The 405,422-nt window shown below is 49.1% G+C and overlaps 21 protein-coding genes and 4 long non-coding RNA genes across 47 annotated transcripts in view; 11 read left to right on the forward strand and 14 right to left on the reverse strand.

The window, feature by feature from the left end:
* NCBP3 (nuclear cap binding subunit 3) overlaps positions 1-9,578 on the reverse strand; it is a 17,723-nt gene extending 8,145 nt beyond the window's left edge. The window contains exons 1-6 of one of the 2 annotated variants that reach the window (XM_035559090.2): positions 9,193-9,578; positions 7,505-7,570; positions 6,699-6,804; positions 5,568-5,693; positions 2,713-2,841; positions 359-432 (exon numbers count right to left, since the gene is read on the reverse strand). In XM_035559090.2, coding sequence (XP_035414983.1) covers positions 359-432; positions 2,713-2,841; positions 5,568-5,693; positions 6,699-6,804; positions 7,505-7,570; positions 9,193-9,327 — 636 coding nt within the window. In that variant the 5' untranslated portion in view covers positions 9,328-9,578. Of the gene's footprint in view, positions 1-358; positions 433-2,712; positions 2,842-5,567; positions 5,694-6,698; positions 6,805-7,504; positions 7,571-9,138 lie in introns of both variants that reach the window. The other variant, XM_035559088.2, reaches the window with a different exon arrangement.
* Positions 9,579-13,684: 4,106 nt separating this feature from the next.
* On the forward strand, positions 13,685-30,684 carry CRK (CRK proto-oncogene, adaptor protein). Of its 2 annotated transcripts, none has more exons than XM_035559091.2 (3): positions 13,685-13,963; positions 21,200-21,738; positions 27,302-30,684. In XM_035559091.2, exons 1-3 carry the CDS (start codon positions 13,720-13,722, stop codon positions 27,437-27,439), a joined length of 921 nt encoding a protein of 306 aa, XP_035414984.1. In that variant the 5' UTR covers positions 13,685-13,719; the 3' UTR covers positions 27,440-30,684. The 2 variants fall into 2 exon arrangements, with proteins under 2 accessions (XP_035414984.1, XP_035414985.1); XM_035559092.2 differs by having other exon boundaries at positions 21,200-21,568.
* A 2,422-nt stretch (positions 30,685-33,106) lies between these two features.
* YWHAE (tyrosine 3-monooxygenase/tryptophan 5-monooxygenase activation protein epsilon) lies at positions 33,107-55,097 on the forward strand. The gene is made up of 6 exons (XM_035559035.2): positions 33,107-33,482; positions 43,712-43,911; positions 48,665-48,771; positions 49,097-49,303; positions 50,099-50,235; positions 54,176-55,097. The coding sequence occupies exons 1-6, from the start codon at positions 33,419-33,421 to the stop codon at positions 54,226-54,228; spliced, it is 768 nt and encodes a 255-aa protein (XP_035414928.1). The 5' UTR covers positions 33,107-33,418; the 3' UTR covers positions 54,229-55,097.
* Positions 55,098-55,728: 631 nt separating this feature from the next.
* On the reverse strand, positions 55,729-112,330 carry MYO1C (myosin IC). Of its 8 annotated transcripts, none has more exons than XM_035559019.2 (33): positions 112,192-112,330; positions 79,851-79,910; positions 78,511-78,666; positions 77,766-77,881; positions 74,149-74,347; positions 73,143-73,223; positions 72,194-72,373; positions 71,889-71,987; positions 71,550-71,663; positions 70,943-71,014; positions 70,672-70,791; positions 70,353-70,435; positions 69,370-69,475; positions 68,904-68,984; positions 68,406-68,497; positions 67,066-67,160; positions 66,793-66,839; positions 66,446-66,526; positions 66,150-66,255; positions 65,500-65,617; positions 65,181-65,294; positions 64,923-64,999; positions 64,684-64,752; positions 64,150-64,234; positions 63,414-63,573; positions 62,659-62,742; positions 61,327-61,420; positions 61,166-61,221; positions 60,490-60,625; positions 59,418-59,488; positions 58,880-58,977; positions 58,516-58,615; positions 55,729-57,432 (listed from the first exon to the last, which is right to left on the reverse strand). In XM_035559019.2, exons 1-33 carry the CDS (start codon positions 112,327-112,329, stop codon positions 57,406-57,408), a joined length of 3,315 nt encoding a protein of 1,104 aa, XP_035414912.1. In that variant the 5' UTR covers position 112,330; the 3' UTR covers positions 55,729-57,405. The 8 variants fall into 8 exon arrangements, with proteins under 8 accessions (XP_035414912.1, XP_035414914.1, XP_035414913.1 ...); XM_035559021.2 differs by lacking the exon at positions 112,192-112,330 and adding an exon at positions 87,708-87,916; XM_035559020.2 differs by lacking the exon at positions 79,851-79,910 and having other exon boundaries at positions 112,192-112,329.
* Positions 106,415-108,156, reverse strand: LOC118254058 (uncharacterized). The gene is made up of 3 exons (XR_004780583.2): positions 107,895-108,156; positions 107,726-107,795; positions 106,415-107,107 (listed from the first exon to the last, which is right to left on the reverse strand). It is a non-coding gene; the product is annotated as an uncharacterized LOC118254058 (long non-coding RNA).
* A 3-nt stretch (positions 112,331-112,333) lies between the features above and the next one.
* On the forward strand, positions 112,334-121,251 carry LOC118254057 (uncharacterized). The gene is made up of 2 exons (XR_004780582.2): positions 112,334-114,552; positions 115,222-121,251. It is a non-coding gene; the product is annotated as an uncharacterized LOC118254057 (long non-coding RNA).
* On the reverse strand, positions 118,927-136,513 carry INPP5K (inositol polyphosphate-5-phosphatase K). 3 transcript variants are annotated; one of them, XM_035559031.2, is made up of 13 exons: positions 136,306-136,500; positions 133,713-133,820; positions 132,933-133,041; positions 129,829-129,945; positions 129,325-129,497; positions 128,317-128,428; positions 127,638-127,747; positions 127,012-127,038; positions 125,118-125,310; positions 124,734-124,871; positions 124,114-124,197; positions 122,754-122,858; positions 118,927-121,682 (listed from the first exon to the last, which is right to left on the reverse strand). In XM_035559031.2, exons 1-13 carry the CDS (start codon positions 136,338-136,340, stop codon positions 121,584-121,586), a joined length of 1,410 nt encoding a protein of 469 aa, XP_035414924.1. In that variant the 5' UTR covers positions 136,341-136,500; the 3' UTR covers positions 118,927-121,583. The 3 variants fall into 3 exon arrangements, with proteins under 3 accessions (XP_035414924.1, XP_035414926.1, XP_035414925.1); XM_035559033.2 differs by having other exon boundaries at positions 136,314-136,498; XM_035559032.2 differs by lacking the exon at positions 127,012-127,038 and having other exon boundaries at positions 136,306-136,513.
* Positions 136,514-136,694: 181 nt separating this feature from the next.
* On the reverse strand, positions 136,695-163,260 carry PITPNA (phosphatidylinositol transfer protein alpha). Its single transcript, XM_050714827.1, has 12 exons — positions 163,153-163,260; positions 157,982-158,012; positions 151,522-151,667; positions 150,847-150,938; positions 148,427-148,434; positions 146,003-146,077; positions 145,555-145,638; positions 144,101-144,178; positions 143,054-143,164; positions 141,300-141,422; positions 140,604-140,673; positions 136,695-139,460 (listed from the first exon to the last, which is right to left on the reverse strand). Exons 1-11 carry the CDS (start codon positions 163,170-163,172, stop codon positions 140,626-140,628), a joined length of 816 nt encoding a protein of 271 aa, XP_050570784.1. The 5' UTR covers positions 163,173-163,260; the 3' UTR covers positions 136,695-139,460; positions 140,604-140,625.
* A 550-nt stretch (positions 163,261-163,810) lies between these two features.
* On the reverse strand, positions 163,811-196,195 carry SLC43A2 (solute carrier family 43 member 2). The gene is made up of 14 exons (XM_035559282.2): positions 196,133-196,195; positions 193,971-194,178; positions 187,073-187,262; positions 186,038-186,093; positions 185,298-185,374; positions 179,505-179,597; positions 178,574-178,707; positions 177,940-178,142; positions 177,184-177,327; positions 173,832-173,970; positions 173,276-173,408; positions 172,370-172,443; positions 170,526-170,649; positions 163,811-169,658 (listed from the first exon to the last, which is right to left on the reverse strand). The coding sequence occupies exons 2-14, from the start codon at positions 194,128-194,130 to the stop codon at positions 169,497-169,499; spliced, it is 1,689 nt and encodes a 562-aa protein (XP_035415175.1). The 5' UTR covers positions 194,131-194,178; positions 196,133-196,195; the 3' UTR covers positions 163,811-169,496.
* A 3,005-nt stretch (positions 196,196-199,200) lies between these two features.
* Positions 199,201-203,866, reverse strand: SCARF1 (scavenger receptor class F member 1). The gene is made up of 11 exons (XM_035559186.1): positions 203,763-203,866; positions 203,008-203,069; positions 202,659-202,760; positions 202,024-202,549; positions 201,490-201,708; positions 201,270-201,398; positions 201,090-201,193; positions 200,862-200,970; positions 200,666-200,790; positions 200,425-200,562; positions 199,201-200,171 (listed from the first exon to the last, which is right to left on the reverse strand). The coding sequence occupies exons 1-11, from the start codon at positions 203,864-203,866 to the stop codon at positions 199,201-199,203; spliced, it is 2,589 nt and encodes an 862-aa protein (XP_035415079.1).
* An 841-nt stretch (positions 203,867-204,707) lies between these two features.
* On the reverse strand, positions 204,708-209,710 carry RILP (Rab interacting lysosomal protein). Of its 2 annotated transcripts, XM_035559112.2 has the most exons (8): positions 209,407-209,710; positions 208,980-209,103; positions 208,545-208,666; positions 208,168-208,359; positions 207,874-208,037; positions 207,620-207,742; positions 205,777-205,860; positions 204,708-205,468 (listed from the first exon to the last, which is right to left on the reverse strand). In XM_035559112.2, exons 1-8 carry the CDS (start codon positions 209,671-209,673, stop codon positions 205,315-205,317), a joined length of 1,230 nt encoding a protein of 409 aa, XP_035415005.1. In that variant the 5' UTR covers positions 209,674-209,710; the 3' UTR covers positions 204,708-205,314. The 2 variants fall into 2 exon arrangements, with proteins under 2 accessions (XP_035415005.1, XP_035415006.1); XM_035559113.2 differs by lacking the exons at positions 204,708-205,468; positions 205,777-205,860 and adding an exon at positions 207,213-207,438 and having other exon boundaries at positions 209,407-209,709.
* Positions 209,711-209,771: 61 nt separating this feature from the next.
* Positions 209,772-229,794, reverse strand: PRPF8 (pre-mRNA processing factor 8). Its single transcript, XM_035559107.2, has 43 exons — positions 229,726-229,794; positions 229,505-229,614; positions 229,259-229,427; positions 228,443-228,607; positions 228,124-228,342; positions 227,314-227,526; positions 226,912-227,037; positions 226,728-226,833; positions 225,570-225,760; positions 225,259-225,378; positions 224,999-225,188; positions 224,565-224,684; positions 224,102-224,236; positions 223,861-223,990; positions 223,276-223,472; positions 222,957-223,163; positions 222,712-222,875; positions 222,218-222,344; positions 221,901-222,093; positions 221,386-221,573; positions 220,934-221,172; positions 220,246-220,392; positions 219,772-219,982; positions 219,323-219,439; positions 218,989-219,236; positions 218,616-218,795; positions 218,001-218,136; positions 217,589-217,758; positions 217,157-217,286; positions 216,831-216,977; positions 216,446-216,606; positions 215,628-215,819; positions 214,795-215,032; positions 214,419-214,547; positions 213,714-213,827; positions 213,397-213,570; positions 212,961-213,154; positions 212,370-212,609; positions 212,149-212,290; positions 211,655-211,795; positions 211,186-211,325; positions 210,780-210,982; positions 209,772-210,086 (listed from the first exon to the last, which is right to left on the reverse strand). The coding sequence occupies exons 2-43, from the start codon at positions 229,602-229,604 to the stop codon at positions 209,932-209,934; spliced, it is 7,008 nt and encodes a 2,335-aa protein (XP_035415000.1). The 5' UTR covers positions 229,605-229,614; positions 229,726-229,794; the 3' UTR covers positions 209,772-209,931.
* Positions 229,795-231,994: 2,200 nt separating this feature from the next.
* On the reverse strand, positions 231,995-237,197 carry TLCD2 (TLC domain containing 2). The gene is made up of 4 exons (XM_035559095.2): positions 236,070-237,197; positions 235,518-235,600; positions 234,789-234,871; positions 231,995-233,396 (listed from the first exon to the last, which is right to left on the reverse strand). The coding sequence occupies exons 1-4, from the start codon at positions 236,249-236,251 to the stop codon at positions 233,019-233,021; spliced, it is 726 nt and encodes a 241-aa protein (XP_035414988.1). The 5' UTR covers positions 236,252-237,197; the 3' UTR covers positions 231,995-233,018.
* A 6,078-nt stretch (positions 237,198-243,275) lies between these two features.
* Positions 243,276-250,781, forward strand: LOC118254158 (apoptosis-inducing factor 3-like). Its single transcript, XM_035559175.1, has 18 exons — positions 243,276-243,366; positions 243,575-243,684; positions 243,770-243,879; positions 244,568-244,612; positions 244,694-244,775; positions 244,910-245,022; positions 245,446-245,532; positions 245,898-245,989; positions 246,213-246,343; positions 246,919-247,034; positions 247,481-247,552; positions 247,885-247,948; positions 248,418-248,494; positions 248,576-248,693; positions 249,351-249,449; positions 249,883-249,958; positions 250,489-250,593; positions 250,713-250,781. Exons 1-18 carry the CDS (start codon positions 243,293-243,295, stop codon positions 250,753-250,755), a joined length of 1,614 nt encoding a protein of 537 aa, XP_035415068.1. The 5' UTR covers positions 243,276-243,292; the 3' UTR covers positions 250,756-250,781.
* Positions 250,782-253,142: 2,361 nt separating this feature from the next.
* On the reverse strand, positions 253,143-255,725 carry LOC118254157 (uncharacterized). Its single transcript, XR_007709060.1, has 3 exons — positions 255,663-255,725; positions 254,153-254,208; positions 253,143-253,468 (listed from the first exon to the last, which is right to left on the reverse strand). It is a non-coding gene; the product is annotated as an uncharacterized LOC118254157 (long non-coding RNA).
* Positions 255,726-257,367: 1,642 nt separating this feature from the next.
* On the forward strand, positions 257,368-270,206 carry WDR81 (WD repeat domain 81). Of its 4 annotated transcripts, none has more exons than XM_050714749.1 (11): positions 257,368-257,592; positions 258,487-262,077; positions 262,442-262,549; positions 262,664-262,854; positions 264,762-264,952; positions 265,233-265,398; positions 265,576-265,741; positions 266,052-266,750; positions 266,949-267,094; positions 267,270-267,449; positions 268,394-270,206. In XM_050714749.1, exons 2-11 carry the CDS (start codon positions 258,498-258,500, stop codon positions 268,718-268,720), a joined length of 5,754 nt encoding a protein of 1,917 aa, XP_050570706.1. In that variant the 5' UTR covers positions 257,368-257,592; positions 258,487-258,497; the 3' UTR covers positions 268,721-270,206. The 4 variants fall into 4 exon arrangements, with proteins under 4 accessions (XP_050570706.1, XP_050570705.1, XP_050570707.1 ...); XM_050714748.1 differs by having other exon boundaries at positions 257,381-257,592; positions 258,490-262,077; XM_050714750.1 differs by having other exon boundaries at positions 257,431-257,592; positions 258,487-258,677.
* Positions 270,207-271,198: 992 nt separating this feature from the next.
* Positions 271,199-279,097, forward strand: SERPINF2 (serpin family F member 2). Of its 3 annotated transcripts, none has more exons than XM_035572148.2 (9): positions 271,199-271,341; positions 272,439-272,502; positions 273,193-273,255; positions 274,240-274,648; positions 274,944-275,087; positions 275,279-275,482; positions 276,311-276,453; positions 277,034-277,238; positions 278,064-279,097. In XM_035572148.2, the coding sequence occupies exons 2-9, from the start codon at positions 272,443-272,445 to the stop codon at positions 278,387-278,389; spliced, it is 1,554 nt and encodes a 517-aa protein (XP_035428041.1). In that variant the 5' UTR covers positions 271,199-271,341; positions 272,439-272,442; the 3' UTR covers positions 278,390-279,097. The 3 variants fall into 3 exon arrangements, with proteins under 3 accessions (XP_035428041.1, XP_050570709.1, XP_035428042.1); XM_050714752.1 differs by having other exon boundaries at positions 271,245-271,341; positions 272,421-272,502; positions 278,064-279,089; XM_035572149.2 differs by lacking the exon at positions 271,199-271,341 and adding an exon at positions 271,944-271,967 and having other exon boundaries at positions 278,064-279,089.
* A 3,167-nt stretch (positions 279,098-282,264) lies between these two features.
* Positions 282,265-296,701, reverse strand: SMYD4 (SET and MYND domain containing 4). Of its 6 annotated transcripts, XR_004782379.2 has the most exons (12): positions 296,505-296,682; positions 296,269-296,419; positions 296,007-296,096; positions 294,432-295,590; positions 293,931-294,113; positions 293,462-293,628; positions 292,631-292,763; positions 292,098-292,214; positions 291,616-291,739; positions 290,722-290,928; positions 287,474-287,531; positions 282,265-283,295 (listed from the first exon to the last, which is right to left on the reverse strand). XR_004782379.2 is itself a non-coding variant. In XM_035572142.2 (10 exons), exons 1-10 carry the CDS (start codon positions 296,633-296,635, stop codon positions 290,778-290,780), a joined length of 2,406 nt encoding a protein of 801 aa, XP_035428035.1. In that variant the 5' UTR covers positions 296,636-296,682; the 3' UTR covers positions 290,612-290,777. The 6 variants fall into 6 exon arrangements, 4 of the variants coding, with proteins under 4 accessions (XP_035428035.1, XP_050570644.1, XP_035428036.1 ...); XR_004782378.2 differs by lacking the exon at positions 287,474-287,531 and having other exon boundaries at positions 282,838-283,295; XM_035572142.2 differs by lacking the exons at positions 282,265-283,295; positions 287,474-287,531 and having other exon boundaries at positions 290,612-290,928.
* Positions 282,734-289,891, forward strand: SERPINF1 (serpin family F member 1). The gene is made up of 8 exons (XM_035572146.2): positions 282,734-282,841; positions 285,379-285,464; positions 285,868-286,069; positions 286,149-286,304; positions 287,102-287,305; positions 288,126-288,268; positions 288,888-289,098; positions 289,479-289,891. Exons 2-8 carry the CDS (start codon positions 285,387-285,389, stop codon positions 289,736-289,738), a joined length of 1,254 nt encoding a protein of 417 aa, XP_035428039.1. The 5' UTR covers positions 282,734-282,841; positions 285,379-285,386; the 3' UTR covers positions 289,739-289,891.
* A 14-nt stretch (positions 296,702-296,715) lies between the features above and the next one.
* RPA1 (replication protein A1) lies at positions 296,716-319,557 on the forward strand. Its single transcript, XM_035572144.2, has 17 exons — positions 296,716-296,859; positions 297,201-297,248; positions 297,736-297,814; positions 298,396-298,504; positions 299,307-299,395; positions 304,017-304,103; positions 305,215-305,347; positions 306,225-306,327; positions 307,443-307,511; positions 307,656-307,848; positions 308,994-309,133; positions 310,743-310,891; positions 312,121-312,253; positions 313,283-313,459; positions 314,731-314,838; positions 318,099-318,185; positions 318,537-319,557. Exons 1-17 carry the CDS (start codon positions 296,827-296,829, stop codon positions 318,642-318,644), a joined length of 1,845 nt encoding a protein of 614 aa, XP_035428037.1. The 5' UTR covers positions 296,716-296,826; the 3' UTR covers positions 318,645-319,557.
* A 25,952-nt stretch (positions 319,558-345,509) lies between these two features.
* On the reverse strand, positions 345,510-358,093 carry RTN4RL1 (reticulon 4 receptor like 1). The gene is made up of 3 exons (XM_050714816.1): positions 357,914-358,093; positions 347,046-347,165; positions 345,510-346,958 (listed from the first exon to the last, which is right to left on the reverse strand). Exons 1-3 carry the CDS (start codon positions 358,091-358,093, stop codon positions 345,510-345,512), a joined length of 1,749 nt encoding a protein of 582 aa, XP_050570773.1.
* Positions 358,094-375,421: 17,328 nt separating this feature from the next.
* DPH1 (diphthamide biosynthesis 1) lies at positions 375,422-393,062 on the forward strand. Its single transcript, XM_035572153.2, has 12 exons — positions 375,422-375,476; positions 376,493-376,645; positions 379,128-379,191; positions 385,780-385,901; positions 387,264-387,418; positions 387,977-388,098; positions 389,264-389,332; positions 390,052-390,208; positions 390,954-391,054; positions 391,420-391,498; positions 391,609-391,734; positions 391,887-393,062. The coding sequence occupies exons 1-12, from the start codon at positions 375,422-375,424 to the stop codon at positions 391,998-392,000; spliced, it is 1,317 nt and encodes a 438-aa protein (XP_035428046.1). The 3' UTR covers positions 392,001-393,062.
* Positions 392,313-393,062, forward strand: OVCA2 (OVCA2 serine hydrolase domain containing). The gene has a single exon (XM_035572152.2). It carries the CDS (start codon positions 392,336-392,338, stop codon positions 393,023-393,025), a length of 690 nt encoding a protein of 229 aa, XP_035428045.1. The 5' UTR covers positions 392,313-392,335; the 3' UTR covers positions 393,026-393,062.
* Positions 393,063-393,618: 556 nt separating this feature from the next.
* Positions 393,619-398,718, reverse strand: LOC118261325 (translation initiation factor IF-2-like). Its single transcript, XM_050714817.1, has 6 exons — positions 398,688-398,718; positions 397,059-397,183; positions 396,164-396,463; positions 395,718-395,838; positions 395,234-395,468; positions 393,619-393,790 (listed from the first exon to the last, which is right to left on the reverse strand). The coding sequence occupies exons 1-6, from the start codon at positions 398,716-398,718 to the stop codon at positions 393,619-393,621; spliced, it is 984 nt and encodes a 327-aa protein (XP_050570774.1).
* LOC118261327 (uncharacterized) lies at positions 394,111-394,997 on the forward strand. Its single transcript, XR_004782381.2, has 2 exons — positions 394,111-394,788; positions 394,949-394,997. It is a non-coding gene; the product is annotated as an uncharacterized LOC118261327 (long non-coding RNA).
* Positions 398,719-405,422: the final 6,704 nt, after the last annotated feature.

Consider the following 405,422-nt stretch of genomic DNA (forward strand, 5'->3'; position numbering starts at 1 on the left):
TTTGCTGATTCCCACACATATCTATGGGCAGCCTAAATCCTTTCTTTCTCTCTATGCACTGCCTTCTATAGTGAAAGCCTATTGCTTTCCATTGCCTTCTCACAGCAAAAAAAGAGAAGCCAGTCTAGCTCTTAAATGCTGGCTGCCCTACCGGCCTTCAAAATCTATTTACAAAACACTAATACAATGCTTGTCTCACCAACAGCATACGCACACTTCCTGTCCTTTCCCCATCTAATTAACTTTGATAATTAAATTGAGAGTTACAAGCGTAAATGGTTAAAATTGTAACATTATGAAGACTTTACACAAGTTAGAGACAAACTTCCGTAATAGTATTTACCCTTCCTATACTGACCTCAACATCACTCGGATTCTCATCCTCTACCTCTCCTTCTTCTGCCTCATCATCAGAACTTTCCTCCTGTTTTCCTAAAGAGGAAAATAATTGGGAAAAAAAACTCCATTTTAGTGCTCCAGTTGCATTTGATTATTATTACCTACATTCTCTGAAATCAAACTGAAGGTGCTATCCATTCTTCTGTGAAGCCTAGAGAATAATCAAAACAGTGAACGTCTACAGAAATTTGAAGCACGTATGAATAACATAAGAATAACATTAACTAGACAGCCCCTGTACAGATAAGTGCCTGAAGCAGCACACATGGACTATAAATTTACTTATTTGAAAGCAAATGAAATTGTACTGCATTTCAAAGTATGACAGAGATCAGCAAGAGCAAGACTGCAAAAGGGCTATCAAATCCCATTTCCTTCAACCTCCTTTTAAAATGCTGCAAGTACCTGCAAGCATTCAATACTAACAATGTGAACCAGCTTGCTACTCAAAAGCTTGAATTTACTGAGATCTGGAAAAAAACCACTTGGTGACTTAATTTTGAAGTCAAATAGCTAACAGAAAAGCGCACACTTCCAGAACTACTTATACTATGAGATGTTTGCATAGATTTTTCAGCACTTACATATAAATAAATATATATTTTTTTTTATTAGCTCACAGTGAGAAAAATTGTTACTTTTTTCAGCCCTCAAAAAAAAAGTGAATATGGACAACACCTAACAATATAATTTCTTCTGCAAAGATCTCAAAGCACTTCAAAGACTCAAGACTAAAAAAAAAAACTCCTTTACATTGCAGAGTTGCTTATCTTAACCCCATCTGACAATGGGCTCAACAACTTGTAATAGAGAGCAGCACCTGTTAAAAACATCTTGACAACTGTACCCAAGCCCAAAGGAAAAATTAAGCACAATTAACCAAACTGACTCCAAAGAGAATTTAGGTAGACAAACTAGCCAAATTCAAAAATGAATTGTCATCTATTGAGGATAGCATTCACTTTTTTTTTTTTTAAATGATAAAACTTCTCACTGTAAAGACTAGCCTCCTGCTTCCCTAAACAGCCCTTAAATTCTTATCTAAAACAAAGGAATGTAACTAAGCCAGATTACTCCAATATATCTGTATGCAGCTCACACCTTAAGATGTAATTGAACAGTTTGTACTTTATCCAATATCCCGCTTTTCCAGATGAGCAGGTGAATAAGTTTACGTAGGAGGAATTTAGATGACACAATTTTTATTTTGAGATGCGCTGTAATGATGGTGTAATATGTACTTGGTAGCCAACAAGATTCATATACATGTATTTATGCTGCATTTAAATAAGACATTCACTAATCTCCAAAAACTTTGTAACAAGTCTTACTTGAAGCATTATCAACATTTTAAAGTCACATGGATGGTTGAGGAGCCACTGCATTGTAGAGAAAAGCAACAAGAAGAAAATGGAGTGAGTGAGAATTATCCACAAGTTTAACAAAGCCCTAAACCCCAAACTTTACAAAAAGGCTTTTGGCAGCACTGCAAATACAAAATAGAGAAATTGGCCACTTGCATTTTGTTAATATAGCGTGTTTAAGCAAAATCTGTGGAAGACTTAATAAATAAAACATCTCCCTTTGCTTTGTACTCTTTCGTACAGTACTTTGAACCACTGCAATTTATCACATTGTCCTAACAGCAGAACAGTCCTAAAGCAGCAAAAGCCTGATTTTCTATTTACACTTCTAAAATGAATTTGCAACCAAGGCATTCAGATTCCAGATTTATCGCAACACTTAGTTGTACGTTGGCTGCTTTGCTCTTTTGTAACTGACCTTTCAGTACGCTTCTTTCTTGAAAGTACAATGGTCAAATTTAGAGATGATATACACAGTGGTGAAGTGATACATTGGCACATCAGCGTGAATGGTACACATAAAAGATGGTGCTGTATCAAGCAAAGGAATGAACTGTGGTGTTTCAAAAACAGGATATTTTCTTAGACCTGTTTTTTTCCCCCACACTTACAATACCCATCCTTCTACTGCCTTTGCATTCACATCACACAGACGTATTTCTGTGCAACATGTACCACTATAAATATCACATCTGAATATGACCCTGCCTCTAACATGTTCAGTATCGACTGAATTACTGCTTTTGGTCTAGCTCCAACCCACCTTTTAAGAAGCAGCTTCTTCAAAAGGTTTCCAAGATGAAAGCCTTTTTTAAAGTGGCAGAATACATTTTCCTGAAACTACATGATAGAAGCTCCTTCAGTAATTTAGATTATGCAGTACCCAAGCACAAGTTTAAAGTTTCATTGATTTAACTAGATGATGTCTATATATGCATATCTCATCTACCTTTCTTGTTTTTTTCAGCTGTCTTCTCTTCATTGTTTTCTCTGCTTTTTGTTTTCTCCTGATCAGGCAAGGAACTCATATTTATTAGAGCCCGTGTTGCTGTTACTTCATCAAGCCAGACCACATTACCTATGACATACATACAGAAACATATACAAAAACAAAATGCAGTTTGTGTCAACAAGCAGTCACATACACTGCCTCACTGGAGGGAAATTACTAACAGTTCAGAAACAGTCTTATATAATGACATGACAAAAAAGCAATTAGATATATCTCTTGCAGGGGAATTCATATTCTTTAGCACACTTGGTAACCTGGGGGACATACAGCTTTCACATCATTACAAAAAGCACGACAACTGATCAAAACCAAAATCATTGGAATGCACAACCATATATATCAGACATTGCTTCCTGAGCACAGCACATTAGGATACTGAATAAGGGCCAGTGCATTTCATGAATGTGCTAGCACACAAATGTGATTAAAGCAAAAACAACAAAAACAATACAAGAAATAAGCCTTGACCTCACTTTTTTTTTTTTTTTAATTAACAGCACCTTCGACCTGACTGCAGAATTCTGTTAATCTTTCCCAAAAAAAAAAACGGAAAATAGGAGAGACTGCTCAAGCATTTCAAAGAGGTTACAGTGTGCATAGGTTAACAATGTGATTCAGTACATCTCATGTACGTGTCTTACATATCAGCAGATGCTACTAAAGTAAAACTTACAACTTATTAGGCCAATTAACAGCATTTTGTAGGTGTTGAAAATGAAAGAATGAAAAATGCTTAGAAACAAGCTGAGCAAAAGCTTTCTGCCAGGATGCATTCAGTGCAAATACAACAACAAATGTCATTTACTGCTTTACCCTTACACAAGTCAGGAAATGACAGCAATAAATGTATGCAAATATCAAGAAAACTATATACAGTTTCCCCAAATAAAAGTTTTTCTCTGAAATTACTTGAACAGTCAGGATTTACAAGGTGAACACACAGATACTAACTTCAACAATTGGCTAATAACTTTTCATTTGTGTGCCTACCTGCTCTTGACATCTCCAAATTTTCAAAGCATTTACCATTTTATGTTCACCAGTTTGAAACACAGAATGCTTTTGTACCGAGACATGTTGAGATGTAATTCAATTGGGAACATAAAAATTTGTCATGCTGTGACACAAATCTATGCTGAAAAGTCACTGCTTTTTCTGTAGATTTTCATCAAGTGTAGTTTTCGTATCAGAGCATATTTCAGCTAAGTGTAACAATGTGATATTACAGTAATCTAATAATTATTTGATTATACTAATATTATACTAATATATATATACACTAATACTATACTAATCAGCATGCTAACTCCAATACAGTATGAAATTTGATCACTAAAACAGATGTGTTTTAACTGTAAGTGGGTAAAGTATCACTCAGGTTCTGAAGCTCACATTTTTGCAGTGCAAGTTTGCTCTGGTTTCACGCTAAATTCACCCATGTTAAGAAAAAGTTAAGAAAAAGGATCACAGACTTATAAATGCAGCCTCAGATATAAATGTTAAGCTGTGCACTTGGCTAGTTCATGCATTATCACAGGTTCATCTGGTAGCTCTTTACTGCAGTTGTCTACCCAGGGCTTGTTGCATTTCAAATGTTCTGTCAGCTTGTGGCAGTGTATCAAGCTGTAACACACATGGACTTCAAAGTGAATATTTTGTAGTATACTATAACTTTTGTTTTGCACTTGTACACAATTCCTTCATGATCATTCCAGGGAAGTGCACTACTAACTGTCATGTTTCAGCCACATCTATAAATAAAACAGCTCCTACTTCTTTGTCCTATTATTTAGTTTACAGGATTTCTAGCCACAAGACATTCTTAAAGCCTTCCAGTTCCACGATTCAGTGCCCACCTGTAGCAAACAGCTCTTGTACAGTCTTCAGTATCACTAAAGAAAGAATGATTGTCAATAACTTACATCCTTCTGGTAGTCTCACTGCACGTATACTCCCTAAAAAAGCCCTTGCAATGTCAATTCACATTCCTTTTCCAATATATGTAAATCACATTCAGCTGCCACCTTCTTCCACCCACTAATTTCTCTCTGAGAATGACCTAAACAAATATGGCAACAAGCCTGCTCCTTCCCAGCCCTAAACCATACTGACTTCCCTAGCTGCATACAGTTCAGTAATCTTCTCACAGAACGTCACCCTCTGTGACACTTACAAGCAGACATGTTATTTATGTCAAAATGTAAGCAACACTTTTGACCATTTTTCCCACTTCAGGACTGGCAAGCTATTTTATCCTGTCCCTTCCTGATAATTTCAGTTTGTCAACAAAACCTTCCGCATCAGATGTTTCCTTGATTCTGTTTTCCTAAGAGCTACATGGTTTGTTCTGTCTCTGTGTACCAGTTAGCTTCACTCACTGCTCCTAATTCTGTTTATCAGACCATCATATTTTGAAGAGTACCACTTTCACTCGTAATGAACACAATTCACATCCCTCACAGGTGACTCTCCTGCCCTGCCAGTCTGGTCGCTAGCCACACTTCCAGCTACCGATGCACTTCTTTTGGTCTCCTCATACGTCAGCAATATGAGTAATGGAAAGATGTTGTGTCATTTTTAAATGGGATTTTTTTTCTTCTAAACACTCATCCAGACAGTGGGCTAGATTTTCACCACATGCTATTAATTCTTGCCTTCTAAATTTCTTTTGGCTAAGGCCAATGAAAGGGAAACGGCGACAAAGATCAGTGACTTTAAAAGCCAAAAAGACATTCGAGGTACAGCTATGATTGATATAAAAGAATAACAGACAAAAGATTCCATTTACTTACATGACGTATCATCCAGCCACTCTATATGAGCAGGAGGATATTCTTTGAAATAGGCAAAGATGTCCTGTGTACTCATTTCATCCACCCCACAAATGTAAATTGTGTCCAGTCTCACTTTAGGAATTGCTATAAAGATGAAGAGATACAAAACCGACACTCATTTCTATGGAGCAAGCTTTTACATTCATAACATATAGGCTTATAAAGCGGACATTTTAAATAAGCTAAAGGGAAACTAATAAAAGCAAAGCATGATGTACACCATTCTAAAACACAAACTTGAATTATTATTCCACAATGCAAAAGCTTAATTGAGAATTAAAAAGGGAGAAAGGTTGTTGTAACATTACAAGCACTAGTAGCTGAAGGTACTGAGTAACATCAAACTGCTTTACAACCGTTTTTTGTTTTTTTTTTTTTTTAATGCTACCAAAGTACTTCCATGAAGTACTGAAGAGACAGAATACTAATTAGGCCCGTGACCAGGACACGGTACAAGTGGAAGGGCTTTGTACACATCTGATGTTGCAGGCCACGGCTTAGCGGCCAGCTGGAAAAAAGCCTTGAGAACCAACTGGATGCCAAAAATGCCAATCTGTTTCGTGCGCATCTCCCAGCTGATCTGCTTATATTCCAACACATCCAGCTTGCTGTCTAACAGCACACATGCAATCAGTCCATCTTCACCGTGTGTGCAGCACAGGATCTGATCTCACTATGCAAGGGACACTGAGTCTTTTGCTCGTACACAAACAGTGCCCAAGGCCTTTTCCAAGAATTTAAAGATTCTTAAAGCAGCACTGGGCCAACAAACAAATCTCAGACAGGTAACACTAGGTGCCATTGCCAAACAGTAAACAAGGTACATAAAAATGTTTTCTTTTCTGGTGTTGTTAAAGCAAGGAGTAAAACAATAACTGTTAGGAAGTAGTTTAAAAAGCAATGGCATTAAAATAGTCATTACCATAGTAGTATAATATATATAGACATAGGAAAAAAATGATTTCTCTTGGTAATGATCTGGGAAAACCTCTGGGGATGCAGAAAATATTACAGTATAAATCAAGACAAGGACCTGTGAGAAAGTAAACAAAGGGATCTTTCCTTCTTGACTGCTGGATAAACTCATACCTTTCTTCATCATGTCCCGATCCAGTGCTACATTCCTTTGGGCAAGATTCACCTCAGCTCGAAAATGAAAGCGTTTTGCTCTTTGTTCCTTTTTCTCAATTGCTTCCTGTAAAATGCAAAACAATGCAGTCAAAACAGGAATCAGAGCAGCATTCCCAACAGGTTACGCTGTAGGACAAGGTATTTAAAATACAATTTACCAGACAGCAACAATCTATATTAATAATGCTATTTATTCTGAGGAGATCTGTATGTTTCATAATGCAAAAATAATTCACTGAAACATACATGTGCCACATCATACTTTTAACATAGATCCAGCAACGTAATGGGGATCAAGATGCATGGAAAACAAGCTATCCTGGACTGATGCTCAGCTTCCATGATGGAATAGTCAGATTATTTTTTTCCTCCCTAACAAATGTACAGAGGCCGTACTCAAAAAACCCATCTCTCTTTCAACAAGCACTTCCACCACCTGGAAAATTCATTTTTTTTTAAGAATACTGAAATACTGTCAGTACCTTAAGAGGAAAAAAAAAATCTCACTTATTTCAAAGAGCTCGTATTGCACTTGTTTTGCAATATTATTTTAGTATTTGCAAAATTAATTCTTACAGTTTACAAGAGATACCTGTCTGGATGCCAACCACAACTAACACAAGGAGAATCCTCTAGTTATTGAAAAATGCCAGCAATCTGAACACGAGGGTAAGCTTCTGCACCTCTCAGGAAAGAAATGAAGTCTTTCCTCCTTTCCTGTAGGATAATTAAAACACTTCAAAGAAACATAGGACAAAAATTACCTTGGATGTTACATCTATTCCAGTAATGAAACTTCCAGCTTTGTTTTCATATCTCCTACTAGTGTCCTGAAACAAAGCAAAACAGCAATGAAATCTCAATGAACACTGAAAGCAACTTACTTGCTACGCTAAAAATATCTGGCCATTTCTAAGAGAAATCCATCCTCTTCTCCTTGATCCTTACTCCAAGCTACATCCCTAGACAGACAGGTAAACAAGCATTTAACTTCACTGACATCAACGAATGTTAAAGCACATGAAATTAACCCAACTTCCTTTACTATGAGAACTCTGTCCTTTTGCAATAGCTGGTTCCTGTATCTGTGTCTGCTATGGTTTTGACTTTGTCTCAGCAATAAAGTGGAAGTCATCAAACACCTTTCCTAACTACAATTTTCATTTCAGGTAAAATTTCCTTGTAAAACATGAACAAATTTAACAGTGATGTTGTGAAGATACCTGACTCCTTAAGTTCCAAATTGCAATTTTCAGTTTCAAGAGAAGTCAGAACATCAAGCCACTGCCACAATTAAACAAGTGGTTTGTCTATTTTTTATCATTATTTCAAAACCAGCAATATGAAACATTACCATTTTGATACATGCCTACAAATTAAAAGAGTAAATATTGAGAATGAGGTGCGGAAAAAAAAAACACCTCACAAAACTCATTTCCATCAATGAGGACTGCTGAAATCACAAGACCACATTGAACAACAAAGGTCCTGGACCAGTCACCCTCCATTGTTTGCACATAGAACAATGGGACTTCTTCTTCCTGGCACCCTCAGAACCATCACCCAGTGAAGGTTTGTGGCCTGAAGAACATATCTTGTCTTGCTATTTCTAAGGGTAAACATTTTGTTTACCCTTGTGCTCCAATAGAATTATTTTGGCCAAAGGACTTTTTCTAGAAAGTAGGCCAGCCTCAGCTTAGAAATACCAAGGTGCACACAGAATCTAAAAACTTTTCTTCGTAATGCAGTCAAACTTTCTCTAAAGTTGCCACGTGTGAAGAGTTATTAAAAAGGAAAAAAAGATGACAACAGCAAAATAAGAATGTTATTTTAAAAACGGAAAAAGAAACATCACTGTCTAGGGTTGATTCATGGAGCACAAGGGAGTACAGCAGCAGGGTGCTGTTTCTTAGGCCACGTATTTGGTAAAAGCTCAGGCATGTTGGTAATCAGCTAATTAGAGATTAGTTTCTAAAACATTTTCCACACACGTTTTCAGAGCAAAAGCCTCCTTAGGAGTTTAGATCAACTCGGACCCACTTTTATGTATTAAACACAACCATAGTAAAACTTAACTAGGAACAGAAAAAATAGTCCTCAAAACCTACCTATTAGAGCCCACATTCCCAAGGCTTTCACCCTGCTCCCTCACGGCCCCCCCCTGCTCCTCGTCCAGGTGCCCCCATGGCCCTGGGACACCCTGCCGCCCCCCCCACACATCACCACAACACCCCAAACCCCTCTCCCACCCCCCCAACCCTCCCCCTTACTCTCGAGCACACCCTGCCCGCTCCCTCTCCCCACTACACCCCCAACCCCCCCCACACACACCCCACGTCGCCCCCTTTTCCCCCCACCCCCCGCCCGTGCGCCCCCCCAGGCCCCCTCCCCTACGTACCCTGCCCCCCCTCAGGAGCCGGTCCCTCCTTCGCTCCCCCTGCCCGTCCCTCACCGGGAGGAGCTCCCGGAGCGAGCGCCTCACGGGGATAGCATCCAGCTCGCCTTCTTCTACTTCCATAGGCTCGGGCTCGGGACCGCGGGGGTCCTCCGCCTTCACCGAGATCCGCAGGCCCCTCACGGCCGCCATGGCTCCGCCAGGCCCGCCCTCAGCCCGGCCACCGAGACGGGCCCGCCGCGGCACAGAGCGGCACCGCGAGCCACCACCGAGACGGCAAAACGGGGATAGAGCGCCACCCGAAGCTACCGCGGCTTCGGGGCCAACGCGCTGGGGGCCATAGAGATGAGGGGAGAGAGCGGCGCCGCCGGCCCTCCAGGGCTACGGGGAGCGGGAGGACCAGGCGGCCATTTTCTCCTCTTCCTCACGCCCCTCGCTGCCACCGGGGGAAGAGCACGGTCCAGAGCTTGCTACAGCAGGCTCCGCTTCCTATAGGGTTTTTTATAAAAATGACCTGGCTTCTTAAAAAAAGTCGGGTTTTTCCTCCTCTCTGTCCTGTGGGAGGTCCCATCGGTCTGTGCTTGGCTGGGTTGTTCCCTTGGACATGTTCTCGTTCCCTTCTGGGGGTGTTTCAGGAGAGAAGCCCTGTCTCTTCTGGCCATCCTTGCACTGTGCTAAATAAACCACACGATTTTATTGATTATTCTCATGGAATGAGTTCCGTGTTCCACTAGTCCTCATTGCTACCTGCAGTTCAGCTCTGCGCCCCTTGAACACAAGGGGCCAGAACAGTGATGGAGCTGAGGGTTTGCTCCCGCTTCGGCTGACATAGAATCACAGAATCATTAAGGTTGGATCGTAATGATTATCAATGGTTTGACTTTCAAAATCATCTGGTCCAGCCATCACCCTACTACCAATGTCACCTGCTAAACCATGTCCCTAAGCACCACGTCCAACCTTTCCTTGAACACCCCCAGGGACGGTGACACCACCACCTCCCTGGACAACCTATCCCAACGCCTGACTCCAAGAGCAGCAGCATTTCCCCAGCTGTGGCGTAACACCACAACTGATCGCTCTACAGCTGCACTTTCTCAGCTCAGTCACCTGGCAAATATCACCCCACTTGGCATTCCCATCCAGCCAATTTCATTACGAATTCCTAATATTTCTCTGGCTGCGTGACCCTGCTCAGTTTCAGACTGCTCCGCTCTTCATTTCTGCAAGTTCTCAAAGCAACCCCCTCCAGCACGCTCTGTTTTGTGTCACTTTCTCTCTGAATTGATGGTACTTCCCAGTAAAATTCAACAGCAAATCTTGAGTATGGCGTGAACAAAATTTGCTTCTGGTAATAAAAAGGCTCCTTCCATTATACATAATCCAGTGGGACTAATATATCTTCTTGCTACTGATCACGCACTCCAGGCTTATTTATTTTTAACAGTGTCTGCACACAGATCTTTTCAGAATAGCTAATTTGAGTTGCATTTGCCAGAGCTATCTTTGTGGCTGACATCGCATAGCCAGGATCTGGCAGGAACCACCAGCACAGGTGACACTTCCAAGCCAGATGTGAATGGTTACAGCAGAGGCCCCGTACATATAATGTGAACACCAGTAGTAAACAGGACATCGAAACCCACTGCGAGCAGCAGATTCTGAAATAATTGGTAGAGGAAACATTTCTGTGGCAGAAATGCTATTTCTTGAGGTGATAGAGAAAAGAAAGTAAAAGATGCACCTTCTCCTCTTTTTAGTTTTCATTTCAGAAGTAGAACACAGTACTGATGTGTGATCTAGCCCAGATTTACAAAACTCACCCTTCAAAGTAATAGACGGGGCAAGATTCTGTAACAACAGGTTGCCTTGCACTGCTGCTATTAGAGTGCAGGTGAAGCCTTTAATTTACCCAGACATTTCTTTATTTTAACATCCCTGAATATTGCCCAGGACAGACCATTGCTACACAGCCGTACTACAACCCCCTCTGCTTGGCACGATTTCGAGACTTGCTCATTGAACTCAGCAAGAAACTTTCTCCTGATAAACTGTGGCTTTAGATCAGTTGCCAAAGTTTTATTGCTCCTTAGGAAAAAATCATCTCTAGGCTGACTGGTAGGAACAATCAAATCAGGAGAGGTAAACCAGGCCTGGGGCTTTTACTGCCAGGTAGGTGAGTGGAATATTCTCTTGATATTTTACAGCTTCTTTCAGAATCTTGTTATTAACCATGGATTCTTCAGAATTGCAAACTGATCTACTTTTATTCTTCCGAGTCTGGGGCCAAGATCCATCTGGCCACTCAGCTCAGACTGCAATCTTCTGCTTGTGAAAAGGCCCGTGTAGAAATGCACGTTGGTGCAGAAGGGCTCCACCTTTATTGTAGCCTTTGTGCAGAAGGGATGGGTCAATGGCAGTAAACTACTGACGAGTGGAAGGGCGTGTTAATGGAGTGGAATATAAGTGTTAATTATGGAAAGAAAAATGAATTTGGAAAAGGTTGTTATCTGGAGAAGCCCTAAGTAAGGAAAGGCTGTTAAAAATAATGAAGAATAGTGAGTGATTGAACAAGAAATTATTTCAACATAAAAGTAGCAAAAGGAGCTTCTTTCAGTAGGGAAATATTATGCATTTCCCCATCACTGACCACCAGAGGGAACTCTTGCAATAAGATTCCGAACTGCTTGCAGCAGAAAATCTGATGAAACCCTCCACCAACTCCTGTAGTTTTGTGGTTCAGCTGAAAACATGGGAAGATGGGGTACAAAGGTGGGGACTGGGAAGACAGGAAAATAAAAGTCTGCAGGCCCTCAGTCAACAGGGGACTTTTTTTTACAGTGTCTAGCAGAAGTCAGCAAAACAGTGAATTTTACCATTGTAAGAAAGTTCTGTTTTGTTTGAAGTCTGTGTGAACCACTAACCAGAATGGACGTGCTTTCTTGCTGCTGTGATTTAACTCTCCTAGAAGCCTGGGCCCTCAACAAGAATCTGCAGCTTTTCAAATCTGAGAAAAAAACTGAGCACGGAAGTGTGCTATTTCTGCAACTGGCTAACAAACTCCACATGTCACCAGGGAAACTAGGACTAGGTTCTAAATAGATTATGACTGGCTCCTACCTACAGTCCATCTGGAGAGAGAACGGGATCAGCAGAGGAAGGATGTTCATTTGTTAAACCATCAGATAAGCAGAAGTCAAGCACCTGGTGTTTTCATATGTATTTGGTGAACTGCAGCCTCCCACCTGTAAGACAGAATATTTTCTCATTGGGATATTGTGGAGGTTGATACAAGCCTACTTAACTGACAGGATACCAAAGTCCTGTTCATGAGAGTTACAGGGCTTCAAAGCATCCTACAAGGAAGCAAAGATGCTGTCAGCCAGGCAGGAACACAGCACCCTCACAGTTAAGGACAGCTATGCTTTAACGTTATGTTTATGCAAGTGCTGCCACATGGAGGCCACACAGATGAAGAAACACATTCCTTTCTGGAAAAAACTCTCAGAATTGAGCAGAGCTGGAACAGAATTCAATACACGTTTATCCAGACTCTAAAGACATTACTCTGGAACTTGGATAGCCTGGAGAACAATCTAAAATGGTTAAATATTGCCCCATCCTTATAGACATCATTCTTAGTTGTCCACGTGCACACATCCACATTCCTCTGTGGCACCAGTGGAAGTTAAGCAATTCCCTGTTTGCAGGCCCCTGTGGTAACACGGTCAGTGAACTCTTCTGGGTAAAAATAAGCTTTTTCTTTTGCAGAGCTATTTTTAACCTAGAACAGCTCATTGGCTCGACTCAGCCCCGTGAAAACAGCTGTGCTGGCACAACCGTGGGGTGGGAACATACAGCTGGCAGGGAAGACGAGGACAGGAACTGCTGGTGCAGCTCTCAAGGGAACAAGACAGCGAGCTGTATCCCTAGTGCCTGCCATGGGCGTGGACAAGCCTGGCTTCACACAAGTGATCTCAGCCAGCCACAGAAGCTGGGAAGCCAAGAGGGGATTGGGACATTCAGGGGGTTACCCTGCCTTCCTCCTGCCTGCTAACGGGATGCACCAGCTGCAGAGACAAGTCCGCAGCCCTCTGTTCCCCTCAGCCCCCTGCTCCCCTCAACACTCCTGTCAACACTTCCAGCTCCCCTCAGCTCCTCGGGTGCCTGCCCCCCTCAAGGTCTCCTCAGCCCCCCAAGCACCCACTCCCTTCAACCCTCCTCGGCTCTCCTCAGTCCTCGTCAGCCCCCTTCAGCTTAAGCCCCCTGTTTTCCTCAGCCCCTCTCAGCCCCTGTCAGCCCTGCTCAGCACCTCACTCACGCGCACTACCTCATCTCATCTCATCTCCCCTCTCCCTCTCCCTCTCCCTCTCCCTCTCCCTCTCCCTCTCTCCCCCCCGGCCGCGCGTGCAGATGACGCGCCTCCTTCCCCGCGTCCCCCCGCGTGCCGTCACGTCCGGTAGGTGAGGTCAGGGCCGGGGCCGCCATTTTGGGTGGCGGGGCTGGGCGCGGAGAGGGGGCACGGCGGGGCCGGGCCGGGCCGGGGGGGGGGGGGGCGCGGCGGCAGCAGCGAGGGCGGCCCCCATGGCCGGGCAGTTCGACGCCGAGGACCGGGCGAGCTGGTACTGGGGGCGGCTGAGCCGGGCCGAGGCGGTGTCGTTGCTTCAGGGGCAGCGCCACGGCACCTTCCTGGTGCGCGACTCCGGCACCATCCCGGGGGACTTCGTGCTGTCGGTGTCCGAGAGCTCCCGCGTCTCGCACTACATCGTCAACAGCCTGGGGCCGGCGGGAGGCCGGCGGGCCGGCGGCGAGGGCCCCGGGGCCCCGGGTGAGTGATCCCCTCACAGGGCCGGCTGTGCTCCCTTAGTCCCCGGGAGGGCGGCCGGAGAGGCCGGGTCCCGCTCGGTGCCTCCTCCCGGGCCGCGTCTGGGGCTTTCTGTGAGGAATCTGGTCGTGTGGTGCTGCTGGGGGTGCCGAGCCAGGTGTTTGTGGGCAGCAGCCGCTGAGGGAGTCGGTTTTAGGAGTTAAACGTGCGCTGGGTTGAGCGTTGGTTCTCCTGAACCCGGAGCTGTGGTGCTCCGCGCGTAGTTTTGTTTTCATATAACTTAATTACTACACGGGGCATGTCACCTCAGCTTGGAGATGGAAGTCTAGAAGTGTTATCTGAACGGCTGAATTCTGCCGAAATGGTTTTGTGTTAGAGGACAGGCTGTAAGGCTAAACTTAGGTCACAAACCAAAGCATCAGGGGGGTAATTTAAGCGTTAGGAACTCCTGTGGAATGTAAAAGCAATTATTCCTTTAAATTAGACGTGAAGTTTTGGGTGCTCTCATGCACACCGTGTGTTGAAAGGGAAGATTTGATATAATTTCTCATTGACTTAGCATCACCAATAATCAATAAAGCATCCAAATTAATGCTCATGTAGTAGAAAATACTGACTGTTAAAAGGAAAACTATTATCACGGGAAGCAGTGTTTCTGAAAGTACAAGCATAACTAAATTAACAAGGGCCCCCAGCAGTGCATAATCCTTAGATGTGCAAGTGAGAAGATTTAGTTAAAAGGCAGCAATATTCTTGCTCGGGTCATTACTGAAATCGGTAGTAGAATCACTCAAGCGTGCATATTAATGCTCGTAAAATGATGTGGGCGTATTCCTGGCAGCTCAGAAAGAAACCACTGCAAAGTTTTGAAGGTTGTATGTAGGTACAGTCACTTTCTATGTTCAGAGGATTCAATGGTATTTGTTACATAAAGGATTTTTTCAGTCTCTTGCACAGATCCTAGTTGACTAGGAAGGGGTAATCTGAAAAAAAAAAAACAAAAAACTGTTGCCAGTAGATTTGCACCATCATGCAGTGATCTCTCCTGCTTAGGGCAACATTTAAAATTGGCAAACTGGGGAAAGCCTGAAGTCATTGCGTTTATCCAGGAACATACCACAGCTGCAGAGTGTACTCGAGTCAAAAAGGTCCATGAGATAGAATTTAAAAGTGGCTGAATTCAGCTGGAAGTAAAGTGGGTAGTTAAGTGGTTTGCCACAAGACTTGTTAGATTCCTCGTTGTTTCATATCGGTCAAGACAAAGGTTTATTTTCATAGGTTTGTGAAGGCTTGATGCGGGAAATGCATGACTGATGTTGCATAGAGCAGAACAAACTTCCAGGATGGTTAGTAGTGGAATCCCTAGAGGTGAAAAACCCTGAAGTATGTGTGCCGGTTACTTTGCTTGGCAGTTGTTTTCTGCAGAGCAGCTCATCTGTGGAAAAACAATGTTTTTCATGTTATTGAATGCCTAGTCTATGTTACTGTGATACCACCTTGGTAAATAGCTGTTCTAACTTTTTCTTTATGCTACCCTCTTAAGCTCAGTAATGTTTTGTGGCATTCTGTGGGCTGGATTACATTGTGAGTGTTAAAACATTTTGAGGTTTTGGTGTTCTTTGTACAAATCACTTAATGCCCCTTAGGTAGTTATGTTCTGTTTTAAATATTTATCTGCTTTAGCAGACTAGCTGCTATTGTAGCTGCGTAGGCTGTTGGCACGGTAGGCTTAATCTATGTTAAAAATTTAATTATTTTTGGTAGGGCTTTTTTTTTTCCCCGGATGTTATGAGAAGAGGTGGTGCTTCATTCCTGCACCACAGATAATCCTATGCTGAAATTTTAGTGGTTTTAAATAAATGCCTTTGTGCTGATGCTGTTTTCTTTTCACACTTAAATGAAAGAAAGAAGGCGGGTGCGTATGTATTAAATTACATTTAAAGTGTAAGTTTCTTTCAGAAAAAGTGTGGAGGGGAATGTTCAGCAGGGGAAGGGAGATGAAATCATTGTTAGAAGATGGAAGATGATTTCATGTTAGAATAGGGAAGGTAATGCAGTAAAATGAAGTAAATGTTTGCAAATCATCGTGGTTATTTATTGTGGTCAAGTTAAAACATCAGGAAGAACAACTTTACTATGTTAATTATCTGTACTGTCTGCTTTTTTAAGGTGATTTTCTTGTTAGCTTCAGTAAGCATGTGTGATTCATGACTGCTGGAACGCTGCTGTGTGCAGATTATACTGGGAACCTAGCTTCAGTACAGGATGAATGCGATGAGGATCTTGGGCTTCCCTAATATAAAAAGCCATACTGTCACAAAAATTAGATGATTTCTTCCACTTCTGAAGTATTTAAAAAAAAAAAAAAAAAGGCAGCTAACTTTTGGGTAAATTTGCCTTTTGCCTGATGTGCTGTAGTTCCTAACTTCTTGTAGGCAATGTTTCAGAATAAGGAAGAAAGAATTCAACAGAACTTCCCAAAATAACTACATCTTACTTAAATGTTTTAAGTCCATTAAAAGAAATAGGGTAAATAATTGAATTATGGGAACAAAAATGCTCTGTTTCCAGTAGAGATGAAAATTAACAATTGCATCGGAATTAGGGTGTCATTTGTAATCAAGCATCATAGGCTACAGAAATCCCAAACTAGACAAAGTACTATGTGCAGGCATTAGCATGGTAATGGACAATAGAGGAAACATTTAAAGACATCGTATGCTTGCAATTTGACATACAAGTCCAGGGTAAAAACATATGATATGAATTAAAAGAAGATGCCTAAATTATCTAAAGACAGACTCGCTTCCTACTGAAAGCGTGATGTGATAAAGACAGAAACATTAGAATAATAAATTTTTACTCTGAAGTAGGAAAGTATGACACCACCTTCTACAGTGTATGCATTTTAAGAACATGCTTCTTGTGATTCTAAATCACCTCCATTATGATTTTTGAAAATTCAGACTGTAATCATATAATGATATCCATACTCAGCTCTTTATATGATGAGATGGCTTTAGATATGGGTGAGCAACATGGTTTAACTTGGACACCTGTTTTTTTATTATTTTTTTTGATATTAAGGTCCTAAAATACAAACTACTAGAAGCTTGGAAAGCGTGTGCATTAGGCATTTACTTTTCTCTCATCCTCTGATTATCTGCAGAAACAGCAATAAGGAGCTTCTGTGAGAATTTTCTTCTGACGTGCTTAGAGCTCTTCTCAGCAGTCAGTGAATGGGGTTTTACTGTTATTGTAGAGCATTCATGGGTACTTGTTCGTTTTGCTGAGGTAGGGAGGTGCTTAAGACTAAGGGAAAAAGGTGTCCGTGTAAGGGTGGGGGAAACACACAGGCTGGAATGTGATGCCTTCATAGCAGACTTGTGTATGCTCAGGGGAAGCTGGCTTACATCGCTGTGATGTCTTACTTTGAAATGAGAGCCTTGTGTCTCAGCACCCTGAATGCTAAGAACAGCCTTTCTTGCCCAAAGCATACTTTTGAAGATGGCGGGTAGGGGCTTATGGGGGAGGTCTAGAAATGAAAATGAAAACTTCTGTTCCTGTGAGGTCTTCCAAAGAAAGCTTACCAGAGCTTAAGGATAAATGGAGAACTGCCTAGTGGCACTAACAAAATTGAAGTGTAGAGAGAAATGTAAAACCCCTGAGATCTGATGGAGTGAGAAGCTGCTCTGTGCTTGTGCCACCTGCCCACCCTCTCAAGAAGTAGAATATTAGGTATTTTATTTAGAAAACATATAATAAACGATCTTTCCCACGTGGGCACAAGGCCAACCCCAGTGTAAAACTGTTTTGTCAGGAAGGCATATGCATCATAGAGAACTGACAGGGTCCAGATTTGAAACTTAACTTTAATTATGAACTACTTAGGGTTTTAACACTTTCCACACCCTCCAGAGCAGAGGGTTCACTAGCTCTTCCGAGAGCTATCTTAGTCATCTTAGAGAGCTGAGCAGTTCTGCTGCTGGAGGTGCAAACTGAGCAGCTGTCTTTCCTTCGGTTGTGCAGAGCTGGGGAGAAGGGAAGAGAATTTCTAGTACTTGTTGTCCAGCTTTGGTAGGAAGTGACTAAAGTTCCTCTAGTAGCTAGGCTTACCTTTACATGCATTCTCCTCTTCCTGAGAGCCCCCAGAAGATGTGGACAATGTGCTGCTAGAACTTGTGCCTCCAAGAAAAATATTACAAGATTGTGAAGAAAAACAGCTCTACTTCTCAGAAAAAAAAAAAATATATATATATATATAAATGCCTTGTTGCTGTAACTTCCACTTCCTTGTGGTAGATCTTGCCTTAATTTTTTGATTGGCATACAGGTATGGGATGTGTTGCAGTCCAAACAAGAAGCTGAAGAATTCCTCTGAGCCTAAAATCTGTTAGTCTTTAAATTTCATTGTACCAGGGAATGACAGGACCTTGAAGCTCATAGTGCATAGAATAATTTCCCTGCTACGTAACTGAACATTGTTCAGCTCATTAACTTGTTGCTGAACAAGAGTATACATAAAAGTCTTAAACTGATGAGGAATTTGTCGCTTGCTTGGTAAGGTATAGTTGTATTTTATTTCCAACCTGTGCTTTTCTAACTGTGACTTCCAACTATTTAGTCATTTTATGCTGAATTAAGAAGAAATTAAAAATTTCCAAGCCACGACCAGGTTGCTGTCTTTATTCTTTGGCAGTTTGAAGTGAGCTCATGGATTTCTTGTTGCAATGGCCGTGTTTTCCAGACCTCAGATTTTTTGTGGATGCCTTCTGTTTTTAAAACAAAAATACCACAATTACGTGTGGTGTTTTGGGAGTGTTCTCTTAGGGAAATAATGTGGCTCCTTTTTGCTGCTTATCTCTTTGTCCTTTCAAGGATTATAGTTATCTTTATGATCTCAGAATGTAGTTGAAGGAGCTGTGTTCTCTCGCTCCTCAATTGTGCAAACTATGTTTTGGAATGCTCTTTTCCAGGATACCGTACATTGATTTCAGTCGCTCCCTCAAACGTAAGGCTTCAGTGGACTTTCGTCTTAGGAGTCCAACTTTGGTTTTATTCAGGTACATTCAGCAGCTGGTTCAGGCTGTCATGCATGATTTCAAGAGGGCAAGAGTGATTTTTTTTTTTTCCTTTTTAAAACCCCCGAAACTTTGTTCATTCTGCTAATGATTTTGGTGCTGACACAGCTGGTGAATGTTACTTTTGGACTGCTCAATTCCAATGAGTTTTAAGATTTTTCTGCGTGCACTTTATTTTGCTGGAGACAGATCTCGGTCTTCTGAGTGAGTCAGTTTGCAGCAGGCTTTGCACAGGTAAATCAGTGTTTCATATTCCATAGTCATGTGAAGTCAGTTCCATGTCAGTGAACTTAGCTACCAAATATTTCCAGGCCCTTTTGGACATTGGAGATTGTCTTCTCCATGTGACTTCAAAGGTCTTTGCTGTTCTGGTCCTCTTAAAGTTTCTGTGGCTTTTTCTTTTGGCGTAAGCATCTACGTAAGCCTGATCCTTAAAGGTTCACATATGAAATAGCAGCAAATGCATGCTTGTGTTTCTGTCACCAGGTTAGTCTGAAACTTGATGTCTGTAACACTTGTTGCAAAGCATGGTTTTCCACCTCCAGTGTCAGTGGAAGCGCGGCATTCCCACATTGTGTTGTATGCTTCTGCAGTGAACTGAAGCTGTTTTAAAGTGGTGTAGGGATGGTGCTTGTCCAGCCAGAAGTAATCTCCTGTGAGACCACTGAGCTAAGAGTCGCCTCTGAGATGAAGTTCTAGAGTTCTTGCTAAGTCTAGAGCTGTAAGTTATATCTCATCAGCAAAAGTTGAGGGGGTTTTGCTTCTTTTCAGCCTTAAGCTTTGAGAGAATGAGGTAGAATCTTACTTTCCATGTCAGGTTCATGCTTCATAATGATATTTACGTTAGTTTCCTTATCTCTTGGTGATGCCACTTTGTTTTGTGGGTTGTTTTTGGTAATTTTTGAGGGTATTGCTTTTGTTTTTTGGTTCATTGCAGTTGTGCTGATATCCTGTGAAAGTCTTTCAGGCCTGTTAATGAGTGCAGATGTGCATTTTGCAATGACTTTGTTGTGTTTCTTTGAATTTTCTGTAACCAGCTTCACTGACATTTGTGTTCCTCCAGGAACTTCAGAACTTATTTACTGGGTGTTTGTCTGTGTTGATCTTATTGAATCGTCCCTTTTTTCTGTTAGAACCCCTTTTTGCTTTCTTGAAAGACCTTGTAATGTTAGCTTTCCGTGCTGACAGTGCTGCTTTGAAGGGGGGTTTTGGATCAGTGACAGCCTGAAAAATTCTGCTAGCTTTGTACTCGAGAGCTAAGTCTCAGAACTATTAGATATTCCCTGCAGAGAAACAGACTTGCAAAGTAAGCATCTCTTTCTTGCTAAAAGAGTTACTCATTAAAGCATAAATCTTTTCCTCTCCAGTACCATCCCCCAGCCTTCCCCAGTTCTTCCCATAACTGATAATACAGTGGATAGTGCATGGCGGAGATAGAACATCATACATATGTTTTTCACCAGCTGAGCTTGAAGAACATAAAAATGAAAAAAAAAAGAAGAAAGTGCAGCACATAAATAGAAAATGGAAATAGTATTTCTAATGTCTTGAATATGAACGTCATCTGTATATTTTACATGCTCATGTATTTGAGGTTCAGATTTATAGCTTGGACTCCATCTGACAAATATGGCAAGGAAACTACAAGAATTGAAATTAAAAGAATGAATTATACGTCATAAAAAAATACATTTTTGTGTTTCTGAGCGAAGTAGTTTACTGTAGTGTCCATCCCTTTAACCCAAGATATGTTACAACAGGTAAATGACTGTTATTGCAGTATTGTCCTTTTGAAATGACATCAAACTATGAAAGTGTAAAAAACAAACAAAAAAATTTGAAATTTATCTGTTGGGTCTACATAACACTGATGGATACAAGATACTTCTATTGTAATTCAGGAAGTTTGGCAGTGCCCAACAGTTTGTTACGTACATCTTCTGTCATTGACAAAATCTTTAAAAACTAAAACTCTATCCTCACAAACAATATAGTGCTGCCTTTAATCAGAAGTGCATGAAAGAGCTGAATATAATGCATGTTGATAGAAAGATGACCAAATTGTTTATCTGTAAATATATTAGTCTTCTCAGGTGCTTAATTTATAGTTGTAACTGTTGTTTGCTCTCTTTGTTGATATGTTGCTTTCCTCTTTCAGGGTTGAATCCCACCAGATTTCGAATAGGTGACCAGGAGTTTGATTCTTTGCCACTTTTACTGGAATTCTACAAAATACACTATTTGGACACTACAACCTTGATAGAACCAATCCCCCCCCGACCCAGGCAGAATAGTGGCGTTATCCTCAGACAGGAGGAAGCTGAATATGTGCGAGCTCTCTTTGACTTTAATGGAAATGATGAAGAAGATCTTCCATTTAAGAAGGGAGACATACTGAAAATCCGGGATAAACCTGAAGAGCAGTGGTGGAATGCAGAAGACTGCGACGGAAAGAGGGGAATGATTCCTGTTCCTTACGTCGAGAAGTATAGACCTTCCTCTGCTTCAGTATCTACTCTGATTGGAGGTAACCAGGATAGTTCCCACCCACAACCACTGGGTGGGCCGGAGCCAGGGCCCTATGCCCAGCCCAGCATCAACACTCCGCTCCCTAACCTTCAGAATGGCCCTATTTATGCCCGGGTTATCCAGAAGCGAGTCCCTAATGCCTACGACAAGACAGCCTTGGCTTTGGAGGTACATAATGGGCAAAACTTAGCAAGAAGAGATCTGTTCAAGGGATTTCCCTTTCAAGCGCATTGTAGATTTGTAGGAATAAGAAAGGGAAAAAGCATTGTAATGCTGTTTTTGCATCATGATTATAAGTTACGGATAAACTTTTCTTTTGGAAATAAGTGACTTGAGTCACTTATTGACTAGAGTTTGATGATTACATCATGTTTAGGTTACTGAACCAAAATTGTGTCTTTTGTCAAACATCTGTAACATAAGTGTTTCCCCATCCATGTTTTCACTTCTGAAGTTTTTATTTTAGGGGGGGAGGGAGAAGGAGCTGTTCATAAAGTGTGTCTGAATCTGTGTTCAGTGTTGCTTGCTTTTGGTCTTTGAAAGGTGTGCTGAGTTGTTCTTCATTCTGTCTGCGGTTGAAAAGCAATCAGTGGAAGCATTGATAGTCACTTGAAAATTATGCAGACTGAGATGATGATCACACACAGGGTTTCATTTTTGTCTTGAACTCAAGCAGATTGCTTCATTTTTTAGCTTTTGAAGCAGGAACATATATTACAACTCAATAGGGAAGTGTCCTGTAAAGCAGTGATTGATGGAGTATGATTTGTAATAAAGCAGTGAGTTTGCCTAAGGTTGATTCACTTCTTGATATGATCAAATACTTGTACATGCCCCTTCTGGTTTTTTTTTTCCTCTTAAAAAGGAGAATAGTGCTCTATCTCTACGCATCAAATAGTTATCCCTGAAGTTACATTTGAGGAAATTGAGACCAAGGTATTCTAAGTGGCAGACCTTTGCCTTAGGATGATATGTAAATTGGATCCTTTAATCTAGGCTTTCTTTGAGCTAAAGGCTCTGGAATTTCCTGATACCTAATTGACTTCCTGTTTATATAACATTTTAAGTACTTGGGAAAAAACAGTTTCTGTGCTGAGTCAGAGCATCTCCTTTCCACTCCTAAATACTTTATTTAATCTTGCATAGCACATAATGCACTTCAGTACTTCATCAGTGTGGCAATCATATATACACGTCTTTAGTACAGAACTGGCAAATTCTACAGAACTGATAGATAACCTAGGAGGTGTGAAGTTTTTCCCCCACGTAGGTAAAATATATTGAGTTAGGATATGTTTTATTACACTTCTGAATTGAGAGAGCCAGGACACAGAATGGAAATTTTGGGACTGAGAAGTATGTATAGAAATTCACGCCAACTTAATCAGATTTTGGGGAAATATGCAAAGATTTTAATCTTCCAACTTTTATGATGCCTAAAATGCTGTCTCCTTTCCTCTCTCTCTGACCACCTTTACCCAGCCACCTCTGGCCCAAAATATTCTTGAATGTTGTTTTCTTTGAAACATTGGAGATTATGTTGTAGTTTAAAAAAAAAAATCTTTTGGTTTTCTTCCTGGATTTTGTTTTTAAGCTTTAATTGACCCTGCTGTGCTACCACTATTGCCTTAAGCTTAACTTCACATTTAATTTCATTTAAAGCAGTACCCCACCACACTGCCCAAATCACAATTTGGTAGCACAGAGTGAAACAGAGTGAGAAAATCCTAGTAGTCTAGGCTGTTGTAAGCAACTTTGAGGGAAAGCAAGATTCCTTATAAAGATCAGCTTGTGAGTGCCACGGCTGATTTTCTGTTAGTCTGATCCTCTTCAATAAAAATCACGTGTCCGTCAAATATGCTGTGCGTCGGAAGGTCTTTCCTGGAGAACATCTCTGTCCTGAACTAATTTGCGCTGCTGTGCTCTACTAGCTCAAGCTAATATGCTAGGTAGCAGAAGTGTTTGGGAGGGGGGAATTGAGAAGTTTGTGGGCTCTGCCCATCTGTGTGAGGTTTTAAGTAAGATTTATAGTGCCTTTCTACCCTTCCGTTAGAACAACGGTCTTCCTAGGCCTTGTAACGTTATTGAAATATTTGCTAGTTGCCAGCTTGAACCTCCTGGTTAGGATGGTGTGTGCCTGTCCTGCTACAGCTCCATGTTTAAGAAATGCAGTAATAGTGGTGGTTCTTTATTCTGTGTTTAATATTGGGAAACTTGAGGTGTTTATCACTGCTTCTAATTGGCCTTCGTAGCTTCTTTGCACCCTTAATTATTCAAATCACAATGTTACTGAACTGCTTTCAATGTCCATACAGGAAAAATGTGCGCTTCATTTTTCCCAAGTTTTTCTTCATCCTGTCTAACAAAGTACTGTTTCTTGTCTTCTTTTTTTTGTTGTTGTTTTACATTCCCTTTCCCCTTTCACTTCATGGTGTTTCTTCTTTGTTTATTTAGAGATCTCTTTCTTTGACAACTTAGTAGAAAACATTATGCAAATCTTTTCAGTCCATGTTTGCCCAGACCTCTTAATAACTATAAATCTAGATTTTTTTTCCTCCAAATGAAAACTCATAGCCTTAAATTGTGTAATGTTTGTGGGTGGGGTTTGATCCCACTGTTTGTCCTAGGCAAATAGATTCTTAAGATAAAACATTTTTGGCCCAAACTGCAAACAAAATTATCTGTACTGTTAGGTCAAAACTGACATGGTTTTGAAGAGCTTGAAGAAGGAGGATCCGAGCAAATTATGTTTTAATAAAGACTATGCTGTGTTATGGAAAAAAGATTTAGTGGAAGATTACATTTATTTTGCTTGTTACTAGACCTATTCAAGGAGTTGTCAAGTCTACATTAGTTAAAAGAGGGTAGAAAAAGGGAAGATGTCCGGTAAACGACTCTGAGATTGCTGCTCCTCCCCCCTCCCCATAACAGTAGCAGAATTCTACCATTCTGACCTTTCCAAAGAGGAGTACTTGGAATAAAACCACAGCATCCAAAAATCTTCACATAAGGCTTCATTTTTGTTTTGAAGCAGCATATGGAATATATTTAGTTCTAAAAAGTCTCGTGGAGACCGAGACAAATGTGGCCTTTTAGCAGGGTATAGTGCTTTCCTCGGGGCTTTGTACTTGGTGGGGTGATGCGCAATCGGCTAATAATACAGTAATAAGTCGGCGTTCAAAGAGGAGAATTCAGAGGGAATAGCCACTTCTCGGCTAAAATTTGTGAAGTTTCACCAATTGAAATAACAGGTAGCTTTGAAAGATCTCTGTATTGTCTTCAGGAAAGTATTTGTTTGAACTATGAATTAATATACAGAAATTCAAAGCAGATCTAGAAAGGTCTGTAAGTTATTAAGGAGTTAATGGAGCCGTTTTATGAAACTAGCATTTGTGAAATGACTCATGCTTTCTTAAAGTCAGTCCCGCTTCGGTAGTTATAAAGGTATCTATATATAAAATGTGAATGAAAGGTTGTATCCGAGAGAGAGAGGTTGCTAAATGGAGTTACTGTATTGGTAAAAAGGAATATATGAACTCAGAAGTCTCTGCTCTTTTAACAGTTATTAAAATGCAAGTTTCAAGTGTAGCTTCTTACAGTAATGAGAATTCATAAATGAGTGTCCTACTGCTGCAATTATCCTTAAATGTCCCTTAAAACCAAGCAGCACCGGGGTGGTTCTGGGAGTGAGTATTAGAACAGCATCCCATGTTCTAACTCATTTTCATTGCTCTGTTGAACCCACTTTTTGTAGGTGAGTTTGTCGTAAGGTATCTAAGATAAACTATATGAAGATAAAGTAATGTGTGAGGTATTCAGTGAGAGCAGAGGCATGGTCAGTCTAAGAAAAATACCTCACAGATGATGAACGATGTGCAACTTCTGCATGTTTTGTGACTTTGTGTGAGCAGAATTGCCAGTACCACACTACTTGAAGTTTTCATATAATTCTGTAAAGCATAATTGGCCTATTATATTACTTTTAGTATGTTACAGTAAGTAAGCAGTGTAAGTAATGTTGGATGTGAACCTACAGGTAGAATATCTTGATCTTAGGTCTGTCAAAAACGTTTGAAAATGGCTCCCACAATAAAAATGCTTGAACTTCAATAAGGATAGGGAGAACGAAAAACAGGTAGGAGGGGAGTCTTATAGAAAATGAAAACAATGAATGCACACATAAATATTTAAATGTTACTTTGTTGTAAGTAGTGTTGTCTGAGATATATTATGAAAAAGATAAACTTCTAGCTTGGAGAATAATACAGGAGGATGTATTCTTCTAGTACACAGATGACTCCAAGAGTCTCTTTAATTGCTGATGCTGCCAGGATATCTTGGACTGTTGTTCAGCTAGACCGGAGGACAAGGTTTTTTTTGTTTCCTACTGGGCTGGAGGTTATACACTTTGCTGTTGAAGGCTCATAGATGGACTGTATCCAGATCTGAAGCAATTTAAAATATCTAGGATAGTATTCTCGTAATGGCTATGGTTAGGAAATAAGAGTTGCTGTTCCTAGTGTTGTTGCGTTTAATCTTATCCTTACTAAATTATAGCTGACATTTTGGTCAACAGAGTATTTTTACTGGTACAACCCCCCGGTGATTATTAGCAGTAGCAAAATGATACATACTGCATGATTAAATTCCTAAAGAGCCAGAACAAGCATACAGAAGTCAAGGAAAGCTTCCTTTTTGCCTGAAGCAAATACATGAGGATTTTCTTCAAAATATGGTTCATTAAAATATCTATGCTAATTACTACGAAAGTATAAAAAAAAAAAAAGGCTACAGCAAGAATCCCCAGTGTGCCTCTCATTACCAGATAAGTAATCGTTAGTGTTATGGGAAGCTTAATTAAATGTCCATGTAGTGTTTTGAATTTATGAACTGTTAAAAGCTATTTTGGCAAAAGATTGCAAGTGAATAAAACCTGTAAAGTTAATGGAGATTGGTAGCATCTTAAATTGTTTTCCTTATTCTTCATTCACTGCCTGGAAAGTGAGAGTAACGAGATCCAATTTTGCATGAATTGGAAACACAGTGATGAGCATGCATGCAGACTAGTAACTGTATATTCAGTGAATTTTTGGATGAAATGCAGTAAGGCTTGTGGCTGTGCCTTGAGAGTTTGTTTACAGCATTCGTAAAAGAAAATAGAGTTTATCTGTCCCAAAAGCATTTTCTGTCTGTGACCTGGGAAGATTTCTGAAAAACACTGTGTTACTTGGAAGTAAGATCATTGAGAAAATTCTAGACAGAGGGGTAGAAATGGGTAGGCATGTTTTCAGAGTTGCAGGATTTCAAAATTAAGGAGCAGTTCAGCTTGCAGATTAATGTTCACTTTGTATGCCTGCAATCCCTCTTCTAATAAGGTTGTTGATGTAGTACAAGCAGAGTGCAAGCCTCTGTCAATTCAGCCAGATCCATTTATTGCGATAGCAGCTGATGTCAAGGCCCAGAAGTGCTGTGGAAGAATGGTGCTGGATTGCAGGCTAGAGGATAGTTCTCACCTGGCCTAGGTTTGCTGCTTTCTCTTTATACTTTCTTCAGGAGTGAATAACATGGGGTGGTAGGCTGGTGTATCAAAAATGGTTACGACTAAAGCTATTTTCTTTACAAAAGTGTATCTGGTACACTTGGGTGATATAACACCAAATGGGAGGGGTAGCAGCTGCTCATCCCGTGTGGTTTTATGAATTGTAACACTAGCTTATTTCTCATCCTGCAGGTCGGTGAGCTGGTAAAGGTCACAAAGATTAACGTGAGTGGTCAGTGGGAAGGAGAATGTAATGGCAAACGTGGTCACTTTCCATTCACGCATGTCCGCCTGCTGGATCAACAGAATCCCGATGAGGACTTCAGCTGAGTGTGGCTCAACAGTTGCGCTTGCAGATGGGAACAATCTCAACTTGTTTTTATTGCAGATGCCATCAAGACTATGTTTCGACAGATGTTGAAAGCGGTATTGCTTGTATAAGCGTTCTGATAACCTGCAAACCCCTGGGACTGAACACCACCATTCCTTAATCAAAGGTCATGTAATTCAGGGTACGACAGTAGATAACTCGTGTGTCAAGTGGCAGAACTAGTACATGATTATAGGTTGTAATGCCTGCTTATGTCCATGTGCACAGCAGACTGGACCTTGCCAGCAGCAGCAGCTGGGGAAAGCAGTAACGTAGATGTTATGATAGCGTTTATAGCTCTCTCCAGTCCTTTTGTTTATGTTGCTTCTTCCTCAGGCAATGAACATCAACCTTAGACAACTCAGTGTGTAGATAGCTTGTTGGTTTTTTTTCCACAAATTTATCCTGGAGCTTTCTCCATTTTTCTTCCATCCTGAATTCTCTGTCCTAGAAAGGCTAGACAGTACTTTGCATGGTGTGGTAACTATGCACAGTACAGACTTTTGTAGAGCACATTGGAGACAGCCTTATGATTTACAAATACGTACCATTTTAATGGTAAATGACAGATCAAATCAACCTCAGAATTCTAGATGTTGGTGGACACTAGATTGATTTCTTCAGTACTGTTGATGCTTCAAACGTAGCAGCTGATTTTAATTTAAAATTTTTATTAACACACCAATCTCTCTATCCACAAATATAAGGCTTATGGAAGTGTAAACATCCACACCAGTGCTGAAAAATACATGCATAGCACTTTAATGCATAGCTTTAAAGCAGTGTTTGATTCACTAAATATACTAAAATATTTACACTGCTTTCAGAAAAAAATAGATTGCATAGGGCCAGTTTTCTAGAATTCTTCCATACCCTTATACATTACAGTACAAATCAGCGTCAAAAGTGGTAAACTGACGAACCAAATACTACTTTTAATTTAAAGTTACTCTGGGGACTCTTCTGGTTTAATTCCCATCTGTAAACTATTTGATAGTGAATTCATGAGGGTTTTATTTTTAATAAACTAACGGAAAATACTTGTGTGCTTCTGGATTGATTCTCAAAAGGTGTAATAGAGTAAATATGGCTTCATAACTCATAATGAAAATCAGTGCATTGAATAGGTGGTATTATGCGCTGCTTGTTGGTTTTTTTTTGTTTTAAACCTGTTCTTCTAATTATCTGGTTTTCTTTAACATAAATCAGAATGGATTCAGTAAGTTTTGTAAACTAAAATTAAACACTGAAGTAACTACCCCTTGTCTGTACCCTGGATTGTTTTCCAAATATAGCACTCTAGTGACCAAACTTAAGCAAACAAATTTTGCAACTCTGACTACAGTAATAATCTCTACAGAACGGTTTTCCTAAATAGTATCAAACTGAAAATGTTATTTTGGTTGATACAAAGCATGTCACTAGAATGTCTCATTGGTTGTAAATGCTGCGAGGGCTAGTTCCCACTGCAAAGGCTATTGCTGCAAGTCACCAACCCATAAAACAGAATACTGGTAACACTTTACCTCAGAACTGTGTAACATGCTGGAAATGATAATATTTCTGTTATATTTAAGTACTAGTTGCTTTACTTCAGAACTAATTCATCAGCAAGTCTAATTTTCAGGTAATGGGCACCTGATAATTCTGTAGACTAACGCCGATGTACATTAATCATAGTTTTTTTCCATCACAAATCTCACAAGCACTACTAAAGATTATTAGGAAACTGACAGGTTTTATGACAGTGACCTAAGAATAACAGTAACAAAGGAATTGCAGTACTATTCTAGCTTGGATCCCTATTCTGGTTAGGGCGATGTGCCAGTCTCTGATTGTGAGATCACTTCTGGCTGGGTAGTAAAACTAGTTTGAGGAAAAAAATTCAGAAACTAACACTAGGTTCAGTAACAAATTGGTTTATTTAAGGCTAGTTTATATTTTCCTCTGACCTTAGTATTTACTGCAACTGATTTTTCAGTAGCTACATTTTAATACAGACTTATATACTGAGCTTATCAGTTGCCCATATATGCTTATATTTTTCTTCAGGTTTTGCAAAAGAAGCATAATGAACTCTGTTGTTAAGAGTAACACAGTTTGTTCTGAAGTATTTTTTTCCAATTGCAATTAACGAAAGCCCATACATTTGTACCTTTCCAATCAGCAATTATTTTAACATACCAAAAGAACTTTTTTCTGAAAGGAATTTTATTATGCAAATATTGCCTTTTTAATATGGCTTAAATTGAATCGTCAACTAACAAATACACTGCAGAGTTTGTAGGTGTGTTTTTGTGAAGACTGTATAAATTGCAAATATTTGTACACTTTGAAAGAGCGGAAAAAGAAACTAGAGGAGTCTTAATAGCTGCTGTTGCACTAGAATCTGAAGTTCTTGTCAAGCAGTTTTTCTTAGTCAACAGATACATTAACACAACTGTTTTCCCCTGTTCAGTTCTAAGCTGAAATGTGATTTTGTTTCATAGGTGATAGAAATTAATGTTTGCATTTGTGCAAAATAGACATTTCAACTTATCGAGCTCTTTTAAAGGAAAATAGGGTAGAACACATGTTCATGAACATGTAGATTAAATCCTCTTGTGGCCTTTGTTTATCCTTCTATTTGTTCTCTCCCTTCTTACCAATGCGTGCAAAAAAATCATTGCTAAGAACGTTGGTCACAATCTTTTGTCTCTATTTGGCTGTGGTTTTGGTCTATTGTGCATAGGCAGGTGTTAGAACTAGAATAATCATTTCTAGAAATACACCGTGAAAGCAGAATGCTCAATTACACTGTGTTCTTCTGGTGCATTTACACATTATATCACACTAAAAGTACAACTGGCTGCTATGGTTTTTTAATATATATTTCATTTTGGTAAACCCCAGCCTTTTTACTAATATTTGACATGGTTAAATCTTGTTAATCTGTTTGAATTGTATTTGTTAATAATGCAAATATTTCTAATCATCTTAAGATTAAAACACTTCATTTTTGTTAATGGTTTTGGGGAAGGATTCTAACCAAACCAGTTTGAAGAAAAATATGAACATGTGCCATTGTATTATAACACTATCCACTTTCTTGACAGTTAAAGTCTTTTTTTTATTTTTTTTTTGTAGCATGTAATGTATATGTTCATAGTACGTGAAGTAAATAAAAGTATAGCCAAAACTTTGGCTTGGTGTCATTCTCAATCAACTGTCATTGGAATACTTGCATATAGGAATGTAAAAATAGAACAGCTGGTATTTTCATATTTTATTGACCGTGCTTATCTGAAAACAATTAAAGACCTGTATGAGAAAGATGATCCAAGGTAACTAAAATTATCAACCAGTAAAATATTGTGGCCTTTTTTGAAACAGGGTGACTTTCTGTAATCAAATGAGTTTCTTCAGGCAAAGGGGAGGAGGAGTATTTTCTCTTGCCAGGAAGTTCAAGGACAGCATTTGTTTTCTTAGTCGCTATTGCAATTGTAGCTCCTCATATTTGAGTTGATTGATACTCCATTGGCTGGCTATGACAGATAACTTTCTTGGCCAATGCTGTCTAGTGGAGTCCTTAAGTGGGATGTGTTAAATGAGTGACTTTGCATTTAGTTGTACTGTTGTTTTCTTGTCATACCTCCACACTATGAAGACTATGTCTCAGAGGGAAAAAAAAATCACAGCCAGAATTTCTATGCTCAGTTTTACTCCTTGCTCATATAACTTGTCTGCAGTGGAGCCACAAGAAAGATTACCTCTAAATTAGATTACCCAAGATAATTTAAAAGCTCACTACAGCTATCCTGAAGAGGTCCTATACACCTCTCCACAATTCCCTGACGGGCACATCCTCCTGATACTGGTATTTGCAAACCATGCAGGACTAATACAGAGAACTATTGCTCATCCTTGCAGTGGTGATTTGCTGTTGCAGGAGTGGTTCAATCAATTTATGTAAATGCTGTGGGTGCAAAGGACAAGGCAAGGATTGCACCAGGAAATTCTGCTTTGAGTATTTCCCTGCATTAGGCTGTATACTCCTTAACGCTTCACCAAATACCTGACCAATTTCCAAACATTTGCATGCCACCTGTAACAACTGCATACAAATATGTTTGAACTATTTAGACAATATGCTGCAGTTTAACAAAGGTAGGAAGCATGCACCTCACTTCTGGCCAATAAGTATGCTTATAGTAGCCTGGTTTGTTTATAGCCTTGAGCTCTCTACAACTTGAGTGCCTGCTGAACATGAGGATCAAGGAAAAGTTCTTAAATCAAGGCAAATCTAATAAAGATTGGTTAAGATTTATGAAGCACAGAGGTGATTTGCAAATCTTGCAATGTTAAACAAATATACAGTGATTCTCTATTACTGCTGGGATCTTTAGGATGCCTACCAAAATCCTTGGTAACTGTACTGTGTATGTATGAACAATTCACAGATAAAGGTATATAATGATTCCCAATTTCAACAAAATCTGCATTTTCTGATCATATTTCCTCTTGAAAATAGCATTTTTTTTCCGGACTTGACACCTAATTTTCACTTTAGCTTAGATGTGGTAATGTCTTTGTTTTTTCTTGTATGGAATTCTGGTTAGATTATACTGAGATCTGAACAAGAGTTGGGGTCCAAAATGTCCAGTGGAAATAGATCATCAATTATTTAGTTAGGCACACAGTGACATAAAAATCATTCCTATATTTTTAGATGTATCTGTGAGAAAACCACAAAATGTTAATTTTACACATCCTGGAACTCATGTTCGCTACCTGAAATAGTGTGTCAAAATGAATCAGGAAACAATAAACCACTTTTTAAAATGGTTTAAGTGTGCGTGCAGTCACACGTTAGGAGCCCATTTCTGCAGGCACAATATAAAACAATAAATAGGAGGATACTCAACAACATTCAAGAGGTGCCAGGGACTGCTCAGTCTGCTGCCTTCAGAAGCTGCAAAGGCCTTTGTGTGCTGCTACACCTCGGAAAGGCTGAGCCTAGGTGACGCTGGAAAAAGAGAGATAAGAGACTTTGTCCACATCCATCCTGAGCAAATCTTTGAAGATTAAATTTGTGCTAGCCAAACATAATCCCTTCTCATTTCTTCAGACCATTTTGATTTGGGAAATTGAGGCGCTATCGCAATTATTTAAGCATATGTTCCAAATATTTCAGAAAGACACCGTGAGGAACTTCTGAAACATTCAGTGTTCTTCTAACCTCTTTAAACCATGAGATTATCATGCCTTGCCCCAGATAAATACATTGGGGGTGATACTTCGCTTGAGAACACACCCTGGAGAGGCTGCAGAAACCTGCTAGGTCAGGCATTCTCTTTTTCACTCATTTCCAGACACATTGCTAAGTCAAAAGCAATACCCAGCGGTTCCTACAAAAAGGGAGACATTAATTCCGGAGGCATTGTCAGCGTTGGAGGGCAGCAGGACCGCGCTGCCTGAGGGGAAGCCGCGGACGCCCTGAGGGAAACGCCGCCGCCGCCCTCACCCCCAGCCCGCGGCGCGGGCCCGGCTCCCGGCCCTTCCCACCCGGGAGGCAGGGCCCCGAGTGCGGCCCCGGCCTCGGCTGCCCGCAGTGCCCCCAGCGGCCCCGCACCGCTCCCCGCCGCCTTCCCTTGCGCAACGGCGCCCTCTCGGCCGCGGTCCCGAGGCCGCCGCTGAGGAGAGGCTGGCCCCGGCCTCGAACCCGCTACCCCCAGGTCTCCAGCCCGCCGCCCGCCTCCCGCCCGTTGCCAGGGAGCCGCCGTTGCCATGGGAAGGCGCAGGGCGCATGCGCGCCCTTGCGGAAGTGCCCGGATGCAGCGGGAGGAGGCGCTGCCGCCATATTTGCCCGGAGAGCAGTGAGCTGGTAGCTGCTGAGCCCCCCGGCCCCATCGGCTTCCATCCGCCCCGGACACTCCCCGACGCCACTCCGCCTGCAGGCCATGGACGATCGGGAGGATCTCGTCTATCAGGCCAAGTTGGCCGAGCAGGCTGAGCGCTACGATGGTGAGCGCTGGCTGAGGAAAAGCCCTGCGAGGCCGAGGGGGAGAAGGGAGGGAGGGAGCGGCCACAAAATGGCGGCTGGGCGGGGGAGGGGGGGGCAGGGGCGGAGGGGGGGCACGGACAAAATGGCGTCTGGCACCCCCCTGAGGGGGCTGAGGGAGCTGTGGCTGGGGGGCCTGAAGGAGCGGGAGGCTCGGGCCTGGGCGGGGCCGCTTCGGGGGGGTGGGGGGGCGGTGGCGGCGGCAGAGCCGGGAATAAAATGGCGGCCGCGAAGGGCGAGTCCCGGGGGGAAGGGGGAGCCGCCCCCGCCTCATGGAGGTGGGGGGGGGACACAAAGAGACCCCGCCGCTGCTGCTCGGGTGCCTCGGGGCGGTACTGACGGCCTGGGCCTCGCTTCCCTTCAGCCGGGCTGCGGGGCTGAGGGCGGCTCGCCGCAGACAACGCCCTCTCCGGGAGGTGGGTGCCCGGCTCTCTCGGCCCCTCGGGGGGGAGATGGTGGGGAGAGGCCCACTCGCCGTGGCCGGTCCTAGGGGAGCGGGGCTGCCGCTTTTCTTTCTCTTCTTTTGCTTTCCGGTGGAGATACCGCTGCCCCTGGCAGACCCAGAGAGAGACCGAGCTCTCACCCTAGAGCCATCTAGTACTACGTGATACTTCATTGCCTAAAGGAAATGCCTACGCTTTCATTATGCGCAAGATGCTATTACATTTCATTTTCCTTTTCCAGTATTGTGTGTTTTTTCTTTCTTTTTTTCCCCGATAAAGTTTGTGTGCTGTGCCTGATCGGTACAGATCTGGGGAAAAGTGGTGGTGGGAGGGAGCTGACAACCCTGGAATGGTGTCTGCTGCCCCAGAAATGTCTGCCTTGTGACTGTCTATTTAAATATGTTTCTATTGCCTATAATAGACAAGGCCTTTAATTTTCTGAATGGTGTTGAACTTCTGGGACTGTTACTTCTGCCTTAAGACTTGTGTTTATGCATTTGAAGTGAAATACCTGTGTATGTTTAAAAAAAAAGAAAAGAATACAGCTATGTTTCATTTAGAGGTAGGGGGATGCTCCAAATACTTTGTTCACAATTTTCATAGCACAATAAGGTAATTTGGTGAGAACTAGGTTTTGTTCTCGGAGTTGCTGCTTAGAAAACTTCTGCTAGTGTTTCTGAGCATCTGAGAAATACACATTTTGGTGAGGAAAACAAAATCTGCAACAAAAAAGAAGGCCCAAATAAGACTGTCTTTTGTAAATGTTCTTATAGGGGAAAGGGAGTGGAAGTAAGAATTCCACTAAATGAAAGGAGTCAAATGGTTTCCTCATAGTAACTGTAAGGATTTGCAGGAAAAAAATGTCCCCCAGAACAGTTCTTGGGATGTGACTTAACTGGCTGGGAGGGATGGGCACGGGATTCAATATTTCACAGTAGGTATGCAACATCTATTGGTAAAAACTGGGGTGTGTGTTTTTTTGGTATTTTGCTGCCTACCCCAAAGAGCATATGATGGGAAGACACATTTTTCTCTCTGCCACCATTACTAAAAAAGATGCCTCCCCACCCCCAATCCCACCATTTTCCTGGAGTTGGGCTTTTTGTGTGTAGGGAGGAAAGGGCTCTCCACCTGGTATTAATGAATCAGTGCAACTATAAGTGTTGGCTTTGGTTTGAGTGGAAACCCAAAGTAGGATGCTTGGCCAACATCCTGGAGGATTCATCCTCTTTAGGAGCTTTTGAGGCATAACTGCCTGTCTTTCTGGTGCTTTCCTAGATCGGTGATAAATCAGTTCTTTGGAAAGTAATCAGACCCTACCCCAGTGTAGAGATCTGAAATGCAAAACCGTTCGGCTTCCTGTCAAGAAAAAAAAAAATGGTTGATAGTTTCTCTTTGTGCAGCTTTTCTTTCCATCAGTGGGCTTTCTATTCCAACTCAATTGTGGATGTTTGCAGAACAAGCTGGCTAGATCAGAATTTAGAAGATCTCTCATGCTATATTGCTTCTGAACTGTAATGAGGCCATTGCTAAGGAGGGAGCACCGGGAGTTATGTTAAATCAATACTGTGATTTTTAGACTTCCAAAGTTTTTTGGAGTCAAGTTGGGTAAACAAATTTAAGGTGTACCCTCTAATTCTGCTAGCTGTTCTGCAAGCATCTTTACTTCTTACGTCTCTGGCCTGGAAACAATGGTATTGTAGGTGCTGTTCCTGCAGCTAATTCCATATCCTGGTTCAGCTGGAACAATTAAGAGTTTTTAGCATATTTTGTTATCGTTTAAATGAAATACTGCATTTCTGCTCAGATTGCTTCTCAAACAGTTTTGCTCACGTTTGGCAGTATGCTGAAAGTGTAAATTATTCTTAATTTTGCTCTTTGAGATAGATGATCACAAGGTCACAGTTACTAGGTTGCACATATAAAATATGTGATGGTAAGTACTGTCTACTACAAATATGCTGGAATAGAAATTTGTTTTATAACATCAATATGAATGTGAAATCAGTTTTTTTGTTTAATGTTAAGATAATATTAAGTTCTGCCCCATCTTTCTCATGAAAGAGTGGCATGTGGTATGTTGTTTCTTGTGTGTGATTAGAATAGGCATGGTTTGTGACATTTAAAGCGGTGCTTATAGTAGGCATATAACTAGTTTTTTTGAGTTACTTGACTCATTTGAAGAACTTTATCGAGTCTTGCAGGTTGTGCCTGTAAATTGTTGAAAACCCAGTCCTGTGTCTGTATGATCCTCAGTATTTTGGTCTGGATTAAGGGGACAACTTTCTAGGTACTTCTGTAGTGTAAATAACACTTAAGCCCTGATCTCTGGAGATATTAAGAGATTTGGGTGTCTGACTATCTTTACAGGTCTGCTTAGGCATGTCATGACAAATAACAAAATGCCAGGGAGCTTACTTACATTATAGGAAGCTTTGTGACAAATCTCTCTTTGAAAGATCTCACTTGTCTGCTGTTCCCCCAAAGACTATTACTAATAGCATAAGATAGAACTGTCTTTTTGGGAAAACAATTGGAATAGACAAGTTCACAAACACAATTTTACCTTACTAATGTTTGACTTTATATCAAGAGAATGTATGTATCTGCGTTTTTGTAGACTTTTGAATGTCAAAACTTAATTCTTCATTGTGGAAGCTAGGGTAGCATCTTTCCTGTAATCAGGTGAGAAACCTACATGCTATGACACAAGGTAGACTGGAAGTGGATAGTCTGCTATCAGTTTTGTGTTACAGAGCTTGAGGTACATAACTTGAAATTTACATAAAGTATAGCAGGTGAGATGAACAGGGTTTTTTTCTTTCTGAAAGCAGATATAGGTCAGGTTACAGCTGGGAAGAAAATACTTGACATCTCTTCGGACTCCCAGTACAGCAAGTTAACAGGTGACTCCTATGTTTCTATAAACTGTCAGGGTAATGCATCTTTACTCTGAAGACAATAAGGTGTGCAGCAGTGGACTGAATCCAGAATTTGAACATCTTCTAGAAGCTGTCTTACAGTAACAGAACTTGAAGTTAGAGCTTACTTAAGAATCAGTCACTAATCTATATCACAAATGATAATTTATTTACTAATTTCAGTTTGCAGATGTCCTCTTTCAAGTAAATAATGTAAATGCATTTAAGGGGTGTTGTTCCCCTACTGCCCCCAACAGTTGTATGAAAGGGCTCTTGTATAATTTCCTTTCTGAATCTCCTCAAGTTCTGAGAGGAACCAGAGAATTCAAACTTCTAAGCTTGGTTGGTTTGGTGCTCTGCAAGGAGTCCAGCAACTGAGTTGGTGTCCTTTAATTTATTCAGGTACTTGTATCGGGATACTATTTATTAGCAGGTCTCAATCAAACAGAGAAATATGTGATGAGACTCAATCCTTAAATTTTCCTATAGCTACTTTCAAACTGATTTTTTTATTAGTAATCCCTTTCATTTAGGAGGATGTAACTTCACAGCTTGCAGATATAGAGATGACTTGCTGCAAGAAATACTTCTGCTGGTCTGGAGGATTGGTTGTGTGGAAAATATCCCTGTTGCTTGGATAATTTGGCCTTAATCCATCTGGTTCTCCAAGTGCATAGAAGTACTGGTATGCTCTGTAGAACTGTATATTGCAGAGTCATGCAGTCAAACGTTGGAATTGTCTTGGCTGTACCAGCAGCCATAAAGCTCAGCAGGCTGTACTGCTATTCCCTGTATGCTTTCTCTACAAAACTATAGTTTAAACCACTGTGTAGGGTGGATTTTCTTTGGTGTTTTCTCCCCTCTGCCTGCTTGGTTGTCTTAACATCTGGGGATATGGTTGTTAGGTTCTTTTATGCTCGTTTATATAAAACTTGCACGTTGTCATAGGTGTAGCATGTTCTAGGTAGGGAGCTTAAGATAAGATTATCAGTTTTTTATTACCGGCAGTTAAAAGGGTGCAGCTACTCAGGGTACTTCAAGCATATGAAGACATCTGAAGAAAAATCACGAAAGCTCTGTAGCATGTAAAGGGAAATGCTACGTTTATTTTATGCTTTTAGAAACTAAAATGGTGGTGCTGTGGAGTGAGCTAATGTGACAACTCCCTGTTGAAAGGGGGATGTCCGCTCTTCAGAGCCAGTCCAGGTCTCTCAAACAGAAGCAAACGTCTTTTCTTCTTTTCCCCTGAGTAGTTTTCTGAGATGGTGACCTGAATCAGATAGTTGAGAGGTCATAGAAGCGCTGAGCTGGCACGAGTGTATCGATAGGGATAGAAGAGAAAGGCACCTCCCTGTCCCCACAAGCTCCTCAACTAGTTTAGTCATCTCTTAAATACTAGTTGCAAAATGCAGGATTTCTTAAGAGAACAGAAGAACCTCATGTTGGGAACATAATAGCTTTGTCTTCAGAACAAGAGTTCCTAATGGATGAAAAGATGAGCTCTGCTTTCTCTTGGCTTGAATTTAGACCTAATCACTGCAGTGAATAGAATGGTGTCCAGTGATAGCAGCTGAAGGCCTGCACGTCCAGGGAGAACATGATCTATGGGCGTTAGTCTTTGTGGTTACACATCACTTGATGAAGAAAACGCACTTGCCGTTATTTTTTCAGCTCTCTTTGGTCTTTGTCTTTATTGCTGTTAGCAATTTGCTCTTACTACTGAGTTAGTACTTACTATTTGCTTCCTTTTTTTGGATCACTTACAAATGTGAGCATCCTTCCCAGCACAGATCACTGTGTGATTCCACCAGTGATCTTCTCCCCCTTTGAACACTGAGCCTATGTTCGTACCCTGTTTCCTGTCTTTCAGCCAAGTGTTTATCCATATGAGGACTCTTCTTATCCCATGGCAGTTGAGTTCCTTAAAGAACCTTGGTGAGGGACCTTGCCAAATGCCTTTCTGTATCAATCATGTCTTCCTTGTCTATATGCTTGACTCACTTAAAGCTTCACAGTAGAATTGTGCGGCATTACATGCATTTGCAAAAAGCTTTACTCTTCAGTATAGCTTTTATGCATATACCCACTCATTTTTTTTTAATCCTCTTGGATCCTGGTGAGTGTTAGGTTAATGGATCTGTAGTTCCCCTTGACTGTCTGCTGGAACACCTTTTAAAATCCTTCTGTTTGTTTCTGCTGCTAAAGCCTTGAGAGGATACACACGAGTTTAGGATCAGGTATTTCATTTTGAGTTCTTCATAGTTGTTACTGATGTTTTGTTCATTCCGTGACCAGTACTTGTACTCAGTCTTCTCTGAATACTGGTTATGGTGAACACAGATGTGGGAAGACTTCTTTTTTTCTGCCATGTCCTTAACATCCCTAGATCACCCTGGAGCATTTGCAGCTTTTTGTTCCTGACGTGCTGAAGTAGATATTGAGCAGCAGCTTAAGAGCTTGAAGATCTTGGCCTGCTTTATTCCCTCTAGACAAGAAAGGATTAAACTTAAAACACGACTTCAGTTTTCTGAAGTGCTCTGCTTCTGCTACTGTCAACTTGGTGGTATTTAATAAGGCTACCTTCTGGGTTTTCCTAAGGTTCTTTTTGATTTGAGCCTCCAGTGTGGTGCCCATCAAGTCATCTCCATTCTACCTCTACTGAACAAGCTCTTTTCCTGTTCTTATTTTAACAAGCTTTCTCGCTTTATCTGGTTCCTCTTTCAGAAACCAAGCATACCACAAGCAAACTTTCTAGCTCTTGTTTTCCTTTGGTAGTGTTGAATCAATGTGTGCTGTGGCAAGGCCTGCTTTTCAGTGTGGTTGAAACAGATCCTGTGTATTGTTGAAAACTGGGGGGGGACTGTGTCATAGGCTGTATGACTGGTTGCTTCATTAAAAAAAAAAAATCCATCGAACACTGTAGCATTGTGCTTATTGAGAGACTTAAGCAACATATTGTGCCATAACTAGACATTCTGAGTACTGTAGCTTTGCCCCAGTGGTGTCTCTTCCTTAGCTTTTCAAACACAGTTTGGGCCAAGTGGTTCCTGTTGCAACTCTTACTGCTAACCTAGACTTGGATTTTCAGTCTGAGCAGTATAAACTGATTAAACTGTCAGATTGATGTACAGTCTGTTGGCATGGTCTGCTGTCTCTTAACTTTGTAGTCTGTATTGGAAAGGCTTGTAACATTCCTACAAAATTCCCAGTACATCAGCACTACTTCCATATTTCCTTACCCATGGACGTTCCAGTTCTCCTGTGTTGCTTGGATTTCTAGAGGTTGAGAAGCAGCAAATACTTTCTGTTTCTCATCTTTATCTGGAACGAAGTGTTCGTTATTTTTGATCTGTAAGTTTCCTCATCACCTGTGCACTTTGTGCAAATTCCGTGGAATGGTGCCTATAATAGTTATCAATCACATGTTTCTCAACGCTTGTAAACTTCCCCCATTACGTTTTAATTTTGTGGCTTTGTCATTGGTATAGGTCCAGTAGCATTAATGAAGCTTATACAAAAAAGGACTTTATCTCCTTCCATAGGATTATAGTGTTGGGTTTCTATTGTTATTTTACCCCTGTTATGCTTTCAAAGAACTGCTTTTTTAGACCAATTCCGTTGACTTACTGTATTTTTTTTGTAAAAGTGGATGCCTGTGGTAGTCAGAACTTTGACTATTCCTTTCCCTGTGTATTTCAGTCCTTTTAAGGTGGAAAAACTATCATTATATTTCAGAGACTTACAAAGTTCCATTGTAGTTTATAGGAGTGTCAGATTGTGTATCTTCAGGACCATAATCTCTCTAGAATCTTTGATATTTAAAGACATCAACAAACTAGCCCCAAGCCACATACCATCCTGTTCCATGTCTTTTGTAGGCAAGTCAGTAGACCACTGTCCAAATCTTTTGTGTTTTACAGGCTATGTCTGTGCTCCTCCCGTGTGAGAGGAGCCACCCGTCTTAACTGTAGTGCTGGACATAGGAATAAATAACTGGTAATGCCCATGCTGCTTCTGAATAGAGTATTGTGCTGTAGGCAGTTGTTTTGAGTCTCAGCTGAATACTTTTTCCCTAAGAATATACAGACTGTTTTACCTGATCAGGCCAAATGTCCACTCATTGTAATACTCCTTAAAACACTTTACAGCAAATGTCTGAGGAAGGATATGAATCTAGGGTGAGCATGTCATTCTCCCAAATATTCTCCTATCCTTTCACAGTTTATGCTTTGGGGACTTCCTGCTCCGATGGTGGCATGATCTGACAGCACCATAACATGGTGACAGACACAGTCAACTCAAAGAATGGAATTTAACCACTTTAACTGCAATCTGTCTTTTTTTGAATTAGTAGCATAAAACTACTCTTTGTATGATGGAGTGTAAGCATCTCTGAATTGTGCATGCAGTGAGTTGTCACTACTGCAGTAATCCTTAACTGAAAGGTAATTTCAGACTTTCTTTGTCATGGTCTCCCAGCTTTTCATCTCTGTGTAGAATCTTCTCTTGTCTTTTTTACCTCTCCACTCGTTACGGTTTTCTGATCCAGAAGATCCCTGGAAACTTACCTTACATGTTTCTCACCTCTGTGTTTCTGGAGTAGTTTATTTACTGATACCACACTGTCACATAAAGAGTTGCATCATCTCAATATTGCTGTGTCTGTCTGACTAAAGTATAGGGGTCGTACTGTGTCAGACCCCAGAGGTCTTCAGGCTGATGGTGGATGTCTGGGAATGAGCATTGTAGATGAACAGTACAGCATCACTTCCTCCTTCTTATTCTACAGCTTGTGTTTTCCTACAGGATTCCTCTTCAACACATGCATTAGCTAATGGTTGAAGAGAGGGCTGTGCATTCACAACTACAGGTTAATTTCTCAATTACTTCTCATATCTGAGGACAGTTAAACATTAAGCTGAAAGTCAAGCCATACGGCTCTTGCTGGAGCTTGGCAAAGATATCCAAGTAGGAGAGAGTGCAAGTCTTAATTCCTGTTCATCTTTCCTCACAAGAATGAATACTGTGGTAGGCAAATTATGTCGGATGTACCTGTTGTTTAAGGAACTTAAATATGAGATGACTTACATTTTTTTTAAAAAAACAGACATTCTTTGAACAGACAGAAGCATTGTCCTTTAGGAAATAAGTCATAGTGCTTGTATTATTTAAGTTGGATATTGTAACTGTATCATATTGCCTTTAACTTGTCTAGTTTAAGTTACAAGATTGCATGCTTCAGTTTAACATTAAATATATGTACATAGTGTTTTAGGGTGGCTTTTGAAGTCTTCAGCAAAAACAGTTGACCATTTTGAAACAGCAGGGTGCTTGTAAATATTATCAAAGTCTTTGGGGATTTTTGTTACTTTGTGAGCTGGAGTAGCAAAATACATTGGGTGAAGTCGGGATGTTTTCTTCTGAGGAGAATAGAGCCACTGTAAAATTGTCCTGCACATGTGGAGACCTGCTCAAGACTGATAATATTGTTCCTGCCAAGGAAAAAATGAGCCGATAGTTCCCATTACTGAAAGAGCTTATGCCTGCTAAGACTGAATTTTGACACCTGAGGGGGGAAAATGACAGTTAAGCGTTACTTGTTTCCTGTGGCTTCTGCTGCCTTGATACAACATAAGGTAAAATGATGGGGGAGGGATGATGAAAGTGCAAGTTAAATAGGGCACAGAAAGGTAAAGGGTCATAGTATGGGAGGTGTAGCCTAGTCACGTCACCGTGGTCTTGGCAGAAAGTAAATTTGTGACTCTGGAGCTCCTCAACCTGCCAGGTAGCTGGGAAAGCCTTGTCCTGTTGAGCAGCTGGGCTGGTTGCGTTGTGGTCTCATTAATGTTCCCTGTACCTGGGATTATCATCTGCTCTAGCAGCTGGGAGGTAAATGATGAAGGAACTGATGCACTTTTTGGCGGGACAAAACTTACGGTTCTTGAATGTCATAAACTAAGAGAGCCCAGTATATATGTAACAATTCAGCTTTATTTTTCTAATATGTCATAGACAATCATAATGTGATTAGGTAGTGAAAGGATTAAAGCCTTCCTTAAGTAGTTCAGGCTTTTGCTTCCACTTGAATATAGGAAAGCTCTATTCAGTATTAACTTTTTTCACCTCAGCTTTAGAAGTCTTTTTTTAATGGCTTAGGCTATAAATATGAATTACATTTTGTGTTACTTTTTCAGTGGAAATAGCTGCTTGGCATGGGTAGATATGGTTGCTCTGGTTATCCTCAGGATGTCTCCTTTGTCACTTTTCCAAGTAGCTAATTTTTCTTTTGGTGGTTTCCTCTTGGAACTTTGACTTGCTTCCCTAATCTATTCAAATCTGGATCTTATTTTTTGGTTAATTACTATAATACAGTGTATTCCAGCTGACAAATCAGTGGAGCATTCTATAATTCTTGATTTTATCCCTATTGTGCTGAAAGCCAGCTTACGTTTGCTTGCGCTTTTCTCACAATTCAGCGTCTTTTCAGGAGCACTTTGAAGAACACACATTCCTGTAGGATAGTACTGATAACCATCATCCACTGTAAAAAAATGGGTGCTTACTGCTAAATCTGTTTTGTCTTTCTTAAGCTGTCTTTAAAGAATGTTTTGGGTACTCTTGTCAAATGCATTTAAAAGAGTATCAGGTAATTCCTTTGTGCGTGTGCTGATGGATTTGTTTGGACCACTCCAGTATAAAAGTGAGGAGTAACTGCATGAAAGGAGGAGGGAGCCTGTTTTGATAAGTTATCATTAACGTGCAACTTCTGTTGAGTGGTTTGAAAGATGCTTTAGCTGTGAGAATAATTGCCTGACCTTTTCTTCCTAGAAATGGTTGAATCAATGAAGAAAGTGGCTGGAATGGATGTGGAGTTGACAGTGGAAGAGAGAAACCTGCTTTCTGTTGCATATAAAAACGTGATTGGAGCCAGAAGAGCTTCCTGGAGAATAATCAGCAGCATTGAACAGAAAGAAGAAAACAAAGGTGGAGAAGATAAATTAAAAATGATTCGGGAATATCGGCAAATGGTAAGATGTAGTTGGCGTTATGGCTTAATGCCACTTAGTTAAGAAGGGCTGCATCCCGGGTTTGTTACCCTTAAGATAAAGCACTCCCGTGTTCCCAGGGATGGGGGATGTTAAGATGTTACAGTCATCTCAACTGTGAAACCTGCATGTGTAATAACCTCTAGGGCCTTGCTATTTTTTTCTCTTCAGAGAGGGGAAAAACTGATGCAGATAACTTCATGGTGAGTCTAGTCAGTCTGTGCAGCTTTACCTAAAATGGAGAGCTTGGAACAAGCTTTGACTTTCATCAGGAAGGGCTAATGAAACCATCAGCTATTAGAACAGTGAACTGTTTCCCTCCCGCCCCGCCTCCTGGTTTAATGTGGAGCAGGCGTTCTCCCATACTATTTAAATCCCACACATTTCTGCAGAGACTTCACATTCATCATTCGAGGACAAGTGCCTCCATGGTTCAGATCTTCACTTCCAGAGAAACAGTGGAGTCTGTCTTTTAACCTCCTGGCACTGATTTGTACACTACCAATGGAAATGATGTTCCTTTTTTCAGGAATGGCTCTGGACTACTTTCTTTTGACTCATAGCATTTCTCTTGCTCCATGGAATTGTTCAAGTTGTAAGTTTCTATTTTTATGCTGGCGTGCTGCTGGGATGAGGCGCTGCCAGTTACATACAGTCCCAAATACCATTTCTTGATGGGTGTCTAAAATCTTTCTAACAGAGCATATAAATTAAGACAGTGAATACCTATCTAATGACTGCTTAAATTTGTCTTAGACAGTATGCTTTCAGGTTTCTGCTTAATATTTTGTGGGCAGTTGCTATCTCCTGCCAGAGATCTTTTAATAGTGAAAAGACTTTCCATTGTTTTTGAAAGGATTGTTTAAAAAAAAGGCATTGTTCTGCATCTCTCCTTGTAAAGAGAGCAAGTACTGTGCAGAACAGACTGGTGAGCAAGAAATGTGTGTATGTAGTCCTCAAAATAGGATATATTGAGAGAGAAATATACAGCCACATGGAATGCAGGGCCATGCCAACGGTGTTGTCATCCTTTAAATCCTTACAGGGAATAGCCGTCGCTGTTGTTCAGAGTGCCTGCAGGCTTTAGGTGGAAGAATGTTGTGGAGTACACAGCAGTGTATTTCCGTACTGGAAAAAGACAAGATGTGTCTACTCAGCTCTAGCTTGGGTTTTCCAAGAGGCTTATGTGTTGCAGCTGGAGCTAGAGACTGTGTATGGCTTGTAGCTGCTGAAAGACTTGCTTTAAGTTAGTGGATGATGCTTCTTGCGGCTGCTGAAATGAGAGCTGCAGTAAAGGTGCCCTGCTGTCATACTCAGTGTTTCTGTGTGAATGGGAAAGGTCCAGTGCAGACTTGGAGTCGCAGTTATTTTGCTTGCCCCCCACCCCCCATGCTAATAAATACCCACTATTGTTGTATTTTTCAGTCTTAAGAACAGTGTTACTGGGGGATCCTTCCCAGGCTTGAAAGACTCGGGGGGGGGGGGGGGGGAGGGAAAGGAGGGGGGGGCACAGGGGACGACACACAAAACAGTTATCTTGGCCTGTTAGTCCCTAGATTAAAGTTTTGAGGGGTGAGAGAAAACTAGCATCTCTGGAAAAATCTCTTGCCTACCACCAAAACCAGGTGTGGGGGCTTGCACAGCTGTAAACTGCTGCTTGAGTTGAAATGGAAGTTGTAGTTAGTGTAGAAATCATCTGAGTCTTTTGTCTACATCAGTATTTGTTAGAATTCAACTCTTTGGTCTTGTTCAAGTGAACTCCAAGCACTAGAAACTACTAGCCAGTATGACCTGGGGCAGAACTCAAGGGCTGATGGTGGTGTCAGAGCAGGACCTGGCTGGTTTTGTCTGAGGCGTACATCAGGCAATACTGAAGGACGATAGAGGCCTCTCTATTCTTCACGTTGTCTGCTTAAGATAAACGTAGCAGAACCAGTACAGAGTTATGGGAAAAACTGTTGCTGATATGATTCCTGCTTCTTGGGTCCTGTGGCCATGTGGATGCACAAACGTGGAGCAGAGCCCCTGGCTTTCTCCTCTGACTGCATCTCTGTGGATGAGAACATGGAGGCTTGCTTTCTCTGTCCTTGAGAGGATGAAGTGGTGTCTGCACATGATGCAGTTCAGGTCCTTGCAGTAAGACCAAATCCCTTCCCTAATAGCATAGGACAAGTGTTCACATCCCTCTTACAGTCTGTACTTGTGGCATACTGAGTGTGCTTTGTAGTGCTCTGACTTGACTTTGTAGTGCTCAGCCTGGGTTGTATTTTGGGGCAGCTGCAGGGCTTTCTCCTTCCTCTCTTCATAGAAAGATCAGGCTGCAAGTTGACACGGTGGTCCTTTTATTTCTCGGGGGAGTGGGGAGGAAGGTAGCTCACAGGCTTTAGCAACTGCTGCCTGCTGTTCTGCTTTCATGTTGCATCCCAGCTGTGAGGTGCAGCTATCCTGTGGGCTAAATAGTAAAACAGGTCAAAGAATTAGTACGGGCCATGATTTTCCTGGTTGGTTCTAATAAGTTTCCTTATTTAGGTCATCAGGTAGGTGGTTTAGAAACTGCTGTACCTGTGGAGCTAAGAACCCAGTCTGGAATCTGCTTAAGCCAGCACAACCACTAAAATACAGAGGCAGGGTGGATTGTGGGGGGGGCCACTGCACCCATCAGGATGAGCCATCTTGATGCTAGTCAGAGCCTGCAGTTCCATGTGTCCTATTTTGAGCTAAAATGGTAATAGGCCCTAAAACTACCTGTTCTGCGTGCTCCCAAAAGGCTTAGTGTGAGCTCTTGGACTGGCTTGCTGTGCAGAGCTCAGTTATTCTCTGAGAGAAGATCCCTTTAGATCTCTTTTTTTAAAAAAAAAAAAAAAAAAAAGCTCTTAGGATTGTGGTGGTGGGGGGAGTTTTTTTTTTCAATTAGCTCAATTTGTATTAAATCTCTAAGTTAAGCATGGTCAGGACATACAAATTGCCCTGGTCAGTAGCTGCTTTCTGGTAACTTGTGTGACTGATCCTTTAAGCACAGCTGAAAAAGGTCTGTCTGAGATGAAATGGAAGTTTGTACGTGTCTGGTTTAACAAAAGAAGATTAGAAACTGATTTAATTCTTTGCAGTTGTGCTGAAGATCTCTCTGCAAAAGAAGTCATTGAGAAAGAGGATCAAGAGGAAAGAAGTTTGCAGGAACTGACTGCTGGCACAGGTTTTATAGCTTTTGTAGCCCAAGAATATATGAAGTAGATTTTTCTCAAGCGACCATATCTCAGCAACTTCCCTAAGCATTTGTCACATAACTAAGTATAGCATCTAACTCTTCCTCTGAATGCTCTAGGGCATTCTGTCATTGTTTGCATATGAAACTTGCTGTATATTAATCTACCTAAAGGAACTTCTCCAGATCTGTTAAGTAACCTTGTACAAATTGATATGTGCCAGTTTAATTTTAGATCTAGTTTTAACAGTTTTGAGGCTAGATGTCGTGGTTACAAACGACAAGAGTTTAGAAGCTATATGGTGATAAGATACTGCATGAAAAGAAAAATGCTATATGAAAGAAAACTGCATGAGTGGGGGGGATAGGAAGGGATAGCAGGCTGACTGGGGCTGCTCTTGTGATCTGAGGCATGCAGCTACTGGTACCGCTTACTGTAGCTGATGTGGATGCCTTGCCTTGAAAACCTCAACTTTGTAGGCTGTAACAGTAGCTTGAGCCAGAGTTGTCTTCAGCCATAACTGAAAGTTAATTGCAAATCAGGAAAGAGCAGCAACAGGTTGCTATCTGCACTTAACCAACCCCTCCTGCTGTGGATGATGTGGGATGCTTGGATCAAGTCTGGTTTTGGCAATGTAGATGTCAAAAAAGAGCTTTTAGCTTTTTTTCGAAGGTGTTTAGTTTCTTTGCTTTCAGGTATGAAGCTTTCTATGGTAGAATCTAATCTTATAGACCTTGCTTTTTTTATTCCAAAGCAGGAAAAAAAAAGTGATGTGACCTGTTTTCAATTTCGGCTATTAAAATCCAGTAACTGATTTTAAATAAGACTTAATATATTGGTTTTCTTTGACCACTGACCTCACTGTTAGTGTTGATGGTTTCTGCTTTTTTCTTTGTTACGAACTGCTATGCTTTGCTTTTTTATTGCCTGCTTCTGAAGCTTGTATTTTTTTCTGTAATTTGTTTTCCTCTTGTATCTGACCTTTTTTTGTCTGTGACACATCTGTTGTGTTCTAATATTACATGATTTTTGTCTTAGGGCTTTTCTGCTAGTACTTGGCTTCCCAAGTAGCCAGTGGAAACCTGTTCTGAATGTGTAATGTAACTGGGGGTGAAATGGAGTTCAGCTGACCTGTCTTAACTACCTTCAAATTGTTTCCTTCACCATTGCCACTTCAGGGCCTTCCAGGATCAAAAATGTGAGGCATTAGGAGTTGTGCAAGTCATGCAGTAAGCAGTTATATGCTGAGACAGACATAATGCAACTGTCTAGCAAGATGTTTCCCAGGGAATTTATAATTCCGTTATTCAGTTACGCATTTCATCATACATCAGTCCTTGCATCTTCTGTCTGCCAGCTAATTACCCAGTACTGTTTCGCTTAATGTACCTGTGGACAGCTGAATCTGTCCTGTTTTTTGTCTTCCCCCTCCTCGGGTATTTATGATGCCACCTGTTTGATATTAAATATTTTTTGAAACATGCCTTTAGTCTTCTGTGCTAACCTTGCTGCCTCTTTGTGTTTTTTTTAAGGTTGAGACTGAACTGAAGTTAATCTGTTGTGACATTCTGGATGTACTGGACAAACACCTCATTCCAGCAGCTAACACTGGCGAGTCCAAGGTTTTCTATTACAAAATGTGAGTGTTGCCTTGGGAGGTGAACTTCTTGTTGTATCTGGAGTGGAAAACAGGAGTAAAGTAGTGATGCATGGTGGGTTTTTTCAGGCTAGAACAGCCAATACTATAATATCCTGTACTAACTCAACAAAAGAAAAATCAAACCTTCTCCCGCTTGATGGTTTAAAATGTGCTTAGGTGCTAAGGCCCTGTTGCCTGGGCAGTAATTCAGCAGTAGTAGTCCTTTTGTGTGTGACTGTACAAGATCACTTGTAGAACTAAGCAGTTTAGTGGCTGGTGTGGAAATAAGGACTAATGACTTGTTTGTTCTATCCTTGTTTTTCAGGAAGGGGGACTACCATAGGTATCTGGCTGAGTTTGCCACAGGAAATGACAGGAAGGAGGCTGCAGAGAATAGCTTGGTGGCTTACAAGGCTGCTAGTGATATTGCAATGACAGAACTCCCGCCAACACATCCTATCCGCTTAGGACTTGCCCTCAACTTCTCTGTATTCTACTATGAAATTCTTAATTCTCCTGATCGTGCCTGCAGGTAGGTAGTGACTGGGGAGATAGGGGAAACTTATGTGAACGCCAAACAAGCCAAAAGTGGTTGCTAGTTAGAGAATGACTTTAACGCAACAAAAAAAAAAAAAACACTGTGCTGGCTTTTTTCCTGCTCTGTTTGAGGTTACACCATTGGAAAGGCTTTGAACTTTTGTATCCTTTTGAATCCAGATGCATTTGTTTATCTGGGAGTAGGTTATGTACGAGAAGCAGTAATAACCTTGGACCAATGAACCAGTGGCAGCTTGACAGCTTGCCATGTTAACTCCATGCTCGCCCTTACTGTGCAAAAAGTGTGAGGTAATTTAGCTTGCCTCTCTTGGTGCTGGCTCTTACACACGGTAAGAGGTGTCATGGTCAGAGGAATTAGTGGTGTAGATGAGCTTTTGTAATTCTACTGATCTTTTGGTATTTAGCTTGTATGAGCATAGAAGTGAGGAATGAAGCAAAGACTTCCTTCTATTTCTGTCTCTGCAGGTTATGTAACTTTTTAAAGCTTTTAGCAGATGTTGATCAGTTCTATTGTAAGATGTAGAAATGTTTAATAAACCCCAAATTCTTGAGTAAATAGATACTGTTCTTAGGCATGCAAAGTAGTCGATTTTTTTGAAGACTGGAGTTATTTATCCAAACATCTGAACACTCTTAAATAATATTTTTAAAAAAGAGGCTATGGATGTCTAGGCGGCTACATGAAGATAAGTGTTCTGAGGCATAGACTCAATGTGTAGACTTCAGAATTCTTTCACGATATGTATCAAGTCTGACTTTGTGCTTATAGGTTGGCAAAAGCAGCTTTTGATGATGCTATTGCAGAACTGGATACGCTGAGTGAAGAAAGCTATAAGGACTCTACACTTATCATGCAGTTGTTACGTGATAATCTGACACTATGGACTTCAGACATGCAGGGTGATGGTAAGTAAACGCCACTCGAAGGTGCTGCTGTCCCCTGAGCTCTACTCAGAAAACAAAGCAGAGATGTGTAGATTTAGATTGGTTTGGTGTTTTGCTACTGTCATTCTTAATAATCGACCTTTCTGAACTTCTGTCCTTAACGCGGGATAAATTGATGGGGTGACAGCAAGTTCTACTGAGAAGTTTTTCAGCTTCATACTTGAAGGAAGGAGATGTAATTAGTATCATTCTAAACATCAGTGATTATTTTAAAGCAGTGACTTCAATTAATTATCTGTCTCTTGTGGCTTGTCATGTTCATCTTACAGTTGTCATTTCAGCCAGATATCAAGTTCGAGTGCAGGAGGAAGTATTGCAAATGATCTAGTTCCCTTTTCAGGTCACTTAATGTTTCTATTAGCTTTTCAGTACAAGATTGTTTACTGCCATCATGGCAATCCCTTTACCTTTTAGCAGTCCCTGTATCTTTTATGAAGAATTGAGTATGAAGATGAACAGGGATTCTGTAATTCTGTTACAGGACAAAAGAGTAAATGCTTAGAAAAGTCTAAATTTGCTACTTGATGTTTGGAAAGCTCTTTTTCTTTAACTACTCCCAACAGATGCTAGGTTGTGACTCTGGAAATGGGCTATTGCCAGAGCAAAGAGCAAATATATCCTCTGGCAGTATCTGAGGGTGGGGCACTGATTGCTTCTCTTTACTAACATCTGATAGTTACTCATAAGTATTTTTGATGTTCTGAATGGACTTTATTTCCTCTTACATGTAATGTTCTATGTGAAAGAAATTTTGAGTTTATGCCTTGTTTTGCTTATTAGTGAATTAAATGTTCTTTATGTAGAAAGATTAAACTTGTGTTTCCTTCTGCAAAAATTAGGTTCTGGATAGACCTGTAAAAAAAAAAAAGCTAGATTTCTTTACTTAAAATTTAGGAGAAGAAAATCTGGCTTGTTTATTAGAGTATTAACAGAGGTCTAAAACAATATTCCAACTTGACTTCAGATAAGTCTTTAAATTTTTTAGTGTAAGTTGTTACTTGTGTGGCAGTAGTCAGGTAGCTTTTACTTTGGAGTACTTTACTGGTGTAGTGTCTGAAAGCAATGGTGGAATCTCATTACCTTCTTCCTGCCTGCTGCCACTTGGTCACTGAGGGCTGATGGTTTCTTTTAAGCATTTGTTCCCTTCAAGCTCTTGGAATGGCAGCAGACATGTACCATGAGTAATAATGCTGCAATTCAAATTTTACCCCTATTTCTTTGGGCTTTAGACAGAACTGGGGGGAAGAAGACTGTACACATGCTGGGTCTTGGCTTGTAGGGTAGCCGACATCTTAGTGCAGAGTCCCTTGCAAGGGACCCTGTGTTGTCTTCAAAGGTGCAAGATGATATGATTCTGTACAATTATATATATATATATATATATCTCTATTGCCAAGGTGGATCTGTAGAGCAGTGTCTCTAAGCATTGCAGGTGATAGATGCCTTCCGTGCTGTGGCTAGGGGAAAAAATGTATCCCCAGTGCACATAATTAAAATATGACCTTTTAATTTTTTAACGGAGCCAAATATCGCGGTGTTCTTTGGGAACAAACAGCAAGGTGGCTATTTCAGTGAAGCAATGAGGCTGGATTGCTAATGCAAGGTAGTAGCATTAGAACATCTTCCAAAAGCTACCTTGACTTACATGTGAGCTGACTAACATCTCATTTCACAGAAGTTAGCAAGGTTATTTACAGAGGCTTTTAAAACTTATTTATTGAGTAATCCAGATTCAAATTTATTTCCTCATTAGCTCCATAGTCTAGAGAATAACTATTTTTGTCCTTCCTGAAGTAGTTCAGAATATCTTAGGTACTGTTTATGATGCATGGCACCAGCAGGATGAGGACTACAAACTAAACATACTGCAGAACTGCTGAACTACTTGCAGTTCTTCAGTCTTCAGGTTCCCAAAGAATACAATGTCTGTGTAATGTGTACAGCCACAGGTGAAAAGCTGAATTTTCTTTTCCTTGTAACATAATACACTCACTGAGTGCGTTGGGAAGTGTTGCTTCTAGAACTCTATTTTCAAACTGGCCTTTGAAGATAGGTAAAAGTTAATTGTGGCATTCGCAAAGGTGGTCATTATTACCAGTTTCCTGAGGGGATGGGGAAGGCTTTTAAGAGGCTAGTTCCTTTTTCATTGAGCTCTTGCCTAATGCTTTATTTCAGTTATGTAGATTGTGGTGAATGTCTCTCTGAAATTGGGTAGTATTACTCAGCTGCTACACTTTTCCATCCCATGTACTGTATCTTTTAACCATGTCATAGACAAGCTGTTTACTTCACGCTTGTAATGTCGTCTTCATATGATTCCTATTTTCCCCTTCTTTCCTGCTGTATAGATTCCTAAAGGAAAGTCCAACTGTTCATTTCCTAAAAACTCTACTTTGTAAGTCCTTGTCATGGCTCAATGAACTTTTCAACGTCAGTTTTCTTCTGATCACTAATCATGCTTGCCTCTGTCACTACTTTGCTGCTGATAAAATTGCTTGTATCTTTGACTCCATTCCAGGGCTAAGCGATGTTCTGCCAATTTGTGACCTGTTACCCAGGTCCCATACGCATAACCAAGATCCAAAGTAACTTACGTGTTTGGGAATTGAGCGCATACCTGGATGGATATTAAGACTATTTGGGCATGAAAAGTACTCTTACTGTCGCCTGTTACAGGAGTATTTGCTTAAGTGCATTGGCTAGAGCATGCTCAGATCTAATAATCTTCCTCAGTTAGGGCCTCTGCGTTCTTCTTTTAAATTATGTTTCATAATTCTAAATGTAAATTTTGTTTTTGAATGTCACATCTTGTGTTCCTAGGCCACCTCTTCAAAACTCTACCTTGCATTGTACCTGGTGGTAATTCTGAATCTGGACATGCTCTGAGCAGGCATTCTGATTATGTGCTGAAGTCATTGGTCTCGTTTGACTGGATTTTATTGCAAATGAATTTTTTTGAACGGACAGTTTTTGTTTATTGCCCTTAAGACAGTACCATGTCACATGGCTAAAGATAACTGTGAAGAAAACATTTTTTTCAGTTTCTTGTCAATTGGCTTAATCTTGCATGTGTTATGGCACCAGCTGAAGTATGTTAAACTTCTCCCTGTTGTAGTAGAAACAGGCAAAGACCTGTGCAGGTGGCATTGCACGCACCTCGCCCAGGGGCAACTATAAAGTAAAACTGAACACCTACGACAAGTCGCTGTGTGGACAGACCTCATTTCATTGCATGGTGCAGCCTGGTTGAATAGGTTCAAATGGGCTGTTTGTCAAGAGACGTGTATCCCATAAGTCACTCTTTGAATAACCACAAGCCTGGGATTTCTTATGTTGGACTGGGAAGTAGGGAAGTTTATTCATGCTTCTCTTGGTAACTTAATAGATGACATGTAACTCTGTAACATTGGCTGCAGTCAGTTGCGGTTGTTGAGACTAGGTGGACTCCGAGAGGAAAAATGTTTAATTTCTTAGCGGGTAGATGGCCTTAGTGATCTGTGGAGTAGCAATGAGGTTACTGGGAAGGTATGTTGTGACTTAAAGACGTTGATCTGCAGCCATTTGGACGATATGTCTTGGCTGTTCATTTCTTGATCAACAGGACTGACATATGCAGACTGTTTTCAGAAACGATGGTTTATTGTTTGTCCTTACAACAGTCCATGTTTTAATAGCCTGTGCTACAGTTGTTCCGTATGAAATGTGATGAGTTGATTACAAGGCTTAATTTCCATGGAAACGCTTTACTCCAGAACTGGCTGTTACGAGCGTGTGTGTCATTTATGCAAGCGTGTGTGTGTGTGTAATTGCATGGAACTATTAATCTTAGATGCTTGTTAAGCCATTCTGCAGTCTCGTTTTCAGAAACTAACTTCTTCCCTACTTTTAAACACTTTCATAGGTGAAGAACAGAATAAAGAAGCGCTGCAGGATGTGGAAGATGAAAACCAGTGAGACACAAAGGCCAACAAGAGAACCCATCTCTGACCACCCTTCCCCTTCCCCACAAAAACCCTCAGTGTCACTCTGAGAACCACCAAATCTGACTTTTACATTGGGTCTCAGAATTTAGGTTCCTGCCCTGTTGGGTTTCTTTATTTTTATTTTTTTTTACACAGTTTAAAAGTTCTTAAAGGCAAGAGTGAATTTCTGTGGATTTTACTGGTGCCAGCTTTTAGGTTCTTTAAGACACTAACAGGACTGCGTAAAGGCTCTTTCAGCATTACTGTATTGTCTCCTGCCAGATGTGGTGATACTGCCATTAGAAGTGGATGTTGACACCTGAAGGCTGTTAGACTTGTAGGGGAGAGATTCGTTATCACAAGGTAGCATGCATGTGGTGGCATTTTTCTTTTTTATAACTGTTTAAACTGAATTTTATACCAATGTTTAAACTTAATTGGATGTTTAGCTTGAAGTTACAGGTTGCATTGGGACATATATTGTAGTGGGTTTACTTGTAATAAAAAAAAATTCCAAACTGCTGAAATGTTGCTGAAAAACATGGTGCTGGTAACAGTTCAACAATCCGTGGCTGCTCATTCTTGCCTATTCTTTACTTTTCCTCAAAGCAGGTTAGCATTGAAGGTGGCATTGATAAGCCTGCATGCGTGTTCAATATTTTTTTTCTTTCTCCCTCCCCCTTCCCCTTCTCCCTTCGCTCGCTCAACCTCTTTTGTTCAGTATGTGTAACTTGAAGCTAATTTGTACTACTGGATATCTGACTGGAGCCACAGATACAGAATCTGTATTGTTCTTACTGAAACACAGCATGGAATTAACATTAAACTTAAATAAAACAAACCTAAATTAAAAATGCCAAATATTACTATGACTTTCTTTTTATATTACTTCAGCAAGAATAATTTTTCTCTGTTGCTTGTAATAGGAACACTTGGAGGGGGAAGAGAGAGAGGGAGAGAAGAGTAGCTGCCCTGCTTTTCTTACATGAGATAAAGTAAGATCCCAGTCTTACAGGTGAGACCAGCTTCTTAGAAGACAGCCTGCTTTGCAGCAGGAGTTGGCAGCTCTTCACACTATTTACTCAAAATTTCTGCTGCCTGAATGCACAAGGAGTCATGTGTTCATCTTGCTTGCCCCCTATAGGACTCCTTTTCCAGTCTGGTTAAGTGGATGGGGAGAAGGGAAACGCTTCGACTTAATGTCCACTCTGCTTAGCTGATGTCCTAGAATTCGTTTCTAGGAATACCATCCATGTAGACAGATCAGGCCCCTGAACTGAAGAGATTCACTGGAGCTGGTTCCACATGTTTGCTGACAAGGCCCAGCAGGGTTCCACCTGTCTGCAGCTGCTTTGAGGGCAAGCACAGCACCACTGCGCAGCTTCTGAGGGTGAGCTGCAGGGGCTGCGTTGTCAAAGGGGCAGTGTGATGAATGGGGTGGGGTGATCCCAAAGTTAAATGTGGTGGAACAGTTTTTACAGTAAAGCCAAAGTGTTTTCATCATAAAAATTTATTTAGCAGTTTTGAAGAGGTTATATAATAGCGTATACAGCATTGTATAGTATATACACTATATAGCATATACAATAGTATGGTGTATATGTACTACAGTGTATACAGCATTCCAGGCCTGGGGCAGTGTTCGGTAACTGTATAATGTCAGGAAACCTAAAAGTAGGAGACTGAGCTGATTGTATGTCAGTGGCAACATGTTTGGTTATGTTTTAGTCAGGGCTTAGTGTAACTGCTGTTGCTACTGCATCAGGCTAGAGGTGGGATGTGAAGGATTGCTAAGGCAGGTGGAGTGCAAAATGCACGGTTGGAGGTCTGGAACTTGGAAATGGAAGCTGGAGCTGTGGTCTGCAGTCAGCAGGTATTGACACATAGCTGCCCACTGTGTAGCCATTGGGGGGTCTCTGTTAAAGGAAAGTGCTCGGTACTAACTTCTGTGATGCAGCCTGAGACCTGATAGCATTCACATGTCCCTTCTGGGTTGGAGTCAGAGTTAGTGATACGACAGCTTGCTTAGGAAAATGGTAAGATGCTGCCTTGTAAAGGAGCCCTCAGCCAGTTGGTCAGTAATGCCAGTGGTGCTGAACGAGCCCTCTTAAGGCAGTAGTGCGAAGTGTTACATAAACACTGAAGCTTTACTGTGAGAATTCAAACTTCCAGTTATCCCTGAAGATGTAGGAGAGGAAAAGCAGTTTTTGTGAAGGTGCTGCTCTGAGCCTGATGAGCTGTGTGGGGAAGGGGGCAGGCTCCCAGACAGGAACAAGGTGGGAGGGAAAGCTCGTGCATGTCCTGGCTGAGGGCTCCAGGTTTCATTTCCAGCCTAGAGGGACATGGCGAAGTGGTGACCTCTGCAGTTGGTATCACTTAGATTTTGGTTGGCTGTGTGGATATGAAAAAGTTGCTACTGTATAAAAATATCACTATACAGCAAGAAATGGGAGCGGTAACTTCAAAAATAATTAAAAAAAAAATACTGTATCCAGATCAGTGAAGTTAACATGATGGGTTAATTAATACCTTCTGTTCATAAACTTAAAAACAACAAAAATTCCAAATCTAAAACATAAGTTTCCATATCAACACCATTTCTTGTAGTGCATTTCTCATATTCAGCTATAAAGTATTTACAGGGTTTTTTTACTCATTTACACAATATGGCTTTACTATTGTAACACAAAGCATCAAAACATCTCAGAGCAAAATTCTTCATAAAACATTTTGAATATAAAGTTTGGCATTTAATTGATTTGGCTGGCAAAGCAGCAGTGTTTTGTTTTCTGATTGTGCTTTTTTGATGATGCCAAGCACAAATTTTGGTCATTTCCATCAGGGCTTAAACTCTATTAGAGTCAGAACTACCTCTCTCAGAGCCCAGCTGAACATGTTTCATGAGCCACGGTTTCACAGACATCACGTTGGACCCGTGTGTTTGCCGCTAAGGTAAGGAAGAGAAGGCCTTTCTTTTGGAACTTCAGTATTAAGACAAGAAAGCAAGATGCGTTTTGTGGGTTTTCTGAAAATGCAGGTCTTTGGTAACAAACAAAATGAGCGAAGCGAGGAAGGAGGGGGGGATTTTGCTGGGAACCAAGTCCAGCCAATTATACGGGGTGTGGTCAGACTGATGGAGGAAAGGGTCCTGTAGTGGTGGCATGTTTCATCATCGAGAGTTCAGACGAGGAGCAACCTGCAGGAGAAGATGGACAAGCTAGAAACCATACTGAAAACGAAGATGCTGAAACGGTTCTAGCACTGAAATATCCTCGAAGCATGCTGAAGCCTGGCCTGTAGAGTTAAGCTGTTTGTTAAGCTGTTTGTTATGCTATGGGTAGGTAAAGAGCTCTCTGTGCTGAGGCACTGAAATTGTCTGGCCTCAGCAGGAAACAAAAGCAGGTACTGGCTACTAGTCAGTGAGCAGAGTCCACAGCAGTCTTGTACCTCTCTTCCTGCGGGTATACTAAAAACTCCCTAACTGGACAGATGTTCTTAGGGATGGTTTGAAAAGGCTGGGGAGGGAAAAAAAAAAACACTTCAGGATGTTTCTTCTTAGTATAAAAAGTCATTTGGTTTGTCATTACTGATAGCAGATGGAGAGAGAAGTGTGGTCTTCACTGCAGCATGTGGATTTAATCTCTCTTCCTGTGTACAGCTGCTAGGTAACCCATGGAATAGGGGAATTTTTTGGCAGTGTTACACATTTGTGGGTTTTACAGGATTGGACTGTCTGAGTGAAGAGCAAGGTGGAAATGGTGAATCCAGTTCTGAGACGTGTCAGGCTGCAGTAGGATGGGGAGCTGGCCTTTCTAGCTCTGATGCTGGCAGGGGAATTAGTGCAGTCTGAATAGGTTCTGGGTTTGTTACCAATCAGCCCTTCATCTCACAATAAATCAGCTGCGTGTGTGTAGATAACTAGCAGGAAGACTACAAACAATTTAGGAAGGGAAGAACAACTGTATTTTTGCTTCCTTTGTACTTAAATCTAAAACTTGGTTTGCAACAGCATATCGTGAAAGAATCCTGCAAAGGAACCCAAGTGATTGACAGAATAATTGCTTGAGTTTGAGCAAGCCTGGCAGTCTCGTAGCTGCAAGGGAAGTGCAGTGCAAAACTCCAACTGGGGAAAAGGCTCAGAGACCCAGGGCAGTGCCTTCAGCAAGGGAAGAAATCATGGTACATGTCTGTCTGCTGCAAGTACGTTTGGTAGCAAAGCCTGGGTTTGGATGTGCTGTAAGCGAGCTACTGCTTCTTACTGATCTTGGCCTGTACTCACCACAGTTAGATGGCCGTTCTTAGCTTTGGCTATGAGCAGTTCTGAGCCTGATATAAAATCAATTATGCCTTCTTTGCCTTGTCCAACTGTGAATTTTATGCTGCAAAGAGAAACAGATAACAAACTTGATGAGTGTGGGTGTGTGTGTAGCTCTACCCTAGGTCTGCTGCTTCAGGGAATGAACAAGCAGACTCCTGTTAGTTAAGATTAACTCTTCTTTGTCTTCTTAGTTAAGAATAATTAAATATGTTCTTATGATGTATTTCTGACCTGTTTCTGTAGCCCTATAATGCTGAAGCAGAGCTCTCCAGAACCAACACAAGAAAATCAAAGCAGCTCCTGAGAGGGGCTTGGCTTCACTCACCTGCCCTGGTTGATGTTGACGTTATTGACTTTGTCTGCCCGCATGGCTGTTTTTGTGAGTGTCTCGATCACGTGGTCACTCTGAAGTACAACATCTCCCTAGGCGAGAAAACCAGCAATAGTTTGTGATCGTGGCTTTTCAGTGATTGTATACCAAAATAATTACGTTGTAATTAACAGGGACAGAGCTATCTCCATAGGTTAGCTTGGAAAACACCTCTCAAGGTGAACCAGGCTTGGCAGTGATCAGTGATAACACCCCCAGCAGTTACTTTATTTACAGGGTAACAGTAAAGGGGGCAAGGGACACAGCGCTGATCCTGTCAGTGCAGTGCATCAGTCACTGCTGAACCCCATCTGTGAGCGCACAAATATGAGCAAAATCCAACTTAAAGCTGGCGCAAAGTGAGTTACGTATGGGGGCTGTTCACCTGTGCACATCACCAGTGTGCTTCACTCCCCCACCCACTGCCACCCTGCATCTTCTGCTCTTTGTGCCTTTAAAACTTGTTCTAGAGATGGCCGGATGGCCCAATTACCTTCTGTTTGTTATCCTCACAGTGCACGTGCAGCACAAACAAGTTATCGCTCAGGCTGCTGACAGAGATGCCTGCAATAGAGAATGGCTGTTTGACACCAACACAACAATACCAGGATTCCTGCATGCGTTGCAGAACCTCTCCCAGGAACGCAGCAACTGTTGGTCCCACACCGAGAAACCTGACAGCTGAGAAGCTGCGCAGCAGCAGTGCACTAAGGTGTCAGCAGAGAGCCTGAAGAGGCTGCAAGGTGACAGACAATCAGCTTATAGCTGGGCTTCTTAACGTGAAAAAAAACTTTCAGGTGCCTCTGTCCATCAGAAGTAGGAATGCCTGTTCTCTGGATTTGTTTAACACCTATTTTGTATAATAGAGAGATCTGATTAGCGATGCCATTTGAGGTAGCCCAGCCCTAGCAGTGATGAACGTACAGCTCTGCAGTAATCATGTCTTATGGGAGTCCCAGAACCCCAAATTAGTGTTGCCTATGGAAACCATTTTAAATGGTGACAGTTACAAACACAGTAGGTAATTGCGTTAGGGTAACGCTGAAATGATTAGCACAAAAACTGGCTGCAAGGAGGAACTGTAGCAATGCTGGGAGCTGGAGCTGAGGCTGTGAAGTGAGAGGTTTCAGATAAGCCAAAGCCAAATCATGTACCGGACTCGGCAATTTTCTTTCTCTCTGACCAAGTTCCCCCTCCCCCAAATATTTGACGTCAATGTCAAATATTTAGAGGGCTAAAAGCCAGTGTCCCAAGCAGCTGCTGTGTAATAATGGTGCAACTTCCCTGCAGTGGAGATGTGCAATTGGGAAATGACTTGAGAGGTTTCTGGGGAGATGAATTGAGTAATTTTTGTGACATTTTAAGGAATTTAATTTTAGAAAAAACAAGTTCAACATATTTCAGACTTAAAATACTTGTCAGGACAAGTATATTTATATACCTGACATTCTTGTCCAGGACAAAAACCAACTGGTTATTTTTTTATTATTGTATTTTAACTGAAGTTAGTTGTCATGCTGACTAAAATCACGTGAGCTAAGCCCCATTTATGTTAGCAATCTCACCTGTCAGATTGGCATAGTCAATCCGTTGTTTGATTTTGGAGTCTTCAACAATGATGACTGCGTTTTGGGTAAGAAGCAGTTGCCGTGCTCTTGCTTTGTATCCTTTCCGGTCATATTTGATCACAGGAACTGCATACTGAAGTAAGTGTTATCAGTGCTAAAAATACAACTTGTATAATTGGCAGCTACCTTCCATCTAGTCTAGAGAGCTTGCAGGAGGTACTAACCAGTGCTTTGTAAACTGGGAGTGAAGACAATCCTTTTGAGTCCTATTCTGAGTTCTGCCACAGACTTCCTTGTTGACCTAGAGGAGTTCTGAACAATAACTTGATGACTATGGCTGTCTGACTGTGCTTGAAAAATCTATGATTTAGCTTCAGTCTGCATAGACTTAATTGCTCCTTTCCTCTCCCCTTTAAGCATCTCAAAGCATCATGAACACCAGCAATGCAAGCTGCAACCCCTTTAATTCTAGCTGACAAACTTGCCCAAACCTCCCAATTGCATTTTTGAGCCACCAGGTCCTCATGTAGACTATCTTCGAAGGTGTTACCAGCTTAATGTTAAGGTAAAATTCTTGCTATATTTTCTTCAGCAGTCTAATCTTCTGATAAAGACTTAAATCCTGCTGCATAATTATGAAAACTTGAAAAAAATATTAGGACACAGGTCTTACCTTAATTGCTTCGTTTTCTAAAGCCTGAAGGACTTTAGTGTTTATCTCTTCATTACCTAAATTAAAACCGAAGAGATGGGATAAGAGAAATTTCAAGCAAGAAAAGAGGAGATGAATCTCCCTCTTTCTTCTTCGCGTTCAACTTTGCAACACCTACTCACCAAGTCGAGTGTTGATGAAGAGTCTAGGAACACTCTGAGGGTAATTGTCTTTTTTACCCTTAAAAATCTCACTGGCAATTACTTTTTGTTCCAGCTGCAAGGACAAAAGATGTATTCTGTTAAGTAGAAAATCTTGCTTCAAATAAAAAAAAGTTTGACTTCAAAGAGCCTCTGTGGTTTTCTTTTTCTTTTAAGTCATCTACTTTTGAGCTGAATCACGCTAGTCAGAAAATTACATAAAGTCTTCCATATGCCCCTTATCTTTTCAACAGCTATCCTTGTTTTAGGATAGAAAAGAAATTTCACTTTTTTTAATTCTCAAATATGTACTTCTAGTTTGAATTTATCAAAAGCCAGAGACCAGATATGATGTCTACATCATGCCTTTGTTAAAAGGTCTCAGAATTCTCCCACTTCAGAGATACTCAGCCTAGTTAAGCTAAACGATTTGTTTTCCTGCTTTGCCCCGTAGGATGTTTTTTTTTCCTATGGTTCAGATATTTTTGCTGAAGCCTTTTCAGCTAATCACCATCTTTACTGAACTACTGACAAAAGAAGTTAAGATGTTATTAGCACAGTGTAACACATTTATTACAGCTCTCTCATCTATTCAGTATTCTCTACCTTATCCTCTTACAAATAGTACAACTCAGCTAGGTACCATTAAGTCCTGGGAGTTCTTGTTTAGAAGATGAGTCACCATAAACCTTTGGTCCTTTCTACAGTGGCAGTCTTCCGGGGGTAAATATGACCAGTACTCTTAGCTCTAACTTCTGTTCCTTCAGAATGAGAACAAAACCAGGGAACGAGGAAACAGGAAATCCCTTTTGTTTTTGTATAGAGCAAACAGACAGGAGATGATTTACAGGTAAAAATGTAGATAAAGGATATTCATAAGCCTTGTTTGCTTGGGAGAAGAAAGTGGAGCTGTTTCCACCTCCAGCTCAGTAATGGCTGGTATTAATCCTGTGTCCTTAATCATAGGCTCAGCCACTAACTAATCCACAGCATTTCATTACATGCACTTAAGACTTTACAGGCCTTCATAAGCAGTATGATATACAATCCAATTAAAAAAAAAAGTTTAAAGGCAACTATTACCATAATCTCTCAAAACAGTTTAGATGAAACTGTTTAATGTATACATTGCCTATTAATTAGCTCTCTTCACTGACTTTTTTTTAATATAAAAAAAAAATATGGCTACCCTAAGACTAAGATGAATCAAATTTCAGTATAATTTTTAATCTTTTTATCTAGAGCAACAATGAAACAGTATAGAACAATACAACATCAAAATAGTCTGTGAAAGAACACAAAGTTGCCAGGTACCTGTTGCTTCCACTCTGGGCTGATTCTCTTGCAGTAGGTCCAGACCATGTTCTGCATGCATAACTGTCGCAAGAGCTGGGACGCCTGAAGGAGGTTTCACACAATAAGTGAAAATAGCTCAAACTGACAAAGCAACTCAAACAATGAAAAAAAGAGAAACTACTGCAGAAAATCCATGGCTGAATTAAGATACTGTTTCGTTACTGACAATCACTTTTTATTACTTAAACTGTCTTAGAAAGGTGGAAAATAGACTTTTGTCCCACAACATTCTCCATCTGGTTTAGAATTAAATGGCAATTTAAGAACAGAATTATTCCTTAGAATACGGTTTAGAATTAATGGCAATGGAAGAAATTCAGTATGTTCTGGAATAACCAATTTGTTATTCCAGCCAACTTAGCTGTCCAGAGGGAACTTAATTTGGTCAGAGGAAAAAGAAAGAAAATTTCAGAAATGGATGGGAAGAACACTAGAAAATAGTGTTGCAACAACACCAAACTCTCTCAAGAGTTCAGCACTATAGCTCTAATAATTTTACAGCTATGCTAATTACACAAATGTGATGGTATTTTGATTAATTCTACTTGTAGAGATGCCAATGCAATGTGAAACCTGAGCGAGAACCTGGTTCTTTCTTGCTCTCATAGCAGGCGGCTCCCCCCAGGCCTTTGGTGGCCCGTGGTCTTCCATACTGCCATTTGTCTCCTCCAACTCATGTATCATTCATCTGACCCTGGTGCAGTTGAGCCTACCTCACAGAGCGATGGAGGAGGAGTTGGCCATGATTTGTCTAAAACGTTCTTTGGTAAATTACGCTTGAGGTTCATCAGGAAGGAAAAGCGGATGTAATCAAGGAAATACTCATTCTCTGGGCAGCGAGGGTGATTCCGGTAAATAAAACCCTTAATGAATCTGAGGAAGAGGAAAGAAAATAGAAGATTGGTCAAAACTGAAGATATTTAGAGGTCTCTTCCAATCCAACCATGTCTGGGTCCCCAGTGAACTTTCAGATATAGCTAGGGTAAAAGGTGGATTAACATAAAATCAATGGAGAATTAGGAGATTTGGGCCAGTCCCCAGAATAGACATCAAACTTGAGAGGAAAAGGGAACTGCAATTTATAAGAAAAAGGAACTCAATAAAATGGAGTGAATAACCCAGAAGGGCTGACTGCCAAAATGAAAGTTTATATAACAATAAAAAAATAGGCAAAGCAAGTTTTTTAATGTCTGTTGCATCTGCAGTCAGATTAGCCAAACAGACAGCCTTGCCCATTTTCAGACGTGCTTACTCAAATATTTGCCACAAAATAACTTCCTATGGTTGCTTTGAGATAACAGAATTCTTATTTCCTGAGCTTTATTTAATAATAGTTGTAATTTATTAATAAAAATCTCTGACATCGTAGTGACAGGTAACATCATTTACATCATCTCATTGTTAGTAAATAAGTACCCATTCAATGGGCTGAGGTTACTGTTTACACACCTTCTGATAGTCTCTACTGCCCACTTCTTCTTGGCAGCTTTTCGGCGTCCTAAGGTTCCCCGCCACCAGGACTGGATAGCTATTGCTAAAAATACAAACATTTTACACTAAGCGAGCTCCTTCATACCAATATTGACTTCACACAAAACTGGCAACAAACAGTGCTTAAGTATGTACTCTGAAAAAAAAACAAAAAACCAACAGCCTTCACAGTGACACATGGGAAAGAATATAATTGAAATTCTTAACAATATAACGCAATGGATAAATGGCAATAAAAAGCACTGGCAGATGGGACCTGCTGTATGGGAGCTGCTGTGTGAACATGAGTTAAGCCTATTCTCTTACTCAGAGTCTCAAGGACTAACATGGAAGGAATGGGTATGCTAACATCTACCATTCTACTTCCAGCAAGGCTTCAGGGATTTTTCCTTCTTGCACACCAAAATCAAGTCACCTTTTACTTCTCAAAACAGCAATGGCCACTTCACCCATGCAATGACACAGCATTGCAGTTTCCTTTCTCCCTCATACCTGAGTGTTTCATGTGCAGGAATTTTTTTCGACGGTAGAAACCTCTCCACGTGGCCTGCATTTTTGTTGCTGAAAGTGTAAGAGAAACAGCAATTTGAAATCACAACCAAGCATATTTTGATACAAACAGGTTAAACTGTTCAAACAAAAAAAACAAAACGATGAATAACAACAATAAAAAAATATCACAAACCAGACAGCTAACTGTCCATGAAGCTACTGCAGTGTGTGTGACTCACCCAGGCTCTGCTTCCTCACTTCCAGAGCATCTTCCGTTGCAAACAAAGTCTTGGGAAAGCGGATAAAAATCTTTGTTCTAGAAATAGAAATTCAGAATAATGTTTAACATGCAGGAGAAGTTTGCTTCCTGCCCTTAGCATTCCCTTCGGGATCTCTAATCTTTTGCCTGCCCATGAAACAGAGAAGCTTTATTTAAGAGCAATGACATTGATGTCCAATGATTCATAACCTCAAATTGAGAAAATATGAGAACTAACCGTCCCATTTTGTATTCTTCCTGTTTGTAGCCAAGATGTTTCACCAGCACAGCCACGCCATCATGGGGCCGTCCATCCCATGTAGGCCATGTTTCTGGACAAAGTGATTTGTACCTGTGGATTGACAGCAGAAGAAATCGTAGGGAGATAAGTAACAGAAAGGGAGAGAGGTCATTCTCCTCTCTCCCTCAAAGAAATAACTCTTTCAGGTATAAGGGCTGCTCTTTGCTTTTTGGAACACTTTCCCGGCCTCAACACCTAAAGGACCAAGACCAGGGGGAGGGAGCAGCAGGGAGAGATAAGGCCAGGGTAATCCTACCTCTGCAGAAAAACTTCGTATTTCCTTCGATACGCAAAGCCAGCTCTCCGCACTCTGAGGTTCTCCATCAACCCCAGGTATTTCACTTGATGTCGGATTAGGACTTCATCAAATCGATCTTGAGAGAGTATGAAAACAGAGAAACTTCATTAATGTATAGTTGTCCATTCATGCAGAGAAGGGAAATACTCAGTTCAGAATTATTTTATCTTACAGTTATCTTTAACCTCTACCCCATCCTCATGGTTCAAGTCACACAACTTATTTTGTGTCTCGTGTCCCTCCCTCTTTTAGTATACATTTACATTTAGTTCCAGAATAGAATTTATCCTTTAGGATGTTCTACGCAGACAGGAGGAGGAAATGAGGGAGAATAAAATCATTAAAAGGAAGTTATGTAGGTTCACCATTCTTGACTTCAAATACGACCTCATTCTGTCACTTTACCCAAGACCAGTGCCTCCATTCTGATTCCTGGCTGCTGGTACTACCACCCCCCTCCCACAAGAAGCTCTGGCACAGACCCAAAATTAAAACTCTTGCAAGACTTATTCATTTGAGCTCCTTTCTGTGCCTCACTGCCTGGGATCTTGTGGTCTGTATAGCTGTTGTAGAAGAGCACACAGGTGAAGAGTTAACCACAGCCATACCAGCCTGTTTAGCATCGTTAGGTTTCATGCATCGGATGTAGGATGGTTCTTTGGACATCAGAATTTCCATGAGTTTAGAGAGGCTGTTTTTAAACTGAGTTGCTGCCTAGGAGAAAAGAAAGAAAACCATGAATGATGTGATGACTTACAGCCAGTACCTGTGACTGCAGAACAAACTTCACAGTCCCACAGCTTTAAAGGTAAGAGGCTTGTATTTAGGTTACCATGTTAGACAGGACGTATCTTTAAAAAAAAGAGGAAATAGCCACACTTCCACCCAGCTCTTGTATCCTTACCGTTTCGGGTCTCTTTTTGTCTGTCAGCTCCGTCCTGTCAAAACACTGATTTATGATAGGATTCTCAGAGTTGCACATGGTCTGCAGAGAGAGACATTTTCAGAGATAAAGTACAAAATGAACTTCAGAGAACTTTTAGAGAAACATGACAAAACGGTCTTGGGTTGTTTTGTTTTTAATAAAACAAATTTTGAATACTTTAATTTGCCTTTTCATAATGCAGCCCTATGGACATGCATTCTCTGGGTGGAGATTAAAAGAATCTTTTCCCTCAGATGCCACCCCACTTTGAACCCGCCTCCTTGTTCTGCTGCTGAGTACTGGGAGCACCCTGCATCCATACTCACCTCCTTCAGGTTCCGAAAGAGAAGGTCATTGTTTTTATCTAGAAAACCTGGAAGAAAAAGAAACCACTCAGGCTGCCACCACTGTTCCACAGAAATTTCACAACAAGGCAGGAATTTGAGATGGGAAATTAATCTGGTTAATCAGATGATACATGGAACTACTCTATAACCAGATTTGTCTTTGCTACCTAGTAAAGCTGTTTTAATTCAGAGGGCAGGGGATGAAAGAAGGAAAAAGGAGTGAGAGAGAATTGAGATGATGCACACATTTACCTGCAACACTGTAGGTGACCTCTCCAGCATAGTGCAAAAGCCGAAACTCTTCCCGCCCTAAAGACTTGCGAGTTTTTTGGTCAGCAAGCTTGTGCCTGGAGAGAAAGTGAAGAAGCTTCATGAGGAACAAGCATTTGTTTCATGTGGGGAATCACCTCAAAAACCACTATGGTATATGATCCTAGAGTGGGACTAGATGAACACAGGAGGAAAAAAATTAAAAATTACACTTGTTGATCTTTAAGACCAAAAGTAAAAAAAGGTGAGTTATCAACCAGCAAATCATAAAAATGTCATAAAATCTATTTATGTTTATTTCTGATAGATGAACTTTCAGCTTCCTGGCAAGGTTGCAGAATGGCTCTGTGTGTACATGAAATCAGAGTAGAGGCAGCAGGCAAGAGGGCAGTGAAGATGTTGGCAGCAGGCTGGCATACTTGTGAGTTGCCATACAGACCCCGATCTGAGCAAAGCAGAATGTTCAATTAAGAATAAAAAGAAATTTGCAGCTCTAAAGCCAAGGCAGACAATTCACAAGCTAAAACATGGAATTCATATCCACAAAACTGGAGTGGCAGCAATAGGATAGGTTACCAAAGTCAAAGGAGGATTATCAACAGTGTCTGGGAAGCAGATGTAAATGAAGGTGAATTAGTAACTCCTCAATTTCAAAAGCACCAGCACTGCTAAAATCATTCTAATGCAAATACACCTCTGAACACTAATGTTACCAGCGAAATTCTGCTGCATGTTCCAGTTACTTGTAGGCTAGACTTCAGGCATCAGTTGTCACCCCCCAGGAAACCATTAATGCTGGGTAATAATCTGGCATGGTACACCAAAACAGAGCTGGTCACACCTGAAGTATTGGACCAGACCTTGGAAGAGACAAGAAACTGCAATCCTGCCCAGTTCCTTGGATATTAGCAGTTGGATGCCAGCAAGAGACTGGTGAAGAGGCAAGCCAGCAACAGAAAGCTGAGGACCTTTACACGTCTCACTCAGGCTTAGACAATGTGTAAGCACAGAAGATTCAGCGCATAAATTGGACACGGTCTTTTCCTGCCAGTCTAACACATCTTTCCTTTTTTCTCCAACTCTGTTATACCTGCTTGTTCAATATTATCTTAACTCACAATCTCTTTGCAAATGAAAACATGGTCATCTTTTATGTGTGGCCCAGTATATCTAGGATGTATATCTAGGGCCCTAGTATATCTAGGTTATCTACCGTCATAAACACAATGCTTTATAAAGTTACCCAGCAATAATTAAACCTGTAGGCTCTATCACACTTGGATACACCCAGTAAAGATGCCCTCAGCTGTATGAACACTCACGTGAGAAAATGGGGGTGGTTCTTCACAGTTTCCTCCAGTTTCTCCAAGAACGTTGTATCTGTGGCATCCCCAGGTCTCAGACACTCTTCGTCCTGAAAACACAAGCATTCCAGTATTGATTTCTTTCTGTGCTTGCAAGCATACAGGCCAACTCTAATTCTGTCTCACTGAAACATTGTCCCAGCCTGACCCTTTGGCTTTTTAATATGTAGGCCACCTCATGCCTTCATTTCACTTAGTTCAACAAATGAAGAATTGTTGAGTCGAATAGGAGAACAATTTACTCCTTCCAGACTGCCTGGATTGGAAGTTTCTTTACTTTGGGCAGATGGGGATGACACAATATGACTTGTAGTGGTGTCACGGTTCAGTGTATCATTGCTCTTCCCACCTGCCCAAACAGTCCTAATATAAATTTAGACCCTTTTTCTGTGTTCTCCCCCTTGATTTCCACTCCACTTCCCCAGCGTTTCATTTTAAAAGGTCACGTCAACTCACCAAAATAGAAATGATGCCTTTGAACTTCTCTTCCACCAAATCACAAATGATTTTGTTATTGAAATATTGAACTGGTTCCCACTGCAAAGACAAGAAATCACACTTGGGTGACGACAATTCTTGACAGGAAAAAATGTGAAAATTTCAGAACATTTTAGACAGCACCTTATTTAAATAACCACTGTGTCATTTGAAATGTAAAGCTTTTTCACTCATCACATTTATTTTCTTAACATTCCCTTTAAAAAGCATCTTTTTTATCAAAGTAAAAGATTGAAATGGCATTAGTTGCTTCTAGCTGTATTGCACACTGTTACCAAGGCAGTTTGAAAAGAAAGGTAAAAGAAAATCTCTTTAAATCATGTACTTTGGAGACCGTTATTAAAGCTCCTTTTCTAATCATCTGTCCTTGGCCTGCTGGAGGTGCTACTAAGACGACAGTAGGAGTGATTTTACTGGCTCTTACCGCTATGCCTTCTGACTCGTATTCCTCTTGTTCTGACTTTAATGTGAGCTCTATGAAGAGCTGTTGCAATTTTTCGTTACAATAATTAATACAAAATTGCTCAAAGCTGGAAACAAAAATCAGAAAAATAATCATTAATACTGTATGACAAGTAAAATAAGCTATAATCAGAGGACAGTAGCATGAATATATCTATGTGTAATCAAGAGAAATGTAAGAGGTACGGTGAATTATTTAGTGAATCTATATTTATTGAATTCATTATTTAGTGAATCTCATGAAAGAGTTCCAAAAGGAGGGAAAAACAGACACGAAGAGTGTAACACTGAGAAAGAGAAAAACTACAGATTCAGAGTCTTGGTTCATTGCTATCTGCCAGAGTTAGGTTCCAGACTCTGACATAATCCTATACACTGCTCTACAGCTGTGTTTTCCCATTCATACCACCACATAAAGATGCCAGAACAACAGCCACAACTGTGCCAGAGAGCTGGACAAAGGAAGAAATTCTTTACTCAGAGGATGGCGACCACCGGTACAGGCTGCCCGGAGAAATGGTGGATGCCCCATCCCTGGAAGTGCTCAAGGACAGATTGGATGGGGCTTTGAGCAATCTGGTCTAGTGGAAAGCGTCGCCCTTGCAGGGGCATTGGAATTAGATGATCTTTAACCCAACCCATTCTATGATTCTATGAAAGGCATGGCTCAAGCTAGCACATGAATATGCCCCCAAAAGACATCAGTCTCTAAAATACCAGGAACATAAATAGGTGTAAATGCTAAATATTATCTGAATGCCCAAAGTGTTAGAAGATCTGCCAATACTAGTTATTCAGCTGATTTCCTAAAGCTGAAACATCATCTCTTTCTTTTATTAAAAGAAACAGAGATGGAATAATGTCTTATTTCACAATGGAGAAAAAACACTATAATGGAGTCATGCACAGCTTACTCAAAACCCAAAGACACTAATGAATACAAACCTATTGTGCTGGAAAACCTCAAATCCATAAATATCGAGCAATCCTAGAACTGTTGTACTTCTCCAGCCTGGAAACTCTCCTTCCTGCAATAGGACAAAAAGTAAGTGTTTGTATGCAGTCACACAGTCAGTTACAGCTACAATCCATCACTGGATCTTCTCCATTTAGTTACAGCATATTCTCCTTACTCTCTTCTTAGTGGAAAACAAATTAACTTGGAAATCACTGTAAAGCATGCAACGACTTTGTGTTGCAGCTGAAAGATTTGAAACTGCCTTTCACACTTGGTTGTGTATCAATAAACAACAGATTTGTTTACCTTGTAAGCAAGAGACTTGTTAACCTTGTTCACAAGCCAGGAGAAAGTGCGTCCATATATTGCTTTTGCAAGTGCATCCCTTGCATAGGCTGCCTGCTCCAGGTTCAGGGGACTGATTAACTGCATACAAAAGGAGAAAAAAAACGTCATTCAACACCTATTCCACTGACAGATTAAGTTTCCCTGGCTTACTGTCAATATAGAGCTGATGGTATTGCACTAGTTGGATTTAATTTCCATGTGCCTCCCAGATCCCAATTCATGTTCTTACCTCTTCCCCTTTCGCTATGATCTTCTTGTGGATCAGTGCATCTCGCAGAACAGAGCCCTCAACCGCTAGAAGCTGCAAAGCAGTAGAATGTTAAATTTATTTATGAAGCAGTACATTCAATTCATCAGTACTGGTTTTAAGAGATCAGAAAGGCTAGTCCCCAAAATTACAGTCCAGTGAAACAACCCTGTGTTTCCCATTCACACTGCAAGCCTTTTTGCAATGTCAATCATCCCATTTCCTTCTGCACACCAACTCCTTTTTGCTGTATGACATAACAGTTTGGTTTGACTTCTCTGGCACAAAGAACTGACTGAGCAAAGCCATGAGAACTCTTCTTCAAAACTCATCTCCAGAGTAGGTCTATTCCCATCCCACTGCCTGAAGGCAAAAACCTTAAGTCATTGGTGGATAAAGTGGTAAATAAAGAAGTTGGCATTAAAAATGTTTTAATGTTAATATTTGCACTGTATTTACGTCAAATAAAAGTACATTTTTGACAACATCTAAATCATCTTCTAAAATGATATAATAGTAACAAGTTCAAAATAAGTAAACCACACTAATTCATCTTTAATGTAACATATATCTAACTGGCGATACTCACCCTAGCCAGATATTTAATCTGATTCTCTGTAGTGACCTGAGCATTTCCTTGCTCATCTGCAGCAAACTGCACATTCCCCAGATGCAGAACACTAGCCACGATGCTCAGCAAATCCTACGATGAAAGCAACAGGCAGAAATCAGGAACAGATACAGAATGAAACAGCAGTGATATTTTTTGTGTTAGTTAACACACTGTGCAAACGCTCATTTTGTATTTTGTTTCACGATTTTTGCAGGGAACACATGCACTCTAAAGGCTGCATTTGGTTAGAAATAAATCAAAGCAGAAAAATTCTCAAGAGAGGGAAAATCAGCTGTGCTGTCAAACAAGTCTTACCTCCACCTCATTGTCATTGAAGCTTATAATGGACAAGGCTCTTCGCACAATCTTCCAATCATTTTTATCATTTATGGAACTGACCCTTGCACAGTGACCCTAAAAATACACAGTTTGATATAAACAAGTATATCATTATCAAAGGTTATATTACTCATGCTCAATGCACTTCTGCCATATGTTTCTTTTCATAGGAGCTATCTCAGTGTTATTTTTGAAGCAAGGGAATAAAGATATAAAGTCAACTGTGAATAAATTTGTCCTAAAATATAACGATATCTTAAGAATTATTAGTTAATACACACCTTTACTAAATAGTGATACTGTTGTGGGTTCTTTTCAAGGCCTAGCCTTCGCAGTAAGTCTTCTTCCCCTCCTTCTAGCAGCTGGTAGAAAATGTGGAAATTCCTCTCGCCATGATTTTGGTGCACAACTCGAGATTTCTCCAGGAGGTAGTTCAAGATGTGGCCCCCAACAGGAGCGCCCTAAATCGAACCAGATACATTGAAATAGTTTATCAACAGAGAGGAAAATATTTCTGCTTCTTTGGCAGTCTGTTCAAAGACATGCAATCACAAAATGATTGACTAGAAGAAGGCAGAAAATCCTTGGTTACTTTGTATCACAAGATATATCATGGCATATACACATCAATTTGAGTTTTGAAGCATACATGAAATGAGCTATCAAGTGAAAATAATACACAATTATATAGAACATGGCTACAGCATGTATTGAATGATATCCTGACTTGTATATTCTTCCTTCTCAGAAGGGATTCAACAGAAATGAAAAATAACAAAACTGTGAGTGTGGAGGAATTACGTACTGAGAAGTTTAAAGGACTACAATACATCTAGCTACTCAGTTCTTGCATTATGTTCATCTTCCTAGCGTGGCGCAGTTTGAATCAGAATTGAGACAAACACTATGTAACGTTACTGAGGACAGAGATTATTTTCAGTCCGCAGCTGACTAATGTGGAGTTAGTTTGGGAGTATCCATTTCACAGTGCACATACACCTCAGAAATAAGAGGACTTAATCTCACTCTCACTATATAGAGGGATGAGGGGAGAAAGAAAGGAAAGCGTGTTCCATAAAAACCTCTGGAACCAAACTTCGCTCCCATACTGCTCACATGGTCAGCAAGGGAATGTGCACTCTATGCACACATCAATACAAGAAAGCATAGGCAACAGAGATCTATTATGACTGGGACCCGTTCTGAAGTATAAAACAGATTTGAAGTTACCCTGTAATCAAACTGCACGTCCATGTATTTCCCAAATCGGCTGGAGTTATCATTCCGAAGGGTTTTCGCATTTCCGAAGGCCTGAAATGAGAAATGATTAGAGAAAAATAAATCAGTATCAAATAACGTTATTTTTATACATTTTGGTGAAGATGCCGGTTGTCTATTTATGGCCATTAAAGTTTTGGTTTGTCCTTTTTGCATGGGAAAGCAAGAAGGAAACAGATTACCACCCAAAGTACTAATGATGATCTTTATACCCAGTGCAAGTATTGCAAATGACGCATGCCCCTAAAAACAATTCCACCCTCCCAGCAAATTTATTTTAGGGCCAATTCACTGCTGACAGCATATGTCATGTCTGACAATCTTTTCAAAGCTTCCTCTTTCATCACAGCTATTTGCTTGCAGTAATCCACAGCTCTGCTCACAGCGGGCACTAACCTAACAGGCCTAGGCCTGTCAGGGTTTTCCCACTCACGGGGAGCACACCTTTTCCTGCTCTGCACAGATTTGAGTAGAACGGAAATATTAAAGGGAACTACAAAGACAGCTCAGGACCGGACACTAGAGGACACCACAGCACTAGAAAATGCACCCACAAATGCATTTATCAGAGGGCAGAGCTGACCACAGGAGATGTGTCAACTTCTGGCTTTGCAAACTTATGCAGCACACCAGGACTCTTCCCGCTTCAAATGCCTCTCTCTCCCCTGCAGTCTGGCCACTTCTGAATTGCTCCTGGTGGACAGGAAAGGGCCAAGTGAGTTTGGCAGCAGATGACCATTTCTTTGGCTTGGAAGCAAACTGGGATTCCCCTGTGTGCAGTACAAATGATCCGCCCACCCGGTGTGAACCTGTGTTCCCAGGATACACTATCCACGCTGCACAGACAGCTTAATCATGCCCAGTAGGGTCCAGCTGCCTCCACCCCCTCAGCCGGAAAATGTGAGTACTGCTGCTATGACTCAATGTCAAGCTTCAGTGCTGCAGACTCTAGAATTACCTCCAGGACAGGGTTGGATTGTAACAGGCGGTCCTTCACCGTCTCAACCTGCTGACTGGCTGGGCAGGTCACCGCGTAGTACTGCAGGATCTTCTTGGTGGCCTCCGTTTTGCCAGCCCCGCTCTCCCCGGATATCAGAATGCACTGATCCTTCCTCTCCATGCGCAGAGAGCGGTACGAATTGTCTGCGATAGCATAGCTACAGAACAACGACAACCAGGCATTAGTTTGTTTCCACAAGTGAAGGGCAGAGACTCCTCAGCTAAGACTATCCCGTAATGCAAACTCCTAGCAGAGACACCTCAAAAAGAAATGTATGGCCATGCATTGGATAAGAGCATATTGCTGTGAGAGATTGCTGTGAACGCTTTCAGACATCTCTGTGTACATCTTAGCCATTGGGCCAAGTTTCTGCAGGGTGATAACATAAATCTAACAAGCTAAATTCCCTTAAAAACTATTCTTTTGGAAAAGGTCTTCATGTTATTTAAAGCATTTGACAGTGAATATGGAAAGCTATGAAAGGGGAAAGAGCTGAGCCATTTGCTCTCCCTGACCATTTCACCTACTCAGGTGAGAATGTTTTCTGCAAAAAAAAGACTACTTGGTGCAGATAAACTTAATTTTCTAAATATACATGATTTCTTGACATTGGTACACAGGATAAAAAAGCTTTACATTCAGGAAATTTCTTGTTTTCCATTGATCTTTATTCTAGATTATCTTTTAAGTGATGACACAGAAGGTCACAACTGCACTTTGCTATCTGGGTGGCTCCCATTACGTGGCTCCTGAATAGCCCAACCAACCTCTCGTAGCTTCTCTCAGATTATAAAAAGAACTGGATTACGCCAGAACAGACTGCTAAAACATCCAGCAGGCTACATTAAGCAACCATCCAGCTTAGGCCAAGCACTACCCAAAACACCAAACACCTCCTCCTGCCTGCGTACAACCAGGGTTTACTGCTGCTGTGCTTCAACTCCTGCTTCTTCCCTCGTTTCTTTTTCTCTCTCTCCTATTTTCCTCCACACAGTAGACCAGACAGGTTCTTTTACCCAGAATCACACACTTTTACAACACCAGAGAGCAGGAGGATGAGTTTGACAAACATTGGTGGCAAGTGCTTATGGAAGAAGAGAGAAGAAGAAGGACCAGATGCAATGGGAGGTGATAAGAGGAAAGAGAAACATTAGCCCTTCAAAATACACTCACGTAAGACCTCAATAATAAAATCCTCAGCTGTCCTACACGTGGTTATCAAGCACATACCCTGTCTTCATACAATTCATACACTTGACAACCTTTTAATAATTATTGGGTTTTGCTTCTTCTACTTTTTTTTTTTAATTCTCGTGCTGTAAAATTAATTAAAAATGATCACACCAAAATAACAGCCATGGCCTCCTCAAGTCTATTAATACCTGGTGCTAAGGCAACACCGCTGAGCTACCTAGCAACACAACTGCACACTTACCCCACTAAATTCATCAAGTCCTTCTCTTCCCATCCAAACTCTGTCTCTGGAGTATTTTGAAAGCAAAACAGTTGAATAAATATAAATTCCATTTAAATTTTATGGACTGCCTCTAGACTGCATGTTTTGACTGGGGGAGGTTATGGTACTTGAAGCAGAACGCTAACAGTCATGCACACCACTTGCAGAATCCCCTTTACTTAAGGACGTTCACTGTCCCATTTGCAGTCACCATCTCTGAGCCCCGCGGCAGGCTATAAATAGGACAGGATGTGACACAGCACCCTGGGAAGTATGCTGCGTTTCAAGACCACAGGGCTACATTTTCTCCTTTGAATGACTACATGTGATGCGCTTCCCAGAGAACCCTGTGCTCAGGCCAAGCTTAAACTCTTTTGACACTGGAGTAGCAAAACTTTCTAGAATCAGCTTAGAATAAGAGAAATAGCAAAAAAAGGCACCCGAAATACTGTAAAAGAAGAAGCAGTGAGTACCATGCTACAGATAATTTCAGTGGTCTGCAGAATATTTTAAAATGCATAAATAATCAAATGATATAATGTTTTTTAATGGGATGCTAACAACAGTTAACAAAGAACACACTTTTTCCAGTTGGAGCAGCACTGGTGTTTGGTATCACAGCTCTCAAGGGTTTTTACTTACGAGCTGCACATTTTACAATTTCTCCTGGGACTAGTTACAACAAGGAAGAAAACAGCTTAAGAAATAATCAGCTACTTTGTGATTTAAATCATTTTGTGTAGCACTCACAGAAATTAAAGCAGAGCTGCCTAGCCCTCCACGTCACACATTAGCATTGCCATCGTGCTCAGTCCTGCACTTACTGCACACATATAAAAAGGTAGCCACAGTCCCAACAATTTTCCAGGGAGTCACAAAGTTATCATCCCATGACAAAGGAGCCAGTAAGAGCGCCTAGATCACAAGCCAAAGCGATGAAGCCTGAGGCATGAGCTGCTACCTCTGCACCACCTCCGTTGCTTCATCAGGAACTGCCTGATGCTGATTTGAGCTACTGCTGATTACTTTTTGGGGGAAGGCCTCTCTTATTTAGGGCATCCGCACATAAACAGAATGTGCTGACGCATCTAGATCAAGGGGAAAACTTAGCAGATTTAAATTCTGGGGTTTTCTGGTCTAACCATCTCCCATGTAGATCCACAAAAGAAGCCTGAAACACTACAAAAATCACATTTTTACCCTAACAAATACAACTTCAAATATTCAGACTTTCCCAAGTAATGGCATTTCTCTCGCCCTCTGTGCTCATAGCGCATTCTGTTTTGCTTACTCTTTTGGGTTATGTGCCAGTAATAAGAAACAATCCAAATAGTTTGCTCAAAAATAATATCATCTGCTCTTCCAAGACCTCTTTAAAAAAAAAAAAAAAAGAAAACACACACAAAAAAAAAAAGCCTCCAAGAAGTGCTCAGAATTTGGCCCTTGGCGCTGAAAGAAAGCATTTTTGAGCCAAACGTCCTCAGCTCCCAGTCATCTTTCTCTTTCAGTCTGACAAAAAAATTCAAATGCTTTCAAAAATAACTTTCAAACCTCAAACTTTTTTTTTTTTTTTCAAATGGGAAATTGGGAATGCTCACCACGCCAGACCATGTAAATAAATACATTCCTTGTTCCAGCAAGACTCATGGTATCATAGCAACAGGGGAAATACCAGATAAATATTGGTCAGGCAGTAACAGGAGAGGTAGGAAAGAAACCACTGCACATATATACATACTCTTTCCCCTAGTTAGCATTATGCTGAATGAGCGATGTAGCAGGAGGGGAAACTCACGATCCGGACATGCAGACCCCAAGTAACCTTGGAACAATGAACTCCTGTTCTGCCAGGGCTGGGTAAGCAGCTCTGTTCCTCCAGCCAGGAAGGAACCACCTCCCTTTCCAAATACTGCTCTTGCAAAGGCAACTCATCCTCTTTGGAGAGAGAAACAGGAATAGAAAGAGCCGTACACCACACCCTGTAAAAGATCCTTTATATCCCTATGATTTTTAGGGCATTATCTGGGACAAGTCCTATTTGCTTGCTTTCACATGTCATTACTGCACACGTCGGTGTGGGAATGGCACAAACTACGCTGTTTACCCACAGGCCACTCACAGGTGAGGAGAAACTTCATAGAAGCTGACACCGCGGTATCGCTCCATGTTCTGTTTACTGTAGATTTCCAGTTCCTTGTATGGATTAACAGACACCAAAACCGAGCCAATGTATGTCTGAAAAAGAAAGCACAAAACGAAGAGGTTACATAAGGACTAGCAGCGGATTCTCTGAGAGCCCAGAGTTGCTCAGAAAGCTCATGTGGTTGACAAGCCCTGCCTGCAGCAGGGCCAAGGGCCTCCAAAGAGCCAAGGGTGCTGAAGAAGCGACCTCCTCATGCAGTACGACATTGCGGGAGTTATGCTAGACCCCTCATCCCTGCTGGATAAACAGCACCTACGCATGGTTTTCGTGCTTCTAACAAGCAAGAATACCAGATTACTTCTCATATACTATCTGGGATTAGGTTCAAGCCTGGAGTTGCTGAAAGTCCACCACAGAGTGAGTTCATGAAATGGAAGAACGTGGTGTGAGTAGAAAGTGGTGTAAGTTGGCTTTTCAGTGCTGGAAGGACCAGTAAATGCCAGTAGACCTCAACTGGATCACTGCAAAAGAGGCCCTTACATGTATTAACATTACCCTGTCCCAGACTTGTTCTGAGATGATCAACCATGGTCTATTCAAGCTGATACCATCGTCTCCGAATCCCCACAACTGCTGAACAAAGTACGGTATGCCTGCTGTATCGAATACCCAAATTCAGGTCACTTGTGAAGACTTTGGTTTCTGCTCCTTTGTTACTCACATAGATGAGATTCTCCTTGAAGCGCTTACGCAGATTTTCAATGAACGCTGCTTCACTGGTGAAGTTCTCCAGCAGGACAAAATCCTGCACCCCCACGCGGTCGCGGGCTGTCAGCGCGCTCTCCATGGTCAAACGAACACCGTTACTCCCTGCTCCCTGCAAGCAAAAGCAGAGGAAGGTTGGGACAACTGTGGTTTTCTGTGCAGCTCTCTGAGTCCATAAGAATGATTAACCACAATTAATCATGGACAACCTATAAATAGGAGAGGACATTAGAATAACCCTTCTACTGTTGAAAGTGTTAGATCATGTATACTAACACTTTATCAGTTAGTTTATAATAATTGTTTTGATGGAAGACAAGCCAGCATTAGGGAAAAGTTATTGCTAAACTTCCAACCACTTTAAGTAAATCAATCAATCAAACAAGCATTTTACATAAAGAGAATAAAAGTAGGATTTCCTTTCCCAGGCATCCTTCAGCAGGAGTGAGACTGAAAAGTGCTCTCCTCTCTACTGTTCCTTTTCTCTCATAACGGGAAGTCATAAGGAATCTTTTATGACTAACGATGATTCATCTCATGAGCAAACGGCTTCACATTACTGACCAATTTAAAAGCTTTAGCAAGATACCGAATGGGAAATTCTAGGAAAATTCAGTAGTAACAGAAAGGGACACTTCGGCGTCCCATGCCACTGCTATGAATTTAGACTGTGACACTAACATCTATCCCATATATCAAGCAACTTCTACTCCTGACACTCTTTTAAAGGCTACATCTTCAGTGTGATGTGGTTCAGACACAGCCATCTTTGGAAAACATGGGTCTGCTGACTTCTTACTTTATTCAACCTCACATACTAAAACAGGGGGAGGAAATGTGCATGAGTGACTCAGTCACTACTTGCAGGGAAAATTTCTATTAAATGCAATTAGACCCGACAGACAGACGATGTACGAGGCAATGACAACGAGAGGCAATACAGAAATCAGAGACGAGATACAACGTATTAAAAAATTTGCCTCACATCTGTCTGCGTTTCCTTATGGTATTCTTAAATTCTTCTTACTCTGCAAACTCCTCACAGCAGGCACCCTTCTCTTAAATCATTTCCCTAAAGCACTACTGCCTTTCAGAGGATCTCTTGTTGGGATATTCCCATCACTGGCACAAATGCCATTGGAGCTTGTTCCTGAACGGGCTCATGCAATAACAGCAACACCCAGTCACCCTCTCCTGTAGGAGTTTTACACACCAGGAATGCTGGACTGCTGTTGAAACACTGTCCTCCAGCCCGAAAACCCTGCACAATGATGTAGATGATTTTTGCTGACTCACGTTGCCAGGTAGTTCCTTTCTGCTCCTTCTCAAGATATAATAGTGGTCAGAGCACAGGGACTGATGGCGTGCAGGGAAAAAAAATAAAAACAACCTTGGTCAGAAGAAATCTTAGCTTAAGGTTTGTTAAGTAGTAATAAAGGGAAGACTCACTGAAGTATAAATTTGGGCTCAAATAGGTGCAAATTCCCTCAGCTTGCAGTTGGTTAGACTTACCAATCATTTACAAAAGAAGTTTTGCCAAATTATGCAAGTTATAATTGGCTTCTTTCCTGAAAGCCAAATGCCTGGGCATAAGTCATTGCATGAAACTAGCAGCTTTCAAAAAGAAAAATTAGCTCCTACAAGTTGCTACTAGGAAATCCCAAATCCAGATCCACCTTAATGGCTCAAACTGTACCACAGAAAAACACCATTTTAATTTTCCTTTTTATTTTGTTTTAAGTTGGTCTCATAGTCTGGAAGGCCTGATTTGTGAGCTTTGAAAGGCCAAGTTTGGGAGAATTCTGCAGGTACTGTCATGAGTAATCCTTTTTAAACGTCCAAACCTTCCAAGCCAATTCCTCCATGCCTTCAGCAAAGTGTTTTGTTGGCTTTTTTCTACCTTCTTTGCCAAGGCAAAAAGGAAAGGTGTAAGCCCTGGAGAATAAAGGTGGTGAGATAGAGGACATCACTGGCAAAACAAACAGGGATAAACCACATACAAATAAACTCTGCCTAGGAATTAGAAGGCTTATATCATAGCCGTGTAATTCTGGAGCAGCTTTCGGACAAGGTAATGGGAACACAGACAGTAACGGAAGAAAATCAGTAGTTTGCAAGTGGCTGAGCTTACGAATACAGTTTTAAAACAGCTGCCTCAAAAAAATGACTGAGGAGAAACTTCCACCCTCGCACAGTTAATCCAAGTTTATATAATCCTGAAGACTTTCACAGAAAACGTCACTTAGCAGTTTCAACAGCTCTTTCATCAGCCACTCCCTCGAGCTCGGGACAAACTGATCCCAGCTGTAGGCATCCAGCCTAAGGAAGAAGCAAATCCATCCCGCTTCCAACACGGAACACTGTACTTCGGCCGCCTCCTTCGGGACAGGCATTTAAGCCTAAGAAGCTGTCAGTTTGCTCCATGCTTTTTTCCTCTCGTTCAAGTTCAACCTCTTTCAGTGAGAAGAAAATAAATACCCCAAATTTTCGGTCCATTAAAAAAAAAACAACTAAATGCAACTTTTCAGCAGTAATTAAACATGACCAGGTTATGTTCTCCCCATGATACAGTCAGATTCTCCAGAATTTAGTCAGTGCTGTACCCTCCCAAGGCTAAGTTCAATGCAAATACAATACGTCAGTCACAAACCACGTGCTCCTCTGTGCCACCATCTGATCGTTTGCTTTATTGCTTAGGTCCAAGCCTACCACCAACTTAAAATGCCTACATTAACCATTTCACTACCATTAACTTCAACGGATGCCACGTTGAGGGGGGTGAAAATCAATTCTTTTTAAAAATGGAAATAGAACAGTCATGCAGAAGGAAGAAAGTGGACAAAGACGACACTACATTGGGAATACAGTCACAAAGATGACTGTATGTTCCTACTGAATGATGAGTATGACAGTGAGGCACTACATAAAAATAACTAAAATGTTAGTTATTTTATGTTAGCAGGCAGACATCAAATCGGGTGGCTGTAAATTAATGCTAGAAAACGCTGGCTGGGAGTTAAAAGAATGTTACAGTGAAGCTAATTAACTTAAAGCAGCAACAGGACTCACTCCCTCAGCACCTTTGCAGCAAGACTTGCTTTTAATAGACAGATTTATCTCTGCCAAAACACCTCTGGCTGACGTACTGCTCATTTACAACATCCTCTGGCCTGTGCTATGCAAGAGATCAGCTTGGACAATTCTGAAAGCCCTGTGGTAGGGAGCAAGTATTCCAGGTAATTAGGAGAATATAGGCTGTGAGGGTCCGATTGGGGCTTTCCTTGTGAAAATCAGTTTTCCTAAAAGAGCACAGAGGGAGCCGAGCCGCTCTCACAGTGAGAACGCAGGCAAAAGGGGCTGCCCCACCTGCCCTCCGTGCAACTGGCTCTAGCACTTGTGCAATACGCTAGACTGGAAATCTGACCAAAAATAACATTAACACAGATTTTTTGTAAATTATTTTAATCTAGGTCATTTTCCCACTCTAGCTCCACATGTAATCACTCACACAGCTGACAGGAGGAAGCATTTCAGCAGCAGGGCCAGTTTAGGCCATTTTCATCTGCTGTGAAACTATCTGAGAGGCAAGTTACAGCCTAACGGCTCACCACCACCAAAAGGAGAGCATCCCCTCCTTTGGATTTTGCCTTCGTGGCACTTGTTAACGCAAGCGATTACCTGCCTCTGAGCTGAAGCGATGAAAACCAATACAACAATAAACCATAAACCTGCAAAACAATAAGCAGATGAAAAGAACCAGGCAGTTTTCTGTCAACTCCGTGAGTCGAATCATCTTACCCTGGGATCAGGTGAGTGTCAGACTCAGGACAAGAAGGAGAGGGAGCACAGATGCCCGACAGTAACATGTAGCTAGGTCGCCTCAGCCACACGTATCCTCACCCTGCCTACAGGACCCAAAAGGAGGACGAGGCTAAGGATCCCTGCCTTTGTGGGATATACCATGGTAATGCCTTACCTTGGGCCTCTCACACCCAGCATGGGCTGCAAGCAGGGAATTGCAAAAATCTGAGCAACCTCCACCTGATCTTGGTGCCTCTTGGTGCCTGTGGGCTTAGGAGTGCCGCTGTCTTCTCTTTCAAACTCATCTTTCCTCCCTAAAATCACTGTCCTAATGGTCACTCCTGCTTGGGAGAATACAAGCTGACCGTGGCCACTGCATTTCTTGAGCCCATCTCGAGGTACAGCTCCAAGGGACTCATTCCCACACTATTTTAACCCACTCCTTGCTTTTAATCTCTTCTCCAGAGCTGTCAGCACAACAGTGGCTCGCTGCCAGGAAAGGAAAAGCCGTCACTCCTGAATGGTGGGACCGAGCCAGTGCAATTACCAAAGCAGTGCTACTTCCACATGCCTTTTTCTTCCGTGTGATTACATTTTAGGAGAGACTTTCAGCTGGTGTAAATTGGTGCTGCTCAATGCAGCCTGCAGAGCCAGGTTTATGTTGGCTGATGTTCCAGCCTTTCTTTGTATTCATGCAACAGAGTCAACAAGACCAGAAAATACCCTTATGAACAGCTCCTAGGAGTACAAAAGTTACTGAGTTTGTAAATCCCTGACACAGTACTGCGAAGGTGTAAACAAATATTTTACTTTTAAACTGCGCGAAGTGCCAAAAGCATGATAAAGACTTTCCTCTGCTCAGGACTTGGAGATCCAATACACCTCGAAAACAAAACCCAAGGCTTTCTGAACTCCGCACAACAAGTTCCAAAGCACTTGAGTCACTCAGTCAGTCTGAGCACATCTGGGGAATTTTTCTTTTGTGAAGGAAGAAGAGAGAGGGCAACTCTTTGCCACCAGCACAGGAGCCCAGGGCCGACATGAACTGAGCAAGTAACTCCCACCACTGCTTTGTTCATGAGCTGGTCTATGGCTGTGCAATAGACTATATCCCCACATGTGTGCAGGAAGGAGTCTTTTATACCAAAATTTCCTAGCCTTGATTCCCAGAGGGATAACTGAGTGGCCAGTATTGACACAGCAATTTCAGACACACAAGTGCTGCTGACTTCTTCCTGGAGCATCCCTGAGCGACGCGTGCGAAAACACCTGGAGCTCTCAAAGTGAATGGTCTTACATGGAGCAGGGAAGCTTTATCATCACCTGATTTAGAAAGAAAAGTCGCACAACAAAAATGAGAGTTCTGCTTCTAAATCTATAAAGTATGTTTGTAATATTTTCCTCTGATGATGCATTGTCACAAACGAGCTCGCATCCATTCAGCGGAGCAGGAGACTTGCAGTACGCTGACTGCAGGAAGCTGGTGCCACATGGAAAGAGTCAGGCATCTTTTATCTCGGTATCAAGAGAAAGATGATTGATCTGCAGGTTCCAGAAATAGTTACAAAGCCGGGAACGGAAGAACTGGCAAGGACCAAATGCGAGTGGGAGGGGAAATTCAGATTAGATTCTAGAGGACAATAAGAAGTTCAAACCAATAATGAACTTCTTGTGGAGAGGTGGCAGTTAAAGCACATTTGTCTCCTGGGTTGTGTAACATTCTTCAGTGTCATGCCAAAGCTGCAGGAAGGAAAATAAAATTCTCCAATTTCTGCTCTACTCTACAGCCTGGGAAAGGGTTTGGACAGGGCATGGGCTAGACTGCAGAGCAGACAAAAATCAACTATTTTATCCACGGCCTCAATTCCTGAGGTGCGGAACGGGATAGCTTTTCTTTCCTTTTATGTTGAGAAAGCAGTAATGAAAGCAGCTAAGGTGGATCTGAATTAAGGGATCTTAGTCAAGCACTTGCTGCCTGCTAGTGAAACCCCAACAGATCGAAGTGCAGCCACTTGGTGCTCTCCAACTTTTTGCCACCCTGAAAATCAGCCACGCATTTTGGACACACAACACTCTGTTAGCCAACAGCTGGGGTGGAGAGAGCGTTCCCTGACAGACAGCCCCATGGCTCATGTAAAAATCCTCTTCAAACAAACACGTGGATTTGCTTGCCCTTTCTGAAGCTACCTGAGCTCAAGCAAGAATTTATACGGCACACATCTCATGTATTGGGCTTGTTTAATAATCAAACATTCTTTTTTTTTTTTTTTTTTTGGAATCCCAATGAGGAGTGCCATATTTCCCACGAAGTGGTAAGCTGTTTGGAGCAGGCAACTTGAGACAAATCAGGATGCTCAGACTGAATGAGATCAAGAACAGATAAAAACTCTGAGGACATGGACTAGCAGAGAAAAAGGGAACAACCTTGCAAAGAAGTTACCATGCCAGATGCTGCCACTCAAGGACCATTTATAGCAGAACGATTTTTTTGAGTCTGGCTTCTTTCAGAGCACTCCATCGCCAACAAAGGAATGTCTGGAGTAGGGGAGCACTTTGCCTGTGCTAGAACATGGTTCTCCCTCTCTGATACTTCCCTCCTGATCCTAAAACACATATTGAACAGATTTAACTATAGAATACAGTATTCCAAAATGATATTAAGGAGAGACAAGTGCCACTTCCTTGACTAGTTCCTGTATTTATTTTGAAGTCTTCCATATTTTACGTAGAGACAAGCTGGAATACATTAAAACATAAAATAATCAGAAATATAGGGGAAGCAAGCTTATTTTGCTCTTGCAAAGATTTGTTCTTACATCTGTTAGCAAACTGCCTAGAAGGTAGTTTCCCTATGTTCCGTCTCCCCCACTTTCCAAGCTACAGAGCCATTTAATCTCCCACCCTGAAATGAAAGCAGAATGGGAAATGCGAGCAATGTAATCACACTGTGTGTATATTTTAAGTATCTATTAAATGCATGTAGGTCATGGGGAGTTAAAACTGTGAGAGCAAAAATTTAATCTTTGAAAAATAATAACACAGGGTGTGGATGTTGCTGCAGTTAATTATTACTCTTAATATATTAATCAATGACATTTGACACTTGCAATATTTATAATAGTAAGAATTTATCTAAGGAGCTCAAATGTAAATTAGAAATGCAAATAATGATGGACCATAAAGCAAAGGAAGCCATGGAGATTTGCATGGGAAGCAGGTAATATTGTTTGTTGTGTGTTTATATTTATATTACATTTTAATTATTTTTTTTTTATAATTATATTTTCTGGATGATACTCTTTTTTTTTGGTGGGGGGTGTAGGAAAAAGGGAATCAATTGTTAGTGAAAAGACAAAGGTAATTTTAAGAACTGATCTGAAGGAAAGAAAAAAACTGTTCACCCCTCAGAATGGATGCCGATATTTCAATAAACAAGCTCAATATAAAATAGCAAGAAAAATGAATGAGGCAAACCAGAAAAATCACAAAGGCTAGAGGAGTGAATACACTGAATTTCTGTATTTAGGGAGCTGACGTTTTTGCTCCTGACCAGGTGGCACAAGCTGCTGGTAGCTCAGAGATGCTGCTGATACCACCTAGCAGTACCACCTGCGAGCTCAGGCCTGTGCATCCTACAGTAGCCACAGAAGACAAACAGATGACAAACATCAAGAACCAAAATTCGGATCTCTGCCTTCCCACAACACTTTCAGCTCAGTTTTGCCTTGACTTAGCTCAGACAGAGCAGGTGAGAGGGGAGCAGAAGCTCAAACACTGGCCTTCAGATGGCATGGACTGGCTTCCCTCGCCTCCCAGCTCAGAGTGATGGGGTGCTGCCCCCGTGGCCCCACTCCCTGTTCTTTTCTGACCGCTGCTGCAGTCCCCTCTAAGCGCGCACATCCTTTCATCTCGCTACAAACACGGCGTGACTCACACTGTTATTCTTGCTGCGCTCTGCCCTTCCCCGCACTAGACGTTCCCGGTTCCCACCTTCTGCGCTGGATTCCACACACCCCACACTGCCATTTCAGACCATTAAGGCTTTCAAAGATAGTAAAACTTTCCAAACAGAAGGCGCACTCCAGTGCATTCCCGGTGCACGAGAAGGGCACTTCCACACCCACATGTTCTCTCGGAGAATATCAACCACCACCCTAGACAACATCGCTGCTATCACGCTCGCATGTATCGCACCTAAAGAGCCTTTTTCTATATCTGCTGCTGGACACAGGTTTGCTGGCTCCTCCATGCCAGGAGAAATCCAAATACCCTGCTGTTGGAAGTAGCTAGGCAGGTCCTCCACGAGCTCTGTGCTTCCCTTCGTCTCCACGACTGCTTCTCAGGCAGCGGTCAACACTAAACTATTTGGGAAAAGATATAAGGATTTCTAGATTGAGCAGGGATGGGACACCCTGGTTCAACAGTTAGAGAGTTGTTTAAACCTCGAGACGGGTTGTTTTCAAACTTTCTCTTCCTAAATTTAGTAACTTTACCAATTAAAGTTTTGGACATTCTTACCCAGCCCAAATGCTGCATACGGTCTTTTTTTATAACGTTCCCTCATTCTTGACCTCGACATCTTCCCCTGTCAGTGAATTCCATGGCACAGCTATGCATTGCATGAAAACAATCTGTACATCTATCTGACAGCTTTAACTCAGCTGAACGTCCCTCTTCCTGTGTCACACCACAGCGAACAGAAGCTCACGGTCTGCCCTCACTGTCACAGTATTGTGTACGTCGTTTTTTCTCCTCTCTTATTCATCTTTTTCCAAGCAACAATCCTAATCCTCTCAAGCTTTTGCCACACGCTCCTTTTCCTAAGCTCTGGGTAGTTCTGCAATGCAGTACACAGACCCGGGCTTCCTGGTTGCTGCTAAAACATGGACAAAGTTTTGCTGAAGTAAATACACCCTGGAGGAACTGAGTGGCAATGAGTCCTTAAGCAGGTATTTCCTGCCATTCTCTGGGGTGAGAGCACAGAGAAAGAAGCCGGGTGTCCCTGGGTAGGACACAACCTATGCCCACCACCCTTAGGATCCGTTCATGCCCCTTCCACCCAAGCGAAAGCTCCACCCTTTCTTCTCCCCTGGAGCACTGCGCCGCTAGCCCCCCTCTCTTCCCACTTTCTGAACTCCCACCTTGGCTTCCACCTCCAAACATCTGTCTCCTGTTGTTTTTTTCGCCCTATTTCAACCACTTTCGCGTAACTTTCCGACTGAAGCGTCTTTCACAAAGCCGGCTCAAACATTTCATTTTCCTGCTGAAACCCTGGAACCTTTATTTCCCTTCTTCTGACTAGGTACGCATCTCAAAACTGCAAAAACGTCAGAAGAGTTCAATAAAGCTTACCGCGCCTCTGAACTTCATTTCTGCCTCCTTCCAGCTCTCACAGCACTTTCAGAGACTTGGTTTATGCTGCGGCATAAAGCAGGAATCTGAGGACAAGTTCTCTCTTCTGTCAGTTGCCTTATTTTTTTTTTCCTCTTTTTTTTTTTTTTATGACATTTCAGTGCAGTCAGAACTCCCTCCCTCCCACCAGCTCCTACTGGAGCATCCTGGAGAGGGCGTTTTACAAGGAAAGGGAGGGGAACTCTCCTCCCCTCCCAAAGAGGAGGCACACACGGGCACAGACCATGAGAGGCAGTCCAAGAGGAAAGAAGTCAGCTGCAGCCTGCAGGCACAGTCCCCACTGCCCAACAACGGGGAAAAACGGAAAGTAATCACAGACGATGGAAAAACTGGTGCAGAGCCCAAGAGAAAACCACAGCAAACAGGACAGGAAGCCATATGCTCTGCTACGGGAAATCTGTGCGCTGGAACAGCAGCAGCAGCATCAAGAGGGCTCCCCTAATCCTCTCCAAACTCACCCCAACCACAGCAAAATCTCCCGGGCTTATAATCACACTTGTGATCGTTCTCTCTGCAAATCAAAGGACCACAAAGAGTCCTGGGGTAAGACAGTTTGCCCGTCCTTGCAAGGACTTCGTGTATTTGCTCAGCAATATTTTATTCCCGAAACATTTTGAGACACCCACCTTCAAAATAGCCCCTCTGCACGGAGGTCCTCAAGGCCCTTAGCACAAAATAACCGGCTCTACCCCGTAAGACCCCTCCTTACAGGCCTTACAATCACAAGTAGCCCGTTTACCTGTCTCAGATGCCACCGGGGTTTGGTCTCACGTAAGATATTAATGGCCACAGCTACCCCAAGGCTGTGAAACCCCCCAGCATCCAGAGCTAAGGGCAGTTTGACAAAAACGTGCACACAGCCTTTGCATGTGCTTTAGGTGGAAAGTGAAAGGACAAGAGGCAATAGACACAAGCTTGGAAGTAGGGAAATTCCAGTGAGATGTTATGAAATAATTATATTACTTTTCACAATAAGAGCCGTCAAATACTGGAATAGGGACCCAAAGAAATTGTGAAACTCCATCCTTGGAAATACTCGAGACTCAACCAGACGAGGCCTCAGCAACCTGATCTAAACTGGCCCTGCTTCGAAGCAGGGTTGCAGAGACCAGCAGGTCCCTTCCAACTTAAACTATCCAATTATTCTGTTATTTCGCTCCTCGATGGCCTAAGCTTTGTGTCTATCCTGAAAGGCATTTCAAGTACAGCCAAGCAAAGCCAGAGAGCTGTTACAGATAGCACACTACCCTGGCGCAGGGCCCAGCCGAGCACAGCACCTGTCAGGTATTGCAGGTCACAAGCAGTTCACATGCGAGCGCACAAAGCTGCTGCCTGCCAGCTGCACTGGAGATCAGACAGACCCCTGCAGGAGGCGACTTCTGCCCTCAGCCATGTGATCTGCCATTTCCAAGCATCCGAAAAAATTAGTCATCCATTTGATCTGACTCGTGGCGGCTTGAAGAAGAGGATGGGTTTCTGTCTGGAAGTCTCACAACACAGATAATGACAACCTGCACAAGGCGCATTGCCACCCATTCCTCCTTTATACCACCCTTAACAGCCCCCCCTCTTCAAATGTTCTGTGATATGGGACTCTACAATTAGCCAGGAGCTACAAATTCAACACGTGTTTATCCAGAGCGTATAAGGCACTGCCCACACGCAAGGCAAAACACCTACCTTGCACCTGCAGTCCGGAGGTCTCCAACTTAATGTACCATTATAAACTCATCAGCTGAATTTTCAAATGTCACTTGCGCTAAATGCACACATCTGCACAGAGAAAACATCTGCACGGAGATTTATCCTAAAGCTCAACTTTACCCTTCCTGTAACAGGATTTGGAAAGTATGCATTTTGATAACTTAAAAAATAAAACACGATATATAATAAAAATTATAATCATGATAGAAGCCTTCCCCACTTAAAAGAAAAGAAATAATATCCTCCAAATTAGTCACATGACGAGGGAAGTGCGTTGTTCGGTTTGTCACCTCTGTTCACATCCGTACAGTAGTGAACCAGTGATGACAGCTGGTATTCAGTGTGACAACGACTTCAGTGTGATACCTACATCTCAGGAGTATTTGAGCTGGTGCAAGACAGAGGCTGCAGTCTCCTCTTTTCAGAAGACAATGAGCTGCAAGAAAGATTATATTCCCATTGATTTTGACACGATTCCTATGAATATTAGGGCTTGAGTTTAGATCGGGCTCTGTCATGGTGATAGAATAAAAGAAGAAAGCCAAAAGGAGTGGATTTCCTTTCTCTAAAGACTCTTTGGTCCCTAGGTGTGTTGGTCTCAGATTGGATGTGGCTGCAGGACCCCAGGCAGCATGAGGCGCTACTGAATAAGCCTGACTTCACTTACCTGCCCAGAACCAACATTACAAGCATCTCGGCTGCTGGATTGCATTCACAGACATCCACAGAGCAGTCACCACCCATACTCTGCAGCACCAAAAGGCAGGTTCTCTAAGCATTGAACAAGCAGAGCCATGAAATCATTCCCAAGCCCGACTGCTGCTGTTTCACGACCAGCACTATCTGGAGCCAGCTCTGCCCGTACGGTTTCAGTTTTTAACTTACCAAATTCTATTACAGTAAGGGTAAAGCCAAGCTTTAAAATGAAAATACATAAAGCGAAAAGCTAAAAAGTTTTGAAGTAAATCAAGTAAAGTGAAACAGGGCCATGCGTGGCCACTACTCAATAGGAGGCTATTTAAAACCCAAGAAATGAAGCCGATGTCAGTGGTTCAGTGCAGCACTGCTCTCTAATTAGCTCTGACCCAAGGCCCCAGCACTGATCTCAGAGATGCCGCACTGTGGTAATGTCGTTCGTCAGATGAGGAAGGTGCCAGCAGTTACAAGGACTTGTGATGAAGCCGGTATAACACCTTCTGAAGAGCTGCAGTGCCACCAGCTCTTCTGCCCTAATTAGATTCCAGTCTGAAAAATAACTCGTAGCACCTCTCAATCCCTGCACAACTCTAATTGCCGTGATTTTTATTCACTTCTGATCGTCAACAAACTGAGGAGTTACGTGAATTGTTAACGGAAGCAGCCGGAGGACACGTTTCAAAGGTGGGTTTAGTGTTGGCCTGCTTTGGAGCATTTATTTAGAGCTTTCATTTCATTGAAAGAAATAAACAATAATCCAAAACCCTGCTCAGTGCAGGTGCACAGGTTAAGATCAAAGGTAATCTAAGCTTTACTTCCCAAACTGAGCCACATCAGCCGTTACTGAATCACAACAGCAAGCCCTGAGCCAGGAGTTTTCTACCTATAATTAGAAATGTAGCCCGGCAGCTCTAAATCTTCAGGAGGAGAATGTCAGCTCTCCATTATCATTCGTCTAATCAGTCTAGTCTAGCCAAGCAACACAGAGGTCAGTAAAATTCATGTTTCAATTTTAAGTTATGTACCAGCATGGAGTTATCTTCACACTAGCAATTTCATCTTCCCCACTGTCTCCGCTTCCTAGCGATCCTTCTCAGAACACATCTTAAGCCTTAAAATGCCACCTAAGAGCAGAATAAACAAGTATATTCAGAAGTACATTTTTACGCATTTCCCTTGGCTTTCTTATTTTGTTTTTAATGCAGTGGAACCTGCATTATTTATAGATTTTGTTTTTCTCTAACCAAACTACTACCCAACTGTTGTTGGGTAAAACGCTCCTGCTTGTGGGTTAGCCTAAATTAGGAGGGAACAAATATTTGGAAAGCAGAGATAACCACCATAATTTTGATTTATAAGATCTTGATGCTATTAAGGTGATAAAACCAGGCTCTTCCTTTCCAGTAACAGAGAGCCCAGCCCTTGTCTGATTTCTGCTGAGGATGGCTAGCTAGCTCTGTGTCCCTACTACAGGCATAGAGGGATGAATCAAGTTTTCCAGGCCTCGCCAGTTAGAAGTGACTCATAGAAACCCTGGATCAGAGCACTGGGATTGCTCTGCTCGATGCTGATAAGCAGCTGATTCCCTGCATACAATTTCACATTCAAAGCAAGGGGACTGGAAGGCTTTCCTGTCAGCCCTGCTCCGACAGGCTCCCGGAGCACTGCGTGACTTGCTACGTTACACCCGCGAGCAGTGCTCTCCTGAAAAAGAGTTTGGCCCCGTGAAACTGGAAGCAAGCAAACCACAGTCTGTGCCTGTGCTGTGCAGTGCAGATTCTACCACACAAGATAAATCTGGAGGTAAGAGATTCAGGCTTTGGTTTATGCTATTCAGAAGACAATGTGGATCACATCTACATTAGTCCAAAAACAAAGGATCAAGTTCATCTATAAATGCATAGATATGTATTTTAAATAACATTCATTACTTCTGCCTTGCAAAAGAACTGCAGAATAACACACATTCCATAATTAGAAAGTACTTGGCAAAGATACCATGGGAAACAAACCACCCTAAACAGGCCAGGAATTTGAGAGACTCCCTCTTGCAGGTCAGAGGAAAGTATTTTGCAAAAAATAGAAATTTCTTTAACCTATCACGTGTGTCCTGCTGTCCACATTATACTGATTGAAAACTGATTAAAACGCCTCGCATTTTTAAGACACCCTATCGCAGAAACTGGAGGTTCTGAGAGACATCTGGCCCATTGCTTAGGAAAAAAGCTGTGTTCCAGCAGAGGACAAACGTCTGACCGCACAACATCTGAATAAATCAACGCCCTGCCAAAGAAGCAACATTAAATATTGTAACAGGCTTGATAACAAGGCAGAATCTCTTCCCCATACTGTTAGCTCTGCTAACAATCGCCTGGTTTCTACCCTCTTTTTTTTGTACTGATGCACCTCTCCTTTCCCCATGCAGGGTGACCAGATGTCCCCAAAACAAGAAGTTAGCAAGAGAAACCTGGACGTAGGACATTGGACCCTGGAGACACAGCATTCCTGGTCAGTTATGAAACTGCAGAGCCACGAAGGTTAAATCGGCAGCCTGTTGTACTCACTAAAGAGGTGTCTCTAGATTGCAGAGTTCCTTAATTTTACCACGAACTTGATGACATCACCACTTCTCTGAATCCTTGAGTTCTGTGTGAACGTGTTTGCACTGCTGTAGACAAAAGCTTAAAAATATGATAGGTGTGGCCAAAAGGGTTCAAAACCCAGAAGACAAAGAATATTTAAATTATTATTTTGGATTCTAATTTATGCTTTGTAATGCCTAAAACTGTCAATACTGGTTTTGTTTGTTTCAAGGAAGCTTCAACAGTGAGAACACTGAACTTCTCTTCTTCCCAAGCTTAGTCTTTCACAAATAAACAAGAATAATACAAAAAGCTGGAATATTACAGAAAATGAAGATGCTCTCCTTGGACTCCCACACTTTTCGCTGTAAGTGCTATTCACTGTTTCGATACCTCTGACGATAACACATTTGAAAAATGGCAGATTAAAAGCCCATATGCAGTACTCGTATTTAGGTATGGCTCCTGCACACACACAATAATTCAGGGTCTATGACGCGAGTGAAAACAGAAACTGGGTTAATGCAACAAATTACGATAATTTCTCCTTGTTGTTGTTCTCTGCTGAACCAACGAAACAGAAATGGATGACCGGCTTTGACAGTGACCATCAGAACAAAGTCCTACTTCATAATTACCAGATGCCCTTAATATGATGCCAGTTGGTCTCATGCATGTGGACACTCTCACCGCGTCGCGCTCGCATGTTGCCCTTTGCAAGGCTTTGTTGGGTGCTCTACAGGACTGCAAGGCAGTCGTTACTTTAGCTGATTTTACAAACACAACTTACCCATTCTGAATCCAGCAGTAATTGTTGAACTAACTTCAATAGCAAAGAGTTTCAAAACAACAGTTAATTCAGTTTGATTGCTTTGCCCTTACTTTGATACAATAATTTTAAGCAGCTCCCCTGCAGAGTCTGTGGCAAGAACAAGAAGAGCCGTTTTGACGGAGCTGTTAATACAAACAGCCTGACTCAGTTCAGCTGATGTGCATTCCTCACAACTGACTTTCTAAACAGTCACTCCCAGTGGCAGGACCTACATCTTCCTTTTAAGGGGAAAAATGTTTTCACAGGAAAAATTAAGTGTTCAAAGCCTTTACGTATCTCTGTGCTTCAGTGACCAATCTCTCCTTTAAAAATACCTCCTTGTTGCACACTCAACAAAAACAACTCCTTCCTTAGCATAAAATTGTTCCTCTTTTTAACCACAGCCATTAGCTTTTTACAGATACGCTGGTAGATCCAGGTAAAACATCCTATTATATTATTTTTTACACGAGCCAACATGGAAAAAAAACAGAAAAAGAAAAAGCAGTTTTCCAAGGCATTAGGAAGACTCATTTTGAGAGACAGAAAAATGGCTGAGAAAGAACAAGCAAAACTTACAGGCTGCAGACAACGCTTTACAGCTCACACTGGTGACTGACAGTTCCTATTCCTTCAAATTTCTTTTTCTGCATTTCTGAAAAGAGTCTTAGTGTTAGAAAGGGATTAAGATTGGAAAGCAATACAAAAATTTCTTTTTCTACCGACACTAGATAAGAGAAGAGTGAACAGTGCTGCTTTGCCTGCATGTTAGAAGAAGGAAACAGGATTTCCCTCTGCTACTCCCTGAACAAGGTCCCAAGGAAATGTTTCTAATAATAGGAAATTACTATATAAGGCCAGATCAGCACTAAACTGTTTGCAGTCTGGAAAAGAAGAACATACAAGTGTACTGAGCAGAGACACAGCTGGCAGAGCAGGGCTCTTCACACGTCAGTATTCTCCAAGAAGGCAGCAAGCAGTAACCTATGGCTCCCCTCCGCAGAGATGGGCAGTATTTAACCTGTGACTCCTCTCTCCTGAGCAGAAAGAGGCCTCTCCCACCGCCTGAAACAGAAAACTAAGTGTACGAATTAGAGCTGCTACACCCTTTTTATATCACACCCCTGCTTTTTTTCATGTGAGGAAAAGGATAGACAGAAAAGACTGAAATCTGTAAAGTAACACCTACAAAGCAGGGCCGAGCACATCTCTGATACAGAAGGGGCAGGAAAAGACAGGGCCTGTCCTAACACACGATGTGGCCAGCAGTAATGCAGAAGAGGACAGCTCCCCTACCTGCCCTTCCTGGACAATAGATCACGAGTTTAGAGTACAAGTTTGCTGCCCCATTTTATGAACTTGTCAGCTCTCTTGTTCATTTTGTTTTAAACTGTAAAGGTGTTGGGCACCTGTGGAAGGAGCCATTTAATTTACTTTAATTTTCAAAGCGTTCCCATATAACTGTATCCATTAATATCTTGCAGGCCAACAGTGTCAGCAACAAACAGTTGTACATAACTACAAGCCACGCACATACATCTCAGCAAAACTATCGGACTCATTTGTGCATAGAGTTGTAATTGCAGCACCAATGCACGCTTCTGTCACTTGAACAGATACAAAACCTGCAAGCCCAGTTAAAAAGTTTTTCCTCCTTGTAAAAATGAAAGGGAGTTCCTACAACAAAGCTCGGAAAGACCTGAATTGGATGAAGTGATATAACACGAACATTTCCCTGTGCTCCCCAATGAGGGGTCTCTCTCCCTCTGTTTTGCCTTTGGGTAAGGCCAGAAGCTCTCAGCTCTCAGCTCAGAGAAGCATCCTGAGCATCCACAGTGTGACACAGCCCCTGAGCTGCCATGGAAATGAGTACAATGCATGTTCCCAGACAGGTTTATCCCCAGACTTCTTTTCTGTCAGGAATAGATGTTTGTGACAAAATGGATAAATAATTTTGTACCTGTAGGCCTGCTACCTCCTACTTCTCTCCTGTCTACAAATGCAGCCCCTGCAGATTTGTGCAGCTTCTAGGGGAACGTGGAGCCAAATCCCTGCCAAGATTTTCAATGTATTAGCTGGTACGACCCCCTTGAACTGAAAGGGACAGTTTGCTGCAGCAAAGTTAGGCTGAGCACCTTAAAAAAAAGAAAGCAAGGCTACCCTTATGAAGGACTCTTTGCTGAGAAAGTAAGACGAGTTTTGACAGCTGGAGCACTGTTCCACATCACGACATCGGGAGCTTTGCAATCCTGGTGAGAACAAGCTGAGATTTACAGCCTCTACGCTGTTACAGAGGATTGCTCCAGTGTAATCAGGCTCTCGGGTACATTCTTCACCAGTTGCTCACACCTTGCCCTCGTCCCCATGCTACCTGGCCAGAAAAGGGTGTATTAAAGTTTCCATGGCATATAGCAATTCTGTCCCAGGAGGACGTTTCATATTTGACTTATATTTAGGGACATCTTGATTTCTGAAGACTTTTAAACTGACCTTTAGTTTTGTGTCCTGTTAAATACTTCACATTCTTGCCTGCATGGCAAGGGGGGAAACCAAGAGTGGGCAACAGGCAGTTTTTTTTTTCAGAACTGGTGCTTATGACTTTTAGAGAAAATGAACTACAAAACTGTAAGTTTCAGATTAAATAACCTTATGCCTCTTTTCTGGTATCTGAAAGTTAATTTTGGAAAACAACAACATTTTGGGAATTAGCTTTCTGTGCATCTAAGTCCGTACAAAGTCTCATCTTTAAGTCTGGACCCTAACACTGTTGTTTTCTCTACTTATTTTTGGTACAAAGTCACAGGATACAGTCAGTAACTTGTTCGTTCAGTTTCAAAAAGCCTACTCCAGGAGAAACAAGATATTTGAAGCTTTTCCTTTTGGTAAGGTCTGAATAAAGCTATTGTTGAATTCCTAGTCTGGTGTCAAAACCGTAACTTCTCTGCTACGCAGAAACTGGAGCACAGGTAAATCTTGATTATATTAAGATTCCGGTGTCACAAAAGTAAAGGTGAAATAGCTGAAAGTTTCCTGAAACGCACGGGAGAGGGAATCACATGTGGAATATACTGCCTGATTTTTATTTTTTACTAAAATAACTTGTAGATGAACGATGCCCCAGAAACTACTCTTACTCCCCACTCCTGCTAGCGTAGTAACAAAATGACTGGTATGTAAAGTTTATCGTAGTGACAGGATTTATACATTAGCATAATTTGTGCCTCAAGTTTAGGGAAATGTTGACGTAAGCACTTTCATATTGGTACAATAGCATCTGTCATAGGTTTGTTCCACGTAACATCTATAGTTTCCTTAAAAAAAAAAACAAAAACAAAACCACACCAATTTGCAAGTATTCTGTGACATTTCATTCTGACACCAGAAGCAGGTGAAGCCTGAGAGAAACAACATTCTTATTTTCCTTCTGGGTGTGACTCTTTAGATGAAAACCTAGCAATGCTGTGAGCAAACTACGAACTACCAAGCGGAGCCAAGTTCCATGAGCCCAGAAAAAGGACACATTCAATCCTGCAGACATTCAAACAAGTGGAGTAGTTTTTAATTTGATGATTTATAAGCGCAGAGTTTACAGGCACAATTTGTACTTCCACGACATTTTTCCCTCTGTCCCAAACTGACTTTGCTGGCCTAAGATAGGCTGTTATTTTGGGATAGTGAAAGCTTTAAAGTTCCAATAAGACTATTAGAAACACATATGGTACAGAACTTCTTTTATACCCTTCTTTGTAAGGGAACAAAAAGCATTTGGCATTTGCTGTGATGGCATAAGTCCCCTACAAAAAGTTTGAGGAAAGTTTCAACAACAGTCTGGAGTAAAACAAGATTAGGAACCCAAAATAAGAATCTCCACTGATCTGTAGAAATTCCAGATTATGCTAAAAGAAACGGCCTAAGCAGTTTCCAAAAGCAGACGAAAGAAAAGTAGACACACAGTGCAGACTGGCTATCTGGCAGGGTGTCAGATTTGAGGCCTGGCAGCTAGCGGGAGCACGTGGGCAGATGATATTGCAGCTGGCTTATGTCTGAACTGCTTCCCTTTACCCCGTCTCTTCTGTTGCTTCTGAAAAGAAGGGGAAAAGCCACCAGATGAAGGGTATTGTCTGAGGTAATCTTCTTCTGGCCAGTCTGACAGTACCCCAAGGCTTCCACTGGTCTTTAATGTTTTTGTGAATTGCAAACACTTTTATCCTAAACCAGGTATATCTTCACTTAGTAGCAAATAGGGAATGATGAGTTGCCATCATCTTGGCAAAAGTATCCCAGGATGCCTGGAAAACACAGACATCGTTTCATTTCGGAAGGATATCCTGCATCCATTGGCATTAGCTTGTACCCATCAAATGATCCAGAATACTGTTTTCCAACCTTTTAGAAGTTTATACTCCTATTGAATCAAAGTGCTGACAAATCAAGATTTTTTTGAACAAACTAAGTAACTCACACAGACATTAAAGAGAAGAATCATTGGCTTGCAGCTTAGAAGTACGGGGAATATCTCATCTCCATGACATGGTTTCAACTCTGCCCACACTGGAGGGCTCCCCTATCCTGCTCAAAGCATTTCCAAAAGTTTCTGCTTTATCAAGGACATAGATTTAATCAAAACCAAAATACACAATAAAGAATAATCGGGGGGGAGGGGGCTGTTCCTTTGCGGTTCTCAGGAATGCAAGTTCCACATCTGGATAAACACAGGCCTACGCAGTGAATAGAAACATTCATTTTCCCCCCTTCTTTCTTTCTCTCTGATTTACCTATGGACCTACATTGGGCAGCTGAAAACCAGCGGCAATCCTGCTGATGCAGACAAAGTTGGCAGCCATAGGCAGGCACAGGTCATTTTCTGTACAGCTACCATATGAAAGTAAACTTCTTTTGGTGATTTCCAACTCAACGAGAGCTCATGGAGGAATTCTCATAGCTCCTGTGACTTGGGTATAACTACCGGTTGTGACAGTTGAGACATTACTAACAATAGAAACTGTCCCACAGCACCATCCTGTTCTCCATCAGGAGATGAGGACCAGCACCCCAAGAGTTGGAGGCAGGAAAGGAGAACCATCGAGCTGTGCTGATGCAGACAATGAGCACATCCTTAGAAAAGGCCAAAAAGTTAAAGTTATCTTTCTGCCTTCAGGCCACCAGTGGACTGGAGCCCCTTCCACGTAAGGCCACGTCGTGCCAGAAGTGCACAGGTTTGGAGATCTCATGGAAGTTGGATAATTTTGTTCTGATACTATCTGACCAAATGCTGCTGTCCATGGCAGCCAGGACAACAACAGGAACCGTCAGAAGTCTTATCCTAATGTGAAGGGAACAACTTTGTTCCTCTGATTCTCTAGATTATCTAGGTCTCCCTGGGGAGAGGAGAGATCCACGGCCATGAAGGATTCTGATCTCCACCCTGAAAGGATAGTCCAAGAGTCTCAAGAAAAGATATCTTCCATATAAAATCAATATACGTTATCAAAGCCCATAATGTAAGAAATCCACACAAAATGCAGGTAGCAGTTTCACTCCTGTGTCTGAATTCTGTTTTTAACAAACCTCAGGCAGTGCCAATGCAGCATCGTTTGCTGCTGTAGCAACATGAGCCCAGCCTCAGCCACTGTACTATAATGAGAGGAGACTGCAAAAAGATGAGAGCTGATATGGTGCTCACGGCATGCCCTGCATTAGCCCTGCTTCCCTGATACCAGTAGGAGCTCTGCCATCAGCTTCAGTTGTGTTGGAGTACACCTATGATAGAAAAAGAAAGGGTTAACCTCTTTCAAATCAACTGAAGAGAAAGAAAAGCATCAAAACACGAGGGTTTGTTTCCAGAGCTATCGTTTGAATGGCTGGACTAGTAAAACAGAAGGACGCGGGGAAGTTCATCACTGTAAATTATTGATCTGCTGCTTTCTAGACATTGAAACTGGTAATTAAACAAAGAGTAAAAAGATACTTCATCAATTATAGAGGTGTCACTTTAAATTACACTTGCTCCAGGATGAATAAAACACATGGGTTAAATGCTGCAGGTGCTTCTTCATGTCAGCTTGTCGTTCAAAATGCTCACTATGACACTGATAATAATTCTCTTATGTCACCGCTTCTGAGCTCTTTGTACATATTGAGCCAGATAAGGGAAAACGAGAGCTTTTGTTTCACCAATCTTTTTCACATAATGTCCTGAAAGCACAGTCCCATGGTCAGGAGAGAAGATTTGGAGCTGCGATCAGCGGGATCCCTTTTCTGCTCAACAGGCTTAGTTATATGGCCATAAGTCAAGGCCACAGCCCCTGCGAAAACAGCCCTCCCTGAAGAATCAGGCAGAAGAAAAGTTTTGTCTACAACAGCAAACTGAAATGTGTGAAGTACTGGGCAGCCATTAGACACTGGTAGGTCTTTCTTACGGGTTTTAGAAAATATATACACATACAGACTCTGCAACCTAAAATAACACTGGCAAGCTGCTTCTGAAGGAATAAGATGATGACATCTGAGATACCCTTTTAGCAGAAATCATGTCACAACCATCACTGTTACTCAAATTTGATTTGTGACACTTTTTTATGCCAGGGTGCATGCCTTACAGCATCAAGCTTAAAGTTACCTCAATTTCACGTGTTAAATGTTATAAATAGGTACAAATATATTTGCTTTAATGCTCATTTTGAAACCAAATCATCATCCAAAGAAGAGCTTGTCCTTCTTGCATTTGGTAGCACAGAAGCACTCTAGAACCACTACTACAACTCTCAAAGGGGTTTCACTCCAGGAAAGCATTTATTGAAGGCTAAGTTCATCAAGCGATTGAGACAGGTCAGGGAGAATAAATATTCTAAGCAAAAAACTGCATATGCAGCATAAGCAGATAGCTTAAAAGTGCATGCAAAAAAACCTCCAACAGGTGGACACAGCTGGCATCCTTCAATGAGCAGAAGCAGCAGTGAAGCAATAATGCTAGAAGGCAAGAACAGAGAAACAGAAGTTGCTGATGGAGCAAGACGATCCTAGAAGTCAAAGAACTTGTGCTTGCCGTGGTGAAATGTGGAAGTAAAGGGATACCCAGGTGGGAGTTCGGCATAGAGAGGAAAGAGGGACAACTGGGAAGCTGAAGGCAATCATCATCTGTTGGTGGAAACATTAAAAGTGAGAGATGAAGGTTGGACTGTGTAAGTTTCATGAAGAAAAGAACAGCACCTCTTGGTAGGGGGACAGAGAACCAAAGAGCCGAGCTGACTCTCCCTACCGCTCCCCAACTAATGAGGCTGAAGCACAGGGAGAACAAGCTCTCTTGTGGGCCCGATGCCAATTGCTCTATTAAATTTTCTTTGCCTGTTCTAAGGAGTTACACAACGTAGGGCTTTATTCATAAATGCCTGATGGCGTCCTGTGTATACATCAGCTTCTACCAGCAGAACAGTATTTGTGGGAAATGTTAGGAAGAGTGTCTAAGAGAGATAAAGCCTTTGAGTTGCAGACAAAGCTGCCAGCCCTCATTTCCAGCTTGTCGGAGCAAGTCCTTCTTGAAGTCAGCAGCCTGGAATGAAGAGAATCTGGCATTTGTGCATGTATGTATGGTTCAGTCAGGGCGGAGGGGCTGACTTTAATCATACTTTCCACAATGAGGGGGGGGGAGGGGAAATGTGGCAAAATACAGCAAGCGATGGGCGTTATCTGCCATATATTCACAAATTCCCCCTCTTGGACTTTGTATTTCAAGACTGACCTCCTTTCCTGCTTCCACTAGCCCCTAGAGAAAAACTGGAAGGGGCAGCACACAGAACTGGAATTTGAGAGAAAATCCTTCACATTCTTGAGATTCCTGGGGTCTGTGATAGGCAGCACAAAGGCAGCACACATTTGTCGGGTGATCCTAAAAATTCCACGTTCTGGAGAATTACTGGAACAGCTGATAGGTCTCAGGAGTGATTTCGTGCAGGTACTACCCTTCCCTGAAAAGCTTAGCCCCACTATTCCAAAATGCATAGATCCAAGTGCTAACCCAATACTGCCTCTGCAGCTCCAGGTTGCCTGTTGGGTGATAACTTCTAAGTTTAGTAAGCACATTTTAAAGCTGTTTATTTAACTGTCTTCTGCCAGAATATCTCCTTTCTGGAAGAAGAAAAAGGAGAATCAATAGAGAAAAAAAAATCAGTCAAAGAATATGGCCTTGCAGCTAGCAATTGCCAAGCTTTTTTAGCTTGTTTTGAAGCCTGTTTAACAAGAGTGCTAGTATGGTATCAAAAAGGAGTGAAGCTCCAAAATAGTTTAATCCAACTGCCCACTACTGTGTTAGCAACAATACTATATAAAGAATTCCATTTAAAACCACTTCTACTCTCACAATAAGGCTACAGTCCACTAAATCACATGGAGCTTCAATTCCATCTAGAAATAGCCTCTTGAAGTTTCGGTCGTAGGATGGCATTCCCAAATTTTGTTTACTTGGGTGCCACTACTGGTGGTGACAGCAATAGCAGTTACAAATTGCAGGAACCTGCACGTATGCCCAGCAAGGGCACATGTCCAGATCCAACCTCTTGCACGAAAGGTTTTGGCAGTGAAACGCATTCCTTCTCCCTTACCCTTTCTGTCTGCGTCGATTGCAACATCACGCTCAGATACCACAGCACGGTAACCTTGTGCTACTGTCCCACACGTTTACCTTGCCAAAGAGTCCCCCAGGGCCCAAAAGGCGTTTGAAGGCTGAGACCTGTTGAAGAGCAATGCAGAAGCAGGTGTTCCCCCATCCCCAGCTGAGCAGGGTGACCTTCCTCTATGCTAGGCTCCCACAGCACGGACTGCCAGCTAGCGAGCATTACTTCCACAAACTGCAGTGCTCTGGGAAGCAGCATCGTGGCTGCAGAGACGACAAAACACGTGTTGTCAGTGCCCAGCTGGACCCCGGCTTTGAACCTCAGCCACTGCGTTCTGCCTCTTGCCTGAGCTGCACACAGACACCAGTTCCTCTTGGCTCGGTGTCCACGTGTTACTGCCCTGGCAGCCTGCACAGGATTTATCAGCGCGCCTCTGTTCCCGACCTGATACCACGTTAATGGGTAACAGCAACACAGGCGCTCCGCGGGCAGATGGTTACTGTACTGCTTAGGGGCTGTAACGACTATCACAGCTTGGGAATCCCCGGTGCAAGCAGTGGAGTGGAGACAGTGTATTGTATTTGTAAATATTAATAAAGGCAATGTTTAAAAGACAGCTAATTGCCATTTATGTTCTGAGCAGATGGCCCAGCTCCATCTCCCCAGACTAGAAGGTTTTAGTGCCAGGCTGCCCACACACCAGGGCACAAAAGCCCCTGGGTATGACTGCAGAAGATTCTAGTACAATAACTTTTCCTCTCTGCTACTGACTTCAGGGATCCAGAACCAGAAACATAAAAAGGGAATGGCTGAACAAGCCATCTCTGCCACAATGATACATTACAGACACTTCTACATGAACATAAGAACATGGAATGTGTCCTCTGAGGCGCCAAAAGCTCAGGCTTAGGCTGCTGCACATTGACCTACACATCAGTGTGCTGTAGTTCATCCCTTGCCCCGAGCTGTGCCTGTCCTGGCCCCCACCCTCCTCTGTACCGGGACTGACGTTTGTTCAGCTCTGCGGTGAGAGTTCAGGGACCTAAAACATTTTGTTGTTGTTCTCCAAACTTTGTTTCAGCAGCTTCACCGAGTCTCAAATGGATGCCAGTGCAGGTACAAGGGAAGGAGTAGAGAACTACAGAAAACACCAGTTTAAATAAAACTTCCTGTGAGCATTAGCTTATCTTAGGTACTGGGGGAATACATCTTCCTGCCATATAAAGAGTACTTTATCAAGAGTGATGTGAATGAAGCTCTAAGACTGTGTGTTTGCTTAGCCCCCTACCCTTTATACGTACGCATGCCTCCAAATGTTTAAAACCTTGAGAAGTGATGCACGTATATTATCATCACTAGGAGCCTCCAGACAAGCCCAGGAATGACACTAGAGGCTACAGAGCCGACAGCTGTGGTGCCCCACAATCAGGAAATCAACAATATAAATTACCTAACCCGACACGCGTGGGTATACACGCCACATCAGATTTGCCAGCAGAAATATGCCTGGCTAATAAATGGGGCTGCTATTCAAGAAGACAGCGAACAACTGACACTTTTTGGCAGATGCCTGAGAAAGGAGGGATGATGCCGCTGGACTCCATAACCATACAGGAGGGCAGCAGCTCACTTCCCACACCCATCGCTGCCCATTACCGACCCAAATGAACCTTCCCATGCCCTATCAATCGGCCAATCTGAATCCAGCCCACACTAAACACTGACTGATTTTTATATTCTTGCAAGCCCTGTGTCACATTTGTGTTGACTAACCGTCAGTTTAGATAAGTGGTTTGTAATTAAGACCATTTGGTTTGGGGCCAGTGTAAGTGCAGCCAAAAGAGCACCTCCAAGAGTTCAGCACGGTGCTAGAGAGGTTACCAGAGAAATTCACTGCTCTGAACAGAAGGCCGGGTACCAGGCTGACAGCTACTTTGAGACCATTAAACTAGAAGTTTCCTTTCCAGCTTATCCAAAACTAAAAACAAGATTTGTCACAACAAAATTTTTCTTCTGAAAGCAAAAGCCTTCTTGCACACTACTTCGAATATATTTCTTTCCAGGCACATGAATTCAACCCACAGCAACACTGATTTTCTTCCACTCCCCATTTCCACTTGGGTGGCCATGTGATCCCTTCACAGAGGCTACTTCTGAAATCAGCACTTCACGCAAAAATGTGTTCTGTGACAAACAGTCAAATTAACTGAAGCCTCTAGAAAAAAGTAAACAGTTACACGAGCACAGCTTTTGAGTTCTGTCGACGTCAGCCTGGACATAGTTCACATTCCCATCCTACACTGAGCCACTTTGAGGAATTTTCCTCCCAGTGCAAGTTGAGCTAAGGAAAGAAGGAAAGCGGTTTGGATAACAGCAGCTGCCAGGTAAATATCTCTAAGGCTTAAGGTTGGAAGGAGCTGCCCTATGTCCCCACCGAGACACAGAACCATCAGAGCAGAAACAGACACTTGGCAGCTGATCAGGTTTCAGTTTAACAAGAGCTCAAACATCCCCTTTCTCTCTACAGGTGTTTTTTTTACATGCAGAGCTTTGCATCTCTTGCAACATTTCCTCTTCACATGGTGTCCTCATGGCCAAGCTGCCAGAACAGCAGAGAAGCCCTCAGCCCCAGCACTCACTCAGGCTCTCAGCACCACGTATCCTCTCTTCTGGTAGAGCCCGCTGGCACAGCTGAAAGCTTTTCAGGTGATCGCTGTCTACAGCAATCTCTGGGAAGAACAACTCATCTTTGACTCTTTTTTCTCTTTTGCTATATTCTCCTTTCCTTTTTACTTCCTTGTATCAGGACACGATTATCTCAAAACAGATTAGTTTATACTTGAGACAAATGTCTGAAAGCTTTACCAAAACATACAAATGGCCTATAGCCATTAACCCATGCGTTCTTCAATTATATCATGCAAATAGAAAAGACAGTGTGCCTGCATTATCATGTAGTCACATGTTTTCCTTAAGTGTTCCAGGGACTCTATAACACACCTGCTTTAGAAATAGCTCATAAAAGTGCATAAATTATCCCTTCCATTATCCCAAATTACTCCTAGCTTTCTCTACTCCCTGCATAAGCAGTCTCGAGAGCATTGTTTTTCTCCTGTGAATTGAGGAGTCATCTTCTTGGTGATCCTAAAGGATAATATTTTAATGCAGCCAACATCTGACAAACAGAGCTGGTGCTCATTGTTACTTCTGTAATGCCCAAGATTTCAAATAATTTACAGAAACACTTCCTGCTGGAAACAAAAATTTTAAGTGCTGAAACAAAGTGCCACCTGAAATGGTAAGACAGCTGGGATACGGGTATTTGTCCTGAAGTTATTACATACAGCTGAGCTTTAATTTTCTTCAGCTCTACTGAATGCTCTGTGGATCCACTTCTTCAGGAGGTCGCAGAGACATAAAGGAGAACAAAGTAAGATTGGTCTGATCTATGTTATAGGCTTCAGCCAGCAGAAAATTTTCAGATCTCCCAAGGTTTATGTATATGTAAGATCCCTATCCAATAAACAGTGCCTCACCTGGATATGTGCAGACACACTTTGACTTCTCCACCTACACTCTAGCTGACCAGAAACAAGTTCGCTTCCATCCAGACATCCTACAGTCATAATAGCATGAGTTTTTGCCCAAGGAACACACCAACTCTGTCAGTAACCCAAAATCCCACTAGGACTCAGAGCACTGTATAGTTAATTGTGTTAACTGGCGTACAAAAGCAACACATGAGAAATTTTGACATGGCAAAATCAGAGCAATGCTTTCATAAGGGGTGATGCAAAACCCCACTGTGCTTGTTTAAACAAACATCCATGTTCTAGCTTTGCTAACAGCTCCATAGCTGCTGTTCCCAGTTACTATCCACCAGCTTTCCGGACAGAACATCAGCAGGATTAAAGTTAGAAATGAGCCACATTCCCCCACAGTGCTGGGATCAGGCACACAAAACCATACTCTGTACCTCTCTGTATAACTTCGTTTTGATCCCTTCCCCCAGGTTCAACAAATCCATGCACAAATGAAATGGGGATTTTGGAAGTCCCATATAGAATATCGGCTCTCATTTTCATATGAGTCCCTAAGTTTCCCTTTTTATTTTCAAACAAAGCTGTGGCCAAAAAAGCTTGTGACATTAGGAGAAATTAAAGATATATATTGTGACTACAATATTTAAAACGCAGTGTTTGGTTCACTTAAAAAATATGATACGTACTTTTTTTTTTCTCCAGAAATGTGTAATAGATTATAAAAGTAGCTCTTTGTTTACATCTTACTGTGCTTCTAGTCATCATATTGCTGCCTACTGGTCATCATATTGGTCTGTATAGTTGCAATATATTTGAATGATGTGGTACCCAGTAGCTCTGAAGGAAAAAGAAACAGAACTGACCACCAAATTCTGAAATGTATAAATTCAGAAGACGACCTGAAATATCTCCATGTGAAAGTTACATTTTAACAGTCCAAGCACTCTTCCCACACTGTCCCTTCATGCGCGAGTCAGGCACGCTTAGCTGCCCCCACTTCATTCCCGCATGAACAAACCCGCGGACAAACCCTTTTATATTGCATTGTATGCACTTGGCGCCGTTTATTCGGTACACTGAAAAACAATCGGGCACACAAGCCCTGGTTATTTTAATATTAATAGGTGCAATGGGTGTGTAAGAGAACTACCTGTAAAAGCCATGAGAAAATAATGTGCTAACACAAAACAGCAGGTAAGCAGGCAAGAAAAGGCAAAGAATTATTCACAACTGAACTTCAGTGCTTGTATAAATTGAGGCAGAAGAGTATCTGTTTTGCTATCTAAGTTCCGGTTCTGTCAGAGAGAATTCCTGGTGCAAAGGTGTAACCTTCCCTCCCAAGATGCAGAAGGAGCCACTGTGAACAGCCTCCAAAACCCCAGGAGTAGAGAACAACCTGTTATTTAAAACAATGAGATGTGTGGACAGAGAACAAGGCTTTCTGGTCTCTAATTTGCAAGATTCAATAAAACTTCTCTAAAAAGAATTTACAGTAATTTTGTGCCGTAGTCTTTTCTCTTCTTAGAGCAGCACCATTGGATACATTAGCATTTGCTGCAGATAAAAACCTGAACTGCAGAAATACCACACATAATGCAACATCGTGTGGTGTTGCGAATACATATCCGTTTCTGTTTTTTAAAAATGTTGATTATAGTGTGCTGCCTTGTAATGTGTGGAACTGCATATTTCAGTTATTAAAGTTAGCAAACAAGTCTGGCTGTTGAAAGTCATTTCCCTGAGTAAACAATGACTCAGTGTGGACTGTATAATGTAAAAGTTATTAGTTACTGTTAGCAAGTTTAAAAAACTCAACTCATTGCACTATACAAAGACATATTTCAGAATGGAAAATAGCTTTCCTCCTACTTCTGTCGTTCCAGTTATACTGTTTCAGTGGAATTTAATTTTCTAAAAAGCTAAACAGATCACTATCTCCTTATTATCCAACTGGACATTGACTTATCTGGACCTTTCAGCCATGAACAATAATCACAGTGAGAGCTGAATTTACCTTCTTTTCTGTTCTCAGTTCTTCATTATAACTCTGAAGTAAAGGTGATTCTCTCTTGGACAGGAATATCCTAGTTAGACCAGGCACAGGTGGTGATGAAAACAAAGGTCAAGACTATATAATACTGAGCATACGGTAACGAAGGAAAAACATGCAATCATGAGCTCACCAAAATCCTCTGACAAATACCGGTCTCCAGCTGAATTATAGCTCCTTCAATAATCCTCCCCTTCATTAGCAAAATGGCCAAAGACACGATGATTGTCAGCTGGCATAAGGCACCACAGATCACTCTATCTAATGAAAGGCAACCTCAGCTTCTAAGACACAAAGGTTTCCCTGAAGTCTTAAATTCTCTCCCTCCAAAGGCTGTTCTCCAGGTATCAGTACATACCATCTCAAAGATCAGGGCTCAATCTCTAATGTAACCTTTTGTAAAGGTGAAATCTCTGGTCAGATACAAGCACACTACCAGGAAATAAAGTCAAACATCCGTGGTAAACTTTTGCCAGAAAAGCACCTCAAAAAAATTACTGAAAGCAGAACGTAAAGGTCCAGCCTTTCAAAGTGACTATAAGATAGCAGGCTGAATGCCATTGTAACTGTGTTCGCTCTGCATGCATCTTTTTGCATGACCGTGATTTTAGAAAGCTCCTTTTTGGAGGAAAAAAAACTGTTTCGGGTGGCAGGAGTGTGCTGGTTTTTTCTTTTGTCACCCAAAGACTATCCATTACCTGGGACAACTCAGAACACACTGACATAATATCCACTTTTTTTTTTTTTCCTGCCACCAACATTTACACTGCCTATTTGGTAACAAAGCTTTCCAATAACACGCTAAAAATCTCTGTCCATTTATTACCAGCTGCTGAACTGAGTTACAGGAAGGGTGGTGGCCAAGCTGGACCAAGGTCAAGGTGCCAGGTACTGGGCTGCAAGTGGCCCGGTGAAGAATGGCTAGCTAGTCATTCACACGGGATCAAGTTCTTTCCTAAGAAAAAAGCTGCCAGGTGAAGGTACCCGTGTGCATGAATGACACAGGAGTTCTAATTATTAACATTTGTCATCGTCCAGTACCGGCATTTAATATAGGACAGACTATATTGAAGATGTACATTAAATAGAAAAGGCACTGGCCCCGCTGTTCCTTGCTGTATTGAAGCATATTTAAATAATGCAGGGTAAGACTTTAAAGGATACTGGAGCTTTCCTCCCCCCGCCGCCCTTCAACAGACCATGACTCAGTGGCAACAAATTACTTGAGGTCTGTCCACTCAGAATCTTGTCATAAACTTTGTTAGCATTTCACACTGCCTTACGCTGCTTGCTTACAGCTCTATTAATGCTTTCTGGGAAGAGCTGGCCACCTACCCCACTAATGCATCAACAAATGTGAAGTATGCAGAGCAGGATGCAAACTACGTAGCAAGAAATTTTCCAGAGAGATCATTCAATGCAGACAGAGGCACAGTGAGCACGGCTCCCTCCAGGCAGAAAAATAACTACGCTCAATCTCACAGGGAGACAACCCATGCAAACCTCATCCACTAGAAATGATAGAGGGTTAGATGTATGGTTTTTAATCAAAGTCAGGGATGGTAATCCTAGTCAAGGCCAACCACATCACTCATGACTTGGTTATAAAGAGATGAGAGCGGGAACACAAAAAAACCCTTGACAGAAGACAAATACACACTGTAACTGCACTCACTTTGTGCCAGTACCAAGCACCGCTGCTGCCTAAGGAGCACTTCACGCCTGACCCCAGCCATTTCTTCCCATGTGGTTGTATTCTTTGTGCAGGTGGAGGCATTCATGTTCCCACACAAGGAGGAAACTCCTCCAGAGAAATTACCTGTTTGCTTCCTCTAATTGATTTTAACTTGGATCAGTTCTGAAAAGTTAACTGCAATTGCCTGCCATCAATAGGGGTAAGCCAAAGCATGATGCAAAGGGTTTTCCCCACAGCAACATTTTAGCAACAGACATAAACACCTCTCTATATGGTTCTTTAGCCTGTGTGAAAGAACTGGTTTAGTAACTTACACTTGCAAAGGGCAGCAGGACGCACCAACCTTCGGAAGATCTGCTGTACTTTTAAATTCTCTCCGCCTCCTTTTCTGCAGCACCAGTAACACACTGTCTCTTCCCAAATATAAATATATCCTCCAGAAGACATTAGTTACGTGAAAGCACCCTGTGAACAGTACTCACCCATCATTCTCTCAAACTGCGAGGCAGAGTGCTCAAGCCCATCAATCCTCAGCATTTTGCAGGCTGGAACTATTCAAAAATGGTCAGGTGAGAGCACATGACCGAGGGAATGGGCAGTGGATTGAAATGCAGGGGAGCTGTAGTTTATACATCGCCTTGTGACTGTGGCCAGCTGCTGCAGCTTGTTCCTCCTGCCTTTGGTGCAGACTGTCCATTCTGACAGCGCAGGTGGAATTTGTGCAGTTCCTAGAAAGCACAGTTTGCACCAGAGCAAGGCCGGGTTCTGTAAGTAACGTGACACTACAAATGATAGGCAGCTCCTGATGTTTGAATACTGCTGGAACAAGACTAAGGCTATTTTACCTTTGCATAAAGGCCTCCAGGGAGTTTGAGCTTATTCTTAGAAAGAATCACCATATTTGAACTGTTATTAAGCTTTCTCAACCCCTGCTTTTTACTGTCCTTCCTCCAATGGACTTAGATCAAACTAAAAAAAAAAAAAAGTTTTCTACCTGACTTGAATGATTTTATCAGGATCTGGATCATTTCTCTTACACGTATTGTAAAATCTGAAGATGCATCAGGTATCAGAGAAGTCTGCAGTCACACAAGTTTCTTCACTGCTAGTTATGCAAGACAACAGAGAGCAGAAACTCCACTCTGGAGCCCTGAGTCACGCGGGATCTCTCACTCCCTTAGTATACTATGATTCACTTTTTTTTTTTTTCCAAAGGAAAGATCTATCCTGCATATTGTGATAAATGAGGATAGCGTGCATGTAGGCTAGCATTCCACTGGCCGCTGTCAGGCAGAATAGAAGATTTATATTTACACAGGCCCTTCCTAAAAGACAAGATTATACCAAGTATCAGAACTGAACAACCTAAGTGTCATGACAGCGGTTGCCATACCAGGGCCTGTTGTAAAAATTAAGAACTCATCAGTTCTGTAAGCTTTTGACAGTTTCTAAAAGAGTTTCTAAAGGGTGCTGACAGCTGGTAATCATCTATTGCTCTGAAATAAGATGAAAGAAAAATGCTTTTATGCCAACTTACTCCAAGATGTGGTTCTGCTTTCAGAGCTTGTCCTACCAACCAAGCAATTTTTCTCATTTGCTACCTGATAGAACTAGGTGGCTGTCATCTACAACAAGATCTGGAGAAGCCTTCCACCTCCAGCAGCAGTCATAGAAAGAGTAAATACCAGAACGCTCTCTGGATTGTAACTCAGAATCATTTTCCTTCCATAATCCCCCCCAAGTACGAGGATGCAGATCAAACCGGGTTATATGGAAAGTTCAAGTTACTAGAATCAGCCATCCATTCAGCACAGAGCCCGATTCCTCCCCTAAATCACCGTGACTTGCAGCAATTAACTCCAGGTATGTTAGAAAAGGGGAAGACAGGCACAGAAAGTAGCACAACAGATGGGGCCACTTCAGTCTGCGAGGGGACACAGCTGTGATCTAAACTGAAGTTACGGTGCTTGAGAACATCCCCGACTACAAGAGAGGACTAAAACTACTGAGCTTTCCACCTAAGGTGCTTTTAGACACCTGTACAACCACGGGCAAATGAGGAAGAATTATTCCAGCATGAACATCAGCACTAACCACAGCGGAACACCCCACCAGCGAGCACAGAACAGCACGAGAAGGTGGAAACCAAGTTAGCTTAGCGCAAGCCCCATTCCTTAGAACAAGGCACAACCCCTCTGACACACCGGCCGTGACATGGCCACGTTTCAGCTCAGAAGCTGCCTTGCTCTTGCCCCCACACCCAGCCGCACCCTTTCTTGCTCCAGCTCCTGCTGCCTGGTCCCATGGGAGGCAGCACCCCGTCCCGGGCAGGAGCTCGGCAGCTCGCTGCTTTTGGGAGAAAATACAGTGTATTTGGTAACGTTACGGAAGGAGAGGGCGGGGATTGCCGGAGACGCACCATGCAGCCGCCAGGATGCCTGCTGCCGCGAAAGGGTCATTTATTTCTGTCGGGGAAATCGCAGAGTTTCCGGGAACGTCGCCGACTTTAGCGGGGGGGGAACAAGAGGGCCGCTGAGCGCCCTCTGCTCCCCGGGGGCAGCCTCCCCGAGCACCCCAGCGCCGGCGGCGTGCCCGGGGCAACCCGCGGCCATGTGGCCGAGCCGGGGCACCGCTCGGCGGCCACCTTTCCCCCCCTCGGGCGAGCCGCCCGGTCCCTTTTTTTCACCTTACCTTTACCTTCCCCTACCCGGTGCCGGCCGCTGCTGCCGCTCACCTGCGCTCCGCGCCCCGGGACGCGCGGCTCGGGGCCCTGCGGCGGCTCCGCCGGTGTCGGGGCGCCGAGTGGCGGCGGGAGGGAGCCGCCAGTGAGCCGCTGGGGAGCCGCTAGTGAGCATGTCCGAGCGGCGGGCATGCGGAGTGCAGGCGGGCAGCAGCGGCCCTGCCTCCGCCCTCACCTGCCGTCAGCTCCGGGGGATCCCCCCCCCGCGGGTTAGCGGGGCTTTTGGGGGAGCCCCTGACCTCGCTGGCAGCCGGCTCGGTCCCGGAGAGCACGGAGGGGGAGGCAGGAACCAGCTCGGCCTGATTACATTGTTCTGGACAGCGGCATCCTGCTGATAAGGTTGTGTATCGCAGCAGCTCGCACGCCGGGCGCACCTGTCTCCTCCAGCCCTCCAAGAGATAAACGCGGGGCGCCGGTGACAACTTCGCCATCCCCTCCCTGCTGGTGTGGGAAACAGCCCAAGGGTGTCGTCGTGAGAAGGCCAAAGGGCGAGTTCAACTCCGGAGCGATCCCCCCAAAGCCAGCGGGAGCTGTGCCACCAAGTTCAGGTAGAGAGACGAGCATCTTGGTTCACCACAGGCGTGTTGATTTTGGAGGTGGTCTGCCCAGGATCCGCAGCAAATTCTGCATGGTTTGATTCGAACAGGCAAGCACGCTGAGCTGAACCAGAAAAGCTCTGCAACCCTTCGAAGTGTCTTCAGCTACAAACTTAGGCTTGTATTAAAGCACGATGCATCGTAAACTACTTTTCTCTGTCCGTTTCTGCAGCACCAACAGCACTTGAATAGAGAATGCTGTCCTCAAAGTAGCAAATTACGATTTTATGGACTGTTAATGAAGATTTAAAGCTCTTTAGAAAGCTGAACTAACAGCTTTTCTCTCTCCGATGTCTCCCCCAGGATCCTGGGGCATGCTATTCAGGATAAGGCTTAAAGGAACGGTTACCTCTGGGAAAGACAATTCAGTCCAGCCAGTGTCCTCTGCTGTCACTACGTGCCACTCACCAACAGTCCCGGACCATTTACTAGCAACCAAAGAATACCAGCATTGCCACTATCTCATCTTCCAACAAGGCAGAGCTCTCAGGTTTTTCTGAAGTACAATGACTACCTAATAACTGTGTTATCCACACAAAGTGCCTTAGCCAATTTTCACATCATGTTTCAGATTACTTACTAGAAAGACAATACTCGGAAACTGGAGCAACGTGCACAGATGTGCGCTGCGGTACGTGATGGCTCTGCCCTGAGCGATCTGCCACCAGAACTGAAGATAGATTAAACACTTTATAAGTACCTATGACAAAGAAATATAAGTACATGATTGCATTTAGGTAAAAGTGGTTGCTTATTCACCTGAAAGAAAGCGTAATGAGCAGTATTATTAACCATAATCAACTGTCTTTCCAAGTCCATACAATGAAGCTTTGACAACAGAAAAAAGACCACGTGCAGCATTTAAACATAGAAGGATTAAAAAAAGTTTTTACACAGTTTTGTCTCTAGATTAATTAAAATATAAAAATCCAGTTAAAATATTCAAAAAGCAAAACACGCAGAATGGCCATTCATTGCAAGTACTGAAAAACGAAGTTATTCTACAAAAGTAGCTTGTCTTTCCTAACTATTTGCATCTATCATGTCAAAGTAGAAAGAAGCTCACAGATTTTCCATTTGCTTTCTCACAAACCTTGAACCTAAGTCACTAAGAGTCACAAGCTAATGGAATAGACAGTTCTTCAAGGCAGTATGAACAGTCCTTTGATATGTTCTGCCAGCACGGCCTTTTTGATGCATGAACCTTCCCACAACATTCAGAGCATGAATCCAGTGACAACACGGACAATCAATATTCAACAGAATCAGACACTTCTGAAAATTGTTTCCCTTCCTTTGTTGTTTGAAAGTGCTTCCAGAATCCTGACAGAACGAACACAGCTGGGCCATTACAACAACTCCAGGTTACATCAGCTTTGGTGCACTGAAGGATTTCTACAGGAAATACACTTTAATAATTTCCTAAACTCCCAGCCACTTGATAACAACATTCATTGCTACCAATTTTTATTACAATGAGAAAACCGTTCACAAAACAGCTCCCGTCACTTCAGCGACCAGTCTTGTAGAAACCTTTTTTTTTTTTTTTTGGAATGGCATTTCTCAATTCAGCACAACAGTTCCTAAGTTGTTTAGCATGCAACTAACACTAAAAGACTAAACTAACTAACTAACTAAAAGAAGAGAAAATAGAACAACAGAAAATCAGGCTTACAGTCTTGCGTTCTCCATTGTGACTAACCACACGGATGATTTCTCCCGTAGGAATAAGTTCAATTTGCAGTTCCATCTTTCCAAGGTAAGTTAGTAAATCTCTTTGGAAGAAAACCTCAACTAACTGCAATCTTTGGTTCAGAGCCCTGTGTTGAGAGCAAGAGATGAACCTCTGTATTTATATTAAGTGTAGGTGTGAGCTGAAACAACAATTAAGTTCAAGACTAGCTTCCACGAGTTACAATGTGTGAAGACAGTTCCAAGAAACCTAAATTTATGTTCGTGTTTACTGCTGCTAACTTTGTTGATGTTCCATTTTGGTCCCAGTGGACTTGGGAAGTCAAGCCACCACGGGTGCCATTTCATAGGTATTAGCACGAAACAATAATATGACAGACCTTACAAACATACCAAGAGATTTTATTTAGAAAAGGTTCTCCTTTTTCAACTCTAAGGTTTAAGCTCAGTTTAAAGTGACAGAGCAATACTGATTGCTCATGTGGTGACTACAGGAAGTTCTTCAAATTACTCTAGATCTAAATCATTATTTATTGAATTGTTGAATAGCTAACTAATCATGGCAAAGGAAATTAACTTGCACATGTTACTGCACAAAAAATCCTACTACAAATATTAGAAAAATAAGATGGTAAACATAAACTCTGGTTTAAGTGTAATTACAGCGTTTTACTAAAGTCATGTAATCCATTAAGGCAGCATCTAGACCTATAATCTCCACACACTCCCCTCACAGATGCAGATACCCGGACAATGACCATGGAGAAAGAAGACCAGTCTAAACACCGGGTATTTCAAGACTTGCTGTTATGGGACAATTCCATCAATCTTATCGGAATACGCAAGGCTGAGTTTTCAGCTCTACTACAGAAGAATTCCAGATGATACTGCTTGTCAAAAAACAAACCAAACCAAAAAAACAACCAACCTACGTAGATGTTAAGATTAACAAGCATTTGGCCATTCAAGAGTGGACACAACACCAGTCTGGTCTGTAGCTGAAAAGAAATGGCCTGGCACTGTTCTGTGTTTTGTATCTGGATTCACTCTTACACTGGCCTTAGCTGTTATATAAATTGTTGGACTGGGCCACTCCTGGTTTCCTTGACCACTTACTTTCCAATATAAGGCTACATTGAAAAAGAGATTTTATCAGATTAAAGAAGAAACCACCACTGTCACTTCCTGAAACAAAAACCAGACCTATTCTCAGTAACATGGAGCAATACCGTGTCTATCTTATCTACCCTTCATATGTGGAGACGTTACGAAGATTAATAGTCCAGAACGTGAAGGCTGTTTAACTGGAATGATTTGTGACACTGATGCCAGAATTGTGTTTTTTTTTTCTGTATTTTTTTTTTTTTAAAGTGGGCTACAAGTAAATGAGAACAAGAGAAAAAGGGTAGACTAAGCAGAGGCTTTAAAGTGTGTGTGTATTTACCCTATAATTATATACATAAACAAAATAGAAAAGGAAGGAGAGGAACATGGGGTGATCTTTGCCAATGCCAGGCAGTAGGCTTTAAGACCAGTTACAGTAGAGCATGTATTGATAAACAATGCTGAAACATTTCCCTCCAGGGCTGATGTCTGTATTTGATAACTTTCAGTTTCAGTCAAAGTATGGTTGACAGGTTAAAGTATTACTTTTTTTCCTTCTTTTTGTGATGCTAGCAGATTACTATTCTCTGAACTGTTCCTATACCCCTGCATTTCCTCTCACCAGTTTATGTTGCCAGATCTCATGCTTCTTCTGATTTGTGTATTTTCCTCCAGTGATCCTTCCAACCTGTGCTCCAAATGCTCCCACACGGGTTCTCTTGCTACTTTCTAGACTGCACGAATGAGATGTTCTTACTTTTTTGATAGCAGGGACCTTGTGAGGGGAAGAAGACAGTTGCACTGTAATACGAGAGGTGGGACATACACACACACACACACATTATTTTTCTTAAGTTGAAGCTATTGAACATACAAGCTCAGTATAGTTCCCTTCAGTAGCTCAGTTTCCAGAGTAACTGAAGACAGTTTATACTGCATAGATTAATCAGGTGACAAGTACCATTGCCTCGGCTGTCAAAGCAGCCACACAAACAGCTTACTGCACGCTGTATGCTATACAATTCCCTGATGTTTGAGTTTGCCCCCTAAAGAAAGGGTTAAAGAATACAGAGATGAGGGAAAGCCGAACATGTAGAAGACTGGCCTCAAAACACTTCTCTTTACACAGAAATATTTTTCCCCATTCTTTTTTACTATCAGTATAAAGAAAAAACAGGTATAAGAAAATGAGGATACTACCTGCCTAATGTATGAGTTATAAAGTTAAATAATATTGGTACTCCTGCATTGATGGGCACTTTCTACGATCTCTATATCATGCTGTTAAAAAAAATTGCTTCATTTCAATCACCTTCAAATAGCAAATACCTATATCTAAGGATAGAAAAGGCCATCAGAAATATTCCTGTTAATAATGCAGCGTTCTCAGAAAAGGTATCGTTTCCTCTCTCAAGGAAAACCTAATTCAAACTGTCCAACTGGCCTTTCCACTGCAGTATATTAAGACAAGTTCATCTGAGTGTCGCTTAGTGTCCAAGAGCAGAGAAGGAAGTAGTGGTAGTAGAAACAATAGTCTTTATCAGAAGGTATTTTTAGGGTCTAACAAACACGCAAGACATCTTCGAAATATTTCCTGTTTACACAGAGCTGTACTATCTATGTGCAATGATATACTGCATATCCTGAGGTTAGTTAGGAATCAGAGGTATAAGGAAGTTAAATAAGGCTACACTGACGAACACTCCTCAGTAGACATATTTCATATTTTAAAATAAATTCTCTAACAGCAGGGAATTGTGAAGTTACCTTTAGAAGGAAGCAATTTGGTAGCAAACGTACATGAAAAATACAGAAAGTTAAAATATGAAGTATAATGTAAGAGACTTTTCACAAAGAAAAAATATCTCAAATTACATAACCTGTGAAAAAGTGGATTTAGTAGAACCTGTTCTTAAATGCTAAGGAAGCATTTTAAGTGGTTTGAGCATTTTTACAGGGAAAATATTGAAACCAAAGTTTCAGGGAATGAGAAGTGAGAACTCTAATAGATCTAGGGATGCCTCACGAGTAGCAACTGTTACTGACCCCTTTTTTTCATTGTTTCCCTTGGCTAAAACAGCACTCCAATTCTTCTCTTTAACTGTGTTGTCAACTGTCATTCATCCAACTCCTCCCCATCAGCCTTTTTTCTTCTATCCAGCTAGAAACCAGTTAAGTCAATTTTGAAGAGACTGTGTAATGGAGGAATTGTGGAAACAAATATGCAAGTTAGATTCAAAATACTCTCACCAGAAAATATAGTACTTTGATCACAAATAATACAGACGTCTGTATGGGACAGGACTAAACGTCACCTATATTTCACTGCCTCCCGTTAAAAGGCCTATGTTATTCTACGTTTGAAAGCATTACTGACAGCATAAAAGTAATTTCCAAAATTAATAATGAGAACTAAAAAAGCCTAAATCACAGACAATTTGTCTTACTAAACAAACCAGGCCCCAGGTTGATCAGAGAAGTTCCCCGTGTTGTGAACAAGAGGAAATACTGAAAACTGATGATGAGAAGTATTGTGGATAACATTAATATAAACACAAAAACTATGAATCTTCTGTACAGAACTTCATTTAGGGAAGAATTTCCAAAACACAGCTGTACACATCTTCTCAGGGAAAACAAACAAACAACAACAACACAGAAAACCACCACATACAAACTTGTGTCCCTGTGTAAGCACGCGTAACTCCATTGGTATAGACAGAGCTGCACTCATACTAACAAGGACAGAAAGTATAGGTCAAATTGAATGAAAGCAGGTTCAATCTCCTGAAATAAAGATTTTGAACCAAGCAAGTGCTAAGTTTCTAACAGAAAAAAAAATAGTTGCCAATCAAATAAGCTAGTTCTCCTTTGTTACCAACGTGCTCTGCAATTCAATATTACTGAAATTATGTCCTACGGGTGGAATAAAAGAGCAAGAGGACCCTTTTTTTCCCAACAATTTAAACATGCAACTATTTCAGATGAATTTTGTATTAAGATACCTTTTCTAGGGAGGGGGGAGAAAATTCCAAACAGATGCTTACAGCATCATTTAAGTTTATTTAACACTAGTCTCATTTACAGGGGAAAAAAAAAAGTCTTTTTAGATCAATCTGCTTTATCCAAAAGAAAACCAGTATTTGCCTTTGGCCTTCTGTTTCAGTCCAAAGCCACATCACATATGTTATTAGTGACATATTTCCATTCTAAAATACTACTGTATGTGCACATTAAACATCACGAGAGTTTCTTGGAGAAAGGTTACCATGCATGGAATCGATTCTCTCCACCCAAGCCAATGTCTTTGTTCTCAAATTAATCGAGGCCATGTAGATCACTTCACCGCCAGGATTTATTTTAGTCATACATGAAAAGAAAACACATGAGTATAAAAACATTTCCAGTGATCATAACATCCAATCAAAGGTGCTTTTAAAAAAAAAGATAAATTTCATTAGAAATTGCATCATTACAGATCATGGAATAGTTTGAAAAGCTACCATAGGTAACAGTAGTAAACAAAACTGCTACTGTGTGCATAATCTTAAAGAAGTATACAGTTCTGTGCAGCATCTTCCTAACACACGATCAGATTCAATCGCTGCTGCTGTGGACATTTTCAGTGAAGTCCTGTGGTGCAAAGGATTAGTTTACAAAATGCAGCTTCTATCTCCAGTGATTGAGAGAGTTATCAGTTCTCACACAACATTAAGGAGCTTGGGTTTCTCACCCATGTAAAGCGGCTGTATGGCTCCCCCTCTGAGCTGCTCGTGAATGGCAGATGCACCCTGATTAGAAGAAACTGGATCTTGGTCCACAATAAATCAACAGCTATGGTCTGGAATTCAAAGACCACAGTTCTTTGAGCTCTCCATGGGAATCTCCTTGCATGAAGTATGGTATTACAGTTACACAAGAAAAGACAGAAACAGTAACGACTCAAAACCTGCAAGTTATTTGCACTTCAGTAGGGATTTGTCTGATGCTGTAACTGCCATGAAAAGTCACACATCTGAAAGATTTAGTGCAACACGAATTCTTGTAAGACTGCTACAAATGTGAAAATGGTTTCTAATATTGTTCCAAAGTATAATAGGAATGTCAACGGTAAACCTCAAGGCGGTTTTAATCCATGCAATGAACACAGGATCTTTCTGAACCTGCCCTCCCTACTTACAACTGGAAATATTTCCCAATACCGAGCATTAGTTGAGATACAACTAACTGTAATTTACAGAGGCTAGGTGCTCTTAAACCCCAAACTGCAACAATCTAACCAGTTCACCCATGTTAAAGTTTCCACAATATACAAAGACTCTGGGACCCCAGAAGGTTTTATACAGTGAATGACATAAGGAAGCAATTGAGAAAGAAATTTCACATCAAGGTGTACACTTTCTATCGCAAAAGAATCCTAACAGAAATAACGAAGACTATAAGAATAAAATAGAAACCGCTCAGTTCTGAAGCAAAATGAACACACCAGCAGCAGCATCCTTTGCTTCACTCTTCCACTTGAGCCAAATTTTCTCTTTTCCATCCATAACCAAGACAGTGATTAGCAACTAACTTTACTTACCATACACAGTAGGTAACTCAAAGCTGTGTCTAGAACATGGAGACTAACAAGTGCTCTTTTCTGTCACTGAAATCTGAGATTCTGTGGAATGGTGGTGTCTCTTCCAAATCCTTTCCAAAGACCTCCCTCTCCTCATCAACAAATAAAACCATTTCTAAAGCTAACTACCTTTCAGGTTTTTAAAAGTACTTGATCTTTCTTATGCTATCTCCACCCTCAAGTGCACAGGATACATTCAAGTCTAAGCACCACTAGGAAAAGAAATTTTGCAGACTGATTGCTAGAAGTGAAAGACTTCCACAATTTTTGGTAGCACAGATTACGCTATAGAAAAAAACTCGTTCCACTAAATTTCCCATTTATAATTCATGTCACTCTGTAGTATGCGTAACAATAATGTAGCCTAATAGTATCAGGGATGAACTATGTCTTTAGCTTTATAAATATGATACAGCAGAGAAGAGGCAGGGTTAGCATGTTCAGTAGCTCTTTGCCAACAAGTGCTTTATGAGCTATGAACTGCCCACCTATGTTAAAGCATTTCTCAGATGAAGCTATTGCTTCCAGAAGTTTTGAGATCCTGCTTAACTCTGAGCCAGGGACCAACATAAAAGTATTTTTACTTTAAAAAAAAAAATAATCAGAGGGAGAAAAGGCATAGGCAAATTGATGAACTGTTTTGTAAAAGAAGAATCTACCCCCAAAACAAAACAGGACAAGTGTGTTTCAATAAAAGTATCTCAATCTGGAAAAATTAGGAATGAAAAATCAGAAATGAAAAATCTTACAAACAGGTATCAGCAAGGCATGAAGAAAATGGATGTACTACAGAAGGAAAATTTACACGCTCCAAAGATTATGTTTTTCTGTGACTTATTACCACATGTGTTTCCCAAAAGGTACTTAGCTTACATTTAAAAGTCAAATATTTTTTTTAAAATAAGCTAGATAGCTATATCTAATAAATAATTTTTAAATAACTTAATTTAAACTAAAAAAACTTGAAATCAGTGATTAAGTGGTTACAGCTTAGTGAATACTGTATTGTAAATAAAAATATCCTCTGCAAAAAAAAAAAAAGAAAGAAACAAAACAGTCCTAAAAATCTATTACAGAATGCAACTTACTCAGGTTAAGTCACTGGATTAAAAGCATCTATCATCTTAAATCACACAGCATTCATTAGGTGCTATTTTTACAGTTCCTATCTAATGTAAGAGTTACTCTCACTGTATCAGTAAAAATGCTTCCACAATAAATTACCTGCTATGAGCTTACACAGTTTCCAAACAGCCCTACCTGTCTTACTTGCACTGCCTTACTCCATCTTCTAGGAGTAAAAGCTTATAATCACTAAGACATAAAGAATCATCTGACGCCTGAATCAGGACCACTGAATGCCCCTTCTGACTTCAGAACTCATTATGCGATTCCAGATTGTCAGGTGTTTGCATCCAACTGTTCTCTTCCTGTGCCAGATCCTTTTCTATTAATGTTCTATTTGGCTGAATCTAGAAGAAAAACAATAGTTAAAAAAATAAGAAATAGGGCAACACAGTGTTTCTAAATACTATCAATATACCATCATATAAAGATATGCTGCATACTTGATAAAAAATAATTAAAAAAAAGATGCATATATGCAGAAATTATGAAGCTTTAAAAATCTATTAAAAACATTAATAAGATAAAAACATTAAGCATCATGGAAAAAGAAAGGTATCCTATAAATGACTTGGTTTATTATATTTATATGGTGTGTTGTACTCACACAGAAGTGACAACTATGCTGCAGAGTTTGTAGCAGATTTTAAGCTGAGAGACAGCTGAAATACTGGACTTCGTAATACTTTTAACCAATAGATAAGAAAAAGATGAACAGTATCACTGAGGTTTACCAGCCAGCTCAGCAAGTTTCATTACTCTATCTCTTACGGTAACAGTGTCACAGCCTTCTAAAACCCCCTTCATCCAACAACAACATAGAACTTCATTTCAGCCATCCCACAACACATCAGCATGGCAGCAAGGGAAATAACTCATGAACAAAATGATTTTGGCAAAGAGAAGCGACAATTGGTCACTTCATCTGCTCTGTACAGGTTAAGTTAACCTTCTGGAAATTAAACAAAGCCTGTTAAACAAATAACTTGAATTCCAACTGCCCTGTCTTTCCCTAATTTAAGTGATACAGGAAGCACTTCCGTGCAAACCTGCCACAGAAGGGAGCAGAAAAAGTTCATTCACGATCTGTCAGAAACTTGGCAGCATTTGAGTTCTCATCTTTATGGAAAGCAGGGACCTAACTGGCAGAGCATGAAGTTCCAAAAAAAATGAAAGATGAGAGAGAGCTGCCTTATTTCATTAGATCAACGTGCTGCAATAATAGCAACTTAGAATCTTTTAGAATATCAGCAAATTCTTTTACTGGCTGTTAGCCAGCACATACCCTTTTTGCAATTACTGTTGCTGCCATCTCCTGTGGAATTAACCCAGTTGCACACACCTATGTTCAGATGCATATGAAAGCAAAAGAAGTAAAAATCCCAGTCAAAGTTAATCAAAGCTTCCAAATGTATTACCTGAAAAGGCTGGCTGATACCAACTATTGCCTGCAAATTATTGCTGTAGTAACAAAGCAAAAATTCTCCTCCTGTATCAGGTATTTCTGCAGCACTCATGTAAATCTGTCAACAAAAATAAGAACAGGGGCAAAGGGTAATTTCCACAGAGAAAACAACTTTCAAAAAGTAGTCTCTGCCTTTCAGGAAATCATAAAATTCAGTACTTGCTGCTTATAAGCAAATTTTTAACCAAAAGCTAAAAAGGATAAGCATAGAAATAATTCAGGAAACCATCTGAAAAGCCAGGAAGAGAAAAGTGAATATCCTTCACCATGTTAGCAAGCTGCCTTGGTTCAGCAAGATGTGAGAAGAAAGAGTTGTTAGAAGGGAAGCGGCAAGGCCACACAAGCAGCAAGGAGGGAGATGAACTGCCTCCTGGTGGCAATGACCAGGTGTTACATGAAACAGCCACACCACCTCCGTTTTGTACTATCCTAAAGACTCACGGATCCTAAACTGCAGCCCACAATACCCTGCTAAAACAATGTTAACAGTGCTTAGATTTTTAAGCTTAGTAATATGAACGCATGATGTCAGAGAAATTTTGAGAGTCAGAATACTGACTCTCGAGTACAAGACAATTTGTGCTTTTGTTATAAACTTGATGTTAACCTCTAACAAGAAACAACCGCTTTCCATTATTGTCTGGGAAGTCTCATCCATCCTTCCACTTTGCCCCTGAAATTAAATTTAAATTCCTGTTTGTTCAGCAAAATACCTCTGGAAACAGGTCATTTGTATGCAAAATAGTTTTTTTTATTATTTTTTAAATTGCTTTAAGTTATCACAACTAGAAAGCTATTTAACGGAGCAGTTTTTAAAAAGAGGCCAAAACAGCAGCCAAAAAGAAGAAAAGTCTAAGAAGCACTAATCTGTAGCTGTATTTGACATCTGGAACTAATTGTGTTAGTCAAATTAAAGTACGTACAGTTGTAATGAAAAAATCATAAAATAAATATTTAAGATACATTGAGAAACTTTGACAATCAGATGAAAAAATGGCCAGTTACATATTTTAGTGGCAGAAATAGAACAAAATAAAAATGATGGTAGTCTTTAATAAAATCAGAAGTGACTACAGGAATCATTTTTTTCATCAGTTACTTTAAGGCACATGATCACACCTGAGAACATATGCTGGACTATCTGAAAATTAAAACGACTTAGAAGAGGTATTTTAAACAATAATATCATTCCCAGATAGGTTTGACTGGGAAATCGGAGGAAACAAAACCCAGAAGAAGGGGATATAGAACAAAGAGATCCTTGAATACTGCTCTGTAAGAAAACTACAGTGGAAAGAAACAAATTGGCTTACTTGTTTGCTGTCCTTGTTAGAAGAAATTTCATCATCTTCTACCCAAGCATAAGTAACATAGTCATTCACGTGCCTGAAAGCCACCTGCAAAGAAAGATGTGAACCATCAGCTTTCTGGAGGAAACAAAAAACGTATCACATGGAAAACTCAAAGATGTGAGAGGCATGGTTATACACTGCAGCAGTTAAAATACTTTACATTTAGGATCAAAACGTTTTGGGGCTGGCACATATCTTTAATTTCTAAGCGGGAGGGAATGCCTGTTGTCACACCCTTTCACTGACTTCCTTTCATTTGTTCTCTCTCTCTTGCATAAATCCTTTGAACCAAAGCATTAAGGGAAGGCAATTCCACTTCACAGCTTCTGACAACCATTTTACTCATGAACATCACCACATTATTTTAGCAGAGAATTAAAAGAATGTGTAAAAGTTCATAGTCATCTTGAGAGGCAACTAAACTCTCACATACAGGAACTACCAGCAATCAAGAATACAAGACTATTTTGGAAAGTTTTCCACTAGCAAGAATCACAATGTCCTATGCCAGAAGACTATCAACTATCTCTTCCTGTCATGTCCACCATCTTCATTAAAGAGCCACGATGCAGGAATGTTACCTTAAAGAGTCCAATCCAGTCCCAAGCGCTGCTTGGGAATTCAGGCACTGCAGAATAGCGGATTAGAACATCATGCTCTGCACTCCACTCACCCTCAGGATTCAGCGTGATCAAAGGATCTGTTAGAAGAGGCTTCAGCTAGAGAGAGAGCAAAATTTAAAGTCAGTCAAGTCTGTTTTTCTTTCAGTTGTTCGTTTTCTATTCTCTGCCACACCTGCTGCGGTACTCTTAAACAAATGGAAATAACCTGAAAGCAACTTGCTGCTTTCACTTTAATCAGAATGAAACATAGAGATTAAGACTTACAACGTATAGAAAAACAGCTTCAGTAAGGCAAGACTTAGAAAAACAATTTTCTTTTTTAAACAACAAGTGGGACATCACCTCAAGCCCAAAAGTTCCTGTAACAGGTTTGTGATCGCTGATGCCATAGCTCATATGACTGATATAGTTATTCAATGTAACAGAAATTGTCTGTTCTTCTTCGGAGAATTCGCCTTCTTTTGATGCATGCTGGCAGAGATTTTTCACTCTCCAAAGAATTCTATCAGTCCATGCTGGCTTCCTTTTCTTCTCGCTACAGAAATGAAAGTATAAAAGTGAAATGAGAAGAAAAAGCAGTTGCGAAAAGCTAAAAATAGCGTGCAAAATCTACTCATAGTTGAAAGGCTGTCAGATACATATTAATATAAGAAGGTAATCATATCCAAGCTTCATTTTACAGCTCTGTTCAACATGCTTTACAGCCATGGATTCCTCAATTTGAACGCAACTCCATGTACTGCAGATAAGTTTCATAGGTTTCTGAGAGAGGAGTAAAATGAATGGGAGAAGGGCATTCCAATGGGTTAGTCAGCTTCGTACAGGAAATGATACTTTCTCCTAATACACTCCATAAGAACGTGCAAGAACGTTGAGATGATTCAACAACTGCCCTAAGCTTCAAATGTATGGTCAGTCTGAGGAAAGGGGCGTAAACTTAAAGAAGATGTGGGAAGAGTCTGAATGGTATTTGAAACTATTGAAAAATTTTGAGAACAAGTTTACTTTAAAAACTGAATTTGGACAAACTTAGGTAACTTATATTAATCACATGTAACACAGCAATACTTTCCTCTAACCTGCACTAGTCTGTATTCCAAGTCTGCAAGCCATTGCTGTCCCATAACAAGAGGCTATAAAAATCCCGTAATCAATAAAATTGTGCCTGTGACTGTACTGTATATCAAACTGCAATCATACTTCAGAGTTTCCTTTTATACCATATCAATAACAACAGAAGACATGAGCCTTCGGTGGTTCTCTCTGTAGTGGGAGGAAGACTTAACAGCAACTCTCTGTATGGATGTATCACTTCAAATTGAAATGGAGAAAAGATCATACCCTATGGAAGAGGAATTGGAATGGACTAGATTGAATTATAAAAGTTAATGAGCAGGATGTGTAAGGAAAACTGTCAGTTTAGTATCAAAATCATCACAAACTGGGAATGCCATTTAGTTCAATATTCAACATATTTTTGTTTTACCCCTTCCCATATACAAGTCTGACTCACCTTTAATAAGGTGGAAAGATTTTAAATGACTAAGGGGCTATATCCCACTCACTCCAGTAATTACATAAACCGACAGAAATCTTTATGAGCTGCCATATGTCTGCTCTGCTGTGCAACAAAATACCAAAAGAACAGCTTAAGTTACTACACTCACTATTTCAGAGAAAATGGCATACTAGGTGGGAAAGAAGAACTCAAAATCCACATAGAAAAAGCATCAAAGATAAGAAAATGTGAAGCACACTTTTTGGTGATGCTCAAAAGACCCAGGTGTCTTGAGATCTACTGATCATGCCCCCATCCAACCAGAATACCTCCGGTAGCAACAGCAGAAAGCACACAGTATGCATAAGCATACATTCTGTTCTTTAAGTAAGCCAACACAGACTATTAGGCTGTGAATCATCCTTAGAATTCCTAGGTTTGGATTTTTATGCATATTTTTTTGTTAACTGGATTTATCACCAGTCCCATTATCTCGGTTTATGCTCAGTTAGAGAGCAAAATGTCTTCGGATCCAAACGAATAAACTTCCAAGATTAAGTGCAACAGCAGAGCAGATAACACTACAGCTTTCAGACAGGTTCAGAAAATCCTGAAGAAAATCAGCTGTCATCTGATTTTCAAATATTTCACAAAAATCAAATCAAAAGCTCAGAAGGAGCATTGTTTTGATTCTGAAATATTTACAAATCTATGAAATCCAGAAGGTTATCTTCTTACTTAAACCAAAACAGGGACTTCTGCTCTCTGGAAATAAAGAAAAAGATCAGTACAAAACCCCTGTTTGGACAGAAACTTGTCCTTCTCTTGAAACATAAGATTTATGTTTAACAACAAACTTCAGTGCCAGAGAAAACCTTTGGAAACTTAAGCTACTCCATTTTACAACTTAAAATTATTTATAAAGACACATTTGCATTTATTTTCAAATGCAAGCAGTATCAAATAAAATGCTTATGTAGAGAAGGCAAACCAAAAATGCAGGTGATTACTCTCTTCCTTTTTGCTTATTTCTGATAATCAAAGGATGATTATAGTATTAAAGACAAAAAAAAAATTTAACAAATACTAGTTTATCCTGTTAGTCTAGTCTTTCCAAAAAGAAAGCTGGGCTTTCTTTTTCACTTTTTTCACTCCTTTCACTCCTACTCCTCTCGTGCAATCAGCAGGCTCAGGCTTCTTCAGAAATGTTTAGATTTGTCCACTGAATGAGCCTATCAGAATAGCTCAACAGCTTCAGTTAACTAGCACGTTCAGGAAATTTAAATTTGTTTGGCAAAGCTATATATTACTCAAGTACCATGTTGTAATACTCCATGTCTGAACAAATCTTACTGCGCTTTTACCTTGTATCATATACATCTGAATAAAGGTCAAACTTGTAGGTGGGTTTAAACTGCAGAGGACCCTCTATGAATTCCTGAAGAAATGCTTCCTTCTTTTTTGCCATATTTAACTGCAGAAATAAAAAGCAACTTTTAGTTACATTTAAAAATCTGAGCTTAAAAGTTAATTGGGAAAGGAACAGAGAAAGCATTTTCCAAGAAGAATTCAACATCTCAGTCAGTACAAGATATTTGGAAAAGTAAATTCAGAAGTGTCTCTTTGTTACTGCCAGAACTCTCGACACAATCTATTTAAAAGTTTTGTAGCAGTTCTAATCAAATGCCAGAATAAGAGTCTCTTAAAAACAATTCTTGGGAGCAGAAAAAAAGGAGGAGAAATTAATGTGAGAAACAATTCACAAGCCATGAAGTTCAAAGAAAGCTTCAGTAATACACAAGCACTGTAAATGAGTAAGAAATTAAACAAAAGAAGAAAAAATTTGTAATTAATTGAGGTTTATGACTGAGAAATGAAAGAGCAAACAGATAGATCTGTTCCACCTCAAGACTACTCTGAATTTGTGTTTTTAATAGAAATGAGAAACTCAAGAACTAATGTTAATTACTACAGTGTGTTTGTATTCATTTAAAAATAATAAAAAAAGTAATTTAAAAAACACAACTAATTAATACAACATACCTGGTCCTTTTCCCACAGCAAATTGTAACGCTTGTTATTTATTGATTCTCGGACAAAATGTATGCCGTAATCTGCTATCCGGAAGTTCAAATCTCCAAACCAGAAGAGAATGCTAAAAAAAAACAAAACAAAACAAAACAAAACAAAACAAACACACACAGGCAGAAGATTTGTAGAAATTCATTAACTCACGAGGGAAGAATTCAACAGGCACTATCGAGAAAATGAAACATTAAATAGAAATATCAAACACATACTAGGACATGAAAACTAATGATTTGAAAGCTGTGTCATATATATTTACATAATTTTAATGAAGTCATTAACAATTAAATCTAGAATAGATATGAAATATCACTTTATCTGGCCTGGTAGTTTTATGGGTATTAAGAAAAAGCAAAAAACACCAACATCTAAAACATTTTGTCTCAACTCATTTTTAAATAGTTCTATTATAATCCTTAGACTCCAGCATTACGTGGGGAATTCTCACTTGAAAACAATGAAATATACAAATAACTTAATAAAAAAATGTTGAAAGAAATGGTGAGACACTTGAGGTAAGCGTAATTCATATAACTACAGAAATCATCAATCAAGGATTTAAAGGCTGAGAAGCCCTCAGCTAGATACTAGAATTTTAACAGGAATAAAAACGTCCCAAAACGTAACAACACAAATCTCCTCCAAAAACGGGAGGAAAACAAACATTTAATAGTGATCTAGACTATTTTTGGTATAAATGAGCTTTAGCTTCTAAAGCTCTCCAGCCTCTGGCATTTGCAGCCTGTTCTCTTCAGGATTGGAAGAGAACAGTCTGGCAAAATAGACTTCAGCCCTTCAAGTCAGCTTTTTCAGCCTGGCCTCCCAATATTCAGGATTAATGCTGAAAAGGCATTTAAAATAAAAATGATGCATAAAAACTCCAAGACCCAAACTCTTTGGTGCATGAGTCTACCATTTAACAGATAAAAACAATACAGACAGAATAGAGTCAGAACAACTCACTCATGGTCCAAGGTACTTGGAATATTCTCTCCTTCAAACTGCATTTCCAGAATTTTTTCGAAGTCATCCAGTCGTTGCTCTGTGTTCTCCATGTGTGCTGGCAAATGGCAGTTTATGAAGCAAACTGTATGACCATAGAGGGACATGCGAATGGTGACTCCTCCTTTATTCCCCTGGAACACAGAAAATTAATGTTCTCTAAAACCACAGTCAACAACTGCAAACACAACAGTTAATAACATCTAAAAAAAATTAAATCTTGCTATTTAGATTTTAATTAATACAATTTCTTCCGATATAGGTTGTTGTATATCAGCTAATAAACTGGTAAAATATTATGGTCTGTGCTACATGTTTGCATACCAGGTTCAAACAACTGAGTCTCACTGCTTATTCATTTTTAAGTAAGCCATATACCCTCTCTCCCACCACGAAACCATTTAGAGGCACACAGCATCATAAGCACAAGTAACCAAGGCAATCAAATCTCAGTTGTTTCTTTACCCAGTATCCATATAGGCCTGTGCGTGTGTAGTGGGTATGAACATCCCGGATGAAAGGAAGGTGGACGTGCTTCACAAAGATCAGAAGTAGCAGTCCCTGCATGCGAATGGAGGAGAGCTGGAAAAGATACAAAATGGCCGTTTCCAGAGAGCAATTTGGAACTCCTTGGATGTACTTCACAGGAGCTGTTAGGTAAGGAATGCCAGAGCAGAAATCATGCAATCCCTTTGCCAAGCCTGGCATCAGTACTGGGACATCGTACATGCAGACACATTTCAGCGCTGTGAAGCATATGTTCCTACGGTAGACTTATTCATAAACAAATTTTTGATGAATCTCTTAATTAACATTACCTCTTAATTAACATTAGTGTATTATGTTGCAAACTTGAGGTTGACCCCAAAATGTACTTGTCGAAACATTTCTAAAGACCTTTATTCTTCCTCACTAGCCTCATTTCTCTCTGAGCATCCTGTTCATGAAGAACCAAATCCTTCATTTTTCACCTGTTTTATAATACTGCACACCTACAAGTTCTCTGACAGAAGCAAATTTTTCAAACTGAAACATCCTTCAGCACATAACTGATCACTCTAAATCCCATTACAATACCTAACAGGCATGGCAGTTGCTTCTAGGCATCTGCAAAAACAGCAAGCTGTAAATAGGAGTATCTTAGTAGCCTGTTATTCCTCTAAAAAACAATGTACTGAACACTTTCAAAGCAAAGATGCTCATATAGCACATTAGATGCTATTTCAGCTTCAAGATACATTTAAGGTATGTTTGGTTCGGGCTTTCTTTTTTTGTGAAGACAGTCTAATGAAGACAATTGTCAAAATTTATGAATTTTAACTTTATGTTGTCCCTGGCAAAAGACACAAAACTCAGCATTTGTTTTAATGATAGTGATTTAATTTAAAATGCACATTGAAATTGTTCAATTTTGATTTGGATGAACTTAGAGAAAGACTACATAAGAATAAAAACCATTATTAACACTGACTATAGAACTGCAGAAGTATATCAACTGAGCCCAAATTTTACTACAGAATTCCTTCACTCTTTGCCTCTGCATCTACACAGTTAAGTGATTTGAGAATACACGTTACCGTGTTCATTGTCCTTGAACCCAATAAAATACTAAACAGTGTATTGAAATGATGAATCACAGTTACTAGATAACAACTATTTGTATCCAATGAGAAATTATTCTCCTTTCCAAAATTTTGTTAAATGATATACAGTATCTTTCAGTCCCTTTATAGACCAGGTTGAGTAAAGAGAGACCTGGTCCAGGAGCTCAACTCTTCCTGTTTTCCCAAGTTCAGGGTCTATTTGCTACATTTAAATCTGCCCTGTGCTGTTCCCCAGACATTTCTCAAGATCTATAGATGACTATGACACCTCTTCGCTCTACAGGTCTTGAGCATCAAAAGACAACGGACCTCTCCTCTGCTGGAACTAGTGTAACTTACACTGATACGTAGTGCCCAATTAAGTAAAAACCTTCGATAGAGGGAATGTAATTCTGTTTATTGTGAAAGAACTGACCAATCCCAACCAACCTCACTCTGTGGAAACAGACCCTGTTATTGAGGGGACAGGATGCCCAAGGATGACTAATAGCCCCTTACACCCATCCTCGTCACTGTTCAGCACACAACAGGCGACTGCTCCTCTCTAAATCAGCCAACTTCCTAGATGAGTCCTAGCGTGATCTCTCCTAACTGCCTGTTTTGATTTTGACCTGACCTGCCAGTAACATGAAAGACATGTCAATGACCTAGTTCTCCTCTCATTATTAGAGCTAATCCAGTCCTGCTGAAAACCATTAGGTGGCAGCATGCATTCCTCAGTGTCCCCAAAGTGCTGCATTTATAAATTAGAATTCAAGATCAACCATGCATGCCACTAGGAATTCTATTTAACTGCACACACATCCTGAACATCAGCCTACAGATGGATTTTGAATCGTCATCAGCAGTGACTTATGCTAGAATGAACTATGCTTTTTTCCTTTTTCATTAATTCCCAATAGGTCCTTTGTTCTGTTTAATTACAGTTAAAAGAATTGCATAACTACTGAGTCTGATTAACATGCAGATAATAAACTCAGCAAAATTACCCTGAAACAATGCCCAATTTAGAAAACCAGTAAAACATTCAAAAGGCTTTTAATATCTACTTATTAGGGAAATCCAGGATATCCTCCTACATTACTATTCCCATTACTAAAACAGCCAGTACTTTAGCTGACCTTATGCCCCATGTATTACCGAAAAATCCTGCCACTTAAGCTACCATACGATGTTCTAGGTCTTCAATTGAAATAAAGTCTTCAGAATGATCTGTATACCCTGCTAAAATCCCATTTTACGTATATGCAATCTATTTTCACCTGCAAATAAGTTGGGGGGAAAAAAAAAGAAGAAACCTTACCAATCTTAACGAAAATCACTGCCATTGCTTGGGACAGTTATAGTGAAAGCAGGTGCTTAAGCAGACTACCTTAGAAGCATCACAATACACTTCCCCAATACTGCACAGAGCAAAAAAAAATTTCTACAAATAAGAGAGAGACAGAGATATTGTGGCCACAGGAAATACGCTGTTGAGTGTTACGTTTACATCACATTTAATATTACGTAAACTTCATGACTCTGTTTCTTGAGAATGTATTCTCATTATGACAGGAGTGCTTATTTAATTCATCATATGCTTCTACAGCAATTAAACTGGTCATTGCCAGTACATCTGAACAACTTCTCGCTGGTTATCAGCTGGGCTTCCATCAAAACTTCCCAACTGTTCCAAAACGAGAAATGAATAAATTTAAAGTTGAATTTTTACTGCTACAATTAAGCAGATTATTAATAATAGAGAACGTTTTTAAATGCCTTTATTAATAAAGCAAGAAAACACAAGTGTGTCAGAGAATTATTGCTAACATTCATGTACATACGGAAATGACTAATACGTGCAAAAAACACCAACTTATCTTTTATGGAGAGGAATGAGTTTGAGAAAAAAATATGCACAAATGGAGCTAGAGAAGATGTTTTCCTTCACTGCTGAAACATTTGTGAAATGTAAACAATTACCTTGATATACCCCAATGGAGACAACACAGTCATGAAAAAAATGCTCCAGGGATCATCAAATGCCAAGTCAGACAAAAAATTTGTGATTCTTGAGTTCACCTCCTGTAAACTGAACACATCAAGATTACTCTCCCCGTACCACCTGGTTTTGACAGAATTCATATAACCTTATCAGAACACAGATCACAACAGACCTCTCCCAGCATAAAGTCTAAAGTTTCTTACTGCTGTTCTGTTTCTCAATTGTAAGCGGTTTAACCCATCCACAGGTCTACCACAGTGAGAAAAACAAAGTTAAAGGAGCTTACAAACACCAAGTCAGTTTAAGGCAACGTTAGGATACATTATAACAAATAACATGACTTTCAGGTCTTCAAAAATTTCAATTGAGTTTGGAAAACATGTCGGATTGTGCATAATGACCTTGCAATTTTTTTTTAAAACACACTGAAGTTTGGATAACTTTCATATCAAAAGGAATATGCTCTATGTTCCAACAAAGAAAAACAGCAGCCAAAATACGTTTTAATTTGTGTGTTTAGAAAAAAGTTATTCTCTAGTGTATCATGAAACAACAGAAAGGAGAGAAGATTCTCTTGCTATAAATCATCTCTGTTCTAAGTCACTAATTCTAGTCTTCACCTTCTGCTAAGTTTAGTATTAAACCACCTCCTGGGTGGCAACTCACACTGTACAGTCTTCCCAAAACCAACAGCAAGCTGCTGAAACTTTGCAGTTTTGCAGTAGACTTAAAAAGCAAGTTCTTGAACATATACTTACCCTATAACATACATATCCATAGTTGGGCCCAGTGAGTTGAGCTGAAGTAAACTAGTGACATCAGGAGGTGGAGAAGCTGTGCCCACATTCCAAGTAACTAAGTGCAGTCTACAAACAAACAGACAAACAAAATCATACAAAACCACTGCTAAAATTTAAAGATGAACAGGTAACCCTACAAGCACCTACTTTCGCCACAGGATTTCTATCTACAGAAAATAAAGATTTTCTGTCACTGTTCATCAATCTGAAATCTGTTTATTGGCTAGCATTAAAACCAAACCAAAAAAAAAACAAACAAAACCAACCAAAACCAAAACACAAAACCAATCAACTAGAGGGAGCAAAACCTGAATTCTTGCCACTTCTCCTTCAGCTTTTTCCCCCAGATAAGGAAAGCTTCATCTAGAGTGCGAGACACTTCTTCATGAATTTCATCATCTGAGCTGATATCCTCTACACAAGCCATAAGTTGGGCCACACGTTGACGGAGCTGCAAGCGGCTGCTGGACCCTGTGCTGCTGAAACTCGCGGACCGGCTGCGGAGGTTGTGCAGACTTTCTAAATCATGTAGGGAGAGGGCTGCTGAATCTTCAAATGCATCTTCACTACCGAAGGATGCCATTTGCTCAAAAGAAAAGAATAACTATGCTCTGAAGAACTATCCCATTAAAATCCTGAGTACAAAAGAAACAGATGGCTAAGGGTCTTCCAGATCAAGTTTTCACTCATGTGAAATTCAGCATTGCTTCAAATGCAGAAGGACAAAAGTAGATGCGGCAATGCTGAAAAAAAACCTGTAGCATTACCACCATGCTCAATAGCTTGTTACAAAAGCTGCAACCACATCCTACCTCACACACTGAATTGTTTCTTCCTAATAGATTTAATGTGACTAATTCTGTAAGCTCACGATTTAAAAGAAGTTATTGTTGGTTTGAATCAATCATGTGCCTCTATCTGCAGGTTAGTGGAAATGTAATCTCCATCTTCCAAGCGTACAAGTACATAGTTTTGACCAAAAGCAAGCAAACCTGCTGTCCCCTTAAGCGCTATCAGAAACATATGCCATAGGACTTGTCTATTTATATATACATTTTTTTTTTAAGATGGTGATTTCAACATCAGAGCTTCTAAAAATGGATTTGCTTTGCTAGTCTTGTTACATGTCAGCCTTAAAAAACACTAAGCTGTTAATTTTCCATTCATCTTATTGAACCCTGCAAACACTGCTGGATAGCTAAATAATGAAACTTACCACTATACCCCTTATGGCAATATTTTTATGCCCCAATCAACTGCCTAATCAAGGTGACACACGATATATGTGGAAGAGATGGAAAGTGACCTTGCATCCCACACAAACTCAGTGATCCACAAAAGTCTGCATGCTGCAGATCTCACTCTGCCATCAAAGAGATATACCACCTGGGAACTCCCCCAGTAAATATCTCCAGACAATTATCTGAGAAAACAAAACTGAATTAATATTGGAGTCATCAATTGTTATTGATAGAAATTAAGTTCCTCAAAGTGCCCAGTTTCCACACTACTGAAAACATGAGTAAAGGCTGCAGTGCTAGAACTTACACCAAAGGAAAAAAATATTTGTACAAATTACAAGAACATCCTTGAATGAAAATTCAGTTTCACTGCAGGTCACAACTACATCTGCAACAAAAACTTAATAGTGAGGAATGCAAATGCACCTGCAAACAACCTTTAGCATTACACAACCCTAAAGCCCTACAGATGCTTCCCACTACCTCACAAGACCCCAGAGGCACTGCCCCCAGTGAGGAGGGAAGGCTGCAGCGACCCCAGTTTTCACCTGATACCACAAACAAATCCTTCACCAAAGGAACAGTACAGTACTGCCCAAACTATTACGGAGACTTTCAATAGTTATAGACTTTGGTGCCAAGCATGCCTTCTGCAAACACACCCTTCAAAATAAGCAAACTATTGAGGGCATTTGGTGTCACTGATCCCTGCAACGATCAAAGAGCAGAGAATTCTTTATATTTATACTATGATAATGTGGCTTTAAGATCTGTGAGTAAATGTTTCTGTTTGGTTGTTGTGTTTTTTTTAACTATTTTTCCTGTTATAAACAGCTATTCAAATCCCTTTTACGTAGAATATTTATTCAACCAAATGTGTGCCGTCACCGGTTGTGCCACCACAACTTATCTTCAAAGAAGTCGCAACATAAAAAACAACGTTAAGAGCAGAAGCTAAAGATCTATTCGAGCTCTTCCCTCCTTACAAGTTGAGAATTTAAGACACCTGACATGTTACCAGCAAGCGCAGTGGGTTTTTGCCCTCATTAAACGCTAAGTAGGTCTCCTAAAAATCCCCAGGACCCAAACAATACCCACTGAGGCGCCCCGGGCACCACGGCTTTCAGCCCAGAGAATCAGCTTTTCCTCCCTATTTCATGTGACCACGTAACCTCGCCAAGCAGCCTAACACCCCCGTTAATGAGCAGAACCGCAGGTTTCGCTAATTCTGAGGTAATTCCGCAAAGCCTCCCCTCTTTTCTCTCCAACCCCCCGAGAAGCCGCGCTCGGTCCCGCGCCCCCCCCCTCACCTCAGTACCCTCAGCGCCGGCCCCGCGGGCTCCATCCCCGCCGCCACGGCTCCAGTCAGGGACGCGCAGCAGAAGGGGCACAGGGGAACCCCCGGCCTCGCCCTCGCCCTCCCTCCTGCTGCTGCTTCCCTCCCTCCCTCCTCCTCCTCTCTCCCCTCAGCCGCCGGACGGCCGTTGCCGCGCCCATAGGGCCCCGTGACGGGGGGGGGAGCACGGGGAAGGGGCCGCGGCGACGCCGCCAGGCGGCCGGGAGGACTGCGGCAGCGGGGCCGGCCCCTGTGCGAGGCCCGAGGTCGCGCTGCAGCCCCGCGGTGCGCCCACCTGAGCCACCACCACCCCCACCAGGACCACCGCCATGCACCCTGTCCCGAACAAAGGAGGCCGGGGCGTGAAGCTCTGTCTAGTATTTTATTAGATTTCGTTTCCAATATGCCTGTATTGGAAGAATTAGGAGACAAAAAAGGCACAAACTCACATTGAAAGAAACGACGAGATAATCTAACCCATTCTACGGAGTGTGTCGCCAAAGGAAAAAAAGAGCACGATGAACCGATCAGAACATGGCGGGGAGGCCCAGCGGGGATGAACCCAGAGGGGTGCAGCGTGGGGGGGGGGGGGGGGGGATAGGGTCCTGTCCCCAAGCACCCAAACCACGTGCCATGGATCAGGGAGCGGGTCAGGGCCCAACCGGCACCTTGGGACAGACAAAGAGCCCCCTGATAATCCCTGGGGGACGCAGCAGGGTGTGGGGTTCTTGCCAAAGCCAATGAAAGATACAACAACGGTAATGCTGCATGATCTTTGCTATGCTCAATAGCAGGAACCAAACATTGAGACTGAAAAGTCTTCATAGGGTTTGTCTATCCCGAGGCTGAGGGATGCTTTCACTTTGGGTTAAATTAGAAGGAAAGAAGGACAAGGAGGGTTGGGTGCGGGAGTACTCAGGATGGAGTTCCTGCATATTTTTTTTTGCCAGTTTTTCCACTAATCAGGAAAGCTTTGTGTAAAAGCTCTTTCTCTGAAATCAGAGGATCAAAAAAGGATTGCATGGTGGAATGTTACAATCTGCTTCCAGAGCGATTAGTGTCATCAGATAGAAAGCCTCTTGGGTAACACAAATTTAAAGAACAAGTGTGCTGTGTATTCTCAGGTTGTCCTCAAGTGTAAGAATCCCTCAACACGTAATCAACAAACATGAACAGAAGTCAGTGCATAAATTCTTAGTTAAAAATGCTTTAAACTGAAGGAACTATTAAGTGGGGCCTATGCTCCTAGAATACTTCTTGAACAGCTATAGAAGATGCCATAAAACATCCTGGTCCCGAATATCCTTGCAGATTAAAATTTAGTATCTTCACCTATTTTACATTACATTTGTTTTACTTCTGTTTGGTGAGATTGCTAAAAATCCCTCATCCCTCCCCACCCCGCAAAACCGTCTGAGGTCACTGAGAAGAGCCTGCCAGAGTTACTGGTACAATTCAGAGCTTATTGCACTTCGACATGAGTAAGGCAAAATAACAAACCAAAAATAAAGGGATAAACTGCCCCCTCCCCAGAAACCAAAAGCCATCCTCTCCCTCCAGAGCACGTGTCGTCTTGTCTCACACTGAAAACAGTTCAGACCCCAGCACATACTTGTTCAGCACAGCACAGGGGCATTTCAGGATCTCCTGCTTGCAGGAATGTGAAGGGCTGAAGGAGTTGGATGTACTACAGAATGCCAAAAAGACTCCTCAAAAGCAGCAATACGCCCCTGTCTGTGTTTGGCATTCAGTATTTCACGTTAGTGCCACCAAATACAGAAGTGGAAGATAAAGTGATTACTATCGGGAAAATAAATAAATAAAATCAAGTATTGGGCCTTACACATAAGCAAAAAAATTCATGTTTTCTCATATGTATTTAATAAAGCAGCATTTCTTTGATTCTGTTCTGGTTATTTGATTGTCTAAAGCTGATATCAACATATGGATAGTTACAGTAAGTACTTGAGTTCATTGAATACTCATAGCTCTTCTTAACTTTTAACGGTATCCTTTGCAATTTATAATAACCAACAGATAACCTAGAAAAAACACAGGTCTCTAATGAGTTGCTTTTCTACAGCATGAAGGGAGATATTTTAGTCTGTCTTGCAATGGGAAGAGTATTATTGCTGAGCAGAACCACCGACCCAGGCACCTGAATGTGATCAGATACCAAGACTTTACTTGTACACCAGCTTTTTGCTACATTCCAATTTGTCCAGGGAGAATGACATTATTATTAGTCAAAAGAATTTTAGTTTTGTAAGTTACAAGAAATCTTAGTAAATAAAGAACCAGGAAGTTGCAACATATGTCAAGCAACTTTTCAGAATGATTTTGTAAGACTGACACACACAGCTGAAGGACGACATAGCTACATGGGCCAAAGAGACCACGTACCACTAAATTGAAATTCAACAGTTACGTGCTGAAGGCCCTAGCATGGGGATGCCGCGTGCAGCTTCTGATCAGTCTTTAATTCTTGTGTGCTAAGACAGAACAAAGTAATGCCGTGCAGAAGCCACGTATCACGATATATTCATCGCAGACCAAGAACTCTATCTGGCTACTCCTGATTATGTATTCAGATTACATGCCATTAAATTTGTTACCCTGGGAGCAAGAGTCAGAGCATATAGTTTTATGGAACAGTTTTGCACTCTAAAATGCTGACAGTTTCCCTCTTCAAATAGACATTCAAAGAATGGTGAAGGGCTGAGCAGGAACAAAGGTGGCAGTTTATCCCAGTTGGAAAATAATAATAATAAAAAAAATAATCTAAGTCACCACATCACAAGACTATTTTAGCTAAAAATGTCACTTGGAAATCAAACAGGGCCACATGGAAATTGGTCTGAACACAATGAAAAAAAAGGAGGGAGGAGTCGTAAATACAGCGATCTCTAAGTCACACGTCTCCAAGGAGCTACCTCCTTCATATACGTGCTAACATTGGAGTGCTTAGTACCAGACGGTCTATTTGCTCACAATATTAAAGGGCATCTAGAATTAGCTATGGGAGATTTAAAATCGCCTGCCGATTGGATATAGAAAGGCTTGATCCAGAGATGGTCCGTCAGTCAAGAGTGTGGATTCCCCAGGCCTTCCTGATGACTGTCTTGCAAACTGAAGTAAAGAGACAACAGGAAAACATTTTAGAACCACTATGAAGTGAAGTGTCCCACAAGAAGCGTCAGACTGAACCTTCATAAAGCAAATGTGAGACACTGGCACCAGTTCAGACAATGGCAATAAACCACTGCATCATATTTCAGCACCAATTCAGAGTAGAATTTCCAACACAGCCTGAAACTGGCAAACATTTCAACTTGAGTAATCTAACAAGTCTAGAGGCTAAAGTACAGTTGAGTAGACCACCAAATCCCTTCTCTAAGAACTAGAATAAATGTGAAAGAGGAGGAAACAAAAATGGTTAAAGTTACATTAAAAGATTAAAACATACCTAGTGGATTTCAGAAGGATGGCATACATACATCTCCTTGTGCTCCCCACTTACCACCAAACAACCAGCAGGTAACAGAGCACAAGCAGAGGCTAACAGTCCCACTCTGGTAAAGACTGTGGTTCTTCCCCACCCTGTTCTTTCCAAGGATAGCTAGGATGGCATTTTACTGTTCTAGAAATGTAGCCAGTAACTTGGGCTTCTCTTCTCTACATAAAAGGGCAATCCCTTCTTCCTCCTCCCTTTCTTCCCTAATACTTCTGTTCCTCAACAGAATAAGACTCAACACTCTAAGCACTGCTTATGTGTTATCATCCACAATGAAATACTTGAAAAACAAGTCAAAAAATTAAAAATGGTCATTGCTGCTTCTTCCCTTGCAACGTCCAAGCGTTGCTCCAGGCCCTGGCCCGTTAGTAAATACCATTAGCAAACAATGCCAGAAATACATTCCAAATGTATTTGCAATTTCTGAATGTATTCCAAGTATTTGCAGGCCCAACTTACCCTTCCTGGATTGACAAAAGTTTCTCTGCAGGTCATGGAAAGTACACATGCATTACAGAAAAAATAACATCAGTAAATCTATAAAATGTTGTATCACTTATTTCACATGCTCATCACTCAAACATTGATTTAGAATAATTCTGAAACAAAAGAGTAAATTCACTTGGCAACCTGTCAAGGAAACAGGTTTATTATCAAAACAATCAATCTCACATATCTGACCGCCATAAGCTTTCTTAACCATTTTTTTTCCCTAAATAGAGCAATATAGAGTTTTGTAAAACTCTCTTGATACCTACAGTGCACAAGGAAGAAGTCATGTTAGTCATCTGCAGCTGACATTCCTTTCACTGGATCTTTTTCTCTCATCTGAAAGAGGAAACACTATTCAAATATTCATTCTCACATGATGTTATCTCAAAATTTACCGATGTGGAACATGTTAAGCTACCCTACTTTATGTAAGACTGTTTATATCTTAGCATCACAAAACAGTTTTTGCGAATATGCACATCTAGGCACTATCTTCTCTTAAGCTGAACATCTGCAAGGGATCTGGAATCACTATCCAAAGGGCAGAACGTACATGAAACTATAACGAAATACCTTAAGGCTTGAAAGAAGGGAAGGGGGCAGTGCAGGACACAAATCATGGAACATTGTACTCATTAAAGATTGTACCATTTGGATTTAGGTAAAACCTAAAAGAAGGTATTAAAGTGATAAATGAATCACTGACCCTCACACCCTCATTACCTGCGGGTCACTATGTTTATTGGCTCAATAACAAATACAAGAAAAAGTCCATAATGATTAGAAGGAGATGCCAGCACAATTGAGTCTTAGCCAATCATTCAAAGCACAAGCAGCATGACCTAAATAGCAGGAGGACAATACACACTATGCTATGACAATGCAGCAGTCTTTTCCTCTCTGCTGTACTGGATAGAAACAGTTTCTCACACAACCCACACCTGCCCTGCTTTTCCACTGACCTCATCCAGCTGTCTCTTCGTCTCGTCCTCCATCCTACGAATGTCCTCCATAGTCAGATCAACCCACTTATCAAGCCAGCAAAAGAGCTGCCGATGGAAGTTTGTAAAGAGACGCTTTTCTTGCTGCAAAAGGAGTAGGAATAAAACACACATGCAAGTTTATTCACAGCATAATTAGTAAGTATCTAACCAAATCATAACAACTTTCAGAGATGTGCACACTGAAGAACCAGCTCCCTAACCTACCTTTCTATATAGCCACCATAATTGGAGACTGGAGCTAGATCATTTTTATTTTTTTTATTTTAACAGAATACCTAAAGCCTTGAATCCTGAGAGAAACACTATTTTTCCAACCCTCAGCAGCAGATGGAACAGTGCATTGAAAGAATTAGTGAATGCTTTAGTCATCTCCTTTGATTTGAGGGTATTGTTCTGATTGAATAAAGCACTCTAGGTTTGGTTTACTTAGAAGATAGTTAGCCTGAAGGAGCACAAAAAAAGGAAACCGAATAAAATATTTTTAAGTAATCCTTGACTTGCAGAAAAAAAAAGAGATTAGGGTTCACATGCACCCACTTCGCTTTTCCCTTTCACAGCGACCTAAGGAAAAATAAGCCAAAACTTGTTTTCCACAACTGAAAATCTTTCAGCAGAGGTAAGTAATGTGCACAAGATCCTCCAAGTTAGGAGAAATTTATTCCCCTTTTATAGGAGATAAGCTAGACAAGGTCGTTATTAGACAGAAGTATATAATGACTCTTGGAAAGTTCTCATTAAGGAAGGACATTTCAGTTTTACCAATTATGGTTTCACATCTGATAACTTGGTCTCAAAGACAGCTTAACTACTTTGAAGCCAATGTGCAGCTGAAGAGACACTCGTGAAGAAAAAGGGATTCAAGACACTGCTTTGTTCAGGGCTTTTGTTACAGATATTAGAAATCTTGCAGCAGCATGGTCATTCCCTCTTAGAGTTCTCTTTAGATTATATCACCAGTCTTGCTTTTGCAGAAGCAGTACTACGGTTTATCAATATTAGCTGCTGAGGAATCGCTATGATCTGAAGTCGCAGGCATTTTCTGAGCTTGACACTGGTTAGAAAACTGCACATTCTAACTCCCATGTCTAGCATTCTGCTGCAGTTTATGGGTTACAAACTCTGCCACAGAAAAAGTTCTTTTCAGGATACCAGTTATTCATATTTTAAGTTTCCAACCATCTGCCTATTTGTTTTTTAAACACTGGTTCTTCAAGCAGCAGACTGAGAAAAGCAAAAGATGTCTAGAGCTCTAGGACTTGCCAGAAAGATCCTCAGCTGATTAAGATCAGATAACTGAAGCTGTAACTCTCCCCACAAAAACATCTGTCTTGCCACTGAGCAAAATATCCCTAGCATATATGCAACATTTCATCACTCACAAATTAACTACCAAACAACTTCAATTCTCAAGCTGACCTATTAACCAAAGCAAAACTGAGTTGTTTTACCCGCATACATTAAAAACCTACAACAGCTGAATAACCAATTCACATAACCACCAACCAGTCCTACTCTTGGATTAGCAGCAAATTGAATCCAGCTTTAAGTGACTGCAGTATACTGGGCATAACCCCTGACAATATTGCCTGAGGTGACATGACTGGGTTTCAAATTAGTATCTCCGTGCAGGATACACTCTAAGAACGAGTTGAGGTGTAAAAGCAAAAACACGCCTTATTTCTACATCTTCCTCCAACAAACAGCTCACTTACCTTCTGTATAAAGTTCTCAACCTTATTTTGCAGACCCCACCACTTGAACTTGACTGTTACCAGTTTGTAAGCACACATGTATGGACATTCTGTCTGTTTCCCCAGCTCCTTCTGCAAAGATATAAAGATATTCACTCAGGACTCAGGTTAAATGTTCCCAGGAAGGCAGCTCCTTCAGTCAATCATCTTTCTACAATTGCTCACAATCATCTTACATCTTTACACCTTGACTATCTTTTATTAATAAGTTTTGTCACACCTTTGCTCACCTCTTTTCCAGGGCATCTAAGAGCATGATGAAAGTAAACCCTGGTTACCTCCACAGGTGGACCTCCCTCCATTTTGAGAGGGGACCACTACTTCCTTTCCTCTGATCACCATTTTTTCTCCATTAAATGTATGTCTTTCAGGATCTTCACCATTATGATGCAGCTACTTAGTTTCCTTTCAAGTCTTTTGATAATGTCCCTACCTAAAACCTTTTGGAAATCCACGTAGATTGTATCAGTTGGGTCATCCATACAATCACTGAGCCTTTAAAAAACTCCACAAGGTTGGTAGAGCAGACTTTCCCACTTTTTGTTACAGAAGCCATATACACTCTTCCCAGGCAGAACACATATGCCTCAGCTACTACGATGTTTGCCCACTAGAGATGAGACTTGCACACTTACAGCTTCCCAGATCCCATCCAAAGTCCCTCTTAAAGACTGGTATCATATTTGCCCATCTAGAGTTTTCAGATTCCAAGGATTTAAGTGAAAGGTTAAACACTGCTGCTCATAACTCACGTTTTTCATCCTTGAATTCTCTTGGGTGAGCTCTTGGACTGAACACCAGACAGCTCTGGCAATTTCTTAGAACTCATTCTATCTCTTTGTACCAAACTTATTCATTTCCTCTAACTTCAGAACAGATCGTCAGCTGCGTTCTGCATTTCTACATACAAGTCAATCTAGATGTGTTACAAACATATCTGTGGCCCCAAGCCCCAGTATCTATACTTCAGTCACGCAAACTGATATGGATCCTGAAGTCAAAACATACCTTCCAGTTGGGACCCAGAGGTCCACGTCCAGTCTTGACAGATTTAAATTTTGCTGGATCTTCTTCTGCCTTGTAATCCTATTGGATAGGCACACAAGATTAAATACATATTATCCTACTCTTATGCAGCTGCTCACTGTCACACAAGATGTATTTTTCTGGTGGGCAAAGACTAACCTCTAACTGCTTTCTCAAGAGCTACTGTTTTCAAACTTCAACATTAGGTCAGGCACTCTTCAAGGAAACATATTTCTCCCCCCCCCCCCGTGCTGTGTCCTAGACCTATGTGAAGAAGTTGTAACAAACCAATACAACCTTTGTAAGGACTCTTTTGGGATAACATTATCAGAAGATTGGTAAACTTTCCTTATAGGTTTCCTGTGACCACTTGTTCTTTGATAGCTGCTGCAGAAAATAGCTATGCTCTCTGGAGCTGTGGTATCTAGTATTTTTCACAGCACCATATAAGAATGATGCTCATATATAGCACGCTAGATGACAAGCACAATCAAACTCACAACTAAAAGAAGGAGGCATTAGTTATGCCTCCTATCACATAGCAAACAATTTGCAGCATCCCCTTCATCTACACTGGATTAAGACCAGGGGGTGTACCCTACTTCTACCCCCATTTCAATTAAAATGGGAACAAACTCAGATCATCATCAGTTCAATGCCAGAAGTGATAAACCAGCAGAATCTTCTTTGGAAGACTTCTGCTCCAGGTGGATTCTGCTTGCTCTCTGACAGCACTTAATTCAGAGCAATTTCTATTTGCAGGTATACCTTAGCACCTGCCTAATCTATTAGAAATCAGATGCCACTCATGTCCTACCAATTCATCTGTATTGGAAAGAAAAGCTAAAATAAAGACTAGATCTGTCTTAATGCCCAAGGTCAAGTTTGTGAAGAGGTAAGTTAGCTTTGTATTTCTGATCAAGTTTGACCAAAGTAGGGAAACTCAAACAACATTCCATTTTTATATAGCTTTTTTTTTTTTTTTTTTTTTTAGTAAAGTACAGGAACATCCCTTAGCTTCTTATTGTAACTGTAGTCTTTCTTAGAACAAAGTATTAGCTACATGATTTCAAAAGACACCAGCTTGAAGCCATGGGTCAGTTTCAAAAAAGAGGCAATTTAAACAAGATGCAGCATGGGAAAGGCAGTGTCATTTCTTGTTATTCAAGCACTATAATCAGCCACAGTGCTGTAAAGCTACGCATAGTACACTGTTACATGTACTGTAAGGCTAAGCAACACATTTTACAGAATCTTGACAACGCTTTCAAAAGTGCTCTTTCTCTAGCTTGCTTAAACACTTTTAAGGAATGCCTTTCCTCCTCTCTCCTTCCTCTTACTTGTCCTGTGACCATCTCTGTGAACAAAGTTCGTACATGATCCCTCTCTTAGCACAAGGCCTCCCAAACTAGGGAGCTCTTACCCACCTACCCTACCTTGGGAAGTACTTGAGTCCGGTCAGCAATGTCTATATAAATAGCTTCTACGTTCTTCCATACATCTGGCTCCAGTTTATGAACCTGCAGTGAAAGTACAAGCCCAAAGTAACTGATTCAAATAGAGAACACTCCCATTCTAAGACAGTAAAAACCGAGATACATGGGCCCACTGCTCGCACACAGAGAACACATCATAGTGCAAACACAATGTAAGATCTTTTAAAAGAAGCAAAGGTGTTCACACAGAACAAGTGGTTGGGGACAATTTTATTCAGCATATAAGAGAAGCCAATGGGAAGGAGTCCCTGCCTTGCTAGTACAAGAAGCACTTCAAATCCAGGAACACTGCAAACAGACAGTTCTGCACAGCAACTCTCTAAGCTAGCAAGGAAAGCAGCATTGTGACATTAAAGAGATGAATAAAATACATGACGCAAGTACTTACATTTTCTTGTGTTCCAAGATCTGATTTATGCCAGGTTTCGATTTTGATCAGGAAGTCATCCTTCATATATTCGTTCTGTCATAAAAATAAAGCTTCTTGTTATTCTTTGGATATTTAACTTGTCTGATTATTACCTAGATAAGCAGTGGGAAAGACAACTCACAGTGTTAAAACTTGACTGGGGTTTGACTTAGGGAATGCCATATTTAGCTATAAACACATCTTGTTTTTAGGAAAGTTTTTTGATCAACAAATACGTAAGATCAAATAAATCACAAGCTGTTTGGTGAAAACCACTTAAGTTCCATTGCTTTAGTGAAACATTTGGAGTTTTCCCCCTATATATTTGTAGCTTTTTCTTTAAAGGAGAATGTCTGCCACTCTAAATAGTTTAGAAGGGGTAACATGTTAACTAGGCAGAAATTGCCTTTTCAAAGAGAATATTGTTCTAGCACTGAGTACTCTTCAAACGAACAACAATATTAAACTGATGTGTTGAGAGCTTTTTGACACTGGGAAGGGAAGGGACTAGAAGCACAGTTCTGCCAAGCAAGCAAAAAACTTTCCATTTCTCATAATTACTGTGAGTAGAAAAGGACTTCCAAAAGTAACCCTATCCTCCCTCAAGGGAGCAGAAACAAAAATACAGGCCAGTCAAACACTCAGCATGTAAAAAAGGAAATATCAAATTCAGAAGACACATTACTCAGAGGGACGTAATGTTACGAGCTAGCTTTCTTTCAATCAGTTTATTTGGGCAATGGGACATTCCCATGTGTAAAGCTGAGCATTACTGCAGTAAAGAAAGATCCCCGTCCATAGTTATAAATAAAGTGTTTGTGGATATGCCACAGATGTTAAGGGGGTTTTATCTACATGATCTTACCACAACAAAAGATAAAGTGCCCTTAGCTCAAGCTAAAGAGCTTCTTATACCCAGAATGCTTCATTTCAGACATTACACATGCTTCCATGGATCGTCAGTAAAAAATAATACTTACTGTAATAACTGGTCCAAGAAATCAATACATGAAAAGAAAGAGATACGATACTTTAGTGAAAAAAATGTACAGCATCCATCACCCCCCTCCCACTATCAGCAAAACAGGGAAAGCTTCAGCTTCCCAGGGAGCTGCTGATACTACTGAAGAAAAAACAAAACCAGAAGTCCATAAAAATCAGCTAACTTCGCACCCTTCTCCTCTGGAAATTCTCAGACTTGGAGAAACCCAGAGGAGCAGCAATTAATTATGTACTGCCACTTCTGCTCTCTGGACTCCAGCCAGCTGGATGAGAAGATGGAATAAGTTTATTCAGCTGACAGCATTTTACCAATCCTTTCTCAGCTTGCAGATAAGAAACGTCTCCACAGTTCTGAGGCGAACGCATGCTGGATTTCAGGCCAGTGCAGACCTCATCACTCCTGCATGCAGTAACCAGACCCTCCGCATCTCTACTGCTCATGGTAACTAAACTCCCTGGATAGTAAGGCTCAATTATTCAACACAGAAAAGAAATTGAAGATCCTTTAACAGTCAGCATCTGTTCTACCCAAGCCATCTGAGTACATTAGCAATGCTACTCTAAGAATAATGATGTCTGGAAGCTAAAGTTGAACTTTGCTGGTGTGTTCTGAAGTCTAACATGAGGTCTTTACTAAGAAGTAATTTTGTTTTAAAGATACCATTACAACTTGTGATTTTCCAACCCAACATCCTGCAGACAGTACCGTCCATTATCACTTATCTTACACATCCAACTCTCTTAATTGCCTATGGCTGGGCCTTGGGCTGCTCTAAAACCCTAGCGCTCTGAAAACTGCATTTTACAGAAGGCTAATTATTTAGATTGACGTATTGGGGCAGGGGGAGAGAATAAGCAAGCAGAGCTGAGGCTAATTTTTAAAAGGCTGAATTTCATCTCAAAGAACACTTCATTCTTTCCTGCAAGAAAGAGTTTCGTTCCTGCTAGTCCACATAAATACTGAATAAAGCAGCAGTAATTATAAGCCAGAGCCTTCCCACCTTCCCGTGACAAGCTGCTTTTCCATGACTATGCACCATAATTAGCAGCTGCTTTAGAACAGGTCCATTCACCTTCCTAGTTTCTCATCCATAGGGAAGATTTCTCATTTGTAGAGTGAACAAACTAATCTCTTTAGAGGTGTCCATTAAAACTTAGATGCTCAGCTTGCTACAAATTAGGGCCTGAACTTGAGGTGCCATAGCAGCAACTCCTACGCGTTTCAGCTGCAGTAATAACTTTTCAATTTCTTGACATTTGGCCACAGGCACCTCATGCTGACACCCAGAAGAGTGGAACACATAACAAATTGCTTTTCTGAAAAGCATTTAAGTGACATTAATATCTAAGTCGGACTGCAGGAGAGAACCACGAAGACTGTTCTCCTTGGCACCATCCCACGGTTATAACTATCAGGCAATCCTCACTTCATTTTTACTGTAGAAGTTATAAATGTCTACAACAACAATCTCATTTTACAGTTCACACTCACAAAGGAGCAAAGCAAGGCTTCCATACAAAATACATAAAAACTACTCACTACAGCACAAACAGTGTGCAGAATTGCAGGAAGTTATAAGACAGGTATTTAAGCTCCCTCAATCTACAGCACCGGTTTGATAACATTATATAATATGCATAGTAAAGTAATAATTGTGCTTTTCAGAGGCCATATAGCAAAATGTGAGGATGACCATCTTGTATATTAAAAAATAAAAATAAATACTATAATGCACAATTAATGGAAAGTACAGTTTTATTAAAACTCAAAAGGCTCTACGTAATGGCTGACATGCAAGTAAGCAGTGCTCCAGAGAGCAGCACACTAATACTACTACCTCGGTACAGGAGGGTACAGGCAGAAGTACCACTAATTCCTACACAGCCAAACCAGGTTTAGCTCTTAATGCATCCCCGTCCCTTAAGTTTCAAAGTCTAGTGAGCAGACTGAAAGCCATGCCAACTGCTGTAAGGCAGCATGGCATTTTGTGTTGCGCAAAGATTCACACAAGGCCATCCAAGACTACGACCTAAACACCTGAACACATCTCAAAGTAAAATGATAATGCCAAAGGCAGCCTACAGCACACACACGGGTTCTTCCCTCCTGCCCAGTACTAGCAAGTGAAGGTTTCGGCAACATTTCTGAGCTCTTCTTGATTCATGTCAGGCTGGCAGATTCTCTAAACAGATTTTTCAGCCTCCGCATAAAAACTGCCTTCTGCTGCAACCCCCACAACAATGCACTTTCTATCTCCTATTACACTGGTGTTTATTATAGTTAAGTATTTATTTATTTATTTATTCATTTGTTATGCCATCATTTCTAGCATACCAAAACCTGAAGTTTTTGTCAACTGGGCTGGGAAGTCTTGTATTTCATTTTGGTATCATGTTTTTTCCACTTAAGAAGAATATTAGCAGCGTATAATTGAAGAATAAGCAGCTAAGAGTGAGAAAACACACTAACTCCCTATCTTTGTTTCAGAAATTGGAGATGACGACAAGGAGGATATAGCCAGGTGTTACGTCTAACAGAATCTACTGGAGCCAACTTAGATCTGTTTCCACAATTTAAAGAATTAATAAAAGACCTGTCTGAGTTTAAACCAGTTCAGTGTACTTAGCATGGAAATAAATTAGACATTTACTAGCTAAGTTCAGTAATATGCAGTAAGAAAACGGCATAAAAGTGAGACAGCTAGGTTGTAAATAACTTTGCTTCAACATATGGAATTATGTGACACATTGAAAACTTACTCTGCAGTTGATGGCAGTAACTGAACTTTGTATTTGCAACATCCATTCCACTACATTGCTGTAGGTAATTTCACATACTGAAGTAATGTTATCCTCCCCCACTGCAAAGCTTTTTCTTTCTTTTAAAACACTTCATTTAAAATTCTCCTATGTGGCTGAAAAATACATCTTTCTATACTGAGTTTCAAGAACAGTTGGAATTTTTAAGTTTACAGTTCCCATAGCAATTGTACCTCTGCCAAATAGCAGAAAATGTGTCCTTCAAAGATACAAACAAAAAAGACAGATAAAAATATGACACAAGTGTGGAGGCAAAATCAAAGTTGCAGGGCCTACTGCAACACAGACCCGAAAAACAGTAGTGGTGAAAGATTGTGGCTGATAGCTTCAGTGAGTAAATAAAACATTAAACACTGCAGTAGAAAATGGGTTTGACACTATTTCACCACTTTGCACAGCTTCCAGGGCCTCCCCAGTTTACAAATGGATTCACTTCACACTTGTTGGATGATATTTGGATGTCTGTGTCAAGCCTCCATCCCAAAAGCAACTGTAGCATTGCCAATTCAACCTTCACTAACCTTAGATCCCACAAGGGAACAAGTATCAACCACTTAACACTTGCTCACATCAAACTGCACTACAAAAAGAGACAACCAAGGTCTCCCCTCTTCCCCCTTTGCATCTTCCATTTTTATTCCACCAGGCTATGCTGCACTGGAGTACATAAGAAAGTGTTCCTCATCCATCCATTTCACTAGTGTTGCACAGTTGTTCCTTTAGGAGAACTGACATCCCTTTCTTGGTTTGTTCTGTTCCAATACTGAACCGACAGTACACACACTGCCATTCATTAGCAACACATCAGGAAAGGATGTTTCTTTCAACTCCGCAGCCCTATGTTTTGCTTTTCCTGACCACAGAAAGGGCTTAGAGAACAGAAAACTAAAAGCTGAAACAGTTTCTCTACTGCTTGCCTCTTTCCTTCACCCATCCAACCCACCAAACCACAAAGAGAGACCAAAAAGCCAGCAGTCCACAGCCCTTCCCCACACGCTCACCAGTTCTGCAGTAGGGATAAGCGTTCCATGCTTTCTCATGTATATTCAGAGCTCCTTCAGGGGCCAGCATCCTCACAAACGTTGGCACTTTGCTGCAGAATTTGGAAATAGGAAGAAAAGTACTGATGAGAATTGCACGTAAGAAGAGTTCTGGCCCAAACTCTGAGACAGACAGAAAATCACCTGAAACACAGACCCTAGGGACCTGCCCATTGGTGGAACTGGTGGGGTTCTCCTCCCCACACTACTATGGACTTCCAGAGACTGATGAATTGGTCAGTCTAATCTAAACCTTCTTTACATAACAAAAGAGAGGTGGAAAAAAAAGGAAAAAATACAGAGGCTGAACACAGGTTGAAGTGTAGGAAGCCTTTTGATCTTCAGTCAAATTCAAGTATCAAAATACCAGGTAACGGAATTACATTTGCTTTGAAAAACACAGAGCCAGATTTTCTTGGGACAAGAGCCACACCTACAGGAGCAGGTGGGTGTTCAGTGATGCTCACCTCCAGCTGTGCCGTATGCCTGCTGCGCTTATGCTCCATCTTACCTCCATGTCCCTCAGCCTTTACATAACCTGTGATTTACACAGTAGTGGCAATCCCATTCCGTCTTCCTCCAGTTCCTCTTGCCTTTTAACCCTGCCTGTCTCTGGGAATAAGATGTTTCACATACCTCTGTAAGTGGTAGATCTTGTGTGTGTACTGCCCACGCTCTCCATCTCTTTCGTAGGGTTCATTCACCAGGACCTCCACTCCTTCACCTCCACCAGTTTCATTTTTACTGGCTTCTGCCACAGAGTACAGCTGTCCCACTTGATACTAAAGAAGTTAAAGACACATTATTGTGATAGCTGTAATTTAGCAGAATTTATAATAATCAGAAGAAGCCGTCAGGGAAAAGGACATCCACTTGTGTGTCCAGATAAGTAGCTCATTTAATTTCATTTTGGTATAAAAAGCTAGAGTGGTAGTTAGGAGAAAAGCACTGCCAATAAGACAGTTACCTTTACCCCTTAAATGTCAAGCTCAAAACCACCACAAATTCAAGAGAAAGTAAAATGGATGAAAGGAGAGCCAGGAAGGAAAACATTTAAAGAAAATCCAGGAGCCCTCAGGCATACAGTAGTAAAATCCATTCTTTGTTTCCACTCTTGGCACACAGGTGTACCAATTGTTTACGTCAAATGGAGGGTAACACGCTGCCAGTCCTGAATTAATAAACATGTTAATTTATCCAGAAGAATCCCAAATAATTCCACTTCTTCTTTCCAAGTTTTTTGACAAAATGGACTGTACAAGGGAAGGTAGGGAAGAACTGAAGAAGAGAGACCGAAGATAAAGGGCACTTGTACCACCTAATTTAACTGCTCTAAAATATATCTGTTAGATGTGCACAGCTTAGAAGCCCAGCAGAGTTGAGCATCCCCCAAGTGCAATTCAAAACAACTAAGTTAGAAAGCTTCAAGTGAAGAGGTTATTTGCACCAGCAGGCCTTCCAATGAAATGCTGCTAACTCTAAAGCTGAATATAGAGAAATTACTTTTTCTTGGCCTTTATGACATATACTATCACCTTTAAACCTCTCTTGCCAAAATTGACATTATAATCACATCAAGTCATTTCTCTTCACTGAACATCCATTTCCCTTCTGAACCTAGTTCAAAGTCTGTTCTGTGAGGGCGTCCACAATCGTGCCTTATCTCCCTTCTCAACAGTCTTTATTCCAACCCCAAACGATGTTTTACTTCATATAACCAAACCCATTCTGAAAACTTTATCTAATGAAATAACTGAATCAACTAGTGTCATAGATAACCACCTGGTCCTTGCTGCCACTGCACCCCCTGTTATTTTTCCTACTATCTTTGTTTGTTTTGTTTGGGGTTATTTTTTTCTGTCACACTTCCTGTTAGCCATAAGCATTACACCACTAACAGGGAGCGCACAGGATTTCAACATAGTCAAATTCTTACCTTTAAGATCATTTTTAAGTCTCTTACAGACACTGTCTTGAAAGTATTAATTCTCAGGAATCACTCAAACTACTTCATGCTAGACAATCTCTTTCAGAAGAAGCATCCCAATGTTTCACAGGAAAGAGAAGAGGAAAATCAAGAATGTGTACACGAGAGAACATTCTCTCATCTGCAGAAGATGCAAAGATCAATACACTCATGCTTCTAGCTAAAGAAGAGGATGCAGAGCTCGAAAGAAACATGACGACATGAAAAAAAATCATGCAGACCTCTTTGAAAAAAAGTTAGGTGAGCAGACAAGGTTTGAGAATGAAGTTAAAGCAAAAGGTCAAAAGGAAGTGTTTAAAAAATAACTGATACAACTGTTTCCAGAAATGAAATTGACCAAAACAACTGATGCCAAAGGCACTACAGAGAGGCTGTCTGAAAGGGTAATCCAAAAAGAGTTAGACATCAGAAGTACAGTGACTAAAAAACCAAACCAAACCTGAGAACATAACTACAAAGGAATGGAACGCTGCTTAGGCCTTCCTCCTGCTCTCCAGCACAGGGCTGCACACCAGAATCAGGAATAGCTCTTAACGCTCCTTACATGGAAACCCAGGCTGGAAAAGTGCTGAGAGCTGGAAAACTGCTCAGAGCTGACAACCCAGAAATACTTCACTAGGCTGGCACGTCTTCGGCATTGAAGGAAGACTTCTACAGTGGTTGTATTTTGTTGTCAGAGCATCCAAAACAAAAACAGAGCCCAAGTTTTGCAGTGTTGCGCACCATCCGAAGGTAACACAGACTGCATTTCTAACATTGAATAGAGTAGATGATATGCCAAAGGTGAAAGGCCAGCTGTCCTGGCCTCAGTTAATCTGGGGCAGGGCAAAAAGCACACCAGAGGGACTTAACCAAGTGCTCTGTACAGCCTCAAGTTCACCACAGAGGCATAGCAAGTCTGGCAGGTAGTCAGCTGGGAGGGAGGGAGGCCACTCATCCATCTAATAAAAGCTATCTATAGAAAAAGCAATCCACAGAGCACCTCCTCCTAGCTAAGAGCAAAGCTCAGCTGGATGTGTCCAGAAGGTCCTGGCCCAGGTGAAAGAAGCACCCCTCGCTTGGCTGGACAGTTCCTGCGCTGTCACCAGCAGATTGGGTTTCAGTCTGGATTTTGGACTGCGGTGCAACTCTCTGCCTTCTGACATTTCAAACACCACATTGCTTTCCTTATGACTCCCCACAGATGACCCAAACAAAACAGAACACTCGCCTTCCGCCAGAAGAGCAAAACATGAGAGTTGTGAAACCTTAGAAGCAAGTTGATTTAGTAGAGTGAAAGCCCCATGTACACTCGTACAGAACAGAACATAAGTAAGAGTTTGGCAACAACAGCACTAGAGGGGCAGACTGGCCTTGACTGCTTTGCAGCAGGTCTCAGGACAGGTCTCCAGGGGTACAAACTAATTCCTCTTACTAACAGTCTCTCATTCATTCCTGCTCCCTTTTAAACACGTGGGTCAAAGTTCAGACACTAAGAGGATAAGCCCTTTGGTTTGGCATCTTCAACATTTAATCTTTGCTGTTATTTCTGATCCATTAATCACATTGATAAAAGAGGAAAGGGCCCGGACAAAACTGTCCTAATGAACAAATCCCGTAACATCTGCCTGTGAAAATTAACAGGGAAATGGATTCTGGCTCCATGAAGTCCAGAGCATCAGACAGGCCTATCCTTGCAGCTGTGAGAGCTCCCGAAAACCTTATCTACTGTGGGAGTCACCCCTTTATACAGCAGGACAGCATACCTTCATTACACCAAATTTCATTCAGAAGGCCTGACCCCAACGTAGCCACCTTCAAGAACAGTTACTTTCCTGAAAGCGGCCTTGAACGCAATTAATAAATAAGAGCCTTTTGTGTTTGGCAAGCTCCTTCCCATGTGAGAGGAACAAAGAGGCAGCACAGAATGTGTACACACAGCTCTAATCCATACCAGCATTTCAAAGTGGCAGCTGGCGAGACACCCACACAGCAGCTCAAGACCACGCTCTCAAAGTTGGCACTGTGCAACGTGATGTTGGTCAGAGAGCACAGGAGTAAAGTTTAGACCTAAGAGACAACAAGGTATTTAACTTTTTTGCTCCCCGTAGTGTAAGAATGTAGAGAACACAGGAGTGCAGCTCGCAGCCTGCACTTAAGCAGGACCAGATTTTGGCAGAGTTTCCTAGCAGAAGACAGTTTGCTGTGGTCTACCTCCTACATCCCAGCCTTCAAGTTTTAGTCATCACCAGGGCCTTTCCTCCACTGTTTGTTCCCATCTTAGCAGTTACTTGGCTAACTGTTTGGTGTCGAGCTCCAAATTTACTAAGTAACATCTCCCCACTATCTTCCTGATCACTGGTTTTCTCTTGAATTCCTTACTCTTTGTTAAGCTGCACTTATCAGAGGTGAGGGGACTCAGCAGAGAATCCCTGGCACATCACAGGACAACACAGGAAACTGCCTCAGCCCTCTTACAATGCCTCAGAGACACAACTGTTTTCACTCTCTCTTATGCACTGGCACCATACTTTCAGAAACAATTTGCATGCTGAAGGAGTGAACTTTTCAGTCTTTCGGGAGTGAACTTTTCAGTCTTTCAAGCAAAAATTCCTAAGCTATTACAGTGAAACCAGAAGTCCTCTTCCTAGTCAGAGACGCTTAATGAGCAGCTACACAGCGAAGAGCTACGTCAAGTCTCCAGAGCCCTGTTTAGAGTTTCGTGAGCAAGGAAATCCTTGAAAGCAATGAAGTTGCAGCAGCTGTTTTGTACAGACAACAGTGCAGTGACCAAGTGATACACAGATGCATCAGCATCTCTCTGCAGAGGCAGGAAGATAAAGCAATACACAAACCCAGAGCAGTAGTCATCCTTCCACTCAATACGAAAATAACCTTTCTTCCTAAGCATGCCTTTAAAACTACCATAGCACGTAAGTGTTTAAGCAAAGACAAGCGGATATAAGAACTCTTTCTGCTTAGGGAACTGTTTCCTGAAACCTAGCCTACAAGTCACATAAGAACATCCTGCCCTAGAAAAGGTGCATCATGCAGGGAACACGGTAACAAATACACAAGTCTGGGGAGAAATCGGGTTTGGTCAAGTCGGCGGTCCTTCCACACCCAAGCATGTTAAGGTGCTCTCTCTAGCATTTTCATTCCTTCTCTTCTAATGGTGTTTATTTGCACTTCACTTTACAGTCTTCTCACCAGGTTACTCAACTCTCCGGAACTCTGTGGATCCAGAGGAAAGAAAGGAATACATTGTCTTAAACAGATGACCCCAGGGCATCCTCAAACGAGGAGGTTGCTAGAGATGGACAGGTTTATGTACCGCCTGAAACCTCAACTTTCCACCCAGGCAGCCTACACGCAAGGCTGAAAACACGCCTGGCACTGAACAGCCAGTCAGGGAGGGAAAAGAGCATAGCAAAGGACTCGCTTTAACTGGATGAAGTTTAATCCTAGTATCACAGAACTCGGAAAAAATCCTGTGCTGGGTTCCATCCAATCTAACCCCCTCAAAGAAACAATCTGTAGACTGATGCGTTGACTTTCTATTTACACAGCTCAATACTTAGAGGCATACCCCTGTGAGCTAGGGCTGCTGCTGTTTAGGCTAAAGTCTTCCATTTCTTGAGCTCTGGAGCACCTTACCATTTACCCGCTGCTTTCTCAAACACTTCCTCTGTCATTTGCAAGTTTGCATCCCTTGCTTACATGCTACAGTTTATCGTGTTAGTCCCTTCTTTGTCAAGAACTTCCTCACGCAAGTAGCATTCAGGCATCATAAAAGACCCAAATATACCTACTCGTAACACTTTAGTCGAACTTCTGCTAAAATTGCTTGAAACGGATTCGTGCAGAAAGCATATAAGCTACAGGTAAGGAGTAAGGAACAGACATCAGGTATTACCAGACTCATTCCTGCACCAAGACAGCACATAGACATAAAACTACTCTTTGGTGAGAAGACTAGGTTGCCATCAGTGTGTGATGCCTGTCACAGCAGACTGGTCCACAGGAACGAGGAACTCAGCTTCGACATTTTCCTTTTTACTAGGCAGCCTCCTGGCTGCAGAAATACACTACACCAAGTTCCAAAGTGTGTTCTCTGAAAAGAGTACGGCGTTATCAAAGGAATATGCTTAAAAGAGCACTGATCCATCTTACCACTCTCTGTGCCACAGTAGACGCTATAATCGGGGAAACAAAACTGAGTTCTGTTATTGCACCTCTTCCTAAGAGTTAGGACAAGCTCTTGATCAGAGCTCAAACCAAAGGCTTACAGCCAAGGATCGTAACCAAAAAAGTAGACACAGCAGGACTCTACTACAGAAGCGCTGTAGACTCTTACCATTTCAATTTCTCATCTACATTGCTAGTATGAAAACTCAAAAAAAGAAAAAAAATATTTTCATAGGCAGATACTCTACAGGAGTAGTGCTCAGTGCACAAGGGGAAGCAGTGACAAAAAAGGGAGGAAGGAAAGGTAAGCTGCAACTCCCAGAGAAAAGAACAGGAATCAGCTCAGACCGCACAGCTGCTCTGTGGCCAGTTTGGTGACACAAATCACCACCTCCTTTATAAACTACATTTCTCCTTTCGATTAGAGCTTTACCTACAGAACAAGAAAGCTTTCTTTCTGTGAGATCTAGGTAAGATAGTCTTAAAAACTGCTAAGTAGTAGATATACGATCTTTCTTTTGCTATACCACCCTCACAAAACAGAAAAAATTGCTTTACACTCGTAGACAAAGAGCAAAAAAGGAGTTCTAGGAAAACACAGGGCGATTTAAATTTGTATTAAGACTTCCTCTTCATGTTAAAAAAAGAAAGAAAAAAAGAACAATGGTATTAATCAAAAGGAAACTACACTTTCGAACAGTCTGACAAGTCAACACTTGTTATCAACACATCTGAAAGTACTTTATAGGAGAGAGTATCAGTACCCGCAGGCTTAAAGAAATGAAATTGTTTGGCCAAAGCGATCGTGAAAGAGTAAGAACACACACAGGTCCTGGAGACAGCTATACCTGTCTCTTGCATTTTCCAGTTTTTGTTCAAATTGCTTTGATCACAAGTTTATTTACAGTCCTAAAGAAAGGAAGCAACAAGAAAAGGACTTACCTCCTCCACAGACACAGGCAGGATAACGCGGCTGAAAGAGAACACAGAAATGGAAAGTTAACAAACGCAGCTGCAACACTGAGATGGCACACTCCTCCCAGCGATGACTGCTCAGCTCTCCTCTCCCCCATTTCTCCAGCATCCACCTAGCCCTAGCATTCCTAGCACTTACTCTTTACTTCCAAGACTACTTATGTAATAGCCTCAAGGAGAATCTATACATGATATAGCGTAATTGCAATCCTATACCAAAACTAGTGGAAATATCCTGCCACCCTACAAACCCACACAGAATCAAAGTAGTTGCGTGTTCCTTCTCACTACATCCTTTCAATAGTCACATCTTATTTCCCGTCAAGTTGGTGCAGAGCGTTGCTATGTGCTTCAACAACTTGGGGCCGATTTGTCATAGTTACAAGTCACTGCAAGACTTGTTTATACGTCCCATCCCGTAGGAAGCAGCACTAAATAGAGAAGTATATGGAAGGCTTTCTCAGAGCTGACTGCAAAAGAAGGTGTTGCCATTTCCATATCTGAGTCACTTGTGGTTTCCTGAATGCCTCGTCGAACCAACTGACTGTGACTTTGGCAGTTTTTGCTCTCTAGACCAGAGATTTTTTGAAAAGACAAGAATGAACTTGAATTTAAAGCTGAAAACGATGCATGCATGTTAAGGCACTTCAAAATATTACGTGTTTCCCCAAAACTAGATTTGTGTTCAACTTCTGCTTTCAGTAAGGATGATGTTGAAACAGGAAACCAAAGCAATACACAGATATGAAATGCATAGGGCTGCTGTAGGTAGAAGAAATCCCATTTCTTTCAGAACTAGTCTCAAAGAAATGCGGATATAATGGGATAAGAAGAAAGTCCTTATTATGACTAAACTGATTTTCAGAAAAGCACTACTGGTGAAAACTGAAGCTTTCTCCTACACTAGAGGAATGTTACCAGCAAGATACCACAAGAACAAGCTGTAACAGACACAAAAGTTTACAGATTATGCAATATTATTTATGACAGCAATGCTTTATGCTGTCTGCAAAGAACTGCAGAAAAAGCTACTGAGAACTGCAGATGAAGTTCAGCATCAACAGAAGCCGAATAATGCATTATAAGCACTCATTTTCTCCAGACACACAGGGTAACAAGCCCCAAACTAGCTATCACCAACATAAACCTTGGTGCTGTTACGGAAAAACATCTGAAAACATCAGTTCAGTGCCAGTTCAAAAATAAATAAAACAGCAAAAACTGGAACACAATATTTACACAAAAAAATAAATGACGGCTACACCACTGCAATCTCTCGCGCATCAGCACCTTGAATACTGCACACAAATAGTTCCAGTCGCCTCACCTCAAAGAGGACACTGAACAAAAGGAGGGCAAAAAAGATTACCTGAGATGTTGTTAACTCGGTTTTTCATGGTGGAAGAAAGGACAGCGGAAGGGGGAAGGTATGGTAGAGTGTTATAGAGTATGAATGGTGCTGAAGAGTGAATGGAGAAGGAACAACGACTGTGTCTTACAACAGAACAACCCAGGACGCAATAACGATCATTAGGTAGCAGATTTTTAAACCAATCAAGGGTACTTGTTTACATCATGTGTACTTAAGTTATGGGATTCCTTGCCAAAGACGAGAAGCAATTTTAAAATGGGTTTTGATCAATTCATGGAAGTTCACATGCCACTTACTGGAAGGATACACTGAAGAACAATCACTCTACTCCCTATTTATATATCGTTTCCTAAAAATATCTGCTAGAAAGCAAGACTGAAGAGGACCTTTAGTCCAATTCAGTATGGTATTCTGTACATAAGGGAGGAAAGAAAAATGGAGAATGGTTCTCCACAGGTAGACCACCTCACCAAACACAATATTAGCTTAGTTAACTGGATAAAACTACAGTTGAACAAAAAGAGGGACAGGATGATAAATAAGCAAAAATAAAAAACCAAGTAACAGGGAAGAAACATTGGCTTTGGAATGGAGTGCAAAAATAGTCTTTTAGAAAACCTGGCATAAAAAGATTAATATAAGCTAATGAAATTCTATTTAAGAAACTGGAAGGCACTAGATCTGAATATTACCTTACAGCTTGATGTTCACGAACAGAGAAACAAACACAAAAGTTAAATAGTTTACAGTTTGTTTAGCCTAGCAAACAAAGAACGCGGGGGATGACTAACATTTATAGGCCATCAAGCAATAAAGAAGGAGGAGGGAAAACTACTCAAGAGCATCCAGAGGAAAAGCTTCCCAGGAGCAGCAACAGGAACAAAGACACCTAAATTTGGGACAGAACTTGACCAAACGATGAGAAATTATATGATGTGGTTGCCTGCCACATCAAAGGCCTGAAAATGATAAAGAACGTTTAAGATTCCTCCTAGATTAAAATATGCCTCGAATGACAGCAAAGGGAAGTACAGCTGCAGAGAAGGTCAGTGTCATTATCGTCACTTCACAGGAAAGGGAAGCGACTCTCTATGCTCAGATTCTCCTCAAGGTCTTCCGACGCAGTTTAAATCAAAATAGGGAGAGCGTGCAAGCATGCAAGATCTTAACCAGCACTTACAAACTTTGCAACTGAAACCAACCAAAGAGACAAAGAAAACCAAAATCAAAATGCAACAACCCTCTCACCCACGCACAAAACCCAACCATGCAGCTTATCCAGAGTACGGATAGGTAGAAATGAAAGATAAGTCTGAAAGAGTGATAGGACACCAAAGGAAAACTTTAAAGCTATCACTGCATAACCACCAGTGAAAGAAGCTGCACAGAAAAGACAGATGATGCAGATTGTCTGAGAATAAAAGGTGTGATACAGACTTTTTGTTATATTGCTCTATATCTGTAATATCTCCTAAAATACCTACGGAGCACATAATAATAGCCATTTGATTTAGTAGGGAGGATGTGACGAGGGGTCACAGCGGTGGAAGAACAATCTGCTCAGAGGGCGCACAGCTACAACTCGCTTGTATTTCTGCCACCTACAGCGGCAGGCAGGCAGCAAGGTACCTGACTGCAGTGCTGGGGCAACCAGAACTAAACACAGGCAACAGAATGACTTTGACTATCCAGGTCACGCCAAAAAAAGTTGTTCCCATACGCCTTAAATAACTGCTTCCTAGAACACAAGAGTCCCCCAACAGCGTGCAAGATGGGTGACTTTTACATACAACGTCAAGGATGATTAATGCAGAAATCAACAGTGACAACTCAGAATGTGCAACTGTTGGAACCAGTTGGGAATCCCAACAAGTCCAAAGTCAATGCACAAGTTTTTAATGGACAGTGGCAACCTTGACTGTCCTTAGAGCCACATGAGGACATCTTAACAGAGACAGAAAGGAGAGAAGAGGAACAGGACAGTATAGCTAACAAGACTCAAAGGGTTTGGTGACCCTTCTGAAAAAAGGAATGGAAGCCTGTAAAAAGAAAGAAATTCAGTAATTCTGCTTTTTTAACCTTTGTCTTAATGTCTACTCCACATTTTCTTTCAGGAATAAGCAGCATGTAAGACCAGTAGGTATACTGATTTGGTGAGCTAAATGATAATAGCAAGCAAAATGACTTTTGGAAGTGATCCTTCTCAAAATTGACTTTAAACTCAGAAGTCTGACAATTTAAAGTACTGATGTTCCCATCTTTACGTGATGCTCACTGGCAAGTGGGCTTTACTGCAGTACAGGGCAACAAACTGGAAAGGAAAAGCAGGAAACATATGTGAATTTGAATAGAAATAAACCAGACAGGTGCTGTAAGAAGCAAAGTACATTAACCAACTAAATTAATAGGGAAATCTCAATGAAATAGATGTTATAGAACAACAAATTAATTAGCTTTTCATGCATCTGAAACTAAGTGCTCAGCCAATGCTTCTGTTTGCTATCCAGTTTAGCGCTACAGAAGGTAACAATGCCTCTGTGTTACAGTGACCAGCTCTTAAATTCTACACCCCTATTGTTGGATAAAAATGGCACGGGTTTAAAGATTGGGGGGGGAAGTTATTCAAGCTTAAAGACAACTACAAGGATCAGCACAACCTTCCTCAGAGTTTTAATACTTAGATCCAAAGCACATCCATGATCTGACAAAGCAATTGCTACAAGGAGGACACTGTCATGTAGGTAAATGTGTCTGAGAGAAGACCTGAAAACCCACTTCGTCATTGGGATCAGAGCATAAGAAAAGAAGAGGGGAAAAAAAAAAAAGTGTTTTCTATCAGTCAGAAGAAGTTTAAAAGGACAGGATGCACGTAGGAAAACCAAATGTAAACTGAACATCCGAGCCTTGAGAGCTGACGGAAGAGCCGTGCAGCGGTGCGCCCAGCTCCAAGCCACCTAACCAAAGTGCACCGGTCCAAAAGAGCACACCACGTTAGCAGGCAGAAAGGCGCCGAACAAAAGACTTGGGCACAGCGGTGTGACTAATAGTTACACACAGCTGGGACGGATCCGCCAGCCTGCTTGCAGCCTGCCTTCCACCCCGTCCCTGTCGGGCAGAACAACCCCACAGCAACGGCGACCAACTCCAAGGTGAGGGCTGAGCACCGAGACATAGTTCGGAGCTCTCCGGCACATTGAAGTCCTCGCTGAGTTCCTAGCTAGAAATCACACCGCTAAAGGAAAGGACAAGGGCGATAAAACACCGAGGTTGTCATTTAGATGGGGGCAGGATCCCTGCCACCGCTGCGTCCCTGTGAGGAAAACCCCAACCCCCTGCCCTAGCAGCCCCTCTCCCGGTCCAGGCAGGCTCCCCCGGGTGGGGGACACCCGTACCCCGGTGCACAGCCGGTGCTGAAGGGCCGGGAAGGCCAAAAAGGAGGGGGGGGGGGCACCGGGCCCCAAACCGCCCCCCCCTCCCCGTGAGGCTCCTCAGGCCGCCGGGCCCGGGGGAGCAGCACCGGGAGGCCGGTCCCCGCTTGTGGCCTCCGGTTCCCGGGGGAGGGGGGGGCTCCCTCACCTCACGGCCGCCTCCGCGACCTTCACACAGCGCCCCCCGTGCCCGTCCTTCCCTCCCACACCGACACCGAGGCCCGGCCGGGCCTTTCCCCCCCCGCCCCAAGCTCCGCCGCTCCTCAGAGACACCGCTGGGTGACCGGAGGCCACAACGGAGGAAGGGAAGACGGGGAGAAGGAGCTGCCCGCACTCACTATTCCTTGATGAGCACCATGGCGGCGCCTCCCGCTCACGGCACCGGGCGCCTCCCGGCCGCTCCGCGCCGCACCGGGACGGGGAGGGGAGGGGAGGGGAAAAGGGGGGGGGGGGGAACCGGGAGGGGAGGGGGGAGCGGGGCGGCGGGAGCAGGGGGCGGGGCGTTGCCGCGGCAACCGCTGCGTCACGGCGCCGCGCAGGCGTCGCGCGCGAACGCCTCGCGGGAGACCGTTGCGGGGTAGGGGGGGGAGGGAGGTTTTCCCGCCTCAGTGCTTCCCGCCTCGGCCCCCTCAGCGCTGAGGCGCTCCCCCCTCCCTCTTTTTATTGGGGTTCAGCCTCTAAAAACTGCTCTTTTTGTGTAATAAGGGGCTGGCAAATGACGTGGTGTTAATGTAGAGATCTAGGGGATGATGCAAGGAGTGTTTTTTTCAGGGAATGGGGCTCCGCGGGGCCGGCAGGGCAAGGTTTATGGCGAGTCCTCGGTGATGTGAGGTGCACTTGACATTAAAGATGACGTGAAATATCTAAAGATATCTTAAAATAATAATAAAAAATAAAAGTGTAGGTTTTGTTTTGGTCTCTGTGTGCGTGACCTCTGTTTAAGGCAGGAAAATAGCTAAAGAGCACCAGCTGTACTACTTCATCACTGCAATCACACAGAGCAAGGATCGCCTTTATTTGACTGGAAAATCAAGCACTATACGTTCAGCATCACCAAGCTCAAGCGTGGATAACTGAAATATGCGGCTTTTCCACTTGCACCCAGCACCTCTGCTGTAACACTCCCACCTAAGGCTACACACATTTATCTGTCACTACTGGATACCAGGTCATCCTGTTTGGTAAAGCTTGATCTCTTTCTCAACCTGCTATCTAAATTAAAAATAATAATAAATACTAATGCATTAAGATTTTTTCCTCAGATGAAGATTAATTGAAATCTGGCTGTGAGCTCCTACCTAGAGAGGAAAAGGACAAGGAAGCATTCGAAGTGCAGCCAAGCAATTTGGCAGACAGCACTGCGTAAAGCGCTCAGGCTTACATAGTCTTGTTAGGAAGCAAGCAATACTTGTATTATGTTCAGCCTCAAAAGGAAAACTAATGATTAACTTAATACCACATTTATTTTTAGATAGCACTGCAAGAATGCACATCACCTCACAGACACAAAAGATGACGCTGGCCTGCCACAGGGCGCTTACATTTTAGCTTTGACAAACACGCCACAAAACAAAAATCTTGGGGACAGGAAGAAGTGGAGGCTGTCAGGTTGTAAAGGGGGGACATCTAAAAAAAAGGAGGGGAGGGGATTATTCCAGGAATAAAAAGCAAGTTGATGAGGGTCAGGTGCTAGGAAGAGGACAACAGCATGGAGCACAGCACACCTGATAAAAACAAATTGCGCAGAGACAGGCAGAGCCGCACAGGTAGAAAAACAAGCTGTAGGGTTTATAATTAATGTCAGAATGCCTCTACATAATACATCATTGTTTCAGCTATTTCCAGAGATAATAATGGTGACATGTCATCAGGAGCGTCTATTTTTTTTTAATTGTCGGTGTTGGGTTTGGTTTTTTTCAGGCCCTTCCCATCAGTAACCTTAGTGTAATATTATTTTCTATTATGAATAAGTTTGCACTTCTAAATTGGGAAGTAGGGAAATAGAAAAAGCTCTGCAGATGCAGGAAAAAAAATGCTCAAAGCAGGAATTTAACAAAACTTGAAGTTTTTCTTTTTCCCTTGCAGTATCTGCTTTATATTTTGTGGCATATTTCCCAAATCCATCAGCCTGTCACGAGGGAAATTTCTTACTTTAAAACATTTTAGTGATTTACTGTCTTAGTTAAAAATCTCGTTATCCTACAATTTTCCTTTGTAGAGAGCATGAAGAGCTCAGACTTTGTTGTGGAAGTTAAACATTTCACTTGTAGCTGTGTTGCAGTTAAGTTGGACTCCCAGCAAGATTTGTTCTTTTCTTATTTTTGTACACGTGTCCAGTTACATCTTAAGGATCCAGATACTCTGTCAGTAACTGAATACAGTTACCAGTCCTGATTAGAAAAAACACCACAGATATTCTCTGCTACTCTTAATGGCAACATGCACTGCTTGTTGATGTACTTTGTAGATTGTTGATGGGACTTAGGTATTGACAAATTAGTGAAAGGAAAAAGCAATCACCCTTCCTTCCCCATTCAGTTTTTTTTGTCTGTTTGTTTTTTAAAAAAAGATGCATATTAAATGCATGAGGGTTTGTAGAGACCAGGAGCGGCATTTCCAAAAGGTATAGTCACCTTTGCACAGCAACACCCCTGACAGAAGGCTCCTACAAATGGCAGGCACCCACAGCTTAGGTTTCTGCTTCATTACATTCAGGTGGGGATGCTTGTACTGAGGGGATGAGGCTTTTTCCATGACCACCTCCTCACCCGCTCCTTACCCTTCTAATATGAGTGATAGGGAAAGGGGCACAGAAAAGCCCTACCAATTCCAGCATTTAGGAATAATGAAACTACTTAAACACATTGACCTATATTTGAGTTATAAAGGTAAATTCATTATTGATCTAATTTATGTGGCTCTCTAGTATTTGGTAGCCCACTTATTTTTTCCACAGGATGGCTCATGCACACAGAAGAGTGCACTGGGAATTTTCTTAGTCCTGCATCACTTGGCTAGAAAGCAGCAATGCTATTTTCCATTCCAAATGTATATAATTATTACATTTCCATAAGCATCAACAAAAAAGGCAAACTGCCCCTGAACAATCATGCTTAACAGGACCATTTCAACAGTTTGTTTCTGCAGCATCCAAGGCAACATTTAGAAAAGGCTGAAGCCAGAATACTCTGTTTATCTTCTTAGAGCCGACCCCTGCAGAAGGTGCAGCATTTAAGCAGTTATGCTACAATTAGTAGAGGATGTGCACATTTAGCATGCAGACACAGTTTTGTAGATAAGTTTGAGACTGCTTTTAAAATTAATTTAGTTCACAACTGTCAGAGTAAATTACACCCCATGAGATCAGATCTGCATTCCACCTAGCCCGGCATGTATTTTCTCAATCTTTGACCAATAGCATATTCTTGAAGAGACAGTGTGCAGGAAAGTAATCTTTCCTTGGCATAACTTTCTTATTTACAGCAACTTAAAATCTCCCTGAGTTATTGGATGCATCAGACCACTGTTTAACCAGCCCCTTGTTTTAAAAAAATAAAAATAATAAATGCTTTTGTTCCCTACCACATTCTACAGCAATACATTTCACGGTTTGACTTTGGGCTGCATGAGAAAGTATTCCCATTTGTCCCTTTAACCCTAAACAACTAAAACATCATTGTGTACCCACCAGTCCTCATAACTGCAAGCCAAAGGCACACTTTACTCTCAGTCTAAGAACAGAGCCTGGAACTGTGACTCAAAGGCATGAGCCCTATTCCTCACAGCTGACCAGCAGCTTCTATACATCATGGCACATCGGCCACAGAGATAACAATTACATATACCCAATATTTTATCAAATGAAACTGGATTACAGGACACCCCTAAAAAGAGTAGGAACTGAGAACTGCAGTAGGGAGGTAGGTGGCAGGAATAAAAGGGTGCTCTCTGTTTAATTTAGCTGCATACACTTCAAAGGCAGCAGCATCCCCACTGTTTCTTCATGAAAATACGCCACTTGTATTCCACCATTTTGCAGAGACATTTGTATCAGGAATTCAAATGACAGAAGAGTGGAAGATATCATGTTCAATATTTTGAAACTGAAGTGGTAGTGATGCTGAGTTAGCACACTCACGTCCTCCAAGAGACGTCTATTTTAAGATATTGCAAGGCTGAGGACTGGGGCTCAGACACTCACCTGTCTGAGATCTTATTTAAAAAAAAGATACATAATCCATCATTGTTATGTGACAAGTATCTTGGAGCAGGAGTAGGAATCGTCTCAAAATATTTAGAAGGAGCAAATATAATAATGTGGAATGTGGAAACCTGCAAAAAGCCCTCTGGAAATCTAGGAAAGCTGTACTACTGCTGGTGGGTCTCTGGGCATGTATTTGAGACAGTTCCAGGTGAACAGAAAATCAAATCAAAACGCTGCTTCCTTAATTACCACTCATCACAAAAGGTAAAAAGCTGGGAAGGTCAGTAAATCATCACCAAAGCTGGAGGCCAACAAAAAAAATAATGCAAAGTTTTAGAACAGCATAGTGTTGACAGCAGGCAATAAGGCTGTCTTGGAACAAACACATTTAATAAAGGCAACAGATTAAAAAAAATAATCCACAAACGTGTAAAATACTCAAGTGGCAAGTCATTTTAAAACAAGTGACTGAAGACTAAAAGGTACCATGGAGTGGAGCAGCAACCGAGCTGTCCGCAGGGCGGCTGAGGGCAGCGACTCAAGATGGCGCTGCTGCCTCACAGCTGCCTCGTCATCCTGCGCTGCCAAGGGCACCGGCGGGGCTCCCAGCCGTCCTCCGAAGCTCTGTAAATCACCAAGCTTGAAATTTATGAAGGTGAAGACCAGGTTGGGCTGAGCATCTGCATGCTTTAAACCACCAGTAACTGAGTTAACACCCAGTTCCCAGGTAATTTCTCACAGGGCGGTCCAAGCGCACTGATGCTTCTAATCCCCGGCTTAGAGCTAACAAACAGAGCAGGGATTGAGCCTTGTTCTTCTCCAACCAGACATAAAGGAGTTGAATGACTTACCCTCTGCCAGGCTTTGCAGTAATGCAAGAGTTGGCAGTTCAGAAGACACCACCACTACATCTTCATAATTGTTTTATTTCTCCCTGCCAACCTCCCCGCAGCCACTAGCTCAGCCCAGCGCACGCACTGCTGCGCACCCCATGGTGATGCTCATTCTCAACGCCACACAGCCCTGCTCCAAGCAGGTCCACACGGTGTGGTGGCTAATGCTAGTTGCAGAGGCTGAGCTACTGACATCAGCGGGGTTAAGGGGAGAAAAGTCTAATTTAGGCAAGAACTAGGAAATCCATTATAAAAATAAGCAGGTTAAGAATTCCCTTTGTATTCCCTCCATGGCAAACAGGCCCTGGGGCACCTTTACCCACATGTATTGCTCTATAAGTCAGCTTCACCATACAATCAATCACCACATACTCTGTCCAGACAGAGCATTGACATTGTAGAAGGCTCTTTATACAGCCAAACCAGCAGCTTTTTGGTCAGTCAGAGTAACCTGGTGTTCAGCAGCTTGGGGGCTATTATCATAACAATGTAGACAAGCTATGGCTAGAGGAAGAATTACTTTGCCACATCACCCTGCCATACATCCACAGGATCCAGTTACCAGACACAAGGAGTGTTCTGTACTCTTGACTCTTTTCAACAAGAAGTCAGATCATGACATGTGAACACCAAGGTATTTGGAGTCCCAGAACCCAGCTTCAAGACATCTTTCCACTTTAGTAAATACACGCTGCTGCTCCCCTCCTGGGGTCACATTGGAGGGAGGAAGAGGCAAAAGGCAACAAGTCTCAAAGCACTTCATCGGTAAACAAGATCCAATTCCTATCTCAACAGTTCCAGGACTGCAGGCAGTTTACAACACATACAGGTGGCTTTCAGGCTGGGAAAAGGAGGAATTCCAGGCCTTCGAAGACTTGGTGTAGGACCAAGCAGTCCAGTAGGGTCTCCATTTCAGTGTGGAAGGCAGATCCATTGCTCACAGTCTGTTCCATTGCAGTAATAAAAGGTTTGGGAGCTGTCAGTGCTAGCAGCCAACATTTAGCAAAACACTGAAGCTGTGCTCATACACATAGGTATAATTTCCCTTCCCTGCCTCAAAAACAGTCTGGGATATGTCTGGATAGGCAGTAAAACCATTGGGTCCAGCTACATATCAAGCAGAAAGACCATTATGAAACCTCAGGAAGGGAGGAGAGTGCAGCTTGCATCTGAGACAGTCAGACAAGGTTGAGGGAAGAGGGGGGGAAAACAGACTTCAGTGTGTTATGTTTACAAATTCAAATTAAGGTCTTTCTTCTCTCTTCCCCCATCCCTCTTCCTTCTCTCCCCAGTTTCCTATGAAGAGCCTCGGCAGCTGGAGAGTGTGATCAGGGGATAACTTAAGACACAATATCTGCGTGGCCTTTATAAAAAGGAAAAAAGTGTCTTGTGTTCTGGAGTAAGGAGTGGGAAGTCTCCCTCTGCCATTTATCTGAGGAAAGCTCAGTCATGATGTCTGGCTCTCACTCCAGTGATGAGCAAAGACTGGCAGAGCCAGGAGAGAAAAAGCCTGGCTTACACCACAGGTATAACCCACGGATGTGGTAGGAACCTGTACAGGGGAGGTTGAATTTGAAGCACCAGTTTAAACAAAGGCTTCCTCATTGGGAGTGCCGTTGATTTTGAGGAAGAGTTTGGCATCGTCATTCTTCTGTTTCTTCTCTCTCTCTAGCCTGCGTTTGTAGCAGACCAGGTAGATCGGAAGGCAGAAACCCAGTAAGCTCAGACCGAGCAAGCCAACATTTACCTGCAGGAAGACAGACAAAACAGAATTAGGCAGGCTAGGACGACAATGACCAAGCCACACATGCCCACGTGTCAGAACCCAGCCCACGTCACTCAGCTACAGGCAAACCAAGAAACGCTCTGCTCGGTGTATTGGCAACAACCTCCTTTGTATTTTTATTTATAAAATACCCAGAGCACCGTGTGTATAAATTAAATGCTGTAAGAGTCTGTTGCTCTAGATCATGGCTGCAGAAGTCTCTTTTTTCAACAGAAGAGGTGTGGCTGTTTAAGGTGGGGTTCTTTTACACCAACATCACTGACTTAAGAGCCATGGGGTGCTGGAGTGCAGATATATGCACATGCAGCCTAGAGACCAACATTCTCCAGGACCACCCATGTTATAGTTTCAATGAGCTGTGCAAATACTCTCAGCAAAACACCACACATTAGCCCTACCCACAATAGCCACTTGGCTTTCCTGGCATTAGCACCAACAGACCAAAATTTACTGAACTTCAGATCTTATAGGTCTCAAGAGCACAGAGAATTTTTATTACATTTGAGGGCCTGACAGATTCACTCACTTTTACCTTACAAATTTCGGCTCCCCATGCAAACTGCTCACAAGAAGCACCCCAGCAGCCTTCTCCCTTCCTCCCAGGAAGGGGAACCTCCTAACGGTTAATGACGTTCCCTCGCAGGGCCTCATTACTTACATGCAAAAGGGTCTCCTGGATGGCACCAAGGTAACAGCAGACTAAGAGACATGCAAAATTCCTGCTGTTTATAGCCTCGGTCCATGCACAGGAGTGCTTTTATTTTCAAAGAAATGAGCCCAAACCATCTTCGCCACCGAGCCTGCATATTAAATTTCAGAAGAACTTGCCCAGAGAGGGTCTCCTTCCAAAGGTCCTGTCAATGCCATAAACAGAGGCTGCTGCAGAAGGGCGAAAAGGGCACTGATCAATGACTGCAACCCTGTCAAGCTGCCAAACTGAGTAGAGGGGTATCTGTCAACAGAAAAAGCAACAGCATTATTATACGTCACCTTGACTGTTCACATCACCCCGATCAGGTTACATTCCCAGTAGACTAACACTACAGAGCACAGTCCCAAGAGAGGCATAATACAAAGAACAACTCTCTCCTGGACTTACGTACAACTCTCTCTTATTCTAGAGTTTTTAGTTATACTTGGTGGTAAGCACAGTGATCTGTAGTCCAGAATCCATCTGGTGACAGGGCCAGAGGCTTCCTCTCCAGACTCTTCTCATCCTGAATTCTCAAATTTAAGAAATACCAGATCCAGCACTTATTTTGTTTTGCAGTTGTACCGTAAGACAGATGGAAGTGCTTATATAGCTACTACTCCTGTTGCAAAGGGAGAAGAGTGTTGACATTTACTAGTTAAAAGCATGGCCTCTTTATCCAGATGACAGCATTTGCAGCTATGCAATCATTTTCATCTGGCCATAACAATTTGCTCCCTTTAGAAGTGAGTGAAACCTGCACAACAGGTTAGTGTGTGTTTTCCTTTTTAGAGGACAAGTCTGATCCCATGTCAAATTAAACAATACTGTTGACTGGAAAGTGCTGAATATCAGATACTACTAATGGAAAAATAAATCTCAGGAACAGTCGAACATCTGTCTCTCTTCACAACTGAGCAGGGTTTAAAAAAGGTCAGGTTAAACTAAGCTTAGAAAGAAAAATGGATCAAAACCTTCCAACACTCAAAGAAGTCACATTCAAACCAAAAATACCTCGCTCCAAGAAGTTGGAGAGAGTTGCAATGGTCAAACAGGGTTAGTTTACGTACAAGCTGACATGTACACCAACAGGCATTTACCTTGCCCAGGACAAATATCTTTTGCTTCTAGCTGCCATGGAACCGAAAATTTATGTGTTTTTGAAGCAGAGCCTCAGATGGGTTTCCTAGCCTGGATTGCCCAGACACTGGGACCAAAACCTTTCACAGATGGAGCCTGGGGAGCCCCCATCTGTGGAGATATTCAAACCCCAAGTGGATGCAGTGCTAGACAACCTGCTCTAGCTGACTGCTTGAGCAGGAGGGCTGGACAAGATGGTCTCAAGAGGTCACTTCCCACCTCAACAATTCTGTGATTCTCTGAAAGAAAACAGCTGCTTTCTATCCCTCTGTTCAGCCACTCAGGACAGAGGGGCAGATCTGTTTTCAAAATGAAAAACACTGCTTACTAAGGAAGAGAGCATTTAGATTCAGCTATCGATAACTTTGATAAGCTGCATGATCCATCCTGGGAAAGGGAGTAGGCTTCACTAATGGCATCTTGAGCAATGCTTTACCCGTGTAATTTCAGAGCAGACCAGAAGCAATGTACTCAATTATGTTAATGTTTTACCTGGACCCATGCACATAGCTACTCATTATAAGACAAAAAAAGCCTTGAATTCTTACTATATAACCTCAGTGTCAATAGCCTAGTCTCACCCGCAGCCCATATACAGCTGTGCCTGTCTCCTCGCAGTAGCTATGCCAAAGGGGTTAGTTGTTTCCAAGCAGGGAAAGCATCAACTAGGACTTCAGTCCAGCTACTGTCATGCCCAGCAGTGACTGGGGAAACAAGTTGCATCATTATTCCCCTCTGACCGCAAAGACTTCACTTCCTGATCTCCCTCTCACCTGGGCAGCTTATCACCCCAAACCAGTTTAGCTGGCCAGCCACATGCTATAGGTGAGCAGAGACTTACACAGCTGCGTAGAGGCCTCCCACCGCTGAGTGGATGAATCCTCTCACAATTGTGTGCAAAATGAAGGAAAGAATCTGGAAAGAGAAGCAGAAAACGTCACGTGCTAGGTGCCAAGGTGTGCCAGACCCCAACACACAACCAATCCTAAAAAGTATTCTCCTTTCCAGTACAAAGGGGGGATCGAGCAGTGCAGAACCCAAACCTGAAGGTTGGCACAAGGAAAAAAATTGTAGATGGCACTGTTGCAAGGGCATGTCCCCAGCAAACTGTAGCCAGGGTCACGATACTTTTCTTTTTATTGAGTCCATTGCCAATTTAGTTAATTTTCCACAAGTTATTGCAGACAATATGCAAGTATGAGCAAATGACGTCTGCTTGCCTACATCATCAAGGCATGTTTGAGTGTGGCATAAAATCACTGAACTCCTCTGCCAAAAACAGGTGGTGCCACAAAATAAATATTTTAACAGGTTTATAATCCCACGGGTACCACTGGGCATAGCATCTGATGCAGAAATAACCTGCTGTATACATCAGCGTCATGCTTCTTACAGCAAATTTCCTGACAGTCAGCAGCTTAAATCAAGCCCAGGTTAAATGCACGGGCACTGCTAAGAGGATCTCAGTAGGAAAGTATTCGTGGTTACAGAGCTCAGCTGCACGAATTCCAAGTGTGTATAAACTGAAGGTCAACTGACGTTTTAACTATAATTGCTTCTTTAGGTTATGGTATTATTTATTTCAGCATTAAGGCTGGGGTTCCCAAAGCAGCACAGAGGTCTCCCAGCGGTGCCAGTAAGCCCTCCCGCCATCAGCTGGTTCTGCTGGTTTGCAGGACCTCCCAGCACCATCCTGTCTATCACTTTGCCAGCCCCTTCAGCACACCCATCCGTTTGACCTATTCACCTGCAATGGTAGATTAGGAATGAGACAGGTGACTCCGAATCCAACCAGCAGGACATTTGTGAATGCAAAGGCATTGGTGGCATTGGTGATTTTCTGGATCTGACGATCACGTTTTTTCTTTTTCTTGTCACCTCTGGAACAATAGCAAACCCTATGTTACAAAAAGCACTTTCAGCAGCTACTGAAACTCATAACAAGGTTCTCCACGTCTCACATCAACTCTAAACCATTTGGCTAGAGGTCTGGCTAGGGAGATGGTGGGATCTCCATCAGCGGAAACCGAGGAACATTTGGGCAATTAAGTGCTGTTGCTGTTACTTTAACTGTTACACTAGAAGTAAAGTCTGAGCCTCCTTGCTACAACTTAAATTTGCTCCTCTTGACTGATCTTAGTGGACATGGAAGATCCTTTCCTCTTTGCAATTATTAGGTTATCAAGTCTTCCTTCAGGCTCTTTTTTCTATACTGATGGACCAATATTCGTTTCGGTCTTCTATCCCAAAACACAGGGGGCCTGTTACGTGGCTGCATGTCCCGAGTGGCGCACACTACGCACTGCTCAGCATTGTTCTCCTCGTTCTCTTCTGAGCCATCATCGCATTCTTTGAGCCGCCAGTCCATGATGTACCCGATCACGGGTGCCGTCAGCAAGCACAGCAGTTGCAGTACCCCAAAAATGGAAGTGTAGAGACTCACTGCAGGAAAAAAAAAACAAAAAAAAAAAAAAGGTTTTTTGAAAAGTGTCAGTCCGAGTGGTACCGTAGCAGTAACAGGAGACACCTTAGTTATCTCCTCTCCTGCTTTGCTGTGAGCTCCAGCTGTATCTTCTCCAGCTCAGAAGCTCCAGCAAGGACAAGCCAGGCTGGGAAGGTGAGGTCTAACCCATTTTGTGCAGAAAGGACAAGTTTGGAAATGTGTATGCGGAGGGAAATCTGCAGCAAGAAATACAGCACCTGAGAGCAATCATTAAAACTTCGACCTGATGAAAATTCCCCACGTGTTAAACATGGGAGAAGTGTCTACATGGCTCTCTAGAGGAAAGCTGATGCCAGCAGGCTTAGAAGAGACCCTCCCCTCCTGTTCTATATAGTTCCCCCACCCCACAATGCTTTTTCCACTTCCTCTCTGCAGCCCACGTGATGGATTTGAAGGCATCGCACAGAAGGGCTGGTGAGTCACGGCGTACCACAGCTCTGAAATAAGGATATGATTCTGAAACTGCCCATCTCAGCAGAGAGTCCTCACAATTTACAGCACCGTAAGCACAACACAGCCGAAACGAATTTGAGTTTGTCCCTCTCGACACATTTCTAGAGCTCTCCAAAGCAGTACAGCCATGACTTATACCAAAATCAAGGTGGTAATTGAGAGAAGTTCCCAACAAGCTTTTCTCTCATATACAGTTGTAGCAAACCTCATCAGGGCTGCCTCGTGGTGCCCAGGCATGGCACCAGGTTACCCCTTCCTGGCTCCAGCTGCTGGCCAGGTCCTTGCAAGAGGAACTTCCAGCTCCAACCTCTGAACTCACATTCCTGCCCCCATTACCTCCAGACAAGCAAGCCCTGATGTGGCCTCACATCCCATCTCATGATAACAACTGCTGGAGCCAAAAGAGACAGGTGGCATCACCCTCTACAAACACTCCTGAAGCTGATTTGCTCTTGCCTGGTTATTTTTTAATAGAGGGTAAGAAGCGAGTCACGCTGTCAAGCTTTGTCTCTCCATGCTATTCTGAGCACTTAATCTTGGGCTCTAAACGCTGAGAGCAGAAGCCAAATTCAGGCGGGGAATGAAGTTTATGGGGACAGTGAGAGAAGAGAAGGAAGGATTGTGTTTGCTACAGGAACAGAGTTTTCTCAGTTTATCAATCATCTTAAAAACTGTTCTTTCCTCAGGATGAAAGAGAACAATTTCTAGCAAATACCAGCAGGTATGGCAGAAGTAAAGGAAACAGAAAGGGTTCACACATGGGCACAACCCTTTACATCCACTGTTCCACAAGTCATTGCCTCAAACTATCCTGAGCAAGGACCTCATCACAACCGAGTCTTCCACCCGCCCTGGCTCTACCCAAGGTCTCCGAATATTACCAGGTTTGGAAGGAAGATGACAATTTTTGAAAGATGCAGTGAAATTTCAAGTCTCAAACACAACAGCTCTACTCTCCTGCCTTCCTACAACTAAATTAAACAGTCATTTAGAGGGATGCTGAAGGCCCTAGCTTCTCCCCTCCATCTTTTTGGGGGCTGCAGAAGACAGGTATCTGCAGGCTGACTGCTTTTTCCACCTCCAGGTTTCACAGCAGGTCGAAGTCACCATCCTAATACGCACGGGAAGCAGGACTTTCAAGGACACAGTGCCTCACTGCAGCTTCAAGACTTCACACACTCACTGATTTCCCCCATGTCCTTCTCTCCTATTCTGTTTCCAGGTATATTTAAGTTCTCTTTGACCATAACAACACTTGCAGGAGTGACTCAACCCTCTTCTTCCCTTGTTGAGTGCTCCAGAGAGCAGCTGCAGGTGGGGGGAGCTCTCTAAATAAATCACATGCAAGTAAACAACAGCGAGGAGAGCGAGAAATCGGAGGAAGAAGCATCCCATCCTCGCCTGATGCACGCAGATTACATTTCTAGGGATCTGCATGCGTCTTGGAACTGCTCTCGCAGCCTGACGCTGCTGCAAGCAGACAATACCACTGTTTTGCTGATGCCATGGAAACACCAAGACAGCCGATTGCACTGCGAGCCCAGGCTGCATTCAGGGGGAGGAGGGGGAAAATGGGAAGAAATCTCAAAGGTGGCATAGAAAAACAAGTCACCCAAGAGGCACAATCCCTTTTTTTTTTTCCAAGTACAGAGCTTGATCTAAACAGAATTGGCAGCATAAATAGTTAATATTAATCCTAAAATACTGGGGTGAGGGGGGGGGATAACTAGAGCAAGCCAGGGTAAAAAAAGGAAAAAAAATCAGAGCAAAAGAGTTACAAGGTAAGCAGAAAAGTGAGCTGCGTTGGGAAAGGTAGGCAGCGTGAAGTTTGTCCTGTTTACTGTTTAATGTCTAAATTGGCTCTTGAGCCAGGAGATAAAGAGCTGAATGCTGCAGGCTGTCAAAGGCTCAAGAAACAAAGCAATTCAGGGAATGCCAGGGCACTTGGAGTTTCCTTCCCTCCCCCAGAGCTCACTCCTGTTTTCAGAGGAGTGCCTCTTGATTTATCAGCTTCATGCAATCCAGATTTAACAAGTTCAAACTGGATCTTACTACAGAGGGCAGAGAAAAAAAAAAAGGCTAAGTCTTGTTTTGCAATCCCGGGTATTTTCAACAACAGTAAACTAATGTACTCTTTCCTGTTTGCTCCATGTACTGAATCAGAGCTATAAATACAGCCGAGTCCAGCGCAGCGAGCACCCCTGAGCCTCCCCAGCTCACACCAAGCTGCGCAAAACAGCAGTGACTTCACTTCTCCCACCCCTGTTTGGGACGAGACACCTAGTCCAATCATTAGTCATGAGAGTCAGCTGCTCTGCACTTTGTGCTTGCTTAGGATAAGCAAAGCAAATACCTGATGAAATAGGTTTCCCAGTGAAAAAAAAAAAAAGTTATCACAGTCCATCCTGAGAGGCTACTTTCAACAAGTTATCTGGAGGAATAGCATGGTCTAGTATTTAAAAGACACCGGGCTAAAATTAGCTTGACATTCAAGTGCCTGCCTCGCTGCCCCTCCGTCCTGGGCCAGTTCCAGCCCTCCACTAGACCCTACCAGCAGCTGCTGGCCGCACTCTGACACCAGTAAGTGCTGTACACAGTGTATTTGCTGAGTAATCAGGCACACTGGCCTCTTGCAAGGCCCGAGTCTGGGTCAGCTTCCTGTTCCAAGGAAGCAGATAAAAGCCTCTAGGTTACCTTACCTTGATCTTCATCTCCAGACAGAAACTCAAGGATGGTATTCATGGCCCCCATGTAGAAGATGAGCCGCAGCTGAGTGACACACATGGTGATGAGGCTGAGCAGCAAGATGGGACTGAAGACACTCTTCATGAAGGAGGGAGAAGCTGCAGAAGGAATAACAGAGTCTCTAAGGAAGGCAATATACCCTTCTAAGTGGGCATGTCTTCAGTAGAGGCTGTGGTTAGCAAGTTTTCTAGCTAGTCATTTCAACATGGTGTGCCTGTGGCGGCACCAAAAAGTTTACTGGTAGCAACTGTCTAGTGCTTTACAAATGTCCTTAATGAGTGGCAATAGCTGCTGGGAGTTTGGCTACCACTAACTGGAGCGAGGAAGCCTCACCTAATTCTGTGGATTAGAGTGAAAAGGAAACTTCAAGCCATTTGCTTTTGCCATACCACTGGGTAAAGAAGGCTTGGTGATGGCAGCAGTTGGTCTAAGAGGTGGCAGTGACCAACTACACAGTCCTGCAGCCATACCCGTACTCGTGGTGTTGTCCCCACCACTGGCAACAACATACCGTGTGTTTAGGCAGGCGTACACTAACAGGATTCCTTATATAACTAAACTTGTATTTAGATAACGGTGGCTGGCATGTGGCCCTGGCAGCATATGGATCACGTATCACACTATCTGATAAAAACAGGTCTGGAGCGAAGCAGAGAGGCCGCCGGCCTTCTGCCAGAGCAAGCATCCCCAGGGCACCCAGGGAACCACACCTGAGCTGTCGGGCTGGCACTTCACTTCCAGGTCCACCGTGGACAGACAGAGCTTGTTGTTCTCTTGCAAGGCTGTCAGCTCCTTGGGGCCCTTCATGGAGCTCCCCACACTGAGACGGCGTCCCACGGTCGTGACTTGCTTGTAGAACTGCTTCCCAGTGATTTTGTGGTCAAATCCCAGCCAGCTGAACTTTATTTTCACCCTGTTGGGAAGTAAAGAGAATGAGAGCTGCAACATGGGGTAGGGAACCAGAGGCAGCAGAGTTGCAGGAATCAGCCTACGTGTGGATTCATGGCACTAGTTTTCATCTACAAACCCACAAATGGTCTGGATCCAGAGCACGCAGAGATATAGGCCCTGGGCCAGTTTGGTGTAGGTCAGTATAGAAATGCTTATTGGTACTGGCAGATTGTTTTCTTCATGACTCCTGTGCTTTGGAAGGTTCAACTTTCCACAGATATTCACCAGTCGAGATAAAAATCTAATGGCAGACATAAATCCTCAACCTCAGAAGAAATGGCAGCAATAAACAACATGCAAAGGAATTCCCTGCCCATTCCTCTGTATTAGCTGTGCCACCACTTCCTAGAGAAGAATGGGATTAGCCCCAGGGCTAATCTAGATAATGCTTACGTATAATCCATATCTTCTGGTCCTGGGAAAGGCTCCAGTGGCCAGTTGAAGAAACAGTTGAGGAAAACCAGTCCTGCACAGCTTGCCCAGACAAGCAGAATGAGGATGAAGGAGACCCCAAAGTCATATATAACCTACAAAGCACAAGGAAATATGGTTTTGGCTGTAAGGCCAGAAAGATCTTCAATATTGTTAGAATACTGTCTGAAAGGATGTTGTGGAAAAGAACATGCTACATGTAAAACAGCTTGGAGAGAGCTGTATATGCACATCTTTAACAACAACTACAGTGACAACAGGACCTCCAGCTGGAATAGCATGCAGCTGCATCACAAATGGCTGCCAAAGGTTTTCACCAAGGACCTTCTCTTTGGAAAGCCAACAGGAGCTTCCCTACACCCTTGGAAAGGGCCTTCTTTTACTGTCTCTCTTACTCTGGCTCTGCAGCAAGCCATCGCTGGTTCAGAACTGCTAGGGACCACCAAGGCAGCCCAACTGACAGTCTCTTCTCTTCCCTCAATGCAGTTCGCTAGCTCTGAAGTGCTCAAAGCCAACCACTGGCAACAATCAAACAGATGAAGTACACACATGTATTAAAAATACACATAAATAATACCCGGAGTTGTTTTTTTTTTTTATAAAATAAAACAGACTTTCATTAAAAAGTAATCATCTCTTCATTTTTCCTTACTGAACACCCTTAAAATCTTATGGTGTGTTAGCAAACAGACCATTCTCTTTACAGTATTCATTGAGTTCTTGAGACAGGCACTTGGGAAGTCTTTAAACGCACACAGGAACTGAATCTCGTAAAAGCATCTCTAAAAAAGCGCTTTAACAATTAGTCCCTCTTTCTTTCCACATTATTGCTAAATGGTGCAAAACCCCGGCACAACAGCACCAGGAATGAGTCACGGTCCCACAGCCTCACCTTGATTCCTGGGAAGGTCACAGCAGAGGAAGCATAGGAGCCAATCATCAGAGCAATGAACGTGGAACGAAGGTCACCAAACATGTTGGGCAGCTGGGGGGAGAAAAATCGGTTGAAACAGGTTGCTGTTGGGAAGGGAAGACAAGGCAAGAAGAGGGAAGGAGGCTCTCTTGAGAAGATACTGGCATTTAGGATCAAGACTTCTGGATACCAGAGCCTGAAAAAAACAGTTTTCTTTCAGAACGTCTCAGCTCTTCAGGATAGTACCCTGCAGGTTGCAGTGGTGTCTCCAGTGTCAGGGAATGTCCACAATCCAAGATTTATGCCCTTAATGATACTGCTTCCTTCCAGACTGACAGCATGCTTTGCATTGGTCACCTTTAGCACAGGATTGTTTGTTCCAGCCCTTGTGCTTTCTTTGAGTTCCTTTCCCCGAGGCTACAGCCACCACCTCTTTTCCCTTCCAAAAACATACGCTCGAGTTCTCTGCCAGTCACCCTCCTTTTAGGCAAGAGCTGCTAGACACGGGCTGTGATAGCTGAACGATCTCCAACACACCCCGCGACACCTCGAACTGCCAGGTTTGCTTACACACCTTGGGTCAGCACCCAAACCTTTGCGGTAGATCAGAAAGCTCCCGTTACAACAAGAAGGAACAGGGACTAAGACGAACTGCTTTGCTAGGTCCCCCTGTGCAGGCAGGCTCTCTGCAAGGGAGACCTGGCTCCTATTGGGTGCGACGGCATCACCGAGAGCAGATGGGGCTGGTTCTGCAAGGAGATGTTGGGAAAGCAAAGCTCTCGGCAGGGCAGCGAGGAGCACCTCACGCAGCAGTTCAGCCAGCTCAGCAGCTCTCCCCAGACTGCCTCTCCAGCCCTTGTTTCCACTCGGGACCCGAAAGCAAAGCTGAGCAGGCAGAAAAAGCCCCGAGACCTTCCCGCTCATGGGAAAGGAGGAACTTCCCATTTTTCTACACCAGCCTGCTAGCTGAAAATCATGGGGAGAAGTCCTGAAGTTGTAGGGTACAGAAAGCTGAGCTGAGACCTCCTGAAGCTGCTCAGAGGGCAAAGGTGCTGCTTCAGGCAGACAGATTTTCCTCCCGCCTCCCTTTTCAGGTCGACTCCCCAGATTCACTTGGGCATCACCACCACGTCAGCCTCGGGGGGCCTTTAAGCCAGGCACTGTGGGTGCCTTCTAGGACTGAAAGCCTAACCAGCGTTTTATCTGTTTTCAGACACAGCTGAACAAAATGATTCAGAGAATATTGGAGCCTGAGCAAGCAAATGCTCTCATCGCATTCCCGTTTCGCTGCTGGAAAACAAATCCATCTTTCCCAGGAGCAGCATATAAGGCAAGTGAATCTGGCTTGTGTCATGGTGGGACCAGCGTGTTTACAGCACAAGTATTCCTGCGCAGGAACACTCCAGGATCCATCTGGCTGTTTATCATCTCCCTGTCTCACTGCAGAGCTTTCTATGCAGCGCAGCCTCCAGGTCCTTGGATAACCCCAGCCCATGAACAGCAGCAGCAATGCGCTGAGCCCGATGCTGAGCCCCGAGCAGGCACGGAGGAGGCAGAAAACACCATGCTCCTCTGCGGCGAGGATCCCCACACCCATCCCCAGATCCCCGCATCTGGGAGCGCTGCCAACAGGCTGCTTTCAGGAGCTGCAGACAGGAAACTGCAAAGGATCCAAAGGTCTGTTACCAGGCTCAAAAATCTCTCCCTGGGAGCGCTGGCCTAAAATACACACCCCAGAAAACTGCATCTGCAGAGTGAAATATCTGCAGGTTGCAGAGGCTGGTTGCCGTCAGCAGGCAGGGCATTTGTTTCATCTCGAATGCCCCAAACCTGAAACAATCTCCAGAAATTACAACAAACAGCTGCTGCTGCTGGGCAGCTCACAAACACAGCTGCTTCTTGGCTCGGGCTGATTTTCCCCGGAGCCCCAGAGATCACAAAAGGCCTTTTTCATAAGCAGACAAGCAGCTCCCAGGTGGATCCTCCTGCTCTGGGGGCTACTGGAGATCTAGAGCAAGCCCAAAAGCAAGCAGCCATGTCTGGGAAACCCGAGTCTGCTTTGCCTCGATGGGGACACAAGTCCTAGAAAGGCTTGAGACTTCCTAAAATCCTATTTGGCACCAAGCAAGTGGCTGGCTTAAAGAAAATTGGATAGAGGAGATTCATTGGGTTGGATAAGATCTTATCAACTGCAACTGCTAACACTGAGCACTGGGGGGGAAAGGAAATCCGAGACTACCTGAGGGGACGGAGGGGAGGCAAAGAGAAAATAGCCCAGACCCAGACAAAAACCCTCAGACCGCCAGTGCCAGCACTGGCAATGCCTGTGCAGGTCTCCTCTGAAGACCAGCTACCAAAATAACATACAATATTTACTAAGCCTTTTTTCCAGCTGTCTTTACAGCAGTGAGCACTGGAAAAATATGAACCCTAGGGACAAGAAAATAATAATTATAAAAATCAAAACACAAAACAAAGCAAAACCACACAGCAAGTAGGCTCTTTGCTTTCCTGCCACCAAAAAGATCTGATCCTCAGTCTGACCTTACTCCTACAGGCCCAAACAGACTCCTCCATTAATTTCTGCCTATTCTGGTACGAGCGTCTCAACTCCGGAAGATCTACCATGAAGAAACTCTTATGTCTTCTGTTTAAAGGTCAATAATGCTCAATGTATAATTAACTTTATGTCCTGTCTGAAAGATACTAACTGAATTTTGCCATACCATAGCTATTTTTTCCTGGAGTCCTTTATTACAGGTTTGCAATCCTAAACTGATAAAATCACTTCCTTGTTTCCTCTTGCAGATGATTTTCTCCTCATCTACCCTATAGCGAGTTTAAAACCTTCAATTAGTTTTACAATTTTTCAGCTTTTCCCTGGAGACAGTCCCTATGCAAAGGATACCACAAAAAACACCACAGTGGCATTACCAAACCCAGTGTCCCTCCTTCTTGAAAGAACAGTGGAAAAAAGTCAAGGGACTGAGAACTGGAAAACTTTGTTTTGCCTATCAGGAGGTATATTTGGAAATATTACAGACAATAAAAATCTGTTCTCCAGGAAAGCCTCAATCTGCCTGCTTTGTCCGAGGCATATGGAAATTCCTGTTCCTGTTCTCCAACAAAAGACCCCAGAGCCCTAAATACTGCTAATATTTCCGAGCAGAGAAGGTTCCCTATGCAGAGATCCCCCCCGCCCCAACCAAAGGGTGCTGTTTGCAGCAGAAAATAAGAGCAAAGCAGCTGTAATTCTTTGAAAGGAAAACAGGACAGAAAACAATCTATAAAAGGCTCTTTGTGGTAATTTATCACACATGTTTATTTCTTTGCATGAAACAGCTCCGGAGCAGAACCAGTGCCAGATTCCTGTGTTGCTGTCAGAGCCACCAATACGGATCTGTTTCCATTTCCAACCTCCCCTTATATTGGCTAAGACCGAGTCACGAGGCAGAAATCTCCCCTCTGCATTGTAACAGCAGGCACAGCCTGACCTTGTTCCCAGAAGCAGGAACACCGCCGCTCTCTTGCTTGCTCCCCCTCCTCCCCGAGCCGCAGTGCCCGGTGCAGGCAGCCTGGCCCTGCAGGGTGCCACGCGCTGCCGGCAAACCCCGGGGACTTGTTGCTGAAAAACCCTTCAAATCCAAGAGGCACGCTTGGTGGGGCACTGCCTGGGCTGCAGTCCCGTTTGTCCCCTTCCCTAAACCCTTGCAGAAGACCATCAGACCCCGCTGTGTCCATGCATGCGGGTGGCCCCATCACCCAAAAAGTGCCCGACCGTGGCCACCCTGCCACCGAGCAGCCACCCTGGGGTGGCACGGGACCAGCTCATGCACCAGTGGGTTTGACCCATTTCCTAGGACGTTCCGGGTTGCTGGCTGGACGAGGAAGTCACTTCGCTTCGACTCGTGCGCGCTCAGCAGCCGGCGCCGGCGTCAGCCAGAACGAGCCCACTTGGCACCGGGTGCTGATTCCTGCTCGCTGCCTCCGTGCAATGACCTGCCGTCCCCACGTCCCTCCCTCACCATCCCCAGGGGCTGGAAAGGACCCACAAGAGATCCTCGTGTCGCCAAGGAAGGTGACTCGAGTCAAGAACCGTGGCTCACAAGCAGAGCCATGCAAGGACACGGCGGCGAGCTGCTGGCGAGCAAAACACACACGCTTGTAAGTCGTCAGCCGCAGCAATGCTGTGGTGCAGGAGAGGTGCTCCCCTCACAGTTTGGACTGTTTTTAACCACTTTTACACGCCTCAGGTGCCAAAATGCCTCTGCCTGGAGGCATGTGCAGCTCTATCTGTGCCTGGATTTGGGGAGTCGGACCTAAGGCCATCCCAGCTCCCCGCAACGCACACCGCTGCCTGGAGGAGCCGGCTCTACCTGCGGTCTCCCTGTGTGAACTCACAGCTCTGCTGCTTGCTCCAGCCCTCCCCGAGGCTTGGATCACTTCTTGGAAGATTTGACCTTTTTCCTGCAGCTGTACTTCCTCTGTGCTGTGAAACTGGCTCGCTAACGAGGGCACTAATAAGTGGCTTTGCTTATTTCTTCTGCTGCTAAAAGCCATGGTACAGCACATTCAGTCTCAGCCCTACCCTTGCCCTTCCTCCTATCACCACCAGTGGCTCAAAAATAATCTGTGACCCCTTAATAACCACCCAGAGAGACAATAACCAAAGCTGGCAGCCGCAGGATGGGAATCCTCTCCTCTCCCCCCACGGTACCAATGTGCTCCTCTCTTCCTTGCTTGTTTTTGAAGCGTGGCAGGATGACATTTGCCCCACAGTTCTTTGGGAGCATGGCCAAGGCTTCCAGTGAAGAACATTACATACAGCCCTGAGACCGACATCTGCACACACTTTTGAAAGCTTTGAATACGAAAGCAACAGCAGCAACAACATCGCAGCGCACGCGGTGATCTCTAAACCCAGTCTCTGCCAAACGTAGGTCTCAGGAGTTCAGCCAGTACCTAATCCACGTTAAATTAGAGGTAACCTTAACTACGAGTTTAACTTTTAACAGCGAGCCCAAGGTAACGCGGTCCAGATCAGAAAGTTTTCAATCAGTGCTTCCCAGGCTCTTTTCTAGGAGCTTTTCCACCCGGCCCTGCTTCAGCCACACTGACAAGTGTAATGAGGTGGAAAATCAAGCAGCTACTTGGAGAGTGATACCGCTTCTCTCTCCAGGCAACACGAACCCCAAAACGCAGGGACCCAGCTGACGGTTGTTGACCAGTGCTTGTAACACAACCCACAGACTGAACCGACCCACGCAGCTGCCAGAGCCAGACAGAGCCAGGGGCATTCAACAGCTCAGCTTTTCTAAGGAAACCTGGAAGGGACTCTCGCCCTTCCGAGAGCAAACACTTTTGTGCTGGAAAACAGGGGGGAAGAGATGCAAAAAGCGCTCGCAAGAAGCTGGTCCTATCCTGCTGCAAGGGTTCTGCACCCTTCTGATGCTTCCCTCAGTTTGTCGAAGCTAAACTGGGCACTGCATGTACAGGCACACAGCAATCTGAGCCCGAGCCAAAAAAAACTTCTTTTTTTCACCTCCATCTGAGATGCAAGAGGCAGGTAATAAAGGAATGGAGAAAAAAAGCTTTAGACTAACCAGCTAACACCCAGCCTTTCAGGTAAAAGTGTGACCGACCCTTTGTTCCAAACAAAGCCATGTGCTACTCGAGCCGCAGGCAAGAGATCCACTTTGTTCCTTCCTGCTAGCCCAGCTCACAGCCACACTAAGGAATAAAGTAAGAATCAGATGGTAAGTCTTTGCTTACCGTGAGTGATGTGAAGGTCATACACATCCCACCAAAGCCGTTCAGAGCCAGCGCAATGAATATCAGCACGGACAGAGCTGCAACAGAATAAAAAAAGCTCAAGAGCCTTTACTGGGGTGGGGAGGGAAAGGAGACCAACAGGCCATCAGGGTTTTGGTCCCAACATGCAAACCTCAGAGGAGCAGCCTTGGGACGTGCCACATTCCTCCCAACCCAGCTCATCCCACCAGCACCCATCCCTCCAGCCACACAGCGAGCGAGGGGCTTTTCTCTAGGGAACAGGCTTGCTGATGTAGCTTGTCTGAATGGGTACCAGAAGGGAGATTTACTTGAAGGAATTGGATCCAAAGTGTAATCGCACTATCTGGTCTTGAGGAGCACGCTCCAACCATCCCCAGTGAGAAAGCAGATTACACATCATGTGCTATTACCTACTTCCCAACCCTGGAAAAGCCAGGAACTTGCTTGAAATTGCTCCTTACAGCACTTGGCCAAGTGCAAAGCTGGGGGAGACCTGGCTATCTCAGGCGTCTGGCCCTTGCCATGCACTTATGGCTGTAAAAACACTAGCCCTCCCCGAGCCACGGAGCTATCCCAGGCCAGCAGACCCTTGGTTTGTGTCCCCAGCGAGACCCCGGGGCTGCACGTGGAGCACGCAGCTCTGTGCACGTTCATCTGCACCCCAAAAATAGGGCCACAGCCCCAAAGCCCTCCCAGCTCGGCACCAAATGCCTACTTACAGTCTGGGTTACTGGCACCATATGCGATCAGCACGCAGGACACAGCGAAGCAGGCGCTGAAAGGGAACCAAAACCATGAGTCCAGCCAGCCTTACGTGCAATAAATTACACATCCCTCTCCCTCCTCAGCACCTCATTAAGCCAGCGCTGTGTAATTTATGTAAGGGAGCTGGTGATTTGGAAACAAAAATCCAGGGAAATACCCGAAGATTACAGAGAAGCCTTGCACAAGGGCTGAAGCAGCAACATTCCCTCCCACTGCTCTGGCACAGCTCTTGCCGAACCCAGATGCCCCGCTGCTTTTCCAGCACGGAGCTTGGCCAGTCATCCCCTCGAGGTGACCAAGGACAGCAGCAGCCTCGGTTCTGTGACCCAGCTGCGGTCACAGCTCCTCTCAGGTAGGGTCTGAGTCAGGCTTGCCCTCTTTGTCCCACCCTGCCTACAGGCCAGTTTGGTTTTGGTACAGTTCAGTGCTATAAAACTGAGTGGCGCTGGGGCCCACTGTGCCCAGCAAGCCACGTTCTCCCGTGCCACGGCAGAAACTGCGAGTGACTTTGTTATCGGGGACAGAAAACGACGCAGACACCACATGGCACAGAGGGGACCCAGAAAAGGCAGGCAGGATGGGTTTATCTCAGAGTTAACTCCCCAGCTTGCAAGCTCTGATGTAACATCTTGGTTTTGTGCCTCTCAGGACATAGCTGAAGGGAAAAAGCTAGCCGCTGTGACTCACAAGTGACTCTGCTCTTCCTCCAGGCTCCATCTGGCCGGGAAGCAGGGAGCAACGCTGGAGAGCTGAAGCTTGGACACGGAGTCCCAAGCCCTTCCCTTGTGAAGCAACTCGCCGCGCAGCCCAGCGCTGGCCAAAACCATCCCAGAGCTGCTCTGGCACCCTATACACAGCCAGCAGCTCCCAGACCAATCCCCCATAAGGTTCCTGAGGTTTCAGGGACACACCAACAGGCACAGCACCCGTCAGCTTCTCATAAAGTGTGAATTTGCCCCTCAGCCCACCCTGGTGCCCAGGACACCGACCTGCCCAGCAGCCGCAGCTTGCGAGGGCCGTACTTGTCCATGACGATGCCCAGGGGCAGCGTGATGGCGCTGAGCAGGAAGGAGCCGATGGTGAAGGCCAGGTTCAGCATCTCATCCTGGGCGTTGCACGTTGGCCACTTGTGCTCTGCCGCCGTGCTGTTCTCGTGCTCAGGGCTGCCTGTGGAGTTTCCTGCATGGGACAACAGAGGAGCATCGTTGCAGCGTGTTGGGATGGGGCTTGGAGCCAGGCAGGGAAGAGAGGAGCCTCCAAAATAATCTTGATTATTTTGATTGTAATCAGTAAGAAATGAAGAAGGGAGAGAAAAAGAGCAGAAGGACAGGGGACAGCTGACGAGGTCAGCTCGGAGCAAAGGGTGCGCAGGCACCCGGGAACAAGTCTCCCATGAAGAAGGAGCAGGAGGGCAACAACCTCAGGACAGAGCAGAGCAACCTGAGGACAGAGCCCCATTAATTTATAGAACTACCCTAGTTACAGGGCACTGCCCCAGCAGGTCCCAGAAGGGACCGAGATAAAAACTAAAGTACTCCTAATCCGGGACTGGCGTGTCATCAAGGATTTTTTCCGAACTAAACTGGAAGTGGTAACTACAGCCAAAGGGGCTATTTTGGGTCCAGATGCCGGGCTGACGAGGCCTGGCACGGAGCTCGGAGGACGAGCCTCCTGCCCTCGCCATGCGAGGGATGGGGAGGCAGCGGCCACCGCGCTGCGCCAGCCTGGCTGCCCTGCTCCCAGGAGGGCAGGCAGCTCACCTGCCCTCACCAGTTATTAATGGGTTGATGCATCTTTAGCTTCGACCCCGTAATTAGTTTTCTGTTTTTTTTTTTTCCAAGTGGGTTTAGGCCACACGGATCAGTTACACCTCTGACTTTCTGCTCTTGACTTGACTTGAGGAACTGCGCAGGCAGACTCCCACGCCGAACAGAGCTCGCGTTGTGTAACAGACACAGAAACAGGACGGGGGGAAAAAAAAAAAAAGAAAGAAAAGGAAAAAGAAAGAAGTTCCCTTTTCTCTGCAGCAGCAATTTCACTGGCTCTTGCTACCTCCCCTCCTGTCACAAGCCCATCCCAAGAAGGTTTAAGTGTCCTCCAACAACGTGGGTGCCTTTAGACTTTCGTTAACCCAGAGCTTTGGTGCGCTCCACCCCTCCTTTGCCCGGCGCTTATCTGACGTTTTGGTAACCTTTGCTGGTATGACAAAGCACTTGCCTTTCTTTTTTTTTTTAAACTGCTGCAGCGAGCCAGTGACATAAAGCACTCTCCTCCATATTTAATAATTGATCTGACAAAATTCAATATTAAAGAAAGATTAGAGAGAGGAGTCACCCATGTAACCATCTGTGTGAAGCGAGACCAGAGAACCTCAGTGCTGGGGTTAATTAGCAGGAATCCCTAATATTCCTAATATTTGAGCAAGGACGCTTGCTGCTTGGTGTGGCTCGTGGTCAGGCTCCCCCCGGCTGCCCGTGCCACCCCGTGTCCCCGTCCCATGTCTCCTTCCCTTCCACCCCATTCCCCCCAAGCCCTGGCAGCGACTGGTTTCACCCTGCTTCTCCCAGCTGGCATTTTTCTCTCCTGCTTGCCAAAACAACCCTCCCGGCTCTGTGTCAATCGCAAACAAACCACGGGCCACCTTCCAGACGCCAGGTATTAGCAGGAATTCAGACACTGATATCAGAGGCTTACGAGCTCCTGCAATCCTTCCTCTGTCCCCTCCCAGCCCTCTGGGGAGGATGCGAGGCATTTCCATTCACACTGCCCCCAAAAACAGCTCTAAGATGGTCTCAAACAGCCTGTGGCAAGCAATGACTGTTTGCTCATTCCCTTTGCTATTTGCTCCTGGTGGATAATTAATCCATCCCTTCCCTTGCCCTGCTAGCCACGGATAGCCAAAGTGACAGACACGTCCCCAAAAGGCCCCGTGCAGAAGCATTCCTTCTGCAGGGAGGATGATGCACTTGAGTCACGTCCTTAGAAATCAGTCCTGGACAGATCTGGGAGCCTCTGTGGCTTCACAACACCTCTAAATCTCTTCACTGATCTTTCCTTCACCATCTCCTCGTACTGTGGCTCAGGACCCCAAACACCGACGGCCCACAGCATCTCCACGCGGCAGGCAGAGGTGCAGGGCTTCGCCCCCAGCACCAAGGCTTTGGGGCTCTCCACCGAGATAAGCTCACAGGAAACAGATGTGGTGCGAGGCTGAAATCGGAAAAACAAGAGGGGTGGTGTGCTGGGGGGGGAAAGAGTGACAAAACAGCAGTGATTTCCCTGTGTCAGCACTGTGCGGACACAGCTCAGCTGTGGCGTGGACGAAGGGACGTGGGCAGAGCAGTGACCTTACAGCTGCACACATCGCCAGCAAGAGGATCTCAAACCAGAAATATTCAGCACCGGGAGCTAGACCAGATTAATTGACATTAATATATGGATGTGTATGGTCGCAACGTGACCCCAAGGTGCTCCCGCTGACTACTTGCCCTCCAGCAGCACCGGGAGGACCAGCGAAGGGGGCTTGGCCACCTCTGCAGCCTTGCTGCAGCCAGGAGGGCTGGGACCAGGGCAGCGAATGCAAGCTGTGCCTGTACCAACCGCCTTGTTTACAGCTGCTCGCCGCCAGCTCCGAGGAGGGGCCAGGCAGCAGCGCTATGTGGAAATACAAATTGTTTGTGAAAATAGCAGCAGCCCCTGAGCAACAAGGGAAGATCCAGCGAGGCGTAATGGAAAGGATTCGAGCGGCCCTTGGCACCTCCTCGGCCGGGGAATCTCCGGGAGGTGCCGCAAATAGAAGATTTTGGAGGGGCTGCAGGTGCCTGGCCGGGGAGCTGGCGGGTCACCTGCAAGGGGAGCGAGTGGCAGCGCGTGACATGGACAGGAGGAGATTAATGGGCAGAGAACCTGCCTCGCTGCTCACCTACCCAACACGCCTGGCTACAGCAAACAGCCGTTTCCTTCAATCACTGCTCAGATCCTGTTCCAGATCAGTGCACGCCACACCGCCGGGGAAAAGCTCCTACATGCCCGGCTCCATCCACGGCAGCACTTTGGGGAAAGGCTGTCCCTGTGCCGAGGGCTGTGCCCTCCCCAAATCCTCCTGCCAAGTCCACCTTGGACGTTGTGCACGAGTGCCACCGGAGCACACGAGCAGCCCAGGCTGGGTCCGTGCACGCTCCCTGCTGTCTCACCGACCAGCCAGAAGGAGCTGCGAGTCTTTATCAGCAATTACAAGAGCACACTGCTTGTTTTTACAGCTCTCCCCCCGCCAGCAGCAGAATTTCTGCTGCCCAATTAGTAGTTTTGAGTTACTATTTAAAGAATGGCAGAGCTTAGGTGAGAGGAAGGCTGCCTCGGTAATCATTTATGTCAAGCTCATCGCTGGGATTTGTTCAGGCTGTTCCGGGAACGTTTAAAGCCATCCTTTCTCCCACATGAAGTGCTGTAGGTTTCAGGAGAGGGTCAATCATTAACTACTCTTTGCTGACCCCTCCAAATCCCAGGCGCACAGCAGGTCACCTGAGGAATGAGCCTGGCTTTTTCAGGAGCGGCTGCCATCTCACACCGGCACAGGTTTCCTTTCATCTTGTTCGTTGGATCAGCCTGAGCTGAGCAGGAGAGACAGCCCCGGCAATAACTCTAGGACACAGCCTGAGTGGCTTCACCTACCTCTTATATTTTCTTTTATTTTCAAAAAGAAAAAAAAAAAAAAGCAGGGACAAAGTCTGGGAGCGCTGGCAAAAAAATGAAAACAAAATTAAGAAATCACAGCAAAATGCATGTGCAAACAACTGATCCGCAGCCTGCCCACATAAGAACATGTTTTCTCTTTTTAGGATGGTGTCATACTTCTGGGAACTGGGAGGAGATGTTCTTGCTTTACACTGCCGCAAACACAACGGGTTCAGGCTTCCCTCTGCTCGCACCTCCCTGACCTCGCTGAGCCCCAGAGAAGCCCCAGCCCCACGTTATTTAAACCCCCAGTCGCTCCCCAGCTGCGGTTTCGGTCCGCAGCGGTTCTCACCCCAGCCAGCACCGCCGACAGCTGCACGCCAGCGCAGCGAGCTTCCTGCTGAACTCGAGCTTTTACCACACTCACGCTTTTTCCTGTTTACAGGGTCGCGTGCGCAGCCTTGCCACGAGCCCTCCTCACGTCTCGCCAGTCCCGAGGGGCCCTTCAGGCTACGAGGCCCCACCACAGCCCCAGGGTTTAGCTCAAGTACTACAGGGCCGCAAGGCTGCACCTTCCCTCGCCCCCATCCAGGTGTGTTACGCTGAGGTGGGTGAATTAGCTTATCACCTCCTCGGTTTTCCACAGCCCCGTCTTACAGGAAGGTCCTCTGTCCCTCTGGCTCCTTATCTTTGCTCTTTGTGAGCAGATTACCAAGTTCAGTACTTTTTTTTTTTTTTTCCCCTCTTTAAACGTGCTTCAGAAATGCCTAAGCCTTGAGCTTCCCAATCCAAGTATCATCGCAGCAGCACAAGACCCTGACCAGATCAAGTTCCCCAGCAGCTGATAAGGCCTGAATCCTGATAAAGACCGCAGAATCAGCATTCGAGCCAAATGAAAGATGCTGCTTCAGTTGGTTAAAGGCCAAGTGGTAGTGTAGTAAAATTCAAATGGGAACAAAGTGCCACCACCAGATTCCTTGTCAGCAAATTTCAAGCATACCTCTCGCTGTGGTCAAGTCTGCCACCCGGAACAAGCATAGCCCTCCACTCAAACCCTCTTGCACAACTGCTTTAAAAATATTTGCTGCTTTGATGGGGATTTTTCCAGGTGTCCACCTCCGCTCTTGTGCAACCAAGAGGACCCTACATGGTTGTAGGGCAGACGGGCAAAACCCAGCGCCAGAAGCCAAGGGCAGAAGGAGAAAAAAGGGGGGGGACTCGAGGAAGACCACGAGCCCGTCGTGAATTGCAGCCGCTTTCTGGGCAGCTGCTGCTACCTTCAGAGAAGAGCCTGTGGAAGGGACAAGGTCTAGTTTTCTCTTTTGTTGGAAGGCATCACGAAGTGCAGATCTTTTGCTGACAAATGAAAAGCCCTGCCAAGAACCTTTGGCTCATTAGGAAAAGTCCTTTTTTTTTTTTTTTTTTTTTGCAATACTTACATGCACACAGCGGCATTAGGAACAACAAGTGCCCAAAGGCTACTAGTTACAATTTCTTTGTTTCCACCCATCTTCCAGCCAAGAGCCGCATGATTCAATGGGTTGTGCTGAGAAAGGCAACCGCTGGGCCACCCTAACCCCAGCAAGGGTCAAAGGCAGCTCGGTGCCAAGCCCTATGGGGTCGGTCAGGGCTCCTGCCGCAACAAGGGCATCTGCTGTCCCCAGGCCTGGAGCTATGGCTCTTCCCTACCTCGTCCCCGAGGTTATTACAGTGAGGACAACAACAGAGAAAGGAAAATGAGTAAGCAAAGATGGAAACTGGCAGAACTGCTCCTCAAGGCTCATCGCAAGCCATTTTTTGAGCCAGTATTTGAGGACAATGAGAACGTTTGACTCCTTAAGCGTCTTTTCAGGGTTTAAATCAGCTCTGCCTGGGGGCACAGGCTGGGACAAAGGCATCGCCCCCGGGGCTGCGATTCCATCGCCTCCTCCCCGCGGTCTGCGGCTCCGGCACTCCCAGATGCAGCCAGACCACAGCACGGCAAACCAGGGTGAGAAGCCACAGCAAATCTCGCCGATTTGGGGCAAAGGCAGACGAATCGAATGCAATCAAAGCAAAAAGCAGGAGGATGGGCCTGAAGTGAAGTGCAGCTCCTGTCAGCAGGGCACAGCTCAGGGCACCGATAGCAAAGTGGCTGCTCTCAGCCGCACTCAGCGTTTGCTTATCAACTCTGGCGTGTTTGTGTTTTATCTCCGTGGCAGAAAGCTCCACCTGGGTTTAAGGAGACCTCTCACACTGGCCTGAGGCAAAGTCGCCATGGCTTGGTGACAACACAACAGCCTCTTTAGGCCTGAAGTCTCCTAAACAGTGTCCTGGCTGCTGGGGACGCTCCCTCGCATCACCCGGAGGGCCACTGGAGATGTAAGCAACATCGGACACGCTTGGAAGAACATGCTGTGAGCAGAGGGCAGGAAGGAGAAGCAGCAGCCACGCTACAGCTGACAAGAACCAAAACCTGCCAGGTGCAGCTACGAGACTGAGGCAGCCACCCACAGGCACACAAAGAGGGGCTGATGAAACAGAAGCGCAACAAGCGAGGGGAAAACCAAAGTATCATCACAACTATTCAGTGCTTGGAGGTCGTTTGCCCACATCGCAGATTTCCCCCACTATTCTCAGCCATTACCTACTGAGGTATGGCTCTGGTGCATGGCCCTGGGTCCATGCACTTGTTTCCACCTCCTTCCCTTCACTGCTTCTTCCTCCAATCCACGCCCACCAGCCCTCGGTGCAACCTTCCCATCTCATCTGCTATCTCACACCTCTGTCCAGAGCCCAGACACCCAGCTCCTGCCTCCCTTTGCTCTGCCGGTCCCCTCTCGGTCTCATCCCAGCCTTCCCACCCAGCAGCACGCACGAGCCCTCCCCACGAGCCATTCACGGTCCCCCAGCACCCACGGGGCCGCACCAGCCTTCCCTTGCAGCGCTCAGCCAGGCCTCTGAGCAGAGGCAGGACTCAAGGCCAAGAGGAAGAGGCTGTCCAGGAAAACTGGACCTAATCTTTGAGGCTCCTTTTCCGTTCACCCTGCAAAGCAGCAGCAACCACAGGCACATTGCACCATCACAAGGATGCCTTCATTTTAGGAAAGGGACGCACATCCCAGCCCTCTACCCCAGCCCACACCACCCCGAGGCAGGGAACCACGCCACCAAACCCCAGCAGCCACCTTTTCACCCATCTTGGGAGCCACCAGTTCCTCAGAGCATCCTTACCTGACTCTTGGCAGAGGTAGGAGTAAAACCCTTCTGCTTTCAGCATGATGAGCAGGGACCCCCAGCCCAGCAGGACGGCGGAGAAGAACAGGTTCTCGATGATGGCCGTGAACGCCATCCACCAGCGCCGGCGGTGGGCGGTGGCGAGCGTGGGTGCCATTGCTACGTGGGAAGGGTGCCCTCGTCCAGAGTCTCAGCCTGCAGGGATCTGAACAATGACAGGAGAGGTCACGGATGTGGCACAGGCTGCTCAAGGAGAGTGAAAAAAAAAAAAAGTTTAAAAAGAGGGCGTTCCGCAGGAAGGCAATAAAGCCTGCCCGATGAATGAAAGGCACTCGGGTGTAAAGCTCATTTATGCAGGCAGTGGCTTGCCAGATTCCCCAGAGGGAAGGGGGAGCACGGGTGCCCTTGGTGCAGCCCCTCCAGCGCCAGCACCGTGCGCCAGAGGAGCGTTCAAGGGCTCCGTTCCACCTCCCGAGCAACAGGTATGAAAACACAGCAAATATCCCCTGCCCAGAGCCTGCTCCCCCATCGCAGCCCGTTTGCAGGGCAGCAGGGAAGCACGTGCAGAGCCGGGAGCTGCCCCAGCATCCTGACCTCCTGCTGCTGGGGCAGAGGCTGGGAGCGGGGAGACAGCCCTATAGCAGCTGTAGGGACCCACCAGCTCTGCTCTGCCCCACAGGAAGCACGGATCTGCGCTGGGATGCGGCCATGAGTGATGCCCCTATACATGTTCATACCGCAGGCAGCTCAGCAAGGAGCCCCTTTTTGCCAAACACCCAACCGGGAGCAAGGCGGGACGCATCCTGCCCCATGCTAGCCCTGCAGATGGCTGGCCGGGGACAGCCCATGCTGTGCATGTGCCGCCCCGCAGATGCTGCGGCCGGATTAACATCTCCAGCTCCACCTGTCCCGGTCCCTGCGGCCAACGAGAGCTAGCGGCAGCAAATATAGGAGCAAACCTGGTTTGGCAGGGGGAGCCCCGAGGTGCGGGGATGCCCCTGGGTCATACGGCAAGTGGCCATTTTAGACGAGCTGGGTTTTTCCCCCCCACCCCAAACCATGACATGATCAAGCACTATATGGAAATGAGCGGGCTGCCCGAGATGGTCTTCGGGGGCTTTCCACGGGGCCAAGGTGACACCACCCCCTTGCTTTCCAGCCCCCTACAAGGGTGCCAGGAGGACAGGGCCACCCTGCAGCCACCCAGGCTGCCACAGACAGAGAGCCCCCTGCCCCTGGAGCCAGCCTGCAGCCCCCCCACAGCCCCCCACCCACCCAGGCAGCGCGCAGGCCCGCTGCCCCCAGCGCAGCCCGGACGTGCTTCCTCCACGCCTCCTCTTCCTCATCCCGTGCACCCGCGCGCCCACCGCCCCCAGCCCCGCTCCTCTCCGTGCTGCAGCCCCCCCTTCCCCAACGCCCCTGGGGAACCCCGCTCTGCCCCCACCAAGCCCCCCGCTCACCCTGCTCAGCCCCTACAAAGCCCCCCATGCATCCCACTCCCCCAAAAAAATCCCTGTGCCCTGCTCACCCCACTCCCTGCCCATGGATCGCTCCCACACCCCCTGCTCCCCCCCAGCGAGGAGCCCCCTCTCCCTCCAGCACCCCTCCCAGCATAAATCTCCCCATACACCCCTTTTCCCAACCTCCCCAAAAAAACCCTTCTCACCCCGCTACCCCCAAACTGATGCTAACCCCACCCCACTCTCCCCACACTGCCCCCCCCCCCCCCCCCCCGGCTGCACCTCTCTGTGCCCCCAGCACCACCCCGAGGGGGGCACCCCACTGGGCGCCCCCCCGACTCACTGCTCCCCATGCAAGCCAGCACCCCCAGTGCAACCCCCCCCCCGCCCCTTGGTACGCCCGCTCTCCCCAAATCCCTTAACGCAACCCATTCTGCATCCGGCCGAAAACGAAGGGGAAAAATGCAAAAATGCGAAAGCAGAAAAATGGGGAAACGGGGAAACGTGAAAGCAGAAAAATATGAAGGCGTAAAAATATAGAAAAATGAAAATGAAAATTAAAAAAAAATAAAAAATTAAAAAATTAAATATACAATTTAAAAAAAAATAAAAAATGAAATTTTAAAAATTAAAATCGCCGCCGCCGCCACCACCCCGAGCATACCCCCCCCCCCCCCTTCCCGGCCCGCTGCCGCTCACCCCAGCCCCGCTCCGCCGCTCGGCGCCGCCGCGCTCCCCCCGGTGTTTTTATCCGCCCTCCGCAGCAAACAGCCGCCGCCACCCATTGGCCGCCGCCACGACCAATGGCCGAGCCGCCGGGGCACGTGCCGGGCCCGGTGTCCCCCCCCACGGTGTCCCCGGTCCCCCCCCCCGGTCCGGTCCCGGTCCCGGTGAACGCAGCGCGGGGAGCGCGACACGAACGGAGCGCCCCGGGGTCATGCACGGGGCGGGGGGGGGGGGCAGAGCGAAGGCACCCGCGAAGCTTTCCGGGAAAGGGAAGGGGGAAAAATAAAATTAAATAAAAAAATAACAATGAAAATTTTAAATTAAAAAATAATCAAATCAAAAATTAAAGTGAAAATTAAATGTTAAAAAATAAACAGTAAAATAAAATTAAAGTTAAGAAATAAAATTAATACATAAAATTAAAATTAAAATAAAATTAATAAATGAAATTACAATTTAAAAATAAAATTAAAATAAGGTTAGAATTAAAAATTAAAATAAGGTTAAAATTAAAACTTAAGGTTAAAATTAAAAAATAACGTTAAAATTAAAAAATTAATGTTAGAAATTAAAAAATGACGCTAACATTAAAAATTAAGTTGTAATTATTATTAACCCTAAAATTGACGTTAGCATGAAAATTAGCATTCAGATTAACATTAAAACCAACTTTAACATTAATGTCGTAATATTAACATTAATATTAAACATTAAAAACATTAAAATCAATATTAACATTAATATCGCAATATTAACATTAAAATTACACATTAAAAAAACATCAAAGTCAATATTAACAAGAATATTAACAGTAAAGAACTGAGATGGGTGACAGGTGCAGGATGCGGCCCTGCCGCACGCTCCCCTCCTGAGCACCGGGGGGCTCGGAGCCCTGCAGCCCCAGGTGCCCACGGGGCCGTGGAGCCGGGTGGCGGTGATAGAAGTGGCACGAGGATGAGGAGCACGGCGTCGAGTCCCGGTCGGGCCCGGCCCTGCCTCGTGCCCCGTTCGATGAATTTTCAGAGCCGTGCTGGGCCAGGTCCCAACGCCAAGCCATCACCCGTCAGCTCGCTCCTGCACCACAGCCACCCAGGGGTTTGGCCACCGTGGGGCCATTTTGGTGGCCGAGCGAGCCCACAGCAGCGCTTGGGGCAGGGAGAGGGCTCTGGGGGACTTGTAGAGGCTGCGGGTCCCAACAGATGGAGGCTGAGGGTGGAGACATGGAGGGTCCGGAGAGACGGACACACACCGCTGCGATGGGTGGGAGAAGAAAGCCTTCGGCCTCGGGTGGAACATTGCAGCAGCAGGGCAGGGGGTTTGGCCAAAGCAAACAGAGAGAAAAAATCCCAAGGAAAACAAAACAGCCGGGGCCGGTGCGGTGCCTGTGGTGGCCGTAAGGGAAGGCCGTGAGGGCACGAGGCCTGCGGAGGCCTCGAGAGCCTAGGGGAAGCTGAGAGCGCCGCGGGGCTCTGCTTGTCTATGCTAGGAGGCAAAAAGAAGCTCTCAGGAGATCTGCTGCCCTCTGTAAAGACACCCGAGGAATGAGTAAACATCGTGGAGAGAAAAAAATAGAAGCTAAATTGACAGCGAAGCACAGCACTGGCACAGAGAGGCGTTTACACAAACCAGCCAAGGACAGGGGAGGCTGGAAGGGAGGCGACAGCTTCCACCTGGCCTCACCGGGGGTCTGCGGTGGGCTCCATCGGTGGTCCCCATCTGGGGACAGGTTGGAAAAGCAGGACACAGCCCGGCGAGGTGTCTGCTCCTCCCTTGGCCGCCAGGATGGACATGTTCGCCTTCCACAACTTGTGGTGGTACAGACCAGAGACCCTGCAGCGGAGGAGGGCTGCAAGCTGGAAACCTCCGTGTGTGATCGTGGGGAGCGGGTGGCTCACACTGAGGAGATGCTCCCGTGAAAAGCAAAAGGAGAAAAAGCAAAACGCCCCGAACCCAAAATGGGCAGTGCTAGAGCAGGGTCCGCATGCGGAAACTCAACCTGAGACGTGTGTGCTCCCAGCCCACCCCACACCCCCTCAGCCCTGCTCTCTCCATCACTTAGAAAATTAAAATATAAAATAAAAGCCTGAAGGTAGAGGCATTCCCGTACTTCAGAGAACATTTCTGGCCAGATCTTCAATCTGGAGAGCAGCTGGGCAACCACGTTCCTTTGGTAACATTTAATTTCCAGTCAGAGGCTTTCATGCCCCTCAAAATAAGAGAAATACACACAGAAGTGCTACCACCTAGATGCATCTAAATCCAGCTCATGCTGCGAATCCTCCGGCTCCTTGAGCAGCCGTTGTGCCCACTGACAGACACAGGGCTCCCTCAGAAATGCCATTTTCCACTGGGTTTCTGTCCTTATTGGGGCCAGCGCAGCTACTGGTGCACAAGGTGATGCTCATGGCCCTGCTTTGCTTGTGGATGAGCGCAGTGTGGCGTCTTATGGTGCTTCAGGGCCGCGCACCAAGCCGGTGCCGTGCCCTATCCTGTTTCACGTGCTGTGCCTCTAACACGGAAACCCACGCAGCCAGAGCCGTGAAAGCCAGAGCTGCACAGATAACCCCCCGCAGACCCAGATATCCTTCAAGATAAGCAGCTGAAATTAATTTTTGCAGAAGCCGCTCGTGGCAGCCCATCGTCTCGCCCAGCAGAGCTCTGTAAAATAATCCCCTCCAGTGAGAAGCACCTTTACAGCGAGAGACACCGAGTGGCAGCACCTGAGGTCTCTGAAGGGAGAGCCAGAAGGTGCCACCACTGCATCCCGCTCCCCCCAGCAACCACAAAATGGGGCCCGTGGGATGCAGGGGGCGGAAAACAGCCCCGAAGCACCGTGAGCCGCTGGGGCTGCGGCTCTCAGTATCACCCATCTCACAGTCGGGGTCCTGGGTGGTGGGAAGGGAAGGGGGATAACGGGAAGGCTCCACGTGTCCAGCCCCCCACTTGGGGGGGGACCTTGGCTCCCACAGGCTGGGACCGACCTAGCGGGGTCCCGCAGGTCCCCGCTGCCCCCAGCCACAGGGCAGGACGGAGCCAGGGGCTCAGGTGGCCGCAGGGGCGGCCGGCACATCCTCACTGCCGCTCACGGTCTCGTATTTGGGCTCTTCCTCAGGGGCAGCCTGGCCCTTCGTTTCCAGGCTCAGGGCCACCTCCAGGCTTTTGCCCTTCTCCATGGCGTCGCCAGCCCCATCCTGAGCCCCGGTGCCTTTCAGCAGGGCCGATGCCAGCGGGAAGGACTGTCTCTTCCCGGGGAGGTGCTGCTGTTTGCCGGGGCGCTGCTCACCTGTAGCCCCCGGGACGCTCTCCCTCTGCTTGCAGCTGTTCGCCGAGTCCCTGCGCTGCGCCAGGGCCCGGCGGGGTGGTTTTTGGATGGCCTCAACGCTCCTCCGCACCTTGGGATCCTCCTTGGCGGCCCACTTGCCTTTCTGCAGGCTCCCCAGCCGCTTCAGCACGGCCTGGACCGGTCCCTCGCCACCACCCTCGGCTTTGGGGTCCTGCCCGGCCGTTCCCACCATCATATAGATGGTGGTGACGTTGGGCTCCTTCCCCTTCGCGTCCCAGCTGCTGCTTTTGGCGGCTGCTTCCAGGGCTTCCACCCTCTGGGCCACATGCCTGGTGCCGGAGACCACCCGCCGGCGGCCCCCCGGGGTGGCCCGGGGTGATGGCCGGTGGCTTTCGTCCCCCTTGGCGAGGGGATCGGGGCTCTCATAGCCATCGCTGGCCGGCTGCTCAGTAGGGGGCTCGTCCCCTGTGTCCCCTGATGTGGGAGACAGCTTGGCCATCCCCCACGGGGTCTTAGGCTTCCGCCCGGGGCTGGGGGTCTCCGCCGCACCGAATTTCGTCCCCTCGGCAAAGGAGACGGAAGGCCGCTTGGCCTTGGCGATGCTGGAGGTGCGGGGGATGGCGAAGGGCTGTGAGACGTCCTCGGAGCTGAAGGCGGCCGGGTCTGGGAGCACCTCGCCTGGGGAGGAGGCCCCATCCTGCAGTTCGGTGCCCTCCAGCAGCGGGACACCTGCGGGAGAAGGGGGAGAGCTTCAGGGCTCGGGATGCTGCTGCAATAGGGGTGTGCCGATGTCGGGCACGTCCCAGCGCATGAGTCCAAGGACGGCCTTGGCTCGTCCTTGGGGATAGGGAAGTGAGGGAATAAAAATAATGGCAGGCTGCGCCCAGCATCCTTGGGAAGCCCAAGGACTGTAAAAGGGTGGATTGGGGTCAGGGCAGCGCAGAAAGGCTGCGGGGAGAGGAGGCGCAGCTTCGTGGGTCACCTTCTCTGGGAGGGACAGAGTACTCGGGTCCCTCGTTGTCAGTGTCGAAGGAGGAGAAGGAGCTGTCCGAAACCCAGGCGGCCGAGGGCGACTCAATGAAGCTGGGGTTGAAGGGGATTTCTGCGTCGTGGTGGGAAACTGTGGGGGAGATGATGACAGGCTGAGGTCTGGGGGCACAGAACATCACACGCCCTGTGGGATCCCACCACAAAAGGGCTGTTGGCAGCTCCGTTTTCCTCACCTGTGACTTTGGGAAGTTTGTAGCCACCCAGGGAAAAGCAGGGCATCATAGCGCTGAGGTTCGCCAGCACCCCCTGCACGTGGTGCTTCATCCTGGCCACCACATCGTCGTCCGGCACGGCCGCCCTGCGCAGGAACAGGAGCATGAAGGCACAAAAGGGACGGGGTTTGGCAGCAAGGGGCCCCTGCACACCCACCTGTCTCTAGCGTCTGCGGGGCCGGCGCTGCAGCAGCAGCAGACAACGCAGAGCAGCAGCAGGAGGAGAGGGACGAGGATGGCAGCGGCCAGGGCCCCGCGGTCCAGACCTAAATGGGAAAAAAGGGATCGGGGTGTCCATGGCTGCACCCCGACATCCCCGTCCCTGGCGAGGATGCTGCGGACCCTCCTCGTTTGGATGGAGGAATAAATGTGAGGCTGCTCTTACTCAGCATGCAGTCGCCCCGCACAGGGTGGCAGGGCCCTCGGGAGCACTGGCACGGGGAGGAACAGTTTGCGCCAAAATACCCCTCCGGGCAGGTGTCGTTGCAGCTGAAAGAGAGAAGAAAGGAGGGGAAATGTCCCCGGAGACGGGGGGTCCCGGCCCTGCCCTGCATCAGCCCATTACCTGGGTCCCCAGTAGCCAGCCTGGCAGAGGCAGGCACCCGACACGGGGTCGCAGCTCCCCCAAACGCACTCGGGGCAGAGGAGCCGGCATCCGTCCCCGAAGGTGCCCGCGGGGCAGGAGCTGTTGCAGCTGCCGAGACAAAGCAAGGAGGCGTCAGGGTGCCGGGACCCCCGCCAGGACCCACGGCTGCATCCTGCACCCAGGGGGCAGCGGGGTGTACCTGGGTCCCATCCAGCCGGGCTCGCAGTGCAGACACGATCCGGTCTCCGCATCACAGGCATCCCCGTGTCGGCAGCGGGGGCACGGCTGGAGACAGCCCTCACCGTGGAAGCCAGCGGCGCAACGCTCCTTGCACAGGGTCCCGTTCCAGCCGGGCTGGCACGCCAGGCAGAAGCCGTCCACGGGCGAGCAGGGCTGGCTGCGCTTGCAGCTTCCGCAGCTGCACGGGCATAGGGGTGGCGAGGCCTCGGCATCCCCCCCCAAAACACGGGGGTTCGCCCCACGGCAGCATTCAGCATCGGTTTGGGCCACGGGGAGACGCCACAGGGCAGGAGCCGAGCAGGATAAATGCTGCCTTGGGGCACGGTACTGAGGATGGCCAGATTTGGGGATGACACCAGAGCTTTCCTCTACTTTTTAAGGGGCGACACCAATGCTGCATCCAACCAGGGCTGCTCGAACCTCCCCCTCCCCAACATATCTCCCCATCCAGCCAAAGGGACGGACACACCCCATCGATTTTTCCCCTGCTCACCTGTGCACACACTGAGACCCGTATTTCCCCGCCGGGCAGGGCTCCCGGCAGCTCCTTCCCTGGTACCCGGGGACGCAGCTGCAGTGCCCGGTGAGGGGGTTGCAGGAGCCGTGCAAGCAGTCGCAGCGCCGCTGGCACGCCGGCCCCCAAAACCCAGCCTTGCACTCGCACTTGCCCGTCTCCTGGGCGCAGGGCGAGAGGTTGCAGGAGCACTTGAAGCTGCACCTCCTGCCCCACCAGCCCGGCAGGCAGCGGCAGTGCCCGGTGAGGGGGTCGCAGTGCGAGCTGGCGGCGTTGCACTGGCACTGCTTCTTGCAGCTGGGGGACCACCAGCCCGGCTCGCAGCGGCAGGCGCCGGTCAGGGGCTCGCAGCGGCCGTGGGGCCCGCACTGGCAGGGGAATTGGCACAGCTCGCCCCAGCGATCGGGGTCGCAGGTGCAGCGCCCGCTCGCCGCCTCGCACGTCCCGCCGGGGTGGCACGGGCACCGCTGCTTGCAGTCGGGGCCCCAGTACTGCGCGGGGCAGCCTGCGGGGGGAAGGAGACAGCAAAGCCAGGAGGAGGAGGTGGGGGGGGGGATCACAGGGAAGCCCTCCCAGCATCCCGGGGAAGGCTGGAGGAGGTGGGGAGCACTCACGGGAGCTGCAGTCTGCGCCGAAGAAGCCGGGTTTGCAGCGGCAAAGCCCGGGTTTCACGCACACCTCGTCCGGCCCACAGGTGTCCTCCCCTTCACACAGCGCTGTTGGGGCACATCAGCGTGTGCCATCCCCACCAGGGTGCCACCACGCATGGTCCCCACCACCTCCCGCACACCCAGCCCACCCACACAGGGGGCTGACATCCCCCTCCCCACCATCAGCACCCCGCTCCCCATGCTTGGTGGATGGCCAGGGGCTCCCCAAGGCGCTGCAGGGCCAACGGCATGGAGAAAACTCCCAGCCCAGCGTGGGGACGAGGATTTTGGGTGTCATCCATCGATGGCTTACCGGCCGTGCACTCCCGCCCTTCCTGCTTCCAGCCGGGGCAGCACGCCAGGCCCGCGGGGGGGCTGTGGGACGGAGAGGGGACATCAGCTGGGGACTGGGGGGGGACCGGGGCTGGGTACGTCTGCGTTCAGCTTCAGGGCTTTGGCTAAGACGAAGCTAAAGCGGGGTGCTCCCCCCCCAGGGCTCGGCCTTGCACACGGGGAAGCCGCGAGGCCCCGGGGGCTTTGCTCCGGAAGGAAGCCGGGAAAATAGAAGGAAATTTAAGACGCTGCAGCCAGCGTAGGCCGCGGGGCTGATGCTGGGACAGGCGCGCCCGGCGCTGCCGACACCACGGCTACGGAGCCCAACCAGGGCCCTGATGCTTTGGGAGAGGCTCAGAGCTGTGCTGGTGACCCCAAAAAAAGGCACCAAGACATGGCGTTGATGGAGAGATCAACAGGAGAGGCAACGTAGCAGCAAAGGGGCAGGGATATTGCCTCCAAACGCCATTTAGGATTTGCTTCCATGACGTTTCTGGCCTGGTGAGCGTTAGAAGTGTTGCCAACACTCCCAAAGCCCCGCCGTTGCCCCCATGCTCTCCTGGTACATCAGAAATAACCCCACAGAGAAGGGATCTGGGGGCCTGGAGCCCCCCAGCACCGTCCTGTTCCCTGTGCCCACGCAGTGCCAGGCTGCAGCTCTCTGTCCATGGAAGGCCGGACCGAGGATCCCACCCCACCGCCACCCGAGGGCCCCGGGGACGCGGTGCCACCCACCTGTCCACCTTGCAGACATTCCTGCCGTCGGGGTCGAGCTCCTGGGCAGAGCCCTGCACCCACAGCCACAGCTGCAGGCACAGCAGCGGCCGGGCGCTCGCCATCGTGCCGGGGCACGAGTGCCGATGCTGTGTCTGTCCTTCTGCCCGTCCGTCCCGTCCCGTCCCTCTCCCGCGGCTCGGCCTCTTCCTCCCGCCAGCCTTGGGTTTCTTCCTGAGGAAACGCGGGAGGAGGCGCCCCGATCCCACGTCAGGGGTGCGCAGGGAAGGAAGGAGCCGGGAATGCCACCAGGCGGGCTATTTTTGGCCTTCGCTGCCAAAAAAACAGGCGGCCTGGGACTCAGCACACCACGCGGGGAAGGGCACCCACCCAGCATCTCCCCTTCACCTGCTCCATTGCCCCCCAAAGCTGCTTCAGCCAACGTCCCCAACCCCACCTGAGGCATCCGTCTGCCCCCTCTCTTCCTGTTGTCCCCCTGGGGTCCCCACGTCCCCCTGGGCACACGACGGGCCCCAGGCTGCCCTTTGAACCAGCTGGGGGCCAGGGCCTGCGGCCACCACTGGCCACCGTCCCACCGCCCGCCTCCCCAGGAGCTTTGTGTCAGCAGATGCACAGGAAACACCTTTTTCCTACCCAAGCCTGGCCAGCCAGGGGGGTAGAATCCAGGCTGGAAGCGTGGTGCTCCCCCCAACACGCAGGATTTAACTCCTCCGCGCCCAGTGCTGCGCCCGAGCAGCCCCAGTTGCCATCGCAGGTCACCCGCTGGCCATTTGGGGTGGCTGGAGCACAACCCATTGCCACTGTCCGCAAGCCAGCCCCCCACAGGGGCTCTGGCACCGTGCGGCAGGCTGCAGCCCTTAGCACCAGCACACAAAAAGCCGCAGATTCGCTGGGGAACGGCTCCCAAAACCCTTCCCTGGGCTCCTTCCAAAGCAAAGACAGAGCAACGGTTGCAGCGGGTGCCTCGCCGGAGGAACGAGCGCCCCGTTTATTTCTGACTCCCGTTCTAGCTTGAGGAATTACCTGGCCCACGGGAAGGCTGTGCCCCCACAAGCACAGGGATTGCCAAAGTCTTCCAGTTGCCAGCAGCAGGAACAAGTCCCGGTACAAAAATGATTCACCCCGCGTCGGAAACGTGCACGAGGGGCACTCGCTGCGCCGCAGCCCCACGGCTCCTGAGCGCCAGAGCACCCGGACACCCAGCCCTCACCAGTGCAGCGTGCTCAGCCCGGCGCGGGCACCCACAGGACAGTGCCCATCCAGCCCGGGCACTCTTCCTCCTTCTTCACATTGCAGGGATAAGGGGAGGCACGGTCAGAAAGGGGGGAAGGAAAACACCCACACAGGGCAGGATCTGTCGACGGGCCCCTGGGCTGTGCCCACCATGGGGTGCTGCAGTGCAGTGGGGAGTGGGCACCCACCGAGCTACAAGCAGGGAGAAGCACGGAGCAGCACCCATGGGTGCTGAGCTGCCCCGTGCTGGCTGAGCCCCCCCCACTGCCCCCACTGCTCCGTGCCCACGCGGCTCCTGGCGGTGCTGGCTCCAGTAGGGTCAGAGGGGCGGCGATGCTCTGTGCGGGCCGGCCGCCCGCTCGCTCTCTCCCACCATCTCCAGCTGCGTGTCAGGCGAGTTGATGATTTCCCAGGCTCTGGAGCAGCTGGGCGCGGGGGGGTCTTTGCTGCTGCCCTGATACCACAGCCCGAAGCTGCAGAGAGAGCAGATAAGGGGTGTGGGGGAGGAGAGCTTCCCAGGGAAGTGGCCGGATCCCAGCCACCCTTCTGCATGCCTGGCTGCGAGCCCCCTGAGCATGTGGCAGCCCTGAGGAGGCAGCGGGGTCTCTGCCTGCCCAGGGAAAGACAAATCCCCCAGGAACCAAGCAGTCCTGCTCTGTGGCAGCACGCCAGGGCAGGCACCAAGCTCAGCCAGTGTTGGGTCCACAGCTGAGCCCCAAACCTGCTCCCTGCTGGCGGAGCCACCTGTCCCCACCAGCACCTGACATGGGAGTGAACTTACAAGCTCCTGATTTTGGATTCGGGAGGCTGACCATCCACACAGTCTGCGCTGCGAGCCGGGAGCCAGGAGCCCTCGTCTTCCTCGCTGCAGCACAGAGGAAGGGACAAAAACCCAGCTGAGCCACACACGGCGAGCACCAGAGCCCCCGAGCACCCACCATGCCCCAGCACCACATGTAACGGGCAGCCACTGCTTCCTCTGCCCTGGCTGTGCCACAGGAGCAGCTCAGGGAGAGCCCTCCTGGCATTTTCTGTCTTATTTTGGGTCTCCATCACTGCCTGGCGGGAAGGCACCCATCTTTTCCTCTTGTTCCCAGCCCGCTCCATCCCATGCTTGCTCTCCAAGCCCTTGGCACCCAGTCACAGCAATGCTCACGTCCCACATCCAGCCACATTTCACGGCGAGCACAGCCCCAGCACCGTGACCTCAGCCCCAAAAGCTCTCAGATACCAGCTCCAAACACCCAGCGCTTGGTCAGCAGACGCTGGTCCCACATTGCCACGGCAGCAGAGCCGCAGCCCACGCCGAAGTCCGTAGGCAGCTAAACCTGGCACGCCGCTCAAGGGACCTGCAGGCACTGCTGCTGCCTTGGCTGGGTGCCGGGGGGACGTCCCCAGCCCTGCACAGCCCCCAGCCCACCCAGGGTCTGTGCCAGCTGAATGCGGTCTCAGGGGCGCCACCAGCTACAGCTCGGCGACGTGATGGGGACCAGCCAGGCCCCACAGGACAGGGGGGTGACCCCCAGGAGAGGACTGCAGGGCAGTGCATGGTGGCAGCTGTCCGGTGGCAGGGTGTGAGCAAAGCAGGCAGCTCCCCCGAGCACACAAGCGAGCAGCATTTTTAGCAGGAGGAAAAACAAGCTGTGCGGAGCTGGGGGAACACCCGTGCTCCTGAAAATCCCGTTCTGCCTCTCCAAGGGCACTGCAGGTTGCACAGAAAGGTTTCAGATAGGTGGGGAGGACCCATCCCTACCCTGACCGGCCTGGCCCGGCAGGTCCCAGCCAGGAGCACCGAGAGCATCCCTGCCCTTCCCAGCCCCCGGAGCTCCGAGCAGCACCAGCCACCTCCTCCTGTCTGAGCAGCAGAGCCAGGACCCATAAGGGCTGCCGGAGCTGGGAAGTGGCCACGCTGGGAGCCTCAGCTCCAGCCCGGGAGCACTCTCAGGCTGCTCCAGGTTGCACAAACCCTCTACACCTGGGTCCCCGCTGCCAGGAGCCCCCAACGCAAGCAGCAGCAGCAGGTTTCAATGGCACAGAAGAGCTCAGCCCCCTTCAGACCTTTATTGAAGCCCCGAAAGCCAGTGAGATACGTCCCCATACGTCCCCCCGATGCCACAGAGCAGCTTCAGCGCAGGCTTAGCCCCCTGCCTTGAGCAGGGCTGGTGCTCAGGAGGGTCCTTCCCCGTGGCGAGGAGTCTGCTGGAGCCAACACTGCCCACAAACGTCTGGCAGAGCCTCCAGGGAACACCTCTACCGTCATCTTCAAGGGCTCTCTGCTGGGTGGCCTCCAACCATGCAGCGCAGGGACCAGCCCGGTGGTCCCAGCACCGCCACCATCCACGCAGGGACAAGAGGCACTCGGCCATGGAGCAGGCGTGTGACGGGGGACAGGGGCATGCGAGCGGCGGCAGAGAAGAGCCCAGCCCCTGCAGCACTCCCAGGGCTGAGCCAGAGCGAGACATCAAGCGCAGACAATAAACCTTTGATCTCTGGAAGCAGGCAGGGACGAAGCAGGGAGCCCCGGGGAGTTCCCTTGCAAGGTGTCACAGCGCAGGGAAGCACCAAGCCGGCCAGCATTCATCCCGCTCAGGAGACCTCCCCGTCCTCGGACCAGCCGGACTCACCTGCTCGCCGACTCCTCTGCCGTCCCCAGCATTTTGGCTCGGATTTTTCTTTTCTGTCTTTTGATTGTCGACTTCATTGCATCCAGGAAGAAGCTGGGAACTCTGTCTTCATTCAGCAGCTCCCTGGTGAAGAGAAGGTGGTGGTTAACTGAGAGCCTCACGAAGAAATCCTGCCTGGATGGTGCCAGGAGCAGCCAAGGGATGCTACGGGGACAGGAGGCACCCGGCTCGATTCCCCGTGCCACCAGGCTCACCGCTGGTAATAGGCCAGCTCCTCCTGCACCAGGAACAGGTTGGTCTTGAGCTCGTTCCGCTCCTGCAGGATCTGCTGCAGCTCTTCCTTGGAGAAGCAGCAGTGAGCGGGGCTCCTGCCCACGGCCCGGGGCTGGGGCTCCTCGTCAGGCAGCGGCTCTCCTTCCTGGGGGACAGAGAGGGTGAGCAGGGGGACGCGGACCCTAAAGCCCTGCTCTCACCTCCCACTGCCACACGTTAACAACCTCTCCTCGGCCACTCGGAGTCCCCCCCCCCCCCCGTGGGCAGCAGCTCACCGGGCTGGGCTTTGGCTGCGGTGCCTCGGAGGCAGCCCTGCTCCTCCTGTTCATCTCCCTCTGGGTTTGCACCACGACGGCCTCCAGGTCCGACTTCTTCTCCAGCGCGCTCTTGAGCTGCGCCTGCACCACGGCCACCTTGTGACGCAGGTCCTCGTTCATGGACATGAAGCGGTGCAGTTGCTCCTGCAGCTGGAAAGCCCACGGCAGCCACAAAGTGAGGCACAAGGGCACCGCTCGGCCGCCACCCAGGCCACCAGCGCCTGCACGGCGTGGGAAAGGCATCTGCCCCAGCAGGCTCGTGACACCGGCCCCGGGGAGGGGACATGGAAGCAGGTCCCCAGGCCCTTCACACCCTCCAGCTCCCCCGCGCTCACCGCCTCCGTGTCTCGGCTCTTGCAGACGATCTCATGGGCTTGGGCACGAATCTCGTCCCGCTGCTTGTCCACCACCTCCTTCAGCCGCAGCATCACCTCTCGCTCCTTCCGCGCCGTGCTGTCTGCGCCCAGACGTGGGGGAGCGGGCGTGAGCAGCTCCCGGGACCCAGGGACACCCTCGTGCTGGCACCCTGCGTCCGTCCCCACCACCCTCTGGATCCCAGAGCCTGTGGACGCCTCCACCTCCCTGGCACAAGCTCCTCCCAGCCCACGCAAGGCATATTTTGTCCCAAACCCTTCACCCGTGCTTAAAATCAGGGGATTGAGGGGTCCTGCGGCTCACACAAGCCAGCATTGGTGCTCTCTGTTAGGACAGGGGCACCCACAGGGACAGCCGGTGGTGGCAGGGCACCCCGAGCCTGCCGGGACACCCACCTTCCTGGGACTGGCTCTCGGCAAGCTGCCCCAGGAGCTGCTGGTTCTGCTCCTCCAGGTGGGCCAGGCGGCCGCGCAGGGCCCGCTCCCGGCGCTCGGCCTCCCACAGCCTCTGCTCCAGGTCCTGGGGGACAGGGACAGCGGGGTCAGGGCCACCCCCAGGGGCTGGGGGACAGGACACAGACGGGTGTGAGCCAACCCCAAGGGGACAGCAGCGTCCCCCAGGGGAATCCCGCAAGGACAAACGCCATCACGGAGGGGACCCATGAAGGAAGGAGGGCCAGGCCAGCCACCTGCCCTCGGGGACATAGCAGAGGGGTCAGCACTTCCCCAGAGCGCCAAAGGGCCCCTGGCCGGGCGCCACCAGGAAGGGGACTGGGGACAGGTCACCGCTTCCCCCCGGGGATCCCATCGGCACCCCGCTCACCTCCGCGTCCTGCCGCCCGGCCGGCGGCGCCTCACCCTCGGACCCCGCCGGTGTCACCGGTGCCACCGGGGCCACCAGCGCCTCCAGCAACTCCAGCAGCCGCACAACTGGCGGCACCAACCCGGCCACGGCGTCGGGCCCGAAGCGGCCCGAGAGGCGGCGCAGCTCGGCGCCCAACGCGCTCGCCATGCGGTAGACGTGCGGCGGGGCCAAGCGGCCCGGAGGCGTCTGCCACAGGGGCTCCGCGCCCCGCGGAGGCTCCGCCATCGGCCGCCACCGTCGCCGTGACCGGACACGGGCCCCGCGCTCGCTCCGCCCCGTCCCGCCCCGTCCGGGGCCGCCCTAGCGAGGCGTTCACCTTGGTTAAAAAAAAAAAAGGATTTATTAAAGCCACTCTACAGACGGTACAACCACCGAGACATCGCGTGCGGGGTAAACGGGGGACAAGGGAGGTGTGAGCACGGGAAAAGCAGGGAGAGGCTGTTGAATATCAACAGTACTAAGAGTGCCGGGGGGGGAGCAGGGCTAGGCGTAGAGGTCCTCCCGGTCGGCGGAGTAAACCTCCCCCTCCTGCAGCAGGGCGAAGTTGAGGAAGTGAGAGGGGCGATGGACTTCGTGGTAAAACTCCTTGGGGTTGGCGAGCTGCAGCTCGTACTTCATGTTGGGGTCGTGGCGAACACCTGGAAGAGAGAGTCGCAGCTGAGCCAGCGCCTCCGCCTTCAGCTCCCTCCCGTACCCCTCTGAAAGCCCTTCCTGCCATCCCTCATCAATCAGGAGCTTAACGAAGCCCTCTGCCCTCCCAAGAGCATTCTTAAGCAGAGAATGGAAGAAGTTTTAAATCCACAAGTCTCCACACTTTGTGTTCCATGACTCCCTCCCCCAGAGACTTAAAATGCCCCCACAGTCCTTTCCTGTAGAATAAGTCAAGCATGTTGTCTGCCAGTCTCCTCATTTCCTGACCCCTTCCTGCAGCTATGGTTCACCAAGCTCATGTCCTCCTACCAGGGCCCCCTGCTACCCCCCCCTACTGGGCACAGCTTCCCTCTCCCATCATCATCTCTTCTGCCTGACAGATATTAATTATTCAGTGGCAATACACCAGACACTACAGTCCGGAAACACAAAATGGTCTCACGTCTGATTTCTCCCCTGCATCAGAGTTTGCTCTCTTGCTGCCTCAAATCATTAAGAACTGACATCCCTGTACTGGTACCAAGGAAAGGTCAGACCACAATGCTAGTATCCCTGCCAGCTGCTCAGAGGAAGGTCAAGCTTCACAACATGTGAGGAATGCTTCCCTGAAGGAGCCATTTCCTTCTCCCTCCCCAAGCTGTTCACGTTGCCTCCCTTCCTGTCCCCTTCCCGGGGCTCACCCATGAAGTTGTAGTTCCAGGACCCTTGCGCTGGAACCATGAAGAAGCCGAGGAAGCGATCTGAGAGCAGCATCTGCACCCTCTCGTAGTGGGATGGCAGGTAGCCCTTGGGGTTGTTCCCTTTGTCTGTGTTCTGCCTGCCCCACTCGTAGCCGCTCGGGGTCAGTTTGTAGGCTGTCAGGGTGCAGGAGCCTGGCGTAAAACTGAAAGGAGAGCAGAGAGATGATGCAAGCCAGATTAATTTGGGACAGAGGGAAACGAGAAATGAGCAAATGCCCCCTTTCTGACGAATTTTTAGTTTGAGACTTCAGCATGCTCCCAAGAGCTGCGCCCACAGGTCCCCTCAGCAGCCTGGCTTCTCTCTGCCCTGGCAGAGGGGACACACAGAAGCCCCGCTGCCTCCCACCTGCAGGTGATGATGATGGTCTTCTCCCCGTCCCAGGAGGGGTTGTCAGCCATGACCTTGGCATGGGTGGTGACATCCTGTGGTGACAGCTGCGGGGACTCATTTGGCTGGGTGTGAATCCACCCAAGAGGTTCCATTTCCTGATAAAAAGAAAGTGAAAATCAGTTACTTTACAAAAAGAAACTGAAAGCCAGGAGAGAAGCAAAAGCTGTTTAAAAATAAGACAGCTTCAAGCACGGTACAAGGTACACGGGGACTAAAGGCTTCTCCCTTCCACCTGATCCCGGATCAGGCGGACTTCAGGCTGAGCCACTGAAGCCCCATGTCCACAACAGAGCAAGGGCACCCTGCAGAGGTAACTGAGGCGAGTACATCAGAGCTGAGTGTGGAAGCAAGACTCTCCCATCACCTTAGGTCTCTGTTATGGAGACTGTGGTCTTCCACAATCCCCAGGAGCAGCTCAGCTCACCTTGAGATACTCGTGCTGCGGCAGCTGCCCCGGGAGATGCACGGTCTGGTGTGTTCCCCACTGGGGCACCATCACGATGCACCGAATCTCCTTCACTTGGGGGTTGTCAGGAGGGCTCACTCCATACAGGTAACCAGCAATCTAGGAACACAAAAACCCGCTTTATGAGCCCAGAAGAGACCTCCCTGTAACCATGTAAGAGTCAGTGGGCCTGTCCTTAGGTCCTGTGGCACGTATCTCTTGTTCAGCAGGTCCTCACTAGAAGAGAAGATCATAGTTTTGTTCTGTGCTGAGTTTCTCCCCAAGTGTGGCCATAGGGAGCCTTCAGGACCTGGCTAGATCTCAAATGTGCTCAGCCAATATCACCGGTGTCTACCTTCAGCCTAGAGACAGCAACAGGCTCCCAAGCCCTTCACCCTTGGAGCTGACTGCCCAGGACCGGTGTGTGACCCAGCAGCATGGAGTAGCACTGCAACAGACTCCAGCAAGCTCACCTGGGCCCGCAGATCTGAGATGCAGATGAATTTCTTCAACACGTTCTTGGGAAGAATGTACGTGTAGCCTGTTTCCTTTATATCGTCTGATGAAACGTAAATGTGGTTCGTTCTCAGGTGGAGGTTGGCAGCTGAAATTGCTCTGTGAAGAGGAGACAATTATTACAGGGTGCACAGGTCCTTCCTGAGCACTCTGACCTTTTCCACTGCTGTCTTCCTACCTGACTCGCCACTCAGTCTTGGAGGAGAAAGTCTGGGTTTCGTAGTTGCTGGTTGTGGAGGTGATGATTTCGTCCCCATGTTTGTTAACGGTGCGGGTCTGCGTGGCTGTCAGTTGCGACTGCTCCTTGGTTTGCTTCTCAATTTCTGCAATCTGTTGTCTCTGCTGAGAGGGGGCAGAGATCTCCATGCCCAGGATAATGTCTCGGATCTCCGATTGTGTCAGGGATGCAACATTCACACTGGAAAATAAAATTCACTCAAGTCAGGCACTTCAAAATACATGGCGGACCCTTCTCACCAAGGCACAAGCTTGGAACACACAGTCAGGGCACTACAAAAAATGAAATCACAACATTTTAGACAAGAGGAAGGACCAAATCACACGATGCACAGATCAGAAATCACAGATCAAGTATTTTTATCTGCCTTTCCAGAAAGAGATTAGTATAACCAATTTCCCCACAAATCTGACAGTTCATTGCCAAAAGCCTTTCAAAGTCTTCTATCTGCACAAGGAGTGCTCAGGCCACACAGTATTTAGAGCAGGAAGGAAAGGCTGACAGGATTACTGCAGCAGGACAGTGGCTTACTTGTTCTTCTTGCCATAGTCAGCAAGGATCAGATCTTTCAGCTGCACCTCCACCTTGATCCATTCCTCGTCTGTCAGGGTTGGCCAGATGTGGTGAGGCTCTGTTATGGTTGTCTTGTCTGGTTTCAGAATCACTTTGGCTCGATCATTATTCACATGTAGTGCACGAAGAATCAGAATCAGGCGGGAGAATGCCTTAGAAAAGAAAAAAGATGCAGCTAGTCAGAAAATGCACTGTTTTTTTTTCCCTTTCACACCACTCCTCTCTTCGGGCACACCGACAATACATGAGAAGCGCCAGTGGAATCAATCTGAAGAAAAATCCACGCAGATCAAGAGCAAGTGCTCGAGAAAAGTACAGGGAAGGACTTCTGAAACCTTGGCTTTTGGTTTGTGTATCAGTGGCAAAGCAAAGTACAGACTATGCATGTCCTCACCGTGTAGGAAGAGATGGTTTTCAGCCAGTCATCATAGAGATTGAAGAGAACCATCTGGGGTTCAGTAGCCTTCAGGATGAGATCACCAAACTTCTCCACTTTCAGACAGGCCTGGAAAGGCAGCTGCAACTCTGAGCCTTTGATCACAATATTGGGGAAATCCAGCAAGTGCACCTGGAGGTTATTGAGAAGAGGAATTAACTCACAGCCGTTGGAGAACATTGGTCCAGATTAAGACTTTCATGGGAACACAGAACTGTACTGCAACCTCCCTAAGATTTTACAATGTCCCTAAACAACAGCGTGCACATTGTTACCTCAAGTGGGTCCAACATGCCCTTTCGAGTCACTATGATCTGTTTAGGCTGCTCCTCCACGGGAAGCGATCGAATCAAGGCAGCCACTTCTTCAGCAGTCTTCCACTTGGCCAGCTATAAAAAGACAGCAGGGTTAGAAGAATATCTCCCTGCTAACAGCAAAGTCTCCATACTTCCGAGAATGAGAGAGGCTCAAACCAAATCCTAAAAATACATCAGAAATGTATGGCTTGTTTCAGATCAGTGACACGGCCGAGCATTTCCCTCTCACTGATCACAGAGGGCAGTTCCCATTCCTGAAGCTCAGTTACTCCTGACTGGCTGAGAAAAAACAGCTGATTACACCACCTCCCTGGCTTCATCACCTCAGTGTCTTTTCGCTGCACTGGATGTTCGTCCAAGAGCAATGTCATTTGCTGTAACAGTCAGCACAGCGCTGTTTCTCAAGTCCCGCTGGTCGACATAGGCTCTTTACACCCCAGAGCCTCAAAAACCTTGCAACATCAATGCCCGCATTCTTACTTCTTTATCCCATGCAAACGCTTGCCAGAGCACAGGTTACACACTGGCAATTGGAGCTCCAAACCTGTTGAGTGGCAGGAAGCTAAACACCCTCATGATGCTTTCTACTCAACTGCATATTCCAAGAAATCAGAGCCCAGCCCTGCCTCACTGCCCAAAGCACAAAAAGCAGACAGGCCCCACCTGTCCGAGACGTTTCTGTCCTGCCCACACAGATGTATGGATGATCTTCAGGAAGAGCTGTCCGGTCCTGGGATTGAAGATGAAAATGGCTCCGTTGATGGGTTTTGTGGTCAAATTCCCTTCAAAAGTCTGAGGAAACAAGCGAAAGTAGAGTGAGATGAATGCAGCCTATCCACACACTTACACAACTGACTCACTACATGCTTTGAGCAAGAACTGTACTGGAAACTCAAGAGCTGCTCTGTGCACACTGCAAAAAAAAAATGGGTCCATGCTGATTCCTAGTTTTCCATCATGCATGCCTCCGCAATCATCCCCAGCAAAGGACATTTACAGTCCTTGTTCCTTCCCCCTGCAGGTGCACCCCTGGCCTCACCTTGTGAATGGTCACTCTGTACACGTTGGTGTCATCCACAAACCAGATGATCTGGTTGGAGAAGAGCTCTCCATAGTTCTGAGAGGAAAGGTATGGTTCTGTGGGCTCAGATGAGTACAGCTGCAACCCCTTGCGGATTCGCTCTCTCAACACATACAGCGCAGGATTTGCCTTCATAATTTTGGCCATAGCCTGCTGGATCAGAGGTTTGCTGCCAGGGAACCAGTTGCCGTAAGCACTGAAGAGGAAAACAGACAAACAGCTGTTGCCATCAGCTCTATGATGAAGCAACAACAGCTATGGACAAGTCTTGCCATGCAGCAACCAGGCACCTTTCTGCACGCTGATTACTAACTTCTCTTGTGATGTCCTTGGAGCTGTTCACCTATAGCTTTTCCCTACACTTCCTCTCAGTGGGAAGCCAGAGCACGCACACGTTGCAGTCCCAGAAAAGCTGCATCTTCTCTAATTGGCCCACTGGAGAAGTCTGCTTTAGGTGACATACAGCCCTAGTTCCCCCCCAGGGAAGAACTGTTGCCCCCTTTAGCAGACAGCTTTTAAACAAGGCCTGTCCCTGAACTTCAGGAGGAGTCTGGCAGAGATCCCCTAAGAAAACAACCCATTAGTGAACTGGGAGGACTGAACCATTGTTACAGCAGACATCAGGCAACCTGACAGAGCTGCCTAGATGCCTCATCCCATCCAGTGCGTAACTCCAGCGTCTGCCTCCTTCCCTCACACTCTTGCCTGGACTGCAGCCCAGTTCAGAGATGCGCTAAGACCCATCCAGGAACTACCAATTACAGTTAAAATGCAGACGGTGCAGATCTTACCTGTGCAAGTTATAGGCCAGATCGATGGCAATGAGCACACCGGTGGGAGATGGATAGATACTCATGTTGTCTGTAGTGTAGTCCAGGAACTTGGCTCTTGCGTAGCGCTCAATATCATGGGAATCGTAATCTCCCCAGCGCAGCTGGATATCTATCCAGTACTTCTGAGTGGTGGTGCTGTCCATCACATCTCTAAGGAGAAAGCAAGCCAGAATAATTTATCTGGCACAAAACTCTCAGGCAGATGCTGCATATCTCTTTGGCAGAGAGTAACTGCTACCAAATCTGATCACTGAAGCCAGCTGCTATCTGCATACATTCCTGAAAACAAAGTTTCCACTGCTCTCTTCACACCGCATCTGAATGCAGAAGCTGTTAATAATGCTACACGGCTACTCATCTACCGCACAACGAGCATCATCTACCCAAGGGAATGTCTGCTGAGGATTCAATTAAGTGAACAAAGCACAGATGCAGATAAGTGTCATTTTACTCCACACTGTGGTCCCAGGATGGCACTGTTCCCCGGAGTTTCCTGAAGAACTATTCAGAGCTCCTGAGCTTGGGCTCATGGTAAAGGGCACACGGAAGAGGGAAGAGCAGCAGAGATGCTCTTCATGTTTTCCAGAAGGCGGTGCTAGAGGTGCACCAACCATCCACACAAACTAGCCCTGCACTTTGCCAGGTGTGATTGTGTCCTCCTGGGTCCCAAAAGAAAACCAAAGGTGCCCAAGAGAGAGGGCCTTTAGCTCAGGACGACAGCCTCAGTAGCTCTTCTCTGCAGCTAGATCAAGGTCGAGATAAAGGGAAGCACTTACTTGGAATCTGCAAGCAATGACGGGCGTGACACATTCCACTTATAGGAAGCAAAGAGAAGGATATCTGCACATGAGGAATTCATCTTGTATGACTTCCTGGGATGGATTGTCTCTTTCTGCACTGTCTCAATCTCCAGAGCATCCAGCTCTTGATCAAACACCTGGGGAAAAGGCAGTCAAAGGTGAGTTGTGTTCAAGCAGTCTAGCTAAAAGAGTCTATCCTCAACATAGACCTAGGCAGATGCCCAGGAAAATCTAGTTTCCTCCACTTCCCTATCAAATTGCAGGAGGAGTAGCCTTCCTACTGTTGTGAGCAGGAGGCTGTTGGTACACAAGGAGCATGTCTGCACCACACAGAAACAAACCTAGTTAACATTCTGCTCACCTGACACAAATCCATTACAATGCTCTCATGGATCTTTTGCCACAAGTGAGCTCGGAAAATCTGAATGAGAGAAATCTTCAGCGTGGGGATCTTGCCATGCATGAAGATACCTGTCAAATCCAGCTGCACCTGAAACCCAACATACACCTGCAAAGGAAAAACAGCTGTGAGAACAGGCAACTGCACAACTGGTCAAGTTTAGAAAACAGAATTGCTCCCGTTGAGGAGGCTTACATCTACAGTTCATCTGCAAGAGGAGTTCTGAAGGATTAGTTGACTGCTCTCAACTCAGCAGAAGTTCCTACAGGCAAGCTCCAGATACTTACATTGGCTCTGTTAATGGTAGGAGACCACCACAGAGTGAATCTTCTGTTTGGAATTTGATTCAAACCGGATCTCTGGGCATTTGTCAGCTTCTTCCACTTCATGGACTCCTCAAAGCCACTGGCCTTCTCCCTAGAAATGACAATCAATCGCGTCATCACAGGTGACTGCCACGCACCACATACAATAAAGGCAAGAAACAAGCACACCAGGAGTGAGAAAGACTGCTTCAGGGAAATAAATTTCTGTGGATTCACATGTGAAAATTCAGTTACAGCACAATTCTGGGTACCCTCACAACTGAGCTATACAATGCACTTCTGGAAAACAGAACATGCTCCCAGCACAATCAGTACAGCTTGAGCCAAGAACTCCTCCTGGTGCACCACTAAGCTCCAGTTTGCTCGACAAGGCCAGATCAAGGCTTCCCTTACCAGAACAGACCCTCCCACGTGGGGAAGTAAGTGCCCTTGAAGAGAGTGTGCTCCAGGATGCCCTCCACTCCACCAAGTGCCTGGATCATGTCCGTGCGGTAGTTGTTCAGGTTCCAGAGCTTCCCGTCGTGGCGCTGATGTGTCCACCAGAACGGGTTCTGTTTCAGGACCTGCGAACAACAGCCCGCAAGTGAGCAGCTTTGTATTGAGATCACTTAACTGTGCTGTGTTAATTTTAGGAACCAAGATGATGATGCCAGCTAACAAGTAAAAAACCTCACATACTCTGTCCTGGAAGACACAGCTCATCTACAAGATGAGTTCAGTCAGTACTCGTGGGCAATGCAGACTGGGCAGAATCTAAGATGAAGTCTGAACATCACACTCAGCCAGGGAAATTCCCTGTCAATACCTGATACTGTTTGAAGTCAGTCCTGACTCTCCATCCTTTATCATACGCTAGGGTGTGCCGGTCCTTCTGGAAAAGTGTGTTTATACGAGGAATCCCCCTGTCCCATGAGTCCTCCAGATCCTCCAGCGTCAGACGCCTGAAGAAAAAAAGGCCCCCACGCTTTGTTACCTCTCCATTTTATGGCAACACATTAATGAATATTTCAGTTGATGAGATCACAGAAATGATACAGACCTCAGGGCTCTGGCAGGAGGTTCTAAAATGCCAAGCACTCAGAGGCTCAAAGCGTCCACAGCTTTCACTATGAACAGGCTGATGTCAAACAGCCGAAAGGAAAAGCTTGCCCTTGTAAGTGAGCAGAACTAGCTGTGCAAATGGGTCTGATGTCAGCTTTTCCTGGCACCATCTGGCGTATCATTTATCTTAAACTGTGCCATGGGTGTACTGTCTGTTTGCAGAGCCCATGCCTCCTCCAGAGGTAAGACTGCAGCTCTGCAGGCAGCCTGTAACATATATCACAGACCCAGCAAGGTCTGCAGAACCCTGAGACAGTACCAGACCTCACACCACTGCTGCTCCTGCCCAGCTGAGACGTGATTGCACATGGAAACGTACCTGTTCTGGGCTATAGCCTCCTGTCGCTTGAGGGCATATTCTGCCCATACTCTCTGAGAGTCGATGAATTCACTCTCCCATGGCTGGATGTAACGGTACAAATTTGGGATGAGCTGGTCCTCCTCGTGACTCATTCCTGAGCGGAAGTGAGTAATGCCGACGTCTGTCTGCTTGGACCACCTGGAGCAAAGAGGCAGAAGAGTGAGGTGGGAGCAATGGGACATCGCAAGTCACGTTGCCATGACCTACTGTAAAGACAACCTCTCTCTTTAACAAGTCACACTTTAGCATTCTCAGATATTTTTATGGCAAAGAATTATTTAACAGAACACGCAAACCATGTGGGCGTTTAGGATAGGGCAGTACAACTCACCTCAGGTCAGACTGTGGGATGAGAACGTGGCCCATGGAGAGCATGCCCAGCCCTCCCAGCTCTTTAGGGGTGTAAAACACCACTGGTGGAAAACGGCTAGGCATCTTGGAATTCAGCCCAATTTTGATTCGAGTCTGGATTTTGTTCTCACACTTCACCAGCAAATCAAGCAGCTCCTGAGTATTTACAACAGCTTCCCGGAAATATGTCATCAGGCCAATCAGAGCCGTGTTCCACTTGTTGACAATCTAGGAAGGAAAACAAGGGATCGGTTCTCAGGCTGTTCCCCAAGCATCTGCAGAAAGCTCTCTTACACATCTTTCTCCCACCTTACCTTAGTGAAGGTTGTAGAGCCAGAGGCCATGAGGATCTGCCTCACTCTGTTGTGAAACCTCTGCATGGACTCATCGTCCACACGCAGGAAGCACTGGGCTGTGCGCTCCTTGGTGACCTGCAAGAGCACAGGGCTGTCAGTTCCTTCCCAGGAGCCCTCCGTCCAGTACAGACAAGGTAAGCAGTAAGATGAGCTCTTGCCACCAGGGGTTTATGGAACATGGAAGGCAACTGGCTGAACAGAACCTCTACAGTTTTGGATCCCCCCTCATTCCCGACCAAGAATTCCCCATCCCTCACTGAGTTCATTTTAGCTCTACCTGCCAATGGTCCCAGGAACACAGCTGGCAAATGCGTGCTGCTAGGCATCCCCCCCCAGCAGGTGTAAGCCCTGCTCTGATGCCAGGAGTCCCAGCAGGGCCTCCTCTCCCAGCCTAACTCTCACTCTACCTCGTTCTGCAGGTTCCAGACACCGTCCTTGTGGGTGAACTCCTCGTAGCTGGTGCGACATTTGGGCAAAATACGGCACTCAAAACCACACATGTTAAACAACAAATTGGGGTTATCCTTGCTGTAAACGGAGACGAAGCTGTTCTCCCATTGTACTGTGGTGACTGATCGAGGCAGGCGGTTCTTGATATCCCAAAATACGGCACGACCCCTGAAAAACAAGGCACGCACAGTGAGGCCAGGCTGTCTGTTACCACGGTGAAATACAAACTGGGCAAGTTTTCAGGGCTTTCTTAGCACCACAGTCTCTCACATCCATCATCCACTGTCAGAATTACGGCACAAACCTCCTCATTTCATCTTACTTTTTTTTTTTTTCCTGAGCACCTGCCTGCCAGGCTTCAACACTTATTTATCACAACTCATTTTCCCCCCACCCCGGCTCCTTGTTTTTTTCCAGGTTGCGGCACTTACAGGTTGACGTCATGTTTCATGAGGCGCATCCGAGCATCCCGGGGCCAGCACTTCTTGTTGTTGTAGCCTACGATGTTCTCGTTGTTGGGATCTGGATGCTCCGTCAGGTAGCGCTGAATCAAGTCTCTTGCCTCATCTGCTGTAAACCTGGAAACGCACAGAAGAGGAACTGGAGTTATACGACCATCATGTCACACCACCAGCCTGCCCACGAAGATAAGGACCCGCTTATGGATAAGCTGATTGCTGTAGCATGTCTGAAGCTAACTATCAAATTCCTGCGTCTTCCCACCGAAAGGGACTTCAGTTTCGTTAGCACAGACCAACCCTTGACTGGGTTATCTTTCCATGAACAGACATAAAACGTTACATCCACTTGCTAGGAAGCCCCAAGAGGCTTATTTAGCAATGGAAAATGAATTTGACTTTTGATGCTGCTTTTCTGCTGGTTCAGTGAAGCTGTAGAAAAGCTCTCCTCTTAATATGGTGAACTGGGAAAGCAAGAGGAGGCATTTGGACACCCAGTTTTTCTGGAAAATCTGTTAATTCAAGTATTCCCGGTATTTCTTAGCAGAGGGGAAAAAAAGCCTGGAGTAGAAGCATACTAATTCCTGCTTTCACAACACCCACTGCAAGACGCCAGAGCAAAAGTTAAGCAGAGGAAGGCAGGGCCCCAGCGAGCTCTCACCTGAAGAAGATGTGAATGCGGTCAATGTATCTACAGAAAAGGCGGATGGGATGGGCCACCTCAGTTGCAATGTCTTGGAAGCTGAGGAAGTCATTTGGCATCTGGGGAGGCCCAGCCATTTCGCTGGCACGGTGCAGACCCAGCACCAGCAGGTCCATCACAAGCCCGTAATACTGGACAATGAAGGAAGCAAACTGCAGCCCACGAATAATCCCATAGGAGTTGGTGTGATTCATGTCCTGAGTAAAAGAAGGAAAAGTGTGAGAACCTGACTGGCACAATACACCAAAAACCTTCACGTGAGCAGCTGCTTTTCAGCAGGACCCAGTCGGGTTTCCTTACTCCCTCATCACTTCTTTCTCCAGCAAGCCTTGTGCCCCCCTTCCTACCCACGGGTCTCAAATCTCTGAATTTTACAGTCCACACCCCCCTTTTCTGACAGTAATCATCACCTTGTAGTTGATCACCACGTTGTTTTTGGCTGTCATGTAGTCAGCGATGTTGTGATCAACAATGAGACGCAACAGCCTGTTGAGCAACGTCAGGTCAATCTTTTCATACATCTTCTCAAATCGAGATTCCAGCATCACGTTGCATTCACCTTCACTTGTTTCCCAAACATCCTGCAGGTTATTAATGCCTGAGGAGACAAACAAGCATGTCATGTTAGCTGACAAGGCAATTCTCGGAGTGCAGAAGCACCATTCTGGGCATGGAAAGTCAGCATGTTTCCTGTAACACCTGATTTGCAGCCTCTGTTCCCTTCAGTCTATCCAGAAATTGAAACAGAAATACACAATCAACCACAAATGCTATGGTTAACCTACAAAATACAGCTTTTGAGCGTAATAACTAACTGTACTACTGTCTAAAAGTTGCAAATATGAAAGCTCAGCAAGGGCATTCTTAAGCAGCAAGCTGACATTAACAAAACTCATTTTATCCTGGAATACAAGCCCTCACTAACCTTGGCACCACTTGTACACTAACAGTGGAGGAGGTTCAGTGTCAGCAGGTTTGATCCAAGGAGGGAAGAGTCTTCGCTTATCAGCCTCGTACCACAAGTACTGATCCAGATAAGCATCTGTGATTTTCTCCAAGGGCTCAACGTCATAAACAGGAACCAAGTGGCTGTAGAGATCCATGAACTCAATACCCACCTAAAAAAGAGAAGGCAAAGCTGAAGCCTGTATTTACAAAGAACACCTGTGAAGTCTCTAGATGGTCTTGGTAGCACACAGCATTAAGTTTTTAGTATTCTCTGGCTTTGGCCAGGACACTCACCTCCTTGAAGGCTCTCTGAGTTAAAAGGTGTCGTTTGATTCTGGACAGAGCTTCATGAGGATTATCATACGCCTGTTCAATCAAGCCCAACTCCTCCCTCTGCGACTGATTCAGGCGAGACTTCACACTGAAAGTGAGAAAGGACAGCTCACACACCCAAGCATGAACAAACTGATGGCTGCTGCATTAAATCAATGAAAGACAGTGTCAACCAAGTTGGTTATGACAAGATCTTTAATTGTTCGCAATCCACATTCCCCAGCCGCCCAACAGCCCCCAGAAACATGGAATTGTTTTTTCCCCAAGTGGCAGAGTCATGAAGAACCCCCAGGCAGCCTTGGCAGTACCACAACCTCCAGCCTTTACCTGGCCATCAGGGTAAGTTTTACAGTGTACTCAACTCCAGGAATAATGGACAACAAAATACTTTCAGAAGCCCTTCCCAGCGCAGATGTCTGACCCTTGGCGGAAGGTAATCACTTCCCGACGCTTACCTGTAAGCTTCCTTCAGCCTCTCCAGAGCTAATATGAGCAACTTGGTGTCATGCTTGTAGGACAGAGGTGGGAATGGAATGGGTGAGAACCTCCTGCTTTCCAGCCAGTGCACTGTGGTTGTGTACACAGCAACAGCCTCTTCTGCTGTGATGTAAGGCCCATCCTGCACAACAACATTAGTCAGTGAAAGCCTGCCTATGGAAACAGCACAAATTTAAGCAACCTCAGGCAGGACAAAAAGTACCTTCAAGTAATTATGCTGTCGTTCCTGCTCAGCTTTCAAGTACAGTCTGGTCAGCCGGCCCAGATTCTTCTTACAGACAGTCTTGTCCACAGTGGCTCCCCGACGGATACGCTCTCTATTGTAGTGAGCTGTATTTGTCCACCAGTCAGCTTTTGCCTTCACGTACCTCAGGATCATGTTCTCAATAGGAGTGGGCAGCCCGGGAACCTGGGGAGGGACAGTAACATGAGGGAAGCAGGAGTGGGAACCTTCGTAAGAGCAGTTCACCCTAAGAGGTGTTATAATTGAACTGAAAAGAAAGGCCAAGCGAGGGACTTACCTTCCAGGGGATATTGGCCTTCCAGCACCGCCAAGCCTCGCTCAGATGCTGCAGGATGGTTCTGGCTTTGTTCTGTTTGATCCCTTCTGGCATCATGTCCAGAATGTCATGCATAACGGCTGCCCTCAGCTCCAGGTCAAAGTGAGACTCCACGCGCTGCTTTGTGACTGTCTTTGCTACACCCTTTGAGTGACGGCCTGCAAAAAGCAAAGTACCTCAGCAGTTCAGACGTTAGAAGAGGGCAGTGCCCCTCTTTTTTGTATTAAAGGAGTGTCCTGCAGAAAGGTGCAGGGTATCTGAAGAAGTTTAACTGCCACAACGTTACTGATGAGTTTGGAATAATTGATCAGGGGCTACGGACCCCAGAGTGCTATGGATCAGAGAATTCCACTTCCATTTAGAATCTACTGTGGTGGCACTGGTCTTGTAAGAGCTCTAAGCAGGACAATAGCTGTTGGGACTGACACGGAACATGGACACAGATCACAACTTGAAACAGAAACCTTGAGTTTAAGCTAGCAAGTAAACAGTATTAATCTTTAGCAGACAATCCTCCCATGTCCGAGATTTACAGGGTGTGCTGACCTTCAAACTGCCTGGCTAGCAGATTCCCCAGCCAGCGTTCCAGCAGTGGCGTGATGCCCCTCATGAAGAACAGCCACACTCTCCAGCCTGGAGCCCAGAAGCCACAGCCAGGACCTTTGCCCACAGGCCCCTGGAAGAAGAGAGGCATGGCAACAGCAGGTCATTTACGGACACTCCAGAATCCATCCCCTCTTGGTCAGTTTACTTGGGGTCACCACCTCGTTGGAAAAGTGGAACTTACTGTGTTAAACCTGTAGTAGATGAGATGTTTCAGGTCCTTGCACATGCGAATCTGCCTCATCAGTTTGTACTTGTATCTGTACATTCCTGTCAGCTGACCCACATGGGCAAAGATGTACTGCAAGCCGTCTGCCAACTGAAACGCAAGGAGCACAGGCAGAGATAACAATCAGCACTACACACATCGCCTCAAGAAGCCAGGCTTATTTCCCAGCTATGAGTAGAGTGTATTAGGCTGTGCAAAGCTCCTACCAGTCACTCACGGAATCATCAACTCTTATAAACTAGGCTAACAGCAGAATTTCGCACAATACCACATGCTTTCATTGCTCCCCTCTACTTCCTAACACTGCAATGGTCATCTTGTGCATCCTATATAGGCACATTCAGATTTTCCGTTCCTTCTCTCAACTTCCTCTCACCACCTTTAAAAGGAAAGAAGGAAAAGAAAGAATCAAGCCTACCTGAAACGCATCCACGTTTCCCAGTCTGTATTGGACGTGGCTGTCCACCACCAGTTTAGTCAGCCGCAGAACCTCTCGGCACAGATGGAAAGCGTTACCGAAACGGGATTTCTTCCTTTCCTGGAAGAGAAAAGACAAAGATTCAGGACTTCATAGAATCACAGAATCTTAGAATATCCCGAGTTGGAAGAGACCTACAAGGATCACTGAATCCAGCTCCCGGCTCCACACATGACCACCCAAAAAATCAGACTATGTCTGAGAACATTGTCCAAGTGCTTCTTGAACTCCAGCTAAGAGTCGAACAGCTCCAATTTGGTCAGTCTGTACAGCAACTGAACAACTGAGTCACTATGTTCACTATTACCACACCACCTACTTAAAAATCTTCAGGTATACTTTACTCTTGAGTAGAATAGGACATAGGCTGATACCTTGGTGGTGAGGGTCTTCACTGGCTTCAGGTTGAAGTTGTAATCTAAGTGAAGGTAGTTCAGGTTCTTTCTGTGGATCAGCAGGTTCAGCATGTTGTAGCCCTGGCGACACACCTGCAGGCCTACTTCCACCCAGTCCAGCTTCGTTGACTGGAAAAACTTTGTAGCCTTGAAGGAGCGGAACAGGTACCTGGAGAGAGAAAGGACTATCGTCAGCTGCAGCCCCTACAGCAGCTCCTCCTGAACAGGCCCTCGCTTACCTCTTCTTCTGGGCCTTGGGGGGTCTGTGCTTGAGCGCATTCAGAACATAGTACTTCAGTAGCTTCTGGTAGGAGACTCGCACTTTCACGGGCTGGCCTGCTGGGCAATGCTCACGATACCTAGGGACAAAGCATATTTCAAATTTTCAGGTAACTCACATTCCTTATAAAACGATAAGTCTCCAGAAAGTCCTGAAATCTCCAGAAGCCAGCCACTCACCCACCACAGGATCTCCTTATTTTATCTGAATTGTAACATAATAATTATGACACAAACATTAGAACATTCCTTCCCCCTGGGGAAAACTCACCAGTTTTTGACCAGTGGGATGTCAAGAGCTCTCCGAGTCCTCCCAGACCTCAAGTTGAAGGGCCGTGGGGCCCACAGCAGGGCAATGCCGTTGGCTGTGTTGTCTGTGTAGAGTGGAGTGTCCTTCAGGAAAGGTTCCACAAACTCTGGTAACTCAAACTCTTCGTCATCATCAGGCAATGGTTCCTGACTCTGAAATGCAGAGAACACACAACACATTTCCTAGTTGCTTCAGTTCGTTTTTCCAAGTTTTCCAAGTAAAAAACACTTTTGTTATCACAGAAGGCATGCGACAATGCTGAGTAACAGAGAAGCAAAAAACACTCTACAAGGTTCCAACGGGGCTGGGAACTAAGTCATAGAATCACAGAATCATCGAGTGGGTTGGAAGGGACCTTAGAGATTGAGTTCCAACCCCCTGCTGTGGGCAGGGACGCCACCCACTAGATCAGCTTGCTCAGGGCCTCATCTAACCTGGTCTTGAACACCTCCAGGGATGGGGCACCCACAGCCTCTCTGGGCGACCTGTTCCAGTGCCTCACCGCCCTCTGAGTGAAGAATTTCTTCCTAACCTCGAATCTAAATCTCCCCTCTCTTCGTTTGAAACCATCCCCCCTTGGCCGGTCAGTATTTGATTGAGTAAAAAGTTGCTCTCCATCTTTTTTTAAGCCCCCTTTAAGTACTGAAAAGCCGCAATCAGGTCACTCCGGAGCCTTCTCTTCTGCAGGCTGAACAGCCCCAGCTCTCTCAGCCTTCCTTCACAGGAGAGGTGCTCCAGCCCCCTGATCATCTTCGTGGCCCTGAAGTCTGGCTACTGGACCCTGAGCTAGGCGTTACAGAGGTAAATTGAGGGAGATGTCAGCTCCATGAATGCTCCAAGAGCAACCGAAAAGATAAATAGCCTATCAGACAATACTAAAACAACACTGTTATTTAGGCATTGAGCTTTGTCCTAGAGACCAAAGAAAACATCTTTGTGCAACTACAAAAAAGACAAACGGTAACTACATTTTTCTTTTTGGGAAAGAAAGGCTTGTGTTTTCTCCTGAAATATGTATGCATCTGTGCCATTATCAGAAACAAGGTTATAAAAAGATGCTACAGCCCAAACACCTCCACACACACAGTTTATCAGAGGCTGGCTTGGACAGCGACTCACCTTTACAGAATGTCTGTGTGAAATGGGGTTGATCAGGGGATCGAAGTAAAAAGCTGGGAGATCGGGATCTTCGGTTTTAATGAAAACAACGTTTGGAGTATGATACCTGCAACACAGAACAAATTATTAGAGCGTCCCGATGGCTTCCTTCTCCTCTCCCCGCTCTAGAGACAGCTGCACTTACCAGGTCAGGTGGACGTGGTGGGGCAGGTTATTGTACAGGTAAGGGAAAGCAATTTTATACTCCGTCCTGATGGGCTGCCTGATGATAATTTTGTTGATGTCATTAAATTCATTCCAGTCTTCATCCCTCAAATGAGAGGAAAAGAAATTGTCATACCGGCATTCGAGAAGACAGAAACACAAACATTTCTGACCGAAGATGCAGTATCTGCGCCTTTCCTTTAGCCTTCTCTTCATGCTACCAACCATTCAGTGTCTAAAGCAACAAGCACATCACAGACAATGATAAACTGAGCAAACGCCCAGAATTAGCTCACCCAAGGCAAGGCACGTGATAACAGATTAGCCCTCGTGACCCTTTCCCAGATAACTACTTATCTTTCCTCCAAAATCGAACACTTACTGCAGATTGATATCTCTGACGAGAGGCTCGAACTTGGGACCTCCAGGAATAGCCATGTTCAGCGCCTTGGAGGTGAAGAATGCTTTCAGGTCAAACAAATAGAAGTAGTTGTCATCCACCAGGTCGGTGAGCAGCTGATTGGCCAGCCGGTACAGCGTGGACATCATGGGCAGAGTGAACTGCCACCGCTGGTACGTGGAACCATTGACATACCTGCAGAGGAACAGAACGGGACGCTCCTTGTACAGCCAGAAGACAACTGGTCCCTTACCAAAGGACCAGAAATAACCTGACACCTTTCCCTGACTGCCATTTGCAGAAATCATTAAGGACAGCCAACTCCTGCCCCCTCCTAGACAGAAAGAGATGCTGCAGGATTGCTGAGGACCTTTATGGATTACAACTGTCCAGCGCCTCGCCTCAAACCGAAAAACCAACATCTGAAGTCACATTCAGGAGCCTCTCGTGAGTGCACTCTTAGTAAACACCAACTAAAATCCCCACTAGACAATCCAGGTTTCCATCTCAGGCACAGTGAGACGCATCAGAGCTTTAGCAATCACCCGTGCAGCAACCTGCCTGGACAGAGAGGCTCTGTTTGCCCTCCCTGGAAGCTGAAGACCAAAGAATGGCTTTACAGTGGTCAGATTCCCCCTCCTATCCTTGAGGGAAGGTTTTTTCTCCACGCCAACATCACACAGAGCCCAGCGTTGCACAAGCAAAGGTTATATACCAATAAATACAGGTAATTTATGTAGTGCATAATGTTTGTTTCCCATTCCCAACCCCTCACTGGGTTGTGCTACGTACTTCCTGTTGTCTTTCAGTGGCTGGTGGTCGTAGAACCAGTCTAGCACAGGGGCATCTTCCTCTGGATCCAGCTCAAGCTGAATTGCTTCCAGGGGCTCCACATCCAGGATGTTATCGGCATAATCCAGAGGTGGCTCTTCGTCATCAAACGGGGGGAACCTCATCCTCTTGAAGTGACGCCTATCCCTCTTCTCTCGCCTCATCATAATCCACATCGACCTGGCAGAAACCAGAGGCCGTTAGGCACTGCCTTTGTTGTGGTATCAGCGTGGGACTTTGCTCACAAGATCCCACTGGTGTAAAGGAAGAAAGCGCTTACCCCCACTGGGCGATGTACACCGGCTCTATGACCCAGGGAATCTCATTCACAAAAGAGATGGCTCCCGTGATATGGTACAAGACTGGAACGTCTCTGATTTGCTCCCACGGCATGGGCATGTTCTCCAAGAGCTTCAGAACAGCATGAGGCATGTACTTCAGAGCACTGCAATCAGAAATCAAGGAAAATCATAGTTGGAAGAGATCTCAAGAAACAGCCATTTGTCTGCTGGAAGCCCCGTGACTTGTACATCTACCAGCCCTGAAAACTGCGCTAACCTGCTCATAAAGGCCTCCAGTAACAATACTGCAAACTTCCCTTTCTATCCTTGCGCTTCATTGATCTCATCACCAGAAAGCTTTCTACTAGTTGGTTTCACAGAGAACATTACACGTTAAAAACATCCCATCGAAAATATTTTTCACAGGAGTTTTTATGGGTAACCCTACGTTAGCGCAACAGCTCACAATCTGCACGGGACAGTCCTCTGAATCCAAACAACCAAAGCACTCGTGGTGTGTGTTAATCATCCAAAACCATGCTGACTACTTCATGCCCCCCCCCCCAAACCTCTTTTAGGATTCAGCGCCCAGTTTTTTCTCAAAAACTCAAAGCAACAACTTCTTTTGCTGATCCTCTTCCGCGCTGCTATCCTAGCGCAACTGCCTGGCCTGCCTTCCTTGTGCTGCCACGCTGCTTTCTGTGCACAACCGACGCTGAGGGAAGGAGAGAGGGCTCTCCCTTCAGCAACCAGTGGGCACCCTTAGCACGGCAGCAGCTCCCGGTGCATCACTCGGGAGCGGGGCTGTCCCGTACCCCAGGTAGACGCGTTTGTCGTGGCGGAACTTCCTGTTGGTCATGTCGCCGTGGTCGCGGATGATCTTGCGGACGTGCTCGGGGGGCATGTCCTCCTTCTGCGCGTCCACGAAGCCGAATTTCCTCTTCTCGGCGTAGCGCTTGGCCTGCAGCTGCTGCCACTTGCGGGCTGCGGGGACGGAGAAACCCAGCACGGCGTCAGGCCGGGCCGGGCCCGCTCGGCAGGCCGCGGCCGGCCGTACCCACCTTTCTCCTGCAGCTTCTCCTCAGACATGTAGTCGGGCAGCGGCGCCAGCGGGCTGGGCACCGGGGCGCAGGCCCCGCGGTACGGGAAGACGGCGGCCATGGCGACGGACCTGCGAGGGGACGCACCACGGGCTCACGGCGGGGTCCCGGCCCCCTCACGGGCCCTCTCCGGGCCCTCTCCGGCCCCTCACGGCCCCCCCCGGTCCCCGGTCCCCCCTCACCGCTGCCCCGCGCTCCCCCCCCGCAATGGCGGCGCTGCCCCACCGCCGCCGCGCCTCCGAGTCCCGGATGTGGGCGGGGCGCGCGGCCCGGAGGTCTGTCCAATCGGCGCTGGCAAAGCCTGACGGACAGCGGCCGCAGCCCGTCAGAGCGCGGGAAACGGTGGGGAGGCGGGGCCAAGCGCGGGAAAGGGAAAGGAACGGTGCTGGGCGTACGCATCCGGTGGGGTGGAGGGTCCCGCCCTCTGCTGGTTTTGATTGGTGGAGAGGGAGAGCGGTGACAGCCGGGAGCGGGCTCTGATTGGGCAATCACGGGCGCGATGCGGCCTGCAGCCCCTGGTCCTGGGCTTGGGGCCTCTCCCCGTGTCCCCTCAGGGGGGGCTGCCTGCCCCGGCCCCGCCGCCTTCCCTCACGACAGCCCCGCGGCCGGTGCCCGCGCACCCACATGAGCTGTAAAGCCACCGCTGTGAGACACCCCCAAAGCAGGGCGTGCGTGGCAGCAGGAACGGTGCCAACACAGGCATAAAATCCTAAAACCATTCGGGTCGGAGAAGCCCTCCAGGGTCACCTGGTCCAACCACCCCCCTGCCACCAATGTCACCGCTGAACCGTGTCCCCAAGCACCACGGCCAACCTTCCCTTAACCACCCCCAGGCTGAACCGTGTCCCCAAGCACCACGTCCAACCTTCCCTTAACCACCCCCAGGGATAAACCACGTCCCTAAGCACCACACCCACCCATTCCTTGAACACCCCCAGGGACGGTGACGCCACCTCCTCCCCCGGGCAACCCGTCCCAGTGCCTGACCGCTCTCTCTGAGAAGAAATGTCTCCTCATTTCCAACCTGAACCTCCCCTGGCGCAACTTGAGGCCGTTCCCTCTGGTCCTATCACTGGTTATCTGTGAGAAGAGGCCAGACACAGACACAGACACAGATTTCTAGGTTGGAAGAGACCTCAAGATCATCGAGTCCAACCTCCGACCTAACACTAAGTACTCCACTAAACCATATCGCTAAGCTCTACATCTAAACGTCTTTTAAAGACCTCCAGGGATGGTGACTCCACCACCTCCCTGGGCAGCCCGTTCCAATGCTTAATAACCCTTTAGGTAAAGAAGTACTTCCTAACATCCAACCTAAAACTCCCCTGTCGCAACTTTCACCCATTCCCCCTCGTCCTGTCACCAGGCACGTGGGAGAACAGACCAACCCCCACCTCGCTACAGCCTCCTTTAAGGTAACTGTAGAGAGCGATGAGGCCGACCCCCAGCTCCCCACACCTTCCTTTCAGGCAGTTGTAGGTGGCAATAAGGTCTCCTCTGAGCCTCCTCTTCTCCAGACTAAACAACCCCGGTTTCCTCAGCTGCTCCTCACAGGACTTGTGCTCCAGGCCCTTCACCAGCTTTGTAGCCCTGCTCTGGACACAGGGCCCCAGTGAGGGTAAAACCAAAGGGAAGGCACTGGCGGGCAGCTCTGAGAGGTGTGCGGCCATGTAACCACCACCCACAGTGACACGTCGCCGGGTAGGTGCTTGCAGCACCTGCAAGCGCCACTAATAGCATAAACAGCTTTGGCCACACATTGTTCTCTGGCCTCCCCCTACCCACATGCATTGTTCGTCTGTGTGTGTCCGTGCCCGTATTTCCCTCCTCAAAACAAATGCTGCCTGCTCCTAGCAGTGTGTGGCCCCTTGTTTCAGCCCGTCCCTCAAACCAGATTTACAAATAACCTTCTACCTCGAGATTTTGAGGTAAAAGGTTATTTGCCACGCATACAGCACAACAGATCCAGTGCATTTCTAAAAACAAATACACATAACCCTGACTGGGGTAATCCTGCTCTTCTAGGTGGTGCTGGGCTGTTGGGAAGAGTTCAGTGTGCGGGAATAAGTGCGGGAAAAGGAAAAGTGTGAGCGTGTGTGTGTGTTAAAACTTCCAATTCCTTGTTCCAGGAAAGCTTGAGGTACATGCACAGCAAATTGCAAGGCTCCTTCTTGCTTTGCCGCAACCAGCATCAGGAACAAGAGCAGCAAAGCCATGAGATCCATACCCTGCGTGCAAGTGCCCCACAGCCTGCCCTGTTTCACAGCAGGCACTTTCCTCACCCCGTGGGTTGCAAATGCCTGCAACCCTTCCCAGGTGCCAGCCTGCAGAAAGTGCACCCTTCCCTCGCCTCGGGGAGCTTTCGCAGGAACAGGAGAAACCTCAATCTTCCTCCATAGAAAGGAGAGGGAGCAAAAATCCCTGGAGAGGTAGTCTGGGCCAGTGTACGGTATATATTTTTACTCTGGAGCAAGGAGATACAGGATAGGAAGCCAGTGCTGAGCAGTGACACCCCTGGAGCAGGCTGGAATGCAGAGTCCCTTTTTCCCCGCTAAGCCTCTTCCCCTTAAGCTGTTTCATTTGCAGCCATTTATTAAAAACTTGTGTTAATAAGAGCTCATGCTGCTGGGTAAAGACCATTACACTGCGCTCTGCAGCAGGACTTTTCATTCCTAATAGATGCCAAATCTGGCCCATCTGAAAAAGCCTCATTATGTGGGAAGTGACCGTCACATAGCATCCTGGCACACAACTCGTGCTCTCCCACACACATTTATGGGGAATTAAAAAGGTCTGGGAACAAAACAACACTGGAAAAGTTCCAGTTGTCAGGAGAAGTCAGCAGCCGGTCCCCAAGCACAGTTCTGCTGCTCCACTGCTTCCATCCCAGAACCTGCAGCAGGCAGCATCTGACACACACAGCCTAAGCCTCTCCCTCCACTACCCACCTGGGACAATCTCCTTGGGGAGGACTCATGAGTGCAGGATTTGGCTTTTACTGGCCCTGGCCTTGAGGGTGAAGCCTTGGAGCCTCTCTAGCCTGGTGCTCCCATGGGAAGTGTCAGAGACAGCACAGGGCTGAGTGCAGCGTCCCTGGGGTGTTGGGATGCTGCAGGGTGCAGCTCCAAAAGGTTTATAAACACGCGATGGTGTTTGGATGTCCAGAAGAGCAGCAGGGAAGTGATGCACCCTACTCCCTTCTCATCTCAACAGTGCTTTGAGGAGCTGTGAGAGCCCTTGGGGCTTCTCTGAGCAGCTCTGGGTCATTTGACCACGTCATCCGAAGTGCCCCAGTGCCTGGTCTGTGAGCACCTTCTCTGCCCAGGATCCGCAGCCACAAGCCCAGAAGCTCTGTCAGTGCAGCCCCTCCAAGCGAGACACTGAAATAGCCATGCTCACTCTCCACAGCTCTCTGCTGTCCTCATCCACGGGCTCACGGCTGCTCATCCCCTGGGGCCTGCGGGGAAGGGGGCTATTTCTCCTTCTCCCGCTGCACGTCCCGACTGGACTTGAAGAAGTCACTACGCAGCAGGCGGTAGAAGAGGATGATGTTCATGGGCATCATGATTGCCATGCCCACCATGCCCACAGTGTACGTTGCCAGGGGCACATGCTGCCGGTTGAGGAGCAGCCAGCGTGTCATCCAGGCCAGCGTGGTGATGCGAAACACCACGTAGGTGCCCAGGTTGACGATGCTGTTGAGGCGGTAGCAGGTGGTGTGCACCAGGTCAGCCATGAGCAGGATCTGCCGCAGGTGGAGGAAGATGGAGTTGATCTCCACCAGTAAGGCCACGAAGGCAAAGCCCATGTATTGATGGAGCAGCACCGCGATACCAAAGCAGACAATCACCTGGGAGGAGAAAGAAGAGAGGCTGAGCCCGGGTGCTGGTTGCTCTCAGCTGCTGCAAGCCAGAGCCCTTCATGTTTGGGCACAGCATGAAGCAGAGCTGGAAACAGTTGTCATGCCAGAGCCGAACCGCTGGTCATCACTCCACTCATCTCTGCAGCTTTGCAGCCTCAGGCACGAGATAAGGTCTCTGCATCGCTGCATGAAACCTGAGTGTGTGTTGTTTTTTTCCCCAGAAAAAAAGAAGAAGGAAACAATTCTATAAACCCCAGGACGAAAGAGGAAACTGAACAGGCAGACCTAACCCTGCTTTTGTGGCCTGGGGAGCGCAGCTGGTGGTGGCATAGCAGGTCGTTCTGCACACAGCCGACAACATCGGCAGGGAGGAAGATGCCTAACCCAGGGCCACGGCTGCTGCTGGCTCAGGGATTCTCCCCAGGACAGGCACACTGCAAGAATTAAGTGGCTTTGGTACATGAGAGCCCTGTGGCCACCTCTCAGGGAGCTCTGGGATACCCCAGAGGGGCTGTGGGGGCTGAGTGGGTACAATCCTGCCCCACACCCTCCCTGCCATGACCGGCTCTGCCTGTCCGTGCCCTACCATGCTCAGACCTTTCTGCAGTTCATACCCTTAAAGCTGTTATTTGTATTGGCTCTCTAATAAGATTATCTGCTTGCTAAATCACTGTCTTGGCCTGAATTAGCTCTATTGTGCAGATGACCTTTTGACTCGTGAACAGTAGCCAGCAGAGCCGCAGGGCTGAAAATCGCTTTCTCCGGCACGGTCCCACTGCCACCCCTTCTGTCCCCCAGGCCCTGCAGAGCCCCGTGCCTCCTCTGCAGCCTGCTGGAAAATAGGCTCAGCTGCTCAGCTGCACGGTGCCATCCCCCTGTCCTGGAGCGTGTGCAGTGCTTGGGCACCCAGACAGCAGAGGCAAGTAAGGAGAAATCCACACTGGGTGTGGAGAGGAGCAGAGGGAGGCAGAGAGCACTGATGTGAGGCTCCTGCATCACGGCTGCCCGCAGCCACCCCAGCCCGATGGCCAGAGCTTTGACCCAAATGAGAGCACCCCGGGGAGGACCCAGGAGCAGGAGGTGGAAGGAGGAGATGTTTGGGGTGTGCGGCCCTTCCTGTGGCTGCTCAGGTGGCTGAGAGCCGGCAGGAGCTGAGATGCTCGCTGGTGCCAACGGGGACACCTGGGTCATGCCTGTCTGTGCCAGGGGTATGGATCAGCCCCGCCTGAACATTAAAGGTGAGGCTGTGGCTCGGACCACTCGGGTCCCACAAGCACCAGGGTCTGTCCCCACCTCGCCACCTCCCTCGTGATGAGCGGGGCACTCCTCAGACCCGCTGCCACCCAGCGCTGCGCCCCGGGGAGCAGCCGGCGGACTCACCACGGAGTGATGGAAGAGCAGCTCCCAGGACTGGTGAAGTTTCTGATTGCACAGCATGTCCACGAAGTCTTCCAGGAAATACCCTGGGGACAGAGAGGCTGTAAGCAAGGAAGGGGGGGCGCAATATGTGGGGGCCCCCCAGCGGGCTCAGTACCTGACTGGCCACGAGGGCAGCACTCGGCGCCTTACCCCTGTTTCCACCCCAGGATCGGATCCCACCCCACATCCTTGCAGCCCTTCACAGCTACAGGATTTGCTGCCACCGAAGCAACCCCGCGTTGGTGTTTTAGGTAGTTAAATCTCCTTGCTGAGCTGCGGCAATGCTGGGAAGCCTGTGAGCACTGACCACACAGCTAGTGACAGACCAACAAGGTGACAAGGAGGGGGACAGGCTACACGCAGCCACAGGACTCAAAACTTCTGGCCTCTGTGCTAGCGAGTTCAGCATAAGGCTGTAGGGGGATCTGCGCTGACCACATATTTGGGCACTTTTAGGATGCTCCAAGCCCTGGCTGTCCAACGAGGATGGTGGCGGGCAGCCTGGTGCCCAGTACCTCCCGGCTGCGGGTGCCGTGGGACAGAAAGGAGCCACTGTCTTTGCCAAGAATAAGACGATTGTCTGGGGTGCCTGAGACGTCGCTGCCCAGGACGTGGCACCGTCAGGCACCGACGGGCCCCTGGGGACCCCCGGGGACAAAGCAGGGGGCAGCCCACTCCCCCCAGCCTCACCTACAGACACGGCCACCAGGCTGTGCACCCCGGGCGGGTGCGTGCCCACCAGGTCCTCGTGCAGCCCAGGGTAGAGGTAGAACCTGCGGGGAGATGGGCTGCGAGTGCTGGGCAGTGCTTCTGCCCCCCTCGTTCCCTTCCAGCGTCCTCGGTGCCCACCTGGTGCTGCTCACCCCCCCGGCACCCTCCTGTTCCCCTTGTCCCCCCCGTGGCCACGCTGTCCTCCCACTCCCCCCCCTCCCCAGAGCTTCCCTGTCCCCTGCTACCCCAACATCCCCTTGTACCCCTCACTCCCTCCGTCCCTCAGCACCCCACATGCTCCACTCCCCCAAGCCCCCCCCCCAGCATCCCATCCACCCCCTCCCCAAGCCCCCCAGCATCCCCTAACACCCCAATCCCCCCTTCCACATACCCAAACCCCCTTGGTGCTTCCCTCCCTGCGCTTCAGCCTCAAGTTCCCATCGGGGTCCCTGGACAGCCCAGTTGTCCCGTGTCCCCCCAAACCCCTGGGTGCCCCCCCCCGATCCCCCTGGGTACCCCAGTGCCGCTCACCCCAGCAGCGCCCCGCCGCCGCTGAGCACGCTGTGTGCCAACGACGTCCAGATGTTTCGCCACTTCCAGCGGTTGCGCTGAGCCGAAGGAGGCGGCGGCACCAAGCGCTCCAAGCCCCGGTTCAACAGGCGGAAAGCGGCGAAGGAACCGGCCACCAGCAGCAACCCCGCACCGACAGCCATGGGCAACCCTCAGCTCCCCATGGGGCACCCACGGGAGCTCCACGACCGCTCCGCCTCGCCCCAACCAGCACCGCCCCGGGCACCGGCACCGCCCCGGCAGCACCGGGCACCGCCTCGCCCCGTGGCCCCGTTGTCTTGGGGCCAGCCCTGGGCATCGCCATTGCTCGGTTGGGAAAGGCAGAAGGGGGGGGGATGCAGCCAGCAGCGGTCCCGAGGGTGCTGGGGGGGCTGCGGGAGCCCCCCTCCCGTGCTGCTGTGGGTTTCCACTTCCATGGACGTGCAGGGGCTGTCCTTCCTCGCAGTGCATGACTCAGGAAGAGGGAGGAATGAGAAAGGAGGCCCCTGGGGTGTGTGTCAGCTGCCCGTGGCATCCGTTCATTGGAAACGGCTGCAGGCATTGCAGTGAAAGTGCGGGGCAGGGTGTCCCAACACTGTGGGGTGTCCCGACACCGTGGGGACACCTTCCTTGTCCCCCCCGAGGGCTCTTCTCCAGCTCAGTGGCACTGGGTGGCTGAACACCCCTCCTCTGTGGTGCTGCGGTTGGGGTGTTTTGCCCCAAAACATCCCCAGTGCCTGCTGCTGGTGAGGCTCTTGCACCATTGGGATGTGCTGGGGGCACAGCCCTCACCCTGGGTATGGATCCACAGGATCCCTGCAAGCACACACCAACAATTCTGGCTGCAGGTTAAATGAACAACAAGGTCCAAAACCATGCTGTGCCCACCATGCTCTTGTCCTCCACCCCCCTGTCCCGTGTCTGCTCCTGAGAGCAGCTCCCCAGTGTCTGGACACCCCAGCTCTGTGGGTCTGGGGGGACTCAGGGTCGTGTCCCCCCAATTTCTTCAGTTCCATCCTACCGCGGCGCTGCTTTTCCTGCTTGCCCGTCACTTGATCGCTCCCGTGTTGCTCTTTGATGTCTCCACCAGAAGCGCGGATGCTGCCCAGACCTCGCGTCGCTCCTGCAGACGGGATGAGTCACCGCGTACACACCGATTAATGTCAGAGGCTGCCTCCTCTTTGAGGTATTAATTTGGGATGAAATCTTCTTCTTTCTCTTCGCTTGAACAGGAACATGCGGAGCCTGAGCTCTCAGTCACTGCCCTCTCTGGGGTAATGCACGCTGAAACAGCAACAAGCGATACGCTGATGGGAGAGACGTTGCAGAGGGGAGAGATTAAATCAGAGCCAAAAGAGAGGGGTGAGATAGTCCCTGCTGATAGCAAAGCAGCTGCTCATGCTGCAGAGATTTGCCTAAAAGCCAGGAAAAGCAACCTAATTTCATAGCCATAAAGTGCTGGGGAGACATCGCCTGAAGTAATCCACAGCCCCGACTGCTGGGGGGATTATAAATAACCCCGTGTATTAGGACTGGAGGGATCAGGGCTAATCAATTACCGAGAGGGCCAAACGGAGACGATCCTGCTTGGCATAAGAGATGCAGAGGGAAGGGTGCGCAGCCTGTGCCCAGCCAGAGCCGGAGACGTGCCGGGCTGCCCAGGGCAGCGGGCAGGAAAATCGTTTGGTGCCTAATGGCACTATAAAATGGCAGAGAGACGATTCCTGATGAAAGTCATCTGCGGTGTCTTAGCCGCAGAAATCTTGACTGTCCCTTTCCGTGGCGACAGGAATACTTAAAATGCTTCTGGGCACTGGAGAGCTTTTACCGGCCACTTGCACTGGGGAGGAATTTAAGCCGTGATTAATTGAGCCTCTGGTTTGGCGGCTTAGATCCCGCTGCTGGAGCACCACCAGCAGCTGCACACTTTCTATCTTTTGGTTACTTTGGACCCAGATTTTACGCAACTATTCCAGGACTTGCCATCGGGCATGCTCTCCTAGAATCCTTCTTTTGGGCTTTTTCCCCTTTCCTTCCACCCCGTGCAGCGATGGTGCTAACCAGGGGATGGATTTAGGGATGGAGGGACGGTTTTAGGGGTTTTAGGGATGGAGGGGTGACAAACAGGTCCCCTGACACCAGCCCCAGCCCCCTTTCCCCTCCGTGCCCAGGCTGCAGGGCCAGGCTCGTCCCAGGGCAGGAGGGGAGCGCTCCGGCACCGCTGCCACAAGAGGTCCCCGCACGCTCGCTGAAGAGCCAGGCAGGGCGACCCGCTCGGAAAGGGCCTCTGCAGCCACACCTTATTTGGAGATATTGCCTTTTTCACCCCATTTTCGAGAAGTTTTCCAGCAGCTCCCAAAAGGCGGCGTTGGGTGCAGCCGGGCAGGGGCTCCCTCCGGGTGTCAGCAAGGATGTGCCCGGCCCATAACTCCATCATCCCATAACGTGGCATCCCATAACGCTGTGGGGACGCAGCTCATCCCCTAGCAGGGACTCCACAACAGCCGAAGTGTAAAGCAAGGGTGCGGCACTGTTTTTAATAGCCTGAATAACTTTTTTCTCTCTCTCACAATTCAGCGTTTCCCTGCAGCACATCTGGGACAGATAAAACCGTTTTCCCCAAAACAGCCCCGGCAGTTTGCTGATAATGGCCAACATGAACTCTGCCAGACGAACTGTGTCCTCTCCCAGATGCCGTTCCTGGATGGGGGTGCGGGTGCTTGCAGGTCACCCCACAAGGAGCTGTGCTTTGGCAGCTCCACCACCCCTTACCCAGCACCGTTCTGCTCCCAAACACCGCCTGGGGCTTGCTGCAGCCAGCAGATGTGGGAGCTTGTGGCACGCAAAGTCCTTCTGGCTCAAGTCCTGCTCCTGCTTTTGGGAAGTCTTGCTCCCTTCACCCACCTCTCTCCAGCCAGGGAGGCGGAAAGCCCATCTGCTCATCTAACGCCAGACCTGGCTCACACATCACATAGTCTGAGATCTCAAAGCCAATCAAGCAGCTTGACTTCCAAATTTTAATCAGTTGTCTTCTTCATCCCTCTCTAAAGTGCATCACGACTCTGCTAGGCCGTAGGAAGTCAGACGATACAGAGAAGCTCTGCTCTATATATCCGGGTTTTTATTCAGAAAGTCAGTGAACTCCTAGCTTATGAAAGGACCTACTGTGAGAAACATGCCGCACGTGGCAAAGCATGCCCAAGAGCTGCAGAGGTAGCTGTGGAGAGTGCTGAAATCAATGCAAACTCCAGCATCTGCCCCTTCCAGCTAGGAACACCTTCCTGGTTAACCACCGATCCCAGGACTTGGTCTTGGGTGGCAAGGAGCTCATCTGGCTTTGCACCACAACCCATCTACGCTCACCCTGCTCAAGCCCGAGGGGGGAAAACTCTCCCTGCCCTCCCCAGGCTCTGAGCAGCCCCGAATGCATCCTGCTGTCACCGATCCTTTCTGAGACCATCCCTTGAACAACGCAGAATCTCCTGGAAGCTCAGCTTCTTTCTTTCCTGATGGTGAACGGTGAGACACGGGGCCAGGTGTCTGCTGCCCACCCTATAACCCATTCCTCGCCACGGCCAGACATGAACGCTCAGGAAGAATATATGAAACAGCACATATATACTCTATAAACAGCATACATATACTCTATAAGCAAATTAATTCCCTCTAAATATTTCCTTTTCCATGCCTCCTTCCCCTGTGGGATAAACATGTTTTTTCTATCTGGTTTACCGTGCTCAAGCTTAAGTCATTTCTGACAGATATTGACGTGCTTGCTGGCTACATTATGAGGTATTTATGACCCCGTGCTTTCTGCAATTCAGACAGGTTCAGAATGAGCCTTGAAAGGTGGAAGTACGTCTCAGAGCCCTACACCCCTCTGTGCAGCATTGCTTGTTGCTGAGCCCACATGATTGCTCCTGCATTACGAATAGAAGTACTGGAGCTTCACAGCTCCTGCTGCTGCTGGCTCCGCAGCTGGGCACGGGGTAGGTTCCCTCCTGAATTCTCTCATTATTAATATCACAAACCAAGCTGTTCTGAGAGCAGTGTCCCATTAATCATTTTAGCTCTGCTGCTTTCTTCACTTTGCTTCCTCTTTCTGCGCCTGAGCATTCTTCAGCGACGCTGGGCTCTGTGCAATGCACTGCTAAAATCTACAGCTCTGCTAAGGCAGGGAGGGAACAACCTGAGCAAGCTGGGGGCAAGGACACATCTGCCCAGCCACAGCTGCATTACAGAAGGACAGAACGTGCTGCACTGGCTGAGGGTGGTATGGGCTTGAAAGCAGAGCCCCCCCATTACATTTTCACCTGGGCTTGAATATTCCAGAGTGCTGGCAACACTGGATAGACATAATAAAAGTGAGGATATCTAATAAAAAGTGAAGACAGCTTGCCAGGATTGTCCTAGGACTGCTGATGACCACTTGAGCTCTGCTCACGTTTCAGAGCACTGCATCATTTCTCTCTCTCCCTTTATTTCTACCTCCGATCCTGCTGCGTTTTACAAGCAAAGGTCTTCACCATGCTGAGCATCCGGCTCTGCATTACTTAGCAAAGGACCAAAAGATGCTTACAGAGCATCTTACTGAAAACCTGCCTCTGCTAGCATCCCATTCCCTGAATCCCTCGAGGGCCTATTGCATGTTCCCAGGTGTGAGCTGTCAGAGCGGCATGCAGCATCCTGCAGCAAACCCAAACCTCCCCCTTACACTCAGTGCCCTTCCTAACTTTCAGAACAGGGTGGGATCTCTTTGCCATCACCTTTGCCCTTATCAGAAGTGGGGATTTTGTTTTGCAGAAGTCCTTCCTGGAATGCTGGGCTGCATCCAACAGCTGGATCAGACGCTCAGCCCTGCAGTGCCAAAGCCACCCAAAGCACAGCAATGGTTCCCACCTGGCTCCCTCCGAAGCCTCACGCCACTGCTTGCCTTCGTACCTTCCACTTTGCTGGTGCACTGCAGCTTTCATCCCCGAGCAAATGCTTTCCAGCAATTTCTGCTGAGTCAGAGAATGCCTCCACGAGGGCTGCTGCTTCTCCACGTGGGAATGCGCTCCTAGGGAATAATTACAGAGAGTTTAAACAGGGACGTGCAGTAGCCAAATTGCTTCACACTCAGGCGCCTGGCCAGCAAGGCAAAACCCAAAGCTGCTTGTTAGCACTGTAAGAAAATACTCTGCACCTGCGCCCACTGTGGGCGTACACCACCCGTGGGCTAAGAGCACTGCTGGCATCACAGCGTCCCAGGGCTGAAACAAGTGCTTACAGCTTGCTTACAGCTCTGTGGGTCCGACAAAGTGAGCCACTCTGCAGGCAGCAGGGCGTACACTGACCGAGCATCCATGTCCATGTCCTCTTCTTGCAGCCATGCCCATGACAGGGTTTGGGAAAGTTTTCATTCCCCTCTGGTGCTGGATTTCAGAGCATGCTGCACGGCAGAAAGCTGCTTCCCAACGCTCCGCTTCTGCAAGAGGAATGATGGCAACATGCTGCTAGGGACTTGTCCCCCCTCTAAATTTCGAGACGTATTTAAAGGTTTTGAAACATCTTGACTGTGAAATAGAGATAAGAACTGGAGTAGACACAAACAGTGTAGGCGTCACTCCCATTTTTTGCAACTCCCACCCTCCTGCAAAAATAGCACAGTCAGCAGCATGCCACCCTGTGCAATCCACACGGACACGGCAGTGGTGGGACAGGGTGCCTGGACGTCTGCAGACCGAAATGTACTCATGCAGGAGCAGAGCAGGAACACAGGGCATTTGCAGAGATGCTGAACACTTCGTGCTCCCTTAAAATCAATGGGAGATAGAGAGGATCTGCCTTAAAACAAACACAGATTAATTAATTTTAAAAGTTGTAGAAATGTATAAGCAGTAGTATCCAAAGTGCGGCAAAAATACCATGCACTGAGCTAGAGCACTTCCCATCAAGAAAGAGCAGAGGTATTTCTGCATTGACTCAGTTTCTCTTTCTGAACTGCATCTCACATGACGCACCTCACCTCCAAACCACACCTACCCTATAATTCATAACTGCCCTTAATTCTTTTGCAAGCTGTTTGTAAATCTGAATTTAAAAAAATAAATAAATAAAAAGAAAACAAACAACGTTAATGAAGCACGGAGTGATTGCAGAAATCAGATAAACTGTGTCCCTGCTGCCGCCTGCCAACTGAGAATGTTGTGCAAGGCCGGGAGAGCATCGCCCAGCGTGGGCTGGGGGGAGCTGGGTTTGGGGAGAGTCTTACAGACGGGGAAGGGACTCACAGACGCTGGTGGCAGCTTTCAACAGGGGCAAACATTGAGTCCCTGCAGCAGCACCCTGTGAGTATCCGTTGAAGCCTTTCCTTGGGGTCGGGGCGGTAATGCGTGAATTTCCCAATGTCTTGGTGTCGGCGGTGAAATTCCTGCCATATATTGCGCACCTGCTATTCAAAATGTGCCCCACATTTCCCCTCCGTCTCCATTTTTTTCCTTTTTTTTCCCCTCCAAAATGGAGAGGAAAATCTCTAAACACGCAGCAGACTTTCTTCTAAGCTAAAGCAGGGGCAGGCTTCTTGATTACTAAAGCAGGGGCAGCGCTAAGAACCAAGTTTTTCAGCTCCTTTTTAGCCTGGGAGACACTCTGGACAGGGATTGTTGCCTTTTTTTTTTTTTTAATTTCTTCTCCAGTTAGCGCAAATACTGTCTGAGTACCAGCACTGAAGAGGTTTCAGAGGTACTGAGGCAATTCTGCAGACCCCAGGCCAGAGCATCTGCAGGCTGCATCAGCAGTGTCTTGCCCTGACTCAACTACCGTAAATGATTTTAAATAATTTTATTTGTTTATGACACAACTATTGTGAATCATGCTTGCTAGCTTGCTTGCCCTGTGCTTGAGCTCAGTTTAATGGGATGCAGGGCTGTCACCTGAAAATGAGAAGTGGGTTAAGTCAGTGAAAAAAATGTCAAAGGAATGGGCTTTGGGTTTGGAGACGAAATAAAAAATGGGGAAAACGTGTGTTTTCTGCCAGTCATGGCTCTTTTTTTTTTTTTTTTTTTTTTTTTTTTTCTGCTGCACCATGAGTGTGGGACCCCCGAAGTAGTGGTGGCCCTACTTTTTGTTGTGGGATTTTGCTGTGATGGCACAAATGTGCCTTGATGCTGTTGCCCTCAGGGGAGACAGCAAGGACAGACACCAACCCCTTCCGCCACTCACCCATGGCCACCGGTATGGATGGCGATGACACCGTCACCGCCGAGGTCTGCAATGAAGCTGACATCGGCGATGGAGAGTGAGTACCCTGGGGGGAAGCTGAGGCCCAGCCTGCCGCCATGAGCCACGCAGGCCGCAGGGCTGACATTGCCACCACAATGGCTGCCAAGCTGGAGGCAGCCATGTTGGTGGCCGCCATGTTAGTGGTTGAGGGAGTGCCACGATGGCCATGAGGGGCTGAGCCCTGGCTCCCCGCCATAGCACCCACCTTTCTGCCTCTCCTGCAGACTCTGTGAGGTGATGGTGGCTGGCCACCCGGTGCTGCTGGTGAGGAACAAGAAGGAGTTCAGCGCCCTGGGCAGTAGGTGCCCACACTATGGTGCTCCACTCAGCAAAGGTAACGTTTGTGCTGGGTGGTGGGGAGAAGTCATGCTGGGAAGGCTGGCTGTCACCAAACAGTTGTGGGGGCTTTTCTGTTGCAGGGGTCTTGAGGGGGCACAGGCTGCGCTGCCCCTGGCATGGAGCCTGCTTTAACATCAAAACAGGAGATATTGAGGAATACCCTTCTCTGGACTGTCTTCCCTGCTTTAAGGTGACGTGTCATCCTCCCAGCTTGGCCTATGTCCTCTGTGCCACCCACAAGTTCCTGACACTGACCATGGCTCCATGGTCCCTATCACACAAAGATACACATAGGATGATTTCCTGGGATCATGTAACTCACTCTCCTAAAGCTCCTTTCAATCAAAGGTGATGCCATACATTCACAGCCAGCACAGCTCTTTTTTGGAAAGGAAAAAAGGGATTTACACCTCTTCCTGAGTGCCCCTGGGAGGAAGAGAAAAACTTGTGAGCTCCTGCAGCATCAATGGGTGCTCACTTGACATTCAAGATCCCTATGGGTCACTCTTGGTGTGTCAGAGATGGTTGTCCTCCAACATTCAGCTCAATGGAGTAGGTCCATGAACTTCTGTGGATACTGATCCTCCTCCTTAGAGCTGGACTCCATTATCCAGATTTGGCCTACAGGTCCCCAACTTTGCATCCTAGACCCTTTCTCATCCAGGCCCTGGGCTGCAGGATAGCCCACTGTTAGCAGGATCCCCATTAACAGCAGCCCTAGGACCTGCCCAAGCTCTTAAGCCCTGCCCAAGCTCTTAAGTCACCATGGGGCCAGAAAGCATGGCGCAGCAAAGCCCACTCGATTAGAACCACATAGGAAAGATCCTATCACCACCCCATGAGTGCAGTGCTTAAATACTCTTCTTTCACCCCTTCAGGTAACAGTGGAAGAAGGAAAGGTGTTTGTTACAGCAAAAAAGAAGGTACTGACCTTACCTGCTGCCACTAAGCACAATCAGCACCTTGAGCTAGGTACAATTTCATTATCTCTCACTTTATTCTAGGCTCTTGAAAGTGGTGTGAGGGTGAAGGACACAAGCAAACGGTGTCTTCTCAACCGGACCACAGCACTGCTCCTTGGGGGAGGTAAGTGAAGTGGTCTGTACCATGCCCTCCCCACATATACTGTGAGCTGCCAGTCTTGTCTCTGGGGAGGAGCTGCCTTCTCCCTCTTGCTCCATAGTGATGTGTAATAGGGCTGAGATGAGCATCTCTTGTAGGTGTGGCTGCCCTGGTCTGTGCAGAGACACTTCGTCAAGAGGGCTTTACTGGCAGGATCATCATGGCCACCAAAGAGAAACATGCTCCATATGACAAGTCCAGACTGATCAAGGTTTGTCTGCAAGAAGAGCAGGACCATGCCCGGGTACTATATGTGAATTAAGGGCATGGCCCACACTCATCACTGGACTGAGCAATCAAATGATCCATTCTGGCAGGGCAGCAGGACTGCTGTGAGGCAAGGAAAAGGGCTATAATTTCCATCTAACGTTTCACTTTTTCCTCCCAGAAACTCTTTGATCAGAGCCTACCACAGGCTAGTGGTTTTATCCCCTTTGGCTGAGTTCTTCCCACTAGAGGTCGAGTGGATATTTTTGAGGGAGTACAGGAAAATGACGGGGATGGGGCAATACTAGCAGCTGTGATTTACTAGTTCAGAATTTGCATCTTAGGCAAACTTCGTTCCTAGTAAACACTGCAAGAGTACTGCTGGCTGTAAGAAGTGCTTTGTGTCATATTTCTGCTTTGTTTCCAGGAAATGACCATGAAAGCTGAGGACCTCTACCTAAGGAAACCCGAATTCCTCAGTGCTCGTGACATAGAGCTCTGGACAGAGAAAGAGGTGCAGGAGCAGCTGAGATCAGTCCTCAGTGGGTGGCTCTGTTCCTGCCATGGGGAGGGGAAGCCCACACTTCCAGGCATAGTGCTACATTTCCAGAATGTGGGGCTCTGCTTAGGTACACGTTATCTTCTGGGATGGTGCTCCAAGGCCAGTGCTAGGGACTGTGTGCATGCTGGAATGCTGTCACAGAGATAAGGGGCTCCTGAAGCCTAACACCTGTGGGAACTGAAAAACTTCTACAGCTCCCCAGCATTCCTCATTACCTGGGTGTCTAGAAATAGGACAGGCAGTCAGAAGGGACCGATGTGGCAGGACACCAGAGGGCCAGAGGTGCCTCCCTGATCTTTGCATGCTTTTGTCTGCAGGCAGTGTTGGTGGATTTCCAGAAGCAGAAGGTCCACTTTAAGGATGGATCCTCTCAGAAGTACAATCAGCTGCTCATTGCAACAGGCAGCCAGTGAGTATATAAAGCATTTGCCGCATGCACAATTTTTGCCAGAAGACGGGTCAACGCTGGGAGCTTGGAGCTCTTCTAGAGACGTGGAAGGGAGTGGTTATGAGATGACATAGGACAAGATGGGATCAGATGGCCAAGAGACTGCATGAGTTTGTGTGCTCCCTCCTTAGCCTTCCAGCTTCATTTATGATCATGAGAAATACCTGGATTTTCTCTCTCTCAGCTCCAGCTTCCTCAAAGTCCCAGGTGCAGACCTGCAGAACGTATGTCATCTCCAAACCCCGGAAGACTCTAGCAAGATCTTAGAGCTGGCAGCTGGGAGGAATGTGGTGGTCATAGGAGCTTCATTCATAGGTAAAAGGCTGGAGTGACAATCGGGTCATGGAAGATTGGGCCTTGAAACCCACTGCTGCTGTGTGTGCAGATTGCCTAGGGCCCTCAGGGAAGGGACAGCCATTCACTGCCTGCCTTGTCACCAGAGTCCTATAGCCGGGAGTGTGTGAGTTACACAACACAACAACTCTTTCCTCTGATAGCCAGAAACTTTGAGCTATCCAAGTCCAGGAAATGTATACAGAGGGAGATGTGCCCAGTGAAAAGGTCACTGTCCTTCCGAGGAGCAGGACTTCCCCAAAGCATTGGGAAAGTGAGGGGGTAAGACACAGAAAATGAGCTATTTGGTAAAGAACCAGGAGCTGTTCCTTGTATTTCCTAATATCTGGGTCCATAGTGCAAGAGAACAAAGAATATGGGAGGTGGGGAGGGTGGGGTGTTAAATACATCAGCCCAGAAATGCAGAGAAGAGCAGTTAAACATTGGCAATACATCAGATTTGTTCTCTTCATCTGGAAGAGGAAAAGATTTCCAAGGAGGAGAGTGCAGGTTCCTGCTTGCAGCAGACTTACCTTGGACATGCCCTTCACTTGCAGGAATGGAGGCAGCTGCCTTCCTCTCAGACAAGGCTGCTGCTGTCTCAGTGGTGGAAAAAGACGAGTTCCCTTTCCAGAAAACACTGGGTCCTCAGGTCGGAGGCATTTGCATGAAGGTTAGGAAAATGTGGTGCTGATTTCTAGGATGGAGAACATGTGCTATCTAAATAGCCTTGTTATCCACGACAAGCTGGGAAATCCAGCCATTGCTCTGAGTCACAGCCCTGCGTGCCTAGCCGCCCTTCTGACAGCTCACTGAGGGAGCTGTGCACACACGGCTGGCCCCAGCCTCTCACACACACCTCACATTTCCCAGCTTGACTCCATCCCCAAGCCCCATCTCACGCCAGGCCTACCTCATGCACTGGTCCTGACTGGGAGAGCAGAGCAAAGCCAGGCTTCCAGCACGCCTTGTGCCAGCTGGGGAAGCAAATGAAACCTCTCTGCTGCCTGGAGCAGCAGCTAAGCCGCTTGCCTGCCTGGGTTTTGGCTGGATGCTGCTGCTTTTACCAGCCTGGAATTTCCTAGTGAATACTCAAACTAGCTTCCTTTTTCTTTTCAGATGCTGCAGAATAAAGGGGTGAAGTTTTACACGAAAACAGAACTCTGTGAGCTGAAAGGGAAGGATGGAAAGGTCAGCCATGCTGCTGTGATCCCTGAACTGCTAATTTTAGCCTCCCCCCCTCAAGAGAGGTGTATCCCAGTGCCTATGTCTAGGCTTTCTCATCCCATGCCTAGACCCTCGTGTTTCTTTTCATTAAGCACAAGCCTAGGCTCAAAGGGTACCAGTATGCCATCAGGGGCAACAACTTGATTTTCTGTTACATTCCTGGCAACACACATTAGCTGGACAAGGTGATCTGAACCCGTGAATGAAGAAAGAGAGCACAGAATGAAGCAGCAGGGAGGCTGTGGGAATTAGGACAGATTTTAACACTTCGTTAATGATTTTTGCTTCTCTCCTAGGTCACAGAGGCCATTATTGCCAGCGGAGAAAAACTACCTGCAGATGTGGTGGTGCTGGGGATAGGTAAGCGACCCCAACTGGGAGAGGGAGGCAGGTTTGGAAATGGGGAGAACAGCCAGCAAATCCCAATTTAACCCTTCCCAGGATACCATTCCCTGCAGTCTTTTTCCCACTCTGCCATCATCCAATCCTTCCTTTTGGCCCCAAATCACCTGAAGAAAGTCAGCAGCCCATGAGTAATCACTCGGCAGGAGGAAAGGAGCTACTTGTGGTCTCGGCATGACTTTGGCATGCTTGTTGAGCTCTGTAGGTCACTGCTGTGTTATCAGAGCGTGCTTTGTTCTGGGGCCTGGTTTTATTGTTGCTGGGTTAGGTCAGCACCAGCCCAACCGCTGGTCACTGCCGTGAGCGGCTCTGGTCTGAGCAGGCTGAACAGGCACCAAAGGCACGTGCTCGCTGTAGGGCCATGGCCAAGTTTCCTCCCTGCTTTTGCAGACCTTTGCTGCATTTGTCCTTGCTCCTTTCCCTGCAGGGGCGTTTCCCAACTCTGCATTTCTGAAGGGCACCTCCATCGCCAGAGACAGCAGCGGTGCCATCCTGGTGGATCTGGTAAGTGCCAGCTGAGTATCTGTGGTCTGTGCTGAATCCCTTCTCTCTCATCGTTGCACTAATTGTTTTTTGTCCCATTAGTACATGCAGACCAACATCCCCAATGTCTTTGCTGCGGGGGACGTGGTCTCCTTTCCTGTAGCGCTGCTCAACGGGGAGCGCTCCAGCATCCATCACCAACAGGTGGCCGAGGCCCATGGTGAGACAGTGCGGCACCTTGCTTTCCAGCTCCCCTCACAAATGGGTACCGAGGAAATAGAATCAGAAACATTAAGGTTGGAAAAGATCTTCAAGATCATCTGGTCCAACCATTACCCAACACCAATGTCACCACCAAACTATGTCCCTAAGCACCACGTCCAACCTCTCCTTGAACACCCCCAGGGACGGTGACTCCACCACCTCCCTGGGCAACCCGTCCCAGTGCCTGACTGCTCTTTCTGAGAAGAAATGAGGCAGAAGGGACAACAAGATAACAAGATGTAAGGGGCACTGCCTGCCAGCTACCCAGGCTCAACCTGGGCAGGAAGGGTTTGTGGCCCAGACAGAAGCCCAACTTAGCTAGGCAGCACTGCAGGTACACTAATCTGAGAGCAGGAGCCTGGCTTTTCAGAAACAGCTTACACAAAGACAGTCCTGGGGTGAAAGAGGAGAGAAATACCTCTTCAGACACTTTCTGGCCCACTCTTTGGTGAGTCCAGACACAGACACGGTGCAGCTGCACATCAGCTCTTAGCAGGAATGATTGGAGGCCCCAGGAAGCCAGAGCAGAACATGGTGTTGAGATGAGCAGGCTTAAGATTCAGCAACTTCTCAAAGCACCAACAAAAATGTTTACCCTGCTGGTCCACCACAGGTTCCATTGCTGCCTTTAACATGCTGAAGAAACTGAAGGAGTTGCACACTGTCCCCTTCTTCTGGACCACAATGCTTGGGAAAAGCATCCACTACGCAGGTAGGACGGGGCAGAGATGCAAAGAGCTGAACCGCTTCCTAGCGGAGCTGCTCATCCACCAGCTGGGCCCAGGGCTTGTAAACACGCAGCCCTTATCCAGGCTGTGGGAAAGGGGCAGTTGTGGAGTTTACCTGAAACAGCTCAAGCTTTGGAGTAGTGGGGTTAGGAATCCTGTCTGAGCTCTGTGACAGCAGGATACTCAGAGCTCTTGGGTTTTGCTGGTCTCCAGTGGCTTGGAGGTCACGAAGGAGGAAGATTTTTCCCTGTCCAAGTCAAGCAGGGTCTTGGGGTCATGACTCTGGGTCAGTTCTGCCTGACCAGAGCCTCCACGGCTGCTCCTGTGCTCCTACCTGCACTGGTGGTGGCACTGAGGTGGGGTGGGCGGCAGCTGCTGACCCAGGGCTCCCTGACCAGCTGCAGCGATCTCCTGCAGGCTGCGGGAAGGGGTTCACAGACACCGTTGTGAAGGGCAGCTTGGAGCAGCAGAAGTTCCTGGTTTTTTACATCAGGTGAGTGAATCCACAGCCAGTCTGTGCCCCGACACGGCAGCGCTCTGGAAACAGGGCACTGTCCTCTCCCTCACAGCCCGCAGAGCCTCCTGCAGCGGGGACATGGCTGCACATCACCCTCCCGTGGCTGCGCACTGCAGGCAGCTGCCAGCCTGCGAACCAGCAGGGAGACGATTTCAGAGCAAAACAAGCAGGGCAGGCACGGAGAAGAGGCTGAGCTTCCAGCACCTTCCACGGGAGATCTGACACAAGCCACGCTGCCCCATAACTGAAATGGGAGAAGCCAGCACTGGAATGGAGACACCATCCAGGCTGGGAGCCTGGGACACGTCCCCTCTCCCTCTGCCCCCAGACTTGGTGCCCAGCCCCAGCAGCACCCAGGAGATCTGCCACAAGTCCTCGGGCACCCCGTGGCACCGGCCACCCTTCCCTGAGCCTCCTGAAGCACATCTGGCCTCAGGGTGGCAGGGGGATGCTGCCCCACTGAGTTATTTGCGCTGAGATCCACGTCCTTCTGCTTTCTCTTTCAGGGATGGTTTCGTGACTGCAGCTGCCAGCCTGAACTGTGACCCCATGGTGTCTCTGATTGCAGAAGTTTTATACTTGGGGAAACGAATCTCTAAAGAAGAAGCAGAGTAAGTGGCACCCCGAGCAGCCTGGCTCTGCGCTGCCTTCCCCGTGTCAGCAGAGAGCCCCTCGAGACACAAAGCTGAGGGGAGTTACTGCCATTCCCAAACACGCCTCTCATTTGCAGGGCCTGCGATATCAACCAAATACCCTCGCTGACAGAAACCTGAGCTTCGTACGTGCACTGCCACAGGGGGCACGGCATCAACCAAGGGTTACGGCTCAACCTTCTCCCATCCTAGAGCAAGAGAAATAAAGTAAAATGGATCTGGTGCCCGCATTTTGTGTTTGCAGACAGCCCTTGGCTGCTCTTTGCATGCTGGGGCAAAACGGAGCCGCACTTTCCCCTCTCTTCTAGCTGGGGATCTGCTGGGCTGGCCGAAAGCAGGCTGCCCATGTCCTGGGATCCGAGCAAGCAGCAGAGACCACACGTTCACAGATCCACCAGCTCCAGCAGCCCCTCCTGCTCCTCCGGCTCGCTGCTGGCAGGGAGCTTTCATCGAGCACACCGGTCATGCTGACCTTCTGCTTTGCAAAAGCACGTTTTCCCAGCAAGGGGAGCTCTGACTGAGGCAAGCTGCTCCCACAGCTGGGAAGCGGAGAGTCAGCGGGCAGGAACTCACGCCAAATACCCTACCCCTAAGGACAGAGGGCTGCGAGCCGACCTTTGAGTGAGCAGCACCTGCTGGCATTGCTACAGAGGGCTTGAATATTGCATTAGCTGCCGCAACGAGCGCTTCCCACCCCCTTGCAGCAGCCAGCCCCTGGCAAACCCCAGCCCCGCATGGCATCCCCACGCCCGCCGTGTCCGCAAACGCTGGAGGAGGTGGGCAGATGCTGCAGGAAACACACGGCCTCGGTGCCGGAGGAAAGAGTTGGTAGATTTTGCAAGGCACCAGCGAGCAAGCCTGTGCTTTCTACAGGAAGCACTGCACTTACTCACCGGTCACATGGCGCTTCGCAGGAGGAAGGGTAAGCCCTGAGAATCTAGCAAGTTCCCGCAGGGACACTTTGTCAGCCTGAAATCCCTCTGCTTTTACATTAAATGCGGGTTAACCGTAGCAGGGCCCAGCCCGTTTGCTCAGCAGGTGAGGTGCTGTAACGCCATTTGTGTGTTAAATTGTGTTAAACACAAACCTGCGCTCCGGCACCTCCTGACATAGAAAGCTGACCCGAAATACAGCGGTTTTACGTTCCTGACCTCAGGGGGCTTGGTGCTGCTGCTGCTCAGGGCAATTCTCTACCCTGAGACAGCCACAACTTCCCAGGGAAAGAGCCGGATTTCGGTAGAGCACATCAGTCCTTCACGATGACAGGAGAAAGCAGCAAAGCCAAGCACTCACCGTGTGCTGAGACACCCTGCTGCAACGCAAGGGATGGGGGCACAGCCCAGGAGCTTCTCCTCCTTGCCCTCGGGCTGCCCTGAATACTCACACCATTCATTTTACCACCCTTGGTGCACTGCAGGGCGTACTGAGGAGGTGCCAGCTCTTTCAGATGAGCTTGAAGCAGCCGGGGTGGAAGAGCCCGGCTGGTCTCAAGCCAGAGGTGTGCTTCCATCCCCACCCAAGGGTGCTCAGCCACCCTGTTCTCTCCCGCTGACAGTGACCCCAAAGAAACCTGGCTTCTTGTAGCCACCAACAAGCGCACGCCGAGCACAGCAGCTTTTAATCAGAACGAAGGACGCTGTGACAACAGATTTTTTCCACTTAGGTGCCAAAATGCGGTAGCGGCCCTGCTGTGGGCACCCAGCCTGTTGAAACCGTGCAGCCTTATTTCAGCACAAGGCCATTTCCCCTTGGCACAGGTGCCCAGCACCCTGCGGGAGAGGCCACCTCCAGCAGCGCAGAGGCTCCCAGGAGTCCCTGCTGGGCTCACCCACGGACATTTCACCCAGCACCGAGGCACGGGGCGAGATGCGCTGGGGAAAGGGTGACTGGGTAGCTGTGTAAGGCCAAAGGAGAGTCTCCATTGCCACAGAGCAGCTTCCAGGTCCCCTTCAGGGGTTCTTCTCCACCTCTGCCCAACAGAGAAGCAGAGCCTGGACCACTGATGAACCAAAAAGGTTTCATCCAGACCCCTCCCGGGCTTCCACCCCGACTCTGCATGCAGCTCAAGCAGGGAGGGCGCAGCACAGCAGTGCCCAGCCTACACCCCAAATACCTGAGGCCCCGGTGCTGCCCGGGGGGCTGGCAGCAGGCGGGCACCCAGCCCGGGGTGGCCGTTCCCCGAGCAGCCATCTGGGGCCGTGCGTGACTCGGCCCTGAGTCAGCCGCTCCGCGCAGCCCGGCCCCCGGCACACCCAGCCACGAAAGGGCAGCGCGAGCCAGCTCCAGCCCGCTGCCGGGCTTCTTGCGAGGGTAATCTCGCTGCCGTGCCACTCCTACAGCATGACTCCGCAGGTCAGCCCCGTGTGGCATCAGCCAGGGACAGCTCCGATGCCACCACCCCTCCCTGCCACCCCCCCCCCCGGGGACAGCTCGCAGTCTGCAGCTGCCACCAGGCAGGTCCTGAGCCCGGGCATCCCGCAGGTAACAAACTCCCTACAAACGAGCTGTTGAGGAAAACAGAAAGTTTAATGTCTCTTTCAAAGCCTTCTCCAGCCGTCCCAGTTAAACGCCACCCCGCCGGCAGGCGGGGACCCGGCTCCCCATTGTACAGCCCCGTTACAGCTCCTCCAGCCACGGCTCTGCCTGGATGCTGCAAGGCGCGCTCTTCATCCCCGCCCTCCTCAGCCTCAGCTCTCGGAGGGGTCAATCCTCAGGACGCTGCTGATTTACTCATCCCGGTCTCTCGGGGCACAGGTGCAGCTGATGTGCAGCGCCTCGGTGACGAGAAGAGAGTGGCTACATTCAACAGTTCTTCAACTGGCAGCTTTAGCTACTAGAAGAGGACATAAAGCTTGCCACTGAAGAACTGGTGCTGGGTAGCCAGGAGCAGGGCAGCGGGGGCGGCAGCTGGGGAAGGAAGAAAGGCATCAGGAACGGGACCAACACCGCAGGGATGCCGCCCAGCCCAGCCCCTCCTCTCGCTCACCCCAAGACCCTGATCCCCCTAACGTCACCTCCACTCGGGGAGGGGACATCCCAGGGCCTCCCCACGCCCCAGAGGGCACGGAGGGGATGAGGAGGCAGCTCTGAGCTCCCCCCATCCCTCCTCTCCCCCATCCCAGAGCCCTGATCTGCCACCTTCACTCGGGGAGGGGACATCCCAGGGTCTCCCCCAGCCCCAGGGGACGTGGAGGCAGCTCCGAGCTGCCCCCCATCCCTCCTCTCCCCCACCCCAGAGTCTCCCCAAGCCCCAGGGGATACAGAGGCAGCTCCGAGCTCCCCCCATCCCTCCCCTCTCCGGAGACGGGAGCTGCAGCAGCTCCGGCACCCGCAGCCAGCCCCACAGCACGCGGGGATCCAAGGCCATCCCCGCTGGGAACCGAGCGATAAGGAAACCCGCTCCTGCCGCGCACCGCAACGGGTGGCGAGGACGGAGCCACCGCAGGGGCTCGGCCGCCGCCGTGGGGACGGGGACGACGGCAGCAGGTACAGGTTACGGCATTCCCCGGCCGCTCACCTCAGGCATCCGGGCGCTGGCAGGGTCCCACCTGGCCGGGGGCCAGCCGCCGCCGCCTGCCAAGGAAGACACTTCGTCAGCCCGCCGCCGCCGAGCGCGCCCGGGGAATTCGGGGAGCGCAGGAGCCCTTCGGCGGCCTTCCCTGGGAGCCCCGGCTGTCCCCCCCCCCGTTCTCTCTTCCTCCCCCCACTTCTAATTGGTGAAAAAAAAAAAAAAAATTCCCTTTTTCTGCTCCCCCCGGAGCCTGTCAGCGCCTCCCCGGCTGCGGGGCCGATTTTGGGACTCTCCCAAGCGCTCGCGGACCTCCCAAGCAGCCGGCTCAGATTTGGGGGGGAAAAACAGCGTGAATTTGGGGCCGGGACCACCCGGGGAACGCACCCCGCTCCCCCTCAGCATCCTCCCGCTGCCTCCCGTGTTTGGACCCCCCCCCCCCCCCCAAAAAAAAAAAAAAAAACATTTTGGGGCTCCCGGCTGAGCCCCACGGGTGGGGGATCCCCGGGTGGGGGTCGGGGGGCGCTCACCGGCTGGGGGGGGGGGGGGGCGGCAGCGGGGCCGGGGGGCGGCGGGGCCCGGCGGGGATGCCGCACATTCCTGGCGTGCCGGGTACATCTGGTCCGGATTCCAGCGCCGTCCCGGCCCCTGCTCCCCACCCGCCGGGGCCGTGAATCAGCACCGGGAAGGGGAAAACGGGGCGGGGGGGGGAGGAAAGGGAGGGGGAGGCCCGTACCGGCGTTAACCGGGAAGGGGTACGGGGGTTCGTGCCGTTCCCCCATCCCCCCCCCCCCCCCCCCCCGGACCGACAGAGACCCCCGGAGCCGTGAGGGGCCCCGGGGGAGCTCAGCCGGGCCCCCCCCCCCCGGTACTAAACCCCGCTGTGCCCCCCGTGGAGCCCCCTTTGCCCCGTTGTACCGGGGCCACCCCCCCCCCCCCCAGCGCCCCCCCCCCTTACCGGTACCGGCACCCCAACGGGTCTCCCCCCCCCCCCCAGCCCCACGGCAAAGCCGGTGCATCCCCCGCCCCCCCAGCCCGGGCATCCCGACGCCCCCCGCCTTCCCTCCTCCTCCTCCTCCTTCTCCGTTCCCCGGGATGCTCCGCTCCGTGCCCGCCGCACCATCGGCCCCGGGGCAAAGTCGGCTGCCCGCCCGGCCCCGGACTGAAAGGTCACCCCCGGGGCCGGCCACAGCCCCCCCGGTACGGGACCGGCCCCGCCCGCTGCCCCGCCCGCCCCCACCGGGTCCCCCGGTACCGGGCACGGTGCCCCGGTACGGCACCGACACCCCCCACCCCCCCCCCCCCCGTTACCCCCCTTCCGTTAAACCCCACCGGGGCGTTACGAGGCGGCCCCCGCGGAGCCCGGGACGGGACGGGACGGAGCGGAGCACCTCCCGCTCTCCGCCCCCCCCCCCCGGTGGGGAAGGTCACCTTCCACGTACGGCGCACCGGGCTGGGCACCGGGAACACCGGGCGGGCCACCGGGGGCTCCCTAAAACCCAGCACCGCGCGGACCCACCTGCGTGGCGCGGAGAGAGCCGGTCCCGGTGCCCCCGGTGCCCCGGTGCCACCGGCCCGGCCCACCGGCCCGGCCCGCCCGGCCCAGCTCCCCCCCCCCCCGGCTCCACCGCCGCCGCCGCCGCTCGGCCGGGCCCGGCCCGCGGAGCCATGACGCAGCCACCACCACCGGGACCCACCCCCGCCCCATCACCGCACGGCCCAGACCCTCTCCCACCGCCCCCGACCCCACGCCCATAGGAGGCCCCTCTGCCCGCACGCTCGGCCAATCGCACGGGAGAGCCGGCTCTCGCCCACGCCCGCCCGGCTCGAGGTCGGTGACTTGGCCGGCCCGGCGGTTTGCCTAGGAAACGGGTGGGCCATGCGCCCGCCGCGGGGCACGTGGGGAGTTGTAGTGCGGCGCGGCGCTCCCGGGCATGCACCGCGTGCTGTGAGTTGGCATTTTCCAGAGGGCGCGAAGAGGCGCGGCGGGGGAAGGGGAGAGGGAGGGGGCCTTTAAAGGGCCCGGCGCTGCTCGGCCCCGCGGGGCGCGGCGCTGGCCTGCCCCGGCCGCCCCCTCCTCCGTGCCGGGGCGGGGCCTTGAAGGGCTGGCTCCGGCCGATTCCAGAAGTTGCCCCAAGTCGGCAGCCAACACAAGTGAGCGCCGGGGGCCGCCAGCCCAATGGAGCGCGGCCGCGGGGCGGGGCGGCGCGAAAACCGCCTGACCCCGGCGGAATTGGCAGCGCGGCAGCGATGGACTGGACCAAGTTCTTGAAAAGGTGGCCGCGCCCCCCCCCGCGGGGCGACCCGAGCAGGGCCGGGCTCTGGCGCCCGCCGCGACCCCGCGGGAGGCCCCGGAGCCCTCCCCCAGTTCCAGCCCCGGCCGACGACAGGCCGCCGAGCCGGGTCCGGGCGGTGCGGGGCAGAGCGGCGCGGCCCCTTTAATGCCGTCCCCTGCCCTTCGCCCCAGTAAACAGCTGATTGCAGCGCGCGGGGGGGGCGGCGGGCCAATAGGACTGCCTGCACGTCCCGCCACGGACTCCACGCGCCGCACGCGGCGCTGTTCCGCGGGGAGCTCCACGACCGCTTAACGGGGCGCGCGGCCGCAGCCGGAGGGAGAGGGAGCCGGGACCGGCTGCGGGCTGCTCCGGGTGCCCGGGGCGGCATACAGCACGGGGCGGGTGGGGACTGCGGGGGCCCACCCTTTGTTTTGGCGGCTCGGGGGGCGCCGGGACCAGGCAGCGGCCCGGCCTGCTCCCTCGGGTGCTTCCACCCCTCGCTCGCAGCGTTACCCTCGCACCAGCGCACGGCGGCCACCGGACGGAGGACCGGGGCCCTGATCCGCTGAACGCCGCGGGGAGAACCAGCGGTGCGGCCTCGCCCCCGCTGCCGATCCCCCCCTCACTCCCTCACTCACCTCCCGCTGGTAGGGGCGTCACCCGGGGCTCCCCCTGCGCGCGGAGGCCCCCTTTAAGGCCGGCTGCCTCGCGGCGCGGCGGCTCCAGCTGACAGCCCGGTGGGCGCCGGTGGTGACGTCACGGTGACCCAGCCACCGCGTCACGCCGGCCGCCTGCCCATATATGGATGGGCTCTTGCAGCAACCCCCCCTTCCCCTTTACCCCCTACAAACCCCCCTCCCACCGCCCCCCCCAGTTCCCCCCCACCTCCTCCGCGCCCCCACCCTCCCACCCCCCCCCGGTGGCCAGCCGCTGGGGGAGCCCGGCCCCGGCCCGAGCCTGCGGGGGGGGGGGCGCGGGGCCTTCCTCCCTCCTCCTCCTCCTCCTCCTCCTGCCCCCGGTCCGGGAGCAGCAGCAGCACCGGGGGGCCCCGTCGTGTGCTGTGTCCCCCCCGTGCCCCCCCCCCCCCCCGGTGCGGCGGCCGCATGTGACCGCCGTCACCTGACCAACATGGCCGGGGCCGCCCGCCGCCGCTGAGCCCGCTGCCGCCGCCAGGTAACGCCGGGACCGGCGGCAGCGGGGCCCCCCCCCGGTCCCCGTACCCCCCCCCCCCCCCCCCATCCCCGTACCCCCACACCGGGTCCGTGGCCCCGGTCCCCCCCGTGCCCCCCCCCTCCCCCCCCGGTCTCCCCCCCCCCGGTCCCCGTCTCGCCCCCCCTGCCCCGTGTCCCCCCCCCCCCAGGATGGTGGGGGGGCCCCCCCCAGGGTTTGGGGTTCTTTGGGGTTCGGGGTATGGGTCCCCCCCCCGGGGCTCGCTGTGCCGCCTCTCCCCTCTCGGCCCCATCCCAAAGGGCCCGGTGAGTGCTCGGTGCTGCGGGCAGGCTGCTGTGGGCCCCCCCTGTGCTCCCTGCCACCGGCACTGCAGCTGATGAGGTCCCGTTGTGTCCCCCCCCCCCGAGTCCCCCTCTGTCCCCTCTCAGTCCCCTTCCATCCCTTCTCGGTCCCTCACATCCCCTCTCGGCCCCCATCCATCCCCCCGCCCAGTCCCCTTCCATCCTTTCTTGGTCCCCCTCCATCCCCCCTGCATCCCCTCTCGGTCCCCTCAATCCCCCCCCCCCCCCCCCGCCCAGTCCCCCTCCATCCCCTCTCAGTCCCTTCCATCCCCTCTTGGTTCCCCTCCATCCCTTCGCAGCTCCCTCCATCCCCTCTTGGTCCCTTCCATCTGGTCCCCTTCCATCCCCTGTGTCCCATCCATCCCCTCTCGGTCCCCTCCATCCCTCCTCGACCCCTCCAGATGTGCTCTTAGTCCAAATCCCTCCAAGCAGCCGGGGGACAAGAGGGAACCAAGGGGCGCTGGGGGCTCACCGGGGGATTTTGGGCTCCGTGGGGACGGTGCCACGGTCACCCCCGCTCACCCCCAGCCTTCCCGGGCTGCGTTCCCTCTCCCAGCAGGAGCCGCCATGGAGGGCTTCCTCCGGCGCGTGGAGAAGGACCTGAACATCGACCGCCGGCAGCTGGCGGCCGCCGCCGAGGGGACGCACGTCACGGCGCTGGTCCCGCAGAAATGGCTGGCCAGCCTGAAGGAGCGCCGCGTGCTGCCCGGCCTGTGCCCGCGGCCCGAGGGGCTGAGCGAGGTGGAGGTGAGGACCTTCCTGCAGCGCTCCGTGCAGAAGCTGCCGGCGGGCTGGACGCGGGTGGAGATCCACGGGCTGCGGAAGGAGCGCCTGGCGCAGCCCCTGCGCGTCCCGCCCGCCGCCGTTGAGCCCCGAAACGGCAGCCCCGAGACGCTGCACGGCTTCATGCACCGCGTCGCCTCGCAGAACTACCGCAACCTGTGGTGCCGGGCTCACGGCCGCTACGTGCGGCCGTACCGGCACGCTCACGCGCCGCCCGCCGTGCTGGCCCTCGACGCTCTCCGGGCTGCCCTGCAGAAGGCGTACGGCTGCCCCGTCCTCCCGGTGGGCAAGAACGTGCCTGGTGCTTCCCCCGCCAAGGAGAGCGCTGCGAGGGGGGGCCCCTCCTGCCCCAACGTGCTGCAGGCCGAGGCTCTGCTGGAGTCGGCCGAGATGCTGTACGTCATCTACCCGTACGTGCAGTACTGCTTGCACGACATCGTGACTTTCAGCCCGGCGAAGCTCACCAACAGCCACGCCAAGATCCTCTTCCTCCTCTTCCACGTGCTGCAGGCCATGAGGGCCTGTCACCAAGCGGGGCTGGCTTGCGGCGCCTTCTCCCTGCACGACGTGGCCGTGGATGAGAAGCTCTGCAGCCGGCTCCGGGTGAACTTCAGAGAGTATGAGGGACCCAGGAAGGAAGAAGCGAACGCGGAGGCTGGGCTGGAACGACTGAGCGAGCAAAGCGGCGCTGGGGCACGAGAAGAGGCGATGAGGTGCTCCACCTGCCAGAAGGACCTCCGGGACCTGGTGTTGCAGTGGGTACACGGGCGGGTTAGCAACTTCGACTACCTAATGCGTTTAAACAGTTTGGCTGGGAGGAGAATGGGAGACCCCAACTACCACCCGGTTCTTCCCTGGGTGGTGGACTTCACTACCAAAAACGGCAAGTTCAGGGACCTGAGGAAATCCAAATTCCGCCTCAACAAGGGAGACAAGCAGCTGGACTTCACCTACGAGATGACCAAGCAGGCGTTCGTTGCTGGCGGGTCAAGCGGGGAGCAGCTCCACGTCCCCCATCACATCTCCGACGTCCTCTCAGATATCACCTACTACGTGTACACGGCTCGGAGGACGCCCAAGTCAGTGCTGTGCTGCCACGTGAGGTCCCAGTGGGAGCCCAACGAGTATCCGGCCAGCATGGAGCGCATGCAGAGCTGGACCCCGGACGAGTGCATCCCAGAGTTTTATACCGACCCCTCCATCTTCCGATCCATCCACCCAGACATGCCCGACCTGGACGTGCCGTCGTGGTGCAGCTCCTACGAGGAGTTCATCGAAGTCCACCGCATGCTGCTGGAGAGTCGGGAGGTCTCTCAGGACCTCCACCACTGGATCGATCTCACTTTCGGATACAAGCTGCTGGGGAAGGACGCTGTCAAGGAGAAGAACGTCTGCCTCCACCTGGTAGACAACCACACGCACCTGACCACCTACGGGGTGGTGCAGCTCTTCGACCAGCCCCACCCCAGGCGCATGGTGGGACCTGCCTACACGCCCGCTGAAGCTCCGGCCATTGCTCGGCCCCTGCTCCAGAACATCAGGGAGGCCGTGGTTTTGGAGGACATCCAGGGCCCGGTGACTGATGCAGTTAACGGGCTGGTCCTGGAGGCTACTCCCAGCGAAGCCACCTGGGCCGGCGAGAAATCCGCCGCTGGTGAGGATGATCTAGAGCAAGGCACAGAGGCCCTGGATTCGATTTCTGCGCCTAGCAGAGCTCCCGATCAGCCCTGCCCCGCCGTGCCTCCAGCACAGCCCGCCGCCCTCCCTGCTTATTCTTCTGAAGGCAAGGCCTCGGGGGTCCGACCCCTGCGCCGGAGCAAGGCGGGTGCTGTGGATCAGGCCGACAGGGATGACGTGAAGATCTCCCTTCCCGAAGGCTTCAATCCGCTCCAGGCCTTGGAAGAACTGGAGAAGTTGGACAATTTCTTGGTGAAAGGCTTGAGCAGTGAGATGCAGCTGGTGGAGCAGCCCTGGGAGGAGCCGCTGCTGGGTCTCTCGGACCTCTTCCAGAGGGACATGCAGGCGTTGGGCGTTCTGGTGGCTGAGATAATATTTGCGCCGAGGATTCGCCCTTCGAAGCCTGATGCATCCCTCTTGGAGCGGTTCCTGATGGTGCGCAACCTGTGCCGCTACCACCCCAAGGAGATCCCGGCCCCGCTCCAGCACGTGCTGCACGTCCTGCTGCAGCTGAGCGTGCCTGTGGAGAAGCTTCTGAAGACCAGGCTGGGCAAGGGCATGGTGCAGCTCTTTGAGTACAAACCCATCTCCCAGGGCCTGCCCCCGCCGTGTCCCACGCAGCTCCTCAGTCCCTTCAGCTCGATCGTCCCCTTCCCCACCTACTTCCCAGCTCTGCACAAATTCATCTTCACCTACCAGGCAAAGAAGGTGGAGGATGAAGGTGAGGGCCGGGAGCTCGTTTTCCAGCTGTGGCAGCAGCTGGAGGGGATCCTTTCCGAAATCACTCCTGAAGGCCTGGAGATTCTCCTGCCCTTCATATTATCCCTGATGTCCGAGGAGAACACTGCTGTCTACGCAGCATGGTATCTCTTTGAGCCTATAGCTAAATCCCTCGGCCCAAAAAATGCCAATAAATACCTGCTCAAACCATTGATCGGAGCGTACGAGACCCCCTGCTACCGCCACGGCAGGTTCTACCTGTACACGGACTGCTTCGTGGCCCAGCTGATCGTGCGCCTGGGCTTGCAGTCCTTCCTCCTCAACCTGCTGCCGCACATCCTGCAGATCCTCGTTGGCATCGAGAGCTCGCGGGAGGAGAGCAAATCGCTCCTCGGCGCGGCTGAAGACGACGAGAGCGGAGCGGGCAGCCCGGTGTCGTGTGTGTTCGGGGAGGAGATCAAAATGGATGTGGAGCACGGCTCTGCCGCCCTCGACCTCCTCGACTACACCTCCGGCGTCAGCTTCCACGACCAGGCCTACCTGCCCGAGGGCGAGGACTTCCAGAGCGGCCTCTACGTCGGGGAGTCCCTGCAGCCGCAGGAGCAGGAGCTGCTCAGCCTGGGGCGGCTGAGCGACAAGAGCAGCGCCAGCGAGGTGTCGCTGGGAGAGGACAGACCCGCTGACGGGGACTCGCAGAAGGACAAGAGCAGCCTGAAGTCCATGGACAGCAGCCAGGACCTGAAGCAGAGCGAGGAGTCGGAGGAGGAGGAAGAGGAGCACGAGGACGAGGAGCACGAGGACGCTGCGGTCGACGCGGAGCTGGCGGTGGCCGTGGATGCTGGCGCCGCTGTGGACGCTGGCGCCTCCGTGGATGTCACCCTGGCTGATGACAGCAGCGAGCCAGAGGATGGGGAGGGAGAGGAGCTGCCGGACCACTCGGATGACAAAGAGCAGACGATACTCCTGGGTAAGGCCCTGCTAGGGTTTGGCCTTTCTGCTGGGTGTGGCAAATACCCAGAAAAGCAGCGAGTGGGAGAAGAGGAGAGCCAGACCTGCCGTGGAGAAGTGGATCCAGATTTGGGGGTGTCTCTCATCCTTTCTCAGGGACGGTGTTGAAACCACCCTAAAAGGTCCGATCCCACTGAAGCGTGTGGACCTGGCACGGCTGCGGGGAGGGGGTTTGGGGTGAAAGCACGGCTTTCCGCAGTTTGCCAACAAACCAGAGACCCAGGGAGCCGCCTGCGGGGCGGGCAGGGTCTGGGAAAGCGGCGGGCGATAGCTAATCTGCGCCGCGCCAGGCTCTGTCCTTGCGACTGTTTGTTGTTTTGCAGACACAGCCTGTAAGATGGTGAGGTGGCTCTCGGCCAAGCTGGGCCCCACCGTCACGTCCCGCTTCATCGCCAGGAACCTGCTCCGTCTGCTCACCTCCTGCTACGTCGGTAAGGTCTGCTCCTCACACCCCGGGGTCCTGGGGTGGGCTCTGCCCCAGAGCTGGGCGCCTTGTGGCTTGGGCATAGCCTGCTGCTTCAGCTCGTGGTGTTGTCTCCGGGCAGGCCCCACCAGGCAGCAGTTTGTACCGAGCAGTGATGAGAACGGTCCCCTGAGTACGGGCAATATCTACCAGAAGCGGCCGGTCCTGGGAGATCAGGTGTCCAAGCCGGTGCTGGCCTGTCTTGTGCACGTGGCGTACCTGTACGGAGAGCCTGTCCTCACCTACCAGTACCTGCCCTACATCAGCTACCTGGTTAGTATTGCCTTCTCCTCCTCTTCTCATCTGGGTCGGGGTGGGAGCTCTGTCCAGGCATCCGAGGAGGGGAGAGGATGCACGGAAAATGTGCTCCAGCCTCCTTCATGAGAGTTGTGCTCAGCTGAACTCCCCCTGGGGCAGCGTGGGCTGAGCAGCTCTCGCTGTGTCGGAGCGTGCGGGAGCCTTGGCTGGGAAGGGGCTGCGCTGGTGCAGCCAGGGGCGATGCTTTGACCCCCTGCCACGAGCTCCAGACCGCTTCCAGCCAAGGACACGGCTGTGCACGTGGGCTTTGCTGTTCAGCAAGCCCAGGCCACCGCGGATCTGCACCGAATTGCAGGCTGCTGCAGCCCTTCCTTCCCCATTTCAGTGGTGGGCTTTCCCCGCCAGACCTTTTGCTGGCACCCAGAGAAAAATATTCTCTTCTGTTTTGCAGGGTGAGCAGGCTGAGATGGAGCTGGCATGGGGTGGGACTGTGATAATGGGCAGACAGACTGCAGTGGGATTGTTGGGGCGAGTGGTTTTACAGGGGGATAGGCAGGGGAGATGTCGAAGGAGTTTTTTTCAACCGTATAAAAAAGCACTGGCAAGACTTAGAAACTTTTCGTTTTGAAATTCTTAGCTGAGTAGCAAGAAGAAAGTGTGTGTAATGCAGCTGGTTGGAAAAACAAACCATTTTTCATCTTTTTTTTTTGAATGGTTTAAACAGGCTCATTTTTCATATTGCTCCTTTTTAGCAGTTATAAACACTTGGGTTACTGATTGTTGTTCAAATGGAAAACTTCAATGGCTTTCTGATCATTTAAACTTAGAGGGAAGGAGGCCACAGCTGCTCATTTAAAGAAAACAAAAAAAAGCGCTGTCAGTTTTTCCAGCATGGAAGGGGAGATTTTTCATGGGGGGGAAAGAAAAAAAAATCCTGTTTTTCAGCAAAATCGCTCTCCACCCAACTGCGATCGTGGCTCCAGCTGTTCTGCTTTGCTGTGCTCAAGTTATTGCTTGGGGTTGATGGGGAGATGAATGCTCCTGTGAATAGCATTTGGCAACCTGATATAAAAGTGCTGAAAGCGGAGGGTCACAAATAGGATGAAGTGAGTCCTTCCCGGAGGATTTGGCAGAGCAGCTATTTTGCGAGGGGAAGAGCCTCTGTGATGAGCTGGAAGATGGCAGGTGTACAAGAAATATAGTGGAAACCGGGACTTGTTTGTGGGTTTTGTTATTGACTCTCTTTTCTTGGGTGTTTGGTTTGTCTAGGAGTTAGGAAAGAGAATCTAGACAAACCTTTTAGTCTTGCTGCTGGCACTGTGAACTATTTGGCGTTGCTGTAACCGTCAGGGGTACGTTCTCAGCAAAAAATGATGCGCTCCTCTGCCTCGGGAAGTTGTTAGCAGCTGGATTTCTCGAAGTTGGCAGGTTTACCCAGGCTTTGTGCCTTGGATATTTCATGCAAGGACAGTTCCTCAGCAGTCTGCGCATCCAGGCGTAACGTGGCATAAGATGAAGGCACTGATTCTTGCTGCAAGATGTCTGTCATAAGTTTCCCCTCCTTCTGTGCTGCTGAAGGATGTGGTGCCCAGGCTGGTGATGCTCTGGGCCAGTTTACAATTGTCTGTCTCCCCTCTTGAGTTTCTCAGCTGCCAGGAGCATTCTGCAGGGATATGTGCTCCAGAAGACGTGCACGATTTGGGGCTGTCCGCTTCTCTCCAGGCTCCTATTTGTCCTTGCATCTGTCCTTTGGTTCAGGCTCATCCCTCGAGCACCAGACCTGTGTCGCTGCTCAGGTTCCTCTCCCGCAGGCTGTAGCTGGTGCTGGGTTTCGAGGCTGAGCTCAGGCGATCCTGGGATCGCCCTCGATGTGTCCTGCTGGGGACGTAAAGGGCCCCGGCACTGGAGGACTCCTTTTGCAGGTCGCACCCGGCGGTGGGTCTGGCGGCGGGCGGCTGAACAGCCGGAAGGAAGCAGGGCTGCTGGCCGCGGTGACGCTGACGCAGAAGATCGTGGTGTGTCTGTCGGACACCACGCTCATGGACATCCTCCCCAAAATCAGCCAGGAGGTGCTGCTGCCGGTGCTGGGCTTCCTCACTTCACTGGCCGTCGGGTAAGCGCTGCAGTCCGCGGTGTCTTCAGCCACGGCTTGCACAATGCAAAATCTGGGGTGTGGGAATAGTTCTGTGAGGGTCTGATGATTTTTGGGATTGTGGGGCCGTTCCTACCCAGATGTGCACATCCTTGTACTGGTCTGCATTGTGTGCGTAGAGCTTGTGCTGTTCGAGACCTTCTGATAATGTCTGAAAACACGAGACAAGGCAGGAGGTGGGAAGCAGAGGAGGGGAAAAGGGATATGTGTAGGACAAGCTGGTAATGGATGCCCTCTTCAGTTTCCCCAGTGGTGCCCAAGCCCGTATCGTCCTGTGCGTTAAGACAATCAGCCTCATTGCCTTGATCTGCCTGCGGATCGGGCAGGAGATGGTGCAGCAGCATCTGAGTGACACGGTGAGGAACTTCTTCGGGGCGTTCTCGCTGCTGCAGGAGCTGCAGGACCAGGTCAGTGATGTGCGAGAGGTGCTCCTGCCTTCGGTCCCGTGCGCAGCCGCAGGAGTGTGGTGGGCACACCTGCATACACCAGCACTGGTGTCAGCAGCGCCCAGCCCAGGCTGTGTGTGTGTAATTACGTGGTGAGAGCGTCTGATCTCGGGAATCTTGCTGTTTTCTCCTGTCCAGGGATTGACGGTGGAGTCGCTGAGCAGCTGCGAGGTGCCAGTGATGGAGGTGCCCCTCTCAGATGGGAAGCTGCTGGCCCTGGATCCGGCAGTGCTGATGGAGTTACAGAAGGTGTTTAACCCTGAGATGGCCTACATCACCTACATCCCCTTCTCTTGCTTGCTAGGTACGGCTTGGCTCCCTTCTCCTGGGCTTTGCGAGAGCTCCTCGCTCTGTGCATGCGTGTGTGACCTCAATTCAAGAGAAATCAGAGGGCATAGACCTGTCGGGGGAAACTCAGCTTCTGCGTGGTGGCGTGGTCTGCTTGTGGTGTTGGGAGCCCACCAGGACTTCAGGCTGCTTTGGCTGGGAATGGCATGTGGCTGCCTTGGGGGGTGTTGTGTTCACAGCCCGGAGCTGCCCCCCATTCTATTGCTGATGGTAGGGGATGAAGGCGAGGAAATCCCTTCCCTGGGAGCCGTGCTGTCTCTTTTCAGGCGATGTCATCCGGACGGTTGTGCCCAACTACTTGCTGGTTGAGAAGCTGGCCAGCCTCTACCTGGAAAACGTGAACCCAAAGAGCCTGCAGGCGGTTAGCCTCGAACAAGCACCGAGCACGGCGGGCTCAGACCAGGACACGCGAGGGACCGAGCCGCTCCCTAGCCACCACGAGGACAGCCACTCCGGTACTTTCGGCAGCGTGCTGGTGGGGAACCGCATCCAGGTTCCTGTGGACACGCAGCGGGAAGGCCTGGGCTTACTTCGCCTCGGTGCCGGCACCGATGGCTTTATTCCGAGCTCATCCAGCGAGGAAAACGCTCTGAAGCACGACCTGCCTCGCAGCACCCACATGCTGTGCGGGAACTGGCTGGCCTACTGGCAGTACGAGATCGGGGTGAACCAACACGACCCCCGCTTCCACTTCCACCAGATCAAGCTGCAGAGTTTCTCAGGGCATTCGGGGGCCATCAAGTGTGTGGCGCCACTCGGCAGCGAGGACTTCTTCCTCAGCGGCAGCAAGGACAAAACTGTCCGCCTCTGGCCCTTGTACAACTACGGGGATGGCACCAGCGAGGTGCCGCCGCGGTTCACCTACTCCGAGCACAAGAAGTCTGTTTTCTACGTGAGCCAGCTGGAGGCATCGCAGCATGTGGTGAGCTGCGACGGCACCGTGCACATCTGGGACCAGTTCACAGGTAAGAAGGGAAAGGGAAAGGGCTGGGGTGAACTGGTCCAGTCCTTAAAGACAGGAATATTGATTATTGAATGTTATATACTGAATATTATATACGAATTGTGATGGCTTTTGCTAAAAACTGGCACAGAGACTGGATATCTGCCGTGTAGCTTCTTCATATGTTTACTGCTGTAACTTATGTGTCACATTTTCACAGGCAAACTTCTCCGGACTTTTGATGAGTTAGACAACAAGGTCCCCATCACAGCTGTGACCACCATGCCACCTCCCTATCACAGCATCTCCGTGGCCAGCGCAGACTCCGTGCTGCGTTTCATTGACCACAGGAAGCCAGGACTGCAGGTAGGGAGCCTGTTGCTTTGCAAGCCAGCCTGCTTCAGGCTTGCCCATGGCCTTCATGTGCTTAGTAAAGCAATCCTGGCTGGTCCAAAGCCAGCTGTGCCCCAAGGTCTCTTGTCCCCTAAATTCTGGATCCCCTAGACCTTTCGCCCCTTGGTAACTGGACTCTCTCTTGCAGCATGAGTTTCGCCTGGCCAGTGGGGTGAGCGCCGGGCTCATCCGCTGCTTGGCTGTCAGCCCTAGCGGGCGCAGCGTTATGGCTGGCTTCTCATCTGGTTTCATTGTGCTGCTGGACACCAGGACAGGACTCATCATGCGGGGGTGGCCTGCCCACGAGGGAGACATCCTGCAGATCAAGGTGAGAGGTTCAGCTGGGGGCAGCAGGGGGCTGCTTCATGGGCCTTGCTGGTCCTTGGAGGTTGTGTAGAGCATCCTGACGTGCTGCTTGGCAAAGCTCACCTGCTCCATCCTTGGGGCTTTCCTCCAGCCCTTGCTGTGTCCTTAAGTGGCTGCTCAGGCTCTCCTGCCCTGTGGTTTGTGCTGCAGGCAGGTGCTCTCACTCCAGCCTGTGCTGAACAGAGATCAGCCCTCCCAAGTGTCAGGCCTGCCAAGCAGATCTGTGTCGGGGCAGGGAGTAGCCACATGTCCTGTGAAGAGGCGAATATTTTGCTTCTCTTCAGGGCTTTCAGCCCCTCTTGGAGAGTGTCGCTCTAATGAGTAACTCTTGTCCATATTTACCCATCCCCAGGGAGCAGCAATGGGGCTCCAGTGTCCTCGACCCAAACGCAGGTTAAGCAAAGTTCACTAGGGTGTGTTGTTTACCCTCTCACTAGCTCTGCGAATAAGCTCTCTGGGCTTCTATCCTCAACAGTGTTTTCTACTAAGAACTCCCCATTTCCTTGTCCCTGAGAAGGAAAATAACTTGGAAGGTGGTTTAACAGAGCGGGGAGACCACATGGTAACCTCTTTACCCACTGCAGTAGTAGCAATGAATGATAGATAATGAATGAGTTCAGTATCAGCAGCTTGTTAAGAAGAGATGCAACCCATCTCTTGGACACTTTGCATAGTGCTGGAGGAGGTCACCAGCTACCTGAGAGTCCTGTAGCTTGCGGTGTCCACCTGGACGCCTTGTTAATGCTGTTCAGTACTGTCTGCTGCTTGGAAATGGCTGGGGCTGTCCTAGAGGATTGCACCAAGACCGTTGGACTATTGGCAGCTGCCTGCTAGTCTCATTTCCAGGATGGGTTTGGGAATCTTTACTGCAACAGCGTTGGTTCACTGGCACTTCATCTCCAACAGGCTGCAGAGGGCAATGTGCTAATCAGCTCCTCTTCGGATCATTCCCTGACCGTCTGGAAGGAACTGGAGCAGAAACCTTTGCACCACTACAAATCTGCATCTGAACCCATCCACGCATTTGACCTCTATGGCAATGAGGTGGTCACGGGCACCGTGGCCAACAAGATCGGTGTCTACTCCATGCTGGAGTCCTCAGCTCTGCCCATCAGCACGACCAAGCTGAGCTCGGAGAATTTCCGGGGTACTCTGACCAGCCTGGCAGTGCTGCCCACAAAATGCCATCTCCTGCTAGGCTCGGACAACGGCGTGATACGCCTTCTGGCGTAGCAGCCCCAGCCCAGGAGCTTCTGGCCGTCCCACAGCTCTGGTTGTAGAGCTGAAAGCCGGCAGCGCCGCTCGCAGAAGAGGCAGAGTTAGATGTTTCTGAACGGACGATGCAGGGGGGAGGTGTACTCGTCGGTGAGCACTTGGTAAAGCATCTCTAACCTCTATCTCTAAAAAAAAGAAGAAAAAAAAAGAAAAGAAAAGCCATAACTGAGAAACCTCCACTGCTGCTGGGAGAAATACTGGGTGTTGTAGGTCACTGTCACCCCTGCAGAGAGGCCTGGAGCTTTCTGTACCACGTGTGCCTGATCCCCAGGGGACTGTGAGCTGCCCTCCAGAGAAATGTGGACCATGAGTGTCCTCCCTCCTTCCATTACGGGGTAAGAGGTAGCCCTTGACATGAATACAACAGTTTAGCTGACACGAATACAACAGTTTAGCTACTGCCATCTGCGCTTACCCTTCGCACTCCACTCCTGACCAACTGAACAGTCTTACTGGGATAGGGCAAGTGGGCACTGCTGCGTGGTGCCAGGCTTATCCTCCTCCTCTGGTCTGTGGGTTCGAGGCCCAGAGGATGCACTCTATTACCTTGAGGTTCTGCTGCCCACGTGCGAGCCTGTATGGGAGGAGGAGAGGTTAACTAGAGCACTCCTGTTGCCTTACTGGTTCCAGCGCAAAGTAGGAAGGCAGGTCAGCCAAGGCAGGAGCCCTGTATCTGCTCCACGGGTTCGTTTGGGAATGAGCTGCTGAAGAGGGATTGTTTGGGATGTGACCCTCTGGAGAGGCCAGAACTAGGTGCTTCCATCAGGTTTTTTGTTTCTGGAGTAGAAAGGTGGGGATGGATTGTTGCTGGTTCCTGCCCCGGCAGCACTGCATCCCGTAATTATCAGCGGGGTGAGGAATGCCGCGTGCTGTGCGTTGGCAGAGTTTCTCAAGCAATTCCCTTTCTCATCCTCTCTCCCCTCCTTTGTGCTGGTCAGACTCCCGGGGAAGACAGAACAGCAGAAAGGTGCTCAGTTCTGCCCCTTCTCACCGTAGGGTCAGAACGTGGGGGCACAATCCAGCACAGTCCCCTTCTGGCCTTCCCTTTGGGGCAGCACTGTTTGCTCCCGCTCCTCTGTAACCCAAAGGTGAGGAGAATGCTCTTTGACCCGGCAGCAGGAGCAGTTGCCTCACTTCTCTTACAGCGCTTTTCCTATCCATCCTTCAGCCTAAGTCAGAGCCAGTACTGGGGGAGCGGGAAGCTCTCCTCTTGGGCAGAGGAGGAGCCTGCTGTGAGTTGTCCTGGAAGGGGAAAGGGCTTCCCCCAGCTGCCAGTCCGAGCCAGGGAGCTGGGCAGGCTGCCCAAGGCTTCCAGGAGGGTGGGGAGGTGAGCGCTTGGCCCTGGCTATCCTTCTGACCCAAGGGGAGCTCTCAGTCCCGCGTTGCCTATTAACCATTCGCAATAGATGTAAATATTTACTTCTAATAAACTCTTTGAAAGAGATGTGCAGAAGTGTGTGGAGGAGGGCTCGGTGCCGGGCTGGGTGCACTGGAGGGGCCCAGGTGCGGCGCGGCTCGGTGCGTTGGCTGCAGCTCTGCATTCAGGCACCACTCGTGGTCCTGGAAGAGGGATGCTGTGAAGATGCCCTGGCTGTAAGGTAGGACTGCTGCACAGGGCTTGGATCTGCTTTCCAAGGGGAAGAAGCTCCCTGTGTTGCAGTGCTATGTCCCGAGGGAGTTTCGGGTTGCAGAGCACAGCTCCAGCTCCGTTCATTCCCAGTGCCTGGGGTGAGTTTGGAAGCCGTGAGCTGTCACAAGGGAAGGATGACTGCAACTGCTGCAGTCCTTAGGAACTCCTGTCGTGCTGAGGACGTGGCCGGAGCTGTATCCCATGCTGGGAAGAATCACTTGTTTCTGCACGCGGCACGAAACTGGACAGCACTGCTGGAGTTCTGCCTGTCCCCAGGACCTTTCCTCCGTACCCGAGCAGTGCATGCGCTGCAGGGCCAGCTGCTGACAGGGCTCTGGTTCCTGCTGTGCCCCGGGGAGGCAGCAGCTGCTCTCAGATGCCCAGCCTGCACGCCGCCTGGGTCCATGGCCACGGGGCCCCGGGCACCTGCTCGCTGTTAAAAACCGTGCCTCGTGCTCGCTGCAGCACAAGCAGCCGGGCTGCGGGGAGGAAATAGCTGAGGCTTCCTGCAAAGAAAATTCCCAAACCAGAGAGAGCCCTGTGGCAGTAAATACCAAGCCCTACATTTTCAATGGAGTTATGAATAAAAGGGTGCATTCCCAGCACAGGGAGTGCATGGAAAGCAGAGCCACTGCTAGGACAGCTGACTTCTCCCACCAGCAGAAATAACGTTTCAGAGCTGGTAAACTCAAGGTTAAGGATGTTTTGAAGGTGCAGCAGCATAAACTGTCTCCCCATCTCCAGATACACCACAAACTCACTCTTATGCCCCAAACAAATGTTTAACCGGATGCTGTAAGTCAATATTTGCTTGCCAAATTCTCAAACAGGGGGTGGTGCTGAAGGTCGCTCTCGGTGGGTCAGAGGGCTGGGCAAAAGGCTGTGCCCCATGCAGAGCCATCGGCCGGGCCAAAGCAGGTGCCAGCTCCAACGTGGACACTAACAACAGGTAAGGGGCATGCAAAGGAGGATTTGATGAGAAATGGGGGCATTTCCAAGGAGCAATAGTGCTTTCCCGGGGGAGGGTGTAGGACTGGCAGAGAGTTAAAGGATGGACACCACAAAGTACGGGGCGTTTGGGGTCGTATGTGGCTGCAGGATTTGGGGTGAGGGGGCGTGACGCGGTCTCAAGTTTTGCCGCTGCTGCTTGGCAGCTGGGGTTGCAGCCCAGCAGTTTCAGGTCAAAGCTGGGACTGCTCGGAGCGTGGAAAGCAGCCCCAGGAATTAAGCATACAGCTACCGCGGCAATGCCTGGGTTCTGGATGGAGGGTCCATGTTAAGGAAAAGAGGGGTTATTTCTGTTTGAGCAGGAAAAGTAGCTGGTTGAAGCAGTGGCCAGGGGGAGGGTGGGGTTTCATCCATGGCCCTGGAAGCTCCCCCTGTCCTGTACTGGAACTGAAGCACAGGGGTGGGAGAGGCTGGGTTTGCCGGCAAAGGGGGAAGGCAAGTGCTGGGAAGGGGAGGACTCTCTATTCCAGGACTAAGTGCTGATAAATTGCGCTGGTATCGTGCTTCCTACCTGCAAATTCCCTCCCAGGCAGCACTTGCTGAGTGCCTGTGGCCCCGCAGAAGCAGGTTAGTATCCCTTCTCTAAAGAGCTGGGGCACAGCCGAGAAAGGACGCCGTGCCCACACCTCGGTGCTTTGCACGGGGAAGGAGCAGAGGCTCTCGTCTTCTTCCAGAGGCACAATGTGTGTAGGGCTGATTAGGGAAATACCATTTGCAATCCAGATGAATGAGAGTGTTGGGGGTCAGAAATGCAGTTTCCAAGCAAGAAAGTGTCGTGCGAGAGCCTGGCTGTGGTTACGGCTCCGCTCTGGCACCGGTCCCCCGTTCCTCTCTGATTTCTCAGCCTTGGCGTTAGACCCAGGAGTCCTGTGTTGTTTCTTTGCAGCATTGTTCATCTCCCTAGTGCTTTCTGCAAGTTCCTGCGCCAACCTGTTTGGCCAGGTTGATAATTTTCTCCCTGTAGACCTGAATAAGCTCAGCTTGCTGCTGCCAGGCAGCTGGAAATAACTCCTCTCTCAGCTGGTCCTTCTGTTCCAGAAATATGGTGTTGCACTGGGGGCTGTTGCTGCTCTGCCTATCTGCTCTGCACACTCAGCTACGGGTAAGTCGCTTCCCTCCCATGCTTTTGGGGCCTCTCCTGGCCAGCAAAAAGGGCAAAGGCAGCGAGGTTGTTCTCCAGCCTCTGGGGCAAATACTGCCTGACGTTTCTGTGTGAGCTGTGGAGGACATTGCTCCCCTGCTACGGCGTTAGCTTGTGCCCCAATGCGGGAAGGTTTCTAATCTGCCCTTCCCTATCTAAAATGTTGGTGGATGTTCCCATTACTCAAGGGGATTTCTGTAGAAAATCTTTAGAAACTTGGCTTCAATTGTATTTAGTGAGCATGACATTCAGGGGTTAATAGGACATTGTTTTAATAACAGCTTTTTTTTCCCCTCTGTTTTAAATCTGGATCCCTTTCAGATCTGAGATTGCAAAACTGCCTGAAGAATACATTATTTCATACCTTTCTTACCCAGTCCCTTTCCAAACAAATCCAGCAGCATTTGCAGCCTCTCCCAGCTCCTGCTCATTTCCACGTCCCCTCAGCAGACCCCACTGTCCCTGTTTCTGCATCCTAAAGCCTTGTCCCTGCTACAGCCACATGAGCACCTCAGGACTGCCGCAGCCAGGCTGCTGCCAGCTTCTGACCTGGCCCCACGGGAATGTGTTAGGAGTAGGGGCGGAGAAGACCGACTCTGAAAATTCGGAGGAAATTTATCTGCGACCTGACTTTGCTGTTTTTCTTTCCAGCTCCCTTTGGCTCAGGCCATTGAGCAACAGCATCTCTCCTTAGATGAAGTCGTGAACCTGAAGGTAAGCGGCCACCGGTTCCATCCCAGGGACTTGCTCTTACACCGTGTACTTGCAGCGGTCTTCCAGGCTGAGCCCAGGCAATGTGATCTAGCAGTGGCAGTGCAAGTCCCTTTTGTGCAGACTTCCCTCCCTGTCTCACCCGCTGCTGCTGCCAACGCTGCGCTCCGTTGTGTTGGATGCTCCAGCCCAGGTAGCTGGGCAGCACGGAGTAAATGTCAGTAGCTGACTGTGCAGGGACTGGCAGGTGAATTATTTCACTTCTGACTGCTAAGGGAAGATGAAGAAAACAACTAGCTGTGAGGGTGAGAAGGAGAAAGGCTTGTAGTGATGCTAACCATTGAGTCTGGCTCTCACCAAGCAGCAGATGAATGTCATCCAAATGCTGGTGAGAACAGCGAGATCTGAGGCAAAAGCACGTGTTTAAGACCCTGCAAATATAAGGACAACAGCAGCAGCGCTATAGTCTAAAGCTTAGACAACTGGAAAATGAGGATTTTGGAAAGAAAAGCAGTGGAATAAAACAGACAAGTCAAGAGGAGACAGATGCCTGGAGGAGGATCTGAGCCAGAATGGATCAAGGCTGTGACAGCAGCAGAGGGTGCTGACCGATGCATGAGGCAGATCCGCAGTCCCAAAATATGTGAGAGGAGGAGGTGAAATCAAGGTTGAGGCTGAGCAGGTGGCGGCTCCTGTCCCCGCAGCAGGTCTGCTGGGTTCATTTACCTGGGGCGGGCCCTGAGAGCAGGCAGAGGGGGAACCACTGCAAGCCCCCGACTCGAGTCCATTTTCCTGGCATAAAGACATTCATTTTTCCAACCTTACGGAGGTGCTGTTAACCTCAAGGTTAAAACATAAATCTAAGCGAGGTCGCCACGAGAGTAGAGAAGTTGGAGTTTTCTCAGCCCATTTAATTGTAGTGTCAAACCCACTAGGGAGGCAGTGCTCCTGCTTTCCCACTGCTCTACCCTTCTCGTTTCTCCCCAGGACCTGAAAGGAGATGGAGAGGTACTGGCTGCTCTGCCAGGAGCTGTCCCAACCCTGCCGGATGCAAAGCTGTCAGACACCCGGGAGGAGACCTACGGAACCACATTACCTTTCCCCACCACCCCAGAAGGAATCGAGAATGATGAGAGCCCTGAAGATACGGCCAGAGCTGGGGCTGGGAACTGTCACGGAAAGGAACTGGCTGGGGAAGTCCTCTCTTCTGAAGAGGAAGGAGAGGATGAAGACAACCAAAGCTGTGACATAACCTGGAAGAAGAGCCAGAGGCTAGCAAACGGGCTGATGAAATTCAGCATCAATCTCCTGAGAGAGGTCCAGCAGGAGTCTGACAGAAGCAACGTGATCCTGTCTCCCCTCAGCATCGCCCTCGCCTTGTCCCACCTGGCACTGGGTAAATTCTACACTACCAAAGCACCCGTTTCTGCCTTTCCTTGCACCCCCTCCTGGAGGCACCAGGAGCCAGTGTGCAAAATGCTGCACCTTCCACTTAAACCCACTCCCGCAGCTTTAATTAGGGACTATTACAATTAAAGCTGCTCTCTGTGGCCTGTGTTGAGGCTCCTCCTCTCCCATTTCTCCAGCGTCTTTTGTAAGGCACCCTATTTTTCTAAAAGGAGGCAGCGAGAGTAATGTCCCTGTTTTCCACTACACGGGCATGAACTAACGGGGATTTGCCTTTGCTTTAGGAGCAGCAAACCAGACCGAGAAGCACCTGCTGGAGGTGATGCACCTGGAATCTGTGCCCTGTCTCCACCACATGCTGAGCACCCTTCGCAGAAGGCTTGCAGAAGCCACGCTCAGCCTTGCATCGCGGGTGTACCTGCAGAAAGGTGAGAGCTGGCTCAGGTGGTCCCTAGGGATGTGGGATAAAACTCTCAGAGTGACAGAGAGAGATGGAAGCCTGCTGCAGTACTGGGGACATATTTGTTTCCCTAAGTGCTTCCCCTGGGGAGCATCATGCATACTGAGCAATTTTTTTCAAGGTATGGTGACTTCACATGGAATTCTTCCTCTCTGCTAGGATTTGAGGTGAAAGAGAAGTTCCTGGAGGATTCAGAAAAATTCTATGGGGCAAAGCCTGTGAGCCTTTCTGGGAGCAGTGAGGATGACGTCGAGGCCATAAACAAGTGGGTAAAGGAGGCAACTAATGGGCAAATACCCACCTTCCTGCAGCAGCTCCCTGAGAACACAGTGATGCTCTTGCTCAATGCAATCCATTTCCATGGTGAGCTCCATAGGTCTTACTTTTCAAGCCTGATCATCTCGAGGAATAGTTAGAAATCTAGTTTTCTGCCAACGCTGTAGTTGAATGGCATCTCTTTTTATTGCTTCCTGCTAGTCAATCTGCTTGTTCTTTTCTTGTGCATCTGCTGTTCCTCTTGCTTTGATTTCTTTACAGTAATGATACCCAACTCTTTCACATGTGCTAAAAATGTTGCTTGGCTGTAGAGCCAGAATACAGCAGGTGGAACCTGTGGTATTTTTGCGTCCTGGTTCAGGATCCCAGACAGCAGCACATCACTGCTCATCTTAACCAAAGCAGGTCACATGCAGCATGCTGCACACCAACCATACAGCTTGGAGGCAGCTTCTGTGGATTTATTTCTGACTACAGTGTGGTGGTCAGGCATGTCTTCCTCTTTTAACTCCCCGAGAGCTGTGCATCAAAGACCAAATGCTTCCAGGGTAAATCTGCAAATATTTTTTAGCTTGGTTTTGGAGCACCTGTTCCACTGTACACGACACTTCATTTTTTTCAAAGCACTTCACAAGCGTACATGGCTTTATCTTCATAGCCTTCAGTAATCTCCCACGCTGAGACATGAGGATTAATCCTACTTCCTTTCGTTATCCCATAGTCCCTCTCTGGAAGATAAGGGCTTCCTGTTGTTAGGGTTCCTCCAGCCTCGGTACCGACTTCACTGTATTTCTACTTGCCTGGTCTCTATCTGCCTTGTCTGAGAACTCGCGATAGGAGCGTCAGCTAGGCAGGCAGTTTGTGTTTTCCTACCCAAACGTAACTTCACTGAATTCTCAACTTTTATTTTGATAGGGTTTTGGAGGAATAAGTTTGATGCTGCCTTCACTTCACCAGATGTATTCCACCTCAACGATGATTTTGTGGTCTCAGTTGAGATGATGAAAGCCCAGAGGTACTCCCTGAGCTGGTTTACACTGGAGTCCCACGATGTTCAGGTAGTGCTCTCTAAAAGCACAGGTTTTGATTGGAGTTTCCTCTTGCTATTTTATTTCACTGACTGCAAATGTTCTCTTCAAAATACAAATGCTTTTTTAACAAGAATAGCACACACACAATTTTAATAAGCATCACCTGTCCTTGCTTCTAGCAAGAATGTTGAACTTTTGCTCTCAGTCTCTTGGAAAAAACACAGCTATTCCTACTAAGTGAAAATTAATGTAATTTTAAAGCTCTAAGTTAAAATGAATGAGAAAATGTGGAAAGGAGTTCCCCTAAACACTGCACTGTTGGAATCCTTCAGGATACAGCTATTGCAAGTGTGGGTACAATGTTTATACATGTAAGCTTCCACCTTGCCACGTGATTAATCTTTACCAGTCAGTGGCTAAATAGTAAAATCCGATGCTGTTAGTCCAACAAGCTTTCTCCCCCTGAAGAACCCATATACCTTCCCAACAGGCTGTTTTTGTCCTACAGATATACTGGCTCTGTAGACGAATCAGAAAAAGTATACATTAAAAATGTTATTTTCTGGACTTTCCTTCTATAAATTCTTCTGGTTGCTTTTCTTTCCAGGTGGCCAAGTTTCCCTTTAAGGGTAACGTGAGTTTTGTGGTCATTGTACCGAACCAGTACAGTTGGAATACCTCTCATGTGCTGGAGAACTTCCCTTATGGACAGCTATGCAGGCTTTTCCCCAAAGAGGTACCCACCACAGTGAAGATACCCAAAATGAAATTGGATTACCAGCTGGAACTCAACAACGTTCTCAGTCAAATGGGTAAGGCTCTAACAGGATTTGGGCAGAATAAGTGAATCTGATCAATCTGCATGGCATCTGTTCACTAGCACTAAAAACTACCAGCCTTGTTTCGAAAGCTGTGCCTCACAGCTTTGCTCCAGATAACATCCAAACCCTTTCGTTTCTTATTCCTCTCCTCTTCCTTACTCTCTGCTTGCCTAGCACCAACTGTTTTGCTCTAACGAGATGATACTATAGGGAAGGCAGCTTTCTCACTTCCTCAAAATCTTTATGAGCTGTTCCTATTCCCCTATTTGTAGCCAAGACCAACTTCCTGCTGTGTGTCAACTTTCTTTGTCATTTAAAATGGTGTCCAGGACATATAAATTGCTGAGAGAACACAGATCACAAAATCTGGAATTGAGATCTTATTGAAATTAAACACTATCCACTGAATCTCTAGAGCAGAATAAATAGTTTACTTTTTTTGTAAATTGCTTAAAAGAAAAAAAAAATCTCCTCTGTAAAACTGTTTCCAGCCTAACAGGAAAGAGACTTCACACCTGCTGTTGCTTTTTAAGGAAGGCCTTAAGTTCTGACACCACTGCTCTAAAAGAGGTGGACAAGCATGTAAAAACTGCTCTGGTTTTGGCACCCTTAGCTCTTCGTACTGTGAGGGACTGGAGAACCTGGTTGGACTGCAGCTTTTACTGTGGTTGCATGCCAGTTCAGCGGTCCTTCATGCTGGACAACGTGTGTAACAAGAAATCAGGGAACTGCTTTCTTTAGAATTCAATTTTTGAGGAAAATTGCAGTTGGTGGCACCAAATGGGAAAGGCTAATTTAAGTTTCATTTCTCCGTAGGTCTCCAGGAGCTGTTCACAAGCCCAGACCTCCAGAAGATCTCAGATGAGTCTCTTTTTGTATCCAGTATCCAGCATCAGTCCAGCCTGGAGCTTAAGGAAGATGGGGTGGAAGGATCTGCTGCTACCAGCGTTGTGATATCACGCTCGCTCTCGGCCTTCAGCCTTGACCGGCCCTTTCTCTTCATTATCTTTGAAGAAGAAATGGGCATCCCGCTTTTTATAGGCAGTGTCCAGAACCCTAACCCCAACGCTGCTCCCCAGCTAAAAGAGCCACGGCACTTGCCTGATGCAAGAGATGACAAGGAGTACCCCATGCCCAAATAAGAGAGGAGCAGAGCCTAAGCAACCTGGGACTGCCACCTGGCCCTCTGGACCCGCTAAGAGGGGCCTCCTGTCACTGGAGACCTCCCTTCGAGGTCACAGAAGGCAATCCCTTGCTTGTTTTCCTTTACAGATCCCTAGAGACCGGCCCTGGGATATCCCATTCCAGCCCTGAGAAGCTTTTCCTGGCTGAGGTTCCCCTCTGTTGACCCTGAAAAGCTTGCTCTGCCTCTCAGTCCTGGAAGGGAGGCTTCCTTGTCCCCAGACTCTTATTAGAGTCTTTATTAAGCTCTTATTAGAGTCCCCCATAGCCCCGAATTATCATTAGCATCTGGCAGCTTGGACAGCAGCCAGGGATATTAATATGGCTCTTCCTTCCGCAGTTCCTGTGAACTTGCATTCCTCAAAGTGTTCCTCTAAAAACTATCTGTGCCCACCTAGAAAACGACCTCCAAATCAACTGGAGTAGCACCCACTTGTCTGCCCCGGGATGAGGCAGAGCCATTTCAGACAGGCTCTTCTCAGACATTGCCTTTTCCCCACTCCTTGGCTGTTGGGGTCTACAGTGAGGGAAATCCCTTTGGATCCTTACCTCCAATCCTTTTCCTGGGAAATTCTAGGTTCTTGAGTAATGCTAGATTTTTCATGGCTTATTTTATAAAGCGTTTTTTAGTAATTTTTATGTTGGCAGAATAATAAAGAGTAAAGCAGAAGACATTTGCTTAAGGTGTTACATTGAAAGACCAAACTGAGAATGAAAATAGGCAAGCAACTTGAATAATTGCAAAGATTAGGAGAAAAAAAATACTCTGGGCATTAAATACACAAAGATAGGAGGGGATTTGCAAAGGATCTGCTCCTTGCTATACCTTGTCACAGATGATAAACGGGAGTCCAATAAGCTTTGGGCATCTCACTTGCAGAGTTAGTTTGCGAAGTGTGTTTGACTCACTTGTTCAGAGCTGCTTTTGTGAAAAGAGCTGAATTCCTTGAACAGAGCATGAGCTGCGCAGCATTGGGACCAGGAGGGTATTTTGCCTGTGAACAGCAGTGCACTGATAAGCAGAGATACGGCAGGCCTTAACCTTTCTCTGGAGCAAAACCTGACCCCTGATGACAGCTGCCAAGAGATTCGAAGATGTCGATTAGGCATCTATCTGGCAATTGGTGGTCTACTGGAATACTCCTGGCTCAACAGCACAATCCTATGAATATCTGCAAAGGTTTCCAGGGAAAGGAGGGGCAGACGGTGATGCCTGTAGCTGAATGTCAGTGCTTTCCCCCTGTTGTTGCAAAAGGACATGTCTTGCCACAGCTTCACTGCTGTCTGAGATGGGCACAACTCCCTAGCTCCTTGTTCAGATGCAGCGTACTCCAGATGTGCACTGCTATCATTAAAGATCCTTGGGAACCCTCCACCCCAGCAATCCATCCACTACTACGTAAAAAGGTCAGACTAACTCACCGTTGCCTGCCATGCTGCAGCTATTTCTGTATAAAACCACGGCTGTCCATAGCAGATTCTGCTTCTGAACTCCCTCAGCTTCTGGGTAGAAAGTATGGTGCTCTGTTTTTGTGAAATAGCAGTTACAGAGCATGAGGGCCATCCTTCTGGCAGTGTTTTCCTAACTCGGGAAGTCTGCCTTCCCTCAAAGGAAAGCGCAGAATGCTTCTGGGAGCCTCCGTCCCTGAATAGTCTGCACCATCTGCTGGAATAAGAGAAGGACTGACTCACTAACCATGAATTTCAGGGACGCGGGAGACTTTGGGGAATAAAAAGTACTGGCTCAAACCTGCAATTACACATTTCTAGTAGTCTAAAAGGGGAAAAATGGCTAAAGATAATGCCTACCCCTGTGACCAATGCAATGACACGCACCCTTCAAAAAGAGGGTGTAATTATGGGGCCATATAATTCTAACAAGTAAACCCACAAGAATCCATCCCTACTATATGGGCATAGCTTTAGCCCGCAGGAACATTTTAGCTCATTTATTTATGCAGATTCATTCCTAACGTTCAGAAATACCATCCCATGCCTTCGGTAAGTCTTGCTTTGGATAACAAAACCTCAGCACTAACCTCCCTAAATTCCACTCCGTTGCACCGCAACCTGTGCAAAATTTGAAGCACAAGTCTTCCTTTTCATGCCTCTGCCCTCCAGTTTCCCCTCTTCTATAAAGTTTTTTCCCCTCGTTCTCAGATTCCTGAACAGCATTAGTTCTTATTTCCTATTTTCCTTCTTTCTGCCATCCCTCCTCCTCCTTGGCATTCTTGTCAAACTATTAATTTCACCTTATTTGTCAGTACAGCAGCGCTCCATGACTGTGCTTTGCCGAACAAATGAACAGTTACACCTACCTTAAGATTCTTCTCACTCCACTGACTCTGCAGAAGAGGCAGTTTGTAAAATGCAAAGTAATATTAATGTCTCCGCTCAGGAACTTCCACTTCGCTTTGCTAAGCTTTCATTTTGATTGAGCTCTGTTCTGAAAAGACACGACTAGCACTGGGCGTCTGCTCTATAACTCATCTGCGCCACTGGCTGAGAATATCAAATAAGTCTGAATAACTTTAATATTAGATGTATTTTTTTTTTCCCCTTACTAAAGCAAATTCATATGAACGTCATCAGAACTTACTTCCACAGCACTGTTCAGAGAACATACTGTCTTGAACCCCAAACAAATCAACAGTAAAATATTTCCATTGATTTAACAGAACTGATCTAATCCCTTGCATCTCTTTAGAGGAGTATTATACACCATTTCAGGGATATGCTCTACCTGCAGGAATAAAGCTTGCTTTAGCCTATAATAACATTCTGTACAACTGCCACTCCAATTTAAATGGTTTAAACCCAAGCCTTTATTTAAACAGATGAGCTTTCATTTGACGATACAGACAAGATATAAAAAACTTCTCTGGTAGTCCCTCCATAAAGGGCATTTTAATACTGTATTTGTACAAAAAAAGTTACCAAAATGAGACAAAAACCATCATAAGATCTCCACAGCTAACACCCTCATTTCTGACGGGATGATGGAAAACTATTAAGCACAAACATCTTTCTGCAGATTTGACTTCTCACAGAACAAGCTGAGAAACAGCTGAGAGCTGAGCTGTTGCTCTTCATGTTATAGGGTTACCTTTGAAGCACCGACTAATCACAAAGCAAGGCTCCCTGATTTGCTTTTCCTGCTTGCAGAAACAGCTGCCAATGCTTCTCCAAAACCATCCTTTCCTCTTATCTGAGGGATCGTATAAGTCCAGCGCAAGCACGCGTGAGTAATTCTTCATTACCTGTTCGCAGCACAGCTGGCAGCCCCAAAAGATGTCTCAATAAAAACCTAAACTGTGGGCACTGATATTATTGGCTACAGTTTACTTTCAGCATTTCCAAATAGACAAACTTAAACAGCTGGAGTGGCTCAGGCCAGCTACGTGTCAGTTCAGCCCAGTATTCTGTCTCTCCCAGTAACAAACGACTGGGGAAAAAAAATCAAAAAACCACCAAGAACGTGTAAGTAGGGACAAAGAAAAACAACTGCTCTCTCGTTGCACCTCTCAGCTGCCCAGCTCAATATTACATCTGACCACCGTCAGCCTTCAGCGGACCTGTCTTCCACTATTTTTTTTAATCCACATCTTCCATCTTCTGCAATATCCAGTTGCTGTAAGTTTTACAACTTAATACTTTTGAAAAACACACTGTTGTTTTAAATAGGCAGATATGTGGATACTGATGAGTATTCCCCATGACGCTTCTACTATGAAAAATAACAACTAACCTGTGCCCCTTTACCTTGTTCAGACCACTTATTGTTCTATAAGGTCCTACAACATTCTCTTCATTCTTTTTCTTTTTTCCTTTTTTTGGCCAAAAAACTTCCAGCCACTTATGTTAATAACTTGTAAACTAGTAACTATCACTGGACAGAACCACTCCCGAGTACCTTCCCCTTAACTGCTTTAAACGGCAGCTGGATCCTGCTCCCACTTTAGCAGCCTCTCCATTAAATCTTCAAACGCTGCTGCAGTAACGGTACCTCCTCTCCACTGCTGTAATAACGGTACCGCCGAGATGGGAGAAAGTCTCTCATGTGACATGGGGCAGAACTGAGGGGATAAAAGGCTTGCTCAAACACGGCAGGGAAGAACAAGGCTGAGCGTTTGGCTCGGTCCTGTTTTAGCCGCTGGACTGCCCTTATCGCAGAACGCACATTTGCTTTGGAGGCGAAGGTTCACAAGCGCGCACAGCTCAGCCAGAGGATCGCAGCAAGAGAAAATGGGAGCAGAGCACTTTAAGAGCGCCCTGGGAAGCTGTAACCTGAAGCCTGCCGAAGGCTGGGCTGGGGAGGCAGCAAAAAGCAGATGTGGCTGCGTTGAGCCCACACTGGCCCCGGCTCGCACCCGCTGGGAAGCTGCGGCAGCGGCGGCCGAGAAGAGCCCGAGGTAAGGGGCAGCTCGGGCTGCTTGCGCTGCCCCGTGTCGGCAGCCAGCGGCCAGGGAGTGCCAGGGGTGTAAAGGGTGCAGGGATGATGCTGGGGAGCTCTTGGGGAGCTGGGGAATGGGGGAAGAAAACGGTTCTGCTGCAGGTGTGAAAAGGCGCGACGCCCGCCAGGTAGGTGAGCAATCTCAGCGAGGGTTGGCAGCCAGCAGCATCCCAGGGCACCTCTTTGCCACCGGGGCAGACGCGTGCTCAGGGACTGGGGGAAACTTTTCCCCTTTTCTGCCCTTCTAGTACCTGTGTTGCAGCTGGGAAGAGGCTTTTTCTTTGCAACGGTAACAATTTTGGCGATAGTCAACTCCTCTAGGTCTGGTGGTCGCAGGATGCCTCAGAAGTGGTGCTGTGGGGTGGAGCAATCACAGAGAGGTCTGAGCTCGTGGGTGCTGTTTCGTAGGAGCCCTAAAATCAGAAGCATTCATAAACGATTTGAGACTTGTACCACCATAGATGGAAAGCAAAACATTTCACTTCGCACCTGCAGGCCTTCACAAACAGACAGCTCCAAGGCGCAAAGTTCCTCCTCAGCTCATTTCTCGTTTCTTCCTGTATCTTCCTGACTGTAACATCACATGCTGCATGCTGTTGCTCCTTCTCTTCTTTTTAAAGGCAGCTACAGATTTTAATAGCATGCCTGAAAACATCCAACACCTTTTCTCCAACCAAATTCTTCCCTCTCTGCATTTTTGGCTGTGGACTAAAGGCCATGCAAATAGAATCCAGATGTTCAGGCCAACTCAAATGCAAAAGGCTTTGTCTTTCTAAAATGGAAATTGCTTTTTGGCAAAGTTCGAGAAATGTGAAGCTGGTGACAGTACTGGCAAAAACAATATAAATCTGCAAAACCAATCTCCGCTCCTATACTCCCAGGAGCACAGTATAGTTGGAAGCAGGGATTGTGCTGAACCTTTTTTTCAGAGAAAAGGTTACGCTCCATGGAAAACCATCTCCAAACCAGACTGGGCCAAACCTCTTCTGCTCAGCGTGCGAGAACACCGCTTGGTGCAGGCATCCTCAAAAACCCTAGCGCCATGCCCTAGCTTTGCTTAGACGCATGCAGGGCTTGTCATCTCTGTTTCAGCGTGGTGCCTATTCATTTTAAAGCTCTGCAATGATACAAGCAATCCCAGCATCATATCCACCGTCATACCACCAAACATGGTTTGTTGCAGTGTAGTAAGTCCTCTTGATAAGCATTTCCTGCACCAGAATATCTCATCTACTCAGCAACTGGGATAGCAGGATGCGAGTGCACAGGGAAAAGAGGTACTACCTTTATCTTACACTGCCTAAACATACGTGAGAACTTCAAACGTCCACCGTGACACCACTCTCTCCAAGACAGAAGTACCTCCAGAAGAAAAGGGTTTGGGGAGGAAAGGGAAACGGTGAGCTGTCTTTCACTGAAGGAAAACCTCTGCCTGAACAGACTGGGTCCTGAACTCTGGCTATCGTAGCCACGTGGCTTTAAGTTGTATTTCTACCAGCAGGCATGTTTCCTTTATAGCTGCAGTTAATCTGAAACACATGTTATTCCTCTTACTTCGCTGGATGCTTGGATCACAGGGGTTAGTTAAATACAACCCTCTTCCTTTAATTTCTGGGAATCTATATAAACATTGCCTCAGACCAGCCGCAGTGGCGTCTGTACTTAGGGGCATGACACTTCTGCAGTAGCTCTGGTTTACCCGCAGTGAAACCCTGGGTTAACACACTGCCCTTTGGACCAGACAGATCTGTCTGGAAGGGCCACATATGCCAATGCTGGAGTGATTAAAAGTGGATTCCACAGAAGGAAGCTTATCAGCTTTGGAAAGTTTGGTACTTTTCTCCCACCTCTATTAAAAATATGGAATAAGCCAAGCTCTGTCTCTAGATCTGGCGCAGCATTAGGTATTTACTCCCAGCCCTTTTCCTCTCTGTCTTGTAAGAAAGATCTTCTATTGGTCTGTTATCAAACTGCAAATAAGAAGCAAAGGATTCAGTATAGCCTTCCAAGTACATGCAGACACAAGAAACATAGTAAATTAGTGCCCGAGGCAGAAAACTTGTTTACCAGAGCAGTAGGCAGACAGTTCTCTTCTGCCCCATTCAACAACATGAATTTGCTACCTTTTATAAATGCTGATGTGTTGAATTTTTAGTCTAAAACTCAGAAGATATGATTTAGTGCCTTTCTTGACCATGCCACTCAGTAGCTGCCAGAATCAGTGTGGTTTGGGCCACACACATCTGCTTTTGTGTTCAGACACACCCAGGCATGTGTGTTTGCCCAATTTTGAAGTCATTGGAGCCAGGCTGGCTGAATACTTCGAGCAAGCTAGAGAAGAAGAAAACCCAGCTAAGATCAGGTGTGTGTTTCACAATCAAGAGGAACAAGCAGCAGCATGTCACTGCAGTTCCTGTCACAACCAGGTACAGCAAACAGGAGCAGCAGAGATGTATTTTTCTCAGTTGCTCAAACTGTCATGTTCTTACTCTGTAGGTTCAGGCATGCAGATTCCAGTGGTTCTCCTTTTCCTGGGTCTTTTAACTGTCCCAAGCAGATCCCAGAATTCGGCTACTGGGCAGGTAAGTAGAAGACAACAGCAGAGAGTGAGAGCCATACTTGAAGCAGGTAATTTAATTTTAGAAAGTCTTACGAAAGGATTAAATGCTACCCTCCTAAGTTACTAGGTTTTTATTTAGCAACATAATGAGACTAACTCCTGCTTTACGCAGATAAAACCAAAGCGGTTAGAGTCATCTCCTGATGTGAGGCAGATACAGGGGATTCCAACCTGAGCACTGCCTTCAGCTTTCTTGGGACGCTTTAAAGCGAAATCACTATTCCTACACTCTGTCAGGAAGATTAAGCCAATACTTCTGCGGATCACAGGAGAGCATCTGCAGATTGCTTGCCTTTGAAATGCTTATGATTGCACCTGCCCTTGTAAAGTGCAAGTCTAAACAAAGTGCTCCTTGTACTTGCTAGAACTCTGCCACCACTGATGGAGCTAATGCTGGCGAGGTCGAAGAGGAAGATCCATTCTATAAAAGCCCTGTAAACAAGCTGGCAGCTGCAGTCTCCAACTTTGGCTATGACCTGTACCGTCAGCAATCTAGCCGGACAGCCACTGCCAATGTGCTACTGTCTCCGTTCAGTCTGGCTACTGCACTCTCTGGTCTCTCACTCGGTGAGTTCCTGCCCCCTTTTTTCACGTGCTGTTTGACTTGCCAGGCCTTCCTTCATGCTGTTGTCCTTGTTGTTGGCAGGGGCTGGAGAACGAACAGAAGATGTGATTTCTCGTGCTCTCTTCTACGATCTCCTTAACAAAGCTGAGGTCCACAACACCTACAAGGACCTACTGGCCAGTGTGACTGGACCAGAGAAGAGCCTGAAAAGCGCCTCCCGTATCATCTTGGAGAAAAGTACAAGTCCTTCCTTCCCTCTATCAAAATTTACCTATATAAACTAGCAGCAGGTAGAAAACACTGAACAAATAGCACCACAATAACAGCCTTGGCTCTCAGACTGTTAAGCCACAACAGACAGTGTGTGGAATGCATTCCTGCTCCAGATAAAGCCTGGAAAGTTTGCGTACATATAAATAAGTGAAAAGACCAGACATGCACCAAAAGGCACTGGCGAGAGAGCAACTAGCATGCACAAGACTTAGAAGAAACTTGCTGCGAGGATTTTGCCTTCACTCTAGGTTTCCTGGCAGATGCTGCTAACTACCAAGAACCACAAATCACATTTTCCTATTTGTGACAGCATTCAGCCAGTTTTCTTTGTTTAATTCATTGCAGAAATATTTGAGATATCTGCTTTCAGCATGCAATGAACATCTGCTGAGAAAGCTAAGAGCTATCCTTTGGAACATGCTAGTCCCCAGAATCCAATAGGCTGAGTAAGCTACGCTCATATAGAAAAAGCTGGAGAAAAAAAGACAGAATGATTGATGTAGGAATAGCTGTGCCCAAGCCTTCTCTTGTTATCTCTCATCTTTACTTTTCAGAGAGAGTTATTCCATACCCTAGCATGGTTGGCTACGGGATTGAATCAGTTTCCTCCGCTCATTCTTTTTCAAAGCAGGTTTCAGGATACACACAGCCACGGATCTGTTTTATGAGAGAACTGCTGCTGGGCTTTGGATTGCAGTTTGCAGCCTTGAAGTTGTTTTGATAAGGGAGCTAACTGCAACATTGATCTTTTTGTTCCCCAGGACTGAGGGTGAAGTCTGCTTTTCACAGCCAACTCGAGAAGTCCTACAAAATGCGTCTGAGGGCATTAAGTGGCAATGCCCAATTAGACCTTCAAGAAATCAACAACTGGGTTCGGCAGCAGACAAAGGGGAGGATTCTGCGGTTTATGAAAGACATGCCCACAGATGTCAGCATTCTCCTTGCTGGGGCTGCTTACTTCAAGGGTAAGAACGCTGCATACTCTGTTACAGAGAAGGACTATTAAAGTACATGTTAGAAGAGATGTGAGGGAATGATCTCACCGCCAGTAGCACAAACAGACTGCCAGAGACAAATATAAGAAGAAAGCATTTGAGCATGTTTAATAAACAAGAAAAAAAAATGCATGCTACCTAAACAGAAGTAGTCCTCAAGGGAGGAATTATTGCTCCTGGGAAGCTGAATCTTGACCTGTTTGCAGTAACAGAGCAGAGAAGAAAGTGTAAGCTAGCAAAACTCAATGGCAAAGACAAAATATTAACATTTAGGGAAGGCAGAGGTTAAAAACTGTACTGAGCCTTAGTACCACTGTAGAGGGCATGGAGGGAGATGCTGGAAAGCTGTTCTAGAGCGTACTCCAAGCCAGCACCTACAGAATCCAGTGTCCTGGAGAATTATCACTTAGAGACAAGGAGCAAAACAAAGGTGGGGAAAGAAGCGCTTTATGTGCATGGACACAATTGTTACCCTTTAAAATAGTTTTGTAATTGCATAAGTGGACATCAACTTCCCAACAGCTACTCCACCCATGAGCTGGCTTGATTTTTTATTTTTTTTGATTTCTCATTTAGCCAATTCTCAGATGAAAAGCAGGGGCCTAAAAGTGGCAGTAAATCAATAGGTCCAATCAGTCTATTTCCATCTCTACTACCATCCCTTTATGTCTCAACTTTTAAAGCACAATTACTGCATATACAAAGCACAAGATTACTCAGCCATAGACACAAGCCCAGTTTCATATGCTATTATTCCAGAAAATCTTCCCTTTTATCTTTGAAAAAATAGGGACTTGGGGAACCAAGTTTGACACCAAGAAGACCGCTCTGAAGGACTTCCATCTGGATGAGGACAGAACTGTGAAGGTGTCCATGATGTCAGAGCCCAAGGCCATACTGCGATATGGTTTTGACTCAGAGCTCAACTGCAAGGTCAGACAGCAAATATTGCACAAGATCTAAACCTACTGAGGAACAGGCTCAGCTACACTTACCTGTTAACCTATTCCAGAAGACAGCCTCGCTCCACCCATCAGGCTAGTTCTGCAATCCCTGGTTTAAAAGGCACTATGCTTATTCTTGGAATATTTTTCTTTCACATAGGCTGTGTGACAAGCAGTCCCAAGCTTAAATAATGCGTGGATCCTACTAGCCTGTATTGCTCTACTTAAAGTTGGGTTAGAGGGACAGAACACAGAACTTTTCGATCTCTACTTCTTTCAACAAATCTTTCACCGTAGCATGAGCTCAAAGAAGGTGTCCCAGGTGGGAATCCCCCAAAGCAGTAGTGTAGTTCACTACAGGATTCACCAGGTGAAAAAGAGCTCTTGCCATCTACTAGCTGAGAGGGGGAAGCAGAGGTTGATGAAATCTTGGGCACGAGAAAGGTCAGGGAGCATCACGTCCAGTAAAAGCAACCAGATAAGGAGACAAAACGTTAACTGGAAAGGCTGACCAGGCAGTCAAGGGTTCAGGTCTGGGATTGGTACAGGGGAGGGTAAAACTGTCTCCTGTGGGGATGGCCCTTTCTTATTCGTAACTGGCCTTCCAGATTGCCCAGCTGCCACTGACAGAAGGAGTCAGCGCCATGTTCTTCCTGCCTACGAAGGTGACCCAGAATATGACTCTGATTGAGGAAAGCCTCACTTCTGAGTTTGTCCATGACGTAGACAAGGAGCTGAAGACAGTCCATGCGGTGCTAAGCTTGCCCAAACTAAAGCTGAACTATGAAGAGGCACTTGACAGCACTCTAAAGGAGACAAGTATGTACATCACACTCCTTCTATAGACTGCCAGGTCTGAAAGCAGGAGACAAGTTGCTTCCTGCTCACAGAAAACATGATGCTGGTGGGTTATTAGTTTGGCCCTGCTCTCAGTCTTACAGATTTCACCATCAGCTAAACCACCTCGGTTGAGGACTCCTCAACTTTTATCATATCTGTCCATCAAGCTCATACACTGTTTCTGAGATGCAGAGGGAGAAGCACAGTACAAGCAGATCTAAACTTCTTCTCCCCGTTGCCCCCATTAAACTCTACCTGAACAGCTATGTGATGCCCTCCTGGATCACAGTGTTAGCAGTACCGCTCCTCCATCTGACATCTATGCCTTTAGTTAATGGAATTTTCTTTCTTTCCTCCAGGGCTCCAATCACTTTTCACATCACCTGATTTTACCAAGATCTCTGCCAAACCTATTAAGCTATCTCATGTGCAACACAAGGCAATTCTGGAGCTTAACGAAGATGGGGAAAAATCCACACCAAATCCTGGGGTGAACGCTGCTCGTCTGACCTTCCCCATAGAATATCACGTGGACAGACCTTTCCTTCTTGTGCTGCGAGATGATACCACTGGAACCCTCCTCTTCATTGGAAAGATCCTGGACCCCAGGAGTGTTTAGATCCGTTCACAGTAATTTGCAATGGTAGGGCTCAAATGGAAGGGGTGGTATTGGGAGGGATACTCGCTCCCTGCTCTGCTGCACAAAGACACAACTTGCAAATTTTATGCCTTTATGCTGCAATAAAAGAGCTTTTGCTATTAATCTCCACAACCCCAGTATTCTTCCTTGAAGGACTCTCCTGTATACATCATATGTTTTCACGCTCCCATTTTCCCTAGACTGAGCCCCAATGCAGTTCTGTCCTATATGCAAACATCAGTCTAGTAAATACTGGATTTTCCCCTATCCCATCTTCCAAGCTGAAGCTAGTTGTTCATACTGAATCCCTCATCCCTGATGGGACTGCTCTGGTAGCCCTCCAAGTTCTGCAGTGTCCCCCCTTCATAGAGTCATAGAATGGTTTGAGTTGAAAAGAACCTTAAAGATCTAATTCCAATCGCCCTGCCATAGGCAGGGACACCTCCCACTGGAGGGGCTCAAAGCCCCATCCAACCTGGCCCTGAACACATCCAGGGATGGGGAATCCATAACTTCTCTGGGCAACCTGTTCCAGTACCTCACCACCCTCATAGTAAAGAATTTCTTCCTTATATCTAATCTAAATCTCCTCTTATAGCTTGTAAGTTTGCACTTCCCAGCCTGCTGCCTCATCCACTCCAACCATTTACATTTCATGCTGACAAGAAAGAAAGCGCTTCAATGGTATTAGAAGTAAAAGGCAACGTGGTCTGGATGACTGCAAGTTCATGACCAGCAGAGTACCACACATGGGAGACTCACATCTCTAGAAGCATCTCGGGCATTTGCTTCAAACCCATATGCAGAAACTCTACAACAGCATCTATTTCCACCATAGCACACGCAGACCCCTCAGGTTAGAACCGGTCATTTTATTTACAACAGTCTCACTAAAGAGCATTTCAGATTTCACTCAAGTTGTTACACGCAATTTTCCAGCTTGTACTATGTGACTACCTTACCACACAAAACTTAGCTTTGATGAAAGATCACATTGCAGCTTCCTTTGATAGGGAAATTAAGTCCTCTGAAGGATGCTTCTGGGAAGCTCTAACAGACAGGTCTTCATCTCTTGTAGTTCCCGGATCTGAGTACTCTGAGGACCACAGTGCACTGTCAGAATCTTCTCTGCTCTTTGAATTGTGCTCAGAGCTTCAGAAACTGCAAATCTGAAATAGGAAGTGAGTAAGAAGAGTATACAAAATACTTAACTCAGCTCCCTTGACTTGCACAACCTTCGACCCTTCCCCCAAAAAACCTAAGCCTGTTCATGGGTATAGATCGTACCCTCCACTGCCTTTCAACACCAGGCGAATAGCACGCACTTCAGCTGCAAGGGGAGGATGGGTTAAAAAAAAAGAGATGGACAAAAAACTAAAACATTATCTTTGAGTATATGTATGCACTACTTCCTCACTGCAGCTCCAGCTAAAATTCAGACAGTTAAAGGGAGGTGTTGTTAAAAGACGTGCCGTAGTCTGGGGATTTGCTTGTCAGAAGAGGGCCGAAACAGAGCAAGGAGATTTTTATTTCCTTGTTTGGAAAGATGTCAGCAACATTGTACAGCCATGTAAACATCAAGGGTGACTAGTTGTTAGAATAAAACAATAGGATGGGGAGAAATGGAGCCGGGGAATAGAAAAGAATAGGCAGGCACAAAGAAAAGAAATGGGTCCAAAGAGAGGCATAAAGGACAAGTGAACCCCATTAGGGTTAATGAACTTGCACTTGAGTAGCATACAACTCTTGTACCCGTGCCTAAGGCCCTGCAAGGTGCCAAGGACCGCCTGCCATGATGTTGTGTCAGACACACAGGAGTGGTGCAGGGAAGGGAGAGCGAATGAAAGCAACTTTACCCATTGAAGAGAATTTGTGCCAGTTTGAAAAGTTCATGACCCATTTCTACACTTGATGGCCCGTGATGCGTTTCTACAATCTGAATACTTCTCTCCAGGTGTCTGGCTGCTTCCTGCCACTTTCCTGATTGGAAAAAAAAAAAAAACAAACAAATCACCACGAATAAATACTGTTTAGAGTCACAGTCATCCAGAGTTTGACAGCATTATGCAAAGCATGATGAACTATGTACACAGCATTCTTGAGAGGTTGCTGTCCTCTGAACCAGGACAAGGAAACTAGAAGAAAGTGAGATCACACTGTTCATTAACAGATGGGAACACAGTTTTGGCTAAAGCAGTCTTTCTGAGAGCTCTACTGTCAAAACTAGAGAAATGCAGTAGGGGAAAAGTAAAAAAGCTAGTCAGGGAAAATGCTAGTCTTGTTAAATTCAAAGTTCAGAAAACTAAAGACAATCTTGAGTGAGAAGACAATGCCATACCAAGAGTAGCATAGACCTGTGCCAGATGATCCTCCATCTCTCCCATCAGCAAATGCTCCGGTGACAAGAAGTTTCTAGCATCCATCTGACACTTCAGGAGCATTTTGATAGCCTCATCTATAAAACAGGATATAAAGTTCATCTTAGTGGCCAGTCTCTGGATTGCTGTGATCCATGAAATGAAACCAGTCCACAGCTTGAGCTGGATTTGGTTTGGATTCAACATCTACTTCCTCTGCAACCCTCCTCACTCTAATGCAGGGCTGGCCAGACTCGCTACAGGAAAGCAAGGCCTGAGAATGCATAACTCCAAAGTTATCCCGAGTTCTTTTAGTCACTACGGAACAACGTGTGACTTAGATTAACACCCAGATCAGGAATATAAAAACCTAAAGCTCAAGTCCCCAGGGACACCAGGCTTCATGCCAGGGGACCTCAACTACGTAAGCAACAGTGCCATCTCATGGCCAGAACCATGTCTCCTGATGCGTACTCATGAGTAGCTGACCTTAAAGCAGAAAGCTGAGCCTTACCAGCCCTGCTGTCTCTTAGCAGTTCTAATGCTTTCTTGATTTGTCGCTGAAGGTCTCGTAAATGCCGTGACAGGCTCTCTCTGCTGACTGAGCGCGCACAAGCTTCATTTGAACAACAAAGCACATCTTCCCCCTGTGGAAATCATCCCTGTGATCATTGCTGCTCACATTCAACTCAAAGCTTACTTTCCATATCCGTATCTCTGTATTATGCTACAGAGGTGCTAAACGTAGCTGAAAAACTAAGTGACTTACTTGTAAACTGCTGTTATCTTACTCAAATTTTAGGAGAAACTTCCAGGAATAGCTATGATCACGTGGGCCAGTCTGAGCCCACTACAGGTTAGGCCAAAGCAGGGTCATGAGTTACACAACTGATGTTCACACAAAGTATGTACTGTGTTGTCTTTTCTAACACACACTACATGCTATTTTCATTTCCATCCTGTGAACTGCAGATAGTGAGACTCTCACTACATGTAGCCCCTGCAATTACACCATGTTCTAGACTTCGGGCCCCAATTTTCTTTCCTAAATATCCCCCTCCACCCAGTATTATATCCCTCTGATATTATGAGGTTCCTCCTGCAAGTTCCAAGGGATTTTAACTTCCTGTTAAGGGCAGTATTTTCCCTATAATGCTGGAAGATTGACAAACAAGAACTTTGCAAGGAAACTGCTCAGAACAGTGAGATATTGCCTTGACTCTGCGGGGACTTTTAGCTTCAAAGCAGAGGTCATGGACACAGGTCTTTAAATCCTGCCTTTCCCAGAGACCCAAACATTACACATCCTGATCATGTTAAACAATCATAATTATGGAGGAACTACCTGCATTGAAGCCTGGCAGCTAGGACAGCAAAATGAGTTCCTCATGGACACCACACTCTTGTTGCCAGACTCTAACTCCTCAAGGCACGCCTGACAGCGGCACTCAAAGAAATACTGACTGAGAAGCTGTTGTCTCTCAGCAACCTTCATTCTACATCGGTGAGGCCCTGCAAAAGGATGGCAAAGGCAGAAAGCGCTGAACAAGTACAGTTCCTAACATTAGCCTAAAACCTACCTTTGTTAAAACGAAGACTAAACGGAACATCTTCTGGGGAGTACAAAACTGGAGACTGTGAAAGCGTGATAGTGGGCTTAAGAGATAAACACTTGGTTTGATACCTTTGATCAAGGCTCATAAACAAAGACTCTAGCAACATTATACTGGGAATGATGATATTATTAGCTATCAGTCAGCGTGCCACGCAGAGGTGAAAGGATGTCTGTGTCTTGAGACAGAGTTAACACTTACCATAGCAATGGAAAATCTCCTGGCCGCTTGAGATTGGCTGTGATGCCCTGACAGTGGCAGCTGTCCCACTAAATGACACACTGATATTGGGGCTGCACGAATGGTTCAGAAGGCTGAGGACAGGGAAGAAGGCTGTTGCCAGGCGCACGGGTTTCTTATTTACAACAGCACCATCTCCAGACCCTAAAGAAAGAGGAAAAACAAGTATATTAAGAATGAATTCTCTGTAACCCATCACAAATTGGGCACTAGAAAGATTCTTTCCCTAGAGAGACTATTTCCCTAGAAAGATTCTTTTAATAGAAAGATTTCTGGTATATTGCTACAATAAAAAATAGCTAAATATCATCTACGTATGCACCAAAGAACAGGCTGGCAGGGGGCAGGACATTAATTTTAAGCAAGTCATTCCCATCTGTAACAGGAGCTTTCCACAGCTCTTTGCTTCACATGAAACAGATAAGCAAGAATAACAAAGAAGAGCTTAAAATCTTTTCTTACCCAACTCTTGCATTACAGTGATCGCTTGTGCATTACATTGCAGCTGCAACACATGCCTCAGCATTGCTTCTGCCATAATCTGCAGCTCTGGAGACAGCTCATCAGATGTTTTTTCACATGCTTTAGGTCCGGACCCCTTCTCAGACGATTCCTGATTCAGAACAGCAGCCTCCAGACCGGCTTCTTGCAGTTTCCTGCATATAGCTACTACACTCAGCATGCAAAGGAACTTATGTTCAGGGCTATGCTTCTCAGCATGTGGCAAGAGGTTGAACACAGCTCGGTAAGAACTCTGGTACTGGCCATTATCATTACAACCAGGGATACCTCTGGTTCCAGTTCTCGTATCTGGTGCATCACGGGGATGTTTACATCTTGCCTTGGTGCTATGAAGATCTTCATCATCATCATGGGACTGCTCCACCAGCCTGCTAACCTCTGAAAATCCTGCCAGTAGAACAGTCCTTAAAGCAACATGGCAGAAGACCCCTAACGTGAGAAGCAGCGCTCCCAAGGAGCACTCTGTCCTGTGGTATTGCTCCCATGCCGTATCTGCACAGTTTTGGCTGCAGTACTTTGCATAACTGCACCCACGGCAAGGCACAGAGGCTAAAAGCTGCTTCAGACAACGGTGGCAATAAAGCTCTGCATTAGTGAATTGAGTATCCCACACCATTTCACTGCTGTCCTGTAGCAGGCGGCTCTCCCCTTCTTCTGGGCAGAGCACGCTTACAAAGGCCTCCTCTTTCAACAGGTTCTGTCCTGGCAGGATGTCCCGTGAGGCCACCAAGTGACGTCCTTTCTCTGTATTGAACTTCAAGCTCAAAGATGAAGACGCACCTGAAATACTGTCATTCTCTTCCCAGATCTCTGTCTCTCTTTGAGCATCACCACATGTTTCTCGTGCAGCCTCTGGACAGCTCTCTCTCTCACATACTTTAAGCTTCAGTTGATTTAACTTTTTCAGCAGCGTCTGGCGTGCAGGACTACTCATAATCCCATCCACAGCAATTTTATTTTCCACTGCAGCAAGGGCATCTGCTGCATCCGGTACCCTCCCCAAACGCAGCAGGCATTCAGCTTTCCGCAGCAAGACCTTGGGCAGCAGTCTGTCTGGATAGCCATGACTTTGAGCCCTGGCAATATCTTCCAAACAAACCTAGAAACAAAGATAAGGCCTTTTAAACGTACTTGAAGATCACGTGCACTTTTATTCCATCTACGATTCAGCACATTTTAGTAAGACTGTTAATCGGCAAATTTCCCATTTATAGCCAATCTGTGGCCAGATAAAGACTCCTAACATAGAATAAGAAGGAAAGCATGGAAGTCTAAGTAACGATGGAAGCTTTGAGCACAGCTTCAGCAGCTTACCTCTCTTGTTCTGACAACCTGTCGTTATTGTGGCCTTTACAGAAGCAGCCACCTGAGGCCCCCCGTGCAGACGTTGCATGCCAACACCTCAGATACCGCTTGGGCTTTTCTTTGCCCTATTTCCCTTTGTGCACACTGATCTGCTCCAGGGCACTCAGGAGCCCAGCCACCACCCCTCAGGGGCGCCCCAAAACCTCTTACCTCAAAGTGGCCGAGGTGAAAGAGAGCAGCCGAGCGGTTGGCAAAGCACAGGGACGCCTCGGGGCTGCCGGGGAGCTCGTGGGACGCTGCCTGCGGAGGAGAACGGAAGGCGCTGCCTCACGGGGGGGCACCGCGGGCTGTGCCTCACTGGGGGCACCCTCAGCGGGCCCCTCCTCACCCGGATGCTCCCTCATGGGGGAAACCCCAAACACCGGGCCTCGGGGGGACCCCAAACACCGGGGGGACCCCACGAGCCCCGTACCTGCGAGTAGAGCAGCGCGGCATCACCGTAGCAGCAGCGGCCGAACCGCCGGTTCCCCTCCTCCCGGTACCAGCGAGCGGCCGCCGGTTCCTTGCTGGTGCGCGCCCGGCGGCACAGCCGCTGCAGGGCCGCCGCCTCCTCCGCTCCGGGCCTAACGGGACAACGGGGGGCGGGGGGGGGGGGGGGGTGTCAGCACCATTAGGCCCGGCCCAGCTTGTCCCGGCCCCTCCGCTCACCTGAGGAGGCCGCAGCCCAACCGCAGCGCCTCGCCCGGCGGCGCCGCCTCCAGCCGTTCCCTCAGCGCCGGTCCCAGCGCGGCCCGGCACCGCGCGGCGCAGCGCCGCCATTCCTCCGCCGGCAGCGCCATGGAGCCGCGCTCCCACCGCCTAATGGCGGCGCCCAGCCGGGTGAACCCCGGGAGCGCTTCCGCCGTACGGGGCCGGACAGCCAATAGGAACGCTGGGATTGCCGGCGTCATGACGCGCCGGAAGCGGGAGCGCGGCTCGAGAGCGGCGGGAGGATTTGGCGGTGGCGGAGCGCGGCGGGAGCGGCGGCACCATGAGCGTGCGGCTCAGCGAGGGCGCCATCGCGGTGAGCGGCCCCGAGGCGGCCCCGCGCTCCGGGTCCGGGCGGGGGAACGTGTCTGGGCCCGCCTGGGCTCGGTTCGGGTCGCGGCGGGGCGCGAAGGCTGCGCGAGGCCTGGCGAGGAGGGCTCCGGGCCGGGGGCGCGGCCCGGGGAGGGCGGCGGGGACCCGGTGCAGGCCCCGGCCCTGAGGGGAGCGGTGCGGTGCCGTGCTCTGAGGTAGCCCCGGCCGTGAGAGCCTCCGGTGGGCCCGCTGGTGCCAACCTGCCCCTCCCCCCCCCCCACCGGGCCTCCTCCAAGCTCGCGTGGCGGTGGCACCTCGCTGAGTTTCTCTTTTCCTCCTCTCCAGGCCATCATGCAGGGGGAGAACGTCACGAAGCCCGTGCTGCAAGTCATCGTGAGTACTCCCGGCCGCCTCTTGCTGCTGGCGGGTCGGTGGTCAGCTTCAGCGTGGGAGGTGGAGCGGGGCTGTGCTGTAGCCAGGATGCTGTGTGGAGGAGCCCAGCGTGGCTGACGTGCCCTCGATGTTATCTAGAGTAATAGGTTTTGTGTGGTTTGAGCTGTGCAGTTGATAGCTGCGTTCAAAGTAGGCAAGTTCACTTTGCTTATTAATCATAGAAGGGACCTTAAAGACTACCTAACTCCAACCCCCTGCTACGGGCAGGATGCCACCCCCTAGATCAGGTTGTCAACGCCCCATCCAGCCTGGCCTTGGACACCTCCAGGGATGAGACATCCACGTCTTCCCTGGGCAACCTGTGCCAGTGCCTCAGCACCCTTACAGCAAAGAATTTCCTCCTAATGTCTAGAAGGTGTCGATTCGTGTTTTTGAAGGGCTTCTGAGGAAATGAGGAGGAAGTAACAATCTGGTGTTTTCCCTATAGAATACACGGGCCATTGCTACAGGAAATGGGCCTCCACGTTACCGAGTGTTGATGAGCGATGGGGTTAACACGCTGTCCTGTAAGTATAAAAGCTGCAGTGAGATTTTTGCAAGTGGGGCAATACTGATGGTGCTGAAGTTCAGGTTTAACGTCACATTGCATAGTGATGAAAGAAGTATTGGATGAGAATGTGGCGTAAGTGGGGACCGCAGACTCTGAGGTGTGCAGCTGCATTTTAACGCTCAGACAAATTCCTTCTCTGGAACTTTCTTTGTGAGGCTGAAGCAATTAACTTGCTGTAGGGTACAATGAAAATACAGACATCTGTGTAAGTTTTTGTAATGCAGGTTTTTAAAGTAAATTGTCTTAGTCTTTTTCTGATTTCTTTAATATATGGTCATTTTAGAGGTCTTTTCCAACCTAAATGATTCTACCCTTCTATTGTTGCACTCTGAAGTTTGGGGAATAAATACAATTAAGTCTATGTTCAGTGTTGGCGACTTGTTAGTTGTTACACTGTTTTCTATGTGCTAGTTAACTGAGCAAGTTGTAGGTCTAATGTAATGCTAGTAGGCTGGCTGGAAAAGTGTCCAGTTGTGGCAGACCCTCTTAAGGCTGACATGAGTTAATTGTTTCAGCATATTTCTCTTATTTTTGCAGCCTTCATGTTGGCAACGCAGCTGAACTCTCTCGTGGAAGAGGAACGCTTATCAGCCCAGTGTATTTGCCAGGTTAACAGATTCATTGTCAACAGCTTGAAAGATGGAAGGTACATACGTTTCTTCAAGTATGGTTCTACAGAAGGACAGCTGTGCTAGCAGGTGCTCTGTCCTGGGTGACTAAGCAAAGACCAAATCCTTTTGATTAGGATTATCTGAAAATAATAAGACTTTAGGGTGCAGGAGGGAAAATTCACAGCACAGGCACTTAGAGAATGTGACTGCAGCAGGTGCACGTGTGCCTAGCATAGTGACTTAGTAATTGAAGACTTCCAGTTGGAATACTCTTAAATCATACAGTTTCTTTTCAATTCACTTAAAACTACCTGATGTGGTAAAGAAACAGTGAAGATTGCATGTCACTTAGGTGTTGTAAAATCTTTGGTCTGTTATGAGACTTTAAGAGAAGCAAGTTAGGCACAGTAAAATGAGAAGTGATCTGATGGAAGTGATCATCTAAAAGCTCTGTCTGTCTGGGAGAACATGATAGGAGGTTCTGCATCTGTTTTTATTCCACAGTTTTCTGGAGGGAACATAACTTCTTTTGAGGCAGGAAACGGATTCTCTTGTGAAATCTGGCATGGTTTCGATACTCTTAAAACACTGTTCCAAGCCATTTTTGTGTGCCCATGCAGCCTGCCATCGGCTGTCCTTGGTGAAACGTGGTACTTTTTCAAGCCTACTTGTACATCATGAGAGGGTTAAGCTGACAGTGGAGAGCTTTTGTTTTCCACATCCCTTGTAAGAAGAATCAGCCCCTAATGGTTGCTTCTGGTATCTGCAAAAAAAATACTGTCTGATAGACTTGCAGAGAGCGAAAGTCTTTTATAATTGTCTATTTTGTGTTTGCAGGAGAGTGGTTATCTTGATGGACTTAGATGTTCTGAAAACTGCTGATATGGTTGGTGGTAATATTGGCAATCCAGTGCCGTACAACGAAGGTGAGTATCCTCTGTGAACAATAGCTCATCTGAACGCACTATCTGTTATGATAGTTTTTCAGCTGTCTTTCTTTCTTTGCCTTTAAAAAGAAGCAGTCGAGCATGTTCAACTTTCTTATGCCTCCAGCACTAATGTCTGTATCTCGAAAATCCTTTCTGTTTGTGTAACACAAAGTAGGGTTTGTTCATATTTTCATAAACTCTGCACCTTGTCTCTAGCTTCAATCTCTGAATGGCATTGAGAAGTATCTATACTCTGTGATAGCATTGTCAGGTTTTTATTATATGTTAGTGGTCTTTATGTAGAGTTTCAGTAAGCATGTGAAAGCTGTTCAATATCTCTTTGTGATGAGTAACCAAGTAAGTTAGGTTTTCTTCTGTCTGGGAAGAAAATGTCAGGAGGAAGATGTAATAATGATCTATAAAACTGTAAGATGGCACGGAGTGGATGAATAAAGAATGACAAATTTCTTTTTCTCTTCTGCATTCACTTGATGCTCTTTAGTTCTCATATTATCAGGTAGTGGTTTTAAAACAAAGGCTGTACTACACCCCCAAACAGTGTATAGTTAAATTATGGAACATGTTGCTGCATGAGTTAGGTGCCAAAAATTGGCACAGGTTCAAAAAGCAATTAGATATAAAAAAAAAAAATCCATTAAAGGCTGTTAAACATAAAAATACATCCTCTGTGTGAATGTTAGGTTCAGGAAGCACTAAAACTTATATTGCTCGAAGTAGCTAGATGAGATACTGTTAGGAAAACATGGCCAGCATACAGACTTCCCTAAGCATCTGGTCCTACGCTGCCATCTGAAAAATGATGGTGCTTTGGGTGGCCATTAAGCTGACCTCCTGTGAATCTTTTGCTTTCCATTGCTGAAGTAACTGCATTCTTCATTTTCATGTGCTGACTTTACAGTTGTCAGGCAAACATTTTTCAGATTAGTATAATTTTTTCCCCCTGAGATGTTCAAAAGTATGTTCAGTTCATGTCCTTCTCTTTCTTAAAAAGAAGGAGGATAATAAACACTCGAAGAAAATATTTGAACATCTCCAACGTTGACGTACATACAGATAAGGGCTGACATTTAATAGCAAATAGCTTTTTTCAGTGGATTTTTTTCATTTGTCTTTTTTCTGCTGGAATTGAATTAATTTATCGCTAAGAACTAGTGGCAACAACTTTCTGTAAGATATTTTGGACAAATGGTGGTAGGTACGCTGCCGTTCTGGTTAAAGATCTACTTTACTAACTGAAGCTGAAATTAGCTTTTGTTGCAAAGATGTCTTTCTTCATCAACTGTTCTTTTTCCTGGGGAATTAGAGGTGCGTTTGTTAAATGAGCCTAAAGAATCCTTTGTTCCTTTGATAGTTACTTAGCTGATTGCTGTTTAAAAAATGTGTTGACATCTCAGATTTTATGGTTTAATCCCACAGTTGCTGTAGAGACCAGGATTTTCAGAACACCTATTGAGCAGACTGTGTTTCGTCTCTTTCTCCCATTTCTCTTGCTTGTGTGATAATACAAGAGCATGTTTCTTGTGAACTGTACGGTGTTCTTCTCTTGTCCTACCGTTGCTTAGAAACAACTGGAAATCTTCCCTCTTAGAGAACTGAGTTGAAAATACACCCTTAAGAGTATAAATTTTGGTAAAATTAAAATGATTTTGATCGAAGTTGTGTTCATTTGAACTTAAAAAAAAAAAAGTACTCAGCAATGAAGTTTTCAAATCTAAAAGCTTTTGGGGATGGAAGTGTTATGGGTCTGTGGTCACAGAAAGCGGTCTTGCACTAGATAGTTAAAAGATGCCAAAATTGATGCAATGTATATTTTATTTTAACACATTCTGCAAAATTCATGCTTTTTTTTTTTGACATTAAATAAGGCTTCAGTTATGGAAGATGGTGATAGTTTAGATCAGGTATGCTTAACCTATCCTTTATGCTCTGCAAGGCTGTCTCATTTGTCATGAAAGCCTTTGTAAAATGACAAAGGTATATTTGAAGTTGCAGCTTCTTTAAGCTTTTGTGTGTGTATCAAGAGACGATACTTTTGATGAATGCTCAGCTAATGCAGAATGAGTATGTAAGAGCACTTTTTTTTTCCATTAAAAAAAAAAAGTTTTTAGTCCTACTTTTCATCTTTCTTTAAATGCGCATCTCAAATTGCTAGACCTAGGATCAAATGCTATTCTTTCGTACCACAGTAGGACCCAGAGAGTGAGAAGATGCCTTTTGCCACTTTACGCTTGAGCAGTAGGTGGTTAATCTCCCTAACAAGGAAGCTGGAGATGCAATCTCTGTAATACACACCATAAAAACTTTTCAGGCGGCGTTTCATAATAGTATTATAGAAAATTAAGATTGAGCAGTTTAGTTCTTTGTAGAAAGCTATATGGTAATGTTATTACTGTCATTAATCTCATTGAAATTACTCTGATGTTGGACTTCATTCTTACTGTAACAATTACTTGCTACTTATGTTTAATTTCTGTCATTAATCTTTCAGTGTTGAAACGCTTGTATACTTATACATTTCCTTGAACTCCTCTTCCTGCTCTTCCCACCATCGCCTTTTGGGGTGCATTTTTTTCAAAGTGTGTTTCCCTCCTCTTCCTCCCCTGTGCTGCTGCTCGGTTCTGGAACGGGCCTTCTGTCAATATGGTCCTATAGCAAGACCTCTGAGTAACAAATTGTTGGAACCATAAGACTACTGCTGTACTGCTCTCGCATTAGATTGGGCTAAGTTTAGCTTAGGTTTGACAAACCCGATATACGTAGCAGAAATGTGATCAGGTATTTTAAGTGTGGGTGTTCGGTTTGGTGTTTTTTGTTGTTTTGATTTTTTCAGCTTCTGCTAATAAAAATTAACAGCAAAAAACAAGCAGAGGAATTGATTTTTCTGAGCAACCTAAGTGATCCGTAGGCCACCAGCCACTACAAGTCATAGTTTAGGAGTCCCTCGACTCCACAAGCAAGAAAATTGGAGAGATTTTCTCTTTTTGTATGTTTGAACACGTGCACAGATGTATTGTTATATTCTTAATGTGCTGAGAAGCGCCAGGCTTTGGGTAAGCAATCATTAAAGCATGATTTTGTGTTTCATAATATACCAGTACACTAATAGTGTGTTTTTAAAATTTATTTTATCTTTTGTATTAAAACATTTTTTCCCTAGGACTATTTGAAACAGAAGTAAAAGGAAGCCTCTTGCTGTTTCATATGCACGTTCCTGTTCTTCTTGCAAATTCTTTCCCTACCCAGGCGTATTTTCTCTTAAGTGGTTTGTTTGTGTGTTTTTTTTTTTCTTCCTCCCCTCTCATACAAAACAAATTTGGGGTGAAGCACTGACTGGATCCTCTGAGTAAGTGAGGCAGCTGAACGAGGGTGAAATTCGGTTTCTCCATCTAGCGGATTCTGCAGTAAGTGCACTTTGCTGTTTGACGTCACTCAGTTGCTAGGGTGACTCCTGTCACCGTTTCACCACTGTGGCTACTGCGACAAGTGAGAGGAACGGACTGGTTTTGTGCAGAGACCTTGTTTTGGGTATTTTCTTAAATATTTTTTTTGGATTAAAGATACCTAGAAGGTTACCTCTGTAGGCTACGCAACATCAGGGTCTCCTTGTGTTGATTCCGCTCCTTTACCGTGCTTCTGTGCTGTCCTTTCTTGCCATTCTGGTCTGGGACTCTCTGCTTCTGTTCCTTGTGATGATTATGGGCTCAGTCTCACCTTCTTTTCCACTTTCCCTGTCTGTCTTGCTGTTCACACCCCAAATCAGGAGGGACTTTGCCTGCTCAGGCCTAAGACTTCCTGCAAACTGGTGGCTTAAGGAGTTAGTTGGGTCCAAAGAGACAAAAATGTTGGGTATTTACTAATCTGGAAGCAAAATATTATAGGAAAGTAATTATTTCTGTAAAGTCATGCAAAATTTTGACCTATGGATTAGTCTTCTAATGTACTGTTTTTCTATATATGTCACTCTCCTCTTTCTTGTAATTTATCATTGGTGTAATGCAAGTAAAAGCCCTGGAATCTACAAACACGTACAATATGTGCTTACTGTGGCATGTCATATCCCAAGAAAGGACTGGTGAATGTGGAAATGATGATCCCATCACCTCCACGTTAAATTTCTTCATATTTTGGAAATAAAATGTAGCAGGTGTTTTCTTTGTCTTGCGTTAACTGCAGGTTTGACTTCATCCAGTGTTTTCTTGGTCCTCTCCACGTTTTAAGAAGGAATTCTACAATTTTTTATCTTGGCTGTTAGGTAGTAGCAGAAACTACCTGTCAGAGCAATAGAAGCGTATAAAAACTGAGAAGTTGTCAAGATTACTTCAGTGCTGTCCTTTTAAATAACTGTCAACCCTGAATCCTTCTCAAGTAGAAAGCAGTTGCTTGAGGAAAGAGATCTGACTGGGATTCCTCCATGTAAATATCGTTCAACAGATAGTTTGCTACTGCTGTGCCTTATAACACCTGAATTTTAGCATGTGTTCTGTGTTTAAAATTTTGGTTTCATACAAAACTTATTTCTTCTTAAAAATGCTTAAGGGTAGTTTTAATTACTGTGCTCCCTGCTGTACTAAATGACCTCTTTCCATTTAATTACCAGGGCAGGGGCAGCAGCGTTCTTCAGCTCCAGCTGCAAATGCAGCACCCAACAAACCACAGCAACAAAATGGCAGTGTGTCAGTAGCAGGTAAGAATAATCCTGGGCAGGAATTCTGGTTTCTGTTTGTGCACTACAAAACCACAGCTTAAACTTAAAAAAGACCCTTTCTATAATAGTGTTGTACAAGAAATTACATTAGACTAACCTGTAGCTTGAAAAGGTGAATTATCTCAAGAGCCTACTGTACACTTGAATTAAGAAAATCTGTCCCGTTTCCTCCTCTTATCCAAGAAAGGAGGGGGGATGTAACAAAAAAGGAGGAAAAAAGAGGGAAGCAACTTTGACAAAGCAGTGTAAACTGAACATCTAGTCTGAGGCAATTTTGTATTCTTGAAGTGGTGCTCTCTGGACACCCAAGTAGGCTACAGTGTGGAGCTGACTAAAAGTTGTGTTATCAGTGCTGAGCTATTGAGGCCAAACAGTTTAGGTGGTGCAGGACTGAAATTAATTTGATAGTACATCTATAAATACAATGTTTTGATCAAGATTTTAAATAGCAAGATGCTGAAAAAGGCAGTTGATATAAATGTCAGCCTGTAGACTTATTTTTGAAACGAAGTTGTCAAAGTCCTAGCTCTTGGTACTGCTTTAACTTGCCTGTATTCTTTATGCAGGTGTTTAAGTATTTTGTTTTTTTGAAATATTAAATTTTAACACTTGCTTACTCCAGCAGCAAACAAGTTTTTCCTTCCTGTATTTCAAGCTGGTGATGAAAGCTCTACATTGATACATTAACAAGATTCTGTTTAGAATTGGCAGTATTGCCTTACAACAGGAGACAGTTTGGTTGTAGGGGTACAATATCTTAGTTGTTCCCCTGAGTGGTGTAGATCCAAACCTGCATGTCCTGCATTGTAGAAAATATACTGCAAACTAGTTGTTTTCCACTTAGACTGTGTTTAACAGACTCAGGACACTTCTCCCTTTCCATTTCCACTCTAAAAGTCTGAGTGTGTCTTTTCTGTGGCAGTTTGCAGCCTAAAAAATACTTGTGACCAGGAGAAGTGATTCAACAAACTTCATGGTGCTATAAGGGCACCACAGAGCTCTTAAATGAGTTGGTGTTAACCTGCCTTTTGTCTACATGGCTGAAATTCTGCATGCTTGTTTTTTTTTAATTCGTTTTCTTTTCTGAAAGGGCCTCCTGCTCCAAAGTACCACGCTCCCTCAAACCAGTTCAGTAAAGCGAGTGCTCCCAGCGCAATGAAGACACCAGGGGGATCTCAGGCTAAAGTAGTGCCGATTGCCAGCTTGAATCCATACCAATCTAAGTGAGTTTTAATGGTCTGCCAGGTATTAATCAATGTCACAGGCATGAAGGAACAACTTCTTTTTGCTTTATCATCCTTACAGAGATGTATGAATCTCTGTTAAATCATTCTTCATTAAGTTTTGACTTTATCAGTTAACTTGGGGAGGAGTGCAGGAAGGGCGGGGGAACGAAACAAAGAACCACACAGCACAGGAACAGCTGTACAGTTTTTTGGTCATTTTTTTATTTCATCGACACTGACAATGTGAGATTTGCCTTTCCATTGTCTTGGTGAAGTTACCCTGCTGAGCTTGATAGGTTTTTAATATTTTAGTCGAAAATCTATTGACTTCTCTTTTTTCCTAAAGTGACCTTCTTTTTGATAAGTTAATGGCAAAACAGCTCAGTAAGCTATTCACTTCAGCTACTGTTCTGTTGAGTAGCATGAGGATGTAATTATTTTGTGAATGACATTTTAAAGTTATGCAAACTGATTTGATTACCTAAGTTAAATGCAAATCCTATAATTGGGCTCTTGAGTTCCAACGTGGCTATTCAGAACAGGCAAACTGCTCTATGAGAAATGTACCCTAAAAAGTAAAAGATTTGAGGCCTGCTTCTGTGCAGAAGGATTGTTTGCTGCTGTATCGTACTAGATTTTTTATGCTTGGCTTTGTTGTTGCTTTCTATACAACTTTCTGCCTTTAATGGTCGAGGCCATTAAAATAGAAAGCAGCAGAAAGGCAGGTAGAGTTGCTGAGGTGCAGTGGAAAAATTCTGGCTTTTAAATAGTGACATTCCAGTTCCTAGGGTTGGTAAATTCAATCTCTTCTAAAAATGAAGAAAAAAAAATATAAAAGAGGACGTAGAACTTTTTTTTTCTTGCACAATTTCAGGTGGACCATTTGCGCTCGTGTTACCCAAAAAGGCCAGATCCGCACGTGGAGCAACTCCCGTGGGGAAGGAAAGCTCTTTTCTATAGAGCTAGTTGATGAAAGTGTAAGTGTTATATGTTGAGAAAAAGATAATGTATGCCAGATGCTGATGAACCCTTTATAAAGACAGAATAGAGGAAATAAAGTGTATTACAGAAAATGTTTTTTTATGACGGCTGAAGTTCATATTCCTATATTCATTAACTTGAGCATCAGTGATCCAGTTCTTATCCAGAATGAAGTCTTAAATGTATGGCATTACTGATTATTTTTCATCAAAGTCTATACTGTGTGACTCAATCTCTGCAGCCTCAAAATACGGTTGTTTAGGGAAACTGACAACCTAATACTTAGGTTTATCATGCTTTCCTTTGGATTGAGAATGAGATCTCATCTTTGCTTAGTTACATGTTACAAAACAAGGAGTGAGAGGAGCATTGCCTCCAAGTTATAAGCTTTCATTTTCGTGAGGAAATCAGAGTATAAATTATTGTAATACTAGGAAATTTCATCTGTGGCTTGTTTGGGGAATGGTATCTGGTTAATCTAACTAAACTCGCAGTTTATCAAACCTCTTATCAAATTACAGCCTTCTGTCTTGAAAACAAGATTCTGCAAGATTATATTTAGTATAAAATGTGAGGTTAATAATGTAACGTCTTGTCACCAGCCATTTGTTTTCTCTGCATACTGTTAGTACTCTTTTTTTTTTTGTTTTTAAATTTATCTATTGAGTTTATAATTGCAATTAATTGTAACTTAAGGACTTGACATCAGGTATGAGTAGGAAGTACCACAATATATCTGTGGGCTAACTTGTCGAGCTAGGTGATCTATTTGAATTTTTTCTTTCCTTGAATGGCAGTTAATGCCAGTTTTAGGAGTACCTGTGCAAAGGTGTGCATACGATGGCAATTCTTTTGCATTTTGTTCTGGAGCTCCAGAGATGCGAATGAGACTTGAATATGAGATGTGATGGTCAGGTGTAGAATATGCTGTTCTAGCTAGAACTACAAATCTGAGGAGAATGGTGTTTTTTTCTCAAATGCCTGGAGCTAGCCTGGCAACCCACACTGTCTGTAGAACTGATGCCACTTAACAATGTGAAGGCTTTATTTCTTTACTTATTAATTTTCATGCTGAATTTCAGTTCTTACCAACTCTCCTGTTTTTCTCCAGGGTGAGATTAGAGCTACTGCGTTCAATGATCAAGCAGACAAGTTCTTTCCTCTCATTGAACTGAACAAGGTACAGTAGTATTGTGCTTTCATGGACTGACGTGAGCTAGAAAAGAGGAGCTTCAGCATAGCAAGGATTTTTAAAGGTGAACACAATCCATTTTCTCTGTCTGACTTCCGATAATATCCTCTGTTTCATTGCTTTCTCCTCTAGGTATATTATTTTACCAAAGGCAATTTGAAGACTGCTAACAAGCAATATACAGCTGTTAAGAATGACTATGAGATTACATTCACTAATGAGACTTCAGTTTTGCCCTGTGATGATGCCCAGCATCTTCCATCTGTTCAGTTTGAGTTTGTATCCATCTCTGAGTTGGAGAACACACCCAAAGACTCAATTGTCGGTCAGTCTAAGTAGCGAAATGGCAAGCCATAAGGCTTTGAAATTTTATTTTTGTCGTGAATGCTGGGGGAGGCAGTGAGCAATACAATGCTTTGACTGTTTTGATCTCTTGGGTGAAGTTAGCCAGTGGTGGTTGCCATTAAAAATGCCTCGGGTAATTATACTGTTAAGCAGTCTTTATCCTATTCTGCTAACAGTGTGTAATGATTTCTCTGCAAACTTGTGCTTCAAACTAAAGGCAGTAAACAATACTTGTTTATTGTAGTATGATTGTTGTTTTCCACAGAAAAGGGTTGAAGGAAAAATGTCCTTGCTCAGCACGTGTGCGTTTCATACCTTCCATGGTCTTGCTTGCTTTCACTATCTAATTATCCCTGTAGTGATTTTGGCATAATTCAGTGCATCCGAGTCCAAGTTGCATGACTGTTTTGGCTTGCTTTGTGAAGTATTGGAGGTTTGTTTTTCTGTAATTTGTTGGGCAGAGTACTCCGGAAAAATCAGAGGCTTGGGTGGGGGCGAGGGTTCTCAGGTTTCACAGGCACAAGATGCATGTGATTCAGAGGCATTCGGCTAGGAATTTTAAAGGTAGATCTGTCATGTTCAAAAAGGAATAATGTCAGGGAGTTCAAAGGGCATGGCATTAGCTCTTACTGCCCAAACATGCGACTTCCCAAGACTTGCTGGATGTTTTGTGTTGGAAGAGGCCACTAGAGGTCATCTGGTCCAACCCCCAAAACTTACTCAAGTTGCAGCTTATGGCCTAGGGGGCTGCAGCGAGGGCACTAGCTGGTCGCTTGCTTGTGGCTGTCATTTTGAAATCCCTCGCTTGAGTGACTTCTTAACCAGCAAGGATCAGGAGCTGAAGTCCTTTGGCAGAGTGTGATGGAAAGAGATTTCTAATGTGGTGAGGCTTGAATTTATGAATATCTTAATGAATTTGTCAACAAAATTAAAGCACTGAATAATTTTGTAGTAGAGCATTCCTGCCATAATACACTTAATTTCCGTATCAGATTTGATTTGAATAGGGAGCTAGGATATTACAAGGTAAAAATCTGTCACTAGGAATGAATTCTTCTCTTGCGGTCTTGTATTCCCCAATTGTGACCCTTGAGCATCTCTAACTAAATTGTAACTCTTTTTCAGATGTAATTGGAATCTGTAAGAGCTATGAAGATGTCACTAAAATTACAGTGAAAGCTAGCAATAGGGAGGTATCAAAGAGGAATGTGCATCTGATGGATACATCAGGGAAACTGGTGACAGCTACGCTATGGGGAAATGAGGTATGTGCTCTCTTACCTGTTCTTAAGCAAACGTTCCTTTGTGTAGGGTGAAATGCACGCTGTTGTCATCTGAGATGGGCATAGCACTGAGACAGAGTCCTGGGTGTTTGAGGATCGGGGCAGAAAGAAGGTGAAAGACTGTCTGGTTTCATTCAGGTGTGATGTTCTTAACCTTTTTCTGACAAACTGCTGACATGATCTGACTAATGTGTTCTGAACAACTGCAGACATTATGTCTCAAGCCCAAAGACTGTAGATAACAGGCTTCTGGTTTAGAAAAGAATGAGAGTTGTAGTTTGATTATCAGAAAGCCTGATGGCTACGGCTGTCTCGTTTGAGATGAATTTTATTCTTAGGGTGGGATACTTGTTACCTTGCATAAATTGCTGCTTAACTAGGGGGTTGAAAGGCTGTATCTCAGACTAAGAGTTTAAAATGTCAGAGTTTTGGAATTGAAAGATTGTGTGGTTGTAGTAAACTGCTCCTTTACCACGGGAAAACAAAGTCATTTGTCAAAAGGATAGCGTAGATTCTTAGGGATTTATATTCTGGTCTATAAAACGGGAGTGATCCTGCCAGCTTGGTGGCGATGCTTTATGGCTAAATGATCAAGTAGGTGGCTAAACGTTAACCCTCTGCCGATGCAAATGAAGTCAACTGAAGTTCAGTATCACAAAGTTTTGAGGTTGAACCAGCTTGTTACAGGAGAGGTTACTAGAGATGAATTTCTTGTGTAACTCTGAAGAGATCAGCGAGATCTGCATTTTACAAAGTTAAATCTTTTCATTTGTAGAGATAACAACAAGCATTGAGGGGAAGTGACTTACAGCCTGCAGCTGGTGCACTTAGGGTTAGAATCCATATCTGCCCAATAACAGTCATTGCCCTAACTGCCAAGCTGTTGTGTGTTCTTTTTGTATCCCATGGATACAGTGAATGCTTCTGCTAACTCTAGCTCATTTGTGGTCTTTAAGCACATGATCCTCTCCTTGCTCGTTAAGTGGTGTGGGGTCCTGAAAATCTATACCTTTCAAAGTCTCTCCAGTGCCAAGAGGTTCTTTGTTAGTGTCAGACTTTACTCGGATAACAAACTGATGGCAACTGGACAGCATTAAAGCAGCTTTATGAGATTAAAAACAGAAAATGGAAAGTTGAGAAAAAGTGTTTGGTCAGTATACCTATGATTCTACTTCTTACGCTGTAGTAGAAGAGACGTGATTGGCTCAGTTAAGCCCAGTGAGTTGTTCGATGTCCCAAAGAGTGGGATCTAACCAAATAACCTCTGTTTGGAGAAACCTCCATTCCCATAACCCATCTCTGTTTTTAAAATCCTTGCGTAAAGCTCCTAAAGGAGACCAATCCATTTTCTCCAAACAGCTTCAGCATGAATATAGAGTTTCTCCAGTTACCCAAGAAATGGAGTATTAGGATTGTTAGCTGCCTTTTCATAAATTTCTAGTGATATTTTTTGAAAACCATACCTCCCAAATATGGTAAGATAGTTTGATTCAGATCTTGTCTTTTGTCATGATCCATGAATTATGACCAGAAGTTCAGTATCTCTATTGTAGTGTGCTTACTCTTTCTTTTTTTTTTCCTGCACACGCAGGCTGAGACGTTTGATGGTTCTAGACAACCTGTGGTAGCCATCAGAGGAGCCCGAGTCTCTGATTTTGGTGGTAGAAGCCTTTCTGTCCTGTCGTCGAGTACAGTTGTCGTCAACCCTGATACCCCAGAGGCTTTTAAGCTTCGAGGATGGTATGACTGTGTTTGCGTTGATTCATTTCAGCCTGCTGTGAAGTATTCATTTTATTGTCTATATCTGAGCAGCCTGTAAAGTACTGAGGAAGGGGAGCAGACAGTATGGGTTCCATAGGAGTAGTGCATGCTGACCCAAAGCCTTGCAAGGCAGCATGAAATCAGACTTTGACCAACTCTACTTTGAGTGACTAGCTGAGAGAACAGTATTTATTTATTTATTTATTTATTTATTTATTTATAGTAGGGTTTTTCCACTATATGGAATCTGATGCATGCTCTGTTAGTGTGTACTGGAGGAACTGTTGACTTCTTACAGTGTCTCTTCCTTATCAGATGTTTTTCAGATAGCAAAATAGTTTCAGATAGTTTTGCTGTTGTCAGGAAAACAAAATGATTTCTTAGTGCTTCATTACTGCTTCTGGTGTAGGTAGTTGCTAAATTGTCCGCTGTAGCTACTAGCACAGTGAGACGTGGTGTATGTGCTAATGGGGGGAAGTCCCTACAGCATCGGGTTTTGTGAATCCTGGGTTCACGTTCTGGCTAAATCCTTCAAACACGGATAAAACATTTGTGTTGGCATTCTCCATTTGTCAGATTGAGCAGTGCTTCAGTACTTCAGAGGGTTGTTGAAGATGAAATTGATTGTGGGTCTTAGCTATTGCTGTCATATTTTAATTATGCTCAGTTTCTGAGTCCTTTTGGTGTGTTTCTTAAATCACAAAAAACGCCTGAATGGGATGATAGTACAATCTTTTTCTGAAAAGGAGTGCTTTCTTACTTTAACACAGGAGGCATAATTTGTTCAATGCTATTTGCTTTTTCTTTTGAAGCTGCTGCAAAGATAATGGTACCGTGTAATTTAATTTTAATTATGGAAGTATCTTGATGCCCTTAAATCTTGTTATCTGCCTGCCTTTAAGAAGCGTGCAGTGCGTGGTTTGACCACTAGCTGGCAAACAAATTGCAGTTGTATAGAACAAAGCTGTCCTCCTTTTGTGGGTTTATAAAATACTGTGCTAATTAAGTCAGAGTATTAACTTATTCTGAAATGCTATTTTTGTTTGCAATATACACAAATTACTGTAATTGTTTCCTTTGCAATCATTGATTTTTTACAAAAGAAAAAAAAATCCCTCACGTATTAAGTACATGAAACTAAACGTAAGCTTTTGATAAGTCTGCATGGTCTGCTACCCAAAAATAGAAGCGCATCTTTGTGGTTCCAGGTTTGACTCCGAGGGGCAGCTTCTGGAATGCTCCTCGATCTCTGATGTAAGAGGTGGATCAGCATCTGGGGTGAACACCAACTGGAAAACTTTGTTTGAAGCCAAAGCTGAGAACTTGGGACAAGGAGATAAGGTAGAGCGTGGCAGCTGAATACAAGCGTTGTGTATTGGAGAGGGGGATAACAAAAAGCTTATTGGAACTGTCACGTTGTTGAGCAATACGTGCTTACTCTGTAACTGTTTTTTAAGAGCAGAATCCAAGTTCATTGCTGATGTTGCAACATGATCCTTTGTTTGCAAGAGAATTCTAAGCCTTGCGTAAATAGTAAAAAATAGTCTACCCCAAAGATGTTTGCATCTTTGCAAACATATATAAATAGCACGAAGTATTACGGGAGGAACAGGTGCATTAAGAGGAAGTGGTTTTCAAGGGTGCACACTTGTTCAATAGAAAAGCTAGGAATAAGACCCACGGCTCTGGCATTCCAGTTCAGTAGCCTCTCTAGGCTTAAACTGCTCCTTGACTTGTTTAAAAACATTTTTGTTTTTCAAACTTAAGTGCTAAGCCATTCAGGATGCAGAAGAACTTTTATCTAAGGACAAAACTTTACCTGTAATTCAGCTGTTTTCTGTGACATTTCTTGCACATGCTTCTTAATCAACCTCTGTTGATCTGTTGAAAGACTTGACTGTGGTCTTAAACCATTAGGATGATTATTTTACCGTGGCGAGTGGGTATTTTTGTTCTGTGGGCTATAGTTTAATCAAACGCTTATCTGTAACGCTACACAGTAGGCTTTCTGGTTTTTGTACTGACTCCCAAAAGAAGCATAGGAAAGTGCAGAATCTTAATCCTGTGAAAAAGTAGAGATTTGAACGGACACAATGGAAAAGCAAATATGCTTTATCTGAAGAAAACCTAGCAATCAGAGTTTCCCGCAATGGAAACACAAAATAATCTTGCTGTAGAGACTTTGTTTAACATAATGGAAGCCTGGAAATGATTGCAACAGAGGGGTTGATTTACAGTTTCCCAATAATCCATAGCTGTTAAGCTTTCTAATCTTAAATATCCAAGTATGGGTGCCTTGCTTTGTAGTTAATTCAGAATTGGAAAACATTTGAGTGTTTTGAGGCTAATGTTGCACACTCACTCTCCTAGGCGGATTATTTTAGCTGTGTGGGCACAGTAGTACATCTGCGCAAAGAGAACTGTATGTACCAGGCCTGTCCCTCTCAGGATTGCAATAAGAAAGTGATAGACCAACAGAATGGACTGTATCGTTGTGAAAAGTGTGATCGTGAATTCCCCAATTTCAAGTACCGCATGATGCTTCTGGTAAGTACGTGGACTAGAGGAGACCAGTGCTTCTCGTTGACTGCTTTCCCCGGACAGTCCAAGTTGAAATGTTTTGAGAGAACGGGGTCTTAGAGTGCTGTTTGTCTGTCTATAAAGTGCCTATGGATTAGAGGATATTTAAGTGGCTTGTATGCTGTACCTAGGTGAGGAATGTTTCATTGAGCTGATTAGCAGTTTGTTTTCCTAGTGCTCCAATTAAAAGCTTTTCTCTTTGCCAAAAAGTTGATGCTAGCTGAGTTGATTCTGGTTTCCAAGTGTACTATGCAGTGCAGAGTACAGATGGCCTACGCCTCTTCAGTAGTGAAGATAAACTGAAGTAAAATGGCATTTCTGGAGAGCAGTAATTGCACTTTTACAGCTGCTACCTATATTTAGTACATTTTTTTGTAGGTATTGTTCTGTCTCATGCTTTAATGGAGCAGGCTTCAGAGAGCTGTCTGAGGATTATTGTGATGCCCGCTTATCCCATAAGCGTTGAACCTTTTTCTGTTTTACATTATAAATTAGAGTTGTAGCTGCTTCTTAGAAACGCTGTGCCAGGTGGGCACGCAGAGAAAGGGGAACTATCCCTGCAATCTCACTAAAACATACACTGCTTCTGAATAATTTCTAGCAGATAACTTCTAGGAACACACGCACTACTTAACATAGCAGAGCCCTTCTCAGAGAATATAAAGGCAATACTAAGGTTACAATCGTGGCCTTCGGAAGAGTTTCTCCTGTTTTCACATTCCAAATCGTCAAAGCAGCCTCATATACGAGGCTAGTGCTTGATCTGTTTACTGCTCTGTCTTGTCCTTGAACGTTTTGGTAGTTGTCTCATAGCACGGCACATGTATTTATGTGCAGGTTCTCATGTCTGTACTAAGTAAATGCAGGCTGCAGTCTTGCTGGTGTCATCCTTGGCTGCTGCCGTTCTGGGCTACCTGCTCTTGTTCACAGCCCATCAGTGACAGAGGAAAGGAACTGAATATACATCATTGTGTCACAGGAAAAGACCAACAAGATCATAATAGTAAACAATGTGCTATCGATATTAACTTACTTTAAATGACTGTGACGTTCTATGGAGCTCTTTTAAAAAGTAAAATAATATGTCATTGTCTTCAACCTGGGTTATGGAAAGTACTGATGGTGCATAAGGCTTTTTAACTGTGAAATAAATCTCTCTCATACTGTTGTACTTAAATATTAGGCAACTGGAGGATATTATTTTTGTTTGCTTAATTTGTTTGTTTTTGTTGATTTAGGTGACCATTGCAGACTGTCTAGAGTATCAGTGGGTGACTTGCTTCCAAGACACAGCAGAATTCATTCTTGGGCAAAGTGCTGCTTTCCTGGGAGAACTGAAGGAAAAGGTCAGTCAGCTAGCTTATTAAGTCTTCAGTAAATGTCTCGAAGTTGATCTGTATTTTATACATCTCGTTGTTGGGCGGCCCTCAAATTTCCTGCTTTTTCTTATCTTACTGGTAAGGAAATATTCTTGTGACATTGACTTAAAAGGAAACTTGGAGAAAGATGCAACATGCCTGCAGAATGAGTGCTGATCCAGCAGAGAGTGTGGTTTCATCCCTATGTGCGCACATAGAGCACTCCTAAGTCAAGAGATACAGCAAGGGCATTGGATTATGTTCACGTAGTTTCAGCAGAAATTAAAAGTATTATTAAAACAAATTTGAAAGGCCTATGTGAAAGAAAAGGATATTCTATTTCATCTGACAAGAACATGATCTTCCCAGTCTCTGAGCTGATGGGCCAACTCAGGGGTCTGGTGGCCAGAGATTTCCTCCAGATGTTGGGCTTCAGAATCTTTTGCAAGTTCACAAGTCATTGCTTCGCCGTAGTCTGAAGTTCTTGGCAGGGACTTTACTCTTCTCAGGATTATTTTCCATGGGCCATCTGCCTGGAGAACAGAGATTTGCCTGGTTTTCCCCATAGTTTGCTCCCCCAGTCAGTCTGTCTACCTCTGAGCTCTTTTGACTCTTAAACTGAAGATCAGCCTGTCCTTATCACCTGGACCTTGAGGGACAGCTGGCTGCTTGTCAGCCCTCAAGGTTGTAGTGCTATTGACAGCTTTAACACATTGACTACAGTTGAAAGGACAGGCTGTTTTATCATTGTACCTAGATTGGAAGGATATGTGAAAAACTGTTTTAGCCATGAATACTAACAGCGTTATTTCTCATGTGTTCCAAAAAATTGTTTACAAAACCAAAAAGTTCCAGAACGCTTTGTATGTATCTTTGTAAGTAGGCAGGAAGCTTGTTTGAACTGTGTGTTTGCCCTTTTCTGAAGGCTCTTTTTTTCACCAAGTATTACCAGAAACTTTGTGGGCAATACAAAAACTATGACTTTTAAAATAGGTCATTTGCAGAGATGCTTAAGTAATCTTTCTTTGGCAGATTAGAACAGTTTTTAAGGTGGCTGTAAGCCCTTAAACACTAACAGACAGTATTTTCTTCCCTCTGTCTCTGTGCTTCTCTGCTGCATTTTCCTTTCTTCCTACCAAAATAATCTCTTCTTGCTTTTAGTTGTCTACTATATAAAATCTGTGTGGTTTTATTTCGTAATGATGTGGAAAACAGATTAAGTTCTTGAATTGTGTATGAACGCTGCTGTGCTTCCAGGCTAAGGCTATAGCATGATTGATATTAGGGCTCCATAGATATTCCAGATGTTGGTTAACCTATTGCTTGGCTGTGGGAGGAAATGAGCCAGAAAGGATTCTTGAGGCTGTAATCCTGATTGTCCTGAGACACTGTTGTAGCCCTCATCCATTTCTGCGCAGTGGGGCTAGTTTTCCTGTAATTTACGTACAGGAATGGTGTTTGGAAATTTCCTGCACTTTTATTCTGTAAGGTAAGTGGCACAAAGCTTGCGGTTCTTAGATGCTAAAACTTCTGTGGTATCCTGAAGGCTGGACACCTCTGCTCTGTAGGCAGATGTATTGCTATGGCATTCTAATTAATGTGCCTACACTTCTGAATTTCCATTTTCAGACATTCTTAACTTGTCAATATTTTCTTAGTTCAGTCATGCTTAATCTCTGCTAGAGTTCAAACAAAACTTCTTAGTCACTTCTAATGCTGAAGAGAGTGGGGAAGGAGAGACAGCAGATCCTATGTAACAATACAAACATGTACTGTCTTTTGAAGAGCTGTCTAATGGAAATGGCCGGCGATAGAAAATGGAGCATAATATGGAATGAGCCCTTGAGCAGGAATGCTTTGTGTTCCAGGAGAAATTGGTTTTGATTTGACACTTTTATGAGCTTTAAAAACGGTACTCGATGCATTTTCAGTAAGCTTATCTTAGTGTTTTTTCTCTGAAGACCTCATCCAGTGCCCTGTGAAGTTGGTGGAAGTCAACTGCTTACAGGGTGTATTGAGTCCACGTACAGCCATGTCGTGCTAAGCATAGATGTGCGTGCAAGGTCTTTCATCTCTTTCTCTGCCGTACTTGTTATGAAAGGAGGTAATGCAGGGTAGCAGTGACTGGTGTGCTAACAGCGTTTTCCGCTCACTAATGGTCCGTGTAGTTTGTGGCAGAGGTGGAAACAGGAGCCAAACACTTCATAAAGCGAGCTTTCTCATCCTCTAATCCATATGATGGTCACAAGAAAGGGTTTTCAATATTCAGGAAGCATATGCCAAAATGTTGCAGTCTGCTGCTGGCTACCCATGTTCTCCTTCATTTGTTGTACCTTCCTAAACCTTAGAAGAATCTCCCCGTAGGGTAGAAGAGTGCCGCACGCTTTAAAACCAGCAGTTTTCATACTTGGAATGTGAGTGAAACTGAGGTGGGTTCAGTTCTGGATCAGATGCTCTGTCTCCTCCTGGACTGACTGATCAAGTCAAGTGCATTTGGTAGAGAGATGCGATGGTAATTGCATGTCTGTATCACCATGGGGCAGCAGGATTTTGGTGGAATGTCAGCAAAGATTTTATAATGCGTTTTTACAAAAATAAACTTTTTCCATGGTCTTCACAACTTGTCTAATTCTTTTCTACTGTTTTGACAAATTGTCTGTAATAAATGATGATTATGTTTAGTATTCATATGGTAATTAGAAGTAGCTTATGCTGTGAATGTGACATGGTCTTCTAGTGGTTATAAAAGCACTTTCAAAACATGCATCCACTTTTTATGGAGCATCCTCTTAAATAGGTCTGTCAGGATGTGAAGGATACATACAACCTTGATGTATAAGCGGAGGAGCTGAATGCCTAATAAGACAATTAATAGGCAAGTAGTTAACTCTGTCAGTGTCTGATTGTTGCAGAACATCAGAAATAGCCAGTTAAGCTGCATGAGAGAATCTTATGCAGATTTATAATGTTTTCATTCGGTATGTCTGGCTGCGGGCTCACTGCAGCTATACATTGTTTTGTTCAGGTTGCTAAAAAGATTTTTCACTCTGAACTACGTTTTCTCTCAAAAACTTTAAGCTATTGTTTTGGCATCTAAAATTTGATGGAAAATTCAGGTCTGCATGCATGATCCAGTTAGTTCCAATGTTTTGCCAACATCAGCAAAAGATGAACTGTTCTGAAAATTCCTGGTACTACCAGAAGCTTGGGTGACTGCAGCTGATGTCTGTCTTTTGTCCTTCTCACAGAATGAGCAGGCATTTGAAGAAGTCTTCCAAAATGCCAACTTCAACACGTATGAGTTCAGGATCAGAGTAAAACTGGAGACTTACAATGTAAGTATCCTCCAAAATGCAAATAACGTAGCATATAGCTTTTACAGTTTGACTTCTCTCCGTAAGAGATGGCTTCATCCTCTTATGTTTGTGTGGAGAAGTTTCCTAACGTACTTGCTCACAGCAAATACTGGCAGCCTTGGTCACTGAAGGAGGGGACTGCCTTTAAAGCTGCTCCCTCTCAGGTTCCTCAAGTCTGGCTTGTTCCAAATGGAAAGAGTGTAGCTTCTCTGGGAATCAAGTTTGCTCGCCAAGCTGACCCTGGTACCAAGAACAGTGAGGGCAGAAGGAGGTTAGAACTGAGCATTCTTTTGCTGAGCACTCTTTGCATGCCATTTTTCTCTTTCACAGGATGAATCCCGTATTAAGGCTACAGCAGTGGATGTCAAACCCGTAAACTACAGAGAATACAGCAAGAGGTTGATCGCAAACATCAGGAGAAATGCTCAGCTGGGATGAGAAGGCTGCTGCTAATTCATCAAAGCTAAAACTTGCAGGAAAAACTCGAAGAGAGGATGTTACACTGACTTTTTCCTTACCCCATGTATTACAATTTGGCATTAGTTATACCATGCATGGTAGTCCAGCGTAGCGGGCTAAGTGATTTAATTCATTTCTCTGAAGATACGCCACTGGTGACTGAGAGTGCACTGGAACGGCCATGATGCTGTAGACCGTTGTGGTCTATTAAACTGTGACAGTGCTAAAGAGGATTCTCTAGACAGATTGTCAGTATCTTTAGACAAAGCATTCAGAATGTCTGAAGTAACTTTGCTTTCTCTCTGTACGTAAAGCTGAATTATATAACCACTGCGTCGTCTTTGCAAGGAAGTAGTGACAACCGTGGCGCTTGGACTTGTTCAGCAAAGGGTAGGAGGAAGAGCATCATATAGCTTTCAGACGTGGACGAAGGCGAACAGGTCTATTAGCGCAAGTTAGTTCTTTTCTGTAGAATTCAAAGGCTTCCTTTTTCCACAGGTGCCATGCAGTTGTTAATGCTTGGAATGGCAATATGGTAGAATTATTAATCAAAGACATATCTCTTATATCTGAAGAATATCCTTCCTTCAGGGTTTAATAGACTGAGTCAGATGGGTCTGATATTAATCAAAATTGTCTCTTCTGAGGAAGGCAGATAAGCATTGACTCTCCATCCCCCAGGGAAATCTAGGCAACTACAAAGCATTGCTTTACTTTTCACTTCAATTAATACTATAGGTTTTTGACTGATTTTAGCGCACTTTTCCTGCCCGTATGTATTTTGTATGTCTGTATGTTCACTTTCTTTGGTTTTATTTGTAATGATGTTAATCAGAAAAAAGGTCTTTCAAGGGGGGAGCTTTGTTTGAATAAACACTGTTTAATTCCTGTATAGTGAATTTTGCTTTCTTTGAACACCAAAGACTTCTCATTACTGGAAAGCAATTAATTAGCTTTCATAATAAGCATTCACTTGGGGGAGATGTTACCTTATTACAAACTCTAAGGTTAGAGTGAAGAATGGAGACTTCTTTGCCTGATGTTAACAGCATGGAAATGCAGTGATATTTTCACCATTTCTGTGCCTGAGAATGCTGATGAGCTGGCACTTCTGGGATTTTTATTGACGTTTACACAGCAGTCTAAAACTAACCAGGCTTTGAGATTTGTTCAGACATAGAGCTAGTACAGAAAACAGTAATTATGCTACTGGGCTTTTCAGTCAGCAGAGCATGCTAGCTCTGTGTGCTCCTAATCACATTAATTATGTGTTCCCTGGCTGCAGCTCACAGCTTGGCATTTGCTGCACAGCTCCAAGCATCCAGGCAATACTGCAGTGGGTCTCTGGTAGCAAACCTGAAATTTTATTTATTTATTTTGCACTGTAGAGCACTGTTTCTTCACGTATTCATGTGGTGCCCTGGTTTCCTGTTTGTCATCTTTAAGTCTTTATGTTTAGGAACTGTAAATGCCACTTCCATTGATGGACATGAAGGACATTATCCTGGGCCCATTAATTGCACAAACAGCCCCTTCTTTTTTGGATCCTGAGGATCATGACTGGGTTCTTCTGCTGATGCCTTGAATTTTTTATTGAAGTATTTGTTCCCTCTGACCTTGCTTATAAAGCATTGACTAGAAAATTACAGTCTTCAGCACGGTTCCGGACTGACAAATGGTAGGTTAGCGGTGATAATCTATCTTTCCACTCTGCTAACCAGTCTTCTAGTTCTGCTCCTCCCTTCCTGTCCCCCCTTTCCCAGCTGAGGGGACAGAGCAAAATGCTCCTCGAGGCTATTTCGAAGTCTCAGGCCCATGTACACCGGGTATTTTTACGAGCGTCTGTGTTAGCATGTATTTGCTGGCACTGCAGCTTTATGAGACGATGTCGCACACCTGCCTCTGCTGGGGCAGCTCGTTCTCCCCGAGGGACTGGCTGCACATCCCTAGCACCGGCTTTACTGTGCCATCAGCCAGAGCACCAGAGATGGCAGGTATCAATACTCGGGCGTATTAAGGTGTCAGGAAGAGCCGAGTGACCTTGAGAACTGGAACAGAAAATCAACTTCAGCAGTTGGTGTGAAAAGTCATTTATTTGAGGACTAATAAAAAAAAAAACCCTGCTATAAAGTGGGTGCTCATTAGTGAGTGAAGAGTTGGAGGGTTTTAATCATGCTTTAATCAGCTAGTATATGATAAAAACATCAAGCTATGTAAGGCAAGGTATTTCTAGTGTAGCTATACAAGTACGATAGGATTATATAAGCCTCTGGTGTGAGATCTCATCTCGAATGCAATGTATGGTTCTGGTCTGCATATAGAGGCAAAAAAGAATCTCAGCTGGGGCGAATACAGAGGAGGACTATACACTGAGTAGGAGAACGAAGAGCTTTTTTAGGAGGGGCCTGGAAGAGCTAATTTAGCAGAATGACTCCCGGGAGGGGGATATGGCTTATATAAAACATATATGTAGATCTTGGCTACCTCACTTCCTTCCCCTGGTCGCGGGCTTGAGCCGTGGAAGGGAACTGGTTAAGGAGAAGTTTGTCAGCCCAAAGGGGGCGAGGTTCTGCAGCAGCCTCTGGGCCAGGAGGGAGGGCAGGAAAGGTGCATCCAGGTCCTGGTCCTCGTCCTCGCCTCCCAACTTGTTGCCGAGCGGCCGCTGTTACCCAAACCCTGGTGTCAGCGCAGCTGCTAATGGGGGGCAGTGGAAAAGGGGACTCTTAGAGAGCTCCAGGCTCTTTTGCTGGTGCCAATTAAAGAGAAGACAGTGACCTCACGATGCTAAGTAGGATTACTGGCAAATGAGTCTGGCTCTTCCTTCCCTGCATCATAAATCTCCCCTGCTTGTGTCTGGGTTATCGCTGAGTGCCCTCACCTGCACGGGATGGCCAACGGTGTATTTGCTCGAGTGAAAGGATGCTGGAATACCTCCTAACTGTGCAGCCAAGAGTCCTGTGGCTCCTAATGCTTTATACTAAATGTACAAAGCAAAGACGAAGCTGGGCGGTTGCTGGTTTCAAGCAGGTGCAAGGGCAGTCGGATGAGAACACCGAGGTTGGGGTGGCTGAGGGAAGATTTGGAGCATCCTTTGCTGTTGTGCTGTGTCCGGGCGTTTGGCTGCTTGTGTTGATTCCCAGTTATGATTTAACTGTTTTCACTGCACATCAATTTAAAATTAATTCTTGGTGACCCTTATGAGTCTCTGGAGGGGAGATTGCACTCGAGTCAGATCTTATTTTTAAGACGCATTGGTTTTGTGTGTTGTTTTTTTTTTTTTTTTCGTTTCCCCAAAATAAAGCCTTGAGCAGTAATATATTCGAGGGGCTGTTGTGAAAAACAAACGGTCTTCTTGCACTGATCTGCAGCAAACACACTCCGTGTTTCTGGTAGGTCGTTGCTTTACGCTGTGTATGCTACGCCTGGCAGCTTGGATGAGTGTATGTGTGGGCTTCGTGTTCCAGCACGGTAGGATTGTCCTTTTAGTGCAACGGGTGTGAGAGTGGAAGTTGATGAGTCTGATGTTTTGATTCTTAATACTCCGTGATATTTGCATTTGTTGCCCAAAGATATGGCATAACATCTTGAGGGGGGGAGGAAGGACGTACTTTCCCTCCACGTCCTCTTTCGTCATCTTTTCCCTTTGCCCTTTCTTGGTTGGTTTTGGCTGGCCCTTGCGAAGAGCAGCCACCGTGCCCACCTCCCTCGCCCTGGTCCCTCTCGCCCGCTGGAGGCGGTCGCCCTTTGAGAAACCCCTGCTGGTTAAGGTGGGAGGGAGAAACAGGGATTTTCTCTCTCTTGTGCACAATGGTCATGGAAATGTGCAACGGAGCAGGCTTCTGACAGCAAACTGCCCCAAAAGCCCGTTTGGGGAGGGAGTGGTCTGTAACATATTGTGTGTTATAACTATTGAAGTCGTGCGGTAAATATTGCTAACCTTATTAAAGGGAGTGGAAATTCTCTTTAATATATTATCTGTGAGGATGCAAAGAGGCCCGGAGACCTTGTCTCGTTTTTTGAGTTTGTTTCTCGTGTTTACATTTTTACATTTCATTCATACACATCTTAAAAAAAAAAAAAAAAAAGGTGGTTTGAATCACCAGATGGATCTTCCGTGAGGACTGTTATGCATTTTTCTGTTTATTTTATTTGAATAGTTAGGTGTCTGTGTTTGGGGATGGGGTGTTGTTTGTTTTTAGATTTTTTTTTTCCTGTTTATAGTGCATTGATTTGTTGTTAAATTCAGCCTCTCTGCCATGCCAAAAGCGTGCCTATGGGAGTGTTCCCAGGCTGCTCATAGTACTTCCCTTTTCCCATCCTTGTATATTACTGTTCTTGTGAGTTATTTAAAATAAACTGGATACTTCCAAAGGCATTTTTTTTTTAATTTGATTCAAGCTCCTTGCCCTTTAAAGGGACCTATGGGTAGTTTTTTAATACAGCTTAAAAAAAATCCTCCTGAATTCTTCCTATTGCCTGATGTTTGGTGCCACAGCGTTCATCTTGGGTGAGCCTGGGGAAAGTCCTTGCTGCTCCGGTACCTTTCAGAAGGATGCTGTTGACCTGGGATGGTCCTGGTTCGGAAGAGAGCACCGAGAAGGCTGCACTTCAGTACACGACGGGCTGCGGATGTCCCAGTGGGGGGTTCTTTGCTCAGAGCTTGCCCTCAGCAAGTTGGCTGAGCAGACCTCGGCTGCCGTGCAGTTCTTGTCTGATCTGGAAAGGGCGGACGCGAACATTTGTCATGTCCACTCTGACATCACTGTTGGGCAATTAAGAGGAAGAAATCTAATTTTTTTGGCCATCACTTTCGCTCTTGGAATTCCCTCATGGCTTATCGTACAAAAGGCTGAAAAATAAGAGTAATAATCCGATTTTTGTCCGTTCCCGGTGTTTTATGTTTTCCATTAGAGCCTTGCTGGTATGCTGCACTGACTTTTTGAACTGCAGGATCAAAAAATACTCCTCCCTTTTTTTTGGTGAAGACTGTCTCTGAGAAGGATAAATATTATTGATTGAGGTATTTAATACACTAATGAAACCCACAATTATTGACTATGTAATTAATATACTGTCTAAAAGTAAAGTTTGACAGCGCATATAGAAAAGCTATATTGACTTGCGCTTCTTTGGCAATGTGCCTTGCAGGTTTTTATTTATAGAAATTGAAACACGTTCTTCTTCAAGTAATGATTCAATCCCACTTTCTGCTTGCCACAAGCTAGAAGACTGCTGTTCTTGCTGACTGTAAGGCTTTCATTTATCTGTGGGGAACTAAAATGTTCAGCGTTTAGCTTTTCTGCCTATTGTATTAGGTTTCGGCGCTAAGCCATGGCGTTAATGTGCGCGGTGCTCTTTCTCACAGCTGGGAAACCAGACTTTTTCCCTTTATTTTCCTTTATTTTTGCAAGTAAAATTACAGGAGGAGCTCCTGACTTGCTAATGGTGGGGAGAGAAGAAAGCATGGGAAACCCAAGGGCCATCTCAGAGGGTTTTGGGTAACGCATTTGTTCTTAAAGCATCCCTTTGTGAGAAGGGGTGTGCTTGGGGAGCACGTATCCTGGTTTAGGCTGCAGGTGATGCCTGGTTTTGTCCTGGGTGGCCCTTCAGGGTTGCAGCAGCAAGGTCTCATCTCCTCTCCATCCTGCATGGGCACTACATGCTCCTGTCCCATCCCACTGCATCCTTATCCTCGTGGCCGCCCTCCTCCTGGAGCCTCGGCACGTCTCCTGCCTCCTGTGCCACTTAAGTTGCCATAAACCATGTATAAATTGCCAGGAAGCTGGAGCTACGTTCATAAACTGCTTGAAGTTGTTCGTGTGCCCTGCAAAATGTTAAACTTCTTAGCGCCAGGTGAAGTTATTTACATCGAACTCAGAAGCCGATAATGAAGGTTTTTTTAGATTTCAAGTGATTTAAAAAAAACTTCCAAATCCCAAGCGTATCAGCTATCTGGTAATTGGAGCTTGTGCTGTCATTAAAAATGACAGCTTTCTCCAATAACATTCTTAGTGCTTGTAAAATGCAGCTAACATAACCTATATTTAACTTGTATTAGCTAGAATTTCCTTCCCATGCTTGCTTACTTTCAGACCTTTGGTGTGCATACCGAGGTCCTTCATGAGCCATGTATTATTTTACCACCTTGGAAGAGCAGAAAGCTTTTAACCGGGGCTGGACAGCCCGGTGGCTCTTTGGTGGCTTCCCCATGGAAGTCTTCTCCCAGCCAGCCGGGAAGCAGAAGCCCTTCTCCTGGCAGAAATAAACCTCGAGCAATAAAATGTGCTGCAAGAAAGCCAGGCTTCCCTTTCTGCTAAAGGTTAGAGCCTTGGAGCTCCTGCTCCTTAACCCTGCTGAACAAACAAAGCCCTTTTTTTTCCTCTGTGGTCAGTTAAAAAACATTTGCATGTGGAATCGCCGAGGCGCTGTCCCGTAATTGAGATGCTGGGTGGCAATCTGCTCCCCTCCTCCGCCTGGAAGTGTTCCACGCAGAACCCTCTAATTAAACAGAAAATGGTTTGTCATGTGTAACTGCCTCTTCTGAATGTAACAAACTCATTTCAAGAGATGCCAACACCGTCTTTATAGCTGGTTTAATAATCTTCTCTTGAATCAGAGAGGGCTCTAACCTCGTATTTCACTTCACCAGCTGTTTATTTCTCCGCGTTTTTTCTTTCCCCCTTACGCTGGGAATGTGTAGACGACTTTTGTCTTTTTTCTTTTTTCTTTTTTTTTTTCTTTTTCTTTTTTTCCCCCTGGAGTGGAAATCCTCATTAGAGTAACGGAGCTGAAGCCTGCGAAATAGTCTGCTCGGGCTGCTTCTTGCAGGCGCTGCTATTTGCAGTGGGAGCACGCGCTGGCTCTTAGCGCCGAGCCCTGTCAATCAGCATCCTGTCGCACCAGGAGGGAGCCTGGAGAGCCCCACTGCCAGCCCCGTTTGCTCGGGAGCGAAGGTGTTTAGGCAGTTTACAAAGCTCCCATCTATTCTGCAGACAGATGTGCGTGCCACGGCCGCCCTCTGCACATGCCTATAATAGAAGCCATTAGCTTCCCCGTTAGCCGAGCGCCGCAGCGAGTCGCGGAGCTGCAGCGCGTTCCTAATGCATGAAGTGTGGTCTGGGCAGGACACAAATAGTGTCGCGGATTACCAGGTAAAATTGGCTTTTACCTCCCCCCCATCCTTCTCAGACAGTTTCCTGCCAAACTTCAGCTTTTAAGTCAGTGCTCAAAGAAATTCTCCCCGCGTAAAGGGCCTCTTGCTGCCTTTTAAATTGGCTAATGTTTGGCAGAAAATCCGAGGAGCTGGTGCTGTTATTTAGTGCCTTCATTTCTTGCTGCCTCAAGACTTCATCTGATATTCTGGGCTTCTGTTTATTCAGGGCCTGCTGGGGTAGCAGTTGTGTCCGCATCTCTCCTGCCCGTATTTTGGGTCCGTGGGGGCTTGTGGTGGACACTCACTGCATGGGACAAGTCTATAGCAGGTTTGTTCCTTGGTTAAAACCCATCCCGGTGCTGAGGACCAGTGCATCCCTTGTGTAGTGGCTGCCTGCGTGGTGGAAGACCAGGAGCGGTGTTCCTCCAGCCAGGAATGCTGTTAGCATCCAGCTGGGATGTGAAAATCACTCCTAGGCTTGTATCGCTAAATATTGCCAGCCTGATGCCACCATCTTCAAAAAGGGAAGGAACAGCAAGCTGACTCCTGTCAGTTTGTTAGAGCATATTTATAACTCAAATGCTAATTCCTGCTCTTGACTCATAATAGCTTCTGAATTCTGAATCTTTAAATTCCGGATCTCATGTTTTGAGGTTAATCCATTCAGATAGATTGGGAAGTAGAATTTATAATTTGGAGAAGTAGTGTCAGTCCTTCTTTGCTTCAGCCCGTCATTTCACGTCGGCAGTGGGTCCCACCAGCCTGCCAGTGCTTGACCCTTCTTTATAGACCAGTCAGAACCAACGCGTTCATTTTATCTGACTTGATAGTGCACTTTCCTTCAAACTCTTCTTACCTTGGCCTGTAAGCTTAAGAGTCGCGCTGACTGCCTGTCAGCATACTCGCCCGGCTCTGATTTAACTCATTCAGCTTATTGTGAGCCTTAACCTATTTTCCGCGCTGCCTGCAAGTGTACCACTTCTGTAAAGAGATTAATAAGACCCCAAAAAATAAAAATGTATCTTCATTTTCCGATTTCTCCCAAGAAGCACTACGGGCTGGTGGGGTTTGAAGGCAGGAGTGGTGTTAATATATCACCTGTCAGCGGGCACAGCCTTTCAGAGCAGTCCCCGAGCCAGCCCCTGCGTGTCCCGGTGCTCGCGCTGGTGACAAAGCTCCAGGAGCTGCCTTCACCTTGTATGAAGCTTTGCTTGACTTGCTCTCATTATGCTTTGGTCCTGTACCAGGCTGTGCGGAGAGCATGCTCATTACTAAGCACGGTTGAAGAAAAAAAAGTAACCTGTATTTTGATTAGTACTCTGCCTTTTAATTACCATGGTTGGAAACAATTGCAAAATTATGAAGCGATGGCTGTAAATTTCTCTTTTGAAACTTTAATGCTTCATTTCTGACTTCTTCCCCAGCTAACTGCTAAAAGATCACAGCGTTTTAATGATGCCTGCTAGTGTCGCTTCCTCCAACTAATGAGGTGTCAGTGGCGTTAGGGACAGGGCCAGGTCCTGAGCAGCAGCCCGTGCCTGTGCCCTGTCTCCGTGTCTGCAGGCGGCTGGAGGAGGTTCGGTGCCCGAGCCAAGGGCCGTGGTGCTCCTCCTGCCCGTGGTGTCCTCCTGGAGGGCTGCTGCTCAAATTCAGCTTTAGACTCCTCATCCTGACCTACTTTACTATGGTGCTGGGTGCTTGTGGGGGGCTTCATCCCGCAGAAGTCACCGTGTGCCAGCTGTGCGGCTGTGCCCAGAAATCCCCATTCCAGGAGCTCCGTGCTGTGCACTTTTTAAGCAGTCTGGTGGCAAACACCTTGCGATGCACATTCATTATCCCAGCTTCGCTTAATGCATAAGGCTTGGTGGGGAGGAAGCGGATTCTCTCACCGATTTGTGTTTCTTCAGCTAATCCACCTCCCCGGCTTGGCACGGCTCACTTTCAGTTGCAATATTGCGTGTCTCAGAGCAGCACTACACACAAGTTTTAATTGCACTACAGAAGTGACTTTCTGCCAATAGTTCATTAGACTTCATGAATGCTCAAACTGAAGAATGGTCTCTCTGGATTAGCATCATCTTCCAAGACACCCTTCTTGTTGGAGCGCTGTCAGATGAATTGATAAAAGAATATTTCTGGATTGAGCAAAAAAATTACTGTTGGGGAGATGGAGCAGTCCCGAGGTTTCCAGACAAATGAGCAAAACCCGGGGAAAGCAGTAATTCTGCATTCAGGACATCACAGGCATGACAGTAGCTTGGAAAGCCTAGATTAAAAAGGAGCTATTTTTTTTTCTGGAAATAGGAAGACAGGATTTGGTGCCAGTCAGGAGCAAAGCCTACCTGATTCGGGCAGGAAGCTCAGTTCACCGAAGCAGTTTCTCCAGGAGGCAGAGTGCAGCCACGGTGCGGAATCGATAGCCAGCACCCGGCGACGGTGGCAGAAGCATTTCAAACATGCCCGGGGTAATTAACTCGGAATTACCAGGTGCATATTTTCAAGACTTAAAAGGGATTTAGCAAAGGGTTTCGTGCAGCTACGTGTCTGGACACAGAGTTCTCAGTGGCCCCAGTGTGCAGGGCAGGGCCCTCGGTGCTGCTGCGAGGTGCAGTCACTGGAATAACCTCTGGAAATAGGGTTTAGGCTGTAAACCTCATTTGCAGCTGGCTCGTAAGTGCTGCTCATCCTGGGAGATAAGTCATTCCACGCCTGTCCTTAAAAATGACTGGCTCAGCTATCGTCTGCATAAAATCACCTTTGTTTATAGTGCATTCCGTAATGGATCAAGCAGCAGAGTAAAATTTAAATAAGTAATTATTGTGCAGGAGGCACATGCTAAATGGAACAATTTCCCTGGCTGCGGTGCCCTTTTGGCTGCACTCTGAGCACAAGATAACTCCCTGGGGTCTCTCTGTAATCAGGTGGGTTCAAACAGGCAGATTTTGGCAGCTCACACACCTTTGCTCTTTGAGCACTGTTGCCGTTCCAGATCTGCCTAAGCAAGCTAAAATATAGGCTAAATTATTAACTCAAAAATAAATAGATAAGAAGAAGAAAGAGAGAAAGGAAAGAAACAAGCCATGGGCTTAGGTGTTCGTTTTGTTTTTAACTCAGAAAGGCAAGAACTCCAGAAACTGGGCTTGGGTTTTGGTCACAGTAAGTCAGTGCAAGCATTTCGACCTGCTGTCCCTCCCCCAAAAAATGGACTTTCTGAGAGCCATTGGCACTTCTTCCGGAGCCAGCAGGTGGAGCTTTAAGAATAGCGTCCCTTACCAGCCCCATTTGTGCTGGAGCCCACTGAGTGGGAGCTATCTGTGCTGAAATTCTGATTGAATAAAAATTGTTCATTATGCACAGTGTCTGGTTCAGTACACAGAGGCAGCCCCCAGGCGCAGACCCCAAGTAGCTGCTTTCTCTTTCCCCAGATTAAAACATATGAACTGCTTTGATGTAATCTTATAACAAAGCCTAATGGAAATTTTATATCCTCTGAAGTTGACTGTCATTTCTCATTGCCCTGCTTCCTCTGTCCTATTAATACTCCAGTCCAGAGAGCCATAGCCGAACTTGTGCTCTTTTCACTCTCAAACACGGTACGCTTCTCCTTCCATGTTTAAGTTTTTATTTACGTTTAAATACTGTTATATTACATTACAGTATGTTTAATCCCTTGTTTTTTTTTTTCTATAGCTATTTATCATTTTAATGGAATGCTGCAGAATATTACATTGTACAATGTGTTTAAATTGATAAATTGTATTAGAAAAAAATATTGGATAGGATTTTTAATGGTAAGTGGGGCTTTAGTAGATATATTTTCTCATTAGTAGACTAACTGCACACAGACGGCATGAGGCTGGAATGTTAAGGATTTTGGGATAAGCAATATTTATGACTTATTTGACTAATTAAGGCATAATTTTATCACAAAGTTTTTCCCAGACTTTGCTGAGCAGGATGAAGGAGGAAAACTTGCCCAAGTGCAGTTACTCTACAACATCAGTTGCCATAACAACTTCATGCAATACTATATTTTTACTTGAAATTCCTTTTAAGACTCAGTTGCTGTAATAATTTGTTTCAGCTGCTAAAAGGCATGTTTCTCTTTGTGGTGGTTTCAAGGCTCTCATTACAGTAACAAAAAAGTGGCTGTGTTAATATAGACTCTTTTCATTTCAACATATGCAAAAGTTCAATAGACTCCAAAAATAGAATTAAAGGGTGGAGGTGATGAATCTGCTATAAAATCTCTTCCAGTCTTTAGGAAAGAGGAACGGGCTTAGCCGGTGAAGGTGAACTTTATTAACAGCCTTAAGGAGAGATGCTGCTACTACTCTGTACCCACAATTATTGCACCCGATGGCAAGCTAGGAAAAGCAGCTTCACATTGTATGTCCTGCTGCCTGGCACCAGCCTGAATCGTGTAATCCAAAAGGGGGGTGAAGGAGGTTTCTGCCTCCTGAGAGGGTTGGGGTCAGCTGGCTGCCGTGCCCCCGGTGCTGCTGCTGCTGCTTGGCCAGCGGCTGGCACTGCGTTGGCTCCTCCTGATGTACCTGCTGCTTTAATTCATTAAATAATCACCTCACACCAAATGTATATTGTCTACTTCTGGCCACAGGCGTACTGGAAGTGTAAAAAACAATTTTCAGGCAGCCTGGAATGTAGTCTGATTTCTGATTCCGATGTTAATTCAGCGGAAGGCAAGGAGTGCATGATAAGAAAGGTGCTCAGTTTTGCTTTTAACCCTTTCTCCTGGCTTTTGTGAGTGCTGCTGTCTCCCAGGAACAAGCCGTGCTGTAGCTGCCCTGCCCGTTGAGCCATTCCTGCTCTGTTCTGAGTCCCCCATCTGGCTTTTGGCATCTTGCAGTCGAGGCAGCAGCTCCTCAAACAAGTTCTTGTTCTAGTTCAGCATATGGACACTGTTTCTACTGGTGCCAGGCAAATAACAAAGTTTTAATCTGTTTGGTTAATTGAGGCAGCCAAAATAGGGCTTCTTTTTCACAGTCCCCAGGCTCCTGGGATCTGTGGAGCACGACGAGATCTCCTGGTCCCGTACCCAGGCGGTCCTTAACCTGGGGACAAAGCAGAGAGAGGAGGGGACCCACTGTCTCCAGGTTTGACTGGGGGTCCGAGCTGGTGGCCTAATTTTTGGCGCTGCCCACGTGGGTCATGGCTGATAAAGCCTGGGGGAGCAGGCACAGGCTGGCGTTGGGGTGACGAGCACCTCTCTCTGTCCAGCACAGAGCCAGTGTGTGTGTGCTTCCTTGAGCCAGGGCATGCAGGAGCCCACGCTGACCTCTGCTCCCTCGCTGCAGTGGGGAAAAGACATCACACCTCTTAAAATCCTTGTAGGTCTCACCACCCAGTCGCTCTGAAGTTATTCTGAGCTCTGGTCTGTCATTTTACAGAATTAAGGCGTCCAGTTGGATCCCAGTCTCCTGACAACATTTCTGATTCTCCGCTTGTTCCTGCATTCCTCTCCCCCTCCCTTTTCCGATCCCAGTTCTTTATGCTGAATTACGAGGGTTAAACCAGTGGCATTTTGCTTCTGTTCCCTCTGACCAGCTCCGTCCATGACCCTTGGATTTTTAATAACAGCAGAGATGATGGTCATTTAATGCAGCCCCCTGCCTGCAGCATAATCTTCATCAAGGTTTTCCTGTAGCCTCCCTCAGGCAGCTTATCTTGTTGCTTAATTGTCTTCATGCTTCCTCACAGCTTCCTATTTTAACCGTATTTCCCTCAAACTGCAGCCGCGTTTTGGTCCTGGCTCAGGAGTGACCGCCTTCCAGCTCGGTGTCTGTCAGCCCTGGCTGTGAAATTTGGGCTGGGCAAATTATTTTGGGTGAGTAGAGATGATAGAAAAGGGCATGTCTCACCACGAAAGATGAATCATTCTTTTGCCTTTTACTCCTTGTTGTAGTAACATTACTCCTGAGGAATTTTTTTGCTATTTATGTGACTGTCACATGCGATTCCATCAGAATTACAAAGGAATTCAGCACGAATTAGTGGCCACTTAACGTTGCAGAAGGCTGCGATGTAAATGTACTCCATGATCTCATCTACAACTCAGTCCTTAGCGGATGTTTCAAGGTAGATTTTTTTTTTTTCCTAAAGTGGCCATAAATTGCAACCAGTCATTGGACTCCTTCCAGTCCTACAGCAATTACTGGGCCAGTTCAGCTGAAGGGTTTGATCAGGTGTTTTACTAGCAGGATTTTATTTCGCTAAATGAACATCTCCTAAAGAACCGGGAATGTAATATTTACACGTTAAAGTGCTGCTGTAATGGCACTGCATTTAACTTCACTAGGAGACCAGGAATCCCGTGGTAAAATGCCTGATAACTGCTGCATTTACCAGGGGAATGAATTTATAGCGGTTGAATTCCTCCAGCAGAACAAAGGGCTGCATTATGAAAGCACCCTCGTCACTCTGACAAAGGTTGGAGCCAGTCTTGATTCTTCCTCCGGCAGAGGAAGGCGTTGCTTTGCGTCGCAGTGGTTGTTGCGTTGCCCGGCTGCTGGAAATATTTTGGGTAACGGGGTGGGATGTTGTCCTTCTGTCTTGCCCACCACGGGCTGCATATGACTTGGTCTAGCTTGGGAAATCCGGGAGAGGTTCTCCAAGGGAAGCGGTTGATGCCGGTGGGACTGAAATCACCCACTGCAGCTCCTGTGCCACGGCTGCATGCCCAAATCTGCCCTCATGCCACCCGTCCCCGTGCCCAGAGCTCGGGACAGCACTGTGCCACCTCTGCTGCTCACTTGTATTAGGCACCTCTGTATAAATAACCCAGGGTTAGCCACGCAGCTCCTCTCTCCCTCTATTTTCTTCCGCCGGTATTAATAGTAGCTAATTATTGCTTTTACTATTAGGTCATGTGTTGTAAATACACTAAATGCAGAACGCATCCCGCGCTTGCCGGCTCGTGTGTTAATGCCTATATTCTGCCTCGTAACATCCAGCCTAATTGGCTGCTGGCGCTGCACTGCCTGACACGCCGCTTTTTGGGATAATTGCTCCCAAAGTCTCAGCATTTCAATGCGGTCGGTATTACACGATCTAGCTAAAAATCGTTCCAAACAAACCAACCTCAGCCCCAGCCCAGCTGGGGTGGTGTCGGAGCTTCCTGGCAGGAGCAGGGGGCTCTGTGCAGCCTCTCCCCCCATGGCTCGGTGGGTTGGGGTTTTGGGGTGCCCCCGCTGCCATCAGCACGCTGCCTGCGTCCGTGGGTGGCAGCGGGATGAGTCCCTGCCAGCCCGGTCACCAGTGAAGAATCTTTTTAATTATCCAAGTGGTGGTAAATGCCTGCTCTTATTGGTATGTGCATAAGCTGTAACTTTGCTAATTCTCATCTTTAATCTCTTCGGGCACAGCTGGATGCCTGCGCTCCTCAGCGCTGCCTTTCTCCAGCGCCTGGAGGACGCAGGCTCCCTGCCCTGTGTGCCAGGATGAGTCCCCCAGCAAAAGGGCTTCAGGCTTCTACCCCAAAAGCACTTGCGGGTTGTTTGTGAGCATAATGTCACGCCAGCCTCACGGGATATGTGTGCCCTGTTCGGTTTTCAGCCGCGCAGCGCTGCAAGCCTCCCAGGTGCGATGTTAGTGCTGATTTTGTCTTTTTCTCCACTTCCCATCTGGGAGCTGGAGCAGAGCAGAGCCTGGCTTTGCCATTCGCAAGGAGACTGTCTCCTTTACCCCGTGTGCTGATAGCTCCAGAAGAATCACTCGTGTTCCTTCAGGGACCCCCTTCCCCTCTCAGGCCAGTAGTAGTGCTCCTTTGTGGAGGGAGAGCCCGATGCCCTCAGTTCATCAGCAAGCGGCTGCGGTACCCAGGACGTGCACACTCAGCTGTGCTGCTGCAGAACAGCGAATCCTCCCTTTCACACTCTTGAGCAGAGCAGAACATATGTGCTGTTACCTCTTAATTCTTCTGTGGAGCATTAGGACTAATAAAACCTTCCAGGGCGTCTGATGGCAGAAGCAGCTGATGTTGCGTGCTAAGGAAACAAAGGCTGGTTGCAAAAAAATAAAAACAACATCCCCAGCATCTACTTCTTCCAGTAACGGTGAAAAAAATGTGTGACCCTCTCCCATGGCAGGTGACATGAGTTGCTTGGCTAATTGCATGGGGCCTGCATACCTGGGTGGTAAGGAGGGACTGGAGCACCGGCATACCCTTTAAATAAGAGAACATTTAAACGTCATTGCTTTCATGTTTGTCTCCTCGCTTCTAATTACTGAAGGCAGCTGACTTTAAAGCATAGGCCATTTCCTCCTCTTCCTGCAGCGGGGTCATAACAGCTTGTTTATAGACTACCGGGCTGGTTTGCTGCAACAGATTGGGACTTTAAATAGAAGGTTGCTAAGAGTGAGGTAAGGGCAGTGAGAGCATCGGGCTCGCTCAAAACAAGTCGCCTGGTATTTGGGGAGATGGGAGCGGCCAACAAAAGAGCATCAAGGGAGTGGCGAGGGAAGAGCAGTTGTCTCCAGCAGTTGCCCTAAGACGTGTGCGAAGGTAGGTATGTCCTTTAACGAAGTGTGATTGTGCCAGCTGTGTCCTGGGGAAACCTCTCCCTGTTTTTTTCCTGGAAGATCTCACGAGACGGCAACGTTACTAGTTATTTATTCATCCTCAGCAAAATGCCAATAGCTCCTGTTTGGTGTTGGGCTGAATATCAAAAAAGTTGATTCATTGACTTAAAAACAAAACAAAACCTACACTGGACAAATGCTAGAAAACATGTGTTGGTAAAGAGGTGGACTGAGTGATGAACATATTTTCTATCTCTTGTATCTCTGACTCATACGGCCCTAGCTTAGTGCAGATTTTATTATCTTATCAAACAATTAATTACCTACATCCTTTAATTTCATATATATACAGTTGGAAATTGTTGTTTTTGTCTTCAAGTGCCTCTTATCCTCCCCAGTAGACCGTTGCTGCTAAATAGAAGGGATTATTTTCTTGGTGGCCATGCCAGATTTATTTATACTGCTAAGCCTGCTCTAGGAATTGGGGTGAAAAAGACTACCAGACTATCAAATTCAGCTTACCCCCTCGGATTTAGTCCCTGGCAAGGCTTCCGCTGAAGTCTTGGAAGGAAAAAATTCATTAGATGAACCTTAGCATGATTTTTCCGTGGCTTTGATTTTAATCAAAGTGCAGGCTGGAAATTGTTTTATCGTTAGGATCTGTTGACTGAATGTCAATGTGAGGCGGTTACCCCCGCCTGCCCCGACTCGTGTACAGACGCATCCTGTGTGCTTAGGTAAATCCCAGGCTGGGAGTGTGGAACAGCAAAAAGGGCAGAAATTAGCCTCTAAGGCTTGCAAATGCACTGCAGGCTGATGCCTTTCTGCATTTCAAGGACCTAAGTTCAACTGCAGCACTGTTGTTCTGCCTGTCCATAATGGGCTAGCTAATCAATTAAAACGGTCCCTTCTCAAACCATTGCAGGAGGGAAGCGTGGTGCAGAAAAACTGCCCGCACGGTCCGCAGGCTGCGGGTTAAACACCGCAGCTTTTTATCCCTAGATCTGCTGAATCCAGCTGGTGTGTTTTACCCAGGCTGCTGGGAGCACAAAGAGGAGAGATGCTGGTGGAGCTCTTTAGTAGGTTACCGAGCGGTGTTTGTGCATACGGCGCCGGAGCTCGTTCCCTCCGAAGACCAATTTAAACAAGCCCCAGTGACTGCGGCGAGCCTTTAACTCCCAAACCTCGGGGCTGCAGCTCAGCATCCTTGCAGAAGACGCTGCTGGGACCGCAGGGAGCGCTGGAGGAGGGCTGGCCGTGCACCGGCCCCGCTGCACGGAGGAAGGAGCCTGCCGGTGTCGAAGCCGGCGTGCCTGCGCTTTCTGTAACGCTCACTGATTAAATCCACCGCGGGTGTACGCGTTTGAATTTTAAAGAGCCTCGCTTTCCAGGTCAGCGCAGTGACTAGCTCAGCCCTAACTTCCTTGTGAATGGGAAATAAAAAGGGAGCGGGAGGCTTTGCATGTTCGAGGCCGATAGGGTCTGGTGCCTGCGCATCCTTGGGGCGAGCTAGCGGCCACGCAGACAAACCCCTTCCCGGCGACACAGGGCCAAAACCCACTGCATGGCAGGCAGAGATTTTCATTGCTAGCTGGAAGGAGTGGGTCAGCATGCCCTGCTGCCAGGACCAGTATAAACCAAGAGCAATCAGGCTGGAATTGGTGGGGACAGAGGTGTCAGGGGTGGCGTAGGAGCGAGGCGATGCCAGATCCCGATGGCACGATGCCTGCGCGCTGCATCCTGCCTGCAGACCAGCTCTTCCCGCAGCAGAGGAAAGTAGGTCAGCACCAGGTTCCCCGCCTGCCGGCACAGGCGCTGGATTACACGCCTGCATCCCGCAGCGGGAGCGGCTGCGGTGTTTTTCCTCTGGAAAGGCGCACGGAGAAGCAATTCGGCGCGGCGTGGTGCTGGCTGGGGGCCATGCTGCGTTGGCCGCTGCCGCCCCGGTGCTCAAGTGGCTCGGAGCCCTGTCTGCCCCTAAATATCATGGGGGATGCTGCCCCTCGCAGCAGGGCGGTGTTTTCGGAGGGCTCCCGGCATGCTCTCGGCCCCTGCCCATCCCCTGAAGGTCCGATCCCGTGCATCTCCGCGCCTCACCACGGCTGTGAAGCTCCAGTTCTGCTCGAATGATTACCCGACACGTTAATTGGGACTCCCGCTATGATTAAAAAGAAATTTCAGATTAAGCCCGCCATGCTGTGTAGCTCGGGAAGAAAACATCTCTTTATAAACACAGCAGGAATGCGGGGACTCCATTATTATTGTTTTTTCTAACTTTGAAGAAACTGGCTCTCGCCGCTACTTTGACCACAAGGAGACAAGTGCGGCAGTCACTCGGCTACGGTTGAAGCTAAGCGGAAGGGATGCTAGCGGGGAGATAAAATTGCAGGGTGTTTTTCCTTCTTTTTTTTTCTTAAATCCATTATGATTATCACATTATCTCTGCGGACCTCAGATCCTGTCCGGGTGGGTCTCTGCAGACTCAGGCAGAGCTTGGAGGAACCCGCAGGCTGCGGGAGCCACGTGGATGGGCGAGCATGGTCACGAGCATCCCTGGGGACCGTCCTCATGTCAGTGTCACTCAGGTTTTGGGCCTGAACTGCTGTTTTGATGGGGACAGCACCGACTGCTAGGTGAAGTGTTGCGAGGCCTCATACACTTCAAAACTATTTGCTCTATTTATTTTCGACGTGGAAGGCTGTAACGGAGCTCGCAGTCAAAATCTAACCCTCCTCCACAAAACACTGCCTTCGTCCGGGGAAAATCCTCTACGAAACCACATATTCCTTCACGCATGAATCTTTTTGCCTTCGTAAGAATGAATCTTTCTGCACACAGGGTTTTAGGAGGGACCTGCCACAGACCCCAGGCAGCTGAGCTCGCTGTGAGCCGGTGGCACAGGGAACCTCCTGCATCATGGTGGGAGCTCAAAACCCAGAGCAAGAAACGTGGTGGGTCTGCAGGATCCTTGCCCTACATTTACTCCGTGCTGGACTTGCTGAATCGCCAGGCAAGGGCAGCGCTGGATTATCCCCCACGCCCCCTTCTTCCTTATAAACTCCCCTTCTGGTGTTCCAGCCGAAGCAGCATGAGGCGAGTAAATTCTGCTGCTCAAATGAGAGTGGATAAGCTCAGTTTACTTGCATTTATTCATGACTTCACCACTCCACTGGGGCCTGCAAAATCAGAGCCAAAAGGAACTGCAGCGAAAATTGGCCTACATGTGACGGCTTTAAATAATCTGCCCTTTTGCTCTAGTTCTGTGTTGAGATGTGCTGGAAGCCTGAGGAGCTGGGAGCTGGCTTGGTGTAGGTGCTACGTTTTGTTTTCTTGCTCCGGTGTTTGCAGCTGCCTTTGGTCTCCTGCACACGGAGGAACTCGGGGAAAGTTACGCAGCTGGGGAAACAAAAATCTATTTAAGAATTCCCGTGTTTAGTGCACGGCTTGAAATTACGGGAATCAGCACAGATAGTGGATTAGCTCTTAATTCCACAGACGTGAAAAATAAGGAAGAAAGCAAACAGAAATAAACTGGTTAGCGCACGTTCCCGATATTGACACCCAGGAACAGGGCGGTGTGCCGGGCTAGAAAACACTCACTAGGAAGCTGGCAGGAGGACACTTTGCATTAAAAACTGTCTTCTTGTTTGTGCTTGCATTGTGCAAACAGATGCAATTCCCAGGGGACCCCAGGGATGCCTGCACCAGCCGGAAGGGCCGCGTGAACCATCGAGGAACTGGGTGCTGCCGGGCTGAGCGAGGCTTCGCTTCGGCACCCGTGCAGAAACGGGAGCGGATCTGTCTGCAAACCAGGTCACCACTGCTCGTGCGTGTGTTCTCTTGGGCCTCCTTGAATCACATCATGATTCCTCTTCCCCCCCCAGCTCCCAGCAGCTGGGATTACTTTTCACGTGCTGTGCTCGCATAATTGCATCTAATAATTTCTCAACTGCCTTTCCTTCATTCTTGAGTCACGTATGACCGCCTTTTCTTTTTTTTTTCCCCTTTATGTGGCTACAGAACCCCACCCCAGCCTGCACGAGTGCTCTCCTGCCTGCTTCTCCTGCGCTGTTGCCTCCTGTCTCACTTTTCCACCTTAGTTAGATCCACAGAGGAGGACGGACCCGCAGAGGAGGAGATGCTTTAAAGCAGGGCTGCTGCCCGCGCTTACTATCAGGAAAAAAAAACACACAAAAACACCAAAAATCTTGGGGGTTGCTGCAGCCGTGAGCATGCTGGTGGTGCTCGCGGTGCCCCCAAAGGGGCATTTCCCAACTTCACTCTGCAAAAACCCCGTTGCAGCCACGCGATGAATCTGGCGGTCCGGGTGCCGCCGCGCCAGCTCATCGGGTCAGGCCGTTAGCCTCCCGTGGTATATTTAGTTCAGGTTTAGCAGGGGCTCTGCGTGCTTGTGTTCTCCTGTCTCCTTCACTTTCGACGTGCTAAGTAGATGCAGGAAGGAGCCGAGAAGTCTGCCCGCTGCCGCGAGGATGCAGGAGCGGTGGCAGCCTGCGCTGCGTAGCAGTGGGGTTGGGGTATTTGGTTGCTTGGTCCTCGGGATCCTTTGGCAGCCTACGCACTGAAAGTGTCACTCTGCTTTTCCTTTTTTATTACTATTACGTATTTTTTTAGAATGAGGTTAATGCATGAGTTAAAAACAACACAGACAGAAAGGGTAGTTATGAGACAGTCGATCTGGAAGCGCTTCCTTAGAGAAGAACAGTGAGAAGCCAAAAACTACGACTCCTGGATAGCTCAGCTGTAGGGTGGGCAGAGGGAGCAACTAGGAAAACTTTTTCCAGGGAGAGTAATCTGCACACAGTATTGAGAAGCCAGGTCTGAGTCTGTGGGAGAAAAAATACCACGAAGTCAAGCTGGCAGGCGCGGAGCAGAGGCGTGTGCGGTACCGGTGGAGGTGCGGTGCCCAGCCCTGTGCCTCGGGCATCACAAGGGCTTGCAGATTTGCACAAACAAATCCGTCTCTGGGGATGGCAGTCCTGGCTGGGCGTGGGATCCGCTCCTCTGGAAAATGAAGCATGCAGACCTGAAAATGGAAATCTTTCCGGGTGAGACAGCAAACAGCTGAGAGAGTTTTGTTCTTTGGTAACGGCCTCGGAAACCTGCAGTCTGTCATATGAACAGCTTCATATTTTACTAGAAGAGTGTTTTTCTTTTGACCCCGTGTGGCAGAGCAGCCACAGAAGGCAGGAGGGGAGCTTCCACTCATTTAAATCCTGTTTTGCTTTTTCTCCCTCTGCTAATTTTTTGCCTCCTGGGCAGGATGGGGTGAGCGGCTGCAGCCAGGCAGATGCTGGGCGTGGGCATCCTCCAGCATCACGCTGCCTTCTGCCTCCTCCCAGGGACGAATTTCCCCATCCAAATGAGATTCGTCAGTTTAAACCCACGATTTCGCTTCGTTCTTCAAATGGAAAACACAGAAGTCAAAGCCTTTGGCAGGTACTGCTGTGCTGGATAGGGCTTTGTGAGCAGGAGACCGCAAACAAGCGGAGAGAAGAGATGGAAAAGAGAAAGGAAATTCTGAGTAATTTTAGGAAGTCTTTCACCAAGCGGATGGCAAACAATGCGTGCCTGACCCTCTGCCTGTCTGCGGTATGAGGGCTCTGACAGCCAGCTTCCTGAGAGTGCAGTAAGCTGTTCATAAATCAAAAGCACCGAGACTATCAAATTTGTTTATTACTCGGGGTTGTGCCGCTCTGCTCAAGTTGAGTAGCTGTATTGTTTCCTTTCTTCTAGCTGCGTTCCCGAAAAAGATTTGTTGGAACATAGCTGCACAGATCCCTTTATCCTTTTATTTTATTTTTATATTTTTTTTCCCCCAGAAGATATAGAGAGCGCCCTGGTAGAGCTGGTGGTGTTAATGTTCTGCAGCAGGAGTGAAATAGCCTGGAGATGTGCAGTGCGACATCAGGGGCGTGTGCCCTAAATAGGAGGGTTAACCAGGGCTTATTCAGAAGGAAGGCAGTAATTGCAGCTTGTGTGAAGCAGTAATATTCTTTTGTGCATTATTTACCCAGGAACATCTGCTAATACATATACATTCTATGGTGCATGTAAACAACCTGCGCGGGAAGAGGATTAGGAGATTTATAAAAAATTAGAAGCAAGTTAAAAGGGCAATTAGAAGAGCAGAAAGAGATATTGAGCAGTGAATTAGAGAGGATATTTTAACACACAATCAGAGCTTCCCGAGACGTATCCAGAGCAGAGAGAAGGTAAAAGAGAAAATTGGTCAATTACGACATGATAGCGGGGAATTGGTGACATGGGAGAAGGTAATGGCTGATTTGTTAAACAGTTATTTTGAGTCTGTTTTCACAAAGGAGGAAGAGGATGGAGGGCAGCTCCGGAAAGGACTCGGGCTGTGCAGATGAGGCAGGGAACAAGCCAAGGAGCCTGCGGAGAAACAAAGGCACATTTGCAGAGTGGCTGGGCATAGGCAGAATTTCACCCCTGTTCACAAGGTGGGGGAAAAAATGGATTTTAGTGGTGCTGAGCTGGGTGGCGAGGGGCTGGTGGTGTGGAGCTGGCTTTGGTCCTCTGGCCTCTAGTGATAACTGGCTGCTTTTGAGCAGAGGCCAGGGACCAAGGTGGTCCTGGAGATGAAAGGTCCTTCTGCCTTTGGAGGCTGTTCCTCCAGGAGACGGGAGGATGGAGAATATTGACAGACAGACAGACAGATGGACGGATGGGAACACAGAGGGGTGCTGCTTGTGGCGCATCTTTTACATGGCTATGGAGGTGGTTGGGCTCTCCAGTGGTGCTAGCATGACACCTCCCCAAAACCACAGTTATCTGTGTCTTTTTTTCCTTGTTTGTTGTTCTTCATTCCCACCCCATACCCCCAACACGACAAGCAACACAAGCACATCTCTAATCACCGCTCCCATCCGTAGCCTGGTGTCAGCGATATCATGTTTCACCAGGGTGAAAAGCAGATGGGAGCTCGGGTGCAGATGGGCAGGAGACGAGGGCTGGCAGAGAGGAATTGTGTCAGGCTACGAGACCTCAAGGAGACAGTAAACTATGGAAAAGGGAAATATTCCTGGTCGTGCCATGGAAAACATGATCTTGGGAACTGTTCGTGGGGCTGGGCTTGAAACTGAGACAGGCAAAGCATGATGGAAAGCATCGGCAAAGGGAGAGCCTAGGGGAGGCTGCACCTGATGGACCACAGAAATTGTTACATCGGCTTAAAAGAAATGTGAAGTGATGCTTTTTTTCTGCACTTCCCCTCTGAAAGGGGGAGTGGGTCTCAGAGCAACTTTCTGGGGCAAAGGAAGCAAATTGGGAATGGTGACGTGGGGGCACACGGTAAGGTGTTGTCTGGGCAGCGGTGTAGAAGGTACCAGAAGCTGCAGAGGTGTGATGTCAGCTTAGCCTGGGGCACCAAACATTTATTCTCAGCATCCGAGAGGTGCTTGGTTTTCATCCTGCCTGGGAGGACAAGAGATGCAGTGTCATGTGCTTTGTGTTTTCAAAGCATGTAGGAAAAGCTCTGTATTAGCAATTACAGGATGAAACTGTGGAAAAGTGGTACAATGGATAGAAAATTGGCTCTGACTCAGGAAACGGGATTCTGCAGCCGTGAGCGAGTTTCCAGAGGCACAGTGTGGGGTCTCTTCTGGGTTCTCTTTCATTTAATTTTTTTTTATGGAAAGGATTTGCATGAACAGCCCAAAGTTAGAGCGTTAAAGCTCACCGACACAACCAAATAGAAAAGGGGAAGCGGGCACGCTGGAAGGGCCTCGTCTTGTCCCCAGCACAGCAAACAGAAAGGGAAGCAGTGCCTGACCACAGCTCAACGAGCTGCCTGTCTGCCTGGACCCAGGGAGGGGAATCATTGCCTGGCCAAAGGTATGCTTGCCATGGGAATCCCTTCCTTCCCTCTCACAACGAAGGGCTATGTCCAGGGCAGCACGGAGGGAGCTACAAGCAAGGAGGGTTTGGGTTTGTGCCCGAGGAGAAGCGCATCCATCTGCCTCCAGCCCAGCTCTGGCTCCATGGTTATCCCCATGTCCGAAGGGATGCATGCTTTGGGGTTGTGGGAGCGCTGCTTGGGAGAAAAGGGGATTTCTGCCAGCCTCGGAGCAACGTGCAAAATGTATGAAGACATGCTGTATGAAAGGATCGTGAGGCACGCACGAGAGCCAAGTGGGGCTGTGGTGGAGCCGCACCACGCGGATAGGAAGGTAGCTGTTGAGGCTAAGTGTCAGAGCATGCCATAAAAATTTAGTTTATCCTCAAAGAGCTGCAGTTGTCGAGGAAGAACGGGTGCAGGGAGGGGTGGCGGCAAAGGGAAGGCAGGAGGAACATCAGAAACCTGTAGTCTGTGTCAAGTGACACCTCCTATTTAGCAGTGTATCACGTCTCCCTTCTGGTTTTTAAACAGTAGCCTTTATTGCTAGGAGTTAGAGTGCTTGATTGACAAGGCTTGTAATACACCGTGGAGTTGCCTTTATTTTTCCTACATGTTAAAGGAAAAGATACTAAAAATACAATTATGGTTTTGAGCCAGGCGTAGTCTGTTCTAATATAATTCATCTCAAAGACTATCCATCGTGCCTGCTGCACCCAAATCATTTATAAAACATTAGCATCTCCTGTGCTGACATTTCACTCCTATATTACAGGAGTTATACAGAGACTTAAAAAAAAATTAATAAAGTGCTTCTCCTCTTCATTCTCCCTCTGAGAGCTTTGATTTCCAGAGTATGAAACGAAATAACCAACATAACAACATTCTCCACTTCTAAGGGACAGTGCCAGACTCATTCAGTTGCTATTGGTTATAGAGAGTAGGACGTGAGGGAGCTATTTCGGATCACGGATTATTTGTTCTGGCTGCATTGGACATCCCTTTAGTGGAGGTTTAGAGCCCTGTAGATGGAGAAGTTTGGATAGGAGTTGGAACAGAGAAGGCTTGATGAAGTAACCTCTCCCTTCCTCCTCCCTGAGTCCCTCCTGCCGTTCCCCAGGACCCGTATTCCCACCCGGAGCATCCCACCCGGCCTGGTCCCGCTCGCGGGGTGCTGTGCGAGGAGAGGGGCAGCGACACCACTCCTCCCCAAGCACCAAGCTGCTTCTAATGAAGCACGGCAGGGAAATTTCCTCTTTTGCTTGGGAGATCCCTCTGCATTTCCAGATCCCTCCAGGAGAGCTGGTGCTGTGTAAATGCCCTCTCCCCACTTGGGATCATTTTAGGGGCACAGGGAGGGTGGTGTGGGCTTAACCATGCGGCACCCACATTGTAAAATGGGACTTGTGCCTGGAGCCACTGGGAGTTGCATGCTGGAAAAGTGCCCCCCTCCCCAGCTAGGATACCATAACGAAATGAAAAGCAGCCTTTTCTTGTCCAAGATCACTTTTATTTCCCTTGTTTCGTTAACCTCAGTGTCTGTTTTGTCTTGCATATCCACGCCGACAGGGAATTAACACCGACTGCAGAATTCAGGCAGCACCCACGGGCTGCACTGGGTGCTGCCCGCGGCTCTGGCATGGCCACAAAGCAGACCAGCGAGAGCATCCCGACCACCGAGCGTGTCCCAAACACCAAGTGCATCCCGACCACCGAGCACATCCCGACCACTGAGCACATCCCGAACACCGAGCGCATCCCGAACACCGAGAACATCCCGACCTGGCATCGGCTGCGGGGCTTAACTCAGGACAAGAGGAATGTGCAGCCCTTCTTCCCATCCTTCAGCTGGCCACGACCCTTTCCCATGGCTTTCTTGGGCCTTTCTCTTTCCCACTGCAGACCAGAAATGCTGGGCACCGTGCTTCTCGCAGGTCCCGCGCTCGCTGCGCTTTCCCACTTCTCTTGGCTCTCCCCACGGCATGACCCATTCCTTTTAAGAAAAAAAAACCCTGCTCCTGACACTGTCAGGGCCACCTGCAGCCCACAAACCTGCCGCCCGAGTGAAAACCTTAGGCCAGCTATAAAGGTCTTCACGCGACCAACACCGCTGGAAGCCCCCAGCCCCTCGCTGCCCCGGGGCTCGCAGCGCTTTCCCAAGGCAGAGCTCTGTGGCTGTGTGCATTGGGACCGGGCATTGTTAATCCACCTCCCTCTCCCCCCCTCTTACAAATTAGGACGTAAGGGTGAGCTTTGGCTCTCTGTATATGGACTTTGTTGCATTGCATACTACCCCCCCAGACCCCTCCCAGAGTTTAGTGCTCTAAATTGCTAAGAACATTGGTCCCCCGCGCGCACTGAGGCTGCCGGATGGCTTTCAGCATCTGTAGGCACTGCTGCCGTTTGTGGTCTTGAGAAAAGGATATACTGTTCTGCTATAAATTCAACAATACAATCCTTAGTTCTGAAGATATAGTTTCCATATAGTTTATAAACATTATAAGACATACATATGGATAATTGAGGGGAAGGGGGCCTGTGCATTTGTTGGGTTTGCTTTTCAGATGTGTGAACACGGTTACAAAAAACGCACCTCCTTGCAGGTACTTCATTTCTTTAAGTTTGTTTTCTTTGTGTGTGTTTTTTTAAATTTTTTTAATTATTCCACCTCTAACCAGTCTTTCCTTTGGTAGTTGGCTACTCCAAGCCCAGCAGGCAAGCCCTGTTCTGCTGTAATGCCTGAGATATTCAGGGTTTTGAGATTGTCTTCTAATAGATTTCCAGCCAACTTTGGCCTGTGGGTTTGGAGCCAAAAGGGCTAAAACGTGGGAGAACCAATGTCCTTATTACATGAGAATAAGTGTCCTTGCACTCACTTTCAGAGAAACAGTGTAGGCTTAATTGGTGATCGTTTTTTACAGCAATTATGTTCCTTGCGGTAATTGGCGGGGTCACTCGGCGCACTCTCAAATTAACAGGATTTCACAAGTTTCCAGTTGTCCGGCTGACGTCGCCGGCAGGCTGGCCGCCGTCCCCGTTACCGGTTGTGTAAGGTTGGCTTTTTTCTCCCGGTGCAGGGCTCAGCTGTTGGTGACACCGCGCGACAACGCCTTTCAACCCGCTCCTGCCGCCCGCGCCCGCTGCCGCCCACGCCCGCAGACCGCCGGCCTTCCCTCGGCGGGGCCCCAATTCTCCACGTCCAAAAAAAGAAGAAGAAAAGAAACTCTGGTCCGTTGTAGGTGGGTGGCAGTGCAGATCCGCTCCGCCGCAGACGGGCTCAGCGCATGACGGCCGCTAGCAGCAGCACAAAAACCAGGCGCGAGGCCTCGAGGCCTGCGCTGCCGGCCGCCTGCTGCACCCCGCTGGGGGCGCGGATGGGCGTCCGCCGGGTGCACTTACCCTTGCGTCTCGGGGGGCCCGTGGGCATCACGCCGAAGCTGAATTTGTGCTGATAGTCGGGCACGTAGTCGTGGACCTCGTGCTCGCTTTTCCGCGGCCCCAGCGACACCGGCTTAAGGGTTCGGTTGCGGCTTTTGTGGCTGGTGCAGTTCTTGCCGGGGCGGCGTGAGCCCGGCCGGGGCGCGGGCTGGCTGCTGTGCAAACCCTTCTCGGCCCCTCGCTCGCTGCCCTTCTCCTTGGAGGAGTGGTGGGGGTGGTGGGCTTTGGAGGCTCCTCTGTCTGCTGCCGAGAAAGTGTGTGTTTTGATCTGGTGGAGCGACTCCGAGCCCGAACAGTTCCTAAAGTCTTCGGCCCTCAGCACCTTTAGGTCCTTGCCATGCATCCGCTCGGGGGACTCGCAGATAACGCTGGAGCTGGAGCCCCTGAAGCGGTGCAGCCACTCCCAGAGCGAGCGGGCCTTGCAGTCGCAGCTCCAGGGGTTCCCGTTCAGCCTGAGGAACTCCAGGGCTCCCAGGTGGGCCAGGCAGTCCCCCTGCAGCTCCGAGAGGCTGTTGTTGAAGAGGAACAGGGTGGTCAGTCGCCGGAGGTCGTGGAAAGCCCGCCTGTGAACCCACTGCAGCTGATTCTGATGGATGAGCAGCCTATCCAGGTTTATTAGTCCCCTGAACGTGTTCTGATGGAGGCTCCAGAGCTTGTTTCCATGGAGAAAAAGATGGCTGAGGTTAACCAAGTCAACAAAAATATCGTCCTGAAGGAACTCAATGTGGTTGTCTTGCAAGTAAAGGTACTGCAGGTTGTGGAGGCCGCCGAATATCCCGCTGGGGAGGGAGCTGAGCCCGCACTTGTACAGATACAAGGCGTGGAGTTTCACCAGCCCTTGGAAAGTGTCCGCCGCCAAAGCCCTTAGGTAGCGGTTGTCCCCCAGGTCCAGCTCCTCAAGGTTGACGAACCCCTCAAAGGTGTTGGGGTCAATGAAGGTGATGTTGTTGGAGTAGATCCAGAGGGTGACCATGGAGGGGCTGAAGTGGCCCCGCAGCAGCAGGGTGATCTGGTTGTTCTGCAGGAAGATCCTCTCGCTGTCCTCGGGGATGCCCTCAGGGATGGTGACGAAGTTGTGGGCCTGGCAGCTGACGGTCATGGGCGAGGGGTAGCAGACGCAGTCGGTGGGGCAGCCCGCGGTGCCATGGACCTTCAGCCCCAGCAGCACCAGCAGCAGCTCCGCGAGGGCCCCTGTTCGGAGAGAGGGGAGAGTGGCGTCAGGGGGAGCATCCCTCCTGCCGAAAACCGCGCCCGATTCACGCCGCTCGCGACTGAGCCTCAGAAACGGCTGCGACCGCGATGAGTGGGCTCACTGCACACGGTGCTTTTTTGGACGGGATCTACGGAGAGCTTCCTCCCTCCTTGCACCACCTGCCTGAGTCACGCGCTGCCGGCCGAGCCGGGCAGATGACGTTTTCTCGGGGGAATCGTCGCTGGCGATGCACGCAGCGCAGCCCATGGCTGCAGGCAGGCGGGGCAGCCGGGGGAAGCGCAGCTGTGTGGAGCGCAAGGGTGCGAAAGCAAGCAGGGACGTGCAGGAGATGCAAACCCACAGAGGTGTGCTCCTCTAATCTTTTTCTCAAATAACCCAAGCTTCTGGCACACAGCTGTTGCAATCCCCAGCGAATCACCCCAAAATACATCCATGCCGTGCACCTGCACAGCACGCCCCAACCCTCCTGCGGGAGAGGGGCTGCTCTCCGTGCCCTCCCGTAGCCACAGCCGTGCCCCTCGTGGCCCGTTTGGCACCGGCATGTGCCTCAACCAAGGGGTGATTCGCAGGAGATGTGCTGTCGGCAGCCGGTGGGAAAGGCTGAGCAGAGAGCTCGGTTTAGAAGCGGGTGCTCAGACATATTTTAAATACGTGTCCTGTGGCAAAGCAGATTGCATCTCCTAAAGCTACATAGAGGATGTGCCCGTGACCAGGGCATGCTCGCTGTTGAGCATGAGAAGCAAGCAAGGCAGTAATCATCCCCTCCCTTGGCTCTGCTCGGAGCACCGGCTTCGCCGCCCAGTTCCCGGCGTGCTCCCACTCCTCGCACCATGCCTGCTTTCAGGCTATTCCTTCTGCGCAGAGTGGCTTTTCAGACTCATTGCACCAGCCTGTCATTTCTCATTCAGATTTCCTCCTAGATCTGCTTTTCCTCTTACACACAAAATTTGCTCATGTCTAATGAATTCTGCCTCTGGACTTCACGGGAGAAAGGAGTAACATGAGAGCGGCGTACAGCTGCCAGTGCCATCCTACCCCAGAGTCCCTGCACTGCGATTTGCTTGTAATAATCTGAAAAACAAGAGTGGAAGTGGAGTTCACCTCTAATTACTCCATGTCGTTACCACCAGATCGGCTGTGGTGCTGGACCCCTTGGGCTTTTACAGTCCCTCTTTTCAAGCGCCTACAGCTGAGTACGAGTGGGAGGCAAAAAGCCTCACTGGTTTTTTATTAACGTTGTTTGAAATATAACTCTCTCGTTGGTGTTGCCTTTTGCCTGGTACGGAGATCTATTACTGGGTAGCTAATAGCAGGTGACCTGTCCATCTGGGCCCATTCTTTCAATGCAAATCTGTCACGTTTTTAGATAAACTGGGTTATTCAGGCTCTCATAAATTACCAGGGAGAGACAGTCGCCTCTGACCATACTGCTGTATTTTTTTTTTCCTAAAAGATAGCATCGCCAGCCAAAGTGTTGGACCAAGCCTGTGATGGGATGGGAATGGGGGCTTCCTGCAGGCTCTGCCCTGCAGCAACGAAGTGCCGACTGCGGGAGGGATGGCTCATCCCTGCGCCGCTGCCAGAACAGGGATGGAGCCAGGAGTGCTTAATTCGCGAAAACTCCTACGGCTGTGTAGGGAAAGGAACATTCTCCAAGTCACCGCCGTGCCGTTTTGGCTTCGCTGGAGTGCATTCGTGATGAGAAAAGGGCCGTGCTGGTGGCTCGGGCCAGATCCTCACAGGGTGCCGGCTGCGGCTGCCCCACGCTCCCCACTGAGCAGGAGCCCTCGCCACAGCTCCCAGCACGCAGCCTCGGGAACAGCAGCCCCCTGGGGATGTTCTGATTACCCAATCCCCAGATAACAATCATCAAGATAAAGCTACAGTCACATATAGGTGCAGAAACACTTTCTGCTGTCTATTTTTTTTTCTTTTTACCCACGGATGTGCTTTGCTGAGGTGGGACAGCTTTATATTCCCCGCTTCACTTCAGTGACACCGAACTACAAAGACTGGTGTAGCTCTTATGTTTATTAGTAAAATCCTGCCAGGCACAAGCACGGTGACGATCTCCCACATGCAGAGTCTGTTATTGCAAATACCAAATCACAAGGGTCTGAATCAATAAACCATCTCCCAGCTATGAGCAGCAGGTTGGAAGATTACATATTGCTTCCAAACGCCGGTTTTATGCGCTGTTCCGTGACACGATAGTTGCCAGGCTAACAGGATTACCGGCGGGAGGAGGAGCCGGGCAGGGATTGCATAGCATCCCAAATTTCACGTCTAGGCGGTGATGACAGGCGGCTGGTAGCGATGCATAGTGATGGACCAAAGTGGCAAGGGTGAAAAACACCGTTGAAAAGGAGCGTGGAGCTTCTCAGCGCCCGACGGCTCCGGAGGAGAAGGTCAGGGGAAGCTGAGCCCATCTCTTTCATTATCCGGTGATCCTGAGTTAATGGCTGAAGTTCCTCTGGAAAAGGAGCCAAATCCTGCTGTCGGTGGTGGCAGTGGGATGGTTGTTTCGGGTGTGCTGCTGGCTCTGCTCTTCCCAAGAGTATGATGGTGGGGAGAAAAGGCAGGGGTTTCTTTCTGCCTACACACTGCAGCTCGGGGATAAAGAGAATGTGGAAACAGGAAAAGGAAGGATGCTTAGAAAAAGTCATAATTAGGTGAGCAAAGAAAGGCAAGAGGAAACCTCCTTGGTGGATGTGCTCAGGGCACATGGTCTCATCAAGGATGAGTCTCTCCCAGCCCATAAAATCTGCTGACTGTCTCCTGCCATGAGAAGCTGCTCTGAGATGGCCGTGTTTTGGTCAAAGTTTAGATTTGGGGATGAGACCCCTAGAACCAAAGACCTGAGCTGGCCCCAGGAGGGCAATGGCCAAGGTGGCTGGGAGTACCTCGGTCTCTGTAGCCACCGTCGGTGGGACCATCCCCATGGGGACGATGCCCCTGTCCTCTTTGTGCTTTGCTCCCCCAGAGTCCAGTCCCGGCCGACTCACCACGCTCGCTATTGCTGGTGCAAACCTCCTGACTGCATCTTGTAAAGGTTGCGAGGCAGGTGGAGGGGCACCGGCAGGCGCATCGGCGCTCACCGGGGAGGGAGAGCTTCAAAAGCGGCACAGAAAAATCCTGCAGAAACCTGCCAGCCAAGTGAATAGAAGCAAAGCACTGCTGACATGGATAAAACCAGAACGGGTGTGTTTATCTCCTAGCGCTCTCCCACTGCCACGAGCTGTGTCACCCAGCTTGCGGTGTCCTTCTGCATCCTCCTGCTCCTGGCTGAGGCTTTAGTGATGGGAATGAATTCATCGAGCTGTCCAAACCATTTCCCATGCAGCATCTCTCTAATTGGGCATTAATTAGGCATTAGTTAATGAATGCTTGAAATAATTTATCTTTGGATGTGTCCAGTTTGCAGTCTTACTTTTAACAGCATTATACTCATTATTAGATTAACATCATTATAAATGTTCTCCATTACCTGCTTGTTTCCATTGTCTTAGCCTTATTACTGAGAGTGAAAATCACTCCTCCCGAATGCATTATTGATGAGTAAGGACTTTCTATATGCAGCGCGGGATTAATTGTTATACAGCATAATGCATTTAGCGTGAAGCCTCAATTTGTGCAAGAGCTGAAACGGCCAGAAGAATGCAGACGCCCAGAGACAGCGCGCTCGTCCAGACGCAGCAAACCTCCCCGTGCCGCCCAGCCCTGCCCACCTTCCTCCCCACACCGGTGCCAGCACAGGAGGAGAGGAGAAAGGCTGGGTTGGTACCTGGGATCACGGGGGCAGCTTCCAGTGGCTGCAGCACATCCCTCATCACCACGGGGATGCTGGCCGTGGCTCGGCGCCGCGTACAGCCTGTCCCCACCGCACCGCAGGGCTGTACCTGTGCCGGGCGTTTTCTTGCATTGTAAGTGTTTTAATGCTTTGCTGTGTCTCAGAGGGCTGTAGCGGTTTATTTAGAGATGCAATGTTGTGTATTTTCATTAGGAGTCCTCAGCTAGGACCTAGGAGAAGAAGGGATGCTCCGGCCCCAGCGGGGTCACCGGCACGCATGGAGCCCCCGAGGTGCAGCCCTTGCCCGCTGGCTTTGTTCGCTGCTTTTCTCAGCACCGTGGTCTCGCCTCTCCACCCTGGCAAGCTATGTGGGTCACGGCCCGCCTGGTTCTCCGGCAGGATCTGGTCTCTGGGATGGAGCAGGTTGCTTCTCTCTCAAATCTCTCCTAAAACGCCATCTGCTTGGGGAGCCCTATCTTAGCTCCTGTCTACATGCGACTTGTCCGACTGCTCGCTGTGTCCATTACCAGTTCTGCTCAGGCTGTTAGATTTATAAGCTCTTTAGAGCAAAGCCCTCGTCTTCTGGCTGCTGATTTATGGATCTTTACTGCCATAAAACACTATGTATAGCTGCTACATAATATAAATAATAATACTTAACCAGAGCAAGCTACAAGTGGGGACAAAGCATCTGGCTTCTGCTCGCAGTCTGTATTATCAAAAAGGCAGGAGCTTGCTCATCACTCACACTCTTCTGAGGCCAAATTCGCACCTGGTGCAACACTGCCTGTAGCTATCAACCAGCTACAGAGATCTTCCTGCCCCATTCACACCCCGTACCTATCAAAGGAGCCTTTCTAAATCAGCCCCGAGTGTACTGGGGCACACAGACACAGCTGCGGCCCCACAGGAAAATACACTTTGAAACTTGGGAACGAACTCGGAATGGGATGTTCACGCCACGACAGAGAGAAACTGTTGTTTTAGGGAGGAAAAGGAGCCTCGAATGGTCACAATTTCATATGCCAGCTGAAGGACGATGAAAGGCAAGGCCTGAGCAGAGACAGCCACTGGGTGCAAGCCAAGAGCTCAACTTCAGATCTGGGACGGTTTGACAAAGCAGTGTCAGACCCGTGGTTAGGAGCTGCCTTTTTTTTTTTTTTTTTCCCTCTCTCCCCCTGCTCCCGTTGCGGCACAGAGGCTAAAATAAACAAGCCTGCCCTGACTGTCACGAAGGCCAAATTCCCCAGTGAGCAGCAGTTTGCTTTCAGCTTCTGTGCAAAGCCGTCTCGGTGCCCGCCTCATACCCCATGCCGCTGGGGCATCCTCGGAGCCTCCGCTCCCTGCAGCACCAGCCGCCGGACACGGCACGAGAGCTGCCTCTCGAGCTGCAACCACCCATCCACCTTCATCATTTTTTTTATTTTTATTTTTTTTCCAAACGGTGTCATAAATAACTGACAGATCCCAGCTGTTTGGAGTTATGGTTTCTGATGGAGTGACAGCTGCTCCCAATCCCCCAGTCATCACCCCGGCAGTTCTGGAACATTTCAGCAACATAAAAATCATTGGAGATAATTTCGGTTTTGCATAATTTGGTTAGGCAAGCTGTGATTTAATGGCAATTATGACCTCCGAGGCAGAAGATGAGCTTGGAGGCTACCGGCTTCACGCGACTTTAGCTGGGAGTGCAGCGTCAGGGATATTCCAGCAAGAAGGCACGGCGAGAAGAAACCCTCCCACAGCAGCTGGAAACTGCGTCCGTGTGCTGGCGAGTGGAGAGGCTGTTCCCAGGGGAAGATGCATGCAAGAAAATTTGGAGGGAATATTGCTAGGGAAAGCTTCGGGAAGGGGCTGCTGCCAGAAGATGCTTTGGGAGGTATCTTTTAAAGCAAAACCAGGGAAAGGCTTTAGTCTGGGGATGCTGCAGCCCTTACACACCCTCTGTAACACCAGTACCTCTTGGGCTAGTGGGTGCAAACCTCTGTTAGCCACCCCGACCCCCACTGACAGGGTTCCTCTTGTCCTGTGCTGTGTTCCCTCCCATCCCTGGTGCTTTTTGGCCACCTCGGAGCCCAGTGGTTTTCATTTCTCCAGCAGTGGCTGAGCACAGCAAAGCCTTCATCAGCCTGGCTGTGTTGGGTGGGCGGTGGAGGATGGAGAAGCGTGCTCAGGAGCAATGAGAACATCACGGTGCTTCTGGCCAGGGGGTTCAGGAGGAGAAAGATGTTGCCTAAGAGCAGAAGTGTTGTCTGGAGCTGAGGAGGTCCAGCTATCGCCACCTCCATCACTGCTGTCAGCCAGCCTGGAGTGTGCTGCGAGCCAAAGCTCAGGGCGGAGCTGGGAGCAGAGGCACCCCAAAATCAAGTCCTTTAGGACGTCGCAGATTTGTTGTACATTTGCTGACCCGGTATCTGGAGCTATTCCCCTTCCTCCACCAAAGTCAAGGCCAAGGTCACCTGGAAGTTTCTGGATCATGGTCATTAACTCCTATTGCAGTTTGAAACCAGACCATAAATTTCATAGTGTAATAATGTAAAAATCAATAACTCTGTTTGAAACAATAGCTTTGTCTTCCATTTCAGCCGGGGCTGATCCCTCCCTGCGGACCGCGTCCCTCTGAATCACGCAGACAAAGAGAGGGACGAGGGTGGCGGGGCGGCTGCCCGCCCGCCAGGTGTGCGGCCCCTGGGCTGCTGCAGATTCAATTAGTTCATTTATTCCTCTCTCGCAGTTAAACCCGAGGATGATTTAAAAGGGAAAAAAAAAAAAGAAGCTGGTTGCTGAGAAGGGAGCCTTTTATGCTCAGTCTCTTTGACATCCTGTCCGACGCGGCGTCCCTTAGGCTTTCCGTGCCTGCAGAAGAGCTGTACCAGCCAGGGATGCTCGAGCTCGCGCTGCTCTGCTCCCCCTGCCATCCACCATGGGCAGCGGAGCCAAACCAAGGCTCCCGGCAGGGGCTGCAGGAGCTCAAAAAAAACCCAAATGTCCGCTCTTTTCCAGCTCCGGCTTTCCGGGCGAGGGAGGTCTGGCTTCGTTTGCTTTCTTATTTTCTGTTGTTTGCTGTAGCACCAACTCGAAATATACATCAAGAGGCAGGATTGTCTTTCACGTGTTGGTGGATGTGTGATCCTCAAAAACAAATTAGCACCGATTCACTTCTATATAGAGTGCAGCCATCAGGGAATCGCTCCTGAATTCACAGCGAAGGAAAGCAATAATGCTTCCAGCACGCTAATCCTCTCCGAGAGCAGCCCCTGAACTCTCTCCCAGTGCTGGAGGAACCGCTGGAAATTACAATTGCAGTGAAAAATAATAAATAAATACAGAAATTGGCAGGGTTTGTGCAGGTCCAGAGGATTTGTACCCTAATATGGAAGTCCCTGTTTAATTAGCACTCCTCTTGGCGGCTGCATCTCCTCCCTGCTCTGCTCGGGCTGAAGGAAAGGGGGAAGAGCAGAAGCCAGCGGTGGGAGCGGCTGTGGGATTGGAAGCTTGGATATAAAAACTTGTTTAATTTAAATGCTCACTTCAGGACGGATCTGTGCAGAAGCAGAGGGAATGTAGAGCGCGTTTTCCCCATGTAATCCGCCCTACTTAACCCCACTTTGCCATGCTCCTCCTGCTGCAGCAATGCCCCCCGAGCACAGGGAGAGGATTCGGTTCGGGGCTCGGGTGCTGCCACTGCCCTGGTGCCTCAGCACAGAGGGAAAACCACCTCGTTTGTGGGAGGGAGGGTGATTGAAATCCTACTGCTGGAGATCTTTCTGTGCTCCCGTGCCTTGTCCCATCGGGCACAAAGGTCCTGCTTGGATCTTCCTGGAGCTGATGCATGGGAGGGAAGTGGCATCTTTGGGTTTGTGGATGGGTGACAGAGCTGCTGGGTCCTGCTGTGGTTGGAGATGTCACTAGAAACCATGATACTTCTGCTCCTCCAGGCCTGAACAGCACAGAGGATGCCACGAGCATCCTGCAGGTACGGCTCCTGCAGGATCTTCAGCCCCGGTGCTGCCACCCTGACACCCTGCAGGATCCGGCCCCGGCAGCGGCGCCAGCAGCCAAGAGCCGGGACGGGAATTGGCAGAGGCCAGGGAGCTCTTTAGGTCCTTGAGAAGGGACTGATAATTCCAATTGCCTCCAAGGAGAGAGAAATAGAGGAGGATGACTTAAGCTTAGTGGATTGTCTGAGGCTCTCAGGGGATCATCAGATGCTTCCACTCCCTTTTTGTCCTGAGGTGACAAGTTTTCTCTCCCATTCACAGAAATGCAAAATAGTTCATTCACAGGCATAATAAGGACGGTATCCTTTGTAAAGCAGCGGCTACCAAGATCTCTGAGGTGCTTTACAGTGAAACAATTGCAGATGAAATGACAAAAACCACCCAAGATTAGCACGAGCCAGCTCAGTATCAAACGCGGAACAAACTAATGCGTAGAGAAAGCAGATTCACCCGCTCCTTCCCCTTGCCAGCAGCTGGCTAGGACCCGTGAAGGCTTTCCTTAGGACTGGAAATGCAGCCAGAAGAGAGCAAACATGAGATCTAGGAGCAAAGTGACAGCTGCCCCGCTTCCAGGCCCTCTCTCTGCTGCCCACTGCCTGCTCCCCATCCCCGGCAGCGGGGCCTTGGGGATGTGCTGGATTTTCTGCAGGGCAGAGCCTCACCTGGATGTCACCAAATGGAGGCACAAAGAGGAGAACAGCCCTTCTTGCAGGGATTTTATGCTAGCATTACTAATAGGGCGAGCATCGTCCCTACAAACGCATGATCCTGCCGAGGTCCCGACCTCAGCCACGTCCTGAGCCACCGAGCTCCGCGAGCCAATTACGCACCGCATCGCGGCCGCTGCCTTTCATCCCTTTTCAGTCTTTTCTGCATTTCACATTTACTGCGTGTCCTTGCGTTTTGTGGAGAAGAGGGCAAATTGGAGCCCGCGATGCGCCTTCTTCCCCATTCAGCAGCACATAATCCTGCCTGCAGCAGGGGGGAAGGAGACTGGCAGGCGGGCATCAAAGCGGCCAGCTCTGTCACATTTTCTTCCCACAAAAATAAAGCCAGTGCGTCATTTGGAGCTGGCCAGCCTCAGGTCTCTCTCTCCCAACCCCTAAAGGGGCACAACAGCTCCATTCCTGGGCCTTTGGTGTCCCCCCTCGGGGCGAGGTGCGTGACACCGAAGCCGTCCCCAGGGGATGTGCGTGGCAGCGTGGGCTGTACGAGACCCCTCCTGCTTCGCACTCAACTTTTTACCAGCACACAGAAAGCTCGCGAAAAGCAGAGCGATAAAAGCACGGCGGTGTGAATAGCCCCACTGCGCCTCTGCCCAGCATCCGGGCCGGATCCCGGCCTCACCGTTCCCCCAGCACACATCACCCCGGGAGCAGGCTCGTTGGAGGTGCTGAGCACTCCCAGCACCACGTGAACGCCCGCTATTGCTGCGTTAAAAGCTTCATAAAAATAACTTGTTAACGGGATGCGTTGCCGTCGCCGGCGGCTGGTGAGATCACTGCCGATCTCTGCTCCTCGAACGCAGCAAGGCCGAGCAATTACGGGGTGGGGGCTGCAAGGTCTCGGCGGTCTAATTTCTATTAATTAGAGCCCACGTGCCATCCTGTCACAGCGGGGAGGAGGGACTGGGGTGACAGTCGGTCCTTGTAGGAGCTGGGAGAGAAACCGCAGCCGCTGAAGGCTGCTGAGAGGTGGCGCATGCTTTGGGGTTGGGGCAGGGAACCGAATGGGGTGGGCGATTTGGGGGCTTTGAAACCACAGTCCCCTAAATGTGCACCAGGGAGCGCTGGCTCTGGTGATTTTGTACCGCCTTAGGACCAAATGGAAAAGCAAAGCTGATGGCTCAGTGTCCCCTGAGCCTGGCGGGGCTGCCGGTGGATGCACACCAGGACCCTGCTGGCCAGGCAGCGGCTGCTGCTGTGGCTCGGGGGCCCCGCACGCCCCGCACGTGACTTCAGCCCCTTCCCTTCGAGCTAATCAGAGCCTGTTCCTCGGTAAGCCATTATAAATCCCGTTACGATCCCTTCTTTGCTAGGTAATAACGGTTAGTGCGAGACATATGGAGACCTGGGATCGGCGCAAAGCCATCCGTGGCGGCACGCGTCCGCGCTAGCAATAGGGCATCGTGTGCAAGTCGGGCATTGGAGCCTCTGCAATCCGTTTCCCCAAAGAGGAGGTGGATGTATCGGGGATGTAATGAAAAAACCCGTAGCTGCAGCCCAAGAAGGAAGCAGCGGGGAGGGGTGAACATGTGCGCTGGCACGCGTGCACCGTGGTGCCGGTGATACCGGAGCCTCTCCAGGAGCAGCTGTGCCTGCTGGAGACGGGCAGGCTGAGGCAGACAGCCTAAAGCTCGCATTAGGAAGACCGCTGGGGAGAAATATCTCCGTCTGGAGACAAGGGGGCACGGCCGGGCGGTGAGAGTGTGCACCGTGTCTGTGCTGGGGAAGCAGCTGGGGCTGGGTGGGGGTGCTGTGGGTGCAGGGATGCCCGGTTTTTGGAGGTGCTGAGTCAGCAGAAGTGGCAGCGGTGGGGACGCAGGGTGGCCTCGTGTGCTGCTTCGCGTCTGCTTGCAGTGTAATGAAAGGGACATTTCCCTTCCGACAGCTTCCGGAAGCAATCCTGCTCCCCATGAGATGAGCAAACATCCCTTCCTCCCCCTCCCAGTTTGCCAGCATCCTCCTGGGACTGGGCGGGGGGGGGGCTCAGCCTTTGGGAAATCAGCACTGCTCACTGATGCTCAGCCGCAGCTTTCCTAAAATACACAGCCCTGCCCCCAAGGAGCCTCGCTGCACTCCCAGGGCTGTCGGGGAGGGTTCAAGGGCTGCAGCCACGCCAGCGCCACTGTCACACCTGGCTGAGGGCTGGCGGTGCTGAGCCTTTCCCAGCGCCACGGGGAGGAATTTGCGGCAGCAAGCGGCACGCCGTGATTTAGCAAGCCTTTTACCCTCAGCTTCCTCCTGTCGTGTTGCTTAAATACACATTTTGCAAAGTTAAAACAAATTGCAAGCAGCAGAAATAGTTTTGTGCTCTTAAAAAAAAAAAAAAAGAAAAGAAAAAAAAAGAAAGAGAAAAAAAAGGAAAGAAAGGGAAGATCTTGGCACGAGGATAAAGGAAGGCGACTGAGATGCTCATTAAAACTGAGGGGCTCCAATTCCCTGTCCAAGTGGCCACATCTTCTCCAGAGGCTCCCGGAAGCTTTGAAATGCCTTGTCAGGCACAGCCTTTCATCCTACCTGATTCCGGCTAAATTCATGGACCCAGACATTTTCGCTGGAAACGGGAAAGAGGGAGCACCTCCATTCTGACTCCTCACTTCCCATCTGATCGCTGTTGATACAATTTATTCCTGTGACAGCATCTGCTGCTTTCATGCTCTTTTGTTCTGAAGTACAACCCGTCTTTGTTAGTCCCATTTTCGGGCCTTTCATCAGTCGAGGCACAACATAAAAGGCGTTTAAACACCCCTGCTCGGAAGGCAGGCAGGGGGAGCAGGGACCGACGGGTCCCCCTGCCCGGCCCTGCCACACTGCCCCCACCTCCCACTGAAATATTTGTAATATTTCAGAGCAATTCTATGAAATTCAAGTTTGCCAGGTGCTGTGTTGTTCAGAGCCTTCGGTCTGCATCTCCACCACGAGCTGCTCCCCAAACACCCTCCCTGTGTGAGCATGGAGAGAGTGGCAGTCCCCTGCAAGCAGAACCAGGGCCTGCAGGATTTGGCCCTGTGATGCTCCCACCTTGGTACTCGGCTGAGCACCCTCCTGGCCTGCCCACACCCCCCTGCTCCTGCTTCGATTCCCCTGCGATATTTTCCCCTCCGGTAAGTGCTGAGCTCCCGTTCGCCTCGTCCCGGTGCGGTTACAAAGAAATTGCTGCAAAATTTTCTCGTGCTGTCGCTCTCCCGGCGAGGGCGTGGAGCAGCCGCTCCTTCCCCCGGGTGCCGCGCGGATTGCTGCCACCTGAGATGCCTCTGCCAGCTGCCCAGCACCTCTCCTCCTTCCTTCCATCCCTCCCTTCCTGCACACCTTGTGTGCTCACCAACCTCATCCCCCAGCTCCCAGGAAAGCGATCTCAGCCGGAAAGCCTGCTGCCTTTTATTGGGGTAACCTTTTGGGTTTCATTTAGCACCTTGCTCTTCCCAGTGAACCTTCTCGTTGCGAGCTCTTTGCAAATTGTGACTTTTAACTCGTTGCTGGTGAGCAAACGTGGAGAACAAACGTGCAGGATGAGGTCCCTCTGCTCCCCAACACATCCCGACTGAAACGAAGGCGCAGAGCAACGATGGGTAGCACTGGCTGCAACAAGCACCAAACCCATCATCGCCCCTATGGCCCTGATGCTGCTCCAAGGTCTCTCCAAGAGCTGAAAACGCTGAATTCCTGCTCTAGGATAAAAACCACCATGCTCCCGCAGACCCTTCGGAGGGAGCAGAACAGCCAGGCAGGATCCGGGCATCGCCCGAGCGCCCGGGCACAAATCAGCACATCGCGAGGTGGGGAGAAGGCGAGCGATCCCGACGGCTATCCGAGCGCGCTGCCTGCCTGCTCCTGATTAAATTATGGTGCTCAAGTTCACCATCTGAGCCTCGCGCAGCACGGACCGCAACCGGCAGAGAGGCGGATTACAGCCCCATAATTCAATCACGGGGCACAGCCGATGTCACAGGCGGCAAGAAGAGCTGTCGCTATCAATACTGAGCCCTCGGCAGCCTGCTCTGTCGGCTCCCGCCCGGCGATGAACAGAGACGACTTCATGGGGACTGGGTTTCCTAAAACACTGCTAAACGGCCGTGTGGCTCCGTTAAGGCGTCGGGATGGGATGAAGTTGGTGTTTGTGTGAGGGTTTGGGGCTGGTGCGGCTGTGGTGCTGCGGGGAGCAGGGCATGGGGGCAGTGAAAACCTGTAGGGATGGGTGGGAAGGGGAAGGGGAAGGGGAAGGGGAAGGGGAAGGGGAAGGGGAAGGGGAAGGGGAAGGGGAAGGGGAAGGGGAAGGGGAAGGGGAAGGGGAAGGGGAAGGGGAAGGGGAAGGGGAAGGGGAAGGGGAAGGGATGATGCTCCTGGCCCTTGTGCTTTGCTGCTGGAGCAGGAGAGGGAGCAGGCGCCCCATTGTCTTCCAGCCCAGTTTTCCCAGCACAAAGAGAAAATGGACCAGGAAGCTACAATTTAAGAAGAGCCCAAGGTGGTTTTACATAAGTCCGAGAAGCAAGGAAGAAGGAGATGGAGTGCCGCTTCCCAACTGACACTGTGAACCAGCGAGCGTGACTAAAACTTGGGGAGGGTTTGCATAATGGGGACGTACTTTTCTGCTCTGCCAAGGTGTTCAGGTACCATGGTGATGCACACAGCATAAAAACTTTGACAGACACTCAGGGAGATAAGTGTGGAGGGACACAATCAATTGAGAAAGAAGAGAGACGAGAAATGGGAAGGCACTTGCTTTGCGTGAAAGCATTTACAAGGTCAACAATTAAGCGTGCGCCACTGCGAGGTTTGGGCTGCGGAAGCGAGGGTGGCCCAGGAGCTGCTGGGGATGCCAGCGGGGATGGGAGCGAGCGTGAGGCTCCAGCTCCAGCCCCGTGGGCTGGGTTAGGTCCTGAGCCCAGCACCAGATCCAGCAGCAGCGGCTCACGGCAGTGTGGCTGTGCCGGTTTCTGACTCCCCGGCAGTAAATTTGGTGGTGCCAAAGAACAGCGTGAGGAAACGCCGCGACGCAATAAAGTCACCAAGCTTTCACCCAGAGCTGGGCTTTGCAGTGTGGCCTCTTTGGGCAGCCTCACATCTGGAGGCCTTCGCTGCCCGACTGGGGGCTCTTAGGGAGCAGCCTTGCGAGGAGCTGGATGGCCGGGGCTCGCCACTTTGCCCTTCTCCATCCCTCGCCCCACTGCCGCTGCTCCGAGGGGCCGGGGCTCCTCGCAGACCCGCAGGCGCCTGGGGGCTTCGGCTCCTTCTTGCGGTTCCAGCCTTGAACCCGCCTGACTCGGCGAGTCCCGCTGCGGGTTTCTGAGCAAGAAAGAGATGCTGATTCCTTGAGAAACGAGGAGGCGAAATCCAATTGTGCACTATAGCGCATCTGCGGCTGCCATTAACCTGTCTGTGTACTTCTGCGGCTGTCCATTTCTCTCCGCTGACAGCCGGGACTGCCCGGAGCGCGCTCTGCCCGGACCGTAAAGGGATTTGTTTCTCCGTGCTGCAGTGGCACAGTGCAGAGCTGACAAACTGTGCCGCAGGCGCTTCCCCGGTGCTCTGCCCTGCTTCCAAAGCGGAGCGCGAGCTGATCGCCCGCCCGGCCAGCCGGATAGCCACGGCATGGCTCAGCGCAGCAGGACGAAGCTCCCACTGCCCTGCTGCCTTCTGGCCCCAAAGCATCCCCAAAACCCAAAACACGAGGCCAGAAAAGAAAATGCTATCAGGGTTTGGGGGGCGTTGTGGAGGCAGGCACCCGAAGGAGAGGCTGGATCCTTTGGCATGAGGCTTGTGGTGCTGCGGCCATCAGCGGGGCAGAGACAAGAGCTGATGGAGAGCAGAGCTGGCAGCTTGTTTTGGGGCTTGGAGAGCTCACCCGAAGGCAGCACTTGCTGTGGACAGCACGAGAGGGCTGGGGCTGAGGGATCTGCCCCGGTTCTGGGGAGGCAGCATCGCAGGGAGGCAGCAGCCAGAGCATCCCCGAGCGCACAGAGCATCCCTGTGCTCCCTCCTGGCTCCCCCAGGGGATTAAAAGGAGCTGATGCGACTGGGCGAGGGAGGAAGAGAGAGGGAAGGTGGGGAGCGGGGGGACGCACAGCCGGTCGCATCGTCTCCCTGCATTCCAGCTTCATTTGCAGATTTATTAAATCGAGAGCCAATTTCGACATCATTTCTTTCAAGCAGCTCCACCTCGCAGGTGTGTGGAATTTATTTGAGATAAAGAAAACCATTACAGAGAGACAGCAATCTTCAAAGACCACCTCAGAGACCTGAGAGAAATAAAAACACTAGCCCGTGCAAATGCGCAATTAAGTTTCAAAATACTTGTGCTCCATGAAAAGCTCCGTCCCTGCAGAGAACAGGCCTTTAAGGCAATTTTCCCAAACCCTATTCAGCATTCACTCAAAAACGCCTTTTAAAAACAACGTGTGATTTTCCCTCTCTGCCTCGCTCCTCCTCCCCCTTGGCTCGCGCTCAGCCAGGTACGAGAGAGGCGGCCCCGCTCTGCGACGCGGTCGCTCTCCGTTTGGAGATGATGGAGCACGCTTGCAGGGCAGCACTGGGCCCTGGCAGGGCTCAATTTGGGGCTGGGCTGCTCCATTTGGGAATTATCCGCACCCGAACTGGGGCTGGCATCCCGGGTATTTGGTATTCCGGGGGAGAAAGGTGCTGTGCCTGGGGACTGCCCGCCTCCCGGTCCCAGCTGTTGGAGCCTCGCATCCCTTATTCCCGGGTCACTCTCTGCTGGGTGGTTAATTAAAAATGCGTAATTAACCTGTGGAACGCACTGCCATGAGGTATCAGCGAGGCCAGGAGCTTAGCGGGATTCGGGGGAGGATTATATGTTTAAATGGATAATGAGAGCATCTGCCGCGACGTTAGTGGGGATAAGGCAGATTTAGGGCTCACAGCCTGCTGTGCCGGGCTGCCGGCCCCAAGCTCCAACGGCTGAGGGTGCAGGAGGGGACCCACGGAGCCAGCTCGAGGGGAAAAGCCTCTGGTCCCCCCTGAATGTGACAAAGGGACAAATGTGCCCATGCATGCCCGCTTTCTGGAAGGGAAGGAGATTTCGGGTGCATTTCCCCATGGAGGACGGGTCCGTGCTTTTGTCTTTTGTGAGGGCTGGATGCGGTGGCGATGCCCACCGTGCCATCAGCCCTCCCTTGAACCCAGGGGCTGGTCGTGTCCCTGGAGCTGTCCCCGATTTTGGAGGACACCCCGTAACCTCCCTGAGTGCTCCCAGCTGCTCCTTGAGATCCAAGAGAGAGCGTCCAGCACATGCAGCACTGTCTTGCAAGCAGAACCCTGCTTGTGCACACGAAGAGCTTCAACACTCTGAGCTTGTGGCACGCGAGCACAGACCAAGGATGGTGGCAGGTGACGGGATCAAGCCTTGGCAGAGCTGCTGGTGCAGCATTTGCCCAGCTCTAGGCTGTGCTGCCCATGCAAGGGGCTGTCGCTGGAGGTCTCCACTGCTGAAATACGGACTTGCATCCACCTGATTTGGGCTGGGACGCTGGATCTGCTCCCCTTGGGTGTTACACTCACGGTAACTGGATGTGGTGTGCTCCTGTTCGCCCTCTGGACACCACAGGCACCCTCCCTCCTCGCCCCGCTCTGTAACATGTGGCACAGACCGAGCTGCCTCCAAGAGCGCCTTTAAGCCCTCGCAGACAAGCCAGCGATTGCAGAACAAGCTCAGTGCTGATGGCGGAGTTATTAAATCCCCGTCCGCAATCCCCTCCGGATCCCAACCGCTGCTCTTTTGCACGGCGTTAGCATTAACCAAGGCTTGTGCAGCGCGTGGCACCTCGGGGTGCGGGAGCACCCATGTCTGGGATGCCCAAGGGACATCCTCAGCCCTGCACCCAGCAGGATGGGGCACTGCCGGCTCCAGCTTTGCACCAGCCCGGAGCAAGGATGCTCCCGCTGCCGCTTTGCAGCGTTTTGGATGGCACCGCAGCCACGGGACGACTCGAGGCATTTCGGGTGCTCGTCCTCCTCCACAAGGGCTCGCGCTGCCCCCCGGGACGAGGCGGCCGCAGCGCGGCGTGCTCAGCCTGCCGAGCGCGGCGGGGCTGCGGGGCCGGGGTTAATCTCGTTGTCACACCTTCCCTCCTCTCGCTAACTCGGCGCGCTTTGACCCGCTGTGAAATTGTGGCCAACAGCACTGAATATTTTAAGAGCAGCAATGCAGTCATGGCCGCGCGCGGCGGAGCAGCAAAGCAGGCCGGGAGCTGGGCTGGGCCCCCCGCCTCCCCCCTTCCATCGCCAACCCATTAGCACAGTTCAGGGAAACCTAAAAAATTCAAAAGACACTGAAATATGCAGCATTTTTGCTCTCTCTGGAAAATGACGCGCCTCGCTTCCCAGATGCTCCGGAGCAGGCGGCTGTAAATAAGCGGCTTTATGGCACGGGGGGTGTTGCCGGTGGGGCTGGGGGAGAAGATTTATGTCCCGTTCCTCATCCTGCCCCTATGCTGCCAACGGGATCGTGCCACCGGAGCACCAACAGACCTGTGCCCACCGGTCCCCTTCTCATCAGCATGTTACGGAGGTGCTGGTGGCATTAAGGGACTTTGCCACCTGCTGTCGTGGCTCCGCTGGCTGCTTTCTGTCCCCTCTCCCCCCTGGGACATCCCCGGTGTCCCCTTGTTGTCTCCATCCTCCCCGTGCAGCCAGCGGGGGCGTGGGCGCTGCAGGACCTGGTGCAAACGCCTGGCCTCAGCACTTCTGGTATCTGGGGCGCCACAGAGCAGCAGCGGCGAGGAATTAAAAAATAATAATAACAAGATGTATTTGCATAAACCTCCGGAAAGAGGAGCTGGAGCCAGCCCTGCCCTGACGAGGGGAGACCACAGGTAGCATAGGGGGTGAAGGGAGGAAGAGGAGACCTCGGCGTGCTGTTGGGACCCTGTGCCAAGGGAGAGCGGGCGCACGGCCTCCAGCCCCACAGAGGAGTGACATTGGGACACTTTTGCATTCCGGTCTTAAGAGGGCAGATTAATCGCCATGTGCTGGATCTGTCACACGCGGGGATATATATTCTTCTCGGAATTTACAAGTAGTTCTGTCTGAGAAATAAACAACCTCAGATAAAAATTACATTGTCACCGTGCAGGTGTGATGGATGTCATGGACAAGCCCTCGGTGTGTCGGTGCAGGGAGCTGCCGGCCCCAGGACGGCCGGGAGATGCTGATGGGGCCCAGGGGACTTGGCAGGGAGCACGTCATCGCCCAAAATCGCATCAGCCCTGGCTGCTGCGTGGTGCCAAGGGAGCCAGTCCTTGGCACCGAGCCCGTACCCATCTCATCGTGGTCCTAAAGGCCAGGGGAAGGTGTCATGGCCTCCCAAGCCGCTCCCAAGAGGGGAAGATGCCCAAACCCTGGGGAAAAGTGATGCTGGTGATGGGCAGCCACGAGGAGCACCCAGAGACCAGCACTGGGAAGGGTGCCCCCTCTTTCTGGGCTCCGTTTTGAGCCCCAGCTCCTCGCCATCATGTCCCTGGAGCCCCCTGGCACGGCCGTGCACGGCACAGAGTAGGGCAGGCGTCCCCAGCAGCCCCGGGACCCAGTCACAGGGAGGATGAATGTGATTTACACCGGGCCCCTTTCTGATTTCGCCTCTCCTTCATCTTTATCTGCTTCCCGTGGCTGCCTTTGCTTTGGCGAGGCTTGTTGCGGTATCACCGAGCGCATCTCCTGCCTGGGTCACTGCCGCTCCCTGCGCAGGGCTGAATGTTCACTTCTTTGTAGCTTAAATCGAAAGTTGTTTAAATCTGAAAGCGGCAGCAAAGCCACCAGCAGGGATCCTCAGCCATCGCAGCCCGAGGAGCCAGGACCCAAAACTGGCTGGGGACAGCAGGGTCCCTGCATGGCCACCGCCTCGTCCAGGTTGGGAGCCGCTGCCGCGACTGCCTGTGGTCTGGTAGTAAACACAGAGCAGCTGGTGGAGCCTCTGCCGAGCCAGTCCTCGGGATTTATCCACATTGCTCTGCCTTATCAGCCATGCTTTTCACAAGCACTTAAATTCAGGAGGAAAAGGAAAAAGTGAAATCAGATAGAAATGCAGGTCTGTTTGCTGTTTTCTCCAATGAAATGGTTCTGGGTAAACAGCAGACGCCTTTGATGAAATCCCAGCAGGCTTAAACAATAAAGCTGGTTACAAACTCAATCTGGCGCAGATATCAGATCTGAAATTGTTTCAAAAAACATGTCAACATTTTCTAATGCTGCTGCAAAACTTCCTCGGCACCTTGCCACAAGCCCGCAGCTGTGACGCAGGGTCCGTGCCACCGGCCTGGCCCCGGCCCCTGTCCCCCCCCAGGTTCCTCTGCTCCCCTTCGCCTGCCCTGGGAGCCCTGGCGGGGAGGAGATGCTGAGCATCACCTCGGAGAGATGACGAGGACCCCAGGGGAGCGGGGAGCACCTGCCAGCTTGTTTTCCACCTCTGGCCGCTTTGAAATCCAATCAGCGTCCCCAAGCCAGGCGTCTCCGGGGACGATGCTCCTCGTCCAGGAGGATGAGCCCGGCGAGGTGGGCTCCTCGCCGCGGCACCCCGGCTCCGTCACCAAGCACGATTGGCTTTTCCACGGGAAAAACAAACAAAAAACCAATTTGCACAGTGAAGGGGAGGGCAGACAAATGCTCCTCGCGGGGGCTTTGCCTCCAGTGAGGCACGTTTGCGCCCCTGCGGGCCCGGAGCCCCAGCTGGAGCAGGTGTGGGCTGTGCCAGGCAGCCCAAGCCCCCGCCCCGCGTGTTAATAATCCGAACAGGTCCCCGCTCCGCTGCGCACGGCCGGGCTTTGAAACCACTTAAGGATTCAGCGGGGGAGCGCAGAGCCGTGAGCGTGGCGGGGAGCAGGAGAGGAGCGAAGGGACGAAGGATGGAGCCGCGCCGTGGTGCAGATTTGGGGGTGCCCAGCCAGGGACAGGCGGTGCACGGCCGGGAACCGCCGCTCCTTCACCTTGCGGCTCCAGATTCGTGGCCCAGGAGCAAGGGGAGCGTGGTCCTGGGTGTAAATCACACACTGCGCCTGCCCCCGGCAGCAGCTCGGCAGCTTGGCAGGAGCCCGTTAGCAAATGTCCCTCAATTGGCTTTGGCACCAGAGCGGCAGCGGGTGCGTGAACGGAGAGCGCAGAGGGACGAGGCACATCGGTCACTGCTGGGGTCCCTGGGGGTGTCAGGGGACATGGGACACTGGGGCATCCAGGTGAGGGTTATGGGGCTTCTGAGGTGGGTCTGTGCCCGTCCCAAAGGGCTGCTTCCCCTCCTCTGAGGTTTCAGGGCTCAGGGGATGGACAAGAGCACAGGGGTGAGCCTGGAGCAACTCAAAGGGTGGCGTTGGGCAGCTGAGTGGGACGTCTCTAGGACAGGATGGGATGGGATGGGACGGGATGGGACAGGACAGGATGGGATGGGATGGGCAGAGCATTGCTGCCTGGGGGCAAGCACCCACGGGGCAGGCAGCAGTGAGGGTGAGGATGATGAGGAGGAGGCAGCATGTCCGCTCACCCCACCGGCACCACAGCACTTCAGCACCATTTAGGAAGCTCTGGGGGCGCTCGCAGTCCCCCCAGCTCCATGCCCCCATCCCCAAGGAGCTGCTCCCTGTGTGCTGGCACAGCCACCAGCTTCCAGCACCAACCCCAGCCCCATCCTGCACCCCCAAAGAAGCCCCCATCCCACGGCCAATGCCCAGCACCACTCGTGTCCCGCAGGGCAGGAGGGCGAGGGATGGGCAGCGGAGCCTTCCTCGCTCCGGGGAGCCCGAGAGGACAAACGGGAGAGGAAAAGCAGGGCAACAGGAGGGCGAGCTGGGGTGGGGGGCGCAGGGGGGGCGAGCCCCAGCTCCGGTGCAGCGTGGGCGGAGGACGTGGAGGCCTGACCCCTCCGCCGAGGTTGCCTTCACCATCGATCCCTGCTGCACTCAGGCTCATTACGGCCGGGGAGCTGCTGCGAGCGGCTGGCGGAGGAGACAGACGGGGGGGGGGGGGGGAGGGAGAGCGCTCTCCGTGGCTCCCTGGATCGTATTAAATATTTACTTTGTTTTGTTTTGTTTTTTTCCCAGCTATATTGATCAGAGATGGGGAAGGGGGGTGCGCTCAGATGCTGGGAGGGGAAGAGCAGAGGCAATGGCTGGGCTGCCAGACAGGGACGGACCCTGCGGGCACACCGCACCCACGGGTACCATTCCCCATCCCCGCCCAAAGTACCCCCAAGCACCCCCAGCTTGGTTCGAGGCCACCACCAGCACCAGGAGGGGCTGCAGTGGGGCAGCTCCCCCCCCCCCCCCAGCACACCCCAGCCCCATCTCAAGGGGGGGAAGCTCGGCTCCATGGGGGTGCCCCCCTTGGTCCGGGCCCCCCGCGACCAGGCTGGGTCCAGCGGCCGTGCAGCCGGCGCTGTTTCTATTTCGAGAGGAGCTCTGCTGGAAAAGGAACAAAAGCGGAGGGGAAGCTATAAATAGCCTCCTCCTTCACACCAGCTCGCCTCCTCCGCCCCGCGCCCGCAGCAGCCTTCGGGGCCGCAGCTCCGGGATGGCACCGGGGGGGTCCCTGCAGCCCCCAGCCCCCGCACACCGGGAGGCGCAACGCGCCCGGCCTCGTGCAAACATCCCCTGGATAAAAAAAAAGAGAAAAAAAAAAAAAAAAAAGGAATCCCAAGGGAATAAAACGCCGGGGAAGATGTGCCGCCGAAGCAGAATCGGCTCGAACCTGGCTTTGCCCAACTTGCCCGGCTCAGCACCGCTCCCCACCCGGGCTCTGCACCCACGGCCACCCTGCGGGGCCGCATCCAGGCTCCTCTCGCCCCAGCCCTCCCGCGCCCTGGATGCTGCAGCTGGGAGCAGGGGAAAGCGGAGCCGGCTCGGGCAGACCTACTTTCAAGGCTTTAATCCTTTTTGCTTAAAGGATCTTTTTTTTTTTTTTCCCCTTTCTTTCTTTTTTTTTTTCCCTCTCCCCGCTCGGCAAAGATGCGGTCTGATCAGAGGAGAGACGCAGGGAGCTGACAAGCTGCGGAGTACGGGGAAAAAGGAGAAAGAAATACATATTTATTACCCTCAATTATTAAAAAATAGATAGCAGCAGATCTTAGGCCCTGGCAGAGGCACTGCGGAGTCATTTGTGCGAGGACTATTTTGTTTTTTAAATTCCATTGAAATTATAATACGCCGGGCTTGTTAGCAAAAACACCCTGGCGCATCCCCGCCGAGGGGGAAGCGCCCCGGCTGCTCTCCCGGCTCCAGGCAGAGGGGCTGCGCGGGGCCGTACCCAGCACCCTGCTGGCTGCTGGATTTGGAAGCAGGGCGGCTCCGGGGGCAGGAGCCAGCGGAGAGGAGCTGGTGGCAGCGGCTGGGCCAGGTGTGGGGATGCTGATGGCATTTGCCTCCCTCTGGGTTTGCACCAAGGGTCACAGCGGGATCTGTCCCCGTGCCAGCGCATCCCCCAGCCGTGCCATGGATTTGCAGCTGGCTGCACGAAGGTCTCGCGGATGAGAGCTCATCTGGGCCACGGTGGGCTCCCTGCAGAGCCAAAAAGCAGCGGGAATGGGATGGGAAAAGGGGTTTGCACCCCTCGGCCAGTGCCAGCCAGCGGGAAGCAGCTTGGGGGAGCGAAGCAGTGGGGAGCAGCCCCGGTGCAAAGGCAGCTGGAAATAAAAGCGGCTCCCAAGTGCGGCACGGGGCTGGCGGAGCCGCGCTGGCACCTCCCCTCCGCTTGCAGGGCTGCCTCCGTACGGAGTGCTGACAGCTCAGCAGCCAAACTCGCTCCTGCCTCTCCTCCCTGGTAAACAACCGCGGCAGAGAGCAGGATCCGGCCACCCATGGGTGTCCCCTGCCAGCCTCCCCGTGCACAGCAGCGGTGCCGGGAGCTGGGTGCACGCAGAGCCTCCTCGACGCCCTCCGGCTCCGCGCCCACCCCGTGGCACCACCAGGATGGGAGCGACTCGAGCCTGTTGTGCCCTGGGCTCTCCGGAGCCAAAATCCGCCACCATCCCATGCAGCCAGCCACGAGCAGAGGAGGAACACGAGCTGCTTTTGGCCCTTGGAGGCTCTGGGATGGCCACAGCCCTAGTGGGATGCATCACAAAACGCCGCTCACCAAAGCCAGGCTGGCTCCGAAACGCTCTGCCGCTGCGGGGAGGGAAGCAGCAGCCGGGCACGTGTGCTATTAAAAAGGAAAAGGAGCTTTCTGCACCAAATGGAGCTTTTTCGGCTTAAGAACCCCGCAATCCTAATCTGAGCAAAGAAGATTCCCCCCCTGTATCTGCCTGGCCTGCATCTGCCCCCGGCAGCGCCGCCGCAGGCGCTGGATCGGCGCACGGCACGTGCCAAAGCCCTCGGCTCCGGAAGAGAAAGGGCGGCTGCTCGGGAGGGCAGAGCGATGCCGGGCGCGGGCGTTCCTCCGTCAGCGCCGAGCCTCCATCATTTGTCATCAGCAAAAATAATATTCCTAAAAGTGTCCCCTCTGATTGCAGGGCGGCAGGCGCAGGGCTGCGGGTTTCCATGGAGATGCCGTTAAGCGGGGATGGTACGGGGGATAGTCGCTGCCTGAATTTGGGAAATCGGACCCGGCGTCGGCAGCCGGAGCGGGGACGGCACCAGGGGTGCTGCTGGCGGAGGGACGTCCCCTCCGTCCCCTCCCTTGGGCTCCTCGGGCTGCGTCCCCCAAAGCGGCAGGGGAGGAGCAGCCGTCCTCCGAGGATGCTCCGGCGTCCCGGCGGTGCCCCCATCCCTCGCGCCCGCAGCTCTCCCCCGCCGCCCCCCCAGCTTGTTGCCTCTGCTCCTAAATTAGATGCCAGCCTCCTCGGGCGGGGGCCAGGGGAGGCGCTGGGGTGGCACCTCGTGTGTCCCACCTCGCCACCGCGCCGGGACGGAAAGCGATCGTGACAATATCTCCGCCGCCGGCGCCTCGCCAGCCCGTTGCTGCCTGCCGCTCCGCCAAAGCACTTTTAAAGACATAATCTGCAGTTAATAACCACAGTTTGTACCGAGCGCCGCTAAGCCCCGGGATCGCGCTTCGCAAACAAAGCCCACGTTTTGGGCTGCGTGGCGGCGGCTCCTCAAGCCTCCTTCGGGCAGACAGGGGGTGCGGGAGCCGGCGGCATCACCCGTGGGTGCTCCGAGCACGGGGACGCGCGGTGGTGGCCTCGTGGCTCTGTTTAATTCTTGGGGTTTGCTCCTGGAGGACGCCTGGCCGCAGCGATGCCCTGGCCACATCCAGGCACCGCGTGCCCGGGTCCCTGAGCTTCCCTGCCTGGTTTTCACCTCCAGATGGGGCTTTGCCTCGTGCTGCCAGAACCCGTTAGCAGCAGCCCCGTTCCCTGCCCGGCCCTGGGGTGACCACGTCCTGCTCCCGTCCCCACCCCGCAAACCGCGGGGCCACAGCCCCGAGCGCACCGCGGGGTCGTGCCGCCAGCTCCAGCTCCCGCCAGGTGCCTTGGGGAGAGGCGGGTGTGAAATCACACCCCAAAATGCCTATTTTTACATTGCCTCGCCAGGTTCGCTGCTGTTTCTAGGGCAGCACTTTTGAGGCCACCTGGAGCAGTACCCGCGGCCTCGGGCACCCCGGGAGCGAGCGCGGGGACGCAGGGACGCAGCAGATGGGGCCACGGGGACCCTGCGGGGCTCCATCAGAACAGGTCACCGAGCACCCAGGGCTCTTTTGCCACCCAGGCAGGTCTCGAGCAGCCACGAGCATCGCAGCAGTGTCCGGCTTCGCCCTCCCGAGCCCCCCTGGCCCCCCCATCCTCACCGCAGGGACAGGCAGGGCCGCGTCCTGAGCGCTTCCCCCGGCCGCCCCCAGCTCCGCCGGGCACAGAGAGCTTGTGGCTTCCTCCCAGCTCTTTATGAAATTAAACTTTTATGAGCAGAAAGGTTTCTGGGCTCTCAGCTCCTCGGTGCAGGAACCGCAGCCCAGCCTGCGCCGTGCCTGGCCCCGCAGGGCGGCTGCTCCTGGGCAAAGCCTCCCTGTGCCTGGCGGGGGGGGGGGGGGGGGGGAAACATCTCCTTCGCCCCCGCTCCTCGCCAGGGTCTCAGGGGTGGGAGCTGCTGCAGGAAGGCACTGCACAGCCCTGCCCCGTGCCCCCCCAGCCCCTTCCCTCCCACCCAGGGGAGGTTTTTCCGCCGTCGAGCAGCAGCAGCCCAGCAGGACGGGAGCCGAAGGGCCCCAGCCCCAGGGCTGAGACGTGGCTGTCCGTGACCTTGGTGTCATCCTTGGCCTGGAAATCTCCTTCTCCTGCATCTCCCACGGGGCGCTCCTGGCCGTTGCCACCCCTAGCAGGACGCAGGGGCGCAGCTCCGTCCCCGCTGCCACCCTGGCTCATGCTGGTGCTGCATCCCATGCTCCCACCCCCAGACACCCGCGAGGTCCCGGTGCCAAAACTCACCCCAAAGCCCACCGGCGGTGACGCCGCGGCGGTGTTTTGCACCGTGCCATGCCCAGCACCTCCAGGATGGAGCTCACGTGGGGCAGGAAGCCCAAAATACCCCCGGGCATCGCAGCCCTGCCCTGGCCGTGCTCCATCAGCCCCTCTGCAAAGCACACACGGGCACCGGGGCAGCTCGGTGCACACCAGGGCATCCTGCTGGGCCACACCGGAGGGTCCCCGAGCGTCCCCAAAAGGCAGGAGGTGGCAGAGGGGGTGTCACCCCATGAGCAGACACACAGACCTGCTTCCCCCGGGGACGTCACCTGCACAGGGCTCCCACAGCCCCCAGCTGTGCCACGTCCCCAGCCCCTAAGACAAACCCCGGTCCCCGGGAGCAGGATGAGGATGGCAGGGGCAGCGCCACCTGCTCAGACACCACAAAACCAGACACCTCCGAGCCCCAGCAAGGGGTCTGGCCCCAGCCCCGTGCCCAAATCCCCCACGTGCCCACGCTCCCGAGCAGCTGCTGTCCCCTTGCCCCCATGGTGTCCCCTTCCTTGGCGTGAACGGGGGGCCCGGGACCCCCACCCAGAGCCCACCAGCCATAGTGGGCAGGGAAGGGAGAGCCTCTCGGCGGGATGGAGGCCTTCCTCTAACTGCCTGTTGAATTATTCAGGACTGGCATTAACTTATAAATGAGTGTGTTTGACTGATTTTGTGGTTGATGTACAGATAAATTCTAATGAAAGACAGCTACAAGATTTTAAATTATTAATTAGACTGCCACTTAACAAAGCCTATTTGGCACTCTATTTCCTTGCTTAACAAGACAAAAACTTTAAGAATAGGGTTTGGATCAGCCCAGAGGCTCTTCATTTGCATTTTGTTTTTCTAGCTCCAGAAATGAAAGCCGTAGATCTTGACCTTAACAGGCTACCCCTGGTGGGATGAAACCTTCCAGCAGCCCCGCCGCCAGCCTGCGCAGGGCTCGGCTCCACCTCGGGCTCCTGCTCCACGGCCCCAAAACCACGGCTGCTGCTTCGCCTCCCCCCCCGTGCTCCGAGCAGGATGCTCGGGGGGGGCTCGGGGGGGCTCTCCTCGCCCGCCCAGGTTGGGTTTAGGAGCCGAACAAAGCCAGAGCTGGAGAGGAGAGCCTTCGAGCGCGAGGCCCCGCAGCCGCAAGGTGACATTACCCCAGCGGGGAAAGGGCTCCCCGGGGGGGCAGCGAGGGCTGAGCCCCTCCTGGGGTCGGTGCCTTTGGGTATGGGGGGGCTGCGGGGAGCTCGCACCCCGTGCCACCGCGCCGGAGCCTTGCTGGATATATGGCAGTGCCACAGGGTGGGCCCGGTGCTGTGCCCTCCCCGGGGTGCAGGACGGTGACCGGGGGTCCGGGGGGGTCCCCCCGTATGGCAGCGCTGCCCCTCCCCCCCCAACCTCCCCGGGGCTGGCCCAAGCACGGCGGTGCTGGAGAAGCGGGGCCCCCCCGACCCCCCCGGAGGGTCGGCATCTCCCCGCTTATGATGTCAAAAAGCTCCCCTATGATGTCCCAGGCGGTTGCCATGGCAATGGCGTGATGTCACGAATCTCCTCGGGGGGGGGGGGGGGGGGGGGGCACAAGAGAACGCGCCTCAACTTCCCTGCCGAGTCCCCGGTGTCCCCACCGAGCCCGGTGTCCCCCTCCCGAGGAACGGAGCCGGTCTTACACTGGACACCGACCCCCCCCCCCTCAGGACCCCCCCCCTCAGCGCTCCGGTCCCCGCCGTGCGCCCCCCCCCCCCCTTCCCCGGTGCAGCCCCGCTGCCCCCGGTCCCCCCCGCGCTCCCGGTGCCCGCCGTACCCCGGTGCCTGCGGGACCCGCCGCGCTCCCGGTGCCGGCTGCGTGCGCCCCCCCGGTTCCCCGCGCTCCCTCGGGTGCCGCTCCCCGGGGACCCGGGGGTGCCGGTAGCACGGCGGCAGCGGCGAGTTGGGGGGTGGGGGTATGGGGCGGGGGGGGGGGGGGGGGGGTGGTTCGCCCGGCGGCGCGGCCCCAACTTCGTCGAGGAGGCAAACTTCGGGAACGGCCCCGGTGCCCCCGGTGCCCTCCCGGTGCGGCGCTCACCTTGGCGGAGCATCTTGGTGCCGGTGCGGGGCGCGGTCTCCCGGCGCGGCGGTAACGGCGGCGGCGCTCAGAGCCGCGGGCACGGCGGCGGCGGCGGCGAGCGGCGGCGGCGGCAGCAGCGGCGGCGGCGGCAGCGGCGGCTGCACCGGGAGCGCGGAGCCGGGGCCCGGGCGAACGGCCCCCGGGGGGGCATGGCGGGGCGAGCCGAGCCGCAGCGGCCCCGGGAGCACCGAGTCCCGGTCCCGGTCCCGGTCCACCGGGAACCCCCGGCCGCGCCTCTGCCCGCCGCGCGTCCCGCCGCCGGTTTTTAGGGGGGGAGCCGCCCCCTCGGGGCTGGGGCCGCCGCCGCCCCCCACCCCCTCGGGCCGAGCCTATAAAGGGGAGCCCGGTGCCGGTGCCGCGGCGCCTGCAGCGGCGGAGCAGGGCTGGGCAGGGCGGGGCGGGGCAGCGACGGGGCGGGCTGGGCTGGGCTGGGCCGGGCCGGGCCGGGCTGGGCTGGGCTGGGCTGGGCGAGCCTGGCCGGGGCCCCCCCTTCCTCCTCCTCCTCCTCCGCCGCCGCCTCTCCCGCCTCCCGTGGACAGTTCGTGAAAGTGCCGCTGCTCTCGGTCCCCGCGCCGCCCCCCCGGTGCCCCCCCGAGGGCAGAGCCCTCCGTCCCATCGGGTCCCCGCTGCCGCCCCCCCGCCCCGTCGCACTCCCCGCCGGGTGTCACATCGTGTCCCCGCTGTCCCCAAAGCACCCGCCGGGGCCCCCCTGTCCCCCGCCGCCCCATCCTACCCCTCCTCCAACGGGGCCCCCCGCCCCTTAGCGTCGCCCCTCCGCCCTAATGGAGCTCCCGATACCCCCGCGGGGTCGCTGCCACCCCATCGGGAGCTCCGCTGTCCCTGCTGCGGCCCCCCCCGCCCCCCCGAGTCCCCGCTGTCCCCGCTGTCCCCTCCGCCCCGTCCGTGCCGCTCCACCGGGTCCTTCCCCGCTCTTTGCCCCCGGGGTCCCTGCCGACCCCCCGGTCCCCCCCCACCCCATCGGGGTCCCGATACCGCACGGGGGTCCCGCTGCCCCCGCCGTGCCCCCCGGAGGTCCCCGCTGCCCCTCGGGGCTCCCTCCAGCCCCATAGCAGCCCCCGTTATCCCACCGGGGACGCTGCTGTCCCCGCTGCCCCTCGGGGGTCGCCGTCACCCCCCCGTCCCCCTGCCACCCCCGGGACCCCCCGCCCCCTCTCATCCCACGTCTCGCAGCGGGGAGGGACCCCCATGGCCACCCCCCCCGCGATCCCACAACGGGACCGGGAGCGGGCAGCCGGTAGCCCGGGGGCGATGAGCCCCGGCAGAACGGCGGAGCCACGGGGCTCAGCCCCAACACCCCCGGAGGAGTTGGGGGGGGGGTGGTGGTGGGGGGCAAACCCTTCGGCGTGGTTCTCGGCACGGGCTCGGAGCCGCCGTGCCCCCTTTTTGTCCCGTCCCGTCCCGTCCCGTCGGGGCCCGGCCGTGCGCTCCGCCGGGCTCGATGTGGCGGCCGGCGGCTGCTCTGGCCTGGCCGCGCCGCCCGCTCGGGGCTCGGCTGCCGCCGCCTGCCGCCGCCGCCTGCCCCCGCGCCATGGCGGCCCCGGGGAGCCTCCGGTGCGCGGCCACGAGGCCCGCGGCTGCCGCAGGTGGGACGGGGCCGGACGGGGCCGAGCGGGGCTGAGCGGGGCGGGGAGGACCGGGCACAACCGGGACGGTACCGGCAGCCTCTACCGGGCCCGGTTACCGGCCGCAGAGCCGGTGCACCGGGGGATACCGGGTTGGGGTCGTGCTCTGCCAAAACGGGTCGGAACCGCGGAGCCGCGCCGGTTCTGGGCCTCACCTCCCGGTGCCCGGGGGGACCGAGCACAACCGGGACGGTACCGGCAGCCTCTACCGGGCCCGGTTACCGGCCCTCAGAGCCGGTGCTCCGGGGGATACCGGCTTGGGGTCGTGCTCTGCGAAAACGGCTCGGAACCGCGGCCCGGTTCTGCCTCCCGGGGCCGCTTCCCCGCCGCACCGTGAGACCGCCCGGCTCCGTACCGGCACACCGGGGCTCAGCCCCCGGCCCCCCCCCCCCACCCGGTATTTGGGGTATTTTGGGTGCCGGTGGCGGGAGCACACCCCCCCCACACACACACACACCCCTCCCGGGGGCCGTCCCGGCTGTGCCGTGGGCCGTGCGGAGGGGTCGGTGGCTCACGGTGCCGGTGCCGGGTGACGCTCGCCGGGGCTGGCGGCGGTGAATAATCCCGTGCTGTCACTCCCCCGCCGCGCTCTGACTCCGCCGAGCTGCGGGGGCGGCGGCTGCTGCCGGTACCGGGGGGGGGGTGTGTGTGTGTGAGGTGAGGGGGAAAAGGGGTGCGGGGTGGGGGGACTCCCCACAACGGGACAGGCCCGGTTCGGTCGCTGTCGGGTGGCCGGTACCGGGCACGGGAACCCCCGCTTTGTTTTGGGGTCACGCCAAGGCACGGTGGCGCTTTGGGGGCGTAAAACGTGCCCCCCACCCCAAAGTAATTAATATCGTTGACCCGAGCTGAAATCTGGCCGCTAACGGGGGCTCGGACCCAGCCCCGGGGGTGTCACGGGGCCGCCCGGTGCCCCCCGGGACGTGGTGTCCCCACCCCGGCCACCCCCCCGTTGCATGCCCCGTTCCCTCCCGCAGGCCGAGCCGCGGCGCGGCGGGCGGCGACGCAGGTCCCCGAGGAGCTGCTGAGCGACCCCGAGCTGCGGGAGGCGGCGGGGGCCCTGCCCGCCAACTACAACTTCGAGATCCCCAAAACCGTCTGGAGGATCCGGCAGGCGGGGGCCAAGAAGGGTGAGCGGGGATGGGATGGGTGGGGTGGGGTGGGATGGGACGGGATGGATGGGACGGAGCGGGATGGATGGGATGGGACGGAATGGATGGAGTGGGATGGGTTGGGATGGGATGGGATGGATGGGACAGGTTGGGACAGGACAGGACGGATGGGATGGGATGGGATGAGACAGGATCGAACAGGATGGGTGAGATGAGATGGAACAAGACGGGATGGACGGGATGGATGGGATGGAACAGGACGGGATGGGTGGGATGGGACAGGATGGGATGGATGAGATGGTTTGGGACAGGACAGGATGGATGAGATGGGATGGGACGGGATGGGATGGATGAGATGGTTTGGGACAGGACAGGATGGATGAGATGGGATGGGACGGGATGGCACAGGACAGGATGGATGGGACGGGACGGGACGGGACAGGGCACCCGCTGGGGACCCACGGTGCTGGGGCAGCCCCCGTGCGCGGGTGCCTCATGGAGCCGCCCGTGCCCCGGTGCCGGGTTAATAGACCTGTATCGCCGGGCTGTAATCGCATCGAACAGGACAGGTGGAGCTGCGTGGAGCTGTCAGCTCCGCAGACGTGGCTGGGCCGCCGGCCAGCTCCGCGATGCTCTCCCTGCGCCTCCCTGGCACGGCGCTGAGCCCCAGCCGCATCCTCGCTCCCGGACCCCGGGGGGCGGCCGTGGCTCACGGTGGGTGGGGAGGCTCCGTGGTGGCCCCCGAAGGGGTGCTGGGGGTCCTCCCTCACCCGGTGCCACCTTCGTCCCTGCTTTTACAAGCACCGTGTCTTCTCGGGAGCCTTGCCAGCTGCCACCGAGCTGCTGGGCATCACGGGGGGACACCGCACCCCCGTGTCCCTCGTGGCACGGTGGCCGTGGGCACGTCGCCGTCCCCGCGGCTCCCGGTACGGGGCAGGGCTGCCCGGCCTCGTTGCCACAGCTCCCGCGGCTCCCGCTGCCGCGTTTTGCTGCTTGTTGGCACCTCCTAATTAAATGTAAATATGCGGTTGGGATTTAGTCCGCGGAGCTGGGAGCGGAGCCCATCAGCCAGCCAGCCATGCTGGGATTTTCAAAAGCCGCCTGTGCCGAGCCCAGCCGGGGCCGCGTTGCTGGGGGAACGCGGGGTTGGTGCCAGCCCTGCCCGACGCGGGGCTGGGAGCCACCCTTGTCACCCCCTTGTCACCCCCTTGTCACCCCCTTGTCACCCCCTTGTCACCCCCTTGTCACCCCCTTGCCCCTGGTGGGGGCGAAGCTGTTTGAGGAGCTGGGAGCATCCCGGGGTGCGGGGAGGGGGGGGGGGGGGGGGGCTCTGGCCCCGTGGTGGGCTCGTGCCCGGCTGTGGCACCCCAGCAGCATCGCCGTCCCCCGTTCCCACTATTTTCGGACCTCCAGCACTGCTCCGTAAGGCTCTGCCCTCCAAAAGCTGGTGGTAGTGGGGTGGAGGCAGCCCCAAATGGTCCCAGGTGGGCTGGAGATAGTGGGGGCACCGGGTGCCTGCGCAGCCTCGGACTGGCAGAGCCCCCCCGGAGCTTTCCCAGTGCCCCACAGGTTGGAGCCGGGGTGAGATTAGCCCGATTTGGGGCAGGGCTTTAAACAGCTCCGCGTTTGCCACCGGGTTTTGGCTCGGCAGCCTGGGGATCTCCGTCGGAAAGGGATTTGCAGAGGCCGTTTGGGTAAATATTGCTGGGATATTAGCCGGATCGGGAGGTGAAACGACAAGGGGATTAATAGGGCCGGGCACCGAAGCGAGAGGCTGAGCTCGTGGCCGGCTTCGCGGCCCCGCGCGTGGCAGAGGGATTGTTCCGAGCCGCGAGGAGAGAACAAAACGGGAAACATCGCCCTGCTATGAATAAATGCGTGCTACGCACAAAGCTGCCTGCGTCGCCGGCCACCCTCTCAAAACGGGGAGCGAGGCAGCGAGGGGAGGTGTGGAGAAGGGCCGCGAGGACGATCAAAGGTTTCGAAGAGCTTCTGTACAATGGGAGATGAAACAGATTTAGATCCTTTAGCTGGAAGAGAGCCGAGCGAAGGGGGACATGAGAGAGGGCTGTGGAGTTGTGAGTGGTGCGGGGAGGCTGAATAGGGGATGATTATTCCCTCTTCCTTGCAGCAGGAGAGCCAGGGGCGCACGTTTGCATTATTAGGAGCAGGTTTAAAATAAACAGAAGAAAGTACTTTTCCCCGTGCAGCACATAATTAAAACCTCGAGCTCGTTACTGCGGGAAGCCAGGCAGACCAGAAGTGTCAGCGGGTTCAAAAAGGGACGAGATGCGCTCGCTCAGGATGGGCGCGGGCAGGCAGAGCCAGCACCACGGCCGGGGCCTCGGGGATCTGTGCCACGCCGCCGCTTTCCGCTGTCCTTTTGCCCAATTTCTGTCGGTTTTGGGGAAGCCCAAAGGGGTCGGATCCTGCCGTGGGTGCGCGACGGGGCCGGTCCCTGCTTGGGAGCACCGGGTAACCGCGGGCGTTTCTCTTGCAGTGGCCCTACAGATGCCGGAGGGGCTCCTCATGTTCGCCTGCACCATCGCAGACATCATCGAGCGGTAAGACCCAGCTGCGCGCCCCGGGGAGGGCGCTGGGGCTCCCACCTCCGCCGCAGCCTCCCGGCTCTCTGGGGACGGGGACGGCACGGCCACGCCACCCACCCAGCGCCCGCGGTCCCTTCTGGGTTCACACGTCCCCACTGTCTGCTTGCGGAGCCTCAGGGTGGCGGTGACCTCTGCGGTGCAAGCATGGCCGGGTGCCCTCGCGGGGACGTCCCCTGGATGTGGGTGGCAGGGACCTGTCCCTGTCCCCCGGGAGCTCGGCTCCCTGTGGTGCTGCTGAAGAGGTGACAGCCCGGAGGCCGTGTCCCTACACGAGGTGACCGCAGGCAGCTCTCGGCCCCAGCCCTCCTGATTTTTTTTTCCCTCGATGGAAGCAGGAGGTGGGAACGAAGGGGGACCGAGGAGCTCGGCGTTGTGGCGGTGGGTTCAGGCACCTGGCAGAAATCGGCCGAAATCTTGTCACCTGTCCTGTCCCACCCGTCACCCTGCTGTGGCTGTCCCCCCCAGCCCCTCACTGGGGGGGGGGGGGTCACGGGACACGTCCTGGCTTTGTCACGGGACGTGTCCCAGCTTTGTCACCGTGTCCCCGGAGGCGGGGGGGGGGGAGCTGCCGCAGCCCCGCGTTAGGGCTGGGCGAGGGAGCAGTGGGAGGGTGGGAGCGGGCAGGAGGCGAGCGTGGGGCGCAGGGGACGGGTGCGGGGGACGGGACGGGCGTGGGATGCGGGGGGGTGGCTGCGGGGGACCGAAGGGACGCGGGGGGGCGGGCGGCACCGCGTGGGCCTGTCCCTTTAAGCGGTGCTGCCTCCTCTCCGGCTTTGGCACCCAGCCGCTTTCATGTCTCCGACTTCAAAGGCGGCGGATTAAGGGGCTCTTTCATCTGAATGAAACCTAAAGCCCCGCTTCCCCGGGTCCAGCATCCCCAGGGGCCTCGCCTTCCCTGCCAGGGGTGGTCGGATCCTGCCCTTGCTGCTGCCCCGCAGCGCCCGGGGACGCCGCAGCGCCCGGTCCCGTGCTGGGGACGCCGGGTGACGGCCGTCCTCTGGCTTGGGGACGAGGCCGTGCCGGGCGCTGGCGCTGCCGTCCGGAGGATGCGGGGTCGGGAGCGAGCGCAGCCGTGTCCCCGCGCTCTTGGGACCGGGTTAAATTGCTGTGGGTGAGGCGTGGACCGGCGGGTGGCCTCGTTAGAGCCTGCCTCCTCCTGCTGTTAATATTCATCGCGGGCATTAATGTGGAATCACGGCTGGCTGCTGCGCCCAGTGGCCCCGCTCGTTGCCCAGGAGCCGCGTGGCTGCGACGTGATGGGAATCGGTGCAGCTCCGGCCGTGGCGAGGCTGGGGACAGGGTCTGGGTGCTGCTGGCCCCAGGTGGCATCTACCGTAGCATGGGGACAGCAGTGCCTGTCCCACAGCGCTCCTGCTCAGCCGGAGCCATGCCTGCTGCCGCCCCCCTCATATTTCTCCCGGCTGCTGGAGCTGCTTTTGGCAAAATACACAAATATTTGGGGAGGGATGAGAGCAAGGATGTAGCCTCGCTCTGCCGAAGCACGGGTGTCTCAGACAGGCACCCGGTGGGTCCGTCTGCTCCCTTCGAGGAGGATAGTGGGGACGAGGGCAGGGGGCTGTGGGTTGGGGTCCCCAGCCCGTGCCCACCCTGCGCACCCCGGCATCGCGCTGCCTCTTGCCGGGCGCTTGGCTGAAGCCGGAGCCGGAGCATCGCCGAAAGGCTTCGGGTGCTTAGCGTGGTGCCTTTGAAATAAGGACACTGACGGCATCGACCGGCGTGAGGCCCCGTTAATTAGCGTTAATAGGGTTGGCGTTACCTCCGAGCGGGATGGGGGGGCCGCGGGGCCGGTCGCCAGCCCCCAGCGGGGCGGGGGTCTCGCTGCCGCCCGCGGGCCGCTGAGCTGGCGGGGCCGCGGGCTGCCGGAGCCGCATCACGACGCTCTGGCGGCGACTTCCAAATTGGCTCCGTTTCTGGCAGCTGATGTAATTCGGCGGAGGGGAGCTCGTGCCGGGGGGGGGGGGGGAACGACACACGTGGGGGGCGGCAGGAGGGGGGAGATGCGCGTGGGGAGAGCCTGGGCAGCAGCTCGGGAGTTGGGGGCAGCCCCCAGCCCACCGTGCCGGGGAGGTGGCAGCAGCGGCGCGCCCCGCGCCGAGGGCTTAGGATTGATGTGGGGGGGTCTGCGGGAGCGGACCCCTTTTCCCCCCCACCCCCCGCCGGGGCTGGAGCAGGCGGATCAGCTGGGCTCTCAGCTGGGCTTTTGATTCCTTGTTAATAAAGTCGGCTGTCAGGTTCCGCAGCTGCTAATCCCTCTGTCTCCCCACCCGGCGGCAGGGCGAGCGGCTCCTGCTAATCAGGGGTGGCGCGGGGCCGGGCGAGCGCTGTTGGCACGGTTTTGCCCCCCCCCCCCCCCCCTCCTTGCCCTGGGGCCGCATCCTGGCCGGGGTGCCCGGAGCAGCCGGCAGCGCTGGCACGGCTTGAAAGGCCCCGCTGCAGCCGGCGGCAGAGATAGCGAGGACGGAGGAGCCCCTGGGTGCCGCACGTGCCGTCCCCTCCTGGTGGGTGCCAGCACGGGGGCACCGGGTGCCCCGGCCAGGCGGCTCTGCCACGTGGCACTGAGCGGCGTGACAAAGCTGGTGGCATCGCCAGAAAGCCCCCAAGGAGCCTCTGGGGGTGTCAGCGCGGCGCAGGATCCGGCCTCGGCCGCCGTCTCGTTGCCCTCTCCTCTCTCCCTTCGTCCTTTCAGCAGAAGCAGCGCGGTGCGCAGGGGGATTTAATCACCGTCATTAAGTGCACGGCGGCATCATTAGGGAGAATGAAGTTCTCACTTGAGCGGAGACGTTTAAAGCCTCGCCCGGGCTGTAGGGAGGACAGGGCAGGGGCTGTGCACGGGGCTGCCACCTCCTTGGGGCCAGGCCGTGCCAATGTCACCCCCCCGTGGTGCCCGTCCCGTGTCCCCGTGTCCTCGGGGAGCTGGCACCAAGGGGTGGCCCCATGGCACGGCCACAGGGAAGCTGCCACGGAGGGGACAGGCACCAACTGGGCGCAGGAAACCACGGTGGCCTTGCCACCACCCTGCTCTGGGACCTTGCTTTGTCTCGTTTGGGGTTTTCCCAGCCTCCAGGCCAGCAAAACATGGGGCTGGGGTGCACCTCGGGACGCAGGCTGCCTGGTAGGGCAGGGACCGGCCACGTCCCCATGTGGGACGGGACCAGGACGGGGACCTGACCGTTGGGGACCCCGGGGACGCGCACGCCTCGCCGGCCTGACCCACTTGCGGGCGCTCGGCGGGGCCGCGCGCGGGCGGTAATTGCCCAGCTGCAGCGGTGCTCTTCCAGAGCCGTTTGCAGTAAAATTGCAAACTCATTATTTTAATTATGTGCAGCCTTCCCGTGCTAATGAAGTTGGGAGCCTGGTAATGCGGCTCGGTGATGGGCTTCTCCGCTAATTAAACGCATTGTTCTGCGCCGGGGCTGCGCTCCGTGCCCCGGGACGGCGGAGAGCTGAGATGGGAGCCCGCGGGCACGGAGCAGCTCGCTCTGTGTCCCCATCCCCAGCGGGACGCGGGCACCCATGGGTGCTGCAGCGTCTCTATAAGCCCCGAAATGCCAGGACGGGGGGCTCCCAGCCTGGTCCCCTCCATCTCTTTTCCACCGAGGGCTGCTGGAGCACGGCCGGCGGCCGGGTGAGATGGATGCGCCGTGGCTGGGTCCCCTCCGCCAGGGCGAGCGGAGCAGATTGATGGGCTGCGGGTCAGCGCGGCATCGCTCACGCGGTGTCAGGGGGCACCGCGCTGCCGCCGGCAGCAAACGCCCTCATTTATCTGCCGGGGGGCCGGGAGCCATCAGGCAGCGGGAGGGGATGCTGGGGACCGGCTGCCCCGTGCTGGGGGCTGCTGGGCCCGCAGGCAGGAAAGTTTTGCTGGTAAAAGTGAGGCAGGGTGAAGCCAGGGCTGCTGGCGCGTGGCTGGAGGAGGGGATGGGGTCCCCACGCTTGTCCCTGGGTTGTTGTCACCTCCGTCCTGTGCCGGCCATGGGAGAGCAGGGTCAGGGGGCCGGGCGCGCTCCCATCGCCGCCACGGGGCCGGGACCCGAGCCCGGGCGCGCATCCTGACAGCGCTGAGCGTGGCACTTTATAAATGGGATTTTGGGCGCCATCTGTTTAAAAGAGGAGATAATGAATTAGGGGAGATGAGAAAAATGCTAAGGCCGGGCTGTTTTTCAGAATGAACGGGGTTTGCGGGACGTAAAAGATGAATAACCTCCCCTAGTCTTCAATATTCATGAGCTCCCAGCTGGAGCGAGCGGCTTGGCGCCGGCTGGGGACAGCCCTGTCACCGCGTCCTGACACGCCACCGGGACCCCACGACGAGCGGCGGGGACACGAGGCACCCACGAGGACGCTGCCGCAGCCGCTCGGGTCCGGGCCGGTGGGCGAGCGGCTTGCCGGCCCCCGTGACAGGCAGGTGGCTGCTAATTGACGTTTCCTTCCTCTGTAGTTTGATGAAAGGCTCTGGTGACACCGAACTGATTAAAACATCAAGGGGAGGCCCCCGCGCTCGCCTTTGATTTGTCTCGGGAGATTGCAGCCGCTCCGCTCGAGCGTCCAGCGCAGCCGGCGCGGGTCACCCCGGCGCGTGCTGGCCCCGTGTCCCCCCCGGCACCGCGGTGCTCCCTGCACCCATCCCACCTCCCCAGCATCATCCTGCGGTGTCCCGGGTCCGTCCCAGGTCCCCTCTCCGAGCTCCTGGAGCAGGACAGCTCCCTGCATCGCGTGGGGCTCAGCACCCTCTCCGAGGAGCCACGTGCCGAGCCCAGCGCACCGGGCAGGGGCACCGGGCGCCTCCGCCAGGCTCTGCCCCCTCCCTCCGCTGTTGCTATTTCACTTTCTCGCTCTTCACCCCCAGGGACTTTCTCTGGGGTTCGGGCCAATTTGCATACATTTTAATCTATAAAAAATTAAGCGGCGCTGGCTGCCGCTCTGAGTCAGACCTCCCCGTCCTGAATCTTAAGGAGCTGAATAATTTTCCACTTTTGCTGAGATGTGTGGAGTCTGATTCACGTACGTCTCATCACCTCTCATTAGAGAAGGGGGCTGGGGGCTCGGGGGGGGGGGGGGAGAGCTTTCTCGATGCTTCGCCGGCAGCCCCCAGCCCCGTGGCACTGCCGTAGGGGCAGTGCAGCCATTGTCCTCCCATCCAGGCCGTGCTGGCGGCGAGGGACCGCGGGATTTTGGGTGCTGGCGGGCTCAGGTCCATCCTCCCGCTGTCCCCAGCCCCTGGGGTGCTGGGGGGAGAGCTGGTGGTGCCTGATTCTTGCAGGATTTGAGGGGTGGCAGTGGCTCCGTCCCCTTGGCGGGGATGCTCTCGCTGCCCTGTCCCCCTCCCCGGGGCGCTGACGACGGGCCGGAGCTGTTAATATCCAGCACGCTCCGCCATTTCCCCACCTTCTGCCATCTGCCCAGATCTGCCCACCATTTCTATTCTTGCCGCCGACGTAACGCTCCCTGCCTGGCGCTCGGGGAGGAGCGCGCGCGGGACCCTGGCCCCCAGCCAGCACCGACAGGGGGGTGACGCTGCGCAGGGGCCCCCACCTCTGCCGGCCCCGAGCCCCGCACCGGTGGCACCAAGCCCCTGCCGGCACCGGGGTCGCCCTCGTAAGAAGCCACCGAGCAGGAGCCGGGGGTGCCCAGGCCCGAGGTACAGCCCGGCCATCGGTGTAAATAAGGAATTAGCATCGGGTTTAAGCGGCCCCTCCAGGCGCGGGGCTTTGTCACTGCGATACCTGCTTTCATAATTAAACCACCACGGCGGCTCCCCGGGAACGCGGCCAAGCTAATAATCCCCTGAAATGGTGCCATAAACTACCCACAAAGGTGGCTCCTTTAAATCACGCGCGAGCCCCGGCTTTATCTCTCGGCACGCGGGTGCCCGGGTGGCTGGGGCGGCGATGCCAGGCACGGGTGACGGGTGGCGGTGCCAGCTCGCTCCGTGCCACCCCTCTCCAAGTGCCACCTAAGCACCAGCTGCTCCCCGAGCGCAGCTGGCACCTGTCTTTTCCGAGCTGGCACCCACTGGAGATGCAGCCGGGCACGGGATGGGGTGCACCAGCTCGGGCATGGGGTGACGGTGGCTCTGCCAGCCCGCTGCCACCATGGTGCTGGCACGGCTCGGGGTGCCGAGGTGGCTGCCTGCCCGTCCCGGTGGCTCTGGTCCCCGGAGCGGTGACACTGCGCCGCGCCGGGTCTCCCCCTGCTCCTTTCCCTCTCGCTGCATTAGGAAGCTGGCAGCGTCTTATTTGATGAGCGGATAATCCGCTGAATTGCAAACAGCTTTACCCAATTGAAGAGGCGGATTACCGCTCTCCAGTTTAATCATGTTGACATCTCGGAGAGTAGCCAACGCTCGTCCTCGTCGGCACGCGGCGAGGGGCTCCACGGCAGCGCGGGGTCCCCCGGTTGCGCCACGTGCCCGCGGGGACCAAACCGGGCTGGGGACGGGGACCCTGGCACAGGGAGGGGAGGACGTGGGCCGTGCCATTGCCGTCAGGATGCCACCCTCACCGCCGTTGTGCCTCCCCGCAGGTTCACGGAGGCGGAGGCGGTGGTGATGGGCGACGTGACCTACGGCGCGTGCTGCGTGGACGACTACACGGCGCGGGCCCTGGGCGCTGACTTCTTGGTGCACTACGGTCACAGCTGCCTGAGTAGGTGACGTTTGGCCCTGGGGAGCGCGGTGGCTGCGCCCGGTTGTGGTCGAGGCAGTGGGGACAGTGGAGGCTGTGCCACCGCCGGTGGCATTGCGCCCGGCTGAAAGCACATGGCCACGCCGAGCTGGTGCCCGGCCACGCTCAACGCCAGGCTTGGAGACTCAGCCCGGGGCTCGGATCCCTCTCCAAAGGGATTTCTGTCCTCCAGCCTCCACTGCCTGCGTTGGCCGGGGCCGGGCCGGCTGGGTCGCTGCCCGCGGGCAGGATTTTGGGAGCGGCACGGGGTGCGGAGCCTCTTCCCTCCCGCCGTGCCGCAGCGCCCGGCCCCATCCTGCTTGGCTGCAGCGGTGCCCAAATCGCAGCCCCGTGCCCTGGGCTCGCCCAGGAGCCTCCGATGGGGCCGGGGCCGGGAAAGGGGCCGGGGAAGGGGCCGGGGAAGGTGGCTTCGCGGGTGCAGCGCTGGCTGGAAGGGGAAGGGAGGAGGAGGAGGCTGCGTGCTCCCCAGGCGGACGGTACTCTGGATCCAGTTGCCATGGAAACTGCGCTGCTGTCCCAGATGCTGCTAACTTTGAAGTCCACCCAGGATGGAATCAGCCCAAAAATAACAATAAGACACTCCGGGTTTTAAGGTGGATCGGCGGAATTGCCGTGCCGAGCGGAGGGCTCGGCTCCGCCGCCGCGCTGCCAGCACCTCGCGGCCCTCCCGAGGGCAGGCAGGGGAATGGGGACGTTTTATGGGGCTGTGTAAAGGGTTTGAAGGATGGCTCCGGGCTCCCTGTGAAATACTGACTTCCCGGTTGAGAACTGTGTCCCGAAAGCCACGTCGGCGTGAGGGTTTGCGGTGATAAATATCTGCTCTAGGTGCTTTACCACCACTGTAACGGGGAGTTTAAAAGGCCCGGTTTTCAGCCCGCTGTTAGTGAAGCAACCACGCCAAGGGGCCCCTGTCAGGCTGCCCACGGTGCTCTCGGTGCAGCCATCCCCGAGGGAGCCCCGTGGGTCTTCGTGGGGACACATCCCGGTGGCACGGAGCCACCTTCCCCGTCCCCCCCGGGCCCCTGCGGGAGGGAGTAATTTGCACTTAATTGTGATCAGGTGAAGAGCACCCAAATGGGAAGTGAGCGCGGAGCTGCGGATCGATGCGGACTCTGTGTACTTTAATTATTCACTTAATCGCGGTGACACAGGCTTCTTAGCACCGGGGGTAATTAGATTTGTGTTCATTGATCCCCCTGGGCTGCCGTTATCCGGAGAGAAACGAGCGGGTGCTCCCCCAGCCCGGGGTGCCAGCGGTGCAGGGGGCTGGGGAGCCCACCCGGCCCATCCTCACCCCCCCCCCCCCCTTCCATCTCTTTCCAGTTCCCATCGACGCCACGCAGGGGCTGAAGATGCTCTACGTGTTCGTGGACATCAAGATCGACACGTCCCATTTCCTCGAGACCCTTCGCTTCAACTTCGCCCCGGGCGCCTCCCTGGCCCTCGTCAGCACCATCCAGTTCGTGTCGGCCGTGCAGGTGAGCTGTGGCTCCGAGCAGCCGCCGTAGCGTTGATCGAGTACTTTATAATAACTCTGATCAATGTTTCATGGCGGCACCCCCTCCCCGGCTCCCCCGGGAGCTGCTCTGTAAATGTCAGGGCAGGCGGTGGAGCACTTGGCATTTTGATGCAGTGCCGGCAGCGGCGGGGGAAGCTCCGGCAGCTCCGTCTGCCTGCTCCTCGGCTGGGCAGGGCGGGCGGAGATGAATGGGCCTCTTGAGCCATGTCTATCCAAACACGGGGCTGTTGAAGCGTTAAGCGTTTTCCCTCGGCTTCTAATTGATATGTTGGCTGAGCCCGGCCGAGCATCTCTGCTCCGCGGGGCCGATACCCTCTCGGAGCTGACCGGCTCCCCTCCGCTGCTGCCTTGTGCCCAGGAGCTATGGCACAGCCCTTGGGGCTGGCACGCTGTGGCTGTTGGGGTTGGGGTGCCCCCAGGGTCCCCAGAAACATAAGGACCACCAGCCTTGGACACAGTGTGAATTTGGGGTCCATCACCCAGCTCGTCCCCGCTCGCTGACCCCGTGTCTCCGCAGGCGGCCGCGCAGGAGCTGCGCCCGCAGTACCGGGTGTGTGTGCCCCAGTGCAAGCCGCTGTCCCCCGGAGAGATCCTGGGCTGCACCTCGCCCCGGCTGGCGCAGGACACGGATGCCATCGTGTGAGTACCCCGGGTCCCCGAGGATGCCGTCGTGCGAGTACCCGCGGTCCCCAAGGACCCTGCAGCGCTCGCAGCGGGGCAGAGCTCCAGGAGCCGCGCACAGCACCCCCGTCCCCAATCCCGTCCCCATCCCCGCACCTTCCCCAAACCCAGGGGTGCTTTCCCCAGGCTCAGCACTTTTGGGGAGAGCTTGGCCTGGGGTGCTCGTGGGCTGGGCTGGGCCCCTCCGGCTCTCCCAGCGCTGCTCCGAGCGGCGTCTGCTCGTAGCGCGGCCGAAATAATTGAGTCGTATATCAGAATAGATAATAGATGGAAGGGCGGGCGGATAATTGGAAAAGACAAATGGCCGGGGCCCAACATCACAGCAACATTAATTTTATTTAAGGACAGCAAATTAGAGGGAGCACTTCGCTTCCTATCACCTAATTATTTTAGGTAATGGAAATGCTTAATGTACTGTGAATACAGCGCGCCGCGGAATAAATAAATACAAGGACCCCACCCCTGGGGGGAGCCCGGCTGCGGGGGGCGAACCCCATCTCACCCACCGGGTGCAGAGCTCTGGCTTCACCCCGTGCGGGGACCTGGGGGCGAGGCAATGCCTTTCTGCTGTCCCCAAGGTCACCACGAGCGGGCTGGGACCCGGGTTGGCATCGCACGGCGTGAGCGGGTCCGTCCTGCTGCGGTGGAGCTGCGCCACGGTACCTGCTGCCCGCCCAGGTGCTCGTGGCCGGCGTACCTGCGTCCTCCCCGCGTTTATTATTTTCTTCTTTAGCCCGTCTCTGGGGCTAACTTTTGCAGACAAATTAGCTTTGATCTTCCAAAATGTCATTCTCCAATTAAGGGCAAAATCTAGTCAAGTTTTACGTCTGAATTCATTTTCCGAGCCCTCACTCCATTAGGGCAGCTGAATGAAAGGCTTTGAAATGTAATTGCTGACTTGAAATCCGATTAGAAATGGAAGCAGCAATGTCTATAACCAGCCAGAGAGACGGAGCAGCTCCCGGGCGCTGCTTCTGCTGCTCCGTGCTGGCGTGGGCGCCCCTTTTCGCCCTGTGAGCGGCTCTCCCTGCCCGCCCAGCACCTCCGCACCCCACGGGCTGGGGAATTGTTGGCCTGGTGCTGCCGTCTCCCACCTCCTGTAGCTCTCCCTCCTCTCCTGCAGGTATTTGGGTGACGGCCGCTTCCACCTGGAGTCCATCATGATCGCCAACCCGGGGATACCCGCATACAGGTAGGGGCACCCCCAGCCTCCATCCCCCCGTGGCGGGGGCACCTCGATCCCCCCAGCACCCAGGGGTGGGCGAGAGGTGGGTGCTGTCCCCGTCGCCCGCCCCGGAGACATCGTCGTGGGGCAGAGGAGGTGAGGGGCAGAGGGGAGCCACGCTGGGTGAGATGAACGCCAGCCATTTACTCTGGCTGAATATAAACATTTTGACAAGTACCTGTGAAAGCTCTTTGAGGTGCAGCCATTAAACTCCCCGGCTGCTGCAGGCAGAGGCCATAAAGCGTGATGATGAGGCTGCTGAAAGCAGATGAAATATCAAGAGCGAAAGGCTGGGCCCATTTGGTGAAATCTGAATTTCTTAGTAGGTCGTTTGTTACTAACGGGAGACGCGCGTCAGGTTTATGGCGCTGGGGAAGCTGCCGAAACCCGAGTGGGATTTGATTAAAATTCTCCTCGTCAAACAAAGCAACAAATCAAAGATATCTTCATAATTGATGAGCCAGGTTTGGGGGGGAGCCGAGCGGGGAGCAGAGCCCGGACCGGGTGCTGGGGGCTGCGACGGGTGCGTGGTCCCAGCCCCGTTGTGCCCCTCGTCCCCGTGCTGCGCCCTGACGAGCCAGCCGGGCCCTGCATTGCTTCGGCAGCTAATTAGCGCTAATTAGGAGGGGCAGCAGGGCTGCACGTGAGCCCGTCCAGTTGGGGCTGAGCGCGGGTGTGCTCCGCAGGTACGATCCCTACAGCAAGGTCTTCTCGCAGGAGCACTACGCCCACGAGCGCATGCGCAGCGCCCGGCAGGACGCCATCCGCAGCGCCGCCCGCGCCCGCTACTGGGGGCTCATCCTGGGCACCCTGGGGCGCCAGGGCTCCCCCCGCATCCTGCAGGTACCTGCGGGGTCCCCTCATCGCCACACAGGCTCCCTGGGGACACACGGGCACGGTCGGGGCAGGGGAAGGACCGGCTCGACCTCCCTCGCTGCCATTGATCCACCCCGAAGCCGCACGGGCAGGGCAATTAGCAGCAGACGAGGGAGGCTGACCGAGGGCTCATTAAACGCTCCCCTCGCCGGGGAGAGCTGGCCAGCCGCGGAGACCCCCCTGGATGAGCGGCTCGGCAATTAATTCCCTGGTTTGCTTTTAATTGGATGAACTCCTGAGCGGGTTCACTTGTCCGTGCAGCCCGGCCAGGCGAGGAGAGCAAAACCAAAAAGTCGAAGTGGGGGGGTCCTCCATACAGGCAGGAGGGGGTTTGGGGAAGGCAAAGTGCCCACGGTGGGCTGGGGGCACGGGCAATGGGGCGATGGACGGCGGCTCCGGAGGGTACGGCCGGCATCGCATCCTCCCGCAGCCTTTGGCCCTGCGGCAGGCGGGCGTCCCAGGGCCGGCAGCCGCTAACGAGAACAGATTGTTGTCATTGAGCCGTAATTACTTCATTAGGCTGAGGCGCGCGCTGGGGAGAGCCGCGCGCGAGCGAGATGGAGCCGCGGCCCCGTCACACGCAGCCGGGTCCCTTGGGGCAGAGCTTTGGGGCTTGTCTGGTTTTCCCGACGTGCTGGGGATTTGGGGTCGCACGAGGCTCACCTGACCCTTTAAACCTCCCCCCCCGGTGCCTTTTTTCCCCCTCCTGCAGCACCTGGAGTCGCGTCTGCGTGCCCTGGGCCGGCCCTTCGTGCGGGTGCTGCTGTCGGAGATTTTCCCGAGCAAGCTGCAGCTCTTCCCCGGCGTCGACGCGTGAGTGCTGCTGGCCGCGGGGGGCCCCCAGCCCGGCCGTGCCCTGTTCCCTTGAGAAACCCCAAAGCTGCCTTGGGCTTAATTTAGCTCCTGGCCTTTGTTTGCTGTCCCAGAGGGTTCCTCTCTGTTGGTGTCCCCAAAGCCTGTGGCGTCTCTTGGCCATGGGGCAAGAGGATGTAGGGGAGCAGCTCCCTGCGGTGGGTGTGTGGTAAGAAGCCTCTGAGCTGCCTGCAGCCCCCCTGGGGACCTCGCTCCCGACATGTCCCTGTCCCTCACAGGGGGCTGGGGCTGTGGGGGCTCTATCTTGGATTATTCTCCACAAAATGTCACTTTTCTCCATCACCTGCCGCGTCCTTGCCCTGCAGGTGGGTGCAGATAGCCTGTCCCCGGCTCTCCATCGACTGGGGGGAAGCCTTCAGCAAGCCGCTGCTGACGCCCTACGAGGTGAGCGACCCCCAGCCCATTTCTGGGGGGTCAGACACCCCCTTCCCCACCCCCCACCCCTCATCACCCCCCCCCACCACCACCACGCTCAGCCCCGTGTCCCCTCGCAGGCAGCGGTGGCACTCGGGGACATCGAGTGGCAGCCGACGTACCCCATGGACTTCTACGCCAGCCAGTCCCTGGGGCCGTGGACGGCGAACCACAGCGCGCCGCAGCCCCCCGGCCGGCCGCCCCAGGTGGGCACCCCGCGGGTGGCGGCGTCCCCGCCGTGCCCCCCGGCCGTGGGTGGGTGGCAGGACGGAGGGGACAGCGCCGTGCCGCAGGCGCCACCCTGTGGCTTCATCCCTTGTGAACCCCTCCTCATCCTCACCCCCTTTCTCTCCCACAGGCGAAGCCCCCCACGCCCCTCGTCCCCGGGGATGGCGCCGAGGGGACGCACAGCCCCACCGACCCCGCTGGCACTTGTGGGGACGTGGCGGGGGCGCAGCCCCACAGGGACTGAGCACCAGCAGGGCTGCACCGGCTTGTGGGGAGCATCCCCGGTAGCAGCCCCATGAGGGACAGGGAAGGGGCTGGGCACGGCCCTCGTCCCCCCGGGCGGCTCCGTGCAGCCCCCGTCGGGGCCGCCCCGTCCATTCACCCCCACCCCCGCCGCCATTTTGTCTCCCCGGCCTCCCTCCGCCAGGGGGCGCCCGAGGCGGGAGGAGGGGGGCGGGGCTCAGCCCGTAGTCCCGCCCCCCCGCCCCTAACGCCGCCCAATCAGCTCGCCGCTTTTCGGCGGGAAGCACGGAGCGGCCGGAAGCTCCCCGTCCCTGTTCCGGCGGGCGGGCGGGCGCCATGTTGGAGGAGCGGCCGCTGCGGCTGCTGGCGCTGCACGGCTACCGGCAGAGCGAGCGCCGCTTCCGCCAGCGCACCGGGGCGCTGCGCAAAGCCCTGAGGGGCCGCGCCGAGCTCGTGGCCTTCGACGCCCCTCACCTCGTGCCAGGCGGCGAGGAAGACGGCGCCGACGACGGCGCCGACCCCCCCCGCGGCTGGTGGTTCTCCAGGCCCGGCGCCTTTGAGGCGCGGGAGGCGGCTGAGGAGCCGGCGGGGCTCGACGAGGCGCTGGCGGCCGTGGCGGAGGCGCTGGCGGAGCGCGGGCCTTTCGACGGGCTGCTGGGCTTCAGTCAGGGCGCGGCGCTGGCCGCCATGGTGTGCGCCTTGAGGGCCCGGGGCGATCCCCGCTTCCCCGTGGCCTTCGCCATCCTGGTGGCCGGCTTCGCCAGCCGCGCCCCGGCCCACGGGCACTTCTACCGGGAGCCCATCGCCCTGCCCACGCTGCACGTGGTGGGTGAGGCCGATGCCGTCATCGCCGCCCCCCTCAGCTTGGAGCTGGCGCAGAGCTTCGTGGAGCCCGTCGTCGTCACCCACCCCGGCGGGCACTTCGTCCCCGTGGGTGCGCCGCAGAAGAAAGCCTACCTGGACTTCTTGGAGCGCTTCCGCGCGGGCCGGGGGCAGGCTGAGCCGCCGGGGGCTGGAGCTGTTTGATAACAGCGTCTGTAATAAACGGGGCTCCAGCCAGGTGCATGCAGCTCGCTGTATTTCCCTGCGCTCCAGAGGGGCCGGAGAGGTCCTCACCACCTCCCTGTGCTAATACCGCAGAGGAGCACAGTGTCAACTCTTCGTTACCTCCCTCTTTTGTCACTCTGTTGGGTACACGGGTATGACAGCACGGAGGTTGGGGACAGGAGGGCGCCCTGGTTGTGTACGAGGGGCTCTCGGAGACAGGAACGGCCGCTCCAAAAACCGGTCTCAGCTCAGCCGAAGGAAATGAGTGGTTGCAGAGCACACGGCTCTCGCGGCTTTATATTCCAAGCGTTTGTGTTCTTAATATCCCGTGCAAAAGCTATTAAAGCAGCCTTTCAGGTGGTCTGGGTCTAGAAAAAGCTCCTCTCTCTGGCAGTGCCAGGGCTGGTAACCGTTTCCCTTTTAAGAATTAAAGTTCAGTGCTGGTTCAGCCGGCGTGAATTAAGAGCTCTGTTGTATCTTCTGCTATGCAGAATGCCTCGAACAAGAAAAAAACCCCGCCGTTGCTGCGTTTCTGGCTTTGCTGTTTCCTAGAAGCACGCAGAAATCTGCTGTTATTGTTGCTCTAATTGTAGGCGTCCTGCTTGGCTGCCGCACCGCTTCAGCGCCGGGGTGAGCCGCTCTCCTGAGCCCGCAGCCCAGCGGCGTTTCAGCAGCGTCGCACCCAGGGCCGTGCCTGCAGCAGGGCCTCGCTGATGGCTCCTTTCCTCCATGCTGCGCTGCAACCTGCTGGGTACGAGAGAGGCAGCTGATGGAAACGGGTTCGTTTGCCCTCGGGGCTGCCGGGTGGGGGCTGTTCTCCCTTTTTTTGCAGAATGGTGGGGCACAGCAGAGCGGGTGCAGTGCTGAGGCAATCCTGCAGCGGGCACCGAGCGCTGGGAGGGGGTGGTGTGGGCACAGCGGTGCTGGCTGGGGCAGGAAGGTCCCACTCGGGTCCGTGGGCTCCTCGCGCTCCCCGGGGCTGGCCGTGGGGAGCGGATCAGTCGACAGAAGCGCTTCCAGTGCTCACCCAGCCGCGAACAGACCTGGGAACCGCCGCGGGTTAAAACCAACCAAGCGAAACCGAGCGGCTTTTAATTCGTGTGAGGTTTGCCCTCTGGTTTGCCGCCGCTTTATGCGGCAGAGACAGCGGCGGGAGGACGTGGCTGTGTTCCCCCCCGCGGCCCAGACCCGGGCTTGGGCCGCCCCGGAGATCTGAAGGGCGCGGGGGGACTCTGTGGCTGCCTCATGGAGCAGTGCAGGGGGATGGGGTGCCCGTCGCCCCTCGGCCACCGCATCAGGGCTTGTTTGGGGCAGGAGGTTTGCAGCTTTGGGCCCTTGGGGACGGAAGAAGCAGACAGACGGCTGCTGGGAGAGGCAGATACACGCCTGCTGCGGTCGAAGCAGCGGGGCTGCAGCCGGCGCTGGCAGAGCAGCGTGGCCTTTGTCCCCTCCCGACCCGATCCGCCACGGAAGGATGGCAGCGGCCAGCGCGTGGCAGGCCCCGCCGCCAGCCGCTTTAATTAGCGCAGAGCCGCAGCTCGCCGGGGCGGCACGGTGCGGAGGAGGCACTGCAGCGGTTGCCTGCTCGCCGCGGCGCTGCCCGGCCTGCAGCCCGCACTGCGGCCCCGCAGCCGCTCGCCCAGCGCCTCCCCCGTGGCGCCCGCCCCCGTGGACCGCCCGCAGGAGGCACCGCAGCAGCTCGCCGGGCGTTTTGGGGCCGGGGAAGGACCCGAGGGTGTGCGGTGAGTGGGCAGAACGGGGCCCCCGGCTTTCGGACAGCACCCGCGGGGACGCTGAGGGTGGCGGGGGTTGGAGAGGGATGGGGGAGGCTTTTCGGGGGTGCTCGGGCGCTGCAGCGCCTGCGCCCGGCCCCCAGGGATTTAACAAATGCCGTTCTGCCAGGTGTCGTCTGCCGAAGCTCCGAGCAAACAATAAACCCGGATAAACCCGACCCGGCTGCGTGAGGCGTGCGTGACCGGCGCGGGAGGGACGCTCGGCACCTGCCCGCCACGGCAGGAGGGAAGCGGCTCCTGCGGGCGGCACCGCGCGCGTCCCCGCGGGCTCCTGCCCGCTGCGTCCTCCCCGGGCGGCAGCCACGCTCCCGGCTGCCCCGCGCCAGGCGGGTGGGTGACGTTTTTCTTCCACGCGGCTCAGCCCCCCCCCCCCCCCCAGCCCCCTGCCACGCACCTTCTGCGTGTCGCCGTCGTTCCTGCGCCGTGCCTGCCCGGGCGCCGCGAGGGGAGGGAAACAAACGGAGAGCTGCGAGCCTGGAGCCGGGGGCACAGGGCTCTTCCCCACCCCATCCTCCCTTCCCCTCCGCGGGGGGCCAGAAGAGTTGTTTTTTCCCCCAAAACCGCGTGTGGCACTTGCGAAGGGCGCTGGGGGGGCGGGTGATGACACCACCCTGGGGCACAAGGGAGCCCTGGGGACAGCCGCTGCCGTTACCCAGCGGCACGGGGGGCTCGGCAGGGGGACGTTTTCCCCCTTCTGTCCCCTCGAGCAGCTCTCGGGGCCCCCCGCCTGCCCCCGGTGCCACCGCCAGCCCCCGGGGCAGGTGCCCCCGCAGCCCCTCACACATCGCGGCTCCCGCCGGGGACCCCCGCTGCCCGGGCGGGATGCGGGGGGTGGGAAGAGCCCCCCCCCCACACACACACGTCCCTCCCCGCCTCACCCGCAGAAGCTTCCAGTTGTGGCTGAGTCACTCCCGCGGTAGCTCCTTCCCTCCTTGTTTTCGATGGAAGTTTTCCATGGAAACCCACGCTGGGCCGGGCCGCGGGCTGGGGTAAACACGGCTGAATCACAGGGAGCGTTTCGCCAAGAGCTGTCAGATGGTAACCATAGCGCGTGCCGCGAGGGGACGGCCGCCGCGCTGCCTTTTGGGGGGGGGGGGGGGGGGGGGGGGGCAGCGGCACCCCCTCACCCCCTGCGTCCCCCCGCCACCCACCCGGCAGCGGGTCACGGGCGCGGCCCTCAGCCCGAAACCTTTTTGTTTTTGGGGCCGCGCGCTCTCCGCGGATAAATCCCGCCCGGGTACAGCCCGGCGGGGATCCCACCCTGCGGCACGGAGGCAGAAAAATCCCAAATCCTCAGCCGCGGGCTCCCTGCGGGCAGCCTTACCCCGTCCACGCCGTGCCCCGGGATGCTCCAAACCGCACCGTGGGGGTTGCGTTTCCGCGGTGCCCACGAGCGCCGTCCCGACGTACGGACAGCGAGTAACAGCTCGGCCTCGCCGTGCCACCGGCCTCCTCGCCGTGCCACCGGCCTCCTCGCCGTGCCACCGGCCTCCTCGCCGTGCCGGGGAGCAGCACGGGAGCCGGGCGGCCTCCGTCCCTCGGCGCCGGGATCTGGCCCCGGGCCCGGCTGCTTGGAACCGCGCTGGGAGCCGGTGTCAGAAATCGGCGATATTTTTAACGCGCTCTGGAAGAAAAACTCGAGTCCGACGGGCGAGCGGGAGCGCTTGGCCTTCGGAACAACGGCAGCGCGGCCCCAAGCCTCCGAGGGGCCGCGGTCCCCGTCCCCGGGACGCTGCCCCTCAACCTGGGGCCGCGCTGGGAGGGGCTTTGGGCCCCCAATTCCGCGGGGCCGTGGCCGTGGCGCCCTCGCCACCGCGCTCTGCGCCCCAGGCACGGTCACAGAGCCTTTTCCCGGCGGCAAGGGGAGGTTTTGGGGACACGCGGCACCCCGCCGCGGGAGCTGTGGGTTCACCGGTTTCCAGGCCGGGGGGGGGGGGGGGGGGAGGGGGCCGAATGCACACCCCCCCCCCCCCCGAATCCCATTCTGGGTGGCAGCGCAGGGTCCCCACCTTGCCCTTTGGGGGTTTTCGGTGGGACTCCCTTGGGGACCCTCAGCCTGCAGAGCCCTCCTGTGGGGGGGGCCGTGTCCCCAGTCCCACCCCGCACCCCAGGGTGTCCCCAGCACCCGCCTGCACCTCAACGCGGGTCGCTGCCCCCCCCTCCCCTCCCGGGAACCCTCCCCCCGCCGCCCCCCCCCCGGGGCTTTGCCCAGCCGGTACCGGCTGCCTCCGGCTGCCCAGGGCCCGGTGCCCGGTGCCGGGGCGGGCCGGGCCGCTCTGACTGCGCCGCTCAGGAATCTCCTGGCCCCGGGGGAGGGGGGGGGGGGGGGTGGAAATTGTGCAACCTGCGCCCGCCCCCCCCCGGCCGCCGCCCGCCCCGTCGGGCCGCGCTCAGTCCCCGCCGCGCCGGCCCCGAGCCGGGCCGCGCTCCGCTCCCGGGGACCCCCCCCACAACTCCGGGACCCCCCCCACACACACACCTCCGGGGCACACACCCCCCCCCGGGACCCCCCCCTCCATCCCCTTTCTCCCCCCCCCCCCGGCTCCGTCTCCCGGTGCCGTCGGGGGGACGGTGGATGGCGGGGGAGGGGGTGGGGGGGGGGTCGGGACACCCGAGCTCCCCGCGGGAGCGGCGGCGGCCGGACGGGCAGGTGAGGGGGAAGGGGGGGGTTGGGGGGGAGAGGGGGGGGATATTTTTTTTTTTTGGGGGGGGGGGGGGTCTCCGCTGTTCCCGGTGCCCAGGAGGAGCCGCTCCGCGCCCGCCCCCCCGAACAGTAAGAGTTGATGTGCGGCGAGCTGCACCCTGCATGTGAGCTCCTACTGCCGCGGGGGGCGGGCTGTACCCGACGGGACCCCCCCCCACCAGCCCCCCCCCCCACAGCCCCGACGGGACCCCCCAGCCCCGGGAGGTTGGGAGGGGAGGGGGGGGAGGGCGGGTTACGGGGTGGGGGGGTGGGGGGGGTTGGGGTTTGGGGGGGGGCCGCTGCTGCCGCGCTGCGAGTGCGCCGGGCCCGGCGACCATGGCTGTAGACTGTTACCCCCCCAGCAGCACAGTAACAATCTAAAGCCACGGTCGCCCGAGCGACGTCGGGGGGCGTTGTGGGGTCGGGGGGGGGGGGGGGCGGTTATGGGGTCGGGGGGGGGGGGGGAGGGTTATGGGACTGGGGGGGGGGGGGGGGGGGGTTTCAGCCGGAGCCTTGGAGACGGCGACGAGGCGGCCCCGCCACCGCAGCGAGCGCGCCCGCCCCACGCCGCGTTGGGGGGGGGGGGGGGGGCGGCTCTTGGGGGTGCGGAGGAAAAAAGTGCGTGTGGGGGGGGTCCTCGGTAGCATCCTTCCCCCCCCCCCCCCCAAATTCCCACAGCCCTCCCGCGGCCCCCACGCGTGTCTGCCCGGCCGTAGGGACGGCACCACCCCTACCTGGGCTGCAGCGGGAGGGGGGGGGGGGGAGGCGTCCGCCTGGGGGGGGGGGGGGGGGGGCGGGGGCTCTGGTGTCTGCGGTGGAGGGGGGAGGAAGAGAAAGCGGGGGGTCAAGCGGGCACCACCGGGACCCCCCCCCCTCCGGCCGCTGTCCGTGTCCCCCCCGAGAAAAACAACAACAAAAAAAACCCCCAAACCAAGCGCCCATAACCGCCCTCCCCCACCCCTCGGCGGAGCGGAGCTCCCCGGGCCGCCCCGACGGCTTCAGCACTCGGGACAGCTCCCGACACCCCCCCCCCCCCCCTCCCCCCCCCCCCCCCCCAAAAAAAAAAAAAAAAAAAAAAAAAAAAAAACACAACCAAACTCCCCCCCGGGGGTGTGGGGGTGGTGTGTGTGGGGGGGGGAAGGCCCCTCCCACCCCGTGCCCCGACGTGAGGCCGGCGGCGGTGCCGAGAGGGTCATGATTCGGTAGGCATGACTGTAGACTGTTTACTGGCCTGTCGGTAAGCAGCAAGTAAAGCAGTCTAAGAGCCAAGGTGCGACGCGCTGACTCGGTGATCTCCTCGACGGGGTCTCCTCGCTCTCCTCCGACGGCCGGGGCTGGAAGCGACACGAGCCGCTGCCGCTGGGGGCCGGGGGGTGGGGGGTGGGGAGGGCGGGGGGTGGGGCCGATCCTTGATGGGGGGGGGTGGGGTGGAAGGACCGTGGTAGGGGTGGGGGGGGGTTTCGGCGGGGTCCCGTCGGGGGCGGGATGAGGAAGGGAGAGGGAGGAGGAAGCCGTAAAAAAAGTGAGGCGGGGTGGGGGGGGGGCAACCCGCAGCACGTTCAGCGGGGGGGGGACTGGGGGGGGTGGGGGGGGTGTAGGAAGCGCGCGCACGACAAGGATACGTGACATTTGGCGCGCAGGCATGGGGGGAGGGGAGGAGGGGCAGGAGGGGGGGAGGTGGGGGGAGCAGGGGGGGGCGGCAGGGGCAGGGTTTGTGGGGGGGGGGCAGGGGGGGGGGGGGGGCAGAGCCAGGGGGCAACGGGCAGAGGGGGGGGGGGGAATGGGTGGGTGGGGCAAACGGTCGAGCAGGGGGGTGGGGGCGTGAGGACGTGCTGCCAACCACAAGGGAGGGGGGGCCAACTGATGGGGGGCAGAAACACCGGCGGGGGTGCCGGGGTGGGGGGGGCAAGGGGCTGGCAGTGGGGGGATGTTAGGGGGGGGGGCGCGGCGGGAAAGGGGGGGAGGAAAGGTGGGGAGGGGTGGTAGGGGAGGTTTGGGATGGGGCGGGGGGCAGTGCAAGAAGCTCGCCTGGCGTGGGGGGGGAAGCTGAGTGGCTGCAAAGCTTGGACGGGGAGTGTTTGGGGGGGGGGGTTTGGGGGAGGAGGACTGTGGGGGGTTCAGGGGGGAATGTGGGGGGCGCACAGCGGCCGCCCCCGCGGCTCCGCCCCCCGCCGCACGTGGGGTCTGCGCACACAGGCGGCCCCGCCCCGCGTGCGGCCCTTCCGCCCGGTGCAGGCACGTGTTGGCTGCACAGTCCAGGCGGGCCCCCGCACCCCCCTCAGCTCACCGCATACCGGACACGTGGCCCCCCCCAGGACCCTAAACCCCACACCCACCCCCCCGGACCCGTCGGCCCCCCCCCACCCCCCCCCACGACCCGCCATCCCTCTCCCCCTGTCCCCGCGCACTCCCCCGAGGGCAGGTGCAGATCCCCCCCCCACGGCCCCCCCCCCCCTACGACTGCCGGGCTCGTTGTCCCTGCTTGACCTGGGAGGGGAGAGGAGGAGGGATGGGCTGGGGGGGGGGGCACGGGCCCTGCCCGGTTCCTTACCACCTCTCCCAACCCCCCCCCCTGAGCATCACGGCCCGGTGCCGGTTCCCGGCGGGGCCCGGTGACGGTGGCGGTGCTGCGCTGTCCGCAGAGCGCGGGGTTTTATAGGCGCCGGGCTTCGTAGTAAACGGGGATCTCGGCTCATTCCATGAGAAAAGCAGCAACCTAGGGCACAAATGACGTGAGCGCTACGTAGCGGGAAATTTAGGGAACGGGAAGACGCTACTATTTATATCGGCGGGGGGGGGGGGGGAAGCGTGCCCGCAAGGGGGTTGGGGGGGGGGGAGAGGCTTGGCTCTACCGGGGACCTCCCACCGGGACCCCCCCCCCCCCGCCCTTCCTTCCCACTATCCCCGCGGTTCCAACCTAGGGGTGGCAAGCCCCAGCAGCCCCATCCATCTTCATGCCGCAGCCCGGGGGCCGTGTCACCTGTGTCACGCCTCCGGGGGGGGGGGGGGGGGGGGAAGCACCCCGGCTGGGTGTCAACACCCGCCCCCAGGCCCAGACCCCCCCTCCCAGGACCCCCCCCACCCCAATGGGTGTCCCCCTGCTGGCTGGCGATGTGTTGGGGTAAAGGGGGTGCCCGGCCCGCCCCCCCCCCCCCACCCCCCCGGAGCAGCCTGTGGGGGACGGGGGACGGGGGGGGGCGCCCACATTGCCCACCCAAAATAAAGCCATGGAGCGGCACCCACCCACCAATGTCACCTGGTGCCCCCACCCCGCGAGCCCCCTGCAGGCCGTGGGGGGGCTGCGAGCACCCACGTGGTGCCACGCCCCATGCCCTGCAGGAGGTTGGTGGCAGCACAAAGTGTGTGTGAAAGTCAGAAGCGGGTCTATTTTTTTTTTTTTTTGGGGGGGGGGGATGTTTATGAGATTTGCCTGCCTCGGGGCGCGGCCCCCCCCCCCCCCAGCAGCTGCCCCACTGCAGCACCGCTGTTACCCTGCCCGGGTGTGCCCCCCCCCCCCCCCTTTCTCCAGCCTCGCAGGAGAGCACGGCCGCACGTTCCCCCGGGGCTGAGGCACCTCCAAAAACATTGTGTTATTTTATTTTTTTCTGGCGGCGGGGTGCACGATTGGGCAGGCTGGGGCTTCACATCACCAATTTCATCAACCCCCCACCCACCAAAAAAAAAAAACAAACACTATAAACTCCGTCCCCCTTGTTCCACCAGGCTGAGCCGACAGCCAGGTGGGGAGCGCGGTGGGCGGGGGGGGGGGACGTGGGACGTTTCGCGTCCCCGGTGGCTTCCCCGGGACGAAACCACCCACCCCCCACCCACCCACCCCCACCTCTCTGCCCCCCCCCCCACCCCCCCCCAGGTTCCTAGCCGGAGCCTTCTGACCTCACTGTGCTCTGCGCGAGCGATCATAGCGGGCCACGACCACGGCAACAGCGGCGTTGGTATTGAGAGCAGCAGCCGCCGCCGCTGCGCGGGGCGCACGCTTGCCACGACCCCCCCCCCCCACCCCCCCCAAAAAAAAAAAAAAAACGGTCAAACCACTCCCCAGCTTACAACCACCAAAAGAACCCCCCCCCCCTCCTCCGCAATCCGTTCGGAGTGCTTCCCCCCCCCCCCAAAAAAAAAAAAACCACCCTCATAAACCCCTCGGTAAAAATTAAGGACCCCCCCCCCCCCCAAATTAGGGACCACCCCCCCGCCCAAGTATGTGTGTGTGGGTGTCCCCCCCGCCCCCCCCCCCCCTTGTCGGGGAACGGAGCAGCGGTCGCCCGCCCCGTCGGGGCTCTACGGTTTGGAGGCGGCCGCTGTGCCGCAGCGCGCTCCCCGCCGCAAGCAGCCGTGAACTCACAGCCCGGGATTAGTCAGCACCGGGGCCGGCACCACCGGGCACCGGGCTGCGCAGCGCCTCCCCAGGAGGCACCGACCGCCCCCTCCGGGACCGGGGAGGGGCGGGCATTTTGCCCCCCCTCCCACACCACCCCATCTCTTCCCACGGTCCCCCGACGGCGCACGCAGTTGCCGCGTCGGGGTGGGGGACCGTGGGAAGGAGGAGTGGGGTGGGGATGAAGTCGTGCCCCCCCCCCACCAAAAATGGTCCCCGAGGTGGTGGGGGGGGTTGTGACGGGGGGGGGGGGGGGGGGGCGATCCGGAGAGCGGCCCGTTGCTGCCATCTCGTGGCTTTGCAGGCTCCTGTTCCCTTTCCCTGCCGCCCGCCCAGCAGCCCCCCCCCCGCCCCATATAAACCGCCGGCGGTCCCGTCTGGGGGAGCTCGAGCTCCCTTGGATAGGGCGCCCGGGGTGGGGTGGGGGGTCCCGCGGTGCGCAGCGCCTGGGTCACGCGTGGGGAGCTGGGGGGGGGGGGGGGGGGTGACCCCAAGGTGCGGCATCCTGGTGAAAAAGGCGGGGGAGGGGGTAGCACAAGAAGGGGTCCTCACCGTCTTGAGCATCGCCCTACGAGGTGTTCCTGCCGCCCCATGGAGCATCACCCCACAGGGAAGGGGTCCCATCGCCCTGCCGAGCATCGCCCCAAAACGAAGGGGTCCCATCGCCCTGCCGAGCATCGCCCTACAAGGCATTCTGCTACCCATGGAGCATCACCCAAGGGAGGAGTCCCATCACCCCGCTGAGCACCCACACCAAAAAGGAAGGGGTCCCATTGCCCTTCCAAGCATCCACCCCACAAGGCATCCTACTATATCCCATGGAGCATTGCCCCAAAAGGGAAGGGGGTCCCTTCACCCCATTGAGCATCACCCTAAGGAAGGGGTCCCCATTGCCTGCCAAGCATCACCCCACAACGTCACTACTGCCCCTCAGAGCATCACCCAAAAGGGTCCCATCACCCACCTGAGCATCCACCCCAAAAGAAGGTGATCCTATCACTCCGCCGAACATCACCCCACAATGTGTCCTGCTGCCTCGCAGAGCATTGCCCCAAAGGGAAGGGGGTCCCCATCACCCACTTGATCGTCATCCCACAGTGTATCCTACTGCTCCACGGAGCATCACCCCAAAGGAAGGGGTCCCTTACACTGCTGAGCATCCACCCCAAAGGGAAGGGGTCCCAGCGCCCTGCCAAGCATCACCCCAAAGGGAAAGGGTCCCATCACTCGAGCATCCCACAATGTATCCTGCTGCCCCACAGAGCGTCGCCCAAAGGGAAGGGGTCCCAGCACCCTGCCAAGCATCACCCCAACAGCGAAGGGCTCCTGAGGTTCACCCTGCAGGGCCAGGATCCCACCGCCCCATTTCACAGCACCCCGCAAGGAAGGGATCCCCTGAGCCACAAAACATCACCTTGCAGGGATGGGGCCCCTTGTTTAGCCGAGCATCACCCCAGGAAAAAAGGGGTCCCATCACCCAACAAGCACCCCCCCCCCCCCCAAAAGGGGTCCCTCTCCCACCCCAGCACCACCCCACAATTAGGGTGCTGTGGCTCTGCCCTTCCTGCCCCCAAAATAAAGATCCTGTGGTTTGGGGGACACCGGGCACATCGGGAGCACCTGGCGGGGCTCAGCTCAGGCACGAGGCAGCCCCAACCCCACAACTCCCCCAGCCGGGAGCGCTCAGCACCGCCACGAGTTTCACGGCCTGGCGATGCTGGGGGGGGGGGGGGCGACGTGACGCTCAGCCCCCCGCGAGGGCCAGGGCCAAGCAGGGGCCACGCGGGGGCTGCCGTGCCCCCGGCACCGCCGGGAAAATGAAGTGCGAGCTGCCAGCGGGGGCTCCAGGCTCCTGGCGGTGCCGGATGCGGCCCGGCTGGCCAACGCGCCGTAATCGAACACATGTGTGTGGGCTTCGGGAGAGGCTGCGCTGGGAAACAGGGCCCTGCGGAGACCGGGGGGCTGTATCCTGTCCAAAAGCCCAGGTCCCACATGAAGGCCAGGCATGCGAGCGCGATCCAAACCACAGCTGGATTTGAACCGAATCTCCAGCATCTGGGCTAATTTGCTGCGCCGTGATTGATCGTGGGGAGGGGGCACGGGCGGGAGAACGCTCCAGCGCAGACCTCCCAACAGAGCCAATGACTTAACCAGAGCTGTTTCCAATCTGCGCAGCACATTGAGGCGAAAATGCCCCTTTCCCTGCGCGCTCCTGGGCGCCCGCGCTGCCTCCTCCCGCAGCCACTTGTGCAGGACGAGACCGGGGCAGGGGATTGCTCTGAGCTTCCCAGCCCACCGGGGCTGAGCTCCATCCCCGGGGCTGAGCTCCATCCCCGGTGCCAGGCCCCCTCGGGGTGGCAGGGTGGGACGAGAAGGGTCCTTCAGTGCCCCCCCCCCCCCCCCCAACCTGCCCCAGCCCCTGCCCTCCCCCGGGTGACGGGTGAAGAGGTGCAGAGGGTGGAGAGGTTGCAGGTTCCGCGCTCCCTGCTCCGAGTTTCTGCCCCGGGGCTTCAGCGTCCACTCAGCAGGTAGCTGGGGCAGCCCTGGGTCCCGGCCGGCCCCGGGGAGGGAGCTGTCCTGGGAGCCGCTGGCTGCCGTGATTTATGCAGCGCAGCCCCGTAAATTAACCCGGACGGAGCCCGCGGGAGCCATCGCTCACAGCGACGTCCAGAGCTCCCTGCCAGAACCTGAAACACTTCCAGCCGTTAATTGAACAGGAGGAAAAAAAAATAAAAAATAAAAAATAAATTAAAAAAAAAAATAGGATGGAAATTAGTGCCCGGGGAGCTGAGATTAAACCACGGCTCTGCACCGAGGTTCGCCTTCGTCCCGCTCCCAGGATCCTGATGGGACCGTGGGTGTGAGCCCAGGCTGGGGACTGCGGGCAGGATGGGGAGGGATTTGGGGTGCTGTCCCCTCGCCTGGGACGTGCGCGCTGCAGGGTCCCCTCGGGCAGGGCGGCAGGGCAGCGGCCGTGCCACCGTGCCCAGGTCCTGGGGTGGTGGCCCCAGCCTGTTTGGGACATCCCGGCTCTGTGGGTGGCCCGTGGCCGAGCTCCCGGTGACGCTGATGCCCCCGAGGGCGTTTTGGGGAGCAGCCACACGCGTGGCAGTGCCCATCCCGCCAGCCACAGCGCGCCGGGAGCACCAAATTCCCACTGGGGACAGCGCCAAGGCCACCACTGCGGGTCCCCAGCGCCAGCTCCTGCTCCCCAAGGGCCCAGGGGTGGGTGAGGGGGTGAGAACCCCCCCAAAATCGGGGAGGGGGGGTGGCCGATTGCTGGGGGCACCCTGCCCCTGGCGGTGGGGTGCCAGCAGCCACCCTGGAGGTGCCCGCGGCCGTGGAAGCCACAGCCCGGGGCTTGCGCAAGCGGGCTGCGGCCGTGAGAAAGGAGAAGCGAAAGAGCGAAGCGAGAGGCAGCGCCTGCGGTCGGGGGCAGCCGGGCTGCGCCCCCCCCCCCCCCTCCCGGCCCAGGAGATATTTCGATGCGGAAAGGGGGGAGGAGGG

This window comes from Cygnus atratus, chromosome 20 (assembly GCF_013377495.2).
Source record: "Cygnus atratus isolate AKBS03 ecotype Queensland, Australia chromosome 20, CAtr_DNAZoo_HiC_assembly, whole genome shotgun sequence".
NCBI classification, from domain to species: domain Eukaryota; kingdom Metazoa; phylum Chordata; class Aves; order Anseriformes; family Anatidae; genus Cygnus; species Cygnus atratus.

Coding starts and splice junctions, on each gene's coding strand:
- SMYD4 (XM_035572142.2), bottom strand. CDS start 296,635: ATGGCGCTGCCGGCGGAGGAATGGCGGCGCTGCGCCGCGCGGTGCCGG. Junction 296,420..296,504: donor TTGGGCTGCGGCCTCCTCAG/GTGAGCGGAGGG, acceptor TTGTCCCGTTAG/GCCCGGAGCGGAGGAGGCGG. Junction 290,929..291,615: donor GCACAAATTCTCTTCAATGG/GTAAAGTTGCTT, acceptor TTCCTATTTCAG/ATTTGCAGTTTCTGAAGCTC.
- RTN4RL1 (XM_050714816.1), bottom strand. CDS start 358,093: ATGGGACTAACAAAGACGGGTTGTACTTCAGAACAAAAGAGCATGAAA. Junction 347,166..357,913: donor ATGAATTTAGCCGGAATCAG/GTAGGATGAAAG, acceptor CGCTCCACACAG/CTGCGCTTCCCCCGGCTGCC. Junction 346,959..347,045: donor GCCGGCAGCGCGTGACTCAG/GCAGGTGGTGCA, acceptor TCGCGGTCGCAG/CCGTTTCTGAGGCTCAGTCG.
- INPP5K (XM_035559031.2), bottom strand. CDS start 136,340: ATGGAGCCCGCGGGGCCGGCGCTGAGGGTACTGAG. Junction 125,311..127,011: donor AAGTCCCTGTTTTGGTTTAA/GTAAGAAGATAA, acceptor TCATTTCTGTAG/CGAGAAGAAAAGGAAGCCAG. Junction 121,683..122,753: donor GTATCAGCCAGCCTTTTCAG/GTAATACATTTG, acceptor TTTTTCTTCTAG/ATTCAGCCAAATAGAACATT.
- SERPINF2 (XM_035572148.2), top strand. CDS start 272,443: ATGGTGTTGCACTGGGGGCTGTTGCTGCTCTGCCTATCTGCTCTGCAC. Junction 275,088..275,278: donor GCGGGTGTACCTGCAGAAAG/GTGAGAGCTGGC, acceptor CCTCTCTGCTAG/GATTTGAGGTGAAAGAGAAG. Junction 275,483..276,310: donor CAATGCAATCCATTTCCATG/GTGAGCTCCATA, acceptor TTATTTTGATAG/GGTTTTGGAGGAATAAGTTT.
- YWHAE (XM_035559035.2), top strand. CDS start 33,419: ATGGACGATCGGGAGGATCTCGTCTATCAGGCCAAGTTGGCCGAGCAG. Junction 49,304..50,098: donor TCTCCTGATCGTGCCTGCAG/GTAGGTAGTGAC, acceptor TTGTGCTTATAG/GTTGGCAAAAGCAGCTTTTG. Junction 50,236..54,175: donor TTCAGACATGCAGGGTGATG/GTAAGTAAACGC, acceptor ACACTTTCATAG/GTGAAGAACAGAATAAAGAA.
- PRPF8 (XM_035559107.2), bottom strand. CDS start 229,604: ATGGCCGCCGTCTTCCCGTACCGCGGGGCCTGCGCCCCGGTGCCCAGC. Junction 218,796..218,988: donor ATCCCACAGTCTGACCTGAG/GTGAGTTGTACT, acceptor TCTTTGCTCCAG/GTGGTCCAAGCAGACAGACG. Junction 211,326..211,654: donor CGCAGCACGAGTATCTCAAG/GTGAGCTGAGCT, acceptor TCTTTTTATCAG/GAAATGGAACCTCTTGGGTG.
- SCARF1 (XM_035559186.1), bottom strand. CDS start 203,866: ATGGCGAGCGCCCGGCCGCTGCTGTGCCTGCAGCTGTGGCTGTGGGTG. Junction 203,070..203,762: donor AATGTCTGCAAGGTGGACAG/GTGGGTGGCACC, acceptor TCCGTCCCACAG/CCCCCCCGCGGGCCTGGCGT. Junction 200,791..200,861: donor CCCGCAGACGCTAGAGACAG/GTGGGTGTGCAG, acceptor GTTCCTGCGCAG/GGCGGCCGTGCCGGACGACG.
- LOC118261325 (XM_050714817.1), bottom strand. CDS start 398,718: ATGACCCTCTCGGCACCGCCGCCGGCCTCAC. Junction 395,469..395,717: donor ACAACTGGAAGCTTCTGCGG/GTGAGGCGGGGA, acceptor GGCTGTCCCCAG/GGCTCCCTTGTGCCCCAGGG. Junction 393,791..395,233: donor ACGACGGCGACACGCAGAAG/GTGCGTGGCAGG, acceptor CGTACCCAGCAG/GTTGCAGCGCAGCATGGAGG.
- RILP (XM_035559112.2), bottom strand. CDS start 209,673: ATGGCGGAGCCTCCGCGGGGCGCGGAGCCCCTGTGGCAGACGCCTCCG. Junction 209,104..209,406: donor CCGGGCGGCAGGACGCGGAG/GTGAGCGGGGTG, acceptor CCTGTCCCCCAG/GACCTGGAGCAGAGGCTGTG. Junction 208,038..208,167: donor CGCAGCCAAAGCCCAGCCCG/GTGAGCTGCTGC, acceptor TCTGTCCCCCAG/GAAGGAGAGCCGCTGCCTGA.
- TLCD2 (XM_035559095.2), bottom strand. CDS start 236,251: ATGGCTGTCGGTGCGGGGTTGCTGCTGGTGGCCGGTTCCTTCGCCGCT. Junction 235,601..236,069: donor GGCGGCGGGGCGCTGCTGGG/GTGAGCGGCACT, acceptor ATCTCCCCGCAG/GTTCTACCTCTACCCTGGGC. Junction 234,872..235,517: donor CCTGGTGGCCGTGTCTGTAG/GTGAGGCTGGGG, acceptor CTCTGTCCCCAG/GGTATTTCCTGGAAGACTTC.
- CRK (XM_035559091.2), top strand. CDS start 13,720: ATGGCCGGGCAGTTCGACGCCGAGGACCGGGCGAGCTGGTACTGGGGG. Junction 13,964..21,199: donor CGAGGGCCCCGGGGCCCCGG/GTGAGTGATCCC, acceptor TTCCTCTTTCAG/GGTTGAATCCCACCAGATTT. Junction 21,739..27,301: donor AGACAGCCTTGGCTTTGGAG/GTACATAATGGG, acceptor CTCATCCTGCAG/GTCGGTGAGCTGGTAAAGGT.
- SERPINF1 (XM_035572146.2), top strand. CDS start 285,387: ATGCAGATTCCAGTGGTTCTCCTTTTCCTGGGTCTTTTAACTGTCCCA. Junction 287,306..288,125: donor TGGGGCTGCTTACTTCAAGG/GTAAGAACGCTG, acceptor TTGAAAAAATAG/GGACTTGGGGAACCAAGTTT. Junction 288,269..288,887: donor ACTCAGAGCTCAACTGCAAG/GTCAGACAGCAA, acceptor CTGGCCTTCCAG/ATTGCCCAGCTGCCACTGAC.
- DPH1 (XM_035572153.2), top strand. CDS start 375,422: ATGGCGGCCCCGGGGAGCCTCCGGTGCGCGGCCACGAGGCCCGCGGCT. Junction 388,099..389,263: donor CAGGACACGGATGCCATCGT/GTGAGTACCCCG, acceptor CCTCTCCTGCAG/GTATTTGGGTGACGGCCGCT. Junction 390,209..390,953: donor GCTCCCCCCGCATCCTGCAG/GTACCTGCGGGG, acceptor CCCCTCCTGCAG/CACCTGGAGTCGCGTCTGCG.
- SLC43A2 (XM_035559282.2), bottom strand. CDS start 194,130: ATGGCACCCACGCTCGCCACCGCCCACCGCCGGCGCTGGTGGATGGCG. Junction 172,444..173,275: donor TTCCTAATCTACCATTGCAG/GTGAATAGGTCA, acceptor TTCTCTTTCCAG/ATTCTTTCCTTCATTTTGCA. Junction 170,650..172,369: donor GGAGGCCTCTACGCAGCTGT/GTAAGTCTCTGC, acceptor TTCTGTTGACAG/ATACCCCTCTACTCAGTTTG.
- WDR81 (XM_050714749.1), top strand. CDS start 258,498: ATGGAGGGCTTCCTCCGGCGCGTGGAGAAGGACCTGAACATCGACCGC. Junction 262,078..262,441: donor AGAGCAGACGATACTCCTGG/GTAAGGCCCTGC, acceptor GTTGTTTTGCAG/ACACAGCCTGTAAGATGGTG. Junction 265,399..265,575: donor TGCAGGAGCTGCAGGACCAG/GTCAGTGATGTG, acceptor TCTCCTGTCCAG/GGATTGACGGTGGAGTCGCT.
- OVCA2 (XM_035572152.2), top strand. CDS start 392,336: ATGTTGGAGGAGCGGCCGCTGCGGCTGCTGGCGCTGCACGGCTACCGG.
- PITPNA (XM_050714827.1), bottom strand. CDS start 163,172: ATGGTGCTCATCAAGGAATA. Junction 144,179..145,554: donor GGACTCAAGTACTTCCCAAG/GTAGGGTAGGTG, acceptor CCTATCCAATAG/GATTACAAGGCAGAAGAAGA. Junction 143,165..144,100: donor CTCTGGGTCCCAACTGGAAG/GTATGTTTTGAC, acceptor ATATCTTTGCAG/AAGGAGCTGGGGAAACAGAC.
- LOC118254158 (XM_035559175.1), top strand. CDS start 243,293: ATGGCCACCGGTATGGATGGCGATGACACCGTCACCGCCGAGGTCTGC. Junction 244,776..244,909: donor AGCACTGCTCCTTGGGGGAG/GTAAGTGAAGTG, acceptor CATCTCTTGTAG/GTGTGGCTGCCCTGGTCTGT. Junction 248,694..249,350: donor ACAGGTGGCCGAGGCCCATG/GTGAGACAGTGC, acceptor GGTCCACCACAG/GTTCCATTGCTGCCTTTAAC.
- MYO1C (XM_035559019.2), bottom strand. CDS start 112,329: ATGCCCGCCGCTCGGACATGCTCACTAGCGGCTCCCCAGCGGCTCACT. Junction 78,667..79,850: donor GAAAGGAACTACCTGGCAAC/GTGAGTCAGCAA, acceptor TTTTGCTTGCAG/GGAGCAGGGAGTAACGGTGT. Junction 67,161..68,405: donor AACCACCCCCATTTTCTCAC/GTGAGTGTTCAT, acceptor CTTTCTCTCCAG/GCACAAGCTTGCTGACCAAA.
- RPA1 (XM_035572144.2), top strand. CDS start 296,827: ATGAGCGTGCGGCTCAGCGAGGGCGCCATCGCG. Junction 297,815..298,395: donor TGGGGTTAACACGCTGTCCT/GTAAGTATAAAA, acceptor TTATTTTTGCAG/CCTTCATGTTGGCAACGCAG. Junction 314,839..318,098: donor TGGGAGAACTGAAGGAAAAG/GTCAGTCAGCTA, acceptor TCCTTCTCACAG/AATGAGCAGGCATTTGAAGA.